Genomic DNA, 487,672 nt, shown 5'->3' on the forward strand with positions numbered 1-487,672 from the left:
TGTGGAATGTCTGTGGTGTCCAAGAAGAGCCCCACAATACTCCTGCCCCTCTGGAAGCATTTTCATGGATACCCCAGGGTACATTAACCTGTATTTTATACATTCCAGCAAAACTCCCACCTGCAGACAAGAGGAAATCACTCTGATGTTGGTGTCTGCCCACAGACCTGGGGACTGGAGGCATTGAGAGACACCAGAAAAAGCAAGGAAGAGAAGGTATCCCAATTAGCAAAGAGTAGCTGAAAAGGATGATGAAGAATGATTAATAGTGCACTTCTCTAACCAGCAAAATGGAGGTAGTGAGGGAAAGGCAAATCCACCAAAACCAACAGCACAGTGGTAAAAGCAGGGATCTAATGCTCCAGTTCTTCACTGGTTCTTCTCACAGGTGCCCACGTGAACCTGCTGTTCCACAATACCTGTCTCCAGAGAGGTCACAATGTCCTGCAAAGTCCTAGGACAAGGTAGAGACCATTCTAAGCTCTAATCTGCAGCCTGTCTTGCTTAAGGGAATATAGGCCTGAACAGTCAGGGCCTGCTGAGTGATGGGTGCTCCTCATGGCAGGGGAGAGAGGGGAAATGCTCTCCCACAGCTGGAAAGAAAATCCACACTGCCAGCTACCACACGGATGGGTGGAAAAAACTGCTATTTTGCCCAGCGGTTGCTTTCATCCTTCTGAGCAGGGAAGAGCCACCAACCGGTACTAAAAGACAGGTTCTAAAACATTCCCCTGCAAGCACGAGGGTTTATTCATCCCTGGCAGTAAACCTTACAGAGACCACCACTCAGCCTCAGGAGTGCCTGTTGTTCTTTCCCTCAGCTGTCACAGTCTTGGAGGTGAACAGGTTTTGGGAGTGAACAGCAACGCTGCCCCACGTGCCCGAGCTGGCTCTCCACGACCACCATGGCACACTGGGTCACGCCTGTGACAACCAACAACCTGCCAACCAAAGCCACCTGGGTGTAGGGTGACCAAATCCCATCAAGCTCCATGAAAAGACAGCTTCCCCTTCTCAGCCAACATGGAAAGCTGTTTCCCGGCTAAAGATGCTAAAGACCTCCCTTTGTCACCGAGACCTGTTCACTTTATGCCAAGCAGAGCACACCAAAGGGGCTCTCTGTCTCTTCCAGCCCTTTTGCTGCCGGCAGCCTGCAAGCCACGGGCTCCCGGAGCTGCCGGCCTGGCCCGGGACAGTCTGTCCTGTGCGGCTCCACTCGGGGCATCACCGCTCGCCGCGGTCCGGACGGGAAGCCCGGGACTCGCACGGAGCCGCCCCGCTCGCCGTGCCCGCCGTCCCGCAGCGCTGTGCCATGCCGTGACACTCGCGGTGAGAGCCCCGGGGGCTGACCGCAACATCCCGGGGCGCTCCCGGACCGGCGGGATGGCGGTGGGGAACGAGCCCGGAGAGCGGCTCTGACCCTCGGTATTCGGTCTCTTGTCCCCCCCAGCCCCGGAACCCGCAGGCTCGGCGGGCGCACAAGCCCCAGCCCGCCGTCCCGCCGTGCGCCCGGGCTGCCTCACCTCGGAGTAGACGTAGAGGGGCAGGACGAGGAGGGCGAGCAGCAGGTCGGCCACGGCGAGGCTGACGATGAAGTAGTTGGTGGTGGTCTTGAGCGCCCGCTCCGTGCAGACGCTCAGACAGACGAGCCCGTTGCCGCCGACGATGAGGAGGATGAGGAGGATGCCGAACACCAGGGCGGCGATGCTGTGGCCCGGGGCGGCGGGCGGCGGTCCGGCGGTGCCGTTGCCCATGGCCCCGCGCACGGAGCCGGGCCGGCCGCCGGGAGCTGCCCGCCGAGCCGCGGGAGGAGCCTCCGCCGCCGCCCCGCCCGGCCGCGGCCCCGCGGGGACAACTGGGTCACCAAGCGGCTTAAGGGGTGGCGGGGGTGGCGGGCTCCCGGTGTCCCCGCTCCCGGTGTCCCTGTGTCCCGTCCCCCGCCGAGCCCCGCGGAGCTGTTGCTGTGTTCTCACATGGGGACACAGCATGTTCTCTTAAGCAGTGTTAGAGGAAAGAACTGGAATTCGTACAGATCGGGTGAATAACTGAGAAATTGTATTCCAAGGTGTGTGGAGAATCTGGTCATGTTTGGGAGTTTGTAATTAACCTGAGTGAGGATCCAGACAGTCCATAATGAAATTTGAAGATACTGCCAAGACAGGATGCTGGGAGCATCTTGGAGCATGGAATAGGGATTCAAAGTGCTCTGGATAAGTTGGCAAATGCAGAGTGAACTTCAAAAGGAATTTTTTATCTTACCCGTGCTTGGGCAGGAATAAGCAACAGCAGAAATGCAGGATAGAGGAAGAAACCAGATAAACAGCAAGTGTGGGAACAAAGATGGGATGGCAGGTCATGAGCTGAACACGGGGGCTGGGGTGTCTTGCTGCAGAAAATGAGAGAAAAAGGCTGTTTGAGAGGTACCTGTGTACCTGCAGAGTCAGGAAGGACAGGGAGGTGTGACCTCCCATTTCTAGTCCAGATGACTTGGGAGATGTGGGAGCTGATCCAGACTCTGTGGACTTCCCTATGGCTGTGCCACCAAGCCTCAGCCCAGTTGTTAATGCCAAGTAAACATTCAGGTCAGCCTGGTGTTTGTGGAAGGTAGTGGGAAGAAAAGTAAAGGGACATTTATATTGCATGAAGGGAGGAAATTACATTATTGGAAGTTTTTTATGAGACAATTTTCTTCTAAGATCTGTTTATAGGCTGCAGCTATCAGAGTTTCATCCAAACTACTGAGATTTTTGGGTGAAATCCTCTTTCCAAACCCTGCCCTTGCCGCCCCCAGTTCCCTTATTCTTTTTTGGAAAGGGTTGTGGTTACCCCTCAGCATGCAGAGGCCACAGCCCTGGTGTCAGGCATGGGACACAGATCCAGGCACTGTCCTTCCCTTGGACTGGACTAGCAGCAGCTGATCCACACAGTGTGTTCTGCCCAGCTGCTGTGGCTCTGCAATTTCATCCATGAGTAGGACAAATTTCCCCTGGTTTAAGCACTTGGATGACAGTCTGGCTGGCCAGATTCTCTCTCCAGAGGTGTGGCTTCCAGGTCTGTTCTAAAGCCAGCAAGATGTCTTTAGTAGCTATGGAGTTGTACCACCCTTCTCTCCCATCCCGGTGATGGTTGCCATCCTCATGTTGATCTCAATACCCATGGATTTGTTTTTCCAGACATCTCCCTCTTCTAGTGTGCAGGGACAGGAGAGACACTTCCATCTGGCCTGAGTGGGACAGATCTTGCTCCAGATCTGTCTCTCACCAGCACTGGTTGGGTACTCATACACCTGTATCTCTACATTCCTTTTGGGAATGGTTGGTATTGGACTCAGGGGGACACAAGCGTGGCTGCACGTCTGTCAGGTTCAGAGTTTGGTGAGACCTCATCTGCTGGGAAGTTCAGGCAGGAAAGATGGGCTCCATCATCCAGTCACAGCTTTTCCTACCTGTGTTTGATCCCTAAAACCTGACATCTGACAGCCCTCACTCAGCGAGGGGCTGGGACAGCAGAACGACTTTCGCTAGAGCCATTTTTATTCTGAGAAATCAACTCCAATTAGTCAAAGGAGGCCCTGAAGTGCATTAAGGAGACTGTGTGGACAGAATACTCTTAATTTATTTATATGTAAACTACCTTAGCAGCCAAGAAAACATGATGGAAACGTGACTGCTGTCCTCCTGCCTTCCCACAGGGATTAGTGCCATTTCCCTTATCCCCTGTAACAGTTAATTTACATTCATTATCTCCATTTTCCCTGTGGGTTAGTGCTGAATGACTCAATTCTCAGCGTGGAACCCATATTCCAGACTAACAGGGCCTTAATCCAAAACTATCCTGGAGTGGATTAAACTAATGTGAAATAAGGCTTTTGACTTGCAAAGATGAGTAGCCACACAAAGCACTAATTAGGACAGTGCTTCCATGGCAAACAGGCTACAGACATGAAATACAATTCCTTTCTTGGATAAGAGGAACTGCCCTCCTAGGAGAGGAGGAGGAAGGTCTGTCATACATTGACATGTCCAAAGAAGTCACATCTCTCACTGCACAAAAAAACAGATGGCAAAGGACAGAGTTGTGGGTCACCCTCATGGAAAACAGGAGTTCTGTCAAAGTGATGCACTGGGAATGCTTAGAGCACCTTTGGAGAGGGTCTGATGTGGTTGGTGTTTCGGAACAACCCTTTTTGGCTTGGATGCACAACCTGCAGTGTCCTTGTTCTCCATCCCATGATGGGAGCTGGCTCTGGGCAGGCAGCAGAGGGGCTGTGGAACACCCCAGCTGCTCTTGTGTCAGGAAAGGATGAGCACCAGGAAAACACCCAAACCAACAAACCAGTGGAAGATCTGCCTTTTTGGAGTGTTTTGGAGTGTTTGGAAAAGAAACTCAGGAAGATAAGCCGTGTAGTTTGTGGTTGTGCTGGAGCAGGTCCCCAACCAAGGGAAGCTGGTCCCCTGCCAAGGAGCCAGGAAAAGTCCCCCAGAGACTCTCCCAGGATGAATTAATTGAGGATTTGATTCCTAGTTCAAAGGATCAGGAAGTTTGTGAAGTGAGACACCTGTCAGAGTTTCCACAAAGAGATGGAACTTTTAAGACCATAATTTTTTACATCTGAGGCACTACAAATTTAAATAGAAAAGGGGAAAAATGTGGCTGCCAAAGTTTCAGGACAGATGTACAAAACTCAGCTGATGAATAGTGCCCTGATAGCATAGAGCTCTCCAGGCTGCCTTCAGGTCCTGGACAAAGGAAGGAAAACAAAGAGCTTTTAAGGCCAATTGTGTTCCTTTTATTTGCCATATTCAGCCGGGCAATTCTCTGTGAGAGACTATTCAGCAACAAAGCCATCCTGCTTTCCAATCTCCTGTAATCCATTTCCCAGAAAACAGGCAGAGACAGCATCCTTCCTCTCAGGTGAACTCTTGCAAGAGAGGGAAGAGGATGGCACGGCTCTCTGGGCTTTGCAGGCTCTCCCAGTGCCCCTCTAAAAAGCTGCAGGGATTTGTTTACACAGTGAATGGATCTTTTGACATTTACCATTCTGGTAAGTTATGATAAATCCATGTGAGATGTAAAAACTAATGCTGGTGGTTAGCTGTGGGGATGAAACTCCGGAGAAAATAGCTGGATTTTCCATCTCTGTTTGCTTGGAGTCACAAGTAGATGTTTTTGTGGATGCCTGGTTTCAACTTCACATAATTTATCTCACACAAGGGTGACCTGGTGAGATGCAAGGGTTTATGGCACAGGACAGATCAAAGTCATATAACTCAAGGGCTCCTACTGGGCTTCAAACATCGGTGAGCTTATTAGAGCCACTTGTTAGGAAAAACCTCCTGGGCAGGGGGAGAAGTGGGAGGCAACACTAGCAGGAAAGGCATGACTGGGAGCAGCAAACACCTGCAAGTGCACCTCCCTCCATGCTCATCTTGACAAAGCCTGTTGCTGCTCACTGCAAGGACGGTCTCTTCAGGTCCCTGAGGAAGTAAGGGAGGGAGGGATGAGCCAAAATGCAGCCCCAGCAGCTGTGTCAGGAGCTGCTGTGCTCAGTGCTGGCATGGCACACCTGGGACAGCTGGCTCTGCCAGCCAGGACACAGAGCACATCATTCTTCTGATTCAAATGAAATCCCCAAAGTGCTTTCTCCTCTTCCCCAGACGCAGCAAACAGCTGGAAGCTGAGATTACAGTCCTGATGCCATTTAGAGCCATGATAATACCAGACACATGGGAAGTGTGAGCACTCTTGGTGCTCCTGTACTCCAGGTACAGCAAGCTTCAGTGCTGGGCCAGCAGGGCAAGGATGGCCAGAGCAGGCCTGGGGGGGAAGACACCCAGTCCTTTCTGGTTGTATCCCTGCACTGGGATGTGTTGTTCCACCCTGGGACACTACCTGGAGGCAGGCAAGGTTCTCCTGCTTGGGTGGGAAAACCAGCCCAGGGAAAACCAGGGAAGAAGTTCCATAGGGGGTAAAATTTCAGCAGGTAATTAATCTCTTGTCTTTAAAAAGTACTTTGGGCTTCCTTGGTGACAGGGGGAGACAGCCATGATGCACTCCCATGTTGGGTAAACACCTTCTTCCTGTACAAAGTCTATGCCCTGAGCCTGGCTTTTCCTTTTCTGGATCACAGTGCCAGCCTCTGTAAAACCAACCCTTCTTTCCCCCTACAGTACCCATTCCCAAGCAGGCAGGAAGCACTTCTTCTCAGGAAGAATTTCCTCATGGAAAAGGTGCTCAGGCACTGGAAGGAGCTGCCCAGGGAGGTGGTGGAGTCCCCATCCCTGGAGGTGTCCAAGGAATGACTGGATGTGGCACTCAGTGCTCTGGGCTGGTGACAAGGTGGGGATTGTCACAGGTTGGACTCGATGATCTTGGAGGTCCTTCCCAACCTCAGTGATTCCATGATTCTGTGATTTGCTTGCGGGAGGGAAGTGCCTCATGGCAGCCCTTCCAGATTCAAGGCTGTGCCCTGCTTGCTGCAGGTGTTCCTGCTGCCAGGGTGGGCCTGGCTCATCCAGCATTCCCCAGAGCATCCCCAGGCTTAGCACCCCAGGGGACCTCTGGCTTAGCACCTATCTCTGCTTCAGAGCAGGGGATAAGGGATGTTCTCACTTGCTTGCAAAGCACCTCTAATCCTGTACTCCAGAGAGCCAAGGCACCCTGTCAGCACCCAAAGTACCATTCCTGCACCAACAGGATACTTTTACCCTTTTTCTTCCCAATTCTTAGCAAAATGTTTTAATCTTTTGGGGTTTTTTTGTTTCCAATGTGAGCCAAACACCAAATATTTAATTTTTTCTCCCAAAGGAGCTGGGGTTCACTGCAGATTTCACCCAAGGTCTTGGCAAGAAGCAGATACAACTTTGACCAAAATGACTCCAGCACAGTCCAGAGCTCCTGACAAATGTTTTGCTATCCTTGCCCCTGGATAATGCTGCCAGCCATGGATTTCACCAGTGTGTCCAGCACCTTTCCTCCTGGCTTCAGAGCAAGCAGGCACAACTCCAGCTATGTGGCATTTTGTGCTTTTGTCCCTCACATCTGGTTTTTGTTTTAAACTGGTGCAAATCCAGAAAGGTGCCACTTGTTTCAGTCAAACAAGGCATGGGAGAGACACAGACAATCCAAGTAAACTCAGGAGCAGTTCAGGAGCTGAGCTCCTGGGCCAGGTAGAGAGAGACATACATATCCTGGACCTACACACCTTCTTTGCTTAATTTGCCCCTTTGAGATTGGGGTAAGTGTTTTTCTGAGGTTCCATGACCATATAGAACTATGATTCTCCTTCTTCCAAGCCCACCTGAGCTGCCCTGCGTGCCTCTTTCTTCCATCCCACTCTTGCAGCCAAAATCACAAAATCAGGTGGTAAAGATTAAAACCACTCCTGAAAGCATCCTGTGCAAGAAAGGAGCATTTAGAAGGTTAAATCCTCCAATCCCCTTATGCCAATTAGGGTCCTTTCTCTTACAGAGCTGGGAGTGATGCAAGGAATCTCCTCCAATCTGCTCTTGGCTGGAGCAGCGTCACCGTCATGGTGGTGGCGTGGGCCAGGCTCACCTGCAAACACACCAGAGACAATCCCCACTGCCCACATGGCCTCACACAGACACAGGAAGGGGGAAAAAAGGAATGGGGGAGGTAGAAGTTCCTGAACACCCTGTAAGCTGATTAAAGGGTGTTTTACGCAGGAAGGATTTAGCCATGCAGTTCCTAGTACCATCTGACCTCAATAAACTCCCCTGCCATGGGCTGGTGCTGCCATTGCATGGGGCACAGACTGCTGGGCTCCCCAAAGGTCCTGGATAGCTTCACCAGGACTTGGGACACCATTGCTGGACATGTGTGGGGCATGACATGGTCCTTCCACAGCCTTCTTGGCCTGACTTGACCCTTGTGCACTTTGCCATCCCAAAGCCAGTGCAGAGACTGTAGAATTTTGGGATGTGTCTCCATGAAGAAGAGCAGCTCCAGCAGATCCTGGGGTCTGGGTTCTGGACAGGCTGGCAAGGATTGGGCAAACTTTGTAAGGACTGCTCTGAATAAACAGCAACTGCAAAGGCTGGAGGGACTTTCCTTGTCCAAGGCAGGAGCAATGCTGTCCACGTGACAAGAGCATTTATCCAGCCTGTTCTTAAGGCTCTCTGGAGGGAGACTCTGAATGCATCCACTCTGCTTCTCCAAGGAAAATCTTTCCTGATCTCCTGCTTTGATTGCTTTGAGGGGTGAATGGGAATTTCTCCCCCTTCAGAGCTCAGAATGTCCCCGCAGAACTCCGAGTGCAGATTTTGGAGAGTCTGCCTGCATCCCCCCCCTGCTGTGAGTCAGGATATGTAGCTTTGGGATGAAAACCTCTCTTTTCCAAAATGCAATTTCTTGTCTTTACCTCCAACATCAGAAAAGGCCAGGCTAACATGCCCTTTTAAATATTGCCATATTTGGGGCTAAAGCATTTAATATGGTTCTAAGATGCTGTCTTTCATACTGCAGATTTGGTCACTCCTCCCACTGTAAAGAGGAAGCAAAAGACCTTCCTCAATTCCATTCTCAGCTCTGATGCCTTTGAGGCAGAGCAGTAAGCAGAGCCTGGGTGTTGAAGAGGGGTGGCCCCTGTGTTTTATAATCTTTGCTCTCTGTCTGCACGAGGGTGTCCCCAGACATCAGTGTGGCTGCTGGGAATAGCCCTGGCACCCATGGCAACTGGATTTGCTTAATGCATCCCATCACAGGTCCCTCCACGCTGGCCATGTCAGTGGCTGTCAGGCCTAAGAACAAGTGACTGAACAAAGATCCTGATGGCTTTACACCTGGCAGCATCCCAGGGCAGCTCAGGGATGGCCCCAAAGCTCACTGATCCCTTCTGCATCCTGTCCAGAACATTTCCCTCTGCTGTCTTCAAGGAGTGTGTGTGCACAGCCTCAGCACTCCTCAGTGTCATCTGTTTGTGGCTCTTTCTAAAACCCTGTAAAACAGTTATTCCCCATGGATAGGTCAGTCAGGGCAGCTGGGAGCTGGGATCAGTCCAGCCCTGATTTCCAGCACCTGCTGGAATGGTACAGGAGCAGGGATCAGGTGAGGCCAGTCATTTCCTGTATCATTCTTAGAGCCAGTGCTGAGGAGCTCTTCTCTGCAGTGATGCTGCAGAGATGATGAGTTACATTCCATCTAAATGGGTGATTTAATCCTGCTTTGTGCCTGCTGGATGCCAGCAAGGGGAATCTCCCTCTCCTGCTGGGACTTGGAATGTTTACACACAGGGAGAATGGGAGAAGCAAGGTGCAAATTCACAAAGCTTCTTTCAACTGATATTGTTAAGCAGGATTCCTTATTACTCCAATTTCCATAATGTCCCCTGATAAGAGTTTGGTGTTAATTGTGGTTAAGGAGAATCAGTTGTTGTTTCAGGACTCAGGATTTAGTTTGGGCTCTGGTTTATTTAGTTATGAATTTCAGCTTGCAAATGCTTTTGAGTTCTCTTCAAAGCCCTGAGTTTCCTCATCAGGGACCCCTGCAGCTGCCTTGGAGCTCGAGCCCAGGTTGTCACCTGCATTCAGGTGTGGCAGTGCTGGGCATGGCCACACCGTTTTCTACCCCATCACCTTTTCACTCTGCCCCGCTGCTGGAAGCAAACCCCGTTTTTTGTTGCAAAGTAGATAGCTCAGGTTACTTATTTCATGTTCTTCCACTCCCCAGAAGCTCTTAGTGTCCTGTTATTCACCCTCTGCTGCCATCGTGGGGCCACTTTGTCATTCCTCTTCCCTGTCCTCATCCAGATTCTCATGGCAAGCCGAGTTTCCTCAGAGCTTGGAGGCATTTCAGACCCACTGAGGTTATTTGCAAAGGAAGGGAAACCGCATTAGTAATTTTTAGTTTCCTGCATGTTGTTCAGACTCTTTGATAAACCTGAAGCTGCCACCAGTGCTGCAGGCAGGAGCAGAGGCAGAAGGCTGCAGCTGGGAAAGCAGTTACAGAGAGGACAGGAAAGTGGTTGGAAAATGCCTGGATCAGTGCAGGATGGACCTGCACTGTCCCAAAGCACTGACCACGGCATGTCTTGGTGCTGCAGCCCTGGAATGGGACCTGGAATGTCCCTGCTGTTTTCCCCCTCCCTGTTGCAGGGCTCTGGCTGCAGCCTGGAGGGCTGAGGTTCTGCTCATCAGGTGTTCTTGAAAGGAAAAGACGATGGGGAAAGTCTTGTCCCTCCCACTCCTCTCTGGTCATGGGGGCACCCTCTGCTTTTCCAAGGAAGAAGAAAGATAAGTAGATAAAAAATGTAATACAGTGCCTGTTTCTCCAGTTGGAAGATTAAAAAAGTATTTATGGTGATTATTCCTTCCAAGCTACTTTATACAATATAAAGAAAGAGAGAAAGGGCAATCCTATTTTATTCCTTCATTTCCATGTCATATTTAGCTGCAATATTTGAGACCAACCAGCTCAACCCCAGCAATGGCAGGGAATGCATTCAGGATGTTTTCCCAGTATGATGGGTTTTTAGAAGCTGTGACACAACTGTACCCAGCAGACCTTTCCCAGGGGAAACTACAGCTCAAAAGGTGTTGTCTCCTCATGGAAAAGTCAGCCCCAATCCTACTGATGAGGCAGTGCTTGCCCTAAAAAAGTGACATGTCGTTCAGCCAAATCACTGGTACACACAAGGACTCACCAGCAGATCCTGGCAATTGCAAACATAGCTCAAGCCAGGATTAAAAGACAAGAACAGAAGATTAAGCTCCTATCAAGAGGTAATTAAAGCCAGGAAATAATTATGACAATCGCAGCGAATCAATTGGTATAGGGATGTTTGCCCAACAAATGTCATTATAGGCAGAAGCAGGAATTATTATCCATCAGCAGAAATATTCCATCAAATTGCTGTGAACGACCCAATCAGGTAATTAAAGGGGCATTCCAACCTCGCTGCATTATTTGCTGTTAATCACGACTGCTCATATCCATATCTTTACCCAAATAATTACTTGTGATAAGGCTGCAGATTTATAGGGATCCCCGAGAGGAGCAGGCAGTGGAGCATCAGCTGTGAGCCAGGAGCGACCAGGGTTGGTGAGTCCCAGCTGGGGTGGGTGGGCTGCTCCTCTTTCACTCTGGGGGTGGATTTCAAACCTCTGTGATGCCTTGCTGAGCCATTGCCATGAGGCCATCCATGTCCTGAGCAGCAGTGCTGGAATATGGGGGGTTCCCTCCTCAGGGGTCCCAGTCTGGCTTGGGGTGGAGTTCTTTCAGCTAAAGGTCCCAGCTGGCCCAGGAGTCTGCAGTCATTGAAAACCAACATCAGTAGGGAGGAAATGAAAAGCTTGGAAGTATCTGAAGAAGGTTAAACAGCCCTTCTGTGATGACACTGGAGATCTACCTGCTCCTTGGGGTCTCACTAATTAAAATAAACGACGCAATTATTATTGATGAGCAGGAAAAGCTCCCCAACATCATTGCTCCTGGGAACTTCAGCAAGCAAATATGGTCTACCCAGAGGAGACAAAATTATGTACAGAATGGGAAATGAGAAGTTGATCACCAGATTAGCAGCTAGAAGGGTTATGAAGAGAGGGGAAATTCTGGAGCCAGGGATGGAGTTTTAAATGGGCTTTTAAATATGGTGTTCCCAGAGAAATGGCAGCCCAGGGCAGGCCAGATGTCCAGGTGAGATCCTGGGGGTCAAGGCATTGTGTGGCAGGTGTTGGGCAGATGGAAGGACAGGCTCAGGATCCAGGTTCCCCTTGCCTGAGTATACTCTGGTTTTGGTGGCTGTTTTCAACTCCTCCTGCATCCCAGGGCTCTGGAGTCTGCCTTGTTTGGACCCCAGTGAGAGGCTGATCTTTGAAATGTCCTTCTTGTTTTACTATCCCCTCAAAGCTGGATCAGGCAGGAAAACACAACACTAAAGCTCAAAGTGTGTGTGAGATGAAGCTTATGGCTCCTTCATCCTCTCATCTGTTTGCTCTGCAGCCTGCATTAAATATTTGCCCTGTGGTTTACAGTGAATAAATTTCTGTATAAATCCCCCGTTCTTGTCCTTTCTCCTTGTGCCTCTTCTCATCTTGCAGCACCTCCAGAGCAGCAAACAGTCCCAGAAGGGTGACTAGAAAGTGTTCAGGATTCTCTGACAGTTCTTTCATGTTCTTTGTACTGTTTAGCTTCAGAATAAAGTAAAAACCAAGTGGGAGGACTTTGCTTTGGAGTTAGCAAGTGCTGTCTGAGAGTTTGCGGGACAGTGACAAAGGTTTGTTTCTTTGCAGGAGGAAGGCAAAAAATAAATAAGTGTTTAATAAATTACAGATATGGCTACTGTGTGATCCTTGAGGAAGGGTGAGCACCTGGGAATAAAAGGGGAAGCCACCTGGGAATAAAGGGGGAAAATATGCAATGGCTTGTGACAAAAAAAATGTATTTTTCTTTTTATTTCAGTAAGAAAACAAAATGGGAGGGTCTGCTATGACTGCAAATGTGTTTTATTTCATTTTTCCTCCTTGAAAGGTTAGAGGATTGGTGGATATGGGGACACATATGAGCATTTCCTCTATATGTGGATGAATTTTATTTAGCATATGTTATTTTTTTTTGTCTGAAAGCCCCTCGCAGATGTCTCCAGATGTTTATCTCTGCTGTCAGGAATTCCTGCCTCATTTCATTACAGTGGTGGTGTCTCCACAGCCCTGTCTCTGTGGGGCACATGAACTGCGCCAGACACACACCAATGCCACTTGTCCTGCTGCTCACGAAATCTTGTGCTTTATTTCAAGACAGAACATGGTTTCTGTGATGAGAACTCTGTGGCAAGTAGTTATTCCCATGATTGTCCTGTCCCACTTCGCAGCATCTCTGCCATCCCAGGAGAGGTAAGCATTTCCTGGGACTCTGCTTCCTTGTTCTCCATGGTTTTTGCTCAAAGAGCCTGCTAGCTGTAAACTCACCCTTTTAGCTGCCTTCCTAACTTGCATCTGCTTGCTTGTGGACCTTTTTCTTCCCTAAACAGATTTAGTTAAATGAGTGCAAATATCATAAATTTTTTTCTTGCTTAAAAATGTGAATGTTGATTTGACTGAATTCAGGAGAAAATCTGTGACCCCAAAACGAAACAGTTACAAAGACACTTTTGAGTCTGCTTTTCTTCTTAGACAACCTGATAGAGGTGAAAGTTGCTGTTTCCAATAGCCTGGTCCCATGAAAGCATAACCAGAAACAGCCAACCCTGTGAGTTCACCAAGTTCACTGAGGATGCCATCTGGAAGGGCTGGTCTTTACTGCCCTTATCTAGGTGTTCCTCAGCTTTGTGTCTCTGGGTGTTTATTATTACTTCTCCAGCCCTACTCTTTAGTGCCGCATCAGCAACAATCCGACATTCCCACATCCTTGTGGCAAGGTGATTACGTCAGTAAAAGCAAGTGCAGGTCATTTGCCTGTGTGATGTTTAGCAAAGATATTTTTAAACTCCTGTAAGGTTTTCCCTTTTTTATGAAACTTTGCCAAAGGGAGTTTGTGAAACTCTCTCTTTTTGTAGCGCCAAAGTGGCATGAATTCTTGCCCGTGTGTGTTTGGGGTGCTGTTTCCTTGGGGCAGCAGTGTTTAATGCCTGTTCTGGTGTGGTTTAAACATTCCTTCTGACCCTCCTGCCTGTCCCCACGTGCAGGACGGAGCGCCACGCCGATGGGCTCTTCCACAGCGAGCTCAGCAAGATGAACGGCAACGCCTACGTGCGGCAGCTGGTCAAGAGCCTGGTGGGCCTCAAGGACAGGTGAGGAACAGCCAACCCACCCTGCTGGGGCAGGCAGGTGTCCAGCAGGACACTGCAGCGAGGGGCTGCCTGTCAGCTGAGCTCTCCAGCTGCAGAGCCAGCCCAGCACTGGCTGCCCGAGCTGGCGAGGAGATAGGAAGGGTCCAGGGCTCCTCGGTGGTGTGTCCTTGGGGAGTCCTGCCTGCTGTGACCAGGAGGAGCAGCCACTGCCCCATGCTGTCCCCTGCAGGTCCCAGAGGCACTCGGATGGGCTGTTCACCAGCGAGTACAGCAAGATGAGAGGCAACGCCCAGGTTCAGAAATTCATCCAGAACCTCATGGGCCGCAAGCGCAGGTGAGAGGACACCTCTGGTGTCACAGTCCCCAGCTGTGGCTCTCACTGCCACACTGGGCCAGCAGCCCCCACTGAGGCCATGTCTGTGAGCACAGTATCAGATACAACACAAGGTGCAAGCGCTGCTCTACAGTGGTGGTTTGGGGTTTTTAATTATTATTAATTTTCTTTGTCTAAATCAGCTCTCCTGGCCCAGTCAACACAGATGTGCAGGGGAGAGAGGAAGCAAACAACCCTGAGGAACTCTGCTTTCTCTGGTTGTACCAGAGCTTTCTGAACTCCAGGTAGGTGAGAGAGATTGGTCACCTTTGTGGCTCTGAGCCCCACAGTATTGAAGCTAAAAGAGGACTTCTGTGAACGGCCACAGAAAAGTCAGTTGTTAAAAACAGTAAAACCCAGGGAAGCAAAATAACATCTTTTCCTAATCACAGAGTTGTCATCCTGGACTGAAGCAATTATTGATTCCATTAGGAAATCTGATCTAACAGTTAAAATGGAAAGAAAGCCTTTGTTACTGTCTGGATTCAGCTGCTGATATAAACACACCTCAGCATGGGCTGCCTCAGCACCTGGATATTGGCTTTTCCTTGTGCCCAACAACTTTTTCTTAGACATCTCACTCTTAGATCAATAAAATTAGGAGGAGTAAGCCGGCCCTTAGTACCTCTTGTGTCGATAATGGGGGTGAAACACCACTGTGCCTTTGTGGAGTGCCTGGCAGCAGGCAGCCATGATCCCTCTGTCCTTGGAGTCATCCTTGAATGTCACAAGGTGGCCAAGTCACACTTGCTGCAGTCCATGCTCCTGGGAATAATGAACTATCCCTTATTCTTCCCTTTCCACAGCTGCTCGGACAGAGATGCCAGGGAGGCTGCTGCCATTATCAGCCAGTGTGTTTGCCCCTTCTCTGAGCAACTGGTTGCAGACATGAAAGAAGATATTGATGGTTCTGAATGAAGGTGAAGGGAAAGAAACAGCCAAGGAGACAGCTTTGCACCTGGGAAGCTCTTGCTTGGGAAAAACTCTTGAGATCAGCAAATAAATAAAAATAATCCTGGAAAGCAGCCAAAAGCCAATGAGACCTCTGAGATTATCCGAAGTGAAATGTATGTGGGTGTGAATTGCTGTCAGTAGATGGAGCCTGGGTGAAGCACATCTCTTCCACTCTGTGTTGGCATCTGGCTGCCTGCTGCTGATCCCAAATAAAGATGGTTAGCTGTGCCTGTGCCTTGGCTGCTCTTTGGGAAACTGGAATAAGGGTGGATCTGTTATGAGGTCTTGGATCATTGGGAATGCAGGGGAGGAGCATTTTGCCAGGATTCCCCCACATGAGGCATGGTGGGACATGTGGCTGGGACTGGGGAGTGCCTACAGTCCAGCTGTGCAGAGATCAGAATTGGGGCTCCATGTAGCAGGAACAAATCAGATGTTTGGTTTTATGGCAAAGAAATGTTCTGAGAGCCACACAACAGGAATACTCACCGTAAATGTTGTTTCCACTCCATTCTGCCCCTGGAGTTGGTGACCCAGCTTTGTCAGAGTCACTAAAGACAAAGCTCCACAAGGAAGAATTTGTTCCCACCACTTCCTGAGGTTTATGTGCTGTCCCTGTGCCATACAGGCAGATTGCCCCCTTTGATGGAATAGCCACTCCAGCCTTCCTGTAAAACCAATGGATTTTGGACAACAGCATTAAAATAAGGATCTTCAGCTGCAATCCTGTGCTGAGTGCAGCACAGCCCATCCTGCTCCAGCAGTTTTCACCATCTATGATGGACCTGACACCTGCAAAAGGAGCTGTTCTCATTAAATGCTCACCCTAAGAACCATTCCCTTACTGAGGTGCTGAGCAAACCTTGGCAGTTGTTCATTTTGGTCCATAGGAAGTCTCTGCTAGGAAAGATTCCTTCTGGAATACTTTTGGAAGGAGTGTTGACAGCCTGGATTTCATTAAGCTGCTAACAACCACCTGGCTGAGGTGCAGCATCTGAGAACCTCCTGAAATCAGAAAGAATTAAAAAATCAGTGAGAGCAGAGGTCCCCTGAAAACTTCAGGAAGCTGCTGAGATTCAAATAGTTGAAGATTTCCTGGTGTGGAATCTCCTGGAAGGAGGTTCTGGGAAGCATCTGTACAAGGAGCAGTGGCTGGCCAGTGGTAGAAGGAGATACGTTTCCCCTACAAAGTTGCTGGGCACTTCCTGTAGCTGCTGGGATCCACTTGCTCACCTTGTGGGATACATGCAGCCTTTCCCTCTCCATAATTGCAGAGACAGACCTGCAGTCTGATGCCCCTTCTCTGGCACATCAGAAACCAAATTTGCCCCCATCCCACTGGGAGAGGCTGGAGTACACAGGCAGCTCCCCAAGTGCCAGCCCTTGTCCTTCATGCTCAGCTGAGCAGGGGCTTGGCTCTGGGTTCTGACGTGCTTCAAATAAATCCCTGTTGCCCACAGAGAGTTTAGGGTATGATAGTCCCAGGGAAAAAAGAGGAAGCAAGAAGTTATGCGTCATCATGTTGCATGACTGGCAAATCCTTCAATAAGTCATCCAATGGGGCAAAGAGGCAAAGGTTGATCCACAGTAATCCACAGCCAGCCAGTGTTTCTTGCCATCATAAGGCAGTGAACACAGACAAGGGCACAGGGAGGAATGGAGAGAAGATCAGCTTAGTTGGAAAAAGGGATTTTTCAGCAACTGGCAGATCACCATGGCCATTCCTCAGCGGCTCCTCATATCTGCACTCCTCCTGCTGCTCTGCTTGGCACTGGTTTCAGCACAGGAACCAGGTAAGCTCTTGCATGAGGTCCATGTCTCTGAGGAATGTCTCCCCTGAGAGGGGATGGCCCTGGTACAGGTGAGAGATTGCTACGCTCTGAGACAGCTTTGCTCCACAACTTGTGACCACAGCTCTCACCCAACTCCTTCACAATGTGAATCCTCAGGCAATTTTGCATCTTGTTTGTGTGGTTTTCCAGGATGTTCTGTCAATAACAGCAATCCAAGCGTTCCTGAAAACGAGTGTCCTTTTCTGGTGACCACCATCCACGTGGAGCCAGATTTCACCCTAGCAATTGATCCCAATTCCCCTGATGGCCAATTTTTCGCCATCCAGGGCTCCGAGCTGCAGCTGACAAAGTGTGTGGACTATGAGGTAAGCTTTTAGCTGGCAGGCTGTAAGGATGGGATGGAGAATACCTGGGATGCAATGAGTTTCAACCTGGAGCTTTGAGCTTCCAGGGATTCCTAACCTGTTTCTAAAGGAAAGAAGTTCTTTCAGTTGTGTGAGTTTGGAAGCCTGCAAAAAAGATAGAGAGAGATTATTTATAAGGGTCTGGAATGACGGGACAAGGGGGAGTGACTTCAAACTACCTGAGCTCAGGGTTAGATGGGATATGAGAAAGAATCTCTTCCCTGTGAGGTTGCAGAGGCCCTGGCACAGGGTGCCCAGAGAAGCTGTGGCTGCCCCATCCCTGGAAGTGCCCAAAGCCAGGCTGGATGGGGTTTGGAGCAACCTGGGATAGTGGAAGGTGTCCCTGCCCATGGCTGAGGCTGGAATGAGATGAGTTTTAAAGTCCTTTCCAGCCCCAATCATTCTAGGACTCTGTCACATTGTGTGAAGCAGAAAGGCAGTATAAAAGGTCAGAGTGTTCACTTAGGTTGCTGATAAATTATTTTAGCTCACTGGAGTGCTCTGCACACAGTCACAAGCATCCTTAAGTTCCCTTTCAATGTAAAAACCCACATTTAGTTAAGCAAAGAGCAACAGCCAGACTTAACCCCCCGCAGGTGCCACTGTACTTGCTGCAAAGAACGTTTCTGATTCATTCAATTTTAAAAGAAATATGTTTTAATTCACCTGAAGTGAGAGAGAATGGCAGATTAGCTCTGCCAACATCTTAAAGAAATCACCGGGAGAGAGGCTGTAAGATGGGGCTGCTTTGATACCATGATGAAGGAAAGAAAGGAAAAGTTAGATACACCTGAAAATAAGATAAAGCCCAGCAGTGTTTCTGATTCAGCACAGCATGAATTCGGCTCATTTGCTTTAGCCAGAGCTGGTTCTCTTGGGCTGTTTCTACAGTGGGTGGGTTTGTTTCTCACGCAGAAAGACACCGCGCTGCTGCTGTACCTGAGCTGCAGGGACCCTGCTGGCCAGGTGAGTGCTCTGCCAACGCTGAGCCCCGGGACAAGGCACTGCAGGCACCACTCTGCCCTCCCTAAACCCCACACGGGATGGGCACATGTCCTTCTCCTTGTGGACAGACACACTGTTCTCACAGTCACAGAGAGAGTCTGCCGGTGGGGAGGAGGTGGGAACTGCTGCAAACCCCAGCCCCATCCAGCCCCCATCTGGTCACTCTGTAAAGCAGGATCAGCCCCAGCAGTCTAGTTTTGGTTTTGATTCTTTGATTGGCCCACTCTGCAGAGCGATTCCTTGGAAATCGTGGTCACTGTTCTGAACAAGAACGACAACGACCCCGTGTTTGCACAGCCAAACCTCAGCAGGACTGTCCCAGAGGTAAGGGGGTTTTGGAAGGGAAGAGGGCACTGCCTCACTGAGTGCCGTGGGACTGAGGAAGGGACAGCAGCGAGAGGACTGCAGTCCATTTCACACAGACAATAACCACAACAAACGTGTTTTTTCAGGATACAAAAGTGAACACAACCGTCGTAGCCCGAGAAGAATTAAGTGCTACTGATGCTGACCTGGACACCATCTACTATGAACTCACAACCACAGTGCAGGTGAGCATCTCTGGGGACAAACAGTAGCTCTGCAGAAGTTGGATTCAGAAGAGCCCCAGCTTTGAGGAGGTCACTGCATTTAGCTCCCTCATCTTTCACAAAACCCAGGCATTGATTTGGTCAGCAGAACAGAGCCATCAAAGCTGGAGCTGTTGAATTCTCTTACTGCTCACTTACTTTTAATGCACTGTACGGATTAAACTTTCATCCAGGCTATTCAGAGCCATATGACTCAGGGGAGTCTTGTTGGGATGATCTGTACACATATCAGGAGACCTTTGTACCCCAGGGAGCTCAGAATTGCACTGAGTCTGATGGGGAAAGGAGTCCATGCCCTGTTTGCCAACAGCAGCACAGGAAATTGATTGTGCACACAGTTAAACTAATGCCAGCCTAGAGTGCAAGGGCTGGCTGTAAACTAAAAACAGAAAGAAATTCAAGAGAAAAACTAAATGTATGTTTGCATTTTTGAAAAGCATTGTGGAGAGAGCTGACAGTGCCTTCGTTATTTCCATGTCCCAAGGAAATTTAAGTTTCTGTGAACAGAAACCACCAGATTTTCAGCTCTGGGATCAGGCTTTGCATTCACATTGGGCTGGGTTTAGAAATTCAGAGGCATAGGATTAAAGGAGAACCAAAGTAAGTGCAGAAGGTTATAGAGTAAAATGCAACATACGATATTTCAACTTGGCTTTACTGTTTCTTCCAAAGTCCAGGTGTGTTAGGCTAAGGCAGGTGATCCTGCCAGCTCTCAAAACCTGAGCCATCTTTGATCTGTTTTGTGCATGGAAGTGAGATTGCTTGGCTGTCAGGGACCCAAAATCAAGGATTGTTGGCAACTTGTTGTATGTAGGAAAGAAATGAGATTATAGATTTCATCCAGGAGCTGCTGGGCCAGTGGGCAGGTGAAGCAGGGGATCTGGGAGAGGAAATCCATGGGAACAAATCTTTCTGACACGCCAGGCAACTCCAGTGTGAAATACCAAAGATTAAGTAGATCAGACATTCCCACACTGCCCCCCATCCAGGTCCCCAGGATTAAAGGTCCAGTGGGGATGACAAACACAGCAATGAGCAGGATTTGGAATGTGTCTGTGATTTGAGTCTGCTATAGGATTTTTCCTTTTCCCTTGCCAGGACACAGACGGTTATTTTGCCATCAGAGGAGTTAACAACCCAGAAATTTATTTACAAAAAGCACTGGACTATGACAAATTTAATTTGACAACGTTGCTCTTGTATGCGAGGGTAAGTGGTTTGGGAAGAAGAGAATGCCTCGCTTGCCTGGTCCCTCTTACCTGAAGGGTGAGTCTGGATGGGAGATCTCTGGGACAGCAGGAAGGATGGTGGGGACAGGGGGGGTGCATTTGGAGCAGCCTTTCCCTCTCCATAATTGCAGTGCAGACCTGCAGCCAGCCCACCTTTTGTCAGCAGAACAAGATAACCCTCTGCTTTAGCTGCTCTCACATTGCTGAGCCTTACACAGAACGCAGTGACAATGGCACAAGGGCCCCGGGGCACTGCTTTTGGCAGTGACACCTGTGTGCTTTGCCTTGGGAGCAGGACAGGCCCGTGAGCAGCTCGGAGCCCACCAACACGGCCACGGCCACAATAACCATCGCCGTGCAGCAGAGCGACACTCGGCCGCCCTGGTTCCTGCCCTGCAGCCTCCTGCACACGGACCGCAGCGTCTGCATCAGCAGCCTCTACTCCGGGAGGGTCAACATCTCCCACATGTCGGTGAGGAGGAGGAGGAGGGCTCAGACAGCCACCCTGGGCTGCTCCCAGCGGGAAGCACCGAGCAGTTTCCATGAGCTCCTGCTGCTCTGCAGTTATGGTGCAGATGGTTTGGCAGAGCAGGAGCCTCCATCATCCCCCCACCCCAAGCAGAGCTGCTTCTCTCTGCTCCCACAGCACAGCACAGGAGAGGCAAGAGCTGGAACACCAGCTCAAGGCTGTCTCACCTCTGCCCTGTCACAGACAGCTCCCAGCAGTAAATCCTGCTCTTGCCAGGCAGAGCCGCTGGATCCACGCTGGGATGGCAGAGCTGCAGTTGCTGAGCTGCTGCTGGCCTGTGGTGAGTGATTTCTTGCCTTGTTGTTGCAGACAGAGCCACTCCTGCTGGAGCCAGGACCCATCTATGCCATTGACCCTGACTACACCATCAATGACAGGATCGTGTACACCATTGTTGGGGGTAAGCAGACCTTGACAGCTTCCACATCGCTCGTGTCTCCTGTGGTACCTGCCAGGAGCACTTGAGGGAGGGTATGGGATTTGTTTCTGCCACAGAAACATAGCCAGAGCCACAGAACATTGTGGGTTAAGTAGAAGAAACAGACTGTACAGAGTGGAACAAAAAAAAATAATTACAGGCCCACAAACTGATCTCAGTGAAATCTGTTTCAAAAGGACTTTGGTTTTTTTGCTAGGTGAGACATGTTTTATCTTTAAGCTTTTAGGTGTGATTTTGTCGGTCTGGTCATGCCACTTTCAATTCAGTCTTCAAGCTGATCCTAAAATTCCCCCATTATCAGCCCAATTTTCATTCATTGCCAAGAATTATGTTTTTATTCCTCAGCACACTGCTTGTATCTCATCTGCCCTGATTTCAAAAGGACCAAGGCAAAGATCATATTGGTCGAGTGTTCCTCTCCCTTTACCTATTATACCTCATGGCACCACAGCTGTGAATATCCTCCTGATATCAAATGTATTAAAGGACTTTAAATTCCACTGGTATTTGGATGGAGTGTGGCCTCCCTACCTCACAGTCAATGGGGAAGCCCAGACTTAGATCCTTCTCTAAAGAGAGCCCACAGTGTCTCAGGGTGAGGAAGAGAACTAAAAATTCTGTTTATGTTTCAATGTATATCCAACACAGATACTTCTAGATTTCCACACAGGTGTAGGAATATATATATAAAATACATAAATACAAGGTTTGTGTCTAGACCCTCTTTGTAGTCATTAGAGAGAAACAAGCATTCCCAGAGCAGAATAGGAACTGGATGGAGATTTTCGGTTCCAAAATTGCACCAGAGGCTCTGGGCATTTGTCATACTTTAGACTGGCCATATGTGGGCCTAGGCACTGGAAATTCAAAGTTTTGTTGTCCTACCTCTTTAAATTGGGTTCAAACACATCTAATGTGTCCCTCTTCATCCCTGGCCAGCACTCCTAACCTTTGGAGAAGCCAGGCAGGCGAGGAAAACAGCATTTTTCCTTGAGTAAATGGCATTTACCCAAGGAAAATACCTTGAGGGTATTTTCACTAAGATGTGGAAGGGTATTGTCACCAAGATGTGGAAGAATGAGTCTGTGAGCTCCAGGTCACTTTATGAAGGAATCTGATGGTTGAAGGGTCTTTGCATTTTCTCTAGGGAATAGAGACGAAGTGTTCTCAGTGGATGCAGACACAGGGAATCTAACTATGAACAAAATAGTGACTTCCCCAGATTCCTTCTTGCTGCAAGTTATGGTAAGTGATGCATTACAGCCAACCACCCAGCACAGCTGGATTTCTAGGAAGCAGCAGCCTGTGTGTGACAGGAGTCAATGACTTTAATAATAACTCGGTTACTCCCTTCCTTTTGAAGGACCCAGTGTTTCACCCATGTCTTGCACCAACCTGAATGCAAACCTCCTGCAGCAGATGAGAGTTTCCCCTCAGGTGTGGGTGGTGACAAGAAGGGAAATTCACCCTGAGGACATTGTGCTGAGTAGGGAATTGCAATGGGCTTCGGATCCAGCCTGTCCTTTCATGTCTCATCAGGGGCAGGAGAATTATGGCATCTCTCTCTCTCTTTCTCTCCAGGCCACCCAGGTCAGCAACAGGAGGAAATACTCTATAGCCACTGTAGAGATCAAGGTCATCAACAGAAGTCTTCATCCACCCTACTTTGAGAAGGGGATCTACAACGGGACAGTGTTTGTTGGGCTGCCCCAGGGGAGCTTTGTCTACCAAGCTGGGGATCCTTCCACTCCCCTGGTGATAACTGCGATGGATGAGGATTTCCCTGATGTAAGAAACTGACAGTGCTCTGTGCTATGTCTCGCTGCTTTGGGCTTAAAGCAGGACCAGGAAGCATGAGGGAGGGGAGGTGGGGAGAGGCAAACACATGCTGTCTGCTAGTGTTCCATGTTATATTCCCTCAGAAATTCCACAGAGATCAGAACCTCTTATGGTGTGATGTAAAGGGCAAAAGCTGCTGGACTCCCCTCTTCCAAAGCCAGCCCCACACAGATCACTTGTATAGGTGTGTTTTGCTTGGGCAAGTACTAAAGTTACCAACACAAGCTGGGTTAAGTCTTGGGATTTTAAAAATATTTTTGTGAGACATTCTTGGCTTCTGAGCAACAGGGTGAACACAGTTGAGTTTTAGCCTTTTTCACCTGCTCAGCCCAGGTTTGCTTATGGCTCTGCACACCTGCTCATAGCTCAGGTGCTTTGGACAAGTCCTGCCAAGGGGTTGTTGGGAAGATGCACATGAAGCACAGTGTGGTTTGATCACCCACTCTCTGGCTTTTCAGAACTTCAACCCCAACATTGAGTACTCTCTCAAAAACAGCACTGATTTCATGGCAACCAGGGATGGGCTCATCCTGACCAACGTGGTACTGCAGTCCCCAGGAAAGGTGACCATCCAGGTAGGGCAGCTTTCTTGGGTGTTTCTTCAGGGGCACAGAAAGAAGGAGGAATTCAAATCCTCTTTTTGCTGGGGTCGAAGGAAGCAGTCAATAGCTTTAGACTCGTAAGAAGCCAGATGTTGCCTTTGTCCCTGTGCCTCCCCAAGGCTTGCCTGGCACAGTGCCATGCCCTGTGGAGCTCTCTGAACCACAGCATTGCTGGAGCTCCAAGGGCAGGGCACAGGGCACTGCTGCTCCTGCCCCACTCTGCCCCAGAACCTGTGCTGGCAACTGAACACAGAGCAGGGACACGGTTCAGCTCATCCATCCCCAGGGCAGAGTTCTTGTTTCCCTGTGACCAGGCTGTCCAGCCACAGTGAAGGGCTGTGGTCCTCAAAAGGCCCCCCAGAGGCTTTGAGAGTTGGCTGGAGATCTGGAGGTCCCTAAGCCATCTCTTTCCCATGTTCCCACAGGCTGTTGGAAAAGACGTGCTGAGCCTGCAGGAGGCAAGCACCATAATAGTGGTGGAGGTTGTCCTTGCCACAGGTAGGCTGGGGGGATCTCTGTTTTCTGCTCTGTGGAGTTGGCTGGGGAGTCTTTTCTCCTTCAGTGGGAAACTGGCCATGATGGGTCAGTTGCTGAAGTCTGTGGGTCTGGGCTGAGGCCAACCCTGTCCCCACAGGAGGTTCTGGGGGGGCTTTAAGAGAGAAAACACCCCAACAACATCCTCACAGTGCAGTCACCACACACCTCCAAGTGCCTCCCTAGATGTTAAGTGGTGCTGTGCATTGGAGTGTCTTGTCTTGTTATTCCAAAGCTAAATCTGGGGTTGGTTCATGCTGGGAAATAACCCAGGATGTCTTATCATGGCAAAGGAGACCTCAGTACATCACTGCTCCCTTTTAGCCAAACACAGAGAAAACTGCAGTGTTGTTGCCTGTCTTAGGCAGAGCAGAGGGCAGCTGGCACACCCCAAAGCCAGGCTTGCCCATGAGCCAGGGCATTCTCTAATCAGATCAGCTCAGGTCAGGCTGTTTTACACCAGGATTTTATGGTCTTACAGGAGAAACAGCACATGAGTGATAAGATAGACATGAGGCTTCATATGAACCCTCCAGCTACTGTTTAACCTTGGGGAGGTAAAAACAGCTCACACTTCCATACTGCTGAGAAATTACTCTTAAATAGGTCTTATAAAGAAATTAGGTTTGAAGTTCATGAAATTTCTTATGCTTTGGGTTAAGACGAACCAATATTGTGTATTTTCATCTCAGGCTAGGCAGACAATGTCCAGACTACACTGGATTCTACATGATGATGTGTGATTGAAGTTCCATCACTTCCCCCTCTCATCACCACCATCGTGGGGTGGGAAAAACAAATGGGCTCCTGGGTGTGAATTTGGATTCCCTAAAGTCAGTGTCACTTCACAGCTAAAACCACCCAAACCCCATTTAAGGGCACAGCCCAGCTCAGCAGAAAACAAGCCCAGGTGTGAGCACACAGAGCTGCAGATGCTCCAAGCAGGTACCAACACTTCTGGGCAGATTTGAAATATTGCCCTTGCTGCTTAAGCCACACAAAGCAATGCTGCTGATGAATATGCAAAATTACACAGCTCTGTGACTCTGTGTGGGCTGTGGCTCCCCAGGAGACAGGACTAAGCAGCAAAAATTCACTGAGGTCCTAAATCCTTGCCAAGGTGTTAATGATAAACTGAGGGCAGAATCAAACGGCAAGGGAATTCCACTATCATAAACAGGTCAGCAGGAGAACAAAACCTTGTTTCATTAATCATTAATAGCAGTAATTTACATTACAAAATGAGGCTGGGAAACTTCAAGAATTCCACCACAACTACCACCAAGCGAAGCTGACAATGGCACTGTCTCTCCACTCTGGTGTTGGTCTCTACAAACACCTTACACTGACTTGTGGCTGGAAGCAGAAACTGCCCCTGAGCAGGCTGGGCAATATTGCTGCAGCAACAAAAGGGCAGGAAAGGTTTTCTTGTCCTGGGGGCTTTCTAGTGCTTTTCTTATTTCCTATTCTGCTTTTTTGTTTCTTGTTTTGATGTGCTCATGCATATCGGAGGGGATGTTCCAGATAAAAGGAACCTTTGCATTTCCACACACAGATATACAAACTAACCTCATTTTTGCACTCTGGTGTAAAAGAGTGAAGTGGGAAAATCATAGACCTAAATAGCTTTAGTTCATGTTTACTCTGCTTGCCTGATGCAGTCAAATATTTATTAACTTAGTTAAATCACGGGGTAAAAGTCACTGTCCTGTGAATGGCTCTTTCTTCCACTTCACAGAATTTATTGGAAATGACAATATTCTGTGTAGTGGGAAAAAAAAAAGCCCTCTGCTTTTAGGGCAGCAAAGAAAGGTCTTTTGTGGTATCAGATATATCACTGTCACATTCTGCAGCACAGGATGCTTCTTGCCCTTCAAAGATTGGTTGGAGCTTCTCCCACAGTGAAGGGTTGTGTTGGAAGTGCTGGCTGCCAGTTTTAGCTTTTGTAACACTGGTTTGTTCTCCTCACAGCTGTAACCCCCTCTGACAAGATGTACTCTGCTCAGGACATGGCTGTCTTAGGGGGCACATTGGCAGCACTGCTGTTAATTGCCTTAACCTTCCTTGGAGTGCTGGTATGGAAATCCAGTAGATGGTATGGAAAACCTGTCAAATACCTGATGAAGAAAAAGGTAAGTGCCTTGCTTGTACCTGAACTTCTAAGAGTTAGAAAGTGGGGTCTGAGGAGGCTTTAAAGTGTGGATGAGCTGCCCAAATACTACACATTTGTGTGAAGGTGATGAATCACTCCCAAGACCAAGTTTGCAGAGGTGGCATCATTTTGGTGCTGTTGGCTGCTGTTCTTTGTGCCCCTGAGGCTGGAGCTCTGTGCTGGATGATGAGCAGACGTGGTAGGGAGAGCACCATGGCTCCATGGAGCCCAAAACCTGGGATGAACGTGGCACACAGGGTTTTCAGAGGTGGTCTCTGAGAAGCACCTGTCTGTGGTGTAAACTACTGCTCATCCTCCACAGCCAAAGGAAAGGAGGGTCCCTTCATACCTGATCCCAAAGCCTGGGCTCAGACCCTTGTCTGCACCTGAGCTACATAATTTTGGACCTCTCAGATCCCTAGCAGATTGGTCACTGGGGAGTTTAGGGTGTCATTCATCTGACCAGATGTTGATCTGTGCCACAGGCTGGACCTGCCAGCAGCCTAGACATGAGTGCAGAGCACATAGCTCAGGTGGGTGACAACAGTCCTTCCTCCTGAGTGAGGGAAATCCCCCTCTAGAGTGGGGTGGGTACAAATCAGTGTGTGGTGCTGGTGCTCAGCCCTCCTGGAGAACATGCCCACTTACCTGAGAAAAGTCCAGAAAGGGAGCCAATAAAACACAGCTGTTCCAGGGATCTGCATCTTCCCCTGGCTTCGAATAGCTCTAACTGCAAACCAAGCTGAACTTTCCTGAGCAGGAGCTCAGTCACTGCAGCCACTCCTTCCCTCCTGCCCCCCATTTCTTTTCCTGTCACTACAATCACAACGTGTCTCTCCTCCTGTAGCTCTCCAAGGAAATCTCTGGGGGTCACCAGAATGAATATTACCAGGAAGATGAACAGCCAGATGTGAGCACCAAGCAGCATGAGACATCAGAAACCAGCAGTGTCCAGGCAGAGAGTCCTGTGCCAGAGCAGGCAGCACTTGCCTTGCCCTCCTCCAGTACAGAGGAAACAGAGAGTCTCCCACAGGGCTCCATAGCTTCCACTGTCATCTTCAACCAGGAAGACAAAGAGGAAGGAAAGGAAGCAGAGGCTGGACAGGAGAAAGAAGTGAAATCAATCCTCAAGACAGACAGGCATGTGGCAGATGATGGCTACAAAGCTGTGTGGTTTAAGACTGATGTGGACCCCGAGGCTGGAGAGAGGGTTGAAGTGATTGAGGACAATGCAGCAGCAGATGATGATGGTGATGATGATGATGATGATGATGATGACAGTGACCAGGATCTGCAGAAGAATGAGGAGGAGGAAGAAGGTGCTGACACAGGCAGTCACCACCAAGGGCTGGGAGTGTCCTTTGCCTCAGAGAGCTCGTCACCCCCAGCAGCAGAGGTGACAGTCAACATGTCTCACACAGGTGCAGGGACAGATGACTCTGAGATATAATGGAAATATGGGTCCCTTGAAGTCACCTTTCCCAATCTGGCTGCAGGTAGAGCAGAGCTGTAGCTGACCTGGCCTAGCAGCAGTGAGCCCAGCTCACAGCAGCAGATGAGCTGCACTCCAGTGTTTCTTGGCTCTTCCCTTTAGGCTGTTGCAGCTGCATGTCAGCAAGTCCCTCTGAGCCTGCAGGTGCTCCTGTGACTATGCAGGAGCTCACTTCAGGGCCTGGCTCTGCTCTGTGCTCCCAGCACAAGCAGCTGGAATGTGCCACCAGGTCCTTGTCCTGCCAGCCAGCAGGTTCCATGCTCAGGACCTGCTGTTTCCTTTGTCACTGGTAAACAAGGACTGACCACGTGTTCTTTACTGGAGGACTTTGTCGTCAATTTTCTGTGTCATAAAGCCACTAATTGTGCAGTTCTTTAGCTCTCTATCTGCTGTCTGTCAGGCAAAAGAACTCCTGAGATTGTGTCTTCAAGTGCCAAGTCACCACCCTGTCTCCAGGTAGCAGAGGGAGGGAAATGTTTGATGCTCTTGTCTAGGTTTGCACCTCCCATCAACCAAACTTCCCCCAGCTGGCAGCCAAAAGCTGGGCTGGTCTGCACTGGCTGAGAGCATGGCTGTGTGCATTTGCATCTTCTGATCATCAGCACAAGATTTGTGCTGCTCCTGGAGAAAGAAACCAAAGAATGGCTGCTGGGATCTGCAGGTACATCAGAGCACAGATGATTCCCAAGGAGGCTTTCATCCTCCTGGGCTATCCATGTCCCTGTCCCAGTGTTCCAGTGCTCAGTCCTGCTCTACTGTGCAAGGAATCTACTCTCTCTACTCTCCAAGGAATGCCACCCTGGCTGCCTGGACTTCAGGAGCTGTCCTTGTGCTGAAGGTTAAGCCCAAGACATGGGAAGCTTCCCTACTTCCTCTAGCAAAGCTGTTTGCCCAGGAATTACAGGTGTGGTAAGGGAGGGCTGGGAGTGTGCCCTGTGCTTGCCATGTAAACAAAGTGCCTCCAGCAGCTTTGGGAAGCATTTCCCATGGGATTGTGAGAGCTCTCCAGCAGCTGCTCACTGCCAATGGAACACCTCTGGCCACCAGCAAGGCTGAGGGTCGAGCCTGCCTGCCCCTCGTGCTGATGCTGCTAGTGGTGGGGAGAAGCTGGGGAGCTTCTCTGCTGGGTTTCCTTCGTGGCTGTGCTGTGTGTGATCTGTTCCTGTCAGTGCTCTGCTGCCTGTCTGCCTTCCCTCTGCTGCTGTGTACTCTGGGTTGCTGCTGGCACATGGATTTGTGAGCTCCCTGGAGCCACAGTCTGTGCTCAGCTCCTGGTGCTTTCCTTCCCCTCACAGGGGTGCTTCCCATGCTGTTGGAATGGCACTGCTCCCATTAAAGCAGTCTTTTTTCCCCAGGTCTCACCAGTGCATACAGCCACTGGATTTCGTGTTTTTCAGGACTAGGGGTGTTTCATTTCAAAGGAGGTGATGTTTGGTAAATTCTGTGTCTGTGGAATTGGTCGTGGCTGTTGTTGTGAGAATTAGTAAAACCTGGCAGCAGGCAGAGCTCACTTCTTCCAGATATCCTGTGTTCTTGACTCCTGTCTTTTTGGAAAGAAATGAAGAAAACTGTGTAAGGAACAGGAAGGAAACTTAACCTTTTATGTGCAAGTCCATCTGAGCTTGCCCTCCATCTGGTTGGGTTGGTTTGTCTGCTGAGGGTGGGAAGGGTGACAGACCTTTTGCATCATTGTACAACAATCATGTTCATTTATAAAAGTCTGCATGAGAAAGACAAATGTAAGGATAGAAATGTTTTTAGAAAATTGGATCAGCTTAAGTGGTTTTTGATGGCAAATAAATTTTTAAGTACTTTGACTATCTTGTCATTACACTCCAAAGACACACAAGTACTTTTGGGAAACTCTACAGGGAGATTTAAGAAATCTCCTTCACCCCATCCGCAGTCAAACTCTGCTTTTTATTTCTGTGCCAGCTTAGAATGATACTTGTTTAATATTTGTAATGCAGAGCTATAAAAAGCTGGTCAACAGATCTGCAGGGGGGAAAAGAGCAGTTTCAGTGTGGCCATGGTAAGTGTGGATTTGAGGTTTTACAGGCACCAAGGGAGAGGATCCTCATGGCTTTCCCGAGCTTTGAGCACCCTCTCCTGATGTAACACACACCTGGGATGTCCTTGTTTCACCTTCATTTTGGCTTTGACAAGGAAAAGAAGCCATGTCCCTTCTCAGCTGCCAGGGGAAACTCTAAAGCTGAATTGAAACCAGCAGGTGCAAGCAGGGAATTGGAAAAATCAAGTAAATACAGACATTTTACCTGCAGGAAGTGACAGAAACAAACTGAAAAATCCTCAGGTGTCTGAAGATTCATTTCTGCTCAAATTCTGTCCCCATTTAGAACTGACTAATCTCACACATTTCATCAAGTCACGTTGGTATAACTGACAGCAAATGCATCCTTTTGCTTTTTTTTTGCTTCCAAGGGAAAAATGCTTTTGGCACATGGCTTGCCAGGGTGCAGAGGACACTTGTTGGTTTAGTTTTGAAGGGATGGAAGAGAACTGGAGACCTTTCTCTTTGTATGTGGGATAGCAGAACGATCTAGCATTTATAAACTTCCAAATGATAAATAATCAGACATAAAAGACCTGTTTTAACTTGATTCCCCTTGGATATTGAGCAGCCTTAGCTCCAGAAGGTACTCTTTTCCCTTCAAAAAAGAAGTCAATATGATTTTATTCTAGTTTCTATAATTTAGTTTTTCATGAGTTGATTGCTAAGTCCTCATGGAAATAAAACTGACCTCAGCAGTAAATGGAAACTTAAAGAAACAGGATCAGCTCCTTCACATGGGCTTTAAGCAAATTATGGCCTTTCCTTTCTATGAATGCATATTTTATCCAATCAACAATAACAGCATTTCACCATCAAATTCCAAGGAACAAATTTGGAGCTATAACAACAGCTGAGGCTCCAGAAATGACCCAGTAGCAATATGTGGACAGAAACTACTCCTGTGCTCTTTTTGCACAGAGAGGTTGCTGTAATGAAGGACAGATATTGGAGTTTTGGGTTTCCCCTTGATTTGTGTAAGCTGAGATAAACATTTGTAGGATAAGCCTTAATGGAATAGCTGAAAATTCTAAGACATCATATTATACTTGATGTTCTGCTTGGATTTATGTATCATTATGCATATGTTATGGGTGATGCTCCCAATCCATGATCTTTCTGTTCATTTTCTTTTGGATGCTGCAACCTGCTGGGCTGGAGGAGCTGTTCCTTTAAATTTTTATTTAATTTTCGGTATTTCATCAACTCTCTGTGGAAATCTGCTTTTAATAAAAAGGTCCATAAGGATATTGATGACATCCCTGGTTCCTGGGATTCACAGGTGCGTGTTCAGAGCAAGGATTGGTTTGGCTGGCAGCAGCTGCACCAATCTGCCAGGAATCTCAGTCTGGGTTTGTTCTTTTCTCCCCATTCTCCTTGGTTTGGGGGTGCAGTGCAGCCTTGCCCTGCAGATCTCCTAATAGAGTTTTGGGGGTTAAAAGGGTTCTTTGATATTCTGCAATATTTCTCTAGAACTCGATTAAAAGGAATGATAATGTGGTGATGTGATTTAAATTGGTTCATTTGCATTGGTTAATTAAAGCAAATGATTGAGAAGGGGTTTGAGCAGCCCTTGGTTGGAGCTGGCAGCTCTTTATTTTCTCCTCATTCTTTTAACTTCTGTTAATATTTCTTAAGCAATTCCTGCAATTAAGGTATACAGTGAGGAGAACAGCATTTCTGCCCTGCTGGATTGGGAAATCCAAGTCCAGTTCCTTGGAGAGGTTGAGGGGATGGGGAGCTGAGCCTCAGGCTGGGATTTGGCAGTGGGAATTTGGTGGGGAGGGGAGAGGGAAGATCCCCCCAAATTGGTTAAAGCTAATTCTGCTGGGTTTGGGTGCCCCCACTCCCAAAAAATGATCCTGGTTAAAGGGGACTGGAAGCAGCAGGATGTGCTGGGGGGCTGTGCTGGAATCCCAAACCCTTGTCAGGGATGCTGGGCAGTGCCAGGGACACAGGGACACTACAGAGGGGCTGTGCTGGCACCCCCAAATTCCAGCCAGGAATGCTGGGCACTGCCAGCTCTTTGGGCCACTGCCTGATCCAGAGAGTTTTCCCATTTTCTGTCATGCTCAGCTCCTGGCATTTCATTAGAGCCCCAGAGGCTGAAAATCCCATGGGAGCAGTTGGAATCCCAGCTGATCACACAGAATGCAGTCCAGGATTGGAAAGGAGCTGTTCTACGGATTTATTTTTCCCAATGCAATTTTAATTTAAGGCAGACACACACACACATCAGGACCCCAACCCTATATCCTTTATTTTTGGGGTTTCTCCATGAGAATTACCTGCCTGTACTGGATAAAAAGGTGCTTGGGGCCCCAGAAACCTCGGGAATTGCCTCTGTCGCCATTTGCTCTCTCAGAGCAAGGTGTGGGTAGGTGAGCTCTGCCCACGCTCCCCAGGTGAAGTGCTGGGACTTTAGCCTCCCCTCCTGCCTCCCTCTACACCTGTTTTCTCCCCACTGTATTCCCCTTCCTGCTCCCTCTTTCCTCTCCTTCCCCCTCCCCCCAAACCCTCCCCTCCTCTCCCCCCAAACCCAACACTCCACACTCCTTCCTCTCCTCTCCCTACCCTGCTACTCCCTTCTGTTCCCCCTCTTCTCCTCCTCTGTCCACCCTCTCTTTCCCCCCACCTGGCATTTCCCTTCCCCTCCCACTTCCCTCTCCCTACCCTTCCTCATCCCCTGCTATTCCTCCTCTCTCCCCCTGCCCCTCTCCCTCTTTCCCTGCAGGTTTGGAGCACCAGAGAATAAAGCCCAGAGGGCTGCAGCCCCACATGGGGCCAGAGCAGCTCGGCAGGTCTGGGCAGGAGGGGTCCCTGGGGGTTTGGGAGGGGAGATGTTCCAGGACAGAACACCTAGAATTAGCACCCTGGGAGCCCAGTCCAGTCCTTCCAGTGACTGGGGGTCACCCAGAGGGTCTTTACCAGCATACAGTGGAAATGACATCCTGGCCCAATGCATTTACAGCAGGACTGGGGACTCCTGGCCAAGGTGACCAGTCCATGGAAACTGGACCAGTGGCAATCCAAGGGGGATTTAAAATCAGATACTTAAAATGAGAAACTCCAATTCTTTTTGGCACCTCTTGCTTAAATGTTTCCCTGTTGGAAGAGGTCAATTAGTATTTTTACTGACCAGACTGTCAAAGCAAAGGAAAAACAATCAGCATCCCCTGAACGCCTCCGTCACTTCCACACCCATCTGCAACCAGTGGCTGATGGGCAGGAGCCTGCCCAGAAAAGCCTTGAGGGCTGGTATTAAGTCCATTATTCCCAAGGTTTGATTTATTCTGGCATTATCCCGTGTCCTTGAGCGTGCCAGAAACTCCAGGAGCTGCAGCCAGCTGCAGGCAGGTGTTATTCCTTCCCAGCTTTTTGGGAGGGTGGGTGAAGGTCTCATTCCCCACCCAGCTCTGAGAGTTGTCCCCACCACAGACCCCACATGGATCTTTGGCCTTATTGGAGCCAATTCCCTGGTCACAGACTGCTTCCTGCAGAAAAATGGGAAAGTGCTCAGTTGGCCCCAGTTCCAGTTGGGAATGTCTCCAACAGCAGCACAGGGCATTCCTCTGGCAGTGGAAGAAAGCCAGGATGAGCCTGATTCCCAGGGCCTGTGCAGGCACTCCCTGTGGAACAGCACTTCAGTTTTTACTGGCCCCCTGAGACAGGATGATCCATACATTTGTCCCTCCTTTATTTCTCACACATCCACAGATGGAGATCCTGCTCTTTTTGCCCTCCCTCAGAGGCTGCATTTTGCCAGCAGGATTTTCCCACTTTTCAGCAGATCAGGGATCATTCTGTAATGTCTCCAGGAAATTTCCAGAGCTGAGCCATTCCCAAGTACAGAACTCAGAACAAGGGAAGAACAAAGGTTTTAGCACTTACCATCTTTAATTTTCCTTTCCCACAACAACTTCCTGTCTTGGAAGGTTCCTTGTCTTTGTTTCAGCCTCAGAGGATTCTGTGAGGAGATTTCACACCCACAAATCAAGATCCCACACCAAGGCAGTTGTCCATGGAGGTGGAGCACTGTTAGCTGCTCCAGTGAATTTCCTCCATGTGCACAACATGAAAACTGTTGCACCACTTCATAATCACCTCGTGCAGGTGCTGTGACTATGAAAAACTGATTTTCCATGTCCAGAGGCAGGAGATTGTCCTGGTCAGGCTGTGAGACATTAAACTGCACATTTGTCTGGGGGCTGTGAGTGGGATTCCAGCAGGGAGTGAGCCTCACGTGTGTGCAAACCCAGCGTGGGACTGGGCAGGTTTTCACGGGGGGAACCTCTTGCTTTATTCCCTGGCAGTTGTTCTCTGGAATATTAAATGAAGAGGGAGGTCTTGTACTTAATCCAATTACCACAGGGAAGTAAATTACTGTTTCTTGTTTACCAGCTACAAACAAAACTATTCCAGGGAGCAGCACTGAAAAGGTTGGGAGCTGCTGCTTCACCACACAGTGTCAGCAACAGAGAGAAAACACAAAATGTATATCCAAAAACAAGGATAAAATTATTCCTCCTGCTTTTAGCATGATCAGGGCTAATTCTGCCCTGGAATGACAAATAACTCCTCCCTCAGACCCCTGGAGAGCCCTCAAAAAGCCAAAGTGCTGCAGGGAGGGAAGGAATAAAAGCCACCTCTGCCTCACCTGCTGGGGACAGCACAGGGACTGGGAATGTGTCCAGAGGCAAAAGCACTTTCCCAGGCCAGAGGGGCTTCCCTAAAGCAACACCTCTGCATTACATCCTGCTGGCTGTCCCCTCCCTTGGGAAAGGAAGGACTTCATGTAGACCCTGGAGAAGGAGGAAATGAGACCAAGGGCTGTTCAGATGAGCCGTGGGGGAAGCAGGGATTTCTGCCCCAGGGCTCACATTCCTTCAGACCCAGTGCCAACTCACTAAAATGACCTTTCCACAAACCTCTCTTAAGGCGTGTGAGACCCGAGTAAAAAAACTGAATCAAACCCTTAGTTCCATTGACCTCACTCCCCGAATTCCAATGGGACAGACAAGTCCCTCTCCTTGGAAGGCAATGTCTCCTACCTGGACCTGTGCCTTCCCCAGCCTTTGGTGGCTGCTTTCTCCATCCTCCCACACCTCCTCATCTTCCTCCTCGGCAGGGTTGGCTTCCTCATCCTGCGGAGCAAACACAGGGACAGTCACCAGCCTGCTCATCCCAATCCTGGGCAGCAAGGACAGACTGCTGGGACCCTCTGGATGGTCACCCCTCTGCTGGGCACCATCCCTGCTCCACGCTCCATTCCCATTCCTGGCTTGGTATCTCCTTTTAACAGGATGTTAAACCACAAACGTTTGCTCTGCTGGGTTTTGGGACATCAGGGACTCCCCTGACACAGTGGGCAAAGCTCCTCTTCCCACACCCTCGGCCTCCCAAAGCCCTGCTGGGGCTGGACAGAGCAAAGGAAATGCCTCAGTTCCCACTGGAAATTTCCTTCTGTGCCCATAAACTCGGAGAAATTGTGGCTGCCCCATTCCTGAAGTGTCCAAGGCCAGCTGGATGGGGCTTGGAGCACCCTGGGCTAGCAGAGGTTATCCTTAAGGTCCCTTCCCACCCCAACCTTTCCAGGATTCCATGATGATCCTATGATCTCTCCCTGCATTTATTTTGCATCGTTTCCTCTCAAATTTAAATTCTCAAATTTAGATAATTTGTTAAATTAATAATTTCAAGTTATTCCAGGAATAAAAAGGGGAGTGTCAAACATACAAGAATCATTCCCACGTCCATCAAATCATTATTAATTGGGAGCCTATTCCCTCCCTCATGTCTGTCCTTGTTTTGCTTTCCTGGAAATCCTTACGATCCCAGAGTTTCTCAGAGAGATGTACTGGGATTACTGGAAGGTTTGCTCAGTCAGAGAGCCAGGGGGTTTACAACACTTGTTCCGCTGCATCTTTACCCTTTCCCCAGGTCTCCCTCCGCCGGGACACCGAGCCCTGCTGGAACACCGATCCATTCGCCGGGACACCGATTCCCCGCGCTTCCCGCTCGCTCCATCCCCGTCCCGTCCGCCCGCCCGTTCCCCGCTCACCCCCGAGCCCGGAGCAGCCCCCGCTGCCGCCGCCCAGCCCCGCTGCTCCCCGCGCCGCTCCGCCATCGCCGCTCCCTGCCCCGCGCCTCTGCTCCCGGCACGGCGGCCGCGGTTCCTGCCGGGAGCGGCACCGGGAGCGGCACCGGGAGTGGCGCCAGCCGAGGGCTCCGCACGGCCGGACCCGCTGGTTGTCCCGGTGGTTGTCCCGCTGGTTGTCCCGGTGGTTGTCCCGCTCCCACTCCATATCCCGCTCCGGCTCCATACCCCGCTCCGGCTCCACGTCCCGCTCCGGCTCCATATCCCGCTCCGGCTCCACGTCCCGCTCCGGCTCCATGTCCCGCTCCGGCTCCATATCCCGCTCCGGCTCCATACCCCGCTCCGGCTCCATATCCCGCTCCGGCTCCATATCCCGCTCCAGCTCCACGTCCCGACCCCGGCGGGAAGCGCCCCGGGCGCTGGGAGCTGCAGTACCGCGTGTTCCCACAAGGCGGCAGCACTGAGTCGGTAGATGCCCCCGCGCATGCGCAGTGCCCGGCTGGTGCTGGTTCGCTCGCCGCTCGCACATTCCGGAGGTTCCAGCGGGACGAGAGGGAAAGAACTGCGAATGCACTGAGCTGTTTCGGGTTCCTTCGTACAGATCACCCTGTCTAACTCTTTCAAGCCCTTCGTTGTTGTTTCATTTATACACACAGACGTTGTCTTTTTGTTTTCAAGCCCTATGGATCCGTATTCAGAATTCCTTATAGTTTAAAATCCTGTCCATAACGCCGCAGATTTATTTTGAAATAAAATAATAGTATTTTTCAGTTTTTATAAAGATGAGAATTTTTACACTTTTTGCTAATTTACACATAAATGAATTTTCAGGCGCTTTGGGGCTATAACCTCCCTTTTTTGGGGGGATCCTACCTGTTCCCCTCTCATCCCCCACTCACCTGCTGCCCCACCACAGGCATTGGGGTAACACCATAACCCCCCAAACTCCTCCACCTCTGTTTTTCCTTCCTTCCAGAGAAGGCACAAAAGTCCACCAGCAGCTCAGTGCTTCCGAGCACTTGGACATCTCCCAAAAAAAGGGGAAAAAATCAAGGGAGGGCAGGGCAGCCCCCCAAAGGGCTGGAGTTCCCCCAGCTCCTGTTCCACAGGCTGGCAGCTGCCCAACGGCACAGGAAGTGTCCCAAGGATGCTGTCTCACCTCCCCCCTCAGGCCCCACCATGTTCCCCCTCCACTCTGGGCAGTGGGGTCTCCAGCTCCAGGAGATGCTGGAATCTGCACTCCCAGGGCTACCTGACAGCTCTGGCCCTCATGCTGCTGCCACACGCCAGGCCCTGCCAGGGGAGCTGAAATAAAGCCTGGAAATTCAAAGAATAAACTGGAGAAACAACCCCAAACCTCATTCACTCGATGGTAAAAAGCTCTCTCTGTTTACACACATCCCAGAAAAATAGTCCCTCTAGGGAAGTCTTGGATTTTCCCTTTGCATCAGTTGAACTGACACAGCTGCCAATGGATGCCATTGAATGCTACATCTCCAAAATCCCTGGTTACCCTTGGCTGTGTGGTTTTTGCTGTGACACCGTTAGGAGGGACATCTGGCCAGCTGCACTGCCCAGGAGAGATGCCATGAGGCTGCTGGGAAACTTCCCATTGGAAGCAAGGCAGGAACAGGCTAATTCAGAGCACCACCTCAAAATACTGGGGGGAAAAACCTGTAACATTCCACTGCCTCCATGTGAAGGTGACCACACAGCCTGCACACCCCAGTGCAGGTGAGAATCCCTGCACGAGGGTTTTCCAGCTACTCCAGGGCTCCAGCCCCACACTGGGGCTAGCAGGGGCATCCCCGATGGTGTTCCTGTTATCACTTCACCCCCCACTCCTGGCATTATCCTGCCAAAAAACACATACCTATGGTCCCTCTGCCTCCATCACAGCTCTCCCTTCAGCCTCCTCCCAGGCAGAAGTGTCCTGGAAAGAGGAACGAAGGAGCAAAACCAAGGGAAGTGAATCTGTCTATATGGAAGGCGATTTTTCACAGTTTTCATGGCAGAAACTTCTTTAACTGTTTATTCCCCAAAACTTGCAGCACCTGCCCTGTGCTGCTGAAACTGAAGGCCAGCTGGGCAGAGCTGGATCAGTATCCTCAGTTCCTGTGGCCCAGCATTCCTAAGCAGGATGGAATGCTGGGCCACAGGCACTGAGGAGAAGGACAGGAATGGGGCAGAGGAGGCTGCAGGGGGCCCTAATGTAGATGTGGGGGCAGAGGGAGGGGCAGACACCTTCCTGTTCCCCACCCCCTGGTCTCGGTTCCACTCTGTCATTTCTCACATGCCTCAGCTCTCACTTCTCCTTTCCCTTTTGTCAATTCCCTCAGCCAGCTCATTTTCCCAGCTCCCGTCCACCGCTCAGACTGGTTCAGCCATGGGCTGGGTGCTCTGGGGGGTCTTGCTCACCTGGGCACTGCTGGCCTGGGTGACAGGGGCTGGGCAGTCCCAGGAGCTCTCCTCCTCTTCAGGTTTTGGGGGGTGCAACAAGTCCCTGAAGCTCTCACGTCTGGAAGTCCTGCCAGGGGGAGGCTGGGATAACCTCAGGAATTTGGATATGGGCAGAGTCATCAACCTGGGCTACTCGCAGTGCAAGACCACAGAAGACGGAACTTACATCATCCCAGATGAGATCTTCACTATCCCTCGCAAGCAGAGCAACCTGGACATCAACTCCGAGATCATCGAGTCCTGGAAAGATTACCAGAGCATCACCTCTGCCTCCATCAACCTGGAGCTGTCCCTCTTCTCCGCCATCAATGGCAAATTCTCCAGTGATTTCCGCCGCACCAAGACCAACCACGTGAGAGACCAGTCTGTCACCACCCGGGTGCAAGTCAGGAATTTGGTTTACACTGCCAAGATCGACCCCGAGGCGGCCCTGGACAAGACCTTCAAGAAGCAGCTGCTGACCATTGCCAGCCACCTGGAGAACAACCAGACCCGGATGGCCGATTTTCTGGCCGAGGTGCTGGTGCTCAACTATGGCACCCACGCCATCACCTCTGTGGATGCCGGAGCCACCTTGGTGCAGGAGGACCAGATCAAGGCAACCTTCCTGAAGGACAGCTGGGCCACACGCAGCGCTGTCACCACCTCAGCCGGTGTGGCCTTCCACAGCATCGTCAGTGTGGGAACCAAGGAATCCCTGGACGTCAGCTCTGGCTTCACCAAGCAGTACCTGGAGAACCGCACCAACTCCAGGGTGGAGAGCATCGGCGGGATCCCCTTTTACCCAGGCATCACCCTCAAGACGTGGCAGGAGAGGATTCAAAACCAGCTGGTGGCCCTGGACCGCTCGGGGCTGCCCCTGTACTACTTCATCAAGCCGAGCACGGTGCCGGAGCTGCCGGCGCCCACGGTGCGGAGGGTGGCCCAGCGGGTGGAGTTGGCCATCCGCCGCTACTACACCTTCAACACCGCCCTGGGCTGCACCGATGCCTCCTCACCCAACTTCAACTTCCACGCCAACACCGACGATGGCTCCTGCGAGGGTGCCATGGCCAACTTCACCTTCGGGGGAGTCTTTCAGGAGTGTGTCGGCCTGGCCGGCCCCGACACCGGTGCGCTGTGCCGGGCGCTGGAGCAGAAGAACCCCATCACCGGGGCTTTCTCCTGCCCCGCCGCCTACACCCCGGTGCTGCTGGGCGTGCAGGAGCGGGAGGAGGGCCACAGCCACCTGGAGTGCCACAAGAAGTGCAGCCTGGGCATCTTCTGCCACCGCGAGTGCCAGGACGTCTTCTGGCTCTCCCGGGTGCAGTTCAGCGCCTACTGGTGTGCCGCCAGCGGGCCGGTGGCTCCAAACTCGGGATACCTCTTTGGGGGGCTGTTCAGCACCCACAGCGCCAACCCCATCACCGGAGCCCAGTCCTGTCCCTCGGGGTACTTCCTGCTGAAGCTCTTTGGAGAGCTCAGCGTGTGCGTGAGCCAGGATTACGAGGGGGGAGCCGAGTACGCGGTGCCCTTCGGGGGCTTCTTCAGCTGCCAGGCAGGGAACCCCCTGGCCGGGCAGCACCGGGGCACGGCTGAGGACCCCCACGCCAAGGGCTGTCCCCCGGGCTTCAGCCAGCACCTGGCGCTCATCAGCGATAGCTGCCAGGTGCAGTTCTGCGTGCAGGCCGGGCTCCTCACCGGGGGCTCGCTGCCGCCCGCCCGCCTGCCCCCCTTCACCCGGCGCCCCGCCAACCTGCCGGCCGTGGACACCCTGCTGGTGCGGGACGAGGACAGCACCTGGGTGAGGGACGGCCAGAGCCACGTGTGGCGGCTGGCGCGGCCGGAGGAGGTGCAGCACGTGGCCGAAGCGGTCAGGGGCCGGGGGCTGTCGGGGGGTGAGGTGGCCGGAGTCACTGCGGCCGTGCTGGCGGGGCTGGCCACCGTCCTGGGGACAGCCTGGTACGGCCGCCGGCGCTACAGGGCCAGGGGGTACCGCGCTCTGGGCACAGGGGACAGCCTGGTCGCCGCCACCCCCGAGCACACCACGGTGCTGAGTGTGGGCGAGGGGTACCAGCAAGAGCCAGAGGGGATGGTGCCCTGAGTGCCCCCTCCCCTTGTGCCCCAAACCCGCAGGAAAAGCAGGGAGGGGAGGGGCCCCGTGGAGGGTTATGTCCCAAATCCTGCATGCTGCAAGCTGCAACCCCTGTCTCCATGTATATCTATCGAGATAGATATACACACGCATGCAGAGAGGCACGGAGCAGTTTTATTTCAGCCAGCAACTCATCGTGTAGTCAACAGAGCATTAAAAAAAGGAAAAAAAGTCACGTTGTGGAAAGACTTACTCACAGTAAGAGCCATCGGGCTGGCACTGCGGAGGGTGGGGACCCTCCCCTTTCTCGCCCAGAGGGTTTTGCATAGCTCCAGACAGGCTTTGTCTGCACTGGGGAAAACCCAGGGCCTGCGTGGAGGAGAAATCACACCGCTGAGAGCCACCCAAACAGGGGGTGTGCCTGGGGAAAGAGGGTTTCTCCCTTGAGGTAGAAGATAACAACCCACGCTGAGGGCAGCTGGGGACAGATCGGTGCAAAGGGACATCAGGGGGACTGGGGGTGCCTGGCCCTGCCCACAGTGCCCCTGGCTCGCCTGGCCACACAGATGACTGACAGAAGACAACGGAGAGGCCAGGCCATGCAGGGACCACCAGAGTCCCCTGCCATCCGCTTTATTGACCCCCAGCCCCTCGGCGGGGTGGCCGCGGGGGTGACAGACCCTCCGGGCTACGGAGAGGAAAAACAGCAACGACAACAGAACGATGCACAGCAGGATGGGCCTCCCTCCCGCCAGCACAGAGGGCCAGGGACACCCCAGCACCCGGCACAGGCGGCTCCCAGAGGCCCCGTGAATCCCTGGTTTGGGATGGAAGGGCCCTCACAGACCATCTGGTTCCTCACCCCCTGCCCTGGGCAGGGACACCTTCCCCTGGCCCAGGGCCCTCAAAGGCCCAGTCACCCCAGGGGCCTGGCAGGGACCCCCAGAGCCTTGGAGCACACTTCCCCCACCCCCATCACCCACACTCTCCTACCCACACCACCCTCCTGGCCCAGCCCGTGCCAACCCCTCACCAGCCACCTTCCCCTCTGGACCCCCCCAACGCCTCTCCGGGGGCAGGACGGGGAACAGTTCTCACCCCACCTGCACCTGGCCCCATGGGGACCCACAAGTGACAGCCCTCCCGTGGGGCAGAGCCCTGTCGGGGTGGGGGGCCCCACAGCCCCTGTCCCAACCCCAAGCACCACCGTGCCCAGCCCCAGCCTGGCTGCAGCACCACGTTCTCCCAGGTTGCCTCCCCAGATGCCCCCCCTATATGTACATATATACGACAAAACCCCAAAACACGAGGTATATAGAAATTCCGACGCGGGGACGCCCCCATACGAACAGTTCAAGGAACCCACTGCGGGGGGGTGGGATGCCATTGTCCCTCCCCCACCACCTCCTACCACCCACCAGCCCCTCCCTGGCATGCAGAGGCGGGGGCAGCCCAGACAAGGGGACCCCGCAGGGCACAGCTCAGACACAGCCAAGAGGAGCAGGGGGCGCAGGGCTGGGAGGCAGCTGAGACAGCCCAGGGCCCCCCAACCTCCATGGACACAGCAGACCAGTGGGGAGGTACCAGACAGAACAAACAAACAAACAAACGTCAGAGGGACGAGGCAGAGTGAGGGGGACTCCCGCAGCCCCAACTCCCACCCCAAGCCAGCTCCCAGCCCCAGGCAGGTGTCAGGGGTGTTGGGTCAGGCTGGGACTGGCATGGATGAGGAGAGAGTGGAGCCTGGCACGCCCCAAGCCCTCAGCACAGTGACAGCGAGGACAGGACACTATCCAGAGGATTGGCCAAGCCAGCCTGCAGCCTCCCAGCTGTGTGTAGGGATGTTCCCGCCCTGCAGGAGTGAAGGGGACAGCCAAAAGGACCTTCTCCCGCATTCCCAGCCAGCCTGGGGCACTGCGTGGCTGCCTCTGGGAGCAGGGGGCTCCAGGTGTTCCCTGAAAAGCCCCCAGGCAGGTATCTCCAGCAGCTTTATCCTGGTGGGTGCCAGCACAGGCAACCCTTTCCTTGCCTCCTCGCCACGGTCTCAGTCCTTCTCCTGCGCCAGGCTCTCCTCGGTGATGCCCTGGGCCGCCAGCTCGGCCAGGACATTGTCCAGGTAGTTGATGTCGGGGTAGCCGTGGCCAGTGAGGTTGGAGCCGAACTCTGTCTTGTGGTGGATCTCGTTCCAGATCACCGTGTCCGACTCGCCCGTGGTGCTGGAGGTCCCGATGGCAAAGATCAGGCGACGGTCCCAGGCCACCAGCAGCAACTTCAGTACCTGTGGAGGCCAGGAATGGGGCAGGCAGCAAAGCAAGCATGGGGCAACCCACAGGCAAACCCTCCCGGAGCATCCCAGCACAGGCTCCTGCCCCAGCCAAAACAGAGGGACCAGGCTGCCAAGCCTGCACAAGAAAGTCGCAGGGCTCCTGCAGAGCCTGCTGGATGGGCTGTGGGGAAAACCTCCACCCACATTCCCCTGCTTAAGCCACGTTTGCTTTTCCCACCCTGGCACGCCTTGGCCAGCTCACCTTCCTGCCCTTCTCGCTGTCTGGCAGGTAGCAGTGCCGGGGGAAGCCACGGGCCGTGAAGCTCTTCCCAGGGTTTGGATGCTCCGGTCCCTGCGATGTGGCAAGTGGGAGAAGAAAGCCCTTTTGGAGCTCAAAGGGATGCTCTCAGCACAAGGCAACACCCCCAGGCCTCGGTGGGCACTAATGGCCACCATCCCCCTGCCACCAAACAGACGGGGACAGCTCTTTCATGCAAATACACCCCAGGCTTCCCACAACATGCTTATGGACAAGCAGCTCCTGAGTCAAGGCATGAGCTGCAGTCACAGCTGTGACCTGGGCATGACGCAGGAGTGACAAGGCTGCCAACCCCCCAGGGGATCCCACCTGCACCCCCGGGGGGATGTTGTAGATGATGCGGATGGTTTTGCAGTCGGCGTGGCCGGGCAGCGCGTGGGGGATGATGTGATATTCCATCTTCCCGGGAGGCTGTGTCCCTGTCTTCACCCCATAGATGGTTTTGCAGGTGGGACACTGCAGACTCCCATCCTGAGAGCAGGAAAAGGGGGACACAGTGAAACCAGTATCCCCAGCAAGGAGCCATGCCAGGCACTGGGTCCCCAAGCAGCACTGAATGCTGTTGTCATCACGAAAAACATCATTTCAAAAACTCTCAGGAAGCCTGGGATAGAGCTAAGAGGATTCACTACCCAACTTCAGCCAAAAACCTGAGGTCTGCATTTCTCTTCCCCATCAGTCTCCCAGTCCTCGCTGCTTTCCCTAGCTCTGATTTGGTGGTTTGCTTTGTTTTGTTTTTTCAAAGAGGGAAATATAATAAATATCGAAAATCTCCAAACAGTGCTTTTTCCAGGGAATGCCAAGCACGAGGGGTATTTGCAAAAACCCTCCCATGGCTAGAGAAGCACAGCCTGGCACCAGATTCCAGGTACCTCTGCTCAAACATGCAGGGATCAAAGTCCACCCTGGGAAGGAAAACAAGCACATAAAACTGGGCATAGTGGGGAGAAACACACCCACACAACCCCGGGCTCTGATTTAGCAGTCCCTGAGTGCTTGCTGCTGATAAAAATTAAACTCTGTATCAGGATGGGAGCTTAGAGCCCTCCCCAGATGCCAGGGTATCCAGGCTGGAGCTCTGTCCCACTGAGAGCTCGTGGAGCTCAGCACAGGTGGCCGAGCTGCAGGTCCTCGAGTCGCCTGGGGCTGCATCCTCTCACCTTGTTGCCATTGTTGTACATGGCCACCAGGCAGTGGAGGTGGAAGACATGGCTACACTTGACCAGCTTCCCCACAAGGTCAGGCTTGACGGCCGGCTGGGGCCCCTTGTAGCCAGAGGGGGCAGAGAGCCGCTCCATGCAGATGGTGCAGTCCTGTGCCAGAGGGGAGGACAGGGAATGGGTGCTGATGGGCTGCCCTGCTCTCACCCAGGGCCCAGCACCCACCCCTGGGCTGGGCTGTCACCCTGCTGGGGCTGTGCATGCAGCAAACAGCCCCTCTTTGGGGACAGGGCACAGCCAGGCAGGCCAGTGGGATATCCCTGCATGGCACGTGTCCCCAGTCGCTCATCCCAGGGCAAAGCCCCCTGGGACACCCCGGCACAGCCCTGCTGCTCGCACCTCATCTGGCGGATGCCGCACCTTCTGCAGGTATTTCTTCAGCACCTCCTCTGGGGTTTTACCTGCGAGAGAGTGGGAGTCAAAGGACAGGAGAAACCCACTGCCAGGTGCAGCAGAGGGATGGGGGGCACAGGAGACCCAGGAAGGGCAGGGGGGACAGTCCCTCTCACCCTTCTTGGCCTGTTTCTTGGTGGTCTTGCGGCAGGAGTGGGAGATGCCGGGGATGGCCTGGATCTCGCTCTTGCTGACGGGCGGGGGGTGCAGCACCAGCTTGGGGGGCCTCGTCAGGCACACGGGCAGCCCGGCCGCGCTCATGAGGATCCCCGTGATCCCTGCACAGCGCGGTAACAAATGGCACCGAGGAAAACCAGCGACACCCCCGAGCCCACATGTTCCCCAAAACCCACCCCACTGGGGCTGTTTGTCCCCCAACCCCGGAGGAAGCAGCACCTCATCCTCACCTGCCAGCGCTGGGTTGACAGGGCTGGAGCCAGTGAGGTTCTTCACAGGGACAGTCGGGACCCTGGGGGAAGCCAGCAGAGACCACGTCAGGACGAGCAGGAGGCACCCACGTCCCCACAGGGCCCAGGGGCCACACAACAGTTGCCTGAGCAACTGCAAAGGCCCTGGCTGGAAACAGAGAATCCCCCGATGGGGCAATGTGCCCCTCCCTGCCCCACCACCGCCTTTTCTCTGGCGCTTTAGAAACCCTGCCTGCATTTCCATTCATGGCCCCTTTTTGTCACAGCTCCCCGGACCAGTCTGTTGTTCCTTTTCCTCTTTTCTCCTATGGCCACGTCACTGCCACAGCTCTTTTCCCCCCTCCCCTTGGGGCTCTCTTCCATGGGAAAGTTTCCCGGTAGGTCAGGAGCAGAGGGAAGGGGGAGGATGGAGAGGGAAAGGAAAGGGGCCAAGCTGCGACAGAAGGCTGACGGCAGAGCCAGACAAAGGGGAGAAACAGACCCATTAAATGTCCACCCCATCACAAAAAAGTGTCTTTGGAGGGCGGGGGTCTGGAGGGACCCCTTCTCATGGGGATTGAATGGCTTTTCTTTGGGCCTTTCGCAGTCCCCAGCCAAGCCCTGACTCCAAGAGAAGGAGCAGCCTCAGACTCTTCATTGAGATGCAGGAGCCACCCCATCCTGACTCCGGTCCCCAGGCACCTGTGGGGAAGGCGAGGGGCCCAGCAGAGCCCTCCACCCCTCCACAGGAGGCTGGGGACCACCGAAGTCTCTCTCACCAGGCTCAGGGGTGACAGACCCCCACATGGGGGCTGCAGCCCCTCTGTACCCCGAGGAGGGGGAAATGTCCATGCCGTCCCTTCCTCTGCCCAGGCACCCTGTGGCTGGCAGGCAGCGGTACTCACCCGGAGGCGATGAGCACGCGGGACTGGGCGATGGCCAGGCGCTGCAGGTGGCTGCGGTTCAGGGTGCTGAGGCCAGGCCGGGAGGCTTTGCTGCCGGGGGGGCTGCCGGAGGCACTGGCCGAGCTCAGGGCAGGCGTGCTGGCCGCCTGCCGCCGGCCTCCCTGCGCCGCCAGCGGCTTCAGTGAGCCGCGCACCACGGCCATGCCGTCCGGTGCCTTCGGCCCCGCCGCGGGCAGCGGGGGCTTGGGGGCGGCCGGCGGTGCGGGGGCAGCTTTGCGGGGCTGCAGGGTGGCAGTGCCGGGGCCGGCGGCGGCTTTGACACTCATGACCAGGAGGCACTGGGGACAGGTGCAGGCGGGGACCGGCGGGGCTGCCGCCGCCCCGGGGCTGGCCGGCCACGACTGCGACTTGGGCAGGGTGCCCGACACCAGCGGGTAGACCATGTCGAGGCGGCGGCGGACGCGGCGCTTGCGCTGGGTCTGCCGGTTGATCTGGCCCATGGTGGCGAAGTCGATGACGTAGCAGAAGCCGATGGCGCTCAGGTCCACCCAGGGGTGCTGCTTCTCGTAGGCGCGCTGGATGGTGATGCCCACGTCCATGTCGTAGGGCGTCCACGTCCCGCTGTCATTCTCCCACTCCCAGACGACTCCCTTGCCCGGCGCCGAGGACGGGTCATAGTAGCTGCGCCGGACGGGCCGGATGGTGCCTGAGGAAGGGTGACAGATGCCGTCAGACCCTGGCTGGCGCCAGCACCCACCCGTGGGCAGGGAGTGTAACCACTCCAACCTGCCCCGCCGGTGCCATTCCACGCGGGGACAGCGCGGCTTTCCGGCTCTGCTGCTGTCCCCACCCTGCCCGAGGACTGGTGTGCCTCGGCTCCCTGTGCACCTGGGGAGCAGAGAGTGCCACAGCCTGGGGTGCACCCCAGTGCAACTGGGCTGAAGGGCAGGGCAGATTTCAGCCCCACTGGCCCACAGCTCCACACCACCCCTGAGTGGTATGGAGCCACTTAGCCCTGATGGGGAAATACAGAACCACAAGCTTGGCTGCTCCAACCTGCTCCAGGGATGTCCCGTGGGAGCTGAAGAAACCAGGCATTAGGGCACCCGAGTCCTGCAGTGCCTGTCTCCCTCCCAGTTCTGGGCAGGAAGAGGTGAATAAAAGATTTGGGGGGCAGCTCTGAGCCCCCAGCAGTGACACACACAGGCACTCACTCATGTAGGGGAGCGGGGCTTGTGCCAGCCCCACCATCTGCAGCTGCCAAACCACGCCATGATGAAAACCCTGACTGTGGCACAGAGAAAATCCCTGTGAGGCCACGCAAAGGAGTTTGAGTGGGGCCCCATGCCCAGCTCCTGCTGCCCCATCAGCAAACATTAGGAGTGGAATGAGAGCATAAAGCACCAAGGCTTTGTGCCTTGCATCTTTATTTTGGCTAGGAGTTTCCTTTCCCACCACTCCCGGTCAACTTGGTTGTGTTCGAAGCATGGACACAAATTTTGGAAACACCTACAATGAGGAGAAAGCCTTCCTCTTTGGGATGTCTCACAGCAGGGCAGGGCAGGGCAAGCATAGCCAGGCTTAGTCCCGGGGTCCCATCCTGAGCATGTAACTAATGCCCAGAGGTGTTTGGGTAACAGGTGGGACAAACACCTCTGTCCCCAGGTCCTTCTGCAGAACCCCATGGTTCAGCCCAGCGTGAGGAACAAGAAAGCACTCAAAGAGAAGCAATAACAAGTCTGCTGCTTCGGCTTTTCACCACGTGTCCTGCAAAGCCTGCAAGAATTTCAGTCCCTCCTCACCCCCACCACTCTGCTGGGAGCAGCCGCCACCACAGGTCCCACAGGGACACGAGTGGGATAAAAAGGAAAAGGTGTTTATAAGCACCCTGCTAAGGGGCCTGGGGTGCAGCTACACCCCAGACAAGCCAAGCCACTCGCCCTGTCCTGCCAAGGGGCACTCGGGGCAGAAAAGCTGAGGGGAGCAGGGCAGTGATTTATCCTAATCCGGCGGCGGCATGCGGCATCTGGCGGTCCCCAGGCAGCAGTGTGGGAATGCTGTGTGTTCCCCCAGCCCCGCGCCGCCAGCCGGCCTCCCATTCAACAGGGGAAGAAAGGGAACAATAGCTATTCAGGGCCTGCCAGGGTCGCGACCCCCCCAAATCAGAGCTGTTTAATGACCCAAAATACCAACATCCCCAGCAACCCAGGGAGAGACAGAACAATCTCCCTTTCAGTCGTCCACCCTGGGCAACAATAGCCCTCAGTAGCTGGCCCCCAGCCCCCCCACTCGCAGAGGTCCCTTGTCCCCACACCCACGGGCAGGGGAGGATCGCCGCCAGCCCCCAGGGCTGCTGGAGGAAGAGGGACAAAGGAAGGTGTCTGGCATTCTGCTGCACCCCAGGGACAAAGCCCACTGGTCATCACGGAGGTGCTGGGGGGTCGCAACCCCCCCATGCTATTCCCCTGCCATGGGTGCTTGTGCCCCACATCCCAGGCAAACCCAGGAGGTGGGAAACAGACAACCCCATCGCGATGGGGACCCACCCACCTGCCCGTGCCCTCCTTGAGCATCCCCCCACCTGCCTGCGTCCCTGCCCGGGGGCTGCCATCCCCCAGGGCACGATCTGTCACCCAAGTGCCATTCAGCTCTAGCTCCATGGCGGCTCAGAGGTGGCACAGAGGGAGCCGGGCACGGTCCTGGGAAGGGTGTGCAGGAGACGGACTCCGCTGAAGGGAGAAGGAAAGGCCACGGGGTGGGGGCAACAGGGCCCGGGGCGCTGCAGGAGCGAGGAGGGCGGGCAGCACGTCCCCCGGGGGGACCAGGGATGCCTGGGCAGGACTGGGCAGCGAGGGCAGGGCGAGGACCCGGGGATCAGGTGGGAGGACACGGGGCGAGCTGGCATCGCGGTCGGGCGGTGCGGGATCGGGCACGGCGGGGCCGGCAGCGCCGCACGGTGCAGCCCCGCAACCGGGGCACACCGGGAGCCCACGGCCGCAGCGCCGAGCACGGCCGGGCCGCGGGGCGCGGGCGGCAGGACCGGGCCGCGGGGCCGACTCACCGGTGTCCTGGCGGAACTGGTGCATGGACTGCAGGTCGATGATGTAGGGCGCCAGGCGGCTGTCGGCCTGGCCCAGCACCACGCTGCCGCCCGCCCGCGGCCCGGCGCGGGCCACCGCCTCGATGTGGTGGCTGACGGCCGGGCTGTAGGGCCGCCAGCGCCCGTGCTCGTTCAGCCATTCCCACACCACCACGGCCGAGGCCAGCAGCATGGCTCCGCCGCCCCGGCCGCGGCCCCGGCTGGCTGCGCCGCTGCCGCCCGCCCCGGCGGCTCTCGCATGCTCGGCGCGGCGCAGGGCTCTGCCCGCCCCCGCCCGGGGCCGGAGCCGCGCACGGCCGGGCCGCCCCTCGCCCCTGCGCGCACCCGCGGCGCCGCTCCCGGCCCGCTCCGCCCGGCCCCGCCCGCACCGAGCGTCACCGCGCCCCGCCCCGCTGCCGCCGAGCGACCGCGGGGGGCGAGGGATGCCGCCCGGCTCGGTTCCCGTGCCCGCGTCCTGCGCCTCGCACTGTCCCTGGATCCCCGTGCTGCACCCCGGGTCCCCACTGTCCCCGTACCCCCTGTACGCCCACCCAGCTCCCCTGGGACCCCTTCCAATGTCCCTGTACCCCCACTCTGCAGCCCGAAGACCCCCTCCCTACGCCTGACTGTGTCTGCAACCCAGGGAGCCCCAGGTGCACACCCATCATTGTGGGCCCCCCTGCCCCTGCCTGCCAGCCATGGGATTCAGGGTGCTGATCAGTCACAGGGATCCTGCTTCATGTGCTGTGACAGAGAAATGTGGTCCAAGAGCTTCTTCAGGGAGCAGCCCCCCAAGCTGCCCTTGCCAGTGGCCAATGACACACAGAAATGGGTTCAAAGCTCAAAATTGCCTCGTGTCTGAGGGGCATGTGGGCTGTAACCCCAGCAGCTCTGCCAGCTGCCTGCCTGGCTGCTCCTGCTGTGACATGGGCACCTCTGTCCTATGACAACCCTCAAGCTGGAGCAGCCAGTGCTGGCCCTTCCCTGCAGGCCAGAAAAACATTCCTGAGCTTGTTCTTCCATGGAACCCCATGAGCAGCTTCCCAGGGCAGCCTTGAATGGCAGGATGCTGGCGACAGGCTGTTCTCACCTCCTTTTGCGCTCCTGTGCTCAGACACACCAAATACTGATTTCCTTGGATATTAAACACCCGGCCTTTCCTGGTTCAGAACTGTACAAATTGCACCTGTGTCCCAAGTTCTGCAGCACCAGGAAATTCCCCAGTCCGTGGTCCACCTCAGCTAGGAGGCAACTCATCCCCAGGCAGGTGGTGAAGCTCCTCTCCTGACAAACCTGTTTCCCAGGCACTGCCCATCCTGCTGAGTGCCTGCCAGTGGCGCTTGTGGTGAGAAACCATTAGACAAGATCCAAAGAGAGGAAAAAATGAAGGAAAGAAAAAGGGGGAAGGAACAGGTGGGGACAAACTGCGGTGATGCCAGCTGGTGGGCGCTGCGGTGAGAGAGGACGAGGTGAACCACAAAGTTCTTTTTTTTCCAGCTCACATTTGGAGAGACACACAGGGCTACGCTTGAGGCACGTTTTCCTGCAAGAAGGGAGGGCTCCTGGCCCTTCCCAGGAAAACAGCACAGCCACAGAGCCACTCCTCTGGGTTTTCACCTGTTTCTTTGAGGCAGACAAGTGCAGCCAAGGCCATGACGACGGGGGAAACCCGGGGAAATCCTTTCCGATGACTCAGGCGGGAGGAAAAGGCTTTCCTGCTATTAAAAAAGGAAAGTGTTGGTGAACACCCACCCACCCCAGCTCCAGCTCAGGATCAAGAAGTCAGGAGCCAGTGCTGCAATGCTGGCGTGGGACTGTGGGTGAAGCAGTGGGACAAACACAGCTGAACCCCACTAGCCTCTGGTCCCCCCACGGGCAAGGGACAAACCCATTCTCACCCAGGACCAATGCCTGAGGTCAGGAAGCAGCCTCAGTCAGCTTGAAACCTTTCCAACCCCACAAAGTGTGCCCAGACACATATTAAGCCTTAAAAACATTTATTATTTTAAAATTAAACACATTCATGGGTTGCTTTTGGTGTCTCCATCCCTGCTGCAATTTGGGAGTGCAGCCCTCCCTCCCCCTCGCTTCCCTGTTCCCACCAGCACTGCAAATCCTTTCTCTCTTCCCAAAGCACAATGTTGGATGTTTTTGGTGGGTTCTCAGTTTGCAGCAGGCCATTGCAGGGGTCCTCAGCAGCATTAGCCACATGGGTACAACTGTCCTACCCTCAAACTCCTAATTTTCTGCTTCCAAAATGGAACAGTCACCTTCAGCCACCCAGATCAACTTCACTTCAATCCATGGCAAAAGAAATCCAAAGGGCCTCCTGGCACAGTGGGAGCTCAGCTGTTGGGCGCCCCTGTCCTCACCAAATCGCTTAACTGGTGATTCCCTCAGGGTGCAGCTGAAAAACAGCATTAAATCTCGGCCAGCTGAGACGTCACTGCCTCTGCACGGCATGGTGGGGGCTGGCTGGCAGGGAGAGGCTGGGAGCCGGAGCCTCTCACTCAGCCAGAGCGTGGAGGTTTGGATTAATGGATTGCTTTTTCCCATTGTTTCTGGTTAGGGTGGCCATTCCCGAGCGTGGCGGCTGCTCCACAAACACAGGCGCACCCAGCTGGCAAGGTAACAGGGAATGAGTAAGGAAGATTGCAAAAGAGGTGCTTCCCACTGCTGGGCACGGCCCGGGGAAATCCCAGGGGCAACTCCATCGTCCACCTTGGGTCTCCATTGCTTCCACCCCGGAGCGTGACTGCAGCGCCGAGCTCAGCTCTGCCAGCAGCTGCTGTGGGAGGATCGAGTTGCAGCCCTGGCCGGCTCCCTGGGATCTGAAGGTCACCTCGGACCCAGCCTCTGCCGCCAGAGAAAAGGGGTCTGTTCCCACCTGGTTGTGTGGTGACGTTCAAGGACACACTCCAGATGTCCCTGCCCACCCCTGGGAAGGTGAGGAGCGTGTGAGCACCCGGCCAGTGCTGAGCTAGAGAGTGTAAGGGGAGAAGAGCACACAGCACCAGGCAAGAAAAATATTTGTCAGAAAAGGGACTGACTAATCCTGAAAAAATAATGGCCACAAATTCTTATTCCCGAGTGCAGGGAAGCATAAGCATTGAAATAATCCAGTCTGAGCTGCAAAGCCGAGGGCAGGCAGTAAGTGGTGACGAAGAAGGTGCACGTTCTTCCTCTCAGGCATCACCCACAAAAACCCAGGCCACATCAAACCACCCTTGCCCTGACCCTGCAACCCCCTGTGCCATGATGTGGCCAGTGGGGTGGGCAGGATGGCACTGGGTTGCTCTTTGTGCTGCCAGGGCCCCCATGCCTGTGCAGACACTGCTGGTGCTGGGGCAGGCGCTGTGCCTGGTGCTGTCGCCACCAGCCACCACAAAGCCGCTTTGTGCAGGGCCGGCCAGGCACGTCCCCAGCCTCCTCCCCGCTCCGTGGCACTGGTCTCCCCCCATGCTGCCTGTCCTCTCACAGGCCAGGGAGGAAGGCAGGGCTACAACAGGATAGGGACAACTCCTGCAACTCCCCACCTCGTCCTCCCTCCACCCTCTCCTTCATCCCCAGCTCCTTCATCTTCCCCATGGCCCCCAGTGGGTCACATTCCCCCCAAACCTCTCACCCCACTGGGACTGACCCTTCCCTGGAGTGGGAATGGGGCAGCCCAGATCCTCTGGTGAGGCTTACTACCCCACCTCCCCCAAGAAGTACATCACCCTGGTAGATCTCCCAGCCTTTTTATTCACTTGGCAGCTGGCAGCCATCACATCCAGGCAGCACGAAAACTGTGGCCCAGGAAGCTGTGAAAGGTCCTGGAACTCCATAGGGTGAGCGATGCAGTTGAGGCTGTTAGATTCTCCCATGACATTCCCAGTCCTAAAATAACCCCTGAAGGCACTAACCTCCTTGCAGAGGGGCTTCTGAATCACAGCTAAAAGATCCCCTTCCATTTGAAAGATCCCCTCCATTACCATATCGAAGCAGTTAAGAATTCCCCTCCTGATTGCATTCCTGCTTCCCCCCATCCCCAAAAAGCACTCAAGCAGTTAGAGCAGAAATTCAATGAGCAGCCAATGCAAGCTGGGCAGAAGGAAAGAGTCCATGTGCAGGTGGCCAAGCCTTGTGCCTCGCAGCTGGGGGACAGGTCCCAAGACTCCTTTCACCAGGTGATGCTATTCTGCCCCTTCACTCCTTCCCAGCATCCGCAAGAGCCCCAAGGCAGCTTCTGCCTGCCACAGGCAGCGTCCAAATTCCAAAGACAAGGGCAGTGCTACTGGTCACGGCCTCCAGGCCCTGGGGCGAGCAGCAAGCTGCTTCCCAGGGGATAATTCAACTGCCCAGCAGGCAGAGTGCAAGGACTCCCGAGGATCCCTGCTCCCTCCAGGGTAGACTGCGGCCTGCGCCTCAGTGTCCCCACAGGGAGCAGCACCAAAAGCACAGGGATTAATGACGTGTCCCTCCCCTTTGCGTCCCCTCCTTCACTGTCAGCTGCCCTCTGAGAGGGTGGGCAAGGAGCCCCAGCGGCACCCGAGACCCCCTGCCCCGTGCTCGCCTTCAGGGGCTCTCGGCCAGGCCAGGGGCTGTGCCGGTGGCCGGGCTGGGCTTGGCAAGCTGCCGCAGGTCCCGTGCGGACCTCACAGCCCACTGGGCCAGCTCCCGCAGCACCCCCAGGCCCCGCAGCTTCTGCTCGAAGATGCTGAGGCGCGGTGGGGGCGGTGGCCCATCCTCCTCCTCGCCGGGGATCCCACGGCTCTCCAGCCGCAGCAGCTCCTCGAGGTGGTAGGTGAAGGCCGAGACCTGGAGCAGGACGGCCGCCAGGGCCCGGCCCAGGCCCGCATCGGCCTCGCCCAGCTGCTCCCGCTGCTCCTCCAGCATCTGGGCCAGCAGGGCGCGGAAGGCCCGATAGGCCGCCAGGTTCTCCAGCAGCCGCTGGGTGCCCGTCTGCTCGTCCCAGCGCTCCACCGCCGCCAGCGGCACCCCCTCCACCGCCGCCACGCTGGCCGAGGCGTCCAAGCCCTGCCGCTCCACCTGCAGGGTGAGACCCGCCGGAGATCAGCGGAGGCAGGAGAAACATGGGGCGAGCCGCCAGCCTCGAGCCCCACAGGTGTTGGGGCAGTGCAAGATGCCCGAGGCTCGCCCAGGTGTCAGTGGGCCCAGATCCAGCACCACTCCATCCCCCATCCCTGCCACGGGGCAGAGCCCTTGCACCCCAGCACAGCTGCCCAGATCCCACCAGCGTTCCCAGTCCCACGACAGCCAGAAGGAGCAGGGCAAACTCACATAGGCGTCCAGGAGGTCGACGACATCCGCGCGCATCTTCCCGGCCAGGCGGATGCCACGGGTGCAGAGGTCACGGCGCCGGAGGGCAGTGGAGGGGCTGTCTGCGGCTGCCATGGTCCGGGCAGCTGTCACAGCCACCAGGCTCCGGGTGCAGCACCCGCCCGGCCCGGGGAGGACAATCCTTTGCTGAGCTGGTGCATTCCAGCCGGGAGCTCCGCTCACACGTCCGCTGGCCTGGCTCTCCCCCTCTTCCGTGCCTGGGGCTTGGCACCACGCTGCAAATTCCCGCCTCTGGGATCAACAGCGACAGATTATTTCCCTAATTCCCCCACGCATCGCTACTCCAAGTGCCTTGCCCAGAACTGTCTGGCCCGGCAGCAACAGGCTCCCAGTCCCGGCTGACCCACTCCTCCCTCCCAGCCACACAGTGAGATTAGCAGCACGCTAATCCCTCGGCTCATTCCAGAGAGCGGGAAACCACTGCCGGGAAGAGGTGAGCAAAGCCCAGACATTGCTCAACACCTCAACCCAGGCAGCCGGCTGGGGCCTGAGCGGCTGAGCACTGGTCGAGGGCAGCCCCCAGGCTGGAGATCCCCTAGCAGCCCCAGGCCAAACTGCATCTCAAACCCTGGCAGAAGGATCTGTCCCAGACACTTCTAACCCCCCTTTCCCAGAGGGGTCATGCCCCAAAGAAAGGCTGCAGATAGGGGAAGATGTCCCAGCCACCCCAGGACAATGCTGGCCACCCCACAGGTGAGCTGCATGCACCAAGACAAAAACAGCCCTCGAGGCTGTGTTGGTTTTTCCTCAGTATGTTTATTTTGGTTATGCATTACCCAGATTAAGAGGGGAAAAAAATCCAGGAGTTGAAAAGCAGCTTCCCATGAATACCACGGTGCCTGGCTGGGGGTCCCAGGGCTAGGAGGTCCCCACATGCCCAGCAGCCTCCTTGCCACCCTGTGGCGACTGCAGAACCTTCTGAGCTTGGGGAGCCCATAGCCACAGCAGCCCCCAGCCCCACCCCAGTGGCCCAAGGTCCTCAAAATGCTGCCCGCACCAAAGGGCCCTGTGCCCCCTCCAATCCCTCCCCAGGAGGAGAAAAAAAAATAAATACAGGGGAAAAAAAATACAAAAAAGTTTATTGCAAACTACTACAATAATTTATTGAAGCAAACTGCATGCGAGTGAAGGAGAGACATCGAGGGGAAGAGGAGCTGTAGGAGGGCTGTGTCAGTTTTAGGGCTTCAGAGGGGTGTGGAAAGGGAGCTACACATCTCTCCCACATCAGGGGCAAGCAGGCTGTGGTTAGAGGACAGACAGGCACCTGGCCAAGGCCGGAAAAAGAAGAGGGAGAGCTACAAGAGGGGTCATGGAAGGACCAGGCGGGGAGTGGCAGGGATCACGTGTCCAGGCCGGGAAGCAAATGAAATGTTTGATTTTGCATCCCAGAAGTGCAGCCGGGGGCAAACCCTGCTCCACTGGGGCAGACACAGGAAGAGGCAGCCTCCCAGAGCCCCAAGCCCAGTGCCAAGGGCTGGGTCACCAGAGGTGAGCAAGCCCTTGGCCCCAAAGGCATTTTAGTGCCTCGACCAACAAACTCCCCCAAACTCTCCTTTAGTGTTCTGTGCAAGGCTGTGCCCACCCTGCACCTCCCACCGGCACAGGGACGAGCAGAGAGGCAGCCCCAGAAGCATGGTGTCAAGAGGACACAGCCGACCTGCCCTGAGGGCCATGGGCCACCAAGTGTCCCCAGAGTGAAGCCCCGCACTGCCCGGGGGGGCAGATGAAACAATCAGAGCTGGGCGTGAACTGCTGCTCCTCTCTAGTCTGCAAGGGGAGGGGACCGGTTGCCACCCAGAAAGTTTCCTGCTGGAAACCATAGTAAAGTGATCCAAGCAAGACACTGGATCATCCCAGCTGAAGGAACTGGTTCAGCTTAACACCACTCCACCGCGGACCTGCCACCAGGTGTGCTGGGACCTCACCAAAGCCAGGCTGCTGCCACGGCGCGAGGACGTGGGATGCCCACACCCGGGGCAAGGGACACGCAACTGCTCAGCCTCGATCCGCCCAACACCAGGAAGTGCTTCGACTTGCTCTGACAAAGGTGTCACTGTAAGGGGGGAGGAGGGCAAACAGCACAAACGGCCCAAGAAAAGCCGGTGTGTTTGGGCCACAGCTGCATTTCCAGGCATCATGGGGGGTAAAGTGTGTGTTTAGTCAGTTTCCTGATAATCCAATTAAATTCCAAGTTTTATTGCAGTTTTCCAGACCCCAGGTACCTGATTTCAACAATCTGCTGTGTGTTACAGACCAACTCAGCTGATCCTGTGCTTGGGCAAGATACTTCGGCTGTGCTCCAAGCCCCAGAAACCCAACCAAAAAACAAGCAAACAAACAAAAAGCCAGGTTATTCTTCACCTCTTCCAAAACCGCTACGAATTCAAGGCCACTGAATCTCCACACAAAGTTTCAGAGAAGAGCAAAAAAAAAAATCCAAGTCTCCATAGCAGACACATCCTATGTAAACTTTCCAAGGGCTTGATGCTGCCGCAACTACACCGGCAGGCAACACCTGACCTGCCACGTTTCAGGGAAAGCTGGAGTGTCTGTGCAGAAGAAAGAAACTTAGAGAACACGGCTACACAAGACCTTCCCCCAAAATGGGAGCAGGGAGAAAAGCTGACAGCCCCTTAGTCCCACATCAATCTATTGCCTTGGATAAACAAGCCTGAGAAAACCATATCCAGTCCCTGCTTCTGAGTCTGTCTAGACCTGGAAAGGAGAGGCAGAGTCAGATGAGGAGCACGACATCCCCCAGCAGCAAGTAGCTCACGGCTGTCCCAAGTCTCAAGAACAAGTTCCTGGCTAACAACGTCCTTCCCCGAAAGGCTGGAGGCAAAATGGGCATTTAATGCAAGGAGCTCATCTGGAGCTGGGAGGGAGGGAGGGAGGGAGAGACAGCCTATCACTCACCTCATCCTCCTGCTAACACGCTGCTGCAGAGATTCCCACTGCACACAGGCTCTTCTCCAGGGGCTCTCCCTCTACTCTGGAAAAGCTGCAAGACACATCTGACTCCAGAGCGCTGCCTTCACCTCGACTCTCCCAGCTGCCGGCACGGTGGCACTGGAGCTCCCTGCACTGGAGCCTACTGGGAAACAGCCTGAACCCCTTCCACCCCCGCCCCCTAAGAACAGAACTAAAAAATACCAACCCTTTTTTAAACAATAAATAAGGAATCTTGTTACCACAACACAAAAACGAAGCATGTTCAAAGTGCAAATTACTGTCGTCAAACTGGGATGCTCCTCCTTGCCTCTCCCACGCAGGGCTCCTGTAGCCCCCGGGCCTCTCCGAGCAAACATGATCTACGAGCCAGGGCGTTCCCTCCCTCTACTTCCTGCCAGGGCTGGAGCAGGGGAGCGCGGTGGGAGCGGGATGTGCGCTGCTGCTTCACAGCTCACCCTGCCGAGGGGCTGAAGTGCCAAACTCCCAGCCCCGGCAGGAAGGGGGAGACTGCAAGGACCAGAGCGCAGCGGTGCATAGAAGTCGGGACCAGGGGCAGAGGGAGTCCTAAGAAACTTCTCCAGAGCACATCCAACACTTTTTAGTTTGCCAATGGGGCCACACCAAGGAGCCAGAAAGGCAACTGCTTTGGAGTAGAGCGAAGGGTTTCAGCAGTGCCCCCTCCCTTGGAGAAATCCGCCGCTCAATCCAACCTGCTCTGGCAATGGCAGCACATGCCCCTTTCCACAAAGGGGCCGTGGGATAGAGAGAAGTGGTTGGGAGAAAGAGGATGTGCTGTGATCCGCGCTGGAGGGGAGCAGACCCTTCTGTTATTTACTAGTATTGTAAGTTTTGTTTAACTTTCCTCTCTTTCAGCAAATGCCTCCTCCTTTTTTTTTTTCCTTTTCCTTTTAAATACAGAGTCCCAACTGTCCCAGCACCCAGGTGCTCCCCCATCACTAGGGTCCAGTGGAGTCTGAATCTTCGATGAGCACCTCCGTGCTGGCTCCCAGCATCTCTGTGTTCATGACCAGCCCCTCTGGGTTCGCACTGCTGCCGCTGCCCACAAAGAGCTTGCCGTCAGCCACCAGGCTCACGCGTTCTGCCCCACCACAGTAGGGCTTTGGCATCCCCTCCGAGCTCAGCAGCAGGCAATCTGCTGGGGGAGCACTGCCCAGGGGGTCGGGGAGCAGCGGGAGGCCCTGGCCATCCGTGGGCGGCACGATGGCCTCGGGATTAGTGCCCAGGATATCGGTGCTGGTGATCAGGGCACCTGCATTGGCAGCCAGTGCTTCAGCAATGAGCACCTCAGGGTGGCTCTTGGCTTTGTGGGCCACGACGCTGTCCTTCTTCTCGAATTTCTTGCCACAAATATTGCAGGAGAACTGGTAAAAGGAGTCTGCATCATGCTTCTTCATGTGCCAGTTGAGGGAAGCCTTCTGCCGGCAGGTGAATCCACAGATCTCACACCTGGGAGGGGACAACACGGAGGTCACAACAAAGGGACATCCACATACTCTTGTGGGGACAGCAGCAGCGAAGTGGCAGCCCAGGAGAACAGCAGGGACTCGCCAGTGTCACTGCAGCTCCAGCTCTAGTTTTATTTACTGAGGGTTTACATTGCCCAGATCTGCACTGAGACACTGCCCCGAGGAGCAGGTGACACAAATATGCATTCAAAGAGAGCTGGGACACCAGGAAAAGGCTCCAGTTCTGGCTTCAGAGCTGCCCCTGCTCTCAGTGCATCCCAAGAATGGGTGTTTTGGGGTCCCTCAAAGCAGGAGGGCAAGGCACAGGCAGAGGTACTCACTGCAAGGGCTTCTCGCCCGTGTGGATCATCCGGTGCACCGCCAAGTTGTGGGAGCTCTTGAAGGCCCGGGCACAGTACTCACAGATGTAATCCCTTTGATCTGAAAGACAACAGCAGTTGCAGCATTGCTCTCCCACAGATCTGCTCCCTTTCCCAACTCTCAGGTGGTGCAGGTAACACTGCCTAAGAAGGAGCAGAACTACAAGTTCTGGGAGGCACAGTAAAGGAGGAGGTGTCCCACAACACACTGCAGCAGCTGATCTGGAGATGCGAGGCATGATTAAGACTCTCCTAACAGCTAATTATCCACTCTGACCAACATTGAAAGACTGAAAAATTGGGATAAATCAGACTTTATCTGTAGAGGTTTATTCCTCTACAGAGCCCCTCAGTGATGCTTGCCAGAAGGAGAATTAAAACCTCTATAGTCTATTTCTTTCATTTCCTTAAAAGATGGTAATCCAGAAGACAGTAATACCCTGCTGCTGGCTGCAAATCTATGCCACCTGACTTGGCTTCATTCTCCCCAGAAGTCCCAAAGGCTTTTCCATTTTCCCCCTGTCTGTTCACTGACCTGAAAAGGAGTTTGTATCTATTTCTCACCCCGCTGTACCTGTGTGATGTTTGGCATGCCGCAGGAGCTGCTTCTGGAGCCGGAAGAGTCGACCGCAGGAGGGATGAGGACATACATATTTTTTCTTCAGTAAGTGCTGATACTTTATGTGATGCTGCAAAGAAAGAGGGAAAGTTTACAGACTCTGTACATGGCTGAGTAAACAGCTGAGGTTCTCTCAAGTTTAGATCTCCACTGGAAAATAAAACACACGTGGACATCCAGCAACCTGACAGCCACACACACATGGCTACAACTGGCCACAATTAAGTCTTCCAAAAAGACAGCATCAGGAAGGCGTGTGAGTGCCAGTGGAGGCTTAGCTACCTGTTCCTAGCACCCCTTCCCTGTCCTTCCCATCTCCACTGAGGAAGTGAACACCTCCACCAACCTGCAGGTACCGTGGGTGAGCCAGGACCGTGCCGCAGCCTTCCATCTCACAGCGGACATACTGGATCGGAGGCTTCTTCCTGGGAAATCAGTAAGGAGAGGAGCAGAGTGCTTGGCTGCTTCTATGATCAGGTGGTTCCACAGATAAAGATTCTATACATATTCTATCTAGAATCACAATTCCCAGTGTCTGTGTCTCATGCCACAAACAAGTGCAAACACAGCAAAGAACTATTACTCCAAAACCCCTGCCTGGACTGTGACAGAGTTGCTGTTCAAGAGTCAACTCCTCTCCGGCCACTACTTGAGGGCTCTCCCTAGAGCTGGGAAAACCTCAGGAGACCCAGAATTCCCAGCACCTTACTGCTGGGCAAAGCTACCGGAGGGATCCACTGAAGTGGGGAGGGGGCTGGTACAGTTGGAAGAAATCAAAGCCACACCGACAGGGAGAAGGAAAAGAGGGAACACAAGGCATGCTGCTATTTTTGGTTTTTATTCTCTTTAAGGCAGAGAGAGATGGCTTTGGGACAATCCACATTTGCATGCAGGATACAATGCAGAACAGAACTGGGTTGAGATGATCATTTACCTTCTCTTGGGCAGCCTTGGGCTCTTGTCATCCTTTCTCCTCCTTCCCCTCCTGTAACAGGAACGCAGAAACAGAACTGAGAGAGGCTTCTTTACATTAGCAGTGGGCAGAGACTTTGAAGTGTGTGCTGTATTGCCTCACTAACTGCACGATCTAGAAAAACCCGAGTGCAAGCTGGAGACAGATTCAGAGGAAGGAGAATTCTAGAGAAATAAATGCTTCATGTGGCTTGCTCTTTCAACCCTTCCCTTTTCCTAACACATTTTTCATAAACATGTTGTAGGTGCCTGGCATTTGGCCAGGGTCAAACCATGACATTCGCCAACACAGTCCAGAACTGACAGTGCACCCTATTTCCTCTGCTCTGTTGGGGAACATTCCACACCACAGGAAAACATCCATCTGCCTGATCAGGGAAAACGGGATTAATGATCCAGCAGCTATTTTACAGGCCTCTGAATTAGCCACAGCAGCTTCTGTACCTGTCAAGACAAAAATCTAGGCTCTGTCTCAATGGACCTGTGCTCACATGTAAACTGCAGCCTCCGAAGCCACAGCCCTGCCCAGCTCTGCCTGCCCAATCCCATTGCTGCAGAGGCACTTGGAGTAGATTGATGGAAGTATTTTCTAGACTCTACCAAGACATCTGTATTGATGGCAAGCCAGGAACATGCTGAACACACACTCAGCATTCAAGCCAAGCCCTCAGAAGAGCCACAGGTTTTATTACGCACAAAAAGTAGTGTCTGATTCAAACAACAAAACCTCAAACCTCAGAAAGCAGTCTCCAACAATGTTCTCAAAATATCAGCCTCCTCCCTCCTCTCCACCGTGAATCAGCAGCAGCTCAGGAACAGCAAGAGAAATTAAACCACCGGTGTGTGGCAGGTCAGCAGAGGGAGCCCGGGCTGCTCCAACCGCTCAGAGAGGAGCTGAGGTACAAAACCAGCTCCTTTTTCTTTTTTCCTCTCACATTATCCCAAAGAATGGCTTTGACAGAGTCACATAAACCAATCTCCCTCCGTTAACAGGAGGAAAGCCTCAGCCATGAGTTCCAGTGACAGCACACCCGAAGGTGTCGAGCCACTGGAGACTGATTGGGTGAACTAAGTTTGTTGTTTGACTTCTCCATAGTGAGGGAAAAACAGCTGATTTTCTTGAGCTATGCTATAGTCCCAGATGTACAAAGAGGACACTTACCATGCACACAAGATATCCCAGTGTCTGCCCTCAGCAGGAACACTGCCCTCTCACACTGGCTTTCGGAATCCACTTGTGGCATCACAACAGAACCCATTGTAAGGACAACCTGAAGTATTTCCCACTGTGTGGTCACACCCAGGGAGGCTGACTAACCATACAATGATGAAAACCCCTCCACTTAAGCTAAACTCTGATTTTTTGTGGCTGAACACAGGCAAGAAGTGAGGGCGTAGGACAAACAGTGCTGCCCAAACAACTTTCAAGCCCAGAGAAGGAGGGGATGGAGCCAATGACAATTAAACACTGTTGTACACCAGTAAGAATGCAAAATACACAGCATACACTGCCATGTGTAACTGCAGAGTTTACTCACTTCCTTGGTGGTTCTTCATCGTCCTGAAACTCATTCTCTTCTTTCACTTCTACTTTAATCTCTTTCTGCCTTTCTTTTTCCTCCTTCCCCTTGCCAGCTTTTCTCCTTTGCTTTGGTGCTTCCCTACAAAGACACAAATAAACACATTGCTTCAATACCCTTCCCACTGCCTGCTTTTTACAAAGATTTAAACAACAACTGGTCCCAAGTTCAGGTCTATTCTTCAAGTCTGACTTTCATGCAGAAATAAGAACCAGCCTTATGGAAGTACTCAGCAGCCAGCAAGACTCTAAAGGCTTTAGTCCCTGAGAGAAGAACAGTACCAGCCAATGCAGGCAGTATTTAGAACCATTCCATTGGGCATATTAAGCTCATTCAACTAAGATGTCAAATTTTTTTTGGTCTAAACACTAGTAAGTACATAGTCCGACATACTTCTCTAAGTGGGGCTTGTAGGTCTCATCTCTGGGATCATCTTTGAAGGGAACTTCTTCCTCACTGATGAGCATCTCCTCATCATCATCACTGCTGGGAGAAAAGGAGAAGAGAGGACTTTGGCAGCAACAGCTTGGCCATTACTGCTAGAACATTCATGCACCTTCCCCCAGGATGGGAAAGACTCTATTACACAGCACTTCCTCATCCAGCAGGACTGACCAAGGAGCACAGTGACAACCAAAACGGGCCAGGCAAAGCAGTGTCCTCTCCTGAACCCACCCACCCATGGCAACCAGGTGGAATGCCCAGATCAAATCTTATTATCCATTTCTCCACAGTATCTCCTGGCATCTGCACTGCACACTTGAAAAGCAAAGGTCTTGGACCACGTGAGACAGAGCTACTGTCTCTTTTGGTCCTCACTTAATTCAGAGCTACTGTGTCGGTCCCACAGAATATTTAGCACAAGCATTTATTTTCAAACAACTCAGGCCCACTTTGAGATACTGAATAGGAAGAAATACCACAAAATAACATGTCCTACCTGACTCCATCTGGAGACTGATGTTCTTCTGTGACCACTGAAAGGAAAAGTCACCATTAGGTTTCAAAGTGTGTTCGCTGCAGTGAGCTCATCTGTCTCACGGTACCTCCGTCGACATTCAGAGCCAGGAGTGCTGGTGGCAGAAGGTACCCGTGACAAGCAGCACCATGCCAGCACCAGCCACACACCCAGAGTGACAGCCACAGCCAGCTCCCTGACCGTCCCCAGGCCTTCCATGCCACGTACCGTACTCCAGCTGGTCGGCGTGGGGCTCCGACTTGCAGATGAGCTGCAGGGAGCTCGCCTTGGATCTGGAGGCGCGGGAATTCTTGGAGTCGCGCTGGCGAGCGGCGGCTGCCGTCCGGCTGCTGCGCCAGCTCCGGCTGGGCCGGGCCGTGCCCACGGGGGAGCCATGGCTGAGCACACTGGACACTTCCTCCTCTTCCTTCTCTTCTTTGGGAGCTGAAACAGCCATTGCAGTCTCTTTCATAATAGTAAAAAATGCCTAAATCCCATAATTAAATCACACATTGTATCACCGCAAGCCCTGCCTACTGTGGGAACCTGCTCAGCCCTCTCTGCCAAGCCAAGACACTCCCCAGGCGCTCACCTCAGCAAACCTTCCCTTAAAATTCTCCTCACATTCCCTCTAAGGAAAGACACTAATATTTAAAAGCAGCTTGTATTTTCCCTTGGATAAAGGCTCCTGAGATTATGATTTGCTGGCTCTAAGCACAACAAAAGAGACACTCATAAACCTCAGCAAGTGCTTTATGGAAGACCAGCTTCAAAGTTGGGCCATGTCAAAAGTCATATTTAGAGAATTCCCAAAACATATACTTCATTGGAATTGTACACCTGGCAACATCCCTGAGGGATCTGAGCCGGATGTTTCTAGTGCTGTGCTAGAGCAAAAAGCATCACAAATGCTGTTAGCCCCAGGTCTTCACACTTATTTACAGCTTGTACAGGTGGTTTCCTTTTGGCTCATGGCTGCTCTCCAAACATAGTTTGGCAAGGTAACAGAGCTGGCTGAAATGTCTATGTGAGCAAGTTAATCTCTTAAAAACTAAAATTCCCAAGTACAGTTCATCTGATCTCACTTTTGGTGCTTGCTGTGACACTGGGCCCTCATGAACTCAATGCCTTTTGAAATGCTACAGATGATCACAGAATGGTTTGGGTTGGAAGGGACCTTAAATCTCATCTCATTTCAACCCCTGCCCTGGGCAGAGACACATTCCACTAGTTCAGGTTGCTCCAAGCCCCAACCAACCTGGCCTTGGACACTGCCAGGGATGGGACATCCAGTTTCTCTGGTGCCTCCCAACATGCAATCTCCAGTTTTGCATCAAGCCTTCTGAACCAAATGATCCTTTTTTTCCCAGCATGTAGTTTGCTTTGCATTACTCACTGTCTGATCCTTGATTAACAGGGTGGGAATAAGCAACAATTGCCTGGAAAAGTCTGACTGGAATCCTGGACGTGAGGCATCACATTGTGTTGTAAACTGCACCCTCCTAGCTTTCTTTAGCACATCTCAAGGTGATTGCTGCATGTTTTCAGTCCTCATGGTGAACATCTCAGGTTTTTGGATATCAAATCAAACCCAAAGACACCTGAAACCATCCTCTAGAAATTCTCCCCTCAACCACTACTGTGTTGCCAGGGATAGCACACACTGCTGCTCTGGAAGAGCTGTATTCCCTTGGAAGATCAGGTATTCAGCTGATTACTTATTTTAAAAATCAGGCTCACAGAGCTGAAGCAGACCTGCCTCAGAACACACCTGGACAGAGCACAGCCCTCACCCAGCAGCTCTGCTTTGTTCCTCTGAAGTGAAGGTGTTTTCCCAGGATTTCTCCTTCCTACTTCTGCTTCAGCATGGCTGTCTAATAGATTCAGATGCTGAAAATACCGAGGTACCTCCCAAACCCCATCCTCAGGAGATGTATCAAGTATTTACTTGCAGTAGAACTCACAGAGTGATAGAGAGCTATGAGATGAAAAACATTCCAATTCTAGACCCTCCCAGCATGGTCACTGGTCCCTATCCAAGGGTCATAGCTGCACCAGGAAACTTCTGTCTGTCAAGTGTTCAGCTGCAGGAGCAGCTGGAATCAGCACTCGCCAAGGCTTTGCCAGAATGTGAAACTGCAAAAGGGAAGTCCTAGACTTGGAATACATTTTTGTCTCTTTTTTCCTTCACAAAAAATAGATTGAAAATTGTGAGCAAACCCCAGTCCCTGGGAGGAGGGACAAGAAAAAGAAGCCTGGAAGGACATGAGCAGTGAAGTTGTGGCTTTGTTATAATTGTTCAGACAACCAAAAGACAAGACTCTGGGCACTGCTCTGCTTTTCAAAAGAGCTGAACTTTGATTTATAAGGCATTTGAAAGCATCCTAATAAGCCTGCAGACAATTTCAGAAAATACCCATGTGCAATTAAGTGAAAGAAAATGAAACTATTAATTGCTAAGTTAAAAAACTGTTCTGAAAATGAATGCACCTCAGCTTATGCACACCTCTGAGATTTAAGGCAGCAAGCCCATAACAGATAAGGCACCAAACACGTGATTTTATAATGGCATGGACAATAATGAAACTCAGGAAAAAAATCCAAGTGCAAAGCTCCATCCAAAGGGCTCTTCCCCACCAGAGCACTGTGGAACTGTACAGATGGGACAGAGGAAAATCCTTTGAAGGTCTGGGCAGTCTGATCAATTTAAATTCAGCACATTTTTATAAGGTCCTGTTTTAAGTAATGACATTTCTCTCTCCAAACACTGACAAAGCCTTATGGGAAACAGTCATTCCCAAAAGGAGCATGAAGCTTTAAGAATAAAACACTGAGATATAATGTGATGTACAAACCCATTTGGTACAACCAGAGTCTCAAAGTTTTCCATCTTTTTTTACATCTGCTGGACCTGACTGTTTTCCTAGCAAAACCCCTGGATCTGAGAACAGATTTCCAGGGAGGTGAGTCTCCTGACTAAAAAGAAAATTATTCCCACAAGGATAAAGAGCGCTGTGGGAAGTCAGACGTGAATTCTGCTATGCAGTGACTGCAGCTATACGAATTCATTTGGAAGCTGAGATTAAACATTCTACTTATGCATCCAATATTCCTGCAGGCACACGTTGGGAAATCCTGCGACTGCATGACTAAGCAGGCGACAGGGAATAGCCAGGGAACACAGGCTGACACTGCAGCTGCCCCCAGCACGCTGTGGTGACAGTCACACAGTGCTGTGACACAACACACACCTTCGGCTTTCATCTCCCTCTAATCTCCCCGTCAGACCTGCACAGCCAGAGCTCCCAAGGGGATGCTGGAGAAGCCTGATCCCATGGTTCTGTACAGGGAATATTCCAAACTGGATTTAGCAGTTGATGGTAAAGTCTAATACTACAACGCAAAAAAATCAATTCCATATCAAAATTCACACTAGCATGGAATTCCAAGCCTTCACCAGAACTACTCAGCACCTCATCCCAGCTCCATCCATGGAAACCGCTGCTTGCTTACACTGTGGTCTGACTCCTTTAAAAACTTCTGCTAAAGCCTAAGGGGAGCAGGGAGAAGCTCCTCTCCTGCTCCTGCACAACCTGGCAAAGGAAGACACTCCTCAGCCTATTTCCAGGTCTTCCCCAACCAGCACAAGGTGCACAAGGGCTCCATCCAGTGTGCAGCCAAGACACAGGAGTGCAGCTGCCTCACCTCCGTGGTTCTGTAGACTAAAAAACAAACCAGAAACAAACAAAACCCCACCACAGCACAGGTTTCCTCTGGCTCACAAGCCAGCACTTCCCAGTGCCAATTTCCCCACAAATATTCCCATCATCATTTTGGCTGCAAATCTAATGAGGGGAAAAAAAAGAGCCCCAGAAGTTTAACAAATGCTTTTTCCACTCTCACCTTCAAGCACAGCTGAAATTCTCAGAGCCCAAGTTAAAGGCTAAAATGGCTTGAATGCAGAGAGCCCTCAAACTTGGGAATTACAGACAGAAGACTTTCTCTTCCTGGGTAAAAATGCAAATAATCTGCCTGTTTTCTACTACTACAACATGAATGTTTCTGCTTAAGGGTATCCAAAAACCAAGCATGACCATTAAAGTCTTAACTCTATACACATGTGAAGCTGAACTTTTTTTACACCTTTCAGCAACTGTGCTTTGACTTAAAAGGCTGAAGCTCTGACATTACCCTGCCCACCTTTTACACAGTGAGGGATAAATACATACAAGCAGGATCTGGGCTCAACACACAGCAGTTAATTCTGCCTCAGTCTGTAAAAACACAACTTGCCAGCTGGAACTGTGATGGATTTCCACACCCAAGGAAAGCTAAAGAGTTACCAAAACACGAGAATAACAGCAGCCTCCGAGACACAACTGCTGGCAAACAAACCAGCAGGAAGGGGAATTCATCTGCACAGGTGTGTGACCTCCTTTCCTCACTGCTTCATTCCACTACAATTCTCTGCTGGCAGATCAAAAACAACACTACACAAAGCCCTTTACTTGGACCTGTTTCAGAAGTTATCACTGGCTAAGGAGAAAAGCCCTCTTTTTTTTTTCCTTTCGCGTTTTTTGGTTTTGTTTTTTAACAAGAAATTGTTAAACAGACGCACAAATTTCACAATTTGCACTGGAAAACAAAAGCTCTGCTCCAGGTTGCAGACCCCCACAGCTGGGACTTCTGTGTTCAGACCCTGCTCACTCCCCCAGCTCTGAACAATCTTCTCTTTCACCCCTGAAGACATCAACATAGAAAATTCACAATCCATTAAAGCTAGAAAAGAAGAAGTGTGAATATCTGAATACTCTGATTTCCACACAACCATCCCAGGTCTCTTGAGGATCTACATCTGTATTTAGAATCACAGAAGAGAAGTGAACCCAGGATTTGCCAACTACTTGGGACTGCTGTGCAACAAGAGTTGTCAAACCATGGAGCAGCCCAGCCTCACGCTCCAACAGCCATGGAAAGCCCAAGTGCTTTTTGGGACAGTAAGATTTTGCAGGATGGGTATGTGCAGCAGCAGCTTATCAGAGTTCTACAATCTTGAGAGAGACCTCAGAGAGAAACTTGCACATCATCCAGAATCAAAACATGCTTTAAAAGGAAGATCCAAAAGGAAGATCTGGCTAACCCGTGGCACAGCCCACAGTCTCTACGTGGAACACAAAACTACAAGTGAGTAATTCAGTTCTTACCTTTACCAGCAACTTTATCTGTGCACCTGAAAAAACACAAAAGCAAGTGTAAGAGCCAGACTCTGTGGGATGGGGGCAGAAACAAGTAACTGAATGACATGGAGATGAGCCCCAATTCCCCTAAGTCCTGGTGTCTATCAGATCATTGTTTTCAACCCCTCATGCCAAGATGGATTATTTCAGCCACAGGAAGCTGAAGGGAACTATAGGAACATCCAGCAGCAAAGGCCCAGCCCTGCCAGGACAGTTATGACCGATCCGGGGGGATTTTGTGCATAGAACAGGGCAGAACAGCTGCACTTCCGAAGGCTCCGGTGTGCTGCTCGGGATCGAAGGTGCAGCGAATGCAGCATCTCCTCCCGGGAAGGTGGATCCCACCTCACCGTCTCCCTCACCCAGACCTTTGGCAGACGGGGCCCGGACTGCGCTGGCACCGCGGGGCACCGGGACGGCGGCCGCTGCCCGAGGGCGCTGCGCAGCCGGCGATTCCCGGGACACTGCCCTTCCTGGGAAGGGACCGGCGGGGCCGGGCCAGCCCGGCCGGAACAAAGGGGCGGCGGCGCGGGGCACCCCGCGGCCAGAGGCGGCCCGAGGGCCTGGGCCCGTTCGCGCGGGCCGGGCAGAGGCCGCCCGCAGTCCCCCACCCGCCACCGCGACCCCCGGAAGGCGCGGGCCGAGCCCGGCGCCGCAGGACTCACCCAGCCCGGGGGGCCTTCCTAGCCGCGGGCGGCGTCTCGGCGGCGGGCTGCTCGGCGGCGGGCCGCGAGCCGGGGCTGCTCCGCCGGCGCCGGGGATACTCGGCCTTACGGCGGCGGGACGCGGCGGCGGCGGCGGCGGCTGACCCCCCCGCGGCCGAAGCGGTGCGGCCGCGCTCCCGGCCGCCCCTCAACACCCGGCTGCCGCCAGACTCCTCCCCGTGATCGGCGGCGGGCTGCGGCGGGCGGCGGCGGCCCGAAGCCGGCGGCCTGTCTGCGGCGGGCGGCGGTCCCGGGGCGGGCGGCGGCTCGGCGGCTGCGCCCCCCGGCTGCTCGGTGCCCGCCGGCATCGGGGCGGCGGCGGCGGGGCCGGGACGGCCGCGCTCCACCCTCGGCTGGGCACGCCCGCCCCCGCCGCCCGCGGCCAATCAGCGCCCGCCGCCCGCTTTCACGCGCGGCCCCTGCGCTCCGCCCCCTGTCCGCGACCACCAATCCGCGAGCGGGAAGCGCGGGACGGCCCCGCCCCCCAGGCCCGAGTCCCCCCGCCGCAGCGCTCACGCCTTTCCCCGCCGCTCGCGCGCCGCTGAGCCAATGGGCTGCCCGGCCGGGGGGGAGCCCGCCCCCCCCGCAGCAGAGCGGCCAATCAGCGCGCCGCTGCCGCGCGCGCCCCGGGCTCGCGCCGCCCCTCGCGCAGGCGCCGCCGCGGCCGCTGCGCTCGCGCTCGCGCTCCCCCCCCGGCCGGCCCCGCTCGGCGCCCACTCGAATGCGGCCCCCGCCGCCGCCGCCCCGCAGGCCCTGCCGCCCGGACCGCCCGTCAGCCGCGCGGCCGCCGCCCGGCCCCCGGCACCGCCGGGCCCCCTACCGCCGCCGCTGCCTGCGCCCCTCCGCCTGCCCCCGGGCCCCTTTGCCCCTCGGGCGAGGCCTGGCAGGGGAAGCCGTTCGCCGCCCCGCTCCGCGCGGCCGCTCCGTGTCGCGGGGCTGCGGCGCCGCCCGCGGTGCCGGCGGGGCCTGCCGGCGGGGCCGCTTTTGGCTGCCGCTTCTCCTTTAAGAAAAAAAAAACGCCCCGTCGGGCGGCGGGTGAAAGTCGGTGACAAAATGGCGGCCGGCGCAAGGGGGGCGGGGCTAGAGCGGTGTGCCCCGCCCGCTTCCGCCCCGCGGCCGCGCATGCGCAGTGCCTCCCGGGAGCTGTAGTTCTCCCGCCGAGGCCGTGCCGCTTTCCCGTTCCCGGTTCCGTCTCCGCCCCGAACGGGCCCGGCCGGGAGCCCCGGGAGCGGCTCTGCGGGAGGACCGGCCGCCGTGGGCTCCAAGGCCCGAGTCCCTCCCCAAAAGAGCCCCAGCAGCACCCGCTGCTCCCCCGGGAGCGGCACCGACAGATCAAAGCCACACAAAACCCCAAAACTTGGCCCGCACAGATTCTGCAGACACCGCCCGGGGCGGCTTTTGTCCCGGTCCCGACTCTATCCCCTGCCCTGGTGTCCCAGCGGCCTCAGTACCCAGGTGTGTTCTCGGAGCTGGGTTGGTCCTGGCACAGTGTCCCTTCACCTTGGCCGCGGTGGGATGTGACAGCAGGGCTTGGGCTGGGGAAGAGGATTGGGGTGTGATGGCTCTGGAGCGGCAGGTTCAGCTGCTCTTACCCACCGTTTTAGGACAGGAGAACAAAGGGTAACACTTCCCCAGAACAAGGTGCTCCTCATCCTGCCTCAGGAGACAGCAAAAATCACAGGGGTTCAAAGAGCCTGCAGTGCTCAGCTGGAAAATCCTGTTTGCTGAACTGGTTCCCGCCCGAGAATGCGCTCCGAGTGCCTGGTGCTTTTCTCTGCTTCTGCATCTCAAGTCCTGAGCTCTGGTATGTTCCTAGAAAACAAATGTGTGTCCAACAGTTCCTGAGAGTGTGCTAATAACCCTCCCTCACTGTGGAGAACCACGTTCCCCTGACCCAGAAACCAGGAAGGACAAGAATATCCTTGCATGAAAGCTAAAGAAAAGCTCGGGATCCTCGCACAGGGATTCTTCCTGTCCCTGCTTCTTGTCAGCCCCATGCCAACCTGTTCCTGTCATTGACATCCCTGATTTACCCTCTACAGGCAAGGCTGGGATCACTTAATTCTTGTTAGAGCAGGGGAGCAGAGCTCAGGCCAGGGCACAGCTCAGCCTTTGGCCTCTGCTCTGTTAGGACAAGTTTTACAACAAGTTCCAGCTCCAGACACTCGTGCACACTCGGTCTCACACATCACTAAATCACCAGGAAAACTAAAAATAGCCCGAAACTTTCCGCAGGCAGGAAGGCTCTGTTGTGTGCAGAGAGGGAAGTGCCTGACACAAGGATGCCATCTCCAAGCAGCCCTGCCTCCTCTCAGCTTTCCTGGCCTGAAACACAGCCCAGACACAGCGGGTTGATGTCCTGGGGGGCTTTTCCTGAGGTGGGGCCAGGCTGGATGTCTCTGCTGTGAGCAGGCAACAAAGTGCTGTCAGGAATGAAGTGACTCTTGGGGTTGCAGCTTGACGGGCTCAGCTCCAGCCTGTCCCCCCCGTGGGGCTCAGCAGTGCCAGCCTGATCCCTGTGGGTGTTGGTGCTTCCCCACAGAGAGGATGGAGTCCGTGGCTCTAAACCTTTGCTCCCAAGGTTTTTCTGGCTGGACTGAAGAGGAGCCAAGCCAGGACATGTTGAAGCTTAGGCAGGGCTAGGCCAAGGCGGCAGAGATGATGTCAGTCACCTACCTGGTGCTGTCTCCTCCAAACACCCAAACCAGAGCCCAAAGGACACACCATGTGCACCCACCTCTGGCATTAGCCCAGGTCCCTTGGAGCTGTTCCCACATCCACTGCCTGCTCCCAGCAGTGCCAGGAGATTTCTCTGCCAAAAAGGGATTTGTTGTTACCTGGAAATCCAAGACAAGGCCCCAGAAGTGTCCCCCAAAGGCAAGGTTCTTCTGGGATGTGACGGCATTGCTCCATCACACTGCCACAAATCCATGTCCACCTGGCACAGGGATGGACACCATGCCTTGTCACATGTGGCCAGTGGCTTCTGGAAAGGGCCTGAGTCAGCAGGACAGCCACGTTCTGGCTTCTGGAGCTCCTTGAGCAGCCTGTTGGCCAGTTTGTCCCCTCTGCAGTCCCAATCTGGGCTGTTTGTGGCTCCCTGTGTCCCAGCTGTGCCCGTCACACGTGGTGTGAGGCAAGCAGCCCACAAAGGAAACCCTGGGTGACAAACCCCAGCGCGGGGGGAGGAGGCGAGACCGGAACAGAGCCGGCGCTGCCTCGACTGCCATCTCAGCACCTTGGGGTGCTGCTCCTGCCCCCAGCACCCCTCACGGGAGCAGGATGGAGGATTTGGGTAAGTTGGGCTGCTCTGGAGCTGGTCCTGCAACCAGGCCTGGCTTGGGGTCACACCTTTGGCACCTCCAGGGAGCCTTTTCCTTCTTCTACTTCTCAACTGGGAGGGGGTGTTGCAGAGGGGCAGCCATGGAGTCACGCTCCTTGTTGTGCCTTCCTCATCCCAAGAGACCGAGGGGGCCGGTGGTTGAGTGAGGACTTGGCCAAAAATGGAGTGAGCTTGAGAGCAGGAAATGGGCTGTGGCAGCACTGCAGTCCTGGCTGCACCCAGTGGGGGCTGGGAGCCATCCTCAGCCTGGTGTGGGGGAGCTGGGGTCAGGGAAGCAGCTGTGCTGCCATGGGCATTCCCTGTTTCCCAGTGTCAGGGACAGCCAAGGCAGAGAAAGCGGAAAAGCACTCGGTCCTCCTTGGAGGAAGTGGTGTTCTGGTCATGCAGGATGTACCCAGGGTGAGCTTTTCCCTTCCAGGGCTCATGCTGGGTCAAGTTGAGGGCTGGCACATGTTCCTTTGCCATCCAGGGATGGTGAGAGCGGGCAGGACCCTTTGCCCCACTCTTTGGGAAGGTGGGTGCATCCTGCACTGGCATGGGGGTCTCGGGGAGAACTCAGGGCCCCTCAGAGCGCTGGCACCGGCCCAGCAGGACCTGCTGTGACACTCCTTTTGCTCCTGAGATTTTGGGAGTGATGCAAGACCACAGGGTGGGCAGCCAGTGGCTGTGGGGCCTGATGCAGGTGTCTCTGTGCAGATGCTTTGCTGGCAGAACTGGAGCAGAGCTCCTGCCTGGCCTCCAAGGACCATGTGCCACAGGGACTGAACTCCTGCCAGGATGCCCAGCATGGTACCCTGAAGGTAATGCCTGGGCACAGAGACCCCTCAGCTTGTGATGGGGCGAGGAAACTGCCAGGAGAGCACCCTGAGGGCTCTGCCACAAGGGTTTGTCCTTCCAGGTGCCACTGCAACCTCGAGCTCAGCCTCTGGGAGAGGGTGCGGATTCAGTGTACAGGTAAAAACAGCCATGGGAGGGCAAAGCCATCTGGGGACAGGTTTTATCCTGCATCCCTGCAGTGTTCCCTATGGTAGCCTGTAGGAAAGGGCTGTGTTAGTGAGGGTGGAGGGGTCTCAGTCCTGGCCTTGGGGTGGATGCCACAGCATGCCCCGCTCTGCCATGTCCAGCACCCCCAAGCCAGTCCCAAAGACGCTGCTCCCTGCACCCCCAACCACAGAGGCTGCCCGGCAGCTGGATGAGCTCCTGGCCGACCTGGGCCACATGCAGATCAAGGTGAGCCTTGGCCCTGGGGCAGGAGGTTGGGGGCCTTGGCCCTCACCCAGCCCTCACCATCCCCCTTCCCGGCAGCTGTCGGCTGCAGGACAGGGAGCCGGGGTGCCCGCGGAGTCCTCACTGGACAACATGCTGGGCAGCCTGACCCGGGACCTGCAGGAGCTGGGCATCACGGCCGCGCCCGCCGGCGTCTGTGCCGCCTGCCGCAAGCCCATCGCCGGCAAGGTGAGCCCCGCCGCCACCCCGGCACCCCGGGCATCCCCCCGGAGCTGCCCTCACACTGCCCGTGCTGCCTTCTCGCAGGTGCTCACAGCCCTGGGCAAAACCTGGCACCCGGAGCACTTCGTCTGTGCCCGCTGCGGGCGGGAGCTGGACAAGGGGCCCTTCTTCGAGCAGGGCGGGCGGGCGTTCTGCGAGGAGGATTATCACCAGGCCTTCTCCCCGCGCTGCGCCTACTGCGCCAGCCCCATCCGCGAGGTGAGCGACCCCCCGACCCCCGCCAGCCACTGCCACCGCCAGCCCCCTCATCTCAGCTTTTCCTGCAGAAAGTCCTCACGGCCCTGGAGCAGACCTGGCACCCCGAGCACTTCTTCTGCGCCCACTGCGGGAAGGTGTTCGGAGATGAGGGTATGTCCCGAGGAATATTTGGGGGTCCTGCCCCCATCCCAGGTAGCTCCTGCCCTTGCCCTTATTGCCCCATCCGACAGCCCCCACGCTCTCTCCCTTGCCTTCTGTCCTGTGTACCACCACGTCCATGTCCCACTGCCCCAGCCCGAGCCAGCCCCAGGAGGGTGCCCATCCCGCTCCCCTCCCCGCAGGGTTCCTGGAGCGAAACGGGAAGCCATACTGCCACCAGGACTTCCTGGACATGTTTGCCCCCAAATGCCGGGGCTGCGAGCGCCCCGTCACAGACAATTACCTGTCGGCCCTGCAGGGTGTCTGGCACTCCGAGTGCTTTGTGTGCACGGTGAGTGGGGCGGCGGGGATGCAGGGAATGGGTGTGTTCCCGGGGCCGTGACAGCCTTCCCCTCCCTCCCCTTCCCCAGGAGTGCCTGACTAGCTTCACCGGCGGGTCGTTCTTCGAGCTGGAGGGGCGGCCCTACTGCGAGCTGCACTTCCACCAGCGGCAGGGCACCATCTGCCACGGCTGCGGCCGCCCTGTCACCGGGCGCTGCATCACGGCTGCGGGGCGCAGGTACCACCCCGAGCACTTCGTCTGCACCTACTGCCTGGGCCGGCTGCACAAGGGCACCTTCCGTGAGTGCGGCGATAAGATGTACTGCCAGCCCTGCCACGACAAGCTCTTTGTCTGAGCCCCCAGTGCCCAGCACACAGCCTTGTCCCTACCCTCAACATGCCTGGCATTGTTCCTGCTGACCCAAACATGCCTCATATCCCACCCGTCAACATCCCTGCCATTGGTCCTGCTCAGCTAACTGTCCTCAGCCTTGTTGCTGCCAAGCCAGGCATCATTCCTCGTCCCCCTCCCTTTAAGACAGCCCTGGCATTGCCTCATGGACCTGAAGCAATAAAACACCTGGTCCTGCCTTTTCTCCACTCACTGGTGGCTTTGGGGACAAGGGTGCAAGGCAAGGTGGGAGGGCTGGGAAACACCACATGGTTTGTCACACAGTGACACCTCGGGGAGCCACAGAGACCAGCACCACTACTGGAAAAGGCACCTAGCACCTGGGCCTAGCAGCAAAGCCAGAAACACCACAGGGGCAGGCACACATCACACTTTAAAAACTTTATTTATATAAAAAAATCATTTTGTTTTAAAAGCGTTACAAGAGTGTGCACAGGAATCAGACAAAGAACGGCGTGGCGCTTCCCCCTCCCCACCTCCTTGGTCCCCCTCCACACCAGGGCCAAGGAGGAGAGAAGGGGGATGCTGTCTTTTTGGTTCATTTGGAATTAAAAATTAAAAAAGGAATTAGTGTTTTACATATTTAAAGGAAAAGAGAAGAGTTAGACCCCAGAACAAAACCCAACCAAGCTGAGGTGGGGCTGGAAGCAGGGAGGGCCCAGCCAGAGCTGGGGAGGATTTGGGGCAGGAGCAAGGCACCAGCTCTGCCCCTGCCACCTCCCCAGGCCCTGAGAGCCCGCCCTGGGGGGAGCCCCGGGCTGGGGGGGCTCCTGCTCCAGTTTGCAGCCTCCTGCAGAGGCTTCCAGTTGCACAGGGAGCCCCAGGCCCCCCCAAAAGATCACAGCACATGGATGTGCCCCAGCACCACAGCCAAGAGGAGGAGGAGCACATCCCAACTCCTGTGGCAGCCCAGGCCAGGATGCAGATGAGCACCCTGCACCCTCTCAGCGAGAGCAGGGGGGTTGGGGTCGCCCTAGACAGGCTCCCAGCCCCACTGCAGACAGGTAAGGCTCCCAGCAGGGAAGGGAAGAGCTCAGCCCTGCTGGAAGCGCAGGAAACTCCCCTTTCCCAGGGAAGCAGCCAGACAGTACGATTCAAAGAGCTATTTCACAGTGGCAAAAGAAAGGCACGTGTTGAGAGAAAGTCAGCGGGGCAGTGCCGCGGGGATCCCAGCTCCAGGCGCCCTGCACAGCGCCCCGAGCCGCCTGCTCTCCCCAAAACCCTGCCGCATCTCCTCCCTCCGTGGGGACCCCAGCCCACACCCCAGCACTGACCCCCTTCCTCACAGAAGGATCCTCCTCACACAGGCACTGGCTGGGAGCCAGGGCCCCATCCAGACCCCTCCGCAGGCTCCAGAGCCGGATCCCTCTTCCCATGCCTGCAAAGCCTTGTCTAGAGCAAAGCAAGAGAAGTTATTGCTGGTTTTCCTTCCTCTTGCCTGCCGTGTCTCCAGCCCCCGGACTCTGGTCCTGCAGCCCCCAGGGAGGAGGGATGCTCCTGCTGCCCCCACAGCCCTGGTTGAAGAGTGATCCCACACAAAAAAATACATCCTATAGGCAACAAAACCAAACCAAAAACAAGGTGGCATTGAGTGAGGTCCCAGTCCCAGTCCCTGCAGACGCTCTACAGCAGGGGAAGGCGCAAGAGAGAAGGCAGCTCCTGGTCAAGGCAGAGTCCTTATGCAGCACCCACGCCGGCTGATCCGGCAGACTCAGGCAGGAAGGTTTTACTCTCAGGAGGAAGGAGGTGGTGGAGGACGGGAGGAGGAGTTCTCAGTGGTGGTGTCCCAGAACAGGGAGGTGCAGTGGCCCCGAGGAAATCGAGTGGCCCGGGCTGCCCCGGGGACCCGGCCCAGGTGTTTGGCTGGATGGTTGGCACAGAGAGTCCAGCAAAAATTCCAACAATAAGACAAGGTAAAAGTCGGTCCATTCCACCATGAAGAGTTATATATTTATATATATAATATATTATCAACCCAAACGGAGCGGAGGCAGGAAGGCCAGCTAGATCTTCTGCTGCAGAGAGAGAGAGGGACAGGTGTTAGGGCCAGAGCAGGAGCAAGGATGGAGGCATGATCACAGCACCAGTGAATCCAGCAGCAGTGATTGGAGCAGAATTTGGTTGGCCAAGCACCCCTAAGAGCACAGCAGGATCTGTCACCCCTGTCAGATTGGGCAGGACACCGTGGGACATACCAACACGGGGGAGGGCACAGCAGCATCTTCCTCTGCCTCCTCTATCTCAGGCTGCGACTCCTGCCCCTCCTCTACCTCAGGCTGCGACTCCTGCCCCTCCTCCTGCTGCAGACACACGGGGTTAGTAGGGGCCACGCGGTGGGGGTGTTAGTTGTGGGAGCCCAGCTCTGCCCTCCTCTGCCAGCCACGGCAGCGATGCAGCATCTCCTGCACCCACCCCACTCTTCCTGAGTCAAGGAGAGCTGCTCACCATCAACGGCGCTGCCTTCACCGGCTCCATCTCTCCCAGGTCACCAGATCGGTCCAGCGTCCTGCTGTGGTCCCTCTCATTGAGTGTGGAATAGTTGTCTGGAGCAGGAGAGGGGACAGTCAGTTGTGCCACCTCTGCAGGGGGCTGCACCACACCCCCACAGCAGATGTGAGCTCTGCCCCCCATCCCACATACCAAGGGGGAGCCCCTCTCCTACCTGGTCCCATGTTGCTCATCTGGATCTCCTCCCGGGAGGATTTCTTGTCTACAAGCATGGGAGAGCACATCAGGGACAGTCCCTACAGCCAGGAGCCACAGAGGAACTGCTGCCTGCCCTGGCTGGCCGAGCCCAGGCCCAGATGCAGCTCTGAGACCCAACGACACCACAGGACATACAGTTCCAGCCCCAAGAAAGCTCCAATTAAGGCCAAAACTGATGGCTCTGATGGCCAGGAAAGCCACCCATGCCCAAACTAATGGCCCTGTGTGAGCAGCTCTGGCCGCTAGGGAAGCCAAAGCTGAAGAGCAGGGAGGGGACAAATGCCAGCTGCCCTGGGTACCTGTGAGGCAGAGGGAGGATGATAGTGGGCACAGGTGCTGAAGGCAGGCACATACCTGTTTTTTGGTTCCTGTCGATGAGAGGCAAGGTGCTGTCATCAAAGGAGTTGCCTCCCTGGGTTCGAGAGGCATTGCTCAGGTTCACCTACAGAAACAGACAGTGACCACTCAAACCCTGGGCCCAGATGTTCCTTCTCCACCAGCACATCCCACTCCTCCAGCACCAGGACAAACCCAGGAGCCCTCCCACAGCCCTTGAGGAAGGGGCCCAAAGTAACCAGAAGGTGCTAAAGCCCCCACTGCACCCACATCAGCCTGGGGGAAGCCTGCCTAGACTGGAACAGTGCCCAGCCCTCCAGCAGCAAGGGCAGGCCCTGCTTTTGGGAAAGAAACTGAGCCCAGGAGAAGCCTGTTCTTCAGCACTGCCACAGCAGCACTTAGGGTGACAAAATTCCTGCCTCATGCTCATGTGGGACATGGGGCATGACACTTCACAGTGTTCCTAGCAGAGACTTCCTGCTGGCCATTGGCTGAAAAACAGCACAGGGACACCTCTGATGCTGCCCAGTCCTACCAGCAAGGTGAAGAGCTGCAGGCTAGGTACTGCCACACACCAGGAACACCCTTCTCCCTGCTACAGGACCCCACCTACAGCCCCAGCCAGCAAAGGGCATCCCCACACCTGGAAATCTGACTTCTTCCAGCCTTCCTTCTCAAGGGGCTTCCGCAGCTCCTTATAGCCCCAGACTGTCTGTAAGACAAGGGCGGCTGCCCGGACTTCTCTCTCTGAGCGGTTCCTAGGAAGAGGGGAAGGAAAAGATGTTTGGAAATGCAGAGGAAGTGAAGTCCCTCTTCACCCTTGGCACCATCCTTTGAGCAGAGCCTACCCAGATTTGTTGATCAGCACAAGCTTCTCAATCCCCTGTGTTTCCCGGAGCTTCTTGGCAGCCTCAAGGTTGTCCACTATCACTTCATTGATGGTGTTGAGGATTGACACCACTGTGTCCTCAGAGAGGTTTTTGGCAGGGGTCTGTTGGCCTCCGGGCAGGTTCTTCACCAGGTTGGGGATGGCATGCTTGCCTGGGAAGCACAAAGCGGTGGGTGTGAGCAAGCAGCGAACAGGACTGAAGGCAAAACCACTAAGAGGTGACCCGTTTTGCTGTCCCTCTCTGCAGAGCTCTGCTCTGGACAGGGGCAGCAGACAGAAGCTGGGCTGATGCTGTGCTCACACACTTCCCCAGCAGCCAAGAGGAGGAGGAGGAAGTCCCTGGACACACAGAGTGTGCCATCCTCACCGATCAGCTCCTTGTTGCGCAGGTCCACGGCCAGGTTCCGCAGGGCCCCCGACGCTGCTTTCACCACGCGCTCGCTGTCGTGGGTCAGGAGGTCAGCGATGGCGGAGAGCCCCTTCTCCTGGCGCAGCGCTGAGCGGATGTACCGGCCGTACTGCACAGGGGAGGCACAGGGCCACCGTGTCACTTGGGGCTGGGGACACCACTGCCAGGCCCACAGGTGGTGCTCCTGGCTCCCCAGGCTCTTTCCCTGCCACACCAGCAGCCCTGCGGGCACTCACCGTCCAGCTGCCAGCGCACAGGTTCTGGATGGCTCCTGCCGAAGCCTCCAAGATAGCTGGAGTCTTGCTTTCCTTCAGAAGGGAGATATATATCCGGACCACTTCCGGCTGGAAGAGGAGCTCGTAGCCTGCCAGGAGGACATGGGTGGGAAGGGTTTATCCAAGAACTGTGTCTTCCTAATCCAAAGGGGCTCTGCTGGGCAGACAAGGCTGGAAGCCTCTACCCACGTTCCCTGCGGGTGGCATCCTTGGCACAGAGAGGGCCAGGCTGCCCCGGGGTACCCAAAACCCCAGCCACCGCTTGGCCAGGGACTGTGATTTACAGGCAGTGAGACACTTGTCCCCGGAGGCTTCTGGGAACAACCCTTCCTCATTCTCATGGCTGGGGAACACTTTAAGGCAGAGATTTTGGCTTTAATCCTGCCTGTTCTTCATGCCCAGGAGAGAACAGGCAAGAGGACAACTGTGCTGGCAAGTCTGAGACCACCACAGAGGGCTGTGTCACTGCGCTGTCCCTCAGCCCCTGGGACAGTATTTCCCTCTGAAGCCTGTCCTGAAGCAGCACTGACCACATCCACGTACAAATTCCTCACACCTACTGGCAGAGCTCATGTTTTAACCAACCATTGGGCAGCCAGTAACATTACTGCTCGAAACCTAACTTCTGCCTGTTGGAGAGGCTCATTTCAATGGGAAACAGCTCCTCTCTCTACTCTACCAGGCTGCTGTGGGAAAAGCTGCCCTGACACCCAAGTCCTGCACAGTCACCGAAGGAACATACCTTTGGCTGGAGTTGTTCTTTTGGGAAAATCCACTGTGTCGGCACCAGGTTCTTCTGGGAGCTTTTTACCTTCAAAGGGCAAGTGGAGAGGTGTGAGACTCCTCCTCTCCCCACCCGCCTCAGCCCAACACCTCTTTGCCACTTGCAGGAATAAGCCCAGAGGCGAGCTGAAGCCAAGCGACCAGCGTGTGCCAGGAGGGGACATTGGGGGCATTAGCCACACTGCAGGCAGAATGTGCCCAGCTGGGGAGGGGGGACAAAGAGAGCTGGAGAAAGCACCCAATTAAACCATGGAAAAAGTAAAACCAAGAGCGCACTCACCTCTGGAGAACCACTCGTCTATTGGTGAGGTGGAGAGGAGGACAGGAGAGAGGGGAGGCAGGAGAAGAGAGGTGCCAACAGCATCATGGGGCAGATCATTTGGCAAGAAAGCAAAGGGAAAGGGAAGGGGCAACACAGGAGAAAAGGGAAGGCATGGAATTAGTGGACATGTATCCATCACCACCCTGCCACCACAGACACCCACCACAGCTTGTGTCAAATGCTTTGGGCAAGCCAAGCAGCAGCTCCCAGAGCCAGGGAAGCAGGGACCACTGCACCTCCAGAGAAAGCTGCCCTTCAGGCTTCACACGAGACACCCAAGTAAAAGCACAGAGACCCCAGCCCACCCTCAAGACCTGTCTCTGTCCCCCTCCCCCCCTTCCCTGCTGCTGCTGGCACACAAACCTTTGCCCTTCTTGGCCCCAAAGCAGCTGGCAGCGTGGGGCCCAGCATTGTTGGCGGGGACAAGGGGTGTCTCCTGGTAGCGCTCGGCGTGGGGGATCTCACGGTGGACTTGGTAGGACAGGTTCCTCAGCAGGCACACACAGTTCTCCACCAGCTGGGGAGAGAACCAGAGGGTCTGGCTGAAGCACTGGGAGCAGCACTCCAGGTCTGTGAGTGAGGGTCTGGCCCAGCTTTTAGCTTAAAGTTCAAGGAAAATTAAAGCCAACACCTTGTCCAGGCAGATCGGGAAGCCTGGAGCCAGGGGACAGCAGTGTGGAAATGAGTGACACAACCAGGCCCCTGTTGGGGGGCCAACGTTCCTACCCCAAACTACAGGCTGAGTGCCAGACACCTCCTGGTCCAGCAGTGCCAGGTGCAGCCCACACAGGCTCTCCCTTTCCCAACACCAGCCCTGCTGTGGTACCTTGCTGTCTGAGTCCTTCTGGCCGATCTCGGACTGCACTATGTAGATCAGGGCGTCCACCAGCCCATCACATTCCCGCAGCTTCCGACGGGCCTCGCTCCGCTCCGAGCTCACATTCCTGGCAGGCAGGAGAGAACCGTCACAGGAGGGACAGCTGAGGGCATACACGGGGCAGCCCACACCCCGCAGAGCTCGAGAGAAAATAGCTCCTGTAGCTCCCCTCACTAAGGGAAAACTCCTCCCAACTCAAGGTCTGCATCAGCAGCAGCTGTCTTAGGAGAGCAGCTGCTCCACAGACCTCTGAAGTGCCAGAACAGCCCAGAAGGAGCGTTGCAGCCCAAACCCAGGCCAGTGCTCTGCCAGTTCCATACCTAAGGCAGCCAGCGGTGTTGGTGAGCACTGACTCCCACTCTATATGGCGGGGTTTGGAGTCCTCGTTGGGCTCCCGCTCCCAGCCGGAGCGGGGAATGATCACCTCATCAGTCAGGGCATGTAGTGCGTGATCCACGATGGCCATCTTGATGGAGTCGTGTGAGGACAGGTTCCACAGCGTCCCTGCAACACCACAAGCGGAAGGTGAGCACTCGGAGCCTGACCACAGACCCCACCCCAGTGGTCAGCTTGTCCTGCCCTCCCTTGAGCCGCTACCTGTGATGACCTCAGTGAGGTCCATGTCGTGGGCCTTGCGCAGCAGGCGCACCAGAGCGGGCACCCCGTCGCAGTTCTTGATGGCAATCTTGTTATCCTGGTCCTTGCCGAAGGAGATGTTCTTGAGGGCTCCGCAGGCGCCATAGTGCACCTCCTTCTTGGGGTGGTCCAGCAGCCCCACGAGCACGGGGATGCCCTTCAGCCGGCGCACCTCCGTCTTCACCTTGTCGTTGCGGTAGCACAGGTGCTGCAGGTAGGCAGCCGCGTTGGACTTGACGGCGTCCAGCCGGAAGCTCAGCATGGCTATGACCTCTGGCAGCTCTGGCTGGCGCCAGTTCCCTGGGGCCGGGCCGCCTTTCCGCAGGCTGTCCAGGCTGGCCAGGCTGCCCCGCTCGTGCTGGGCTAGTGGGGCCCAGTAGTATCGGTCGGGGGCCACTTCATCCACCAGCATGTCTTCATAACTCCTAGGAGAGAGGGCAGCGGGCGTCAGCACAATCCCAGACCTAGGGGAGGCTGTGTCCCCTCCAGCCCACCAGAAGGGATGATGCTGGATCCTGGTCTGACCCCTGTGGAGGAAGGAGCCAGCCCCAGGGCACAGGCAAGAGTCAGCCCCAAAGGCAAGGTCTGCTGCTGTCCTGGGAACAGGCCAAGTTGGGCACCAAGAGACAGCCAGACTCCAGGAATCAACCTCGTGGCTTCCAGCACAGGCCCAGGAAAGAGCCATGGTCCTACACCCCTGTCCTGGCCAGGAGCAGCTCACTCACAGACTGGCAGCGCTGGGAATGAGCCCAAACAAGCACATGGACATTTAAAGTGTAACTACCACGCCGCATGCCAAAGTGACATTTAACACCCCCAGAATGCACACCCCTCAAAATCCCAGATTCTCCCATTTTTGCAGTCACTGGCACTGTAATCCTTCCCCCATCCAGGCAGAGGAATCCAGCAATTTCCAACAGAAAGGGATGGGAGGGGACAGATCGGTCACCCCTGCTGTGTCACGGCACTGAGGACATTCAAACAAGACCCAAGGAGAAGTTTCCATGCTCCAGCTCACACCTGCTCCAGGAGCTGCTCAGCCACTTCCTGAGCTCCTGGATCAGCCCAGGCAGCCCCTCCCCCTGAGCATCCTGACAAGGATAGCAGCAGGTCCTGCTGCCACCAGCACTTCCCTGCCTCGAGCCTCTGGTACAGGACTTGCCCAAGCCACCAGCTTTAGAGCCACTTGCACAGCCACACTGTGGCACTGCCATGGTGTGGCAGTGAGCTGCCAGGCTGGCTTCCAGCAGGTCCTGACGGGGACATGCCCCATGCCTGGCTGCTCAGAGGAGCAGCAGCACGAGGCCAGACTGAGACACAGCCACTGACACTTGCCAACACGGCTGGCAGGCGATCCCACTCCCATGCCAAGACTCACGCTCCCCAAAAGGGAGCTCTCATCCCGCCGCAGTGCCAGATCCCACCCTGCCCCTCCGGGCAAGATGGGGCTGGCAGGGAACGGGAAGGACCCCCCTTCCCTAAAGGGTGAGCTCTGAGAAGAGCCCCAGAGCAGGGGCCAGTGCTCTCTGCAGCCGATGGCAGCCAGCACGTGCGGTGTCCCGCAGCTCGAGGCGCTCCTTCGACTCCGCGTGCCTGGCAAGCTGCCTCCCCGAAGGAAGTCGTTAACAGCCAGGCTCCTGCTCAAGACAAACATCTCCGAGGCAGGGGGGGACGCTGCTCTCCCTGTTCCCATTCCTGAGAGCTGGGCAGCGAGTGAGGATGGTAACTGAGAAGGTGGAGGACAAGCCAAGCTCAACAGCGCCTGGATTCCACAGATTGCTGTGATCTTTATCACTCTGCCCGGGGAGGGAGAGCCAGCTCAGGGGCCCACCAACCCATCTTTCATACCCTGAGCCATTCCTGCAGGACTAGCTGACATCTCCAACAGAGCTGACCTTCTCCCTCTGCATGATCCACATCCCTCCGTCTCCCACCTGGCTGCAGCTCCTGCATTCCACTCTTGTAACTCCCCTCCTCCAGGACCTGGAGGAGCAGGAGCACAGACACCTGAGATGGCTCGTGGTCTCAAAGGCCACTCAGGACACAGCCCAGGGAAAGCAGACAAGCCAGAGTCTCTGTCTGGCCAAGCAGCCAGGGGCTGGACACACCTGTGTAACCCCTTCCGCCCAAGGTGCTCTCTGAGGGATGAGACCTCATGGCCATGTGCTCAAAACTGCCAACACTGGCTCGTCCTGGGCTGCCTGAGGAGGGAAAAGCCTGGAGCAGCCCTGCCTGCCCTCCTCCAGCCGGCACAAGCTGCACAAAGCAAGGAGGCTGAGCAAATCCATCTGGGCGAGCAACCGCCCCGACTGGTTCAGCACAGCCCAGCAGCACTTGTGCTGGCACCAGCCACAAGGACAGACAAAGCTGCTCCTTCAGTCCCTCCGGCAGCCAGGAGCTACTGTGGATTTACAGCATGCACCTGGATGGGGCAGATCTCCACAGGGACTGGCTAGAGACTCCTCTCCCCCAGGTCTCTCCCTGTCGCCTGTTTTATGTCCCAGGAGCATAGGCAGCCTGTGCTGAGCCTTACCTATCTGCCTGGGCCCACCCTGGGGCACTCAGGAGGTGCTGACACAGCCCCTTCCCCATCTCCAGGACTCTGGCTCAGGTCCTCACTGCATTGCTACCTCACCAGCCCTGAAGACATCCCCCAGCACCTGCCCACAGCCCTGCTGACAGCCTGGCCAGGAGCAGAGCAGGAAGCAGCACTTGTGCAGGAACAGCTGGCACAAGAGACCTGTGGGCAGGAGTCATGGCCTCAGGCAGTTGGCATCCTGAATGCCCAGCCTGAATGCCTGGCAATGCAGGAAGGACCATCAGGAGTCTGCTCTGGCCTCCGAGGGCAGCATAGCACAGCAAGCTGGAGCAGCTGCCATCGCCACAGACACACAAGGGGGAGAAGCTGCTGCTGCTGCCAAACAGGTTGAGCAGCTTCTCCCGCCCTGCCCTGCAGCAGGATCGGGCTGTGCAGGAACGCTCCCGGGGCACTGTGGGGCCGAGCCCTGCTCACCCCAGCCTGGGCTCAGCTCCCCTTCCTGGGGCTGCTCTCGGCTCAGGGACAGGACGATCACTGGGCTGCTGCTGCTCATGACACACAACCTGCACAGGCACTGCTCCCAGCAGGATGCACCATGCTGGGGCACACACAGCCCAGGTGGCGCAGAGGGAAGGGCCTGGAGCTACCTCCAGCTGCCCACTGGAACTCCTGGCTGCAGGACAAGCGGCTCAATTAGCACCCAGGTTTAACCACCAATTAAGAAGACAATTAGAAGCGGATGAAAGTTTTCTGCTGTGTGAGCCACGTGTGACTCAGCTCACAGTGTTGTGTCCACGGCCCTCCTTCCTCCAAGGAGGGTGAAGTTCAGTGATCTCAGAGCACCTCAGAGCCTCCTGCCACGTACCTGAGCCGCCGCCGAGCATCAGATGGGGTCCCCGCCCTCCTGGCCGTGCCATAGTCAGACATGAGCCCGTAGTCCACATCTTCGAAGCCCACGCTGCGCTGGTCATCCTCGAGGCCGTAGGGCTCGGGGTGGAAGTGGTTGAGGTCCATGTTGCTGCCCCCAACACGCACCTGGGGCTGGGGGCCGTAGATGTCCTGGCGGCTGGGGGCCCGGTAGGTGTCCATGGAGGGGCGGTAGCGCTCGTCGATGCGGGTGACACGGGACAGGCTGCCGTAGCTGTGGTCACTGCCCGGGTACCCGTCCTCGTAGGGGCGGCCGTAGCCGTCGGGGTAGTGGTAGTTGCGAGGGAGAGTGGCCGTGCCCGCCTGGCCCAGGTAGCTGCCGGGGCCCCCGTTGCCATTCTTGCGGAAGTTCCTATCCATGGTCTGGACGTAGTTGCTAGTGACGGGGGAGGTTTCCAACGGCAGCCCGTCAGGCCCCACCGGCACCTGCTGCACCGTCCGGGTGGTCACAGTCTTCACCACTTTCTTCACCTAGAAGGGGTGACATGCATGCACCACATCCTTGCATCCCCAGATTCCCCTTCCAGCCCAGCACTTTCTTGCAGGTGCATTTCACACCCTGTTTCAGCTCAAGGCCACCAGGGTCCCCAGCAATGCCCTGTCCCTCCATGGTGTCCCAAAGCCCGTACCGTGGTCTCTGTACGCCGCGTTGTCCCATCATCTGATGTCTCCACAGACACGACCGACATGGCCCCTTCTGGGTCCTCCTCCATGGTGTATGTCTCCTCTACAATCTGGCCCGGATCCTGCATCCTGGGGATTGTGCTGTACAAGAGGTGGCTGTGGTCCTGAGGGGAGGAAGCAATACGCAGTCAGGCCCTATCAACCTGGGCCTTCCTGCACTTAGCTGGACGAAAGATCTTTTCTCACAGGTATCCCCTGATACCTTTTGGAAGAATGTACCTTTAAGCAAGGGTGGCCACATTAGAAGCCCAAGTCACCTTCTCTCAGCTGGAATGGGGACACTGGAGCACTGTCCTGCACCCCCCCCAGCATGCAGGCTGCCCACAGCCAGAGGGCTGAGCTCCCCCTACCTGTGGCCCGTTGAGCTTCAGATCTGAGTATTTCTGCCTTTCCAGGTCAGCATCGCCCAGGAAACGTCCGTTCTGAAACACAGCAGGGCAGCAGGCTCATTACTACACTGATCTCCCATGTATCCATCCTCCTCACTTCCCTGCGGGGCCCTGAGCAGCCCATCTCCTGCACATGATAGAGACACCCACCGTGCACCCCACGGGAGCCCCCAGGAGAGGAACACACTCCTCAGGGGTCTGTGCCATGTGCAGCAAACCTCTAGGCCAGCCTGGCTGGGGAAGAGTCGCAGGAGACACCCCAACATCCCAGTTCTCCCACACGCTCCTGATGGAACGATCATGACCTTACCCTGCTCCCCAGCAGGGCCCTGGACACCTTCCACATCTCCCAATGCAGGAGCCACCAGTCACACCCCAGAGGCCTCCCCTGGGCCTGAGGGAACCATGCAGTGGCCAATCACAGGGTGCTGCTGTTTGACACTTGGACTCTTCCTCTGTCCACCCTGCCCTGCCCCACAGGTCCCTCCTGGCACCACCACCTTCCAGAGCCGGAAAGGCACCTGGCTCTCGCATACCACCACACACCAGCCCTCCAAGCACCCCTCTCCAAGACTGAGCCTGAGAAAGCGAGGACACGCCTCAAGGCAAGGCAGATGAAACCACATTTCCAGTCCTGTAGAGAAGATCTCTCCCAGCCCTGGTTTGGCTGTGTGGGGACAGACTGAGGCACCAGGGATTTGCCCTTTGTCGCACACACAGGGAGGCACACACACCTCAGCCCAGGCATTTCAGCTGCCCTCCAAGCAGCCGAGTGGGACAGGGAGCAGAGATGCCCTAGAACTGAGCACAGCCAACCTCTGACCTTCCCAAAACCAGAGGAGAGCCAACCTGGCAGCACAACCCTCCAGACTGGCACCTCCTCTCCTGAAGACTCTGCCAAAGGAGGTCTGCACCCCCTCAGACCGACTCCAGTACACCAGCGCCACAAAAATATCCAGGCCCTCCACCACCTCCTGTATCCAAGGAGGGCCGAGGGGAGGTAGCTGCCTCCGAGACAGGACTGACACGGCCGGGGGCTCCAGGAGCCTGTGCACGCCCCTCTGCCGAGGGGGTGTTTTACCTGGTGCCGCCGGGTGAGCGTGCCGTTGGCCAAACCCAGGCCGGTGTCCTGTGGGGAGACCCGGACTCGCTCCAGCTGGGCTGAGACATGGCGCCGTTCCTCCTCCAGGGCCCGGGTCAGCTTCTCGAACTGTGCCTCCTGCTCCTTGACAGAGGCAAGGATGCTGGCGGTCGACTCCACTTCCGAGTCGTCCATGGGTGACGGGTGCCCAGGGTGGGCAGGGCGGGGGGCACGGGGAGGCACAAGCAGAGGCGGCTTGGTGTCAAGGTGAGGGTGGGAAAAGTGACCCAGAAGGGCAGGAGCCCCTCTCTTCATTGCACACGATTTTGGAGGAGGAAAGGAGGAGAGAAGAGTGGTCAGAAGAGACTGATTCCATTAAGACAGATTTTCAGAACAGGAAAAAAAAAAAAAAAAATCTTATGGCATTAACACCCGCTCCCACCCATCACCAGAGAGCTGGCAAGAGGGTCCTGGAGCAGGACTCGGATGCAAACTGCCCCAGCATTGAAGCTTGGAAAAGTGGCACTGTGGGGACAGAAGGCCCCCTGCAGCAGACCAAACAGCTAGGGCTGAGCCAGGTTTGGAAGACCTCCGTGGGCTGAGGGAAAACCTCATGGGCAAGGAAAAGCTGCAGGCAGACAGTGCAGAAGGGGAGGGCATGTCTCTGGGGTGGGGCAGGGGACACTCCTGAAGAATGAGAAGTGACCCACATCCCACTGCTTCTGCCAGGGAAGGGTGGAGGGAGAGGGCTGTGTCACTTATCTGGTCCCTCCTCCCTGGTGTGATAAGAGATGGGGAGACAGCTTGAATGTCCCGGCTCCTTCCTTCCCAGGAAAGGGGATGGAATGTGATGGGATCCCCCTAAAGGGGATCGATTTCATAAGCCCCTGTGATTGCTGCTGAAACTCACCACCCTCCAGCTATCCACCAGGGCTCTCCCTCCAGGGATCCTCAGCCCACAGACCTAGGGATGGGCTTCGGCCTGGACCCCTCCAACACCCCCGCCCAAAGGGGAACAGCAAGCGAGCCACAATCAACATTTTGGTAGAGAAAGACAATATTCTTCCATACAGACCTGTCAGAGGAGGAAGCTCAGGTTTGATTGGCAAAGGCACGGGACAGCCAGGTCTAGACGCAGAGAGTCATGGGAGAAACAGCCCAGCCACCACAGTGAGGAAGCAGGAGGGAAGAGAGCTGCAGGGACAGCGGGATCAGGTCAAAATCACACATGAGAACCTCAAACAGGAGGTAGGACAGGCACAGAACTGGGAAACTGACACCTCTCTCCCCCTCCCCACCCCCGAGGGATGGGCAGTGTCTTGAGGGGTGGCAAATGTGGTGCTGCTCCCACAACAGCCCCCCAGCTCCACGGAGACTCCAGCACCACTCACTGTTCCCACTGAACGGAGAAACGGCAGAGGCGGAGAGGAGCGGCCAGGGCTCAGCCCTCCACCCCTCCTGCGCAGTCAGGCCGAGTCCCTGCAAGCCCGAGAGGTTTTCCCAAAGCCGTGCAGTCATGGCAGGCGTGTGGGGACTCGCTCGAGCCGGGCAGGCGGCACAGAGGCTGCTTTCCCACGGTCTCCAGCACCGGTTCTGCCCACTCCACTACCTGGTGCCACCACCCCGGAGCACCGATAAGAACGACCCGGGGCTGAGAACTCACGCCAGCAGCGTCCCCGTTCCCACCACCTCCTGCAGCCCCTCCAGACCGAGCCTGCAGCACATGCTGGTGCACTGGAGCTCAGACGAGGGCTTTCTGGTCTATCAAACCCCTCCCCACTCCTCCTCTGGCTCTGCTCCCCAAAGCCTCCCATGTCAGCCATGGTGGCACCACCACAACAGAGCGCAGCCACGCAGGATGGATGTTTTCCAAGTGTTTTGGAAGGCACCCACAGCACGTTCCACCATCTGGTCACTGCCACTCTGTCATCTGCCTTCACCGATAAAAAAATCCAGCAACTCTACTCGTGCCCACATGATGCCCAGCAGGAGGAGGAGCTGTCGCACACCCAACCTAGCCCCGCACCCCAGGAAGAACGCAGCCCACCACCCTCCAGAGCACAACCAAGCTTTTGGAGGCTCCCAGACATGACTCCTGGCTCATGCATGCAGCTTTCCACCCCTCCCACCTTGCAACAGGTACTCCCTAAGGCTTTTTCAACAGATCGACTCCCCGAGCCTTGTATGGAAATGCAGGGATGTCTCTGACCCTTGCTGCTCACCTGCCCTGTGGATTTGCATGATTCTCCAAAGGAGAGGCTTGGTGCCTCGCAGAACAGTGCTGACACATCCCAACTCTCATTCCTGAGTAACACTCCCCATCTCTGGTGGGCTCCCTCCAACTTTAAGCAGGGACACAGATCCTCAGCCTTTCCAGGGCTCCCTGATGGAAGGGGAGCAGCCCCTTGCCACATCCCAGTCTTGTCCAGCAGGACACAGGGCAGTCCTACCACCCCAGCCACCCTATAAACCTGCAGCATCCAAAATCCCACCCAGAACTCCCACTGGCTTGCTGGGATTTGTTTCCAGAGTGGTATTTCAGCAAACCCTTTAAAAGAGGGGAACAGCCCTCTGTGGAGAAGGAATTCTCCACAACATGGCCTTGTCCAAGCAGCTGTGCTCCCCAGCTGGCCCTCAACTGTCCCGATGCAGAAGAGGCAGATTTTTGGGGTGCAGGAGGGCAGAGGCAATGCCCTAACTCCAAGGAGAGACTTGGCTGGCCTGGTCTCATGAACAGGATCATGCCTGCAGCAAGTGTGGACCAGCAGGGTCTGGCTCTGTGGGAAGCATGGCCAGGAGAGAGAGGAGCCCCAGAAGACGCCCTTGGTCCCATGTGGTTCCCAGGCAAGGGCCCGCCAGCCCTAAATTCCCACCTCTGAACACTCCCTGGGAATGGGGCTGGGAAACATGGACACCAACAATGAAACCTGCAGGGCTGCAAGGGCCCCAGATAAGGGGCCAGAGCAGCTGCAAAGCTGTTTCCTTCCCGTCCCTTCCACAGGGAGTAAACACAACAGCAGGGGAAGGAACAGGACGGGTCCCGCACTATCCAGCTCCTGTCCCCTCACACCCACAAATCCACCGGGGATGCTCGGGGGGGTCCCCTGAGGGTCTCCCAGCAGGATCAGGTCATGTTAAGTGGAGAGACTCAGTGTTGGGGGCTGCACTGCCTACACAGCCGTCATTCCTGCCCCAAGCACTGGACATGGCTCCATGATGGGCAAGAGGTGCCAGCAGAACGGGGTCTCTCCCAGTTTTCTTCAGCCACCAGGACACACCAACTCCCTTCACCCTCATTCCAGCCATTGCCTTCATCAATCTGGGACTAAAGACATAATTACAGAGAGGCAGTGCCAGGTCCAGAGAGGTCAGCAAGAGCTGTCCCCGCAGACACAGCCAGCGCCATCCCAGCTGGAGTGCAGCCATTCCTGGCTGGCACACAAACCCCAGACTTGGCCCTTCAGCCCCAGCTCTGAGGAATCTGCCCCACATTCAGGGGTGGGGCACAGCACAGCCCCTTGATGCATCCCAATGCCAGTCCGGAGCATCCAGTAGCCATCCCTAGGGCAAGACAGGGAGGGCAGGAAGAGGAGAGCTCAGCTATGCATCCTGCTCCCTCCAGCCAGTGAGCTGCTCGTGACAGTGCAAAGCCAAGTACGCAGGAACCCGCAAGGGTGAAATTCCAGGGATCGTTTTGCGCCCATTCCCCCCCTTCCTCCCCCCAGCCTCTGAAGATCCAACTACAGAGCATTCTTCCAGAGCCAGACCCTGACCGGCTCTGAGGATGGTTCATGAAAGCCTTTTCATCATGAGAGAGGCACTTGCTGACACACCCGTTACTTAAAAACCCCAGCAAGCCAAAAATAATTCAGCTGGCTTAGTTCAGGGCAAACCAAAAAGCCTGAAGACAAAGCACACCCTGAGCAGCTTCACCCCAGGGGCAGAACCCCCTCGGTCCCCCCAGCAATCAGTACGAGGAGACCCCAGAGAACAATGCAGTGATCCAGGAAGCTTCACATCCAAATCCCCCTGGCCGTATCTCCCAACTTCCTGGCACCAACCCCACCCTGTGCCGTGCCCACAGGTCCCAAAGCCAGAGCATGTCCACTGGAGAGATGTCATGAAGCCTCGGGAGCAGAGCCTGCTTGCTGACCACGAGGCAGCTGCCAGCCCACCTGTGTGCACAGAGCTTCCCTGCCACAATCTTCCCAGCTAGATAAAGGCTTGTTCATAGCCAGTCAGGCACCCTAAACCCTGAGCCCTCCACAGCTCTTCTCCTGCAGCCAGCTGTGACAATGGCAGGTTTCTCCAAAACCTCTCATCCTGGCTTCTCCAGCAGAACTGCCTTCCCACAGAACAAATCCTTTGCCTGGCAAAATAGATTTCCGGGGCCAAACCACAGACATACACACCTAGAGTTCACCTGCAACCTCCTCTGCCAGAGGATGGAGTCCAGGCCTCCCCACCAGGAGTGTTTTCCTGGAGTCTGCCACGGCAAGATTAACCCCGGGGCCCAGACCAAGCCAGCAGATGGGGAATTGTACTCCACAAGCCAGGGAAAATGGACAAGATGCGGCAGATTAAGACTCAGACTGCAGGCTTGAAGGCAGCACCGCTGCAGCACAGGCAATCTCCAGCACAGTCCTCTACGTGGATTCTTCCAACAACATGTTCCAGCCTTGCTCCATGCCCCGAGTCCCTGGAGAGCTGTCACCCAAAGGTCCTGGGATCCTTGGGGCTAAGGCCGCTGCCTCAGCAGAGAACACGTTGGGCAAAGTCCAACCCAAGCACCTTCAAAGTCAGCATCACCTCTGCCACATCAGCCCTGCCCCAGCACCCTGCTAAGGGACACACCAGGTGCTCACTCCCATCGTCCTGCTGCCACCAGGGAGTGCCACGTCCTGGCCCTTTGCACAGTTTTACTGCTTGTTTGTGTCCCCCAGGCACCTGCCCAGCACATAGCAAGGTCTGTCACCATGGCCAGGCAGCACCCCACGCTGTGAAAGCCCTTCTCCAGCTCCATCAGAGCCAGCACAGACACAGCCCCTCATCCAGGCTGGCTGAAGCCCTGTGGGGCTCCTATGCCAGACCCACCTGCCAGGCTGACAAGGAGGTATGTGCTTCCCGAGGAATTTTGCAACACAGTCCCCAACACGGACATGAAAAATGGCAACACCGCTCCAATAACTAGCCTTTCCCTCTCAGCCCAAGAGTCTGAGGAGAGCCAGCTGGCTTGCCCACTCTCTGAAAGCTCTCAGCACAAGATCCCATCCGAGAGAGGGAAAGAGAGAGAGAGAGAAAGCAACAAATACTCCTGGTTCCAGCTGCCTATCAGGATGCACTTAGGAAAAACAGAAACTCCATCAATAATTCAAGCTTGCAATTGTCCGAGTGCTTGCAAGTGCACTTGCTCTGCACAGGCTCACGGCCCCGCTAATTTGCCACAGGCTTCTGGTCAGTCTCAATTACCTAAAAAATAAATGAGCCAGCATCTTTGGCATCTTTCCCTGCACCGAGCACAGGGTCCAGGCTCACACATTAGCCCTCAGACCTCAGCCTGGCTGAAGCAGAAGGGCATGCGAGGGGAGCCCACCTGCTCCTGTGTCTGGCTCAGAGTGCCAATGGCCCTCGGGCCACGGGGGAAGCAGGACAGCTGATGGTGGGCAGTAGATCCCACATCCCCGTGCAGGTGATGGAGAGTTTTGGCTGTTTCTCTCCCACCCTCAGAGGCAGGAAGGTGCCCACAGCCATCACCGCAGAGCAGCCCACCCTTGAGGGACACATCCTTGCTGCCAGACTGTGTGAGGCACCTTGCTCCCACTCCCCAGCCTCCCTTGGCCCTGACAGGCCCGACATCAGGGGAGAGGTTTCCCCACCTCTTGCCCTGAGCTCCCACTGTGTCCTTGGCCCCCGGGAGGGCTCTTGCTGGCAGGTCACAGAGCACAGTGGACTTCAGGCAGGCTGGTGACCAGGAAAGGGCTGCTCCAGCAGCAGGTCGGACACTGCCGTGGGTGTCTGCCTGCTCCGGCCCAGCCCCACCTTCCCCCGGGGCAGCCGTGTCCCGGGGTGCCAGTCACGGCAGGAGCCCAGCGGGTGAACACCCAGGAGCGGCACTGCGGGCAGGGATGGGCAAGGAACCATTCCTCCTCTACCCGTCACACCCAACTGGTTGGACTGGCAGCAGGATCGCCACCTGGCCTACCTCACCTGCCGCCCCCAGTGCCAGGGACGATGGCCACGTAGCCAGGATGGGTTGGGAAAGCCTCCCTTCGGAGAGGGGAGTCACCTGGAGATGCAAGCCGAGCACAGACCGCACCTTATAAGGGAGCGGGCTGGCAGCCAGGGAGCAGGATGAGGAGGGAGCGATAAGGGCAGGGTGGGGCTGGAGGGGAGGAAGCAGGAGGAAGCAGGAGCGTGGGTCGTTCCCTCAGCCAAGGCAGGGGGCTGAACGGAGATACCGATCGGGTCTGGAGGACGGGTCTGGACACAGCCGAGGGTTGTGAAACGCAGTGCGCGATCCCCCGAGGTAGAGATCTGTCCCTGGCTGCACTGAGGTCACCAGGCCAGTGCCACCCCAGCAGGACGAAGAACGAGGCTGCCGAGAACGGAGGTTCGGACATGGAGAGCTGCGATTGTTCTGCTGGAATGCCAGCAATCCTGCGGCGGGGCAGCTGTCCTCCCAGGCACGCCAGGGGCCATTCGCCCCTCTCTGAGCACGGCCAGGACACAGCATGCCACGAGCTCCTTCCCTCCAGGCAAGCCAGGAAGCTGCCGACCCCCTGCAGCGGCTGGATGGAGCACCATGGCGAGGGAATGGGAGATGAGCTTCCCTCGGCATTTTCAGGCAGGAGGGCAGCCAAGCAGGGCTCCTAAGCAAGCCACGCTAGGCTCCGAGCAGAACTCTGTACTCCCACAACCCCTGAGTGGGACGGCCACAGGGCCAGAGCCTTCCTGCCAACAACATCCCACTGCATCCCTCTGCCCACGGACATCTCAGCAGCCCTGCTCTTACTGGGCACTGCTGCGAGGGTCCCCGCCCTGGGGACAGCAGCAAGCAGGGTCCCTGCCACCCCTCTGCACCAGCCCCACAGCTCACACCCCCAGGCCCAGGAGATTCACATGTCGGGAGCCCTGCAGCAGCACAAAGGCAGCTCTCTCCTCGCTGTGGGAATTCGCAGCTGAGAGCTCGGCAGGGACAAAGGGATTTCACAGGCACATCCCCAGCCGGCGGCCGGCCTCCCTCCCCCCGGCGTCCCCGCTTCCTGTCACAGTAGCACCAGACCTCGGGGGCGAAGCAGCAAACAAACACCCAGCGCTGGATTCTGGGAATGGGGCCAGAGCATTCCCGGGGCAGGCCACGCTCCGGCAGCCAGCGGGCTCCTGCTTCACCCCAGCGGCTCCCGGGCAGGGGGAGGCAGTAGCCCCCCAGCTCTGCCACCGCGGCCCAAGGCGAGCAGGTGAGCCGGGGGGATTGCAGGGCAGCCCCTGGCTCCTTGCTTCAGCCAAGGAACAGCGGCCACCTCGAAGGGGGACATGAGCTGTCCCCACAGCCACAAGGCTCAGTGGACGCTGGCGCTGGGCTGAAGGTCAACGCGGCCCCCCAGGCTCCAGCCACGCCAATGTCCCTGCCCTTCACCCGTCCCCCCACCCTGTGCCGGGCTCAACTTTCCCATTCAGCTGCCTCTCTCCCGCAGGGAAAACAAACACACCAGAGATAAGGGCCATGCTGGCAGAGTCCAGGGAGCAAAGTCCCCTGAGTGAGACCCGAGGTTGCCTGCCCAAGCCGAGGGCATGTCAGATGGGGGAAACTGCTCTGGCTCCCCATTCCGGGGGCACATGAGCTACTCCAGAGCTCAAATGGGCTGCTGGCTGTCCCCAGGCAGAAAGGCCAGTATCTGGTGGCCTGCATTCCCAGCAGGATTAGGGGCGGCCTCCCTTCATCAGGCCATGGGCACAAGCACCTGCAGCTAGCTGTGCCAGCCCACCACCCAGACACATGGATTTGGGACTCTTCCCAGGCACAGAGCCCTCCCCACAGCCCTCTTTCCAAGGAAGCCACTTGAGATCATTTCCTGTCCTGCACCTGCAGCCCCAGGAACCGGTCCTGGCTCCAGTTACCCTGCTCCAACCAGTGGACAAAGGAGCAGGGCCTGGAAGCACGGGGCAATGTCACTGGCACCAGCACAGGACCTGCATCACTGGGGGCAGCCAGTACTATACACCTTTCCTGCAAGAGCGAGTCACCAAGGAACCGTATGGAGAAGGGCAGAAGCCAGGGCACCGCAGCCTTCCCAGCAACCCCACATGGGGTCTCTCCACCCAGAGGCACCCCTGAGGGCAGACAGAGCGCCCTTCCCTCTGCCACAGGAGATGCACTCCCCTCCCCTCTCCACACTGAGCAAACAGGTGAAGTAGCATTTGGTGAGGGAGCGGCCAGGAGAGAATTGCCGAGATTAAGCCAAGCCGGCCAGAGGGAAGGGCAGGAGGAGTGGGACCCCCTGCCCCTCCTCGCCCCAGCCAGCCCAGACTCCCCGAGCAGGTAGGGCAACCATGGGCTGAGTCAGAGCACAAACCACGCGGGGCTGGGCTGAACACCCCAGCTCCGCTTGCTCGGCATGACCTCATCAGGTGGCCAGCTCTCTAAGGCTCTCTAATTGCACGCGTGCGTCTGCTGGAGATGGCTCCGAGGGCCCTGCCAAGAGCAGTAATGAATGGGTGAAGGAAAGCCGCTGGAGAACCATCAGGCAGGAGCCAGGGAGTGAATCACAGCTGGAGGTGGGGAAGCTGGGTGCTGCAGCACGGTGACAGCAAGACCCCCAGAGCACCGTGAGACCCCACAAGGTGCACACACAGGCTGGCAGGAGCCAGCGCTCACACGGAGCAGCAAGGGACAAACAGGACAGCGGGCCAGGCCACACTCAGAGGGACGGCAGGACTCCATCCTACCCAGCCTGCTGCCTAAACTGTTTGCACCCCCAACTCTCTCACTGAGAAGCAGCTTCCCAGGCTCCTGTGCGAGCTGAAGGGACGGAAACCTGCGCTTCCTGGTCAGACGGGAGATGACATCGTGGCTTCCCTTTCCTGCAAGTTTCTAAACACGACGTCCTGCCAAGAGCCACTCCCCACAGCCCCTGGCCTGCATGAAGACAACCTGGAACCAAGCTGGGAATGCCAGCCATGGGCACCACCACCAGCCCAGCCTCGGCCAGCTGTGCCAGCCAGGTCAGCATGGCCCACCCAGGAGACAAGATGTCTGGCCAGACTGCTGGAAGCATCCTGCCTCCAGGGAACACGTCCGAGGGTTCCTCACCCACAGTGCTACCACATTCCTACCCAGGAATGGGAAGGATTTGGGAGCATCTTATGAGGAGCATCTTATGAGGAGAAGGTGCAAGATGACGTTTTCCAACCCTATGAGGATCCGGCTGTGCCCACCACGCCCCAGAAATGGGCTGGTTACCTGCAGAACTACTGCAGCACCAAGACCACAACCACAGCACAACATCTGCCCCTTAAGCCAGCTCTCCAGCCTCCCTCACACGCCTCATCTCCTTGTCTGCACAACTCCCTCAGAGCTCCCTGACTCTTTGTGGGGCTGCCAATGCTCCTGAAGGCAGGACAGGGCATTCCTGGGACATCAAGCATGCGTCCCCTCAGAGCTCTCACTGCTGCCAAAGCTTAGCTCCACAGGCCCATCCACCTGCCCGCACAGGGTGGCTCCTCTTGCTGCCAAAGGGAGAAAGGAAATCAGTGGTTTTTCACCCAAACCAGCTGGTGGGGACAGACCCTGGGCAGAGATCACGGGGAAGCAGGTGGCTCTGCCACACCAGTGTGCTCTGGAGGTAAGAGCAGACAAAATAGAGAAGAGAGAGGAAAGATGGCACAAAGCCATCCTGGAGCAGGTGGGCTCCCCACATCAGAGAGGATTTCTCTAAGAAACACCCCTGGGCTCTCCACCTCCTCCCCCTCAGACCCCAGTGAGCAGGAGGGGGACAACATCTCTCCCCTGAGCAAGCCGGCCTGCCCACAGCCGAGCCAAGCATGGCAAGCAGCAGCCCTGCATGCAGCAACATGCTCACAGGAATGTGTTACTCCACTGGGCAAGGGGCCTGCCAGCAGCATGCAAACACCCCCGGTGACCCACCCTTCCAGGTCGGAAAAACTCGTCTTTGCAGTTCCACACACTCCCTCCCACCCACGGCAGATACCCACATGTGGCCCAGCACCACTGCCTTCCCTTGCCGACTGGGCCAGGACCGGGGCTGTGAGCACCAGGAAGCAGCTGAGAGAGCCACGGGCTCTTCTCGGAACAGACCAGCCCCAGCGCCACACCAGATGGGGGTGAGAGGAAAACGCATCGTCTGGGGACAGCGAGACGCCTTCCTCCTCCTGGACAGGGCGGGAACCAGTTCCCCATATTCATCTAGTCCAAGGCCATCCAACTCTCACACATGGGGCCACCTTGCTCCCTCCCCCAGGTAACCACTCTCCTACCCAGGAGGTACTTTCACGGTTGCAAAAGCTGTGTGAGACGACGGGAGAAGGGAGAGCTGCCCTCCCATTGCCCACCACCCCATGCTCTGGCTGCTTTCCCCCTGCCATGTCCAGTGCCCACTGCCCAGCCCTTAGGGACCCAGCAGTGGCAGTTACAGCTCAGGTGTGCCCAGGAGGGACGGTGACCTTTGAGCAGCGTTTGCTGTGACCAGGGCCAACGCCCAGAGGAACAAGAGCAGCCGGTGCTGGGATGGAGGCACAGGAACAGCTTCTGAGTCCGGATATCACTGCTGCCACCGACCCCAGCCCAACCAGGGCCATCTTGTACCAGCAGCCCTGGAGCTGCAGATATTTCCAGAGCACCACCACCCTGGCCAGGCTATAGCAGAGCTGTTCTCAGGGCTTGGCCCCTATCCCAACTTGCCTGGACCCTTCCCTGTTTGTGCTGGAAAGCCAGGCACACTTGGTCTGGACAAGCATCCCAAGACACCAAAATTGGTACCACAACAAAAATCCCCCATCCCATCAGCACAAACATCTGGGCACAGACCTGCCAAAAATCAAGCTTAAAGGGTTCAGCCTGGCTCAGGTCCTCAGGCCCACACTGGCACAAGCGTTCTTGCAGTGGGTAAGAGCCCTGCAGTGCAAAGTCACCGTGGACCTGCAGCACAAGGTTAGGGGCACTGGGACAAGCTCCTGGGCACCCACCATTCCTGTCAGCACCCCCTGGCAGGAAAGCACATCTCCCTGAAGGCATCAGGAGTCAGTGTGGAGGGCCAGGCAGCAGGGACCAGTTGTTCCCACCTCAGTCCAAGGTCCATACACGCCAGCGTCTCACTGCCAACCTCCGACCAGCAGCTGCTCCGGGCTGGGAAGAGCATACGAAAGCAGAGGTGACAGGCACCATGGTTAAGGGTTGGCCTATCCTGCTACCACGCCTGGCAGCTTGTGCTCCTTAGTCACTGGTTTGCCCCCACACCCAGCAGTGCCACCTCATCTCACCCCTCCTCACATGGGCCACCACAAGGAAGCAGTATTCCTCACAGGGAAAAGTTTCTTCTTCCACAGGGAAAGGGGCACAGGAGGATCAAAGGGCACCCACTGCCACCCCAAAGCCCCCCAACAGGCTGGGGTCACAGGGGAACACAAGAGGTCAGGCCCCACATGCAGCAGTCACCGGACAGGGCAGAGGGACAGGCATGCCTGTGCCCAACCAGCACCACCAGCCTTCCTGGGGGGAAAGAAGGAGGATTAGCAACAAGCACAAGACAGGCAGGAGCCAGACAGACTCATCAGCCTGCTGCTGGGGGTTTCCAGCACAAGAACTGGCTCTAAGAAACCATTTCCTCCCCCAAACAATCTCCTCAGATGATATAATGCAAAAAAAAGGTTGCGGCCACCTTGGAGAACTTGAGGACTTTGGTCGAGAGCCCGTAAATCCAACCCCTTTCCGACAGCACTGAGACACATTCCTGAACTCCACGCCAGAGGACAACCTCCTCCCCTGGCCAAGCCCTGTGTCAGACACGAAGGAGTGCCTGAATCGCCCAGGTTCGGGTTTGTCATCACATCCAGCCAACACCTGTTGTCTTCTACTGACCCAAACCAGCTCTGTGTTCTGCTTCTCCCTGTCAGCAAGGCAGGGATAGGACACAGCACAGCACTGCACAGACACAGGTGTTCAGAGCCACGAGAGCTCTACATCCTTGGAGACAACATCACCACAGTCTTGGGAAAGGGCTCTGTCCTTGCCAGCAGTAAATGAGACACAGTTATGAGGGGTTGTTGGGAAGGGAAACTGAGAGCTTTAACCAGCATTTTCTCCCTAAGGCCACAGACACTGGTAAGTTATTTCGAGAAGCCAACAGCCTTCCAGGCACAATCCAAGCCACGCTATTATTTTCTGGGTGTCCTAAAGCCACCTCCACTGCAGATACAATGGGCCAAGGTCTTATCTCCGTGCCAGAGGCTGGAGGAGGGAAGACATGAGAGGCAATCCAGGGACAGATGCTGGCTCCGCGGTCTGGGCTGGACCATTCTTCTGACTCCCAGCCCATCTTTAGGGAAGGGATGGCCTCGAGGGCTCCTCAACCACAATGATCGGGCCCTGACCTCTGCGTTGAAAGGGAGGAGGCTCACCCCTCTACGGCAGCCCGAGCAAGCCCAGCACGCTCCACTGAGCAAGCACTTTCATCCTCCCACCCTTTCCAGGAAGGCTCCGTGCGAGATTCCAGCAATGCTGCACAAGGCAAAGGACAGTCGTCTGCACACTCAAGCGTCCAGCCAAGTGAAAAAGCAGCTTCTCAAAATCTGCCTTTCTGCTGTTGAAAGAGCACAAGCTAACACCAGTAGGTAAGAAACCTGCCTCAAGAAAGCCCTGGGAACAGGATGAAGCAGACCAGGTAACCCTGGGGAAGACGACTGACAACTCCCCTGTCCGGGCTCTTCCCATCACATGGCTTCCCACAGACCTGGCAGACACTGCCCCACTCCATTGGCAGGAGCCCCAGCAGAGGCAGCAGCCTGGGAGTCACCAGCCAGCAGCTGATCCCACCTCACCACATGCAGGAGAGAGGGCAAGGAAATGGCAACTTCAAACACAAGCTGTGAGCATGCCCTATGGGATCCCAGCACGCCTGCAATGCTGAGGACAAGCTCAATTCTCCACACCAAAGACCTGGACAGTCAAGTCCAAAAGCATCTGTGCAGCACAGAGAGGGCATCAGTGAAACCAGAGGTAGATGCAGTTCACTACCTCCACAAGGCTCCATGAGCCCATATGCTCCCCTCTGGCTCACTGGGAGCTGGGCAGAAGCCTGGGTGACACAGCCCCGAGACAGGAGCCCCCAGCCCTGCCACAGGCTGGTCACAGGACAGCCCAGGACCCCCAGATAATGCCCCGTGAGTCCCATCGTCACAGCTCCCTGGAAGGGCATGGGCACCGCGCCCCTGGAGAGAGAGGGAGGCACTCCAGGAGGTCCACCCCTCTCTCCAACAATCAGAGGAAGCTTTGTTGTCCAGGCTCCCTTGCCCAAAGCCCAGGGCCATAACGGAGGTGCCCCACCTCCCTTCTGCCAGCCCGCGGGTGCCTCACAGATGCCAGCAACTCTCATGACTGAGAGCCACCCAAACTTTCTCACCCCAAGCTAAGTCTTCTCTCTACAACGCTCCAAGGAGGCTGTTCTGTGACTGTCCACAGCGCAGGGGAAAGCGACGCCAGAGAAGGTCACCGGAGAAGGCACGACCAGCGCTGTGCAGGGGGGGAGACAGCCGGGCTGTCTCTAAATGACAGTGTGGCCAAGGGAGACTCAGAACGAACCGGCGGCTGAGCAGACCCCCGAGGCCGATTCCGACACCGTCCTGCCTCCCCGGGAAGCGTTTCGGTATCGCTTGTAAACTCCGGCGGACGGGCTTGTCGGGCTGTTTTTAAGCTCAGAGCAATTCCATTAAGGAGGAGCCGCAGCCCCACCCGCACACTTGAGACCCCCCCGGGCACACCGTCCCCTTCCCCGCCAGAACAAAGGCGCAGGCGAACGACACACCGGGCGATGAGCCCCCGCTCAGACGGACAGAGCCGAACCGGGCGGCAGAGCCGGAGAGCCGGGCCGTGCCCCGGCTGAGACTCCGCGGAGGGACCCAGCCCCGATCCCCGCCCGAGGGCGGGGGGGCCCGCCGGTGCCGGCCGCGGGAAGCTGGCACACGGGCCGCCTTTGTTCCGGGCAGGGCGAGCGGCGGCGGCCCCGGGCGGGGAGCGGGGCGGCTGCCCGGCCCAGCCGCCTTTGTGTCGCTCCCCGCGGGCTCCCGGGCGCCGCCAGCGCCCCCGCCAGGGCCGGGCCCCGCCGCCCCACCGGTCCCGCGGGGCGCGGCCGCGCCTGGCACCGGCTCCCGGGCAGGACGGGGCTCGCGGGGCCCGGTACCGACCGGCCTCAGCAGGAGAGCGCGGTCAAGCCCCGATCCGGCCCTGCCGGGCGAGCACCGGCCCGGCCCGCCCAGCCGCCGCCGCGGGGGTGTGCGGCGCCCGGCAGGCGCCGGTCCGCACCGGCCCCGCTCCCTCCCCTCTGCCCCCTGAGCGACGGCGCGTACGCCGCGATCGGAACTCACCGTGGCCGGGCTCCTCGGCGGGCGGGCGAGGGGGGGCGGTCCCGCCCCGCGGCGGCGGCGGCACGGCCGCCCGGCCCGCTCCGCTCCGCGGGTCCCGCCGCGGTGGCGAGGCGAGAGGCGAGGCGGGCGCCCGGTGCGGCGGCGGTGCGGGTCAGGCCGGGTCCCGCCGGGCGGCGCGGGGTGCTGCGTGCGGAGCGCGGGGTCGGCCGGGTCCCGCCGTGCGCCCGCGCCGCTCCCGCACCTAAAATGGAAGTTGGTCCGGCGGGCGGGGCGGGGCGGGCGCGGGGCCGCCCCCGGCGTCACAGCCGCGACAAGGACGGGCGGGACCGGGGCGGGGCTGGGGCGGCTCTCCCGGTGGGGTTTGTCCCGAGAACGGTGTGTACCCCGCGTGCTCCATCCCGGTGGGATCCGCCCCAGCGGTGCATGTTCCCCAAACCGCGGTCTGCCCTCAGAAGGGCTCCACCTCGGGGCCATGCCGCCTCGAGAGCAGACCGGCTCCTGCTCAAGGTCCGACCTTGCCCCAGCATGGTGCGGCAAGGGGCTCTCTGGGACAGCCCCGGAGCAGAGCCTCCTCCGGCCTGTCCCGCTGGAGCGGCGGGAAAATAGGTTACCCTGGCCAGGATGGAACTTGCTCAGAAGCAAGATTCCACGGCAGGATGGGCTGCAGTACGTCCGCGGCAGGTCACCCGGTCCCCTCTGGATCTAGGGAGAAGGTGCTGGCGGGACCCCTGCCACAGCTCATCCTCAGTGGTGGAGAGGCACCCTGGGAGGCAGGGAGGTAACGCCGAGCCATGCCGATCCCGCATGCCGAGCTGCTCACTTGGCAGAAGTCTAGGTCCAGGTCCCCTGAAGGTGACAATTTTCTTCCTCGTCCCTGGTTAGGCAGCTGGGAGAACCCTGCCTCCTGCTGACTGCCAGACTCTTAGTGAGATAATGATAGAAGAGTTGAGGACGGGTTTGGGTGGGACAGGTGATTCTTGGGGTAAATATGCACTGGGAGGCAAGGAGGATGCGATAACAGCCGGTGAATGGATGCGTGAGGGAGGTGATCCCGAGCCAGGTGGGGTTGCTAAACGTGGTGCAGAAAGGTGTAAAGACGCGAAATGGGATTTGATGCATACAAAGGGCGCATCTAGGGAAATGATCGGGGCGTGGGACCCCCAAACCCTCCCTGATGTTTGATTTGTAAAATAGACCATCCAACAGGCTGGCTGCAGAGGGAGAGTGGGTATCCACCCCTCCCAGGGAGGAGAGGATCTCTCCATCACACAGCAAGGGAGTGAGACCTTTTCCATGCATCCCTTCATCCTCGTTGACCCAAAACGAACAAGATGGGTCCCCTCTCGTCCCTATGCCTCGAGTGAGAACTGCTCCTGGATCAGAAATAATCCTCACCTGCCCTCCCCTCCCCTCCCCTCCTCTTGACCCACACACAAGGAGGAAAGTGGGTGCATCCCCTGAGTTTCAGGGACAAGGAGGGACAAGAGACGGTCTCAAAATTCCTTTTGGGAAGAAGAGTCCTTGCCCACCTGACACTTTCCAAGGGACAGCTGTCCCTCAAGGAAAAGGCATCAGAAACAGCTTGCTCCTCCATCCCAGCACCCATGACATCCTTCAGGGTCTCTGCCAGGGCAGTTTGGGCAACAGGGTCTCAGGGGTTCATGTGTGGTCCTAGCGCAGTCACACCCCCCCTCTGCCCTCTTCAAAGACTAAAGGTGCTCTTGCAAACACAGCTGACGCTGGGTGAGTGCCTCCTGTCCCCAGGATGGTGCTGGACAGGGTTTATCCAGGCACTGGCCCTGCTCTCGCCCTGCCCCAGCAGCTGGAACACCCAGCAGCGCATGCTTACTTTGGAAGGCAGGCTGGACCCTGATCCTCCAGCTTCGGCTCACCCCGCAGCAGGTAACACTCTTGTTTGACTATAACTCCTGGGGCAGAGGAGTCTGTCCCACTGCATCCCAGGAAGAGGAGAGATATGTTACTAGCATGGGAAAGTTTCCCCTCTTTTACAGTAATTGCTTGTAATAACATCTTGCACATCCCCTTTCATCCTACAGCTGATGCCTTTCCCAGATGAGACGCCCAGAAGTGCAGCTGCCACCGGAACAGAGCAAGACAATTTGTTTACAAGGCAGGCCCATGCTCTCGGCGGCCGAGGGCAGGAGGAAGGGGAGGCTGCCGTCTCCAGGTCCACGCAGGCGGCTCAGGGGGATGGCCTGCATTGTTCCAGGTCAGGACAACAAGGCCCTTCCGCAGCCCCTTTCCTATGGGAATCCCGACAGGTTGTTGTCCCTCCCCACACGAGGGGAAGTGCGGCACCAGGGGGGTGAAGCGACTCATCCGTCGGACGCCAGCGAAGAAGGGGAGGAGGAGGGAAGTGGGGCCTGACAGAACTTTCTAGCCCCAGTTGGAAGACGCCAGGACATAAAGCAAGCCTGGAGCCCACCCTGACCACCCCTCCCAGTGCAGCTGCACATCCTCCATGTTGTCCCTGCTTCCCACCAGCATTCCACGGTGCCCATGCTCTCCTGTGCTCACAGACCATCCTGCTCTCAGCGTGCATGCCATCGTGCCCTCAGACTGTCCAATTCCAGGTACATCTTTTGCTCAAATGTGAATGTGACTCAAGTGTGCACAGTAATCTCCTTCTCTCCCAGCCCCACAAGGATCTATTGCCCCTTAGAGTCTCTCCTTCCTCTCTCCTTTCCCAGCCTCAGATCGTGCCTTCATCTGTCCCTTTTGCCACTGCAGCAGGGCAGAAGGTCCCTCTGGAGAGCAGGGACTCAGAGGCAGGTCCTGCTCTGCAATACAGGCAAAGGGGACATTGCTGAAAATTATCCTGGCTGTGAGACCTGAGAAGGGAATTTCCTTTCTCTTACAGAAACTGGCTGGTGATTTGAGGGCTTGGGAGACACTGGGAAGACAGGACTTGTCCTGTGGGGAGGCCTCTCTTAATAGCAGAGGGAGCTTGGACAGCCAGCACAGTTTAGGCCTTGCCTTCCCCTTCACTGTGAATCCCACCAGGAGATAAACACCCATGGACATTCCTGACCCTTTGAGTCACCAGGGCTGTGCCCAGCCACCCGCCAAGGGCCAAGGACATGGGCTTTGGTGCAGGTCTGCAGCCTCTGAGCACGTGAAGGTGAACAGAAAGATTCAGGGTCTGACATGTTTTGCAGTGAAAACTGCAGTATCATACTTTTATCCAGGAAAATTTGGCAGCAAAAATGGAGTTTAGAGAGAAGGGTCAATGGGACAAAAGGCTGCTGGTGATTTTTCCACTCTAGGTTACTTGGCTTTGGATACTAGCAAAAATGACACTCATAAAAGGCCTCTTTTGTGTATCTACAATGGGAGTAGTTGCTGGGGTTGCCAGATCGAGTATCAGTGAATTTTAAGGGCAGACAAGGCCACTGGTGGGGGGCTGGGAGCAGCACTGCAGCTGTTGGGGTGCAGTGGAGTGGGGGATTTGCCTGATAGGGATTAGTGCTGAAACACTAAAACCCCACCACCCCAGCCCCACTCAGCAGAATGTGGCTGCCCCCTGTCCCGCCTTGGTCCTGCTCACTGTCACAGGGCACTCCATGGCATCTGGATTCATGCGCTCCTGGTGAAGTCAGGCTTTCCAGGCAACAGCTCCGATTATTGTAATTCCAAAGGATTGCAAGGGGTGGGGGAGGAAACATCTCTATTTTCCTTCTATTTTTGTGAGCATATGATAGCACTTTGATATGAAATTACTTGTTTTGCTGCATCCCTTGGTATTCCGGGCTGGGCTCCAAGCCACCCGGGGGCAGTGAAAGACTGCCAGTGACCTCAAAGGCTGCTGGCCCAGGCCCGGCACCAGCCACTTTCTTCCTTGGTTTGTGTCCATTTTGCACACAGCAAAAACAGAACATAAAAACCACCCTCACATGTCCAACCAGATGAAAATCCCTCTGCAAGACCACAATTTGAAGACTCTGTAGATTTAAATTCTGTGGCGACATTCAGGCTCCTATCCTCTGCAGCTCCTGAAACTTCCACCCACTTGGGTTGTTTGTAGGAACAGCCACTGTCTCCAGGGGATGGGGCTGGATTATAATCGTTGTTCGTGTATGTGGAGTGACTGACGCAGATGTTTGTACAATGGGTGCTTTATAAAATGACAAAATACTTTCAAACTAAGTGGTCGGCATTGCTTGCTTGAAGGACGGCTTCCAAAGCACCATCAGTCCTCCCCTTCAGAAGCGTGGGGCACGAAAACACCGTTTCTCACACACGAGGGCACAGTGGAGTCTGAAAACCCAAACCAAACCACAGCTCCTGAACCCAGAGCTGCTCCAAAAGACAGCACCTTCCCCATTATCGACCTGGTGAGCTTCAGTGCCACCACTAGAGTGCCCTGGCGTGGCTGTCATGTCCGTGGCTGCCATGTCCGTGGCCCTGCGAGGCTGGGATGAGGGGCAGCCCCGGCTGGCCGCACCCAGGGCTGCCCTCAGCGCAGCCGCCATCGCACGACAGAACACGAGCCCGGCCTCCAGCGCCCGGGCAGAGCAGGGGCACCGCGGCTGGGGGACGGCTACGGGAAGGGGCTGGTCACAGACGGCAGGTCTGCGCCGAGCACCGGTCCCGGTACCCCCCGGTTTCGCTCCCCGGCGCCCCACAGCCGCCACACGGGCCGAGCCGCGCCGTTCCCGCCGGGCCGCCATTGGCTGCCGGGGTGCGACTGGCGGGCGGACCGGGACAATGGGCGGGGCGAGGCCGCCGCGCCACGTGAGGCTGCGGGCGCGACGCAAGGGCGCGCAGGGTCCCGATCCCGGTCACCTCCCCCCGCGTCCGCGCCGTGGGCACGGGACTCACCGCAGGGGCGCTTCGGCGGCGGCCCGCGCTCCCCTCGGCAGGTAGGCGGCGGGCCCGGGGCGGGAGCGCGGGCCGGGCTGAGGGGCCTCAGGCCGCGGCGGCCACACAGCGCCTGCTGCGGCGCCCCCTGGCGGAGGCCGGTGCGGGGTCACACGGACACCGGGGCAGGGCGGGGACAGTGCGGGGACAGTGCGGGCTGTCCTGCAGCGCTGTAGGGCCGGACACGGGCACGCGGGGATCTGCAGACATCGTGCAGCTGTGCCCGTGTGGGCCCCACCACATCCTAGCCCCGAACCATTCAAGACAGCCCAAAGAGGGTAAGCAGGCAGGCACCTGTCCCCGAGTTCCCAGAGCCACTCTGTCTGTCCCTGCAGGGCGCCCATGGGTTCTCCCACAGCCACCCCGCAGCTGCTGTACCGCAGCACCCGCCTGCTGCGCACAGCCTTCCAGCACCTCTACCAGCAGCAGCAGCGAGCGGATGTCTTCTGCGACGTGGTCCTGTGGGCTGAAGGTGAGCTGGCAGCATTGCCCAGGGAGGGGCCAGCAGCCCTGGGGAGCTTTGGGCAGGGTTGCTGCAACCCCACAGGAAGGACTGGGGCAAGCAGGAAGGGCTGCAGGGCACTGACAGCCACTGTTGCTTTGCAGGGGAGGCAGTGGTGGCCCACTGCAGTGTTCTCTCCGTCTGCAGCCCCTTCTTCATGGAGCAGCTGGGCCCGGAGCTGCCCCCCCAGGGTCGCAGGGTGGTGCTGGAGCTGGCGGGGCTGAAGATCGGGGTGCTGCGCAAGTTGGTGCGCTTCTTCTACACTGCCGAGCTGGAGGTCACGCAGGAGGAGGTGCACGAGGTGCTGGCAACTGCCCGCCGCCTCCGCGTCACTGAGCTCGAGTCGCTGCAGCTCTGGGGAGGACGCCTGGTGAGACTGGGACCCCAGCGCCAGCTTGACCGCTCCTGCCTGCATTCCACCCAGGAAGTCTCCGCCATGGTGGCACCTGACATGGCAGAGCCCGGCAGCGCTAGCTCTGGGGTGTCCCCCCAGGGGCAGCCCCACTCTCTGGGGCTCACACACCCCAGCCCCATCGGGCGGATGAGGCTGCGAAAGGTGGAGAGCAGGGGGTGCTGGGAGGTCGTGCGGGAGGTGCAGCTCCCCCCCGTGCCTCCTGCAGCGCCAGCAAGTAATGGAGGGCTGACAGAAACACAGCCTCTCCTATATATGGATGCACGGGAGCAAACCAGTGAGCGTGCCTCGCCCCGGCAGCCCCCCAGTGCAGACGAGATGCAGCAGGGTGGGGACTCCCTTGTGTCCCAGCAGGGCTGTGGGCAGGCAATGCCCCCAGCGCCCCCTGGAACTGACACCGAGGAGGAGGAGGTGGATGTAGGGACAGGGGAGCTGTTCCTACCCCCCAGCACAGTCTGCCTCTGGCCTTGTCCCTCATCCGAGTCGGAAGAGGAGGTGGATGTCCTCACCTAGGGAGGGCTGGCTCTGCCTCTTCCTCCACCACTGCCTGCACCCTTTGGGCTGTGTGCTCTTGGAATAAAGGGCTGAAGCTGTGCTCTGGAGTGCTAAACTTTATTGGAGATCGGGGGCACAAAGAGGTGTGGAGGGAGCCTGGGGTCCGGCAGTGGCAGAGCTGCAGCATCAGAGACAGGACTGGGGCTGGCAGGTGCCCCCCACTTGGTCTTGCCTCTTCATGGACGCTCGTGCCACAGGCGCTGGTCCTGGCTCGGCTGTGGGGAGAGGGCAGTTGGTTCCTGTCCCATCCTTGTCCCATCTCATCCCAGTCCCATCCCTGCTCACCTGGCCGATGCCTCTATGCCAAGCTACTCTTCAGGGCTTCCACTACAGTCTCTGGCTGGGGGAACTTCAGCTTACGTGGGGGCCCCTTCCCGATACCGCTCCACAGTTCCACGGCTGGGGAGAGAAGGAGGTTTATTGGATCAGTGGTGCCGGGGAACCCCCCCGCCACCCCCCAGCCCAGCACTTACTGCTGCCGTCCTCCTTCACCAGGGACACCTCGAAGCTGTTCCTGCGCGGCGGCTGGGGGTTGATGTCCACGGGGAGGTGGGCCATGGCCCCGCGCAGGGCCGCGCTCACCGCCGCCGCGTTGCGCCCGAACACCCGTCAGCTCTTGCTGTGGGGACACGGCGGTCAGCGCCCCCGCGGGCACCCAAGGACCTGCCACCACCCCGCCCTCCCACCACCTCGGCCGCTCACCAGTGCTCAATGACGACGCGGGGGCCGATGTCCCCAGGGCTGCCCTCGTCCTGAGTCTGGGCCCGCGCCCGCTTCTGCGGGGCTCCCGCTGGCTCCGGTGCCTCGGCCGCCGCCGGCTTCTGGGCTCCGCGCTTCCTCCCGCGGGGAGCCATCCCGGGAGAGCCGAGGCGGCGGGGCCTACGCCGGAGCACGAAAAGTGTCTCAGGAATCCCGCTCTGGAGTGGAAAGAGATCTCAGGTAACCCGCTGTAAGGCGCGGGGTACCTGAAAGCCGGGTCCGTATGGGGACACTGCTGTGGGAAGGGGACAGGAAGGGCCTGGCCCCGGCGATGCGCCGCCGGGGGAAAGAATCCCAGCTGGGATCCTGCTGTGGAGGGCGGGATGCTGGTCCCCAGGGATCCCGCCACGGGGTGTGGCTGGGGAGAGACGGGAAGCGCGGCCCGGGGGAAGGGAGGGGACAGGCCCGGGGCCTGGAGCGGCCGCGCCACCTCCTACCTGCCGCTGGCCACGTGCCGGGAGCGCGCGCCGCCGGGAAGGGCGGAGCCGGAAGGGGCGGGGCCGGGAGAGACACCGGAGGTCCCCGGGGGGCTCTGTTCCGCCCGCGCCGCCCAGCCAGTCAGAGCGCGGTGGCTCCGCAGTGGCCCCGCCCCCGCGGCAAGCCCCGACCGGGACCAGGGACACGGCACGGACACGGGACACGGCATGGACCGTTTATTGTCAGCGATGGATGAGAGCGAGCGTTAACCGAGGCGGGGCCCCACCTACCGCCCTGCCCGCACGGGGCCGGGGGGCACCGCTGCTTTCCCGGGGCTCAGCCGGGACCAGCCCCCACGGAGAGCGGCTCCGGGCAGGGCCGGGCGGGCCTGCGAGGCCGGTGCCACCAGGGTGATGGTGACATGGTGATGGGCAACAGTACGGGGCAGCTTCTACTTGTCCTTCTTGGACTCTTCCTGAGGCACGGCCGCTGGCACGGCTGGGGGCTCCTCGGGCGCCTCCTCCCGTGGCTTTGACTGCTTCTTGGCCTTCTGGTAGAGCTCATTGAGGTTGAACTCCCGGATCACGTTCTCCTGTGGCCAAGAGGTAGCATCAGCGCCCCTGGGACCTCGTGCTCCCCCTTCTTCCCAGGCACAGGCTGGGCGGGGAACAGAGGGCTGGAAGGTCCCACCCACCTCGGAGAAGGTCCCACCCACCTCAGAGAAGGTCCCACCCACCTCAGAGAAGGTCCCACCCACCTCGGAGAAGGTCCCACCCACCTCGGAGAAGGTCCCACCCACCTCGGAGAAGGTCCAGGACACAGCCCGGCCCTTCTTGTCGATCTGCGGTCGCCGCATGATCTCTGTGCCCCCCTGGAAGAGGATGAGGGTGGGCAGCTGCTTGGTGAGAGGTGACGTGCTGACCTTGTACCTGTGTCAGGACAAGCCAACAGTGACCCCGGGGCAGCCTGAGGGAGCTGGAGGGTCACAGGGACAGCCCCAGAGTGGGCCCTGCTTGCCCAGGCTGTGTCCCCCACACCTGGTGCTGACGTCCGTGTACCGGCCAACATCCACCTTCCCAAACTGGAGTCCTGAGCAGTTGTACCTGGGCAGGATAGGGACAGGTGGCTGTGAGGGATGCAAGGGACCAAAGGCCCCGTGACCCACCAAGATCCCAGTGGGTGCCACTCACTTGAGAGAGAGGTCGGCAAAGATGGGGGCAAAGGACTGGCACTCGCTGGACCAGTTGGCAAAGAACTCAACAATCCATGTCACCCGCTTGTCCTTCTCCAGCTCCTCCTGCCACAGGGGCACAGGCTTAAGGGGGGTGGTGGGCAGAGACCCCCAAAAACCCCCAGGGTTGGGGAAATACTTACATCAATAGTCTTGTCACTGAAATACTTGATGTACTCGGGGCCCATGTAGAGGGGGGGCTTGCAAGTCATCAGGAACACTGCAATGACAGCACGCTGAGCCCCCAAGTGCCAGGAGGGCCAGGCTGGGCCTGGGACAGGGCTCCTCTGCCCCAGAGCAGCCAGGGGTAGCCAGGACAAGGCAAATCTGGGGCGGGGAGATGTCCCCCCCATAGGGCTCACCTATGCAGAGCGTGAGGTAGAGCAGCCCCATGCGGATGTCGAGGCGGAAGAACAGGATGGCATTGGCCACTTTGCTGAACATGAAGATGTTCCCGATGTGCTGCTCCACCGTGACTGCGGAGGGGAGGCAGGAATAAGGGATGGGACCAGACCCCCCCAGAAGGCTGGGGGTAACCTGAGAGAGGGCTGGATTCAGTCCTCCAGACCCCTCCCCACTCAGCTCCTTGAAGGAGACCCCATAAGCAGCCCCAGCACCCCATGCCCCCCTGACTCACTGGAGCGCCGGTTCTTCATCATGACAATGGCGCTGAGGAACATGAGGATCTCCACCTCCCTCTGGCACAGAAAAGGGACAGCATGAGCTGGAAGTGCCCAGGGCACCTTGGAGTCGCACCTGACCTAGCTTGGCAGGGGGAGCTGTGGACACGCCCGGCCCTACTGGCCACCTGCCAGAGCCCACATCCCTCCCGCGGGGGAGAACAGCGAGGAGAGGGCCCCGCGGCGATGGGCTCGACGCCAGTGCCTGGGGGCCCCTCGGCTGTGGGAGGGACACCGCAGAGCAACGCAGGGGCTACCGAGCATCCCCTCTCTCAGTCGGGCTGGGGTGCTGCGTGAGCAAGGAGGGAGCCAGGCAGGGCCGGGGGTGCGGGGACAGGCCCGGGGGGCGGCCCGGGGGTACGGAGACAAGCCAGGGGGTGCGGGGACAGGCCCCGGAACAGGCCCGGGGACAGGCCAGGGTGCGGGGACAGGCCGCGCCGCCTCACCCAGTCGAAGTCACAGGGGTTGCCATCCTCCCGCTGCGAGGGCAGCCCTCGGCAGAGCGGTGGGACCTTGCGCACGATCAGGAAGGCGGCGGCGAGCAGCGCGGAGAGCGGATAGTAGGGCCGGGCGAGCCATCGGCACAGCCCGGGCAGCCCCCATATCAGCGCCAGCAGCGGAGCCACCACCGCCATCTTCCCTCCGCCCCGCCCACTGCAGCGGGGGCGGGGACTCCCGGCCCCGGCCAATGGCGAGCGGCGCGCCGGGCTCTCCTCTGCGCGCGCGAGCCAATGAGAGCAAAGAGAGAAGCGGCCAATCAGAAGGCTGGGACGAGTCTCCCTTAGCAACGGGGGTCAGGGGCGGTGCAGGGGCGGTGCTCGGCCAATGGCGGGGCGGGGCGGCCCCGCGCGGGGCACGCCGGGAACATGGAGAACTTCTCGGCGCTGTTCGGCGCGGCCGAGCCGCCGCCCGCCGCCGCCGCCGCGCTCGGGTTCGGACCCGCCAAGGCGCCGGTCACCGGGACCGCGCCGCCGCCCGCCGCCTCAGCCGCCGCGCCGCCACCGGGCGAGGACGCAGCCCGCAAGGCCGCCGGCGGCCCCTTCTACCTGCTGCGGGAGCTGCCAGGTGCGGGCGAGCCGCGGGGCGGGGCGGGCGCCGCGCTCGGCCAATCAGCGCGGCGAATCGCGGCCGCGCAGGGGACTGACGGCACGATGAGCCAATAAGCATGCAGGGGGCGGGGTCACGGAACGCGCCGTCTAGTGGGGAAGTGGGCGGCGGGGGTCCCCGGGGCCGGAGATCGCAGTGCCGGGGGAGCGCAGGGGGTCCCGGGGCTGGGCAGGGCTGGGGAGAGGGCCCGGGGTGAGACAGGGGGTCCTGGGGAGAGCGAGGCAGAGGGCCCGGGGATGCCGGTGCTGGAGGGGACAGGGGATCCCGGAGCCTGGGGAGAGGGGCCGGGGGTGCTGCCGGGGCGTTTACCCCCTCCGCATCTCCTCCCGTGGCCGGACAGGCACCACGGAGCTGACAGGCAGCACCAACCTGATCACACACTATAACCTGGAGCACGCCTACAACAAGTTCTGCGGGAAGAAGGTGAAGGAGAAGCTCAGCAACTTCCTCCCCGACCTGCCCGGCATGATCGACCTGCCCGGCTCCCACGACAGCAGCAGCCTGCGCTCGCTGATCGAGAAGCCGCCCATCTGCGGCAGCTCCTTCACCCCGCTCACGGGTGCCATGCTGACGGGCTTTCGCCTGCACGCCGGCCCGGTGAGCCCCGGGGCTGGCAGCTGGGGGGTGGGAGGGGCCCGGCCCGGCCCGGCCTGACCAGCCCCTTGTCTCTGCAGCTGCCCGAGCAGTGCCGGCTGATGCACATCCAGCCACCTAAGAAGAAGAACAAGCACAAGCACAAGCAGAGCCGCACGCAGGACCCTGTCCCCCCAGGTAAGGGCTGCTCCCCTCTAGCTGCTCCCCTCCTGTCCTCCAGCACCGGCAGAGCATCAGCTCATGTGGTGCTTCCTCTTCTTCAGAAACCCCCTCAGACTCCGACCACAAGAAGAAAAAGAAGAAAAAGGAGGAGGATCCAGAGCGGAAGAGGAAGAAGAAAGAGAAGAAGAAAAAGAAGGTGTGTGGTGAGGCTGGAGTCTGATTCCCAGCCCATGTCCCACTGAAGGGCTCTGTGAGTGGCCATCCCTGGGGGGCTGCTGCCCAGCAGCTCTCACATGCTCTGTCTGTCCTTCCTCCACAGAACCGGCACAGCCCTGAACACCCAGGGGTGGGCAGCTCCCAGGCCAGCAGCAGCTTACGGTGAGGCCTCGCCGGCACCACCCCAGGAATCCCCCAGCCCATGGAAATGGCCCCGGCTGACCCTAGGGACCCTGGGGCTGGCCTGTCCCCCCCCAGCAAAGGGGACACCCTTGCAGCCCCCCAGGACCAGGAGCATGGACTCTGTGGGTGCCAACCTTGGGCTTTTGTACCCGAAGAACCCTGAGCGTCGGGGCCTCTTTTTTAATCACCTTTTAATTAAAGTCTGCTCTGAGGAGGGGCTGGTGGCAGTGGCTGCTGTGACCCTCGGCTGTCATGGAGGAGCCCAGACCAAGATGTCCCTGGAGCATGCGGGGCACCCTCCTTTGGATCCTGAACCTCACCAGCACCTGTGACACCTTCCCTGGAGCCGCTCTTCCCATGCCCGGCAAATCCTTACCTTCTGTGGGAGCAGAGTTTGCCCAAACACAGCTCCAAGGTGGTGCCTCCCCAAAACCAGGGCAGGCTCAGCTCTTACCACACCCCCTTCCCTCTCCCCCTCAGGACTGGGGTGAAGGACCCTGAGGATCAGGAGCCCTGGAGGGGCTGCTCCATCCCTGGACACCAAACAAAGCACACGGACGGCCCCGGGGTGGCTCATTAAATATCCTTTTATTCCTCGTTTTTAAAATGGCTGATAATAATAAAAAACCCTGGCGTGGCTGTGCAGGGCCACGGGAGCTATTGCCGTAGAGAAAGAGTCCGGTAGTGCCGGCAGGGCTTTGGGGACGGGGAGCACAGGGCTCCTTGGCTGCGCTTTTTTGGCATGTGATGAGAAAATATTGCTTTCTGGGGATGCACCTGCCTCTTCCCCGAGCGAGTGGAAATAAAAACACCCCTGTGACAGCGAAAAACCCCCTCGGAATCATTAACAGAAATAAAAAAAGGCAACAAAACCAACAACCCCCCAACCACACCCCCTGGAGAAAGGGAACAAAGAGCAAAAACTGTGGGTGGCAGAGGCTGGGGCCTCTGTGCCAGCTTGAGCTGGGGATGTGGGGAGAGGGCTGACCCCTTCCTGGGCCCCCCTGAGGGGGCTGGAGGCTGCGGACACCACAGATCAGGGAGGGGAGTGTCCGAGGGTGGGCAGCCTGGCGCCCCATGGCCCCCTTCAGGGAGGGAACAGTGACACACAGCACCTACCACAGCTCCTTCCGTGGGTACAGGAGGCAGCCCCTCATCCCTCCTTTGAGGACAGGGACAAGGTGGGGCCCAGGCCCTGAGTGGGGAGCAGGGTAGTTTCTTCCTCTCTCTAGGTAAGATATATAATTTCTGCTTCTTTTTTTTTTTAATATTTATATTTATATATATAGATATTTATATATACACACACCTGGTAACTCAGAAAGAGAAAAAAAATAGAATCCGTAACAATAATAATAAAAAAAAGTATTCTGGTTTAAAAACAATCCGTTCCTACCACGCCAGGCGAGCGGGTGATTGCACAAGGCCCACAAGTGGCTGGCGCAGCCCAGACGGTGCCGGGGCTGCGGCCCCCTGAGCCCTCCCCGAGCCCCCTGCGGGTGTGTGCCAACCCCCGCGGCCCGGAGGGGCAGAGGGAGGAGCAAGGGGGGACCCCGCCCGGCTCTCCTGGGAGTCCACAAGCGTCCAGCCACAGCGCGTCCCTGGGGGCCGCCGGGGAGGAGGGGAGGGGGTGGCAGCTCTGCCCCTCATACCGAGATCTCATAGGTGGTGCCCCCCACGCCCGAGACCTTCTTGACGCCTCCGCGGGTCGGGCTGCTGAGGGGCACTGACCCCGGGCCCGGCGAGGCTGAACCCAGGCTCTTGGGCTGCCCGTTGGACTTGCTGTAGGCTGTTCTCATCTGCACCTCATCCCTGCAGGAAGGAAGCAAGGACATGGAGTCAGGAGTGACAGGTCACCAGTACCCAGCGTTGCCACAGCCTTGCCCTCCCCAGGGACCAGCAGCACCCACTCCAGATCTCAAGGGGCCTGTAGGGTGACCAAAGAGGTATGGGGGGCACCTGCTCTGTTCCAGGAGGAGCGGGAAGATTTCTCCGGCTTTTCCCAGCATCTCTCCCCAGAGAGGGGTGTTCTGCTGCCCCGAGGGCTTGGAGGGGCACTGGCTGAGGGTCTGCCCCCAACACGCCACAGATGCCCCTGTGCCATCACAGTACTCACTTTGGTGCCAGTAAGGGCTGCAAGGCCACCTCCTCGGTCTCGGGGCCACCGGCCTGAGAGGCTGTTTTTTGGCTGCTGTAAGACACGGATTTGCCCAGGTGGGGGGCGGCGGGCTGGTCGGGGGAGCCCAGCGAGCGCACCCGCAGCGCCGGCGGGGGCTCAGGCTTGCCGAAGCGGGGCAGGGCCGGGCGGGTGAGCGGGTTCTTGCCCAGGGGCGAGCGCTTCGAATCGTCCGAGGAGGAGCTGGTGCGGGGGGCGTTGCTGGAGCCCGGCGTCGACTGGATGCCCGAGTCTGCCAGCCCCGCGTCCTCCTCCCGGCCCGCGGCCGGCGGCTGCTGCAGCAGCTTCTCCCGCTCCTGGATGGAGGCCACGATGTGGCGGGAGAGATTGTCATAGCGCACGGGCGAGGGCTCGCGTGGCACCGCGTGCTTGGGGGAGGCGGCGCTGGCGAAGCGGCCGTGCAGGTCGGTCTCTCGCTGCTGGGCGATGCGGGCCGACAGGAAGGGCGAGGTGTAGCCCACCGGCGGCTCGGGCTCTGGGCCCGCCTGCACCGACTCGAAGTCGGGGCTGTCGGAGGGTGTGAGCAGGCTGTCGTACGAGAGGCTGCCGTTGCGCGTCTGGTTCACCAGGCTCTTGTAGGAGGTGGAGGTGGTGCCCTCCGAGCGGATGGACTGCAGGTGGCCCGTCTCAAAGCCCGTGCCCTGGGCCGACTTGAGGCTGGAGGAGCGGGAGCCACTGGAGAGAGGGTCAAAGTGGAAGCTCTTGCCAAAGGTGGGCGAGCGGAAGCTCTCGGGCTCCAGGCTCGGCTCCGAGCGATAGCTGGGCTTGTGGCCGCTGTCACAGATGGAGTTGGGCTCCTTCAGGCTGTTCACTCGGCTCAGCTGAGGGGCAGACAGCCAGCAGTCACCACCCACAGAATAACCACAGGGCCTCACGGAGCTCCCAACGCACACCCTAAACCCTCCCCACGCTAGGAATGAGGTCGCATCCCCCGGGGTTGGTCCCACGCACGCAGCTCGGCCTTACCTTGGCACTGGTGGAGTGGGGCAGGGCTGCCGAGCTGCTGCTGCTACTGTAGCCGGGCCGGTACTTGTACATGGTGGGAGTCGGGGGGCTGTCCTTGCCTAGCAAGCTGCTGTCTGCGCCGGGAGAGAAGGAAACGCTCAGGGTGGCTGCAGGCAAGGAACGCACTGAGCCCCACCCTCCCTGCCTGAGAACCAGCTCTGAGCCTGGGGCAGACAGACCGGGGAGGAGGGACGGGCTGGAGGGGAGGCGCACCGGGGCGGGAGAGATGGAGCAGGAGGAAGGGGTGTCCCCACAGCCACGTGTGTGGGGCTGGCACTTCCGTGCCCCTGCGGCAACCCCGGCTGGGTGACACCCTGGGGGTGCACGGCACGGGGGTGCTGGGGCGTTCCATGGGACACACACAAACCACAGCCCTCGGCGGGCAGCAGGGCCGGGCAGCAGAGCCCAGCCAAGGCCGGGAGAGCTGCGGGGTCTCCAGCTGCTGTGCGAAGCAGCTGCCACAGGCTCTTCCCATCACATCCCACCTCTGGCCAGGCCCACACGGAGCCGGCCGCAGACGCACTGTGCCGCCGAGCCGGGCCTGCCACCACTTCTCCTCCTCCGTCCTGGCAGCATGGTGGCTGCAAGGCACAAATCCCAGTGGCTCTGGACAGCGCCGCGCTGGCTCGGCTCAGCCTCCGGCAGAGCAGAGCTGACTGTGAGCATCCCGCAGGCTTCTCCAAGTGCGAGGGGCCGCGTACACCAGCCCGGGAATACTGATGTGCTCCGGGTTTGCCCTGCAGCCTATTAAAGCTGCCTACAGCCCTGGCTCCTGGCCTGCCTGGTGCAGCCCTGGGCTCCCCTCCCAGCGGCTGCCAGGGCCCTGGTGCCCTCCTTACCCTCGGTAGTGGCCAGGGTTAAGTGTGTCCTCAGGCCCGTGTATCGGCTGAGGTCGGGCTTGGGTGGGGGTGGCGGCTCGGCATCAGCAGACTGGCTCTCCGTCACCTCCAGGCTCCCCTTGGACTGCAGAGACAAAGCGCAGGTGGGGTCAGGGGAGACCGAGGCCTCAGCCCCCCTGGGCAGGCAGGGCCTGGGCAGCGGCGCTGGGGGCTCCCGCTGCATCCCGGGCCATCTGAATGAACAGGGGGTGGCGCATGCCCTGGGTGAGTGCTGGAAGTGCCAAGGAGGAGGAACCTCCAGAGGGTGCTGTGTGGGGAAGGATGGGACCAGTGGGGGTAATGGAGGGGGCAAAGCCTCATGTGGTCATTGCCACATGGGAGGGGGACAGTTTCCATCCCACAGGGACATAGGACAAGACGACACAGAGGGGGGCAGGGAATGTGACCAGGCTCACTCGGTTCTCTACTCACGGATGCAGGCTTGCACCCCTGGGCTCCGTGGAGGGCCCCAGCGCAGGCAGCGCTGGTCCCCACCTTCCTCACCTTCGTCCTTTTCAGCTCTGTCTGGATACCGTTGTCCATGACCTTGACAGTGATCTGACCATCCGACACCTCGGGCCGCAGGAACGGGGGTCTCACCAGCACCGTCTGCTCAGCCTTTGGGCGCCCGAGGTACCTGAGGAGGGGGCAGGAGGAAGGTCATGGCCTGGAGCCCACAGTGGAGCAGTTTTTCCATGGATGCAGAGCCCGGGCTCACCTGGGGGCCGGGGAGCTGCAGAGGACCCGGCTGACATTCTTACAGCAACCGTTGGTGAAGGGGTTGACGCCCCCACGGAACTTGCCTGTCACCTGTGGGACAAAGGAATGTCACAGTCAGCCATGCCAGCATCCTCAGGACAACCACCCAAGAAGGGGGTGCTCCAAGATCCTGCCCCTTTTCCTAGTCCCTGTTTCAGTGCTCAACTACCCATGACGGAGTAGGGTCTCCTCAATTTCACCTCCTGCCTGGCTCAATCCTCTGACTGCATCCCCATGGATGCACCTGCCCCTCAGCCACCCTGTGCTCTACCTCCCCAGTTCAGGGGTCTCCCCCTGCCTCAATCCAGCCCGTCCACACCCATCCTGTCCCAGGAAACCCCAAAATGTATCCATAGGTGGCCTGGCCAAGCTGCCAGCCCTCCATGCATACCTGTTCGTTGGTAGTGCGGCCCCTGGCCACGAGCACCACATGGAAGCCCGTCAGGCCAGCGACGGGAATGAAGAAGAGCCCAGCCACGCACATCACCACCATCCTGCCACAGCCAGCTAAGGAGCAGCCGCAGTCCTGTTTGGCACCATGCCACCCCCTGCCCCCACCACCCCCTGCCCGCTCCCACTGCCCGGGAGGATACGTGACGGCCATGCGGACACCGGAAAGCTCCTCCACCTGGTACAGGACGTAGAGCAGCCCGAAGCCGAAGACGCCCATGATGTGCGTGGTGAGCGACAGCAGGAAGAGGAAGAAGTAGCGGTAGTTGCGCCGCCCAATGCAGTTGTTGACCCAGGGGCAGTGGTGGTCAAACTCCTGCCAGGGATGGGGCACGGTGAGGGGGTGCTCCAGGGGCTCCCTGCCCCACGTGGGGCTGGCGGGGTCCCCGGCAGCTCCTCACCTCCACGCAGTTGTCGCAGACGCTGCAGTGGGAGCAGCGCGGCGGGCGGTAGAAGCGGCAGGTCGCACACCACTTCATGCGCACCTGGATGCCCTTGATCTCCACCGTCTTGTACAGCGGGGCCCGGAAATCGTCCTCCTTGTCCTCGTCCTCCTCAGCTGACGGGGACACCCCGGCATGGCGTCAGGGCCCAGCCAGCCCCTTCTGTCACCTGGCACAGGGCCAGCCAGGGACCCCCAAACACAGGCCAGGGGGCTCTCCCAGGCCCTGCCCCAGAACCCTGGCACTGTCTGAGCCCCGGGGACCCAACATGGGGTGCTGAACCCAGAGCTGCCATCCCTGTGGCGCCTATCACTGCCCAATCCCAACAGGCAGGGAGAGGAGGCCTCCTCACCAGCCTTTTGGGATCTGGAAATCCCCTTTACCTCGGAGGAAGGGTGAAACAAGGCAGCTCTTCCCAGCCAGAGCCAGACTCACCTCGTGGGAATATGCCTGGGTCCATGAAGGTGGCCATGCTGAAGTTGGCCAGCACGAAGAGGAAGACAACAGCATTGTAGGCAGGGATGATTGGGGACACGTAGAGACTGAGCCCCGGGCACCTGCAGGCACAGCAGCCGTGAGACCCTCAGACCCCTCACTCATGTCACTCCCACCCTCCCAAGAGCTCCCACCACTGCACTCCACACCCAAACTGGAGCCACCTCTACAGCATAGTCTGACCCCAGCCTGGGGAGCACCTGGGGGCCACAATGGGATGTACTCCAGGCATCCATCAGGGAGCATAATTCCCCTTTGAGTCCCCACTGCAGGGTCCCAGAGAGCAGTGGTGCTGGGAACAGGGAAACCCAGGCTGATGGCATGGGGGCACCTAGGGAACCTGCCAGAAAGCACCTGTACATTGTCCTCCCTGTGCCCCACCAGCTGCTTGGAGGCAGAGGGAACCCTGTGAGGGGACACAAAACCAGCACCAGCTCCAGTGCCTCCAGAGCCACTCATGCTCCTCACATCCTGGTGACAGCTCCAGTGGGACACGAGACCCCAGCCAGCACCCAGCTCCTCCAAGAGGCCCGCAGGAGCACAGTGAGGGAATCACCCTGCTCCCTCCTGCCCCAGCAGGCGGGTTTGGGACAGCGGGCTTCCCCCTTGCAGGCGCCAGCATAATTCCCTAATCTGCTTTGCTGCTGGGATTTAATCCCACAGATCTAGGGCAGCATCTGTCCCTCTCTTCCCCCCGCTGGGCTAAGTGCCGATGGATTTAGGTGGCCGGAGCAGCGCGGGGCTGGGCGGGCAGGGTGACATATGGTGCCAGCGCCGTAATCCCCCACAGGCTGGGGTGAAGGGGCAGGCACTGGCCCTGTCCCCTCCTCCACTACCACCCGCGGGGATAGGTCCCATCGCTGGGCGAGGCAGCCCTGTCCTTGTCACGGCAGCTCAGGGAGCCATGGCAAGGCTCCAGCTGGGAATGAGCCCTTGGTGCAGGGCTCTGTCCCAGTTCAGGGCCCTGAGGAGGACAGGGGGTCACCCGGGGGTGAGGGGCTGGGGCTGTCCTGGGCAGGGCAGGAGCAGCAGGCCCACCTTTCCGGCACACGCCTGCCTGGCACACACCTGGCAGGGCGGAGGGTGAGGTGGGCAGGGCACTGCTCCGTGCCCCAGGGAGGGTGGGAATCATCAGTGGGACCTGCCCTCACAGGCCAGGCTTGAGGCTGTCCCCATCCAGGCACAGGGATGAGATCAGGAGGGCAGACCTTTGGCTGCAAGAGATCCCTGGCAAGGAGTGCAGCAAGGCCAAGCCACACAGCACACTCCTCCTCCTCCTCCTCTCTGGCCCCTTCAGACCCCACACATCTCGACAAGCTTTTACTGCAAACCACCTTCCCCAACGCCTCTTTCCCCTGCGTTCCTCAGGAGCTGCCCTGCCGGGCACCCTGGGCACTGCCTCCCTACTCCATATCGGGCCAACATCTCCCGGTCCCGGCATCTCCCAGCCCTGGAATCTCCCGGCCCGGCCCCCCGGAGCTCTGCCCCGGGCTGGGGAGCGGCTCATCGCGCACCGGCAGTGCTGGCCCTGCCGCCTCTGCTGGAAGTCGGCCAGGCGGATTCTCCGCAGCTGGGACCGGGTGGAGAGGAGGAGGCCTCTCCCATCTGTGCCCCAAAACCCTCGGAGAGCAGCGCTGAAGGCACAGCACCTTACGTGACAGTGCCAGGCCACAACCCAAGCAACGGGAGAATCACAGAACCACGGAATCACATAATTGTTCAGGTTGGAAAAGCCCTCCAAGATCACTGAGTCCAACTGCCCCCCCAGCACTGCCAACACCACCACTGAACCATGCCCCCAAGTGCCACAGCCACGTTTTTTGGGGACTTCACCACTGCCCTGGGCTGAACAACCTTTTTCACGGGGAATTTTTCCCTAACATCCAAACTAAACCTCTTCTGGCACCACCTGAGGCCACTTCCTCTTGTCCCATCACTTGTTCCTTGGGAGAAGAGCCCAACCTCACCTGGCTACATCCTCCTGTCAGGGTGTTCTAGAGTGAGAAGGACACACCAGAACCAAGGATCCCATGTCTCTGAGCTGAGCTCCTCACAGGGAGAAGAGCCTCCCTGGCCCTCCCCTCTGCCAGACAGACAGAGGCAGGGAGCTCAGAAGAGCCCTAAAAGTGGGTAATGCCCTTTCAGAAACCCTGTGGCAGGAGCTCCTCTCTCCAGGAAGGGAAATCCCAGCCCAAACCTTTGCTTGAAGGAGATGGAGGGGAGCCAGGAAGACCCATGCCCGGGCAGTCATCCCACATAGGCAACAGCCAACAGACAGGCTGAGCCAAGCACGGCCTGGATCCTCGAGAGACAGAGCCCAGGGAGGCAGGGAAGGACCCAGCTGCCTTGGAAAGCTCCAGGGCAGGCAGAAAGGGAAGGACCAGGGGGAAGGGAACACCTCTGTGCTGTCTGGGCAGCCAGTCCTTCCCGGAGGGACACAGAGTTCCCAGGGCAGGACAGTGCCCAGCAGGTCCCTGGGCTCAGACACACTGACAAGGGTGGAATTCACAGGCCAGGGCAGGCACAACACCCTCCCCAGGGAACACCAGGACCCGATGCCTTCCTGGCTTCCCCACACCCAGGGACCCTGGTGCTGTGGAAGGGAGGGAGCTGGGAATCCCCACAGAGCCAGACCACCCGTTGGCATCATGCTGATGACCCCAGAGCCAGGGAGTCACCTCGGGGAACCAACCGCGCCTGCAGAAGGGAGGGTCCTCCGCAGGGAGCAAAGGTTCTACCCATCCTTGAGGGAACCTCCTGATCAGGACAGTGATGTGTTCCTGCCTTTTGCTCTCCTGCCTCGACCCAGGGGGCACACACAGGAGAGGAGGAGCACGAGGGAGGCTCCTCACTATCGCAGCCACGCAGGCCCCATAGCACCCACTGGGCTCCCCCTTGGCATCGGGAAGCAACACGCCCATGGCCAGAGGAGCTGTTGGGACTTGTCCCTGGCAGCACATGAGAGAAATCGGGGAACCTCGGGCACCATGAGTCACACGGGGATGCCAGACGGGCTTTTTGCCACCAGTCATGCCTGGAGAAGCCTGTCCCTCCCTGCTGGTGTCCCCTCCCCAGCCCCTTGTCCCCTGCCCTCTCCCTGCCTGCCTGTTCCCTGGGGCTGCGACCCATGGGCTCTCCAGCTCTCCAAGGGCTTGGCACAAACACTCCCTGCTCACCCTGACTCTCACACAAGTTTGGATCCGACTGGGAGCACGCACAGCACTGTATCCCAGCTGCACTGCCAGCCCCAGGGAGGTGACAGGGAACCTGAGAGCCAGCTGCACCAGAAGCTGGGACCAAGCCAGTAGGGAGATGCAGGAATGGACAAACAGACCCCATGGGGGAATTTCCATTCTGAATCAGCACCTGCCTGAGAGCCCAGCAAGCCTGGGACCCGCACTCATTGCAGGGGAAGGCAGGAACATCCCCTCTCCTACTGGCCCTCCCCTCCAGTGCAACCGGCCTCATTTCCATGGCCATGTGCTCGGCAGCAGCTCCTAATTAAATTAATCAATCAAAGAGAGTTCTTGGCCCAGAGATACAAATCCTGGATGGACCAAAAGGCATCCAGTGGATAGGCTGGAAGTAACACAACTGGAGCCTTAACAGCCATGCCAAGCCCTGGCTGCTCCCTGTCTGGGGAGACCTCCTAGAGTCCTCCCATCATTCCATTGCACTTTCCAAACGACGAGCCTTAGGTCGGATGCTGACAGCAGGAAGGGGGTTGGCAGCCACTCTGGCTGTCCTTGGCCAGGTGGGGAAGGGGCACAGTGGCCCCCAGCACTATGCAGGAGGTGAACCTCGAGCCCCATGTCCCTGCCATCCCACTCCAGCGGCAGGCGGACGCTGTCCCAAGGGAAGCATCTTGCCGGGAGCAGCGCAGCTCCCTTGCGGCTGAGCCCCGAGTGAATGCTGTGACCGGGGTTTAATGGGAAGTTCTGAAGTAGGATAAACAACATCGCTGACCTGCAATTACAGCGACCTGCCCAGGTGTTCCTGCCCCGGCCAAACCTGCTCCGCGGCGCCGGCTGCAGTGCTGCCTCTCACTGCCCGCTGATAAGCGGCTGCTCCCAGCGCTGCTCCCACCCGTGGCTGGGATGGGCTTGGGGTCTGGCTGTCCAGCAGCCAGCCTGTCCCCCCGGGTCACACAGAGAGTGGCACACACTGCTTGGAGGGCACTGCCCGCTCCCTGCGCTTTTCCCTCATCCCCCTGGCGCAGGAGCAACAGTCAGCAGCTTCCACAGGCACCTGGCAGCCCGGAGCAGCCAAACCCCGAGCCTGGGAGCCTGGTGACCACTCGGTGTCCCAGTGGGGGACAGCCACGCCCTGCTGAGTGACACCACCAGCTGCACCGGACGCTGGACAGGCTGAACCAAACCCGCTTCCCTCTTCACTCGTCAAGTTCCCCGTCCCTGCCCTGTGGCTGCAAAGCCACTGTGACCTTCCCACCACCAATGGCTCCATCCCAGGGAGTGGCAGCAGCCACAGCACCCAGCCCTTTGGCCTCCCGCAGCTCCGGCTGATCCCTGCAGCCCCAGCAGGAGAACCCCAGGGAGTGGGAGAGGCTGCCTGTAGCAGAGGGTGCACCCCTTCCCAGCACCCTGCCACGACCCCAAACACAACCTCACTGAGACCCCAGGGATTCCCTGCGGGATTTGGTAGCTATTCCGGCGGCCGCACTCCGGCATTCCTGCCTGGCACACCATGCCACAGTGCCAGCCTGGCTGAGACACTGTCTGCCAGGCTCCCTCAGCACCCCGAGGTCCTGCCCCCCCGCCTGCCACCCCCCGGAGCACGTCACCGAGGCACGTGTCACCGGGCAGGGAAGAGCAGCAGCCCAGGGAAGTCACCACGGATGTCACTATCTCCCACCCCGCCAGACTCCCCAACGCCCCAGTGACCTGCTGGCCACCTCCAAGGACATGGAACCCTCGTTGCCCCAGGGCAGAGGACAGATCACAGCAAATGATCTGCACAGGGGTCAGAGTTCTCCTCCCTGAACTTTCCTTTGTGGCTCACAAATTGATTATGAAACTAAAGATAACACGTGTCCTGCCCCAGTCCACCAATCCACCTCGCCTGGCTCCAAGGGAGAAAGTGATCCATGCATTTTCCACCCACAGGTCACAAACCAGTTCCCGGCACAGCTGCCCTGGAGCCGAGTGGTACCTCACTGGGACCCCCAGCACACAGCTGCCCCTGGGAAAACTCAAGGAGTGAAACGGCTCCCACTGTGGCTGCAGCACCCGGAGAACAATATCCCCTTTCCCTCTGTGAGGAAATCCCAACTCCTCTCCCCTGTCCCCCCTGGCCCTCCCCACTCTGGCTGAGCAGCTGGGACTCACGTGAAGGCGAAGAAGAGGGTGGTGGCTCCCACTAGGAAGATGGCAGCAGCGGAAACCGGGACGTACTTGCTGGGTTTGAATCTCTTTCCAGAGGCTGCTGGCATGTTGGAGCTGTGGTGGGGGGTCCGCCCCGCAGCATAGCCCAGGCCCCAGGGGAGTCAGAGCAGGACGAGAAGGGGAGGGGGACAGGGGCTGACCCCTACCCGGCCCCCGCGCCTGCTCCGGGGTGAGCTCTGAGCGGGGCCGACAGTCCGGAGAAGGCTCTGCAGCAGGAGGCCCAGGAGAGGAGCCCACCCTACGCTCTGCCCTGCGAGAGCTCACGGGCACAGGGTAGGAGGGTTAAAAACATTAAAAACTCAGAACAGAGGAGGGGATTTGGGTTTAGAACAACTGTTGGAGCAGGAATGCTGAGAGCCCTTCTGATCTTCAGTCCAGCCAACAGCCCACAAGGAGCAGGACTCCAACAGGCACGCTCTGAGAGGAGGGAAGTCCCCAGGCTCAGGCAGGGCGCTTCCCACCAGGCCAGCACCCTGGGAAGAGCACGGGATCAGCAAACTCCTTGCAAAAAAGCCACTCTGGGAGCCTCAGGGAAGCCACTTCTCCTTTTTAATCCGCCTCTGCGGTGGCGCAGCCCCCGGTGCCACACGGGAGGAGGGGGTGGTCTCCAAGCAATCCCAGCTTCCTCACAGCGCTGCCGTGCCTCCTCCTCCTCCCCTCACTGGAGGGGTCACGGAAACACTCTCCCTGATTTCACCAGGATGCGGGGCTGGCTGGCGGTGGCCGTTTAATTTTATTTATTTCTCTCTTGTCTGTTAAAGCCGAGGAACAGCTGGTGCAAGGTTGAGCTGTAAATCCTTTCTTTAGAGGGGGGTGGAGGGGAAGGTCTGGCGGATTGTGGGTTTTCCTACTTGCTCCTTTCTCCTGACCCCCCGGGCCCTTCCACGGACTCTGTGTCCACTTGGCGATTGGGAAGTGACAGGAATTTCATCAAATCTTCTCTGCAGCAACCATTTCCCAGCAGGTGAATGGGAAGGGTGCGTTCAGGGAGCACCTTTACAACCCCAGTGGACACTCAAGGGTGGAAGTGGTGCTGAGCAGCTCTGTCTCACCCATGGCCCACGCAGTGCGGGGGAAAATCTCAGTTTGTTCCAAACAGCTCCATTTTCCCCTCCCCCTTCCTTTGCTAAAATCCTTCTTCATTCATCCATCCGTCTTTTTAAAAAAACTACATAAAACCATTAAAACTTGAGGTCTGGTGCACCACAGCTCACCTGGAAAAAACAACAACAGAAATTAGCATGGTGAGAGAAGGGACAGAACCAGCTGTCATTAGCCATGGCAGTCCAGCCACGGCGTCTCCTGTCCCAGCCCAGAGGCACTGGCTGCTGCAGGAATGCCAAGCCACCCCCTTTACCTCTGAGAAACCCACCCCGAGCCCTGAAGGACTGGAGGGACCCCATGAAATCCATCCTGCAGCTCTGGCTCAAATCCCAGTGCCAGCAAGTGAAGGTGGAGACCACAGAAGAAAAGATAACCAGGAATCTCACCCCCTTCCCTGGAGGGTAGGAGACAGGAGAGACTAATGGAAAACACCAATCCCATGATCTGAGGTGGCCTTTGCAGCTCTGGATTCATCAGCAACTGTAGTGCCAGGACAAGGGGGAGTGGATTTGAAATTACAGAGCTCAGAGTTAGATGGGATATATTCTTCCCTGTGAGGGTGGTGAGGCCCTGGCACAGGCTGCCCAGAGAAGTCGTGGCTGCCCCACCCCTCGAAGTGTACAAGGCCAGGTTGAATGGGGCTTGGAGCAACCTGGGATAGTGGAAAGTGTCCCTGCCCATGGCCTTTAACTCCCTCAAGCAGCCACAAGCCCATCATCCATCATATTCCACCAGTTCCTGCTGCTACAGCCACCATTCCTCAGCTTGTCACCGTCTGTCACCCACCCTCCCTTCACTGCCTCCGCGGCACCGCAGGTCCAAGCAGAGCCTACAACTCACTCCTTTCTCCCTTCCAGCTTTCTCTGCCTCCCCAGGCTTTTCCTTCGGGGTGGGCAGGGAACTCTGTAGCGCTGACTAAACGCAGGTGAAGGCTGGGAGAGCTGCGGCACCCAATTAAAGGCACGGTTAATGACAAGGATATGCTACCATTAAGTGGGTTCAGTCCCGGCTCACAGCGTCAGCCACCCCGGCTGACTCACCCAGGAGCCGCTCCCACCACCTGGCCTCTGCAGGACCCAAGCTCAACTTCCCACCCCAAGGTTTCCTTGCCTTTGGGAGTGAGAGGAAACGTGGGGCCGATGCTTTGCCCATCCGGGAATGTGCAGGTTTCACCTGGCAGCAGCTCCCAAGTGGAGCAAATTGAACAGTAACACCAGGGAAAGCTGTTTTCCGTGGCAGGACAGAGCTCCCTGGAGAGCAACAGCTCCCCAGCCCCGCTCTGCCCGTTCAGGGAAGAGCCCAACACCCCACAGAGCCGAGCCCAACAGCAGTTCCAGGCATGGGCTATCGGAAGTCCATGCCTGACATCACGGCTGATTGCTTTAGCAGGAGCAATCTGCTCCCAGAGCACCCGGCCAGGCCCTTTGAACGCTCCGCCATGGAGGCACGGCCACACCTCGGGTTCAAACAGGCGCTGCCAGGCAGAAGGAGCTGTTCCCTGATATTCCTCCTCCGGAGATCCCCACCCTGCCCTCACAGGGCGCCATGGGCGTGCGCCTCGCGGCCCTGCTCTGCCCCAGCCCTTCCAGCCAGATCCAGGCACTCCAGCCCTTCCACGGGGCGATCCCGGCAGAGCAGTGGGTGCCAGAGCCAGCTCCCCATGGAATCAGGTACCCGTGGGACAAGGGGAGAGCCCCAGCGCTGTCATTAGTGATACACCAGCGAGAAGCGATGCAAATGCATCCCTGCTCCAGCCGCCTGTGCTCGGAATAACTCCTCAACTCATCAAACAGGAGGCTGTCAAGCCTAGCCCAGCTTCCAGAGCCACCACACTGCTCCGGGAATGCCTCCCTAATCGCCCTGGCGTGCTGAGACCCCGCAGGACTCCCCAGCCCCAGCCCTGCTGCAGAGGCCCGGGCAGAAGGTGTCAAAATGCAGAACAGCGTGCTGGGATCTCTGCTCTGCAATCCTCAAGGGGTCCGGGAGAAACACAAGGAAAATCCACCCCAAATCCCCACAGATTACACTAATTCAAGCCACAATTCTCCCATACACACATATTCTTTCCCAGCCATCCCCTTTCCCAGCCCTACAGCCTGCCCACCTCTGGTCAACCAATCCTTCCTTTCCCTCCACCTCTGCCCCAACTCCTCTGTCTCCCTGGCCACTTTGTCCTCACCCACAAAGGCCACTCACAGACTTCCCTGCCCCAAAGAGTCCCCTACTCATCTTGCTTACCTGTGGCACACACGGGCTCAGCTCTTGCCTCCCATTCCTTTCCCTCTGCCAATTCCAGCCCAGCAACTCCTCCTCTCCCGTTGCTCCGCTAGACCTGCCCTGCTCCTTCCTCCCCCAGTGCCTGTGTCACTGCTCACTCCCTCTTCCCTCTCCCTCAGAAATTCCACCTGGTTTTCCCATCCCAGCACCTCCTTTGTGGAGTGTTTTCCCAGTTCCGCTCTGCTCAGCCACCTCCGGAGCACTCATCTCCACTCTCCAGGGTTTCCCTCCAATCATACACGGGAGCTGCTCCTGTTTCCCTCATCTCCATTTCTGGGGATTTCTTTCAATTCCAAATTCCCTCCCTAGGGATACATGCAAGCACAACTGCTTCCACCTTCCATTTCTTTGAGCCTGCGTCTCCTTTTCTTGGGTCAAGGCCCTGTAAAGCCTCACTGATTTCCTCCTTTTACTCCCCTCCCAGCCCTGTGCTCCTCCTTCCCTGCTTCCCACCCGTCTCTCCTCATCTACTCCAGACCCCCTCCAGCCTTTCCCAGCACAGCCAGGTGCTCCAGGGCTCATCCTTTCTGGAGCATGAGACAGGCCCTCCCCACCTGTGCTGGGATAGGGACACACGTGTCTCCAACATTCCCTCCCTCACTTCAGCTCCTCGCTCTGCTCCTGCCCGGGAAGGAGGAAATGCACCTCGGCATCAACCAGGCGACTCCCGCCACCGCCTGGGACCAGATCCCACGGCACGGGGAGGACAGAGCTCCCTCCTGCTTACCAGCTCCCAAACCTGCGTCACTCGCCGGGATCCGCAGCTCCCGACCTGCCCCAATCCAGCCGAGTTCCCATGGCGCAGGGCAAACACACAAACAATTCCTTCCATGGGAGGCAACTCCCAGACAGGGCAGATCCACGGGAGACGGGATGTGCTTTACCTGTTCCCACTTTGTTTTGATCAGCTGCATCCCAGAGTTCCATACAGCCATTCCAGAGCTGGCTGCCCGGCATCGTGAGTGAGGGGCATCCATGGAGTAAGGATTCTCTCCTCCCTCTGCAGCTCCCTCTGCTCGCCCTGTCCTTGCACAACCAGCACTGACATTTCACACTCCAAAATTCATCAGAGAAAGTGGAAATTTTCCCAAACCTGGCACTGTGGCTGGAGCAATGCCAGCATGAGATCCCCACCGGTCATTGCCCTGTGTCCAAACTGGAGCACCAGCCCCAAGAGGGTGGTCTGAGGACACTTCCCTGCTCCTAATTCCAAAGGAGGATGCACAGCAATGTCTGTTTGGAGATCCAGCTGCCCTTTGGCTCCAGACATATCCTGCACATCTGCCTTTCTCCCAGGTGAATGTACAGGAGGATCAATACAGAACATGGAGAAATATTCCACTGCAGACAGCCAGAAGGCTGGAATCACTCCGTGCTTATCTCCTGCCCAAGGCTTACACTGCTCCCATCCTCCTTCCCCAGCCCATCCCGCTGGTTTACACGGGATTAGCCCCATTTTACAGACAAAGCAAGAAGAACAATGTCTCATCCACCGAGGCCGTGTCCCAATGGGCCCCACAGTGAGGGAGGACAGCCCCAGCCTCTTGTCACTGCATTAGGAGACATCAGGCACAGCGACAGGTGGGAATGTCCCCAGACAGGCCCCTCAGAGGGGAGTTCAAGGTCTCCCCTTGGACCCACACAATCACTGCCCACTCCATCCCCAGATGGGGCTCCCAGCCTCGGGAACCAACGGGAATAAACGTCTGCTAAAGCAGCACCTGGGCCCAACGGAGGGAAGGTGGCAACTAAATTAAGCTCAGAAAGAGGCTCCACGATAACTTCGGCTTTGATCGAGACAAGGCTGCGGTTGTACTTTACATGCCCCAAAAAACCCGAGCAGCTCCTAGTGCAGGGAATCCCGCTTCCCTAATACCCAAATCCAGCTCTGTGCTGGGGCGGGAGCCGGCAGATCCGGGGGAACCACTTCCCAGAGCCAAGGGGTACACCGGGGCAGCTGATCCCCTCCCGAATCGGCGCGGTGAGGGAGGTGGAACCCCGGGCCTGGCGACCTGCACACCTCAGGTGTGTGGGAATTCGGGAATTCTGAGGAGAGGCCAGGCTGGACCCGTGCCAGCGCCTCTCAAAGCCGGGAGCGTGCCCCGTGAGCAGGGACTGTGCCGTGAGGAGGGGCCGTGCTGTGAGCAGGGGTCCCCCCGCGGCCGCGGCACAGCGCCTGAGAGCCGGTGCCCCAAAACAGCGCGGGGAAGGCGTTCCCGGTGGCACGGGGCACAGGCCGGGTGCGGGACAGCGACCGAGTTTCCTGGGCGCTCCCTGCGGCGGCCCACGGCCGCTCCCCGGCCCCGGGCGGTTTCCAGCCGCGGGAACGAGCCCCGCTCCGCTGCGCTCACCCGCGCCCGTGCGCAGAGGCGGCCCCAGCCCGCGGGGCACCGCTCCCCGCCGGCCCCGCAACGCCGCTCCCGCAGCCCCCGGCCCAGCGGAGAGTCCTGGGGCCGGCGGGGCCGCGGGCACGGCAGCCGGGCAGGAGGAAGCGGTGCTCCTGTGCAGAAGCACCGCGGTCATCGGGCAGGGACGGCCGTGCGGAACCGCGGAGCGGGGCCGCGGTCAGAGGGCCGGGCCGGGCAAGGGTCGGTGCCCGCCGGGGCGCCGGGCAGGAGGGTCCGCGGCGCGGTGGGGGGACACCGGGGCACGGCCCGAGCCGCCAGACGGGGGGAGCCGCGGGGGCAGCGGCCGAGCGGGGGCGGCCGCGGCCGAGCCCCGAGGAAGGGCGCGGGGATCGGCGGGCCGGGGAGGGGGCGGCGGTGCAGCCCGGCGGGGTCCCGGCGGGGTGGCGCGGCCCACGTGACTCACCGGCGGAAGGCCGCGCGCGGCGGCGGCTCCGGGCACGGACGGCGGCGGCGGCTGCAGCGGGCGGGACGTCACGCGCGCGCGTGCGCACCGCGCCCCCCCCGCGCACCCCCATTGGCCGCCGCCCGCGGCCCCGCCCCGGGAGCGGCGGCGCGCATGCGCGGGGACGCGGAGCGGGCGTGCGCCCTCGCGCCGCGGTGGGCGGGGCCACAGCCGGCGCCCCGGCGCGTGCGCGGGACGTACCACCGCGGGTACAGGGCGGGGGGGGAAACGGAGGACGGCCGGGACCTGGCGCTGCGCACTGCGGGAGCGGGGGGAGCGTGCGGCCGGCAATGCCCGGTCCCCCCGGGGACCCTCCACCCACAGCAGACGCTCACAAGCGGCAACGGGCTTCCAGATTTAATAGCAAACGGTACAAAAAGTATAAAACAGAAGGGCGGGTGCTGCACCGGGGCCACACCGCGCTGAGGGGACAAGGAAGGGGCACAAGAAGCAGGAGGAGGGGGCACATCCCGCCCTTCCCCTACTTGAGGTCCATGAAGCGAATGTCCATGATGAGCAGGAAGTTCTTGGGGAGGGGCCGCGGGGCAGGGGACAGCACGGTGAAGACCTGGCGCTCCAGGTCGACGCCGGTGACGACGATGAAGCCAGCCACGCTGGTCTCGGAGATGTTGTCGTCGGGGCTGTCAGCAGTGCTGACGCTCAGCAGGTGGTGCACCATGTCCCGCCCCGGCGTCACCGGCACCAGCTTCAGCTGGTTGTCCTCCTGCGACATTCCCAGCGGCAGGCACGAGTCCGGGATGGTGGGAGCGCCCACCTTGTAGATCTTGACGTCGGAGAACTTGACGTCGAAGGCGTGCGGGTAGAAGCAGCCGCGGAAGCCGTAGAAGTACTCGCGGATGCGCTCATCGCGGCACTCCCGGCGGAAGTCCTTGGAGCGCTCCACCACGCCGCCCGACTTGGGCAGCAGCACGGTGCGCACAAAGTGGGGCAGGTCCCGCTTGAGCTCGTTGTAGAGGCGCTCCTGGTCCAGCACCACCACCACGTCCACCTCGAAGGCGGAGGCGGCGTGCACCAGCGCCTGGTAGCCCGAGCTCTTGACCCAGCCGCAGGTGTTGATGACGCAGCCGCTCACCGACGCGCGCCGGTTCACCTCGCACCGCTGGTTGAAGACATCGGCCAGGCACGACGTGATCTGCGGGAGGAGGGGGTACATAGAGGCACCTCTGTCCCCGGCTCCTTCACTACCCTCAAAGCCTCGATTCTGAGCAGCCACACAGGGTAAAATCGTGGAACTGTAGAATGGTCAGATTTGGCTTAAAGCCCACCCAGTTCCCTAGGGCAGGAGCACCTTCCACCAGCCCTGTCCAACCTGGCCTTGGACACTTCCAGGCATGGGGCATCCACAGCCTCTCCTCACAACCCTGCAGGGCCTCACCACCCTCACAGCAAAAGAACTTCTTCCCAATAACTAGCCTAAATTTCCCCCCGTCACTGTGAACCCATTCTGCCCTGTGCTATCACTCCATTTCCTGACCAAGAATCCCTCTCACGCTTCTCTGTAACCCCTCCAGGACTGAAAAGGCTGCTCTGAGGTCACCACACAACTTTCCCTTCTCCAGGCTGAATTGCTCCACCTCACTCAGCCTTTCCATGGGGGAGGTGTTCCAGTTCCCTCAGTCAACTTCATGTCCTCCTCTGGACTTCGTTCCCACCCTGATCCGACAGCTGGGAAGTGGTGACTGGTCGTCCACGAGGCTGAAGCTGCTTTTAAAACGTGTTGTGCTGCCCCCAAACAGCAGCAGCAGCAGGAGCACCCCGGGGATTCAGAGGTGCCCTGGCGTGGAGAGGGAGGAAAAAGCCTGGGGAGCTCTGGGGCCAGATCCAACCCGCTGCTAGCCCCCCGTGCTCACCTTGTTGTAGAGCTTGATGTTGGTGCCGGGCGTGGTGGAGCCGAAGTGGTAGACGAGGGGCGCCTGGAGGGAGAAGCCCTCCTCCACGTCGGCCGGGCGCTCGATGTACAGCGCGCCCATGGTGCCGGGGATGGACACCGAGCCCTGCCCCACGTCCAGCTCCACGAAGGTGGGCCGCCGGCCCAGGCGCACGGCGTAGTTGAGCAGCAAGCGGCACACGGTGGTCTTGCCCACGTCGGTGGGCCCCACGACCATGACGCGCGGCCCGCGCTCGTCCTCCCGCTCGGCCTGGCGCCGCATCTGCTCCAGCGCCGTGTGCGTGTTCAGGTACAGCAGCATCGGCGTGTCCCGCGACACGTAGGCCACCTCGGTGCGGCCGCTGAGCTGCACGGTGCAGCCGTGCCACGTGAACACGGCCACCTTGGCGCCCGCGTCGAACGTGAACTTCTTGTTGCGGGTGAGCTCGGTGCCAAACACCTCGGCCATGCCGGTCAGCAGCTCCAGCTGCACCGTCTGCCCCGCCTCCACCTCGAACCGCAGCTCCGTCTCCCGCTCCAGCTCGAACTTGGCCACCTGCTTCTTCTCCTCGGCGCCATCGTCCGCCATGGCGGCGCACCGGGGGTCCCGGGCCCGCCGCCCCCCACCCGCCGCGGCCGCGACGGAAATGACGTCAGAGAGGCGCGCCGAGAGCGGTTGGTGCCCTGGTCACGTGGGGTGCCTGGGTCACGTGGAGGGGGCGTGTCCCGCGCGGCTCGTTTGCATGTAATTTGCATGTCATTTACATATCGCCCGCGGTCCCTCCTCTCGTTTGCATCTCCTTGCAGCGGGGCTCCCCCGCTCCCCGAGCCCTCGGGATGAGCCCCGGGCTCGTTTGCGTGCCGTTCGCGTGACATTTACAAGCAATGCCGCTCCGCCCTTCCCCCCGCCTGAGTTACACCTCACGGGGGACGTGAGGGGACAGGGAGGACTGGGAGGCACGGAGGGACACTGGGGACAAGGCAGAAGGCGGGGACGTGCGGGGACACGAGAGACACGGGGGAAAAGGGGACATGCGGGGACACAAGGGGGACATGGAGGACACGGGGCGCGGGAGGAACGGGTTGGTTACGGGAACACGGGGGGACATGGGGGGACATGGGGGACCGGGAGGTGCCAGCGGCCGCAGGGCATCCCCGGAGGCCAGGCTGACGTCGGAGGGCCGGGCGGTGACGTCAGGGCGGCGGTGGCGGGCGGTGACGTCAGGGCGGCGGGATGAGTCACGGTGCCGTGATGCAGCCCCCGGGCACGCAGGGCCCCCCCGCGCCCGCCCCGGGGACAGCGGCGACAGCGGCAGCGGCGGCAGCGGGGACAGCGGCGGGCGGTGAGCGGCTCCGGCCCCCCGGGAACCCAGGGAGCCCGGTACCCCTCCATCGTGTCCCCCGGAGACCCCCAAAGCCTCACCGAGCTCCCCGTCGTGTCCCCCAGCGCTCCTGACATTGCCCTCCCGTGGCGGTACCCCTGTCCTCCTCCTCCGCCACCACAAATATCCTCCCCCAGAACCCTCTCCCCTCCCGCAGACCCCCGTCAGCCCCCCCGGGACCCACAATCTACCCTTCGGGACCCTCATCATCGCCCCTCCGCACGTCCGTCGTCCCCCTCTCAAGACCCCCACCAACCCCCAGGTAGGACCCCCATCATCCCCGCCGGGACTCCCATCATCCTTCCTCTGGCTCCCTATTCCCGCCCCCACTCGGTACCCGCAGCTGTCACCCTCAGAGCCACCGTCATCCTCCATCAGGACCTCCATCTTCCCCCCCGCGGGGATCCCCATTTCCCCGGGACTCCCAGACGTCTCACAAAGAGACCCCAGACCCCTCTTGGGACGCCCCCCGCTTCCGCCAGTCCCTCGGGCCTCCCTTCCCCTCCCGGTTCTCCCGGTGCCCCCGCGCTGCCCCTCACTCCTGCGATGACCCTCCTCCCGGTCTCAGCCAGGTCAGGACGGGGAGCGCCCACCCTGGGGCATTGGGGAGGGGGTCTTCCCTCACCGCCCCCTTTTCCCCTTCGCAGGCCGCCCCCCTTTTCCGCCTCCTTCTGCCGGGGGGCCCCGGCGGAGCTCCCCGCGCCCGGCCGGGCGGGACGGCGGCTCTGGGCGCGCTGCTGCGCTGCTTCCCCTGCGAGCGGCTGTGCGGGGGCTGCGCGGTGCCCCCCGGGGCGCTGCCCCCGGCCATGCCGCCCCCGGCCCGCCGCCGCCTGCCCCCCGCCGCCCGCCTGCCCCCCCGCACCTTCCGCAGTTACCTGCCGCGCTCCCACCGCACCTACAGCTGCGTGCACTGCCGGGCGCACCTTGCCCGCCACGAGGAGCTCATCTCCAAGGTGCCACCGCCGCTCCCGCGCTGGGTGGGCACTGTCTCTCCTGAGGCTGGGACGGTGGGCGTCCCCCTCGCCGTGTCCCCGGGGAGGTCCTGGGACAGTGGGTGTCCCTCCACCGTGTCCTCAGAGTGTTGAGTTTCTCCCCATGGTGGCACTGGGACAGCCAGCGTCTCCCCCACAGTGCCCTTGGAATGGCAATTGTCCCCCCGTGGTGTCCCCAGGGTGGTGAGTGCTCCCCCTGTGGTGTCCCGAGGTGAGGACATTCCCGCGGTGCCCAGCATTGCCCCGCGGCAGGAAGCATCCCCCTCTGCCACCATGTCGTGTTTTGGGGGTGGCAGGTGTCCCCTGTGGTACTCCCGTAGAGGTGACCAACTCCCCCTCAGTGTCCCCAAGGTGGCAAGTGTCGCCCTGCGGTGTCCCCAGGCTGATGTGCTGCACGGTGGCAATGCAGCGGGATGGGAGGAGGACATGGAGAGAGGGGGGATGTGGGGGACCCATCAGTGACACTTGCCGTGTCCCCACAGTCCTTCCAGGGCAGCCACGGCCGTGCCTACCTGTTCAACTCCGTGTGAGTACCGGCGGACACGGGGGATGGCAGAGGGACAGGAGGGTCCCCGGGGGTCTCTGGGCTGGGTGTGCCGAGCCTGTGGGACACCCCGCTCTCGGTGCAGGGTGAACGTGGGCTGTGGCCCGGCTGAGCAGCGGCTGCTGCTGACGGGGCTGCACTCGGTGGCTGACATCTTCTGCCAGAGCTGCAAGACCACCCTGGGCTGGAAATACGTGAGTGCCCCCCAGCTGGGATCCCCACCAGCTGCTGGCACTGCCCGGGGCCTCCAACCCCTGCCTGGGCATCCCAACCCCTGCCCTGGGCACCCCTGGGCACCACAACCCCTGCCATGAGTACCCCAACCCCTGCCTTGGGCACCCCAAACCTTTGCTGTGCACAGCCCCGAGCCCTGGGGAAGGCAGTGCCCACCGCGGCACGGAGGGGGGATGACACTGTCCCGTCCTCCCCGCCAGGAACAGGCATTCGAGAGCAGCCAGAAGTACAAGGAGGGCAAGTTCATCATCGAGATGTCGCACATGGTGAAGGAGAACGGCTGGGACTGACGCGGGGGGGCACAGCTGGGATTGGGGGGCACCTGGGCACGCGCTGGGGGCTGGCGCTGTGTGACCCCGCCTTGGCACCTTCCCTGTGCCCCCCGGTGCCCCCTAGGTCGCGCCAGCCGGGGGGGTTGCGGGGCTTTTCTAGGGCAATAAAGGCTTTTTTTTTTTTAGGAGGGTGCTGAGTGTCACCTGCCCCCGGCGCTGCCACCACCCCGGTTCACCCTGGCGCGGAGTCTGGCGCAGAGGGGGGGGTCCTGATGACCCCCGCCTGCCCCGTCCCCCTCCTCACACGCAGGAGCCGGGAGGTGATCGGTGCCTTTATTAGGATGCCAAGCTGGTGGCGAAACTGAGGCACGGGGAGGAGCAGAGACCCCCCGTGCCCTGGCGAGCTGGGGCGGGTGAAGGGTGAGGAGATGGGGAGGGGCAGAGGGGAAGGAGGGAGGGAGGAAGCAAGGAGGGAGGGAGGGAGGGAGGGAGGAGAGGAGGAGAGGAAGGAGGGATAAGGGATGCAGAAAGGGAAAGAAGGACAGAGGGAGGGAGGGAAGGAGAGGAGGAGGGACAAGCGAAGAAAGGATGGGAGGAGAGAGAGAAGAAAGGGGTAAAGGAGAGAGGGAAGGAGGGAGAGGAGGAGGCAGGGATGGAGGGAGGAGGAAGAGGAGGAGGCGAGAGGGAAGGATGGAGGGGTGGGAGGAGAGAGGACAGGGACAGGAGGGGCAGAGTCATGGCTGGGGGTCGCTGAGGCGTCCCATGAAGACGGGGAAGTCGCCGGTGTTGTGCCAGAGGACGAAGAGGAAGGGGCGCAGGGCCTCCAGCACCAGGGCCGAGCGTGCCACCGAAGTGGCCATGGCCGCCGCCGCCTCCACGCCGGCCTCGTCCAGGGCCAGCACCGCCCGGTGCCGCGCCGTGTTCACCTCCGCCGGGCCCCGCGCCAGCCCGCACAGCTCCGCGTCCAGGAACAGCCCGAAGTCTGCGGCACCCGGCCTCAGCGCCACTGCCGCGGCACACGGGGACACCGGGGCAGCGGGGGCCGAGGGGACACCAGGGATGGAGGGGACACCGAGGGGACCCGGGGACATCGAGGGGGGGCCGGGTACACGAGGGACCCAGAGAAAACCAGGGGGACATGGAGATGCAGGGACACTGGGGATGGAGGAGACACCGGGACACACTGGGGACACTGGGGGGGGGGCGCCAGGGGACACTCAGGGATATGGTGAACACCAGGGAGATGGGGGACATTTGGGCTACTGGGGACATGGGAGACAGCAGGGATAATACGGGGACACTGCGATGCAAGGGGAGATTAGGGGCGCTGGGCGTAGCAGGGCACATCCGGGGCACTGGGGACATGAGGGATACCAGGGACACGGGAGTATGGGGGGACTCAGAGGAAACAAAAGGCGTGGGGACACCAGGGACATTGGGGTCTTTCGGGACACTGAGGAAAGCGACCCCCAGGGGAGAGGGCCGTGTCATCCTGCAGGGAGTAATGTCACCACGCAGGGAGTGACGTGACCCCGCAGCCCACCCAGCCCCTGTGGTGTCATCAGGGGTGTCCTTACCCATGTTGTGGACCAGGTCCACCACATCCAGTGCGACGTCGAGGTGCAGGCGGGGCAGGGACAGCGCGGTGGCCCGGAGGGGGGTGCTGGCCGCCCGCCGTAGCAACCCAAGGAAGGTCGGGGGGTCCAGCGCCTGCTCCAGGGTCTCCAGAGGCTCCAGGGCTCCCCGTGGCATCAGCACTACCAGGCTCAGCTCCCCATTTAGCTCCAGCCGTCCCACCTAGTGGACAGACCCCCACCTAAGGGCCACTGTAGGGACAACACGGACCGGCACCGTCCAGTGCCACCAGGGAGGTGCCAGCCTTGCATCCCCCAAATTCCCGGGGGATCGAGGTCACAGCCTGTTCCCCTTTCAGTGCCGAGGGAGTGATATCAACCTGGCATCCTCCCCAAATGCCGCAGGAGTTATGTCACAGCCTGGCATGCCTCCTTAGTGCCACCGGAGTGACATCATGCCATTATCCCCCCAGAAGTGACCCCTCAGGTCCACAGCGCCAGGTGGCTAGTCCCAGCCAAGGGGTACCTGGACCTGCAGGCGGGAGTCGGTGAAGGAGGCCACCGGGTACTTGGCACTGGTCATGGTGGGCACCTTGCGGGGGGGATGTCCGGGCCGCAGGAAGGGCAGCAGCACCGTCTTCTTGCGGTCCAGCGGCGTGCGCCAGGCGGCTGTGGGGACACGGCACCGCGGCTGGGGCTGGGGGGCACCGGGGGGCCGCACGGGGTGGCCTCAGCCACACGCCCCCTGCCCGGCGGGTCCCGGGGGGATGCCGGGCGGCATGGCCGTACCGCGCAGGTGGACGGCGCCGAGCAGCAGCAGGCGGGGCTCGGGGGGCAGCGCGGACAGCAGCGTGGGCAGCAGCCCCTTGCTGGCCTCCCGCACCCAGGCGTTGATGAGCTGCAGGTCCAGGCTCTCGTTGCCGCTCAGGGCGTACGGGCGGGCGCCGTAGAAGCGCAGGGAGTCGTTGAGGAAGCGGGGCCGGAGGTGCAGCTCTGTGGGGCGGCACGGTCGCGGTGTCAGCCCGCTGCCCACCCGGCAGTGGCGGCTCACCGGCACCCGGTGCCCGCCTCACCTGGGTGGTGGAAGATCTGGGAGGCCGAGAAGAGGCCGGGCTCGCTGGCCAGCTGCTTCAGGGCGCCGTGCACGCAGCCCAGCCCCGGCGGGTACGCCAGGAGGGCGGCCAGACGCTCCTGGGTCTCGCCGCGGGCGCCTGCGGGCACAGGGGAAGCTCAGCGAGGTGCCCCGGCTGTGACAGCGGTGACACGGCTGTGCCGGTGCCCGCGGGCAGCCCCTCACCCAGCAGCAGGTGCGAGAGCCCCATGGCGACGTTGATGGGGGAGAAGAGCAGGTTGGCGTCGGGCTCGGCAGCCTCTGCCATGTGCTGGTAAAAGCGCAGGGCGAAGGTGCCCAGAGCCTCGGCCACGGCCGCCCGCTGCTCCCCCGTGGGCTCCCCGCAGGTCTCGGCCGGCTCCTCATCTCCGGGGCATGGAGGGGCGCTGGTGCTCGGAGATCCCGGAGCGGTGCCAGCTGTGGGCACTGCCGTGGTCCAGTTGGCCGTGGTGTCCGGCTCCTCCGGTGCTCCCTCGGGCCCTGTGGGCCTGGGCGCATCTGTGACACCCCAGCCAGGCAGCCACTCGGGGTGGGCACTGGAGGTGGGCACAGGCAGGACAGGTGCCCCCACGTCTTGCGAGGGAGCAGGGGAGGGAGCAGGAGGCACAGGCGGTGTCGGGTGCTCTCTGATCAGTGTCATCCGGGTGGGAGAGGCCTCCAGAGAGAGCACCTGGGCACAGGGACTTGCGTGAGGGGGACACAGGGCACCCAGAAGGGGGACTCAGGTGAGGGGGTATAGAGGGGTGTTGGGCACAGGGAGCCCGTGCCCCTGGACCACACTTACTGGGGTGACAATGACCGTGGCTGTGGCCACCAGCCACGCCAGAGGCAGCCAGAGTGTTTTGGTGGACATCCTGGTGGGAGGGCACAGGTCAAGGGCAGGACAAGCACCCAGCACCCCCACTCCAGCGCCTGCACCCCCACACCCTGCACTGCCCGTCCCCCAAACCCGTGCAGCCCCACCCCAGGGTACCCCCGCTGTGTCCCCCCCGGGGGACCTGCTGTGGGGGGTGGGAGGAGGCAGCACCCCAAGCCCACCTTGGTGCTCGGCAGGTTGGTCCCTGCGTGTCCAGCGGCCGCCGGGGGATCTGGCCGGGTCCGACCCTGCCTGGTTAAAGATTAAGGAGGTTCCCGTAAATCAGCTGGACACGGCCGGTAATGCAGGGGCAGCAGTGGGGGGCGGGCAGGAGGGTGCGGAGGCAGCCAGGAGTCGGCCCCGCGTCCCGTTTTGCTCCCGTCAGGCACTCTCTGTCACCCGGCCCTCTGTCACCCACCGCTCCTGGGACCCCGGGGTGACGAGGGTCCCTGGCCGCCCTAGCCCGTCTGTCTCCACCCACCCGTGCCAGGGGCGCGGCCGGAGAACCTCGTCCCGCCCGCCCAGAGGCGTGACCCCACGGAGCCCATCCCCGTGGCACCGGGCACCGATCACCATGGCCGGGCGGATCGCCAAGGTGGGCACCGGGGGCACCGGGACTGCGCCAGGACTCCGGGGCCGCTGCGGTACCGGCGCGGGGTCCTGGTGTCCGCACCGGAGCGGAGGCTGAAGGGAGCCGAGCTCGCGGTGCGAGATTCCCGGTAGCGGAGTGCGGAAGGGGTTTTGGAGGGTGTCAGTGCCGGTGCGGGGGTCCCGGTACCGGGGCGAGACAATGCTGCGGGGTGTCAGTGCCAGTGCGGGGGTCCCGGTACCGGGGTGCGGGACGGTGTCAGTGCCGGTACGGGGATCCCGATACCGGGGAGAGGCAGTGCTGCGGGGTGTCAGTGCCGGTGCCGGGGTTGCGGTACCGGCGAGAAGCAGTGCTGGGGGCTGCCAGTGCCGGTACGGGGATCCCGGTACCGGGAAGCGGGGGGGTGTCAGTGCCTGTGCAGGGGTCTCGGATCCGGGGTGAAGCGGGAGAAGCGGTGCTGGGGGGTGTCAGTGCGGGTGCGGGGGTCCCGGTGCCGGGGTGCGAGGGGAGCAGTACCAGAATGGAGGGTCGCCGGTGCGGGGGTACCAAATCCCCCTGCGCGTTTCGGTTTCGTTTCCCCGGCGGGGCGGCCAGGGGTGTGTCCAGAATGCAGGCACCGCCCACAAAGGTGTGCCATGTAATTCAGTCCTGCCCATTAAGGCGCGGTGCGCTGCGGGACCCCGCCTAGAGGCGTGTCCTGGGTGGGGGATTAGCCTATGGAGGGGTCGCTCGGGACACAGCCCCGACTCAAAGGGCGTGTCCCGGACGGCCCCTTCCCCACCCCTTCCCCACCCCTTTCCCGCAGGAGCTGGAGGAGGTGCGGCGCTGGGAGGGGGCCCGCGACGTGCGGCCGCTGGACGGGAACGTGCGGCGCTGGGGCGGGCTCCTGCTGCCCGTGCGTAGGGAGGGGGCACGGGGGGGCCTGGGGACACCGGGGGCTGCGGGGTGTCCTGGGGAGCGGGGGGCCTGGGGATCCCCTGCGCACGGGGGACATGGGGACAAGGGGGCTTGGAGGGGAAGGTGTGCCCCTGGGGACATGGGAGGGACCGGGGGTGACCCTTGGGACCCGGCGTATCTCATGGGGGCGCTGAGTGAGGGTCCCTATTAGGACAGAACTGGGGAGGGTCCCTCTGAAGACACTGCAGGGGTTATGCTGGGGTCCTGCGCTGAGGATATTGGGTGGAGGTTGCCCTCCTGGGGGACTCGGGCTGGCGCGGGGGAGTCTCTATGGAGGGCACTGGGTATCAGGGCTGGACAGGGGTCCCCATGATGGGCACTGAGGTGCCCCCCGTACCCCACAGAACAACCCCCCATACAACACGGGTGCCTTCCGCTTCGAGCTGACCTTCTCCTACAACCACCCGCTGGAGCCCCCCTGCGCCACCCTCCGCACCCCCATCTACCACCCCAGCGTGGACCGCGAGGGCCGCGTCTGCCAGCCCCTCACCACCCACCAGCACTGGCGCCACACCACCCGCGCCATCCAAGGTGGGCACCGTGGGGACAGGGGGGCACAGCACCGGAGGTGCCCCTCTGACCCCCTCACTCCTGCAGTGCTGCAGGACCTGCTGCTGCAGCTGGACAGCCCAGACCCCCAGCGGGTGCTGCGGCCGGATGTGGCCCGGGAGCTGCAGGAGTGCCCCGAGGAGTTCCGGCGCCGGGCAGAGGAACACACGCGGCTCCACGCCGAGCCGCGCCCTGACCCCCGTACGTAAAGGCAATAAATCCTCTCCATCACCTGCTCTTGGCTCCGTGGTGCCTCACTGGGAGCATAGGGGGCTCCAGGACTTGCTGTCCCCAATGTGCCAGCGCTGGGGGATGTCACCCTCCTGGTGGCAGAGCCAGGGCTGTGCCCAACCCAGCACCAACGCCCAGACACTTGCTCGGTGCCAGTGCTCCTCCCTCCAGAGACGAGGCCACCACTGCCTGCCATCATGGCCTTTACTGCTGGGAGACAAGGCAGGGGACAAAGCTGAGGGTGGCACGCGTGTGGGGCCGGGGGGCACCCTCTCAGCGCTTCTTGGTCTTCACGAGGCCCTTGGCCACCAGGCAGCGGTACAGCTCCTGCACGTACGTGTACACGCACTTGGCGTCGGGCACTGGCAGCCGCACCATGTCCTCCACCTCCAGCAGCGGGGCACAGCCCGCCCGCTCCCTGCAGGGGGGACACGGCGGTCACCGGGGCCGGGGGTGGCCGGGGGGACCGAGGGGACCGGGGGGGCGGGGCTGTGCTCACGCACTCAGCAGTGGCAAAGGCCAGGGCGAAGTTGTCCCGGCGGGCATCAGGCTTGAGGGCGGTGAAGTCGAACGCGTCGGGAAAGAAGCTGTGCAGGAGCGCGCAGAAGGCCAGGCCGCTGCCCCAGCTTCCCGAGAAGTTCTGCACGTCCACCTGCTGTGCGGGCAGGGGGGTCAGGCCGTCCCTGGGCCCCCGCCGGACCCTCCCGCCGCCCCCGGCTAGCACTCACCGGGTACCCGCGGGTGCGGGCACGGCACCACTCCAGCAGCATCGTCTTGACGGTGGCGGCCCCCCCTGACCGCCGCAGGTGTGGGGCTGGGCCCTTGGCGGCCCTGGGGGAACCTCGGCTGTGAGACCCCGACACCCTGCCCCAGCCCCACCGTGGGGAACCCCCAGCCCCACCGTGACCCCACTGCCCCCTGTGTCTGGGTCCCCAGTGCCCCATGGCTCTTCCTGTGCCATCCCTCCAGGCTCTCCTATGGACCCCCATTCCTCCCTGTACCACTCGTTCCCCATGCCCCCCAATATCCCCTCTGTCCCATATCCTCCCTCATTGCCCCACAGTCCCCTGTTCTCCTGTGACCCCATGGCCCTGTGCCTCCCAATAACCCCCCATCCCATTTTCCCCCCAATTTCCCTTGTACCTCCGATTGCTTCCTTGCCTCCCAACACCACCACTGCTCCATGACCCACCTGTCCCACTGCCCCCCACTGTCCCATAGCCCCCCATTCCCTCAATGCCCCTCCTGCCCCCCACCCCTCATGCTCCCAATGGGGCCAGGCCCCCCTCACCCTCCAAACTTCTCCAGGATGGCACTGCGCCCCTGTGCCCGGGTCCCCACGCGTGGCCGTCCCCCGGCCCCCTCCAGCCTCAGCCTCTGCCCTGCCGAACTGGGGGCTGCCTTGTTCTGTGGCCCCCCCGACGGAGCACCCCTGCAAGCAAACATGGGTGGGACAGCCATGAGCGTGGGGCTATGGGGTGCCACCCCTGGGGAGGGGTATTGGGGTGCCACCTGTGGGGACACTCACCTCTTGCTGCCCCCTGTGTCCTCAGTGGTGCCAGCTGCAAGGAGAGAGGAGGGGTCAGCGGGGTGCAAGGGGGCACCCACACTCTCTCCAGGCACCCCTGGGGCTCAAGGTCCTTCCCCACGGGGAGGATGGACACGGTGTGGCAGTGGTGACCCCAGGACACTCGAGTGCCATCACCTGCTTGGCTCTTACCTTTGGGGGATGTTGGGGAGGCTGGAGACATAGGGGACATGGGGGACGTGGGGGATGTGGGGGACATGGGAGATGTGGGGGTTGTGGGGGACATGGGAGACGTGGGGGACGTGGGGCTGGTGGCCTCTTCTGGGGACGAGCAGGGAGGGAACTCAGGCCACAGCTCGTCGTCCTCGTCCTGAAGCCAAGTGGGCTCCTGTAAGCAACAGGCAGGGTGGCACTGCCAGCACGGGCAGTGTCACTCACACAATGTCCCTGGCACTGTCACCTTGGCGCTGGCACTGTCACTTGCTCCAGCAAAGGCACCCCTGTCCCCATCCCTACCGCGGCTTCCCTCCCCACCGCCCCAGCCCCGGCTGTGCCACCACCTGCCTGCCCATGTCCCCCTCACCTGTCGGCGCCGAGTGCTGCTCTCTGCTGCCGGGGCCGCTTCTCCCCTGGTACCCTCCTCGGTGGCCCCGGCTGTCCCTGCCTCGGCATCGCCATCGGCACCCCCGGCACCCCCGGCATCGCCCCCAGCACCCCCGGGTGTTTCTGCCCCGCCATCCCTGGCAGCCTCTCCCCCCGTGCACTCCTCTGAGCCCTCCGTAGCCGCTGCTTCACCCCCCGTGTCCTTCGCTTCACCCCCCGTGTCCCCGCCATCGCCCCCCGTATCCCCCCCAGCGCCACCCGCGCCCCGGGCTTCCTTCCCATCCTGGGGGGCTGTCGCGCCCTCACTGCCCGCCCCCGGCCCCGCGGAGGGGTCAGAGGGGGTGTCCGGGGTTGGGGTGCCGGGGGTGGGAGTGCTAGTGTTCGGGGTGTCCGAGCTGGGGGTGCCGGGGGTGGGAGTGCCCGCGGTGGGGGTGTCCGAGGCGGGGGTGTCCGAATTGGGGGTGTCCGAGGAGGGGGTGTCCGAAGTGGGGGGGTCCGAGGTGGGGATTTCGGCGTCTCCCAGGGCGTCCATGTTGCTGCGGTGACTGCTGCAGGGGCACAGGGCTGTCACTGGGATACCCCTCGATGACGCCGTGAGCTGGCCCGTAGCCCCCGGTCCGGCTAACCCCCAGTCTGCGCCCTGTGCCCATGCCCGCCTCCAGCCCTGGCACTCCCACCTTGGGCACCCCAGTTGCCCCCATCCAGGCTCCTCCATGGCCCATCCCGACACCGCAGTAACAGAGCCCGGTCCCCCCACGTCCTCCTGCAGCCCCCCATGCCCCAAACCAACCCTCCCATTCCCCTTCTGCCCCACTCTTCCCCCCACCATGCCCCATGTCAGCACCCCTGCCTCCCTTCCTGCCCCCATTTCCCCTCCCGACCACCCATGTCCCGTCCCGGAGCCGCCATATCCCTCTCCCGACCCCACGTGTCTTCTCCCGGCCCTCCAGTTACCACGGCCGGCCCCCCATAAGCCCCTTCCCGGTCTCCCTTGCTGCTCCCCGGTGCCTCTCTCCGGTTCTCCCCGGCGCGTACCCTCCCGGCCGCTCCCCGCTCCACCCCCGCCCTGGGTACCCCCGTTCCCTCCGGAGCCCCCCGGAGCCCCTCGCCCCGTACCCTCCGGCCGCTCCCGCTCCGCCGCCCCTGCTGCGGCCCGGCCCCCCCGCCCGGCGCTATTTTTACCCGGCGGGGGCAGGTGCCGCCTTCACTCACCGCCCACCCGCGGGGCACGCGTGGGGCCGGCCGGACACCGGGGCATGGCTGGGCAGGGGGGGCACTCCGACAGTCCTATCCGGACAGCGGCGACACCCCACAGGAGCCCACGGCGGGGGACCGAGCCCGTGCCCTGGGACCCTGGGGGCACAGGGGACACGGACACCCTGGGCAGGGACAGGGACTCTCGGGGGTCACAGGCACACGGGCGAGGTGGGGAACAGACACGCGGGGGTACACGGGGGGACACAGGGGAGCAAGGGCACATGGGGGACATGGGGACACCGGGAGCGGGGGGGAGCAGAGATTCCCAGGGGGGAATGGGGGACACACGTACGTGGGGACAGGGGTCACACGGGGACAGCCCGGGCAGGACACCGGGACGCAGCGGGGCACAGGAAGGTGCGGAACAGGGAACACAGGAGGGGAGACCCAAAGGGGAGGTGCCGGGCGCCCCGAGCCCCCGGCCATGCTCGGGCACAGTCCCGCGATGCCCACGCCCCCTCCCGGCTGGCCACGCCTCTTCGGCATGACCACGCCCACTGCGGGGCAAAGGCCTGCTAGAGCGCGCGCCTTCCCCTCCCGCCTCTCGGCCGCCGCCACGCCCCTCCCGAGTACCCAATCAGCGCTCGGGATGCACCCTGGTCCCGCCTCCGCCTTCACGCGATTGGCCGAAGCCGGCTGCGGGGCGGGGTCTCTGCGCGGGTGGGCGGAAGCGCGCCGCCCACGTGGTTCCTGCAGGGAGCCGCCGCCGGGTCCCGAACCGAGCGGGACCGGGGGGGTTCAGCGGGGCGGATCCGAGCGGGGCCGGACCCAGAGGGACCGGCGTCGGGACCAGGACCGAGCGGGGCTGGTGCTGGCCGCCATGGATCCGCTGCGGGCTCAGCAGCTGGCGGCCGAGCTGGAGGTTGAGATGATGGCCGACATGTACAACCGGTGCGGCCCGCCGAAGGGGAGCATTGAGGGTGCTGGGGTACCGGGGGGTGTCCGTGGCGTGGGGGGTACTAGTGATTGTCAGAGGCACTGGGGGACCCTTGGGTGCTGGGAGCGGAGGGGAGTGCGGGGGCGTTTGGGGGACACCCGGGAAATGGGGGGCCCCGGAGGTGCCTGAGGATGAGGGACCGTGGGGGTCCTAGGAGTGCCGGCGATGGCTGTGACGGGGCATACTGGGGGTGTTGGGGTGCAGAGGCCGGGGTCTCGGTGCGGTGATGAGAGGGGTACAGGAGGTGTTGGGGTGCAAGGGCTGGGGGTGCCGAGGATGGCGATAATGGGGGGTACGGGGGGTGCTGAGGTGTGGGGCCGGGTGCCGGGGGTGGTAATGGCGGGCGCAGGGTGTGCTGGGGTGCGGGGCCGGGTCCCGGGTGGCGCATGGCTCAGGCGCCGTGCGGTCCGTGCAGGATGACCCAGGCGTGCCACCGCAAGTGCGTCCCGCCGCACTACAAGGAGTCGGAGCTGTCCAAAGGGGAGTGCGTGTGCCTGGACCGCTGCGTGGCCAAGTACCTGGAGGTGCACGAGCGGATGGGCAAGAAGCTGACGGAGCTGTCGCTGCAGGACGAGGAGCTGCTCAAGCGGATGCAGCAGGGCACCGGCACCGCCTGAGCCCCCGCCCCGCACCCCAATAAACCAGGGGCGTCTGCTGCGCTCCCCTCGCCCCCCAAACCCACCCCGTGGCCGTGTGTTGGGGTACGTGGTGCCCGTGGCTGGTTCTGGGAGCCCCCCTTGCTGTCCCCAGCTGCCATGTGCCGTGTCCTTGTGGGGGGCACCCCTGGGTGCCCCTCCCAGCTGGGCCCAGCCCGTGTAATCCCCCGGATTAGGCAGAGCCGGGCTGAGCCCCTTGTAATCCCCAGTGGGGTGGGACAGGGCTCAGCCCCTCCCTGTCTGTCTGTGCTGGGGGTCACCAGAGGGGACAGCTGGGGGTCCCTGCACAGGGACACAGCCCTGGAGGGACAGGGCACAGGGATACCCACACAGGGACACCCCTGGGACACCCAGCCCCGGCTGAGGATACACAGATGGGTCCAGGTGGGGACAACCCAGGGACACCCCTGCCTGGGCAAAGACCACAGGGGAGGGAACATGGGAACACCCACGTGGGGCCAGCCTGCACGCACACAGACGGACACCCCCACACGCCCTGGGGACAGTTGGAGTGGATGAGGGACGCAGTGGACATGGACACCCAGGGAGCTACACCCACTGAGTGACACGTGCCGAGGGGCACCCCAAGGGGGACACACCCAGGGGGACTGAGGGCAGGGGTGGGCCGTGGCTCTGCGCCCACAGCCCGGCAGCGTGTGCTCCATCTGTGTGCCAGCGCCTGCGGGAAGTGGGTCAGCCTGTGCAGGGTGCGGGTGACGGCGCGGGGGTGGCTCTGCGCCCCGCTGCTCCCGTGACACCCGCCAGCATCCTGCGAGGGGTGCGGGGTGTCGGCGTCACGGGACCCTGCGTGTCACCGACCCCACGGTGGCGCGGGGTGTGTGGCGCGTGTCGGGGGGGACGCGTGGCCGCACACCCCGCGGGGGGTGTCCATCCGTCCCCCCCGCAGCGCCCTGCACGCCTCGCTGCCCTGCCGCCCGCCGCTCCCATCAATATTTCAGGAGCGGCAGGCGGTGACCTGGAACGGCAGTGGCCCCCCCGCAGCAGCCAGGCCCCGCTCTCCCAAAATAAGACCATTTTTAATAAATAATTTCCCACCTTTTGGTTCCTGTTGGGGGTTTTTCCCGCTCAGGATGGGGGGGGACCCCCTTCTGCATCCTGCGGCCCCCACCCGCCCGCCGTTCCCCACAGTTCTTGAGGCCTCCCCTGGGGAGAAGAGGGGCACGGGCGCCCCGAGGAGCCGGGACCCCCCTGGGGCGCCGAGGGGGGCTCAGAGTCGGGGCAGGATCAGAGCCAGGAGGGGCAGAAGGACGGGGGGCCGGTGGGGCGCGGCGGCGGCCATGGGGGCACAGGGGTCATGGGGGCAGCTGGCGTCCTCCGGGGGCCCGCGGGAGTCACGGGACGGGGGGGGCGGCCGGGGCTGGGGTCCCCGCAGGTCGTGGGGGGGCAGCCCGTCGCGGTAGAAGGCGGAGGGCGGCGCGGCCGGGAGGGTGCCGGGGCGGCCCAGCGCCCTCCCCGGGGTGCCCATCACCGCCACCCCATTGCCACCGCCGCCGTTGCCATTTTCCACCTCCTCCTCTTCATCGTCGTCGTCGGGGCAGGCGTCGAAGTCGCGCGGGCGGAGGTGGCGCAGATCGGTGCCGCGGCGGTGCGGCGGGCTGGCGCACGGCACCGGGGAGCTGGAGACGCGTGTGCGGCGGAACCAGGCCCACAGCGGGCGAGCGCGGCAGTCGCAAGCCCACGGGTTGGCGTTGAGGCGCAGGAACTGGAGCGAGGGCAGGGCGGCCAGCGGGTCCCCGGGCAGGGCCACCAGGCTGTTGTTGAACAGGTAGAGGATGGTGAGGCGCGCCAGTCCTCCGAAGGCGCGGCGGTGGATGACTGCCAGCCGGTTGGCGTGCAGCAGCAGGCGGTCCAGGCTCGACAGCCCCCGGAAGACGCCCTCCGACAGCGCCCGCAGCCGGTTGTCGTGCAGGAAGAGGTGGCTCAGGTTGGCCAGGTCGGCAAAGAGGTCGTCCTGCGGGGAACGGGAGAGGGGTGGGCGTGGGATGGGTGTCCACAGTGCTGTGGCTCTGCCTGGTGGGCATCACCTGGAGACCCACTGGCGTGCACTCCACAGAGCCCTGTCCTGGGTCCTAGTCCTGCCAGCGTCACCCATCGCCTTGTCTTGTGTCCCTGCTCCATGAGCATCAGGCAAGACCTCGTCACACGTTCCTGCCACGCTGGTGTCCCCCATGCTCCTGCCCCACGGCCACCACCCTGCTCTATCAGCATCTCCTGTCACTGCCCTGCGTTGTGGCCCCAGCATCATCACCTTGTCCCACATCCTGGCTCCTTGGGCGTCACCCATCACCCTGCCCGGTCGCACCTCTGTGCCCTGGAGGCATCGCCCAGCACCCCAGCTCACCCACCTGGAGGTAGAGCAGCCCGTTCTCCTGCAGGTAGAGGTACTGGAGGCTGCGGAGGCCGCGGAAGATGCCGCTGGGCAGGCTGGCCAGCCGGCACCGGTACAGGTGCAGGGCCTGGAGGCGGTGGAGGCCGTGGAAGGTGTCGGGGGCCAGGACACGGAGGTGGGGGTTGTCACCCAGGTCGAGCTCCTCCAGGGCGGGCAGGTGGCGGAAGGTGCCCGGCTGGATGGAGGAGATGTTGTTGGAGTAGAGCCAGAGGGTGACGGTGCTGGGCCCGAAGGTGCCCGCCCGCAGCGCCCCGATGACGTTGTTCTGCAGGAAGAGGCGGCGGGCGCCGGGCGGGAGCCCCGCGGGCACCGAGGAGAAGTTGTTGGCCTGGCAGCTGACGGTGGGCGGCGAGACGTAGCAGGTGCAGAGCGCGGGGCAGGCGGGAGCCCCGCCGGGCACCCACACCAGCACCGCCAGCAGCAGCAGGGCCGCCGGGCGCCCGCCTGAGGGCACAGCGGGGCGTCAGCGCGGGGCACCCCGCGTCCCCGAACCCCGCGCCGCCGCCGCCCGCTCCCCGCAGCCCCCCGGGAACCGCAGCCCACGGAGCCTCCCGGGGTCGTGCCCACCCGCCTACCCGGGGCACTCCAGGAACGCCCCGGGGCCGTGGGCACCTCTAGGAGCACTTCAGGGCTGCGCCCACCCCATCAAGCCATGGTTCTATAGGAGAGTCCCAAGGTCCTGATCGCTCCATAGGGTTGGACACCCCTAGGAGGCCCCCAGGAATGTACCCACCCACAGGGTCATGGTTCCCCAGGAGAACCCCAAGGTCATGACAACCCCGTAGGTCTGGGCACCCCTAGAAGCCCTCCAAAGCCATGCCGGCTCCATAGGCCATGATTCCCCGGGAGAACCCCAAGGTCACGACAGCCCCACAGAGCTGGACCCTTAGGTGGGGGACTGTCCCCACCATAGGACTATGGCCCCCAGGAGTCCCCAAAGGGCCACGCCTCCCCAGGGACCCCCCCAAGGCCATGCCCACCCACACAGCCATGGTCCCCTAGGAAAATCCCAAGGTCATGACCACCCTATAGGACTGAACACCCCTTGCAGCCCCCAGACCCACACCAGCCCCATAGGACTGTGCTCCCCAAAGACCCCCGCAGGGCCATGCTGCTCCACAGCACCAAAGCTGGGCTCCCCAAAGAGTGACTGTCCACCTGGGAGCTCCTGGGGCTGTTCCTGCCTCTGGGGCCACGGTCCCCAGGGACCCCCAAAGCTCCCTGACCTCCCCTGCCGTGGCCACACTCCTACAGGACCACATCCGTCCCACGGTGCACCAGAAGCCCCCGCGGGGTCACGCACCCCTGGGACCCCCCTCACCCCAGTCTGGGGGGGGGGTCCGTGCCCCCTCCCCAAACGGGGCGGTGCCACGTGCGCGCGTGCCGCGGCCACGTGTGGGGCGGGGCACGCGTGGGCGCGGGCTGACGACACGCGCCGCCGCTCTGGGTGTTCAGCATCCCCCCCCCCCCCCACCCGTGTCCATCCCCCCCTCAGGCTGCAACCCGAGAGCTTCATCCATAATTCAGCCCGGCGGCCTGGATCCACGCCCGGGGATGCGTGGATGCGCCCAGTCGCCGCTACCGGGGGAGGGGAAAGGAAGGAGGGGGGCGGTTGGACCCTCCGGTGCACCGGAGGTCACACCGGAGATGCACCGAGGGGTCCCACCGCCCCCTTCCCTCCCTTCCCCTCTGCCGGTGCTCCACGAGTTGGGAGGGGTACCCACCCCCCACCCACCCACGGAGGCGTCCGGCGCATCTGCTCAGCGCCGCCCCCCTCCCCCGGCGCCCCGTGCCGGCGTGCGCCCCCCACCCGCGTCCCATCTGTCACTCCCCCACGCCGCGGGCTGACTCAGTTGGGAGCTGAAGTCACCGGTTCTCAGCTTTCCCCCCCACCCGGTACCAAACCCCCCCGCCCCGGTACTTGTGGGTACCCCAGAGACCCCGCGGCACCCACCGGCGGGGTGACCCGGGCACTCCCGGCTCCCCGGCGGTGCCCACATCCTGTACTGTAGGGCGTCTCCACGCCGGCCCGAGGTTCCTGGGGTGGCACCGCGTACCCCGTGGGTCGTGGGGTACCCCCCGCTGGGGGTCGTGGGGTGCCCACACTCCGGGCTGAGGGTGCTAGGGTGCATCGGGTACCCCGTGGATCGTGGAGCACCCAGAAGCCAGCTATGCACCCCGGTGCTGCACAGGGTGTGCCGGGGGTCGTACGGCACCCCCCACCCCTGTCTGGGGGTCCTCGGGTGGCACCGAATAACCCACGTGTCATGAGGCATCCCCCCGCCGGGCTGGGGGTCCCGGGGTGGCACCGGATACTCCGTGGGTCATGAGACAGCCGCACTTCGATCTGGGCTGGCAGCGGGAACCTCGTGGGTCGGGGCGCGCCCCCGCGCCAGGCAGCCCGGGCGCCGCGGGGGGCTCAACCTGGGGTGCCCCGGCACGGCGTCCCCACGCCGGGCTGTGCGTTCCGGGGCGGCCCCGGGCTCCCCGCGCACCCGGGACTCCCCACGCACCCCGGGGCACCCGCACCCCGAGCGCCGCGGGGCACCCCGAGCCGGGACCGAGGTCTCCGGGTGGCACCCCAGGGGTTCACCCGACACCCTTGGGACCCCGCCCGACCCCGCGCCTACCTGGGGGCAGGTCCCGAGCCGTGGGGGGCCGCATGGCGGGGCGGCCGCTCAGGCGCTGCCCACCCGCGGGGTCATGGCCGGTGCCGGGGGGGCTGCTCGCCCCCTTCGCCCCCGCCGCGCCGCCGGGAGCAGCAGCCGCCGCCGCCCCGGGGCATGGCACGGGTGGGCTCGGGCTCGGGCACGGGTGGGCTCGGCGCGGCGCTGCCCGCGGCTCCGTGGGGCTGAGCCCTCCCCGCGCCGCGCCTTATCCCGGGGCGGCCGCTCCGCCCCCCGCGCCGGCCCCGCCGCTTAACCCTTCCCGGGCCGGCCCACCCCAGGCGGGACAGGGTGGGCACGGGGACCCCCGGCGGCCTGGCGGGGACGGCGAGGGATGCGCTGCGGGCGTCCACGGGGGGCGCGCCCTGCGGCATTCACGAAGGGGACCCCCGATGGGGACACGGGGGTGTGGCGGGCTCCCCCCACGGGGGAGGGACGCGGGGCTCGCGTGGGCAGCTGTGAGAGCGGGACACGGAGGGTGGTCTCCCGCATTCCGTCCGTCCATCCATCCCTCCCTCCCTCCCTCCCTCCCTCCCTCTGTCCCACGGTGTCGGGACCGGCGCCGGGTTTTGGTGCGCCCATGGACGGCGGGACCCCGCGGGGGGCTTCCCACGGGGTGGGTGCAGCTGGGCCGGGAGTCCCGGACCCAGCGGGTGGCCGGGAGGGCGCGGGGGGCGGTGGTCCGCACACCCACGCGGGACCGCGGCGCTGTTCGTGGTGCCGGACCGGCGCTGTCCGTGGTGCCGCCGCGCCGCTGCCCGGCCCGGGGCAGAGCCGGTGGCCGCGGCGCGGGGCCGCGGTGCGGGATGTGCTGGCCCCGCGCGGGCCCTGTGCCGGTGCCGCGCGTGGGGGGGACGCGTGGCCGCGCGGGCTGCGGCGGCACCGGCACCGGCTGGCACCGGCGCGTGTTTGCGGCGCCGTCTCCGGCGAGCGAAATGCCACAAGCTGGTGCGGCGGCACCCGTGGGAGGGGGCGTGGGCGGCGCGGGGCTGACTCAGGGGCCGCCATCCGCTCCCCCCGCCCGTGCCCCCCGCCCGTGCCCCTACCTCGGCCGCGGACACGCCGGCCGGACCCCCCTGAGCTGGCCAGGGACGGGGAGCCCACCCTGGGGGGGCTGTGGGTGCTGATGCCCACCCGCCTGGGGAGCTGGGGATGGGGTGGACGGGGAAGGGATGGACGGACGGGAGGACAGTGGGGGATGGATGGAAGGAGGGGACAGGTGGATGGACAGAGAGGTGGAGGATGGATTAATGGACAGGTAGCCATAAGGAGAGAAGAACAGGTGCACAGACAGATGCACGGAGAACACCTGGATATGAGGCGGGACGGATGGAGGGCTGGGTGGAGGAGGAGGGATGGAGAGGACAGACAGACAGACAGGTGGAGGGAAAGGCAGGCGATGGGCAGCTGGACGGTTGTGGAACAGATGGATGGGATGGATAGAGTTGTGATTGGATGGGGACAGATGGACAGGTGACAGACGGACGGATGATGGACAGATGGATGGGTGACGGACAGATGGATGGGTGACGGACAGATGGACGGGTGATGCACAGACAGCAGGGCAGCTGGCAGAGCAGATGAGTGGCTGGAGCAGGGGGGACAGGTGGGGACAGACCAGGGGGCTGCGACCGCTGATGGATGGAGAGAGGGACAGAGGAGAGGGTGTGATAGAAGGAAGGGTGACAGGGGATGGGGGTGTCCTGGGTGGGGTGAAGGCAGGGGGTGGGGGATCAGGGACAGGCAGGGGACACCGTAAAACACAGCGGGGTAGCATGGGGATGGCTCTGGGATGGCACAGCTGGAGTGGCCCAGGGGTAGCCCAAGAGTGGTCCTGGGGTGTCCAGGAATCGCCTGAGGGTGACCCAAGCACCAATCAACGCTGGCCCAAGAGTGACCAAAAGGATGATGCCAGGGTGGCCCGAGGGTGGCGCCAGCGGGAGCACATCCTGGGGACACCAGGTGAGGTGTCACACCTGGGGATGCCGAGGGGGGCACTCGCGGGGGACGGAGGGGCGGCACTGGGGAAGGGCTCCTGCCGGGACGGCCCCTCCTGGGCGGACCCGCGGGTGACCGGGGCCGCTGCACCGAGGCCGCCTCCCGCGCCCGAATGAAACGCCGCGCCCGGGGGCGGGGCCGGGCTCGGCCGCTCCGCTCCGCTCCGCCCCCGGTAGGGTGGGGGGGCAAGGGCGCGGCATCGGGGGCACCGGGAGCACCGGGAGCAACGGGAGCGCCGGGGTGGGGAGATCCCCGTCCCCTCCCCGCCGCGCCGGGCGGGAGGCGGGTGAGCGGCGCGGGGATGCGGCGGGAGGAGCCGGGGGGCGCGGAGGGGCCCGGATGGACACCGAGCGGCGGGAGGAGGATTGTGACCGGGACGGGAAGATCCGGGAGAGGGGGACCGAGGGCCATGGGATGTGGCCTGCGGGGCCGGGGTCGGCGTGGACGCGCTGCGGGTGCCCGGGGCGGTGCCGCGGGTGCGATTGGCGGGGCCGTGGGGCTGCGCCGGCCCCGGGACCGTGAGGCAGGCTCGGGGGGCTGGCACGGGGGTGTCCCAGGGCTGTCCACCCCCGGCACCACAGGCGTGGTCCCCCACCACGCGTGGGCGGGCCAAGTCTCCGCGGCCGGGGCTGCCCCTGCTCTGGGGGGCAGTGCCCATCCCAGGACACCTCCTCCGACGGGGGGCAGAGGGGTGGGGAGGGCGGACCCAGCCCTATGGCAGCCCCCAGAGGTCCCGTGACCCCACCTGCCCCCTTTCACGGCACGGGGGGAGCCGGGGGGACACAGCAGGGACAGAGGGGACAGAGTCACTAACGCTGCGAGTCCCCGACCCGAGCAGGACCCGCCTGCTCTCTCGTGGAGGGCTCACCAGTCTGGGGGGTTCACCACTGGGGGGCCTCACCAGTACGGGGGTGTCACTGCTTTGGGGGTCACCAGTGTGGCTGAGAGAGAGCAGCATGTCCAGGACATCCCATATGGGTCGGTGGCTGATGACACCCACAGCGAGCGGCTCGGGGTGCCCCAGGCAGTGACCCCCATATCTCAGGGTGCCCCGGTGGCTCCCAGCAGGTGCCACAGCCCCAGTCACAGCCCCCTGCCTGGGTGACTAAAAATAACACAGCCCCCCCGGGCTGCCCTCCCCAGCCTGGCTTTGTCCAGGTTAATCTTTAGCTGCTGGTCGCTTTAATGAGGCCTCATTAGCCGACATTACAGCGAGCAGGGGAGTGGCACAGGGACAGGCTCTGGACAGTGACACGGTGACAGGGGGCTCGGTGCACTGGAGCCAAGGCTGTGTGCGGGTGACCAAGCTGGGGGTGACATGGTCTTGGTGCCCTTGACACCCATCTGTGGGTCACAGGCGAGTCCCAACTGCGTGTGTGGGGTGACCTGTTGTCAGCCCCAGCAGGGTGACTGTCCCCAGTGCAGTGCAGTGGTTAGGGTGGCAGCATGCCCAGGAGACATGTCATGGTCCCCAGCACTGTGTGTGGAACCCTAGAGACGACAGGGTCCCCGGGAGGGTGGCAGGGTCCCAGAGATGTGACAGTGTCCCTGAGAGCCTTTCCAGGGTCCCCAAGAGAGGGCCCCAGGGGCTGTGCTGGGGTCTTGGGCGGTGTGTCACCATCCCCTGCAGCGTGCCTGTGTCCCCAGGGGCTGTGCCAGCTTCTCCAGGGATTGTGCCAGTTTCCCAAGCGCTGTGCCAGATCCCCGAGGGGGTGCCAGTGTCCCCAGGGGCTGTGCCAGCACCGCCAGGAAGAGTGCCAGTTTCCCAAGGGTAGTGCCAGGTCCCCAGCGGAGTGCCGGTGTCCCTGGGGTGAGGTGTGTTGTTGTGCTGTCCCCAGCGCTCACACCAGGGTGCGCAGCAGCGTGTCAGTGTCCCCTGGGGATACTGGTGTCCCTGGGAGAGCGTTGGTGTACCCAGGGGTGTGTCGTTGTCCCCAGAGCATGTTCCAGGGAGCCCAGCAGTGTCCCCAGGGTTGTGCCAGGTCCCAGGCTGGGCCGGCGCAGGGCAATAGGGACAGCAGAGGGGAGTCCTGGTGTTGTGGGAGGACTGAGCCACCCTCGGGGGGCCCGAGGTGCTATCGGGGACCGACAGCTCCGGGGGCCCGTGTGTGATCCCGAGTGATTAGCGGGGGGGTCCGTGGGGGTGCGCAGGTGCGTCCCAGCCGCGCTGCCGGGGTTCAAAGTCCACGGCGGCGGTGAAAGTGACAGTGACAACAGGAGGGTCTGGCCTCGTGCAGGTGGGTGAGGGGCGCCGGACGGGGGTCAGCAGTCACGGTCATGTGTACAGGTGTGCACGCCTGTAACTCTGTGTGTGTGTGCATACAAACACGTGTGTGTGCATGCAAACAGGTGTGTGCCCCTGGAAATGTGTGTGCACCTGTAACCATGCGGGTGTGCCTGTGAGCACGTGTGTGTACCTGTAAACACGTGTGTGTGCCTATAAATCTGTGTGTGCCTGTAAACCTGTGTGTGTGCCTGTAAACACACGTGTGCACCTTTGTGTGTGCCTGTAAAGAGCTGTGTGCCCACGTGTGAACAGCTGTCCCCATGTGTGTGAGCCCTGGCTGCCGCAGGGCCCTGCCCTGTGCCCGGGCACTCGGGGGGACACCAGTGCCACCCGCTGCAGCCAGGGACAAGGGGCAGAGCTGGGGCCACGGTGGCCTTTGCCCAGGTGGCTGTGTGCTGCCATGTGCCCCTGTGCACCCCAGGTGTCCCCATGCCCCCGGTGGGTGCCAGCATGGTGTGATGCCCAGCGTTTGTCACCCACAGGCTCGGCGAAGACGCCCCAGGCGGGTGACAGCCCCGCCTGGTGGCCGCCCGGGCGGGGGACATGGCAGGGGGCGCGGGGCTGGCCAAGCGCCTGGGGACCCTCCTGTCGGGGCTGCTGGAGTGCGGCGCCTTCTGCGGCATCATCTTCGGCTGGGCCTCCCTCGTCTTCGTCCTCAAGGACCTGGGATACTTCGAGGGGCTGTGCCAGCCCTCTGCCACCCCCGGCCCCAACCTCACCCTGGGGTCTGGTATGGACCCCCGCCTGTCCCCATGGTCCCTGACTCGTGCCCCTGCTGTCCCCATGCCCCGTGCTGCCCCATGTCCCCACTCTGCCTGTGCCTATGTCTTTGCCGTCCCCAGTGTCCTGATGCTCTGCAGTGTTCTATGTCTCTGCTGTCTCCATGCCCATGTGCCTCCTGTCCCCCAGTCCATGTCTCCAGCTCCGTCATGTCTGTGGTGTCCCCACATGCCCAGGGTCCCCTGCATCCCTGCTGACCTGTGTCCCCAGGTCCCTGCATCCCCACGCCCCTGGTATTCCCAGTGTCCCCACACCCATGTCTCCATGTCCCCACGCCCCACTTATGGCCATCCCCAGACTGCAGCGGGCAGGATGAGCAGTTCTCCCTGGTCTTCACCATCGGCTCCTTCATGAACAACTTCATGACCTTCCCCATGGGCGTCGTCTTCGACCGCTTCGGCACCACGGCCGCGCGCCTCATCGCCATGTGAGCCCTGCGCTGGGGGACACCAGGGAACAGGGCTGGGGGCTGCTGAGAACTGGGGGTCATTGGGGTAGCCTGGCGTGAGGGGCTGGGGCGGGGGAATCCCTGTGATTCCCAGGATCCCATCCCCATGTGTCACCCCTGTCCCCTCAGCTCGCTCTACACCGGCGGGACCCTGCTCGTTGCCTTTTCCACTCCAGGTGAGACCCTGTGGCCTTGGGGGTCCCCAGCCCTCGGGGGACCTCTGGGGTATGCCCTGTCCCCACTGACCCCTATGTCCCCAGAGATGGCGGTGCTGCTCTTCCCGGCCATGTCCATGCTGTCAGTGGGCGGCATCCTCCTCATCCTCACCAACATGCAGGTGGGTTCCCCTGGCACCCTGACCCTCAGCCGGTGGCAGGACACCCTGCTTGGCATGGCAGGGCCCTGGTGGCACACGGGGATCTCTCGGTGACAGGTGGGCAACCTGTTTGGGAACTACCGCTCCATCATCATCACCCTCTACAACGGGGCCTTTGACTCCTCCTCCGCCGTCTTCCTCATCGTCAAGGTGGGTGTGAGGAACGTGGCGGTGGTGGCAGGGGAGGATGGAGCCAGGAACAGTTGGGCACATCTGTGGACACAGCTGAGTCACTGCTGGGGCCGCACATGGGGACAGACCCAGGGCCTTGAGCAGGTGGCCGATGGCAGGCTTTGTCTGTCACTGACTCCGTCCCTGTCCCCAGCTGCTGTACGAGCACGGGCTGTCCCTGCGGGCCATGTTCCTCTTCCTGGCAGCCTGCAGCGCCTGGCACTTCCTGCGCACCCTCTTCCTGATGCCGCGCACACGCATCCCGTACCCGCTGCCCCCCGACTACGACTATGGGTACGGGGGGCTGACTGCGCCCTGCTGGGGCTCTGGGGAGAGGGGCGGCGAGGTCCCACCCTGCGGGCAGCAGGTCCTGTCCCCTGGGCGGGTCCAGCCGCACTGGGTGAGTGCAGGGTGACACAGGCGCTGCCCTAGACTGCAGTGCCCGGGGCGCTCCCGCTCCTACCGAAACTACGAGGGCAAGCGGCCCCCGGGAGAGGCCGGACCCGAGGAGACGCCGCTGGAACCCCCCAACCCACGAGGTGCCGGGAGCGGGAATCTGGTCTGCGGGGGCGGGGGTTATATATGGGGAGGTGCCAGTAATGAGAATGCAAATTGAGGGGTGTGTCCTGCCGGTGAGTGGGCGTGGTTGCACATGGGCGTGGTTGGATGGCAGACAGGACCATGCAAATGAAGGGGCGAATGGGTGTGGCAGTGGGTGGGCGTGGTCAAATGGCGGGCGTGGTGACACAGGTGAAGGGGCGTTGTCCCACAGGTGGCTGTGGGGTCCCAGCGGGTGACAGAGACAAGGGGTGGGTGCGGCCTGGGGGTGTGTCTGTATGTGCTCCGCCCTGACACCCGTGCAGGTGGGGATCCCCCCGAGACGCCGTTCCGGGCCTGCGCCTGCTCGTGGCTCTTCGCCTGGCACGTGGCGTGGCTCTCGGTGATGCAGCTGCGCCACTACCTGTTCATCGGCACCCTCAACCCGCAGCTCGAGCACCTGGCGCGCGGGGACCACGCCCTGGGTACGGCACCGCGGCGGGGGGGACACGGTGGGGACCCCTGCTTGGGGACAGCCCGCCTGACGCTGTCCCCCCGCAGTGAGCACCTACACCAACGCCTTCGCCTTCACCCAGCTCTGCGGGGTGCTCTGCGCTCCCTGGAATGGCCTCATCCTTGACCGGCACAAACGGGGAAAGGGTCCCCGCCCTGAGGGTAACTGTCCACCCCCCGCCCCAAGGGGAACTGACCCCTCCAGCCCCATGCCCTGAGGGGACCTGACCCCCATGGCGCCTCACCCCAAGTGTCACTACTCCCTGGCCCCGATGAGGGATACCACCCCTCCCAGCCCTGTGGTCCCTGGCCCCCATGCCCTCATTGGTGCCACCACCACCGGGGGAGGGGACACAGAGGGGGCTGTGTCTCCGTGCCCTGAGCCCTGTGCCCGCAGGGGCGCTGGCCGCGCTGGCAGACCTGCGGTCGGCGGTGCTGTCGCTGGTGGTGACGGTGGCACAGTGCCTGCTGTTCTCCGTGTTTGCCGCCGTGCCCATCCTGCCCGTCCAGTTCGGCACCTTCGTGCTGCAGGTCATCAGCCGCTCCTTCCTGTACGGCGGCAACGCTGCCTTCCTGGCCATCGCGTGAGTGAGGACAGCCAGGACCATGAGGGACACAGGGATCAGGGTGGCAGGGGATGGTGACACGCTTGTTGCGGGCGTGCCAGGGTGGGATGGTCTGCTTGGCGTGGCAGGGGATGGCGTTGGGGCTGGTGGGTGTCAGGGGACATAGTGCGGGTGTCAGGGGCCAGGGTATCGGGGTGGGGCTGTCAGGGTGCCTCGGGGTGCCCGTTGGTGACGCGGGTGCCTGGCAGGTTCCCCCCGCAGCACTTCGGGAAGCTCTACGGGCTGGCCATGGCGCTGTCAGCGCTGGTGGCCCTGCTGCAGTACCCCTGCGTCGCCCTGGTGCAGGGGCCGCTCCAGGGGGACCCTTTCTATGTGAGTGTGTCCTGGGGGCCCCGTGAGGGCTTGGGGGGCTGCTCCATCAGGAATGGGGGGCTGCCCACATGGGGAAATGGGGGTTCTGCTATGGGAATTATGGGGTCTTGCCCCACAGGGAAATAGGGTTCTCATTTTGTGGAGAAAGTGGGGTCCTGCCCTGGGAGGGATGGGACTCCTGCTCCACGTGGGAATGGGGGTCCTGCTCCATGGGGAAATGGAGGTGCTGCCCTGGGAGGGACGGGGTCCTTACCCCAGGAGTGATGGGGTCTTACCCCATGGGACCAGGGAGGGATGGGAGGCCTGCTCCTGGGGAACTGAGGGTGCTGCCCCAAGTGTTCTGGCCTAGCACAGGGGACACGGGGGACCATGGGGCTGGCTAAGGGGCCGCCCTTCGGTGTGGTCAGCCCCCAGCCTCCGCCCTGACACTCTTCTCACCCCGCCCACAGATGAACTTGGGGCTCATTGCCGTGGTGCTGGTGGCTTTTGTCAGCCCCATGGTGGTGGCCCGTGAATGCCAGCGGCGAGCCAAGGAGCTGGGGACAGCCACCGCGCCCCCGGCAGCCCCAGCTGGCACTGAGATCCACGACGAGACCCCCCATTGAGCCCCACAACCAGCGCCCCATTTTTGTACTGGTCTGGGGGTGCTGTGCCAGTGGGGTGGGGGGATTGGGGGTAATAAACATCGCTGCACCCTCTGCTCGCTGCGCTGCCCTCATGACCCCCCAGCCCCTCCCCAGGCCCCCAGCACACAGACACAGCTCAGGGCACCTCTGCTTTACTGGGAAAGGACCTGGGGGCCCATGGCAGCACTGGGGGCTCAGTACTGGCAGATGAAGGGACGCAGCTGGAAGCAGAAGCGGCTTCGCCACAGCCCATCTGGGGACAAGGACAGTGTCAGGGCCATGGGCGGTTCCCAAGGCCCCCCTATACCCTTCCCAGTGCCCCCCATACCCTGTAACCACTTCCAGTGTCCCCCCAGTGTCCTGTAATCCCCCTCCTGTACTGTCTATGCTCCTCTCAATGCCGCCAGTGCCCTGTAGCCCCCTCCCTGTGCCCAACAGTGTCCCTTCAATGCCCCCAGTAGCCCGGTGCTCCCTCCCCAGCACCCCCCAAGCCTGGATGTGGTGGGGTGGAGGTTTCACGTGACCTCACCTCGGGTGCTGAGGGTGGTGCAGGTGGTGACGATGTGGAAGGGGTGGGTGGGTGCCCAGTTGGCAAAATTCCAGGGGCTGGAGTCCTCCCAGTACGACTGCCACTTCCCTGCCTGCCGCAACACCCCAGCCCTCAGCGACAGCCCTACCCAGCCCATCACCCCTCAAAACCCAGCCTGCAGCCCCAGCACCCCATAGACAGGCTCATCCCCCACAAAGCAGCCCCAGCACCCCTCAGCCCCCCAAAGCAGCCCCCAGCTGATCTCGCCAGCACCCAGCATCCCTTCGGCAGCGCCTTGTCCCCGGCGTCCCCTCACCCGGCGGCTGGTGACAGCCCCGATCCAGGGCGCGAGGTGCGTGTAGGTTCGTGCCACGTTCTGCAGCTCCTGGTTGCGGGCAGCGCTGTGCACGGAGGCCAGCTGGCCGCGGTACACATCCTGGCAGTAGCGCTGCGGGACGGGCACGGGCTGGCACCGGGCACCCACCGTGCCCACAGGCACCGCCCGGCAGCGCCGCTGCGGGATGGGCACGGCCCGGCATCCCGGAGCCCCCGGTGCTCCCGCACCTCCCGTGCCCCGTGTCGCCTCACCTGGGCTCCCGCGTAGGTGCGCAGCTGCTTCACCACCGCGTAGCGCAGCTGGGCGGTCTCCCCAGCTGGGACCGCCTGGAGCTCACAGGGGGCTGCAGGGCAGGGGAGGGGGAGGATTGGTACGGGGGTCCCTCTGCCACCCACAGCCACCCCAGGCATGTGGCACCCGTGGGGTGGGAGTGGCACTGGGGTAGCAGGGACTGAGGGTGTCCCCAGGGTGTCGCTGGGAGCAGGCGGGGGTGTGGGGGGCACTCACCCGGGTGGCTGGTACGGACAATGCCCAGCAGGGCCAGGGCGAGCAGCAGGCGGGGCCACATGGCAGCAGGACACGCAGGGACACTGGGAACACCACCAGCACCCCCTAAAGATGCCACGGCCCTGTCACTCTTGGTAACCCCCGGGGTCAAGAGTCCCTGTGCCGCCTTTGGTAACAACCCATTCTCTCTGAGGCCCCTCTGCCATTCCCCATGTCCCCACTGTGCTTCTGCCACCCCCGTTGTCACCTTGTGTCCCTCACCCCATCCTGCCCCTCTGTGTCCCCTATGCCCACTGTCCTTCCACCTTCCCCTGTGCCACTCCCATGTCCCCCTGGCATCCCAGAGCCCCCGTGCCAGACTCAGAGATGCCCACGCCTAGTCCCCAACCCCAGCAGCCAGGGACAGAGCCCACTCTGATGTCCCTATGTCCCTCTTCCCATCCCCGCTCCTCACCTGGGGGCTGGGGGGCTTTGCCCGTTTTCCCCCTTATAGGGGTGACAGGGCCACGTCACCACCACAGCCTTGCGCCACCCAGCCTGGCCCTGGGGACACCCATGGGGGCACTGGGGTGACAAGGGGAAGGGGCTCTGCTTGCAGTGGGACACACACGGCCCCCAGGAAGGGGGAGCTGCGGGTTAGGGGGCACATGGGGGTGCCCAGGGCAGAAGGTGGGTGCTGGGGTGACAAGGGGTGCTGGCTGCTCGAGTTTGAGGGGTGCAAGGTGGGTTTATGGGGTGCAGCATGTCCCGGGGTGGGGGTGCGGGAGTGCAGAGGGGATGTTGGGGTGCTGATACCATCTCCCACCGGCCACGCTTGCTCAAGGGCCATTTCCTCCTCAACGGCCATGGCCCCCCAGGTCTGGCCTGGCCGTTTGCCCACAGACCCCCCTGAGCCCCCCCAAACTGCCCATTCCCCTGACCAGCTCCCCCTGGCCGCGGCTGAGCACACATAGCCCCCCTGAGCACCCAAACCCCCATCCTCATCCCCGTGTCCTTTGGACCCCTGTGCCCCAAACCCCTGCACCCCAAACTGACATTCTGTACCCCAAACCCCTGCAGCCCCCTCCCCACACCCCTGCACCCCAACCTACCTGAACCCCTGTATTGACACCCTGTACCCCAAACCTCCGTAGCCCCCTCCCCACACCCCTGCACCCCAAACTCCCTGAGCCCTGTACTGATACTCTGTACCCCAAACCTCCGTAGCCCCCTCCCCACACCCCTACACCCTAAACTCCCTGAGCCCCCATACTGACACCTTGCACCCAAACTCCCTGAGCCCTGTATTGACACCCTACACCCCAAACCCCCGCAGCCCCCTCCCCACACTCCTGCACCCCAAACTCCATGAGTCCTCTACTGACACCCCTGCACCCCAAACTCCTGCAGCACACTCCCCATGTCCCCTGCACCCCGACCTACCTGAACCCCTGTATTGACACCCTACACCCCAAACTCCCTGAGCCCTGTACTGACATCCTGCACCCCTAATTCCTTGAGCCCCCACACTGGCACCCTGCACCCCAGCCACCATAGCCCCTTCCTCATGCACCTGCACCCCCTCCCCTGGACCAAGCGCATCCTGGGCACTGGGCAGGGTGCTGGCAGAGCCCCCCCCAGGTTGTCCCCCACCATGTCCCCAACAGTTGGTGGTTTGGGCTGTCACAATGCTGTGGTTGGGGACATGTGTCCCTGTCACCAATATAAGGGTGGCAGTGGGCAGAGCTCCCCAAGACTCAGGTGAGGAGTGGAGATGGGAACATGGGGGTGGGCTCAGCCCTCAGCTGTCAGGGCTGGGAAGATCTCCATCTGGCATAGGGGGACTCTGGGGTGCCTGGGGGGCATGGTGGTGGACAGAATGGCACAGGATGCCCAGGGGAGGGGGTGACCCCAGGGTTGGAGGTGAGGAACTGGGCACATGGTGGGCACAGGAGAGCTGGGGTCTATGAGGGGGGCACTGGGGGCAGCAGAGGGGATGGGGCACGGGGTGATACTGGGGATGGCAGAGGGACAGTGGGGATATGGGAGGGTATCCGAGGGGATGGGGGGAGGATGGGGTGACGCTGCGGGTGGCAGAGGGGCCGTGGGGCTCTTCCCACCGTGGCTGAGGGTGATGGGGCTGTCTGGTGCCCCCAGTGTCCCCACACCATGCAGCCCTGCCTGCTGATTGCCCTGGCCCTCCTGGGCACAGTCCCCACCAGCGGCTCTGGTGAGTGTCCCCCACACCCTGACCTGGCATCCTGGGGACACCCCCGATCCCGGGGTGACATGGCTGGTGCCCCCAGCTCTTGCCAGCCCTGTGGCAGAGGATGAGGAGGATGTGAGAGAGCTGGAGATGCCCGAGGAATACAGCAGGTGCCTGGAGGCCAGTGACAAGCAGGCACTCAGTGTTCCCAAACTGCCCGGCACCGCCACCTGCCGCTACGTCGTTGTCCCACACTGCCAAAGCTTCTGCCACGCGCAGGTGGGATGGGGTGGGTTGGGTGGGGGGTCGGGGTGGGGCCAGCAGTGCCCCCTGTGACAGCCATGTCCCTGCAGCACATCTGTGCCCGGCGCTTCCACGGGCGCTTGGCCTCGATCCACGATGCCCACACCAACACCTTCCTGCTGCTCCTGGCACGACGGCACTCCAGTGCTGGCCAGGTCTGGATTGGCGCCGTCAGCCAGCCCGCGGTAAGGACCCCTGCCCCGTGCCCACCACCCTGGCCTCAGGGTGCCCTGCCTCCTCCCAGTGTCCCCAGTGCCCATCTTGGGTGCTCCAGCCTTGTCCCAGTATCCTTAGTGCCCCCTTGGATGTCCCGTTCCCAACCCACTGTCCCCAGTGCTGGGATCCCCACACCCTTTCCCCCCTGGCAGGTCCCAAACCCGAGCTGCCACTGGACTGACCAGAGCCCCTGGAACTACAGCCAGTGGGTGCCCGGGCACCCCCTGCCTGGCCACCGCTTCTGCACCGCCCTCTGCACCAACAGTCAGTGGGGGCTCTCTGGGGGGGCTCCAGGGGTTCTGGGGGAGTCCCTGCCCATGATGGGGGGTGCTGAGCGGCTCGGGGTGGGGAGGTGACACCAAGGGGCTGGTATAAGGCATCTGGTGGGACTGGCACTGGGGGGACTGGGGGCTACCCCTGGGGGCTGCAGGGGGTCCCTGGAGGTGGGAGTGCTGGTGGGTGATAAGCTGATCCGCCCTCTTCTCTCCCCAGACGGGCTCTGGAGGAGCGTGCCCTGCAGGAGGCGGCTGCCCTTCATTTGTGAGATATGAGGGGCTCAACCCCCCTGGTTCCCTCCGGGCCTCCCCTACCGCTGTCGCCCCACGGGAGGCTGCACCCCATCTGTCAGAGCTAAATAAAGTCCTGGTGTCAGCACACACTTGGTGTTTGGGCAGGGCCAGGGGCCCTGGCTGGGTGCTGGGAGCACCCAGCAGGGGCACAAAAGGGTTTTGGGCTTGTCCCTCGTTTCCTGCACAGCTCCTATGTGGGCAAGGGCAGTCACATGGTCGCCTCTCCAAGGATCTCTGTGATTGCCACCCAGGGCCCAGGAGAAGAGCCAGGACCCCCTGAACTGACCAGAAAGGTTTTATTGTCTGTGGCAGTGGCACCATGAGCCGGACCCGTCGCCCTGTGTCTGGGGCCATACACGAGCAGGGGGGAGGGGAAGGGGAGGGCTCGTGCCCACCCCCAGCCCTTGGGGACCGAGGGGATGGGGTACAGTGAGGGGATGGGGAGGAGATGTTGGGGAGACAGGGACCCTGCGAGCTCGTACAAAGTGCATAGGTGTGTGTGTGTGTGTCCCCAAGGGAGGGGACAGCCCTGGTCCGGGGACAGCGGCCATCGGCGTCGGGTAGTGAACCTGGAAGTGACAGAGTGTGGAAGGAGTGAGGACTCTGAAGTGCCCCCCCAGGGGTCACCCAGCCCAGGGGGACTCAGCCAGAGCAAGCAAGGAGGGAAGGAGCTACCCCCACAGAAGTGCAGACCCCAGGGATATGGGGAGGCCCCAGCTGGGGGAATGTGTCCCCAGCATCCCCCCAATTCCCACACTCACCCTGCTCAAGGCTTCTTCCTCTTCAGCTTCAGTGCCTGCAGCCAGTGTGGAGGAGAGGCCTCGGATCTGGGGTGTAGGCACAGCCTCAGCACAAGCCCCCCAAAACCAGTTCTGGGACCCAGACCAGCCCCCAGCCCCCTTTTTGCCCCCAATGAGGGTCCTGGCACCACACTCACCCTGAGGATTTCTCTGGCTTGGGGGGCAGCGCTGGGGGTTTCCCACTCACACCAGGAATCTTGCAGGACTTGGAACGCTGCACATGAGGGTCCTTAGGGGTGGTACCCTTGCTGTCCCCTGATGTTCCCTCCTCAGCCGAGCGGTTGCGACCCCTCAGCTTGGCCTGCAGCAGAGAGAGGTCAGGGAGACACAGTGCTCTGCCACCCAAATCCCCCCACTGCCTCCTCCCTGCCTTCAGCCAGCCCCCAGACTCACACTGCCTCAGTTTCCCCACATTCCACCCTCCCTTCCACCTCCCAGCCAGGAGTCCAAGGGTCTCACCTTGATGGCGGAGGTGCTGAGGCCAGGAAAGAGTGGCACCTTGACCCCCTTGCCCGAGGAGGAACCCCGCATCCGCCGGCTCCGGGGCTCCTCTGCTGCCTCCTCATCAGAGGACGCTGCCAGGGCGGGCCGGGGCTCTGCGGGGACACAGCAACAGTGTCACAACGACACTGTGCCAGGACAGACACGCTGTTCCCATCCCCATCCCCACTGGGCTCACCCGTGGAGTCCCGGAAGATCCAGCTGTCCCCCTCGGTGGCAGTGGGGCGCAGGGATGGTGCCCGGTGCTGGCGCTTGCGGCCCAGGCTGGCCTTGCTGCGCAACACGCTGCTGTCCAGGAGCTCCGTGTCCTGCTGAGCCCGGGGCACAGGTCAGAGCTGGCAGGGGGAGCCCAGGGACCCCCCACCCTAGCCAGCACAGCCACAGCCCCCACAGCAATGCTGGGGGTCCTCAATCCATGGCTGCCCCTGGGGGCAGCAGGGTCAGAGGGCAAAGCCCCCATCCACAGACACGTCCTGGGACAGCCAGTCAGTCCCAGGCCATTCACAGGGTGATTGGAATCTTCCCACTCACCTCCAGCAGAGGAAATTCCTGCCCCTGCTCCATGGACCCCTCAGGCTGGGGCGTAGTCAGAGAGAGCCGCTGCCCCCCCCAGCCCGAGGAGGTCTCCCCATCCGGGTGGTCAGAGGGGTGTTCTTCACTTCCTGTGTCTACTGGGATCCCACTGGCAGCCTCTGGCAGCAGAGGGGGGGCCCTGGGGCTCTGCAGGGCAGTGGCCAGCTCGGAGGGGTCTCTCTCCTCCGCGGGGCTGGGTGGCTCACTTCGGGGCGGCTCCACAGCTGGTGGATCAGCTGGAATGTCACCCATTGACAGGCTGGGGGCCAACCTGCTTTAGAGACAAAACCCCAGAGTTGCTTCAGCCCCAGAGAACAAGCCCTGCCCCAAACCTCTCCACCTCCCTCCCGGCCACCACCGGTGCCCTCCTCTTACCCGTGCTCTGCGCCGGTGTCCCCTCCCAGGCTCTGCTCCCCCACACCAAGGTCCCGGCTGCGGGCAGCACAGCGGGCGCCAAAGGCACTCGCCCACTCCTGGCGCCTGGCCTCGGCATCCTGTGGCTCCATGCTCCAGCTTTCCAGGTCCTGGCTCCAGCGGGCATTGCCCATGTCCAGAGAGAGATCCCTGTGCCAGTCTTCCTGGGGCTGTGGCAGGACCCTGGACATGGAGCCATCTGAGGCTCTGGCACTGCAAGGGTCTGGCACCCGCTCTGTCCCAATGACACCGAACTGGTTGTGGCACTCAGCTGCTCTGAGCTCCTCAGCCCAGTCCCTGCTGCTGGAGCCACCACACTCCTGCTGCTGGGCACTGCCCCAGGCGGGCTCCTGGGCCGGGGCATCGGGGCTGTGGGAGCTGGGCAGGTCCTCCTCACCAGCCCTGAGCAGCCCGGTCTGCCCAACACTGCCCTCACCGGGCCAGCTCAGCCGGGCTGGGATCAGCTCCCGCTCTTCCTCCCTGGTGGTCACAAAGCTGTGCTCCCCATCCTGGGCTGCTCTGCTGGGGCTGAACTCTCCATCCTGGGCGTCCATATCCCTGCTGCTGGATCTGTCATCCCAGACAGCTCCGCTGGGGCCGAACAACTCCCCCTTCTGGGTCTCCATGTCCCCAGTGCTGTGCCTGTTATCCTTGGCTCGTCTGCTGGGTGTGAGTTCACTGTCCTGGGTCTCCATGTCCCCGGTGCTGGATCTGTCACCCCAGGATGCTCTGCTGGGGCTGAACTCGCCATCCTGGGTCTCCAGGACCCTGGTACTGCATTCACTGGCTTCAGCCAGCCTGCTGGTGCTGAACTTGGAGTCCTGGCTCTCTGTACCCCTGGGGCTGGATCTGTCATCCCAGTCCAGCCTGCTGGGGCTGCACTCCTGGTCATGGCTTTCCATGTCCCTATAATCACCAGTCCAAGCTGGCCTGCTGGGGCTGAACTCCCTGTCCTGGCTTTCCATGTCCTTGATTTCACTACTCCAGGCCGGCTGGCTGGGGCTGAACTCACAGTCCTGGCCCTCTGTATCCCTGGTGCTGGATCTGTCATCCCAGGCCAGCCTGCTGGGGCTGCACTCCTGGTCCTGGTTTTCCATCTCCCTGTAATCACCAGTCCAGGCCGGCCGGCTGGGGCTGAACTCCCTGTCCTGGCTCTCCATGTTCTGGGTGCTGTACCTGTCATCCCAGGCTGCTCTGCTGGGGCTGAATTGCTGGTCTTGGGAATCCAAATTCCTGGTGCTGCACTCACTGCCTTCAGCCGGACGGCTGGGACTGAACTCCCGGTCCTGGCTTTCCGTGTCCCTGTATTCTCGAGTCCAGGCTGGCCGGCTGGGACTGAACTCCCGGTCCTGGCTCTCCATGTCCCTGGTGTTGTACCTTCTGTCCCAGGCTGGCCGGCTGGGGCTGAGCTCCTTATCTGGGCTCCCAGTGTGCCCAGTGCTGGATCTGCCAGCCCAGCCCAGCGTTAAATCCTCATCCTTGCTCCCAGCATCCCGGCTGCTGTATTTACTGGCCCAGTCTGGAGTGAGCTCCCTGTCCTTCATCTCCATGTCCCCACTGCTGTACCTGTCTGCCCAGGTGGGCTGCCCAGAGCACGGCTCCTCATCCAGCTGCCGGACGTGTCCTGTGCCGAGGCCGCTGCTCCAGCTGGCCTGTCCAGAGCCAAGCTCCTCCGTGCTGCCATAGCCCTGGCCCCACTTGGCTGTGCTGGCACTGAAGTTTGGATCCTGCAGGCAACTCTGCCCAGTGCTGAGGGACTGGGACCAGTCGCTGCAGCCCAGTTTCGTGTCCCTCATCACCTCCGTCACTCTGTAGTCACCGCTCCAGCTCTCCCGAGCAGCGCTGTCCCTGTCACTGCGGGTGCTGTCCCAGCTGGATTTGGTCCCAAATTCCTGGTCCTGCTTGGTGTCAGCAGGCCAGTCTTTCTCCCTGGACAGACCTTGGTGGCTCCAGTTGAAGGTGCTGTCCTGGCGAGGGCGGCCAATGCCGAACTCACTGCACAGGTCCTTCCGTGACCAGCCCAGCAGATTCTGGGGGAAAAAGGGGGAAAGGGATCAGACAGCGGAGAGAGGCTAGAAGGAGGAGAGGAGTTAGAGGGGGGCACAATCCTGGCTCCCACAGCAGAGGAGCTGGGGAGAAGGAGGGAAACACCTTAGGGACACAGCACAGAAGGGCCCATCCTGAGGGGAGGGCAAACCCCAACACCTGCCCCTCAGCGCACAGTCCTCCTCAGCCTCCACCCACCCACCAGCCTGTCCTGTCCCATCCTGCTGCTCAGTGAAGAGAGGAGCCCAGCCCACACCGACTGCACAGAGCCCCCCAACGCCCCTCACCTCCGGCGAGCCGTGGACCCCAGGTGACGCCAGCAGCTCCGTCAGCCAACCTGGGTCGGCATGGGGGTCAGGGCCCTGCGAGGTTCCTTCAGCCTGGCCTGGGCCCCCAGGACCCTGCAGGCTCTTGGGGCTATCACCTGCCCAGGCTGAGTCAGATGGAGCAGCTGGATCTGGGGGGGCTGGATCCAGACGGGCAGCTGTGGTGAGGCTGGGCTGTGTGGGGGCCTCAGGCTCAGCTGGGTCCTGGACTGGCTCTGTCACATGAACTGGGGTGTGGGACATGGGGGCATCCCGCTCTGCCTCCCCTTCCTCTTCCTCCTCTGTGAAGCCCTCAGCCTCTTGCTGAGCCACGGGACCCCCTGGGCATGGAGCCCCCTCTGCCCCCCAGCTGTCATGCTCTTCAGACCCTCTGTCCTTTGGAATAATGGGGGCCACAGCCTCCCCATCCGAATCCCCCTCTTCGGAGAGCCCTGAGTCAGGTGTCTCCCGGATCGGGGAGCGGGGCGGGAAAGCTGGCAAGCGTGCCCCCCGCGACGGGAATGTCCACTCAAAGGACTGGGAAAGGCTCCAGCCAGACTCACTGCCCAGGGAGGGCTCGGACAGGAGGTCTCCAGGCCGGGGAAGGGCACTTAGTGAGCCTCCCAGCTCCCCCAGGCCCTGTCCCGTGGGCGGGGGCCGCAGCACCCCCTCCGAGGAGCGCCGGAGCCCCACATCCCGGGGAAGCAGGTTGAAATCAGGACCCTCATGGGACTGTGGGGACACTGCAGAGTCATCAGGTCCCTCTGGGGAGCCTGGGGGACAAGAGGCTTTGGCAAGGGGTGGGCTGGGGGTGCCCAGGAACTCGGCAGCAGCCTCGGGAGAGCCAGGGGGGCAGGTGACTCGTGGGGGCAGTTCAGGAGTGCCAGGGGGGCTGGCAGTGTCAGGGGATCCCTCCCCCGGAGTGTGGGGGGAGCCGGGGGAACGGGAGGCACCGAGTCGGGGTTCAGTGGCTGAGGGAGCACCCGGGGCCTGGATGGAGGTGATGGGGTCCTTGGCTGAAGGCCGAGCGGGGGATTCGGGGGAACCGGGAGGCAGTGTGGGGGAGTCGGGGGCCAGGAGCTCAGGGGGGGCATCAGGGGAGCCAGGGGCTGGGGCAGAGGGCTCAGCAGGCTGGAAAGGAGCTCCTGGGGCTGGAGTTGGGCAGGTGGGGGGCCTTGGGGAGCCTGGAGGTCCGAGGGCACCCAGCTGCAGAGAGGAAAGCTGTGGAAAAAGCCGGCAGGGGGTCGTGTCACTCAAGAGGCGCTTCCAAACGTCACCCATCCCAAAGCCAGCCCCCCAAACCTCTGGAGGGTCCCTCCCTCCAGCCCTGCTCCCCTCCCTGCACGTGGGGCAGGAAGTGCCCGTGCTTCGTGCCAGCACCAGGCTGCTCCTGCGTGACTCAGCCAGGGCGGCTCCCGGTGCCCCGGCCCTGCTCCTTGCCCAGCCCCCTGCTTCCCCCGGAGCGCCTGGACAGATGGAGAGAAGAAATGAAGCAGGAAGGAGTCAGAATCCCCTTTCAAAGTCCCCTGCCCTGCCTGCGGCTGACATCCCCCTGCCCAGCACCACTGGGGTTTGCTCCCTTGCCAGGGTGACCCGGTGCCGCTGCCAGGCTGCCACCAGCGGTGTCACTGTGGCCCGATGTCCCGGTCACTGCCATGAGTGAGCACCGCACAGGGAAAGGGGCTGGCAGGGAGCCCGTGGGGCCTGCCCTGCCACATACCTGCCGGGTCACCGAACCCCAGCTGGTGACTCACAGCTGCTCCCTGCCCACGCCTGGCACCGGCGCTGGCACACGCAAACCCCACACGCCCAGGCCCCACACCAGGCTCCTGGTACAGGGGGCACTGACCCTCCCCAGAAAGGGGCAGCCAGCACCCTGAGGAGAAAGGAGAGACACGCACCCCACAGAGAGGGAGCCCCGGAGGAGACAGGAGAGCCCCGAAGGAGAGAGCCCAGGAGCGGAGCCGCCATGGCGCCGGAGGGCGAGGCCAGCACTCACGTCAGGGGGGGATGGTGGCCTCCGGCGTCCGCGGGGGTCCCCGGCACAGCTCGGCCTGGCTGGGGGGGAGCTGCTGTGGAGAGAAACAGGGAAGGAGGATAAATCCCACTGCGTGCCTCAATGCTACTCTCCCACCAACTACGAGGCACCCCTGTCCCGAACCACCCTTCAAGGACACGAAGTACAGGGGTCAGGCCCTGCCACGGCTGCACACCAGGTCTCTGGCTTAGGCAGCCAGGGGAGGGATGCCAAGTGGCCCCAGCTCCTCTTCCGGAAAGTTTTCGATCCTTTGGGAGCGAGTTTCTCACACTCTCGTTCAGAGCAGCCCCCGCCCAGCTCTCCCTGAGGTGCCTGGCTCTCGGGAGCATGGCCAAGCCCTGGCTCTGGCCCAGGACATCCTGCAGCCAGGAGTCCTGCCGATCCGCCTGCTCCCTGTGCCCTGGCATGGCCCAGCAGGGAAAAAATAGAAAGGCTGGAAAATCAGGAGCATTTCCTGGGGGAGCAACCCCCTGCCCGTTACTCCCAGCCCAGTCACTGCCTCAGAGCCCGCCCACAAGCAGCTCCTGGCCCGGGACAGCCCATCCTGCGGTCGGCACCGGCTGCCCCGGCCTTCCCACGGAGGCAGCTCGAGGCGTTGCGGCTCGGGAGGAACCCGGGCCCCGTGCCGGCGACCAGACCTCAGCTCCGTTATATTCCCAGCCCTGGGATGGCTCAGAGTGATATCCCCCTGTTCCCACTGCCAATCTCTTCTCGAGGTTGGTCCCTGGGCTCTCACCTCATCTCGGCCATGGGGCGTGCATCATCCCCCACTGCCAGCTCGCCTGCTGCAGGTCGGGGCGTCTGGGGGGCTTCATTGGCAGGGTCTGCATCTGCCTCCCTGCTGGGATGCCTCCGGAAGGCAGCAAAGGTCTTGGAACCGAAGCGGGAGGAGGAGTCGGTGCAGAAGGCCGAAAGCCGGGCCCGGTCTGGGCTGCCCGGGCCCTCCCTGCTGTCCATCTTGGCCAGGATCTCCTCCACGGTGGTGCCCGGGAACCGCTCCGGCCTGGCGGCCACCGGCACCGGCGTCACCTTGAAGGGCGCCGGGCCCTTGCGGGAGGGGGTCGGTGGGGCCGCGGGCACCTCCTCCTCGGCAGCTGCAACTGAGGGCAACGAGAGCCCCTTCCCATTGGGGGTCTCGGGCGATTTGACAGTGAAGGAGGGGCGCCGGAGGAGCCCCCCCGTGCCTCCCCCGCTGTAGGGCTGGGGCCCAGCCAGGCGGTTCATCTTCTCGGCGGAGGGAAGCTCGGGCCGGGGGTGCCGTGGGCCTGCTGCAGGGGGCGGCAGCGACGGCTTGGCGGGCACGGCTGGCTTGGGCAGCACATGGGGCTTGGGCCGCACCGGGGGCTTGGGGCGTGCACTGCCTGCGGACAGCAATGGAGGGGGACGGCGTCAGGGGAGCAGTGCAGACCCCCGACTGGGAACAGCCCTCGGGGGGCTGCCCTAGCAACCTCTCCGCCCCGTTTCCCCCCTAGCCCAGGGAACTGACCTTTGTCGGGGCTGCCGGCCAGCCCAACCCCCGCGGTGCCAGCGGGGGAGGCGCAGGGCACAGCAGGGTGCAGGGGCTGTGGCTGGGAGGCCATGGCGATGCTGGAATGAGGGGGGCACGGCGCGGGGTCAGCCCCTGGGGAGAGAGGGAGAATCATTTCGAGGATTGCCCTGAGCCCGGGGGAACCCAACCACCCTGTGGGGCCCTGTGCCAAGCTCTGTCCAGCTATGCCAAACGGTGATCACACCGTGGTGCCACCCTTAGTACATCGGCCCCGGCTCACCTGAGCCAGCTTGGCCCCGGCAGCAGCCGCAGACACTGCCCCAACCCCCCCCGTTACAACACAGACCCCACACTATCCTCTAGCGCCGTGAGGCCCCTCCTTTACCTGTCTGACCCTGCGCTAACCTGTCCCAACACACACGTGTCACTCTCACCGACCTTCGCCAACCCCCCAGCGCCGGGCCGGACCCCAGTTTGTCCTAGTCCCCACCTCATCTTCCTGCCCAGGTTACCCCCGGACCCCCGAGCCCCCGGAAGCCCGGGAGGCACCGCCCGGCCTCCCGAGACCCTCCGCCAGCCCCTCGCAGTGGCCGGGGGCGCCCCACTCACCTTCCCCACATCAGCCTCATGTCGGGGGCGGGCCGGGGACGCACGTGGGGGGCGCAGAACAGGCAGGGAGGAGGGGTTACTGTCCCCACGGGTCTCACGCTGCCGCCGCCGCCTCTCCCGTGACTCACCGGGGCTGCGGGGACAGGAAAAACCCGCTCGGTGCCTCCTCCCGGCCCTACCCTCCCTCCTCTGCCCTCCCCTCCTCACCCCTCCCCTCCCCGCCTCCCCCCACCCTGCCCCGCCGGGGTCCAGCCTCCCCAAGACCCCCCTCCTCTCGCCTTCCACGGGGGAACCGCCGCCACAACCCACATCTGGAAACCATCGGGCCCTTTTCCCAGCCCGGGATGGCGGCGGAGCCCCGGGATGCAGGTCCGGCCCCACGGGGGTCCTCCGCCAGCGCGGCCTACCCCTGTAGCCACGGCAACGAAGCCTCCGATCGAGTAGCTGAGTAGGCCGCGACCGCGGCCTGCCGCTGTCCCCATGACAACGAAGCCCCCCACTCAATTCGGGGGTCCCGGCCCCATGTTGGCCGCCGGGGCCGAAGCCGCGTGGTCCCCCGGCGGGCACCACGAGTCCGGGGGAATGCCGGTTCCCCGCAGCCCCATGCCGGCAAAGCGACCCCCACTCACCCTCCGCCGGCGCTGCTGCTGCATATTCATGAGCGCCGCTGACCACGCCCCCAACGACGGGGAGGGGCGGGGCAGAGCGGCGCCGCGTGGCGGGCGGACCATAGAGAGGGGCGGCTAGAGAGTCCTCCAAAAGGCGGTGGGGGGAGACGCTGGAGACCTCCAGCAGCCCCCGGATCGCCTCAGGGCGCGGGAACAGCGGGCAGGACCCCATGGACACCCATGGACACCCCATGGACCCCTCCCGCTGCGAATTATCCCATTCCCGGGGTCCTCCAACCGGCGGGCCTGCTGCCAGAGGGGCAGCAGGGCATATTTTAGGTGGGGGTTGCTATGACAATCGCACATTTGGGGACCCAGGGCCCCTTGTGCCCCGGGGAGCTCCTGCTTCCCCGCAGCCTCATCCCGGTGGTGCCAGTAAAGGCAGTCAGAGAGGGGGTGGAACAGGCAGCCACGGGGGCTCCCCGGGGCTGGTTCCAGACCGGGAATCGGCGGCAATCAACACCGGAGGGGAAACGGGACTTAATCGGATCAACCCCGTCACGAGGGAGGTAGAAAAACCCCCAAATGGCATCAGGATCGAGCGAGGGGCTGTAATTAGGAGCCCTGATGGCTGAGCAGGGGCTGGGGGCCGCTAATGGAGGGTGGGGAGAGAGTGAAGTCAGTCCTGGAAGCCGTTCAAGGAGGGGAACGAGCTCCCGGATGGCTGCAGGAAGGAAGGAGGGATGGGGGAGCCAGCCCCACACCCACACAAACACCATCAGTAGGGTTTTTTTTTTTTAATTCAACCCGAGTTGCCATGTGAACGGACCCAAAATACAAAAAAACAACACCAGAAAAAACCATCGAGGGAAGAAAAGGAGAGAAATCCAAGTATTTAGAAAAAATAAATTGATGGGAAACAAGGGTGAGGGACTGAGGAGCCTCTGGCACCTCCTGCCACGACGGGCTGCTGGGGGGCACAGGGGAACCTGGCCCTGCTCCTGGCTGGGAGCCATCCAGAGCCTGGGACCCTGATCCCTGCCGCGGGGCCGGCCCGCCCAGTCCTCTCCCGAGTTGAGAACCAGCCTGGAGCCAGCCGGGATGGCGCTAATCCGAGCCGGATGCAGAGTCCTCTGAGCTGGGGGGTGGGCTGGCAGCTCCCTCATCCTCTGAGTCCTGTGGGCAGGGGATAAGGAGGTCAGCAGGGCACAAGGAAGGGGAGCGGGGGACAATGAAGGCAGGGCAGCATCCTCCACTCCTGTGCCCCCACTGCAGGGACAGGGTGATGATGGTGACTTAGGGACACCCCTGAGGGATGACTGAGTACCACAGACAAGAGGTACCAGAAGGACCAAGCCTCCCCAGCAGAAACCACTGAGATGTTCCCCAGGGAAGAGGAGTCAAGACCCCCCCAAACAGTTGGTCCCCAGGAAAGAGGGGCCAGGATGTCACCTAGCTGGGATCCCTACCTCCTTCTTGCTCTCTGCAGAGGAGCTCTCATCGCTGGACACAAACTCCTTGCTCTTGAAGCTGTCACTCATGCCCTTCGCTGGGGACTTGGAGGACGAGGACTTGGAGGTGGCACCTTTCTTGTCCCCTTTCCCCTTCACCTGCTTCTCCTGCTTCTTCTTCTTCTTCTTTGACCTCTCCCTGAGCAGGGTTGGGTGGGCAGAGGAGCAGTGTTATCCAGCTGGCAGCACATTGGCCCCAGGAAACAGCCTGATTTTGAGGGGCCAAGCCCTGCCAGCCCCTTGCCCAGGACACTCACCCCCTGTGGCTGTCGGCCTTGCTGCCCACACTGTATTCCTTCATGGCCTTCTCGTAGTCCCGCCTGGCGTCTTCTGCCTTCCGGTCCCACTCCTGTGGCCAGAGCACGGGGCCAGTGAGGCCTTCCATCCTCCTCCACCATCCTCCAGCACCCACCCACACCCCACCCTGCTCCCTCTTCTGATCACCCAGCTCACCAGCCTGAGGACATCCCCTACCCTTCCCAACTCCCCACCTGTGGAGCTCCCAGGAGCAAGGAAGGTTCTCCCATATTCAGCCTCCTCTCCTGCACCAGACCCAGCTCTGCCCTCGGTCTCCCATCACCCACCTCCTTCTTCTCCTTGGACATGGCCTTCCAGAGCTCCCCGGCCTTCTTGGACAGGTCGGTGATGCTGATGCCAGGGTGGTCCGACTTGATCTTCTCCCGGCTGGCATTCAGCCAGAGCATGTAGGCTGACATCGGGCGCTTGGGAGCATTGGGGTCCTTCCCCTTCTTGCTCTGGAAGGTGGAGAACACCCATGGAACCCCAATGCAGCCCTCACCCAGCACCTTGGGACCAGGCTCTGCTCGCCTCTGCACCCCCCCAGCAATCCAGCTGCAGCCCTGGGAGAGGGGCTGGTGGGTCACAGCTGTGGAGGCAGGCTGCTCGAAAACAGCCCAATAACAACCAGGACAGACTGGGCGTGGGAACAATGTGCCCTTGGGAGAGACTCAGCCTGGACCCATCTGGAGGCAGTGAACCAGGTCTGGACAGCAGCTCTGACCAGGGCACCAGCCAGTGCTGCAGAGGCTGAGGTGAGGCAGCTCAGATGAGGCTGTGACCTGCCTGATCCCTCTCCAGGAGCTGGTCCTGTTCCCACAGCCCCACAGCAGCCCCTCACCTCTGGCTGCTTCTTGCGGGGCTTGCGGTCCTTGACGATCTTGGCCTTCTTGGCTGGTTTCTTGTCATCACGGTCACTGTCGCCGTCACCGCTAGAGGAACTGGCTGAGGCGTTGCTGTCAAACCTGTAAGGGAGCACCAGCCTCAGACCTGCCCCCAGACACTCACAGCCCCGAGGTTTCCCGAGCTGGAGCTGCCTGCTCCCGCTAACAGCCCTCAAGGGAGTCGCCTTCCACGAACATGGCTCATTGTGTTCTGCTTCCTGGACGTTGGGGGCTCTTGTGGCACCAGGGCTCAGCTCCAAGCTCCCCACACGACTTCCACCCATCCTCACTTCAGCTTGGGGCTTTAACCCTCCTCCCACTGTTCTCCTTCCCAAACAGAGCAGCCAAGGCCTCCCCAGGAGGAGTTCCCTTCCAGAACTCTCTCATACTGCCTAATGCCATTACAATGAAGTGGACCCAGAACCGCCCCTGCTGCCCAACATTCCCAAATCCAGGGCTGTACATTCCCAAATCCAGGTGATCCCAGTCATTTTGCAAGCATCTCTCAATGTTCACACAGCTCCGTCTGGCCTCTACTCACTCTTCAGCCACGTCGTCATCCTCTTCTCCAGGGTTGAAAGACTCATCTGGAGGAGAAAGTGAGGGGTCAGTGCTTTGGATCATCACAGGGAGATGGAGCTGGAGCAGCCCCTCATAGCCCCAGCCATCACCTGTCTCCTCCCCAGAGCCATCACTGCTGTCGTTGGCATTCTCCTCCCGGATCTTGCCCTCCTCCTTCATCCTCTCCAAGTACGCATCGTGCTGGTCCTCATCCGAGTCAGCGTATTCATCATAGCTCTGCTTCATTCCCTATGGAGAGGCAGGATGAGAGCTGCTCCCTGTGCCCCCCATGCACACTCCCCCTCTGGAACACAGCCCCTGGGTGAGCAGGGCCCTGGGCATGCACAGGACAGGGGAGAGACACGGCCATGTCCCCTCCTTCCCCACATCAGGGCCTTAGAGAAAGTGGCAGAGCAGTTATGGGGGTTAGGGGGGCCCTCGCACACCACGCCAGGGTTACTGGGTTAGTCAGAGACCACCACGGCCATGCACAGGAAACCTGCACCAGGAGGAGGAGGAGAAAGAGGAAGGGATATCGCACGGACCTTTTTCCTCTACAAGGGCAAGGAGAGAAAAGAGAGGTGAATAAAGGAGGGAAAAGCAGCCGGATTCTGGGAGAAGACAGTGCTGGTGCCAGCAGGCGCGAGCCCGGCCCCGCGTCTGGTACCTCCTTCAGGCCCCGGTTCTTGATGTTCAGCTTCTTGGCATTGACGAAGTCGAAGAGCTTCCCATACTCCTCCCTGCAGGAGAGGGCACGGTCAGGCTGGGGGTGCCGGGGAGCCCCAGTGGGCACAGCCAGGCTGGCCCCACAGCCCACACCCACCTCTCGATGCTGCTGAAGGTGTACTGGGTGCCCTGCTTGGTCTCGATCTCGAAGTCGAAGGAGCGGGTGGTGGTGGTGCCACGGGCGAAGTTGACAAAGGAGATCTCATCAAAGCGGATGTGCACGGGGGGCTTGTGCACGTAGATGAAGCCCCTCTCCAGAGGGTACAGCAGCCCCGAGCTGGCCTTGTAGGAGCAGGTGATGCACTGGGCTCCAGAGTGTCTGCAGGACAAACACTGCTATCCACGGGGACAAATACCCTCCCTGTGCCCAGCCCCAGCAGCCAGGCCTTGCTCCCCGGCACAAATCACACAGAGCCCCTTTCCTCTGCCCATGGGAATGAGTGGGAAAGAGAGGGACTGGTCCTGCAGCCACTCACCCCTGGAAGTTTCCAGGCACAGTGATTTTGCGGTTCACCAGCGCCTTCATCACCCGGCTGACCATCTCATAGAGGGACCCCGACATGTTCTTGGTGAGCCGCCCCTCAAAGCGCTTCTCCACCTCCTCTCTGTGTGGAAGGAAGGAGGGCAGAGGTGAGAACAGGGTCCAGGGGGTCAGTACCTCCCTCAGGATCCAGGGAGGGGATCCTGTGAAGCAGCCTGGCATCAGGGGCACTCACTCGTTCATGTTGAGGGTCAGGGAGATGTCCTCATCCTTGGAGAAGAGCAGGATCAGGAAGTGGTAGCGGGTCTGGCCTTGCTTTATCGGGGGGTCCAGGCTGATCTGGAAAGACAGGGGGAGGTGAGGACACAAAAACCCCCAAACCACCCCCATCCTCCTCCCTGCGAGAAGGCTGAGCCATTCCCACTCACCACAAAGAACATCTGGCGCTGGTCCTTGTGTGGGAGCAGGAAAAGGCGCAGCACGGTGGTGTAGGGGATCTTGTAGTCGAAGGTCTTGCCGTGCAGGTGCAGGAAAGTGGGGTAGATGCGGATGTCGTAGCGCCCACGCGGTGTCAGGCACTGCAGCTCACGGAAGATGCAGATGGCATCTCCGGTGGCCTGGATCACGTCTGCCTTGGACAGCACGTTCTGGGCGAAGGCCTGCAAGAGAAGCGGTCACAAAGGGTCCCTTGCCACCACCCCCTGCCCTTCTGCCAACCCCACACACCTCCACGGGGTCCACGCCGTCCTCCTGGGTGGGGGGCACATAGAACCGGACCTCCATGAGCGAGACCTCGGCATCGTCGTTCTGGTGGAACTCCAGTGTCACCTCGTTCTTGCCCGTGGTGCACTGGGACACGTTGCTGAGCGGGATCTCAAACACTGGCTGCTCCCCAATGTCAAAGGACAGCAGCTGCCCTGCGGGGACATCACAGACAGCTCAGAAATCCCATCTCCAGCCACAGTCTTGCTCCTCTCCCAAAATCCAGCAGTGCCTCTGCTCTCATCACTGCATCCCCACCCTCCAATATCTCCAGGCTTTCTCCCTTCTGGCTGCATCCCTGGAAACTGGCACTGGTCAGAAACATACAAGAAGGAACTGTCTGTCCCCACATGTCCTGGTCCCTGAGCTGAGGGCACATGCACAGCTCCCCAGGCTCCCTCAGGAGTGGCAGCTCTGCCAGACACATGCAGATTCCACACCAGACATGGCTCCCTGGGATTCAGGGCCCTACTGCTCTCCTGAGATGGCAAATGCCCTCGCTGTCCCTGAGAACATCCCTAGAAAGCAGCTGCTCCCAGGGGAAGCTGGGGCCACAGAACATCCCACCCCACAGCCTCAGACTGCCACTGGGACTCACCTCCAAACCTCACCGTGCCCCAGTTCCAGCCCTTCACACACAGATCCTTCTCTGCCAGCTCCAGGCAATAATGGGCCTTGAAGAAATCTGAGAGCTTGTCAAATTCCTGGGTTGGGCAAGAGAGAGACAACACCATCAGGAATCACCACTGCCCAGAGCTCTAGGTGAGACACAGCCACCAGGCATGGAGATGCAGGGGGCAGAGCTGTTCTGAGGCTGGCTGGGAGCACAGCTGGATCCGGGACAGGGACAAGGCGGCGGGAGCAGGGAACAGGACTCACCGACTCCCGGAACCCATCATACTTGTAGACGTGGCCGTTCTTGGTGAGCAGCTTGAGGCCGTGCCCCAGCGCCACGCGCCGCCACACGCCCTCGGCCAGCTCCGAGGCCTGGATGTTGTCCACCTTCCCCGTCTTGCTGTTCTTGAAGATGACGCCCTGCCGGCTCAGCCGCAGCCGCCCATCGTTCTGTGGGAGAGCCAGGCATGAGGCGACTCAGCCCCATGGAACAGTGGGGGAACCATAACCCCTTCGGGTGCAGCCCCCCAGCCAGGACCACGGGACCCCCAACTACCCACACCTTCATCCCCCACATCCTCCTCACCACACAGCATTCTCTCCCCTCATCCACACCCCAACACGCTCCAGCCCTGGAAGTGCCCCTAGGGCCGTCCCAGGGTCCCCTTGCTCACCATGGACCCCTTCACCTCCTGGTAGATCTCGTTGAACTCCAGCGTATCGGCCATGGCGGCAGCGGGGTGTGGGAGGAAAAGGGGACGAGCTCAGGGGGAGTTCAACAGCCCCCCCAGCCCGGCATGCCCGGGGCAGCGGCAGAGGAGTCACTCAGGGCAGCTGTGGGAGAACAGCGGGTGAGCCGGACCGGCGACGGGCTCCTGGCCCTCCCCAGCGCCCCCAAACCCAAACCTCACCCTCCAAACTGCTCCCACCCCCACTCCCGGACGCTGCCTCTCGCGGTGGCACCTGACTCGCTGACGGGGGCGACCCCCGGCCCCTCTAGTCCCCTTCCCCAGACGTGCCGTGGCCCCCGGGGCCACCCCCTGCGCCCCTCGGCCACCGCTGCCTCACCGCGCCTCTTGAATCCTCCCACCCTGCCCTTCCCCTCCCTGGTGCGGCCTCTTCGCACCCCAAACCACCTGCCGCGCCTCCCAATTCCCGCGGGCTCTGAGCGGCCAAGCGCCCCCGTGGCCTCCCCCCAACCCCAGGCCTGGCCCCCAGCCCCGGGCCTGGCCCCACCTCAGATTTGTCCCCTCATCCCAGCCCTGTCTAGACCGACAGGTTTCCCCCCTCGAGATCCAGACGCCCCCCAGTCCCCCGGGACAGCCCGTCCGGCCCCCCGCACCGCCGCCTCCGCTTTTCCCGCCTGCGCAGCGCGAACCGCGCGGAGCCGCCGCTACCGCCGCCGCCGGAAGTCGCGCGCACTTCCGCCATAGCGCCGGTCGGCGCTGGCGCCCCCTGGAGACTGGGCGGGGCCGTGCAGCGCCCGCCGCCGCACCGAGAGCGGCACCGCAGCGGGCTGGTGACTCCGCCCACAGAGGCGGGGCTAGAGCGGCCGCGCCCCCGCCCCCGACCGCCGCTCTGCCCCACCCGGCACCATAGAAAGGAGCTGGGGGAGTGACCCCATTGGCCAGCGTGGGGCGAGCCCCGTGACGTCACCTCGTGAGGGAACACCCCCCAGACCCGGGGCGCCCCGAAGTGTTGGAATCGGACAATGGGGCGGCCCAGAGCGGGGCACCCCCAAACGGCACACACGGGGCACCCCCGTGTGCTCCCCGGCACGGGTGTCCCCGCAAACCTGGCATCCCAGTCTGGGGCGCACACCCTCCACGTGCGCCCCGACGCGAGGCTCCCCGGAGTCCGAAGGGGAGCCCCAAAGGTGGGACCGAAGCGCAAGGACCTCCGGGGAGCACCCCGCCTGCTCCCCTCCACCCACCCAGGAAGAGGGGGCGACCCCTCCCGTCCCCCTGGGCTGTGCCCCCGCCCCCGGCCCCCGCCCTGCCCCCGCCTCCGCCCGCCCGCACCGCCCCCGCTGCCCGCACCCCTGCGGGCTGCTGCCCACACCCTGCCGGTACCCGCACCCTGCCCGTGCCCCTGCCGGTACCCCTGCCTGCACCCGCACCCTGCCCTGCCCTGCCCGCATCCCCGCTCACTGCCCGCATCCCTGTCCTACCCTTCCGGCATCACCCTCCGCTCCCGCAGTTCTGCCTGCCGCTGCCCTGCCCGCAGCGCTGCCTTGCCCTGCCCGTATCCCCTTCGCCGGCTGTCCCCCCGCGCCTGCCCATGTCTCCCCCGCGCTCCCGCACCCGCTGGGTGAGCGACTTCTTCTCGTACGAGACCACCAAGTCGGTGGTGGTGAAGAGCTGGGTGGTGGGCGTCGTCAACCGCGGCGTGCAGCTCCTCATCCTCGCCTACTTCGTCGGGTGAGCCCCTCCGGCACCCGCCGGGACAACCCCCGCGCACCTCTGGGGACACCTCACTCCGGGACATCCCCCGGGACACACCCCCGAACCCTCTTCCCGACACCGCGGCAGCGCGGTGACTCCCGCTTGATGCTGCAGGTGACACCCGGGGTGACAAGGGTGATGGAGGTGACAGCGTGTGGCAGCGGGGTGACAGCGAGGGGACACTCGGGCGGCAGTGCGGGGTGAGGGGGTGGCCAGGCCGTGAGCCGTGGGTGATGGAGCGGAGGAGGGATAGGAGAGAGGGTGACAAAATGTGTCAGTGCCGGGAATTCGTGTGTGCCGGAGTGGGTGACACGGTGGGACAGCCAGGAGAGTGTGCCGGTGACAAGGCGGGACAGAGGATGTCGGTGCGAGTGACACAAGGGGGACAGGCAGAGAGTGTGCCGGTGCGGGCGACAGGAGGGTGGCAGGGCAGGTGACATGATGGGGACAACGAGGTGTGATTACGGATGACAAAAGGGGGACAGGCAGGACAGCATCTCGGGTGGGTGACGGGAAGGGGACAGTGTGCGTGACACCGAGGGGCAGAGCAGCCGCTCGGCCCCAGGGGATGACAGAGAGGCGTCCCTGTCCCCGAGTGCTCCCGGGAGGTGACAGCGGCGAGGGGGTGACAAGCAGCTGTCGGGGACCGGCAGTCGCTGGCGCTGGCAGCTCCGGGGGGCAGGGGGTCCTAGGCAGGGCCGGGGGGTGCCGGGGGGCGCAGGCGGATTCCGCGGGGTGCCGGAGGTGTCCGGGGGTGGCTGTCCCAAGCGTCACCCGCGGTGCTCTTGCAGGTGGGTGTTCCTCCATGAGAAAGCGTACCAAGTGCGGGACACCTCCATCGAGTCCTCCGTGGTCACCAAGGTGAAGGGCGTGGGGCGCTACGCAGGGCAGGTGCTGGACACGGCCGACTACGTCACGCCCCCTCAGGTGAGGGCCGGGGAGCGGAGGGGTCGCTGAGGGTCGCGGGGCCACCCCCGCCTCAGTTCCCCCCACGCGGACGGGTCGTGTGACAGCGACGTCCCTCAGGGCACCTCGGTGTTCGTGGTGGTCACCAAGCAGATCCGGACCGAAGACCAGGCGCAGGGCGTGTGCCCGGAGGTGCGGAGGGACAGGGGGGGCTCGGGGGGACCCCTCGATGAGCCCCCCGCCCGCTGACCCCCGCCCCGCAGAGCGAAGCCGCGTTCCACTGCTCGGCGGACCGGGACTGCCGGGAGCTGAGCCCGGCCACGAGCAACGGTGAGGGAGCCGCTGGGAACGGGGGCTGAGGGGGCCGGAGGGACAGGGGGTAGCCACCACGGGCAGTGCTGAGGAACCCTCGGTGGGCTCAATGGACTGTGGGGGCCCAGGGTGCTGATGAGGGAGCTGGGAGCCTGGGGGAGCCGAGGGTTCAGGGTCCCAGGGGTGCTGTCGGGGGTCTGGGGTCTCAGCGGGGCGCACGGAGGTACTAACAGGGGTCCGGAGTTTCAGGGGTGCTGAGAGAGGTGCTGAAGGAGGTGTGGGGGTTCCAGGGTCCTGACAGGGGGCTGGGGTCTCAGGGGTGCTCCTGGGAGTACTGACAGGGGTGAGGAGTTTCAGAGGTACCGACAGAGGTACGGGAGCCCCAGGAGTGCTGACAGGAATCTCGGGGTCCCAGGGGTGCTGATGGGGGTCTGGGGTCTCAGAGGTGCTCTCGGGGGTACTGACGGGGGTCCGGGGGTGCCAGGGATGTTGACTGGGGTCAGGGACCCGAGGTCCCAGGTGTGCTGACGAGGGTCTGGGGTCCCAGGGATGTTGACGGGGCGCTGCGTCTCCTACAACGCGACCCTGCGCACCTGCGAGATCCAGGGCTGGTGCCCGCCCGAGGTGGACACTGTCGATGTGTGAGTGGGGCCGGGGGGACGCAGGGGACACAGGGAGGAGTGGGGGACGTGCCCCCTGCCGTGTCCCCAGAGTCACCCCCTTTCCCCCAGCCCCGTCATGCTGGAAGCCGAGAACTTCACCCTCCTCATCAAGAACAGCATCCGCTTCCCACTCTTTGGCTTCGAGAAGTGAGTGGCACGAGACACAGGGCGACACAAGGGGACATGGGGACAGGGGGACGGAGTAACACAGAGACATGGGGGCACAGGGACGGGGGACATGGGGACACAGGCACAAGATGGTGGGGGACACCGGGATGGGGGTCCATGCACCCCAGCCCGCTGCCTGATGGCACATCCCTCCGTGTCCCCACGTGTCCCCCCGTGTCCCCAGGACCAACCTGCCGCCCCCTGGCAGTGGGGTGGAGCTGGGCCGGTGTCGCTTCCACCCACAGCTGCAGCCCCTGTGCCCCATTCTGCGCCTGGGGGATGTGGCACGTCTGGCCGGGCAGGACTTCCCTGCGCTGGCTGCCACCGTGAGCGGGGACACGGGGCAGGGGTGTGATGCATGGGGTGGGGGGAATGGGGTGGGTCTGGGGACACAGGGGTGCAAGTAGGTGGGATGTGAGGGCGTCGGGACATGGCACTTGGGGACACAGAGACATGGGGTGTGGGAATGCAGGGATGCAGGATGTGGGGACATGAGGCATGGGGTGGGAGGGATATGGGGTGGTGGTATAAATGGATATGGAACATGAGGGCATGGGGTGCATGACATGGGGACACAGGGATGTGGGGTGTTTGGAACAGGACATGAGGACACACAGTGTCACAGGACACAGGAACAGGAACACAGGACACAGTGATGTGGGGCTTGACACAAGGATATGGATATGGGTGCATGGAGTTCGGGATGTGTGACATGGGGACATGGGGTGTAGAGATATGGGGATTTGAGACATGGAGTGCAGGGACATGGGGATGTGGGGCTTGGGGACATGGCAGTGTAGGATATGGCTTAATGGGAAATGGAGTATGGGGCCATGGGACGTGGGGCTGTGGAGCTGTGGGGACTTGGTGCCATGGTGCTGACACAGGGCTGGGGCAGGGGGGGGTGCTGGGGATCAAGATCGGGTGGGTGTGTGACCTGGACCGAGCATGGGAGCGCTGCCTGCCCCGCTACTCCTTCACCCGCCTGGACAGCCTGGGCCGGACCCCTGCCCCTGGCTACAACTTCAGGTATGGCCGGGACACGCATGGCACGGGGTGGGGGCGGGGTGCGCTGCCCGGCATGGCTCCTGTCCCCGTGTCCCCATGTCCCTCTGTCCCTCTGTCCCCGCGTCCCCGCAGGCACGCCAGGTACTACCGCTGGGCCAACGGCTCCGAGCGCCGCACCCTCACCAAGGCCTTTGGGATCCGCTTCGATGTCCTGGTGTACGGCAACGTACGTGTGGGGCTGGGGGCTCGGGGGGCCACAGGGGGGTCGGGGGCTCCTGCCAACGAGAGGTCTGCTCCCCCAGGCCGGGAAGTTCGGCATCGTCCCCACCCTCATCAACACGGTGGCCGCTTTCACCTCCATCGGTGTGGTGAGTTGTGGCCGTTCTCAGCCCGGAGTGGTGACACGTCCCGGGGGGGAAGGGGAGACAGAGCACAGCCGCAAGGTGACAGCAGGCTGGCTCCGTGGCGGTCGGGAGGTGCTCCACAGCGAGGGCCCCCCCACCCCAACGCTGCCGCCCCCAGGGCACGGTGCTGTGCGACATCATCCTGCTCAACTTCCTCAAGGGCGCTGAGCACTACAAGGCCCGCAAGTTCGAGGAGGTCAGACGTGGGGCCGGGGTGCCCTGGGGATGGGGACACCTCCGGGGGGCTCGATCGGCTCCTCCAGGTGCAGTGACTCACCCAGCGCCCGTCCCCTGCCCCGCAGGTGACAGAAGCCGGCGTGCCCGCCACCCCCAACACCCCCACTGCGTGTCCTCCCGGGGCGCTGGGAGGCTGTACCCGGGACAAGCAATCCACCGACTCGGGCACCTTCTCCCTCGGCCTCTAGCCCCGGGCACCGCGGGGCACGGCCCCGCCTGCCCCTCAAGCTGTGGGGCAGCCCACGGCCGGGAGAGGGGCTCGCCGAGACCCGCGTTGGGCTCCTACTGCCCGCGCAGTCCCCAGTGCTCACCCTGTGAGCCCCATCCGCATCCCACTGTCCCCAGTGCCCACCCCAGGGATCCCAGTACATCCCAGTGTCCCCATTGCCCACACGGGCTGCCCCAGCCCTGTCCCTTGTCCCCAGGGTGACCCCCCCGCACCTCCCTGTCCTCGCTGCCCCACGCCAGGGGGCTACACCGCCCCCCCCCCCAAATAAATCCGTGGATCGCAGCACACACCCGTGTCCAGCCTTGGGGGGACACGAGACTGTTTTGGGGGGGCGACGGGCAGGGCTGGGGTGCAGGAGCAGAGGGAAGAGGGGTCAAGGTGCTGCCCCTGGGAAGGAGGACACCGCGGGGGGGGGAGGGGGCTGCTGCCAACAGGAGGAGCTCTGTGCCAGCAGAGCAGCCTTGGAACGGGGGACAGAGGGACAGAGGGACAGTTGTGCCCCAAGGGGTGTCACTTCCTCGGTCGGATGTAAGCAACTCCGAGCAAGGTCGGATTCGGAGGAAGCTGCCGGATCCCTCCTCATGCAGGGTCAAGCGCTGCCCTTCCTGCTCGGGGTGGGGGTCTAGCTCCTCATCCCACACCCGCGGGGGATCCCACCCCAATCCCCCTGCAGAGCCAGTGGGGTCGCCGTGAGCCTGGCTTGTTCCCAGCGGAGCCGCTGGTGCCAAGCCTTGGGGTTCATTCCTGGGAAAGAGGAGCGAGGCTCCCGGAGCCCCTCGCTGGTGCCCAGGGCAGCCCCCGCCCCGCCGGGAGAGCGGCTCCTGCCCTCCCCCCGCTGCAGATAGCGGGGCTCGTTATCAGCCCCGCGGGTTCCTTATCAGCCCAGCCCTGGCCGCCCGCCCACCACCCGCGGCCATCACAAACCCAGCCCGCGGGGCTCTTTCCCCGGCGGTGACATCGAGGGCTAGCCATCCAAGCTTCCAGGACAGCGAGAGGGTGACCGGGACACTCAACCCCCAGTTTTTGGAAAGGGATGAGACTGGAAACGGATTCGTGTGTGACGGCTAGAAAGGGATACCTGCGCCGTGCTCCAACAGGACAGAGATAGTTGGGACTACTATTAATAGTCATTAATAGAGTTGCTCATTAGCTGTCCTGCTCATTAACGGGGCTCCGGCCAGGGCGGGAGCAGCCCGGGGAGCCTCGCTGCTGTCCCAGGGGGGCTCATTAGCGGCGCTGGGATTTCCCCGTTAATGCCCTTAATTAGCGGAAAGGCTCGAGTCGTGTCTGCACTGGGGAGTGGGGAGTTCCGGCTCTTCTTCATTCCAGCTTGGGATTTCAGCCGGAACTGGGCACCCTCGCTGTTCTGCCACCAGTTTGACCAGCTTTGGGGTTTAATTCCTCGCTCCCCGCAGGCCGGCTGTCCCGCCACTGGATTACGGGATCGTTCCTTATCTCCAGCCTGGTTAAGCCCTGGTTTGCTCTCTCGGCTGGCGCTGCAGCTCTGCACGTGTGGTTCGGTGCTGCTCTGTCCCCACCTCCGGGGGCCCTAACCTGCATCCCCATTTAGCAGCCCCTTTTCCCCCACCACCCCTCTGCCTCATTTTGAAGACTCCTGTGACGCCCCTCCCCCCTATTTCAGCCACTGAGCTCTCCCCACAACCCCTCCTTTACACCCCTTTGCTGGGAGAAGGGCCCCACTGAGCCGGCAGGGGGTCCCGGGGGGCTCTGTGCCCCCCCAGCCTCTGTCCCTGCACTCGGGTGTTAAACCTGCCTCTTCCCACAGCCCTTCCCATGCTTCATATCCCCTCAACCCCAGCCCAGGCCACAGCCCAGACCCCCCAGCGTGTCCCGAGGGACTTTGGGCTCTTCAGACCTCGCTCTGCAGTCCCGGTCGGCTTCTTCTCTGCTTTCCCCCAAAGCTGGGCTTGCGAGACTTCAGTCCCAGTGGGACAATCCCAGCCCACGGCCTCACTGCGGAGGTCTTCCCTCCTCCATATCTCCCCCCCGCCCCCCCTAATTATTTTCGCGCTGAAGTTTGTTCTCTCTTGGCTCAGCGCTGCCGCGTCCGGCTCCGTGACCAACCGGCGGAGTTGGGATACACTGAGGGCTCCGGTGGCAGCCCATAGTGCGGCAGCTGCTGCTCTAAAATTGTCTTTTTACAGCGTGGGGGGGTCCCAGACACCCCCTCCCCGCCCTGAATTTTTGGTAAATGTATAAATCTCCTCGTCATGCTGTGCTCAAAGCGGGACCCCGGCGCTGCGGGACACCCCGGAGCCACCGCTGCGTGCGCAGGGAGGCAAAGCTGGGAGCAAAACGGCGAATCCCAAGTGCCGAATGCAAAATGCCAAATGCATCCCGTGCGACCCCCGCAGTGTGACACCGCCTACCCAGCGCTACCCCCCGCCGCCAGGTGCCGGATGTGACACTCCCCATGGGAAAATGCAGCCCCGATGTGTGACACCCCGGCGCTGACCGCGGCGCCCTGAGGTGAAACCCCAAATGCTGGCGGCCCCCTGAAGCCCCCCCGGTCCCTGAGCCCCCCAGCGCTGCCGTCCTGACCCCAGCACGAATCCCATCGTGGTGGGCGACCAAACCCCCCGGACGTGGCGGGGCCGGGGTTATCTCGGGGGTCGGCGCGTTGACACGCGGGTGAGAGCTCGGCAAAACCACCCGGGAAGGAGCCAGATGGAGGTGGGGGGAGCTGTGAAGTTTCCCACGGGGGCTCCCCCCGGGCCCTGCCTCCTGCCCTGTCCTGTCCGTCCCCTCCAGGAGGAGGGCGGGGAGGAGGAGGAAGGGGAGGTAACGCGGTGGGATTCGCGGGCGGCTCAGGGGCCGGAGGAGTCGGGTGAGCCCGGGATGAGCTGAGCCGAGCGGAGCGCAGCGCCGGGATGGAGGAGGCGGCGGACGCCTACGCCTATGGCTTCGACAACGACACGGCCTGCGAGTACACGGAGTGGGGCCCCTCGCTGGCCCTGCTGCCCACCATCTACCTGCTGGTCTTCCTGCTGGGCACCACCGGCAACGGGCTGGTCCTCTGGACCATCTTCAAGGGCGGCCGCGACCGCCGGCGCTCGGCCGACACCTTCATCGCCAACCTGGCCGTGGCCGACCTCACCTTCGTGGTCACTCTGCCCCTCTGGGCCGCCTATGCCTGGCTGGGCTACCACTGGCCCTTCGGCACGGCCGCCTGCAAGGTCAGCAGCTACCTAGTGTTCGTCAACATGTACGCCAGCGTCTTCTGCCTGACCGGCCTCAGCTTCGACCGCTACCTGGCCATAGTCCGGCCGCTGGCCACCGCCAAGCTGCGCTCGCGGGTCAGCGGGCTGGTGGCCACCGTGGCCCTGTGGCTGCTGGCGGCCCTGCTGGCCCTGCCCGCCCTGGTGCTGCGGCGGGCGGCCGCCCTCGGCGAGGACACCAAGATCACCTGCTACATGGACTACGGGGACCTGGCGGCGCAGGGGACGGAGGGCGCCTGGGAGGTGGGGCTGGGGCTCTCCTCCACCGCCCTGGGCTTCGTGGCCCCCTTCGCCGTGATGCTGACCTGCTACTTCTTCATCGCCCGCACCGTGGCCACTCACTTCCGCCGGGAGCGGGCCGAGGGGCCCCGCAAGCGCAAGCGCCTCCTCACCATCATCACGGTGCTGGTGGCCGCCTTCGGGGGCTGCTGGCTGCCCTTCCACCTGGTCAAGACCCTCTACGTGCTGATGGACCTGGAGGTGCTGCCCTGGTCCTGCGCCTTCCACACCTTCCTCAACAACCTCCATCCCTACTGCACCGGCATCGCCTACATCAACAGCTGCCTCAACCCCTTCCTCTACGCCTTCTTCGACCCCCGTTTCCGCCACGCCTGCGCCGCCCTCCTGTGCTGCCGGACCCCCGGCCCCGGCCCCGAGCGCTCTGCCAGCTACTCCTCGGGGCACAGCCACCCCCCCGGCGGCAAGGGGGGCCCAGGCCCGGGGGGCAAGCTGGACCCCGCCACCCAGGAGACGCTTTTCCGTGCCTGAGTCCCCCCCCGACCGCCCCCGGCGCCCCCCGAGCTGGTCTCCTCGGGGGGACCCCCCACCTCCGCCTCGCCCCAGAGCCTGGCTTGCTTTGGGGATCCCCTGCTAGAAAGCCCTGCTCGCGGGAAGGGGAAACTGAGGCACAGCCGGGGAAGAGCCCCTGGGGGGCTCAGGAGGGGGCGGCTCCCCCAGCAACCCCAGGGCTTTGTGTTTTGTGACAAATAAATGAATTTTGGTTAAAAAAGGAGCAGGGTGTGCGCAATTCCCTTGGGGGGCTGGGGGATATGGTGGAGGGGAGGATGGAGGGGGGAGGGTACCGCTGGGTTTTGGGGCGTCCGTGAACGAGGGTGCAGCGTGTGCGGGGGGTGTGTGTGCATTATGGGGGTCCCTGCCTGGTACAGATTCTCCTGGTCTCTTCCTCAGCAACATTTTGGCAAATGCAGGAAAGCCCCCATGCCAACCCTTTGGAGCGTTGCAGCCCCGGGATGGGGGTTTTTGACCCTGCGGGGTGGGCGCCAGCCTGCCCCAGCCCCTCAGCTCTGATTGTATCAGGAGGCAGCCCCGTCCCATCAAATCCCATTTTGGGGCTTTAGCCTTATCTGAGGCTGGGACGAGCCCTGGGTGACTCACCCTGGCGTGGAAACGAGACCTGGCGCTGTGAAACACCCAAACCTGAGGGATGGGGATATGGGACTCCCTGGGTGCAGACGGGGACAGGGGTGTGAAGAGTGACACAGGATCCCTTGGGCACGGATGGGAGGTTTGGGCACCGGGCAGGACCCCGGCTCAACCCAACCAGGGTTTGGATGAGCCACCAAGTGGCTCCTGTCCCATTCCCTCCCACCCCCCCGCTCCCCCCCAGCCTCCGCCGCTTCCTGAGGCTCTGCTCGAAATAAATCTTCCCTCTATTTGCTATTTACATCCTTCATTTATTGGTGATGAGCTATCCTGTCTCCTCAGTCTTTGTTCTCTCTTGGAAAGGATGCGGGATCATTACTGGGTTCCTTGGGATGCTTCCCGTCGGGAGAGCTGCCTCCGCCTTCCTGCCGGCCCCCACCGTGTTTTGGGGCCACCGGCCAGGGTCCCCTTGTGGGGACAGTCCTTTGTCCAAAGAGAAATAAGAGAGGGGTGGCCGGGGGGCTGGGGACTACACAAATCCCCACCTGGAGGGGCGGGAGCCCCCTTGGGGGTTTTGGGGATTTTCCTGATGCATCTGGTTTGGTCTAAGGGCGAGGAGTGGGAATGCTGCATCCAGGGACATGTCCCAAAGTGTGTTTACATTCCAATGCCGTTCAGGCTCCCTCACCCTGGAGAGACCCCTGGATACCACTCACCCAGCTGTCAATCCAGCTGTCCATCCATCAATCCAACAGTCCCCTCCTTCCATCCATCCATCCATCCATCCATCCATCCATCCATCCATCCATCCATCCTTTAATGGTTTAGGGGTTACAGTGGCAGTGCTGGGTTGATGGTTGGAGTGGATCTTAAAGGTCTCTTCCAACCTTGATGATTCCCTGACTTTTCCTTCTCTCCCTCCCTTTCCCCATCCCTCCATCCCACCATCCTCCTTTCCCTCCCTCTCTCCATCTCTCCCGCTGTCCCTCAATCCCTCCACCACCCCCAAATATCCCAGCACTATGGGGATGTTGGGGTTGCAGCTTCCGCAGCCGCCAGCCGAGGAAATGGTCGCAGGCGCCCAGCCAGCGGAGACGGAGCTGCCGACTTTCTATCCGCGTCTTGGAGATTTCCCTTTCCCTTCCAGGAGGGAAATGTTTGGTTGAGCAATCTCTGGGGAGAAATGCAGGGACACTCCAGAAAATAACAAGGACAGAGCTGGGGGTGAGGGGCAGCAGGGCCGGACCACCCGTCGGAAGAAGATAAGGAAGGTGTTGCCTTCCTGCGACAGCCTGGGGAAGATGAGGAGGGAAGATAGAGAGGGAACAGCAGCCACGGGGGGATGGGTAGCATCCTTGAAAAGGATGGCTGGGGAGTGGCGGATGGGTGTGATCCTCAGGGGAATCTGGGGACCCTCAAACCCCAAAATACGATGCCGTGGGGGTGCTGCAGGTCCCAGCTGGGCCGGGGGACACGACCAGGCGTTCCCCAGACCGCGGTGGCGGGAATGTGACACTGGGAAAACAGAGATTATTCTGCACAGGGACTAAAGTGGGCTCCAGGGAGATGGATGCACCAGGGATGGGGATTGCGACAGGGATGGGGACAGGAACAGCTCCCCCCCCCCCCAGAGAGCCCCCCCTACCCGCTTTTCCAAGTTGCCAAACGGGATGTTCCTCCCCCCCCACCTTCCTCCGTCCCCCGCCTCGCATCCCGCCCGGGGGTGCCGAAATAATCTGGTGGTGCTAAGGATGTCCCCGGGCGTCCCCTTTGAAGTGACCTCCGTGTTTACAGCCCGGCTCGGGCTCCTTCACACCTCCCGCCCCAAAGCAAACGGAGGGGGAGGACCCGCGTGGCTGGGGGGACTTCAGCTCCCGTTTGTGCCGGGAAACCTCGGATTTGCCAAAGTCGCGGGACAGCTTCGGCACAGCACCCAGAGCTCAGAAATTTTGTCACTGTGGGGTGGGAGCGGTGACTGCCGGAGGTGACATTTCGGGGGTGTCCTTGCCTCAGTGTGTCCCCAGCGTGCCAAGTCCTGGGTGACTGACGCGACACCCCTTGGGGGGCTGGTCCCCCGGCCATGTGAGGGGACACCCGAGGGTCTGGTGGTCCCTGTGTGACCCTGCAGTACTGCGGAGGGGACAGAGGGGGAGGATGGAGAGAGCAAAAGGGGTGGAAAAGACCGGGGGGGGGCGAAATTTGGGTGGGTGGGGGAGGTTTGGGATGGGAGGTGGGACTGGATTATGGGGGTGGGTGGGTGGATGGATGGAAGTGTTGGGAGGGAGGGAAAGAGGGGTGCATGGAAAGAGGGATGGATGGATGGCTACAGATAGATGGATGGATGGATGGATGGATAGGCGCGCATGTGGAAGGACATGCAGGGCAGTGCCAAGGTTCGGGGGCGCCCCGGGCACTGGAGGTGGACGCTGGCAGCGACTGTCCCCATCCCCCCGGCGCGGCCGGACGCGGCACAGCTGCTGCCCGACCCCTGGGCTCCGGCCAGGCGGGAGGGGGTCCCGGGGAGGGGGGGCGCGGAGGTGACTCGGCGGCCACAGCTGGGCCCCACCGGGGCCGGGAGATGCTGCCGGAGGAATAACAGGAAGCGCTGGATGGAAAAGCACGGCTGATGCCTTCTGCAGGCTGCGGGACGTCTCCTGTGCCCGCTGCACGCACGCGGGTGTCTGTCACACACATGTCCCTGTCACACACACCGTGTCCCCTCCACACGCACGTCCCTGTCACACACAGGTGTCCCCCCGCCACACGCGTGTCCCTGCCCCGGCTGCGCTGACGCTCTTTATTGTCGAGGTTTGGCGCTGAAAAAGTGCCCCATGGTACAAAACCCGCGGTTACAAAATATACAAAGAGCGGGGTCAGGGGAGAAGGGAGAGAAAAAAGAAAAGAAAAAAGAAAAGAAAAGAAAAGAAAAGAAAAGAAAAGAAAAGAAAAGAAAAGGAAAGGAAAGGAAAGGAAAGGAAAGGAAAGGAAAGGAAAGGAAAGGAAAGGAAAGGAAAGGAAAGGAAAGGAAAGGAAAGGAAAGGAAAGGAAAGGAAAGGAAAGGAAAGGAAAGGAAAGGAAAGGAAAGGAAAGGAAAGGAAAAGAAAAGAAAAGAAAAGAAAAGAAAAGAAAAGAAAGGAAAAGAAAAGAAAAGAAAAGAAAAGAAAAGAAAAGAAAAGAAAAGAATCAAAGATAGAAGACAGGAGGAAAGGAAAGGAAAGGAAAGGAAAGGAAAGGAAAGGAAAGGAAAGGAAAGGAAAGGAAAGGAAAGGAAAGGAAAGGAAAGGAAAGGAAAGGAAAGGAAAGGGATAGAGAAACAATGAAATAAAAAGACAAGGAGAAACAAAAGAGAAGGAAATAAAACAAAAATACGAATATAAAAAGAAGAGGATGAGGGTGAGGCAGAGGAAGGAGGCAGTGGGATGCAGGCAGATGCTCCGTGCCTGTGTGGCCAGTCCAGGGGAGCAGGAGTTGTGGGGGGTGCAGGGGTTGTGGAGCAGGGCAGGGTTCTTGGACTCAATGAAAGGAAAATAATAAAAACCCAGAGAAAATAGAGAAGGCAGAGGCTAAGTTCCCTTTCCCGGGGGCAGCGCTGGGGCTGGGGTGCAGCTGGAGCCCTTTTGGGGTGGGTTTGGGCTAAACCACCCCCCATCCCCCACACACTCAGCCTCCAGGGGGCCAGGAGAAGGGACAAAGCAGCCCCCAGGTGACATCAGCCCCAAGCCCCCACCTGATGTGCTCCCACGGTGACAGGGTGACGCAGACACCAGGGACAGGTGACACAGGCACTGGGGCCATGGCTGCCCTGGCTGGACAGAAGATCGTTGGCTTTCTGCTTTTTTGCTTTTTTCCTTTTTTGTGCCCTTTTTTGGAGCTCCTTCCACCTCCCAACCCTCCCTCAGGATGGGCAGTACTGGGTGCCCTATTTGGCCCAGAAGAGCAGGGACATGCTGGGAGATGCAATCCCTTGGAGCTGCCATCCTTGGGAAATCCCAACCCCTGGAGCTGTCACAGCCTGTCTCACCACTGGGCTCGGTGGTCCTGGTGCTGTCCCAGCACATCCTGGTGTCACCAGCAAGGTGCAGGCATGCCCCGGAGCAATGACACCAAGCTGGGTGTCAGCACCACTTCCTGCCCCCCTGGATTTTTGGGGAGGCTGGAGAGTGAGGGCAGGATTTGGGGGGCTCCAGCGGTGCCGCTTTAGGGCTGAAAGCAGGGATTTCCTCAGTGCCCCCAGGAGAGTGGCTGTGGTCCCCAAGGCACACACAGCTTTGGGGATCTCTGTCTCTCCCAGGGAGAGGTGGGGGGTTCCCAGGGGATTCCCAAGTTGCTGCCTCAACCAGTCCTGGGCAGTGGGAACAGGACAGGCAGGGGTCCAAGCTCATGGTGATGTGGGGTGCAAAAACTCCCCACTTTGGGGCAAAAGGAAGCGGGGCTGTCCCCTGGTGTCCCCAGCGTCTCGAGGGCCACCCTGGAGCGGGAAGCCACGGGAGGGGATGCGGACAAGGCACAGTCTGGTGTCCCCGCGGGGGCGGCCGGGCTGGGGGGTGGCCGGGGCGGGGTTCTATTGGCGGTGGTGGCGGCAGCGGTCCCTAAACGTCCTCGTCCTCGCTGGCCTTGCTCCAGCGGTGGCAGCAGTTGGCCGTGATGCCCAGCAGGAAGTTGGTGGCCACCGAGGCGATGGAGACGACGAAGCCGACGAAGGCGATGAAGAGATAGTCGTCAAGGGTCAGCGTGAGGTGGCAAGCCTGGAAGCTCTCCTCCGTCAGCGACAGCAGCGGGGCTCCTGCCACCTCGGGGGGAGCCCAGCACTCGGCCTGCTGCGAATCTGCGGGACGGAGGGACGGCGTCAGCCCTGCCCCGGGCACCCCGGGCGGGACGGGCGCGGGGCGTCCCGGCGGCACCTACCTGAGGAGCAGCGCTGGATGCGTCCCCGCAGCCACTTGAGGAGGGGCTCCATGGCGCAGCCGCAGAGCCACGGGTTGCCCCCCAGGCGCAGCCCCACGAGGCCGGGCAGCCCCTCCAGGGCGTCGAGGCTGAGGGCGGCCAGGCCGCCGTAGCTGAGGTCCAGCTCTCGCAGCTGGGCCAGGCCGCGGAAGGCCTGCGGGTGGACGCGGCGCAGCCCCGGGTTGTGGCTGAGGTCGAGGCGCAGCAGCGCGCTGGCCTCGCGGAACATGTCGGCGGGCACCAGGCTGAAGTTGTTGTAGCTGAGGTCCAGGTGCGCCAGGCGCCGGGCGCCGCGGAACAGCCCGGCGGGCAGCGCCGCCAGCGAGTTGTTGCGCAGGTCGAGGGTGCGCAGCTGCCCGTAGCAGCCCAGGTAGCCCGGCGGGATGCTGGCGATGCGGTTGTGGGCCAGGCTCAGGTTGCCGGTGTCCAGCGGCAGTTCGGGGGGCACGGAGAAGAGCCGCTGCCCGCTGCAGTCCACCGCCTGCCCGCGGCAGCTGCACAGCACCGGGCAGCCCGCGCCCGCCGCCGCCACCGCCGCCGCCGCCGCCAGCAGCCAGGGGCCCAGCAGCATGGCCTCGTGGCCGCGGCCCTCACGGGGCGCCGGGGGCCATCCCGCCCGCCCGCTCACGCCGAGGGCTGCCGGCGGCCAGCCGCGGGGCCGGGCTCGCGGCGGTCACGACAACGTTCCCAGCATCCCGGCGGCATCCGGGGAGCAGCGCCGACCCCTCCGGGGGCACCGGCGGGGCCGGCGTCGGGCCGTCAGCGGCTGCCTGCGAAGAGGAGGAGCGGGAGGAAGCCGTGCCGGCCACACGCCCCGCCGCGGGGGCCGCAGCTGTTGCGGCCCGGGGTGGCCTCTGGGGCACCCACACACTCCCCGTGTCCCCCGGGACAGGGTCACTCCTCCGAGCATCCCCCGGGGATTTCGGGCAGCAAAGGGCCCCCCGGTCCTGCTGACCTTGGCCAGCCCATCCTGGCTGGTGATGAGCAGAGCAGAGCAGAGGTGCTGCTCCACGGCCCCAGCGGCCCCCTGCCACCACTATCTGAGGCCGGTGCCAAGGACACCCTCCCCGCCTCTCCTGGGGGAAGGTCCCTATTCCCAGCACCCACCGGAGTCCTCCCAGGCCTGCCCTCGCCCCCCACCACCTGACCATATGTGCTCCATCCTCCCTCCGCCGCACCACCCCAGCTCCATCCTCTCCCACCACCCCGCTTTACTCCAGTCACACTCCCTCCCCACAGCCCTCGACCCCTCCGGTGGGGCCGAGTTCCCCCGGGGTACTCACTGGCCAGGGAGGGAGCAGGGCCTGCCTCCCTGCGCTGATGTGGGGGTCCTGAGTGGCGATGTGGGGGTCTCCGAACGGTGATGGGGTATCCGGTGGCCACCCACACCTCGGAGGCCGCCAAGTCGGGAGCTGCGGCCCCAGCAGCGGCGGCCAAGGCTGCTGCGAGCCTAGCGATGGGACCAGGTCTTTCCCCACCTCCTTCCTCCCCTCCTCCTCCTCGTCCTCCCTTGTCTCTCTCTTTCTCTGTCTCTTTTTTTTTTCCTCTTTTTTTCCTTAGGGCCAGATACTGACGTGTCGGTGTCTCTTAGCAACTGCCTCCACATCTCTGAGCAACAGGAGAGCGGGATGCGGAGCCGCCGAGCCAGGGAGACAGCGGCGGGTGGAGGTGCCCCCGCCCTAGGGACCCCCTGCCCAGGCCGGGGAACCCGCACCCGCACGGCCCAGGCACCCGGCAGGGATGGAGCAGGAAGAGGGGTGGCATCCTGCTCCCCTGCCCCGGTCCCCAGCCCTCCCACACTCTCCCAGCCCCGGGAAGCATCCTCGTGGGATGGGGTGAATCAGGGGTTCCCAGGCGCTGAAAACAGAAACAGATGACGTGGCGGCAGAGGGGAGAAACGAGGCAGCCGGGATCCAAGGGGAGCTCTAGGATCCAAAGGGAGTGCTGGGATCCAAGCGGCACCGCCACCCTCTTGTGCTCCTGCTGTGCTCACAGCCCTGGAAAATGCCTCAGGTTGACATGGGTTGTTTTGCTTCACACAAGCTGAAACATTCCCTTTCCCTCCTCCGTTTGGAGGGACACAGCAGGGTCAGCTGCCTGCCCCCTCCCACCTGAGAATGGCCCTTTGAGACACAGGGATGCCCACGGTTTGCTCTGGGAATGCTGCAACACCATGGTTCCAGCATTTCTAGGAAGGAGGCACTTCCACATCCAGCTCGCCCACGCCTAGGGGATTCCTGCTTAATTCTCTCCTGCTGATTTCATGGAGCTGCTCCTTTTTCCAGCTGGCACCAGCAGCCTGCTGGGGGGCCTTTTGCTCCCCACGTCCCATGGGATCGATCCTCCCCGGTGCGGTGCTAGCAGACAGATGGCACAGCCGCCTCTCCTGGGGTGGCATTAACCAGCACTGCTCCAGGCTCCCGAGGAGCTCCTGGGAGCTTCTGGAGTGTGAGGCCTCCAGAGCTGGGCTCCCAGCGGGCTCCAGGAGCGGCGGGAGCCAAGCCGAGCCAGCGGCAGCACAGACACCTCATTAGCGCTGCCCTGCCAGCAGCTGTTGGCGCCGAGGTTTTTTCCACTCCCCCACTGTTCCGGGCTCTGCTGGCACCAAATAAACTGGGAAATTGTCCTGACTGAGGCTGGGCTGCAGCGGGGCTCATATCCCCCTCACCAAATCCCCTGTGGGGACTCCACAGTGCGGGGCAGCGTCCCTGTGGAAGCCAGGGGATGATGCTCCCCTCTGGGGTGGGAAGGAGGCTGGCTGTCCTCCCCACCTCACCCATGAACCCCCCGCATGATCCCAAGCCCATCCAAAAAGCATTCCTGGGACAAAAGTCGCCTTGGAAGAGCACTGGCTCTGGGGCTGAGTGCTCCAAGCCCCTTGTTGCTGAAGAACAGCAGGATGGCCCCAGGGATTCTGGCTCTGTAAATCTACCTTACAGCCAGAACGTTTTTTCTTTCACTCTGTCACTGCTACTGTCAATCCATGTGCATTCAGGCTTGGGAAAGGAGGAAGGAAGGAGAGGGATGAGTGCAGCTCTGGTGCTGAGGGGTGTCAAAGGTGTGAGTCCGAAGCAGGATGGCCCCAGCAGCAACACTGACAGAGTCCCGAGGGAACCATCCCATCCCTCATCCTTCCCAAATAAACCTAGCTCCTGCTCAAGACACTGTACCATACACTGATCCTGCCACAACAGGATCTAGAGCTGAGCCTGGGCTTCCTCTTTCCATTAGAAAAGAAGGGTGAGGAGGCATTAGCCACTGCTTAAATTGTCCAGGGAGATTTTTCCAACAGCAGGAAGAAGATTCTGGCTCAGACTAAGATGAAGGCAGAGGTAGTGTTGAAGGAAAAGGAACTGCAGATAATTAAGATGGTAAAGATAGAGAAATACATAAATATATAGAAAAAGCATTACAAAAACATCACCCTGTGGGGATAATTAAGAAATCTGATCTTTGCTACAGCAAATTGTGTGAAAGAATAGCCTAAGTGAATAGGAAATGAGGCAGAATAGGAAATGTCTCTGGTTGCAGATTAGTAACTGTGATTTCTGCAAGGCAAAAGGCACAGTCACCAAGGTATGGGAAAGGAGACATACCCACAGCGTGTTGAACTTTATTAAAACTTTATTTTTGCTCAGAAAAAGAAAAAGTTAAAACTGTAAACAGAGGGTAAGTAGAAGACAAAGTGCCCTAGAAACCCCATACCCTGCCTTGGCTCAGCTCTGGGAGGGGCCGGGCGGGGAGTGCCACACGGCCGAGCTCGTGCGCTTGAAGTAGCGGGGTTTGCTCTTGTAGAAGATGTCCTCCAGCTTGGGGCTGGGGATGGCCCCGAACAGCGCGTCCACATCCACCGGGTGGTAGTACTGGTGCACGATGGTCTGCTGGAGCTGCGCCCCTGCAGGAAGAACGGGAACAACACACGGATGCAGGCCCTGCCTAAGCCCGGAGGATGTGCACTCTCCTCCCTTTCCCCTCCAAGAACCCAGGATCTGTGCAGGTGTAGTGGGACATCTCCTAGAGCCACCACACCTCACTTCCCCTCAGCATTTAGGGTTTCCCCCCCTTCCTCCTGTTTCACCTCAGCCCCTGAAACCTCGCAGGAGGCAGTGCTGATCCCCTCAGCACACAGAGCTGGGAGCTGCCAGTGCTTCCAGGGGTGCACACACTCCTGGACAGCGCTTAGAATGCCTCCAAGCCTGGCTGGAAAGCTCCAGGGAAGGATGAAAAGGAAGCCAGCCCAGAGCTGGCACCTACCATCAGCCCAGGCAGGGACAGGCTTCCGAGGGTTGCTCTCATCATCTGTGGAGTCATCACTGTTCAGATCCAGCCCATAGTTGTTCTCATCGGCCAGAGGGGATCGTGGTCCCTCAGCACCCTTCAGGGACCCAAGGCAGGATGTGGAGAAGGATCTCTGAAACCACACACAGAAGTGATGAGCAAGGGAAGCAGCACTTCATGGGTGGGATGGCCACCAGAGCCCCAAAGCATTCAAATCCTGAACCAACACAAAACTGTCCCTGGGCTCTGTGCCTTGACACCTACTCTTAACCCTCCCTCCCCTCTTATTTTCTGTGGAAAAACCTAGGAAAGGTGCACATCCCAGCACTCAACTCTACACTCAGATCCTTCCACCTATTCTGTGGCAGGTCGGTTATCCCTCCCTGGAGCTCTGACACAGCCAGGATGGACGCCGCATCCCCACGGCCGATTCCCGGCAGAGACAGCGTTCCACCCCGACTCCCGAGCAGCCCTTCCTGCCGCTCTGCCTATGGAAAGCTCCGCATTTGCAGTTGGCACAGCCCGGCTGCCCAGGGCCGCTCCCGGCGGGACATCGCCTCAGGACCTGCTGCCCTCCTGTGGCCGCTTCCAGCATCTTTTCCCCCACAAACCGCTTGTTTTTCCCAAAGGATGCGCTGTGCCGAGCGCTGCCGTGGCTCCGAGCCGTGGGGGCCAAGTAGCCACAGCAGGCGGGGGCCACCCGAGGGCTGTGCGAGGGCCAGGGCTCACCTTGACGGCTTTGTTCGGCCATGTCCCAGGGGCTGCTGCTTGGATGGGTTTTTTCTCCTCTCCCAGCTTCTGCTGACAGTCAGCCACCTGTAAGACAGGGGAATGAAGTCATTCCTCACTCACATGGAACAGAGCTGTGTTCTCAGCAGCTCTGGCAAAACCTGGCCCTCAGTGCCCCTGTGGCTTCTTCTGCAGAAATGACCCCAGATCTGAGACTCCCAGATAAAGCCACTCCTGTCTCTGCTCAGGTCCAGCCTGGCACTCTGGAGCCCCACACTCACCCTCTCTGCTTGGAGCCAGACATTAAGAGCTGGGAAAAAGGGCTCTGGTGGCTCATATCTTTTCTCCAGCCCAGGCACAAAGGGCAGCTCTTTGGGACTCTCGTTCCCCTAATACAGGGAAAAAAAAAATTCACTGCTCAAGTTTGTTTTTGACCCAAACCATTTCTCCCAGAGTTTCCCTCCTGTGCTGCTCACCACTTGGAGTTACTTCCATTTTGTCCTGCCTGGAAAAGCTTTGCCAGGCTCATTCTGGCCCAGCTGCTGGCAGCACAGGGAAGATTTAGACCTTAAATTAAATTTATACAGCATGAAAGAGTCCAAGTGCCAGGGACTGAGGGAAGGAGTGCAACAGGAGCCCACACAGGAGGAAGAATTGATCCTGAAGAGGAAGAACCATTTGGGGCATTGATTTTTCACTAATGAACCAATAAATGTAAGAATAGAGAGTGAAAGAAAATGCTAGTGTGATATTTCGAGACCAACAACCCTGACTTTAAGCCCCAACATTCTTTGTGTGAGTACAAATGAAGTGACACAGAGCCATGGGGCACCTGAGGTTTGGTTTGGGGGTCACATCCTTTGGGCATAGTGAGGAAATGTGGTAGGAAGACATGAATAAATATGTCATTTCCATATTAATTTCAGCATCAGTGAATGCCCTTTGGGGTGTTCTTCCAAGTGCAATTTCCTGGCGGTCACCATCTCACACCAGGGCTGAGGGCTCACCTGTCAGCTAGGAAATCCCCAGCCCTTGGCTTGTTTCTGCACAGTGTCTCTGTACAGTCAGAGTCATTAGTTCTATTGCATTTGATCCTCGAAACATCCCAGCAACACAGCACTTGGAAAACACCTGATCCTGAACCCAGCCTGTGTGCTGCAGAGAGGCTGATCCCAGAACACTACAACCCCACCTTGGTGGCCTTGCCAGCCAACGCTGCTGGCTCCAGCTGTGCCTGGGGGAGCTTCTCCTTCCCTCGCTGCTTGGGATCCCTGGGGAAAAGAAAATTCAGAGAGGGAAGCATGTCCATCAGTCCCTCACACTCTTACGACTCTCTGTTCCTGCCCCCCCAAACATCCAGGCAGCCCCAGAGCCCAGTTTCAACACCACATTTACACCCACTGCTTCCCTATGCCCATGGCCAATTCCCTGCTCCAGGACAGGCACCAGCTTGCACCTGTCCTTCACTCGTTCCAGCTGCTGCTGCTCCAGAAGATTCTTCAGTTCCAAGACTTTCTTCCCTCTTTCCTTCACTTCATCCTCTCTCCTTTTCTGCAGTGGTCCTTGCTGCTCATTTTCCTCCTGAAGAAGCAAGAACAAAACCCCTGTAAGCCTCCAGCAGCTGGGACACATCTCCCTTCTGTCCCAACCCAACCTCAGCTGCCCAGACAGAGATCTGGCAGCCCAGGTCGCAAAATCCCTGCAGAAGCAGGCAGTGACCTGTCCCTGTCCCACCAGGCACACCAACACAGCAGGTCCCTGCTATCCTCATCCTTTTCCATGCACAGTAGGGTCCTGAGTTGCTCTTACCCCTCTTGATGCTTTCTGCTTCCGTGCCTCTGCTTCCCCGTGTTTTTTGGATGTTTTCCTCTTGCTCCGCTCCTCTGCCATCTTCTCTTCCCTCACCTGTGAGGTGTGCACCTGGGAAAGCCACGCCTGTCAGTTCCACTGCTCCAAGGACACATCTCACAGCCTTGGAGGGAGGTTGGGAGTTTGGGATATCCCAGGTCCTAAGGAGACCAAGGATCCAGCACCCAGCAGGCCTTGCACTTTTGTCTGCTCAGGGTTTGGGAGGGGCTGAAAGGAACATGACTCCTTGTTTTCCAATGCTGACCCTTTTCAAAGGTCATTTCAGTCCAGCCCAAAATGAGCAGCCAGGCACCATCCAGAGGCTGCTTGGGCTCCAGCCCTCAGGCACAGCTCCCCCCTGCAGGGCCATAACATAGTGGCAGCACTGTGCACGTGGCCACCAGCCCAGCCTGACCCCCAAAAAAGGGCCAGGTCAGGCTCTGAAACCCAAACCTGACCCAAATGCATCCCCAACTGAGTCACACTCCAGTCTGAGCACGTGGGTCAGGTGAGGCTGTCACCTGCAGGGCAGGCAGGGGCTGCCGCATTCCCTGAATGCAGAGCAGCATGAACAGGGCCTGTCCCAACAAGAATGCGCAGAAGGATGGCCAACAAAAGCCTCCCCTTGTCAGAAGGAATTCTGGCATGCACAGACCTTGCCAGTGCCCTGCTCACACCTCCTGGTCTCACAGCTCTCTGAGAGACCCAAAGCCCACTCAGCCTTCTCACCTTCTCATCACTCTGCAGTATCTTCTGCTCCATCCGCTTCTTCTTCTTTTCCTCCATCTGTTCTGCACGCTCCCGAGCCTGCAGGGCCTTCCTCAGGCGCTCTTCTCGCTTCCTGGGCAGCGTGTGGGCAAGAGGGCCCCGTTAGCTCTGCCTGTTCCCAAAGTGCTCATTCCAAGTGAGAGGCACAAGGCAAGTCTGTGCTGACCGAAGGAACACAGGGAAAAGGACCCAACTCACTGCTTCATTTCTGCCTGACGCCGTCTCTTCTCCTCCTCCACTTTCTTTTTCCTCTGTTCCTCAGCTTCCTGCTTCTTCCGGAGGTTCTCCAGCCTCTGCCTCTCCTTCTCCTGAAGGGAGAAGAGTTCAGACTGCACCAGGTGCTGGGGTCTGTGTCTCCCCCCAGGCAGCCTGGTAAACACAGTCACTATCAGTCATTCACCTGGACACCGGGATAAGGAGTGAGGAGAAGGGAAGACAACACACATTTGGCAACAGGACTATCCAATGCACGCAGAGGTACAGGAGAGAGAGGTACAGCTACAGAGAATATGTTTAGGCAAAGAACAGCACACCCCTGCTGTAGATGACCACCTGTCCCAGGAGCCAGGAGGGAGCACAGGGCATAGGGCAGCTGGGCCTAGAGGCCACAAGCTTCCAGCAGTGCCCACTCCCAGCAGAACACACCTGCACAGAGATCCTGTCACCTCACCACTGGTGTGGCCAGAGGGCTGATGGACATTGGTGTGAGCGCAGAGCACGGTCAGTGTGTCCAGCCCCACAGTTAAGGTATCATACTTACAACAAAATCTCCCTGCAGAGAAAGGCCATATAAAACACGATTAAAGGTTTGGGAGTAACACCAGAACTCCCCTTCCCAGCACATACAGCCTGTGTTCCTCCCATCCCTCGGACATGATGCACCTTCAGGTTGGGCCGGGTGGGAGTGTTGCGCCTGAGGAAGTCCTTGATGCCACCTCCTTGTCCCTGCAGGAAGTTCTTCAGCGGCCTGACAGCCTGAGAGGAAAGAGGGAGGTAGCTCAGGGCCTGCCTGGGACAGGAGGAACAGGGCTGTGGCACCACTCACCTTGCTGGCTGGAGAGGGGGATGACGGAGCCTGGTTTGCTGAGGTCTTGTGCTTCTCATCCAAAGGGGAAAGGGGCCGGCCCCCCAGCTGCTGCCCATGCCACAGGGCACCCAGGGCTTGCTTGCAGCTTCTTGTCCTGGTGGCATTAGCAGGAAGGACAATAAGTGGCTGTTACACCCCCCAGAGGGATTTACTGGCTGTTACACACTTTCCCTGAAACCTCCCACAGCAACACACAGTGAGGAAACACATCAGGTGTTCTGGGAGTCAGGTCAGGTACTCCAGACACTCACACAGACAAAAATAACCAGGTCAGTCACTCGTTCTCTGACCACCCCCTCAGTCACCTCCCAGCTCTGAACTAGCTGCTGTATCACTGCTGCTGGTTTGTGCAGGCCCTCAGCTGCTCTTCCCCATGCCAGACCCAGTCCCAGACCCAAACAAGGCTCCAAAAGTCACTAGCAATTTCAGGAGATAGGATCTGTCCAAGGGGATTTCACAGCTACTGGAAGCTGGGAGAGAAAGGCAGGAAAAAATCCCCCACACCCCTTTTTAACACAAATTATTTAAAATGCTAAGCCTGAGTCCTTCCAGACCCCTGACTCATCCCTGCTCCTTGCAGTGTCTCCTACCACATGCGGGAGGGATTCTCCTGGGACTTGGCACAGTGGGGTTGTTCCTGGCTCTTCTGGAGTTCACTGTTGGGATTTATGTGGTTTCCTGTGGAGAAACCTGCAGTCAGTGCCACGTGTGAGGCATCCAGCTCCCTCCAGAGACTCTTCCCTCCATTCCAGCTCCAGCTGCTTGTCAGATCCTGCAGCTCCCATGGGGAACACAAAACACCCCACAACTCCTTCTTGCTCAGAGGCACAGAAAATAACCAAGACCTCTAAATCTTCACATAATGCAATCCCAGAGGGAAAGGACATGACATTCTGTGGAAGATTCCAGCTCCAGGAGCTCATTCCCAAATTTCCCCACTCACACATTGCATGGACTGAAGCTGGACAGGATAGTGTTTGTCTCAAGGCTTGGACACACATGCCCCTGCCCACCTAACTGATGCCACACCTCTTCAGGAGGTCCAAACTTCACCCAGAAAACTTCCTTGACTGGTCAGAGGTGGTTCTGTTTCAACACAAATCCCTTATTTCCCAGGAATGCCTCAGCTGACCCCTAGGTCTGCTTGTGTTGGGGGGTTCATGCAAGGAAAGCAAGACCACCTGGAAGTTACCTGCAGCATTCCCTGTCTGCTGCTCCAGAGGGGACAGGTGCTGTGCAGGAGGACTTGCAGCTCGAGGACTTGTGCTTGGAATAAGGACATCTTCGGGAGCCTGCAGGGAAAGAGGACAAGCATTCCCTCAGCACAGCTGCTCCACAGAACAAGGCTACCAGGGACCTGCTGCCCTGGGAATGCCAACTGCTTGCTCGGATAGGGTCTGCTTCCCTCCCAATGAGGGCTGTGCTGGCTCATTTTGGGATACTGGTCACATCCCTGCATCCAGTGACAATCTCAGCAAAGGTGCCAGCTCAGCAAGGTGCCCACAGAGTCTGGAGGCTGTTCCTTGGAACTCACCTTTTGCCTTGGGGAATTTGGCTCCAGCTCAGGCCTGTAAAGGATAAGGGGTTTTAATAATTTAAATTCTCTCTGAAGGCGAGTTGCAGGTGATAGAGGCAGTGTATGGGACTCCAAGGGAAGTGCAGGTTCCTAAGCACATCCAGAGGCGGTTCCAGGCAGGCATGCCAAGGTTAGGATGTAAATTCCTCTAAGAGACTGTCCCACTGTGCTGCTGAACACCCCACAACCGGCTTTGGCCCAGCAGCAGGTAAGGAGGGAGATCTGACAGCCTCAGGCTGAGCCTTCCTTACCTGTCCCCTCTCCAGCCAGAGAGGAGCTGACTGACCCCCACCATCCTGGCATTCCAGGGCTAGTGGCAGCCAAGAACACCAGGAGACACCACCACCCACCCCAGTGAAGGAGTTAATCTCACTGTGCCTCAACAGTACAACCTGAAATCTCATCCAGCCCCAGTTGACAACACCACCTGAGCAGTCCCTGCCAAAACCTGTGACAGAAAAGCCACCTGGAAAGTGTCCTCACAGGGAATTCTAGGATCCCTTCCCACCTACTTTATGTAGCAGCCTTACCTTGTACTGCTGGTTGCATCTTCTTCCACAAAAGGCTCCAAGGAGCTCTGACCTGGAGAGAAAAGCCTAAGTGGGGTTGGGGATTTCACTCCCAGGCTCCCAACAGCCACTTGGTGCCTGTGGAGGAGCTCAGGCTTCCTCCCAGGAACATGGATTGCACAGCTTTTCCCACCAGCACCACACCTCCCTCGAGTGCCACTGAATCTGGAGTGGGCTGGGAAGGCAGAGCACCAAGGCAGCAGCTCCACTGCCTGCAGCCTGCTCCAGCTGCCTGTGTCACAGCCAGCATTCCCAGGCCATTGGCTGCAGCTCCTGCCTCCCTGCACGCTCCAGTGCGGGGATCTGGGGGGTTTGGGCTGATTCCAGGCTCATTCCACCCCCCCATCACACCCCTTCGCTCCAAGTGTTATAACAAATGCCTGGATACGGCATGACTCAAGGCTGACAAAGCTGAATTCCACAGGCCTCCATGCTCCACCACAGCCCATTTGGGCTTTCCAAAACCACTGCTGCTGCAGGCAGTCATCCAAACCTGGTCAAGAGAAGCAGGAATGGAGGATACAAGGGTTTTGGAGCTACTAGGAGCAACCTGGGCTACTGACCCCTGTTCCTGTGGTGACACAGCTAATTTGAGTCTCTTCTATCTTCCCCCAAAAAAGCATTTGAGCTCCTCTGCCCATTTCAGCCTCATTTCAGGACTGCATTTTCAGCCCTATTGATTTTTTTGAGAGCTGGCAGAGGCCATAAATTAAAGCCCTTCCCCAGGGAAAGCAGCAGTCTCTCCTAATCCAAAGGCACATGTGGCTGGAACCACAATTGTGATTTTTGCCCATTCCCAACCTATTAACCCCAATTCTACCTGCACCCCATCCTTCACCTGCTGCAGCAAAACCCTGGCCTCAAGCTGTCCCCAGGGGCCCTCAAGGACAAGGAGATTTGGGGGAGCTGGAGCCAGGGATTAGGTGCTCCATTCCCACATGGAAGTGGAGCAGGGACTCACAGCTCACTCTGCTGGAGGCCGAGGAGGACTCTCGCGCTGCTGCCTTCCTGGCCATGGCCCTGCCAATGGATCTCCTCACCAGGTTCTCCCTCTTGACGGCCAGGGAGCATTTTTTCACCAGGGAAGCCCTGCGGCTCTTGCGGGTGGCTCCCATCCCGCTCTGGCGGCGCGCCCTGGATTTCTGCGTCGCGCTTTTGCTGGGGGAGTCCTGAACGAGCAGTGTCTTGAGGCCTTGAGGAGATCCATCTCCTTGGAGCACGGCAGGATCACCATTCCAAGCGGCCTTGGGTGTGGAGGTGCTGGCTCTCCTGGGGTCCTGCTCCTCATCCCTTCCTGGCTGTTCAGCCAGGATCCCAGTGACACTGGGGACCTCCAGCAGCTCGGCCGCTGCATCCGCCTCAGGCAGCTGCTCCCCCAAAACTGCTGGAGAGGCTCCATCACTGCCAGCAGCACCCTGGGGACACTCCTGGCAATGCAGATCTGCCCTGGGAACACATGCTTCCACAGGCTGCTTCCCAGGTGGAGCTGGGAGCTGGGGTGTGATGGCAGCCTGAGATCCCGGAGCGCAGCCAGGCACTGACACCTCCTGCCCCTCACAGCCAGGGCTCTGGTGTCGCTGGGAATTCAGACTGGAAGACACTGGCTTGACGCCACTCCTCCTGCGGGATAACCTTAAAGGAAAAGAATTTTGAAGGAAGTGATGATGGAGTCATCCACTCCCAAATAAGTTTTAGAGTGAAAAGCAGATGGCATTGAAGTGAAGTGAAGCTGCTGCTGGCTTCTCCACTCCACCATTTCCTCTCACAGCCCATCCTATCCCTGGGTAGAGGCACATTGACTCTGGGTATCCAGAGTAAAGTGTGGAGAAGTGGGAGTGGGAAAGGTGTATTTAGCCCTACACCAAGAGCTGGGTTTAATCCCCAGCCTGGAAGCAGCACAGGGCAGAGGACAGTGCCTGCAGAGGGACGCATGCTGTGTCACCTTCCTGCTGACAGGCCTGGCTGTATCAGCACATCTTCCCAAACCAAGCTGGAACGAGGGAAAACACGAACAGGAGTTGCCTTCTCCTGAGGAACAGCCCAGCTGTGACCTTGAGCACCCAGAGCAGGGCCAAGAGCTCTCCCTGCTCTGATCCACAGTGCTGCTTCTCCCCCCCCCATCACACATACACAAACCTCCCACACTCCTGCTATCCCTGCTGCTCTCCCCACCCTCCATGTCTGCTTCCTGACAGTCTCCCAGCTCTAACTCTTCCTGCTGTGGGCTTTTCACCACAGTCAGCATGATTTTAGTGCCCTAAACATAACAACAGGTCAGGTTTGGGCAGCTTTAAAAGTGTGGTGGGTTCTAAGCAAATCACTAGGAATTTCCACTTCAGCCCCTTGATAACCTCATGGAGCCTCCCTGCCTGCCAGCTGCTGGAAGCACATCCTGTTTGCAGGTTTTCCTGGCACTGACACAGAGGTTTAGAGAGTGAACACCAGGAGTAGCAACTTCAGGCCAAAAGCCAAACCCAGTGAGACAAAACCTCTATCTAAACAAACAAGAAAATATAGTGCTTATTATTCATTTACTATAACCAGAAGAAAAAAATAAAGTGAAGGAAAGCAGCCAGCTTTTTCCCAAACTCTCACCAGAACCCAAATGATGCTCAATCCCAATGTGCCACTTTGCTAACTCAGGGAACACAGGCAGTGTTTTCTTTCACCCCAACACCATGAGGCAGAGCCAGAGCAAGCTAATAGACCTACCTCCTCCTGCTCAGCTCCTTGTGCTCCTCCTTCAGCCAGGAGGACTGCCTTTTTCTGGGCTTCCTCCTCAGCGAGGGTGTTTTGGGCAAGAGCATAGGCTCATCCCTAAAGCTGCTGTGGAGCAGAAGAGGCAGAGCACATATTGCTTCCCCCACTGCCCACATCAACCCTCCGAAAACAAGGGAAGGATGGGCCCAAACTCACCCCCAAGTGCAGCCACACGCAGCTGGGAGCTCAGGTGGGCACAGAGGGGTCTCCTCAGGGCAGCCCCTACCTCTTGAGCATCCTCATGCCCTGCTCCTCCACCTCCCGCAGCCAGGCCAGGTGCTTGTACTGGGCGTCATGGAGGAAGCGGGACAGTCTCTGCCCACACACTTCCAGCAGCTGCTGGGGACCCTCCGCCATCGCCTCGCCTGGAACACAGAGAGAGAGGACAAGGTCGGTGGGCAGCCAGGACATTTCCCGGCCCCATGCCGTTTGGGAAAGAGGGATGCAGGCACCGGGGTGCTCCCGGGCATGGGGGAAGTGTGAAGACAGGCCGGGGCAGAGGTCCTGAGGGACCGCTCTTAAGCTCCCAGGGACCCTCCAGACCTCTCGCCCGTCGCCCGACCGGAGCTCCTGCCACCGCCTCCTCCGCTCACCACACCCTCACACCACAGCCCTTCTCTTCCCGCCCCGAAGTTATCCCGCGCCTCCGCCAGTCACAGCGCGCATCTCCCAATCCTCGGTCTTTTATTGGTCAGAGTGCCCGTCCGTCAGCCCTAGCGAGCAAATTGAGCGGCCCGTGGGCCCGCCCCCTCAGGCCCCGCCTTCCGAGCTGAGTCCTCCAGGACCATAGAGAGGGGCGAGCAGAGCGGCATCGAGTGCGAGCCCTTCCCCCGACAGCCAATGGAAAGGGCGGGCCAGCAGAGGCGACGGGCGGTGATTGGCTGCTTAGGGTGCGGCCGCTGGTGATTGGCCGCTGTGGGGGAGGGGCCGTGTTTGAACGGCGTGCCGCGCGCGCGCGGCCGTTGGTGCTGAGGAGATGGCGGCGAAGGGGGCCGCGGCAGCGATGAGGGGCGTGGAGCCCCCAGCGCCTCCGCTGGACTTGCCCAAGGAGTGCGACCGGCGTCTGGCCCAGTTCCTGCAGCAGGTGAACGAGACCGATATGCTGTGGCTGGATGAGATCTACAGCGAGGCAGTCACGATGTTTGTCAGGTACCGGCACCGCGCTCCCCGCTAGGCCCCTACCCGTACCGGCCGCCTTCCGCGCTGATCCCGTCTTGATCTCCCCTTCCTCTCTAGCGACTTCCACGATGAGCCCGAGCTGATGCCCAAGACGCCGTCGCAGAAGAAACGGCTGCGAAGGAAGCGGCTGTCAGCCGTGGAGGATAAAGTGCAGGAGCCCGTCAGGAAGCGGTAAGGGACGGCGGGAACGGGGATTGGAGAGCCCCGTTCGGGACGGGCCGCGGAAAGGGGGAGCGCAGAGGGTGCCATCGGGACCTGGAGAAGAGAGTGAGCCCGTGGGAGACTAAACAGACCTGCTGCCAAAGGTTCAGGGAAACAATCCCCTCCCACGGAGCATGTCCTTTGTCATGATCCACTCCTTTGTTCAATGGGTGTTCCCCTTTCTTCGTCCCGCGGGTCCCCCCGGTGTTCAAAGACCGTTCAGACCCTGTGTCTTGGGCACTCTCGCCCTTGTGATCGAAAAACATTGGATTTTGATTCTCACAAGAAATGCTTTTATTTGTTTCCTGGTTCTGTGTTCCCGTGTTCCCGTCTGTTATTTTTCTGATTTAAAGTCATCACATCCGTTAATTACTGTCTGCCTTAGCTGCTTTGTGCAGCTCTGCGTCTCCGGGGCCCATCCCAGGTGTTTTGGCTCCATTCCCACGTGTGCTCCAGGCTGTTCCCCACTCTCGCTCCTATTTAACACACTGTTGCTGTGATCAGGCTTTCCAAGAGGAAGAACAGCAGCCTCAAACCGGTGCCTTCTGTGCGATCTTCTCAGCGACTTCGGAGCAAAGTGAACCTGGAACTCAGCCTCAGGGATGAGGCCAAAGAAAACTCTCCACCACAGCGTGTGACACGATCCCGGGCTGCAGCCTCTGCTAGACACCTCAAGGTGGTTCCTGAGACCTCTTCTACCCCACAGGCAGCAGGGAAAGGTCCCTGGGAGGAAGCTGACCACACTGGCACTGCTGTGCCACTCCAGAGCAGTGGAGCAAAGCCGGCAGAGCTGCTCCCCACGAGCTCAGGGAATGGTTCTCCCAAGGAGCGTGATGTTCCTGAATCGCCGCTGGTGCCCACAGCCTCTGAGCTGGTGGTGCCCTGTACTCCTGAGGCCAGCCAGGCTGTGCCCGAGCTGCAGACAGCAAAAGCAGCCAATGTCACCATCATCCTGAGCCCAGAGGCTGGGCTGGAGGAGGGGGATGGCTCCCCTTCGGAACACGACCAGGCTGAGGAGCCCTCCCAGCCCCTGAGGGACAGCCCAGGGACTCCGACCGGCTCCCGGCTCAGCCGCCGCTCTGTGCGCCGGAGCCTGATGGGGAAAGCCTCCCTGAGACACAGAACATCCCTGGCAGAGAAATACTCCCTGGCCAGCAAGAGAGAGAGCATGATCCGGGCATCCATTGCCAAGGCAACGAGCAAGAAGGCAGCAGCTCGGAAGACATCCGTGTCCTCCAGCTCCATGGATGGTGAGTTTGGGCATCACCAGCAGGTTCTGTTGCTTTCTGCTGCTGAGAAAAGCAAAGTGCTGGGGTTGGGTCTTCAGTGTGTGGGTAGCAGCTGAGCTTCCTGGACAGGCTGCAATCCCTCATGGAAGTTCTCCCTAGCTTCCTGGAGCCCTCTATGAGCAGAGAAACCCAGGTAACTGAATTCATCCTTGTAAATCACCTGGGAGAACAGCCTCAGTGTCTCCATTTCAGTTTAGCTTTAACCGTTGGTGATTTACTGGGAGAAGTTGTTAAACCTGGAATCCCAAGATGGTTTGGGTTGGAAGGACCAGTTCCACCCTCTACCCTGGGCAGGGACACCTTCCACTATCCCAGGTTGCTCCATGCCCTGTCCAACCTGGCCTTGGACACTTCCTGGGATTAGGCGGCCACAGGTTCTCCAGTCAACTTGTCTTCCTAGTTTCTGTGGGGACAGCTGGCAAAGCTGAGAAGGGTTTGGGAATCCAAAAGGGGTGATGGATTCTCCCAAAGCCCTGCCTGTTTCCTGTAGGATAAAATTCCCACCAATTACCTTTTCCTTAGCAGGATCTGACTGCTGGTTCTAGAGTTTGTTTGAGAAGGGAATTTTGAGGCTGAACTCTGTAGATTAGGAGTCTCCCACACTTCCGCAGTTGGTGATAGAGGCAGGTTTGGACTATGACAGTCTGATCTAAACTGCTTGAATTATTAAACAAGAAAGCTAGAGAGGGACTCTTCATCAGCAACTGGAGTGACAGGACGAGGGGAAATGAGTTCAAACTGAAAGAGGGCAAATTTAGATGGGATATATGGAAGGGATTCTTCCCTTTGAGGGTGGTGAGGTCCTGGCATGGGTTGATAGAGAAGCTATGGCTGCCCCACCCCTGGAAGTGTCCAAGGCTAGGCTGGACAGGGCTTGGAGCAACCTGGGCTAGACCAAGGTGGTCCTGTGCAGAGGCAGGGGGTAGGACAGGATGATCTTTAAGGTCCCTTCCCACCCCAACCAGTCTGTCATTGTTACTATGGTTATTCATGGCAGGTTCTGGCTGTATCAGAGCTTCTGAGCTCACTGCAGCAGAGCCAGCTGGAATGCAGGCATGGGAAGCAGCACTCCCACTGTAAATAATACTTGCTTTATCTGCTGTTGATGTCCAGTGTGGGTCCTGCAGATAAGTGCAAAGCCAAGCCCAGCACTGTTAATGCCAGCTTGTGGAATATCGCCCTGAAAACATCCATAATTGAAAATTGCTTTCCTGCACCGGAACTGCCAGCTGCGTTCCTGCAGTGCCACCTGGGTGTGCTCTGGTGCCCTGCCTGCCCCAGGGCAGGATAAGCCCCTCTGCAGTGTCTGGAGGTCCTTGCCCCACCAGATCCCTGGCCTGCACTCCAACCTCACAGCTCAGGTGTGTTTTTTCCTCTCCCACAGCCTCCACCTCCGTAAGTGAGTCAGTGGATGAGGAAACCATTGTCAAAACTGGGTGAGAATGCTTTCGGTTATTTATTTATCCTAGCTATCCTGCTTGTAAGACTTTTTCACTGCCATTCTTGGTGTAAAATCCAAGTGGCTTCCCAGTTTCCTCAGTATTACTAAGCACAGCCCCTTTTGTCTTTCTTTTTTCTCTAGGCCTCCTCCTGGACCCTCCACCCCCTCCAAGCTGGTAAGGATTGGGCAGTGATTAAAAGCATTTGTGTCTGTGTGGATTTGGGAGGAAAATGTGTGGAATACACCAAATTTCCCAAATTTGGGAGCTCTGGCTGTGGATTGCCAGACTTTGCCAACCTGTCCCATAGCGGTGAGTGAGGAAGGCACAGATCATCTGGCTCAGAGGTGCATGACCCCATCCACAGCCTCTCTGGTTCTGGTACTCAGTGTAGGGAAAGTCTTAATCACAACGTTCCAGAACCAGCAAAACCAAAACCAGCAAAGTTTTCTTTGGGAAATGAGCACATGTGACCCAAGGCTTTGGGTGCAGGTCGAGGTGTTCTGTCAGAAGGGTGTTACAATTTCAGATGCTTTCTAAGATTCTCTGACTAAAACATGGGCTTTCCTCTGTCATTTTCCTAAATCTGTTGAAATTGTTGCACAGCACCCTGGGCCTGACCTCAGGGCTGAGTCCTGCTTGGCTCTTCCCTCTTAACCTCTTGCTAGAGATCATTGTGTGAAGATTCAGTCCCCAATCTCTACAGGTAAAAAAACATTCTTACAGTTCAGGGAAGTTTGGTTCAGCTGGTGTCATGGTTTGCACACTGTATTTTTAAAGCTTCTTTTTACCTTTTGGTCAGTCCTGCAGGTAATTCAATACTTGTTAGTTTGGACAGACACAGAAATTTATGAATATTATTCAGGTCAACACCTTTCCTGCCACAATCCTGTCTGAGGAAGTAATCCTGGGATCATGTCAGTGTTTTGTCCAGAATAAATTTCAATGAGCAGAGCTTGAATTAATGGAACAGAGCAGTGGCCTGAAGCACCTGTGAAAACATGGAGAGTTGTTATGGCTGTGCAGAAACTAAAAAAAAATCAGTTTTTCTAGGCCCTGCAGAAGCAATTGGAGAGGATGAAATCTCCATCAATCTCTTTTCTTCCCAGTGCAGTGCTGTGAAGTGCTGACCAGGAGGTAATGCTGGTGCTCCTAGCAGAGAGCAATTCCAGAACCACAGCCCATTATCCCAGTGGAGCGTGCCCCAGCCTAAGTGCAGAGGCAGAGAGCAACGATGGGTATCCCATAACAAACAGATAAATCATGGAAATGAGCCATTTGTCCGCTGTCTCCGGGCTCCCCATTCAACACTGCTCAGGGAAATGGGCATGCTGGCTCTGGCCAGAGCTCTGGCAGCACAGATTTACAGCTTGGAAGGCTCCTGGCCTTAATAGTTGATGAGCTGGTTGAGTTTAAGCAGCGCAGATGCTCGTGTTAATGTCTGTGCCTCTCCTGATGATGCAGCATCCAGGGCTTTGCCAAGAGCTGGTTTGGCATTCCCTGGTAATGCTGCTGACCATACCCAGGTCGTAACCACCGCATGATCAGAACCAGGAATGGGCTGTTTCCATATGGAATTGTCCTGAAACTCCTTTGCTTTTTCCCACAGGATTTCCAAAGCCCTCGAATGTCCCTTCGCTCTCACACAGTCAGCAAACATGGGCAGCCTCAGGAGCTGAGCAGCAGCGGTAATTCTGGAGGGGTTTGGGGCAGCACTTCAGGAAGTTATCATTTTGGGAGGCTGGCTGGGAAGCTAGAAAAATTGACTGGTTAATTTAAGAGCTCAGTTTGAAAGATTAATTAATGTTTGATGAGCAGGGATTTGTTTCAGACAATTAGCAGTGAGAAAACTCCGTGCTGGAGTTATTTCCATCCTGGCAAGCGCATGGAGATGGATATAATGAGGCTGGAGGATTGTGGGAGGCCCAGTTGAGCCCTGTTGCTGAAGCTGTGTAGAACACAGACAGCTTTGGGCAGCTCTGCTTTGTCTGGAGTTTCCAGGTGGGAACGGTGCCACATGAGCCAGGTCCTGCCGTGCCCAGCTCACGGCAGGTGGTTTTGTTGTTCATTGAGCTGCTACATCCCTTCTTTGCTGCCAAACCTGTGTTGGAGAGGATTTTTCCTGCTAGAACTCACTGTGTAACTGTTCTCTTTCAGAAAACAACTTAAATAAGAGCGGGGAGACCCTGGATCCACCCCAGAGTGCTAGGTATGTCCTGGATGGCAGTCTCTTGAGGGGACTGTGCTCAGGTTCCAAACAGGTTCAGTGCTGGAACGTTGTTGCTCTGTTTGTGACCATGAAATTTCTGCAAATAAGTTTCCTCCACCTCCATGATTCTGTGATTTAATTTGTATTTTCTTCTGCATTAGGATTTTTTTACTGGCTAACAGCATGCATGATCTTAGAATCATAGACTGGTTTGGGTTGGAAGGGACCTTAAAGCCTGTCTAGTCCCACCCCCCCTGCCCTGGACAGGGACACCTTCCACTATCCCAGGTTGCTCCAAGCCCTGTCCAACCCGACCTTGAACACCTCCAGGGGTGGGGCAGCCACATCTTCTCTACCAACCTGTGCCAGGGCATTCCCACACTGGAATCTCTTAAGCCCAGGATAGTTTATGGCCCTTTGTAGCCCTGACTTGGAGGCACAAGGAGAATTTGCCCAGTGTGATGGGCTGTGCTGTCTCACAGGAGGAAGCCAAGCTACAAGAGAGCTGTGGACGAGCGCTATGACCACCAGCAGGCAGAGGAGGGAGGGCTGTCTCCTCTCAAGAGGAAGACCCCATCCCCAGTCCTTCGAGCCAGCAAGGTGAGATCCTTGTAACCCTGGAAAGCCTCAGCAAGAGCCTATTTTACTCACCCCCACTCACACTTTGGTGCTCCTCCCACAGGTGGTGCGTCCGTTCAAAACGTTCCTGCACACCGTGCAGAAGAACCAGCTCCTCATGACACCAAGCTCTGTGGGGAGGAACGGAGTCATAAAATCCTTCATCAGGTACAACACCCCTCTCCAGGCTGATCCCAAGGTAAGAGGAGGCTCTGCTCTAAGCCAGTACATGGTGGTTTGAGTAAGTGGCTAACTTAAAGCACAGACATGAAAGGAGCTTTGCAACCCATTTGAAATGAAGTGATTTGGAGCTGTCTGTGCTTTAAGTTAGCCAGTCCTAAAGTTAGCAATTCCTAAAGAATTCCAGTTTGAATTCCAAACTTTATTCCTACATCATTCCCCTGTGCTATTGGCAAGTGACAGTCAGGGATGGAAACTGAGAAACAAAAATCAAGGGGATTGTGAATGTTGACTTGTATTGATAACTGAAGCCTGTACATCCCAGGTCTCCTTTCTAGGATTTCTCTCATGAGTGAGACTGAGCAAGTACCTCTTAAATCCAAACCTTGGAGGTTTTCCAAACCCTTGAGGCAGGAGGAAACACGAGGCTGTCCTGGATGTGGGGCCAGTAAGACAACTGCTGGTGTCCAAATCGAGCAGGCATCCGTATCACTGATGGATCCTGTTGGAACCAGCAGTGCACCTTGACTGGCTGCAGGCAGGTGCTTCTGCACTACCCCAGGGAGCTTTCTAAGCCCCTGGTTTTCCAAGCCAGGAGCAGTTTGGGAGGGAGGGATTGGAGAGCTGGTTCTTGACAAGGGTGTAGCTTCCTGGGTTCACTCAGAGCTGTGCTGGAAGACATGTGCCAAGCAGAAATTGCTCATACTCCTGGTACCCATCAACTCACCTGCAAATTAGGCAGCTCTGGGGCTGTTTTTTCTTTGCGGGAGAGCTGAGAGGGAGAAAGAGGAGGGCAGGTTGCAGGAATTGCTGTTGCTGCATCTAGCAGCCTAATTAGAGAGCTTTCTAGAGCTGTGCTCAGAGCCTGGCTGTGCTCCAGCAGGTCAGGGAAGGCCATTGAGAAGCAGTGAAGGATTCCAGCTTCAATCTCGCTGGGCCCCTGCTGATGTTAGTGTCAGTAATACAAAGGAGTTAATAGGATGAGAAAAGAGTCTTGTGGCTAGGGAGTCCTTCCTCTGCTGCTGTCAGTTCATGGAATGTTTTAGGTTTCATTCCAGTGCAGGCAGCTCCCCCTCGGGAGTTTTTCCATGTGGGAGCTAAACATAACTAAATAGCAGCAGAGCAATAAGATATAATTGTTAGTTTTATATTAACCAGTTTGGATGCTGACAGCACCAAGCATTTACAGCACAGAGCCCAGTGTAAGGGAATCCCTTGGATAATCCCGATGCTGGTCTGTGGGTTTGTAACCAGGCCTGCTTTGGCATGGAGCAGGATGATATTAATCCATTTGCTGTGGTTGTAGTGGTGGCTGGATCTTGCTCCCCTGGCTGACAGTGTGCCTTGACTGGGTCAGGAAAATGAGGAGAAAGCCCCCATTTCTGACTGGCACACAGAGCTGGCTGCGTGCCAGAGCAAGCCGGGAGCTCTCAGAGTGCTGGTGGTTCACCACCAGATAGAGCCTCGTGGGAGGCACAGGCGCCAGCAGGAGCTCAAGGTGTTTCCTGGAGCACCATCTGTCCCTGCGCTCGCCGCAGGATGCGGGAGCCGTGCCAGGCATTAGCGCTGCTTGGTGGCTCCTTTGCACCAAGAGAAAGCATGGGGCTGGCTGCCTGCAATCCCTGAGGATGCTGCCTGGGCTCCCAGAGCTGATGCTCCTGTTTCAGCACCCCAGCTTCTCCTCTTGCTCCCTGAGATTCACACCACTGTTTTCCTTGCATATATCCAGTCACGACCAGGTCATAGGCTGCCTGAGCTCTGCTCCAGGGCTGTCACCATCCCATAGTCCTTCCTGCCCAGAGCAGGTGAGGTGGGAAAGAGCCCTGGCCAGTGGGTACAATGACATTTCAATTCCCCTCAGGAAAAGGAGAGGCAGAAGCTGGAGACTCTGCGGAAGAAGCAAGAAGCTGAGCAGCTGAGAAGGCAAAAACTGGAGGAGGAGAAGAAACGGCGACTTGGAGAGGCAAAGCTGTGAGTAGATGTGGTCGCGCTGCTCTTGGCACCTGTAGGTTTCTGTGTCCAGGTGTTTTTTCTTGCAGGGACTGTGCAAGCAGCAGAAATTCCTGTGGGCACAAGCAGTGTTTGTCCTTGGGGTATCTCTGGTACAGGGATAAAAATCATTGACTGTCCTCACCACCCACTGCTGCAGCTTTTTGTCTTGAGTCCCCCCCTCTGTGACAGCTTAAACGTGGCTGGTGCTAAAACAAGTGGGGAATTGAATGGTCCATTGAATTTCTTGCTGTGTCATTTTGGCCTTGTGCTGAGCTGGGGGGAGCTCACCTGGCTGGAACATGATGGTGAGCTGGGCTGTGTCCTCAGGAAGCGCGAGGAGCGCCTGCGCAAGGTGCTGCAAGCCCGGGAGCGGGCAGAGGAAATCGAGAAGGAGAGGAAGAGGAGGATTGAGCAGAAGATTGCACTGTTTGATGAGAAGACCGAGAAGGTACAGCCTGTGCAGAGCTTATTGGGGACAATCAGTAATCACTGAGGTAGTTGGTAGCACACGAATTTTATCTGTGTTAAGAGGGGCATGGAGGCTGCTCGGATTCTAGAAGCTGAACCAGGGAACAGTTGAATAAAGAACTTTCCAGAGCCTTGGTGATCCTGAGGGACTGCCTTTCTCTGGCTACAGCAAATAGCAGCTGAACCCCTGTTTTTCCATAATCATGAACCTAAATGGGCTTTATTAATGCTCTGGTAGATGGGAGAAAGACTTGCAGTAGATAAAGGCAGCCTAATGGCCCCAAGTCTTTATCTGCTGCTTCTCCTATCTGAGTAATAGCCGGACCGGGGAAAGCAAACGTCCATCTCTAGAGCCTTCCTCAGATCCCAGGCTTCCAAGCCTGCAATTTGTGCAGTGGCCTAGTGGTCATTTGTCTGCTTTAATTATCCCCACCTGCCTGTTTGATTGCATGGCTCTGAGGTTATATCCAATGGCTTTGTGGGGCTGGATGTGTAAACCCCAGGATGGGGTCAGCTCTTCCCAGGAGGCTGTGGAATAAATAAGACCTTTTAAAACAGAACACAGGCCCCCTTAGTTCCTGGGGGGAAAGGAGGGAGGGTTTGCCCTGTGAGAGGATGGGAGTTCTGTCTGTGAGAAGTCCTGCTGTGCTGTCCTTCTTGACAGTAGATCTGTGTGTGCTTCAGGTGCGGGAAGAAAAACTGGCAGAGGAGAAGATCAAGAAGAGAATGGCTGCCAGGAAGATGGAGGAAGCTGAGGCCCGGCGCAGACAAGAGGAGGAGGCCAGGAGACAAAGAGCTCTGCAGCAGGTGTGTGTGTAGGCCTGTCCTGTCCCAAAGGCAGAACTGGACAGGAAATCCACCTGCCCTGGGCACTGGGAATTTGCCCCTGAGGTGTTTCCCTGCTGTGTAGCGATGGGGATTTGGGTGAAGTGAGGGGTTCCTGGTGCTGTCCCTGGAGCCTGCTCCTGTCAGGTGAGTAACTCCTGCCTGGGCTTGCAGGAGGAGGAGGAGGAGCGGCGGCACAGGGAGCTGATGCAGAAGAAGAGGGAAGAGGAGCAGGAGCGTGCCCGGAAGATTGCTGAGCAGAGGCAGGCAGAGCAGGAGCGGGAGAGACAGCTGGCAGCAGAGAGAGAACTGGAGAGGAAGAGGGAGCAGGAGCGGATTCAGGCAGAAAAGTAAGGCAAAATCCCCATTTATGTACCAAATTCTGTGCTGGGATTGGAACACAGTCGGAACAGAGGGCAGGAGTGGAAGGCTGGAGCAGTGGGGAGCTGCTGTGACCTGGCAGTGCTGCTTTGGACTGTTGTTTTGCTGCGCTGCCAAGGAGGAACTCTGAGCTCCAGGATGGGTCAGGGGTGCCTGAAGAGCTGTGAGGGAGGGGGAGGCAGGCAGTGATGGGGAGCCCTTATGTGGTTCTGGGAATGAGGGCCTGTGCTGTGATTCCCAGGCTCCGGGAGCAGCAGGAGAAGGCTGCCCGCCTGCAGAAGGAAGCAGAGGCCGCTAAGGAGCGACTCCGTAGGGAGATGGAGAAGAAGGAGGTAAGTGGTTGATTTTGGAGCCATGCAGTCTGACCTCAGCAGCTGTTGCTGTCAGAGCAGCTCAGCTGGGACTCTGTGGAGAGCCCTGAGGAGCTACTGTGGCATTTCTGAGCAGGAAGTTGGACCTGTTTGGGATGGTTATAGTACTGTCGGGTGACTTGGCCTCTGAAAATACTGTTTACTGGTCTAGAAAGAGGCCAAGATCAGTAGCACAGTCTTCTGCAGATAGTCAGCTGGTTTCTGGCTTTTATAGCCCCAAGATAAAGTCAGCAGCAAGTTTTCCAAGGTGGGAGGCCCTGGCTTTGTCAGGGAAAGGCAGCTGATGCCCTGGCATGGGGGTCAATGTGTTTGTGCCCCTCTGAGGAAACTGCGCCATGTCCCAAGTGCTCCTCAGCAGCATGAGGAACAGCTGCAGTTATGTGCTTGGGTATTTTGCCTGTCACAAAGATGGATGGCTGGATTGGCAGTATGGTCCCTAAGGTTAATCCCGTGGGTGTTGCTTGGCAGCGGGAGCAGCAGATGCTGGCGGAGAAGAAGAGGCAGGAGGAAGAGCAGAAGAAACTGTCAGAGGAGCAAAAGGCCAAAGACAACGTCCGGGCACCACTCCTGGAGAACAAGGAGGTAACTGGGGTTGGGTCCTTAGGGATGACAGCAGAGTTTGGTCCCAGCACTGACCTACTCCTACCTTACGCAGTTTCACTCTCTGCTTTTATCTGCTTTTCCAGTAACACAGGACTTCTGTAAATCCTGGTTATCTGGTGTTAACTCCATGAATATTTCAGTGACAAAGGGAAGGGAAGCAGGGGGGGTGGGCCAGGGTTTCTGGCTGTGGATAAGACAGCAGCTGTTGGAGCTGTCTTAAGTGCCTGTTAAATACTAGAAGAACCTCAGGGACAGAAAAGTGCTCCAAGTTTTATTTCGGGTCAAATTTGGGAGCAGCCACAAGGTGGCAGCAGAGCCTGTGGAGTGGTGGTGGTTTGGAACAGGCGAATCCTGCAGGTGCCTGTTCATGTCCTGGACGTTGACAGCAAACAATGTGGCTCTTGTCTCCTTGCTAAGCTGGGAATCTTAGTCTTTAAGTGCAGAACCACTGGATGGAGGTTATTGTCACTGAACACATAGCCATGAAGGGAGTCTCTGGTTGGGAAGAACAGCTGTGTCCAGCCCTCCAGAGACTCATTTCCTGACTGGAAATTGAATTTCAACTGAAAATTTCCAGTTGAAAAAACTGAAATTCGCAGTTTTTCGTAGGTTTTTTTTTTGCCCTTACACTTCCCGTGTGTGCCACTCCCATGGGCATGAACTCAATTTGGCTGAGTGGAGTGGAGATGCTGTTCTATTAGACCCGTTAAATCCATGTATTGCTGTGTGCTCATGGCACAGATGGCAAATTAATCAGCCTAATTAAACAGGAGAAGGCCATGCACAGCCATCATTGGGTCACAACTTTGGAACTTGGGTCAAGCCCTTGGATCCAAATTTGAGAGCTGCCAGACTCAGGGTTTGCTGTGAGGTGACAGAGCAGGAGGTAGGGGAGGAGCTGGTGCTACTGTAGCTCGGAGGTGGTGGTGCTGCTGCATCCAACATCTGTGGAATGTGTTTCCTTTCTAGAATTCCCCTGCCTGCAACTCATACGAGATGACTCCTCAGAGCAAGAAGGAATTCAAGCCGGCTGTGACAGGCTCGAACGACTATGGGATGGACCTGAACAGCGACGACTCAACGGATGATGAGAGCCAACCACGCAAGCCGGTCCCTGCCTGGGCTACTGGTATGTGTGTAGGGGGAACATGTGTGTCCAGGACCCCCAGCAGACTCTGGGACCTGCTGTGGTGCTCTGCCCCATTCCTCCTGCCTGAAGGACTTACAAGTCTCCAGCATGGAGTGAATACTTCTATGTCCACTGGACAGGGGCTTGGAGCAACCTGGTCTAGTTAAGGTGTCCCTGGCCATGGCAGGGGGTTGGAATTGGATTGGCTTAAAAATCCCTTCCAACCCAAACCATTCCATGATTCTTTGTGGAATGTGGAGTCAGGGGCTTCTCCACCACTTGGGGATCTTGTCACAACGTGATGGGGAACAAATACGCTGCTAAGCTGTCTTGGAGTGATGAGAGACGAGCAGAGTGTGGACACACCATGTACAACAGCCTACACAGCAATCCCAATTAACAAAATTAATGCAACCTTCATCTGTTCCTGCAGGGAATGAGCTCAGCCAGGCTGTGATCAGGCAGTACTACAATCCCCCCGATGTGGACGCGCTGTTCGGGGCCATCCCCAGCCCCAAGCTGGAGGACATCTTCTACAAGAACAAACCCCGCTACTTCAAGCGCACGAGCTCGGCTGTGTGGCACTCCCCGCCCACAGTGGGAGCCAAGATGGCCCTGGGGCTGCCCTCTGGCCTCAAGAAGCCCTGAAGTGAGCACAGGTGTGCAGCAGGTGTGCCTTCCTGTCTTCAGGTGAGGAAGGAGCGACTCTTCACTTTAAGTATTTAGGTTCTAGTGTTGAATAAATGGCAGCTCTTCCTGGGTTCCTGCGCCTCGGATTGTGGGGCCGCTTTCAGTCAGGCCAAGCCATGAGGTGCTGCCCTGGGAAGTGCCTTTCTCTTACCCTTAGCATGGACTCAGACCTTCAGCGGGTGAGGGATATCACTTGAAGCTGTGGGACCCCCCTCTCCTGCAGGTGCTGGCAGTGCCTGCCATCAGTTGTACCTCTGTGCTGCCCTCGAGGCTAGTGACAGCCAGGGGCTACTGCACCAGGGCACAGTCTGGCCTGCTCCACTGCTCTTCTCAGGAAGGCATTCCCAGGTGTGCTCTTCATCTTCTGCAATCCCAAAGGGATTTGTTGCTCCATTTCCCACCTGTGTGGTGGTGTCCATCAGCTGGGCACAGCTGACTTTGGCACAGCTGGAACAAGGCTGGAACACTCTAAGCATCTCAGTGCCGTTCCATCAGCTATGGAGAGATGTGACCACAGGTGTGACTGTGTCCCCAAGGATCTGCAAGTGTGCGAGCCAGCTCTGAGCCTCGATAGGAGAAACTCTGCAAGGGTTCTGGCAGACTTTTGTTTCCCAGTGGAATTCCATCTCTGAGGCCAAATGGGATTGAGAGGATGTGTTTAACCTTAATCCCTCTTATTCACCTTGGGCTGTGGCTCAGCATCAACTTGTTGTGTCTCTCAGCCTGTTTAGCACTTCCTATTCAGTGAGTCGCTGTTAACCAGACTCTGGCCAACCCAGTTTCATCAAACCAAAAATTTCAGCTCAGCCTTCCCATTCCAGGAGCCCGTGATGGTTTAGTCATTCCTTCTGCACCCAGTCCAGTTGTGTAAAATCCATGTAGAGACTGTGCTCTGTGTGAGGAGACGTGATCCTGTCTGTGTGTCTGTAGGCAATGCACTGTTTGCCAGCAAATGTTCTTGAAAAGATGTGGGTTTGTATTTAAATGCACTGGTGTCTGTATTCTGGGGCTGCTCTGTATGTCCAGATCTGTACTGTGGAGTGTCTGTGCTTCTGGGGTTGCTCTGTAGATCCAGGTCTGCTATTGCTCTCTGTACCCATGGGGGTGCCTGTGCATCCAGGTCTGTATCTGTGCGACTGCGATTTTTTGTACAAAAGCTTCTAAACTGGCCAAACACTGTTGGATAAATGTGTGTTTAATCTGCTCGGGGCTTCTCGCAGCTTTTTGTTTGAGAAATTGAGGGTTTGGAGTCTGTCCCTTTTGTGGGGACAGACATTCAGTGTCATCTGTGTCCTGGGGTTCCCAAGTACTTTGCAGCATCCATGGAGGCTTTTGGTGCCTAGTTTTTAAGGTCTGGGGCCCTCGAATCTGTGGGTCCACTGGGGATATCACTCTTGCCAGCCCCTGTCTCTGTGCTGTCATCCCAGCTGCAGGTGAGATATCCCCCTCTGTTGCAGGGCCAACTCCCGCCCCCCAGGCACAGACAGGGACACAACGCTCGATTCACACATAATTTATTAGTGACAAAGGGGCTGTCTCCAGGCACAAGGGGATGTCACCAAGGTGGGGGGATGATACTGTGTCACTGGGGCGGGGAGGCAATGGGGAAGGGGGCTTTGAACAACATGGTGTGATCCAGTGTGGGGACGGGGTGTCCTTGTGTTTTGCCATGTTGGGAAAGACACCATGTACATGTGGGGACTCACAGGGTCCAGCTCTATCCCCAGAGGTGTAACAGGCCCCAGGTGTGGCACGTCCCCATCCCTCATCCTACCCGCGCTCACAGATGAGCTCGACGACGCTGTGCTCCATGGGGACAGGGTCGAGGCAGCGGTGGGCGGCGCTGGCGGCCACCTCGTCCAGCAGCCCCTGCACCACGCGCTCGTCGGAGGCGAAGCGCCACAGGTAGAGCTGCAGGTAGTGCCCATCCACCTGCACCTGCTGCAGCCCGAAGCGCCCCAGCGTGCGCAGCCGTACGCACTCCAGCAGCGTCTTCAGGCTGATCTTGATGATCCCTGTCAGCACCGACACCTGCGCGAGGGGACAGCAGGGTCACGTGGCACGCGGGCACAGGGATGGTGTCCACACAGGATGTGGGGTCCCTTGTCCTGGCTGCCACTCCCCGGGATCTCCTGAGCATAGGGATGTGTGGCACATGGACACCCCTTGGCCTGGTCACTACACACAGATCCTCCCCTCCCCCCAGAGTCCTGATACCTAGGACAGGGGACACCGGGGACACCCTTGTCCTGGTCATCAGCTCCCAGGGACCCCCTGACAAGAGGGACATGTGGCAGTGGGAACATGGGCAGTTTTGGGCCTCTGGGAATGTTTAGGGACATAGCAGTATCCCCATGATCTCACCTTGTTGAACTCAACAGGGCTGAAGATGTCGATGCGCTCAGAGAAAAGCTTCTGGATGTTGCTGAGCAGGTGGGTGTCCATGGGGGCACTAAGGACAGGGACATAGGGACAGTCAGGGACTTGATAGGGCCAGAGATGTGGGGACAGAGACACAGGGACCGTTAGGGGTCATGGAGACCATCAGAGGATGCAGGGATGGTTGGGGACAGAAAGGCAGAGCAATGTGAGGATAGTCCCAGAACATGGAGAGATGAGATAACTGAGGGATAGAAGGGGCATAGAGATCACCAGGGGATTCTGGGGCTCTTGTAAGGAACATGGGGATGGTTGGGACAAACAAAGATCATCATTATGACAGTCTGGGATATCAAGACTGATGGAGGATATTGGGACAGTCTGTGATCATGAAGAGGATGACAGGGAAGATGAAGTGAGTACTGGAGTGACAGGGAGCCCAGGGGTACCGGAGTGGCTCAGGCAGTGACACAGGGAACCCAGGGGTGCCAGGGCTGACCTGGGGGTGTAGCTGGGGGCGTAGCGGCCGGGCGCCCGCGAGCTGCTGTAGACTGAGAAGGCGCGTCGGCTGGAATCGCTGCTCTGCGCCCGTCTCACCCCCTCCTCAAAGAGCTGCCCCACCTGTGCATGGCACCACACCCTCAGCGTGCAAAACCTCCTCCAAGGACCCCCCAAACCACCCAGCATCCCTCAAATCCCCTGCAACCCACCCAAACCCTTCGGGGATTCCCAAAGGGCCACACTGGGATCTTGGGCAAACCCCCTGGACCTCTCCAGGGGTGTCCAAACCCCACAGCCCCAGTGGCAGCCTGACCTGAACGTCGATGGCGGTGATGTCCTCCACCACGCGCTTCATGACAGCGCGCACGTTGCGGGGCTCAACGGTGCCCAGCCAGTCCCGCGTCTCGACGCTCTTGCGCAGCATCTGCGCCACGGCCGCGCCCTGCACCTGCACGTAGTGGTCCAGCAGCCGCTGCGCCGCTGCCCGCGCCTCTGCACACAGCGCCGGCCCTGGCGTCACTGCCGGTCCCGAGTCCTGGGGGACACAAACAGGTAGGAACAGCCCCCCACCTCCCCTGCAGCACTGTCACCCCTGGGGATGTGAGGGGCATGGGGACATGTGGGGATGCCCCCCATGACTCCACATCTGATGTCCTAGGGGCACAGGGACATTGGGGAAATGTGGGATGCTCTGGGCCACTCTGCCTGTGCCAGAACCACTGCCCCTCTAACACGTCCTTGGGGCTTCAGGGGCTCTTGGGGCTTCAGGGGCTCTTAGGGCCATACAGAACATCCCTGGGGATATCTCGGAGACACTCAGGGTGTCTTTAGGGCCATTTAGGGGCTCACCTGGGGCGGGAACTGCTCATCAGTGAGGGTGAGGATGTAACTGATCGTGGAGTTCTCATAGTCCAGGCAGAGGCGGGAGAGGAGCAGCAGCAAGGCCGGGGGGGCAGCAGGAGCTCCCCGCTCAGCTGGGCCGTCAGCGAAGCCACGGGCAGTGCGGCACAGCCAGCGCACAAAGGCCACCACCAGTCCCTCGCGCACTGCTGTCACACAGAACTCCCCCTGTGCCACAAACGGGGTGGGGGGAAGGTCACACCCTAAAACCTCCCAGACTGCCCTGTACAGGCTTCAAACTGCCCTGTGTGACCCCCACCCTGCCTTGTGCCAGGCCCAGATTGCTCCAGGGACCCCCAAACTGCCCTCAGCCCCTTCAGCCCATACAGTGCCACCCCAGGTCACACTGGTGCCACCCAAAGCACCCACCCCGCGGTGCCACACCTTGAAGTAGGGCAGGCTGGCGAAGGCGACGTCCCTGGCAGTGAAGAGCTGCACGTAGGCCAGCACGGCCTTGAGCTGGCCCAGCACGGAGGCAGCCAGTGTGGCCAGCAGGTCAGGCAGGCCAGGTCCCTCCTTGCCAGGGGGCCGAGGGGCTGCCAGTGCCTGGCGCACGTCACCCAGGCAGCCCAGGAAGAAGGTCTGCAGGGCACGCAGGTAGCGGTCAACGCGCTCGCGGGCAGCCCGGGCCACAAGTGCAGCGGCAGCGTCTGCGCCTGCGGGCAGCAGCTCGAGCAGCGCGCGCAGCCGGCGGTGGAAGCGGTCGAGCGCCCGCACCAGCAGGGACGTGTCGCCCAGGCCGCGCTCCAGCGCCAGCCGCCGCTCCAGCAGCGCGAAGTAGCGGGTGGCCAGCGCGGCGGCAAAGGGCTCCAGGCGCCCCGTGTCCCCGCCGAAGAGCGTGCGGTACGAGCCGGCCAGCTGGCACAGCGTGCCCACGAAGGCTGAGCTGCCACGGTCCACGAAGTCCAGGATGTCGGAGGCGGGCGGCGGCGGCGTGGTGGCTGTGCCTGAGGGATCAGCTGCAGGCAGCTCAGCCTCCAGCGCTGCCAGCTCAGCCTCGAGGCGTGCGCCTGCCTGGCTCAGGAACTCCTCACTCAGCTCCTCAGGTGGCTCCTCCAGCTGCAGCAGCATCTCCACGCACTCGGTGAGTTCCTTGGGGTCCAGCGTCTCCTCCCTGGCAGGGGTTAACAGTGGCAGAGCAGGAAACAGGGAATAAGCAATAGAAGTCACCAGTAGGCTCCAGCGTGAGCACCCTCAAATCCCCATTTCCCAGAGCTGCCATCAGCAGGCTCCAGGGTGAACGCACCGGAGGCGTGTGCGGAGGCGCTGGGCCAGGTCGGCCATGATGGCGTGGCTCTCGTCCTCGATGGCGCGGAAGGAGGGCAGGTGGCGGTAGTGGCGCAGCACGGCACGGGCGCGGGCGTGACAGCGCAGAGCCCGCGCAGGCTCCGTCCCTGCCCAGCGCCGCAGCCGCCCCGGCACCTCCACCAGCGCCTGCAGCTTCCGCAGCAGTGCCTGCACCCCTGCGGGGACAGGGGGTCAGGGCTGGGACAGCAGAGGGGTGGAGACACAAAGGGAGCAGGAGGAGACGTGGAGGTGGGACCAGCAGCTGGATCTGCCCCATGTGGGGGACACCCGCCCCCCAGATCTGCTCCTCTGCCCCCCGATAACTTGTCCCCAGCCCCCCAAATTTATCCCCATCCCAGCAAATCTCCCTGGATGCATTCTGTACCAGCCAGCTGGGCGCCGCGGCGGTGCCGGTCCTGCAGCGCGGCGCTGACGCGAGCGCTCGAGGCACTGATGGCTGCCATGTTGGCTGCCAGGTCATCCATCTCTGCCTCCATGTGCCGGAAATCCACCTTCATCTTCCGGATGGTGTCTGGGGGGCAGGAGCCACATGCCAAGTCCCTTGGCTGCCTGGGACACCCCTGGCCCGCCCGGGATTAAGGCACCACAACCATAACCCCCCAGAGAGGGCTGCTTACTGCAGTGGCTGTTGTTAGTCTCCAGGGTAAAACACCACATTCCCCAGGGCAACTTCCCAGTGCTGCCAAGAGTGAACATCCCCAAACCCACATTTCGCAGCACTGTCATCAGTAGGGTCCCGAGGGATCTACTCACCGGTGGCAGAGATGAACTTGTTGTAGTTCTCGTAGAGCAGGGTCTGCATGTCACTGTCCAGGGCACGGATCTCCCGCCCCAGTGCGGCCTCGCGGGCCAGGAGCTGCCCCAGGGGACACTCACTGCGCACCTAGGGGGGCAACAGCTCCGCATCTGCCCCTGCTCCCCTCCAGTAACCCCCTGGAGCACCCTCAGCTGCCCTCCATAGCCAGTCTGGGAGCCTCAGCTGCCCTCCAGGATCCCTAACTGCCCCCTCTGGATTGCTCCAGGGACATGGAAGAGCTCCCCAAGGGCCTTCCCCTGCCCTCCAGGGATCCCCAGCTGCCCCCCAGGACACGCCCCGCCGCCCCCGCTTCTTCCCGAGTGCTAACTTCCCCGATATCCAGCTGCTCCAGAGCACCTCAGTACAATTCCCATAGGGAACCAGCGTCCCTATAGAAGTATACCAACAGAGATGCCCGAAGAGCCCCTGTCTGGGGTCCCCTCGAGACACTGGGGGTCCGAAGGTTCTGGGGACCCTGGGGACATCCCCCGCCAGGATCGGCGGCATCCACCGGGAGCCCTCGTGACGTGGCCCCGCGGGGGTCCCTCCCAGCGCCCATCGGGGTCCCTGGAGCCCTCGCCAAGGTTGGGGTGCCGCGGGAGGGCTCTCCTGGGGGGGATCAAAGGTCACCTTGGTCATGAACACCTCCGGGTCGAAGTGGGGCCCGTTGATGTCGGTGGGGTCCGGGGCCGCCTCGGCTGCCTCGGCAGTGGATGGGCCATAGTAGCGCTGGAGCGGCCCGTGGGGACGCCGCCACCCGCCGCCCCCGGTGGTCCCGCCGGTGGTCTCGGGGCTGCCCCCGGCCCCGCTCCCGGCCCCGCTCCCTGCTGTCACCGCCGCCATCGCACCGCCGCTTCCGTCCTGGCCGTCGCTTCCGGCGTACGTCACTTCTTGCGCGACGCCCGGTTGCCATGGCGATGGGAAAGCGACGCCGGACATGGCGGGGCCCGGTTACCGGGGCCTGGAGCGGCCGCGACACGGACGGAGCCGCCGCGGATCGTGTCCTGCTGCGCCCCGGGGACAAGGACTTCCCTGAGGACAGAGACATGGGTGGAGACACCAGCCCTCGCGGGGTGGGCGGTGGCACCCCCAACCCCGGGCCAACCTGGCCCTGTGTCTCCCAGTGTCCCTTCTCACCACTGTCCACCTGTCCCCAGGCCTCCCAGTGTCCCCGCGAGTCCCCACTGCCCCGGTGCATGCCAACCCTCATTTCCCCATGACACTGGGTGGGGACCCCCACCCCACCCGAGGGTCCTGCTCCAGCCCTGGGCTGGCTCTGGCTGATGCTGGAATCGGGCTGTGGGGCTGCAAGTGCTCCCTGGCTCAGGTACAGCCAGCTGATCGACCTGGGGCCTCACGCAAGGAACAGACATTTGGGCAAAAAGGTCTAAAATCAGCTTTATTTACAGCAGAAAAGGCAAAACAAACCCTGCCAGGGTGAGGAACAGGCTGCTCCAGCGGCCTTTCATTCAGTCACCTGCTCCAGGAATCACAGGCTTCCCAAGGGAAAGAGTCCAGAGCTGCCACGTTGCACCAGGGAAGCAGGAAGAGCCAGAGGAAGTTCCTGCTGCCTCCTTTCTCCTTGCTTTCCCAGTGGGTTTTTTTCCCCAAATGTGGAAATGAATGCACCTAACCCAGCCAGGGTGTTTTGTGAGCAGTTTGGTACACAGGACAACATTGCCATCGTAGCTGTGGACCTGAGTTAGTCCAAGGACAAAGGAATTCCCAGTGGGAACAAGGAGAAGGCAAAGGGAACATCCAGCCATCCAAGAAGAGGGTTTGCTGGAGAGTCAAAAATCAGAGGAGCAATGGCTGAGCCCTGGTTTGTTACAGAACAGAGAAACAAATAATCAAAGACACCCCCCAAGGCAAGGCAGGGGCTCCTTTTGTACTTTCTAAATTCATAAACAAATCAGCAAATCCCTCAATTCCTACCCCCCCGACAGCACTGTGGGAGGAATTCCGCCTCACCTCAACTTCTGCTTTATTGGCACAACATCTCCCCAAAGCACTCTAAAACCAGGGTGCCACAGTAACCAAAATTAACTGGACCTTCTACTACTGGTTTACCCTGATTTAGCAACTTAATCTGCACGTGTGGGAAGGTTCTGGAAGGTTTCACATGCATGCAAATCCATCTGGTTATGGACTGTGACCCTCCTTTCCCACAGGCTCCAGCCCAGTTTGCCCACAAGTATGATAAAGACAACCAAGCCAGGATTTAATGAAAGTCCTGCTCCTCTGCAGCTCTTCCCTGCCACAAGCTGACAGATCAAGGCCCAGATCTATTGCTAATTCCACCTGAAAGCAGCACAGGTTTCCCTTCAGCCCAAGGATATGGTCTGCAAGTCCCAGGGAAATGGAGAGCAGCCACATGGAATGTAAGTCACACATTGGTACTCCCAAATCCCATAAATCAGCATCCTAAATCCTATAGCTTGCAAAGCTCAGCTGGGTTATTAAACCTTGGAGTATCCACAAGTCCCTGGATTTGTCAGTTCCTGGTCTCAGCAAGGGAGGTGACGTGGAAGTGGCCTTTAGAAACAGCCCACGGGATGTGGACAAGGCAGGAGGTCACGGACTGAGCCTTGACCTCAAAATCATGTTACACATGAAGATCCCTTTGGAGCCAAACTTGTTTGGGAAGAGCTGTCTGGGCCCACCAACGACGAGGAGCTGGAGGGAGGAAAAGTCACTTGGAAGGTGGAGGTCTGGCTGGAGGCTCCTCTGGAAAAAGTGTGGACAGGTCTGTGGTTGTTGGGGGCCTGTCCTGTGCCACCTGCCCAGCTCAGGGCCCTGGGACAGCCTCCCAGCTCGGGCTCAGGTCCCTGCCCGGGACACCAGGTAGTAGAGGATGAAGAAGATGAGGATAAGTGCCACGGACACGGCAAGGAGCAGCCGGCGGTTGTCCCGGCCGGAGCGCGCCATGCCGGAGAAGCGCTTCACGCTGCCCGTCAGCAGCCCCGTCACACTCAGGAAATCCGAGTCCTGGGGGCAAAGACACGTTGGAGGCGGTGCAGAACCATGGAATATCCCGAATTGGAGGGACTCACAAGGATGATCCAGTTCGACTCCAGGCCCTACACAGGACACTCCAACAATCCTGGTGCTGATTCAGGGCTTCTCCCTTAAGGGCTTTTGCCATCCCGCCTTTCATCCCAATTCCCTGATTTGCACAGAAAGCCCTATGGTCCCAGGTCCTTACCATGCCATCCAGATAGCGGTTCTGTTCCTCAGCATCCTTGTCGATATCCAAAGCCAGCTGCAAGGCAAGGCAGGAAATGGGCATTAATGAGCTTTTAATGTCCAGAAAACCTCTAAAATCTGAAATGAATGTTATTAAAACAAGCTGCTGCTTTCCCAGCTCCAACAGACACACAGGGTACAGCTTGTCTGGTACAGGAACAAGGAAATTATTCTAAATTCCCTGTCAGGCAGGTAAACTTTTCCAGCTCTGAACATAAAGCCTGACTGTCTGAATCTGTCAGGTAGAGAGGGGAGTTTAAACCCTGGGACACAATGGCAGGAATTCAATCTGCCCTTTCACACACTGAGTCATCGACCCCTTTCATGGTTTATACTACATTTTTAGTAATAATTTAGAGCTTAATTTGATGTTAGTAGGAGCAAACCAGCTTTAAGAACACTCGCATAGAAATACAGGTATTTTCCAAAATTAATCTACCTGCCTTTTTATTGCGAATTTTTCCCTGAGGAGGTGAGCTTAGCAACCACCCTGTGCTCAAGGCCAGGTTGGAGGGGACTTGGAGCACCCTGGTCTAGTGGAAGGTGTCCCTGCCCAAGGCAAGGGGTGGGACTGGATGAGATTTAAGGTCCTTTCCAACCCAAACCATCCCGTGGTTCTGCAATCCCCTGCAGTACCCCCAGGTAACCAGAGCCCATCCTTCACCCCAACACCTGAATGTGACCTCGGCACTCACCGACTTCAGCCTGGTGACCTTGCTGGCCAGGCTGTCGGCCATCCGCTTGTTCTCCACATCTAGCAGGTCCTCCATGGCACTCGGACTCTGCCCTGGGGAGAAGAACGAGGAGCACACACTGTCCCTGCCCTGCCATAGCACAGTTGTGTTCCCATCACAGCCCCTCCTCGCACGGTTGGCGCCGTGGAATCCTCCGAAAATGTAACCAGAACACCCCAGCCTTTCCCCAAAGAGGCCACGGCAAGAACCCTGACGTGCACCCCGAACTGCCACCTCGGCCCAGCATAGCAGCACGGGGGCTCCGTGCCCAGCGACATGCAGGGACGAGATTTGGGTGAAACCCGGCAAGTCCGGGGCCCTTTGCCCCTCGTGTTGGGGTCTCTCGGCATTGACCCCACTGGGGGGCAGCTGGGGGTTCGGGGGGATTCGGCGTTCCGGGGCAATTAGGGGTTATGGGGGCAGTTAGGGGCTCAAAGGGGTACTCAGGGTTTATGGGGGGCACTTAGGGGTTCAAGGGGACAATTAAGGCTTTGGGGGGGCAATTAGGGATCCGGGGGGAGGGCAGCCGAGGATCCTAAAAGGGGCTCAGGGAGGCAATTAGGGATTACGGGGAGGGGCGCGATTCCGGGGCTCCAGAGGGGAAATCGGGGCACTGCAGGAGGCCCCATGGTGTTCAGTGGGATCGGGGGCTCCCCTTCCCCCTGACCCCCTCCTGCTGCCACCCAAAGCTGTGCCTGCCGCTCCCGCTATCCCCTCACCTCGGCCACGCTCCGCCATGGCCGCCCTGGCCCGTCCCGCCCCGCAGGGCGGAGCCGACACGAAATGTCCGCCCGTTCTTCCTCTTTCTCCTCCTCCTCCTTCCCCCCGGCACCGGGACCCTCGGGCCGCTCGCCCGGGCCGGGGCGGAAGGGCTGGAGCTTCCCCCCGAGGAATCCCGGGCCGCAGGTACGGCCAGTGCCCTGCCCGGGCACAGGGGCACAACAGGGGGCTGGGGAAGAAACAGGGGCTTGGGGACAAAAATAGGGGCTTGGGGACAAGAAAAAGGGGGGATTAGGGACAAATATGGGGGTTTGGCGACAAGAATAGGGGTCTGGGGACAAAAAAATGTTTGGGGGAGAAAATGAGGTATTTGCGGGGGGAAGAGGGGTTTTGGGGGAAAAAATAGGGGCTTGGGACAAAAATAGAGGTTTGGGGGAAAAAGTAGGGCTTTAGGGACATAAATAGGGTTTTGAGGACAAAATAAGGGGTTTGGAATGTGCCCAAATGGTGGGTGAAGGAGGTGGCAGTGCGAGGAGCCAGCAGGGGTATGGAAAAGGGGAGTATGCCCAGTGATCCATTGGCTCATGCCATCCCTCCAAAAGCAGAGTGGATCCCCTCCATCCCGGCCCCTGGGCGTGGGGATGCTGTGTCTCTGCCCCGGGCCAGCCCAGCCTCCTGTCCCCGCAGCTTTCCGCCTTCCAAAATGCAGGATCTGCCCCTTTTGATCCCCCCAAAGAGCCCCTTTGGGGCTGCGTGGGCAGGAGGAGACAACCCGTGCGATCCCCAACCCCGGGGGCTCTGAGCACGGGGTCCCTGTTTGTTGAGGTTGATGTGACGAGCTCAGCCTCATCCTCATGGGAACACGGAAGCCGGACACGTGTCCGAGCCCAAATCTGCTGGATTTTCCCCCGCCGGGAGTCACGTCCCAGCACCGTGGGCTCGCGTGGCTCCGTGAGCCGCTAAACCGGCGCCGTGTCCAAAATAATCCCGCGGTGCTGCGCATCTGCTCGCTGGCATTGTCGGCAGGGACATCCTCTCCCGGGGGGCGGCCGGCTCCGGACGCGCCTTTTGGCTGCGCCTGCAGCGATCGGCCATAATCCAACCCGCTACCAAACCTTCCTCGTCTGCTTCCCACCACCTGCGAAGGTAGCTCCAGCTGGAGCCGGAGGATGCTCTCCCGCCTGGCTTCCTCTCCGCTCCATCCCTTGTCACTCCACGGGAATGTTTCTGGCTTTATTTGTTATTTTCCCCTCTGTGCGGCAGCAGAAATCAGGGCAGGCAGGGTGGAGGAGGAGGAGGCAGGGAGCTATTTCAGGGAGCTGCTGTTATCTGCTCCGCGTTAATCCTCAGCTGGTGGGGGGAAGGTTTTCCCTGAGTGCTTTCCTAGGAGGGCATATATTAAACATTGAAAAGCAAAGCGAGGAAGAAGAGGATTAGTGGGAGAGAGAGGAAGCTGTCTGCTGGCTTTGCTCGGGTTATCCATCTGCTCCACTTTAATGGATGCAGCAGCGTGAGCAATATCACTCGGGATTTTTTTGTCTTGCGTTTTTTCCCTCCTTACTCTTCCCACCCCCTTCTCTCTTCCCTCTCAGAGATCTGAGTGCCGAGGTGCTTTTCCATCACCCTGGAAGTCCCCTTGCTCCCGTTCCTCCGGGTTGCGCCGTAGCAGAGCTGTTGGGATAATGGAGCTCCAGGCTGTGGTATCCACACTGGAAAGCGGGGAGCAGGACAAGGTTCTCAAGGTGCTCCAGGTCTACAACCAAGAGGTGAGTGAGCATCAACTCCTTCCACAATTCAGGGCCTCCTAAAAAAAATTATTATCCAGATCCCAAGTTAAACCTGGCAGGGAAATAAGAGTTGGTGTGAGGACCAAGTAGGAGGAGCTTTTATGTTAAGGCAATTTTGGAGGTGCTAAGAGAGTCCAGGGAGGAGCTGCAGGTGAAACGACGTTGGGATTTGCAAGTCAAAGATGATTAGGGTGACTGCTGGGATCTCACACAGGCACAGCTCTGAAGGCAGGAAATAACGAATATAGAATATCAAATCGCAATGATTTGGAAGCAGGGATGGCAGCATTTCTAGCCTTAAAGTAGGAAAAGATTATCCATGGGGGTAAATCTCTGCTTGGAGAAGGAAATTGAGGGGACACCTCAGCTATTTACAGCTTACTCCCAAGGAGCAGCAGAGGGGCAGCTCCAACCTCTGCTCTCTGTGACCAGTGACAGGACCCAAGGAAATAGCTGGAGAGGTTTAGGTTGGATATTAGGAAAAGGTTCTTCCCCCAGAAGGTGGTGGGGCACTGGAACAGTACCCCAGTGAATGGTCATGGCTCCAAGGCTGCTGGAGGTTCAGGAGGATTTGGACACAGTGCTCTCGGGCACAGATTGTTGTGCCTGGGATTGTTGGGGTGTCTGTGCAGGGCCAGGAGCTGGACTGGATGATCCTGTATGTTCCTTCCAGCTCAGGATATTCCATGGTTCTGTGAAATCCTGTTTGAAACAGACTCTGGTTGTCAGGGAAATTTCCTTCGGAGGTTTCCCCTGGGAGGGGCTGGCCCTGTGGATTGCTCTGACTCACTCTGCACCAGGCTGGAGTAGGTGGAAGCCACCAGGGAAAACCTGAGGAATATTTTGCAAGAGTGTGTGAGAGAGAGACTGTGTGGAACTATTCCTCACAGTCGGATTTGGAAAGGAGAAATATTGGGCAAGAAGGAGCAGGTGTCTGCTAAGGACAGCACTGAGAGGATTAAGTGCACCAGCAGCAGGTGCAGCATCAGAGTCCTCAGGCTGCAGTGTCGCTGTGCCCCCAAACCGTGATACTTCATGTTGCATTCCCCCAGCTGGGTCCTTCCCAGGGTATCAGGCCTAGGGAACTGGAACCAGGGAGTTTGCTGGCCCCTCTGGAGGAAATGGAGCAGTCAAAGAGGATTATGAGACTGCAGATAAACCCGGTATGGCCTGGCACCACTTCTGCTGCAAGACTGACAGTTCTGTATCCTTTTCCTTTGGATTTATTTTAACTCACTGTCATGCACGCAATTTTTGGTTGCTGGGAATAAACTACAGCTAAAGCAAAACCCCAGGTGTGGCCAAAATACCCCCAAAAGGGATTATAGCCTGCAGAGAGGACATGCTGAGGGAAGAACAAGCAGCCTGCCTGTGGAGCACAGCGGTGCTGGGATTGAGCCGTCAGTTCCTGGTAGCATAGTTCAGGAGCCTTTGGATGGATCAGCTCGTGGAGCTCACACACAGCCTGGCCAGAGTTCACCTGTCCTGCTCCCACACCTGGGGCTGCTCCAGGCACCATGTCCATCACTGCTTCTAGGCTGGACAGACCAATGCTGTCCCTGCACTCTTGGTGACTGCACACAAGTAATCAGTGTTTTATGGATTTTAAATGTTTTTGTTTTCCAAGCTGGGATCAAATGCTCTCTTGATGTGAATAATGATTGCCTCACTCACTGGGAAGTGCTGCTTCTCCCCAGGCACCTGTGATCTCCTGAGCTCTCCAGTTCCATGGGAACAGGTTTGGCCAGGAAGGAGACTGTCAGTGAAGAATAACCAAAATAGTGAGAGAAACAGAAATGTTTCCCATGAATGGAGATCAGGAGTGTTTGTTAGGAAGGGCATAGGATGGAGTGTGGAGATCAAGTCCTTTGTGTTTAAAGAATGACCTGGATTACCACGAGGATCCATTTCCATGAACCAGGGAGACAGGACTTCTTTCAGCCAGGAGAAGGAACAATAAATGTCAAGGGAAGACATGTAGGCACAGTTCAGTGGTGTCGCTGAGCAGGGGAATTGCTGGCTCTTATGGGATATTGGGATTGGGATGAATACCCACTGTGCTGCTGCAGTATTTAAACTAAATCCATCTGTCAGCTGGCCTGTGGCATTCCACTGGTGCTGTGGATCCAGGGGTGATGCCCAAAACGGGATGTGGGGACTGTCAGGAGATGGTGTGTTTGCTGTTGGCAGCGTGTTTTGGACCTGCTACTTTCCCACTGAATGGCTCTGCCCTGGTCCCGTGGAGCTTTAACCTATTTCTTGTTCTGATTTGTTTTGTTTTTCCAACAGAAATCTCAGTGCTTCATCTTTGAGGACGAGGAGAGGGAAGAGAGAAAGGTAGGCACACGCTCCTTGCTTTCCTTCTCTGGTCTGTGTGTAAGTCTGGTGCTCTGTACTCAAGTCCAGCTGGGCTTGGCAAGCAGCTCCCACGGAAGAAGAAATGAGTTTTCCATTCACTTGGTTAGGGCATGGTGTTCTTGGAGTGTCTGGCTCTGTTTTTTCCATCAGTAATTGGTATCTTTGGATAAAGGTCAGCATCCATCCGGCATTAGCAGGAGTTCCGTGATCCATTCCCAGCCATGGGTGTGATGCCTCTGTGATGATCTCTGGTGCTTGTGGGCAGGGATCACAGCAGTCCTGGCTCCAGGGGAGGGTGAGAGGCTCCTCTGGGAGCCAGTAGCAGGATTTGCCTGGAGCTGTGTATTAGCAGATCCTTTAAGCTGGTGTAATCTGGCACTTGGAGGGAAGGAATGCTCTGCCTGCACATTCTGACTCCTGCAGCTCTTCATGCCAGGGCAGGCCTCAGCCTGGCTGTTCTGCTGTAAGGATGACTGTTTCCCCTGGATTATTTTCCAGCTGGCTCAGTTTTGTGGTCAGTTCACTGGTGGATGGTGCCAATGCTTGTGTTAGCACAGCAAGTGCAGGCCAGGCGACCCGGCTGGAGAGCAGGACCTCCTTTGGCTGTGCCAGGGCCAGCTGCTGCCACAAGGAGTGTTCCAAGTACAGCCTGAAATGTGGGGCTGGATCTGATGAGATCCGAGCTCTTTGCTTTGTGCTGACCCTCTCTTTGAGCTGGAGCAGTCACACAGGATGTGGCTCCAGGCAGAGTCCCACTTTTGAGGTGTATGCAATGAAATACAAATTGAGCATCACCACCAGTTCTTGATGTTTGGGTTTTCAGATGGTTCAGCTTCAGGCACACACCCCAAGATCTCTTTCCCCTGAGCCAGCACAAGACTTTGGTCGCTGTGACTGGATCTGAAACTGTCTCTCTGTGAGGAAGGAGAAGAGGAACAGCTGTACTTCCTCACTTCCCCACAGTGTGAGTGTGGGGCACACCATGAGCCTCACATTAAGGACTGAAGTTCAGTTTTCCTTCATTCCTTCCCTCAGTAGTTTCATTTTGCCAGGGGAGGGTCAGGTTGGACATTAAGAGGAATTTCTTTATGAAAAGGGTGGTCAGGCATTGGAAGGGGCTGCCCAGGGAGGTGATGTAGTCACCATCTATATCTGGAGGTATTCAAGGAATAACTGAACGTGGCACTGAGTGCTCTGTGTGGTTGTGAAGGTGCTGGTTGGTCACAGGTTGGACTCGATGGTCTTGGAGGTCTTTTCCAACCTGTATGATTATGATTAATGACTAAGGATTATGATTAATGATTCCAACCTTAATGATTCTGTGATTACTTCAAAGTGTAACCAATGGGGCTATGTGAAGCAAGTTACAAACCTCATTTTTGGGTTCTTTCACTCTTGTAACATCACGGAAAGATCCGTGCTCTTAGCTGTGTTTTGTTTGAGGTCTGGTGGCCTGGTGGTCCTGCCCCAGCTTTGCGTGTGGGTTACTGGTGTGACATGAAGTGTTGCCACACATGGTTCAGCCTGAGCTGCCAGTGTCTGTGTGGCCTTGCTTGTGCTCTTGTGCTGCTCTGTGACTCAACGTTTCCCATGAGCTGTGCAGCTCCCATGAATTGTGTTACTGGGGCTCTGCCAGTCTGTACCCACGGAGGATCTGGGCCAGTAGGTCTCCAGACAGTGCTGAAGTTAAGGAGATGCTGCTTATTTGAATCTCCTGAGGTCTCTTCACCTCTTTTCCCAAGGCATCACATGCTCTCCTCGCCTCCTTGGGTCCTGTGGCCCTCTCTTGTGCAGTGGTCAGATCAACCCTGTCAGCCTGAACCATCCTCACCAGGGCAGAGCTACAACAGTGACCTGTTTGTGCTCTCCCTTTACACCCAGTACCCTCTGCAAGACATTTTTTCCTGGTTGTTCTTGCCCACACTCGTCCAGGATCAATGCCAGAGCCAGGCACTTCCTGAGTGCAGCCAAGTGCATCCCTGAGCAGGCCCAGCTGACATTGCTGTTGTCCAGGGCAGAGCATGCCAGGGGTGGAGGGAGCACTGGGAAGTGTAAGTATCCAAGGCATTCTTGTTTCTAACTGCACAGAAAATGGCCCAGCTGCTGATCAAGTTCCTGGAGAGGGAGCTGCAGCCGTCCTGCCAGGTCACTTGCCTGGAGAGCATCCGCATCCTCTCCCGGGACAAGCACTGCCTCGACCCTTTCACCACCAAGGAAGGCCTGAAGACCCTCTCCAGGCACGCCGGCATTGATTACTCGGAGGAGCTCATCCGGGAGGTCCCAGACTTGGACGTAATCCTGGAATCCCTGAAATGCCTGTGCAACATCGTGTTCAGCAGCGTCATGGCGCAGGAGCTGACGGCAGAGGGGCGGCTGGTGGTGGGGCTGGCCCGGCGCATCAAGCTCTACAACGAGCGGAGTCTTCCTCACGACATCAAGTTCTTCGACCTGCGCCTGCTGTTCCTGCTGACGGCCCTCAGGGTGGACATCCGGCAGCAGCTCGCCCAGGAGCTCCGGGGCATCAGCCTCATGACAGACACCCTGGAGCTGACCCTCGGGGTCAAGTGGTTGGACCCCTACGAAGTTGCCACCGAGGAGGGACTTCTCCCACCTTTGCCTCGGCAGGAGACGGAGAGAGCCATGGAGATCCTCAAAGTGCTCTTCAACATCACCTTTGATTCCAGCAAGAGGGAGGTGGACGAGGTGAGCTCCTTGGGCCTGTGGCATTCACTCTGTGCTCTGGCTTTACAGGTTTTCTCCTCCCTTGCATTTCCTCATATCCCAGACTGGTCCTTGTGCACCCTCAGGGTGGGGAGGGACTCAGGTGTCTTTAGGGCACTGCCTCTGTCCAGTGCAGTGTTATCTCTTACTTTGCCTGTGCTTTTAGAGCATTCCCAAAAGCAGAATTGAGAGTCTGCTTCCCCTGGAATGCCCTGCAGTCCATGATGAGGCTGCTGGAGGGGGGTGTAGGCTGCAGGCTGTGGGAGGTGTGGGAGCCCCTTTGCTGATCGAGGTGTTCCTTTCTCCATGTTGGGGCCAGGAAGATGCTGCTTTGTACCGGCACTTGGGTGCCCTCCTGCGCCACTGCCTCATGATCTCCGCTGACGGTGAGGACCGCACCGAGGAGTTCCACAGGTCTGTGTTGGGAAGAGCTTCACCTGGAGCTTCACCTGCTCCCCCAGGCACATCCTGCCTGAGCTTGAGCGACTAGGAGGGACACTGCTGACCAGCAGCTCTTGGGTTTAGCCTGGGGATCCTTCACGCTGCTGGAACTCAGAAACAGCCTTTCCTGCCCTTGGAATGCCCTGTGGGAATGCCATGGCCTCCTGGCCCCTGAGATCGTGTTCCATGTTCTGTGTCAGGCTGTCCCGATGGTGACATCCACCTCAGTGGACAACTGGCCAAAGAAGATGTGTGCTGCTTTAATTGAAAAGTCCATGAGGTGGCCTTAATTAACCTTAAGCCATACTGAGAAATTGGCTGTGTCATGTTGCCAGGCGTTATTGGTGCAGGGGTTTCAGCTTGAAGCAGGGGACACCATCCTGTCCCCAAGAACACATAGTCAGGGAGATCCCAGGCAGTGCTGGCATGGACCATCAGGAGGAGTGATACAGAAGACTCCAGAGACAGACCTTGGACCACCAAGATTGGTCCTGCTTGGCTCTGTGTCAAGGTCTGTGGGTTCTCAGTTGTCACTGAAGTCTCTTTGGACTCTGAGCACATAGGTCAGCTGCCCAAAAAGCATTTAAAGTTATTCCTCTTCAGTGGTATGAGGAGCATGAGATGCTCCAGGAAAACTTGGATTGCAAGGCCTCACACTCCTTCAAGTTAATGACAGGCCTTCGTTTCTGTGGAGTTGAAGAACTTCTGTCAGCAAAGCTCTATGTTCACTTCTCTTTCACACATGCAGCCACACGGTCAACCTGCTGGGCAACCTGCCCCTGAAGTGTCTGGATGTGCTCCTGACTCCCAAAGTGCGGCCGGGCTCGCTGGAGTACATGGGCGTCAACATGGACGCCGTCAGCATCCTCCTGGACTTCCTGGAGCGGCGCCTGGACAGGGTGAGTGGTGCAGCTGCTCCTTCCCACGGATCCAGGGCACCTTTCCCTCACCTGGAAGAGCCTGGTGGCACCACCATTGCCCTTTGAGGGGCAGCTTTTGGCAAAGTTGGGGTTGGTGGGACTAAACCAATATCCCTGGACTGGGAAGGTGACTGCCATTGCTTTGAGGGCTGCAGACAGTGAGGTCAGTGGAACAGTGGATGATTAGCTGGTAATTAACCAGGTGATGGACAAATCAGCAGTAATCCAGTGGGCAGCTTGGAGTTTGTGCTGTTTACAAGCTGACTATGGTTTTCGGCCTCTGGAGTTGTTCCAAAGGGCCTCCAAATTTTATGACCTCTCTTCTCTGCCCTGTATGCCCTGCCCAAATATTTCTGGCACTGCCTGTGCCACAGCACAGTTTGGGTTTGGGGAGGAAGGGGGCACTGAATGCCTGTGGCAGAGGCTGGGAAGCTTTGTGTCCATTCATCTCCGTGATGGTCTGTGCTCGTGTTCTCCAGCATGAGCCAGATGAGCTGAGCTCAGCGTGATTGACATGCTGCTGCTTTTGGGGATGTTTCTGCAGGGCCACAAGCTGAAGGAGAGCTTGACCCCTGTTCTGAACCTGCTGACGGAGAGCGCCCGAGTCCACCGGCAGACCAGGAAGTTCCTGAAGGCCAGGGTACGCTGTGCTCAGCCCCGTGTTCAGGGGTGCTGCCCTGATGGGAGGGCAGACGAGCAAAGCCCTGCTTGTGGCCACCCTCCAGCCACCTCTGGCTTCTGACATGGGTGCTTGAGGCCTTAGGTACCCAGAGCGACCTGTCACCCTTGCTGTGGCCCTGCAGGTGCTGCCGCCGCTGCGGGATGTGCGCAACCGGCCGGAGGTGGGGAATTCCCTGCGAAACAAGCTGGTGAGGCTCATGACCCACATTGACACCGACGTCAAGCACTGCGCTGCCGAGTTCCTCTTCGTGCTCTGCAAGGAGAGTGGTGAGTCCCAGGGGGCTTCCACAGGGACCCTCTGCAGGGCTTCTGCCTTGCCTTGGGACAGCCATGCTGAGTGGGGAAAAGGGAGAGCTCCAGGAGCTCTGTGGGAAGCAGGTGGTGTCTCAGCCAGCAGTGAGTGACAAGCTGTGCTGGAGGACACCCCTGCACCCTGCACACAGCCTGGCCCATGTTCAGACCCCACCCATGGGCCTTGCTCCCTGTCAGCATCTCCATGTCTCCATGGCCTGGAGACACGGCACAGCAGTGCTGCTGGGGCGGGTGGGGACACAGGGCCGGAGGCAGGAGGGGAGCACAGGGTGGTCTCTGTCCCTTCTCCGGCAGTGTCCCGGTTTGTGAAGTACACGGGCTACGGGAATGCCGCGGGGCTGCTGGCGGCACGGGGCCTCATGGCCGGCGGCCGGGAAGAGGGGGAGTACTCGGAGGATGAAGACACGGACACAGAGGAGTACAAAGAGGCAAAGCCCAAGTAAAGAAATCTGTTTTCCCTCCGGAATCTCTTCCCTCACCTTCCTCCTGCTCCTGCTTTATCCTATTTCATGCACCTCCTGCCATCTCCCTGTTCAGCTCTTCCTCATGCAGCAGGGGTGGAAGTGCCTGTTACTCCTATCCCTCTCCAGAGCTCAGTGTTGCTACACCCAGCTGGTTTTTGGTTCCTCTTTTTCCCTTCCTTCTCTTTCTTTTTCCCTTTGCTCTTTTTTTTTCCCCTTTCTTTCTCCTCTCCTCTGCAGTGGGTGGTATCTCAAGGGAGGGAGGTCCAAGTCCATTCCCACCTGTGTTTCCCACATTCACTGGCTTCCTGTTCAGTGTCCCTGCAGGCTGGGTTTGTTGGGATTTTCTCTGTTAGTTTTTGTCTTCTGCCTTGAGGAGAGGGAGGAAATGTCACCTGCCGTCGTGTACCTCATTTCCAATAGCACCGTGGCTTTGGCAGGAGTGGGTGTTAGAGAAAAGGGTGGTGTTTTTAAGGATGGAGGTCAGAAGCCCTTGTAGCACTGTGATGGCACTTGGGGCTCAGGACCTGAGCAACAGTGACAGCCAGTCCTGCTGTGCCATTCCTCTGCTTCACAAAGCTCAGGTTTCCAAACAGCCCTTTGTCACCTGCTGTCCCCTCCCCTGAGCCCTGGCCTCACTGCTCTCTGTGCAGCATCAACCCTGTGACGGGACGTGTGGAGGAGAAGCTGCCCAACCCCATGGAAGGGATGACGGAGGAGCAGAAAGAGCATGAAGCCATGAAATTGGTCAACATGTTTGACAAGTTGTCCAGGTACTGGGACATGGTGTGTGTCCAGGGGTACATCTGTCACAAACCTTCCTTTGGCTGCATTCCCAAGGCCTGAAGGGATCTAGGAGAGGGAGTGGCAGGGGATATGTGAGGAAACTCTTCCCTCAATGTGGCTCCTTGATGGGCAGGGGAAGCACTGCCAGGCCCTCCAGCTTTGGCATGATGGGACACTGAAATTCCTCGCTGTGCCTGCGCTGTTCCCAAGCACCTGCTGCTCGCCAGCTTTGTCCAGGTGCTTGGGAAGGACAGCAGCCTCTGTCCTGGCAATGCTGCTCAGGGGGAAGTAGCATGCTGGGGACAGACAGCAGGGACAGATGGCATCCAGTGCCACCAGCCACTTTCCCTGTTGGATTGCTTTCTCCAGTCATCTCTCATCCAGAGAACCCCAGCTGAGTTCAGGCTTTCAAGAGTAGGAGGGAAGTAACTCCATCATGTGTTGGAGGGAGAGGAACACGGACACCAGTGCTAGTTTTCCTCTGGGAATCCTGAGCCACACAGAACAGGACTCTAGAAAAGAGCCTATTCCAGGGAATAGGATTGTGCTTCCAAGCCATTGCTTTGCTATGCTGGAAGTTATAGGGCTGGGACTGTCCCTACTTCTCAGAAGGGATCTTTAGAAGGGTTTGGGCATATTTCAGGTCATTTCCACAAGCCCCACATTCCTGCAGTATTCCTGGTCTGTTCCCATGCTCTGCTGCAGCTCTGCCTTACCTTCCCCCTCTCCTGGCTGCAGGGAGAAGGTGATCCAGCCCATGGGTGTCACTCCGAGTGGCAACCTGGCGCCCATGGAGAATGCCATTCGCCACATCGCCGACGAGCGCTCCTCCTCCGACTCAGACCTGGGGCTGGACTGACCCGGCTCCCGCCCCAGCCGTGGGGAGCCGCGCTCCAGCCGCTCTCCCTCGGAACTGGTGCTGTACCCAGGGGCTGGCACTGCGCCGGGACTCTCCCTGTGGGATCCGGATCCAGCCTGGACGCCTCACAGCCCACCACATGGAACACCTGCCTCCTTCCCAGCTCCATAGCCACCTCTCCTTCCAGAGGTCTCCGTGACCTGGCTCCACCTTGGTCTCTCCTGTCAGCAGCCTTGAGGATTTCACACTCCAAATTGCTTCCAGGACTCTCCAGTAGGGTTTTTGGTTTTTAAATATGTGCTGTTTGGGAAGAAGGGTCAGGGGGAGGCTCTTCCTGCCACTCCATCAGGGTTCAGTGATCCACGGAGCCTCGGGTGTGCGCGTGGCTGTGTGCGTGCCTGGCCCCACAGTGGGGGCTGCTCCCTGGGAATGCCATGGGAAGCGGGGATGCCAGAGGGGGGTGTGGGCCTCCAGTGGAAGTGGGATCCGCACGGCATGGTGCACGTGGCTGTATCCATGTCTATGCACACCCAGAGCATGTGGGTGAGCAGAGCGGAGCCCAGCGAGGCCTTGGAAGCTTCCAGCATTCCCCTGGCCACAGGAGAGAGCGCGTGGGCAGCTGCGGGAACGCTCTGATCTCCCTTCTCTGGCACTGGGTGCTGTCCCTGTCACCATCCAGCTGGGTTTGGGCGTTCACCTCTCCCCACCTCCAGCTTTCCAGACAAAAGGCCAATACCTGTGCTCTGTCCTTGGCTCCTCCTCGCTGTCCCCAGGTCGCTGTGTCCTTCAGGGGCTGCTGTTGGGCCTGGTGTAGATTTGTCTTTATTTTTATTCCTGTTTTCTTTGGAAAGAAAATCTTCTCGTTTGTCTCATGTACCTGAGTTCCCAAATCTCCCGTCACGATTAGGAATGCACAAGTGACGCTAGAATAAAGCCAACCTGACACATGGGAGTGTGGTTGTGATTCCTCTGAGCAAGGAAATCCCTGTGGCTGTCCCCGTGGCAGAGGATCTCAGGTGTTCCTGGCCATGTTTCCTTAGGAGCTGGGGATGTTCCTGAATGTGGTCTTGGAGGTGAAGAGCTGGAGTGGTGCTTTGCTTGGTTTTCGAATTTCCACTGCTGAGGCCTCTTGAGTGCTGTGTCCAGCTCTGGGTCCCTCATGGCCAGGAGGATATTGAGGGTCTGGAGCATGTCTGGAGGAGGCAATGGAGCTGGGGAAGGGTCTGGAGCACAAGGAGCTGAGGGGGCTCAGGCTGGAGAAAAGGAGGCTCTAGGGGTAATCTTCTGGCTCTGCACAACTCCCTGACAGGAGGGGGCATCGAGGGGGTGTGTCAGGCTCTGCTCCCAGGGAACAGGGACAGGGATGAGAGGAAACAGCCTCAAGCTGTGCCAGGGCAAGTTCAGGTTGGACATCAGGAAGAATTTCCTCATAGAAAGTGCTGTCAGGCACTGGAAGGAGCTGCCCAGGGAGGTGGTGGAGTCCCCATCCCTGGAGGTGTCCAAGGAACACCTGGATGTGGCACTCAGTGCTCTGGGCTGGTGACAAGGTGAGGATCGGTCACAGGTTGGACTTGATGGTCTGGAAGGGCTTTTCCAACCTGGATAATGCTGTGGTTCTGTTTAGTTCTTGTGCCATTCCCGGCTGTTGGGCTGGGGACAGCCCTGCTCTGTCACAGTGGGAGCTCTTAGGCCAATTGTGTCGTTCTCTTTTTAGCTAGCAAAAATCTCCCCACTGCCCTTCTGTGTGCTGACACACAGCCCTGATCCCTGCCCAGCTGTTGAAGCTGTCCCGAGCTTTCCGTGCAAAAGGAAAAGGGGGGTTTGGTGTTTTTAATGCAGTTGCTATTGTTGTTTCAATTTTCTAGAGTGCTTTCAAATCCCTAAGAACAGCTGCCAGGCCTGGCCTGGAATGCTCTGGAGCAGGGGCTGAGCTTGGCACTGGGCATTTAGGGAAGAGGCGTTCATAGAATCATGGAACTCCGTTTTGGGGGGAAGCAGGGGATGGTTAAAAACAAGTTCCCACCATTTCCACGAGGCTCTGTATTGTGTTGTGGCAGGTTTGGGACACAGCATGACATGGCTGCAGGGCTGTGACACTGCCACCCCCTGGGATGGCATCTACAACAGGGAAAGGCACTTGTGTGAGGGGAGAAAAAGGAAAACTAAAAAGCAGGTGAAAGGAGCAGTGGTGGGGAGAGGTGTCTTTACAGAAAACCCCTTAGGTGATATCCAGAAACGAATTATCTCTCTTTATTATTAAATAATTAACACTCCAGTGATTCAGAAATTCCCCAGCAGCTTGAGCTGGAATGGGAATGGGGGGCATCCCCTCCCCCACCCCTGGCTTGCCCCCTGATTTGCACAGATTTCATGGAAGACTAAACACAGCCTGCAGCAGCTGAGGATCATGGCCAAGGGAACAGTGGCTGGGGAGGAGCTGTGACAGGAACTGGATTGCTCAGCCCGGTGGGAGCTGGAAAACTCACTCCAGTCTGTCCTGGCCTGACCTCATGGCATTCCAGCTCCTGCTCCGTGGAACCAGTGCCTCTGAGGGGCTCCGGGATGGATGGCTGGAAAGGAGGGAGATTCAAACAGCCAACTGCAGACACAGAGCTCATTGGCTGTGCTGGCATGAGCCCCCAGGCCCTCGGGCACTTGCTGGTGACACTTATGGCTGGACATCCTCAAATGACGTGCTGAAGGGTGACAGGAGTACCTTCCTACTTGTTCTTGGCATCCAGCTGGAAACAGAGACCACAGCACTTGCTAGGGAGCATCAAACATTCCAGCCCCAGCACCATCCCCACAGGTTTCACAGAATCCCGCAATCCTGGAATGGTTTGGCTTGGAAGGGACCTTAAAGCTCATCCAGTCCCACTCCTCACCATGGACAGGCAACTGTTTGCTCCAAGCAACTGTTTTTATTCTATCACAGTTGCATCAGCATTATCCATCAGGGATTCAGAGCAGCACAAGCATCGAGCCAAGGGCTGGCTGGTCCCCAAAATGTTGGTACTGAAAAATCAAAAACCTGGCCAAAAGGCTAAGAATTCCTACTCATTCCAGCCTCATAATCTGCTGAAACTAAGAACAACCTGGATGTTACAACTGGAATCTTGAAGCCAGATTTTATGAAGTCACATTTGGACAAAGTATCCCTAAAAAAATACAGCTGTGTTTGATGTCAAATGTGGAAAAATCCTCCCAGCGGTGTAAAGGAATGTAGTAATTAACATCAGAACCGAGCTCTGAGTAATTAAGAACTTGTTCCCCTGCAGTTTCTCACTCCTGAAGATCCCAGAAGGTTAAAGATGTAAGAATGGTGGGGGAAAAAAGCCTGTTTTAAGGATTCTTTGCTATGAGCAGGAACCCCACTCCCTGTCCGGCCATGGCAGCACTGATTGCGTCTCAACACAACCAGAGCATCCCTTCCCTCTCTCCTACTGCTTATTGCTCCAGAGAAACCTCTGGAAGTGGGAGCACAGCCATGAAGAGACTGTACAGTGAGGGTTTCCAGCCCCACACCCAAGGGAAGCGCTGCCTGTGGAACATCCCTTTTTTGTGTGGAGGCTCTGCTGCCTCACAGCCTGGCACTGCTGACTAAGGGGATTTCCTGGCTGGTTACTCCCAGACCCTGGAATCGGCACCTGCAGCTACAGCTACAGTGCTTGTTTGAGAACAAATCACACACCAGGGCACATAACTGGAAGCTTTTCATGCCCTGAGGGGGTCATTGCCTGAAGGAACCCCAAAATGCTCACTTTTAGCCCAAATCCTGCCCTTTGACATGTTCCTAATTCATCTGGAACTAGCAGATCCATGTCTTCCTGTCTATCACAGACACATTCAGCCAACAGCGCTCTGGCCTGGCACCTTGGCTGTGAAACAGCACTCAGGTTTGGGGTTTTTTTGCACTCTTGTGTGCAATGACCCCAGCAAGCAAAACCCACTCCCCTGGATAACTCCAGCACAGGGAATGCAGAGGCTGAGGGGGCAGCTGGGGCTCTGAGTCTCTTCCCACCTTCTCATTCTCCTTCTGGATCAGCGTTTGCATCTCGTCGTTCCAGCCCAGCAGCTCCACCAGCTTCTCGACGCCCCCGACCACGTCCCCGAGTTGGGCCACGTCGTTGTGGCGCTGCTGCCATGCAAAGGGCCCCACGAGCTCCCGGTTGATGAGCACCCGCGGCACGGAGCTGCGCACGGCTCCAGCCAGGCTGGCAAAGGGCTCCACCTGAGGGGGGAACCGAGGGGGCACAGGGACAGTCACCCTGCCGGGGGCACCAGTTCCTGGCACACTCAGCCTGGAACTGCTCAGCCACCCTGGCTCTGAACAGGTCACAGTGTCACCAGTTACCTGGTAGCCTTTCCTCAGGTAGCCCCAAAGCTCTCCAGGTGCCCACCTGGTTTCCAGAGGGGCTCTCAGTGCAACTCCACCCTATTTCTTACCCTCCACCTCAAATTTTACATCCCTAACACATTTTCTTGCCTTTTCCTCTAAGCCCTCTCCCCCCTCCAGAGTCCCTTCAGGCCACATTTTCCATGTGCCTTTTTCCTGGGGCTTTCCCTTATTCCCAGACCTCCAGGGATGTCCCAATGACGAAGAGCAGGTCTGCCATAGGGAAGTCTGTCAGGTGCAGGAGGAAGCGCTGCGGGAGCTGCTCGCCAAAGAATACGATGTCAGGCTTGACGACTCCAGTGCAGACAGGGCAGCGAGGGACCCTGTCCTCCATGACGTCCCCCTGAGGGGAGAGACCCCAAAACTGCCTGTCACAGGGACCCTGTCCCCGTGAAAGGAGAGACCCCAAAACTGCCCCTAACAGAGACCCTGTCTCCCTGAAAGGAGAGGCCCCAAACCTGTCTGTCACAGGGGTTCAGAACCACCACGTGTCCTCACAGCAATGCCCAACCCCAAATCTGGTCCTCTCCACAAACCTCTCATCCCCAAGGGCAAAAGAAGAGGTTTGGACCTGTCATTACTGTATTAATTAATGCCTCCTCATGTTAATTGCAGTGTTGATGCCCAGCTGGGCCCACTCACCCTGAAGTCCTCTCCGGGAAAGTTCCTCTGACACACCGTGCAGGTGGCAGTGGCAAAGGTGCCATGGGCTTCCACCAGCCTGTCAGGAGGGATCCCAGCCACTGGAATACAGTGTGTGGGAGAAGACTGAGCCAGAGCCTCTCCATGTGCATTTCCCCAGTCCTGCTTCTCCCCTCAACTCCTGGTGCTACTGCTGGAGATGGGAAGGAGCTCACCTCTCTCCAGCCCATCGATATTCTGGGTGTAGAGGCGCAGGAGCAGCCCCTTGTCGTGCAGCAGCCGGAGGAAATAGTGGGCGGAATTGGGGCGGTAGTTGCCGGGATAGAGCTCCTTGGCCAGGGTGAAGAAAGGCTTGGGGTTGATGAAGAAATACCCCAGCTCAAAGATGGCCTCGGGATAGGGGATGTTGTACTGCTCCAGGTTGCTGTACAGGCCGCTCCCAGGGGACCTGTGGGGACAGGGGGCAGCTGGGAGGGGCTGCAGAGGTACCTGGGCTAGAGGCAGAAACCCAGGATCACTGAGGTTGGAAAAGACTTCCAAGACCATCAAGTCCAACCTGTGATCCATCATCACCTTGTCAACCACATCCCATCGTTTCTTGGACACCTCCAGGGATGGGGAGTCCACCACCTCCCTGGGCAGCCCTTTCCAATGTTTAATCACCCTTTCTGTGGACAAGACCTGAGCCCTCCAAGGACCAAGAGGATGGAGGCATCACCTGAAGTCCGGGATGCCGCTGGGTGTGCTGATCCCGGCGCCAGCCATCACCACCACGCGCCGACATTCCTTCTTCCGGAGCAGCTCGGCCACGTCCTTCAAGGTGAGCTTCTGCTTCCCCTCGTCACCTCCCCACCTGCCCCAAATTGCTCTGGCAGCTGTGCTCAGACAGAAGGGTCTGGAGCCTTGGATCCTGCTTGGCACAGGAGGAAGCACAGCACTGAGAGAACTGACAGCGACTTTCGGCTCAGCGATAAAAAGCAGCCAAAAATTCTGCAGGAAGCTCCTCCCTGGGCAAGAGGGTGCTAGGGCATCCCTAGGAGAAACTTGGCTGTTATTCCAAGCTAACAACCAAACCCCGGAGCAGACAAGCCCCTCTGCACTTCCTTAGGTGGATCTAAAATACCAAATCACTGGTATTTCTGTGAGAGGTTTTTTTTGACCAGGATGGACACAAAGTTGCACCCACTGGGAATCACCAGTCTCAGTGTTGATTTACATTCCTCTGGGATCCAGGAGACTCTTCTGTGTCCTGCGTTCAACATGTTTCTCTCAGGGTGTTGTGTCACCCTGCCCAGGTGAGCACAGACACTGTCATTTCCCTGTTCCCCCCCTTGGGCTCTGTGTGTCCTTGTCCAAAGGAATGATAGCTCTGTGCCCAGCTGGGCTGGGAACAGCCATTGTCATCTGGGAACAGTTATTAGCATTTTGGGAACAGTCATTATCAGCACGGAACAGCTTCTCCCAGTAAATTAGTGCTGCTGGAGTAGGGCATTGTGCACAGTCCAAAGCGAGTGTAAGGAGAGCTGGGAGAGCTGCTGGGGCTTGGCAAGCCTGCGCAGCAAAGGCAGAGCTGGAAGTGTCTCCAGGCCTCAGGGTGGTCAGCTCTGCCTTCCCTGGGATGTGACAGTTCCTTCACAGGGATCTGACAGTCCCTGGATGTGATCCTTTCCCATGGATGTGGCACTGCACTGCCTTAGCCTACTGCCACAGGGATGTGGCTCTGCCTTCCAAGGGATGTGGCTCTGCCTTCCCTGGGATGTGTGACATTGAATGCCCAGGGATGTGCCCCTGCACTGCCTTTCCCTGCTGTCACAGGGATGTGGCTTTGCCTTCCCAGGAATGTGACCCTGCCTTACCCTGCTGTCACAGGGATGTGACAGCACCTTCCCAGGGACGTGACACTGCCCTGCCTTTTCCTGCTGTGACACAAGGACATGGCTCTGCCCTGTCAGACCGAGTTCCCGGGGTGCTGAACTCACAGTCTTGGAAAAACACTGATATTTCCCTGGCAGATCCCTGCTCTCCGGGCTCCCAGGCCAGCTCTGGCTCACAGAGTGATGTCCCTGCTCTGACGGGGACAGGACATCCTCCATCCCATCCCACCACCGATGCCCACCCTCCCCTTCCCGCAGGGATGCTCCAGCCCCGGCCGGCCATTCCCCACCTACCTCCCGGCTCCACCGCCGGCCAGCCCCTTCCCGTCCCCGCCGCACCGTGCCGTGCCGCCGCCGCCGCCATGGCGGGGCCCGCGCTCCCACAGGCTCCTCCAGGCTGCAAGAGAGCAGAGCGGAGCTCGGGGCGGCCCGGGGCTGCCGGGGCTCCCCCCGCCCCCGGCCCTCACCGGCCGCCAGCAGCGCCCGGGCCCCGCGCTCCATCGCCGCTACCGCACTGCCGCGAGCGCGCGCGCCCGCGCTCCCGCCAGCCGCCGCCGCTCACCCCGCCCGGCGTCGGTCCGGCCGTTCCGCGGCTGCGGGAGCCGGGAGAGGCGGCGGGGGAAGGCCCGAGGGATGGCGGCGTGGCGGCGTTGCCACGGCGACCGCGGGGCGCGGCGGTAGCGGCGAGAAGCGAGTGCGCGGCGGCGGCGGGCTCGGGGCGTTACGGTACCCGGCGTGCCCCGCGCGGCCGGAAGTGAGTGCGCAGAGCGGGGACGGCGCGGCCTCCTCGCTGCGCTCCCGTCCGGCCCGTCCCGGTCCTGGTCCCGGTGCCGTGCCGGGCCCGCCGCCGCCATGAAGGACGTGCCGGGCTTCCTGCAGCAGAGCCAGAGCGCGGGGCCGGGCCAGGCCGCCGTGTGGCACCGCCTCGAGGAGCTCTACAACAAGAAGTGAGCGGGGACGGGGCGCGGGGAGATCGCCGCCCCGGGTCCCGGAGCCGAGCGCGGCCTGAGGAGCCCTCGCGGGGCCCGGCTGGACCCGCGTCCCCTTAGCCCCCTCGTTAGTCGCCCGGGAGGTGACTCCCGCGGTGTTTGCCCCTGCCGGGGGTCCCAGCCCCCGGTTCGCCCCCGATCCGCTCCCCCGTCAGCCCCGGCACGGTGCGATCGGAGCGTCCCGGGGTGAGGCACGGTTTGGCGGGGTTGGGCTCACGGCGCTGTTCTGTGTCCCCAGGCTATGGCACCAGCTCACCCTGCAGGTGCTGGACTTCGTGCAGGACCCCTGCTTCGCCCAGGGAGACGGGCTCATCAAGGTGAGCGCACTCGTCCCAGCTTTCCTGGTTTTTTGTACCAGGAAAAACTCAGCCTGTGGCTTCTCCCTGTCTTAATCCTCCTGGAGAATTACTGACCAGGGTGGATTCAGCTCCCGGGTTTTTTGCAATGGTGTGAGCCTGCAGGGTCTGTCTGAAAATTCTGCTAAAATCAAGCGTCTCAATTTCAGAAGCTTCAAAGTAATTCTTTACTTCACTCACTTGAGATGTTTATTTTTAGGAGTTGCAGGAGGATTCTTTTTTTAAATTCCCTATTCTAGCAAGAGGTTTGCAAGTGAAGGATGGGTGTTTACAGATGCTTTTCTTGAGTCTTTGCTTGCAGCTGGAAGAAACCTGTGGGGGTAGAATTAGATAAAACCAGTTCTGGGTTCTGAGCAGTGCAGGAATTTCTGTATGGGATGCCAGATTTTCTGGAAAAATCATAGGATCCTGAAATGGTTTGGGTTGGAAGAGACCTTGAGGATCATCATGTTCCACCCTCCCTGGAAGGGACACCTTCCACTAATCCAGTTGGCTTGGAGCCCTGTCCAGCCCTTCCAGGGATGTTCAGATCAGCTGGAATAGAGACGAAATAGGGTGAGAAGCTCTGAACTGGGGTGTCCTTTGCTATAAGTGTACCCTGTCCTTGTCCCTGCAGCTCTACGAGAACTTCATCAGTGAGTTTGAGCACAGGTGAGTTACTGGGGGTCACCCGGGAGGTTTGACAGTTACCTGGGGGGGTTTGGGGGTCACCCTCAGGGCTTGGGGCCCTGTGCTGACTCCAGGCTGCTCCCTGCAGGGTGAACCCCCTGTCCCTGGTGGAGATCATCCTTCATGTGGTCCGGCAGATGACAGGTGTGTGTCCTCCCCTCTTCCTTGTGCTGTTGTTACCTCTGGAATGTGGCTGGGGATGGGTCAGTCTTGGATGTGGAGTTGTTGTCCTGCTGCATCAAGATGAGAAAACACTGGCTTGAAAAGCTGAAGTTAGTGCTGATCCCTGGAGTAGGAAGTCCACAGCTTCCCTGGTGAGGTGGCTGGTGAAGAAAGGCCTGGCTTACCTGGCAGCACCTGCTGCAGGTTGAGGCTACACTATGGAAACCCCATATTCCAGCCTTCAGGAACCCTGTAAAAGGTGCATTGCTAGGTGAGGTTTAGCTCCATAGGAGCTGCTCTTTTAAATCTGTTTTTTCTCTACTTCAGATCCCAATGTGGCCCTGACTTTTCTGGAGAAGACCCGGGAAAAGGTATGTTGGAAGTTGCTCTTGGTGTGTTTTGCCTCTGAGCAGGCCAAGAGTCACCGGCATGTGTGACACCTGTGCTGGAGAGCAGCACCTTTCCCCAGGGGAGTGTAGTCACAAGTGACACACATCCAGCCTCTGGAGTGCACCTGGCTGCAGGTGACACTCCAAACAGGTCGCTGTGTCCCTGCAGGTGAAGAGCAGCGACGAGGCCGTGATCCTGTGCAAAACAGCCATTGGAGCCCTCAAGCTCAACATTGGGGACCTGCAGGTCACCAAGGTGAGGGGTGGCCCGGGATGGGGAGTTTTGGGGTGCTGTGACATTCCTTGGTTATCCCAGCTCCTGGCTCAGAGGGGCTTGTGAGCTCACCAGGATGTGGGAGCTGCGCACGGTGACCTGTGGTGTTATTGCCTCAGTGGAGCACGTGGGGTTTGTCATCCTTGGCTGCTTTTAGAACCGTGTTTTAAAGCTGAAATGATGTTTTTCATGCAGGGCAGTTTTGGTTCTCCTAGAACACGTGCAGAGGGATGGGTTTGGGTGATGGAATCCGGGGAAGGGTTTGGGTTGGAAGGGAACTTGAAGGTCACCCAGTCGCACCCTCTGCCATGGACAGGGACACCTTCCACTAGACCAGGTTGTTCCAGCCTGTCCTGGAACACTTCCAGAGAAGGGGCAGCCACAGCTTCTCAGGGCACCCAATGCCAGGGCTTCAGCACCCTCACAGGGAAGCGTTTGGGAGCAATAGTGGCTTTGTCTGGTGTCACAGCTGTCATGGTGTGTTGCTGGGGATCTCCCGGGAATGCTGTGATCCTTGGAGCCAGGAGCACAGGTGCATTCCAGGTGCTCCTTGCCCTGTAAGAGCGGTCTTGTCCTTCCAGGAGACCATTGAGGAGGTGGAGGAGCTGCTGAACACCCTCCCTGGGGTGACATCAGTGCACAGCCGCTTCTATGACCTCTCCAGCAAGTACTACCAGACCGTGGGCAACCACGCCGCCTACTACAAGGATGCTCTGCGCTTCCTGGGCTGCATCGAGGTCAAGGACCTGCCAGGTAACTCCTCTCCAGGGGAAATCCCAGTTTCCACACTCTGCTTCGTCCTCCCCATCCCAAATAAGTGCCCTGGCTGAGGTTTTCTCCATGCTGTTTTGGCTGTGCTGTGGTGGATCTGAGGTCTGGCTGGACTGAGGAGTGACCCCTGAGGACCTACCTGCTCCAGGGCTGCACCAGGGAGAAAAGGGGGAATGCCCTGCCAGGAGGGCAAGTTTGTTCCAATTCCCCCAAAACCTTCACTCTAGGTTCTAAAAGCAGCCCTTTTGTGCTGTGGTTAATGCAGGCTGCTGAATTCCAGGCAGCATGGGGGAAAACAAGAGCTGGGAATAGTGTAGGTGAGGTGTAAGTGGTGCTTTATCCAAATAATTTTTGGTTTGGTTTTCTTTTTATCCATATTGGTTTTGGTTTGGGTTTTTATTTTTTCACCCATATTATTTTTGGTTTGGGTCTTTTCCCATTCAAATAATTTTTGGTTTGTTTTTTTTTTTCCAGTATCAGAGCAGCAGGAGAGAGCCTTCACCCTGGGGCTGGCTGGGCTGCTGGGAGAAGGCGTCTACAACTTTGGGGAGCTGGTGAGTTCTGCCACATCCTTGCATCCCTGGAGCCCCAGGAGCTGGTTTTTCCCTGGTGACACCTCCTGCCTGTCCCCTGCAGCTGATGCACCCTGTGCTGGAGTCCCTGCGCAGCACAGACCGGCAGTGGCTCATTGACACCCTCTTCGCCTTCAACAGTGGCAATGTGGAGACCTTCCAGGCCCTCAGGTCATCTTGGGGACAGCAGGTGAGGACTCTGGGGCTGCTGAAGGCCCAGGCTTGGGATTTACAGCTGACACTTGGGGTCTGTGGATCTTTACTTAGTCACCTTTGCCTAATTCCTGGCTCTGGAGCACTGGTATAACTCTAATCAGCATAGGAGTAATTATTCCATCTTGATACACATCATTAGTTTTCTTTTGGCTTCCCTCTCAGAATGCTTCCAATGGAAAACAGTGGTTTTGCTTTCTGTTCTGGGAAGTGTGAGGGAAAACAGGGTTGTTGGATATTAACCTGCACTGGCTACATCAGGAACCACTGACACAACAGTGGATCTGTGTGTCCACTGGCACAGTGGCCATGGATTGTTTTCAGGAACCATTCCCAGCTGGTGGGTGGGCTGTGATGGTCTCCATCCTCCTAAATGAACCCTCGCAGGGATTTATTCCTGGATGTAAAGCTGTTCTCCCTCAGGACAGGGGAAAAATGCAATAATGACCTGATTTGGTGCCTTTTCTTCCCTCAAAGCCTGACCTGGCTGCGAACGAAGCGCTCCTGCTGCAGAAGATCCAGCTGTTGTGTCTCATGGAGGTGAGCTGGGATGTGCTCAGTGTGTCTTGGTCACTCACCTGCAGGAACTCTTGGATACAGGAAGTTCAGTGTGGATTTTGCCTGTAGATGGAGCCACAGACAGGTCCACGCTGGGCTGCTTGTCCCTAGTTCCAGGGGAGCTCTTGCATGGAGTGCCAGGGCAAGGGGGAGTGGCTTCTCTGACGGAAGGTTAGGTGGGATATTGAGAAGAAACTCTTTCCTGTGAGGGTAGGGTGGCCCTGGAATGGATTTCCCAGAGAAGCTGTGGCTGCCCCATCCCTGGAAGTGTCCAAGGCCAGGTTGGATGGGGCATAGAGCACCCTGGAATAGTGGAAGGTGTCCATTCTGTGATACAGAGGAGGGGGAGAGCAATCCCTCAGGAATGGTGTCTGGAGTATGTTCAGTATAACAAAAGAAGTTTAGAATACAGTTAAACTTCTTTGTTTCCCAAAGACTGAGGGTCCTCACCCTGATGGATAACCTGAAACAGTCCCTTCCTGTCACTGGAGGGATCTGACTGTTGTCACCACACCACACCACACCACACTGCTGTAAAACATTCTTCTTTAACTTACTTTAGTTAAATACGAGAAATACAGTTGCCAATGCAGAGTGAGACTGGGCAGGGCAGCACGCAGAGGGAGGCTCTGTGTGCTGTGGGAAGCCCTAAAACCCTGTGGGGGTTATTTTTTTGGTCTGTTCCCTGGATCCAGATGACTTTCACCCGCCCAGCCAATCACCGCCAGCTCACCTTTGAGGAGATTGCCAAGAGTGCCAAAGTCACTGTCAACGAGGTGAGTTTGGGGTTAGACACACTGGGTAATGTCCAGGTTCTGGAGCTCTAAGTGTCTGGATAGACCTGAATCACACAGAATCCCAGAATCAGTCTGGAAAGAAACTCCGAGATCATCAAGTCCAACCTGTGACCAGTGCCCAGCCCAGAGCACTAAGTGCCATGTCCAGTCATTCCTTGGACACCTCCAGGGTTGGTGACTCCAACACCTCCCTGGCCAGCCCTTTCCAGTGCCTGACAACTCTTTCCATGAAGAAATTCTTCCTGATGTTCAACCTGAACCTCCCCTGGTGCAGCTTGAGGCTGTTTTCTCTTGTCCTGTCACTTGAACTGTGGGAGAAGAGACTGACTCCCACCAGCTGCTTGTGGACAAATGTGCTCTGTTGGCTTTTTCCAATTGCCTTGTTCTTCCTGGGATTTCAGAGAAAATAAAATAAATCTAGTTTTCAGGGAAAAGAACTAAAAAAACTAAAAAGCCCTAAAATCAAGATTTAGGGAAAAGTTTTAGGGAGAACTCCACTATGTTGAGATGCCGAGTCCTGAGGCTGTTCTATCAGCTGAAAGAGGACAGGTGTGAGAGCTGCTGCCCTGGATTCTGAGGAGATCTCATGTGAAGATAGCAAGTTTTATTCATCTCAGGGGGGGAAACAGGGTGATCTGGGTCATATCCTGGAATTATTTGTGTTCCCAGGTGGAGCTGCTGGTGATGAAGGCGCTCTCGGTGGGGCTGGTGAAGGGCAGCATCGACGAGGTGGACAAGAGGGTGCACATGACGTGGGTGCAGCCAAGGGTGCTGGACCTGCAGCAGGTAATGGCCACCAGCACCAGCTGAGCCAGGGTGAGGTGACCTGGGAATGACACTGGAATGACACCGGGACAGGTCACAGCTTGGGAATGAGCCTCCTTGGGGGCTTGGCTTTGCCCCAGCGTGTTTCACCCAGAAACCTTTCAGGAGGTGGGACAGGACATGGGTGGCACGTCCCTTGTGAAAGCCACACAAACACCATGGAACATAGATGCCATGGCTGTGTTTTCCAGAAGGATCCAGGCCTCATTCCTAAATGCATGAAACAACTTCTAGGAATTTCAGGGATATAGGAGGCACATTGTTCTTGGGAAGAGGGAAGTCCAGGATGGTAATGAAGCTGTTGAGCTTCTCAAGTTCATCCTTGTAATGTTTAAGGAAACTGTGCCACGTGTCTTTACCTTTAAACCCAAAAATGGGTGCATTGAATTCCAGCTGTAAACAATTCCTTTGGTTCATTTCATTTTAACCCTTGCTGATTTGCTAATAGAAGCTGTTAATCACAGAATCCCAGGGTTGGAAGGGACCTTAAAGCTCATCCAGTTCCACCCCCTGCCATGGGCACTTCCCACTATCCCAGGTTGCTTCAAGGCCCATCCAACCTGGCCCTGGACACTTCCAGGGATGGAGCATCCTCCTTTCTCAGTGTGTGGGGTTTGGAGGAGGGGATGGGATCTCAGGTGTGAGAGGAGCCTGTGGGCATTCCGGGGAGCTGAGGCACTCTTGCCTTGCAGATCAAAGGGATGAAGGACCGCCTGGAGTTCTGGTGCACGGACGTGCGGAGCATGGAGATGCTGGTGGAGCACCAAGCCCACGACATCCTGACATAGAGGAGAGAGTGATTCCTGCTGCTCCTGAGGCCGGCAGCACTCAGACCACTGACTGCACTGAATCCATGGAGGGGTGGGTGGGCAGAGCGGGAGCAGCCTGGGATGTGGTGCGCAGGACGAGGACGTGGCCTTTTGCTGTGTGACCCTTTGGTGCTCAAGCCAAGCTTTCCCTCTGCTGGCACTGATCCCTGATCCCAGAGCTCCGTCCTGGGGAGATGGATCACTCCTGATCCCTCCTGCCTCCGGCTGCTGCAGGAGGGTAGGATCCTGGTACAGGATCCGAGGGGTCTTGGCCTTAGGGGGCACAGCCTGTCCCGCTGCCCTCTCCCCCTGCCCCTCCAGCAGCCTAAGGCAGGATTTCCCAAATCCTTTTCCCCAAATCCTCTTCTTCCCTTGGCCCCCCTGCCCTCCGCCTCTCCTAGTCTGCAGCAGAGGGAGTGTTTGCTCCATCCAAGGGTTTTCCCGGGATTCCTGGTTAGTGGGTGTGTCCATACACTTTGAGGGGGTGGTTGTCTTTCACCAATGCTTTGTGCTCAGGTAAAGTGCAGTGGCATTGCCGGAATAAAAGTCTCTGCCTTCCCTTTTTGGGAATTGTGTGTCATCTCCATCCCTGGCAGCTGAGCTGCTGATCCCTTTAAAGATGTGTTTCCATGGTCAGGCCTTGCCTGTGATTCAGGAGCTTTCCTCACCGGTTTGGTTCTCTGGTGTCATTAACAGATGGCACTGATGGAGGTTTTGTACTTTTCCTGCTTTTCCTGCCTTCACTGAGGGTGTAAATCCAGCAAGGGAAAGACAGAAGCATGTAGCTAATGCCAGACTGGTGCAGGCACAAAGATGCCTCACACAAGGGAGACAAACTTTGGAAAACAGGAAGCAATGGAATTGCTTGAGTCTGTATCTACTCACCCTCCTCCTGCCGCTCTCCTTGTGGCCGAAATTCCCTCCTGGATGGGGGTTGTTCAGTGCCCAGTGCCTGCCTCTTCCCTGCCCAGCCTCTGGGTTTGACTTTCCCAGCTCCTGCTGCATCTTGTCTTCCAAGGCTTATTCCTGCTGCCACTTTTACTGACTTCAGGAGAGCGTGTGGAAGAGGTAAGTGTTCTGATCAGGAAAATATTCCCTTTATTTCATAGTGGAGGACAGGAGAAAGCTTTAAGGAGCACAGTCTCCTTTCCAGTGCCATGTCAGATCTCCCCCTCATTCCTAGGGCTGTCACTACATGTTATGGGATAAAGGAAACTCCACTGGAGTCAGTGAGTTCTGGGGCTGCTGCTGCTTGAGACTGGCATCAAAAACCCAAAATGTCACAGTGGGAAGCAGTAACAGCTTCTGCCAGGAGGATTCCGACAGCTCCCATGCTGTAGGAGTGCTCTCCTGGCTGTGAAGCTCTGAGAAGCTCCCAGGAGCGAGGGTCAGGTCTCCAAAACTGACAGCCCCAGAGGTATTTCCAAGATACCTGAAAGTAGCCCTTGCTATCCAAACTTTCCCTTGCACGGGTAATCTGGGATGTAGGTGGAGAAGCCCTTCCTGCAGGGAGGGGAGCAGGCAGGTGTGCAGCCCCCAGCCCATGGCACCCTTTTAATGTCACTTCCAGCCTTTCAGTGTTTTCCTGTCGGGAATTTACCTTGGATTGGCTTCCTTGCTAGTGCTGGGAGAGGTGACTGGGTGCACACAGTGCTGCAGCTGGTAGAGGCTCCGGAGAGATTGTGCTTTCCCACTGGAGCCTGCTGCCAGCCCTTGAGAGGAGGGATCTGGACCATTCCTTATGAACACACCCATGGATAGAGCAAACCCCAAGAGCCATTGTTGAATGCAAACGTGGCTTTTAATGAGCAGGCTCGGGGGGTTCCATCCCAGCGAGGGTCTGTCCTGAGGCCTCTTCCCTCGGTATTCTCTCGGCAGGGAGCAGGCTGCTCCTGCCACTCCACACTCCTCACTCCGGCCTGCTCCTGTAGTGGTGTATGTTGGCCAAGACCCAGGCTGTGGGCAGCAGGAAGGCAGTGAACATCGCGGCGAGGGCGATGCCTTGCTCCTGAGGGGGACAAGGAGCAGGAATCAGTGGGATGGCTGTGCCATGGCACACAGAGCACCCTGGATAGCTGTGCTGGTGCCGTCCAATGCCACACACCCTGTGCTTCCCTGTGCTCTTCCCGGTCCTGTGGGTTTTGGAGGGAGGTTTGGGGAGCAGAGCTGTCCCCACTGGCAGTGCACTGAGCTGGTGCTCTCCAGGTTTGCTGTTTCTCTAGGAAACTGTAGCAGTGCATGACCTTGACGCTGTGTCTGGGGCCTGCAGCGTTCCTGACTTTCAGATGACTTTGGGATGGGAATTGCAGCCAGCAGCAGCCCCTCGTTTCCCTGAAGCACTGGGCCAGCCTTAACCCCTCACACTGGCACCTTTCTTTAATTGATTTGCCTGGAAAAAGCCTTTCCAGGATCCTGCAGCTCCTTTGTTGCAGACCTTGGAAAGGCAGCAGAGAGAAAACCCCCCAAACAAGGGGGGTGGAGGGGGAACCCAGCAGGTTTTTGGTGGAAAGCTCTTCTTCCCCAGCTTGTTTCACCCAGCCTGGGAGGGTCTGGTTTGTGGGGGACTGTCCCCACAGGGGGAGTGTCAGAGGGACTTTGGGCTCTGCGGTGACAGGAGCCCTTGTCCTTGGGGACACCCGTTTGGGGTGACTATCCCAGGGTAGGGGGACAGGGCCTGGGTCTGTCCCTGAGGGGCCACCAGTGTCACTGCTGCCCCTTTCCCTGGGCTGCAGGGGACCCCCAAACCCCAGAGGTTAAAAGAGGGCCTGAAAGAACAAAATCAAACGGGATCAGGAGCCAGAGGTGGGGAGCAAGGCATGGACACCGTGGGGGTGTGGGCTGGAGCCCAGCGGCACATTCCTTCTTTTCCTCCCCCTTCCCTTTTGCTTCCACCCCCTTCCAAAATCATTTGGCCCTGACACAGAGGGTTTGGGCCCCTCTGACCGGGCTGTTCCCAGTTTTTCAGCCCCCAGGATACTCACGCCAGCGGAGAGCGGGTGCTCGGGGGGGTGGGAGCGGATCTGTGCCCGGGGAACCTGGCTGATCCGGAGTGCAGCTGCCAGGAGCTGGGAGCCCCTCTGGAAACCCCTCATGGCGCTGTCAGGGCAATCCTGCTGCTCCTCGCTCTGCAGCTGCCCTGCTTGTCACTGTCACCGCTGCCACCACACCCCTGCCACCCCTTGGCACAGCTCCAGGGACACGGGGAGGAGCAGCCTGACATGGCAAGCTTTTCCCAAATTGCTCTCTGCTTCATTTTTCTTCCCTTAATTTTTTGGGGATTTTTTTTCCCTCAGTGCTGCCCAGGACTCTGAGACCAAAAACTGTCCCCAGCCAACACAGGGGAACACTGCAATGCCCTGCTGGAGACCAGAGACCTCCTCTTTTTCCCTTGGAGCAGAACTCTTCCTTCGGAGCAGAACTCCTTTCTCCTTGAACCTCTTCTGTGGACTTCTATAACCCTTATAACACTTAAAATACCATTCAGTGAGAAAGGACTTTCTGGAAAAAGCTATTTCCAAATTCCTCTGATAAAGGCAAGGAAGTGGGGTGCATGCCACTGGGATCAGCATGGGAAGGAGCTGCTAGTCCCAGATCCAGTGCCCCAGAATGCCTATGGATGCCCAGGTGCTCCCCAGGGGGTGGATATTCCTGCCCCTGCCACAGACTCAGCCTGTGCTGGAATCAGCTGCTGGTTGTGAGGAGCAAACCAAAGGGGAAGCAAATCCTGCTGGGGCACAGTTGGGATTAGACTCTGCAATACCAAAGGAGTAGAGCTGGGAATAAAGAAGCTCTAGTAGAGCTCTGCCCTTGGTCGGGGTCTCCCCAAAGCATGACTGGGACAGTGGCAGCTGCAGGACTGACCCAGCCAGGCTCCATGGGGCCTTTTCCATGGATTTACAGTGGAGGGCAAATGTGTTATGCCTGTCAGTGCTGGGTCGGGCAATAAAGTAATCCCAGTGAGCACCAGAGGCCACTCAGAGAGGCTGGTGGTGCCTTGCTGCAGCTCCATCCTTGCACCCCTGACCCTCCAGGACGGGACCAGCTGGAAAGGGCTTGGAAAAGCACTCCAAAGCCAAAGTCCAGATGGAATTTTCTTCCTCCCTGGAAACAGGCGAGGGGAAAGGTCAGAATGTGTCTGGGGACACGGGAGGTCAGCGGGGTGTGCTGCTAACCCGGCTCTCCGCCAGCAGCTTTGGGATCATAAATCACACGACTTGGGTTTTCCTCTTTCAGTTCCTCCTTCCCAGGCACAGCACAGCCCAGGACGGCGCTCCCACCGAGCTCACCTGGACGAACACCTGCCTGTCCAGGATCATTTTTCTAATTTTTTTTTTTTTTTAACGAGAGGGGAAAAAAGCGATTTCCTTCCTTCTTTCTCGGCTGGGTAACTTCCGTCCCTCCCTGGAGCGGCCGCTCTCCGCCTGCAGGGCTCGACTCAGCCCCGAGACCGAAGGCAAGACCCACCTCTTCCCTTCCGCGCCCTGGGGCTTAGGTTGGATTGGGATTTTTCACTTTCCCGAAGGCAGGATTTTCCTCACGGTTCGGTCTCAGTGAGGAAACCGAGCTGAGCCTGAGTGTTCCTGCATCCGGCTGCTGTCAGGGAGGAATTTGCGGGCTGGGCACCCTCCTAGCCCCTGTGTCACCCCGGCTGGAGTCTCAGCTCGGCTCGGAGACTTTCGGAGCCTCATTTCATTATTCCTGGGGTTTTCCAGTGCCCGGCATTGCCAGCTGCAGCTCCCTTTTGTCAGGGGCTGTTTGCACGTCTCTGCATCTGTCCATGTCTTTAGTCTGTAATTATATATGTGTTTATAAATGACACATAAATATAGTTTTATGTATAAATCAGTGGAATAGAAAGGTTCTGTCCCTGGAAGCTGAGCTGGAGATACAGGAGTGAGGGGGAACAGAGGGCTGCAATGAGCTGGGAGAGGGGGGAGTATCAGGAGCATTTCAAAGTGTCACAGAACAGCACTGGGAGGAAGAGGAGGCCAGGTGGGGAAGGTGGCTGGGAAAAGCTGGTGCAATCCATGCAGCAGAAGAGGAAAAGGAGGGAAGCTGAGAAGTGATGAGTCCCGTGAGCTGTCGGGGTTTGGGACAGCTGGAGGTGGGGTGAAGGAGTGGAGGGGATCCACACTGGGGCTGGGAGGAAGCTGGGATGGGGGAAGACTGCTGGAGGTAACCAGATGGGACACTGAAGGGAGCAGCGACGGCTGGTGGCAGGCGGGGCATGACGGGGAGCGGGGCTTTGTCCCCTCTTTGTCCCTTCAGCCCTCGTCCCGTCCCTGTGGCTCCACAGGTGCTGGCGATGGCCGATGGCGAGGGCGACCCCGGCGTGTTCGTGGCCACGGCGCTGCCCGGGGACCCGCGGCTGCTGCCCACGGTAACCAACGCGTTCCTGGGCACCCGCGTGTTCCGGGACATCCTGCACGTCGCCGGCGTGTACAGCGGGGCCGCGGGGGACACGCACCGCGCCGATGTCCCCAGCCCCCTGGGGCTGCGCATGGCAGCGCCTGGTGCCTGCACGGCTGAGAGCTTCGTCCTCAACACCTGGACAGGTGAGCCCGGACCTTCCCCTCGGGCTCTGCCAGGGCTTCAGTTCTCTCTGCTTTTGTTGCCTCTTCTGCTCTGTCACAGCTTCCTTCTCCTTATTCTCCCTTTGCCTCGGAGTGCTGTTCCTCTGGAACAAGCAGAAAATTCCCCTTTTTGTGTGGGAATAAGCGATTTTCAGGCTGTAGCTCAATCCCTGGTGGGGCCAGGCTCGTCAGACACTCTTTAATCATGGAGCCAGATAAAATGTTTGATGGCACAGACCATCCCTCAGCAGGTTGGCCAGGCTCAGTGTCAGCAGTGCTGTCCAGCCCACAACTGGATCTGGACCCGGGAAAAGTGATTCCTTGGCTACTAGGGGCCACTAGGTAGAGCAGAGTTGGGAATCCAAGGGTTTCCAAAGGCTGGTGGCTCTGGCTGTGCTTACAGGGACCTTCAGCCACACGATTCAGTCTCCTGGCTACATGGCCACCCACCAGCTCTACGCCCACCACTCCCTGGTCCACCTGATGGCCTCCAGCATCACCATCCGGCGCTTGGATGGCTCCACACATCCTGTCACCATCGAGCTCCAGAGCCTGTTCGTGCCACAGAGCCAGGACCTGGACCTGACCCGAGGGCCAGACTTCCAGGGAGCACAGTGAGTGTGGAGAATGGGGGTCCCTGTCCTGAGCCCACCCTCCGCGGGCTGTGGTGCAGTGCCCTGCTCTCCCTTGGGGGATAAACGGCAGGTGTAAGGCTGGAGCCAGGCTGGAATGCTGAGGGATGTGGAGGCTTCTGCACATCCTGCTTTACCCTAGAAGAAATCCCTGAAATTAAGTATAGAAACATTTTTATGAGTTGCAGCTCCAGAATTATCCCTCACATTGATGAGTGAGAGCAACGAAGGAGACAGGGGCTAGATGTGATTCCAAAGAAGTGAGGCTGGGGAAAACGGGAAATTTGGAGGGGATGGCATTTAGAACTGGATTCCCGGGACTGGAGACCATTTGTGGCGGGGTTAGATGGGATATTGGGAACGAACACCTCCCGCCATCCCCTCCCATCTCCCACAGCTACATCTACGGGAGGACGCTGATTCCCGAGGTGCAGGGAGGCCCCCGTCCCACCGTCCACATGCTGTGGAGCCCCATCCCACAATCGCTGACTCTGGGCGGGGAGGAGCGGGAGCGGCGCTGGGAGTTCCTGACGGCCGTGGCCGGGAGCGAGGAGGAGGCGAAGCGGAGCTACGGCGCGGGGCTCTCGCTGGCGGCCGCGGGGTCGCTGCACCGCTCCCACATCCGCGCCTGGGCAGCTCTGCGCCGGGACTGCTCCGTGGAGCTGGACGGACCGCTGGCCCTGCGTCAGGCGCTCCACGGCTGCCTCTACTACCTGCTGAGCGCCATCCCGCCCCGGGACAGCCCGGCATTCCTGTTCCATGGCATCAGCCCCGGCGGTTTGTCCAACGGCACCCGCGGCGAGGACTACTGGGGACACGTCTTCTGGGACCAGGTGAGGGGGACCGTGCTGACCTGGGGGCTTGGCGCGGCGGGTGGGGTGCAGGAGACTCCATCCTTCCTTCGGGATGGGGGATGTACTCGAAGGGTGGAGCTGGCGGGAGCACTGGCTGCTTACCCCCAGCCAATCGCCGCCCCACCCGGCCTGGCAGGACACCTGGATGTTCCCGAATATCCTCCTGCTGCATCCCGAGGCTGCCCGCGCCATCCTGCAGTACCGGATCCGCACGCTGGAGGGCGCCAGGCGCAACGCGCAGGACCAGGGCTACGAGGTGGGACAAGGGACACCAGCGGTGGCACCGGCCGGGGTGGCACCGGCAGGGGTGGCACCAGCCCCTGTCCCCAGGGCCATCCCGGGCTGTTACAGCGGCGGGCACCACAAGGTGATGTGCTTATGAGTGCCTTCTCCTGGCAGGGTGCGAAGTTCCCGTGGGAGAGCGCAGCCACTGGCCGGGAAGTGTGTCCTGAGGAGATCTACGGAGCCCAGGAAATCCATGTCACCGGGGATGTGCTGATGGCCTTCGAGCAGTATTACTGCACCACGCAGGTAAAGGGAGGGTGCTCCACCTGATGGCCCGGTGGCACGACACCTGGATGCTGTCACTGTCCCTTTCCAGAGACAGAGAACTCTGCTCTCTCTGCTCTGCAGGCTCCCTCCTGCAGCCCTGCCTCCTCTGTCCTTGCTCCCGTGGGCATCTCAGTATCCTGTTGGCTCCAACCAGGCCAGTTTTTCCTCCTGCTCCCTCCATCTCCTCAGAGATCCTCTCCATCCTCCTGCTGACTTCGGGTCTGGCAGAGTCTCCCTCATGCCCCTGCTTTTCCCCCAGGACCAGAAGCTGTTCCAGGAGGACGGGGGCTGGGAGCTGGTGGAAGCCGTGGCCCAGTACTGGTGCAGCAGGATGGTGTGGAGTGAGGAGGAGCAGCTCTACCACATCAGAGGTACCTCTGCCCTGTAAATGGGGTGGAAAGCAGAGGCTCATAGCCACCTGGTCTAGTGGAAGGTGTCCCTACCCGTGGCAGGGACGTGGAACTGGATGAGCTTTAAGGCCTGTGCCAGCACAGGCCATCCTGGGATTCCATGACTTGAAGGCCCCTTCAAGATGCCCTCAGGATGAGGTACCTGTGCCCATCAGCCAGAGCTGTAGCCCAGATTGTTCCTGCTTCAGCACCAGCACAGTGGATGCTCCCTACTGAGCATCCTGCTGGGACCGTGTGGAATCCTGCCAGCAGCACATGCAGGCAGGAGGGTCCCCTTCCCCCAGCTGTGTCCCTGAGGAGGGGCCCAGAGCCAGGGCAGCCCCTGGGTGTGCTGAGTGTCCCCTCCTGTCCCCCCAGGTGTCATGCCCCCAGATGAGTACCACAGCCAGGTCGATAACTCTGCATACACCAACGCCGTGGCCCGGCGCAGGTAACGTGTGGAATGTCTTCTGGGAGCACCTGGAAGCATGGCCTGGCTCTCTTCCCTTCCACCTGGCACTCTGCGGGGATGGGGGCAGTGGGGCTTCTGAGGGGAGAATTCCTCCCTCTCCTCACACCCTCCACAGTCAGAGGAAGGAGTGGGGGCTCCCCCAGCTCCTCTGAGCTGTTCATGTACTGTTCAATGCCTCCCTTGGCAATCCATGACATGTCTGTGCTGTTAGCCAGCTGGAGACATCCACAGCCAGAGGAACAGGCTCCTGGCTCTGTGATGGAAGCTGTTACCTCTGCCTCAGTCTCTGACCCCTGATCTTCCACAGAACCTTTTCTGCAGGATCCTTTCTCCTCTCACTGTCACCCATCCCTGACATAAAATGTTCCTCCTTCTTTGCAGCTTAAATTTTGCTGCTGACATGGCTCGGGAGCTGCTGCTCCCAGTGCCGGAGGAGTGGGAGGACCGTGCCAGGAAAATCAAAGTGCCCTTTGATGAGGAGAGGAAATATCACCCTGAGTATGATGGCTACAGCCCAGGTGAGCAGGGAGGCGGCAGCAGCCCCTGGAGGTGGCCATGGATCACACTTTTATTCCTGGAAGGAGTGGAATTTTGACAGGTTCAGACTTGGGAATGGCGAAAGAAGAGTTCCTGCTGTTGCTGCAGTGCAGAGAGCTGTGCTTGGGGTGTTTTTCCTGACTCACTGGATTGTTTCTCATCAGTGGGCTCAAAAACCTAGGAAATTTGGGAACTACCCCCATCTGACCAGCCCTGTCCCCAGGTGAGCCGGTGAAACAGGCAGATGTGGTCCTGCTGGGATTCCCACTGATGCATCCCATGAGCGCCGAGGTCCGGAGGAACGACCTGGAGATGTATGAGCCTGTCACTGACCCGGCTGGGCCAGCCATGACCTGGGTGAGGAGAGGGCAGAGCCCAGCCTGGGATTCACTCCTGGCAGATGTTTCCATCGAGGGGACACTGCAGAGCTGGGATGTGCTCTGGAAATGTTCCCTCTGGATCAGTGGGATGGCAGAGGTGGTGCTGCTCTGCTGCACTGTCGCCTTCCCCTCTCTGGCAGAGCATGTTTGCTGTGGGCTGGCTGGAGCTGAAGGAGCTGCAGAGAGCCCAGAGCCAGCTGGAAAAGTGCTTCAGCAACATCACTGAGCCCTTCAAGGTGAGGGGCAGGGCTGCATATCCCTCCTGCTCCCAGGCAGGTGACAATGGGATTAAAACCCACAAAACTGCCTGGAGTGTCCCACATCAACTCCTGAGCTGTCTCTTTCTCGTGCTGGAGCAGGTTTGGGTGGAGAACTCGGATGGCTCAGGAGCTGTGAACTTCTTGACAGGGATGGGTGGATTCCTGCAGGTTGTTCTCTTCGGCTTCACTGGGTTCAGGTGAGACCTGTTGTGTCACTTTTAACTCCCAAGCAGCTGCTTGTCCCTTAAAATGTCCTTGTTTGGCTGGAGCAAGATTGGGAACAGGTAAGAGGCTCATTCCAGGTCACGTTTGGGAGGCAAAAAGCCATTCCCTAAGCCTGGCTCAGCAGCAACATCATCCTGTCTCCTTTGGATGTGGTGAGGAAACACCTCCTGCAGCCCCACTGTGGCCTCCCTGCTCACGTGTGGCTCCAAGAGCCTCCCTGGAGGGAAGTGCTGAGTGGGCATCGCCTCAGCTTTAAAATATCCTGGGAAAACACGGAGCTGCTCATGTAATTTCAGAGCTGTGGTGGTTTCCACCCTGGAGCCTCTGTCTCTTCAGCCTATTCCTGGTTTAACTGAGGCTGGATCAAGCCTTTTGATTACCAGTGAAAACTTCCAGCCCTAACTACATATTTTCACTCCGTGCGTGTGGCCGGAGCTGCTGGGAAACCCACCCTGTTCCTTGGCGGAGCTGGGTGTGAGCTGCCGGGTTCCCAGATGGAAAAGCCACCCATTCCTTGGTGTGAGCTGCAATATTCCCAGCTGGAAATCTCGAGCTGGGAGGTCTCCAGGCACCTGGTGTGTGCCAGGTCAGACCTCTCGTGGCACTGGCTTTGGGGCTCTGGCCAAATTCCAGAGGCAGCGATGACATCGTGCAGCCATGATCCTGCCTTTCCTGCTTAGGATGTGGATCCCACCCGGTGCTGGGGCTCCCCAGGCTCTCAAGCCTCCCTTGAGCCCTCTCCAGTCCCTGAAGCCCTCTCAGCGTTCTGGAGTTGGTGGTGGAGAGCTCTTGTTGGCCAGGATTTGGGTCAGAGATGAGAGGAGCTGTTGTTTTTCCTCACGCAAAGCCAACGCCCACACAGGCAGCTTGGCTTTGGATCAGGGATGGAGGGAGAGTCAGGATGTTTGCTCCATTATTTCTGGGGAGGGAGCACGAAGAGCTGTGCCGAGCTCCCAGCCCTCCATCCCACAGGAGTGGGAGCTGAGGTGGGTGTCTGAGGGTCACCTGCTCAGAGAGGAGCAGGGCATTCCCGAAGTTTTGCCAGCACAGCTGCTGCTGAAGCCAAGCTCTGAACTGGAGCAGGGAATTGAGCTGCATTTTTTTTTTTTACAAAATCCAACTGTATGGAAACACCAGGCCCCAGCTGTGGAGCTGGAATGGGACTGGAATGTCTTGGGGAGGGCTGTGGAATCACAGCCCCAGCAGCTGCTCACCAGGTGCCCCATCAGTGTGTTCAGGATTTGCCTAGAGATCCCTGGAGGACCCTTTTGGACTCCTCTGGGGTGCACAAAGTGGTGATGCCTGCAAAGGTGGCTGCCCCCACACAGAGCTGGGCTCCTCTGTGGCTCCCTGTTCCCACCCTGAGGTGCTCCTGCCTTTCCAGGATCACGAGGTCCAGCCTCCTCTTCGATCCTGCCTTTCCTGACGGTATCACCAAGCTGAAAATCTCTGGAGTCTCCTACTTGGGCAACAAACTGGAGTTCACCATCACCAGGGAGGAGATCAGGATGGGAGTGACTGAGGCCTCCCAGGACCCTCTGGCATCTCCCCTGGAAGCTGTGCTGGAGTCAGGGCAGTGCTTTCCCCTCTGGGAAGGTACGGCAGAGGCGTCTGGATCTGCGTATTGAAATCATTTGGGAAGAAACTGTTCCCACGTCTCACACAAGGGGTTTTGTGTTGCAGGGCAGAGCATCTCCTTCCCCACAGCACCTGGCTGGATCCAGAGGTCACCCAGCAGGACTCCCTAAACCTTGGCTGATCCAGGTGTTGTCCACTGGAGCAGCAAATCTGGGATCTTGGTGGAGGGGGAAGGTGATGGAAGGTCCTGGGCTGTGCCAGGAGGCCTTTGCCCCCTCGGGACTGTGTGTGCCACCTGTGCTTGTGGCCCTGGGGCAGGTTGGTGGCTGGAGATGTCACCATGGCTGGAGGTCACCACGTCTGAGCCCCCCACTCCCCTCCATGCATCTCTTAATTCAACACAGGAGAGGAAACCAAGCCTGAAAAATGACTATTTCAAACGTGTTGTCTAAACACCCAGGAGCTGTTTATGTTCTCGACATGTTTGTGTTTGTAAGGAAGCCCCTTCCTGACTCCAGGATCCTGACTCCAGCTCTCCATAATGTCCTGCTCTGGTCCTTGCCTTTCTCCTCTGTTGCTCCAAGGTCTCAAAGGGCTGTGGAGGCTCAGCCAGTGCTGTTTCACCGGATGAGGGTGTTTTGGCACAAAATATTACTCCAAAATATGCAGCCAAAAGCCTTTTAGCCCCCTGTGGGCAGCACACAACTCCTTTCCTGTTATTTGGTGTGTAACACCCCTGACGTGTTTTTAAACCCTTATATACATTATTCCCCCTCTTTCCAAGCGGTTTTGGAGTTAAATCCTTTCTAACTTGGCATCTGAAGGGCTACAGGAAGCCTGGACATCAGTGATCTGTAGCATTATCCTGTCAGATGGTGACAAGGGCAGCATTTTTCCAGGCCTGAGCAGCCTTGGGACGAGCAAAGAGCTGCTGTGGGTTTGCTCAGGGCGCCTTTGGTGTCCCAAAAATCCCAAGGAAGGGCTGTCCCTGCACGGGGGGAGTTGGTAGCCCCTTGCTCTGGGCTGCACAGCATCCTCCCTCCCACACCCTCCCTGCTCCTGGGGCCCGTGTGTGGGAGCAGGGAATGCTGAAGGCGTTCCCTGCCCCGAGGGGTCTGTCCTGGCCAAACCAACCCCAGGAATCTCGGCCCGGTTTATAAAAAGCCCCGCGGCTGCTCCGTGTCCCGCGGCATCTGGGAATGCTTAGCGCTGGAGCAGGGACTCTGCCGCTGCTGCCGTGTAATTACTTGGGTTCTGCTCCGGCCCCGTCAGAGCCACCAGCCCCTAATTAGTGGCAGCTCTTGGCAGGACAAAGGGACCCGTCTGTCCCCAGCCCTGAGCACTGACCCAAATTGGGATTTGGATGGGGCTGGGATAAAGCCCCGCTCTGAGCCAGGGCTAGTTGGCAGTAAAGGGGGTTTATCCTCAAAAAAGGGATCCTTTAGTCCCGGAATGAGCTGTCTCAGCCCAGGCAGGGAGAGCGGGGAGCAGTGAGGGTGCATCCCAAGCTCTCCCCATCCTGGCTGGCACTGGCTGGGGATGCCTGGTGTTGCTGTAATGAGTTTGCAGGTCTCAGCTCCCCTTGGTGGGGTGGGGAGGTGGCACCCCATTTGCTTTATCCTGTCCCCACGAGGCCAAGGAGTGTCTCTGCTTCCTCCCCTCCTCTGTCCCGGGGGTCCCGGTGGCCAGAGGAGCCCCTAAAGGCCTTGGGAATGATGGTGTCTCCTGGCTGCCAGGATCCCAATCAGAGCCAGAAATCCATATTTATATTTTCCCTTTCGCAGCCCCCCACCCCTTTCCACATGCAGAAACTCACGCTGTGTGAAGCATTTAATGATTTAAATAGAGACCACGGAAGCTGGGGCTTCACACGGGGTAACAGGAGGTAAAAAAAACCCACAGGAAAGCAAAAGTAACTCCGCCCTCAAAGCCTGGCAGGGAGCGGGGTGGCAGAGAGGAGTCGTGGCCTTTTTGGGGGGCCACCAGCCCCGCACCGCCTGCTCACTGATCCTCGTCGTCGGTGCCACTGAACTGGTAGGTGAAGAAGCCGACGGACTCCTGGGCCAGCTTGGAGAGGTGGATGACGCCGGTGACAATGAGGGCACCAAGCAGGAGCGGCAGCACCACGCTGCCCGCCGTGGCCAGGGCGTTGTAGCACCGCGCCTTGGAGCTGAAGTGCCGAGCAGCTTCCACGTCCCCGGACACCTTCCTGTCCCGTGCCTGCAGCAGCCGAGGAGAGATCCTTCCCTCAGACCCCTCCTGCAGCCCCTTCCCGCACTCCCTTCCCTCAGCCCCTTCCCCATTTGCGCAGCTCCATCCTGCTCCAGGGCTTTGTCCCCCTTGCAACCCACAATTTATCCATCCATCCATCCATCCATCCATCCATCCATCCATCCATCCATCCACCCCAGGCTGCTCCAGCTCCCTTCCAGCCCCGCATCCTTTCCCACTGGTGTTTTCCTTCCTGCTAAATCCAGAGCGTCGCTGGCTCCAGCCCCTGCTTGTCCCCTTTTCTTCCACAGCTGGAGCTGCTCCTGACATGAGGCACGGGCCATCACGGCCCCCATGCCGCTTTCTAGGATGAAGCAGCTGCTCCTCGGGTGGTGTGCAGGGGACACTGTCCCACAACCTCTGGAATCAGTGGCAAAAGTGGAATCAGGAAATGCAGGGAGGGTTCACCAGCGGCAGGTGTCACCTGCCTCTGGAGGCTGTCGAGATCTGGCTGCCCGCCCCAGCCCGCCCAGGAGTTATCCCAAGCACTCTGTGCCCCCTTGGGCATCCCTCCCTCCCTCGGCGCCCGCCTGCGTGGGGAGGAATTCCCGGAGTCCCCGAGCTCTCCGGTCCCGCCGGCGCCGGTACCTTGACGGCGAAGGCGAGCGCCACGAAGCCCAGGCAGCAGAAGTTCATGTAGAGGGTGTTGAAGATGGCCCAGACGAGGTGGTCGCGAGGCGCGGGAGCGGCGAGGGAAGACCCCCGCTTGTGGGGCGGCCGCTCCTCCCGCGGGTACGAGGTGTCCATGGCCGCGCAGAGAGGCAGCCTCGGGAGAGCGCGGCCGGCGCCCCTTTTATATCCCTGCCCCGCTAAATATAAACCTGGGAAATTACAGCCCTGAGGCATGTGGTTGTCCCACAGGCAGGGCTGGGAGAAAGGCTGGGATAGCGAGCCCACGGGCTTTTTATAGCCAGCCTTCCTCCCGGGATGAGGAGCACGGGTGGCTGCAGCGCGACTCTGACACCGCGGGAGGGTCACTCCCGGACGGAGCCCGGGAGCACCGCGGCTCTGGCTGGCGCAGGAACCCCCAGCCCCGCCCCTCCAGGTGTGCTGGGCAGGGCAGAGCCCTCCTCGGCAGCGCCTTTGGGCTGCCGGACGGAGGAAATGGGAAGGGAATATGGAAAGGTGGAAAAGCCGCATCCGTGGGGCTCCCCGGCAGCAGGGAGGAGACGGAGCGGCAGGGTGGGGGGCGTGGACAGCCAAAAGAAATTTTCTTTTTCTGCCATGCCGAAGCTGTTGGAAAGGAGCTTCCCTGGGATTTGGGCTGGAAGCGCTCTGTTCCGCGGCAGGATGGAGGCAGGGAGTGGAGCTGGAAGAAGAGGAGGAGGAGGACGCTCCAAAGATGCCCGAGGACCCTCTGCTCCGTCCCGCGGTGAGGGAGGTGACAACGAGGGGGTTTGGCAGGACCAGCTTTATTGGTGGCAGCAGTGACCGACAGGTGTGTCACAGGTGCCTGGAAGCGCGCGAGCAGAGCAAAGAGGGGCCGATGTCCCTCCACGCCCCAGCCTGGCCGCCCTGTCCCCTCCCGCGGCTGTGCAGGGACACCCGCGGGTGGGCAGCGCGGGGACGGCGGTCACCCCCTTCGGCCCCGGCTCCATTGTGGGGGCAGGAGGGGGAGGGAAGCATCCCGCGGGTGGAGTCTGGCGGTGCTCAGATGTGCCTGGCTGAGGAGATGACGATGGCGGCGATAGTGATGACGATCACCCAGGCGAGGGCGACCAGCACGGAGCAGATGATGTTCACCGTCTTGGCGCGGTCGCCGTGATGCCGGGCACCCTCCAGGTCCCCCACCACCTTGCAGTCACGGGCCTGGGGGGCAAACGGGGGACTCAGTGTGAGGGGGGACTGGCTGGGGGGCCAGCTCACCAGGGGGAGGCCGCCAGGTTGTGCTGGGACCCCAGCGACGCGTCAGCCGGGACAGGGGGTGAGGCCACCGGGCACTGTCCCGCAGTCCCGGCACTCGGGAGGGGCAAGATCGGGGAGGACACACAGCATCGCGGGTCGGGGATGGGAGACTGGATCTGGGAGTCCCGGGATGGGAGAGAGCTTTGGGGTGGGGTGGGGAGAGGAGGGCAGAGGACCGGGGGGGACCGGGGTGGTGTCAGGGAGGGCTGGGGGTGCGGGTCGGGGCTGGGGCTCCCGAGGTGAGGGAAAGGTCTGAGTCGGGCTGGGTCGGGTCGGGTGGGGGGGTCCCGAGTTGGGGAGGAAGTCGGGACACGCCGGGGGTCCCGTGCTCAGTCGGCTCAGTCGGGGGGTCCTGGGAGGAGCTGGCTGGGTGGGTATCCCGGGCTCGATCAGGGCTAGATCTGGGGTGTCGGGTGCGTGTCCCCGGTCGCCCCCCTCACCTTGACGGAGTAGATGAGCGCGGGGAAGCCGAGGCAGCCCAGCCCGCCCACCGCGGACCACAGCAGCACATTGAACGCCGACCAGAGCACGAAGTCCCGGGGCGGCGGCTCGGACGGGTGGCAGCGGGAGTTCGCCCCCCACCCGGCGGACTGCAGCGGGATGGACACGTCCGTCTTCCGGGGCTCCATGACCGGGAATGAATGCCTGGAGCTGGACTGGAGCGTGCCCAGGACAGGGGGCGACCCCGCCCCGCGGAGGGAGGGGGGCACGGCCCTCCGGGACCCCCACCCCGCGGAGCCTGGGCGGGCAGGGCAGTTCTGGAGACCCGGGGGGCTTAAGGGGACTTGGGAAGCTCTGAGGGGACCCTGGGGACTCCGAGGGGACTTGAGGGGAGTTGGGAGTGTTGAAAAAGATGCAATGTTTAATCTTTTTAATGTAACTTTAGTCAGGGGTTTGTTTGCCTTTGCGCAGGGGGAGGGGAATTCAAGATTCTCGTCAAAGGGCTCTATTCGCTGGGAGAGGCCTGATGATCTGGACACCCAGAGACTGGGAGGAGCCAGAAGATATTGAGATAAATTACAATTAGCGAACATCAACGAATATCATTCTCCTGGAGTGGTCGGAGACACGGGGTCTGGGAATAGATCGGCAAGAGAACCGATGGATGAGGTCCAAATTAGCATCAAAGGCAAAGTGATCAACAACCAGTAGTGGACTGAATACTAAGAATTGTGTAATTTAAGACCAGTGAGCAAGAATTTCTTTGGGTTTTGTCTGTATAGATATGCAAAATATCAGGTATGGAACTATGGGTGGATGGAATGTTTTCCTTGGCACACCCTGGCCAGAATAAAGTAATGCCTAATTCTCTGTCACTACATACATAGTGCTGGAGGGCTTTTTCTCTTCCTGAGTTTTGGGTGACAGATGGACTAGGGGGAGCTGTCCATGGCAGCCCAGAGTGGTCACATGTAGGAGGGAGGGAGGAAGGGAGGTTTTGCCACTGGCTGGTTTGGGCTGGGAAAGGGTCAGTTTTTTCCATGTTGGCTTGTGTGGGGCTGCCCTTTGGATTTGTGCTGAAAACTGTTGATAAAAACAGGGAGAAGGAGGAAGAGGGGGTCTTGGACCAATGGCCATTGTTGTCCTGAGTTCCCATTGGATGTGCTGGGGTTTGGGCAGGTCAAGTCTGGGGCAGGGCAGGCAGCAGATCCCATTTGCAGTAAGGAGCCCCATGTTTTCCAGGAAAACACAGAGCAAAAAATGATTCATCGGAGGCTCAGTGCCAGGGATCCTGCAACAAATATCCACTGTGTTTTCGAGCGGGATTTCTGACATCTTATGAGTGTGGTGTCCTGGCAGGAGCCCGATGTTCATGGGGAGAGGGAAAAACAGGGTTTTGTTCCCATTCTTGCAGGGCTCCAGCCCTGAGGACCAGGGCCTGCCGAGGGCGAGGAGTGCAAAGGGGAAGGGGGAAGCCAGGCCAGCTGCACAGCCGAGGCTCTGCAAGATGGGCTGCAGCCAGGATTTTCCATGTTCCTGCCGGGCAGGTGGTGGCACATGCGGCAGCCTGGAGGTGCGAGGATCGCTGCCCGCTGCCCTGCCAGCCCTTCCAGCGGGGTGACAGGGACAGCTGGTGCTTGCTGTGGCTTCCTCCGGCCATAGTTCCCTCCCCCGTGGGATGAGGAGGGAATTGGGAGAGTAAATGTGAGGAAACTGGTGGGCTGGGATGAGTTTAATATCGAAAGCACAGACCACACATGCCAGTGACAAAAGGTAAACAGTCTTGGTCTTGCAATCAGCCTCAGCCCCTGCTGGGGTGATTTAGCTTGTCGCCCTTAATGTCTCACGTTAACTGATGACAGAAGACTTATGTAGCTGCTGGACCTCGCAGCTAACACCTTGCACTCCCTCAGGGGATGCTCCTGGTGACACCCTGGCATGGGTGAGGTTCCACCTACATCTTTGGGATGACCCTTCCAAGAGCTTCCCACCCCATGTGGATGCAGAACCCAGGTTCATGGAGCCTGGTGTGTCCCTTGAGCATTGTCTCTGTGATGAGGGACGGTTTCCCCCTCCCCCAGGCACATCCCACTGGCTGATGTTGTTTCTCATCTGGCCAAGCTGCTGTGCAGGAACCCCAAACCACTTCCCTGTGATAGGAAACCAAGACGTGGCAAAAGTGAAAGAAATCTTTATTTGGGTCAGGGTTTCGCTGAGCCAGGTGCTTCTCAGGATTATTTTGAGGCAGTCGGGGCTCCAAACGCAGAGCAAAGCAGCAAGCAGGCTACAGCAGGGTCGGAGGTGCTCAGCTGGGGAGGGCTGTCTATCCCAGGCACTTCCAGCAAGGGCTCCACAGCAGCTCCGGGCGGTGAGGGAAGAGGGACAGGACAGGACCCCCGCGGGATCCAGGGGGGCACACGGAGGGTGCACCCTGTTCCGAGGGGTGAGGGGAACTGCTGGCAGGTGTCAGGGGCAGGGGATGCACAGCCCGTGGGGCGAGGAGGGGACTAAGTGTGGCCCTAGCCGTAATAAGGGTTGTTCCCGTAGTCGTACGGTGGGGACGGCATGCCTCTGATGACGCCGGTGAGGATCAGGATAACGATAGTGATGACGATGATGACGATGAGGACGTTGATCACCAGGGCAGAGATGTTCAGCCACTTGGCCGTGGAGCTGTAGCTCAGCGCCCCGCTGTAGTCACCCAGCACTTTGCGGTCCCTGGACTGGGGGAGGAAGGGACAGAGTCAGTGGGGCTGGAGGGGAGCACCCCAGGGGGCTCAGGGCTGCGGGAGGGTGGCAGGGGTGCTGGAGGTGCCAGACCGGGCTGAATCCCCCCAAAACACCAGGGGTACCCTGAGGTCCCCACAACCCTCCCCGTCCCAAATCCCTGCCGTCTCCAGAGCTTCCAGCCAGGACTCTGGCTGGAGGTCAGTGGTCCATGGAGAGGGGACTCTGTGTGTTCCACGGGGCACCCTCTGCTCTGGGGTTTGTGGGAACCCCTGAACTGAGGCTCTGTGGGCTCTCCCTGGCGCTGGGGGCTCTGTGGGCCCTCTGGGAGCTCCTTGGAGTCCATCGGGCATGGCGAGCTGGGGGCTCAGTGGGCTCTATGGGTGTCCCTGAGGTCGGGGAGCTCAGTGGGGTCCCCAGGGCCGCCCCCCATCCCCGGTGCCCCCGCGGGCTCCCCACCTTGACGGAGAAGATGAAGGCCAGGAGGCCGAGGCAGCAGAAATTGCAGTACAGGGTGGTGAAGAGGGACCACACCAGGTGGTCCCGGGGGGGCTTCGGCTGATCCTCCATCAGCACCGTCGTGCTCCGGGGCAGCTCCTCCATGTTCACCCCCGCGGGCAGCACCTCGTACGGCGGCACCGACGACTGCATCCTTCGGGCTTGGCGACACCGGCGGCGACAGCGGGGGAACTCGTGGTAGTCCGGGAGGTAGAAGGCACGGGTGGGCGGGCGCAGCGGTTCTGGTTTCGTTTCCTCGAGATTTAGGATGGAGCGGGAAGAGGCGGCACCTCTGGACGTCCCGGTAAGGGCGGACGAGGCTCCTCCTGCCTGGCGGGGAGAGTCCCGGACCCTCTTTCCTTGTTCCTGCTTTATTTATCTCTTTACCACTTTCCTCCCTTCTTTCTTTGCCCCTTCATTGTCTCTTTTTTTCCTTGTCTCATTCTTTACCTGTTCTTTGTCCTCTTTTTGCTTCACCCTTTTCTTTCCCTTTACTTTCTTTGTCCCCTTGCTTCGCTCTCCTTTTCCTTATCCCTCTTTTTACCCCCTATCCCCCTTTCATCCTATTCTTTACCCTGTTTTTTTTTACCTGCTCTGTTGTCCCTTTCTTCCCTTGTCCTGTTTTTTACCCCCTATCCCCTTTTCATCCTATTCTTTACCCTGGTTTTCTTTTCCCTGCTGTGTTGTCCCTTTCTTCCCTTTGTCCCCTCTTTGTCCACTTCTTTCCTTACTCTGTTCTTTCCTTCCCCTTTCTTTTTTTCCTCACTTCCTCCCCCCCATCCCTTTCTTTGCCCCTTTCATTGCCCCCTTTTCCCCTTGGCTCCTTCTTTACCCTTTTTCTTTCCCCTTCTTTCTGTATCCCCTTCTTTCTTCCTCACTCCTTTCCCTGTTCCTATCTTGTCCCCTTCCTTGTCCCCTCCCAGGTGGCCACGTGGGGACAACTGTGAGCATTTTGGGGTGCATGGAGAGCAGACCCTAAACAGAGTCCTCTCCACACGGCCCCGGGACCCCCAGCCCCCCATTGCTGGAGTTTGGAATCTGGGTGCCGATGGGATGCAGGTCGCTGCTCCCTAAATTTTTTTGGAGGAAGTTTCTCCTGGGCGCCTCGCTTCAGCAGGCAGAGGGCAGGATGGCGTGTGGTAGAACGGGACTTGGGGCGGCCGGTGAAATCCCAACGTCCTGCTGGATCCCCAAGCCCAGCTCCATCACCCACAAAGGCAGGGTGAGGTCGGGAGGTGCCACTTTTTGGCGATGCCGTTTGGGATGCGTGGAAAGCTCCGGGTCCCGAGGGCAATCCCCTCTCCAGCTGTGTGGTGTGGGAATGCTCGAGCTGTGCCAATGCAGCGGAATCCGCAGGACACGCTGTCCCGTAACATTTCACTGGCAACTCCGGGAATATTTCTGATTAAAAGAAACCGAAGAGGGAAGGCCCCGCCCTGCAAATTGGGATTTGGTTTCTAGGAATCGCAGCCCAGGGCACTGGTGCCCTCTAGTTTTCCCAGCCGTGTCTTTTCCCCTGTAATAACTTATTTCTCCCGTGCTTTTGCCCCTAGCCTGAGCCGCAGCGAGGAGGGGACACTGCCTCAGCCTGTGGAACAGGAGAGGAGGGAAAAGTCCCATTGTTTTCAGCCCAGCGCTGCGGAGGGGAGAGCCAGCCCGCACACGGGTGCGGGGAGCTGCGGCCGGTCTCTGCCCGGCTGAGCAGAGGCGGCTGCGGGGGCACTGGACCGAGGCCCCCGGGGTCTCTGCATCCAGCCAGGCGGATCCCGGGATCCCGGCACCCAACAGGGAGGGTCTTGGGAATCCAGCCCCCGCAGGACTCGTGCATCCAGGGACTGGCAGTCGGGGGGTCGCAGCCCCCATGGGATCCCCGCACCCAGCGGGGGGATGATCCCCGGGATCTCCGCACGCCTCTTCCCGGGATGGTCCCGGGAATGCCGCCCCTGATCCCGTGGGATCCCCGCCGGGTAGCGCCCCCCTGCGAACCGAACCGGGCACTGCAGCCCCCGCCGCGGCCGGCCGGGAACGTACCATCCCCGCCGCAGGGGGGAGAGGTGGGGGGCGGCCCCGCCCAAGCCCACGTCACCAATCGCGCCGACCCCTCCGTCCCCGCTTCACGGAGACCCCGTCGGCTTCCGCCTCGCCGCCACCCTGCTCTCCCGCCGGGCAGTGCCGGGGACGGGGCCGGGGGCACGGCGCTCCCCCCCCGCGCCCCGCATGGCCGCGCCCGCGGCGCCCCGCGGGGATGCCGGACCGTTGGCGTGGAGACGCGCGGCGCCTCCGCAGGCCCCGCCTCCGCAGCGCGCCCATTGGCGGAGAGCCCGCGGCGGGAGCCTCGCGATTGGCCGGCGGCGCCGTCGCTCCTCGCTGGGGGCGTGGCCGCGCGCGGCGCCCGCTCATTCATTCCCCCCGCGGGCGCGGCGCGGGGGGGCGATGCACCGGCGGGCCCGGGGCCGCCGAGCCCCGCACCGACCCCCGGCCCCACGAGCCGCAGCCGCCCCGCGGCCGGCCCGGAGCGCGCGGGCTGGACGGGCGGGGGGCCCCATGGGCCGGGGTTAGCCCGGCGGCGGCCGCGGTGGTGGTGGCGGGGGCGATGCGGGCGGCAGGATGCCGCGGCTCCCGGTGAAGAAGCTCCGGAAGCAGCTGAAGCTGCTGCTGCTGCTGGCGCTGCTCACCTCGGCCGCCTGGTTCACCTACCTGCACATCAGCCTGGTGCGCCAGGGCCGCGCCCTGCGCCTCCCCTTCGCCTACGGCAAAGGTAACGGGGCGGGGGGGTCCCGGCAGCCCTCGGAGCGGAGCCTCGCAGGGCTTTGGGGGTCCCCAAGGGCTGGTGGGTCATCCCCGCCATGCTGGGGTACCGGAGCACCTGGGGTTGTGGTCCCCAGGGGGTGACGGGGCTCCCCCTCCAGCACCAGACTCTCCGAACACCTGGGCTTTGGGGGTCCCCGAGGGGTTTGAGGGTTCCCCGCCACGCTGAGACCCCAGAACACCCCCTCGGGGTGGGACCCTTTCCTTCCCAGCGCTGGTTCTCTGTCCCGCATCCCCCGCGTGGGTTTGGGGCGAGCGGGACCCCTCCGTGGGCTCTGCGCCCCGGCGCTGGACCTGCGGGAGAAGGGAACACCCAGGAGAGCCCCCAGAGCGGCCGGGGCGTTCATTGTCCCCCTCGAGCCGCTCCGTCCTCATTCTTCCACCCGCTGCCTTGGCTGCGACGACAAAGAGGCCATTTATAGCCGCTCGCCGCTGCTGGAAGGGGCAATCCTTCTTTCCCGTCCCTTCCCAACGTTCCCATCCTTTCCCAGCCCTCTCCATCCCATCCCAACACTTCCTCAGCCTGTGCTTCTCTGCTGTGAAAAACAAAAATTCCTTTCTTCTCCCGCCCTCGGATAGCGGCCGGGATGGATTCCGGGATGCTCCGGAGGGACAGGTGCCCTGAGGCTCGGATGCGTGTCCAGTCGCTCCCGGTTTTCCCGTGGCAGACCTCCGTGGGCTGCCCGGGGGGACACAAAGCGACTCGGAATATTTGCTGGGTGAAACTTGAGCCGTAGCGTTCCTGGTGGGACTGGCCTCGCCCAGCGCGTTTTGTCCTAAAAAATGAGAAGGGGACGGGATTTAGTGCTTGTTGAGAGAGGAAAAGGCTTTCCCGGGGGGGGTGAGAGCGGTCACGGAGGTTGGCAAAGCATCTCGGCTGGAAAACGCAAAGTTTCCGAGCGGAGCAGCAGCATGATCCTGCAAATTTTTGGGCCTTACGGTAAAATCGGGAAATCGGGATAATGCGAATGAGCGAGGCAGGAAATGAGGCTGCCGAGGGGAGGGGGGGCACCGGGGGCTGCCGGCTCCCTGCGGGATCCTCCGTGGTGGGAATGCCACACGGTGTGCTTTGCGTTCCCGAGGGGATCGTCCCTGTGCTCCCACCGTTATCCCGAGGTGCTTCCCCGTGGCCCCGCCGTTATCCCAGCGTTCGGGACGGCCATGTCTGGCCTCGGGCAGGGGGGAAATGGCATGGGATCGCTGTGCCTGCGGATGGCTGGCTGGGAAATCCATGGATCGGGGTCCCTCCGGGTTTGGGGTGCGAGGGTGAGCCGAGGTTTTCCTGTGGGGAGGAGGATGCACAGGGATGCCGTGTGCCGGGGTGTTTCCAGGTGCTGAGCCTGGCAGGTGCCCTGCATCCCAGCTGCCCCTCAGGGTGCTCCAAGGGGAAGCCATAGGCTTTGTTGTGGAAGTGACAGGATGCCCAGCTCCACTCAGGAAATACCTTGGTGTGAGGGTTTGGGGGAAGAGTATCACCCCAAGGGTCTGTGTGCCAAAAGGATTTTGGGGATGACTTTTGGATTTGGCTGCTGTGAGCCAGGACCCACCTGTCTGTGCCAGGGGTGCTGCCCAGTTAATTAACAAGGAAAAAGGTTAATTGCTCATTAAACAGGATGCCAGTGAGCAGCTGGACGCTCTGGAGGCTGCAGGTGCAGGGCATGAGGATATTAGGTAGTTTTGGGGGATGTAAAGTGGGGAAGATCCAGCCAAGTGGGGTTGGGAGCACAGTTGGATTATCCCGGGGGTCCCCACGTCCCCTTGGCCAAGCCAGCGGTGACACCTGGAGCATCCAGGGGCTGGGCTGGGAGCTGTGTGGGTCCCTGATAAAACTCCCCCCTTTTCATGATCTTCTTCAAGGGGATAATTACCCTTCTCTGCCTAATTGAACGCGCGGATTCCTCATTGGAAATAATGAGGCCATTATGGTGCTCTCCCAGCTGGAAACTGCGCCGAGGCAATGGGGTGGAAACGTGGATGTACCAGGTGGAAAGGGAGGAAAAAAGGTTGGAAATCCCAAAAAGAGGGGAAAAATGATAATAAAAACCTCAAGTGGCTCACAGTGGGGGTGTGGGAGTGGGGGTTTGCTGGGATTTAGCATGGAGGGTGTTGGCAGTGCTGGAGTGAGATTTTGGGGATTGGGGAGCACAGGATGGGTGCTCAAGGGTGTTAAAGCCAGACTGTGGATGAAATGGGGTTCTCTCTGCCTGGACATGATGTGGCTTGGATTACCCCTCTACCTGGTCCAGAGGGCTCCCAAAATCCCCTGAGATCCCAAGGCAGCGATGGGATGGATGCTCTGTGCCCTGTCCTTGGCTGTGCTCCCCCCAGGGACCCGTCCTCAGGGGTCCCACATGCAGGGAGAGCAGGAGGGAGAAGGTATGGGATAATGTGTCCCTCTGGGATCCGTCTCGGCAGATCCTTTGATTTTAATTGAGAAGCTGGAATGCTGCAACCTGCCGTGGGGTTCATCCTTTTTGTCAGGGATGCTGGGAGCAGGGAGGGAAGAGGATGAGAAGAGCCCTTTGAAGATGAAGGGCAGTGGGATTTGCGAGTGGGCTGGGAGCTGCTTTTTCTTCTCCTGGCATCACCCTACTTTATCTCTGCTGGGAAAGGCTGGTTTCCCTGGATGGACCCCCCTTGGCATGGGATCCCAGTGCCAGGGAAAGCAGGTCCCATCCCTGCTGCTGAAAGGGAAGTTTGGAGCTGGGGTAATGGGCTGGTTTGGGTGTCACTGGAACCCTTTTTCCATAGGGGAAGCCCTTGCTGGGCTGCCCCAGGCTCCACGTCCTGCTCCTCTTGGGTGCCCAATAGGAAAAATTTGGCACCTGCCTATTTAGGATTATTCAAAGGCAAAAATTTGGCTCTTTAGAGGTATGAATGACTTTGAGCCACCCCAAGTGAGTGGCACCTGTCCCTAGCCAGGCTGTGACCCAGCCTCCTTGCCACCCAGAGGGTCCTCAAAACTGTCCCTTGAAGCCTGGGAAGGGCTTTTCCCAAGCACCAAGAGCTCTTCGTGTTAGTGTTTGGGAGCTTTCCCTTCCCAGCACTGCCCTGGATCTCCCCTCCCTCTTCCCTGTGCCTGCAGCTGGGCCTCTCCAGAGCTGCTCCTGGGGAAGGGGTGAGCAGCCCCCTGGGGTATCAGCAGCCTTGGCACTGGCAGAACACAGGGATTTTGGCAGGGTGAGGAGCCAGGTGGGAGCCAGCTGCTGGAAGAGGCTGGAAAGCTGGAAATGGGATGGCAACCCCAAGGGCAATGTGGAACTCAGAGGCTGGAATGTTTCTGGGGTGAAATGCTCTCTAAAATTCCCAGCATTTTCCAGTGACCTTCTCCGGAGGCTGCATCCCAGGAAGCACAATCTCTGTGCCGAGGGCTGTGGGATGGAGCAGGATCTCGTGGGAGCTGCTCCAGCTCTCTTTGGGGCTGGAGCAGGTGGGACTGCAGGGCACTGGATGCACAGTGAGGGAAATGGGGGAAGTCTGGGGGCTGTCCAATCCCAGGAGGAATGTGAGATGCTGATTACAAGCATGGAAGTGTCGGAGCCGCCTCTGCTGGTGGGTGTTTGTCAGCTGGAGTGGTCTCATGGCAGCTCCATCGCCAGCCAGAGCGATTCTGCATCGATTTCCACGGCTCCAGCCGAGAGGGCTGTCACAGAGTGGGAAAGCAGCAGGAAAGGAATGGAGGAGGCAGGAAAAATCCCCCTCGCTCCTCCAGTTCCCTCAGCAAGGCAGTGCCGGGACTGAGCAAGCAGCAGTGCTCAAGGGAGGCAGGGCAGGGGTGTTCTGGGGCTGCTCCCGTGTCCCCATGGCTGTCACGAACCCCATTCCCCTTGGCCCCATTGGTGTCACCAGCTGCTGTCTGGGGACTGCGGCCAGCAGTTTTGTCCCGTGTTTTTGTGGCACTGACAGGGGGGTTTGTGGTACTGATTCCTTTCTGACTAACTATAATCACTTAACATCTCGTTAGGAGGCTCGTGCAGGGATGCTTCTTCTCCAAGGCCGCATCTGCTCTGGAAAAATTTGGGAATGGAACCTCTGGGTTCAATGGAGATGCCACCACCACCTCTGCTGCAGCTGTGTCAGGGTTTAAATGTCACCTCCCTCCCTCCCTCCCTCTGTCCATGTCGCAGGGCTTGGAAAAGGGCCAGGAGAAACCCCGGCATGGAAGAAAGGGGCTGTGTTCAGGGCTGGGGAGGAGGAGGCGGGAGGTGGGATGTGAAAGGCTCTCTGTGCTTCCCAGTGGAGTTACAGGGCTGGGATAACAGGGAGACGCTTCTCCCATGGGAGGCATCGATCTGTGCCCTGCCTGGGTCCTTCGTATCCATGGCCTCCTCCCCAGGATGAGGATCCTGGCTCCCTGTCTGGAGGCTGCTGTGACTCAGAGCTGGTTCATGCCATGCTCTGTGCTTCCTGCCCCCTCCTCACTTCTCCCGGAGCATCAGTGTCGCTCCAAGGAAGAGCTTTTAGTGCTTCCATGCTCTCTCTGAGCATCCCCATCCTGCAGCCAGTGGGTCCTTGCTTGCCCTCTCCTGCCCTCTCTGGTGCCGGGATGTGGGAGCCCCTCGGAAGGGATAGGGAGCAGGCTTTGGGTCCTGAGAGCTCCCAGGATGAGCCTGCCCAGCTTGGATTAACTCCTGTTTTTTCCTCACTTTGCTTCAGTTTGTATCAAACAATCTCCCACCGGTTCACTGGGCCCAGTCCTGGCATGGAGGAGAGTGCAATGGGGTGGATCCAGCCATCCCTGTGGATGCAGCCAGGGATGCTGCTGGCTCAGGGTGGCTCAGCTGGCCCCAGGCTGGGCAGCCAAGGCTGTACAAGGGGTTTGTCTGTGGCAAATCCCACGGGAGAAAGGTTTATCTCCTCCAAGGCCGGGAGAGATGCCCCGAGTGGGTACCACAGAGCCGGGCACTGCATCCCAGCCCTGGGCAGGTCCCTTGGGAGCACTGAGCTCCTCGTGGCCGTGATGAACACAAGGATCAGTGTGGTGGGAATGATGCTGTTCGTGTGTGGAGCGCAGGAGCCGAGCGCTGGCTCAGGTCCCGCCGCTCCCATCACCCTCCTGGAGGAGGGAAGAGGGATGGATGCGGGAATGGAGCTGGGTGAGGGGAGGGGGCAGCCGGGGGAGCTGCCAGGAGCGAGCTGGGGCTGCCAGGGGCTGAAGAATGGCCAGGAGCAGAAGAAGGGGCTTTAGAGCTTAATTTCCTGTCCCTGCCGTGGGGATGGGATTTGTGCTGCCATCTCCAAGGAGACGCTGGCTGCGCGGCCGCTGGAATACTAATGGTGTGGGAGGCGTGTGGCGGGGGGCTCCGGGCACCATGAGCCCCTCCCTGGCTGTGGCAGCCACTCAGGCTGTTCCATTTTGGGGAGTGGGAGGCCCCAGTACTTGCTGGTGGTGGGAAGGAGAGTGTGGAGGGACAGGGACATCTTTCCATACCCCTGGGACTGGGTCGGTGACCCCTTTCCGGCAATTCCCGTGGCAGGGGGTCACTGCTTAGTGCACCTGGGGCTCCCTCTCATTGCCGTGTGGGGAGGCTGGTTTTTGGGGACCCACAGGTGTTTGTGTGGGTGGCTCTCGGACACCCTCCTCTCCAAGCATTGCCTTGAGCTTCCCTTGGCTCCGAAGAGAGCTGCGGATCCGTGTGCCAGCAGCGGAGGCTGAACTGTGAACTCCCCCCGTGGCTCTGGGTTTTGGGGTGGCAGAAAAAGGGGATGTGCCCCCAAAATAACATTTTCCAAGTCTGCACCATTGGTTTGGGGGGGAACGAAGTGGGGGCAGTTTAAAATTCCCTGCCCAAGGAAAAGGGGCTGCAGAGGAGAGTTAAAGGTTGGGGATAATTAACTCAGCACAGTAATGATGCCGATGGGTCTGGGAGCAAGGTCTTGATGTAAGTGTGGTGTTGAGGGGGAAGATGGTTTGGGGGGATTGGAACTGGTGTGCTCTGGGCAAAGCTGTGGGATTCTCCAGGAGAGCTGGGGGCTGGAGGGGCAGGAAGCAGGGATGCATCCCTGAGGATGGATGAAGAGTGAGACCCCTAGGAGCTTATCCTGGCATCTCTTATATAAAGGGCCAGGAGCTGTAGGGGCTGTAATTAAACCTGCTGCTGATGAGCTGCTGCAAAGCTGCTTAGTGCAAATGGAATGAGGGGAATTGCAGCCAGGGCAACCCCCGTGTCACCCCCCTTTCTGTGTCCCTGTCCCCTGGAGCAGAGGCAGTGCCAGCACCTCCCCTTGCCGGTGCCAGGCAGAGGGCTGTCCCCAGAAGAGGTGCTGGGGTGGGGGGCCATGGTCTGATCCCTCTCTGCTCCCCTCACAGATGGAGAGAGGCCGGGGGAGGTGACGGATCCCGGGAGGCGGCCGGCGGCGGCCCTGGCATCGGCGCGGCACAGGAAAGCTGAGGATTCCAGCGAGAGCCACGAGGAGGATCCAATGGTAACACGGGTGGGAAGAAGCCTGTGAAGGTCACTGGTCTGAGAGCAGCGTGCTTCCAATCTTGTCCAGCTGCAGGGACCCAAGGATTCAGGGGGTGTGACCTCTGGTTCTGCCCAGCAGCCCTTGCAGTGGGGACACCCCCCCCAGTATCCCACTGGAACAGGGTGGGATATCCCACATGATATCCTACACCACTCTCTGTGTGCCCTTGCCGTGGCACAGCTTCCCTGAGAAGGGTCCTGCTTCATCTACACTGAAATGGCCCTGCTGTCCCTGTCCGACTTGTTGTCACCAAGAGGCCTTGGAGCAGGGCAGCCAGATGGGATGGAGGGTGGGGGAAGCCACAGGGTATTCCTTGCCCCATCCCGACAGTGTGTCACGCCTCAGAAATAAAGGACAGATGGACAAAGAAGGAATCTGAGGTGCCCAGAGGAGGCACAGGCTGGTGCTGGGTAAGGACAGAGGGCACAGCAGGAATCGCATCTTAGCTTTTCCTTGGACAAGAGTGAATCTTTCCAGTGAGCACAGCACAAAACCCTCTCTCATTAGGTCTTCCAAGGGCAATGCTCCCTCCTCCGGGGCTCTAATGAGTTTGTTTAGGCAGTTTGCTAATTACTTCCCTGGCACTGTGCATCCTGTGCACGGCTGTGCCGTAGTGGTGGTGCTGTGTCTGTTCCAGGGGTGGCTGAGGAAGAGGGAAATGCTCTGGAGGGGCTCCAGAAGTACCTGGCTCTTCCTTGTCACCCATCAGTGATCTGGAGGCAGGTGAATGCTCGCTTAATCCCTCTAAATTATGGGATACAAGCAATAGGATTAACCTAATCCCCTTTAAAGAAAGAGGGGGAGTGGAGAGACGTCCTGCTTCTTCTGCTCGGGACGTAGAGATCACCTCTGTTCTTTTGGAGATGGAGCCCAAAATTCCAGCAGCCCCCAAAACTGGCCAAACATTTTGGATGAACAGAAAGCTCACTGTTTTGGGGGAAGTTTTGGCAGAGGAAGGAAAACGAGTTCGGCTGGAACATTTTTGAAACTGCTGCCTGCGACACCTTGCCAATATTTTTGTGCCTCCTCCTGCTTTCCTTTGCCGTGAGCTGTGAAATCTTTCACCTTGGTTTGGCAATGCTGAAAATGAGGTGTTTGGATCTTGGAATGGTGGAATGGTTTGGGTTGGAAGGGACCTTAATGTCCATCCAGTTCCACCCCCTGCCATGTGCAGGGACACCTTCCACTATCCCAGGTTGCTCCAGGCCCTGTCCAACCCGGCCTTGAACTTTTCCAGGGATGGGGCAGCCACAGATTTTCTGGGCAGTCTCTGCCAGGGCCTCTGCACAGATGCAGGGAGACATCCCAGAAGCACAGGATGTGCTGGCCCTACTCACCCATCCCATCTCTCCCTCTGTTCCTCGACAGAGCGACGGGCAGGACGTGGATGGATGGTTTTCCAGAGGCCAGCATTCCAACCGAGGCAGCACCCACCCCAAACTCAACCTGACCAAGCAGGCCTTGCCCTGGAATGAGCAGGTGGGCAGGGAGCAGCCTGGGGGGGCTGGAGGAGGAGAAGGAGCCCCACTCAGCTCCCTCTCCTCTCCCACAGTACAAAGGGAAGGCAAACCTGCACGTCTTTGAGGATTGGTGTGGTGGAGCTGTGAGGCACCTGAGGAAGAACCTCCACTTCCCGCTCTTTCCCCACGTGAGTCGTGGGACACGGGCCGAGGGGTCAGAGCCAGGGTCCACCCGTCCCTCCTCGGGTGTCCACTGGTCCTCTAGGCCTTGGCTGGCAGGGTTTGGTTTGGGGAGGTGATTCCCAGCTGGAAGGACAGGTGGGTGGTGATGGGACCCCCATGTCCCCTCTGTGCTGGGGGTGTGGGACACTGGGATAACACAGAGCAGGTGACTCATGCCCATCTCCTCGGCAGACCCGCACCACGGTGAAGAAGCTGGCTGTGTCTCCCAAGTGGAAAAACTACGGCCTGAGGATTTTTGGCTACATTCATCCCTTCAAGGATGGTGAGTGATGGAGCATGGCCTTTTCCTCCATGCAGCAACATGGAGATGCTGTGTGCTTCCCTTTCCTGGCCACAGGAGGACACAAAGGCTCTCAGGAATGGTCCTCAAATCCTGGATCCCAGGCAGGAGGGTCCTTCTGGAGCCAAGAACTTTTCTCCTGTGGCTTTGAAGAGAGGCAAAGCCCTGATCCCGTCCAGGACAGAGCCATGGCATGGGGTGTTTGCCCCATCTCACCACAAGGCACTGGGACCAAGCACATGCCACCAGGGTCCCCATGTCCCTGTGTAGTGACCCTCTCCTTGGCTCTCCGCAGGAGATTTCCAGTTTTCCGTGGCATCGGATGACAACTCGGAGTTCTGGCTCAGCTCTGACGACAGTCCCTCCAATTCCCGGCTGGCCGCCTTCGTGGGCAAGGTATGGCATTGCATCTCCACCTTTCCCTGCTCCAGGGAGAAGGATCCATGTGGGATTCATGGGTGGCTTCTCTGCTCCTTTGGGAATGCTGGGCTGTTTCAGCCTGCTCCCGTCCCTGCCCCTGGCCAGGCCTGGCTTGGCTTCCAAAGAAGCCCCTTTATCCCTTCTTGGTTGGAGCTGCTGAAGACCAGGGGATTTAACATTTATTCTTGGATTTTCTTGGGGTTAATTCCCATAATGGGAAGCTCTGGTGTGGTGTCCTGCTGCTCTCATGCTTCCCCTTCCTTCCCAGCTGGGCACTGAGTGGACAGCACCCGGAGAGTTCACCAAGTTCAGCTCCCAAGTCTCCAAGCCCCTGCGGTGAGTGTGTCCTTGGGATGCAGTCAGGGACATGGAGTTGCTGGCTCTGACCTCCCTGGGCCATGGTCCCTTCCCAAAAGGCATGTGGGGCCAGACTGGGCCCCAGATCCATGGTTTGAAGGTGCAGGTGGGGAGGGGGATGTCCTGATGTCCCCCCAATCCCACAAAACTCCTCATCAGTAGGATGGGGGAGCAGACATCCTCCTTGGCTTCCTGTCACTTTGCCCCAGGAAGGTTTACCCAACCGTGGGCAGGACAGGAAGGCTTTCCCAGGCTGGCCCTGGGCTCTGACAGCAGTGTCCCCTCCCCTGCAGCCTCATGTCCTCCCGACGGTACTACTTCGAGCTGCTCCACAAGCAGGATGACCGGGGCTCGGACCACGTGGAAGTTGGGGTGAGTAAATGCCCCTCCCTGTGCCTGATTCCTTCCAGGACTGGCCAACCAGTGCCAACTTCCACATGTGTGTTGAAGTTCTTTATCCTGGAGCAAAGCCACCATTTCCCCCTCCCATAGCTGCCAGTGGGGACAAGTCGGTGTCGCTGTTTCCCTGGCTATTCCAGCACTGCAGCACATGGAGTGCTGTTCTCCTTTTCCTGCTGGTGGTCTCTGAGGAGGTGAAGACCCTGCTGTCCCTTTCTCTTGGGCAAGGAGAGCCCAGAGCAGGCAGGTCCCACCTTGCTGGCTGCATCCCAGCCGTGAGAGAGAGGTGGCCAAGGTGATGGAGCTGTTCCCTGTTTTCTTCTTCTCCCCGCTTGGAATTACCATGAGTTTCAAATCTGAACTTGCCTGCCTTGGCAGCACAGCCCTGGCAAAGCCTGGAGCGTGTGTCAGGGGCTCAGGCTGGCTGAGGGGAAGATGTTGGCTTGTTAGCAAAGGTTTCCTTTCTCCCAAGAACTCATTAATCACTGGAGTCAAAGCTGTGCCAGCAAAGCATCAGGGAGGCCAGCAACACCCCTTCCTCGCTGGCTGCCTTCCTCCCTCATCCCCAGCCCCTCCATCCCGATAAGATCTGCGTTTCTTCAGGCAAAAACAAATAGTGGGGAAAACAAATAGAAGGGGGAGATGCTTCTGAGTTGGGATGTTTTTGCTGGAGGGAGGGAGCTGAGCCTTTCAGCCGTGCAGAAAAACCTCTCAGCTGTGCAGAGAGAGACAACAACAACATCCACAACAAAAGCAGGACCCTGATGTGTCTTGCCGCGGGGCATTGAAGGGCTTGTCCCGACAAAGGCTCCAGATTGGCTTTTAAAATGCTCGAGTTAAATCAGGGCAGGCAGCTCTGGAGACCCTCTTAAATCAAAGCAAACTCTTCTTTATAAAGCACTGGAGTGAGGAAAGGAGCCCTTTGGCCACAGGACTTGTGACAGTCCCAGAGGGAAGCAGCATGCCTGTATCCCACCCACAGGAGCCTTTCCCTCTCTGACCCTGCAAGGATTCCTGCTAATCCCAAACCCTGATGGATAATGGCAGGAAATGGGGCAGGATCAGCCCTTTCTCTTACTCCTCTTGTGCAGGGAAATTTCTGGGAGCTGCAGGCAGGGAGGACCTATCCTGGGGTGCCGGAGTTAGGGAGCTGCATCCCAATCCCTGCCACCCTCCCCCTCATTCCACATCTCCTTTTATTTTTTCCCAGTGGCGAGTTTTCCTCCCCAGCCTGAAGTTTGAGGTGATTGACTCCTCCTACATCTCCCTGTACACAGGTAAGGGTCAGGTGCCTCCTGCAGCCACAGTCAGCAGGCTCTCTGGGGACTGGATAATGCTAGGTGCAGTTGGGAGAGGTGGCAAGGAAAAACAGAGCCTGGGAAGTTGGATCCTGGGGGAAGATCTTGGCTTCTGAACCCCTTGCCACGCTTCTGCTGGTGTAAGGAGGGATGCAAGGGTTGCAGTGGGTAGGATTGATGCTGGGAGCATGCTGAAATGCTGCTAAAAATGGGATGTGGAGTCAACACACCATGGAAGCACAGCTCTGTCCCTGCTCCAGCCTCGTCCTGGCTGCCAAAACCCCGCTGGCTCCCGGGCCTGGCCCTGAGTTATGAGGAGCTGTCGTGGAAGTGGGGATGGATGGCACAAGGTTTAATTAAATCTATAGATCTTCTGCTTCCTGCCTTTGCCCTGGCAGCAGGAAAGGGCTTGATGGATGGGTCCTGCCCCGGCGCTCTGCACGGAGCGGGAGCGGTCATCATTCCTGCTCTGGAAGGTGTCGATAAGGAGGAGGGGGCAGGCAGCAGGCAGGATCCGTGGGGAGGAGAGGGATGAGGGGTGCCAGTGGTGCTGATGCAGGTGCCCATGAGATGGATGACGTGCAGATACATCCCTGTCCCTTAGCACTGGCTCTTTCTGCATCTCCTTCTCCTGCTTCCCAGCTGCCTCAGACCCAGCAGCACCCTGGGGTGAAGCTGTGTCGCTCCTGGGGAGCTCATTCCTGGTGGGGGCTGCTAGCAGCAGGCAGAGCTTCTTCCCATTCTTCCCATCCTTCCATTTTCCCTCCCTCTGGACCTTTGCAGGGGCTCCAGCCCAACCCCAGCCAGCTGCAGGGACACATTTGGGAAGCTTTTCCCTGCCACAAGCAGAATTTGGGGCTCAGGAAGGGGGATCCTGCTTCCCTGTGGCTCTGCAGCAGGCAGGGCTTCCTGGAAAGGGAGCACCCGTGGGAGGCAGCTTGGAGAAGGGTGAAGGTCATGTAAGCAGGGTGACCTCCCATGGGAGCCTGGGGGCTCGTCAGCCTAGGGTGACATGCCACCCTCATCTTTGGGTAGGAGCCAAACCAGCTCGTGTTGCAGTTACCTGCAGGAAGGACATCTATGGTTTAATCCCTGTGTCTTTGGGAGTTAAAGCCCCGAGCATTCCCTCATTTTTGAGGCCGTGGTAGTTGGAGCAGGACAGCCTGGCTGGGATCAGCTGTCCCCTCGTCCTCATTAGTCGATGCACTAATCATTGGGCTGATTAGTCACGGGGTCTGCGAGATGGCTGTGAGGGCAACATTGGCTTTCCTGGGAGCAGGAGGAATCCACAGTGCTCCCAGTCCTCTTGGAGGGATGGGGAAAGGCCCCTTGGAGGACACTCCTGGTGTGCCCCTGGGGTTCAGCCCCGGCCCTGTCCTGCAGATGAGTCGTCGCTGAAGATGAACCACGTGGAGCACATCCCGCAGACCTTGGCCAGCCACAGCGGGAGCCACCTCTGGGAGGCCCAGCAGGACGAGCACGGGGCCGACATGCTCAAGGCTGACCCCAGGGACACCTTCTTCCTCAGTAAGTGCCTGGGAGTGCATCCGTGCCAATCCCTGGCAGGGTTGGGGAAGAAAAAAGGCTGCTGTGGGCAGCTGGGTCATCCCTGCTCCCCTCTGCCCATCTCTGCTGGGAACACATTGGGATTTTTGGGCTTCTCTGCAGCCCCTGCCATCGAAGCGTCCCGCGTGGAGAACGTGCTGGTGCCCTGTGCCTACAGCCCCACCTATGTGGTGAAGGATTTCCCCATTGCCCGCTACCAGGGCCTGCAGTTTGTAAGTGTCTCCCTGGGGACAGGGCCATGCTCCCATGGGGACATGGCAGAGCCCGGGGCAGGGATGTTCTCATCCGGGTAAAAATCCAGGACGAAGCGTGCCTCGGTGGAAGGTTGGGCTGAGCTTCCCCAGCTCAGCCTGAGAGGGTTGGGGTTAAATCACTGTGAGTGCTTGAGGTGCTAGGGGTCACTTTGGTGTTGGTGGTGGCCTTGGGTCCCCAACTCCTCGGGGTGACATGGCACTGTCACCCCCCAGGTCTACCTCTCATTCGTGTATCCTAACGACTTCACACGCCTCACTCACATGGAGACGGAGAACAAGTGCTTCTACAGGGAGTCCCCCCTCTACCTGGAAAAGTAGGTACTGAGGGCTGGGATTTTGCGGTTCTGCATGGAGGGGCTGATGTCAGCAGTGCTGAGGTGATGCATTCTCAGCCCCGTGTCCCTGTCCCCGTTGGAAGGGCCACCACAGGATGGCTCTTTCCCCCTCTCCCTGGCATGCAGCAGATGGAGTGCTGGCAGTGCTCCTGGATTTGGGAACTCCGGCTCCCTTGGCAGCTGGGTGCTCCTCCCCACACACATTCCCTCACTCCTCCCTTCTCTCGGGCCCTCACCTTCCCTCTCCATCCCCAGGTTTGGGTTCTACAAGTACATGAAGATGGATGAGGAGGAGGAGGATCCGCGGCAGCGGGCGTTTCTCTTCCTTGGCCCTGACAGTGAGTCACTGGGATCACCTGGTATGGCGCCGAGCTCCCGGCGTCCTTGCTGGCAGCTCGTCCCTCAGAGCTGTGGCTCATCGGGATGACTCCAGCACTGCCACAGGCTCTGGGGGGCAGGGCTGTGCAGAGCAGCATCCCTCAGAGAACTCCTCCAAGCATCCTGCTTGGCTTGATCGCAGAGTGATGCGGGAAGCAGGACACTGGATTGGAATTTGCTCTCCCTCCCACATCTCCTGGGTTGGCCTTGGCAGTGGGCAGCAGGAATTGGACCCAGTGTGGAGTCTGGGGATGTCCATGGGGCCTGGGGGAAGCCAGAGGGTGTTCAGAGCCTGCCTCAGTGGGTTTGCAGCTTGGCAAAGCCCTGGCAGGTTGGGTTTGCTCCTGGATGGAATGAGATTGGTGCTGAGATTTGAGGTGGGGATAAGTGGCAGCAAGTGGAGCTGCCAGACCCAGTGGGCATCTCTCAGTGGGCATGCCTGGGTCTGCCCCCTCACCTCAGCCACTCACAGCTTCCTCTCCTGCTGGGATCAGGCTCTGCCTCCTTGTCTTGGCCTCAGGGTATTAATCTCTGCCTTCCCTCCCTAGATTTCCTGGAGGATGAGGAGGAGGAAGAGGAAGGAGCGGACAGCCCCGAGCCCACAGATCCCCCTCCCGAGGCCAGGGAGCAGAGCTTTGGGCCGGCAGCCAGAGCCAAAGGGAAGGACCCTGCGCCCGTCACCGGGGATTACGGAGATGACCTGGACTATTACAGCTTCCGCCGGCAGCGGGGCCGGGCACGGGCCGAGGCAGGCACCCCCGGGCAGCTGGGGACATGGGGCACATCCAGCCTGCCAGCCGCCCTCCAGGAGGATGCCGTGCTGGAGCGGCACCCAGGGCGGGCGCTCCGCTGGCTGCCCCAGGACGAGGGTGAGGAGGATGAGCTGGGGCTGCCGGCGTCTCCGAAGCACGGCACGGCCCTGGGCCTCCAGCCCCACCTCTCCGTGCCCATCTTCAGTGGCAAAGCCAAAACGCCGGGTCCCAGCAGGCCGGCAGCTGCCAGCGAGGACAAGAAGCCCCCGAAAACCCAGGAGAAGGTTTACGTGACCCGGCTGCAGCCTGGGAAGCGCAAAGCCCCAGCCCAGGAACCGGCTTTCCCCGGCATCTTCCTGTACCCAAAGCCTGTGAAGAGAGTCCACCTCCACTCCAGGACCCCGCAGAAGCATCCCGTCGCCCCCAGCAAGCTCCGGGCAATCCCTGGCCGCCGCAGCCCCTGGCTCCTGAGCAACCTCTCCAAGGAGAGGGACCCTGCCAGGCGGAAGAGCGGCAGGAGGTGGGATCGGCTGCTCAAGCAGCGGCTGCTGCCCGGCCTCCTCGCCCTGGGCACAGAGGGCCTCTTCAGCCGCGAGGACACGACCCCTGCCCCGGGCAGGCCGGTGGCCACCACCGACTACAACTCATCCGAAGCCACCCATTCCGAGGGGACGCGGGCAACGTCCTTCCTGAAGGTGTCGGAAACGACGGCGTCACAGCAGGAGGAGGGAAAGGGCCAGGAGGAGGAGGAGGAGGAAGAGGTGTCGGACTATTCCTACGAGGCGGGGGAGCTGCAGCAGGGCTGGCTGGAAGACTCCATCAACTGGCAGCGGACGTTCAGCGTCAGCTCCGTGGACTTCGAGCTGCTGCGCTCCGACTGGAACGACCTGCGCTGCAATGTGTCGGGAAACCTGCAGCTGGGCGAGAGCGAGGTGGTGGACGTCGTGGCCCAGTACATGGAGAGGCTCAACGAGAAGAACGGAGGGTACGGAGGGAGGGGCAGGAATTAAGTTGGGTGGTCCTTGATGGTGGGAAGCAGAGTTTGTGGTGACTGATTTCGAGGCTTCTCTTTTTCCCACAGGATCTACACCCTCCTGAGGATCATCAACGTGGAAAAGCGACGGGACACGGCGCGGGGCAACCGCTACCTGCTGGAGCTGGAGCTGGCAGAGCGCGGCCAGCGCACGGTGCGGCTCTCCGAGTATGTCTACGTCCTGCTGCACCAGGGCAAGCAGGATGACAGTGCCGAGGCCAACCTTGACGGGCTGGCCCTGGGGGCCACTGAGCCCCAGCCCAGTGCTTGGAGCATCCTCTACGGAAAACCCGTCCTGTGCCGGCCCCTGCGGCTCAGCTGGAGGCAGGACGTCATGGTGCACTTTGTAGTGCCGGGTAGGTGACAGTGGGACATGGCTCTCCGGGGTCTGTGCTGCTCCCTCCACAGCCCCTCGGCTCCCCGGGCTGCCCCAGCAGGATGAGAGTGTCACCTCTCCTCGGAAGGGGTCGGTGTGGCTGGGAAGGGTGCTGTGGATCCCCACCGTGAGCTGGAGGGTTGTGTCTCTGGCAGTGAAGAACCAGGCCCGCTGGGTGCAGCAGTTCATCTCGGACATGGCCGGCCTCTACGGGGCCACGAGGGACACCAACTTCAACGTCATCCTGGTGGACTTCGACAGCGAGGACATGGATGTGGAGAAAGCCCTGCGGGACGCCCACCTGCCCCGGTAACTCCCAGCCTTGGGGGGACTGGGGGGCTCCCTGGGGTGGGACAGGAGCTCAACCTGCTGCTGCTCCATCCCCACTGGCACAGTCCCTGCCTCGCAGCCCCTTCCCTCATTCTCATTTTTGGGGGTTTAAACTACTTTTCCACGTGGATTTGGGGGTGCAGAAACTTGCGGCTCTGTGGGGGAAACCCTCAGCTTGAGCTGTAGGACTTCCTGAGAAGGTTCTTTCCCTGTGCGGATGGTTCCTGTCCCTCTACTGGCTGTGTCCCTGTCTGTCCCCAGCACTACCTGCCCTGTCCTGTCTCCCCAGCTTCCAGTACCTGCGGCGCACGGGGAATTTCGAGCGCTCGGCTGGGCTCCAGGCTGGTGTGGACATGGTGGAGGTGAGTGGGGACAGGGACCAGCTCTTGCTGTGGCTCCTCTCCCAGGGCTGGTTCCTCTCTCATCCCACACGTGTTCCCTCCCAGGATGAGCACAGCATCGTGTTCCTGTGCGACCTGCACATCCATTTCCCCACCAACATCCTGGACAGCATCCGGAAGCACTGCGTGGAGGGGAAGCTGGCCTACGCTCCCATCGTCATGAGGCTGAGCTGCGGCAGCTCCCCCCGGGAGCCCAACGGTGAGCAGGGACCCCTTTCTGGCTGGGAACACCCCAAAACCAGGCTGTCACCTGCTGCACCCCTGCAGAAGGTGGCACGGGTGGGGATGGACCCACAGTGGGAAGAGGGGTTGGGATGGGGAGTCCCTGTGGCTCACAGGTGGTGGGGAGAGATCAGAAAGGATGACACATCGTTTTAGGGTGCCTTCTAAAATCCACCCCTCCCCTCATTGCTCCCCCCTTCAGGCTACTGGGAGGTGAATGGCTTTGGCCTCTTTGGCATCTACAAGTCAGACTTTGACCGCGTGGGAGGGATGAACACGGAGGAGTTCCGGGATCGCTGGGGCGGGGAGGACTGGGAGCTTCTGGACAGGTGAGCCTGGGGACCCCCAAATACCCACGTGGATTTGGGTACATCCATAAAGCTGGGTGATTGGGTGGTGAAGGGGAAAACTTCCCTTTGGGAGGGCCGTGTCCATCTGTCTGTCCACCCTGAGGAGCCCTGTTCCTCTGTCCATCCATCTCTTGAGCCATGTCCCTTCCTTCCTCCCTCCATCCCCTGAGCCCTGTCCCTCTATCTTTCCATCCCCTGAGCCCTGTCCAACCGTCCCTCCATCCACAGGGTGCTCCAGAGCGGGCTGGAGGTGGAGCGCTTGCGCCTCAGGAACTTTTACCACTACTACCACTCCAAGCGCGGCATGTGGAACGCCCGCAGCAAGAAGTCCTCCAAGAACTAGTGCCCGAGCCTGGCTGGTAGCCACCGACCCCCAGCACCCGCCTGTCCCCCACCACCACGACCACGGCGCCCTGGTGCCGGCACGGGGGTTACCTGACACCCACCGTGGTTATCCGGGGGAGGGGGGAGTGGGGAGGGCTGTGGCTCGTGGTGGTTTTTTTCTTAAGGGTCTAATTTCTTAGTCAGCTATGGATTGATAAATTCCTTAGTGCCGGTGGGTCCTGGGGGCTGTGCTGCGTCCTGGACAGGCTGGGGATACTGGAGGTGGAATAGTGGCATCCAGGATCCCTTTGCAGCCCCTTTCCTGCTTTGTCCCCCCCTAAAATACCCAGTACCTCGTCCCTGTGTCGGGCTGGGGAGCTTTGGGAGGGCTATGAACCCACTGGGGCTGCCCAAAGCCTGCTGCTTCCTTCCAGGACCCACGGAGGGAAGCGGGGCGTGGCTGTGCCCTGCTCGGGACACGCTGTGGGTGGGGGGCAGAGCCCCGAGGCTGGCGCTGCCTGTGCCGGGGGGGCTGGGCTGGGGGGGACAGGGCAGAGCCTGGAGCAGGTACGGGCAGATGACATTTCCAAGCTAATTTCTGTGAAATTATGAGGTAGGAAGCTGTTTTCAGGAAGTTTTTGTCTGTTTGGTTTGGTTGTTTTTTGTTTTTGTTTTTTTTTTTATTCTTAAAAAATTAAAATCAGTGTCTTGGCTGGGATTTTCCTCCGCTCCGTCACCCTCACACCCAGGCAGGGAGGCAGGGCACGGGAGCCAGGTTGGCCTCTGTCCCTCGGTCCCCAGTGGTCCCCTCTCTGTGGTGGGAGTGGGCAGCCGTGTTCCGTGCTGTTTCCATGCAGTGAATAGTAGGAGGAGGCAGCACCCTGTTTGATGCCCGGCCACACGTCCGGGCTTGCTGAGCCTCCGCCCCACACGTGGGCTCCACCCAGCTCCACGGGGGGCTGCCCTGGTGCATGCATGTCCTGGCACACTTGTCCCTGCCCACCCCTGTCCCAGCTCTGCAGTGGTGCTTCCCCTCATTCGTGTCTCTCTGTGGTGGCATCTGTCTTGGCCCACCTGCCACGGGCTTCTGCTTCTCAGTCAGGTCCCCCTGTGTCCCAAATCCCCTGGGCTCCTCCCTGGAATAGCCTCGGAGTTCCCCCTGCAAGTGTTTCTTTCCCCGTCTGCATCCCCCAAGGGATCAAGCATCCCGAGTTTGAAGTGAGGATGGACAAGGGGGGCTCAGCCACCTACATGCCATCAGCAGACAGCTGTGGGCTTTGTCCCAGATTTGTTACCTGTGGCTCCAGGCTCTGTTGGGAAGGGACCGTCCTGGCAGGCAGCAGTTGTTTCTCCCCTCTCCTTGCCCTGCTCCCTGTTTTTTTGCAGCACTTTGGAAGCGCTTTGTTGTGGGCGAGGGCTGTGCCCGCTGCGCCGGGAGCTGGTCTGTGGCTGGGCTGAGCGGGTGGCCCCGCAGCCCCCAGGCCACCAGTCCCATCCCAAAACCAGCCTGGCCTTAGGCACAGCTTTTCCAGCAGCTTCCCAGCCGGGCGAGCTCCAAGAGGCACCACCATGAGAGCAGGCACCTGGCCCAGCCAAACCCAGAGCTGCTCCTGGTGCTGGGAGGGTCTGGTGCCAGCAGTGCCATCCCCACTGGTGCTGGGGACAGTTTGGGGCCAGCTGATGGTGTCTGCTTGGGACAGGGCCAACAGCATGACGCCGGAGGGTTTGTTTCTCTGGTGGTGGCTGAGCTGCGGCCACAGGGTGACACAGGGATCACGGGGATGGCAGGAGCCACAGGGAGCCCCTCCCGGGCCAGGCGTTGGAGCCCCAGGTGACAGCAGGGCACAGGCAGGTCCCCACTCCTGGAGGATCAGCTGTGGCTCTCCCTGCCCTGCGGGGACACTGTGAAGGCGTCGGGGCTTGTCCGGGGTGGTGGAGGCGAACTCCAGGCTGGAGTTCCATTGCTGAGGGGCTGCCCCAGCCACGGGTCTGAGGGGGAGTCTTAGAGGGTGGGGGGAGCACAGGAACCTCCTGACACCCCTGGGCTGAGAACAAGCCACACGTGACAGCAGTGCTGTGTGGAGGGTCCTGGCACCCCCTGCCCTGCTCCAGGCTTTGCTGGGGGTCCCCTCCTGGAATCCCCTGGCGAGTGTGGGGTGCGGTGGGGGGCCTGGGCGAGGGGTGTTGAGAGGTAAATGGTGACCCCCCCAAACTGGTTTGGCCCGTTTCAAACACTCCCTCTCAGCTTATCTGGCTTCAAAGGGCTCCTGCTCCATCCCACGCACACAAACACGCTCCCAGCGAACAGGGGGAGCCCCCTGCATGCCAGAAAATGCCTGTGCCCCCCAAGCTCTGCCTCCCCTCCATCTTCTCCTTCTGGCACCCCCAAACCCTCCCTCTTGCACCCAGGGGTGCCCTGAGCTGGGTGTTCAGGGGGATGTGGTGGGAAGTACTCGTTGGATCATGGCCATGGTGGTCATGGTGGGGATCCCTGGGAACTCTTGGCAGCATCATGAAGGTAGCTAAGATGTGGCTCCACTGTGGGGTCCCTCAGCCCCCCGGCCATGCTGACGATTTTGAGGAGCCCCGTGAGCCCCGAAATGGCAGGCTCGGTGGGGAGGCGAGCGGGTTCCACGCAAAAGCCCGGCGAGGAGACTGGTTGGGCGAGGTGCGGGGCGGGCCCGTGCGCCCCACGCCCGCCGCAGACGCCGGCGCCCACCCGCGCCCCGCAGCACCCAGGGCTGCACCTGCCCGCCCGAGGATGCTGCAGGACCACGGCCCCCCGGGGCCACCCACCCAGGTACGTGCCGGCCGCGGCCATCGGCGGGACCGTCCCTACCGCGGGTCCCCGGGGAGAGCCGGTGTCACCCACCCTGCCACCCACCCCGTCCCCGCGCGCTGGCCGGCGTTCGTGCCGGGAGTCTGGGGCTCCGACGTGTGGGTCTGGTGACTGCCCAGACTGGGCCAGCTCCGGCCGGGAGGCTTTTCCCTCCCTCCCTGTGCCTCGGTGTGCCCAGCGTGGCTTGTGGCACGTGCGCGTAGTGGCCACGCCGGCCACTCCCTGTCCCAAAGCCGATGGCCCCGGCGGGCACTGCCAGCCCTGGGGACCCGCGGTGGGGAGGGGCGCTCCGTGCTGCTGGCGGGGTGGGAGAGGACGCGGCGCTCTCAGGAGCTAGGGCTCCCCGGGAACGTGGCTCTCTCACCCCGCGAGGCAGGGACAGAGGTGCCACCAGGCTGGGGGAGGTCAGCGGCTGCTTTCGGGATCCCCAGATTTGGTTTATTTAACTCTGTGTCACTCTGGCTGTGGCCGGATCCCCTCGGGAATCCCACAATTTTGCTCGAAATGTTTTCCTTGTGCTGACTTGCTGTTTTTAAGCCCCCTGGTGTATCCCCCTCCTGTCCAACCCTTCCCCAATTAACGAGCTGCTTGATGAGGCGAGCGCTGCCCATTCCAGCTCTGAACATTCCTTGAATCGCCCGGGACCCCCAAATTTCCATCTGTCAGCTGCAGGGCAGTGTCATGCCGGGGGGATGGGGGCTTGGGAGGTAGGCATAGCTGGGGGAAACTGGGGCTGCCAGCGCGCTCAGAGGTGTCACCGGAGCCCCTCTGTCCCGCAGGGCTGGGGGGCTCCCGGGATGGCCCAGATCCCCCGGGATCCTGGCACGGGGACGGCGGGCAAGCGTTGGCTTGCAGAGGGAGCGATCCACCCCCTCCGCCCGCTGCGGGGGGAACCCGTGATTCATCCGGGCTCGGAGGGCTGGGAGCGCCCGCCGAGCTCTGCCAAACTCGGTGCGCCTGCGGGGCGGTGCCGCGGTGGGAGAAGAGGGGGGGCCTTGCGGGTTTTCCTGGGTGCTGCACCCCAAAAGGCTTAAGGGCGGCCCCAGAGGAAAAGGGGGCTCCCACAAACCCCGGAGCTGGGGAGGTGGGTTCCCCCCACGTTGGTCCTTGGCGCATCGGGACGGTGTCACCAAGGAGGATTTGGGGGACCGGCAGGGGACAGTCACCCCCAACTGCTGGCCCGCAGCTCTCGCCACCCCGCCCCTGCCCCGGCTCCTGCTGACGGCGGCACATTCCTCGGGGACAGCCGCCCTTTTCACCCCCGACCGAAGCGCACACGCTGTCACCGCCGGGTGTTGTAAACCCGGCCCAGCCCGGAACGCCGCTGTCGCTGCCGGAGCGGTGACGCCAAGCGCGGAGCCAGGGCTGGCCACAGAGCCGGGACCGCGTGGCCACGCTCACCCCAAACCACCCGGCCGGTGACACGGAGCCACCGTGTCCCCAGTAGGGGCTGAGAACGGCCACAGCTCTGGTCAGGAACGAGCCGCTCTGCCGGCGAGCCGGGGCTGCGGGAGAGGGCCGTGTCCTGGCAGCGGGGGGATTTCGGGAGCTGATCCCGAGCACAGCGGGCCGGGGGGATGTGGTGTCCCCAGTGTGGCTGTGATGGGGCGGCCCGGCAGGTGGGGCGAGGCTAATTAGTACCTGTGGTGGCAGCGGGGCCTGAGTCACCGTGTTCGTCACCGCGGGCCCGCGGCGCTCAGCCGCCCCTTTTTTATTATTGTTTTTTCATTCCCCGGCTGATTTGAAAAGCAAAGCAGGGAGTGCCCAGCCGAGAATGACTGCAGGGATCCCCCACTCCAGGCCTGTGGCCGAGGGGGTCCATAGTGCTCTTGGAAAGTGGCTTGAGGGATCTGGGGGTCCCATCTGTGGAGGCTGCCTGGGGCTTTGTGGTCAGAGCTGGCTGAGGGGTCTCCCTGGGGGTTTGGGATGTTCCTGAAGGCCATGTAGGGGTCTGGGGCTCATTTGAGTGACAATATGGGGGTCCAGAGCACTCTCCTAGGAGGTTTCCTGGGGCTCTTGAGCTCATTGGAAGGACATTGTAGGGGTCTGGGGCTCAGCGGCGGGACCATGTGAGTCTCTGGAGGTCAATGGGAAGGCTGTCCTGGGGGTCTGGGGCTCTTCTAGGAGACCACGTTAGACTCTGGGGTTCACTGGAGGAACAATATGGGTGTCCAGCAGGGATCTCTGGCATCAAATGGGAAGCCTTCTGGGGGGTCCAAGGCTCTTCTGGGAGGTTGCCTGGGGGTCTTGGGCTCCTTGACAGGACAGTGTGGGGATGTGGGGCTCACTGGTGTTGCTGCCCAGGAGCCAGGGGTGTGGCTGTCTGAGGGGATCCTGGCTTTTCCCAAGGTGGGACCCCCCAGACCCCCGGACCACCAGCCTCCCTCGTGCCCTTGTCCTCGCGAGGTCGCCCCTGGGCACCTCCACCTGTGGCGGTGACGATGGTGATGGTGACGATGGTGACAGTGGCCCCGGTGGGGCCCCCTCCTTCCACCGGCGAGGCGTGGCGGCGGGGCGGGACGGACGGGCCGGGACGGAGCCTCCCTACGGCTGGGGAACGCCGGAACGCCGCCACTGCCGCCGCTCACCTGCGCAGGGCGGCCGGGCTGGCCGCGGCCCTTCGCCGCCATGCAAGAGACTAACGCCTTCCTGCTGTCGGCCCTGCAGCCCGAGGCCGGAGTCTGCTCGCTGGCCTTGCCCTCGGACCGGCAGCTGGACGAGCGTGGCCGGGAGGCGGCCGAGGCCCAGCGGCTGCGCAGCGCCCGCGTCCAGGAGCAGGTCCGCATCCGCATGATGCTGCGGGGACAAGCGCCCGCCCGCCCCGAGGACCTCGCCGACGGCGTCAGAGGTGGGAGACCCCCCGGGCACGTGTGGTGGGATGGGCAGCGGGGGCCCTTCGGCCGGCACTGGGCTCTGGGCACAGCCTGGCTGCTGGTCGGGGGATGCACCCCACCCTGGCCGAGCACCCCCAATGTCCCGAGCACCCCCAATGCCCCGAGCACCCCCGGCACTGGGACGGGGGTAGCTCAGCCCCAGCGTGGGCTCGTTTCACCCCACTCGGGGTCCTGCCTCGGTTCCCCCGCCTGCCCTTGGAGGGCTTTGGGCTGGGGGGTCTCACACCCCCCCACCGGGCTGGGAGGAGGGAGGATTTTCCCGCCCTGGCAGAACCCCCCCGGCCCTGAGCGGCAGCGCTGGCCAGGCTCCAGCTCCTCCATTTACCGTCTGCGCCGGCGGCCTCCGCCCTGCCGCCCCGCCCGGCACTGCCAGGATCCCCTAAGCCCTGACCCCCGTGCTGGGGACCCCGCTGGTGGGGACAGACCCCCTTTGACACCCCGAGGGCTGCCCCAGATGTGAGTCACGCTCTCGGCACCGCCAGCACTGGCGGCGTCCCTGTCCTGTCCCGCCGGCAGCCCTGGGGCGGTGGCACGGCGGCAGATGGGCAGCGTGGGGTGCCATGGGGCGCAGCGGGGTGTCCAGGTCCTTGCCAAGGTCCCATTCCCAGGGTGGGGGAGCCGGACTGGCTGTGGGGGATGCCTGGGCTGCCGATCCGGCTGCGGCAGGGGGGACCGGGCTGAGCCGCAGAGTCCCCACCAAGGTGGCAATTAGTGCCCTCGCCGTCGGGGCACAAGGCAGGGCGGAGAGGCCACTTCTGCCCCCCGTGGCCGGCAGCCAGGTAAAGCCTTCCTCCTCCCACAGCTTCGTCCCCCAAGCTCTACTCGTACTGCCGCGGGACCTCTGGGATGAGGAACCATCCCCCTGGGATGAGCTGGGGTGATCTTTGATCTCCAGGTCTCCTCCCTTATGCTTACGCTTCCTCCTCTGTTGCTGTCCTGCAGGTGGCCAGTACAGCTCGACCCTGCGCTCCTCCTTCAGCTCCCGCTCGCAGAGCAATGGGGTGGACCCCAAAGCCTCGGTATGTACTGGGGCTCTGTCCCCCGCCCAGCACTGTGGCGGCTGGGATGCCGGCAGAGACCCAGCCCGGGCTGTGCTGAAGGGTGCTCTGGGTTCCCGTGGTGGGGATGGAGAGATGGACCCCTAACCCCCTGTCTCCCCCCTGCAGCTGTACCAGCCGCTGGCCAAGAAGGATTTTGGCACACTGCGGGGCAGCGGCTGGTCCTCGCGCTCGGCCGTGGACCTCACCCCGCACAAGCGCATGGCCACCATCAGCAACGGGGGCCTGGCCAAGGGCCGCGCGTACGTCGCCGGCTACGCGGCCTCGCAGGCGGCCACCGCCTCGCCGCGGCCCAGCTCCTTCCACGAGCGCAACTTCCGCTGCCGGCAGAACCTGGACACGCTGTCGCTGCGCTCCCTGCGCCTGGCCGATGGGCCCCTCCCGCTCGCCGACGACCGCTACAGCGTCCTGTCGGAGCAGCTGGACGGGCCGGGCCACCGGCAGCTCTACAAGAGCCAGGCCGGCGGTGGCTTCGGCCGCTCCTTCGCCTTCGAGCGGCAGCTGAGCGCCGGCACGGCTGCCAAGGCCGGCTGCGACTGGCTGGACGGCGCCGAGGGGCCACCGAGCCGCACCATCCGCGCTCCGGCCATGCGCACGCTGCAGCGCTTCCAGAGCAACAACCGCTCGCGGCTGAGCGCCGGCTCCTTCGGCACGGTGCCGGCGGGAGGCAGCGGAGCCTTCCTGGGGCTGGGGGAGCACAGCTCCCGCGCCCCCTCCGTGCGCAGCCTGGCTGAGTCCGGCCACCACCTCGCGGAGCCACGCACCATGGAGATGTACAACGGGCACGGCACTCTGCTCGGACACCACGCCGGCGGGTGAGTGCCGTGGGATGCTCCGGGGTGTCCTGGTCCTTGTCCCCGCTGTGGTCACCTGCCAGGGGAGGGCGAGTCCCTCCTTTACCCCTCCGGGGCCAAGGGATGAGGGAAGAGGGGTGGCATGGTGGGTGCAGTTTGGTCCTGTGGTGATGGACCACAGCACAGGCTTACCTCCGAGTGTGTCCTGCCTCCGACCTCGGCTCCTCCACGGACACATCCTGAGACATGGCAGGAGGATGGTGCTCATCCCACTGGAATGGAATTCCGTGCCTGAGAGCGCAGTGGAAAGGGTTGTTGGGGCTCCTCAGAAATGGGGGACGTGGTGGGGTGTTGAAGTGGAGGATCCTGTGGGATGCTCTGCTGGGGCTCCCCCTCACCCAGCCGTGGTTCCAGGTTTGATGACATCGACCTGCCCTCGGCCGTGAAGTACCTGATCGCCAGCGACCCCAACCTGCAGGTGCTGGGCGCTGCCTACCTGCAGCACAAGTGCTACAGCGACAGCAGCGCCAAGAAGCAGGTGAGCCCCCGGAAGGGCGGGAGCAGGGATTTTCCCAGTGGGAGCAGGGGGTTTCCCAGCTCCTCACACACCGCGGGTGGGCTCAGGGGCCAGAGGGAGCCCCGGGAGCACGGCATGTCTGACCCCCGGGCCGTCCCCCAGGCCCGCAGCCTGCAGGCCATGCCCAAGCTGGTGAAGCTGTTCAACAGCCCGAACCAGGAGGTGCAGCGCCACGCCACCGGCGCCATGCGCAACCTCATCTACGACAACGCCGAGAACAAGCTGGCTCTGGTGGAGGAGAACGGCATCTACGAGCTCATGCGCACCCTGCGGGAGCCCGACGACGAGCTCCGCAAAAATGTCACAGGTTGGGGACAGCGGTGGAGTGGGCGGGGGTCCCCCTCCCCCGGGGATGGTACTCTCCTCATGTGAGTAGAGCTGGGTCGGTGCTCCACGGGGATGATCTCTTTGCATCGTTGTCACCAGCATGAGCCCCCCCAGGGCAGGGAGCTGGGGTGGATGTGCTCTCCAGCCATTCCAGTATTGAAGGTTCCTCTCTCTGCAGGCATCCTGTGGAATCTCTCCTCCAGCGACAACCTGAAGGACCGCCTGGCCCGGGACACACTGGAGCAGCTCACAGACCTGGTCCTGGTCCCTCTCTCTGGGCTGGGGGGCTCAGGTGTCATCCAGCAGAACCCCTCAGAGGCAGAGATCTTTTATAACTCTACAGGCTTCCTCAGGTATCTTCTGTAGGTCCTCCTACTGGCAGCAGAGTTTTTGGGGGAGGAAAGGACAGGAGCAGAGTCTGCAGGGTTCTTTTTTGGGCTCAGGAGGGGGTGGCTGTGGAGGATCCCCTTCGCTCCATGACAGAACCCCGTTCCTGTGCAGGAACCTGAGCTCTGCCAGCCAGCAGACCCGGCAGAAGATGCGTGAGTGCCACGGTCTGGTGGACTCCATGATCCACTACGTGAACAGCTCCCTGGAGGTGGGGAAGTCGGAGGACAAGGTGAGCCGCTGAGCTGGTGCTGGGGGGGCTGAGGTGCTGCTCCCCCCTCCCGTGGTGCAAAGGCACATCTTGATGTCGTGCTGGGAGAACCAGCCTGGCTCTGTCCAGGCTTGCTGGGCACAGCCAGTGTCGTGACTCTGCCGTGGAGCCCCTGTGCCAGCTGGACACACCCTGCAGGCAGCTCAGGGATGACACCCTCATGTCCCCTGTTCTCCCCAGAGCGTGGAGAATGCTGTCTGTGTCCTGCGCAACCTCTCCTACCGCCTGTACGACGAGATGCCCCCGTCATCACTCCAGCGCCTCGAGGGCCACCGGAGGAATGCCAGCAGCACGGTGACAGGGGAGCTCGTGGGCTGCTTCAGCCCCCAGAGCAAGAAAGCTCGGGAGGTCAGTGGGGGCACATCCCAGCCGTGTCACTAGGGTGGGGCTGGCGCTGGGAAACGCTGGCAGCGGAGGTGATGCCAGGGCAGAGGAGGACGCTGGCCTCGGCTGGTGGGTGGGACACACAGGTGAGCTCAGCGGAGGGTGAATCAGGTGTCTGGGGTGAATCAGGGTGCTGAACCCCCACTTTTCCATGCCATGAGGCATGATGCATGGCCCATGCATCATGCGTTCAGGCCAGGCAGGCAGGGAAAAGGGGGCACTGGCAGTGGGGACGCTGCGGAGGGGACAGCCCCAGAGTCTAATAGTGCCCCTGTCCCTCAGCACTACCTGAACGCGGACATCGTCACCTTCACGGAGGTCTCCAAGGACCCCAAGGGCATGGAGTGGCTCTGGAACCCGCAGATCGTGGGCATCTACAACCGGCTGCTGCAGCGCTGCGAGCTCAACAAGCACACGACGGAGGCAGCCTCGGGTGCCCTGCAGAACATCACGGCCGGGGACCGCAGGGTGAGGCTCGGGGGGTCCTCACCACCTGCCCATCACAGCTGTGCCCAGCACGGGGGCACCTGGGCAGGGTTCACCCCAGCCTGCTCCTGGTGAGTGGGAGGAGGAGGAAGGAGGAGGGAGCTGGCAGAGTCTCCAAGGGGGTGTTTGCCTTGCAGTGGGCAGGTGTGCTGAGCCGGCTGGCACTGGAGCAGGAGCGCATCCTGAACCCCGTGCTGGACCGTGTGCGCACCGCTGACCACCACCAGCTGCGCTCCCTCACCGGTCTCATCCGCAACCTGTCCCGCCACGCCCGCAACAAGGATGAGATGTGTGAGTGCTGGGGGAAACCAGGGCTTGCGAGGTGTTTCCCAGCTTTTTCCTCAGTCTGGCCTCCCGTTATCTCCAACCCTGCTGCATCCCCACTTGCAGCTGAGTGTGCAGGCTGCTCCATCCCTCGCTGCCAGACACAGCTCTGTCCCCTCCTGGCTCTGACCGCCAGCCCTGACGTGCCCTTTGCCCACAGCCACGAAGGTGGTCAGCCACCTGATCGAGAAGCTGCCGGGGAGCGTTGGGGACAAGGCTCCACCCGCCGATGTCATCGTGAACATCATTGCGGTACTCAACAACCTGGTGGTGGAGAGCCCCATGGCCGCCCGCGACATCGTCTACTTCGATGGCCTCAGGAAGCTCTTCTTCATCAAGAAGCGACGGGACAGGTGGAAGTTGCCATGTCCCAACTCACACCTGGGCTCCTGTCCTGCTCTCCCCTCCCTGCCCTGCTCCAGCACGGTGGAACAGGGTCTCAAGTCTCCATTCCCAAGCCTTGGTGGTAGGAGTCCCCAGACTGGCTCAGAGTGCCCTCGTGGTCACCTGCCAGCCCTTTGTCACCCCCTAAGGACACCCCACTATCGCCATAGCTGCCTTTTCCCATCAGGGAACCTCTCTGCTCCTGTCTGTTGTGGTGGGATCCAGCTGTTCACCTCCTGCCTCTCGCCACCCACACTAAGCCCCCAATCCCTCTGGGCCCCTCTGGGGTGGTCTCCTTGGGCTGCTGGACACTGTCCCATGCTCAGTGGTCTCCAAAACTCATTGCATCCTGTCTCTTTCTCAGCTCAGACAATGAGAAGTCCTCCCGAGCCGCCGCCAGCCTCCTGGGGAACATGTGGCAGTACACCAAGCTCCACCGGGACTTCAAGATGGTACGTACCCATTCCAGAGCCTCCCACAGCCAGCGGGGCCCTGGGGGAGATCCTGAGGGGGAATCCCGAGGGAATCAAGGCCAGGGGATTCATCCTGGAGAGCCACACCACCCAAGTGCTTCCCAGCATGTGGTGGATCCCCACTCCACACCTGCTTTTCCTTCAGTGCGGGTCCATCTCAGAGCATTGTCGCTGTGCTGGTGGGGTGGGGACAGTGTGGCCCATCGGTGCTAGAGCAGAGGGGCTCCGTGTGCCTGAAGGGGTTGTCTCCTTGCAGAAGGGGTACCGGAAGGAGGACTTCCTCAGCCTGTGAGGACACCCTAGGAGCTGGAATGCCCCACTGGGATGCTCCATGCTGCTGGCCATGCCATAGGGAGGCTGCTCGCCGCCGGACCCCCGCTCCATAGCCTAGTCCCTGCCACATCCCATGCGCCTCCCCCCTCTGCTGGGTCCCCTTTCCTGGCTGGGGGACAGCTGTCCTCCCTCCTGCCCAGCCTTAAACCCAGCAGCTGCTTTTGGCTCTGCTGTGGAGCCCCACTGGGACCTCAGTTAGGGGGCCCTCCACACTCTCAGGCAGCTGTCTGCAAAACTTGGCTTGTCCTGCAGCTTGACGGGGGGGCAGGAGCCGCAGGGATATGGGAAGGCTCCTGTAGAGCAATGCTGGGTGGAAGTGCTTCATCCCAGCTCCCTGAGCCGTGGGGCTGGCTGGCTGTCAGTGCCCAGTGCCAGTGTGGGATGTGCTGTGGGTTACACGTGTGTTGTGCCCTGGCTGGGTGGGGATGGGGCTTTGCATGGCTTGGGGGCTTGGAGGGCTCTGAGGTGGCTTCCTACAGTTTATGGGGTGGCAGAGTGCCTGCAGGGAGCTGGGAAGGGATGCTGTGATGGTGCTGCGTGCCCCCTTTGCTAGGGATGGTGGGCAGTGGGTTGTGTCTGATGGGCTGGCTGTGCCCTCACCGCAGGAAGCCCGGGGAGGCCTGAGGGCCCCATCTGTCACCTTGTGGGGACTCTCCCAGTGTGGCAGAGCCACGACTGTTGCTCCCTACCAGCTGCTGCCAGGGCTGGGCCCTGCTGGCATGGCAGGAGCAGGATCCAGGCAGGGCTGGCCGGGTCGTGTTTGCTGAGTGGCGTCGCCCCGTGGGTGGGGAGATGTCCCTGGTGTCCCCAGTACTGGGTGTAGATGGGTCCAAAGCTCTCCGTGCCACGGTGGTGGCTGGCAGGGGACACACGGGTGGGCTGGGAGTGGCTTTGGGCTGCCGGCAGGTTTGGGGCTGGGGGAGCCCCTGCGCTTGGGGGGCACAGGGCACCCTGGGGGGAATGATGTAGAGTAGGCAGAGGGGTGGGAGGGTGGGGGGAGTGGGTGGAGGGGCTGGAGAGGTCCCTGTGGTGAGTGGCACCGGCGTGGTCCCAGCTGGGGTCACGGGGTGTTTGGCTCTGCAGCTCTCTGTGTACAACTCCCCCAGCCCTGTGTACCCCTGAAATAAAGGCCTTGAGTGATGCCCACCTGCACCTGCGTTTGGATGGCACCTGGGAGGGGGGACAGCGCCCCAGGGACACCGGTGACATAGGGACACCAGCACAGGGTGAGCTCAGCCAACGGTGCCACCCTGCGCTCTGTGTCCAGTATGGCTCCCAGTTCGTGTGACAGGGACACTGGCATGGGAAGGACAGAGCACAGCACTGCCTACCTTAGTGCCTGCAGTGGGGGCACCACCCCCGTGTCACCCTGCCGGTGCCACCTGTGTCCCCACCGCGGACAGTTGGGTGCAGCAGCCTTTTATTGTCACAGGGGATTCCACGGGACAAAGGTGCTGCTGCCACTCCTGTCAGATACTCCCTGGGGCTGGGGCACATGGCTCCTCGGAGAGCATCACCCATCCCAGAACCTGTCCATCACGCAGGAAGAATGTCCCTGCTGCCCACGGCAAGGAACAGATCCCAGCACCCAGGGGTGGCACCCAGGGATGGCACTGAGGCACTATGGGCAGGGTGTTCCTGGTGATGGTTTTCCACTTTGGAGCCAGCTCTGGCTTTCCCAGCATGGCCATGGCTCAGATCCCATCATAACTCCCGGGCTCCTGGGCCATGACCTGATCTGTGTGTCCCCATGAGGATGGGGGACACCGTGTCACCCATGGCCCCGCTCAGATGTCATCCTCTGTCACCAGGCAGTAGAAGTCTGTGCGGGCGCCGTAGTTACGCGATCCCAGATCCGAGACATCGAGCTCGGAGCGCTGCCCGTCCCGCAGCTGGGCATCCTCCATCCCGCTGGAAGCCGGAGCCCTGGGGGTGCTGCGGCTGCCAAGGCGGGGCGGCGGGGGGCTTCTGAAGACACGCCCTCGGAGGCCTGGTAGGAGCAGGGAGATGGGGTTAGGTGGAGGGGAAGGGTCTGCACCCAGCCTGCTGCCACAGGAGCAGGAGGCAAAGCCCAGGAGTGACATCCAGCGCACATCTGTCCCCTCAGGGGAAGCAGCAGGGATTTGGACCTGTGCCGAGGTCCCCGTCCGGGTCCAGGTCTCCGGTGCTGTCCAGGTAGCTGCTGTGCAGGATCAGCATGGGGTCCTTGTCCTCCTGCAGCTGTGTCTGTGGGTCTCCCACGCTCCCTGGGAAGGACACCTTGCGTGGCAGGGCCAGGCACAGCTCCTTCCAGAAGTCCGACGAGGGGGTCTGCAGGGGCCGGGAGGGGATGAGCTGGGCCAGGACGGCAGGAGCACGGCCCCACATGGTTTCACAGGCCAGGCTCTCTCCCCGGCGCTGGGAGCTCGGCCAGGGTGAGGGCTGTGCTCCGGCGTGGCACAGTGCCTGCGCGCCGGCGGAGAAACCGGCCCGACCTGCTGGAACATTCCCCAGGCTCCCAGCCTGGCCCCAAAATGGCCGGAGTGGCCCTGGGCCAAAGCTTTGCTTGGGGAACTGAGGCTGGGGAGACCCTGGAGTGTCGCAGGGTCCTGACCATGCAGGTTTGGGGGGTGAGCTCCCAGACCCAGGGCTCTTCTGGTTGGGTTTTTAAATTTCCTCTGAAAGGTGAGTGTCCCAACCTGCCCTTTAGCACTGGAGCCCAGGGAGCAGCCCCAGAGGGTAGCAGGGAGGCTGACACAAAATGAGGAGCTGGGAATGGAACAGGGGTGCTGGTGGGATGGGTCCTGCTCAGCTCTCACCATGGGCAGCCCCGAAGGGCAGCAGGGGTGCTGGGGAAAGAAAGGAAGTGCCAGGGGGGCAGGATCCTGCTCAGTGCTCACCATGGAGCTGGCTCTCCACACCAGCAGGGTCACGGCATTCTGGTGCTGCTTCAGCAGGGTGATGGCAGGGTGGGTGATCTCCCGATACTGGCTCTCGAAGACAATGAAGATGGGTTTCCTGGAAAGCTCCAGCAGCCTCCAGAGCCCTTCCCTGCAAGACAGGTGAGTGGCAGGGGGGCAAGGGACCTGCCAGCCCCTCTCCTCTCCTGAGGGAGCTGTTCCACTCCTACCTGAAGCTGCTGTTGCACCAATCCTGCTCCAGGTATGTGACGGAGAGCACCACGATGAGGCGCCGGCACCGGCTGACGTTCATGATGAGGTCAGCTGACGGCTCTGCAGGCAAAGGGGTCTCAAGCCCTCAGATCCCTGTGTCACCCCCTGCCCTGCCTAGCATGGTGCCTACCTGAGTTGGGCAGGATGTTCTGCTCGTCCAGGAAGAGCTTGTAGCCATAGCGGTTTTCCAGCTGCGGCTTCACGATGAAGTGGACGAACTTTCGGTCATCAGGGGCGGTGGCATGGGAGACGTAGGCATCATACAGCTTCCCGTCTGGGGAGATCCACGGGGCAGGGATGACATGGGAAGGGCTCTGTGAGCCCCCGGACCGCAGGAGGCTGTTCCCAGCAGGGTGTCACCTCCGGCTCACCGTTGATCTCCAGCTCTCCATAGCGGTTCCGGTACCAGAGGAGCACATTCAGGCGGCACTGGATGTAGAGCACAGCCAGGAGCACCAGGAGCACCAGGACCAGAAGGGCTGCCAGCACCGCTGGCACATGCCCTGCCGCCTCTGCCAGGACAGGGCAAGGTGAGCATGTTACCTGAGTTTGGTGCAGGTTTGCATCCTGATGTGGGAGAGGCAGCAGTGCCCCATCACTCTCCTCAATCCCCCCTGGGCTCCCCAAGCGATGTCACCTCCCTGCCCCAGCAGGCCCCTACCTGCTCTCCGCAGGGTGAAGGTGGCTGTGGCATTGCTGATCCAGCAGGCAAACACCCCAAAATCGGCATCACGGGTGAGGTTGAGCTGCAGGACGCTGGCCAGGAGCTGCTCCGAGGTGTTTTGGCCAGACCTGATGGGACATGGGGATGCAGTGGGTCGGGCTGGGCGGTCACACCCCCACCAAGCAGATGGATGGATGTCCCCAGGGCAGGCTTCTTACCAGGCGGTGTCCTGGCTGCTCCCACTGCCCAGCCACTGCCCATCCTTGCTCCAGGCGGGAATGGGCTGGCAGTGCTCAGTGCCCACCCAGCGCACGGTGCAGTTCAGCTCAACCCGGCTGCCCAGAGCCAGGTCCAGTGTCTCGTTGGCAGCCGGCACCAGGATTTCGGGGCGCAGGCTGCAAAGGTCTGGGGGCACAGGGGGAATGGGATTTGGATGGGAAAGCTGATCCAGTTCCCCGCCGGGCAGGTGACTGCCGTAGCCATCCCGGAAAAACAAGCTCTGCCGTGGAGGTCTGGCAGTGAGTGGCACTCGTGGCTGTTTAACAACAGGCTGAGCCGGTTTGGGGGGCTAGGATGGACCCTCGGCACCCTTAGAGGTGACACCAGAGCAGGACCCCCAGCTGTGCCTGCACGGGGAACCTTCCCAGCTGAGAACAGGGGAAAGCTGAGATTTCACCTACCTGCCATGGCATGCTCAGGTGACAGGCATGGGCGCTGCCGGCATTGCACGCAGTGTCTTCCGGGGGGACAAAGTCCACCTGCCTCCGCTGCAGGGCGGGCTGGGCCTGGGACAGACTGGGAATAGCTCTGTGAGTGCTGGCACAGGGAGGGCCTGGCCACCCCCATCGCCCCCACAGAGATTCCGTCTGGGGGTGGTGGGTGCTGCTCTGTGGTAAAGCCAAAGCCACGTCCCACCCACGGCTTGGTGGCCACTGCGTGACCTGCTCTCCCTGTGCTGACTCCCAGCCTGGCTTTCCCAGCCATGAATTTCTGGGTGGGAGGTGATTAATGACCAGCCGGGGGTTGCAGGTTTTTTAAAATGTGGCTTCAGCCCAAATCCAAAACCAAGGAGTGGAAATGAGCTCAGCCATGGGAAACCACAGCTTTGGGGGTCTCAGCAGGACCCACTTCACCTGCCAACCCCCTGCCTGGGCTGCAGAGCTGCCTCCAGCCTGACATGCCCTTGAACCTGCTAATTAACAGCGGTCTGGTTTGTTTATGGAAACGCAGCCTCCCACCTGGAGAGCTCCCCGGCGGGTGCTGTGCTCCCAGCACACTGGGAGCCTTGGCACGTTGCTACCCTGTGCCTGTGCCCATGGATTGGCACAGCTGCACGGTATTCCAGGCAGGTGGGGAGCACAGGGATGGCACACAGGGACCCCCCAGGTGGCATCACACAGTGGTGTCACTGTGATGGCCCCGTGGGAAGAGGCGGATACTGGGAGCAGACAGCGGAGCAGAGCCTGGGAAGGTTGTGCTCCTCTGTCCTCACACACCTGATGCGGGTGATGCTGGTGCTGGGGCTGAGGTGGGAGTCTCAGGGACATCACGGTGCTGGTATTTCCATTGTAAACACCTGGCCTAACTGGGAATCAGGAGGGGTGGAAGCCTCTCCTGGCCTCCTCTGCTCTGGAGCTTTGATACTCCTGGATGCACGCTGATTTTGGATGGGAGCAGGGCTGGTCCCCCTGTGTTTGTTGGTGTAGAATGGGAAGGGGGAGGTCTGTGGTGCAGCCTGGCTTGGAGCAGGGATGCAGGCATGGTGCTTCCCTCTGGAACAGCCTGGCGCCAGGCGTGGGGTGAAACCAGGGATCAAGGTACGCGAGAGACGCCCAGTACGTGTTCAGCTTGACCAGCTGGAAGTGATTTATACCTAAAGGATTAACTGAGTTTCTCCATGACTGGGGGAAGGAAGAGGATGGGGTGGAGATGAGCCAGCCCACCTGGATTTCGCATGAAGAAAGGGGGGGAGATGCTCACGAGGCTGGTGTGGGTCTGTCTCTGCCTGGTGAGATGCTACAGCTCTGCTCCTGGATGACTCCTAAATCATTTCCTCTGATGGTCTGAATAAAGAAGCTCCAACAAGCTGCAGCCTGGCCAGGGGATGTGGGGAGGCCCCAAAGCCCTCAGAGCCCTTTGCTCTGTGGCATGACAATATTGGATGCCCACCAGGGAGTGGGTGCTGGGGCTGCTGAGCACCAGGGAGGGAGGGAGGGAGAGAGGGAGGAACACTGGCTAACGGGCAGCAGTGACTCCTGTTTCCCATATCTTGGGGTGGGGACACCCCAGATTTGAGGCAGAGGACTGTGTGGATGTTGTGGGGTGGTAAATGATGGCTGGGCTCAGCATTGCCTGGAGCACAGCCATGGGGAAAGCAAGGCGGGCAGGGAGGCACTGTGGCCGGGGAGTTGTGGGGTGGGTGTGCCGGCGGAGCAAGCAGGATGGAGAGCTGGAGAAGAGTGAAAGAGAGCCACAGGAGAACCACAGGGAATGGGATGAGGGTGAAACCCTGCTGACCTCAGCTGAGGTGGCTTCAGCATGGAAAGGGAAGCGGAACAGAGCTGCATTTACCTTTGGAGCTTCTCCAGCCGCAGGCTTCCAGCGTTGCCTCCCGCTAAAGCCGACCGGACTGGCCAGATCAGTGCCTGGAATTCCTCTTTTTTTTCTTTCTGTTTTAATAGTTTATCTATTTCCCCTCCCAGTTCAGCCCCTACCCTTGCCAGGCGTTCCTGCTGCCCCAATCCCTGGGCGCCAGGCCTGTGGGAAGGGCTGGCTGTCCCTCCTCCCACTGCTCCACCTCCACCTGAACCTGCGGAGGGGAAAAATCCAACAACTCCGGCTTCAGGGGAGGAGAAAAGATAGGAAAAAAGAGAAAAGAAGAGGGGGACAGCAGCCTACTCAGCAGGTGTCACAAGGTTTGGGGGCCAAGGAGGAGCCCCTGGTTCTCCATGGCTGGAAGAGCCCACAGAGGTGTCAGGGCAAGAAGAAGCCTGCCATCAGCCATGCCTGTGGGCATTGTGTGGTCTCCCGTTTGTTTCCTTCTCCTCCCTTTCCTTCTCTCCATGACTTTAGAGCCTTTTGCCAGATGGAGCTGGTACTGGAGGTGGGTGTTCCGGCTGGTGCTGGCTGTGGGGAGCTGGATCCAGCCGTGGCCACTGGTGGACAGCAGGTATCACCTGTGCTAATTACCATGGACGTGATTAGAGCCTCGGCACACCTCAGGCATGGATTTGGTCACAGCAGCATCAGCAGCCTCTGGACAAACACTGACCTGAGCTGCAAACGCATCAACCAGCACGTGATTTGAGGCCAAAAAGGGAACAAGAGTGCCATGGGCGTAGTGTATGTATTTACATAGAGTTTTTTTATATCTATCTATATTTATATAGATATATTTAATAATAATATATGCTATTTAATACTATATAAATCTATGTAGATATATATTGAATAACTGTATGTATATATACAGAAATAAACAGGTACAGGTCAAAAGTAGGTCTGTGGGCCTGTTCCCATGGAGAAACATCCTTTCTCTGACTCCTCGTTGTTTAGGATATAAGCTACCAGGGCTGTTGGCTTGTTGTAGGAGGGAGAGGGACAGAGGGAATCCCATTGGAGCTGTGGGAAGAATCCCCTGCTCCAGGGCCCCACAGCCACTGGCTCTGTGTGTTTGGGGTAGCAGGTGTTGGACCAGCCTTTCTGAGGGAGCTGCACTGCTGACCACTTGTCATGGACACTGTGATGCATCGGCTGCAAAATCCAGTGTAAACCTGTTGGATTTGTGGGATGGGAAGGATTACGTGGAACAAGCTCAGGTCCTGGGGATGTCAGGGGCATGAGGAAGCTTGGGAGCAAATCAGGAGCTGATAAGACCTCTTTTGTCCGTAAGGGTTATCCCTGTGGCTGATAAGTTAAATGGAGGAGTGGAGGTGGTTTTGGTCTCAGTGCTGGAATAAGACAACAAGCGTGAGGGCTCAGTAAACTCCTTTTCCTTCCCTTTGGAATTATTAGTGGCTTTAGTGGCTTTCCACACTGTTGGGTGGGAGGTTTTGAGGCTGAGTTAACCGTGGTGCCTTTCCCTGCAGTTCTGACTCGGGTGTGTCACCTCCAGGGCACAGCCCCCAGGAGCCACACCTTGGCAAGTGCCTGTGGTGGGACCCTCGTGGGACATGGGTGGCATCAGGGTGGTGTCCAGCCAGGTTGGGGTCACTACTTGTGGGAAAGGAGGGGCTGCCCCCCACTTCTGCCTCTGGATCCCCCATCAGAACCCCCTGAGCTGTGTCACCTGTCCAGCCCTGGGGTGTCACCCCATTCCTGCTGCAGACAAACCCTTTCTGTCTGGAGCGGGGGGGGGCAGCCAACAGTGGTGTCTGTAAAGGAAAAGGTGGGATAACCTTTATCATTTGAGGTTTGCTGTGTTTTTCCCATTTTCCCCAGATATTTCAATTATCCTGGCACATTTACCAGGCTGTGTTCTCACTGTGCATAGCCAAATCCTGGTGTCCCACCAGCCAGCTCCCACACAGCCTTTGGAGCTGACACTGCAGCTCCCACCTGCTGGGATTATCCCTGCTAAAACAAGGAAAGGTTTTAGGGGATGATTTGGGATGGCAGAGGAGGAAGGCAGGGGCAATGTCAGGCAGCAGGTGACAGTCTGTGTGTCCACGTGGGTGCTGTATTTATTTACCGATGGCTGGTGGCAGCTGAGCCAGGCACAACTGTCAGGACCCGGCTGAGCCTGAAGTGAAACACAGGATAACAACAGCATTTTCCCAACGTCCATGGAGACAGCAGGGGGGAGCTGCAGCCATGTGGGAGTCGTTCTGGGGAGCAGTGTGGTGAAAGAGGGACTCAAGTTCCCCAGCGGTGTGAGGGTGGGGAGATCAGGGGAGGCAGTGGAAAAAGAGGCCAAAGTGCAAAAAAAGGGCTGGAGAGGGAGCCTGGAAAGAGGTAAGTGGTGTTTTCCTGTGCTGAGGAAGTGAGTGAGGAGGACCCAGGTAATTTCCTGCAGCCCGGCAGCTGGGTGCTGCCCCTGGGTTTGTCCCCAGTGCCACAGCTCTGTCCCAGCCACTCCACGTGCTGGGGAGGCACATCCTGGCTCTGCCTCAGCGTCCTTCCTTCCCAAGTCAGAAAGCAGCCTGCTCCTGTGAAGCTGCTGTCTTGTCATTCCCAGCTCAAGTCCAGCTCGGTCCCAGATGGGACATGTGGCACCATGTCGTGGGGTTCATCTGGCAACCCTGGCACTGCCAGGCTGGGAAAGGGGCTCAAGTCCATGTTCTCCTTCTCCTTGGTGAGCAGTGGCTACACCTCTGTGGAGTATTCCATCATGCTGGGGAGAGAGGAGAGAGGCGTTGGGAAGAAAACTGTCAGAGCTGGGAAGTGTGGAAAAACACTGAGTGGAAACAGGGCCCTTTGCCAAAAATATATGGAGAAAGAATGACAGGCTGTTAGTGGGAAACCCCTGTTTGTGGAAAACCGCTCAGTCAATAGGAAGGCAGAGACAGAAAGCTGTGACAGTGTGGTGTTTCCTGAACTCCACTCTCTGCATCCATCGGGATCATGGGCAGCAGCTGGGACAGGGTGGCCATGGAGAGGGGTCAGGCTGAGCCCTTCCCAGAGCAGGGCTTCATCCATGTGGGACAGAAGCACTGGGGCAGCTACAATGGTTCTGTCTCCCACTGAAATACTTAACCCTTTCTCTGTAAACAAAGTTTAGGTGAAAAAACTGGGCAAAGTCCCTCCTTGGGCAAAATCACTTGTTTTAACTTAGAGCTTTTCTTTTTCTAAAGGAAAAGGGGCTATGGAGCAGTTTGATCCTGAAGCCTGGCAGCCCCTGGCACCTCCCAGGGCAACACTCACCTCAGTTCTTTACGGAGATTGGTGTGTTTTTTCCCCAGAAATTTATTCTTGACCTTCTGTGGGACGTCAGGGATGTACCAGGCTGCGATCAGCTTCACGCACAGAGCCACGTGCTGCAGGAAGCAAAGGCAGTCAGGGGTTCCCAGCCTGGAAATGAGGCATGGGTCCAACCCCTTTCCCAGCCCTCTCCTGCCTCCCTGGGCACTCACCTCGAAGAGGATGAGGAAGGCGAGCCGGGCTGCAAAGATGTGCCAGAACTGGACGGTGTAGGTGTAGTCATCAGTGTTCCGGTAATCCCGGTACCTGCAGTACAGCCCCGTCAGTGCCAGCCCCAGCCATGCCATTCCATTCCAGCCTGGATGTCACGGTGTGGGATGGGGGTGGCAGGAGCCTGCTCTTACCTGCACTCCTTGATCTGGTCCCCATCAAATTCCTGCAGCATGTCGGGCACGCTGGTGTGGGGCTCGAAGTCCTGGATGCGGAACACGGAGAGGCTGTTGTTGATGTAGCCGGTGGAGCAGCTGTGGAGAAGGACTGGGTTGAGTGCTGATTGTACCCTCCTGCTCTGGGGAAGCAGAACCCACCTGGGGCTCTCACTCCCCACTTTCACAAAGCCTGGCAGAAATGGAGGACTCTGAGGCTTCTGTGCAGTTGGAGTGAACTGAGTCAGTCAGCCAAGGCTTGGAGGAACAGGGGCAGGGCAAGAGAGAGCATGTGCTGGCATCCCGGGAATCCTGCAGATCTCCAATGTTCCATGTTGCCCTTTCCAGTCAGTTTACCCACCACAGGAATGACATGAGTGGGAGGCTGAAGATGATGCCATGTGGGAACATTCCCCTGCTCCCCCTTGCCCCCACCTCGCTTTGGGGGACAGCTCAGCTGCCTTGTGCCCCGGCAGGGGTGGCACTGAGGCAGGTGGGTAGAAGCCTGTGGGGACAGGGCTGTGGGGATGCTGTGGGAAGGGACTGTCCCAGGAATGAACTCACTCCATGCCAGTGCGGTTCTCCCTCGAGCAGGGGCTGTACATGTACTTGTAGACCTGCACAGGGATGAAGTCGGAGGTGATGGCGATCACCAGCCCATTCCCGATGACAGCCAGGATGCCGATGGCCTCCAGGACCTGCAGCCAGATCCCTGTGGGAGGGGAGCAGCCAGTGAGGTCCCTCTGCCAGCTCACTGCCACCATTCCAGCTCAGGAACAAGTTTGGCACGGCCAGGTCAAGGAAGGAGCCTCCAAGCTGCCCCTGAGCCTCTGGCAAGGTCTGAAGCAGCTTCTCCTTCCCCCACGAAGAGCCCATGGCTCTCCCTGCACTGTCCCATGGCCATGGGGTGCTCAGGGCCTCAGCCTGGGGCTGGCAGGACTCCCCTCACCGATGTCATTGGCCTTCCTGGGCACCATGCGCCGGTGCAGCCGCATCATCTTGATGGCATCCATGTGGATCTCGATGATGTTGTTGAGGAGGGCCAGCAGTGGAGCCAGGGGAAAGGCTGCCACGAAGATGGTGGTGAAGCTGTACTGGATCACTGTGGAGGGGAAAACACCAGGTGCTGGTGTGAAGCCGCCATAGAGGGGGTGTCCTGCACCGCCTGGGCTTGTGCTGCTTTGTGACTCGTGTCACAGGTTTGCAGGGGTGGAATGGGGACATAGCCACATCTTGAGGACCCCCAGCTCTCACAGGGCTGTCAGAGAGTGGGATCTGTGGGGATAGTTGAGCCAGCCAAGCACAGGGACACCCTGGGCCCTGGAAGTAGAGGAAGGTCCGAGGCAGGGCCCAAGGCCAGCACAGTTGCCTACTCTCTGTTTTGGGAATGATCTTGGTGTCCCAGGGCTCTCAGAGTTGGGCTGGGTGTGGAGCTGTGGCTCAGAGCTCTCCCCTACCTGCCTATGGGCTCCCCAGCCAAGGAGTGCACATGGATCTGCCTCCTGCCTCACGTACCCATCTCCAAGAACTCATTGAACAAACTGAAGACGTTGACCTCATTGAGCTCATAGTTCTTCAGCCACTGCCTTTTGCAGGGGTCCTCAGCCTCCTCCTCCTCTCCTAACATCATGCTTCTCTTCTTGGGGCGTTTATGCTTCTTCCGTAGGTGGTGGGATATCCAGCTGTAAGGGGAGAGAGCGGTTTGTGTGGCTGCCTGCAGAGAGCAGCAGGGCTGGGCTGATGCCAGGACATCCCTGGAGGAAGGGAAAAAGGAAAAAGAACAGGGTTCCTCGCTGGAAAATGTCAGTGTGGGAAGCTTACGGGATCAGATACTCCATGATGTTGCTGATGGTCTGCTTGAGCAGCATGATGATGCCCATCTGGATGAAGAGGTCAGTGATGCAGCCACTGGGGTGGCACTGGAGGGGACAACAAGACAGGGGTTGTGCCCTGCAAACAGGGTGGGTGGGCCCGAGGGACCCTTTGGCAGGTGCTATAGGAGAAAGCTGAGCTTCCCAGAGCCTCCCTGGCAGTAGGGAAAGGAAGAGGAGGAGCTGTTTGGGGGGTCAGAGCATGCCTCACCTCCTCCAGCCTCCAGCGGCCAGCGATACGCACGTAGTGCCCTGGGTGGCCATTGATCCTGAGCAAGGAAGCAACAGGGATACCCATGGGGTCATGGCCCTCCTCAGTCCCAAATGGGGTCCCTGTGCCTGGTGAGGAGGGTAGATGGGCTGGGCAGGGGTCTGTCCCTACACTCTGGGGAGAGTTGGGAACATCCATCCCAAACTCCAGCTGCCCTGTGTTCTCCACTCACCGTCCCAGGAAGAAGGCGATGTAGATGAGCGAGGAGAAGTTTGTGAAGAACTGGAAGGTGAAGATCTTCATGGTGAAGCTGTTCTCCCTCTGGGAGAAGGTACGTGGTTTCTCTAGGAAAGGGAGCAATGCCCAGGGGCTTGGTCACAGAGTGATGGGATTGCCCCACTCCCCTGTTTGTGCCACCACAGCTCTGAAGGTCGGAAGGGTGTCTCTGCCCCTCATGGAGCCTTCCCTGCCTTCCTCCTGAGCCCTTTGATGGAGATGAGTCCAGCCAAGCAGGGAGATCCCTCAGAGTCATGAGCAGAGGGAGAAGGGGCCTTAGAGCTGAGAGGAAATCCATGTTGGGAGCTCTCCGGGAGCTAGGGTGACTTCCTGCTTACACCACGTGTCAGCCCCCTATAGTGACTGTCCCTGCAAAGCTGGCTGTGGGACAGTCAGCTGGCAGCACATGGGCCACAGATGAGTGTGTGCTGGCCACCCTGGCTGGAGCTGACCTGCACTGCTGATGGGAGGGAAGGGAACAGCAGGCTGGCTGTGCTCAGGGACAAAGGGATGCCACAGGTGGGGGACAGACACGCCATTTCCCTTACCCAGGTCGCAGAGGAAGAGGGCCACCCAGCGGTTGACCTGCGGGACAGAGGGATACCATGAGCAAGGAGGTCTGGCCATGCAGAAATGCTGCCAGGCACCCCGTGTGGCTCCTCACCTTGGTCATGATGACGATGGTGACGTAGTGCAGCACGGCCCCTGTCATCACAGCCATGGTGTTGGCGTGCTCGCGCAGCAGCTCCAGGTGGCTCTGCGTGAACAGCGCCATGGCCACCACCCGGTAGATGACGAGTGCATGGGCGATGCCAATCAGCACCACGATCTGTGCAGAGGGAGAGGAGGAGTCAGGGGCCATGAAGGGCATGGGCTCCATCCCATGTGGCCTCAAAGGCAAAACAGTGCCCTTCCGTGGAGGCTGGCAGGTTCGTGAGGTGGGTGCAGTGATAGGACAAGGAGTAATGTGTACAAACTGGAAGAGGGGAAATTTAGGCTGCATGTTAGGAAGACATTCTTCCCTGTGAGGGTGGGGAGATACTGGAACAGGCTGCCCAGGCAGCTTGCAGATGTCCCAGCCCTGGCAGTGGTCAAGGCCAAGTGGGACAAGGCCTTGAGCGACCTGAGGTAGTGAGAGGTGTCCCTGCCTATGGCACAGGGGTTGGGACCAGATAAGGTCCCTTCCAACCCTTAACATTCTGTGATTCCAGGATTCAGTGTCTCCACCTGAACCAATCTCCACTGACCCATGGGATGAGGATGAGAGCATCAGGATTTGCCTCGTCCTGCCTTCTGTGTCACTGCTTTGATCCTTGCTGCAAGGGCAGAGCCTTCAGCCCATGTTCCCAAAGGGTGGGTGGCCCCTGCTGTCAGCACAATGAGGTGCCAGCATGAGGAAGTCCCAGGATCCTTGTGATGGGCATGGAACTGCCCTAAAATCCTGGTCTCTGCCTTTGCTCCTTTGGTCCATGTGCCCTTAAACCAAACCTTCCCATGGTCACCTGGCACATACCATCAGCAGAACCAAGATGAGGACAATGGTGCTGCGGAAGTAAGAGTGCTGGTACAGCCGGGGTTCGTGCTGCAAATTATTGATCAGCTCCAGAGCCAGCTCCTCCTTAAAAAAAAAAAAAAAAAAAAAAAAAATTAAAATTAAAATGGGAAATAGAGGACCCGGCAGTGCTTTGTGCCCCTTGTGCCAATGGACATATGGGATGAGCAGTGCTGCAAAAGGACAAGGGTGAGCACCCAACCCACAACAGTGTGGCCAATCCTGACTGAGTTCTGTCTGGGCAAGGGACTGCTCTGACATGTCTTTTCTAGGTCAGGGTGGTTTCCTGCCCTGAAAAGGGAAGCACCAAGCAGGAAAAATGATGTCCTCACCTCTTCCTCATCCCACCCGTACAGGTCCCAGTCAGTGACCACAGTGGCTCTCTCCCTCTTCCACAGCTCCAGGAACACAGTGGCTGGATTGGGAAGGAGAAAGAGCAGTGACACTCAGGGATGGCTCTGAAAGCCACCCCTCTGTCCGCCAGAGAGTCACATCACATCCAACCTGATGGCAAACCAGCCCAGACAGCCCTTGGCCCATGAAGGACAGGCAATCCTCTCTGCACCTCGGTGACCTGAAAGGATCCCAGACAGGCAGCAGTGAGGGAACGGGGATGGTGCAGGTGAGCTTTTACTGGCAGTCAGGCCTGTTCTAATGTCTGTAGGAATTTGGGACAAGTCACTTTTCAGGTGGAATGGGTGTCTCACTTCGCACCCTGGCAAGGCTACACCTCTCCAATTCCAAGCACCCCTTCTGTTAATTGGACTGACCCCCTGAGCATGTCCCTGTGTAACCCAGCCCATGGACACACTCAGGACCGCGCCGTGGCTTTGCAGGTGGGACACTCGGCCCACTCCTGAGGTGGCTGGTAAAGAAAAGGGGTGCAGAAAAGCCAGATGAGTGTGTAACTAAGGCGGTGATGGGATCCCATCATCCCACAGCAAGTAACAGGCTGGGCAGCGATTTGGAAAGGAGGCGGGGTGGAGGAGGAGTCTGGAGGCCCCTCCTTCTTGTGGCCACTAATGGGCAGCTGCTGGAAAACTGCTGGGTGCTTTGGGGGAGGCTGTGGTGAGCGGAAGCTTCAGGTAGGACAGGTAAGGAATATTTGGGGAACTGGAGGATATCACCAGGTTGATTTTTTCTCTTGCTGTGTCTGGAAGGGTCTGTGTGAAGGCCCTGGAAGCGGAGGAGATATAAAACCCCCCAAAGGGTGAAGCTATGTTGGTGTCCCATTTTCCACTTTCTGCTCCCTCTCCCAGCTGTGTGTGCTGGGCACTCAGACATGGACACCTACCCCAGATGGCCATGAATATGGCAAACACTACTGTGGCCTCGTTGTCAATCATGTGAGTGACCTGGAAGAGATGAAGGAAGAGTGTGATGGGGCACTGGGATGCAGGGGCTCTGGCACCTCGGGGTCCCTTGCTGGCAGGGTGGAGTCCTGAGACAGGTAAAGGTGCTACAGGAGGTCAAAATGCAGGAAGGTGATGGACACTGGGGTTTGTTACTTGTAAAATATTCATTGATGGTGATGGAGACTGGGATTTGGGGTGGTGTTTCTTTCTAGGGGTGTGAGAGCAGCACAAGCTGGGAATGTTTCCCCATCCTTTACCTTGAGCCAGCCTTGGGGAGAAGGTTCCCTACCTTGGCATAGGTGCAGGTGTCGGAGAGGACCCAGAATGGGCACTTCTGGTCGCAGAGCGGGCACATGATGGTGGTGTTGGCGTCACAGATCTCCTTGCTGGAGAGAAAGGAGGAGGGAAGCCAAGGGGGATAAGGGTGCCTCAGAGCCACCTGCAGAGCTGAACGGGATGTGCATTTGACATTCCCAAGGGCCTTACCTCACCTGGCTGGAACTGAAAACAGTAGTCCCAGCCACGACGGTTACCAGCCCAGCCAAGGCAGCAAAAACCAGCAGGTAGGTGTACCAGCCCAGCCAGGCAAAGTATAAGGCCACCTTCTCTCCAAAATAGCACCTAGGAGGAAAGGTGAGGTGAGTGTTGTGGCCAGAGAAGAGATAAGGTTTTGGGATGCCATGGTGGCAGTATTGCAGTTCCTACGATGTGGGGAACAGGCTGGAGTCATGGATAAGAAATGATCAACTGACTGAGGCACTGGGAGCCCTGTATCCCACAGGAATTAACTTTGTGCCAGGTGTCAAAGGTGAATCTCTATTTTAAGATTCCCCTCTCTACCAGAGTCTACTGGCAGGTTTATGAAGTAACACATTCTTTTTGCCCTCCTGCCCCTGCCCATGGAGTTAGTTTTCAAAAACAAGAGCCGTGCTCTTTCGTGGGATTTCATGTGGTTGTAGGAGCCCCATGTTGCCTTTACTGCCCCGAGTTCAGCCTCGGGCTGGGTGTGCAGCACTGGTGCTCCATTCCCACCACTCCTGCCTTCTGAAGGTGGCTGAAAACCAAACAAGTTCATTAAAATCCCCACAGACGCAGGGATTGTTTCATGCTGCAGGATTAGCAGATGGAGCTCGGAGCCACAGGGATAACCCTCAGGCTAAGAGCTTTGGAAGCTGCAGAAGCAGCCCAGTGCTTGTGAGAAGAGCCAGCCTCAAACGAATGACTTTTAGACAATGCAGGAGCCTGGCAAAGGGCATTGAGCTCTCTGTGTTTCAGGTGGTTTGAATGATCTGCCTCTTGTGCCTGTGTTACCTGATCTTCTCAATTGGCTGTTGCTTAAACATAACTCTCCAGCGAGCCCACTTCTCCTTTAGGAATTCCCTTACCTCTTCTTTCTGGAAAGCAGAGAAGTTGGTTGGATGCAGGAGTGCCAGGGCACCCTTAATACCCCAGGCTCCGAGCCAGCTGCCAGGAGCATTGCTGTGCCCTTCAGCCAGTGAGCTCTTGGTGCAGCTCCAGTCATCCACAGGTTCCCCCACCAAGTCCTGCTCCTCCATCTCTCCTGGCTTTTCCTCCCAAGCACTGTGTGCTCGGCCTCACCTCGTGCAGGGGAAAGGCTGCCTCAAACACCTTCTTCTTCATCAGGTCACGCAGCTTCTCTGGGAGCAGAGCAGAAGGGAGAGGGTTAGGCTTAGGGATTTAGGGAGAGGGAGCAGAGGAACCTCTGGTTTTTGCAGCCTCTGGATGCAGCAACAAATTGACTTGTGTGAGCTCCTCCCTCTTCTATCCTCCCCAGGATGGCAAGGCAGTGGGGATGCCAGTCCCCACCATGTGGTGGGATTTTTTGGGCAGATGGCGGCTGAGCATCACCCCTGTGATCCCTGTTCCCTTACCTAAGTCAGACGTCACAGTGTTCTGCAGGATGAAGTGCACAATCCGTATCCTGAGCAATGAGAAAATCTGGTTAAAGGCTGCTCTGGGATACAGACTAGTGTTGTGTGGCTCAGGAAAACAGGACAGAGAAGGGAGAAGGTGTGCACTAAAATCTAGGGAAGCGAGGTGGGGAGAAATGTGGGCAGTGAGAAGCCGTCAGCTTTGCACGTGGGAGGTGAAGGAAGGTTCTGTGGAAAATGAAAAGCTGTCACAGCTGTGAACTGAGCTGGAAAATGGGTGCTGGTGTGGAGAACAGTGAGTGCAGGATGCTGCAAATTAGCTCAGCACACACCTGGTGGTGACTGGGACATCGTGGTGGGTATTGGAGTTTTGCTGCCTGGTGTCAGGGTTCCTCAGGAGACACTGGTATTTCCGGAAGATGTGCTGTGGGGCACGGACTCCATAAAAGAGCTTCGTGTCCTCAATTTTCTGGTGAGGGGAAGAGAAGGGCTGTTAAAACAGGGCCAGAACTGGAAGGGCTGGGCACTATGGGAGTCCTGGGCCTGGGGTCTCTCTCCTCTGATTGAGGAAGTGGGTTATTTTGCAGCTCTGATATGGTGAACAGCTCAATGGCCCAGGCTTCTCCCATTTTCTGGGATGCAGGAGTCCACAAGGTAGGCCAAGTATCTGCTGCCTTTTCCTTCCACGGCCCCTCACCTTGATGGTGAAGCCCTTCTTGCTCAGCTCATCCAGGAACTTCTTCCTCTTGATCTCCTTCTCGCTGCCCATTTCGTGGATGTCACTCACCAGGACAAAATCCCACTTCTCTTCATTCTGCCCACAAAACCACCAGGAAGTTATTAGGGATGGAAAGCTGAGAGCTCTCCCTCCCAGCTCCAGCTTCCCGGAGGTTTGGACCCTCATCGTGGCTGTGTGGAGGGGAACTGGGAATGAGCAGGAGAAATGGGGATTTGTCCCTTTTCTGAGCTGGGCTGGACTCGCTGCAGGTGCAGAAGGAGCAAAGCTTACCGGGGAGGCAAAGGGGTCCGTGTCCTCAACAGGAAATTCCCTCCAAGGAGTCAACAGGATTTCGTCCTGCTGAAAAGAAAACCAGTGAAGGGAAGGCTTCAGCAGGCTCCCTGGGAGATCACATGTTTTCCTCTTCCAGCAGCCTTGAAGGGATGCCCAGAGAGAAAGGTAGGAGCTGGCTTGTGTGAAAGTTTCTCCCACATGCTCCTGATCACCAGTCTGGGGTCTTGCCGAGCCAGCCAGGAATTTGTGTTTTGGGATGCTGGAGGGCTGGCTGCTGTGGGAGAGTGTGCAGCCTCCTCTAGAACTCGTCATGCCCAATGGTGCCCTGGGGCTGTGAGTGACCTGAAAAAACCTCCCTCAGCTCTTTCACCTGATGCCCTGACATTTGTACTGGGAAAGTGTTCACCCTTCACCCTCTCTCTCCATGCTACAGTGGATTTTACAGGCTTTAATCAGCCTTTTTCATTTGTCAGTTCCTATCAGATAGGGCACTGTTGGCTTTTTGGGGAGGGTGGAGAAAGTAGTTTTAAATCCTGGTGTAGAGTGGACACTTGGAGGCTGGCACAACCCTGCAGGAAAGCAGGTGAAAAAAGTTGTTGGAAAACATGGTGAATGCCTCAGGCTGCAGCCAAGGGACAGAGAGGGGAGGATGAGCTGTTCATCATGGAATCAGAATATCTCAGTTTGGAAGGAACTCACAAGGATAATTGAATTCAGCTCCTGGCTCTGCAGAGGACCACCCCAAGCATCCATGTGCATAAGAGTGTTGTCCAAACACTCCTTGAACTCTGGCTTTTCCCTGTTCCCCTCCTGTGTGTCAGTGGCTCTGGAGAGAACGGCTGTGCAGGGGCCAAGGCAGCTCCCACCTTCCTGGTTACAGGGAATTACACTCAGACACCCAAGGATGCAGCTCTGGAAGAGCACACAGCAGGTAATCATGGAATGGTTTGTGTTGGAAGGAATCTTCAAGCCCATCCAGTTTCACCCCCTGCCATGGGTGGGAACACCTTTCTCTGGACCAGGTTGTTCCAAGCCTTGTCCAGCCTGGTGTTGGACACTCCAGGGAGGGGGCAGCCACAGCATCCCTGAGCATCCTGTGCCAGGGCCTCATCAGTCCCACAGGGAAGGATTTCTTCCCAATATCCCATCTAACCCTCCTCTCCTTCAGCTTAAGCCATCAGCTGCCCTTGTGGGGGCTTTTTCCACCCTTTGATGTGACTCGTGGTGTGTCCCCACAAACAGTTACGCCGCTGTTCCCGAGGGCAGGTGATGCAGCGCAGCAGCGGGAAGGAACTGCCAGGGATGGGAATATTGTCAGTTGGTGTCACCAGAGACACTGTGACCTGAGAGAGTGGCCAGCCAGACGAGTTCCTCCAGCTGTAATCTCAGCAGCAGAACTGTGGTGGTGCAACTGTGCCCTGATGTAAGTTTTGGATCCCGAGCTTTCACTGGAGAATGAGGCCATGGGAACAGAGAGGCCGGGATGAGGAAAGGCTGCAATGTTCTGCCAGATCCTGGCTCACGTGGATCAGCCAAAGCACAAGAGCCATGAGGAGACTGATTGACAGGAAGGAGAAGTGGGAAGGCTTGAGAAGAGGGATGGTCTCCCCCAGAGGCGCTGTTGGATCCAGAACTTCTCTTGGATAAAAGGTATCCAGTTTATGGCAAGAGGCAGAGGGGGAGCTACGGTGTTGTCATCTGCTCTAACCAGGTTTGGGAGACAGGATTGGGTGCAGCAATTCCCAGTATCCCTGTCTGAGCCTCTCTCTGAGCACAGGAGGGGGAGTGGGGGCATCTCTGGGCTCTGCCCCACTGCCATTGCTCTGATGCTGGCACAGGTCTGGCCTGGCACAGCTCTCCACTGTCATGTTGGCTCATTCCTGCCTGGCTGGTTTCTCTCAGCCTCCATGTGCACCAGCCTTATCCTGCAGCAATTCCCTGTCAGCGCCTCCTGTGATCATGGGATGTGGAGGGGAAGCCATCCTTTGGGTATGGGGAAGTTTTGGGGTGTTCCTAATGCCACCTTGGCATACTTTTCCTGCTGCTGCTGACCCTAGTGGAGCTTAAGATGAGCTGAAGGGACCTCCTGTTCCATCCTTGCTCCCAGCTCCAACACCTGCAGGCATGGTTCTGATTAGGAGTCAGAGCATCCCAGCCAGCACATCCACTTCCTTGGGAAGAGGCTGAGAGGTTACCAAGGTGGATGCACAAATGGGATGTTGGATTCATCCCAGTGGCTGCTTTAAGCCCCGGTTGTTCGGGCAGCTGTGCAGGTGCCCAGCCTGTTTTTGGGGCCATATGGAGTGTGTATGGAATCCCAGAATCCCTGAATGGCTTGGGTGGAAGGGACCTTAAAGCCTGTTCTCTTCCACCCCCCTGCCATGGGCAGGGACACCTTCCATTGGCCCAGGTGCTCCAAGCCCTGTCCAGCCTGGCCTTGGACACTTCCAGGGATCCAGGGGCAGCCACAGCTTCTATGGGTAACCTGTGCCAGGGCCTCCCCACCCTAAAAGGGAAGGATTTCTTCCCAATATCCCATCTAACTCTGCTCTCTGACAGTTTGAAGCCATTCCCCCTTGTCCTGTCACTGCAGTTCCTGGTGGGAAGGCAGGGATGTGTGGGCAGGGACAGTCACAGAGGGCAGGGACTTTGGATCACTGTTACTCTCACACCTAAATATTTTTTTCCCAGGAATTAGGGCTGCTGTCTGACGGTGGCTGCTGTGCTCTGGCCTCACAAGGCAGTGGGATCAGGTGCAGGTAAGGCCACCTGGGCTCTGCAGTGGTTATACGGACCCTGGACTCTCTCCCTGCTCTTGGGAAGGACAGTTTCAGTTTCACGCCTTCCGGCCCTGTGGTCGGAAACAGGATGTGGAGGTGTCACTGTGCAAAGGTGTAGGAGAAGTGACTAGCACAATGGGAAGCAGAAATTTCCATGCTGAAAAGGGCTTCCGTGCCTCCAGGTGCATCATTGGTCCTTGTGGCCTTGTCACAGGCTGGGTAACCGACTGCCCTGCGTGTTCCTTCTGGGAAATGGCCACAGGCACCATTGGGCTGGAAGCAGAGTCACCCATGTGAGTAACTCAGGAAAAGGGCCTGGATAGGATCTGGCATCCTTGTTTTCCTTTCCAGTCATGGATTGGTGTGAGGTTGGGTGGTTCCCATCACCCACACTGAGATGATCAAATTGCTCTTATCTCCAGGATGTTTCTTACACAGCTTCCCTTGGAGCACTTCCACCTTAGCCCGTGGCTTCCTGAGAGGTTGGACAGCCTTTGCTTGGACAGGCAGACCTGTACCTTTACTACTGTCCCAATCTTGGAGAGTTTGCCTGTTTTTTTCCAGGAAAAAAATCACATCTTTTCTTCCAAGTTAGAGAAAAAAAAGATCACAGCTGGATTCCAGGTGCTCCTGGAGCACCTGGGGCTGTCACCTCTGCTGTGCTCATTCCTAGGTTTACATAAGCTCCATCCATACCATCCTTCTCTGATCCATGTTCTGGCACTTCTGAACTCTGGTACCAACGTGTGGGGCCAGTGTGACCCCACTGCACCTTGGGATGGTGCATGGGACCGAGAGCATATCCCACTTCCCCATCACACACTTGTGGTAGGAATTTCTTACATTAAAGGCCAAAAGTAGATGAGTGGTAGAGATTGGAGATTAGTATTTCCCCGTGCTCAGAGGTGCTGAAAAGCAGCATCCTGGGAATATCAGGGCGGTTTCTTTTCCTACCTGCATGGTGAAGCGGAGAGCCTTCCTTGGTGTCCCTCTCTCCCACAGCCCCTCGGGGCAGATCCCTAAGGAGCAGGCTGGACGGCAGGATGGGCTGGAGGCTCCTGGGCTCTCTCACCGTGGGGTTTCTTTCCCCAGCTCCTTCGCCTGAGGTCTCATGTGAGCCAAGCAGCGCCTTGACTTCCGTGTGGGACTCGTGCCTGCCTTGGGAGGGAGCTGCCTCTGCCTGGCAGTGGGCAGATATCGGGAGGAGGCGAGGGATCTGCCCTTCACCCTCGCCCAGAGGAGTGGCAAGCCCAGAACCGCCCAGTGCAGGTAACAGTGCCGAGCTCCTGCCAACCCCAGGGCTCTGCCACCCTCCGCTTCCCCCTCTGCCCCTTGCAGTGCCACTGCCGTGTGCCATACCCTGTGACATCCCCGAGAGGTGCCATAAACTGGCCAAAAGAAGCTATTAGCAAAAGCTCTGGAAAGCTCGAGAAATCTCTTGACGCCTCACTGGTCGGTAAAACAGCTGTGGAAGTCATGTGCTGTTTTCCTCCCATGTGTAATAGTGCTGTACAGCCTGGCCTTGAACACTTCCACAGCTTCTCTGGGCGACCTGTGCCAGGGCCTCTGCACCATCACAGGGAAGCATTTCTTCCCGATATCCCACCTAACACTGCCCTCTGGCTGTGGGAAGCCATTCCCCCTTGTCCTGCCACTCCCAGCCCTTGTCCAAAGCCCCTCTCCAGCTTCCTTGCAGGCTCTCTTCAGGTACTGGAAGGGACAGGCAGGTTACCCCGAAGCCTTCTTACCTCCAGGCTGAACAATCGCAATTCTCTCAGCCTTTCCTCATGGCAGAGCTGCTCTATTCCTCTGATCAACTTGGTGTTCCTCTTCTGGACTCTCTCCAACAGGTCCATGTCCTTCCTGTGCTGGGAACCATGGAGCTGGATGCAGCACTTCAGGTGGGGTCTCAACTGAGCAGAGCAGAGGGGAAGAATCACCTCCCTTCTGGACCTGTGGCTTGGAACAGGGAATTACTCTTATTACAAAAGTGAGTGAAAATGTTATCTGTAAGCCATGTCTTGCCTTATACTTGTTTTCTGGGGGGGTTGTTGCTTTAATTTACAAATAAGAAGAGAATTTCCTGGGAATAACAGGAGGGCCAATAACTGCTCTGGATTCCCACGTGCCCTTCAACAGCTTTCCTGTGGGCTGCTATAAAATAAACTAAGTCCTGGGGTGTGGTAATCCAGCTGTGTCCTGCTAGGAAAGGCAGCAGTCATTTCCAGAGTGGTGCTCCCAGTCAAGCCACCATCGCCCTGTGGCTTTGCCAAGTGCCTTGAACAGGTGCCAAACCAGACCTGGGGATGGATTATTAGGGGAAAAAAAAAGAGCTGTCTTCCCAATGTCCTGCTGTGTGTGAAACCAAGGTGTGGGCAGACCTTTAGCCTTCCAGGGGTGATCCACAGGCTGAGAGCAGAGAACAGGCTTTATCCCTGGGTGTGGGACTGTGTGTGTTTACCTGGAGAGAGTGAAGCCCTGTCAGGTGGTGCTTTCTACCAGACAGCAGAGCAAAGGCCGTTGCAATGGGAGCGCTGTTGTGTTCCAGGGAAATGGGATTACCTGTGGGAGGAACAGCTGTGGTGCTCCTCCCGTGCTCCTGCTTCTCCCTCCTGAGAAAGGCTGGGAGCATCCAGCTCTCCAGACAGCCCAGGAGTTCATGCACCCAGCAGCAGTCCTGAAATCCCATGGGCGTCACCAGCCAGTGGGTAAGGTGAGTCTGTGCATGCAGGTTGGCTTTGTCCGAGCTAAACTGAGCCCCTGCAGCATCTCTCATGGTACTCATGCTGCTCCTGTTTAGGAGGAATCTGGCTTTGCCTGTTCAGGGTTTAGCTGCTTTTGCAATGAGGCAGGTGAGCAGGTTGACGCTGTCCCTTTTCCAATGCTTCCCTCCCCTCCTGCATTTGCTGGTCTTGGGTGACAGGGACTGAGGACGGCAGGAGGACAAGCTGAAAGTGGGGACGGAGGTGTTTCACCTCCCAGGCTGTTGTGAAAAGTCCACTTGAGACAGGAGGTGGTGTGGAGCTCTGGGTCGCACCTGTGCCAAGGAATTGCAGCCACACAAACCCTGTGTGAACAGGGATAGTTATTTGGGATACGATTGGCTCCGTGGCTGCTGGGGCTGGTCACACACCCGACCCCACTGGACTCCAGCTGCCGTGGAGTGTGTTGGCAGGGAAGTTCACACACACTGAGTGTGTTGGCAGGGAAGTTCCAGGAGCACTCCCTGACCTGTTGGTCCTGGCTGGATATGGAGATAATAATTCCCATTGGAGGAGACCGCTGAAGGCTTTTGTGTGTAAACCACTGTGGCTGGATAGACAGACGAGGCTGCCTGTCCACCCCACCTGGCAGCAATGCTTTTGGACAGGGAGCTCCTCTTCCGAGGGTGCAAAGGCACTGATTCAGGATGGTGCTAAAACAGCAGCAGATGTCTGCACTTTCTTGTAAAATGGGGGTGTTTTCACCTCAAAATGGGTCTGTTTGGATCCATGGGTATCCCTGGAACTACAGTCGGTACATTAGAGCAGAGGATGTGGTTTGGGATGAAGCCCTGCTTGTAATCAAAGCACTGGGTGTTCATTCCAAGCGGGGAAGACTTAGACTGGATATTAGGAAAAGGTTCTTTCCCCGGAGGGTGGCTGGGCAGTGAATAGGCTCCCTAGGGAATGGTCAAGGCCCTAAGGCTGCCGGAGCCCCAGGAGTGTTTGGACAATGCTCTCAGGCACGGGATGGGATTGTTGGGGTGTCCTGTGCAGGGCCAGGAGTTCGACTGGCGGATCCTTATGGATCCCTTCCAACTCAGGATATTCTGTTATCTCTTGGAACAAGGTGAGTGCCTCCAGCTCTCATAAAGCATCGTGGGATGTGCAGGAGAGACTGTTTTGGGCAGGGGGGTGGAGGGCAGGGGAGGGGATTGTGCAGCAGCCAAAAATGTCCTTTCGATATCCCAGAACTGTGTTTTGCCCGCTCCTCGCCCGGCTCGCTGCTGCCCTCCTGTGGCCAGCTCCGTCATTCCAGAGAGTCCAAGAATCCTGGCGTGGTTGCGATTGGAAGGGCATTAAAGCCTGGCCAGCGATACCCCCTGCCATTGGCAGGGACACCTGCCACTATCCCAGGTTGTTCCAAGCCTTGTCCAGCCTGGCCTTGGACATTTCCAGGGATCCAGGGGCAGCCACAACTTCTCTGCGCAACGTGTGCCAGGGCCTCCCCACCCTCACAGTGAAGGATTTCTTCCCCATATCCCATCTAACCCTGCTCTCTTCCAGTATTCCATAGAACTATGGAATAGCTTGGGTCCAAAGGGACCTTTAAAGGTCATTCTGAATATTTGCAGTCCTGTAAATGTTTCCTCTAATCTCTTTCCCTTTCTCTGCTCCCGCAGACTCTGCCTTCTCTCCATGAAGCATTCCTGGTGCTTGCTGCCACACCAGGATCTTTCCAGAAGGCCAGAGCTCCCTGCCTGCTGTCCAGGATCGGCATGGCACATTCCAGACGAGGAGCCTGACCATGGTAATTTGGGAAGGGTTGAGGAATTTTACGATTCTTCAAATCCGAGGGCACAGGGGCGCTCAGCGCCCTGCAGGCACTCCCAGTTCTCCGGGTGGGAACAAAAACCTTTGCCAAGCAAAACACATTTTTATTTTGCCAGCAAAAAACACAGATATTTAACATTCCGCCGCACAAAGATGTGGGAATCGGGACGGCGACGGCATCAGGGATGGGACTAACTGGAATCCCCATCGTGGGGTGTTTAAGAGCAGCACGGCGGCCTGGCCAAGGACACTTTTCCCCGCACAGTTCCGGTGAGTGTGTGCAGAACGAAGGCATTTTGTGTCATTGTCGTTCTTCGGTTGCCGTGAGGGGCGGCGGAGGGCGCCGCCTGGCGGTCGCGCGCCGGGATCGGGGGAGGAAGGCCACGCGGTTGCCACGGCAACGGGAGGGACGCCCCGCCCGGCCCCGCCCCCCCGGCCCCGCCCCGCGCACGCGCCATCGCGGGGTCGCGCGCGCGCGCCGCGTCACGCCTCCCTCCCCGCTCCCCGCCCGCCGCCGCCCCGGCCCGCCGTGTCCCCCGCCGTGTCCCCTCCCCGCCCCCGCTGTGCCCCCGCGGTGTCCCCGCCGCCGGTCACCCCGCCGCCATGAGGCGCGGCGAGCGGCGGGCGCACGGCGGGAACGTGGGCAAGGCCGCGCTGGAGGAGCAGCCACCGCCGCTCGCCGCGCAGCCTAACGGCGGCACCCCCGGGGCGGAGCGGGACGGCGCCGGGCCTCGCCGCAGCACCGAGTCCGAGGTGTACGACGACGGCACCAACACGTTCTTCTGGTGAGAGACGCCGGGCATGACTCCCACCCCACCCGCCGGGGGTCCCCGTGGGCGAGGGGAGGCCCTGAGGAATGGGATATGGAGGCGCTGAGGAGTGGGCTGTGGGGGTCTCCGAAGGAACGGGATATGCAGGGAACCCTAAGGAATGCGATATCCGAGTTAGTACCCGTTATCTGCTGTTCACGTGGCTTTTCTGTCGCCGATTCCGGTGCTGGAATAGGCTGCAAGTGTTTTCCTGGTGTGGCCCTACCGTTAATTGTTTCCTGGCAAATTAACGGGGATTCAGAGCTGGCTTTTGGCGGTGGCACCTCCTTTCCCAATCCTGGTTCCGACCTTTCCAGGAGCAGGACTCTCAGGGTTGACCCCGACAGCTTGTCCCGGTGGGTGCTCTGGAGGTGTTTTCCAACACCTTGGGAGCCCCCGGTCTGTGGGCAGGCATTCCTGCCTAATTTCAGCATTGTTTGTGTGGACTCCACCTCCTTCTTTCCTCTTAGTCTCCGAAGAGGCTTCTTCCATCCTTGTTCTTCCCGGTGATCCTGGCAGAAAGCTGAAGGTGTCATGCCCCATTCCTGCTGGGCAGGAGTTCTGTATTTTTCTGTGTCTCAGTCCATAAAATGGGTGCAGAAACCCACGACTAATGGTGTTGGGCCAGCAGAGAAAATCAACTTTTTGTTAAATTCAGTCCTTGCAGGAAGAGGTGTGTTTCTACCTGGAAAAGTGCTCCTAAATCCTGGCCTCGCTGGAGTTGTTCCACAAATCCCCTCAGCACATGTGTGTGTAGGTACAGGGTTTTCCTGTGTGTTCAGCACACATCCTTTTCCATGAAGGAAACCAAGCTGACACTGAAGACGCTTGTTTGGAATATGAGCTGAGGGCGATGGGATTTGGCTGGAGCCTGGCATGGAGGAGTGGGAGGGGAGGGCACTTGGCTCTCGCCCTGCCAATCTGGGCAGCAGCGGGGCCGAGGGTGTTGATCCCGGTGAAGGAGGTGACATTCCTGCCAGTGCAAGCTGCAAAGGAACACGGGGATGCTGCTGGATCTTGACGGGATCTCTGCACAGCCCTGACGCGCGTGGGTGTAACCGAGGGACATCGTGGTCTCGGGGACAAAAGGACCTTTCCTGGCCGGCGCAGCACATGTAGGCTGAGAGAATCGCAGGATCCCAGTGCCAACCTTTAAATGGAAAATGGGTAAAACTGTCCTTTCCTTACTCCCTTGTTAAGGTGGCTCTTGCCCGGTGCTTTGTGAAGCCTTAAAATACCTATTTTTTCTGTAGAATCTTGGCTTGTTGCACCTTTTTTTGTGGTGTTGACAGGGCTGTCACCCCAGATTAAATGCTGTAATGCAGTTAATGTGTCCATGTGAATTGTTCCTTTGGAAATCTGGATTTGCCTTGCTCTCTCAGGAGCTTCCCTGTGTTGTGTGGTCCCTTCCAGGAGGGCAGCATGGACAAGTGTGTTCCTTAGCTCCCCTATTTATCCGATTTTCTTTTCCCTAGTAGCTTGTGCTGGCAGCCAGGAGTTTAAACACCTGGAAAAGTCCCAAGGTTTTTCTTGGTGTTACTTTTGCCCTGTACATGTTAGAGTATCCTTTGGCAATGACTCAGTTCCTACTGTGTGGAAGAATAAAGATCATCCAGAGACATTATTTTCTTCTTGTGACCCTTGGGACTGCTCTTGTGCTGTGGAGGTGGCCACAGGAAAGGGAAGTTTTTAAGAGTGGCTGCCCTCTGACTTTGGAAAAATATGGAATGTACCTTCTCTTTGGAGTTCAGGAATTAGGGATAAGGTTACTTGTGTGGCTTATTCCATTTGGGAAAAGAAGAGGATTTGGGATCTGTGGACACAGAAATCATTCCAGGAGTAGTTTAATTTGCAGGGATTATTTTCCTGCTATGAATGTGGTCTTTGGGAAAGGTGGAGCTTTGTAGCTGGCTTCCTGCTCTTTAAATCAGTTTAAAACTTTGGAAAACCACTTGTGTGCTAATATCTCTGCTCTTATTCCATATAAATGACTTGGAGCTGGAAAATACTCCCTTGTGGGAACCTGCTCTGTCAGCGTAGCCTCACAGCTCCCTTTGCTATTAGGAAATGCCAAGGGAAGGGAACAAGAGGAAGCTTTCTGAGGCAGATTGGTGTTTTCTGTGTCGTTTATCCCTGAACTAATTTCCTAGCGGAGAGCTGGGAATGCCAGGCCTGCCTGGGAAGCCACTGGAACATGTTCGCCGTTGCTTCCAGCACCTTGGATTGTTCTTGTCTGTGTGCCTCCAGCAGGAGCTTTCACACAAAGCCCCTCTTGTTTTGGGATCATTTAGTTGGACATTGTGTATGATGTTCTCCTAAAATTTTGTAGGTATTTCGTAGCTTGTCTTTAACTGAAGGACATTTTCCAGGAGTACGTCCATCCAGTCTTGATTTGAGGGTGTTGGGAGGTGCCAGATGTACCTTTGCCACCACATTGCGACTCTGTGGGTTAATTGCTTTTTCAAAGCCTTACTTTAATTTTAATTTAATTAGCATTAATGCCACCTTTTGATTATGACCGTGTTTTATCTCTCACACTAATAATCTCATATTGCCAGCACGTGGATGTGATATTAATTCCTGAGGTCATGGTGTGGCAGCAGAGATCTGTGGAGCTCAGGATGTTAAAATTAATAGGAAAAGAACTAAAAAAGAGAGGATGGCAGTGATTCTATAGGCTAATGGCAGTGTTTGTAGAAATTATTTCCACCGTTTTGTGCAAAAAGTGTGGAATCTGCAGCTAAGGAAGAGGCAGCCTCTGCTGCTATGTTCCTCTCAGTGTGTTGTGAGTCTTCCCAGATATCCTGGGAAATGAGGATATGTGTGGTCAAAACAGGTGTTTTTGCAAAGAAGGGATTGGTACTCAAATCCAAAACACTCCATACCCATTCCTTTTGGAGATTGCTCTTATCTCTGAAATACCTCCCGGGATTTGCTAAGGGCGGTCTGGAGGGAGAGGTGGGGATTTCTCCAGAAGAGAGATTAGGGAGACGGAATATCCGCAGGTTGGCAGGAGCTGCTGTCATGGATGGCTGTGGCACTTCCAAGGCAGCATTCCTTGAGTTTGCTGGGAACAGAACACTGAATTTTTCCATGCTTTAAGTGGGCTGTGATGAACCCCACTGGATTCACCACTGGAGCAGAGGAACGCTGCTCCAGAGTCCTGGGTCACCCTGCCATGTGGGAATGCCCTGGGCAGGGCAGGGGGCAGGGACACCCAGGCCTTGTGCAATCCCACCGGGCCACATTCGCCAGCTGGTCATGGATGAGAGGGCTTGTGCCTCGGGAATTGCGTTATGGGAATGGCACTGCCCTTTCCTCAAAGGAAGGGGTTGCATGGTTCTGCCAAGTTAGCTGGAAGTGAAGAAGGAATATCTTTGTGGAGAGGCCCTGTGAGAGTTGAATGCATCATCTGGTCATCAATTCTTATATTGCTTTTTTTGGTGAACATGCTCCTGAAATTTTAAGAATAGGGAAAAACGTGCTCAAAGAGTGTTACCTGTAAATACCAGTCACCTCTCCCAGTAGAACTGCCCTAAACGAACTCCTGAGACACAGATTTCCATAGTTTTAAATATGAAAATGTTTAAGAATTGAAATAGGACATTGAGGCAACTTGCAAGCTCTGTAGAACTGATGGAAACTTTGGGAACTTGGTCTTTCCTCCAGTTTGGAAGGAAAACCCCTGATTTGCCAAAGGTTTGCTGTTGACGTGTGGTTCTGATTGTCTGGAGGTCTGTGTTCCTGAGGAGAGGCTCACGGCAAGGAAAAGGCAGGTTGCTATTTTGGAGTGTCACAAGTCCGTACAGAAATTTAATCAGCGTCGGGTGATTTCAGGGATGTGCCGAAGACGTGCGACTGCTCTAAGAATAGGGACTGTTTTATTAACTCTGAGAGTTTAAACACATTTTAAAACATAACTCAGAGCTTAAAACCAATGGGGATCTTTATATGGTGAGGTTTGGGTTGAAGTTTTCCAAACCCTCCATTGGTTTATGGAGGGTACAGAGCTTTGGCATCCATTTAAAAATCTTTCATGAGTGGTTTAATGAATTTGCCATTATTTGGAAAAAATAATTAAACAATGAAAAAGTCACTGATTGGACTGATTGGGTTTGCTGACAGATCCTTTCATGAGCAGCAGCAATTGATGAGCAACTTTTTTAACCCAAGGGGCAAACTGGACTGCCTCTCCTCTGGAATTTTGTTCCTCTTAAGAGGACTGACCAAAATATTAATAAATAAATTCTTTGCATGGTGTTCCAGTGATTGTTATTGTGTTTAATGGAGTTGTTGCATCACTGGTGACAAACAAGCCGTGGATAACAAGGGTGTGGTCCCTGCTTAAGCTGATTTTAATTTGTGGGAGATTGAATGAGGCCATGGGCCGCCTGCTTCTGGGTGTTACTCTCTCCTTTCCACCCAAGGATCCGCCGGAATCTCCGGAAAAAAAGAGATATTTAAACAATTTCCTTACATCATTCGTGCCACAAACTTCAGCTGGAAAATAAAACGCTCGTAGTCATTTCCTTGACAAACCTGCAGTGTCTCAATGGGACAAGAGAATGACTTAGCGTGAGAAACAGAAGTTGGGATCAAACCTAATCCCACCAACTGTGAAAAAACCCCACTTTTTTCTGATCTGCAATGCAGGAGTGCTTTGCTTGCTCTCACTTGGTGCTTGAATTAGCAGGGCAAGGGCTTTTGTGAAAACAAACCTGATTTATTTCATTTCAATCTCCCAGGGTTTGAGTGGGGAAAGAGCCAAATGTATGGTGCAGAAAGGCAGAAAAATAAGCTACTTAATATTCTAGCTTTTTAACAGTTTGGGATTTGTTGTGAGTTCTCTCCCTGACCTTAGATATTTTTGTGCTCAGGTAATTCAGGCACTGCTTTACAGAGGTTTTGATGTGAAACTTCCCAGATCTGGCTGCAGTTTGTACCCCCTTAGCTTCAGGCATGTTGCCCAAACTCCTGTGCAAAGGGAAGATTCCCAGCTTAGCTCTTTTCAGCCTCCCAGGCTCCAGGCCAGAAGAACATATGCCTTTCTGTGTAATTCCTGCCATGCTTACCTTGCTGGGATGTTCTTAGCTCACCTTCCTCTGGTGTGTTATTTTAAAATGTGTGTGGAGATGAAAACAATCCCCTTGTGCCGTTAAATTCATCTTGATCACTTGGATGAGCCCTTCCTTAAGAAGAGCTGCTCCTTTCTGTGGAATTTTATTTTATTTTTAAGCTCCCAAGCTGTGGGAAGACATGGTGTACATCCATATTTCCTGGCTTTTTCCCCCTCTGAGGTGGATTTGTGTGGTGCTGTGCTACCTCTCCTTGCTGTGTCACTGCTCACAGCTCTCTGGCAGAGCTGCTAACTTGCTCTTTCCAGAAGACAAGTCCCTCTCCAGAGTCTTTCATCCCAGCTCCTGGAATTCATGCTGTGCTGGAAGCACCTTTGCCTTGAAAACCTGCTAGGAGGGAATCTGGCAGCAGCTGGAGATGAAAGCTGAGCTTGAAGGGAAGTGATGAGAGCAGCTTCTTGTTTCTCCTTAAGCAGGGCAGCTGGTTGGGTTTCAGGCTGGTGGCTCTGGCACCAAAAATAAATGGGAAATGGGGTGCATGAGGCTCCCCAACACTGACCCTTCACTGTCCTACAAGATCCTCATGGGGAGGATGCAACAAAACCACCCTTGTGCTCACAGAAGAGTTTCTTGAGGTGTTTATCCAAGTGAGGATGTGTAATAACTGATTTTTTGGCAATTTATGGGATGCTGAATGGATTGAAAAAGTAGCTGACTTGGTGCGCGTTTTCAGGTGGTGAAAGGGTAACGTGGGATTTCTAGATTTGTTTTCATAGCCTCTTCAAAAATAAACAGTGGTGTAATAATTATATATATATAATATATTGTATGTAGCTATACAACAATACACAAAACTAATATATAGCAATATAACAATACAATGATAAGTTTCGAAAACAACAAAACAAGGCATAAGATACAAAAATAGCCTTGAGTTAATGTAACCTTTCTGGTGATGGCAACAGAATCCATTCATTATATCCACATGCAAATGCAGTGCGCAGGAGCGTGGTGTGATTGGAGTGTGGGTTCAGTGCCTGCTGTCCTGCCTCCTGGGAGAGGTCGGGGTTTAGTTCTCCAGCTCCTGCAGGATCCAGGGCAGGTCCCACGTGAGCGCTGATGGCTGAATCACCTGCCCTGGCACCTGGGAAGATGCAGCTGCCGAGCTGGAGCTCGTGGCTCCCAGGCCTTTCCCTGAGTTTTGGCACACTGATTCCTTGCTAATTCCAGAACTACTTGTGGATCCTTGTGTTTTTCTTCTGGAGCTGGTGGTCCGTGTCCTCAGGACTGTGAGGAAGGATAACCTTCAATGCCAAACTCAGTTTTAGCAGGGGCAGAAGAGGATTGTGCCTGCTTATGAGGTATTGCTTGTGTTCCCACTGGGGTTGCAGGGATACTGTGAAGTACGTGGGGTTTGGAGTAGGGTGGAGTTTTCATTCAATAGCACCCTTTCCTTGACTTCCAGAGCAGTTTTAGATGGGTTACTGGGGGGTTGTTCAAAGGTAGGTCAGCGGATGACTTGGAAATTCCAAGGTTTATTGTGCTCTGCACAACCTGAATATACAAACCTTGGCATTACGTGGAGATGGGGTGTTAGCTGCTGTTGTAAAAGAATATATAAAGAAAATGGAAATAGAGCCAAATATGTAATGTACAGGTGCTTTCTTTTACAGGTTTTCTTCTCCCTAAGCTTTCTCTTTATACCTGGGTTGTTTTATTAGTTTGTGTTAAGAGATGTTGTCCTCTAAACCAAAACTCGTGGCTTGTCCTTTGGCCTGACATGGACAGAATTCCTGTGCTTCCCAGCTGAGGCCAGAGGAGTTTTCCAGTGAAAACAATCAGTGGCTTCTCATTAGGAAAAGGAATTTTCAACTTGAAATAACAAAAGGTGTGGACATTGTAAGAATATTCCCTGTGTGGTGATCAGTGAGTGTAGGGTGTGGGTGTCACCAGGCTGGGTGTGCTTGGCTCCCTCTCCTTCCATAGAATCACAGAATCCAGGAATGGTTTGGGCTAGAAGGGGCCTTAAAGTTCATCCAGTTGCAAGGGCAGGGACACCTTCCACTGGCCCAGGCTCTTCCAAGCCCTGTCCAACTTGGCCTTGGACACTTCAGGGATGGGGCAGCCACAGCTTCTCTGGGCAGCCTGTGCCAGAAGAATTTCTTCCTGAGTGCTTTACCAGAATCCATATAAACCTATGGACTCCCATGGATGGGGATGTTTTACTGGAATAGAACAGCCACCCAGCTTTGCTGACGTGGCTGTTCCCACAGAAACCCCTTGTGTTAAGTGGACTGAAACTGTAGAAATCCCTGGAAATCCGACATCTTGAGGTGGAATCAGAATTCTTACAACAGCAGCTGTTCTCCTTTAGAGACTTCTTAATTTTTTTTTTTTTAATGACGATTTTTTTGTTGTGTCATTCTCATGTCTAGAGTGAATTCCCTTTGGTTGCTCTCAAGGGCCTGTTCCCTCAGCTGCAGTTTTGATTAGTGGGCTGTGAAATAGAGCAGCACTGTCAGGTGTGGACCTGCCAAACCTGGGGAGACACCTGGAGCTGTTTAGATCTGGGTGTTTGCACTGGGTGCTGGTTTTTTCCAAGCAGTTGCTGCTGCTCACACCTGGTGCCACTGTAAGTTCTGCTCTCTGTAACGTGCAGTGCAGAAAACCTCGATATTCCTGTCAGCTGGCTGTGGTTTTGGTGTCCTGAGGCTGCAGTGGCAGGGGGAGATGTGTGTTTTCCTGCTTTTTAATGTCAGTTTTCTCTGTTCTGCATTTCAGGAGAGCTCATACCTTGACAGTCTTGTTCATCCTCACGTGTGCGCTGGGCTACGTAACCCTGCTGGAAGAGACTCCCCAGGACACAGCCTACAACACAAAGAGGTGAATATCTGAGGAATATCTGAATATTCCCAGGTGTGTTTTGGAACAGGGACCTCCAGTGACCCGTGCACTCCCTTGTTGAAGTGCCTGTTCCCTTAGGAAGTTACAAAACCAATAATAAGTCCATAAGCTCCTCTGATGCTGTTCATTGAATTTAATTTCTAATCAGTTTAGTGTCACTGTCAGGCCTGTGGCTGCTCTGTGGTATGATTTAAAACAAAATACAGACTCTTGGAGAAGCCTCCTGGCTGGGTTTCTTTGGCAAGGATTCTGCCTCTGTTTCTTAAAGTAGCCTTTTCTTAAAAATAACCATTCCTTAAAATAACTATAATTTCGAAATGCCAGGAGCTGTGACTAAATTTTTTTGGCTGAAGTGCTTTTTGTAAAATTCTGTTCAAGATTTCAATACAAATCCTTGTTTGTTGTTGAAAATTGCTGTGAGATTGTGTAGCCCAGGGGGAAACTCTGGGGAAATAAGAATGAATCTTACATGTGTGGTCAATTCCTACTGTCATTTAAACCAGTTCAATGTGGTTGGATTTCTCCCCTTTTGAAATACAGTAGGGAAGAAAAGGGAGGTAGAGAAACAGTGTTTTAAAAACCTAGGTATGTTTTCAAAATACGCTGCAAAGCATCATTGCTAGAAGCATGAAAATCACTGTTTTCTACCAGTCTGGCTTCTTAAATATAATGAATTTTTTTCCCCTTGCTGTTGAAGGGTTTTTTCCTCTTTTTGTACATTTCTGAAGTGACTCAGGATACGGTACTCATTGTCCCGGAGATGCAGGAATTGGGATATTTCCTGAGATAATCTTCATTGTTGTTCTGACAGTTACACAATGCCTGGGGCTAATGGGACTCACGCTGTATCCCACTGAGGGCTTGGATTTCACACGTGGGGGTGACATGGGACAAGCTGGAAGGTGTCTGGAGCTGGGAAGGGTTCTGGAAGGCTTCTGTGTGAGCAAATGCCATTTCATTCCCAGTCACAATGAGGGAGGCAGGCTGGAGGTGTGATGTGGCCTGGCATGGCCACTCAGAATTGGGAAGGGGAAAAGCTGAAAGAGAAGTGATGACGCATCCCTGGGGAGTAATACAGAGCTAAGGTGACTCAGTGGAATATCTTATTATTGAGCTTAGAGCCTCGACTGCCTTAATCAAAACAAACCCAGGGAAGATTAGTCAGCAGGTGGATCTTTCTCTCAGGAAACGCGAGTTGGTTTCTGCTTATCCAGTGCCCAGTTGTTAAAAGCAATTTACAGCATCATGCCAGGGAAGGGGCTTTGGTCACTCCTGCAGCTCTGCAAGATCTTGGCACAAAAATCCTTGAAAAGCAGCATCCTGAGGTTTGGACGTGATCTTCCAAATATTCCAGGTTTCATATATTTAAGTGTATCTCTGAAGAAAAAGAGGCATTTCAGAGCAGGGTAAGATGGTCACAGTGTGTGTATAAATATATCCATAGCCCGGATTATCACAGGTTTTGTATTTTTGCTTCCATAACTTAAAATCCCTGATCCTGCCCCGAGACCTTCGTCAGTTCTAGTGTGGAGCGGTGTTGCAATTTGATTCCAAGCCCTGTCCAGCACGAGGCAGGCCCTGTGTGCCAGTATTCCACGGGAACACTCCATGCTTAATGACCAGGAGGGGTTTTGTCACCCGGGAGCAGAGTCTGGAGCTGTCACGAGGTTTTATTTCCACCTCCTGCACACTGACAGTGGAGCAGTGTCAGGGGGTAGGCGCAAAGCCTAAATGCACACTTGCAAAGGCTCCAGCCTCCTTTGTTTCCATGCCCTGGCTGAGGTGCCTCTGTGAGCTGCACTAGGTGCTCAGAGCAGTAAATTGCGGTGAAGTTCCCCAGTTTGCTGGCTCTGTGTTTCCCGGACTGGAGTCATATGAGGCTCCCACCTTCCCCTCTATAAAACCAGATTATGCCACCCTATAAAAGTGCTCCATCCAGTCGCTGGGAGGAGCAGGACGAGAGGTGGATTGGTGGAATCACTCACAGAAGTGATGGACAAGACCCAGATGAGAGCAGTGGCTCTGAGCTCATGGGGTGTGGCCTCTGTGGCTGAGATTGGTGCTTGCATCTCTTGCAGGACATTTTCCTTCCTGCAACAGGGCAGGGCAATGAAACAATTAAAGGAGGATTGTTTTTTTTAGGATAAGGTTTACAGGAGCCTTTTATATGTAACTGTAGTCAGAGTTCATTGGGATCAAGCTGCCGCTGTTGTAAGGACAGTGGAACATTGCCTTCGTTAGGCCAAGAGAGATTGTGCTGCAAACCTGTCTGATCCATGAGACCTTTATTCCCACAGTTCTTCCAGCTTTCAGAGCAGCCGTGGAATAGCCCATCCTGATGGACAGCTGTGACATTCTCCTCTGTTCAGCCTGGACTGAGCACCGGTGCTGAGAGTAGCCAGATAAACACTGAGCACCTCCTCTGCATACCATGGCTGTGGAAGAAATGCACAGCTCCCAAATATTTGGAATGCTGAGCAGGATGTCTTGGGGGAAAAAAGCTAATTTTTCTTCCATAAAGACAAATTCAGGTTTAAAAATGCCTGTGTGCTTCAGCATTGTACACTGAATTTCAAGCTGGGAAATGTCTCTCCTGAGATGCTTTTTCACAGCTTTTGGCAATCCCTGCTTTCCATGGGGACAGATCCAGGGATATGTGGGTTTGCATGCTGAACTCCTGCTGCTGTGGCTGAGCACCCACAGGGAAATGGAGGTAACAGGAGGCCAGACCCCTCTGCCAGGGCTTGTGGTACCCCGAGGGTGTTGTACCAGCTGTGCCAGCATGGATCCAGCCCGGGAAGGGACAGGGAGTGGGAGCTGGCTCCTTGAATCCCAGGACAATGGGCCATACACAGCTCCTCATTGTCCTGTGTGCCTGAATCGACTCTCAGCACAAACAAACTCTTGTTTGTGCTGATGGAGCTGCTGCCAGGCTCTCCCTTTTTTATTTGGTTAAGTGCTGAAATGATTTTTGTGGGCATGCTTTGCTGTTTTGTGCTTCCCTGATCTGCTGCTCAGGAAAATCCATTGGCTGTGTTCATCCAGGTGAGAAGAGGAGAACCCCTCTCAGGTGCTGGAGCATTCCTGCCTCATACCAGGCTGCTGCTTAGGCATTGGAAGCTTTCTAAGGAGGCAGATTAATGATGATAAGGGGGAAAATTTAATTACCACTGAGAAAAAAATATATATAATGGAGCTGGTGTGGTTACTTAAGCAAATTTGTGATTTGCTTCCAAACTTCCCATGGTGAACTTGAAGTAAATGAATGTATCTGGATCCCCAGCATATTTCAGCGCAGCTGCTCTTGGGCTGAGAGTGGGTTTTAGAGGAAGGAGCACAGCTAAGCTCCTGTGGTGATTTGGATGCAGGATTTGAATTCCACCTTTGGGGAAACAACCCTCCCAAGGCCCAGAGCAACAGTCTGTTCTCCTCAGTTCATGGCTGAGCAGGGACGGGGGTATCACACCACACACTGAAGCTTCCAGATGCAACCAGGGACTCAAAATACAGAATATTCTCATTATTAGAGGTCAGCTGAAAGGGTTTTGCCCTCCAGATCTTTGGAAATCCCCATGGAACTGTCTATTCACGGATCCATTCAGCAGCTAATTCTGGTGTGCTTCCCAGTGTTTAAAGCAAGCAAAACAACTGAGTTGCTTCTCTTAACTAAACCCCGTTTTTATTTTCAGGAAGCACAAACATTTATACTCAGAGGTGAATGTTACAAAATATTTTTTGTAAATCCTTTTGTTTTCTATTTTGAAAGAAATTTTTGATGTGTTTAAGGCATGAACAGTCTCCTGTTGCTTCTGCTTTGTAGCATTTTCTCTCTAACAGCAAAATTATTGGGTATTTTCTGTGGCTCCTGCAGACTGAGCCATTTTATTTGCAGTCAGGGGTTGCATAATTTACTGCAAACATGGAATGAGCTCTTTCCAATTGTCCATCCCTTCAGCCAGCTCTTAAGCAGGGGATGAGAGACAGCAGGCAGGATCCAGTGGGAGTTGAGGTGTAGTAAAAAGAGCATTTTTGGATTGCTTTATGCCACTTAATCCATTAAAACTAAAGGGGCATGCCGAGGGTTGTGGGTCTTTGGTATATTTGGGCTCCTGGTCTGATAATTTATTTTTATTTAAAGTCTCTGTTATTTTCCTTAGGCTCTGTGTTATGGTTCCAGCTCTTGAAATAGCACCAGTGCTGGTATGGTCTGAAAAGCTCCTGCTTGTCTTTAATTGGTTAAGAAGCTGTTTTGGAGTGGTGACAAGTCTGACAGCTCCTTTTTAAATTCCATGGAAATCTAGTGGAGCAGTGAGAGCTTTCTCTCTGCTAAATCCTGCTTTTATTCCTGCTTTTATTCCAGTGGGAATACAGGCTGCTCCCAGACACTGCAGAAGTGTTTGACTCACTGTGATCCTCAGCGGTTTTTCGGTTGGTTTTTCTGTATGGTGTCTGGATCCATTTGAGACAGACGCATCCAGCAGCGAAAAAAACAAGGGCCAGACGTTTCTCACATCAAAGAACATAATTTGCACTCCCGAGAGGAGGATGAGGCAATAAACCAGGGTTTTCTATTTTTCCTTCCAGAGGAATCGTCGCCAGTATTTTGGTTTTCTTGTGTTTCGGGGTGACACAAGCTAAAGATGGACCATTCTCAAGGCCTCACCCAGGTAATTCATCTTGCTGGGCTCACTCATGTACTCCTGAGGAGCTGACTGGTTTGTGGGGAAGGTAAATGTTTGTGTTCCCTGGAGAGCAGGTAAGTTGTAATTCCAATAATCACAGAGTTAGCACTGCACACTGATCACAGAGGCTGCTCCACAGCCAGCCTGCTGCGCTTCCACGGAGCCTGGAGATCTGTTTGGATCTCCCTGGTTTGGCTTCCTGTTGTTGCTGAAAAGCTGTGAGAGCTGCCGTGTTCTTAAACCTGAACTTCCCCTGTTTATTCTCTCTTTATGCCTCTTCTCTGTGCCGGGACTGCACTTGTGACCATGTATCCGGTGCTGGAGTGCTTCCTTAGCTCCTTGTCCATTACCCATGGGAGATTAAAGGCCCTTGATTATGATTTTAAAGGTTTCTTGTATGACTGGAAGCCTTGAAAGCACAGCACAAACCTCTTCCACGTAACCGAATAGCAGGCGAAACATGGAAAATATTTAAATAGCTTTGATCTTTTGCCTGTTTTTATCTGTAAATCATTGAAAGAGAAAGAATTAAAGGAATTCGTATAGGCTTTAATAATATGCCTGAAAGCATTAGGCTCTCCTGCAGCTAAATAAAGCTGGTTTTTATGCCAAAAATTTAATCCAGCAGCCATCTCACAACCAAAGCAGGCATGGTTCCAGAGTGGTGCACACCTCTGCAAACCAGGGGGTTTTATTACATTTGCCTTTCTGGAGTCTTATTAAGTAGCAGGTTTTAGTTTTTCCTTCTGTTCCAGTAAATTCCGGTTCCTCCTGTAGAAGGACACCAGTGACCCTTGGGTGCACTCAGGTTTGGGACAGCAGTGGGTTTGTCTGGGCTGGTTTTATTCCCCAGAACAAAGCAGGGAGGTTTGCTTTTTAGTCGTGCCCTCAATGTAACATTTCCCCATAACATTTTGGCATTGTTTTGAGCTTTCTGCTTCCAGATGTCCTCTCCAGAACTGCAGGATTATTTTGGGGATTTTTGTGATAGTGTGATGCTTCCCAAATTCCTGGTTCCAGAGTGTGGAACTGTGTTAGGAGCTCCTCTGTCACTCCAGTTCCTTGGGATCATCTTCTCTGCTGTCCCTGCCTTCCCTGCTCCTGCTGTGTGTCATTAACCTACTTTTCTCTAAGGCCATTAAGGAAACTGATTCCAGCCACCACCTAAGTGGCACCTGTCCAGACTGGTGGCTTTATTTCTTTTTTTGGCTGCCTTTTCACCATTCCCAGCTTTAGCCAGAGGCTCATCCAGCTTTGCCATTTTCTTACTGATTCCTCACAGTCCGTCCCCATCCCGTCCCCCCCCAGTTTCTCCGGTTTAATAATTTGCTGCACGGACAGACACCAGTTGCCTCCCTGTAATTCAAAAATGTAGGATTATAATGGAAATGAGTAGATATGACTGTTTAGGCAAGACTTTACCAACTTGCCCTGCTTTTGTCCCATTTTCCACTGGCTTTGGTTCCATCCAGACCTTCTGGCAAAAGAGGAGCGCTTCCTTAGCCCTAGGGAATCGTATGGCACAAGAGACAGATCTTAAACTCTGCTTGAGGGTCCGTTTATTGGTGGGTGAGCAGCCAAATTTGGGGAGCATTTCCTGGTAAAATTAATCCTGGATCCAGTCAGCAGCAGTAGCCTGTCTCCTTAGGATTTGCAGATAAAACATATTCTTCATTCTCCCTGCCAGCTCCTTTTCTGAAGCCTGGTGTTGCAGGAGCCCAGGGATGCTTTATTGCCTCTGTCAGGATAACACATCCACGTTGTCATTCCAAAGAAATTTTCCATGACAGCTATTAATGCCCTGAGAAGCAGCTTTTAACGTTCCCAGGCTTTGCCAGGAGTTATTTTGACTTAGTACATCGTGTGTGACAGCACGAGCTGTTCGGGGAGTAAATTGTGAGGGTTTGGAGTAACCCATGGGATCGAGGGCTGGGATAGCTGGGAATGCAGGCAGTGACCAGGCATGGGCAGCACTGGTGACACTGGAAGGAGCAGCTCCAGAACAAGTGTTTTCCTTGGGCAGACAACCCAGATTTTTGAATTTTTTTTTAATCATTTAGCCCCTCAGGTGGTGTGGGCCAAACTCTGAGCAGAAGTAGGGAAAGAAGCTGGTTGGAATGAGTTCTCTGGGATGTTCATGCCCTGTTCCCAGATCCCTGCAAAGGCAGCAGATTGATCACAGAAATAACTCAGTTGTCAGGTGTGTCAATGATTAGTGGACACCTTAATCAGGAGGGAGGCAAAATCAAATGAATTTAAGGAAAGCAAGTATTGGAGACATGCCAAAAATAACCTTACAGTTAAAGCTGAGGCTGGCCCAGGAAGAGAGAGCAATGTTTGTGCAGGCTTGAAAATTTGGGGTGCTGGTATTGAGTGTATTCAGAACCTCCTGGGGACCTCTGTCAGCTGGGGAGAAACCACAGCACTAAATCAGAGCCAGATCTCAATTTTTAGTTACCTTTTTCTGCTGAGCCTCCTTGGCATCTGCCACAACCCTGTGTACAGAGAGGAATAAAAGCTCAGACAAGGATTTAGATTTCTCTCTGTCTACATCACTTTCAGGAGCAGTCTGTCAAATTCCTGACTATGAGTGGTGTAAAATTTCTTGCACAAGGTTTATGGGTCAGAAAAAACGGCATTTTCTGGCATGGGGCAGTGACATTTGAAGGAAACAGCTCGGTTCTGCTGGGAGAAGTGTGGTGAGGAAAGGTTCATTCTCCCTGCTGGCTTGAACGTGGTGCCAGCCTGGGAAGAGGTCCCTCTCTTCCAAATAACCCTGTGACCGAAGGAGAGGGTTTTTTGCTGTTTGTTTTTTCCTGAGCTGCATTCTGGAAAGACAAGAAGCTGAAAGCTGTCACAGAGCTCTGAACTGATGGTATCTGGGCTACACCTGCCATTTTTATTTTCCCTTCTTTTTTATTTTCCAGAAGTGTAAAATAGGTGATTTTGATGGAATTAAATTAGCAGGTTTGCTGCGAAAAGGCCCCAGCTTCTACATTGTGGTCTATTTTAATGATGGTGTCAGAGACTGCTTTTAAAAATGTGTGGGGTTTGCTGGTATTTTTGGTGTGGTTTGTTTTTCTTACTGTTTCTTTCTTGTTCTGGGGTTTGTTTTTTTAATAATTTATTTCCTACTTGAGGCTGAATTGGGCAAAGACACATTTTGTTTTGGGAGAAAACATTTCCTGGGGAGCTCCATGGCTAGTTGAGTTGGGGTTCAGAGCTGATAACTGTTTGCAAGCCTGGAATTTGTTTCATTCTTGCATAATTTATGCCTGGCCCTGCTTTAAACATGAAAGTGCCTACACTCCCTTGGAATAAACAGGGAGAAATTCCCAAGCCAGGCCTGAGGTCTGGGTTTCCTGGCAAACACTGTTGGGATTCCTCTCCATCACCCCCATGGACCTGAAGAAAGAGAGCTCCATTTATAACCAGGAAACACCTGAAGGCAGGTCCCATTCCAGAGTGGTTGGTGTGTGACTGGAATTACAATGTCTACTTGGAATGAGTTTTCCTAAACTCCCTTGTGTAGAATTTTTGAATGTGGGTAGGGAAAAGTGCTGGAGCTCTTTGTGCCCACCCTGGCTCTGCATCAGCCTCTCAGGACTGGAAACAGAAAAGTGCAGGAGTTCAGAGCTCAGAAGTCACTGCATGGAACAGAAAGCAGGCTCTGGGTGGAGCAGGATGGATCAGGGGTGTGGATGAACCTGTGGAGCACAAAACACCCGTCCAGGATGGCCTGTGACCCGAGGGCTGAGATTGTCAGGAGAGCTGAGGTGCCAGGATGGAGCTGGAAGTGTGCAGACACTGTAATTTGGGCACCCTTTGGATTCAGGTGTTGCTGGGCTGTGAGCAGATCTGTAATCACACATCTGGGAAAGGCTGCAAAGCAGCTGAGCTTTGCATGGCATTTCTTACGGAGAGTCGCATGTGATCTCAGAGGCCTTGCATCCAGCACCTGCTGAACCCTTGGTCCACTTGTTTTTAATTTCAGTCCAAGTAAAAGTGAAATTAACTTTGAGGTTTTGAAATCTTTTGTGCCCTGTGGGGGCATGACCTTGTCTTCAGGTTGAAAGTGACTCCTGCCTGCCTTTGGTGTGTCTGGTGTAGCCAAGGTTGGGCAGATCAGGTCACCTGAGACCAGGGAGAAAGTTCAGGAAGCATCAGGTTCTCCTCCAAGGACTGCTGGAAAGCATTGCAGGTGGCACATTCCATTCCTTCCACTTCTTAACTGCCAAGTTTGTTGGGTTGAAATTTTCCCGATCCAAGTCCCTCCTCGTAGATCCACGTCGGTGCCTGAGCAATTCCAGCAAATTTACACAGCAGTCTGTGTGGGAGTTGAAGGTCTTTTCTGGTTGAATCCCTCGGGGAGGGTGGGGAACACTTAGGAGCTGGGATTTGTAATTCCTTGGTGGGAACATCTCTTGAAATGGAATTGGTTCCCTGAGAAGCTGTGGCTGCCCCATCCCTGGAAGTGTTCCAGGCCAAGATTGGGCTTGGAGAAACCTGGGCTAGTGGAAGGTGTCCCTGCCCATGTCAGATGTTGGAATGGGATGGGATTTCAGGTCCCTCCCAAACCAAACCCCTCCAGGATTCCATGATATTGAAGTAAATGAATAATTAATTTATGGTTTGCTCCAAAGCTCCTGACATCCCCCCTGTGTCTCTCTGCAGCTTACTGGAGGTTTTGGCTGTGTGTCAGCGTGGTCTATGAGCTCTTCCTCATCTTCATCCTCTTCCAGGTAGGTGACTGACACCTCCAGCTCCTAAATGCCATGTGGAGATCAGCTCCTTTGTGGTGGATTTTTTTTTCCTGCTGACTACAGGAGATGCTCCTCATTTTTGTGAAATGCAATCATCGAGCTTTTGAATGAGACTTTGAGGCTGAGGGAGATGATAATATAAAAATATTTCACCAGCTCTGACCTCCAGTCATCTTCAGCCCAGGGTAGACATAGTGTAGAAGTGGTTTTAGATGAGCTGGTGAGCGAGTTCATGTTCAGGAGCTGGAGTTTCACGCGTCCAGTCTCTGCCCTGCTGGGCCATGTGTGACTCAGGGGGAGTTCACCTGGTTTCACCTTTGGAAATACCTTTTACCTTGAATGACAGGTTCTTTGTAGGTGTGGGGCTTTTGTGATAAACCAAAAATTCACACCCAGCTTTGTGTGGTGGCAGGAACTGAGGAGGAGGAGGTTTTTCATAGAAAGACATGCCCTTGGTGCTTCCAAATTAAATAGTTCTTACCATATTCTTTTTTGGCCACATTTTACCATATCTTGTCCTTCACTAAACTGAGAATTTCCCCCTGACTTTTACAATTCTCAGAAGTTGAAATTAAATATTTTGAGACAATATACTCATCAGGCAGCTCTAAAAATCATTTTACATGGGAGAAGGATAAGGAATTTTTTTTTAAGCTTTTCCTCTAGAGGCCATGTGAGCTTGAAGAAATGGGGCTGGTTACCTTGTTTTTTTCCAAAAATCCTTGAGCATGATATTCATGAGTAGCTGCAGTCTGAATAATTTTTATTGGTTGTACTGGTGTAGTTCTGAATTCCAGCCGAAAAGCCTGCGATGGCTTTGCTTCCCTCTGGCAGCATGTGGTGTCAGCAGAGATTTCGTGGTTAAGGAACTCCCTGCTGTTGCTCAGCTCTTTACTAAAAATACATCATTGCCTTGCCCAGGTTTAAATAAGGTTAAATTCTGCTGAGTCTGCAGGTGGCTGAACTTCCTGACAGCAAATCCAGGCTTTGCTCGTGGCTGCAACTAGTCCCAGAGTTCATGTGACTTCAGCAGTTTATTCTATAATTTTATTATTATTCTATTAATTAATTTTGGCATTGTCCTGCTTTGAAAGCCTTGACCACAACACTGAGTGATTCCATTGAGAAATAAATACTCAGCAAATGTATGGGTGATTTGCTGACAGATGAGTTCACATTTTGGTCATTTTGATAATTTCTTTTTGCTGTTTGCATGGGACCTTCTTGGAAATGAGGGTTGGGAAGGATGAGCTGTGTGAAGCTTTTGGGAGAGATGGGGAGCACAGAGAAGTGGCTTGGGGAAAAGGGTTAAGGATCACTGATTTCTCATCTTTAAGGTCATTCTGTAGCCTTTTTTTCCCATTAATATTTAGGATTATAGGATCAAAGTCAGGTATGTGTGTGGGGTGCTTCGAGGCTTGGCTTTATTTCAACAATTGTTCCGCAAAGAATTTGGAAAAAGGTCAATTTGAACATCAGTGTTGACCTTATTCTGTTTGTGCCTTGTGTGTGTGAATCCTTCAGGAATCCCTGGTTTCCTGGATTCCTCCCTAGTTTCTGTGTTCCTTTGCAGACCGTGCAGGACGGGAGGCAGTTCATGAAGTACATTGACCCCCATTTAGGAGTTCCTCTGCCAGAGAGAGACTACGGGGGCAACTGCCTGATTTATGACCCTGGCAATGGAACTGATCCCTTCCACAACATCTGGGTAAGGAGCAAACTCACTAATGAGGCTGGTTTTGGGTAAAAACCTGCTTAATTGAGCTCTTCAAGGTGCAGGTGTAAGTCTGTCTGAGTGCTGAATCAGAGCACAGCCTGTGACTGACTCTTCAGCCTCATTATTTCTCTTCCCTTGACCTTTCCTGTCCATCAGATGGGGATGTGTTTCTCTGGATCCCAATTACCTGATTGCCTAGGGGTGAACTGTGCAACAGCCCTTTTTTCTAAGGTCATTGGTATCAATTTTCCCCTCAGAGTTTGGATTTCTTTGTGTGCTTGAGGAGTCTTCTCCTTGGTCACCTTGAGGCACAAAGCCCAAAACCTGCACCACGGAATCTCTGAATGGTTTGGGTTGGAAAGGACCTTACAGATGATGTAGTTCCACCCCCTGCCGTGGGCAGGGACAGTTTCCACTAGTCCAGGTTGCTCCAGCAGCACTTTCCTGAGTACCAATACCCATCAGGTGATTGTTTCTCACTGGCAGAAATTCCAGAGCTGAGGAATGACAGCTATTTACAGCTCCCAGATTGCATGGAGTGAGGAGCACCAAATCCTTTGGGTCTGCCCTGCAATTCTTCAGTTCATCAGGGACTGGAATAAGTGGGATCTTCTGAAAGTAGAGGGAAAGGCACTGTGCCTGGGGACTGGCAGGGCTGGTAAGATTTAAGCAGCTCTGCTGAATTCCTTCCTGATGAAGGAATGCAAGTATTTATGTGTGTAAAATAATGGAAGTTTATTGCTGCATTTTTCTTGGGGAAAAAAATAAGAAGGCTGTGACCTTCAGTTTGGGGTTTTTTTGGTTTTTTCTTTTTTTTTTAATTTCCAGGACAAGCTGGATGGATTTGTTCCTGCTCACTTTTTTGGGTGGTACCTGAAGGTAAGAATGGCTCTTTTCCTTGGGGACTTTGGTTCTCTGCTCCAAAAACGTTACTGCTGCTGCTTTTGTGGTGCCAGACCATGGTCAGTTATACCAGCCTGTGTTTGTACTACAGGAAAGTACATGTAAATACATTAAAAGCCTTTGCCCCGCTCTTTTAATGTCTCCTGCCCATGTTAGGCCATCTCATTTCTTTCCAAAGCTTTGTTGCAGCAGCTCCCTCCTTCCTCCACAGGGATTCATTCTGGGGTCAGATCAATAGAGTAGCAACAGAAATGCTGTAATGACCTTTGGAAGTGGAGTGTGGGGCAGGCAGTGACAGTGATATTCCCAAACACAGATGTTGCTGCTACTGCTGCTTTCCCAGTGGCATCAAATCAGGATTTTAAACCATTAAATGGGCAGTGGTTTAATTCTTGTTACTTTTTAGTTGGTATCAACTAACTGTGGGAGGAATTCCAGCTGTGCTTGTCTCTGGCAGAGCATTCAACAGTGTTTTGCTGATTACTTTAGTCTAAATATTACCTTTTTTAACCAAAGCAGACTGACTAACTCAGGAGATTTTGCCCCCTGCAGATCTTGTTTGGGTTTGTTACTTTAAAAACAATCTGGAACTGGTGGTTTGTATTTTCATTTAGAAGTGCAGATGTGTTCTGTGAGTGGTTTTGGGGGATCCAGAGCTGAATTTGCTAGGCATGGGGAGACCTGGACTTCAGCTTGTTCTGTTAATGAACTGAGTTGTAAATGTGGAAAACTTGGATCCTTTTCTTCAAAGAGAATTGGACTAGAAACAGCTGCCCAGCTGGAAGGAAACTGGCTGCTGGATTTCCTCTGGACTATAGCATATTTTTCTCTTAAATATGTTAAATATGAACCTATTTCTCTATTAAAAGCTGGAGGTTGAGTGTGTTGTCTCAATAAACAGAGATGGGCTTGTGTTTGGATATTTTCCCCAAATCTCAAAGCACCAGGATGGCAATATTGAGAATGAATGGGCCTCATGCATCAGAAATTATTGTGGCTTTGGACTCATTTAGAGCCCATAAAAGACTCTGAAAAGCCTTTTCTGAGCACTGTTAGAGCAATGCTGCCTGTGGTGGTTGAGCACTCAGTAATTCCATGCATTTAACTAATTTCCCTCCTGCTGAATCCTGTTTTACCTGACTCTGTTCTTCCATGTGATGGGATTATTATCATAATCTCTATTCCTGTGCTGGTTTTGTCTGAGATAGAGGTGATTTTCTTCAGTGTCTTTCCTGTCTATTGTGCTGGAAATGATGACAAGTTGAGAGGCCTGTGAGCATTTGGACCATCACATCATGAAAATAAAATTGTCTTGAGTTTCCTGATCCTTTTCTGGATACTGGAGACAAAATCTACAACTGTAGCTGGTTTTTAGCAGCTGTTGTGGGTGTTGAAAAGCCTTTTTTCTCCCTTCAGACTCTGATGATTCGGGACTGGTGGATGTGCATGATCATCAGCGTCATGTTTGAGTTCCTGGAGTACAGCCTGGAGCACCAGCTCCCAAACTTCAGTGAATGCTGGTGGGATCACGTACGTACTGCAGGCATCAGGCTTTATTTGGGAATGTAGATTTTATAGGGAGGGATAGGAAGTGGTGAGAGCTGAGTTGTATCACACTTGTGGCTGCTCCCTGTTGAGTTTGTAAGGTGCCTGACACTGTTTCCGTACTTTTGTGGGTTTCAGACACTTGCATGTGGTAAATATGTGTTTGGGTTCATTTCACGCCAGAGAGAGACTCTAAAGCTGTACCTGAACACTTTCAAATATTTGCTGATGGTATAAAGCACGAAGTCTGAAATACAGAGAAAGGCAAAACTTGGTGTGAGCTTAAAGGGACACCCTTTTAAGTTTTATTTTCCTGTGAGGTGTAAAGTGGTGCCAGAGCAATCAGAATTCCCTGCAGTCAGGGCACACAGCTCTGGGTCTGTGTTTGGATGCATTTTGGGAAAGACCCAGCTTAGAATGATTTGCTCCATGGCTGGATTTATGAAAGTCATTGCATTATTAGAGACATCAAGCCAAACTTTTTTGCCTTCAGTACACCTGTGGAATTAACACTCTGTCCCACTCTGTGGAATGCAGAGGTGTACCTGTAGTGATTCCCTTTCCCAAGCTCCTCTAGTGTTCCTTCCCCAGCATCACTCCTGTGTTTCTCCTTCCAGTGGATAATGGATGTGATCTTATGTAACGGGTTAGGAATTTACTGTGGGATGAAGACCCTGTCCTGGCTTTCCTTGAAAACCTACAAGTGGCAAGGACTCTGGAACATTCCAACCTACAAGTAAGTTGAGGGGGAAGGAATTCCACAGGCACAGCACAAAGATTGGGCCTGCATTCAAGAGCTCAATTGTTCTGTCTGGGTTAGTGTGGATTAAAGAATTCTTGGGTGTTCAGGTGGCTCCAGGATCCAGTGACTTACTAGTGCAGGGAAGTTTGTTAGAGAGTTTTATTCACCTTGTGAATGGGATTGTTGGAAATACACCTGTGTCCCAAACATTGCCTGATGACTGAGAGGGAGGGCATCCTGTGGAAGTGAGATTATTTGATGAAATTGTTTAAGGAGGTGCAAGAATCCAAGTTGGCATCATACTCCCATTCACAGCAAAGATCTGTTTGGTCTTTTTGCATTCCCTAGTAACCAGAACTTCACAGGAACTGGGACACTGGGAATTAAAATTTAATAAATCCCTTGTAGTCGTGTACCAGTAATGACCCATCCTACTCTGTAGTGTCTTTGCTGAGTAGAGCAGAACTGCTTGCAACAGAGGGTGTAGTATATTAAAGCCTAAATTGATAATTAAAATAACAAGCTCAGAGCTAATCTCATTAAGTTGTGATTTTAATGGAGTAAATGGAGGCATTTTGCATATCTGAACTGGTGTCTCAAATAGAAACGCTGGCAGATGCCTCTTGCCTGCTTTTCCTTCATGCTGCAGTGGTTATTTTGCTTTTTTTCCAGAGGCAAGATGAAGAGAATTGTGTTTCAGTTTACCCCATACAGCTGGGTGAAGTTTGAGTGGAAGCCAGCCTCCAGCCTGCGCAGGTGGCTCGCGGTCTGTGGCATCATCTTCGTGGTGAGGACACCTCTCTGGCCCCTGATTCCTGGTTCTGTAACTCAGGCTGCAGCTCTGGGGACATTCCTGAAGCTCAGGCTGGGATGAGTCCCTTCCCAATCCCGCAGAGCAGGGGGCTGTGTCTGTGTCTGTGTCTGGGACAGGTGACACATTCACTGCAGAAAGGGTTATCCTTGCTTGCTGAACACTGTTGCTGGCAATGGGAGCAATGCAAACTGGGATCTTTGGATTTTCAGCAAGTTGCTGGCCCCCAGAGCCTTGGCTGTGGGTGGAAGTGACTTGAATCCCTTGGTTTTGTGCAGGTACAGGTCACATTGCAGCTGGATAGGGCTGTATTCAAGGCCTTGGGCTCCTCTGAGCTCACTCCTGAAGCACAACTGTACTTAAATAATTCAATTCTCCTAGATTTTTCATTTTTTTAGTGTTTCACTGCACACACAGCACCTGAGTGGGTGGAATTGTTTCATGCTGGGAATGCAGCATCTGAAATTCATACCTGTGCCTGTGAAACACAACTTGTCACCTGTGTGACACTGGGCAGTTTTAAGAGCCTTTTCCCCACTCCTGCCCCTTTGCCAGCCAGGGGACTTTGGCCTTTGTGCTGACCATGGGAAGTCACTTGGCTCTGCACTGAGCAAGTCAAACTTACTTCAACCCAGCAGCTGTGAAATTTAACTAGAACCAACCCTGTGATCACACTTGTGGTGATCCAGAGGCACTGGGCATGAGCCAGTTTCTGTGGCACAGGACAGAACTCTGTGTTTTGCCAGAACAAGCTCCCAGCACCTGACGCCTGGTACAGGACAGATTTGCCAAGCTCACTTGGCACGCCAGGCCTGCTTTGTGGGAGAAGTAAAAGAGAATAAATGGAATAGATGTTTCCCCAAAAGGTTGCTGGTTGCAACCTGAAGAAGTTGGGGTTTAGGTGCTGCTGCAACAGAGATCCCAGTGAATTTATACTGGACTGTGGGATTATGTTTCTTCTAGCACATCCGAGCTTCAGCTGACAGGTTCTAAGCAGCTTCAGGTTCTGGCTCACTCTTTTGGCTTAAGCAATGCTTAATGCCCTTTGTTATCACTTCTTTTGAAGTGACAATCTGGTGTCTCTCCGCTCCCTTAAGCACATTGCCAGGGCAGCTGCTTGAGAACATTTTGCTCTTAATTTATAATCAACTTTCCCAAGTTGGCTTTGAGGGTGACATTTGCATAACTGAGAAAAAACAACCCAAACCCCCAGGATGTGCAGCTCATGCCTCTTGTTATGGTGGGGCTCTCTCAGCTGGGTTTTAAAGGACAGGGAAAGGAAAAGCTGTGCTTTTGGGATTTGTCCTCAGTGTTTCTGCAAGTACTTCAGGCTCTTTGTTTGAAGTTCACAAACTTGTTTGAAATTTGAGGGTACTGCTTGTCCAGCTTTTTGTTGTGGTTTTTAGTGCCTCTTCTAACACACGGGAAGTGTTTAAAAACTCAGTTGTTTTTGGGTTGGTGCTGGTGGTTCACTCAGTGATACTGAGCTGGGCTGAGATGTGGGCAGGGAGAGAGGGACATTCCAGGCTTCACGCACTGGGATTTTCCAAATGTAATTCAAATGTCCTCTGTCCCAGTTTTTATTGGCAGAGCTGAACACATTTTACCTGAAGTTTGTGCTGTGGATGCCCCCGGAACACTACTTGGTGCTGCTACGCCTCGTGTTTTTTGTCAACGTGGGAGGAGTGGCCATGAGGGAGATATACGACTTCATGGACGACCCGTAAGCCCCACCTCTCTGTACTTCCCATGTCGAGCTCCACGTGCTTTGTTTTGAACTTGCTCCAGCTTGCTGGCATCCATCTCGGGCACCAGTTCAGCTTGTCAGGGACAAAAAGCCTAATCTCAAAGCATCCGCTCTGTGTTCCTTTGTTTTGGAGGTACCGCTCTCACTCCCCCCAGTTCAGAGAGCAGCTGTTGTTAAGGGCATTGTGTGTGCACTGTTTTAACCTCAGTGTCTGGTAAATGATCTCTCTGTGGAGAAGGGAGTGTGGAAATGAGCTGGAGTGCCCCTGGCTCGTGGGCAGAGGAGCTCTGGGCTCCAGTTCCAGACCGAGAGCCAGGAACTACAGTCCTTGGATGTGCCCTCTGGGGACATCAGGGCCCAGACTAAAAAAAAATGTGATTCTTAAAGGCACTTCTTTCCTTGAGCTGTCTTCCCACCGGCCCTCTGGAGCTCTCCTGGCATCCTCTTGCAGGTCAGAGGCCCTCGGTAGCAGGATGTGCTGCAGGTGAAGCACCACACACAGCAGTGCATGTACTTGAGACTGTTCCCACCTCAGCATCATATTTGTCCTCGCTGCTTTTGTTTCTGCAGACCATGTGAGAGCTGAGAAAGCTTTGTTCTCAAAATCACCTTTTCTTTTAATGTCACAACCTGCCTGAGCCCACATCCTCAGCCTAAGGCACCATCTGGCTTCCAGGGGTGCTCATTGTCTGTCGCTGACCAACGCAAAAAAGTATCTGTGTTCAGAATTTAGGGTTCCAACATGGTCTGAAGATCAGTTTCCCTTACAAGGCTTTGACTCCTAGAACTGGGAAGAAGGGCCAGCCCACATTGCTTAGTCGGAATTCAGGACATTCCGCAGGGGCAGGATGCCCTGCCCTTGGTGTTGGACCTACTGGTTTGGGACGTGCCTCCAACTCACAGGTAAGAAGAGTCTCTGCCTCTCTGCTGAGCTCCTCTCCTTAGCACCATTCATCTTCTTGTGTTGGGGTTGGAAAAGCTCCTTTGCCCTCTGTTCAACCACATGGCATAACACTGAAATTTGGGAGAGCCATCCCTTGCCAGTGACTCATCCCTGGTTCCGATGGTTGCCGTTCTTTCCGGGAGCTGGAGCAGCTCATCCCAAGCTGCTTGTCCCCGTCACTGCCACTGCCTCCTGCCGTGTTCTGTGCTGGGGAAGGTGACTGCCCCCCCACCCTGGGCTTCCTGGCTCTGCTTGATGCCCCCCAGAGCTGACATCAGGCTGATCTTGCAGAAGGGCAGAACTGAGCAGCCCCTCTTACCTGGTACCTTTTCTGTGGAGGGTTTTGCAGCCAGGCTGTGATTCCTTCCTGCATTCCAGGCCATCCAGGCAGAGGGGATCTGCCCCCATTGCCAGCTTCACTTGCACATCATTTCAAGCAAAGGATCCTTTAGGATTCTTCCCATAGTGGTGTAGGGAGAAGCTGGTGGGAAGAGCAGGCTGTACCAGAGGCTTACATCACATGGGAAACCTTGCTGACCTTTTCCTTTTGGAAACTCTTAATGCTCAAAGATTGGAAGGTTCTGTTCCACTTCCTTGACGGAAACGTGGCTCACTGCCATGTCTGGTGGTGATGGGATTGTCTGGGATGAACTGATGAGGTATCTTCAGCCAGCACTGGAATGCTGGGTCTAGAAAGCAGTGAAATTCCAAGATGAAGACTCCTTTTCCCATTCAGGATTCTGAGTATCCACAGAGAGTTCTGAGGCTGTGCTTGCAGGACCCTGGGCTGAGCATGGTGACAGTGAAGTCCCTGGAATTTCCATAGTCCCAGAAGAGGGGTGAAGCTGTTCTCCAGCCCTCACACACCACAGTGCCATCCTGATCTACATGCTGCCTGCCGAGTTCCCAAGGGCTGGATGTGTGAAATGTTCCTGACCAGGAATGTCTTGATGCAACAGCCTGTAGCATTTTACCTAGTCACACATTCCTGAGTGGACTCTTCCTGTCACTTCCAAGGAGTCTTCATAGAGGCTGTGAATTTTTATCTCCTTCATCACAAGAAAAAAACTTCTCATCTTCCCTGAGTATTAGGGTAGGAAACCAGCTCTTTTCCTCACCCCAGCTTTAGGGACTGCCCAGGTCTTGGGGTTACCTTTAATTCTGTTGTCGGTGAAAGGATGGCAGAGGAGGAAGCAGCCCAGCAGAGCAGAAAGCTGCCCTCATCATCCCAGCAGCTGGAATCTCCTGTGAGAGATCTGCTGTTTTCTTTCATGTCTCTGCCCATGGGTTAGGGCTGGTCTCTGCCCATTTAATCTGTCACCACCTGCAGCAGTTTCTGCAGCCCTTTCATCTGAGCTGATCCAGCCAGGATGCCTTTTAAGGAGGAATGCACTCATCCCCTCTGCATCAGCAATCACCTACACTTGATATATTCAATTTATTTTTCAGTGTATTTGGACCATTTGGTGTAGCTTGAACTATTCATTGGTGTCAAATACAGCTCTGGGCCTTGAGTGTGAGAAGCTCCTGTTTGGAACCATACCCTGAACATCAGCTGGTCTCAGGCTGGTCAGAGAATTGTTTCATATCGATTTACCTGGGAATGGAGACATTTCCCTTCATTGTGTGGTTATGCAGTTTAACTTTTCTTGCTTTTAGAGCTTCTGAGAGGAAACTGAAGTAACACCAGCGTGAAAGTGTCACCCTGCAGAGCCTTAGTGCATGTGTGATCTTGAACTAGACTCGTAGGACTGTGCAAAGCTGAATGAAATCACTGCCCCAGCTGTCTTTTTGTGCAGATTTCTCCACATCCCTAATTCTATAGCAATGAAATGCTTTTATCTGTGTTTCTCTTGCAGGAAGTTCCACAAGAAGCTGGGCCAGCAGGCCTGGCTGGTTGCTGCTATTACTGCCACAGAGTTCCTGATCGTCGTCAAGTACGATCCCTACACACTCACCCTCTCCCTGCCCTTCTACATCACCCAGTGCTGGATCCTGGGGATTATCCTGGTGCTTACCTGGACAGCCTGGCGCTTCTTTATTCGGTCAGTGGAGCTGCATTTGGGCCTGGTCAGGGTTTTAGGGGGATTTGTCCAACACCCATCCTCAAACTGTGCTGTCGTCACCCCTGGAGCTGCCTGGACACAGCACAGCTCTCCTGGGTGGGTGTAAGTCCTGAGATAAACAGGAAGTTCTCTGGGTTTGATCCTGGTGGGTTCCTTTCAGGAGCATGGAAAGCAGCTGCACAGGGCCTAAGGAGTTAACAGCCTTCCAGTGTTGGAAGGGGCCTACAAGGCAGCTGGGGAGAAACCACATATCAGGGACTGGAGGAATAGGACAAGAGGGAATGGCTTCCCACTGCCAGAGGGCAGGGATAGATGGGATATGGGGAAGAAATCCTTCCCTTTTAGGGTGGGGAGGCCCTGGCTCAGGGTGCCCATAGAAGCTGTGGCTGCCCCTGGATCCCTGCAAGTGTCCAAGGCCAGGTTGGATGGGGCTTGGAGCACCCTGGGATAGTGGAAGGTGTTCCTGCCCATGGCAGGGTGTGGAGTGGGATGGGCTTTAAGATCCCTTCCAAGCCAAACCATTCCATGATTCTTTGCACTGCAGTGATATGTGGAGGGGGCAGCAGTGGCTGCTCCTGCAGGATTTGCTGTTGTGCTCTGGCAGAGGTGGGCAGAACCAAACCACCAGCCAGAAACACAAACTTGCAGTGGATCAATGCCATCAGCAATTGTAGAAATGCCCAGCCAGAGGCTCCAGTGAGTTGTTATCCCCAGGAAGCTTCGTGCAGAGCAGGTTCCCTTGCCATTCTTCCTGCAGGCTGGAATTGTGTGCTGTGTGTTGCAGGGACATCACCCTGCGGTACAAGGAGATCCGGCGGCAGAAGCAGGAGCACAGGCACGACAAGGACAAATGCCTGAGCAACGGGGATGGACACTCAGCCCTGCTGGATGAACCCAATGGGAACAAACTCCGGGACAGGAAGCTCTGAGCGCGGACACGGGGCTGATGGGAACTCATGGCGCCTGAGCGGGCCTGGTGCGCAGTCCCAACCTTATCCTACCTAACTCCTAATTGTCATTGTTAGCGTTCCGGCGTGTGGGAATCCTCTCAGGGGAGGATGGCACTGACACAGCCCCCTCTCTCCTCGTGTCACCTGGGCAGGGCTGCAGGAAGTCTGTGTGGAGGGAGGTGTGTGTCCTCCTCGAAACCGGGTGTTGGAGACAGGGGCTCAGAGCATGGCACACGGGGATCTGCTGCTCCATGCCCAGGGAGCTGAGAGCTCCGTGGGGCATTTGGGCATTAGGAACACTTGTTCTGGAGCGTACAGAGACCAGGCATGGGAAATGGATTCTGTTCTTCTGCTGGGACTACCTGGAGCTGTGGAGGAGGACTGGGTGAAGTGTTGGGCGAGGTGACTGCGGGTACTCGGGGACCTGTGGCCAAGCTGCGTTCCTTGCACAGGATGTACCACACTGCACTGCTGTTCAGCCCCCTCCGCAGGGCATCCCACTGACTTCCAGCAGCCCGGAGCGGCCTGCGGCACTTGGCTGGTGCGTCCCAGTTCTGGGGGGACAGACAACTTCTCCTTAGCTCTTATTTTTAATTTCTCTTTTAGTCTCGGTCATCTCTTAAATGTAAGGGAAGGTGAAGTGAGAAGGGTCAACCTGCCTTGGCTCGGCGGAGTAAAATGTGTCACAAGCAGAAGCTGGGAGTGTCCCATCGGTCTGGAGTTTTTTGCTTTATCCTCAGCTGGGTTCGTGTCTTCACTGGGGGGTTTCAGTCCTGGCCTCTGGGCACATCAGGCTCTGCCACCCTCTGTCACTGTGCCGTTCCTGCAAGGAGAGCTGCAGAGTGAGGGATCTCTGGGAAAGCTGTTCCCTGCAGTCAGTCACACACCCACCTCTGACCCTCTCCCCCCCTTGCCAGCAGCAGGCCCAGGCCAAGCACGTCCCTGGCACAGTGTGGCCAGCAAACATCCTGAGCCAGGCAGTGTTTCTGCTGGTGACTCAGCATCCTGGGAAGGGAATTGAAAGCCTGGGCTGCTTTGTTTCCCCAAGTCATTATTCCAAAATGTGAGGGCTCCACTAAGCATGGATTCTGTATCCTCTGCTCTGAGCCCTCACGTCACTGTCCCGGCCACTGACGTCACCCTGTCACTGCTTAATCCAATCTGGCTGTTTTTCAGGGAAGTGTTTATCCAGAAGAAAATGACACAAATACCACAGTACAATTCCAAGAGTGCAACCCCAAACTTTTGAAGTGGCAGAGGCTTGCAGAGCTGCTGCCCAGAACACATCTGGGGTTTTAATCCGGTTTGGTCTTGTATGAGAATGACAGCCAATGTCTGCATTTCTCCAAGCTTGAGTGTCCCAAATGCTTTCCACCCATAAAAAATGGGCAAGGGGGAGGTGGGAGTTCGGGAATCTTCACTTGGGGTGGTGGCCAGGTGACTGGGGGTGACCCATCCCTGCACCCCCTCCTGCCAAAGGGCCGCTTTCCTGCGCTGGCAACACCTGGTGAGGAATATCCAGAAAGATCCTGGAGCTTTGACGTCATACATGAACCACTGACTCATCTGTCTGCATCCAGGGGATCCCAGGGATAGTCTGGATATTGCCCATTAATAAAGCTCTGTGTGCCAGTTTGTCCTTAGGGGCAATGTGTGCCCATGGGTCCTCTCTTGTCACCTGACACATGGAGCTGGGGGACTTGGGGGGTTTGGGCTGTGTCCCCCCAGCACACTGGATGGGTGGATGGATTCTGGGCAAGTGGGGAAGGACCATGGTCCCCTCTTCTCCAGCTGCACCCAGAGGAAGAGCCCGGAAGCCCCATGGAAAGGAGCCTTGATGCAGGATGAGGCAGCTCTCCCACCCAAGCAGCATTTTTGGTACAAACCTTGCTCCGTTTTCTGCCTGAAAATGAACTTTCTACCACGAAGATCATGGGAGCATCTCCCCGTGCTGCCCTCCGGATCTTTCCAGAGCAGGGAGCCTGCAGCCAGGGTTGAGCTGGCCCTGCAGTTGGATATAGTGGTATTCCTGGGAATTACAGGTCCTCTGGAATGTCACGCTGCTCCGTGGCCCCTGACCCCATCTTTGCTCAGGGTGCATGGGTGTTTTTTCCCTGCAAAACTGCAATTTTGCAGTTTTCTCCAAGCAAACACTCCAAGCCAAGCGTTTCTTCTGCTGTTTGAAATTGCTTCTTGCTGCTCTGGAAGTCACTTGGCATGTGACATGAGGTGGCTGAAAACCATGGATATGAAGGCAGGGAAAGGGAAGATCCCACAGCAGGGTGTGTAGGCATAGTCTTTCCGATGGTCATGGTGTCACAGGTGTGGGCATGGAGCCAAACTGTCCGAGGGGCTTTTGGGGCCAGATCCCAAAACATTCTACTTTCTGTGGCAGAGGGAAAGGATCTGATGGGTTTTCTTAGGAACATCCAAAGCCAAGACCTATCTGGATGGCCCAGGAGGGGCACACAGCTGGAAGCTGTTTGGGACAAGGGAGAACCCAAGGATTGGGCTTTGGGGTGGTGATGATCCAGAGACGCCAAGGTGCTCTGCACCCTTTGGGGGGCAAGGAGAGGAGCCATGGGACCCTATGGAGAGAAACACTCGGCAGGGGGAGGAGCAGCTGGAGAGGCAGAGGTGCTGTGGGATGGACCAGGGAGTCCCTGGGAAGTGGGATTTGGGGAAGGCTGGTGCGGCCAAGCACCCAGCAGAGGGTCTCTGGTGTGGGATGAGGGAGCTGGCATTGTCCCTCCTCACTCCTAACAGGGATTTGGGGGTGGGTTTGCAGGGTTTGAAGTGATTTTTGTTGAGGGTTTTTTAGGGCAACTTCCTCAGGAAAGCTGGGAGGCAAACCAGAGCGAGAGCCCGCCGGGGTCCCCAGGCTGTGCCGGGGGCTTCGGGTAGGGCTAAGCCGAGCTCCGGGGAGGGTCTGGCGAGCGCAGAGACCGCCCAGCTCATGGCACGGATGAGCGGCGGCTCCGCCCCGGGCTGGGCTGGGCGAGGGAGCGGAGCCGCTCCCGGTCCCGCACCGCCGGGAAGCATCCCGGGTTTGCGGGGGACATCCCGGATTCCGGGGCTCGGCTCCGGACCCGCAGGGACCCCCGGGCAGCAGCGGGGGGCTCAGCCCGGCCCCCGGGGGTGGGGAGATCCGTGGATCCCGGGGCTGAGCTCGGGGACCCCCGGGCGGCGCGGGGGGCTCTGCCCGGTCCCCACCGCCGGCCGGGAGGGCCCCGGGGGTCGCCGCGTCCCCCCAGGGTGGGAGCGGGCACAGCTCGGCGGATGCCGGGGCCGCCCGGGGATCCCCGCGCTCCCCGCACATCCCTGAGGATTGGTACCTGTCCAGGTAAAGCGCGGGGAGCGCCGCTTTGGGTGTCCACGGGTGGGATGTGCCCCGTGCGGGGGACTGGGGAGGGCGATTCGGGAGTGCAGAGCCCAAATCCTTCTGTTTGGGCTAGTTTGGGATGCGTATTTATCCGTGCCGGGAGCAAACTCCATGCCGCTCGCGTGCCCTGCGGATGGAGACCTGGCAAGGCTGGAGAGGGCAGGAGAGGGATGGAAGGGGCTGGCGGAGCAGCGCTGCAGGATCGGCCTCAGCGCTGAGCTGAGTTTGGCCCGGGCTCAGCACGCCGGCCACTGGTGCCTGGGGCAGGACAGGGAGGGCAGGATGAGCAGGAAGGGCGCTGGAACATGGATTGGGACGTTTGGGGACTGCAGCGTGCTCGGGGGGGTCGTAGCTAGGTTGGTCCGGGTGCTTTGGGACCAGCAGTTGGGGTTTCTGTGCCTGTGGCCTCGGCAGCAGTGAGGCAACAACCCCCTGAAGGCTGAGGGGACCTTCTTTTCCAGGGGGCCAGGTGGCTTTGGTGCTGTTTTATTGTCCCTCCGAGCAGGAAAAGGGACCTGAGCTCTGCAGCAGCTCCCGAGGAAAACGAAGCTGCCCTGGCCTTGTGCATTGGGGTGTTAGAATGGATGGAGAGGGCTCTGCACCCCAAACCAGGGCTCTGCACCCTGATCTTTAGGCCTGCAAGTATAAAATCCATCTACCTGCCAGCAGTGGGAGAGCAGTGCCTGTTCCCCTCCCGATGCCTCAGGTTTGATTTCCCAAGGATTTGAGGGGCAGGTCGGGGATATCAGAGCAGCTCAGTGCAGCGCTCCAGGGAAGAGCTTAGTTAACAAAAAAAAGCCATGAATCTTTCCCCGAGCACCTCCACCCCCATTTCCTCGCTCAGGAGAGATTGATGCTGTTTTCCTAATAGGAAAATACCTCTGGGTTTCATCCCAGTGCTGAGCACCGCAGTCTCTTTTTAGGTGATGCCTTGGAAATCTGCTTAACTTGCTGCTTAGAGCTCATTAGAGAGGGAGGTTTTGGAGCGAGAAGCTCTGAAAGAAAAAAAAACCTAGAAATTCTTTCTAATTTCCAGAAGAAATTGGGGTTTTAAATGGGATGATTGTCCCTCCTGCAGGGGAAGTTGGTCCTGAAAACTTAGCTATTTTCATATTAAAAATAATTGGGAAGCAGGGGGAGGAACAGAGCCTCTTTCTTGGGCATGGGAGCTTTTCAGGGCATAAAAGCAGGCAGTTTAGGGTAAATTGTCATCGTGTTGTTCTATTGAGATGTCAATTTTCAGCACTAAACAGGAAAGTGTGCCTTAAGCTGTGCTCAGCTATGACACGAGCTCAGCATGTTCTCAGCCAGGATATGACTGTTTTATCCATTGCACAGGGAGATTTGTGCCAGAGGGAGGAGGGTGGGGAGGAGCTGGGCATCTCCCAGCCCCATCCTAGCATCGATGTCACTTTGGGTTACATTTAGGGCCCCTCTTCCTTCTGTTATCCCAAGGATGGGCCATGTGCCCCTGCAGAGGGTGTCCGGCCAGGCCAGCATATTGATATTCCATGCTGTAACACACTGAAATTCCGTCTTTTTCTGCTAAAATCCAAGCCTGGATGGTTTGGAGGGAGTCGATCACCCCCCAGTCCCTGAGGCTGCCAACATCCGAGGGGAGCCAGAAGGTGGGACCCAAATATTGTGGGGTCGTCTGTCCAAGGCTAATCCAGTTCCGTGAGTGGGCTTTGGGAATTCTGTAGAGGGGCCTGGGGGGCTCTGAGGGAGGTGGTTTAAGTGCAGTGCTGAGCTTGTGCCCCCTTGAGGGTCTCTGGGATCCCCTGGTGTAGATGCCAGCGAACAGGGGGTGCTGATCAGGATTTGCTTGTTGGGTGTTTCTGGGGATCCCTAATCCCCTTTTCATAGCAGGAAGTAGCTGGCTTGGATAAAGCCCCTTCGGGGTGCCTGTGCTAGGATCTGCCTGGGAGAGCAGCTTCCTTACGCTAGGATGGATCTTGCACACGACTGGACTGGGAAAACCCCTTTGTGGGGAAGGCAGTGGAGCTTTCCCGCTGCAGGAGCTGAATCCTGGGGAACAGCATCCCCTAAACCCCGTGGGGACCCCAAAATGGGGGAATGGGGCTGCCCCCCTTGGCTGGGGCCAGGGCAGAGCCTCGGGATAGGCTGGGAAACTGCAGGAGGCAAAGGAAGATTTCAGCTGGAAAAGCAGCGAAGGGCTTTGAGGACTCCTGGAGGGGGGACGTCCACACACAGAGAGGTTGGGAATGTCGCCTGTTAAACGCTCCCGAGGGAAATCGAGTGGCTCTGCCTCTCCCCGAGGGTTTCTGTCCCTCCTTCATCTCCTGCCGGTGGCTGAGAGGCTTCAGCACATTTGCTCAGCGCCTGGAAGAGGAGCCAAGGCCGGGAGCGATGGAGGGGGAACAATGATGGAGCATCCCTGCTGGAGAATCACAAGGCATTCAATTTTTGAATTCTTCCCCTTCATCCTAACGCTGTGTCTCGCGCATTCCAGGCTGTCCCGCTCGCAGGGAGCGTTTGCCATGGACACTGGGCACGTAAGCAGATCCCGCTTCAGTGGTGAGTCCTCCCAAGGGAGCCCGGGAAGGGTTTGGGGCCAGAGCTGCTCGGGCTCACACTGAGGGATTTTTTTTTTGGGGGGGGGAAAGGCTGGTCGTTGCTGCTTTCCATGGGGAGAACCCTCCACTCCAAGTGCCCGTGGGATTTCGTTTCCTAAAACATGGGTAAAACCCCTTAAACCTCCAAGTCTTCCAACGTGAGTGTTCAGCCCTCAGAAATGGGCAGGAATGAGGGGAAGCAGGTTCAACTGGGATTTGCACTTGGAGTTACTCAGAGGCAGGAAACCAGTAAAGGATTATTCTGCTAATTTTATTTTTCCCCCAAATTTAATTCCCGGGTTTGTCCCTCCGCCATAGCGGGAGCCTGGGAGCTCTGGCACAGGAAACCTCCAACTGCTTCCTCCAGCATGCGTAGCCGGGATGCAGGGATAAAGCAGAGCCCTTGAGGGATTTGGGTCGGGGTGGAGGAAGCAGGAGCCGGCTGCCACCCCAGTGTTTAACCCGGGAGATCCCTCTGGGCCGCTCCCGGGATCCAAAGCAGGTGCTTTGGATGCGAACACTCAGTTCCTCTTGCTGTTCCTGCTGGAGGAGGGCTGGGGTGAGCAGCAGGTTGTCCCTGCGCTCGGATGCGATGTGGGAGTTCAGCCTGGCTTTGGGCTTTTTCCGGCTCCGAAGGAGGGAGCGCTGCGGCGTGGTGATGCCGGAGGACGCCCCGGCAGAGCTTCGGGATGAGAAATGCTCTCTTCCCCCCTTTTCCCGTGCTCCACGGAGCGCTCGGTGCCGGTTCGGCGCGGGAGTGATGGAGGCTGGTGCAATGCAGCAGGAATCGCTCGCTGCCGACCCGGCGCTCCCTCCCCGCTCGCTCCGGCGGCACCCGGAGGGCTCTGCCTGTTCCCGGCAGCTTTTCCTTTGCTTTTCCTCTACTCCCGGCTTCTCCTGGCATCCCCAGCCCTCGGGGGCTGTCCCGCGGGGCCGAGGGCGAGGCAGATGTGCGCCGGGCACATCTGTCAGCGGGACAGAGCCGCAGCTGGCAAAGGGACCCCCGGCATCTCCGGAATGACATAGCCGCTCGCTGGGAAGCGGGGCTGGGACAGAGGAGCGCTTCACCTCCCGGGAAAGCCGAGCCAGGGCTGGCATTTTTTGGCTGGCAGAGCCTCTGCCTGACCCGTTTGCAGCCACCCAGGTGGGAGCTGCGGTTTATTCCCCCCGGGCCCATCCCATCCTCGGAGTTTGGAGCCGGAGTTCCCGGCGTGGAAGCAGCCGAGGCTGAAGGCTCGTTCCCGGGATCATGACGAGCTCATGGAGCCCTCTGTCCCCTGCAGTGGCCTCCAGCCCGCCGCGGTGGGAGATAGGGCTCTACGCCGCCGGCGCCTTGGCGCTGCTGGGAATCGCAGCCATCAACCTGTGGAAGCTCTGGCGCTCCGGGAGCTACCCTGCCCCTTCCCCCTTCCCCAATTATGACTACCGGTACCTGGAGCAGAAGTACGGAGCGGCGTGTCCGGACATCAGGAACAAGGTAAGAGGGGAAGTCGGGTTTGTCTCCTTCCCTCTGCAGCACGCGGGATGCTGAAGGGGTGGGAATATCTCCTGGATCCCCTCGCGGTGGGGAAGAGCCACGGGCAGCGAGCTGGTGGTGCTGGAGCTTTTGGGGGGATCGCTGGAGTCGGGAGCTGCGGGAAGCTCCGGGCTCGCTGCCGCGGCAGCTTGAGGCCAGGCAGGGGCCGGGATGCATCCAAGGAGGCGCCGGAGAAGCCCAGCTGTCCGGCTCCGCACGGAGGGATGGGATGGGATGGGATGGGATGGGATGGGATGGGATGGGATGGGATGGGATGGGATGGATGGCACCTCTCCTTTCCCTGGCAGCGAGGGCTGGCTCCGGGCTCCCAGCGGGCACCAGGTCGGAGCTCTTCGTCCCGCAAGAGCAGCCTGAGGGCAGAGGACACCTTGGAGAGCATCCAGGAGCTGGGCAGCCTGGAGCTGATGGGCAGAGACCTGGGCCTGGCCCACTGCGGCCCCCTGCGGAAATCCATCTCAGCCGACTCCCTCAACTCCATCTCGTCCATCGGGAACAACTTCGGGCAGGATTTCACGGTGGGGCAGGTGGAGGTGTGCATGGAGTACGACGGGAGGGCAGCAGCCCTGCACGTCACGCTGCTGCAGGGCAAGGACCTGCTGGAGAAGGAGGATGCACGCTTCGAGTCGTGCTTCATGCGGATCAGCCTCCTCCCGGCCGAGCAGATAGTCGGCATCTCCCGGGTAAGCCCCTCACTCCCACCCAGACCCCCCCACGGACTCGAGGATGGCCCTGGGGTTTTGGGTAGCAGCGTCCCTTGGCTGCGTTCCCCAAGGAAGTGGTGGGGTTTGGGAGCAGGGAGTTCCAGACACGCCAGAACCGGGTATGGTTGGCGCAGGATTTGGGGGATATCAGCTCCCCAAGGCAACAGTGGGGTTTGAAAGCACAGAGCTGCAAGGCTGGATGAGGTTGACATGGGATTTTGGGAGTCTCAGCTCCCCAAAGCAGTGATGGGATGTGGGAACAGGGAGCTCTGGGTTGGCACAGGATTTTGGGGGATGTCTCAGGTGGGTTTGCACATCAGAGACCTGGCAGAGGCAAGAATGTCTCCCCCTTGGCTGGGATTTGGGCTGACTTTGGCATCTCTGAGCGAGCGTGGCTGGTGGCAAGTTTTCCTGCTTGCCTCTCCTTGCGCAGAAAGGATGCTGTGGCAGGTGGAGAAAGTGGCCTGGGGTGGGATTTGGGTGGCAGTGGCATTTTGGGCAGGTGCTGCTGCTGTTTTGACATGGCCCCACAGACCCCTGCAGTCCCCACAGTGACCCAAGGTGCCTTCTGTTCCCCACAAAGGATGCAGCAGCGGAAAATCCATGTGGCTGCTCCAACAGGGCCACAACCAGGGGTGGATCTGGGGCAAAACCTCCCTTTTCACGTGCCTCCAAAGCTGCTTTTGGAAAGCAGGAGCCTCAGTTCTTTTCCAGCAGCTCCACTCTGCAGGGCCAGTTTGATTTAATCAGGATATTCTAGAGAGGAGCAGGAATCTGCATCCCGTTATGGCACCTCGCCACCGGGGTGGAAGCCCTGCTCCATCCACACAAATCATCTTTTTCCTCCAAAATATTTCCACAATGCCCTTTTAGACCATTTTTCCATCCAAATCTCTGGCTCTTTATTTATGCTCTGGAGATATTTATTATTTAGTGTCATTATTTATAATTCACCAGCACAATTTACCTCCTCTGCCGCCCCAAGGCCACAGACAAAGGCCCAGCCAGAGCTTTTCCAGTGCTTCTGGAGGGGTTTTAAATAGCAGCTCCTGTTTGGTTGTACTTGATCCAGAGCTCCCAAAATACAGCGTGGGCTGCAGACAGACAGTCTGTAAAATCTGTAGGGCTGTAAAATCTGTTCTTCCCGCAGAGGAACTTCAATCCCCCGGGGGCTCTGTTGGTTGGTGGTATCCAGTAGGAGAGCATGGACTGGGAAGCAGGGGATGGCAGGTGCCACCTCTGTGTCCTTCATCCCAGGAATGGAGCAGGGTTAGGAACAGACTGAGACAGGGGAGAGTCTTTGGGGAAATGAACCCTCTCCCAGGGGGACTTCAGGGGTGACAGAGGCCTACAGAGGGGTCCCTTCTCCAACTGGATTTGGGTGGCTTTGAGGAGCTGGTGGATCCACTTTGCACCATGCTATCCAAGGCTGAAGCTTTCCATCCCATGGGACAAACCCCTGGTTCATGTGGGGCATCTTGGATGCTGAAATGGGGGTGGAGTAGGGGAAAAAAAACATCCCTAAATCGATGATTGCAGAGCAGTTTCCTCCCTGCCCATTCTTTGGGATCAGCACCTGCAGGATGAGCTCTGGGAGCTGCTGCTGCCGCTGCTCCCAGGGAATGATATGACACAGGGACAACGCCAGCCAAACAGCACCATTCCCGTTGGGCACATGCAGGAGTTGGTTCTGCTCTGGCTTGGAGAGGGGTTGGGGGTTACATCCTCACTCCCAGGGGGTTGGGATGTATCTGAGAGCACTGGGCCAACCTTTATTGCTTAATTAAAAGAATTCACAGGCACTGGGGCAGGTCACAGCCCTGATTTTTGCCCCAGTGGCTGAGCGGTTGCTGTGGTCAGTTGGGAATAAATCATCCCAACTGGATGTGGGATGCCCTGGGGATGCCCTCCATGCGCTCCTCACAATTCCCATCAAATGGGGCAGAGCAGGGATGCAGCCCCAAGCCCCACAGGCAGCAGGACAATCCCCTCTTCCCTTCCCGAGGCAGATCCAGCGGAGTGCCTACTCCGTGGCCTTCGATGAGCGCTTCTCGGTGCCACTGGATCCGGTGGCGCTGGAGGAGAACAGCCTGCGCTTCTCTGTCTTCGGCATCGACGAGGATGAGCGCAGCGTCAGCACCGGTGTGGCTGAGCTCAAGCTCTCTGACCTGGACCTGGCCATGCGGCCCTTCAATGCCTGGCTCTACCTGCAGGACACCAACAAGGTGAGCCGGGGCTGCCCCATGTCCCAGGTGGGTTTTTGGGGCCGGGCTGGTGGTGATGGGATGTTGTTGTGTACTGGACTTTGTGTCCCACAGGCGGTGGACACGGTGGGGGAGATCCTGCTCTCCCTGAGTTACCTGCCCACAGCCGAGCGGCTCACGGTGGTGGTGGTCAAAGCCAAGAACCTCGTGTGGAGCAATGGGAAGGTGACTGCAGGTGAGGGGATCTCCATGGTGGGGTTTGTTCTGGTTTGTCCCATTTGCTACACGGATCTTTACTGGAGTGGCTCCCAGTGAGGACAGGCCTGCCAGGAAGGGCCACCAGGAAGGGTCCCCACCCTTTGTCCACACCACTGGGGACGTGTGTGACCGATCCCTCTCATGCCCCGGGCAGATCCTTTCGTCAAGGTGTACCTGCTGCAGGATGGGAGGAAGATCAGTAAGAAGAAGACAGCGGTGAAGAGGGGAGACACCAACCCCGTGTTCAACGAGGCCATGATCTTCTCCGTGCCTGCCATTGTGCTCCAGGTCTGGCCCAGCCCGGGGGGTCGGGGAGTGGGGATGCATCGCAGTGCTCCTGAAGCTCCCCAAACCCATTGGTGGGGAGCTCCTGGGGGGGATCATGGGAGTCGTGTGCATGCAGGTCTGGTTTGGGATGGATGTGTGGCTGCTGTGGGGTACGTGGATGTGTGGGAGCTCTTTGGAGGATGTGTGGCGGTGGGACTCCTGGGGGGGATATGGATGTGTGGGTTGGGATATAAGGGTTGGGATATAAGGGGTGCACATGGATGGTTTTTTATGTGGACGGGGCACAGATGGATTTGGGGAATGTGTAGGTGTGGGGGGTATAGGAGGGTGAATACATAGAGATTCAGGGAGGTTCCAAGAACAGGAACAGTTCTTGTGGGGGCACAGCGGGCCGTGTGCATGGGGTATGGCGGGTTTGGGGTGAATTTATGGGCTGGGATGTGTTGGCACCGTGGGTGTGTCCCCTCGGAGAGGGCACAGGGATACATTTCCGGTGGGTTCCACGTGCGCTGACAGCCCTGTGCCCCCCAGGAGCTGTCCCTGCGCGTGACGGTGGCTGAGAGCAGCGAGGACGGCCGCGGGGACAACACAGGCCACGTGCTCATCGGGCCGGCGGCCAGCGGCATGGGCACCACACACTGGAACCAGATGCTGGCCACGCTGCGCAAGCCCGTCTCCATGTGGCACCCGCTCCGCAGGAATTAGGCTGCATCCTGACACCAGGGACAGCAGGCCCGGAGCAGGGACTTGGTGGCACCCCACGAGGCCGAGGGGCTGAAACACCCGGAGCACGGACGGAGCGGCTCTGGGGGTGCAGCCAGAGCTGCCAGGAAGGAGCCCAAATGGACCAAAAGCAGCAGAAACCTCCCCAAAGTGCGGCTCCCGAGCGTCCCGCATGCTCCCGGCGGCCTCGAAATCCGTGGAATCCTTGAATGTGGACTCCGAGCAAGGGAGGGGGGGAATTGCTTTGGAAGGTGGTTTTTGGGCAGGAATGGTGAGGGGGTGATAAATGCCAGCACAGCGTGGGAAGTGATCCTGGGGGAATTTTTTGTAGGGATTTTGGTGCGCTGTGCCAGGGCTGGAATGTTTCCAGTGAGAATGGAAAAAGGGAGCAATAGCAGCAGAAAATCAGTTGTTGTTACATGTGGCTTCTCCTTCCATCTGTTTCTCCACAGAGTAAATCCCTGCTCATCTCCACTGGCTGCACAGGCAGGGCTGGACTTGGTTTCCAACCTCTTGGGTTTGAGGTCAGATCCATGCTGGGAATCATCCCCTAAAGGTCCAGTAGGATCAGGGGCAGCGGTTCCCAGCCCAGCCACTTTTCCAACCCAAACTCACCCTCAGGGTGCTCAGGACTGCATGGCAAATTTCTGCTCTTTTACCACAACTCTCACAACCACAGACTGTTTTCTCCAGGCCCTAATCCTGGACTTGGACTGTGACTTATCCTATAACTCATTTTATCCAAGATTTGGGCATAGAGAGGAACATCTTGGCTCCATGACCAAAGGAAGGTGGGAGAGGTCCCTAATTTTTAAGCCCAAGTCGTGTTTCAGGAGGAAGGGAGAGCAAAAACCGGTGTGGATCCTGTCTGCTGGTGGGCTCTGGCTTAAGCCAGGTTTGGGATTTTTGGGGAGTGAATTCCCACTCTGGTTGGTGGATGGTGATGGAGCCCCTCATGGCACAGGCTGGTGGGCAGAGCATGCCCTTAGGACCACATCCCTCCTTGTCTGGAGCCTCGGCTTTTCCCTGCCTGCAGGATGCTGGTGGGAAGCCACGCTGGGAAATCTGGGGGTGTCTGGGGCTGAGTGCCAGGAAATCAGCACCACGGGATGAGCATGGGCTGGGATGTGGCTGCTTGGATGATCTGAGCAGGCAAAAAGGTGTGAATGAGCCATTTATCCATTCTTCCCTGTTTAAAAGTAACTCCAAGGTGAGTTATCCCTGAGCTGGTGACACTTTTCCCTCCCCACCTGAGCTGCCTGACCTCCCCTTTGGGACACGGCTGGGATGTCCCCATTCCATCATCCCCCTCTGCTCCAGCTCCTTCCCCTGCCCATCTCCACTCGCTGATGCCCAGATTTCCTTCTCCCACACTTCCTTCTTCCCACTTCTCCTTCCAGGAGCCCCCCTGTCCCATCTGCTGCCGATGCCATCCCTCCATGGGTGATGCACAGCCCACCCCAGACACCAAGGCACGAGCCAAGGATGGTGGGGTTTGAAGGATGAAGTTTTCTGAAGGATAAGAAAGTTTTTGTGGGAAGCTGTTCACAGCCAGTACTCATAGGCCTTGAGGTTTGGGGGTGGAAATTCACTTATTAGCTACCCCAGCCAAGTATTTGGGAAGAGATGGACACAGAAATCCTTGGCTGTCCAGCTGCTGAGCTTTGCTTGGGATGAGTTGAGTCGCTTCCATAGGTGCTGGAATCTGTGATGTTCAGCCCTAAAATGATGGGGAATATGCGGGTTAGGGTTTTTTACGGTGTTCCTCTCCAGCCATTCCTATTTGGAGGCACCTCTGCACCTTTCCCTTCATCCTGGGGACAAAAAGTGCTGCTGGAACTAATTTGGGGGGGGGGATGGATGGATCCGTTGTGAGGGATTGGGAAAAGGTCGGGGAGGGACACAAGGTTCCCTCCCACCTGGGAGGGCTGCACTGAGCCCACGCTCCTGCTCGGGGACATCCATGGTCTGCTGCCGCAGGGCGCAGTGTGACAGTGCCAGCTTTGGGTGTTTAATGCCTGTTTCACCAGCGTGCTCCAGCCATCCATCCATGTCTGTACGGATAACCAGGACAATACAGCAGCTCTCCCTCCCCTACCTCAGCCCTGCTGCTTGGGAAGGCTCCCAGCTCCAGCTTTTCCCCCAGAATGGAGCCCCCCATTCCACCGAGGCCCAGCACAGCAGCTTCGCCCTGCAGGGGGCTGAGCTGCGACTTTGAGGTTAAAAAAGCAGGATTCAGGTCCCTCATTTCTCCTTGTCTTTCTTCTTGCCCTTCCTCTGGTTTGTCAGCTCGCTGAGCTTCTTGTCCAGGCGCCGCTGGAGGTGGGCTCGCTTGGCGGGATCCAGGGATTTGTCCTTGGAGCCACTCCCGGGATACAGGACACCTTCCCGGCTGATCCTCTGCCGCGCCTGGGCCTTGGCCTTCTCCCCGCAGCCATGGACCTGGCGGGAGAGAACGGACACCGGGAATTGGGGCAGGGATCACCCGTGTGGGAACCTGCTTTGCATCCCCCTAAAATCATCTCCCGTCATTTATAGTCAATGCTATCATTATCAATTATTATTTATTATTATGTTATATTATTTATATCAATGCTATCATTATCAATTATTATTATTATTATGTTACACATTATTGTAGTGTTGTTAAATTATATATTTATATAATTTAATTTTTATTATTTATCCTATTTTATTTTTATTGCATTTTATATTTTATATACTTATTAATATATTTTTGTTTAAAATCAGTAATTAATGTTTATTACTGTATATTTTATTAAACCATCATTTGTAGCTCCTCTCACAGAGAACAAAATATAAAGATCCAGCTCCTGGGCTCTGCACAGCATGTTAATCACCCTTTGGGGTGGTTCAAGTGGCTCCCTCCACCTCCTTTCCAGTGAACTGGGAAAGATGTTTGGGGAATAGCAGACCTTTTTTAGTCCTGGATCTGCCACTTTAATGAGCCAAATCCAACACTGGAATTATCTCCTGCATGTGAGATCCTAAAATCTGATCCCTTCTCCTGGTCCATCCCAAAGTCATTTATGTTTCCATGGAGTGTGCTCCCAGCTTGTTCCCTCAGAGCCATGACAGCCCTTCCTGGGGCTGACATGGATCTGAATCCCTACAATGGTTGGAGCCTCGTTACAATTCAGCAGGGAGAGGCGATTCTGCAGGAAATAAATCTGCATCCCCCTGGATGATGAGTGACCATAAATACAACAATTCCTTGCCATGGAAACAGATAGCTCTTGACAGCAGGAAAAGCTGTGCCGAGGATTTATAGGGCTGCTGAGCTCCAGGAGGCTCCAAAGGGCATGGAAGCTGTGGGATGAGGAACAAGGACACAGAGAATTCTGAATTGCTGGCCAGGCAGCACAGTTCTGTGCCTGACCTGTTCCCAGGATGCAGAGAGAATCTGCAAAGGGCTGGGAATCATCTTCACAATGCAGAGGGAATGTGCAAAGAGCTGGGAACTGAGTCCAGGCTCCCTTGAGTCTGAAACTTGGGCTTTTCCACTTCTCCTTCCTGCCTCACCTTACCCCCACGGCCTCAGAGTGTACATGCCAGAAAATGGTAAAGCAGGGCACAAAGTGAGAGGAAAACATGGAAAAGCTCCCAGGAACAGCTGATCAGAGCCCAGGTGTCAGCACTTGCCAGCCTTGTGTGCCTGGAGGTCAGCACAGGTTCTGACAGGAAGGGCTCTGCTCAAACTCCCTGTGAGGAAACCTTGCCTGGGAGCTCCACAGGGAAAAGAATTCCCAGGTTAAGCCCATCCTGCCCCGCTGTACCTCAGGGATGTGGTGGCTGAGGCAGAAGAGCCGCTGGCAGTGGTGGCAGAGCTGGCCCAGGGTGGTGACAGAGGCCTTGCAGCGAGGGAAGCCACAGGTTCTGTCAGCTTCGATGGCTGCAGAGATCAGAGCATCAAAATCCTCTCCGGCCGCGATCCCGACTGCCGGCTTTCCTGGGAAAGGTGAGCACACACTGGATTGGGGCCTGACACACCCTCCTGCAGCCACGGGGCAGCCTCTGCCTTTCCATCCTTCAGGGTGGGCCACCTACTTCCCTCAGCTCCTCTCCCTGCAACTGGGAACCTCCCATGGAGCTCCTGGGCCTCTCTCCTGGCAAAGGGTCCCCAGCATTTTGCCTTGGACTGAAGGAATGTGCCTCCAGGTATCCTCTCCCTGGATGCTGCAGCCACTTCCCACCTCCCTGCAGCTTTCCAACAGCCACACGCTCCACGCATGCAGACCAATCCTGAGGTCTGGAGCAAACCCACAGGGATTAAGGTTCATTCAAGGAAGAGCATTAATTGCGCTGATTAGGAAAAGTCGGACCTACCTTTGGCTTCACTCTTGTCCTTTTTCCTGCTGCCACGGCCTTGCTCCTGCACCTTCCTCGCCGCCTCCTCCTGCCTGGCTTTCTCCCTCTGGACTCTCTCCAGGTGCAGGGATTTCAGATTGACTTTCCCCGAGCCCTCGCTGCTTTCCCTTGGCTCTACAGGGTCAGGGCTGTTCCCGCTGGGATGCTGAGGCTGAGGAAGGGACTCGGAGGGCAGTGGGGGCTTGGAGGGCAGCAGGAGCTGCTCGGGGGGTCTCTTGCGGACACTGATGAACCTGTCCCGGCCCTCCCCTGAGCTCAGGTGCTGCAGCCCGAACTCCTCTGCCAGCACGTGAACCAGCATCCGCTCGTGGGAATTCAGGGATGCCGGGAAATCCAACTGCATCTCCCTGCTCGCCAGGAAGGCCACCAGCATGGCCCTGAACCTGTCCCCATCCTCCTTTGTCCCGGAGCCCTCTCTCCCAGCTCTGTCAGCACTCGGGGAGCTCTGTGCTCCCGGTTTCTGGCTCCCTGCTCTGGCTGCTGGCTTCTTGAGCTTCCCACCAGGAGCTGGCTGTGCTTTGGGGCCGGACACTGAGGGTGCTTTGGGGTCGGACACTGAGGGTGCTTTGGGGCCCTGCTGGCGCTGGGCTCGGCTCTCCCCGGGGTAGTTTTGGGGCACGAGGTCATCCAGGTACTCGAAGGCAGAGCGCACGAGGCCATGCTGGGACAGGTGGTCCAGGAGGCGCTGCAGGAAGGGGAGGCTGCCCACGGTGTGGCTGTCACACACCACGGCCACCTGGCGCCGCGCCCGCGTCACCGCCACGTTGATGCGCCGCTCCTCAGCCAGGAAGCCCACCTCACCTGGGAGACAGGAGGGAAGGGATGCCAGAGGGGGCAGGGCTGCCTCCAGGTCCGGGTTTCATCTGAGTGATGAAGGATTTCTTGGCTGGAGGGTGGGAGTTGGTGTTTACTGGGCTCTGGTCCCTGCTCACACCTGCACTTCTTCCTACCTGTGTTCCACAGGCTCCACACTAAGCTCTTGGGATTGGGAAGAGGATGGAAGGCACACGGAAAAGAGAAATATCTCCCTGCCTGGCCCACGACACAAGCTCAGGTTGGATCTGGGAGCAAACGCAAGACAAAGCAGCGTGGAAAAGGCTCACCTTGCGACAGAGGACTGCAAGTAAAGAATACCCCCTTCCTACAGAGCTCATCCCCTGCTCCCAAATTCTCAGGGGGTCTACAGCAACAGCCATTTGGGAACTCAGGGAGGTTTTGCTCTGCTCACAGACAGCAGTGAGAGCTGGCAGTGCCGGGATGACTCAGGCAGGATCAGCCAGTGAGAGTGGAGCGTGGGTGGCTGCCGAGCTCCCAGCTCCAGAGAACAGTGAGGAGGCCAGTCAGGAAGGGATTAATGCCTCTACCGGAGCAGTGCTCAGCCTGGCTCTGCCTCAGCAGCCTCATTTGTGCTGAGGGGGAGCCCCTCTCCCTGCTCTGAGGCTCAGAGAATAATTCCCAGTCTCTCTGATGAGGTTTAAACCAGCTGCAGGGGCAAGTCCAGCTCCTTTGAATCCTGGAATGGTTTGGGTTGGGAGGGACACTGAGGCCCATCCAGTTCCACCCCCTGCCCAGGACACTTTCCACTATCCCAGGTTGCTCCAAGCCTCGTCCACCCTGGCCCTGGACACTTCCAGGGATGGGGCAGCCACAGCTTCTCTGGGCAACCCATGCTAGGGCCTCAGCACCCTCACAGGGAAAAATTTCCTCTTAGAAGAATATTTCCTGCTGGATCAGGAGTGGCTGCAGAGGGACAGGTCAAGGAGAAGCCACCAGGAAAGCAATTCCTGCAGGCAGGAGAAGGGACTGTGGGACACACACCCTCCTGGGGCCACCAGCTCCCACCAGCACAGGGGTGAGTCACTCCTGGATCAGGACTATTCTTAGTGCTGTCGCCACCTCCATTCTCCCTACAATGCTGCTTTTCCTCCTTTAGGCTTGGAAAAAGAGCCACCTCTTTCTTCCACGCATATTTTCCCCCTTTTTTCCCCTTTCCAGCCCTCAGCACTCCACAGCACAGTTAGGGCAGCAGGGCTGTGGGTTTGGAAAAGGAACTGATCCCTACATGGAACAGAAGGAATCACCAAGTGATCCAGCTCAGCCAGCTCCACAAAACCCTTCAGCTCCCCTACAGCAGCCTCGTGCCCCCAGGGCAGCAGCTTTTTTCCAGCTATTAACTTTCACTGAGCTGCTGATAGCAAAGAACTTGATTTTCTGCTCTAGATTCTGCTCCCAAAAGCAGCGTTTTCTGTGCGTGGCTCAGGATGCCAGCTCCTGCTCACTTTCTGCAGGGAACTGACCCAAAATTGGCTCAAACCCATAGAAATTAACCCCCAACTCCACTAAATGCGGGGCTAATGGGATGTGACATTCTTAGGGCCCTGGTTAAAATAATTTCTGAGGCTGAGGGCCAGGAAACCTTCAAACCGAGCAGTCCTGCACCTGCTGTACCACAGTAGCCTCCTCTGCAACCCTGACAGCAAATATATTCACCAATTAAACAAAAAAGGCTGAAATGGGAGGGTTTGCCAGTAAATCCATCCAGAGCCAAGTGTTAGAGCACTGCAATTAAACCACAGCACTCGGCTACACGACTTCCATCCCATTCCCCAGGGAGCAATGCTCCAGCAGCGAGCTCTTACCTTTCCTGTTGGATCTGACAAAGGACAGGATCACTGCCTCCTTCTCCCTTCCTTGGAAACCATCCACTGATTTGATTTCTAGCTCGGGGTGGCTGTGGCAAAGGTGCTGTCGGAGCATGTCCACCTGAGAAACAGGCCAAGGGTAGCTTTTAAAGGAAATACATGGGTGGAAAGGATTAAAATGGCACAGTTTTGGGGCAAATCCCTTCCTCCCAAACCCACAAGGATAAGCACTCGCATCTCCTGTGGCTGGGAGTGGAACACCTAAGAGCTCTTCCCTCCACAGCCTCGAGCTGCTCAAAGGTGCAAGAGCTGGTCCCACATGCTCATTAAATTTGGCTCTGCAGGTCTCTGGGATGTTGTGGTGCTCCGTGTGCAGGGAGAGGGGGGATGCCAGGAGAGGCACAGCTCACCTGGAGGTTGTAGGGGGCCACCACAGCGATGTCCTTGGCCTTCACACCAGCGTCCACCAAGGCCTGGACATGCATCCCCACCAGCTGGACTTCCCCTGGGACAGGAACAGAGTGTGACAGGGAATAGAGGCCAGAGGAATATTCACACCTCCCCCAAAACAGATAGAAAGGCTGCCACAAACTGGTTATCCAAGATGGTGCCTGGTTCAGAAGGACCTAATGGGAAAAAATTAAATCCTATACAAATTATTTCATGGTTTGTTGGCTGGGCTTCTGCTTTGCAGCAAAACACAGTGATAAACATCAAGACTCTGCAGTGAGCAGTGCCAAAAGGCTGCCTCCCAAATTTGGGGAGATGTGCTTCTAATCCCCTGCTCCAAATCCCTGTGTTCTCTCAGACCAGGCTTTTTGGCTTTCCATGAGGGAACAAGAGCCTGTTGTGTTCAGCAGGGCCCTGGGAATGGTGCATATAAAAATGAGGCACTTAAAATGCTGGTGGGGATCAAACAGAAGGTGAAAGACATTTAAACTGGTAAAAACTGCCCTTGTATTTTCCAGCCTGACTTTGCAATCAAGCTCCATAATGTAAACTATGTTTTCAGGTGCAATCTAGCAGGAACTCAGTGTCCTAGGAAAATCCATGGAGAAGAGCCAGACAGGATTTCATGGAAGGAGCAGAGGACTGGGTGGTAATTCTGAGCCCTATCCACAGCTTTCCCAGACCTGTGCTCTGCCTGCTACTATTTGCCCTTCCTTGGTGTAAAGCACCTACCACAGGGATTCTCCACCCTTCCCTAGCCCTCAGCATGGAACAATGTCCCTGCAAGGTGACACGGCAGCCAGAGTGTCACCCACAATCTGGACACTGTCACCAGAGCTCCAACACAGCTCAGAGTCCCTGGAGGTTGAGAATTTATGGAGGGAATGACCTCAGGTAAGCAAGGCTCCCTGGGACCCCACCTTCCCCAGAGGGACATCCCTGGGATGTGGCCAAGCTCATGGGGGAGCCAAGCACCTCAGTCCATCCATTCTGGCCAGTGGTACCTGGATTGCCCTTGGACTGTTCATCCTCCACTTCCAGCTCAAACAGGCCACAGCCAGCAGTGTCTATCAGCAACAAGGGAACGCTGGTCTCTTCCGTGGAGGAGACACCCGGCAGGTCCCTGCACAAGGTATTGGGAAAGGACCAGTTAGCAGCGCTGATGTTTCGGCAATATCCAGAGAAGCTGTGGCTGCCCTGTCCCTGGAAGGGCCAGGTTGCATGGGATGTGGGGCAATCTGGTCTAGTGGAAGGTGTCCCTGCCCATGGCATGGGACTGGATGGGCTTCCAACCATAACCATTCTGGGATTCCATGATTATCATAGCAAAGGAGGACACAGAAGACAACTCTGCATCACTTCTGCTTACAGAGCAAAAAGGACAACCTCCTCAGTTAATGTGTCCTTGATGAATTAACAGCTGACACAAAAACACTACCACAGCCACAGGAGGAGCGGAAAACTCCCCAGGGAAGGGACACAAGGATGAAAAAGACGTTTCAGCAGACGCAGCAGTGGAGAGCGAGTGACCCACCTGAGCAGGTGTTGTGCCACGGAGGGGTGTGCGCTGAGCCGGCCGCCATAGAGCTCCGAGGACGCCCACTCCATGATGTCCCGGTGCATGCGGTACTGCACCGTCAGCATGCGCACCGCCCGCTCCCCGTAGTGCCCCGCCAGCCGCTCCATCAGGCTCAGCGACAGCCCCTCGGCCGCTGCCCTGTGGGAGAAGCACCTCAGAGTGGCAGTGTCCACTCTCAGGGACAGCCCGGGGCGGGATGGGACTCCAACAGCCCTTCCTGACACACACGGTGTTTGTCAGTGCCAAGGGTGTTGGTGGGAATGCTCTGGGAGCACCTGAACTCCAGCCCTGATCAGCACCCTTGCGTGGCTTCCCTGGGGTGGCATCAGCACCCTGTTCCACCTGTCAGACCCTCAGGGACAGACTCATGCCATGAGATCAGAGAAGCTTGGACACGGATCCTGTCACCGTAATTCGAGCAATGCCAATAGCATGGCCTGTGGAGTCACCACCACTGTGGTGTTCAAGGAACAACTGGATGTGGAACGCAGTGCTCTGGTCTGGTGACAAGGTGGGGATCACTCACAGGGTGGGATTCGGTGGTCTTGCAGGTCTTTCCCAACCTCAGTGATTCCAGGATTCCGTGATCCATCAGTGTAAGGCTACACTGGTGTTACTCTAGCCACCCCAAATTTTGGAATAGTCAGTGTCAACACAGCCAACCCTTGCTGGTTTTGTCAAGACCCCTGCTGCTCCAGCGTTTCCATCCTTCCCTGGACACTCACCCTGGACTAATGAACAGATGCACTGCACTCGTAATGCTTTTCCACCCATTATGCCCCCTTCACCTCCAGCAGCGCCCTTTGCTTGTATTTGTGGCACAAATTAATCAAATTCCTGCTGAATTCAGCCTTTCAGGAGCCTATTTGCTTTCTCCTGGCCCCACAGAGGGTTTGCCGGGAGGCACCATGTGAGGAAGAAGGCTGGAATTCGTTGTGCTCAGACGTTGTGAGCATACAGAGATTTTTCGTACTGAGGCTGACACTGAGGGGTTCTGGCGGCTGCCAGACACAGCGAAGCAGCATGAAGATGATGGAATGATGACAGGGAACAGCTCAGGAAAATGTTTTCCATCAAGCTCCGGGGCACAGCATGCATCCAATCCCTGCTGGGGGAATTCCAGCGCTGCACAGCCCCACAGCGAGCGGATTGCTGTGGCACCGGCCAGCCCTGCCACGCTCACCACAGGCACTTGGGAAATGTGACAAGAGAGTGCAAAGTCATTAAACCTGCAGAAGGGACAATTAAGGACAGATCTTTCCAAGAAGCTGGGCCTCATTAGCTCTTGTCCTCGCTGAATCAGGATGCAGCACACAGGCAAAAAACGGGAAATAACCTCTGGACGGGCACAGCTGCAGGACTTGGGAGGCAGCAGTTTGCCAGAGGTGGGCTGGTGGGGTGAGAGGACAGAGCAGGATGTGGGTTGGGGAATGCATAATCAGGAATTAGCTTGATTCTCCCAGTGCTACACTGCCCATGGATCTGCTGGACAATGAGGAAATGTAGCAGGGAGAGATGTAGCCACTGAAATAGCCATTAAACCTCACAGCAAGCCTCAGGAATGCTGCTCTTCCTTACCCTTCCAACACCATTTCCGCAGCACGGATCCACAGGAGGTTATATGCTGAATAAATAATGAGGAATTAATCTTCTTGGGAATATTTCACCTGTTAATAATTTTCTAATATTTTACCACTCAATTAATTCCTATGGTGGTTGATTTCTGTGCCAACAAAATCCTGAGTGCCTTGAGCAGATGTTTTTCACCCATCGATTGCTTCAGAGAAATAAAATTGGGATAAGAGGTTGGACAGACAGAACCATGCATGGGATGCTGGGGAATATCTACTTGAAAGTACCTAAAGTACAGCTGGAAAAAGCAGAATTCCCAAACCCAGCCCACAGCAGGCAGGATTTGCTGCTAACCTGTTTTCACCTTGTTTTGCCTGCAGGAAATGCTGTGCTTGGGCAGCCTGCCCTGTACGTGTCCAGAATGATCAGCAGTAGGAGGAAAACAGGGAATTGTTTCCCATGGAAGGCTGGAGCTATGTACTCAATCACAGCATATCTTTCCTGAGACAGGAGATGCTGCTGTGACTGATCCCTGCAGCACACACTGGATTTGGCTGGAAAAGCCTGGAGAAGGACGTCACTGTGTTTTCCTGCCTCAGAAACTCCACATTAACGGGCTTAAGTAATGGATGTGCACCCAAGACATTCCAGCTGTGGAGGCTACCAAAGAAACTCAAGGCCTGGCACCTGAGTGACAAAGTGAAAGCAAATCCATTCAGAGCTGACGTGGGAATCAGCACACGGATTTGGGATGGTGCAGACATCCAGACTGACCATTGAGAAACAAGATGGCAAAATATCCCTGTTTGTCTAGGATGTGGGTTCAGAGCAAGAGGCTTGGTAAGCACCTTCTGATATCTGAGGAGGGTAAAACCAAATTAATAAATCAAAGCCCTGATGTGGAGATGAATTAATCAGGAAAAGGATGGAATGAGGGCTCCAACAGACACAAGGCAAACAACTGCTCCTGTCAGACTGCAGGAAGTACCCTGGCATGGAGATGCCCACTAGGACAGGGACGAAATGGAGGAGGAGGAGGAAGACCTCAGAGGTGGATGTCGGAAGCCACTGCCCATGAGCCTCGGCCTGGGCTGCCGAGGGGGAATCAGAGGGGGCTGGAATTTGCCAGCACGGACTGCAAGGTGTGTGTGGAGATGCCCTCTGATCCTGGGACAGCGCCAGGTGTGTCAGAAAGCAGGGAAGAGGAGCACCCTTCAGCCTCTCCGTCAAACACTCCCTAGGCCTCGGAGGGTTGCTGCTGATAGTAACAGGTAAATGCTGATTCCACGGAGGGAAAAGCAGGTAACAGGAAGGTGGACAGAGTCCCACAGCATTCCTGCTGGACAGAGGCTTCCTGCCTGAGCAAGGCTGATTCTCCCTGCTGTAGTAACAGCCGAGCCTCTTGCCAGCCTGGATTCATCCTGGATAACTTTAGACCCTTCCCTGTGGCCCCAAAAATAGGAGTCCACCCACTCTGGGCCCGCTGCCATCAATGGAGAAGGGGAAAGTGGGAGGAAGGGTTGGAGTCCTCCACATGAATCATCCCTGCAAATAGCTCCTTGCTTTCCCTGAACCACAGTGGAGGTGGCAGGCGATCCAGGGCCTTCGTGGGAGCTCTGGAAATATCCACAGAAGGAGGTGGAAGGGATGTGCCCCTGCACTGCTTCCTGGGCCTGCAGGGAATGTGGAAAGCCCAAAACCAGGGCTCTCCAGCATCCCATTTATTTGCATCACATTGTTCAGGCTGGAAAAGAGACCATGGAGTTTGACTGTTCCCCCAGCACTGCCAAGGCCACCAAGTCAAAGCTGACAGAGAGAAAAGCACAGGGAAGAACAGGAGGAGATCCAGGACATGTAGGACATGAGGAGCTTTTCACTGCTGGCTCCAGACAAGGCTCCTGGCAGCAGCCACCGTGACAGAGCAGAAAAGAGCAGCTGCTATAATGTTTTTGGAGTGAAGAAAATCTGCTTTTGTCTCAAAAGGGAGCCAAAAGTGACATCAGCTGAGAGTTACCCCTGTTCCAGAGTAACTGAGCTGGGATTTTTACTGTTTTGCCCTTAATCTGATAGTCTGAGGGAAAAACCAGGCTGAGGCTGCTGAGGTGGATCCAGCTGGATGAGCACTATGGAGCATTATGGAGCTACAATGCAGTTTCTCTGGAGGAGAAGAGGAACCTTGTGCACTGCTTACTGAACATAATGATAACCCTGAAATTAGAAGGAAAAAATGGCCAATTTCTTCTTGCTGCCTACAAGATGCTACTCCAAAAAGTGCCTTGCTTGGAAAAGCCAGGCATGGAGAGCCAGCCTGCAAATTCACAGGGAACGCACAGCAGGACACCAAGGGCGGAGGGCTCTGGAGAGGCTTTTGGAGCTCACCAGCCTGGACACCTCCAGGCAGTGGAGCATGTGTTTATCACCTGCCAAGATCTGCAGAACAGCAAGCTTTTGGGCATCTGAGAGAGGTAAAATGAGAGGATGCTGCAGTCCCTGAATGTTATTCTCACTATCTCTCAGCCATGTGCTGGGAACCGCTGCCTGCCTTGGATTTTTCATTTCCTGTGTTCAAAATTCAAGTGAGATGGTAGATAATGTGTTTTGCTCATTATTTTCTGGAAGCAGGAGAGGACATTTATGAAGTCAGTCCTATTTCTCTGCTTCTGTGGTTCAGTAATTCCAGATTTGGAGCTACTTAAACCAGATAAGCATGAGCACATTTATGTTTTTAATTACTCAAAGATTCCTCAGTACTCTTTGCAGTATCCCCCTGGAAGCACAGGCAATTTGCACTATCCACAGATCTTTTCCACAAACTAACTGTTCTTATTATCCATGTTGTAGGGATTGGGAGGTTTTATAATCCCTGTGGTGTGTGATAATGCAACATCTCACTGGGCCAATTCACATATTAATACATTAAATAAATAAACATGGAAACCAGGGAAGCAGAATTAAAGGGAAGACTTGCATTACCCTGAGGAGGAGCCCAAATTCGTCCCACAGAGCCTGAAGTCAGCACAGATCCCCACTATGAAACGTCTCCAACTGTGAGGATTCAGAAGCTGCACCAAAACCAGGAGGATCCAGGATTTTTACCTGTGGGAGATGATGGTGGGGGGCAGCTGCTTGTGATCCCCGGCCAGGATGCACTTGGGAGCCTTCAGCAGAGGGATCCAGCAGCTGGCTTCCAGCGCCTGGGCACACTCATCGATCACCACCAGGTCAAAGTGGCTTTCAGGCAGCAGCTTCAGGGGGCCATCCGAGGAAGCACCTGGTGGAGAGAAGGAGAAGGTTCACAACTGAGCAGGGAAGGGAGGAAGAGTGAGAAACGAGCTCTGGAAACAAACCTCACCAGCTGCAGTAGTGATTGAGGCAAGTGAAATAATGTTTTTTTGCAGAGATTTAGAAATTCAGCCCTGCCAAACACGTATCCATTGATATGTGTAAGTCAGGATTGTTTTTGCCAATTCCTCTTTGTCCTCTTTTCCCTGGCATCTGGGCCCAGGAGCTCCCAAGCATCTTTGGGAACAGCAGCGAAGCCCAGATGCCAAAGAGAACAATATGCTCCAATGCTTCACCTGGAGCAGAGCAAGGAACACACACCTTCCTGCTGCCCCCAGAGCCAGGAGAACTCCACACCCCTAGCACTGAGAGGCTGAGGGACTGGGGATCACCTGTCTGGTAACTGAGGCACACCCCGACAGGGGGAGATGGGCTGGGAAGAGGGAAAGAATGGGAGACTGGAACCAGACAGCCACAGCAAGGGCTCATTTTTAACATCAGAAGTCCATTTTTAACATCCTTACAGACATCCTGCTCTAACCCAGAGCAACTGATACCGAACCATAAATTGATCAGAAATCTGCATTCCAGGGACATCCAAATCTCCCTGCAGTTCACAAAAAAAAGGGATGCAAAAGGAGGAGGGCAGGGTGAAGAAGTCAGCATCCCAGACCAAGGGATTTTTCTTCGCAGAAACGTTTTTTTCAAAGCTCCCATGCTATTGCAGATCTGAGAGGATTTGGCTTTGCCACTGTAAATCCTGCTGCCTCTACAGCTCTGCAACACTTCAGATGTTCCAGTTTGTCACTGAAGACACTGTTTTTTCCCTCAAAAGCTGTTTTCCAGCTTGTATTAACCCTCTCTGGTGAATTATGCAGCTATAACTTGACTTTTGCCATTTGCACAGACCCCCAGCTGGCTGGGAAGCTCCAGTCCCAGGGAAAATCACAGCTTATAAACAATAATACCAGTTTTACTGGGAGAAGAAAACCTCCCTGTCTTTCAGGTGAATTTAAAGGAGTAAGAAGCCAATTCCCAGGGATAAGACACAGAAGGATTTATCTTTCCTTTAACCTTCATTCCAGTAAGTTGATTTTTTATGACCTAAAATTATTGATGTTTCCTTTCAGCAAATGACCCTTGAGCAAGTAGATCTGAAGATTTTAAGTGGGCCCTGGAGAATCAAAAACCTGAGCCACAAAAGCCCTTTCCCACGTGCTAAACCTTCCCACCTGTGGATGCAGATGGGCACCTGGAATTGCTCCCTAAAATCCTGTGTCACACCATTTGGGTGAGTACAGAACCAGCCACACACAGCCTGGGAGCAGGCCCTGGAAACACGTGCTGGATTCCATCAGCCCTGGAAGTGGTCCAAGCAGGGATGCAATTCCATGTGACTTATGCAATATGGAGCAGATTGCACACCTCCAGCAGCACATGTTTACTCACTGAACCCTCAGCTCCTACTCAGAGCTAACAGAGACCCTTCCAGATCCAGATTCTGTGCTCAACAACATCCTGTGCCAGAGTGGAAGCGGGGAGAATCCCACTGAGGAGGGGTTTGGGAGACTTTGCTGAGTTCCCAAGAGCTCGGAGCACGTCTCCCAGCTATCCCAGCAGGATGCTGCCCTGCAGGGTATGTGGTTTACCTGGCAAAGGGAGGGAAAACACTGAGCAGGAGGATCTCACACCTGTATTGGTGGCAAGGACAACGCTGGCCTGGCTGAGGGCTGCAGCCATGGCAGCCTCTTCTCGCTCCTTCAGCTCCTTCCTCAGGGTCTTAATCTCGCCCAGAAAATGGCTTCGCTCTCCCTTGTCCTGGGCTTTTTTGGTTTTTGCCTAGAAAATACAAAAATCCGGATAGAACAAACTGCTGCTACTGTATCTGTGACCAACCAAAGCACCTAGGCATGGAGCAGGGAGGAATGTTTGGGAAGAGATCAGCTCAGCCACTTGTTTTGGTGGAACTCATGGGTATTTGAAACCGTGAAACTTCCATGTGTCTGTCAAGTGTGGTCAAAATGGGCTCAGGAAGTCCAGGGGAGGGATCACAGACAGGCAAAAGTAACCACACAGGCACCTCTTCCTTGGCTGGATCCAAGGGACAGCTGGGCACAGCCCTGGAAATCACTGAGCCGAAGGAACAAGGGCAATGAGCATCAATTTCCTCCCTGCTGGAACCAGGGAGATTAGAGGGGCAAACTGGTGGTGCCAGCAGCGCCAAGGGGAATCTGCTCTGCTAAAAAGATCTCGTTAATAAATTAACAGCAGGTGGACTGGGCCTGGACCTGTGCTGCATTTCTTGCTCAAGTACTGCAGGGCTGAAACCTTGCTGGGACAAGGAGTATTCAGAAGTTGAGGTCATGGGAATCTTGAAGCCAGGTGAGGAAGGAGGTACAAAGGGGTAGGAAATGCTCCAAGAAGGCACAAGTTTTCATTTCTGTTACTGGTCCTTCTGTGGGTTGGGGTGAAGGGAAGGAGGGAGAAGAGTCAAAATGTGGAGTTGCAAAGGAAGAAATTGTTCCAGGGACAAGTAGGGAATGTGGCAGGGGAGAAACAGAGGAAGGAGGAGGGAAAGATGGGTCAGGACCCTGGAGATGAGCTCTCTGCAGCCAAGGGCAGCTTCTGTCACAGAATCCTTCCAAGGAGATGAAAGGGAAAATTAATGACCACTGAGAAAGATGGAAAATAAAGAAGTAAAAAATGGCTTCTGGACAGTGTTGCCACCAGAAAGGGAAGGGAAAATAACTTAATTAGCATCAAATCCTCACCCCAAGTATGGGAGCTGTGTTGTAAGATAAGGTTAGGAAAATTAGGGTGAGAAAGAAGAAATTAAGGATGCATTTTCAAATGTGCTCTGCTTTCTACTCGAGGTGGCTGAGAGTGGGAGGGAGTGTCAGGACAGGCAGACAGCTCCCGAGGAAGTGAATTAATGATGGGAATGTTTCTCTGGAGAAGAGGAGGGCAGGGACCAGGCCACACAGAGGATGTGAGGGGCAGCAGCTCCCCACGTAGCAACAAGGGCTGGGATTTTCCCACTTCCAGGAGGGATTCAGGCAGGAAGAGTTCTGCCCTCCAGCAGATGAAGATCAGAGAATCCCAGAATGGTTTGGGTTGGAAGGGACCTTATGGATCATCCCATTACACTGGCCCAGGTTGCCACAAGCCTCATCCAAGTCGGCCTTAGACACTTCCAGGGATGGGTCAGCCACAGCTTCTCTGGAAAATCCATTCCAGGGCCTCCCCACCCTCAAAGGGAAGAACTTCTCCCTAGTATCTGACCTTCTAACCTCCAAGCAAAGTAAATGGGATTACTCCAGGCCCCAGACACGCCCACTCCCCTGGGATGTGCTGCGGGGCCACCCACCCAGGCCTGGTCGATGTCCTTCCTGATGTCAGCCACGATCTGGGCGTTGTCCCCGCGGGCCAGGACGGCGTCCAGGGAGTGCTGCTGGATGGGCTGGAGCAGGCGGGCGGGGTGGCCCAGCCGCAGCAGCCGCACCCTGCAGCCGGCCAGCCGCTCCACCAGGTTATCCACGGCCACGTTGGAAGGGGCACAGCACAACACCTGCAGGGACAAACAGCACCTTGGCACCTCTCAGGGCACCCAAAGGCTGCAGCACAACTATCCAAGCAGGAAGAAGCAGAGAGAGGGAGACCGATGCACTTTTGTAGGGAAAAAATCACTGGCATCACCACAGGTAATTCCCTCCTTGCTTTGCAGCATTTGTGTAAGGTCCCCAGTGAACACCAAACCCGAGCTGGGAAGCTTCTGTCAGCACCTCAGTGGAGCTGGTGGGGAAATCGCTGGTCCCTGCAAACCAAGGCAGGCTCTGGATTAGCACAGCTCCAACGGGAGCTCCAGCCCAGGAGTATGCCAAGTAATCACAGAAACCTGGAGTAGTTTGGGTGAAAAGAGACCTTAAAGGTCATCCAGTCCCACCCCTTGCCCTGGGCAGGGACACCTTCCACTGTCCCAGGCTGCTCCAAGCCCCGTCCAACCTGGACTTGGACACTTCCCACAGTGTGGGAAGGGATGGGCAGCCACATCTTCTCTGCCAGGGCCCCTCTGCCCTCACAGGGAAGGATTTTTTCCCAATATCCAACCTAACTTTCCCCTCTTCCCATTTGAAGCCATTTCCCTTGTGGCATCACCCCAGTTCCTGATGAAGAATCCCTGTCTAGCTTCCATGCAGGCCCCACCCATAACTGGAAAGCTGCTCTGAGGTCTCCACTCCAGGAGAGGAGGTCACTGGTGACCACCTGAGGTGGCCCCTGTCCCCACAGCCCTGCACTGAGCCTCACCTTCAGGCCCTGCTGCACAGCCTGCAGGATGATCTCCACCAGGGTCGTGGTTTTCCCAGTGCCGGGAGGTCCGTGGATGATGGCAAGCTCCCTCTGAGCCAGGGAGAAGGACACAGCTTCCCTCTGCGACTCATCCAGGGAGATATTGAAGAACTCCAGGGGCTCTGGGGAGACAGCAGGAGAGTCACTGGGACCTCAGCCCCAGCTGGGAGCTGGCTGAGAAGCACAAATCTAGAATTACATGGAGCTCTCTGGAGCTGGCCCGAATCCATTTGGTAATGAGGAGAACCTTGGGAGGAAAGCACTGAGGGGACTGGAAGACCCCAGAAGGTAAAAATAAACTTTTTATGCTTCCAGAACAAACAGGCTCCCCATCCTGCACCCATGCTTCCCCATTCCCTCCCCCTCCCTGATATCTGGCCTTCAGCCAGTCAGTGGTGAAATTCCCAGAATTTAAGAGCCATTTAGCTGCTCCAGCATCAAACAGGTAGGTTTTCCTGGCTCTGGAGGGAGCTCTGGGTTTGTTTTGCAGGAGAACCAGCATCTTTAGTGAAACCTTCAATGAAAAGTTGGGGAGGAAGTAGCAGATCTGGCAAACAAATCACTGCCAGTGAACAAACCCAATGCAGCACCAGTGAAAAAGCAGGAAAACCTAGAGAGTCTGTGAGCAGAATAGAACAGCCCTGTGGTGATCAGCCAAGACTGGGAATGAAGGCAGGAAAAGGTACAAATAGCAATTTAAGTGATAAAACTAAAATTAGTTTCTGCTTTCATAAGGGAGGTAAAAAGAGAAAAGAACACGCAAATTGCATTAGAAGAGAACTGGTTTCACTGCAGAGACCAAATTTTCAAAAGCTGCTTTTTAACCTCCCAGATTTATCTCATTTAGGCCCAAATTTATTCTCATCCCCCCTAATCCTGCTGCTAATCTCCCTGTTCATTATGGGAGTTAATTACAGCAGGGATGATGACTCATTACACCGAGGTTTCCCGAAAATAACGTTCCCACAAAAGCTTATATAAGACACATCTCTGGGCATCCTTCCCTGCTGGGCATCATGTGGTTCATCCCTCCCTTTGCTTTACAGGCTGGGTTAAAAACATGGAAGTTTCTTCTGGTTTTGGGCAGGTGAACTCGTGTGGCCTGTGGCTTTTGAAGCAGCACAACTAAATTAAGTTAAACCAAAAATACTCATTGAGAAGGTGATGAGGAAGAGAGAAATGGGGCTAAAGGTGCTTTGTGCTGTCAATCTGCCTCTTGGTTTATATATAATTTTTGGGTGAGTGTGTTAATGACTAAGAGAAGACCAGGAAACATCCCATAGGCTAGGGAAAAAACAAGAATTGCTAAAAAAGAGAGGCTTTTCCCACAGTGAGGACCAGCTGGGCCGTGGGAGTCATTGATGTTTCCTTGCTCAAGGATGAGCTCAGGAACTTCTCCAGGCATGTGCCCAACCTCATCCCTCCCAACCACATGCTGCCAGGAGCTGCTATGTGGGAAGGCCAGGAATGTGCCTCTCCTGGGCTGGACACAGTGGTGGGGAGGAGGGAAGAGCCTCTTATGGGATGCTGTGACTCCTCTGAACTCTTCTCCCTGCAGCAGGCTGGGCTCCAGGTAACCTCACCCGAAAAAAATCCTGGAATGTGTCTCACTGGTGGCCAGCTAATTGTGTCCTGATGCGCAACACCATCTATTAGTTTTAAAAACCAAATCACCTTGGGCATCCCTAACATTCCCGGGAACTGAGATGCTTATCTGCACAGTTCCAGCAGCTCTGGTGAGGCAGTGGGTTGAGGGGTGATATCCAAGCCCAGGAAGGGAGTATTTGTACCAAAAATGGATGGAAACCTGGGAGGAAGATCCCAAGTTTTCCGAAGCTGGAAGCCTTTTCCAAGGTATATTCCTCCCCAAGAGCAATCCAGGCCCCACCAGCAGCTCTGCCACGGCACAACCTCATTGTAGCCAATGCTACTGGACAAAATCCAGGTGGGTACTTCAGCCTGGATCAGAACTTTCTCTGCTCTTCAGAGGAAATATCTGGCAGCTGAGTTGTCTGGACTGCTTAGTCTTCCCCATGAATCTTGGGGGGCTCTCCATGGGCCCTGTGATGACAAGAGGTGTCATGGGGCAGAGAGAAAAGGCACATTTAAGTTTTTTGGCAAGTAATTTGTGCCAAGAAGGTTTTGCTAGAAATCCCTGGTGCTTCCCCAGTGCTCTGCTGCCAGGTTGGCTTTTACTGGGGACATTCCCACCTTTTAACCAGGATCTTTAATTGCTTCATTCCCTTTTCAAATGTTTTTACAGCCATGGGCAGAGCTGGAAATAAGCCAGGCCTTCTGGAGCCAGTGCTGGGAACAGAAATGAGCATTCCTCGCTTTCTGCAGCCCAGGAGCACAGGAGAGAGCTGGCAGCTGTGAGTGCCCTGCACAGGTAAGGCACAGCCTGGCTTCCAGAGGGAAAAGGGATGTGTCCCTCTTGGATGGCTGGGAGGAGCACAACAAGCAGAGCAATGCTGGCCTCTGCTGGCAAACAAAGCCTCTCCACTCCCTCCATTCCCAAAATGTGGGGGTGCAGGGGTCCCACAGGGATGCTGGGAGCCGGGTAGGATTATTTGGAGGAGATTTCAGGTGAGGAAGCTCCACCAGGGCCATGGGTGCAGGTCAAAGTGGCAGGGAGACAAGCAGGGCATTTTTGATTGATGAGCACCAGGATTCTACTTCCCAGGGAGTCTGATAAGGGCAAAATTCCTGCTCAGTCCAGAGCCTGCCTTTTTTGGAAAAATTATTCTCCCTCTTGGAACCTTTCTGGAGGCAGCAAGGTGAGGTGTGAAAGTGCTTTGTGCCAGCCCAAATCTTTGCTGCAGATCCACGCTACCCACTGGTGATGCCTTCCTCTCCTTTTGACTATTCCACAGGTTATCCTTCCCACAGTCTTTCCCACGTCTTTGTGTTATGCCAAGGGTATTTATTGTTGCATTTTTAAGTGTTTTGAAAGGACTTGGGCTTTGATGTGCTGGGTTGGGCTGCTGGTGTCTGATAATTAATTACTAAAATGCACAGCGGTACCAGAACCTACCTACAAGATTCTCTGATTGAAAAATTAGGATTCTCATCTTTTCCCCCACATTTAAAAAAAGATCACATTTCGGCTTCTGCTGCTGCACATTTCACCTGCTGGAGTGGATTTTGCCCTCACTCCTTCCCGTGGCTCCCTGGTTTCTGACGGAAGCGAGCTCGTCTCGCATCTCGGAACGGTGTTGACACAGATGTGTGTCTAGACAGCCAATTTCATGAGCTGCCCAGGACTTATTGACTCAGCCTGCTGATGGGTTTGTTTGAAACCAGATAATGGATGGGATGAGACAGATCTCCAAAGAAAGCAGGCTGATGGGTGCTTGGTCATGGAAGGAGAGGCTGTGACATGGAAAAGCTACCTGAATGGTATGAGGTTTGTCTGTCAGAGTCCTTCAGCTCAGAGCAGGCTTATTCCAAGTTATTATCACTTAATTCCTGGCTAGTACAACATCTCTCGAGCTGGGGAGAAGGCAGCTCTGAAGTGAGGAGGTGACTGGAAGGCCTTTGTGTTCATATTGCACCTCCTCTGCCTGTCTAATGTGGCTCAGTCTATCCGTCAATATTCCCAGAGCTGAGAAGATGGAAAATGCATCTCTGCTCAGCCTGGCACAGTTGAGTGATGTGGTGAAAGGGACTTTTCCTTCATTAGAGGCAGTTCTGCTCCCTCAGGGGTAAAAGCACTGTTGAAGAAAGCTAGTAGATTAAAATTTAATTCTTTTATTTAACATTAAAACCTTGAGTGCACCAAGGTGCCCAAACAGCCAAAGGGCTAAAAGGTTTGACTCAGATTAGGATCAGTGCTCAGAGATCCAGGGACAGGACTCATTAATACCCATTTTTTCTCCCTGGTATATCCTATCAGAAGTCAGGCCTGTCTGAAGGGAATGGGAGAGGCAAACCACAGTGGGCAGACAAATCCAGGAATCAAAGGAAGACAAACAGTGCAGGGAGCTGTGGAGGGAAGGGAAAGGGGCAGAATCCTGACAGGGATGGATGGCACGAGTGGGGCAAGCAGAGACCCGAGTTCTGTACATGGCTTAGACACAGCCCAACCCATCCTCAGCCCTCATTCCCTGATTTTTTGCAGCCCAGATGATCCTTTCCTTCTGTCAAGGGATAATATCCATTAGCAGCTGCTGATATCTGACACAGCTACTGATCAGAGGCTTTGCTCTCACCGTGGTTTCTCTGAAACGTAAAGCTGTGTCATTTCATCTTTCATTTTTTCCACAGAACTACAACTAAGGGGATTCTAGTTATATCCAAGTTTTTTGTCAAGGTTCTTTCCATGAGGGGAATGTGCCCAGTACAAACCAGTGTGAACACAGTGTTCAATGCCACCAGTTGCAACAGCACTGATGACTCGCATTCAACAGTGGGGCCTTTTCTGTAGCAAAGCAGCTGCACGTGTGGATAAAAACTGTACAAGCATCAGAGCTATTTGTGTTCCCAGGGGCAATTCCCAAGGATTGACGGGCGTCAAGCCTGATAAAAAAGGATCCTTACTTGTTTCAGGGAATGCCCTGGGAGCAGAGGCAAAGAAGAGGACGTCGATCAGGTTGGAGGCTGGGCCACCACGGTACTGCTTGAGCGCAGTTAAAGCTCTGCCAAAGAAGGGAATATCCAGGTTACAGGCACAGCAGGAATTCCTTGGAGACTCCCAAGGGCCCAGACACAGGCTGTGAGTATGGACTGAACTCTTCCAAAGCTGAACAATGCTACCCCACAAGACTAATCCCACACTATTCCTACATCTCCCAACCTGTGCTGGTCAGGCTGCCACTTCCCATTGCTCCTGCTTGGTACAGCCAAATGTGCTTTTTCAGGATGTTTATACAGGAAGATGTTCACTCCTCCCACCAGGATGGAAAAGGCCCTGCATAGAACCCAGAGAGTTCCAGAGGTGATGTAACAGGATCAAAACACGGTTGGAAGAGGGAAAGGGAAGAGCAGGACCAGCCAGCAGGTGTGTAAATGGAGACTGTTGTGAGGCTGTTGACTGACAAATCCAAACTAGCAAGTGCCTGGGAAGAGCTTTTCCAGACTAAACTTGGCACTACTCACCCCGCTGGGCAGAGTGAGCCCAGGTGAGCCCTCACCTTTTGAGCCTGTTGTAGGTGACGTCATTGGCCAGCTTGAGCAGGCAGAAGGAGCGCTCGTGGTCCACGCCCAGCTCCCCATCCCGGGGCTCCTCCAGGGCCACTGTCACTGCCTTGGGGGTGATATGTGTCACCACGCCCGTGCACAGCGGGTCCCCCTGCCCAGCTGACTCATAGAGCCCCACGATGTCCCCTGCAAGGGTTTGAAGGGACAGCGTTGAGGTGAGGCGAATGTGTCACTGTCCAGAGAAGCTGCAGCTGCCCCATCCCTGGAAGTATCCAAGGCCAGGTTGGATAGGGCTTGGAGCAACCTGGGGTAGTGGAAGGTGTCCCTGCCCATGGCAGGGGGTGGAACTGGATAAGCTTTAAGGCCCTTTCCAACCCAAACCATTCCATTACTGTAAGACCTCTTTCTTTGGAAAGACAGGAATGTCACTGACCAGGCCCAAAGCTGTTGGAGGGCAGCTCGGTGTCCGAATCCCATTTCCTGGGCTGGAATGTCACGAGGAGACGCCCGTAGAGGCCAGTTCTCTGGCTGGTGACCTGGAGCTTGAGCAAGCAGACCCCTTTGCGCTGCAGTTCCTTCAGGGAGACGCTCTCCTGCCATGCCCTGGGAACCACACACGGGTGGGAACGCCATGCGGTGAGGCTGAGGGTCACAGCTCCAGGAGATAGAGCTTATCCTGGCTGCTGGCATCCCCATCCTCATGGCTGGGTAAGCGTCTGTACGCCCAGCATGGGCATCTAAGAGGGTGAGTGCCCTAAGGGGGCGAATCCAGCAGGATCCCCCATGGATCAGAGCCTTGTGGGGTGGGTTTCCCATTGGGGTGGGCTGGCTAGAAAGGTGGGATTCCAGCAGCATTGCCACAGGTGACAAGAGGGTTTCCATTGGTGACACGAGGTCCAGGGGAGGATCTCTCAGGGTTTCCATAGGTGACAGTGGGTGCCAGCTGAGCGTCCCTCTGTGCTCCCCCGGGTGACAGCGCTCCCGTGCCCCCCAGCCGCACGTGTCCCCGGCCGTCCCTGCCCCGCAACCCCGCGGCGCTCGGTGCTCGTGCCCCCTCCGGCGGTGCCTCCGGCGTCCCGTGGACCGCACCTGCTCTGTGCCACCTCGGCCTCCCGCTCGTCCCGCAGCAGCGCCAGGTGCCGCTCCGCCGCCTCGGCCGCCATGTCCGCCGCGGCTCCCTCCCTCAGGCCGCCATGGCCCCGCCCACCCCGGGCGCGCGCCCCGCCCCGCGCGGTTCCGCGTCCGGCGCGAGGTCACCGCCATGGCGGCGGCGCGAGCGCGGCGGGCGGGAGGTGAGGGGAGTCGGGAACGGGAATGGGACAGGGAATGGGAGGGAAGGGTGATATCTCTGCCCCCTGCCTTCTCTGCTGCTGGGAGGGAAGGAGGGAGAGAAAGGAAGGAGGAAGCGAGGAGCTCTGCCTGCTGCTGGGGTGGACGGGAGGAATGAAAGGAAGGTGCTCTGCCTGCGGCTGGGATGGAGGGAAGGAAGGAAGGAAAGGAAGGATGGATGGACTGGGGTAGTCCATCTGCTGGAGTGAAAAGAAGGACGAAAAGAAGGAGGTATCTCTGCCTCCTGCTGGGAAGAAGAGAAGGAAGGGAAAATGCTCTGCCTGCTGCTGGGATGGAAGGAGGCTGACAGCAGGCCAGGGTGTCCACTGCTGCCTCCTGCCCTGGTGTATCCCTGCCATGCACCTGCTGGATGAGACTTGGAACCCTTCCCTGGGCAGAGGTGGAAGGGACTCGGGTCTTTCCCAGCATCAGCCTTGGAGCAGCCTAAAAGCCAGGGAATGTTATCAAAAAGGAGAGTCAGCTTTACAGTTTTTCCTAGCTTGGTATAAAGCTTTCAGCAAAATCCAGGGGCTTGGGGGAAGTGGGGACTTCATCAATCTTCTCCATCCCAGGCTGGGAAGGGGCTGCTGAGGGAGTTTTGGAGTCCTCTTCCCTGGATGTGTCCAAGGAATGTCTGGACATGCCACTCAGTGCTCTGGGCTGGGGACAAGGTGGGAATCGGACACAGCTTGGACTCAATAGTCTGGGGGGGCTTTTCCAGCCTGAGTGATTCTGGAGTTCTGCACAAGCCCAGCAGCTGCTGCCTGTGTTTAATTCTCTCCCCTCTCCCTTTCAGCCTCCTTGCTTTCGGCTGCAGTTCGGCACCAGAGCTCCCAAAGCTCATCCCCACAGCCAGGGTAATGTCACACATCACTTTGCCTTTTCCCCCTGGAATGCTGGCCTGCTTCAGCAGGGTGGGCAGGGCAGCTGGTTTTCCTTTGCCTGCCTTTCCACATTTCCCAGAAGGGGTTTTTTGGTTTGGGTTTTTTTTTTTTTATCACATTCCTGGTCTGGTGGAAGATGTTCTTGCCTTGGGTTGGAACTGGATGAGCTTTAGCATCCATTCCAAGCCAAACCATCCTGGAATTCTGTGATAACTCTTCTGACATGACCTTAAGGCTTTGCTTTTTCCTATACTTTGGGGGCTGCTTGTTGTGCCTTTATTCCATTCCCTGTGCCGAGATCTCCTGGACTGAGCTGCTGCTGGCTGTGACCAGGAGGGGACACTGCAGGAGTAGAGAATTCCTGCTGTGGGAAATGGCAGGATGTACTGTTCTTCTTCCTGCTCATCCTCTAGGATCAGAGATCCTTGGATCTCTGCCTGGGTGACACAGCACCCAAAATCCTCACTAAACCCTGTGAGGTCTTGGTGCCTGTGGTTATGTACTCACAGGTACTTGGAGTTGCTGTTAAATTAAAGCCTTTTGGTATGTTTTGCTGGGGATTACAGGGTAAATCAATCATTGCAAGGGATTTTGAGTAAATTTTGCATTTTTTCACTACATCTCACGTTTATTCCTGAATATTTTATGCCATTTGTACATCCTGTGTTGCTTAGGTAAAATGTGGACTTGTGCATGCAGGAAAAGCTGAACTACCCAGTCCTGGTGGGGATGATACTTGCTTTTTATTATTTACAAAATCTACTAAATTTTCAGGTTTCAGAAACCACGACCTTTGTGGTCATCTTACGGAGTTTTCCAAGGCAAATCTCATTCCTCTTTATACACAAGATTGGTTTTGGGCTGTTGTAGATTCTTGCCTAATTGTTACCTATAATGTGATGCCTTTTGGTTGGGTGTTTGTGAGTAATATCCATTTCTACTCCATCTCCATCTCTTTTTTCCTTCTTTCCCTGTTTTCCGCCTCTTGGCAGTATCTGTTTGCTACAGTGAATTTTACCTTGTCCTTCACAGACTTGTTGCCAAAACTTCCTTGACTTCACCCCCATGGCCTGAAGTGAAACTTCCAGACCCAGTGGAAGAAGCCAAGTATCATGCAGGTAAAAGTCTCAAATCTGGTCCTCCAGCATTGCTTTGTGGCTTTATCGAGCATAAATGTCGTCAGTTGGAAGCTTGCGTTCTTAATTTTAGGTTTTTTTATTATTCCTGACGTGTTTTTTTGTGCTCCAGCTGCTGGTTTGGGAGATTTGGGTGCAATATGATTTCTACTTAGTTTATGGGAGCTTGTTCCTCCCAGGGGAACCTTTCCTGATGTGATGTGTGGCACAAAACAATACATTAAAAAAATTGAAGCACGAGAGTAGCCTTTTGGGCCGGAGAAAGGAGTTATTTTCCATTCACTGGCTAAATCAAAGCCAGCAGGAGCAGTTGGATGGTGGGCACACGGGGAGCTGGTGTATTTTGGTGCATAAAACAGAACATCCAGGCAGTGGGAGCAGTTGGAAGGTGGGCACAGGACAGAGCTGCAGAGGTGGGACACAGTGTGATAGAATGTTGGTGATCGTGCCCCTGTCCCCCCAGCTTGTCAGGACCGCTGGGTGCAGCCACAGGATGAGAGGAAACAGCCTCGAGCTGTGCCAGGGCAGGTTCAGGTTGGACATCAGGAAGAATTTCTTCCTGGAAAGTGCTGGCAGGCACTGGAAGGAGCTGCCCAGGGAGGTTGGTGGAGTCCCCATCCCTGGAGGTGTCCAAGGAATGACTGGACTCATGACCCCACTCAGTGCTCTGAGCTGGGGACAAGGTTGACAAGAAGAGCTGAGCTCAACTTTCTGCAGATCTCCCCCATCCTGTGGCTGGAGCATGTTCCTGACTGAGGGATGTGCTTTGGAGAGAGCCTCCTGCTCCATGTCTCCTCCCTGTTTTGATCCTGCTTTTTATCTGCTCTGTGCTCCTGGGGTTTCTCAGGTGACAGATGGGCGCCTGTCCCTGTGTGTGACATAACCCAGCAGTGCGAGCCCTGTGGGGAGCAGGGTCCCATCCTGAGGGATTGCTCCCATCCCTGATGGATTCCCCCCTGCTGCTGCTGAGCTCTTCATCGTTATCTCCTGGCTGTGCTTATCCAAAGGGAACAGCAGTGAGAGTGTTTCGGTTCTGTCTCCTGTCTCCCGCTGGCTGTGCAAACAGCCCTGGATATTTTAGGATGGGTCTCTCCATGTGGTGCTGAGATCCAAGCCAGCAATCACTTGATGTTTCCTGGCACTGGAGGTGCTGGAAGAGTTATCAACAACTCTTTATTCTGGTGGGAACTGCAGCAGCTCCTGCCCTGCAAATAATGTGTGTTCCTACCTCTACCTTTGAGTTTGTATCCTCTGGCTTGAAACTTGGACCTTTTCCGAGTGTTCCTGTAAGGATTGGGTTGGGTTTGCCTGGCTGCTGGATTCCTGTCTGTCCCAAAGGGATGTTGTGTTTGCATTCCAAGAAGGAAACCAAATGAATCAGCCACTTTTTAGGACAATGGTGAAAATGTGTTTTTCTGAGCAGCTCAGGAGGGTGGGAAGCTGCTGTTTGGCGCTGGGATGGTGTCAGGGAGCAACACCTTCTGGTGTTCCCCGTAAAAACTGGGTTTGGATTCACTGCCCAGGAAGCTGATCGCAGGGAATGGAGTTTGTCCTTATGCAGGACCTGGTCTCTAGGATCTCTCCTGCTCCTGGCCCGGCTCTGAATGCATGTGGGAAGAGATTTTTCTGGGATGGAGCGAGGGTCAGGTCTCTCTTGTCCTTGGCTGCAGGTACAAGTTCTCAGGCCAGGCTTTGCTGTATGTTGGAAGCCTTTTCCCTGATACTTTGCCAAGCTCTTCCCAATGTTCCTGTGTGCCTTAGGCGCTACTCAGAGTCCTGGGCTGTCTACACGTGACTTGGAAATGGAGGGAATTTTCTCCAAACACGAGATGCATGGACAAGAGCTCTTTTCTGGAATGCTTTATATCCAAGTACAGTATATTTTGGGATGCCTGAGGAGCAGGCAGAGAGTCAGCAGTGTAGGGTAGCTGCACAGTGTATACAAGATGTTTACTTATGTGTGGCTTTGCCAGCACCTAAAATACAAATAAATAATTAATTTTAAGAAAGGGAGGCTCACACGTCTGGGAAGCAACACTGCTGTTGATCCTTTCTTAAAGATTCCCAGGAGATAAGAGTGCTGGGGGGAGAGCAGGATGGCTGGGTGACTTTTCCCAGCCCTTCCCAGCTCTCTGGGAGTGCTGCCCTGATCCCTGCCCTGCTGTTTGCCAGCAGAAGTGGTGCGGAAGGTGAACAGGCTGATCTCTGCGGGGGAATACGGTCGGCTCTTCGCCGTCGTCCACTTTGCCAGCAAGCAGTGGAAAATCACCAGTGAAGACCTGATCATGATGGACAACGTGCTGGAGGCTGAGTGTGGAGACCGAATCCGGATGGAAAAGGTGAAAAAACCGGAGCAGATTCCCTGCAAACATTCCCTGGAGGCAAAACCCATCACCAGTTTTAACACCACATCCCAAAGTGCTCCTGTGGGGTCTCCCACCCTCACTCCAGCCCTTTGCTTTGTTCCAATTCCCTTAGTTTTGTTCCAGTTTCAGATGTTATTGTGATTTCTGTTCAACAGGGCTGGAGTGAGTCTTGCCAGACTCTGTGGGTAGACAGATTTTTGTTGTCCTAATTCCTTCCAAAAAAAGAAAATGACAGTTGTTGTTTCCAGAGCCAGCAGCGAAAGCCTGTTTTTGCCTTGAGACTCCAACACCATGGATCACAGAATCATTTAGGCTGGAAAAGAGACCTCTAAGATCATCGAGTCCAACCTCTTAATTCCTTGCAGGACTCCCAGAGGGATTATAAACTCCTCAGGACTCTGCAAGATCCTTATCATGCTGGGCCGGGTGGAGGCAGAGAGATGGGGCACAGAGGGGAGAATTGCCAAGAGCCAACTAATATCTGTATGTTCAGGCTTGGGCAACCAGCAGGAGCTTGCAGAGGCTCATTAATCCAGACTGAAGGGAAATACTATGGAGTGGGATTCTGTTGGCTTCACCTTTGTGTTGGTTGTTAGTGCTAAGCAAGTAATTAAGGAGAGCTGGGGAGTTTCTGGGCTCCTCCATTGCCTTGAAGCCCAGTTTTGAGGCAGCTTTTTAGGGATGTCCTCAGCTGTGCCCCACATCCCTGTGTCCAACAGAGAGGAGGGATTTCTGTGGTGTAGCCAGCTCAGAATGCAAAGGTCTGAATGGGAGTGAAGGTGAAAATTTGCCTGAGCACCAGAGCCCTTTGGGGATTTTTTTCTGGCAATATCTGTCTAAAACAAAAGCCGGGACTTCTCCTGACCATTTCTGTGTGGTTTTTAAGTGCTGCCAGAGGAATTGGGAAGCAGCCTGGGAGAAATGGCTCCAGATGTGGCACTTGGGGACACGGTTTAGGGGAGATTATGGTGGTGCTGGGTTGATGGTTAGACTTCGTGACCTTGAAGATCTCTTCCAACCTTGATGATTCAGGGAAATGCAGTCTTTTCCCACTGTATCCTCTTTTATCCTGCCTCTTCCTTTAGATGAGGCTGCAATGCCCCAAAACAGCAAGGGCTGGTGAATCCTCAGATGGTCATTTCTTTATTTCCCATCTTGAGGCCTTATGGAGGAGAAGGAGGGAATTGTTTCTGCACTGGGGTTTGTAGCAATTGCCGTAAAAATCCAACAGTTCAGGAGCTGCCATTTATGCAGATCCCACACAAGGCAGGTTATTCTTCCCTGATTGCTTTCCATATTTTTTATGGCTGCTGATGAGCCAGGACAGAGAGGTTCAGTGTGTTCTGATCATAGAGAAAGATACTTCTGCAGAGTGTTCTAGTGGGACAAGCTCTCTGGAAGAGTAATGGCTCTGTCCCCTCCCTGTTCGCAGCTTTCCTCACCACCCCTCCAGTTAGTGTCAAATTTGAAATGTGGGAAGGCCTGGTTTTAAGTAGTTTTACTCCTTTATGGCTGTAGGATTCAAAAGGTCTTGTTTGCATTTCTGCCTGGACAATGAGCAGTGATTTGTGCCTGATTTATTCCTCCCAGGTTTTGCTGGTTGGTGCTGACGACTTCACGCTCATTGGAAGGCCGCTGCTGGGGTAAGATGCTTCATAAAGGAATTATATTACATTTTTGTACTTAATTGTGGCTTCAGGGCTCCACAGTGCCTGAAACTGGGATTTATCAGCACTAACTTTGATCCCGGCCCCGTGGCTTTTGGAAGAATCACCAATAAAACAGCTCATTAGCCTCTGGTGGCTCTCCCCCTCCCCAGTGCTGGGAGAGCAGCAGTTCCTAGTTCTGAGGTGGCTCTTGGATATTCACCTCAGTTGGATCTTTTCCTCCTTGCACGAACTAGCAGGACATGTTGCTCTTCAACATCTTTACCCTCTTACCCTAGTTTTGGTCATAGTCATCTTGAAATAAGCCAGAAATCCTTTTCCTAATCCCCTGAGTTGGGTTTTTAACCCTTTTCCTTTTGCCGCTGTCTTACCCCAGCAGGCCTTAACCTTAGTTTTACTGTTCCTAATTTTTCCTTTCCTCTTAATCATGTCATCCAGCAGTCACAGAGCTTGAGAGGAGTTTATCCCTTGGCACTTGAGGCAGACCAAGCTGGCCTGGACTGCAGGGCCTTTGGCTGAGAGGGACCAGGGGGAGAAAGAGGAGGAGGAGGAGGCTGGCCAGGAAGGGTGAAGGCTGGGGGGAGATGCCATCACCCTCTGAACTGCAGGGAAGCCACACAAATCCCAGCTCTTCGATATGGGATGAGGGAAAAGGGAAGGGGGAAAGGAGAAGGGGAAAGGGTGTCACCAGCAACGTTCTCTCACACAATCCCTAAGCCACGGCCATTTTGGAGAGAAGAGGCTGGATGAGAGCAGAGGCAGTTCTGTGTGTTTGTTGCTGTATAAATAAACACCCAGTGAGTGCTCACAGCCTGACACTGCACCGGAGCTGCTTCCTGCCGGCTCGCAATGTGTCCTGCTCAGGACAGCTGGACAGGGTTTGTTCCTGTGGTACCTCCCAGGATGACGCTCCTTTAAACCCTAAAACACCACATCTGCACAGTGGAGGCTATTCTGGGAGCTGCTGGCTGGCTGCTGCTCTGGAATCCATCGAGCTCTGTGTTTGTCCAGGTCACTGCCTGCCCCGGCTGGCACAAGGGCTGGAGCCCGTGTTAGGCAGAGTGGAGGGAAAGTTTGGCTTATTTCTAGATAAAATAGAGTTGATGGGGGTTTTCCCTCTAGGAAACCTTGCTGTTTCTCCTGCTCCCTGCCCCTTTTTGCAGTGGAAATGCCAAAGGCCTTGGACCTGTTCTTGTCCCAGGCAGCTGGGCTGGGCTGGGATTTAGTCCTGCAGGGAGTGAGCTGGCAGCTGGAGTTATGACTTCCAAGAGTTATGATCCTGTGGGGTTGTGGCTTGTCTGGATCTTTTTCTCTGCCTCTTGACAGCACCTTTCAGCCCAGCTCAGATCCATGAGATTCCAGCCTGAGTTTTTCTCACCTTCTGCAAAAATCCAATCTGTGAAACATTTTGCTGCTGAAGGCAGCAGGCCCAGCTGTGTCAGGCTCTGGGAAATGTGTGACCCCCTTCTTACTTTTATGGACATTCCAGGCATACTGAAAACGTTTGATAGAGATTTTTATTTTTTCCTTGGGCTCTGTTTTGCTGAGAACTCATCCTGCTCATGAGCTCTTCTCCAGCGAGTTGGTTTCTGTTGTGCTTCAGCCTCCCGCCAGCAGTGCCTAGAGCTGTGTCCCACAGAGAGCTCAGCAGGGCCTTGAATCCAGGAAGTCTAGTGCCAAATTAGTGGTGAACCACAGCTGGAGTGCAGTTTGCTCTCTGGTTTCCCCCTCAGGGTTGCAGGGTTTGTGTGTGGTTCAGTGGTGCTGGATATGGTGCAAATCCTGGAGCTGGGATGTCGGGGTCACCCAGTGGTCTCTTAAATCTACATTATTTTATGTCTCTTTTCTTCTGGGCTGGTCACTAACTGCAGATAAATTTCCTCCAGGATTCAAATCTCACGTTTAATCACATCCCCAGGGTGGATTTTAAGAGATGGTGACTGTCTGAAGCCTTTGGCCTCCCAGTGACCTTGCTGGAACAATTTCGGCTGGATGGGCTTCCCCCTCTGCCCCCCTCAAGTGCAGACAGAGCCGTTTGTCAGCAAAATGGTCTTTAAATGTCTTCCTGTGGCAAACCTAACGAGCTTTTAATGGAATTCTGCCCTGCTGTGCATGGAAGAGCAGCTCCTCCTCCTTCCCTGTGGCTGCTGACTAAACCCCCCCTGTCCAAAGCTCCTGTCTGGATGCTGCCTGGGGGTTCTCACCTTCTGAGACTATTGAAGCATATCAAGGTTGATTACAGTTGTTTTAGCAAAACTTAGTTTCCGTAATTTTCCCCAAAATTGTGTTCCCACAGCAGCAGCTTATGGGTAAGCCTTGCTAAATGCTGGCTACAGTGGAAAATTGCTTATGGCGGATTAAAACGATTAATTGGAAAATTATTGGGAAAGTTATAACACTTCTAACAAGGTGATAATTTTTTCCAGCTGTCTGTGATGTTTTAGAGGAGCAGGAAGGACTTGTGTGGGGACCAGGATGGGAGGAGGAAGAAGGATTTCTGTGGTGTCCAGGAGCAGGGATGGGCTCATCCTGTGCCCAGACCAAAGCAGGACACATGAGATCACCTGGAGGTGCCAGGGGAATTCATCTTGCTGCAATCCTACAAGTTCCTGCAGGTCCCTCTCCCTCCTGCCTGCTCAGAGGGAATGATCTCATCCCTCACATGGCAGGGAAGTCATGAACAGCCACATCTCCTGTTCCAGGTGCAGCACCTGGAGGCCTTTGGCTGTGCCTGGGCAGGTGGCCCTCCTCCCATGGAGGATCTGTAATTCCCAGGATTCAGCTCATCAGGCAGGATGGGTTATCCCTGTAGCTCTTATCCCAGAAACCTGCTCCCCAACAGTAGGATGTTGTCGGGGTTTGACTTTGACTAAACGCCAGGCACTTTGACTCTCTTTTGCTACAGAAAAAACTAAAAATACACACTAATCTCATGAGTTAAATGAGATAGGACACTGGTTTGTAGGAGGACGCACAGAAAAAGAAAAATGGCAAACAGGCTCTATCTTTTAGTTGCAGAAAGTGATTTAATTACTTAACAGAGTTGGAGGATAAATGCAAGGCAAAAATAAACTTTTCATACATTATTTTGTTCACTCCCCCCCTCCCTCTTACGAACCTGTAGTATTCACCCCCTTTCTTCTTTTATAACTAACAAGCTTGGGTAGGGAGGCAGGGTGTGGGGGTATTTTCTTAGTTTACAGAGTAGGTTCATAAATCTATTCATCACTACAATTCTTCTACTACAAATACTCTTTATTAGTTTTTTTCTTTTTCTAGGCAGCTTTTCTGCTCTCACTTCTCACTCTCTTAAGAAGCAGTCTCTGTGCTCACTCCCTTTCCTTCTTTTTAAACTAGCAACACAGACGGGGCAGGGTGAGAGGAGTTCACTGGTCAGCCCAATCAGGGAGAGGGGTTCTCTACTTAGCCATGGGGTCCCTCCCACGAGAGACAGTCTTCTGGGAACTTTTTTGGCGTTGGTCTAATCTTACGAGCAACATCCCGCTGGAATTCTGCTACAATGTGAGTCTTTTTGTCTATAAAGTGCTGTGCAGACTCTCCCAAGCTGAGGCCAGGCTGCTTCTGTGCCAGGAGCAAGGCCTTTTCTCTCCTTTGGAAGGCTTTTTGCAGTTTTAACTCTTAGATGAGACTTCTACTGGTTCACAGTCTTTTCTAGGCATCTATCTGCTCTTCTGGAGTGGGCTGTGGATGGATTTCTGCATCTTTATGGACTCCATGGGCTGCAGGGGGACCTCCTGCCCCCACCATGGCCTTCACCATGGCTAGCAGAGGGTTTTCAGCTCCGGCGCCTGGAGCACCTCCTCCCCCACCTTCTCCACTGACCTTGATGTCTCCATGCTGTTTTCTCTCTACATATTTTCACCTCCACCTCCTCCTCCTCCAACTACAAAGAAGTGAAAGAAGTGTGTGCCTGCCTTGTTTTGATTTCTTCTTAAATATGTTTTCACAGAGGCGTAACTAGCACCTCTAATTGGCCCAAACTTGGCCGGCAGCATGTCCATCATTTTCAGAGCCATCAGAGATTGCCTCTGCTGGACTTGATGTAAAAACATCCAGAACTTTCACTCAGGACACACAGGAGCCATCTTTGTGCCACACCCCACCCCTCAGACACCTCCCTAGGCCTACCGCAACAGCTTCTGAGGGGTCCACATTTCTCCTAGATGTTAAAAATACTTTACTGATGTTTTGGGCCAATCAGAACCACCACAGGTGTAAAGAACCAAAACCTGATGCTTCTGACAACTTCTTTTTAAGGAAGGACCTGGTGCGTGTGGAGGCCACAGTGATTGAGAAGACAGAGTCATGGCCCAAAATCAACATGCGCTTCTGGAGGAGGCACAACTACCAGAGGAAGAAAAGTAAGAGGGAAAGGACACATTTCCTTCCCTGCTGGGTGTGGGAGGGGAAGTGTCCCAGCACAAGAGCCCAAGGAAGGGGCTCGTTCTCTGTGTCCCCAGAGCCCTCAGGGCCCAGCCTCTCTCCCAGGTGTGCCCACAGAGCACCAGCATTTAATATTCCCTCAGTGTTCCCTAAACTTCCTGGGCAGAAGAGCAATCCCATTCTCTTCCCAAAGGCTTAATCATTGGATGTGTCACCACAGCTCCCAGCAAGCCCGAACAGGGTCCTGGACAGGTTTGGGTTGCCAAATGACTCTCCCTTCTCTGAAAGAGGAAAGAATTATGGCTGTTTTTATACGGGATGGATGGTAAAGCCTTGACTAGGCTGCCCCAGTCCCACTCTGGGACCTGCAGTCCTTGGCATTCCCATGGAATGCAGCTGTCTGCCAGGGCAGCCTTCCGGAGCCCTGGCATGAGGTAGGCACCAGGTTTATGCTGTTAAATTATTCTTTTTTTCCTCTTTTCCTTCTTTTTCAGTCATTGTGAACCCCCAGACTGTCCTCCGGATCAACACCATCGAAATCTACCCCTGCCTGTCGTGACTGGGGAGGGTGTGCCTGGGAATCATTATTGCTCCAGGCATTTGTGGAAATAAAACTGCCTCGGCACTGGAAACTTCTGGACTTGTTACTATGGTGGGAAATGGAAATCTCTGTGTGCTGTCTTTTTAAAAGAATGAAATACTTTTTAACTATTACTTCAGCCTTGCTGGTGTTTATTTGCCAGGCGTTTTAAACCACCCCAGCTCCATAGCTGGCTGTCCAGCCTTTTTAGGCCTCATGGATCTTTTTGCCTCTACAAGTCTCTGAACTTTAGGAATTCAGGAATTCTGGTCATGTAATTCCTGGCACTGTGTGGCTCCAGGGAATATCCTGGAGTACAGTGTGGCCCACGGCCCCTGGGACTGAAGGGAGCAATGAAACCAGGTGACTGCAGCATCCTCAGTCTACTCCCAGATCATGCCAAGGGGTGAAAATCCTTTTTTTTAAGGATTAGTACTGGGAAATGGAGCCAAAAAATTCCCCTCTTAAGGGTGAGCAGCCATAAATTGTCTCTCTGTGTAACACATCAGAATAAGACACTGGTGGCTGAGGGGGTATTTTGTGCCTATTTCAGAGCTGGGTTTTGACCTGCTGAGTGTGTTCCACATCTAGATCCTGGTGTTTTCCCTCTCCCGTGGCTGCACGCTGAGCACTGTCCTTTCCTCAGCAGCACATGCAAGGCCAGGTCTGCTGGTGTTTCCAGGCTGGATGTCCACCAGGAGGGGAGTTCCCTGGAGTTTCTTGGAGCTATGGGGTTCTTAACGGCCACCATGGAAGGGATAATGGGCCCTGCTCACCTTGTCAGTTCCCTAGGGAATACCTTCCTGCAAATTGGGAGTAAAATCCACATTTGGGTGTATCCACACCATGGCTTCTCCTTGGACAAAGTTGGCCACAACCCTGTGCTGAAGGAAATGGGAGTTTTGTTCCCTCTGAGGCTTTTCCTGACTGTCCAATCTCACAGTTCCTTTGAGAGATCACTTCAGGTGGCGCTTTGGTGGCTCTGGCTGCATCTCGCCTTCAGCTGGAGAAGAATCCAGGTGTGCCAGGGTCAAGCTGCTTCTTCGGCCACTGGAGACAGCTGGATCTGCAGGGGTGGACTCAGCCCTTCCCGTTTCAGATCCTCTGGCACAAATATTCCTTGGGAATGCTGCTCCTTCCCTGCTGCTGAGGTAGGACACACAGCTTTTAGCAGCTGATGGAATGTGGAGGCTTGGATCGTCGCATCCTTGTTCCTAGCCTCTTGCAAATGGAAAGGGCGGGGAAATCATCTCCTCACCTCTCCAAAAATCATCTCCCACCTCTCCCCCTTCTCCCACAGGTGACTGTAGTTCTATGCTAGAGATCCCAGCAGCAGGCAGAGTGTGCTGTGGGCTGGCAATAGGAGCACAGCCTCCGGATACAGGCTGTGCCCAGTCCGCAGCGGAAGCGGCTGTGCCAGCCCAAGGAATTGGACTGGAAACCCTCAGTCCCTCTGTGTCTGAGCGCTGGGGCTAAGAAGCAGTATGTCTTGGCTTTAAGGGGATGTAGCAGGAATGTTCTGTCCTTCCCAGCTAGGAAGAAACACTTGGAAATAACATGAGATTCAGGGCTCAGGAACATGGAGGGCAGAGTCTGCTGTGGAGTCAAAGGAGAAGCAAAGGGTTTAAGTTCTGTGAGCCTGATCCCCCAAAAAGCCCTTGGGAATGTAGTTCTGATCCAATGGAGATACTACAAAAAAATGTTTCACAGCATTTTGGAGGGGGGACAAAAATTCAGGAAGGGAAAATCCAGCTGATACCTGGAAGTTTCTGATTTGAGAAGTTTATAATGCGAAACAGTCAGGTTTTATTGGAATTACTTAGTCAGACTGAAGTAAAAAGGAGCTGTTTTAATGTTTTCTTCAGGAGAATTTAAGTCAAAAGGTTTTTGTCATTCCAAGTGGAAGCAGGAATGCCCAGTTCTCTAGCATAAAGCCACAGATCTCCATGTGGCTTCACATGTCAGGGGGTGATCCTTGTCACCCTCTTCCTGGTGCCAAATCAGCACCCAAATAGTTTAAGAGCAATCATTTCTCAACAAAGCAGGTTTTTTTCCTCAAGTACTGATTCATGGTGGAAATTTCTCTGGCAGAACAAAACAGGTCCGGGTGGGACTTGAGATCCCTTGCCCAGAGCTGAAGATCCCCGTGGGTCAGACAAGAAGCAGGCCTGGGCTCCGGCCACCCCTGCGGCATCTGTCCCCCCAGGAAGGAGGCTGGGGAGCCGGAGCACAGGGCATGTGCTGGGAACGGGAGCGAATTCCAGCGCTGATCCCTGCCCGCTGGCCACAAAGCCGCTGCCTGTGCTGCTCCTGCCGTGCTTTCCAAGAATGCCGGCCGGGCTCGGCGGCGGCAGGACAACTGGCTCTGCAGCCCTGACATTTCCCAGCATAAGGAAGCCTTGTTTTCCTGCCAGCTGCAAGGTTTGCTCGGGAGCAGCTGTCGGGAATGGCTCGGGAGGTGCCGATGCGGCTCTGTCGGCTCCCGTTTTGGGCAGGAACACCAGCAGGATCCCTGGCCCTGCTGCTCCCTGGATCGCAGGTGTGTGTCTCCCTCAGGCCCTCCTTGCTGTCCTCTAGCTGGGAGGGGGTTGAATCCTGAATTTCTGTGTGCCATGCACTGAGCCCAGCCCTGACCTCCTCTGCCCTTTCAACAGTGCCCCATGGCACCGGAATTCCGTCGTGGCTCCAGGTTTTCCCCTCCCCCAGCTCCGACTGCTTTTAGGAGCAGCTTTGGAGCGAGTTTTCCATCATTTCAAAGGCTGGTGCCGTTCCAAACCCCTCCAATGCTCCGGATGTTGCAGCTTCGAGGGGGTCGGACTTGTGTTTCACACAAAATCCTTCTTGTGACTGAAGGTAAAACAGCCCCATCCTGGTCATCCCACAGGATCATTTTTTCAGCATTTCCAGAGGTTTAAGTTACCTCCATGCCGGGGTTTGTGTCCTTCCCTCAGCTCGTTGCTCTGTGTTCTAAAATCAGCTTCCCAAGCAAAGCCATTCCCGCAGCAGGAAGCTTCCCGCCGTGAGGAACTGCTAGTGGAGTCTGGTGGAGCCTGACAGACGGGGCCTGTGGCAGTGTCCTCCTCCCCACCAGCCAGCTCCTGCGGGAAAACAAAGTGCAGGACACTCTCTTTGGAGCCCACGGGGCAGCAGAGGGATTTAGCAGCTCTGTCAGGACATTGGGATCACGCGCTCCGCCAGCCCTTGAGCTGCCAGCGTTTATCCAGTGGCAAAGCAGCTCGGAAAGCTCTCGGGACATGTTGTTCAGGCCCTGGGGCGGGAGGGAAATGCTGTTAATTTGCCCCTTCTCTGTGTTTTTTTATCCCTCACGGCTTTGGGAAGGAGCCGTTGAGCTCTGACGTGGAGCCAGATTTGTTTTCTCAGCGTGATCCGGCCGCGTGTCGGAATCCGCTTCAGCAGCAGACGGGAACAGGACACCAGGAAACTGTGTTGGTTGGATTTCTCTTGCACTAGAGGTTTTATTATCTCCTGTGACCTAAAAAACAGCCTTTCATTAAAAAAAGAAAGGGAATGTGTTCCCAGAGGGTCCATGTTGATGTAAATCCCACACAGAGAGATCCGGCTGCGGCCGGCACGCCTGGACACAGAGCCTTTCATCTGTTTTCCCTCTCCCTATTTATAGCAAATGCAGAACCAAGTGGGATCCGTGTCCCTGTGCCTCGTCCTGGATGTGAATGCAGAGGTTTCACAGCTGGATTGGTGTCAGAAGGAGCAGAATGAGTCAAGGAAGGTGAGGGGCCAAAGGCTGCGAGGACCCTTGGGCATGCTGGGTTTGCTGTAGCAACCCAAAATATGTTTATTGTCAGAGCAGTGTGGCTTTGGTTATATCCTTGTAGAACATTCCCTGACGGAGCTGCACACGGGAATGTCTGTGCAGTAATTCATAAGTGGCAATTAAATGTGGTGGGTGAGCTGGAAAAGGCTTTGAGCCCTTGAAATGGAGCTAAACCTTGGGGAATCAAAGCTTTGAGATCCCTCAGCCATTTTTGAAATGGAGTTGGCTCCTGTATTGGTCTGTTGGTATTCCATGCCATTGGATCATCTTGTGGAGAGAAAAGGGATTGGTGTTATTTTATCTTCCTTTCCTAAGTGAAGAAATACCATTGCCCCGTTTCAAAAGCATCAAAGTTCAATTTCTGGGCAGCTCTCAGAATAGCTGACGAGCCGGCAGGGAAGTGGTTTGGACCATGGAATGGGATCCCCCTGATCCGAGGCTACGGCCTGAGGGGATTTGGTTCTTTGCTTTAGGCCAGCTTTTCATTTCAGCTGATTTTCCATTTGCAGGGCTGTGATTCATGGGAGCCTCTGGCTTGGTTCCCAGGGCATGACTCCATGTCTTGAAGGACCGGCAAGTATGGAATAGCCTGGCCACAAATATTTCACCAGGAAAGAATATCTCCTGTACCTTTCCCACCTGGCTCCGCTGCAGAACGCTGAGGTGGATGATCCAGCGATCACCAGTGATAAAGTCCTGTTTCCATTGTCATCCAGCCAAATATTCCCTGGCAAATGTGGGATGTGGTGCTGAGAGCTCCCGTGGGAACATGCGTGTGGCTTCCAGCACGCCAAGAAGAGCAGTGTGTGAGGAGCAGGAGTTTCTTCCAGCTGTGCCATCAGGGACACAACCCCCCCAGCTCCAGGACTTGCACTGATCTTTTCCTGAGGAATCCAGGATATATTTTTCTGGAGCAGCTGATACTGGATTGGAAAGTCATAGTGGTCATGGAGGTGGTGTGAAGGGAGCGGATTTTCCCAAGGTGACGTTGGAAGTCTGTGGTATGAGTGCAGCTGTCCTTCCCCTTTAACTCCATCCTTCTTGTCCCTTTGTCCCCTCATCCCTGCAAATCCACGTGCTGTTAACACACTCGGAATTAAGGTAGGTGTGACTGCCCAGCTCCCAGGGCTGTGGTGCCAAGGTGCTGTACCTGAGGTGAGGGCAGCAGGAACCTGCAGCAGCAGGAATTGTTACTATGGATTCCCCACAGACAGCTCCTGCCTTCCAAAGTGTGAGGGTTGATTTTCCATGGAATTTGCCCGTTTGTTGTCGCACAACTCGCAGGAAAAGGGTTTTATCTGTGGCTTCTCCCTCATTTGCCTGGAATCAGGCGATCTTAAAACTGGTATTGGAGAGGATCAGGCAAGAAGAGGACTTGATTGCAGACAGCTCATTTCCGTAGGAAATGGGGCTAAAAATAGGGAAGGAATGTAACGGAGACTTCTTTTTCTTGACGCCCCCCATTCCCCAGCTGGGAATCAGCTTTTGTCGCAAAATCTGTTTTTTGCCTTGCTGTTGTTTTCTGGGCCCCAGATGTAGCTGTGAGCCTGATTTTTGGCTTTGGAGAAGCCGGAACAGGGCTGTTTCCAGGGGCAGATGCACAAGGAAGACACATGTGATGGCAAGATGGGTTTCTGGGAGAGGTCTGCTGGCTCTCCAGGCTGCCCATGACAGTCCCTGTGTTATCCAGGGGCCTCTCTCCAGCACTAATCCCGCTGGCAGCAGCTGTGATCCCGATAACCCTGTGGCTGGCTGAGTGCTAATGTCCCTGCAGGCACCAGGATGTTCCCTTTGGACACCTGATATGGGCTATAAATACCAGGTGGGTTCATGTTCCCTCGAGCACCAAGTGGGCTGTGCCAAATCACCCCAGATGGTCTGGCTGAGAGATCCCTGTGCCAGAGAAATGGCTGCAGCCTTTGGAAAAGGGACTGAGCCCCTGCTGTGGGCGTTTGAAGGCTTCACACCCTTGGCCAGGTCCCTTCTGCCAGCTTCTTCTTTTGCAGCACTGGTGTCACCTGGGATCTGCGTCCCACGGGTGAAAAGCATTCTCGGGTCTGATGGAGAGAGCCAAGATGCTGCTCAAGGTGTTGCCCGGCTTTTCCCTTTTCCCAGGATGCCCAAGGCACATCCATGCCCGTTCCAGGTACTGCTCGGAGCTGTTACATGTTCCCTGCACACCTGGGTACATCCTGCTCACACTGCTTAGCCTGCTGGTGCTGCTGCCCCAAAATGCACCAAGTGTGCTTCCAGGCCTGCTGTGGAGTCCTCACTCTTGGATAGCCATGGGGATTTAGTCGCTGGTCTCTGCGGAGCCAGGATTGTCCTGGCTGTGGGACAAGGGGAAAAGGCCAGGGCTAAGTCAGCTCCTCTTGTCTTTACTAACTTGTCTTGTGCACAAACATGGGGAAAATCACGATTTCAGGCAGGCATTCGGGGGCAGGCACCATTCTGGCTGTGTTCCCCTGGCTGGGGGGTGTTGCACCACTTCTCTCTTTCCTTCCTTTCATAGACACACGGAATCCCAGGATGGTTTGGGACTGGAAGGGACCTCACAGCCCATGCAGGGCCGCCCCTTGCTATGCACAGGGACACCTTCCGCTAGCCCAAGTGGCTCCGAGCCCCGTCCAACCTTGGCTTTGCCCCTTTGGGGGAGCAGCTGTCCCGGTCCGGGAAGTGCCGCCCGGCTCTGCTGCCTGCGGGGAAACTGAGGCACAACTCCCGCAGCGCCTCCGGGACGGGGTGAGGACCGCCTCCGCCGGCCGGGGAGGAGGAGGAGTAGGGCATCAGCCGGACCCGCCCGGGGCTGAGCCCAGCCCGGCCCCCGGGGCGGAGCCGGCGGAGCAGCGCCCGGCGGAGAGGGGAGCGGCGGATCCCGGAGCAGCCCCGGCCCGGCTCCGGGATGAGCTTCCCGCGGCCCCTGCGCCGCTCCGTGAGCCTCAGCCCGGCCCGCACCCTGCGCCTCGTCGTGCTGGGACAGAGCGCCGTGGGCAAGACAGGTAGGACGGGGCTTCCCGGCATCCCTGCCGTGTCCCCCGGTATTCCCGCATCCCTCCGGCATCCCCCCGGCACTTCTCTGGCATCTCCCTGCATCCCTCTGCTGTCTCCTGGCATCCCTCTGGCATCCTCTTCATTCCCCCGGTATTCTCCCTCCCGCGCAGAGGGACCAACCTTCCCATGTCCCTCAGAAAGCCAGGACGAGGGACATCATCCCGGTGCCCCCCCAGCCCGTAGGGTTTAAGGGCACTGAGTTTCCTTCCCCTCGATTTTCCCACATGGACACTTGGCAGCCCGGGCTCGTCCCATGCCCAAAGGGGTCCCCACCTGCTCGGGGGCCCGGGGTGGGTATCACTGACCCGGGAGAACTTTCCCGAGAGCCGGGCTCGGGATTGGGTTTTCCCGAATGTGAGGATTTCACTGCTCATTCCCAGAGCCCACAGCAGCTTTGCAGAGCCTCCTCCACAGCACCGGGCTGTTTCCCTTCAGGAAAACTCCCTTTGCCTGTGCCTCGTTCAGCGCTCTCCGTCTGCACCTGCTGGGGTGGGGGTTTGGGATACTGTGCTGGGAGCAGCTCAGCTCCCTCCCTCACCCCATTCCTTCCTGGGGATCATCCTTCCCCGCCTCCCACTCCTCCATCCCAGGCTGTGAGCACCTGGGAGCAAAGGTGTCCCCTCTAGCACGCAGAGTGCCAGGAGTGGGGTCAGAGGCAAGGATAACTGTGGATCCGTGTGGATCCACATTGCAGTGATCCATGATCCACGCAGAGGGTGATAGGACACAGCCAAGCTGCCGTGCCCTTGGGGACAAGGAATGTCCTGCCCCTCTGGAAAAGGGAAGGCACCACAGCAGCGGCACCTGTGCCGGGCTGTCGGAGCCGCTGGAGCTGCGTTTCCACGTACAGCAGCAAACCGGCGTTAGCGAAAAATCCTAATTCCCTGATTAAACTGAAGGAAGCAACTCCCAGCTCTCCCTGAGCAATGCCGGAGCACGGGATGAGGCTCAGCTCTGGGGTACCCAGAGCCCCGGGGGAGTCCCTGGCAGCGTTTGGTCCCGACGGAGCAGATGGAGCCGCAGGCGATGGTTGTACAGGGTGTACGAAGCCTTCGGCTCGCCCCCACCCCAAACACGCGTGTCTCCCTGCTGCTGGGCATGCCACCCGGCACACAGCAGATTCCTGGGCGCTTTGGGCTGCTCCTGCGGGCAGCTGCGGGGCTGCTGTGCCGCCTCCTTAGGGTGGGAATGTGCCGAGGGGCGTTAGAAGTTCCCCCGGCTGGGTTCGGCTGTCAGCCCTTGTGGCCCGCAGCAGCGGGGTCTATGCCGGTGTGGCAGAGCCACAGGCCATGGAATCGGGGCACAGAGAGGGAATCCATACGGAGCTCGGGCGGAGGAGAGCCGGAGCGTGCCAGGAACAAGGATCAGCCCCCGGGAACGGCAGGCACGCCATCCCCCGCGGCCTGGCAGCCCCCTGAGTGAGTCCCTCCCCATCTGCGTCCCCTGGGCGCTGTTCTGCACGTCCTCCCCCGCGAGGCGACATCGTGTCACCTTCCCTGGGAGCTGCCGGCTCCTGCCGCCTGCCAGCCTCTGCGCTGGGGACGAGGACACCTGTCCTGCTGTCCCTGCCCAGCGGTGATGGAGCGAGTGTGAGAGAGGCGAGGAAGGAGCCAGGAGCAGCAGCAGGAGCCAGGAGCACCTCCTGCGGGGCTGGGGTGGACATGGGGGGAGGCAGGTGGTCCCCAAGGCGGGGGTGACATCTTTCTTGGCCAGGAGAGAGGGGTGGATTTCATCCCTGAGCTGCCAAGCTCCCTTCCTGGCAGGATGTAAGCGGGCCCCACGCCGGAGCATCCCCGGGACGAGCTGCTGCATCCACGGGACAGAGTCAGGTCGGGAGAGCTGAGGGGTGGGAACGACCAAAGGGAAATCACATGTGGGCAGCTGCAAAAGGGAAAAATAACCCTTGATTCTCAGCAAGAGTTTGGAGTTTTTTGGAGCGGTTTGGAAACCTTGAGGATCTGGTGATCCGAGGTCCCAAACCCTCGGAGCAGGGATGGGTTTGGGCACAGCCGTGTGGTTCAAGGATCAAGGCTGTGTGAATCACCAGCGGGGGCTGGAAATCCAGCCCGACCAGGGCTTGTGTTATCCTCTGCTGCCGCTGCCCAGCGTAAACTTTGCCATAATCCAGAGCAGAGCTCTGCCTGCAGCGCGTGGAGCGAAGATGGATCGGCGCTGGAGCCGCTCCGCCGCGGCACAAACAGGGCAGCACGTGGGCGCTCGGTGCCATCCCGAGGTGCCCAGCCGCTCCCCGTGGCAGGTAAATCACCCTTTGAGCCCACGGCCGTCCCCCCAGCCCGCATTTAATGCACAGTTAACCCTTCCAGCCCCGCGGAGAGCCCTTCCCGAGGTGACTGATGTTCAGGGTGGGGAGAAAAACCTCCTTATAAGGCTGGGCGGCCGCGGCCGCTCCGCCTGCAGCCGCTTCCCCCACTGGCAGCTCCACTCGTGTTCCTGCGCTCCAGCCAATTTTTAATCAATGTAATTGGCTCCTCTTCTCATCCCACACCATGTGCTCCAGCTTTGGGTGGCTGCCTGACATATGACACACAATCAGGTGCCGAGCCTGCCTCGTCCTGCTACCCCCGAGAATTCCGTCACCTCTTTGAAGGTGCCTGTAGGTGCTTCCTGCGGGATCCCTGGCTATGTCCTCAGAGCAGTTTTGCTAAATTACCTGCTTTTTCCATCAAATCCCTTCGCTGCTGGGCAGAGTTTAAACTCAGAGATGGACTAGGAGGTGAGAGGATGGTGAAGCCCCCAAAGAGAAGCCAGGCAAGTGTGGGAGGCAGAAGTTCCTGCAACCCTCTTTCCCTTTCTGTGGTTATTTAAGCCTGGCCCGTATGGGGTGCCACATTCCTGGGATAAACACACAGATCCTGACTGGCCTGGTGTAGGTCTATGAGGGCAGGACACCAGAATCTGCTGGTGGGCAGCTGGGACAAACTGACCCGGGGCTGCAAGGGAAAAGGAGCTCGGAGTGTTGCTCCAGCTTGGTGTTGGCTTTTCATTCCCCCTTTTGTTTCTGGAGGGGTTTTCAGCACATCCTGGTTCTGGTAAGGTTTATCCTCCTGTCACACTCCTGCTCTGTTTTCCCTCCCTCCCACCACAGCTTCTCCCTCTTCTCCCCCCTGGCTCTGTGCTGCTGCCTAGCTCTTTTTGGTTTTTTTTCCCCTCTGTTATTTTCCCCCTGTTCCTGTAATTTCGCTTTCCAGTCCTGTTCCCTTTCCAAGCCAGCTCTCAACCTCTCCACTCCTTTTTACTCCCATCTCCATTACCATCATTAACACCTTGAAGAGCTCAAGCACCACTTCCACCCTCCACCTCTAAGCTCTCTTCACCCTCCAACCTCATGGCTTTGTCCAGAAATTCCCTCTCCAGGCATCAGCACTACATTTCCAAAGCAGCTTCCTGGAAAAGATTGTTAGGGCCAAAGGCTCCAGGGAGAGTTTTGCCAGCAATTTGGGATTTGCTTCACTGGGCTCTGGTGCAGGGAGATGTGTAATCAGATGAGAGGGTTTAATTGCCTGAGCTGTGGCTGCTCCTGCTGCTCTTTTGCCCTTGCAAGGAGGAAAAATCAGTCCAGAGGACTGACGACTCTAACAGGGTTCGTTGTGTTCTTTTCCAGCATTGACCGTTCGATTCATCACCAGGAGATTCATTGGAGACTATGATCCAACCCTAGGTAGGAAAACTCCTTTTCCTCAGCGCTGTCTGAGCAGACAGGCAGACAAGCTCTGTGGCAGAGCCAAGACTGCTCCCAAATTCGCCATATTCCCTCTTCTTTCTCCTCAACCAGATGGGCAGCAGGCAGAGCCCATGGCCATCCTGACACCTCCCTGTCTCCTGCATCCCTTCTTCTCCTCTCTGTTGTTGTTTAAGGCAAAATCTTTGGGATGAGCCATTGGATTACACAGGGAGGTGCTGCAGGCCTAGTCATGGGATGATGGAATCATATAGGATCACATAGAATCATTTAGGTTGGCAAAGACCTCTGAGAGTCCAACCATCAAACCAACAGTTCCTCCTCAGCTCCTCTAATTCCTTCCCAGTCTGCTGGGAGGTGGCTTTTAAGGGACCGGAAGCATCTAAGCCCCTGGAAACTGTGCTCTCCTGAAATCTAGGATTTTGGGGTTTTTTTGCATTTGGGTTGTTTTTTGAGCAGTGAAGCCATGTCCCTGCTGGAATGTCCCAGAAATGTCCCCTCCTTTCACTCTCCTGCAGAGCTCCTCTCCCACACTTTGGTCATTGCTGCCCTCTCAGCCACGCAGGTGATAGAGGCCACCTGGGCTGTGGCTGCTCCCCGGGGGTTCTCTCACACCCCTTCCCTGTCTGTGCTCCCCAGAAATGATCTACAGGCACGTGGCTGTCATCGACGGGGAGATGGTGCACTTTGAAATCCTCGACACGGCCGGACAGGTGAGCTCAGCCAGGAAAACACCTGGAGAGCAGAGCAGAGCAGCCCGCCAGGCAAGGCAATCTCCACTCTTCCAGCGGCTAATCCCTGCTGAGTGGAACAGCATGGTGTTTGTCTCAGGAAAAGGGTGTTTTGGTGAATTTATGTCTCTCTAACATCAGTTACAGCGTGGCTTCGGTCAAATATTTCCCTGTTCCCGAGTGGGTGCAGCCCTGCTCCCCGCACCAGTGGAGCACCCTGGCAGCTCCAGGGAGCACCGATTCCCACCATATTCATGTCAGGACAGGGCTGGTGGCTGTCCCCACCTGCCACACTGCCTCAGCCACCCCACCCCTGCCCCAGGCTGCCACCGTTCCCACCGCTGTCCCCAAACACCTCACAGTGCTGGGCCCTGGGGAGATTTTCCAGCAGTGCCAGCATTCCAGAGGTGCTAACGGCAGCCCGTGTGCCCCGGCAGGAGGAGGACTCCCTGCAGATCGAGGAGAAGATCAAGTGGGGCGACGGCTTTGCCGTGGTGTACTCGGTGACCGACCGCTGCAGCTTCGACGAGGTGATGCGGCTCTGCTTCCTCATCAACCACCTGCACGGCAGCCCCAAGCGCAGCGGCGCCGCCGAGCAGCCGCCCGTCGTCATCGTGGCCAACAAGAAGGACCTGCAGTTCGACAGGATGGTGTCCACCGAGGATGGGGAGAACCTCTCCAAAGCCCTCAAGATTCCCTTCTATGAGATCTCCACCCGGGACAGCTATGAGGAGCCGGTGGCAGTGTTCAGCAGCCTCTACCAGGAGCTGCTCAGGCAGGGCCACTTCTCACCGGGCTCCTTCAAGAGAAGGACAGTGTCCAAACTCATGGAGAAGATTCCCAAGATGCAAGCCAGCTCCACCCTGAACTCTGCAGGCAGGAGCCTCAGCTTTAACTCCTTCAGGGACTACATTCCCGAGTGAGCGGCCCCACTCCAGCCCGGGATGGGGGCAGCTGCTGGGGCTGTGCCAGCTCTCTGGAGGGGAAGGTCAGGAGTGGAGAGGGTGGCACTGGGCTACAAAAGCCTGTAGGTTCTTACAAGGGGGGTTTGTGCCAGCAGGGAAGGTTTTCTCCATCCAATCTGACCCCTTTGTTCCCTCCTTCTCCTGTGGCATGGCTGCAGTTGCAGCCAAGGTGGCCCTGGTGACTCCAGCAGTGTTGGGACAACCCTTGGAGGCTCAGCCGTATTTTATGGGGCTCAGACCCAGCACAGACACGGCTGGGTAAGCTTTCCCCCTCCGGCTGGGTGTGTCTGTGCCCCAAACCCAGCACCCACCACACCGGGTGACCCCGAAGGCTGTGCTGGCTCCCAGCCATTCCCTGGGAATGGAGCCTGCTTCCTCAGAGTGGCTGGTGAGTAAAACGCCCTGGATCCTCCAACCCTTCCAGCCCATCCAGGCTGTGCTCAGCAGCATGGACACAACGGAGCCAATTCCGGAAGCTGCTTGCAGGTATCCCTCTGTCTGCTCATCCACCACCCTGTTCCCAGAGGGAAAATCACAGTGGGCTGAGGATTTGTCTTTTTGCACAGGGATGGGGCAGGAATGGCGTGGGAAGGATCTGGGCTGTGCTGAGACCCTGTGGTGTGAACCCCCTGTCCCCCTGTTGTGACCCCATTGTCTGCTGCTGTGTCCTGTTACAATAAAGGACTTCCCAACCACCTGTGGCACTCCCAGGATAGGTTATTTTAGGGAGCTGAAGAAAAGGGGTGCACGGTGTGGGATCACCCTTAAATTAGGGCTGGGCATCCCCCTTACCCTCCCTCTGAGCCCTGGCACCACACGCCCTCCTGGCTCCCTTCATCTCTAAAAGGCTTCTCTGGAGGATCACAGCCTGGGAAACCACCTCCCTAGCCTGCTCCAGAACCCACCTAGACACCACTTCCCCTCCTACAGCTCCCAGAGGTGTTTCCTGGTGCTGTCTGTGCCTATCCAAGGGGTTTCCCTCCAAGGTGGGGGGGGGAGGGCAGGATTCATTAAATTCCATCTCTGTTCAAACAGCCACACTCTCCTGTGGGGGGATAAATGAGCTCCATTAAGGGGCTGGGCCTGGAGAGAAATTTGGGGCTGCTCCTTCTCAGCACCTTCATTAAAATTCCAATTTTATTGAAGTAAATATAATTAATTAAATCTGCTCATACACAGAGCCCAAATGGGGCTCAAACACCTCAGGGGACTGGACAAGAAGGGGTTTTTGTTCACTTTTATGGGGTTTATGGCATTCCCAAGGGAGTTGAACACTGGGAACTGGGCCTGGGGGTTTGTGATCCAGCAGCTGCCCTGGTGTCACTGCCCTGGCTGGAGAGGATCCAGTTTGGGAAGTGCTGGGATGGGGAGAGAAGAGCTCAAGAGGGATTAAACTCCATTGGGATGCTGAACACACACTTGAGCCTGTCAAATGAAGGATTTGGGTGCCCTCATTCCACGTTGCTCAGTTCCCAAATATCCCCAAGGCTCATCCAAGGGGATGGATTTCACTGCTGGCTTGAGCCGGGCGTGGTGGAATCCCGCAATATTCAGAGGGAATTATTCCAAGTGATGGATGAGACAGGAGCAGCTCGTGAGCAGGAAGCCAGGCCAGTTCTGGAACAGCATCCCCAGTGCTGCTGGCAATGGAGGAGCACTCGGCATGGCCGGGATCGCTGTCCTGGAGTAACCTCAGTCCTTTTTTATATCCCCAGGAATCCAGAAGGCTCTGTGTGGTTGCTGCTGTGGTCCCTCACCAGAGCTCCTGGCCCTGCCTGCTATAATTAGCACCAAACCTCATTAGGAGAGGCAGGGGCAGCTCTTCAGGACTGGTAATTGCTAATTACTGGGAGCCTCTAATGGCTCTCCAAGGGCAGTTTCCTCTCCCTTATAAAGGAAGCTCTTGAGGAGGCAGGATCCATGGGGGTGGGGAGATGTTTGGGGGGGAATGCTGGGGGACATTGTGGGGGGTGCACTGGGGCAACCCCATGAATCCAAAATTCCCGTGGTGAGGGGTCTGCAGGGGTTGAGCAAGGAAGGAGGAGGAGGGAGGAGAAAGAACAAAAACAGGAAGAAAAAGAAGAGGAAGGAGATGAGGAGGAAGAGGAAGGTCTGTGCCTTATTCAGAGCAGAGCCTGCAGCTCCCCGAGGCAAGAGGGATGGATGGAGCTGGGGTATCCCGTGCTGATCCCCTGGATGTTCCTGTGTGTAGCTGGCAGTGCCACCTCCCTGGGGACAGGTGGCTATCCTGAAGGTTGTCCTGCACCTCTCCAGCCTGCAGGGGTTCAGCTCCACAGAGAGAAACCGAAGGATTTCGGTCTCATCATCCAAACGGCATCTCCAGGGCAGGGATTGAATTTGGCAGCAGGCGGGCTGCAAATCTGCTCACCAGATTTCTGGGAAGCTTGGGAGAGGCAGCTGAAGCAGGAAGGTCCTTTCCAAGAGCTCCCTGGCTGTGCTCACCCCCAGCAGCTCCCTGGTATGCCAAGGCCCCCGATGGTCCCCCTTTGTCCCCTCTGCCCAGGGCTTTGCTGGAAAACCCAAACCATGGGGTGCAGCTGCTCTCTCTTTGCAGTCACAGCTTTTATCATCAGCTGTGCCTTGTTTTAATTGAAAAAATAAAGGTTTGGGGCTTTTGGAAGGCTTCTCCTGGAGGAGCAGCACATGGATCTGGCCTCGCCACAGCCCCGTTCCTGGGAGCAATAGGGAGAGCAGAATTGCCACCAGCCCTTTCCAAGCAGGTGGTGTCTTTGGAGACCCAAAATCAGCACTCTCACCCCCACTCTGAGGGATTTGAGCTCGGAGCAGGAACATTGAGGGTGTCTGGGTGCTGCAACATTCCCTGGATTTGAGGTACCTGGGATGGGTTTGGGGTGCAGGGCGTTGAGTGCCCCATGAAGGGGTTTTCCTCAGCACAGTGAGCTCCTCTCTCCCCAGATTAGCAATTTTAGGAAATATTGTGTGGTTAGCACAGGTCTTTCCCGTGAGAACACCCCTCTGTGTTTTATAAACAAAGATAAAGTTTGGATGTTTTGAAACAGTGTCTCGAGATTTGGACAGTTCAGGCCTGGCCAATCAGGCCTAGGGGGACGTTTCTGACTGACCAATCTGGGCGACCTCTGAAAAGTCTATATATATTGAAATCAAAATAATAAACTTCTTCTTTCTTGTCACACTGAGAACTCGTGTCTTTTTCTCTGCTAGCGGCTCAACAGCGACAGGGGGACACAGTTAGGATGGGATGGGACAATGGCTGCTTCCAAGGACTGTTTATGAGGCCACATTGTCAATGCAAGCCCTGCTGCTCGTTTATTGCTTCATAAATAGTTATAGAGTTCATGGAAATCTGGGATTGCTTTCCAGGAGGAAATCCAGGCCAAGATTTGGGGGTTTAGGAGCCATATAATCCTTTTTTGTTTTTTCCTTCTTTTCTTTTAAACTGAGCAATAGCTCAGCTCCAACAAGGAGCTCAAGGCTCCCTAAGGCACAGAGAATTCCAGCCCAGCCAAAGGCTTTTGCTGGCCCTGAAAGGCAAGGCTGGGAACTGCAAGGGGAAGGAAAACCAAAGGAGAACACCCACCACAGCACATTGGCTGGTTTATTCCCGGAATGGATACTGAAGGGATCTTCTCCCTTTAGATAAGCTCCGGGAGCACAGGAGGGTGGGATATTCATGTCCATCCATGCTGCCAGCTTCAGGGAATCCACTCTGGTTCATCACTGCGTCTCCCAGCTTACAGATATCATGGATACATGGATAAAAATGGGAGTTTGGTGTATGGTTTTGAGTTACTGTAGGATCTACCCCCTCACGGAGAGTTTTGGGATGAGGCTGCTCCACACTGGAGAAAATGGAGGAGAAATGCCAAGTCCTGGAGGCACTTTGCTGCTCTCACCAGTTTTTCTTTGCTCTCGGCCAACCCATACAGCTTTCCTGTATTTTTTTTTAAATAATAATATTTAAGAAACCCCAGACCAGAAACCCCAGGAGGGTCTGGCCGCACTGCTGGGAAACTGCGGCTGTAATTACTGGTGCTTTAAGGCTGTAGGAAAATATTGATGGAAAGGGCTGGGCTGTCCCAAATGCAGCCCCACAAAAGTGGAAAATCCCTGTGGCTCTCTGCGCTCCCCCTTTTTCCAGCCAGCTTGAAAAGTGATGACAGGACTCTGTAAAGGAGTGTGATCCGCAGGCTATGTGGTGATGGAAGCCTCTCTTAGGGGCCATTGATCCTAAATCCCAGTGGGAACAACCCTTAGTCCCTGTTTCACCAAAAAGCTTGGATTCCCATGCTCTTCTTATGGATGCTGATGAGTTCAATGTGATTCCAGCCTCCCATTCCATCCCTTCCCTGGGCACTGTCCACCCATAGGTGCCACATCCCACAGAGCACAGTGCACCTCGAGGGTTGGCAAATCCCAGAATCCTGGAATGGCTTGGGCTGGAATGGGCCTCAAAGCCTGTCCAGTTCCAACTCCCTGCCATGGGCAGGGACACCTTGCACTAGAACAGGTTGCTCCAAGCCCTTTGGAGCAACTTTGGAGCTTGGAAAGCCCCACTGGATATAGAAAAGGAACCTCAAGGTCTTTTCAACCCCGAAAAGTCAGGAAGAGGGAAAAGATGTTCCATTTTGTAGAAGAGGAGATTTTTAAAAAGTTTTTTAAAAAATCTCTGGAAGCAGAGGGGCAGGACACCCTCCTGGAATCCAAGGAGCCACCCCAAAATGTTTTTTTCCCTGTGACCGGTCAAGGCTAAGTGGTTTTTCTTGGAAGTGGGAGGAAGATGAAGGGAGGTTTCATTCTGCTCATGAGAGCCAGTTCATGCTGAGATTTGTGATGGGCAGGAAAACTCATGGAACCATTCCTCCTCCCAAAAACCAGTTCTGGGGGGGTAGGAGACAGCTTAGCCCAAACCCCCAGGCCATGTGCAGAGCTGGGAGGGCCCAAACCTGGCCAAATATTGAGTGGTTGAAAGCTCCAGCAGGACTTTTGTCCGGGATTCGAGCTACTTTTTAAGAAAAGGTTTTCAAACCCGTCCCTTTTCCCTGCTATCCCTCCTAGGTATGGCCCCCTGTCTCTGCTTATCCCACTGCATCCTGGGGTTTCTCTAATCCCACTTTGGGGGCCCCTCTGCCGTTCCATGGATGGGATTTAATCCTGTGCCATGTGACAGAGCTTTGCCTTCAGCTGCTGCAGTCAAACAACTCCACCAGTCACTCCTCCCAGCCCATTTTGGGGTGAGGAGCAGGGCATTGTCAATCCCTGTGCAGCTTTTGTGGGTTTTGGCTGCTGCTGCAACATCCCTTTCCCTCCTGGATGAAGGATTAAACCTTCCCAGTGTACCAGGATCCCAGATCATCCCAAAGATGACCTTTTTCCTCTCCTCTGCACTGTTTCTGTAGATTTTGCAGCCAAACCAATGTCTCCCTGGGGCATGTGGATCTATAAAGCCTCAAAAAAAGGTGGCAAATCCCACACAGTGATTCCATCAGCTGATGCTGTGGGTGAACAGCCCCGAACCACCACAGGGTTTATTCACTTCTACTTGTTCCCCTTTTCCAGGTGTGGGGAGTGTTGATCTCCTCGAGTGCCTGTAACATCCCTGGTGGAAGGAACACCCCTTCTTCCTGCTTTTTTTGTTTTAGTTTTTCCCTTGATTTTACCTAGTTTTGGGGTCCCATGGGTCCATCCCCCACAGCTTTGCTATAACCTCTCCTAACTGTGTTCCCAGGGGATCCTCAGCCACCTGGGGGATTTTTCCCTCCATCTAACACTGGATATTCCCCAGCTGCAAAGAAAAATTAATTCTGGAGAGGAAAGGTCCCTCCAGGCGCTTATTTGGGCCACAGATGAGAATTTTCCTGGTGAATTTGGCTGTCCTAGGACTCTCTGAAGAGCAATGTCTGGGGTGAGCAGAGCTTTGGCCTTGGGTTTCAGGGCTTGGGATTGCTGAGGTTTTGCCTGGATGCAAGATGGGGAAACGCTTTTAAATCCCAAGTTTTTTATATCTTGGCAGCCAACAGGTTGTAATATTGCTTGGAAAATCCAGGTCTTCCCTGATCACCTGTAAACAGGGTGAGATGAGTGTGAATGGGAACTGGGGCATGGAAAAGTCAATGGAAATCCCAGATTTCCAGAGTTTTTGCAAGTGTCCTGGGAAGTGGCTTCCCTATGCTTTTGGGTGCAGGTAACACCCTTAGCTGCAGCACCCATTGTGGCAGCCCTGGAGTTGATCTAAGGGAGGTCCAGTGGCTCATGTGAAGTAGGAACAGGTATAAAATCCCCCAAAATTGAATAAAAACAACAACAAAAGCCAAATCGGGAGAACAAGAAGGCTCAGCACTTCCAGGGCTCCATGTGTGGGTTTAACCAGAGCCACCTCAGTAAACTGGCAAAAAATCCCTTTAAAATTATTCCTCTATAGAGAAAAGCCTTTAAAAATTAATATTCTGAACATCCTGCCCCTGTTGGGGATGCAGCCACCTGTGGCTACGTGCAGGCTGCAGGGGAGGGAGAGAGCAGGGGAAGGAGGGAGGGAGGGAGCTTGGCTTAAGTAACGCTCCTGGGTTAGTCTGGATCAAGTTCCTTCGGCTCCACAGGTCTCGGATGTGGCCGGGAGGGAAAACTGCCCTGGGAAAGAAGAGGAAAACCTGCTGCTGGCGGGAAAACCACTGGGAAAAACATTGAGGACGCTTCGGTGGCTGCAACAGCATCTTGGAACCTGCTTTTAGGTCATCTTGGAACCTGCTTTTAGGTAAGGGGGTGCCTGGGTGTGTAGGGCTGGGTGTCCTGTGCCAGGGCAGGCGGCCCCATTCCCAACCTGCCATGGGACAGCGGGATGAGGCCTAGGATGCACGGGCAAGCCCGTGCCACCCCATGAGGATGTCACCACAGGTGGCCCCTCACCTGGCAGAGCAGCAGCTCCCTCGGGATCACCAGCGCCCAGACCCTGCCCACAGGCGGCTTTGCTCTGTGCATAATCCAGACGCTTTTCCAGGGAAGAAAGAGAGGAGACAGGAAAAGATGCATCCCCTCCTTTCTCTACCCACCCTGGGATGCTTTCCTGCACCCCTGGCTATTTGCTGCTGCTTCCAAACCGAGCAGGGAAGTGATGCCAAACCCCACGGAGCAGTGGAGGCTGGAGCACAGCCCCAGTTCCCATTGTCCATGGCCCCGTCTCCCTCCCGGGCTCCGGGCCACGTGTGTCCTCCTCCTCCTCGGTGTCACTGGGTGCTGCTGGCCGTGCCAAGGGGCTGAGCCCCCGTCACCGAGCCCAGCAGTGGGATTTGCCGTGGAGGAGGCTGCGGAAGGGACTCCTCTTACCTTGGGATAAGTGCGGGGAGAACAGTGCAGCTTTCCTTCTTTTAAACCATTTTTAAATTTTAATTTATTTTTTGTGCACGCTTTTGGAGCTATCCCAAAGGATCTTTTGGAGCTATCCCAGAGGGTTTTCTTTCTCGTGCTGCCGCAGGAAGGGAGAGAAGCGGAGCCACGGCGTCCCTGCGATCGCACCATGCCCCTCTCCCGCCACACTGGCCAAATCCCGGAGTCCAACTGGACCTTGGGCCTCAGGGAGATGACGGAGCCCTGGAAAGGCGCCGTGGGCTGCTTCGGCGTGGCCGTCTTCTTCGCCATGACCATCGGCATCATCTCGTGGCAGGCGCTGGAGCAGCCCCCGGAGGAGTGGGTGCTGCGGGGTCGGCACGCCGGGATGCTGTGGGAGAGAGGCCGCGGGGCGCTGCTGCTGCGGGCGCTGCCGGCTGGCCGGCCAGTGCTGGCCATCGCAGTGGGCAGCGTGCCGGCCACCGAGCCCCCGCCACCCCGGGACCGCTGCTGGCACGACGGCGGCCAGTTCTGCTATTCCTGGGAGGAGGACGCCGAGCTCCGGCTCTCCCTGGAGCCGCTGGCAGCGCCCGGCACCGAGTGCTACGGCGTGCGCTGGACCCCGCTGCGCCCCGACGTGACCCTGAAGGTAACGGGAACCCCCCTGTCCGGCTCCAGATCCTTTGGGGTCCAACCGGGGAGGGTCTGGCCTGACTGCGATGCCCCGGCTCGGTTATGGGGTCGCACCGTGGTTGTGGCTCCCTGTCTTCCGCAGCCAGAAGGTGCCGGGTGGGAAAAACCTTTAGTAAGCGTCGCGCCCTGAAGCTGAGCCCCGAAATCCCGTGGTGGTGCCACGTTGGTGACCCCGGGGTGGGAGAGCCGTGTTTATATGGAGACAGAGTAAATAACTACTGGAGATGACAATGCTGGCGAGAGCCTCGGGAAGGTCTCTTCCAACACAGACACAATGGGGCAGCTCCCGTGGGATGGGAATAATCCGTGTCCGCTGCTGCAAACATTTAATGGGGGCTTTATTTTTGGTATCATTCCCTGTGTTCTCCCTCAGTTAAATAAAAGCAGACTCTGGGAAGGAGCCTTAGGAGGGAAAGCAGAAACACTGTCAGAGGGGGGTGTGCAGTTGTGGGGAGCCCTCAGAACAGGGAGGGAAGTGGGACGGGATTCTCTGGGATGGAGGATTGTCCCCCTTTCGCCACAAATCACCTGTTGACACCGTTTGGGGCAGGTGGAAGGTGTTGCCTGAGTGCAAACCCTGAGTGTGGGGCTACGTCTCCTCCACTGACATCAGTGTGAGGCATTTGAGAGGATGAGACAGAAAAGGCTTTCCCCCACTTTTTTTTTTTTAAAAATCCATTGGAAAATATAATCCAGCGAAATCTGAGTTAAGAACAGGCTGTTTTCCCCTCTTTCCCAGCTGGTGTAACGAGTTCAGCTGACACCTGGTACAGCTATTCCGAGCCTCCAGGGTTTCCACTTTAATAATTTACATCTCCTCTCCCCACCCCTTGGAGAGACTTAACCTCTCTGTGCCCCCGAGCTCAGGACTCCAGCAGGCTCCGAAGCCTTGGGATTGGCAATAAACATGGGGTAGGTTGAGTGGGGGGGTCTCCGGATCCCCTCTGCCCACCCCAGCCCCCCTCCACGGCCCCAAATCTCCGGGCTTTTGGGGAAGCCCATCCCACCTGGGAAGTCACGAGGACGCTAAGTCCTGCTGATCCCTCGATTTGGCAGAAAGGGGAACGTTTGAGAGGCTTTGAAGTGAAAACTGATGGTTTCTGGCAGGAGGCGGGTCAAGAATGGGGATATCCCCCAGCCCAGGGCCCTGTCAGGCCCTATAACAAAGGACCCAAGTCTCCAAACTGAGACTCTTGAGGGAAATTCTTGTTTATCAGCCCTCAGGGAAGAGGGAAGCTGTGCCTTGGGAGAGAGGACGTGTCACCCTGGGGACGCTGTGGTGCCATCAAGGATGAGGGCTCAGGATGGGACTAAAAGCTCTCTGTGAGTGCTCAGGTGGGGGCAGCAGCACTTGAAGATTCACCCCAGAAAATAACTCTAGATGTTAATGTGTTTTCAAGTAAGACAGAGAAGAAAAAAAAAAACACCAGAGGAAAAAACCACCAAACGAAAAATGCCAACCAAATAAAAAACCTGACCAAACAAAAAAAACCACAACAAACCAACAAACCAAAATTACACAGATTTTCCAGCTGGGCTTCTGAAAGTGCCCTCACTACAAGTAAAAGCTGTTTCCTTGAATTTCTCTCTGTTGTCACTCCTGTCCCACAGCCACTCACACCTGCAGAGTCCCTTCACTCAAACCTTTGCAGCATCTTTTCACCTGTGAATCAGAGGTGTTTGATAACCATGACAGGGTGCAGAAGTGTGATTGTCGTGGCAGTTTGACTTTATTCAGGCGCCTCCAGCAAAAACTGGCAGCCTTTTGAAAGCACATCTTGCATGTCCTTTGTTTTAATATGAACCATAATTTTACGCTGTAAAAGGGACACCTTCCACTGTCAAGCTTTGCTCCCAGCCCCATCCAGCCTGGCCTTCCTGCTCCCCCTGAGTATTCCTCACTCTTTGATGATGTTTTCTTGGCTGCAGGATTGTTTTTCCATGGCCAATGTGTCCTGGTATGGAGGGCCGAGCATCCTTGCCCAGCGCTGGCCCCTCAATGATGCCGAGAGCCCCACACAGCCCTTGGTCAGCAGCAACCTTGGCACAAACCCTGATGGCTTTGGGCCTGTCCTGGAGAGGTACTTCTTAGGATCCACAGGTAATCACCTCCTTCCCTGTCCAGGGTCTGACAGCTTCAATCCCTGTGCTTCCCCGCCCCCCTCCCCTCCTCTAGAGCAGCTGGTTTAAGAGCAGCATAGATGCCTTCGGGAATAAAATATCCCACAAAGGTAGTGGCAGCAGGGAACACAGGATGGATCCCATGCTGCCTCATCCCTGTGGGAAAGGCCATGATACCGAACCTGAGTGCCTGAGGATGGGGTGGCCCAAGTCACCCCAGGGACACCCCATGCTCTCAGTGTGCCTGGTTGGTATTTAAGCCCAGGTCTGTGCCCATTGCAGCATCCCCAGCTCCACCAGAGTGGCTTCATGGCTCCCTGATGCTGCTGTGGGATGCTGGATTCGGGCTGGAGTTCAGCTGCTGGTGTCATTTTTCAGGGGATATTTGGATTATTCTGCAGAACACCAAACTTCAAGTCTTACTCCAAATTAATCCAATGACCTGCAGTTGCCTTGCACTGCTGAGGCTGCTGAATGCCAAGCAAAAAGGCCAGGAAAGGGAGAAATCCATTTCTCCAAATGAAAGGCATTTTGGAGACCACATGGGAATAGCAGGAGGAGGGTGGGGATGGTTGGCATGGTTGGATCTGTGGTGGGATCAACCCAGGAGGCCTTGGCACCAGTCAGGCCCTGCCCGCGCATCCCCGTGGCTCCCAGGACTGGGAGCAGCCAGGCCCTTGCTGAGACACCGTTTTCCCCCTTTTCTCCCTGCAGGAGTGACAGTGACCATGGCTCCCGAGGTGCCCCTGCTCCTGTCCCTGGAGAGCCACCGGCAGTTCTGCCTGGAGACGCCGGCAGGCCGAGCAGAGCCCCTGCACTACCAGCTCTGCGTCAGCGCCGACGTGGCGGCTGCCCGGAGGCACACAGCCGGCACTCCAGCTGGAGCAGCTCGGACACTGCCGGACACTGCACTCCTGGGGTGAGGGCCCCTTCCCCAAGCAGTGGGAACCCTTCCGAGCATCCCGCTCGCCGTTCCAAGCATCTCACGAGGAATTTCCCACCCTGCAGGACTCCGATCTGGCGGTACCATGGCCCGGAGGGTTCTGCCGCCAGGATCAGGCGAGGCCTGAGGGCGCTGGTGAGGAGGCTGAGGCGGCATCGCCTTCAGGAGGGCATCGTGGCGCTGGGGGAGCGCGGCACCGCCATCCTTGCCGCCGCGGTACGGTCCCACCGCCCTCCGGGCACACCGGGAGCGTGGGTTCCCTCTCCCAGAAACCCCTCACTCCCGGCCTTCCCTCCCGCAGGACCTCGTGCCCTCAGAGGGCAGGAAGAGGCAGGCCCCGGCACTGGTGGAACCTCTGGAGCTCTCCATCACGCTGTCCCCGTACGCCGGGGTCACCTCCCCACTCTTCCTGCGCTCCCTGCGCGGCGGCGAGGCCGCGGGATACTGGCTCAGCCGCCGGCCCCGACCCGGGGGCAGCTCGGTATGGGATCCCCTCAGCCCCAAAACCAAAATTAAGCCCACTCGGGTTTATTATTTATCAAGGGACACAGCCTGATCCCACTCTGCTGGGGCACAGCAGTGCCGGGGGAAGCAATGTCTCTCCTTGTTCCTATGAAAGTAGCTTTCTCATTTCCACTTCCGAGAAAAGTTACCGGCGTTCAGAAAATCCCTCAATTCAATTTGTGGTCAGTTTAATGATCAGCCACTTCACCACCAGCTCGGGGATTTTTGGGGGGTTGAGGGAGGGTTTACATCTTGATGCGCTGCACCGTGACAGTGAAGGGTGGGATAGGGGCAGCAACGGCATCCCCCAGCCTTGCACCCCGGAATCAGCAGGATATTCTATGGATCTGACAGGGATCTCCGTCCTCCTCCGCAGATCCCACTGCTGGCCATCTGGAAGGGGCAGCTCTGTGCCCGCCTGAATGTCACCAGCGAGGCGGCACGGGGCTGGTACCTGGCTCGTGCCCGGCACCTGCGGCAGGCGCTGGGGGCCACCTACGTGGCCTTCGAGGGAGTCGAGGGCAATTCCTTCCTGGAGCAGGATGTCCCTGCTCCTGCTGAGCTGGCAGGAGATGGATACACCGAGGTGCTGGCAGCAGCGCTGGCCACGCTGGGCAATGGCACCATCATCAGTGCTGGGAGCAGGTGGGCACCAGGGAGAGGCTTTGCTGGAGCTGATGAGTACAAGCGCTGCTGGGGGATGGTTGAACTGGTGCTTGGAATATGTTCCCGGTATTCGGAGATGTTTCTTGGCACCCAAGGGAAGCGGTGAGGAAGTGGACTAGGGCAGCATGTTGGAGTCAATGATCCTTGTGGGATCTGAGGGTGCTCAGGCCCTGACACATTGGTAGAGAAGCTGTGGCTACCCCATCCCTGGCAGTGTTCCAGGCCAGGCTGGATGGGGCTTGGAGCAACCTGGGATAGTGGAAGGTGTCCCTGCCATGGCAGGGGGTGGCACTGGATGGGCTTTAAGGTCCCTTCCCACCCAAGCCATTCAGGGACTATAATCTGGCCCCAGTGGCTGCCAGCCCAGCTGGGCATCATGGAATTGTGGCTCCTGCGAGCCCTCCAAACACCTTGAAGGGTTTGTGTTGTTTCTGCAGATCCAGTCACCTCCCGCTGTTTGTCCAGATGAGCCCCCTACGCTCCGACTGGAGCCACGCAGGACTGAAGGGCCTCATCCCCTCCGTGCTGCACTACAGCCTCCTGGGCTACAATTTCTTCATCCCTGATGCAGTAGGTGAGCACAGATTTTCTGTTTTTTCCCTATTTCTCCCTTCTCTGCAATGATTTTTGCAGCCTTTTTGCAGGAGAGAGGGGCACTGGAGGTACATTTGCACCTTAGGTGTGCTATGGGAAGGCTTGGAGTGTTTTGTTCCCCAGTTTTCTGTTGTGCTGGCTGGATTGGGATGAATTTTACTGGGGGAAAAGTGAGGAATTAAAACCAAAAGAATATGCTGTAAATATTGCCAGGTAGCTCCAGCAGCAGCTGGGTCTCCGGGGATACCCTTCCCAGAGTTCCACCACAGCCCACCCCTACAGGGCTTGGCTTGGGCTAAATCCCACCTGGCACAGCCAGGACCCACATCCCCAGGCTCCTGGCTGGGAAATGGATGTTCCTAAAACTCCAGCAGCTCTGCTCCAAGTCTGCATTTCTGCTCTGAAGCAAAATGGCAGAAGAAATCCTGAAATAAAAACATTATAATAGGGCAAGAAATGACTTTTCATCAGGGCCAAGTGGATCCATTTTCCCTTTTCTCAGAGCTGGTGGAGTTACTGGTGGTTAAAACATGCCCTGAATGTGCAGAGGCTGTGCAGGAAGTGTCAGACATGGAGAATGGAGCTAAACAACAGCCCTGAAATAGGGGTTGAGAGCAATATTTCAATTTGGCCTCTATTTTTAGCCTGTTTTCCTTAGCATATGAAGCTTGAGCAATCTCAGCATGGGAGTTTGCTTCCCAAAGAGGTGCTGGAGCCCTTGGCTTGTTCCAGGGGAACAGGATGGGAGTGCAGGTTCCCCTGCACAGAGAAAGTTGGGGAGTTTGCTGCCAGGGATTGTGTCCCAACAGCCTGGGAGCTTCAGGAGTTGGGAAAAGCCTCTGGAGGAAACGGGCATTTGTGGATGGCTGGGTGAGCCTGTGGCATTGGGGTTTTGTGCCATTTCCGGGGAAGCCGTGCCAGGTTTTTGGAGCAATGGCTCCTAGGGATGCTCTGACTCCCAGGGGTGCTTTAGGCACTGGAAAGAGCTCTGAGGTTTTCCAGGAGCCATTGAAGCCCCATCCTCCTGCAGGAGGGACTGTGGCTGGAGCCACCCCAGGGGACCCCGAGCTGTTTGTGAGGTGGCTGCAGATTGTGACATTCCTGCCCGTGATGGCCTTTGGGACCCCGCCCTGGCTCTGCTGCGACGCCTGGGTATGTATCCCACACTCCAGACGGGAGGACACCGGGATCCTCACATGGCCAATGCCCCCAAAAGCCACGGAAGGCCTGGCAGGGGTCACCCACCGGCCACTGTCCCCCAGCTTTGCACTGAAATGGGGATAAACCTATTATCAATGGGTTTAGATTCAACTGCCAGTGGATTTAAAGCCAGTGGATTTGTATCCATTATCAACGGCTTTAATTGTATTTGAATTCAATGGATTCATATGCATTATCAGTGGAATTTAAATCAAAGTGATTAAGGTCCTTTATCAGTGGATGTAAATCCATTTAAATCCTGTTATTAATATCCATTGTCAATAGCTGTACATCCATTTAAATCCACAGGTTTATATTCATTATCAATGGATGTGAATTCCTTTAAATCAAATGGGTTTATATTCACTATCAATAGATTTAAATCTGTTTATATCCAATGGATTTATGTCCAATGTAAATGGATTTAAATACATTTAAATCTAATAGATTCATATCTATTACCAATGTATTTAAATACATTTAAATCAAATGGATTCATAATTACTATCAATGCATTTAAATACATTTAAATCAAATGGATTTGTATTCATTAACAACAGATTTAAATCTATTCAAATCCAATGCATTCATATCACAATCAATAGATTTAAATCCAGTGGATTTTTAACAATTACCAATGGATTTAAAGCCATTTAAATCCAATTGATTTATGTCCATTATGGATGGATTTAAATGTATTAGGAAAGGATTTATATCCAAATCAATTAATATCCAATACCAACCCCATTTGCACCATAACTTGATCAGGACCTTCCAATTCAGTAATTTCTCTTCCCAAGGGAAATATATGTTTTACTTTTCAATTTTTATTTTTCCCTACCTGCTTTGCTGTTTCCTGGACGTCGGACTCCTCACGGATTCACCTGCAGGTCCTGAATCTGACCCGCCAGTGCATCCAGAGGCACCGAGACTTTGTCGTGCCACTGCTCCTGAAATACAGTGAGGAGTGGCAGAGTTTGGGATACCCCATCTTCCGTCCTGCCTGGTGGCTCAGCCCCACGGATCCAGTCGCATTCACCATAGAGGATGAGTTTCTCATCGGAGATGAGGTGAGAATTCTGCATTATTCACGTGAATCTAGCTCTGCACAAGTACAAACCAGGGCTTGGAACTGAGCATTTTCCAATCCAAGCCAAAGCAGCTGGGGTTTGTGGGTTTGGGGTTTTTCGTTTTTGGAAAGGCTTGTCTTTCCTCACAAAACTCTTACTTTTTAAGGTCCCTTCCCACCCAAACCATTCCAGGATCCTGACGACCACCTCATCTCCACACAAATGTCCTGGCTAATCCTCCCTCTGCTGAAATTCTTTTTTCTGTCTTTTTCTTTTCCCTGCAGGTCCTGGTTGCTCCAATAACAGAAAAGGGACAAACGTGGAGGGATATCTACCTGCCAGGAGAGGGGCACCTCTGGCTGGACACCAACAGTGCCCGAGTGTTCGATGGAGGCACCACCCTCAGGAATTACTCCGCCAGCCTGGCCGAGGTGCCGGTGTTTGTAAAGACCTCCTGAATCCAGGCTGGGCAGCTCTGGGACAGAGACCTCCGAGGGCAGTGCTGGCCACAGGCGCTCGCTCTGCCCTCAGACGACTTCCAGCCTCTTTGCACTTTTCCAAGATCCTTTTGTTTTGTTTTGTTTTTTTATTTCAGCAGAAATTGTTTGAATTCCCTTACTCGTCGTTATCCTAAAACAGCATCTCTGCTGCTAACATCCATCCACACCAAATGCTGCATTTTTCCAGGATTTTCCCGGTGAAATGTTTGTGCGTGTGCGTGTGTTCAGGTGGGCACATCCAGCATTTCCAGGCCCCTAGCACCATGCTCAGAGAAGCAGGGGGTGGATTTTCCAGGAGATAAATGAACATCAGCTTATATCTCATGGGAAGTTTTAGATTTAATGAAAAAATTAAATCCCGGGAAAAATTAACAGGATTGTTTTTGTGCTGTGTGTGGCCACCTCCTGCGCTGAGCAGTGCTTCTCCCACCTGAGCCTGTGTGTGGTTTCCAGGAGTCCCTGGTAGCAAGAGCCCTGCTTTTGAGTATATTTGGGAAATTGGGTGAATTCCAGGTCTATTTGAAACAGGTTTCTGTGGAAGAAAAATAAACTTGATCAAGCAGAGGAATGGCTCTACCAGAGCATGACGTGGACATCGAGGATCCTCACCCACCTCCTGTGTGCCCCCACTCCTACTTTTCACCATTTGTTGAATTTTATGGCTTTTTTTCCAATTATTTCTTGCAGTGCAAGAGGAATCCAGTCTGACCAGGCTCCTTCCATCCACCAAAGGCAAAAATCTAAGTCCCACATGCTGAATATACATGTAGGGAGATGATCAGCTACACTGATACCCTGAATTAGAGATTACTGGGACATTGCAGGTTAGTGAGGTGATTCCAAAGGCTGGCATTTGGGAACAGGGGCTGGATGACAGCTGGGAGGGAAGTTCAGGGCAAGTTTTGGCCCTGGAGCTGGGCTTGGGCACCGCCAGCACTGAATGGTATCAGCCACACCTTGGTTTTCTGGGGAAAATATTCCTGCACCAAATTGTGGCTCTGCTGAAAAAATGCTAAAGGGTACTAGCTTCTTGCAGCAAAGCTTCCCTGGATAAAACTGAAGGGAAAGCAAAGGAAAAATCCAAATCAGGTTCAGCCATGGAAGGGCGGAGAGGGCATGGAGAGCAGAAGAGCCCATGGGCTCCTTCCTTGATCCACAAAGGCACTTGATGGTGCCGGGGGAAGCTCAGAGAGGGAAAGGATGAGGTTCATGAGGGCAACCCAAGGGCCTGGGATGCTCCAAAATATCTGTGGAGGCTCCTGAAACAGCAAAAAACAAAAAGGGAAAGAAAGGAAGTGCTGGCTCAAGTGGCATTTGTTTATTTGCAGCGAGTCAAGCCCTGGAACAGGATGTCCAGGCGGGATCTGGTGGCTCCATCCTAGGAGATCACCAAAGCCCGGCTGGACACCCCAGGCTGTGCCTGAGTGCGGCATTTCCCTTTTTGGGAGGGTGGGCTATGTGTCCCTGTGCCTGGCATGGCTCTGGCTCTTGCTCCAGTTCTGGCTCCTCCCTGAGGAGCCTGGGATGTCCTGCTGGGACTCTGGAGCTTGTCCCTGGTGAGGATTCCAGCTTCTCCACTGCCTCTGCCTTGTGGAGTGGTCACGGTGCACCATTTCCTGGGAGTTTGTCTCAGTGTCCTGGCCTCTCCTGTGGGACCTGCCCCGAGTTTGGCTCCTTGTTGCGTGCTGTTGCCCAGAGGAATCCCAGTCTTCCCACTGGTGTGTCTCACTTATTCCCGAGGAGGTGTCATATTGGGACCTTGGAGTGTGTGTGCCATCATCATTCCAGCTCCTCCAGCGCCTCTGCCCTGCGGAGCGGTCATGGGGCACCGTTCCCTGGGAGTTATGGCCTCTCCTGTGGGATCTGCCCCGGGTTCGGCTCCTTGTGGCATGGTGTTGTCCAGAGGAATCAGAGTCTTCCCTCTCATGTGTCTCACTGCTCTCTGAGGAGGTGTCATGTCGGGACCTTGGAGTGTGTCTGTCATCATTATTCCAGCTCCTCCAGCGCCTGCGCCCTGTGGAGCGGTCATGGGAGCCAGGCTGGGAATCCTGGCCTCTCCTGGAGGACCTGCCCTGCCACCCATTCCGGCCATGGGAACGCCGCCTGCCCCTGCTCCCTCTGCTGTGGCCCCATGGCCGCTCCTGCTGGCTCCATGATCTGCGGAACCCACGCCGTGTCGGAGGCCGGGAGGAGGCCGGGACGTCCCATTCAAACCTTGGAGCTCGTCCCTCTCCAGGTGTGTCCTCCCAAGCCCTTCTCCGCTGCCGCCTCCTCCTCCTTGGGGAGTCGCTGCCTCGGCCGTGCTGAGACCGCCAGCGGCCATCATGGGCCCACCTCACGGATGTCCTTTGCCTCCTCTCACGGGGCCCGAAGCGTACAAAGTGTCTGGAGCAGCTCCGCAGCTGCTGTGCGGAGTGGCCGCGCCATCTCCTCTTGCCGTTGTACACGCGGTCCTGCACCTCATGGTACAGTGCCACGTGCTGGGGGTAGGGGTGGCGCGTGGGCCGCTGGCAGCGCGGGCACACGGCCTCGCTCAGGGTCCAGTCCCACAGGCACAGGTGGCAGAAGCAGTGCCGGCACGAGCTGGAGCACACTGTACTGATGTCCCGGCACTCCGGGCACACGGCGTTCTCCCGGTTGTTGTCCTGCGGTGTGGTAGGGGCCACCTGGCTGGCATTGGCAGCAGAGGTGCCCAGCTCTGGAGTGTCCTCCCTCGATGACATCTTGCCCTGCAAGAAGCACACAGTGCAGGTACCTCTCCCCAAAATCCCACAGCTCCTCGTCCCTCCAGGGCTGTCCCGCACCTCAACTGCGGGGCCGTGGTGGGGCTGGAATAGTGGTGTTTGCATCCCACGGGTCTCACCATGGGATTGCGGTTCTGTGCCCCCTGTCCTGCTTTTGTGACGTGGCCCATGTCCCGTGGCTGCTGTGACATCACTAACGGTGTTGTCATAAAGGGCCACTGTTGAGGCTTGGGACAGCCCTGAAGGGGTGAGGTGCTGTGCTTGGGTTTAGGGTCAGGTGTCAGCGGATAAATTTTGTGTCTTGCAGGGCAAGAAGGTGTCACAGGAGGGGAACCTGGAGGGGATCCTCAGGGAGAGGCCATAGGAGGTCCCCAAGGTGGCACCATGATGGCCAAAGGTGACCCCAGCATGCCCAGGGCTACCACTCACCAGGAACTGGAGTTGGTGGACAAGGGGAATGGCTCCAAACTATAAAAGGGCAGATTTAGGTGGAACACTGAAAAGAAATTCTTCCCTGTGAGGGTGAGGCCCTGGCACAGGATGCCCAGAGAAGCTGTGGCTGCCCCATCCCTGGAAGTGTTCCAGGCCGGGTTGGATGGGGTTTGGAGCAACCTGGCCTAAGGAAAGGTGTCCCTGCACATGGCAGGAGGTGGAATGGGATGATCCATAAGGTCTCTTTGAGCACAAACCATTCCAGGACTCTATGACTCATCACAAAGTAGGAGGTGGCAGTGGAGCAGGGCTTGGAACAACACTCATGATGACTTTAGTCTTCACCCTGAGAGCTGAGGCGCTCCTTGGGTGAGGCTCTGTGGAGACAGACCAGGAATCTTTACGTTTATTGCACTGCTGGGTAAGAAAACCTCTCTGAAATGATTCATTTTGCTGGATTCATGGCTATCCAGTTTTCTTCATGATCTCAGGTTTGTTACTCTTGTTGATTAGGGTAAGTTAAGTAATCTTCAGCCATGAGGACACAAATCCTACTAGAATAAAGGAATAAGGGCTGAAAATTTCCATCTCCTGTGTATGGGAATAATTGGATAGGCTTTCTTCTACATTGCTCCCATTTCAGAGCAGTGGAGAAAAAGGGAGGTACCTTAGATCAATAACAAGACCAGAATTTCCCAAGGAGCTGTGCCTCGGGCTGACAGGGATGCTTTTCTGGGGACAACTAAAACAAGTAAATTTTTGGGAACGAGCTAGAGCTGGGCTTGCACCACCCGACACAGGCACAGGCTTCCCGGGGAGGTGGTGGAATACCATCCCTGCAGGGATCTAGCCCGTGGACGTGGATACATCTGTGGTACTTGTGGACACTGTCAGTGGTGACCTTGGGGGACGGCGGGACCCACGTGCCGTTCCCCCGAAGGACTCCCTGCCCGCGCACAGCCCCACGGGACTTGTAGTTTTCCTCCAGCTTCGCCCCGCCCGCAGCCGCCGCTAAAGAACCTACAATACCCGGCATGCCTAACGCGGCGCTGTGCCCCGGCAGTGCTCATCCGCGGGGGCGCGCGGTGCATCACGGTGCTTGTAGTCCAGTCTTCCCCTGCCGTGCGTGGCACGGCGGCCTGTGGGGACTACATTTCCCAGCGACCGCAGCGCCGGCAGCGGAACCGGGAAGGGGGAAGATGGCGGTGGATAAGGAGCTGCTGGAGCGGGACCTCTACGGGCTGCTGGGGGTCGGCGAGAGGGCGTCCGAGAAGGAGGTGAGAGGCGCGGGCGGCTCGGGACGGGCTTCTTCTGTCCCCTGCCTGTCGCGGTGTCCTCTGGAGCGGTGCGTTCCCGGCGCTGCTCTGCAGCGCTGCTCTGCAGTGCTGGGCTGAGGGGCTGCTCGCAGCGCTGCTGCGGGACCGGAGCTGTCAGACCTCGGGAAAATCCCGTTTTTACTGATGTTGGCGGTGTTATATCCCGGTTTTGCTGAGATTGGCGTAATTGCCTTAATTCAGCCCTGCGCGTTGTCAGTCCTGCGGGGCGAGACCCGCGTTTGGAGGAGGAAATGGCTTGGAAAGAACTGCTGGGTTGGTCTGGGACACTATTCCTCTCGCTTTATGTGCTTCCAGAAGGGAAATTCCCGTGTTTATCCAAAAATCCGGTTGTTAGACGTTTGTCCGAGTGCCCAGCAGCCATGTAGGTAATTTTGTGGGGTTGGAATTACACGTTTCCAGTTTTTGGTAGGATTTAGTTGGTTAGTCAGTGCTAAACACAAGAAGGAGGCTCCGAGAGAGCTGCAGAGGGGCTTTGGACAAAGACAGGACAAAAAGCGAATGGCTTCCCACTGCCAGAGGGCAGTTAGATGGGATATTGGGAAGAAATTCTGTACTGAGAGGGCATGTTGGAGGATGGAGCCCGGGGATGAGACGCGTGTCCCTCAGCTGGCCTCTTTTGCAGGACGTGGAGTCATCTGTAGGGCTTTTCCTTCACGTTCCCAATCCCGAGAGCTTTGTCCACCAGATGGGGCCGGGACACAACTTTTTCCACTCGTTTTAGTAGGGGATTGTTTGGTTGTGGGATAAGAGTGGCTTCCTTTTTTCCTTTCCCCATTTTTTTTCATTTCCCCATTTTTTTTCCTTTCCCCATTTTTTTCCATTTCCTCCCTTTTGATTCCCTTTCCTTTTTTTTTTTTCCTTCCCCCTTTTGGTTCCCTTTCTCTCTTTTTGGTTCACTTTCTGGCTTTTTTCCCTTCCCCCATTTTTTTATTCTCTCCCCCCTTTTTTTTTCCTTCTCCCTTCTTTCTCCCTTTTCCCTTTCCTCATATTTTATTCTCTCCCCTCTTTTTTCCCTCATCCCTTTTTCTCCCCTCTCCCTTTTTCCTGTGATGTTTCACTGCTGCAACACAAGACACCTGGAAGTAAAACCAGCTTTTAAAAGCTCCACCTTCCTCCAGACAGAGCCATATCCTGGGCCCAGCGGGTTACCCTTGAACACAGGGATTGGTTTTTTTATTTCCAAGTAATTTTTTTCGTCAGGGACAAACCAGTTCCCCCCAGTAACTCCCAGTGTGGCCCCTGCAGGTGAAGACAGCGTTCCGGCAGAAGGCTCTGACCTGCCACCCGGACAAGAACCCCGACAACCCCCGGGCAGGTGAGATGGGGCAGCTGCTCCTGGGAGCTCTAACTTCTCCAGGCTCCTGGAAGTGGCTCTGCTTCCCTGAGCTCTGTCCTGAGGGAATGGCTGGGTGTGTGTCCCTGGGAATACACACAGGTCTGGGAGTTGCTCCCTCTGGTGTTAACTCTGCCTTTTAAGGCTGAACAATCCCTGCTGGGTTTAGAAACACCTGTGTTGAAACAGTGCTGGAATTACAATTGCACTCCTCCAAATGTTCCCAACCTTTGGCTGTTTGGACACTGCTTTAATCCATATCTCTCACAGTCCAGAGAGTCACAGTATTGTGAAAAATTCCACGTTGGATTTTGGGCGGAAAAGCTGAAGATGTGGCAGGCAGAATTTGTGCACAAGGAGGAATTTCAGCTGCCTGCAGTGAGTGATTGCTGTGGATGGGGGTTGTAAAATTAGTGATTACTTTCCATTTTGTGTGTCAAGACTACTGATAATACATTTTCATAAAAATAAATATGATTTCCCAATGCTTATAATAAGACAAGAGGAAAGACTTTTAAAGGATGGCTCTAATACACCGATTTCCAGTACAACATAAGCAGGACTTCCTGATGGTGTGTTTGTACACAAACAAGAGGAAGTTGAAAGAAAAGGACTGAGAGGGAGAAGGAAATTGTGAGCTCTAGCTAAATGTGGCATGAAGGAGATATTGCTACCCAAAATAAAAAGAATCAGTAAGAAAAACTAAGTTTGTGTGTTCTGAGATTTCTCTTAAAATGAAGCAATCCCAACTTTTGTTCCTTTATTTACTCTCAAGTTTGTGCAACACCTTTGAGTTGAGATGTACTTGAGGCCAGAGGTTGTCTTACAGGGCGTTGGAAAGATGATTTTCTTTTCCTTGGAGAGACTTTCCCGCAAGAGTTGTCTTTCCTGGTTCTTCCCTCACCTGGTTTTCCTCATCTTACCTTTATTTCCTCTCATTGCCAGCGGAACTCTTCCACCAGCTGTCCCAGGCCTTGGCCGTGCTCACAGATGCAGCAGCCAGGGTAAGGATGCTCCCTTGGGAAGGGTGGGATTTTGGGAGTGTTGCTGGAAACACAATTCCTGCCTGTCCTGCTCTCTGCTCCGACAGAGACTCCATGAATACAAATCTCAGCTGTTATTCCCCATAGCCCTCCATGAGATCAAATCTCAGGTGCCAAAAAAGCTTGGAGAAATGTTGTGTTTCTGGTTTGCAGAGCAGCTCTGCCCCAGGGTGAGATTCTGCCTTTAATAACGTGCTGGACTGGGGTATATCCCATTTAATAACAACATCACTGATTCAGGAACACTGAATTCCCATGGCAACAGTTCATTTGCTGTTCCTGGAAAGTCAGGGGCTGACACATGAGTAATACCTGGATGCAATTCCTGAGGCTCCAAGCTTTGCTGTCTGTGGAACACAGGAGAGCTTGGACCCTTCTGGAGCTGTGAGGAGCTGGCTGAGGATCCACTGCCCAAGGCCTGAAAGGACCTGGAAATGTGCCTGGAAAGAATAAAAACAAACCAAAAATGAAAAAGAAACTCTCTCCAGATAAACTCAGGAGAGGGGAAAGTGTTGATTCCAGGTGATAAGAACTAAAATCTTGAACTAACTCCTCTTTTCAAATACTGGCAAGGCTTGTAATCCAAGAAGCAGCAGATGCTTCACCCCTGCTGACAGGGTTTCAATCCCTGATGTCGTTGTATTCCCTGCTTTCCAGTTTCTCTCCTGGTTTCTGTAGTTTCCCACTGTTGTGCTTGTTCCTTGGCAGGCAGCCTATGACAAGGTCAGGAGGGCGAAGAAGGAGGCTGCAGCAAGGACACAGAAACTCGATGAGAAGAGGAAGAAAGTAAAACTTGGTAGGAAAATCAAACCCTCACATTTTCTTGGTCTCCCTTAGCTGGGTGTTTGTATTTCTCCTTCTGCAGGAACTCCACAGGAATCAGTGAATCCATGTGGGATGACTCTGGTTGCTGTGTGCCCAGTACAGTGCAGGAGCCACCTGGAATTTCCTCCCACAGCCATAGCTAGGGTGGTCCTGCTCTAGGAAGGAAAGAATTAGGTCCTGCTCTGGGAATTAGGGGGGCTGAGGACTGTTAAAACTCCTTTGATGTGTAGGGGCAGAGGAGATAGCAGAGCTATCGGGATATTGGTGAAGCTGCAGCCAAGTTTGTGGTCTTTCTATCTTCCTCTGGTCAGCAGGGAAAATTCAGATTCTCTTTGGATTCTTTTAATTTTGTTTCTCTCTTTCCAGATCTTGAAGCCAGAGAACGGGAAGCCCAGTCCCAGGAGAATGAAGAGGAGGAGATCAGGATAACAAGATCATTAGAAGAGGAAGTAAGGATAAATTCTTAGTTCTCTCTGCTTTTTTTGAGGAGAATTGCTGGAAGTATTTCCATTCATAATGAAATTCATGGGATGAGGTGGAGCAAATCTCTAGGTAGCAGTCCTTCAACCTTTGGGATTAAAAGGTTCTATGAATCAGAGAACCCTGGAATGGTTTGGGTTGGAAGAGACCTTAAAGCCCATCCAGTTCCACCCCTGCCATGCTCAGGGACACCTTCCACCAGACCAGGTTGCTCCCTCTGGAGCTGTCCCAGGGGAACTGGCAGGAGGGATCACCTAGGTGGGTGGGAAACCCAAGCTGTCCTTGGATGTGTCTGGCTGGCATTCCATCCCCAGATCCATGCCTCAGGTGTTCCCTGTGCTGTAGATAATCCGCCTGCGTGAGGAGGGCTCCCGGCAGCTGGAGGAGCAGCAGAGGCTCATCAGGGAGCAGATCCGCCTGGAAAGGGAGCAGCACAGCCGAGGTGAGCCTGGAGCCCTCACCTGCAGCTGCCACTGGGCTCTTTGGGAGCTCCCTACCCTTCATTTTTCCAGTTGTCCCAGCACAACCCTCTTGCAGGGAAAAACGCCTCAGAACAGGTCTCCTGCTTGTATTTTTGCTGACCTGTTTCTAGCCTTGATCATGGCAAGTCTGGGCATTCTAGAAGGAAGAAATGCTGCCATGGAATATTCAGTCCATGCTGCAGTTCCTGTTGCACAAGATTTTTGGGGCTGAAATGGTCCAGTGGAAATCCCAAAGTGTTTCCTGTCACCATATGTTTGTTCTCAGGGAAAATCTTTTGTGCTAAATACTGAGGAATTTTCACCTATGTCCTTTCCATTTTTTTTTTCTTTCTTTAGGCAAGCAGGAAAGAAATGGAGCAGACGGCAAAATGACTCCTAAGCTCAAGGTAAGACATCCTTAAAAAGCTCGGGTTTGGTGAAAACTGATAGAATGTGGTGGAAAACAGAAGGGACACTTCAGTCCTGATGAGCTGGCACGTATTTTTTTACACTGGAGGTCAAGTTCCTCCGTGGAATGTGCATCCTCACTTGAACAGCTCCTGTCCTTGCTGCTGGAATCCCTTCCTCCCTCATCTTTTCTTTGCCTGCTCCAAATTTCTGAGCCTGGAACTGACTTGTCTGTGCTTTAAGCACAGGGAAACATCTGCTAATTACCATGGCAGAGCCATTAGCATCCTTTCAAGTGTGATCTTTTTTTATTTCAGCGAGCAGCGTTTCTCCCTGTTCCCCAAACAGTTTGTTCCCTGTGCTCACTCCCAAGCTGAGATCACTGTCTTGGCAGGCCTGGCAGCGTGGCTGTAAATAGCAGACGTGGTGAATGTGCAGGGGGTGGGAGCTGCTGGAGCAGGCAGCGCATCCAGACGGGAAGAATTAACTCCTGGTGTTTGTTTCCCAGCTCAGGTGGAAATGCAGGAAAGAAGATGAGACGGGAGGGGGATACTCCAAAGATGTGCTGCTGCAGATCCTGCAAAAGGTCCTGTCTGACACTTCACTGTTACTGGGTCTTCCCCTGCTCTCAGTGCTGTACAGATAGTGAATTCTAGGAAGCTGCGTATCACAGAATCGTGGGACAATTTGGGTTGGAAGTGACCTTAAAAATTATTCAGTCAAACCCTCTGCCATGAGCAGGGACACCTTCCACTGGCCCAGGTTGCTCCAAGCTCTGTCCAAACTGGCCTTGGATGTTTCCAGGGATCCAGGGGCAGCCACAGCTTCTCTGGGTGACCTGTGCCAGGGCCTCAACACCCTCACAGGAAAGGATTTTATTTTAGTAACCTTATCTAAACAGGTAGTCTAATCTAAACAGCCAGTTTGAAGCCATTCCCTGTGTCCTGTCACTCCACTTGTGAGCTATAAACTAGAGTGGCTCATTTTCTTCCTTGATCAACTTTCTCATGCAGTTTTCTGAGCTCATCAACTTGATCATGGAGTGATTAAGGTTGGAAAGGATTTCTTAAATCATGGAATCCAACCTTTGAACCAAGTTGGATCCTTTGATCCAGGAGCTGGGAGCTGTTTCCCAGCTAACAGCTCTGCCTGGCTCGCAGCAGGCACTCCTGCTGAAACAGCAACTGCAGACTCTTCCCACTGGATGCTTCCTGCCCACTTAGTCTGGCTGCTGTGTGGTTGTGGTGCACTTACCCTTCACATCCATCCCTGGTGTGGGAAGTGCAGACAGGCACTGACAAGCCTTTGATCTGATCAATCCCAGCCTGGCATCTTTATTTTCCCTCTGAGCTCTTGCTCTGAGCTCAGCAGCCCTCTTGCACTGGGGCTTGCTGACAGCCAAGTGTGTAGCTCTGTGCCTTCCCAGATTATTTCTTGGAGGGACAGAAATGGTGGCAGGGTGGGGTCAGTGGAAGCAGGACTGAAATGGTGACAGCTCAAGCCTCATGTCTGTGAAAACACATGTTTTCTCTTTGCGTTCATTTGATAAATGAACTTGACATCTCTCCTGGCTCTGTAATTAGCTTCCCTTCCTTTCTTTCTTTCCACAGTATGGTGATGTGCTCAATTTGTTGATCTCCAGCAGGAAGACTGGGAGCGCAGTGGTGGAATTTGCCACGGTGAAGGCAGCTGTGAGTGTGCAGAGCCCCTGCTGGGTGTGCTGGGGGTGGCACAGGACAGGGTGACAGCCTGGCCACAGCCCTGTCATTAAGGCAGTGGAGAAGGCTAATGAGAGTCTAAAGGCACAGAGGCACGAAGGGAGTGGCAGAGCTGGAGGCACAAACGCAGAGATCAGGCACATAAACAGGTTGTGCATGGAGCAGGCTGAGGGAAGAGGCACTGCCTTAAAGATCAGGCACTGAGCACTCACTCAACTCTCTCTGAAGGTGAACTACCTTGGAGTTGGGCTTATGTGTTTTGGAGGTGATGTCAGTGATTTGCAGTGAAAAACAACCCAAAATGCCTTGACTCATGCTGTGGGAGAAGAAATCATCAATTAACATAAATTTTAGTAGTCCAATCAACTTGGGCTGTACAAGAATCTCTATTCCTTGTTAGCTGCTCTTTCACTCATATCCAAATAATATGAAGCACCAGAATTTTGTGTGATCTGTTTATCAAAGGTATTGTCAGGGGTATGGACCACAGAGGTGCTTCTCATATAGGGCAGCTGTGAAATCTGAGAATCATGGAATGGTTTGGGATGGAGGAGTCCTTAAAAATGATCTAATTCCAACAAATTTTGTAGAATGGAATCATAGAATGGTTTGGGTTTGAAGGGACCTTAAAAGATCACTTATTTCAAACCCCCTGCCATGGGCAGGCACACCTTCCACTAGCCCAGGTTGCTCCAAACCCCGTCCAACCTGGCCTTGGGCACTTCCTGGGATGGGTCTTGGTTTTGCCCTGGCCTTGAGGCCAGTCTGAGATGGGAAAATGATTGTTGGTGACCTGCGAGGGAATGGGGTCTGAAATTCAGGTGTTGATGGAAGAATTTTTTCCCTGCCAGGAGATGGCTGTGAAGAATGAAGTTGGCCTGCTAAATAATCCACTGAAGATTTCCTGGCTGGAGGGGCAGCCCCGGAGCCACCCCAGCAATGTCCTCCCTGACAGCACCAGCCAGCCCAGGACCTCACAGGTGAGAACGGGCTGTGGGATGGAAATCTGGTACTGTAACAACCTAAATCTCAGTGTGCTCTGTAGTTGTGGTCAGATAAAAGCTCTTGATGCCAGGCCTGGCTTTCTGTGTTGCATCAGTGGCTTTTTAAAGGACCTCTTGCCTGGGCAGCAGCACACTGGGAACTGGAGCTATTTGGATGACTGGGTCTTCACATATTCCCCCTCTCCCAAGTGAAGAACAAGGGTGTTCCTTGCTCAGCCCAAAGCCTCCAAGTGCCATTCTGGAGATGTCTTTAATATGTGTTGACTGTTGGAATCCTCTGAGTGAGAGCTGCTGAGAGGTTCCTTTAGAGAGCCTGCATTCACAGGAGGAAGAAATTCCAGTGCTGGAAGGAAACCTCTATTCTTTAGGGTCTGCAGGAGGGAGGAGACAGCAATATCAAACTAAATAGCCCTTTGTGTCTTCACTCCCTAAATATTTTAAGCTTGTGGGATTGTTCAGTGTGTTCACCCTCTAGATTTTTTTATTAAGTACTTTATTTACATTGTTTGTAATTGTACTTTAGAATGCCTGGTTGTTATCCTGTCCATGTAGGACCAGGGAGGGTCCTGCAGCCGCAGGAGATTCACCAGAGCTCTAGGAAGGAAACTGGGGCAATAAGCAGAATCCGAACCACGTTATTTGAGAATGTCTCACTAGCAGAGAGTGAGAACTGGCTCATTCCTACTGAAGGGGGGTGCTGGTGGAACTGGCTAGTGGATTCTGTGGGTTCAGATCCCTGAGTTTGTCTTGGCCTGTTTCCATGCCCAAAGCTTGCTAGTGGGGAAGTGCAGTGTCTGCCTGCGGTGCAGGATTAGTGTGGTGGGGCAGCAGGGAGAGCAGGAAAGCAGCACACAGAGCTCCTGACTCACCCCTGCTCAGCACAGCCTCCTCAGTCCCACCTCGCTCTGGGAATGGTGAGGAGCTGCTGCCAGGGCCCTGCATCCTTCCCAGGAGTTGCCCTGCTGGTGCTTGGCTGCCTTTCCTGCTGCTGTTACCTGTAAGAAGCTGCACTTTCTGGGATTATACTGCAGCCTTGGATCTCCAAGCTGCTCTGGTTCCCATTTTTCCTTGCTCCTACTCCAGACCTTCCCCAAATCCTCCTGCTGCATCCCCTAGGATGCTTCTAAAACCTGTAACGTGTTAAAAGCTTCTCCTGGCTGATCTGCTTCCAGCTGACTTAGCTTGTGCTCTCCAGTTCTAGAATGTGCACAGTGAGCTTCCACATCCCTGTTCCCTCTCCCTCTTCCTTTCACACCCAGCCTGGCTTCCCAGCCACCAGGCTCCACGTTCTTGCTTCCAGGCTGCATTTATCTCATTCTGATTTCAGCTGCCCTTGCTTCCTATTCACTTCCCCCCTCTGTTTTTGTCTGAGTCCACCCCTGTTCTGTTCCCACTCTGCAAAAGCAGCTCCTTCCCTGCTCTGCTTTGGGAAACAGCCCAAACCTGCAGTGTTCTCATGGCAACATGCTCACTACTCATCCTCTGCTCCCTGTCTGGGACAGGCAGCCAGCTACTCCCTGCCAGGGAGAGCCAGCCAGGACCTGAGTGCCAAAATCTGCAGGGAAAAGACAGCCAGATCCTAGCCAGGGGGGTTGGAAGCAGTTCCCAGGTGGAAGCTGTGCTGTGAGGAGGCTGCTCTGCTTCCACAGCCTTGCTGTCTCCTACAGCAGCAGGTGCACGTTGTCCAGCAGTTCCTGGAGAGCTGCTGCAGCCAAGCAGGCTCCAGTTCCCCTTGGAATTCAAAAGCTGTGGCTTGGCCAGTGTTACTCCAGGCTATTGAGATCAGTGGCTGTGTGATGGTTCAAAGCACACAGCAGCTGTGGAGAGCTTGTTTTGCCACTCCAACAGCATGGAAAATGCAATTTTGGGAAGGTTTGCTCTGCTCCTGCAGTGGGATCTCCCTGCCAGTGCTCCTCAGCCATTCAGCCCTGAGAAAAACCTCCTCCCTGACACTCTTGCACCTTTTCTAAGCTCCTTGGAGGTTTCAGAGGGTTTGTTTCCTATTATCTGACTTTGAGAGGTGAATCTCTCAGAGTAAGAGTTGTGCCTTCTCTGGAATGTCCCTGCACTTTGCTGTTGTCACTTCCAAAGTTCCTAGTTATCTGGGGGCATGGAAGTTTTATTATTGTTATTTTTAAAAGAGCCCTAATAGTAAAAAAGGTAAGAACTGGTACTTTCTGCAGGGTTCTTTTAACAGTTTGTCCTGATACTGCCCAAAATGTTCTCAGCCTGGCAGAGCCCTTTCCTGTCCAGCTCAGAGTGGGGAACTGTTCCTGCCTTGCCCCAAGCTGTGAGAGCTCTCCTCAGGGGAAAATCAAGTCCCAACAACTCTGTCCTTCCCCCAGCCCAGAAAAGCAGAGCCACAGTGGTTCCTGCCCCTCATAAAACCCTGCAGTGCTAGGGAGGATGGGTCTGGACCATTCCAGATACCCTGTGCTCCTGGTGCCTGAGATTTCTATGGCTTGTTCCCAATGAAATGAGGCAACCAGACATATCCAGTCACAGATACATTTATTCTTCCATGTCTGTACAGCTGGGAGCTCAGTGCATGCGTGAGGCAGCAGTGTCAGAGACATCTCTTCTGCCAGGAGGATAAATCCACTGCTGTATCAGGAGCCTGCATGGATGCTTACCTGTTTCCAGGCTGGGAGTGCCATCTGCACTGGAGTTAGGGGAAAAGAAACACAAGGAGGAAGAGAAAAACGGAGGAACAGCTTTGAGCTTTCATATCCAAACATGGTGGGGGAAGAAGCCCCAGTTCCTGTCTCTTGGCCCTCAGAGCTTTGGCTTTGGGGTGCAGGGCTGCTGCCTCCTTGCAGGCTGCCTGCTGTTCCACAAGTGATCCGTGCCAAATCCCTGTGTGTCCTTGCCCCGCAGTCACATCCCCAAAATAACAAGTCTCTCCCAAACAGTGCCAGTCTTCCCTGAGGAGGGGACGTGCAGTCCGGAGTGGGAAGTTCCCGGAGTGGAGAGTGGAAAGTTGCCCATGAGACAGCAGACAGTGCTCTCACCTGAGCATGGAGCCCTTGAGCTCTGCTCCAGAGGATTCCTTGGCAAGGACAGGGATGGTCTGTGCTGGGTGAGGTGAGGACAACAAAACAGGCCACACACAACAGGCATGCTCTAGCATCCTTCCTCCTTCCAGGATCAGAGGAACTGGCAGCAGCAGTGAGTAACTGGCATGTGAAGGACAGTAAATACCTTCAAATGGCATAATCCCTCGGGTTCTGTTTCCTGAGGGTCTGCAGGACATCCTCAAGGAGCGATAGCCCCAAATCCACTTTGAAGGACAGGAAGGGGTCGGCCAGGTCGGGAAGAGTGGTGCTGGTCTGGAGACCTGCCTCTGAGGTGCCGTGGTCTGTAGCCTGGTCCTTGTGCGTCGGAGTGGCTTTGTGGTATGGAGCAGCATCGGAAAAGGAGAGGTCGGAGTGGGAATCTGTGTGATCGATGATGTTGGGGCAGCTGGAACTGTCCAGGTACAGCCGGGGAGGCTTGGGAGGAGCTTGTGCCTTGGCCAGGTTCTGCTCGCTCTGACAGGACAGGTACTCAGACTTGTCCTTCAGATCCCTCAAGCATTCCCTCTTCTGGCCATCCGTGTCCAGAGTGTGGCTGTTTTGGTTCAGGATGATGACTTGGTTGCCCAGCTTTTTGTGCCTCCTGAGGGAGAAGCGTCTGAAGAAGGTGGTGGACTTGATGGACCCCCTGCGCCAAGTATCCATGCTGAGGGAAGGTGGTGAGGAGCAGGAGTGCTGACTCCTCACAAGCAGGAGCCGAGGGATCAGCAGCAAGCCACGCAACAGGAACAACCTCTTCCTGCCCTGTTCCTGGAGCTGAAAGGAAAACGGAGAGGCTGGTAGTGCAGGAAATGCAAACTCCACGCCGTGGCAAGGAGCTCTTGGCTTGTCTTGGATCTCAAGGAGTCTCCTCGTGGAGCAGAGAGGAGAGGAGAGGAGCGGCGGTGAGTGAGCGAGCTCGTTAAACGCGTGCTGCGGCTCCGGGCTGGTGGGGAACAGCAGAGGCACAGTCACCATGAGAACAGATCTAATCTGGCATCTAGAACAGAAGGGCACTCGGGTGCCATGGTAACCAGGCACCTTCTGCGGAGGGGCACCTCTGGAAAAGCGCCGTGGGTGGCTGGGAACGAGACGGTGACTCAGTCCCACCGCAGGAACCCAGGGAATACAGGCAAAGGGGGATGTAAAAAGCGACAACGCAGGAGGCAGTGTTGGGAAAATTGGATGCAAAGGAGACTTACGCTGTGTTGGAGCAGCTCTGAGTCCAGGAGTGGAGAGGAGAAGCTGCTGGAGCACTTGGAGAACTGGGCCTGCCACGGTCACCAGGATGAAGATGCAAGTCCAGGGACAGCTCAGCCAGGCGTCCAGGAATTCAGCCAGGTTGGACCCAGAGTGCCAAAACTCCCCAGCACTGCTGCTGCCGCCGTTCCTTCATGTGCCACCCGTCGCTGCTTCCTGGGCTGCAGCTCCCTGCGTGGATGTGTTTGTTTTGAGCCAAGCCCTTGCTGAGTCAGCCACGTCAGAAACTGGGTTTTACTCGATTGGTAATTGCCAGGATTGCAGGAAGTAGGTGTGTGGGGTGGCAAAGCCTTGGCCCACGCTCAGGCACCCAGGAGCATGTGCTCGGAGCCCACCTGGATCAGTCTGCTCTCCCTCCTGCCGCTCTGAGGGCTCCTTATGTCAGCAGAGCTCCCAAACCAGGCTGCATATAATCTCCTGTCTGTTTTAAATTTTAATCCCAGTGCGAGGTGGGGCTTCAGGTTTGTGTGGGTGATTCATCTGCATGAGTCTCATGCAGCCGCTTCCATCCAGCCCAGCAAATTCCTGGGGCTGGTGGATGGGACTTGGAAGGATCCCCGCTGAGGGCTGATACCATCGGTGCTTTCTCAGACACTGCTGCTGCCAGTACCCAAAGGTCATTTTGCTCATGTGGCTCCTAAGACACTAATTAGACTCTTAATTTCCCACTTGATGTTCCCTTATCTGTTGTGGGCTTTCATAGTGTCTTGGCAGCCGGAGGAACCACTTCGCTGGCACAGGATAAGGAATTGCACTCGCCCTGTTTCCATGCAGAGTCTTATTTAGCCATTCTGTTGCCTTTGTATCCCTTCTGCTTCCTAAGAAATCCTTAAATATCTGGAGAAGCTGTGGCTGCCCCATCCCTGAAAGTGTTCAAAGCCAGGGTGGAGCAGCCTGGGCTAGTGGAAGGTGTCCCTGCCCGTGGCACGAAGTTGGAACCAGATGATGTTTAAGATCCCTTCCCACCCAAACCATACTGGGATTCCATGATTCTCTGAGATCACCGCTTAACCCACTTCCTAGAAAAATGAGTATGAAGGGGTTTTTTCCATTCATCACCTGTCAAGGCGCTTTTATTTCCACCTGAACTGTCAAGGAATGAGCTGGATGTTTCCAAGCCGTGCAGTGCTTTCATACATCCAAAATAGCACGGCCACCTGCTAGTGTGGAATGGCTTTGGAAGCAGTGCCAAAGCACCAGAGCAGCTGTCATCTGCTGCCCACGTTCATTAGGCAGAGTCTGCAATCAAGTCCCTTGACATGATAGTTGCTGCCACACACAGCAGGAAGGCTCCGGGAGCTTTGGAAAACTCTTCCATTCCTGTGTCAGGTTTGGGAACGTAGCCAGTGGTTTTCTTTCTGCAGCCACTTAGAATCATGGAATTGTTTCCCTTTGGAAAAGACCACTGAGATCATTGATTGCAACTGTTGGAATCATGGAATGGTTTGGCTTGGAAGGGACTTTAAAGCTCATCAGTTCCACCCCAGGGCAGGGACACCTGCCCTTATCCCAGGTTGCTCCAACCTGGCCTGGAACACTTCCAGGGGTGGAGCAGCCACAGCTTCTCTACCAACCTGTGCCAGGGCCTCACTACCATCAGACAGTTGGAAGTTGGTCACTTCCATGACTAAACCACAAAGGTTTGATATTTTTTTATGGCATTAGCCTTTATAACAGGTGAGGTGTAGGCTGGACTTCAGTCACCAGTGTTGTAGGTGCAGGGTGAGCTTCTCATCCAAAACAATGCCCCATCCAGCCTCACAGAATGCTGACTCCGTGTCTGTCCTGCTTTCCTCATCAACCGCACTTATTGCTGGTTATTTTTAATGATCATTTTAATGACAACTCCTGGTTATTTCCCATATTCAGGCAGCTTTCACCCACCTCACCTGATTTTTGTGGGATTCAACTGCTTCCTGCCTGGAACACCAGTGTTGTGAGGGGAATCTGGGGAGGGGCTGTGTGTCTGTGCTGTCCTGACAGGTTGTGTGTGTTTCCTGCTCCTTCCCAGGTGTCGGTGGTGTCGGAGAGGGACTACGAGAGCCTGGTGATGATGAGGATGCGCCAGGCAGCTGAGAGGCAGCAGCTCATCGAGCAGCTCCAGCGAGAAGATGAGGAGGAGAAGTCCCACACTTAGCACGAGAGCATGGATTCTCTCCACCCCTCTATCCCCCCAGAGCTCTTTCTTAATTTAAGTCAATAAACCTCCTTTTTTTAAAGGTGTTGTGGGAATAGAAACTCTTGGGGACTGCGGCCCTTATCCCTTTCCAGGTTTGGGGAAGGAATGGCTGCCTGAGCTTCGCAGAGTGCATGTGTTACCCTGTCAGTGTGTGCCCAGAGCAGCTGCCCCGTCCTGTGGGACAGGGTGAGAGAGGTGCCATCAGAACACCAAACCTTGGAGCATTTAATCCCTGAAAGCTTGTTTGGGAGCCGTGCACCCAGAGGGATTTGACAACAGCTTTAAACAATCCACAGAAGGGCATTGGTCTCTTTGGAGCAAGGTTTTATTCATGTTACCCCCACAGCAGGAGCTATACACAGTCCCAAACATTCCAGCAGTGTTGGGATTGGAGCCTTTACCTGGAATACTCACACAACCTTTCTGTGTTATTTTGGGAAACCCGTGTGAGGCTGGGATGGCAGTCTGGGATCAGGAAGTCTGGTGGTGCTGCTGAGATGGAAATGAGCCTTGCTGCTGAGAAGAGGATTCTCGGAGCACTGGGGGTAGGTTTAGTGGTTCCCCCTTGGATTTCAGGGATGGGATGGTGTCCATGCTTGGTGTCCCTCCCTAACCTCCCTGGCCTGGGAGAAGGCATGGAACTTTCCTGGGCAGCCCGAGGAGGAGGCAGGCAGGTCTGTTACTGAGCTTCTTCCAGGGTATGCTGAATACTTGATTAAAACGTAAAAAGCTGGAATTTGCCAGACTGCCATCCCGCTGAAGGCAGAGCTGGAGCCATATGTTCCCTCTGCCTGATTCTGGGCATACCTCCCTCCCCCTGCTCTCAGGAAATGACAGGGATGGCAAAATTTCACTGGGTCCAGCTCTATCTCTATGCCATTCCTCCCCCTGCCCAAGTGCCTGAGGTCTGGGACAGGAAGGAATTAAGGGGGAAAAAGGCCACCAGTCCTATAAGACGATCTGCAGCAGGCTGTTGTCCAGGTGGAAGGCAGGATTCTCCCTGGCTATTCCCTGTGGAGGCACCAGACCAGGGTCTGGCCCACGCCAGTCATGCTGACCACGCGGAAGCCGAGGCTCTCCAGCTTGTCCAGGACCACGCGCGGAGCGTCGTTCACGTAGTACTCGCAGCTGCACCCAGGAAAGACAGGAATAAAGTGAGCTGGGGGAGGAAGAGACGGGAATTTCCTGGTGGAAGTGAGCCTGCCTTGCTCCTGACCCCTGCAAGACCAGCAGCCACAGCTGGCACAGGTGCGTGTGACATAGGGCCTTGGTTACCCCCAGGGGAAGGCGCAGCCTATGGTGCCAAACCACGGGAATCCTGTCCAGGAGGGAAGGATCAGGTTAAATGGGAGTGTGGCTCAGGGGCCAGCAGTCCAGAGTCACGTGGTGCTCAGTAACTGGGCTGGCCCTGCAGCATGGGGCTCACAGGTAAACACAGGTGAGCGTGTTTTGAACATACCCGGGAATTCACAGAGAAGGGGAATCCCAGCTAAGCAGGGAGGAATGGTTCAGGGGTTTCTAAGGAATGAAATTCCAATGTTCTGCCTCTGTCAGAGCATGTCTGTAAGCTGGGTGGATTTGGGAGACTTAGAATTTGGGGATTGGAACATGGTGCTGCCTTCAGCCAGGTGGGAAACCTTTGGAAAGTCAGTAGCCATCTGTCCTGCATGGAGGTGCCAGGTGAGGTAGAGCCCAGGCTCCTCTGCCCCAGCAGTTCCAGCAGTGCCTGGCAACTGATAATGGGATCCTTGTCCAGCTCTGATTCCCTGGTGGTTTGTGCTGGCTTTGTGCTTGGAGCAGAAGCTGTCCCACATTCCTACCCCTCGATCCCAGAAGTTTGAGGGCTGCTCCCCAGTGAGGGGACCAGACACAAACTGGGCTGAATTGGGTGGGGACAGCCGAGCTGAGCTGGCCAGTGGGACCTTTGGCACTGGATGTGCCAGCCTTTCCTTTGACATGACTTTTGGGATGAGGCCCAGTGCAGCTCAGCTGTAGCTGACTCGCAGGGCTGGCTAAGTGGATAATGACGGGCTGCAGGATCCCTAGGGATCCTGTTTGGGCACCTGAACAAAGCCTCTCCTGCTTTTCCTACTAAGAATGATAAAAAAAGATCCAAAAGCCTTTCCAAAGCTGCTCCTGCTTGGATTGTCGAGCTGTGCTGGATCTGGGAGTGCTTTAAAGCACAAAATAACTCCGAGATGTGAGAGATTTTCCAGTTTCTCAAGACAGACTGTGCTTGGCTGTAATTATAGATGTGGTGTAAAGATAATGTGCATTATTATAAGTGTCTTTGAAGTCTCTGCTTTCTCCAGGAGGGTTACCACATATCCTTCAGATTTGCAATGGGAGCTGGTAAATAGTATTCCCATTATTCAGAGGAAGTAGCAGAGGCAGGGATTTGTAAGAACCTAAAAAACAGAGTGGCTGAGGTAGAAAGCAGGCAGGAAGAGTTCCCAGGGTTTTATCACAGCTGTGTGTTGAGGGAAATGAAGATTGCACGCTGTAGGTATTGGATACGCCGCCGTCTCTGGACTGTGCATCCAGTCGGGATGGAGGGGCTGGGATACCTGCAAAGCCTTTTCTTCCAGGTAAACACCAGCAGGGAAAAGAGAAGTCATGCCAGATTGGAGGGGTGTGCTGGCCTCCCCTTGGGAGGGGTGTGCTGGCCCTGGTTAGGTTATGATCCCACCAGCTCTGCCTCCAGGTGTGCCAAACAGGAGAGCCTAGAGCTGCACCAACAGGGATGGGGCAGGAGCGTCCTCTGCACGCAGCCATTTTTAGAGATGGAGCTGCTAACCTTCTAGGGATCTCTGCCCAGCTCTCCTTTAGCCCCCTGAGGACAGCTTTGGCTATGCCTGGAGGAACAGGGACGTTGAATGTCAGCAGGTGCCTTAGCCCTCAGCTCCCAGCTCCGAAGGAAGGCGTCAGGCTGCAGTTAAGATCAAAGGATGCTGGACATACCCAGCCAGGGATTGGCTGTCCCTTGCCACATCTGGCTGTCCCATGCCACACCTGGCTGTCCCCAGGGCTCTGACCTCGGCAGGGAAGGCAGGGACCATGTCACTGCTCCCCGCACCTTGTGGGACTTAATGAGGGGCCATATGTCTGTGCAGAGCTGCGGAACAGGATCCGTGTGCTCCGTCATTACAGGGATTTTAGTGCTTCACCTTTACCTCCCAGTTTCCCGGCAGGTCTGTTCTGCTCAGGCTTTTCCTTCAGGCTCCCTGCAAGGTCATGGTTAAAATTTTGGGGCCCAAGGTGCTGCGGGAAGGGGGTTTGCAGCATCCATAGCCAGGCTCTGTTTGTGAAGGAGCTGAGGATGGAAAATCCTGCTCGGCCGCAGTGCGGATCCCAGAGCTCCCAGCCCTGGTTGGGATTCTGGAGGAGGTGGTTGGGCTCGCCCCGCTGGCACGTGGCTGTGCCCTTGGGGGTGCCAGCGGCCACATTCCAACCAGGGGACTTTCCCCCCCTCCCTGTTGCTCAGGCACACGCGGAGAGGACGTGCCGTGCCGCAGGGATGTGCCGCGGGGACACAGCGGAGATCCCAGCTGTGACACAGGCCGTGCCAAGGAGCAGGTGGAGCAAGAGGAGCTCAAAATGCTCCAGGCCACAGGGAGGAGAGAAAGGTGGCGAATCCACCAGGCAGATCCCATAGGAAGCTCGTATTCCTTGCCCCAAACAAGCAGGACGTGGTGCTTCTGTTCCTTACAGCGCTGCAGCTCCCCCACCTGCAAGGGCAGGCACCACAGAGGCATTTATCTGTCTTCGCCTTCTTTTTCCACCTAAATCCCAGGGATCCTTGCCCAAATCTCTCAGGATCCAGTTCCTTCTTGGAGGCTTTTGTGTTTCTCCCCACTCTGTCTCCTGTCCCATTGCGTAACTCCGGGCTCGGCGCGGCGGGTGGCAGCACGACGCTGGCACTGCTGCCAATCTCTGCCCACCCACGGCCTTGGGAATAGCAGCAGAGAGAGAGATCAGCCCGGCAATCCTTCCCCCTGGGAATTCGGTTGGGATGGGGGAAGGGGGGGGTGGACGACACCCTCAATACTTACATTTTATCTCCTTATTATTAAAATTTCCTGCCCCACTTGGATTTTAACACCGCAGCAACCAAGGATCCAGCCTTTGGTGTTTGCCAGGCTGGTGCTGACTAGGGGGGTTTTCCCAGCCCCATGGATGGAAGCTTGGGAAGATGTTGGGGTGAGATGCCCCTTCTGTTTAACACCTGGAACACCAGTCCTTGTCCTTTTCCTCCTTCTCCTACTCCACACCACAGCACATGGGAAGTGAAACCTTGAGCTACACTGGAGAGCGGGATGGGATGGACAGACAGGACGTACAGACTGGGCATGGCATGGCATGGCATGGCATGGCATGGCATGGCATGGCATGGCATGGCATGGCATGGCATGGGAATGAGTGGGACAGAACTAAGGGTGAGCATTCCGGGTGGCTCGGCACCAAGAAAGGCCACAGGCAGAGCAAGGCAGGGATAGCATCAAGAGAGGGAGAGGGGGGTCAGGTGCTAAAACAGGGTCAGAGCAAGGGAAAATAGAGAACCAAGTGAAGTACCAGGCAGCATTTCCTCGTTAACAGGCAGGACAAGGACACATGCGAGTCCTGGGATTAACTGTGCAGCTGGAAGGTGCTGTGGGGAATGCCAGGAGTGAAAACATTCCGCATTTTCTTGGGAAAATAAGGAGGAGGACTTACAAGTTGTTCCCCAGCGTGTTCCTCTTGGTGGCCCCCAGGATGCTCATCAGGTGGGGATCCGAGTGCTCGTCGCCCACCATGGTGGGCCCAGCCTCCTTTGGGACAGCATGGAGTGGTGAGTGACACGTGGTGACACAGCCACCCCCTGCTCCCAGCACAGCTCCAGGGAGAGCCTTCTTGGGAAGGGAATTGCCATCAGCCACCTGCCCATCCTGGGAGGGTACCTCAGCCCGGCCACTGCCGGGAAAGTGCGGTTGCTCACCCGTTCAGGGTCGGGATGGGAAGTTCCAGCCTCAGCTTGATGCCAAGTTTCAGGCTGGAAATGTTTGCTTTGTCCCTTTGGCAACGAGCAGAGTTTCCAAAGTCTCCGGAAGGGAGCCTGAGCCCTACTGCTCCAGGTTGTTCCCTCCAGTGCCACAATCCATGTGCTCCTCCCTGTACCTCATCCCCACACGTCCCCATTCCCACTCCACTGCTGCTTCCTTTGGGACATCTCCAGTGGCAACAGTAGCAATGTCCATCACCCAGCTCCCTCTCTTTGCTCATCTGCTGTTTTCTCTGTCCCCCCTTCCTGCCCCAAACCACACCGACATATCCGGGCCTTGGGAGGGATGATTGTCAGGAGAGGGAAACCCCAGAAAATGCAAGGCTGTGGGTTCCTACAAAGTCCTGCAGGATGTGGGTGCTGCCAGTGTCGGGGAGTAACGTTTTCTTTGTGGTTTATCTGATAGTGACACCCAGCAATCCCACCAGCGCTCCCGGACGGTGATCCTGGCCAGCGATCCCTGCCAGTGATCCCAACCACTGCCCAGCTCCTGTCAGCCCCAGCCACGTCCACCCTCTTGGCCGTGTTTTCCACCTTGGAATGGCAGTTTGGGGACGAGGGAAAACCAGCTGCGAGGACACGCCGAGCCGTCCCCTCGGACGTTCGTGGGATCCTGCCGCAAATTTCCCAAGCGAGTTCCCAAGTTTGCGGGAGGGGGGTTTGGGGGGAGCAGAGCCGGGCTGTGGGCACCGGTGGCTGTGCCGGACACCCCACAGCAGGCACCGGCAGCTGGGGGCACAGTCTGGCCATGCTGGGGGTGTCCCAAACCTGCATCACCCCCCTCCTGAGCAGCAGGAGGGACAGCTCATCCCGGGATGGCAGCCAGAGGCACCGGTGGCGGTCGCACCGTGGGCTGAGCTGGCTCCGCCACTCGCCCCGGTCGGTCCCTGCTCGCCCCCCGGACTTGCCCACCCCCGGGGTCCCGCCGGGACTCACCAGGCGGATTTGGGTGCTAATGAGCACGTACGGCATCTCCGCTCCGCCGTTCCCGCCGCCGCTCCAGGGGCACCGAGCCCGGGGCCGCCCCCGGTCCCGCCCCGCCGCCGCCGCCCCCGGGCAGTGGGGGGGAAAAAGGGCTCCCAAAGGGGTCAGGGGGGCTCCGCCGGGGCTGGGGAGTGAGAGGCACCCGGGGGGCTCCGACGGATCCCTCGGGGTCTTTGCTCTGCCGCCCCAACAAGGGATGGGCAGGAGGGGAAAGGCTGGATGGAGCAGGTGGAGAGAGGGGACAGAAGGTGATGGGCAAGGAAAGGATGGACCAGGAGATGGTGGACTGGGAGACAAAGGACAGGAGATGGTGGACCAGGAGATGACAGGCAGGATGGTGTAGGACAGGGAGATGGGGGACAAGGAGGTGATGGACGAGGAGATGATGGACTGGGAGACAAAGGACAGGAGATGATGAGTAGGGAAAGGATGGACCTGGAAGTGAGAGGCAGGGATGGTGGAGGACAGGGAGATGGGGGACAAGGGATGATGAATCAGGAGACAGAGGACAGGAGATGATGCTCAGGGAGGCAATAAACAAGGAGATGATGGACAGGGAGATGATGGATAAGGGAGACGAAGAAAAAGGAAATTAACAGCAGGGAGATAAAGGAGCAGGAAATGACAGCAGGGAGATGAGGACTGGGAGATGATGCAGCAGGAGCCAGACAGGTGGGGAGTCTTGGGCCCTGCAGAGCATCCCTGCTCCCACCCCACCATCTGACCAAACATTCCCCTGAAGCAGAATGTTCAGCATTACCAATGTTTTCTTTAGGAAAAATTGGTTTTTCTGTCAGCTGTTGAGTTTTTATCTGAGAACATGGGGGTTTAAATCCCTTCATGATTTGATGAGAAGCTCATTTCCTGGGACTGGGACAGGCAGAGGTGCTTTCTATCCGTTATTTATGTGTTCTTAATCATTATTAATTGTTGTTGTTATATTTATAATTATTGTTGTTGTTAATTATTATTATTGACATTGTCATTGACCCACTTGGGTTTGATGAGACACAAGAAAACCCAGAGGTTGATGGTCTCCTCTTCCTAAAACGTGTCCCACGTATCCCAATATGTCCATTTGGAGTTCTCTGTGGGATACCTCACCCCATGGGTTAAACATCAGCTTGTTTTGATCATTCCCATCCTCGGGAGAGCCTCTTCCCCAAGTCCTGGAACAACTGGGATGTTTGCTCACTGCTCTCCTGTCCCAGTGCAAACCTGTTGCCCAATGAACCATGGGGACCTTTCACCTGCTTGGGTTAGATTTTGACAGAATTCCCATAATCCATGACCCCTTTGGACCTCCACTGGGCATGTGTGGTCTGTGGTTACGCAGGGAATAATACGGATATGAAATCCAGACCTTTCCAGGAATTAAAGGAAAACTAGCCGGGATTCTGGCAGCCTGCCCAGCTCTTGGTCTGACTCTTACACAGCTCTTTCCTGGATAAAAGAATATAGTCAGGAAAAAAGAGGAAAATGAGAGCAGAGCTATACATAACATTTTAATATTGAATTTCTTGAGGAGATACCGAAATCTGGGAGGCCGCCGGAGTGCTGATGGATCTCATCCATCATCCCAAACCAGTTTATCGCCCTCTGGCTCCAAGCTGGCTGCTCCCAGCTCTTCTTGGACTGGGCTGGCTTGGAATTGCTCCCAATAATTCAGATAAAGGGAAGCAAAAGGTTCTTTGGCTCTGCCCAAATCCTGCTGTCGCCCAAGCTCCCAGGAGCAGGGAGCACGCAAAGGGCTTGGTTTTCCCTCTCCTGACTGGTGCCTTTTCCTACAGAAACCTTTGGCTCTTCCAGAAAAAGGCATTTCTAGTTTCTGTGGTTCTGGGATAAAGAGGCTTTTCTTGGGGGATCCCACCAGGAATGTAACCACCTACCACGTTTCGTGTAGAAGAGAGAATTCCATCCCCAAAGGCGTGGGATGACTGCTTGGCCATTCCTGTCTCCTTTGCCTATTCCAACTAGAATCCATTACCTCATCCCAAAAACTGGTGGCTCTGCGCCTCTGATCCCAAATTCCCATTTTTTGGGCCCATTTGTCCCGCACTGCTGGAAGCTGAACACCAAACCCAGCGGGGTTTCCTCCCATGTTCCCCCCTCGTGGAGGTGTTCGCCGCTCTGAAAGGCTGCAAGGGCGGGAGCGGAGCACCAGGTCTCTCTGGAAATCATTTTTTAGGAAAAGGGCTTGGATCCCATCTCGGGCACGCCCGCAGAGCAGGGGCAGTGCGGAGACCCGCGGGCTGTGCCCCCCGCCCAGGCCGAGTGCTGTCACCGCGCCGGGCCAGGGCCGAGATGGCGGCGGGCGCAGAGCTGGCGGCCGAGGAGGGATTTTCCCGGGGAATTCCGCGGGTTCAGCGCCTGGGGGTGGCGGCGGCGGCTGCGAGGGTGACAGCGGCGGAGGGTGACAGCGGCGGAGGGTGACAGCGGCGCGGCTCCGGTCACCGCCCGTGCCCCCCATTTGTCGCATCTGTACGTCATCGCGGCGCGCCGCGGGCGGAGCCGCGCGCCCGGAGCGGCCATGGCGGTGCCGGTGGCGGAGCCGGGCCGGGCCGGGCCCCGGCTGGGGGTGGCGCTGGCGCTGGCGGCGGGCGCCGGCATCGGCCTCGGGCTGCTCTGGGCCATGCGCCGCCGCTCCAAGGAGGCGGCGGGGCCGCCGAGCCACGGTACGAGCGGGATGGGGCGGCGGGAAAGCCGGCTTGGAGTGAGGGAAACGGGGCTGGTGTGTGCGCGGTGCAACGGGAATAGGCGGGAATGAGGCTGGAATATGCGCAGGGAGACTGGAATGAGGGAGGAATGTGGCTGGAGTTGGCGTTGGGGTTGGAGTAGAGGGAATGGAGCCGGAACTGGGGAAATGGGATTTGGGGGAATGGGGCTGGAATGGGAAGAACGGGATAGGGAGGAACGGAGGAAATGGAATGGGGATGGAGTAGAGACGAGTGGGGTTGGAATAGGGAGAATGGGGGAAATGGCGCTGGAGGAGGGGAGAATAGGGATTGAATGCGGGGAATGGGAATGGAATGGGGCAGTGGGGCTGGAATGGGGCTGGGATAGGGGGAAGTGACGTTGGGATGCTGGACTTTTAGAAATGCTGCTTCAGAACCCTGAACTTGCTGGGTGTTAGCCACGTTTTTGCAAAACTTCAGGAATAGAAAGTGAAAGCATGTTTTTCACAGTGATCATAGAATAACGGAATTCTGGAATGGTTTGCATGGGAAGGGACCTTAAAGCTCATCCAGTTCCATCCCTGCCATGAGCAGGGACACCTTCCACTATCCCAGGGTGCCCCAATGCAGATCCAGCCTGGCATGGAACACTTCCAGGGATGGGGCAGCCACAGCTTCTCTGGCCAACCTATGCCAGGGCCTCATCACCCTCACAGGGAAGAATTTCTTCCCAATATCCCATCTAAATCCCCCCTTTTCGAGTTGGGAGCTGCTCCCATTTATCCTGTGACTCCAGGCCCTTGTAAACAGTCTCTTCCCATCCTTCCTTCAGGCACTGGAAGGGACAGTTGGGTCACCCCAGAGCCTTCACTTTTCCAGGCTGTACAATCCCAATTCTCCCAGCCTTTCCCTGTAGCAGAGCTGCTCCATCCCTGTGATCAGCCTGGTGTCCCTATCAAGATGAAGCCTCACAGCCTCTGCCAGCAGAGCTGTGGTCAGGTTTCCCCCGTGGAATCCTTTCCCCTTTGGGTTTAACGACCTCCCTGTGCTCTGGTGCAGCCCAGGCTGTTCCCGGCGCGCTGCTCCCGGCGGATTCGGGTGATGGAGCCGTGCCCAGCCCCCTGCTGAGGCAGGACGAGCAGCTGCAGCTGCTGGAGCGCCTGGACTTCGTGGTGAGGAACATCGTGGAGCTGAGGAAGGAGGTGGAGGAGCTGCGCAACAGCCTCCAGCAGCTGGCAGTGGAGATCGTGGGGGAAGTCAGGTACTGCCCTTCTGTCCTGGGCTTGGCCACTCCCTGGCACGGGAAAACAGCCTCAGGATCCCAGATTGCTCAGGCTGCAAGGGACCTCCCATGGGCAGGGACACCTTCCATGATCCCAGGTTGCACCAAGCCTTGTCTAACCTGGCCTTGGATACTTCCAGGGATGGGGCAGTCATAGCTTCTCTGGGAAATCCATTCCAGTTCTGCACCACCCTCACAGGGAAAAATTCATTGCCCATATCCAACCTAAATTTTCCCTCTTCCAGTCTGAATCCGTTCTGTCACTCCAGTTCCCAATGAAGAGGCTGGATGAACATCACATCTTTGGATTCTGTATGGATTGTCCATGGATTGCACATGGAGTAGGGCTTGCTTTACCTGCAGAATACGTTAGCTCCATTTGAGTTTGTATAAACAGGAGTAAATCATCTTGTGAATCCTTTGGATATAAAGGGAATTGGGTGGAGTCTGCTGGAGAGGAGAAGGGCAATAGCAGGTATTTCACTACCAAATATTTATTTCTCTTCCTTTTTCTTTTCCTCAAGGACCCACCTGGAAGAAACCCAGCGAGTGACTCGCCGGAGGAAGTTCCCCTTCACCAGGGACAGAAGTGACTCCACAGGCTCCAGCTCCATTTATTTCACAGCCAGCTCAGGAAATGCCAACACAGATGATGGAGAGAGTGAAGGGGGGTAAGCAGAGCTCTGGGACAGATGTTTTAGGGGATTTAGTGGCACATCTGGGCAGTTTATAACATAAAAAAGGGATTTTTTTTTTTTCCCCCTCACAGTCTGTTTTAATTTGCTTTTATTACAGTGTGTTACTGCCAGGGCCAGACTCAGATCTCCAATAATCCTGACTTTCAGAGAAAGAAAATAAAAGTATATATGTATTTTTAGGATTTTTAAAGGAATAATTTGGTAGACTTGCTGAAAGAGTGCAAGTACAAATCCCAGCTGGCCGTGGAGCGAGAGAGTCTGGAAAAAAACTTTCTAGACAATATATATTATATTAATATATGTTTCATTTTTTCATACACACAAATATATGTGTATTTTAATGTGTATATAGATACACATATACATACAAATAAATATATAAATATATATACATTTTTCCAGGGCATCTGGGATGAAATGTCATTTCAAGAGAGATTTTACAGCAGTGGGAGCATTTCAGGGGGAATTTGGGCAACTAAATGACCTGTCAGCCTGTGCCAGCTGGCACTTGGCAGCAGGCATTTGTCCTCCCAGGACAAAGCACAGGGATCTGTGACTGCCCTAAACTCGTGTTTGTCTCTAACAGCTGGAGTTGGTGAGGCAGCAGGGAGCTGCTGTGGTCTCGTTGGGGCTGTAGGGCTTCATTCAGCTCAGGTGGGTGTTGGAATGAGAGGGGAATGAGGGAGGGAGTGATTCACGGTGATGTTATAGGTAACGATGCTGCAGAGCAGATTTTTAAACTGTAGAGTTGGTTCTGAAGGCAGGACTTGGATGTTTGGGGAACAGCAGATGCCCTGAGTCACAAGGGGGACAATGGTTTTGTGTAAAACTGGTGAGAAAGGGGGTTTTGTCCACACATGCCAGCCCTGGCTGTCCTCACATCATGGAAGATCCTAAGTTGTGACAGAGGGCAGCAATTCAGAGTCTCAGAAAAGGCACCTCCTGAGGGGACAAGGGTGTATTTCACTGCAAAAAGTCGTTAATTTAGTGGGAATCCAGCAGTGGTTGGAGGAGTCCTTACATTTTAATTAAAATCTGTAATTAGCTGTAATGACCAGTATGGGGATTGGTGGATCAGCAGCTCTCATCTGATTTAAAACTGGAATCTCAGGTAATGCCTTGCTCTGGTCCTACACAGAGAGGTATAATAACATCAATCTGGCCAGGACCAGCTGCCTATAGTGTGCAAAATTGTCTGTTAGGGATGTAAATGTGCTGGAAAAGTAACATTTTCAGGGTAGGAAATGTAAATTTTGGGGAGAGCTACTGAAGCTTTGGAGCAGGCACTGGGAGGAAGGAGGAGCCTGTTGCCAACAGATAAATTCCAGCCGGTTGTTCCTTGCTGACAGTTGAATTATTCCAGTGAGATTCAGAACAAAGAACCCACATTTCAGCTTTATTTTGTAAACCATGTGAGCGTGAGCAGCTTCTCCAATTTCAGACAGAATTCCCAGAAATTGTCAAGAGTTTTCAGGGGGTTTGTGCTGCTTAATTTCCCTGTATGGCTTAGGTCTTTGGGCTTCTTCACCTTCTCTTTCCATGGGCTCTGTTTTCTTTCAAGATCACCATACTAAAGGATTCCAGAGCTTTCCATCATTGTAAACTCAAAAAAACAGGCTGATAACATCTAAATCCCTTAATTTCCCTGAAAATTTCAGGTTTCCTTGTCCGTTTGAACTGGCAGATTCTCATAGGAGCTGTCTGGGAGAAAACACGGTGGTTTTTTGAGCTGAAGGACTAAAATCTTGGCAGCTGCCAGTAAAATCTTGGGGGTTAGGATGGGGAAATCAGGAAATTCGAAGAGTTTGTGTTTAGTTATTGAAAATGAGGCGGATGCCATTAATGTTAAGAAATGTAAATAAATGAGGGTTTTAATCTGAGACAGAGCTGTGCCAGTGTCACCTACCCCCTGTGTTGCATTATCCATTAACTCAGTGTCATCTCCAGCATGGCATCCTTGCATTCCTGCCTTTGCAGTGGTGAGGTTGATGCTTTATTTCTTGCCTTAAAATGTTTCAGGACAAAATGGTGAGGTTTTGAATCTCTGGGTGAGGGTTGGAGGTGGTGGTGAGGGAGCAGAGAGGGGAATTCTTGAGAATTAGGGATGGTTCTCGGGCAAGTGAAGCTTTGATAGCCAAATGTGTCTTGTTATCTGAGTGTGGGCAAAGCCTTGCCTCTGCCCCCTTCAGATAGGGGCTGTGGTCACATATCTGTGTCCCCAGACAAAGGCAGGGCCACGGGGCTGTCCCTGGGAGGAGGAATCCAGCCAGGACACAAGGGAGCACAGCTGGAAGTACCCAAGGCCCCCAGGCTGAAGGGAATTCAGTTCCAACAGAACTTTTGAAGTTCTCCTGGGCAGTTACTCACTTTAAATCAACAAAATCCACGTGTTAAAGTGCACATTTTGAAATGACTGGTTGATTTGTGCCCTCTCTCTTAAATTATTTTAAATTCCCAGCTTGGCTGCCTGGGGAGCTCAATTTTAACCATTTTCAGAAGCTTTGATCTAAGCTTTGCAGAATCACCGAGGTTGGGAGAGACCAAAGTCATGGAGTCCCACCAGCATAATCCCCCCAAACCATGTCCTGGTTTGTTTGTCTGCTTCAGCTGCTGATCATTCCCTGGCTTTTTGCACATGTGGTGAATCCTTGCTGGATTCCTTGCTCGTGGGACATAGTCCTGGTGGCTTTCCTGCTGTTCCGCAGCTTTCCAGGTGGCAGTGGGAACAGGCTGTGTAGCATTTAACGTTCAGGATGGTGGAGGCATGAGGTGTTGCCAGGACAGCTGTTGTGCCTGAAATTCCCTGGAACAGGCTAAACCCCTCAGGTTCCATTTTCACAGGGATTGCTGAAGTTCTCTTTTCTTAAAGTTAAGCCCATCTGTTTAACTGCATTGTTAAACAGTTAACAACTCTGCTTTTAGCTGCTTAATTCTCTTATATTGAAGTTAGAAGGGCTGAGAGGGAGGAGCAGCCAGGCTGTGCAGGAGAGGTGGGGACACAGAATCCTGGAATAGTTTGGGTGGGAATGGATTTAAAGCTCATCTCACTAGCCCAGGTTGCTCAAAACTGACTTGAGACTTAACTTTGTGGTCACCTTCATCCTTCAGCTTTTTGAGGGCGATACGAGAAATGAGATTGTTGGAGACACCTGGGTTGTGCAGTTTTCTCTGGGATAAGCCAAGATACAGTTCCTCTCCTGAGGAGTAGCTCCTCAAACTGATTTGGTGTTGGCTTTTTCCCCCACAGTTACACCACGGCCAATGCCGAGTCCGACTACGACCGCGAGTCGGAGCGGGAGAGCGAGGAAGGGGATGATGAAGTGAGCTGTGACACAGTGAGAACCATGCGCAGGGATTCCCTGGATCTTGTCCCCGAGGATGAAAGCCCTCTGCTCCCGGATTCCTCGCTGGAGGAGGGGCTGGGGCAGCTCCTGGAGCAGGCTGACCGCCTGCACCGTGGGGATGAGCAGGACAAGAGAGAGGGATTCCAGCTGCTCCTCAACAACAAGCTGGCGGTAAAGGTGCCTTGTTGTATTTTCCAGCACCAGGGCAGGGTCACCTTGGAGGTCAGGAGGGATTTCTTCACTCAAAGTCCACCCTGTGCCCAATCTCAAATTTGTAACCCAGCCCAGGGCACTGAATGCCACGTCCAGTCCTTCCTTGGACACCTCCAGGGGTGGGTAATCCTCCACCACCTCCCTGGACAGCCCATTCCAGTGCCTGACCACCCTTTCCATCAGGAAATTCCTCCTGGTGTCCAACCTGAACCTGTCCTGGCACAGCTTGAGGCCATTTGCCCTTGTCCTATCGCTTCTTCCCTGGGAGCAGAGCCTGACCCCCTGGCTGCCCCTCTTGCCAGGGAGTTGTGGAGAGGAAAAAGGTCCCCCTGAGCCTCCTTTGCTCCAGGCTGAGCTCCTTTCCCAGCTGCCTCAGCCACTGCTGGGGCTCCAGCACTGATGTGGGATGTGTTTCCCCTGCAGTACGCGGGGCAGCAGGAATTCCTGTGGCGCCTGGCGCGGGCGCACAGCGACATGTGGGAGCTGACGGAGGACGCGGACGAGAGGAGATCCTATGCCATCGAGGGTAAGGAATTCCCTGCCAGGCCAAAGAAAGGCTGACACTCGCCTTTACAGTGCCCCACCTGCCAGCAGGGCTGTGGATTTTTTTGGTTTTCCCTGTAATCTGGTTTTTAGGGGAATGGGAAGTGGTGGTGGGGTGGTTGGCATTTAAAAATTGTGCTTTCTGAAAGAGTAAAAATAGAACGAGACCTACGTGAAGCTGGGAAAGTTGTTTCTCAGACCTGTCATCTGTTTCTCTGTGATTATTAAAGTAAATCATAAATATAAAATAAACTGGCTGTAGCACACTGGATTTTCTGTGTTGCCAGCACATGCAGATATAAAAAAACATTTTTGAATTTGCTTTGGGGAGTCGCTTTAATTTCATTCCCTCTTCTTTTTTACCACCTCGAAGGTGTCTGCAAGGTTTTAGGTGAGTCAGAATAGAACAAAAATCATCTTTATTTCAGTTAAGATGTGCAACAAAAGGTACTGATCTAAATAAATTCTGTCCTGTTTATTATGCACATAACTAGACAGAGTTAATACTGTAGCTAATGTAAATATTCTTTTCTAGAAATCAGTGGAGCCATTTAAACATGGAATTTTAAATTTTATGTTGTCCTTTTAGCCATCACTAGGTGCTTAGTTTTCAGCTTTTTGAGTCTGCCAGTGGATAAAATTACGTATGGAATGTTTTCAAGCCAAATGCATTATCAAATTAACAAATATGTGACTTTTATGCCATTTTGTTACTCTGACAACATCAGAGAAAGCAACTGGGGGAGAAAGCAACTGAATTTCTTACCTCTGACTACTTTTTTGTTCCAGGGAAGGAAGAGTTGGAACTTGCCTTGCAGAAATGGGATCAAAGTCCTGAGTGCCACCAGTGGTATGTGACTTTTCACTTCTTGCTTTTAAAAAGCGCAGGAAAAGGACTTCAAGGTTTTTGTGAGCTGAGCTGCAGTTAGAAAAATAATAAATACAAACTCCCTAAACCTTTTTGCTGTTACTTGCACTGTGCCACACTAACACACACTGGTGATGTTTTCCATAAAAAGCCATTTTTAACAGCTTTGCTTACTGGGTGTAAGGAATAACTTGACAGACAGTAGGTTTGGTTGTGGTTATAGGAATAAATTCGAGTTTTCTTACACCAATTGAATTATGAATTTCCCTCTGAAGAGTTCTGGAGTAAAAGCTCCCAAATGGAGCTGCTTTGGGGCGAGAGGGATGTGTTTGACTCTGTCAGCCAGGCCTGGGAGGGTGGGCTTGGGGCTGTGCCAAATTCCTTATTTTCCTCTTAATTCTGGGGGAAGGAGAACCATCACTCTTGGCAGACAGGCTTTTAGAGTCTTCTGGAAGTGTTTTCTGGCACTTTAAAAATTACTCCAAAAGAGAGTTTGTGGAATGGCACAGATATTTGTGCAGATAAGGGAATGTGTTTTTCTGTTGCTCTGGGGAATTCCTCCGTGAATGGTGTTTGTCAGCACTTGCTCTGAAGGACTGACAACACTTAAATTAGAATAAAAGTGAATTTATTTTTTTAAATGAAAATTATTGGGAAAACGGATTGCTGAGCATCTTTACCAAACAAGATCTGTGCTCTTGCAATGAGTAAATTTGTTTGAAGGGTTGTTTTGAACTACTGGCATCTGAATAAATGCCTTTATCATGTTAGACTGCATTTCATCTATTGGTGATGAATTGCTGCTCTCAATCAAAGCTTTGCTAGGAAGGAGGAATTTAGGGGCAGGAAAATCTCCAGCAGATCATGGTGTTGGGCTCTGCTAGCTTAACATCTTTGAATGAATGGGGTTTAGTTGCCAGGGTGAATCTTGAAATTTGTATTTTACAAAGCAAGGTTCTACTCCAGGGTCTATTGACAGTTTTGGCTTGGAATTTCGAGTTTGGGACAATTCTTGGCCCCTCAGGCCCCTTTCCCAAACAGGGATAAGGCTCCTACACAGCTCCATCTTGCTTCCAATTCTCCAGGGCAGCTGGAGAAAGGAAACAGCAGAGTAGCATGTGGGAGGCGTGGGATTTCTTGGGAATGAATATGTAACTCCCTTTATCAGCACACGAATTACTATTTTCTGCCATGAATAGAACAGGAAATTACTCCCTTCCCCGCTCTGAGGTGGTCACAAGCTGGTTTAATTGCAGTCTTTCTTTATGCTAATTGAATTTACCCTGAGGAGAAAAAACAGCAGAGGCTTTAAAGCTTTTTTGGGGTGGATTTGATGCCTAAGCTCTCAGGAGAAGTGATCAGAGAATGTTGTTCACACTTCCTTTAATTTACAGTTTCATTTTGTCATATTTCTCTCTAAGGGTGACTAATGCCCTTGCTGAAGACCCTGATCCTTTATTATCTTCTGTCATAGGCAATAATTTATTATCTCTCACCACCCATATTGTCTTTCCAGTATTATTCCTCATAGATTTTCAGACAAAAGTGGAGGAATTTAGTGCAGGACACAAGCTGTGGGTTTGTGCTGGTGTGGTGGTCCTTTGCATTCTTTGTTCTACACACAGCAGTCAGCATCATCTTTCTCTTTCCCACTGGATCCTAAATGGGCACTTTAATAGAAATATTCCCAGTTATTTTACTGCCTTTCCACACAGGCTGTGGGACGCCTGCTGATGCAGGTCTCCTGGGCTGTGTTTTTTTCTGAGTGTGTGCATTATTTTCTGTCGATTTTCTGTTTTATCAGTTGCCTCTGATTTGTGGATCCCTACAGATGAAGTTGTGCTGGGTTTTGGTGCTTATCCATTGCCTTCTACGCTTTTTATTTCCTTCTGCTGCCCAAATAATTCCCAGTTTTTTTGTGGTGCTGAGGAAGACAGGAGGTACTTTGCCTAGAGTTATCATTGCAGAGGAAGCTTTCTCCCCTCAGTGCCTCGTTGTTGTTCAGTCATTACTGACATTTTAAAGCAACAAAGAAAGAAAAATTACTTTGGGGAAGGGAAGGATTTCTGCTGGGGAATTAGTGCTGGCTGCAACAGATTTGTGGCTGCATGGTTGGAAGGATTTGGCAGCAGGAGGAAAAATGATTTCTCAGGAATGGCAGGGAGAGCAGTAAGTGTCTGGGGCTGTGTCTGGCCTGGCTTTGGGATCTGCCCAAGCACAAAGGAGAGGCTTTTCCTGGCTCTGTTCTGAGTCAAAGCTGTGGGACAAAGCTGTCCTTGTAGTGGTTGCTGTTGGAAGCCAGCCGGTCCCAAGGGAGCCATCTCCATGCAGAACAGAGCGGGAATTTGGTCAGGGCTGCACAGGCAAGTGCAGAGGGACTGATCTGTGCCTCTGCTTCCCTTTGTGCACCACTGAGGGACAGAAATGTTGGGCATTAAATTCATTTAGTGCTTTAAGAGTGGATTTGTGTGTCAGAGGCGAGGGATTTACAGGGAATTTATTGTCTTAGTGCTTCTCTACTCCTGACTTACACTTACTTGGTTCTTACCTTGGGTTTAGACACCAAAGGGATTCCCTGCTTTGATTGTAAAAGATCTCTGAGCAGGTAGAATTTATGTCCATTTAAATTGATTTCTTCATGAGCTGAGTACAACAGACAAGCTCCTAAGTCCGTTCATGGATGGATGGATGGAAGGAAGGGGCATCAGTGGTTGCACAAACCTCTCAGAAATGATGTGAGAAGCAACTGTGCCCTTGTAGAATTCCCAGTGCATTCCCTGTGGTTGTTTGCAGCACAACATGAGGCAGCAGCTTTAGGGATCAGGAAAGGAGAGTGAGCTGTGGATTTGCCTCTGCTTCCATTCCTGCTGCTAAAAGTAATATTGGAAGTACAACCAGAGGGATTTCAGAGAAATCGGAGGGAAATGGTGTGGGTGCTGTGTCAGGAGGTGTAGTTTGAGTTGGACATTTTGCTCTGGAAATGAAGTGCTGCCTGCTGAAAGGCATCGTTGTGGATGGAGTAATGAGCTGCAGCCCCCTTGGAGTTGTTCTGTATGTCGTGGAGAAGTGGGATTGGGTTGGATGAGTCTCCAAAATGTGCCCTTTCTTCTGGAGAGTCTGGCAGTTTGGTAGAACATCTTGATCACCAGCCCTTTTCAGTTCCGTGGGTACATCTGGCTGTCTGTGGGCAGATCCTGGAATTTTGAAAAGTCACAGCATTCCGGATATGCCTGGGAGATGGCTTTAATTTAACACCTGGCAGTGCTTCAGGGTTTAACTCTTGGTGCATCACTGCCCAGATCTGGCCCATTTTGAGCCGGATTCTGGATTTATGAGCCGAGCAGTTTCTGTTCTGTAGGTGGATTAAACAGGGAATTCACTGGCAATATGCTACGGGGCAGGAGCTCCTGTAGGGATAGGTGCTAGGAGATAGTTCAGAATGTAGAGGAGGGAAAACAGCATGGAATTAGAGCTGTGTGCCCCAAACTTGTCTGCCCTGGAAGGTGAATTCAGGAATTTGAACATCCAGAATAGAGGAGCAAACACTGGTTACAGGGGATGAAAATCCCTTAAATCGTCATTTTTAATCTCTCCTGGTCCTGCACCTCCACAGTGCCTCTGGTGCCTCTCATCCCTAGGCATCCCACAGAATGAGCTGGAATAAATGGCTCCACCCTGCCAAGCTGAACAAGCAGGACAGAGAACAGCAGAAAGCAGAGCCTAAAATCCCAGAAATGCAGAGCTGTGGGTGTGAAAATCCCCAACAGTCTGGTGGTCCTGAACCTGGGATCAGCAAAGCTGGGTTGGGAAGGATCATCTTTCCTGGAAATACAGTGAAAAATCGGATCAGGAGTCTCTTTCCGTACATATATATTTTTTAGTTTATTTTATGGCACCAAAATAGGACTGAAATTTAATTTACTGCTGCTTTTATGGCTTTTTCATCAACATCTCAACAGACTGTTAAAAAACCCTGGAATTTATATTTGACATGAGACAACTGCATGATTTATTGTCTAGGAATATTTTATCTCATGATCATAGAGAATAAGCTTTTTATTGGCTTGTATTTCTCAGCCCCTGTCATGTTGTGGTTAGGGATATTTAGTCCAGGCTGATGTTTGTTGGGAAACAAACTGGAGAAGATCCTATAAATACTTATTCCATCATCTACACACAACAGAGTGCGGCAGTGGAGCTGTGAGCTTTTCCAGCTGGCAGGAAAAGATTTTTGTCCTATAACACACTAATCTGTTAACCCTTGCTATTACTGTGAAAAATAAGAATTTTAGAGCTGAACCAGAGCTTTTCCACAAGAAAATTAACAAATTAAAGGAAGAGATTTAAGGCAAAATGGTAAATTGTTCAGGAAACGCAACTTTGTGCTGTGACTTACACAGTGGAAATGGAGCAGTGAGGTGTGGGGGATTTCTGGGATTTGGTGACTCTGAGGAAAGTGTAATTGGAGATTTAAAGGTCTTCTGACATATTCCTACACATCTGCCATGCTTAATCATCCTGAGGGATGCTTTGGGATTTCGGTGTTGGTATCTGGCAGCACTGAGATGTGGGTGTAGGAAAAGGGATTTTTTTTGCATCTTTCTGCTTTTCAGCTTTATTTTTTGAAAGAATGAGCCATGTTACTTATTTTTCTAGCTGTTCCACCTAGTATTTTTTTTGAGCCAAACTTGGAGAAGGGATGGAAGTGTCCTCCATTCCCAGAGCTCTCGCCCGAGCAGGATGAGAGGCCAAACTTCCATCTACACATTCTGTCCCACTTCAGAGCTCTCTGAGTGGTTGTTTCTTGGGAAGTGATGCAGGGAGGGAGGTTTTAAATCACTGTGATGCAGGGAGGTGAGACAGGAGGGTGCAAATCCACAGGGAATTCACCTCCCTGAATTTCACGGCTCGTGCAAGAACTGATTTTGCTGGGGCTTTGCTTCTCAGGCTCACACCTCACAGTCTCCTACTGGACAAAACTAAATGGCTTTGCACTTTCAGCACTGAACATGTGTTATTCTGTTTCCCAGCTGCAGGATGTAGGTAGGTTTTCCCAGGGTTTCCCTGTAGCAGTCACTGTGCCCCGTAGTTCATTGGAGCTGCTCATAGTCTGCCTCTTGCTGGAGTGGCTTCACTCTGCTCTGTGTTCTGTCACAGTTTTCCCTGCTGAGTGGAGAAATTCCACATGTGGAAGTGTGCTGCTCCTGGATTTTAGCCATCAGTGCAGCCAGTTTGTGTGTCACACCCAACCCCTCCTGCTGCCTCATCCTTTGAGCTCATTTCTTCCTGGGTGCTAAATTTTACTGCTTATGTGTATCCCTGGGAGGGATGTGCTGTATTCCCTGTGTGAAGCTTTAATGCACTTCACAAAATCCTGGGATGGTTGGAGTTGGAAAGGACCTTAAAGCTCATCCAGTCCCACCTCCTGCCATGGGCAGGAACACCTTCCACTATCCCAGGTTGCTCCAAGCTCTGTCTGGCCTGGCTTTGGACACTCATAGATCTTCCTTCTGCAGCTGTGGACAGCAGGGAAATGTGGATTTAGTCCTGGCTGGCTCATGTAGGTGTCTCTCCATGCAGGTTCGCCATCCTTAGTGGGCAAGTGTCGGAACATGAGAGCATTCCCAAGCGCATCCAGGCTGGATATGTGTTCAAGGTGAGTGGAAAGGATGTTCTGGGCTTTTTCTAAGTATCAAACAACACTTATTTCTGCAGCAGGAAATTGGGAAAAGTAGCTCCAGTTCTTCTTAGGGAAGCGTTAGATCTCAGAGATGCCATGAGTTGGTGGTTTGGGGTGAGGAAGGTGATTCCAGCCATGCCTTTTGGGAGTTACCAGGCTGGCTCTGCAGTTTTACACACAATAATGGCAGAAAAAATAGAGTCTTGCAAATGAATTTAGGTAAAGGATGAGACTGAGAGTTTGAAACAGGGGACTATGATGTGGTGATAAGATACAGCACCAGTTTTTCTCCAGTAAGTGCCTGTGAGTAAGTGCCTGTGAGTAAGTGCCTCCAGTAAGTGCCTGCACCCTCCCAAGAGGCAGTTACTGTTTAAAGAGGATTTAATTTTCCTCAAGTTTCCCTTACTTTTATTCCTTGTATTAGTTCTATTATTTTGATGCCTTGTGGATGTTCCAGGGGAAAAGGGTGCACCTGAAACAGGCCACAGGAAATTGTTTCCCCATCAGCCTTTGGTTATGGCAAAGCTCTGGAGGAGCAGTAAAAAGCAGAGCAGCTTCTTTCGTGTGTGCATGTGCAGTAATTCCTGTTCCTGAGGCTGGAGAAATGCTGCTCTTCTGTGCTCACTGAATCCACTAAGAAAATTGGGGATCTGTAGCTGTAATTTTAGAGCTCGTGACAGTTAAATTGCAGATTTCTTCCTTTGCTTTCTCCCCCTGCTCCCGTGGATATTTGATTTCCTTTTGAGCAAGCTGTGACGTGCTGGTGATGCTTTCCCACAGGAACACATTGACAAAGCCATTGCACTGAAGCCACAGGACCCTCAGCTCTACTATCTGCTGGGCAGGTGGTGTTACCAGGTAAGAATTTGTCATCATCTCCTGGCCAGGCCTCGGCAGGGTGCAGAGCTCCAACTTCGGATTTGTAGTCCCTGCTGTTGCATGGAGGTGAAATGGTAAAGAATGGGTTAGGAAAAGCCCGAGCTGCAAACTCCTCAAACTCCTGTACTGTTCCCAGCACTTTACTCAGTAAAAACAGCCTTCCTTCCATCGTCTGAGCCATCCAAATCCCAGATGGATGGAGCTGCAAAAGCTGACTCAGGACAAGGGAAAGCAAATTGGGTTGAAATCTGTGGCTGGCTTGGATACTCCTCTGGAATATTCCAACCCTGCTGAGGTGTTTGGCTTCCTCCTGGGGTCGGGAGCAGCTCCCAGGCCCTTGTGCCCCTGCTGGTGTGGGGTGGGTCACCAGGTTGCCCTCTGCTCTCTGCAGGTTGCCCACCTGGGCTGGCTGGAGAAGAGGACAGTGTCGGCACTGTTCGAGGCTCCCCCGACAGCCACGGTGCAGGACGCTCTGCAGAACTTCCTGAGGGTAAGGAAATCTGGGAATGTGCCCAGAAAGGAGATCCCTGACCTGCACAGCTCACAGGGACACAGTGCTTTATGTGTTTATTAGGATTCTCCCTCCTGCCATCAACTTTTTTTTTTTTCCTGTAAGAGCTGCAATATGCCTGATGTAAGAATTAACTGTGTCCTTGCATATCCTAATACCTGCTCTTCCCTGGCACACTCTCCCTCTGTTCCTGTAGGTCGAGGAGCTGAGCCCAGGATTTTCCAAAGCAGGAAGAGTTTACATTGCCAAGGTAACCACTCACTTCTTGGTTGTTTAGAGGGTGAGAAATCCTTGTATTAAAAATCATCTTTGGCTGTAAAATGCTGACCAGGTGGAAAATACTCCATGCAGGAGTGAGATTTTATAAGATGATAATACTTCCTTTTGTCTTTCAAATCTCTTTAGGCCAAATTGCCTCATGCAGGGGCTTTACAATTTAAGGGTTTTGTCTTTGAGTCAGCTTGTGGAGCATCCCTGGTTTTTAACAGATGAAATTCTGTATAAAGCAGGAAGAGTGACTTGGCAGCAATGGGCTGGAGGTTTAATCCTTCCCCACCATGACTTCTGTGCTAATACAGCCAGAGAATCATGGGGAGAAGTAAAGGATAAAGTATTTCTCTTTCCCTGTCCAGATGAGAGTCTTGAGCCTTCTTGCTGCAGGATTTTAGCACCCACCTCCTCTTCCTGTGTGTATTTCATGGTCTCCAAATACCTCCAAGACTCTCTGGGCACTGAAAATCTTCCTGTTCCCAGAGGGATCGCTGTGCCTCTGCTGCTGGTCTCATGGAGAATATGTCACACCTATTTTGGGACCCGAGACTCCTGTAAATATTATTTATTACATTTTTAATGGCCATGTGCTCCCAGGAGAGAAGTTTTGTGGAGAAAATGGTGAGAGGAAGAGGGGAAATAGCAACTGGAAATCAAAACAGAGCTCTGAAAATGGTGCAAACCATGGATACACCTTAAAATGTCCAAGCAAAAACCAATCTCCTTGCCCAAAATGAAAGGGAGTCAAATATATTTGATATTCCGAGACCTGGTGGTGCTTCTGATGCTTTGTGAATGGGGGATACTGCAGGAGATGCCATTGCAAGGGGTTAACAGGCAGAAATAGCTCTTTCAGCACTTGCCCAGTTACATTTGCTGCCTGTTTTTTCCCATTTAACCCTTCTCCCATTGCCATTTCCCCTCCCAGTGCTACAGGGACCTTGGGAACACCTCAGCAGCTGTGCTGTGGATGAACCTTGCCTCAGAGCTGCCAGGCAACACCAAAGAGGTAACACTCAGCTGGGAATCTGGGATGGGCAGGGAGCAAAAATGGGTCCTGCCTCTGCTCTGCTCCAGTGAGATCTCAGCTGGATCACTGCATGTGGCTCGGGGGTCCTGAGCACAGGGAGGACATGGAGCGCATCCAGAGGAGGGACAAGGAGGTGGCTGGAGGGATGGAACAGCTCTGCAGTGAGCAAAGGCTGTGAGAATTGGGATTGTTCAGCCTGGAATAAAGAAGCTTCAGGGTGCCCTAACTGTGGCCTTGCAGTGCCTGGAGGGAACTGATAGGAAAGAGGGAGAGAGGCTATTGACAAGGACCTGGAGTGACAGGATAAGGGGAAAGGGCTTCAAACTGAAAGAGATTGTGCTTGGATCAGATATTAGGAGGAAATCCTTCCCCATGAGGGTGGGCAGGCCCTGGCACAGGGTGCCCAGAGAAGCTGTGGCTGCCCCTGGATCCCTGGCAGTGTCTAAGGCCAGGTTGGACAGAGCTTGGAGCAACCTGGGACAGTGGAAGGTGTCCCTGCCCAGGAGTTGGATAGGCTCTAAGGTCCTTTTCAACCCAAACCATTCCAAGATTCCATTATTCTATATGCTTAAAAGCTGGTTTGGGGTTGGAGAAAAAGAAGGGAAATGGTGTTCTTATTTGTTTCAGTTGAGCTGTACATTTATCTGTTCCCCTCTTGCATTTCCAGGATGCAGAAGGTGAGAAGGAACTTGAAGAGATGCGCTCAGTCTGGGAGGAATAATTTTGGAAAAACTCATCCCACTGGATACTGCAGAGACAGTAAAATTCCAAATGGATTTCATGATCCTGACAATTCTGAGTGCACTTCATGGACAAGTCACAAGAGCTTACAGGAAAACACACCCAGCAGCACATCTTGGAATTAATGGGATAAAATGGTGGTTTATTTTCCTTTGTACAGCACTGCATGTGTTTGATTTTAGGATCCCTAAAAATGTTACATTCCTAAAAATGGGGGGAATGTGGGGGTTTGTAGGTAGAGTTTGTGATATAAAAATATTTGTGGTTATATATATAGGGCAGATATTTGTGAGATAGATACTTTGTGATATAAATATGTATAATAGGTATTTTTATATGTGTGTATAAAAATATATATATTTATATATATAAATATATATATTCACATACATATTTTATATCACACACTCTGCCTCTCTGACAGCCTTGCTGGTGAGCTTCCAATTCATTCCCAAGGAAAACTTGAGCCAAATATTTTTCCTATTTATTTGTATTCTCTTTTCCTTAGTGTAATTAATTGAATCAGTTGGAATAACTGATAAATGCCTTTTGTAGATGTTAGGGGAAATCAATTTCCAAGCAGGGCAAAGGAGCTTTCCTGCACAATCCAGACTGGATTTTAAGAGGTTCTTTAGTCAAGGAAGTGAGGAATAGGGTTTTAAACTTCAGGATTTTCTCCCAGTGGTGTTTCTCTCTTCACTCACACAAGGCTGAAAACTTGTGTCCCTCCAAATTGTGCTGCTGTGCTTTAGCTGGAATAACTGAGTTTGGAAAGTAGTTACTGATCAGAGAACAGGTTACAGGAGCAGGAATATGCTTCCCTGTGATGATCTTCTACCACTGACCAGATTTATTATCTTCGAATTATCTCCTGGATTAATGAGGCGATGCTGAGGAGGTGAAGCCGACGACTGACATTTCCTCTTGCACCTCCTGGGGACCAAAGAGGAACAGGGAATTGTGCTGGACACTGACAAAGATGGGGAAGGAAAACCTGTGTTGAGGAATTCGCCAAATACTTGTCAAGGCTTTATTGGTATTCCTTAAAATTCCAATGGCAGCTACTGAACACTAATTTCTAAACGTCTGTTTCGTGCTGTGGTGGTTGTGAGGGGTGAAGTGAGGAGTGTGAGAGTAAAACATTCCTTAAATCACCTTTTTTGTCCCTTGCACTGTGATGGATTTGTTACTTCCTGAAAATAATGCTGAAGGGGAAAAGTGCAGCAAATTCCAGTGGAAAAATTTCCCGGATTGCAGATTTGGGTGCTGCAGGGCTGGGTGACAGCCTCTGGTTGGGCTCAGGGCAGGCACTGGCCATGGCACAGGGATTTGGGACTTGTGGGAGGGATGAGGGATGGTGCTGAATGGAGTGATGGCCCTGTGCTCGTGTCAGTGCAGCCATGGCCTTTGCCACCTTGTCAGGAATGTGGTGGCAGCCCTGGGAGCAGGCTGGAGGTGAGAACTGGGGCCGTGTTGGAGACTGATCCAGGTCAGGTCAATGTTTACCTGTGAGGGGGTTTGGCCCCACACATTGAGTTTAAGCAGGATCAGGGTGACAGGTGCTGCATTTTGTACACCCTGAGAGTTTATATTCCCCGGGAGATTCCCTGCCAGGATGTGGCATTGCAGGGGGCAGAATTAAACCTGCTCATCCTGTGGGCACTGCTGGCCTTTGTCTCTCTGTTGTGCCATCAGACTGTGGGAATTTGCTGCTGTCACTGCCACTGCCACCCCACCTGGGGGCTGCATCCTCTGGCAGCTTTTCCTAGCCCCTGTGCTCTGTGCTGTGTTGGGAATGCTTGCTGGGAGTGTGCCCCAGCCTGGCAATATCCACATGGAACAGCCTGGACAAACGGGATCAGATGGAGCAAAATCCCTTCATGGAAGAGGTTTTCTCCTGTGCAGATCAGGCATGGGGCAGGCAGTGAACTTTGGAAATCAGCTGATTTTTCCCCAGAAAGCATCACTGACATTGGCATGAATGACATGACCTGTGCCCACCACTCATGATTCA

General features: G+C 57.0%; 56 protein-coding genes and 2 long non-coding RNA genes across 122 annotated transcripts in view; 27 read left to right on the forward strand and 31 right to left on the reverse strand.

Moving 5' to 3' along the window:
* The window catches only part of DRD4 (dopamine receptor D4), a 9,330-nt gene extending 7,540 nt beyond the window's left edge, over positions 1 to 1,790 (reverse strand). The window contains exon 1 of the mRNA XM_085063504.1: positions 1,524 to 1,790. Within this exon, the coding sequence (XP_084919630.1) occupies positions 1,524 to 1,754 (231 nt within the window). The 5' untranslated portion in view covers positions 1,755 to 1,790. The remainder of the gene's footprint in view (positions 1 to 1,523) is intronic.
* A 9,235-nt stretch (positions 1,791 to 11,025) lies between these two features.
* SCT (secretin) lies at positions 11,026 to 15,075 on the forward strand. 2 transcript variants are annotated; one of them, XM_085063974.1, is made up of 6 exons: positions 11,026 to 11,061; positions 12,756 to 12,851; positions 13,643 to 13,747; positions 13,977 to 14,081; positions 14,264 to 14,365; positions 14,927 to 15,075. In XM_085063974.1, the coding sequence occupies exons 2-6, from the start codon at positions 12,763 to 12,765 to the stop codon at positions 15,036 to 15,038; spliced, it is 513 nt and encodes a 170-aa protein (XP_084920100.1). In that variant the 5' UTR covers positions 11,026 to 11,061; positions 12,756 to 12,762; the 3' UTR covers positions 15,039 to 15,075. The 2 variants fall into 2 exon arrangements, with proteins under 2 accessions (XP_084920100.1, XP_084920099.1); XM_085063973.1 differs by lacking the exon at positions 11,026 to 11,061 and adding an exon at positions 12,233 to 12,321.
* Positions 15,076 to 16,684: 1,609 nt separating this feature from the next.
* Positions 16,685 to 28,003, forward strand: CDHR5 (cadherin related family member 5). 2 transcript variants are annotated; one of them, XM_085063507.1, is made up of 14 exons: positions 16,685 to 16,867; positions 17,057 to 17,232; positions 18,187 to 18,237; positions 18,508 to 18,600; positions 18,729 to 18,827; positions 19,965 to 20,075; positions 20,391 to 20,567; positions 20,934 to 21,024; positions 22,211 to 22,308; positions 22,645 to 22,851; positions 23,361 to 23,477; positions 23,930 to 24,002; positions 26,010 to 26,170; positions 27,038 to 28,003. In XM_085063507.1, the coding sequence occupies exons 1-14, from the start codon at positions 16,789 to 16,791 to the stop codon at positions 27,638 to 27,640; spliced, it is 2,136 nt and encodes a 711-aa protein (XP_084919633.1). In that variant the 5' UTR covers positions 16,685 to 16,788; the 3' UTR covers positions 27,641 to 28,003. The 2 variants fall into 2 exon arrangements, with proteins under 2 accessions (XP_084919633.1, XP_084919634.1); XM_085063508.1 differs by lacking the exon at positions 18,187 to 18,237.
* Positions 28,004 to 32,865: 4,862 nt separating this feature from the next.
* Positions 32,866 to 38,142, reverse strand: LOC146437069 (uncharacterized). 3 transcript variants are annotated; one of them, XR_014852807.1, is made up of 6 exons: positions 37,724 to 38,142; positions 35,996 to 37,510; positions 34,805 to 34,897; positions 33,858 to 34,073; positions 33,645 to 33,720; positions 32,866 to 33,247 (listed from the first exon to the last, which is right to left on the reverse strand). XR_014852807.1 is itself a non-coding variant. In XM_085063513.1 (5 exons), exons 2-5 carry the CDS (start codon positions 36,377 to 36,379, stop codon positions 33,234 to 33,236), a joined length of 567 nt encoding a protein of 188 aa, XP_084919639.1. In that variant the 5' UTR covers positions 36,380 to 37,510; positions 37,724 to 38,142; the 3' UTR covers positions 32,866 to 33,233. The 3 variants fall into 3 exon arrangements, 2 of the variants coding, with proteins under 2 accessions (XP_084919639.1, XP_084919638.1); XM_085063513.1 differs by lacking the exon at positions 33,858 to 34,073; XM_085063512.1 differs by lacking the exons at positions 32,866 to 33,247; positions 33,858 to 34,073 and adding an exon at positions 33,261 to 33,382.
* Positions 38,143 to 38,162: 20 nt separating this feature from the next.
* On the forward strand, positions 38,163 to 41,106 carry MPEG1 (macrophage expressed 1). Its single transcript, XM_085063510.1, has one exon. The coding sequence runs from the start codon at positions 38,237 to 38,239 to the stop codon at positions 40,391 to 40,393; it is 2,157 nt and encodes a 718-aa protein (XP_084919636.1). The 5' UTR covers positions 38,163 to 38,236; the 3' UTR covers positions 40,394 to 41,106.
* Positions 40,537 to 49,335, reverse strand: DTX4 (deltex E3 ubiquitin ligase 4). Its single transcript, XM_085063511.1, has 9 exons — positions 48,956 to 49,335; positions 45,895 to 46,600; positions 44,990 to 45,051; positions 44,699 to 44,860; positions 44,529 to 44,590; positions 44,130 to 44,282; positions 43,279 to 43,440; positions 42,913 to 43,002; positions 40,537 to 42,662 (listed from the first exon to the last, which is right to left on the reverse strand). Exons 1-9 carry the CDS (start codon positions 49,164 to 49,166, stop codon positions 42,429 to 42,431), a joined length of 1,842 nt encoding a protein of 613 aa, XP_084919637.1. The 5' UTR covers positions 49,167 to 49,335; the 3' UTR covers positions 40,537 to 42,428.
* Positions 49,336 to 52,697: 3,362 nt separating this feature from the next.
* CNTF (ciliary neurotrophic factor) lies at positions 52,698 to 57,368 on the reverse strand. The gene is made up of 3 exons (XM_085063538.1): positions 57,233 to 57,368; positions 54,257 to 54,547; positions 52,698 to 54,004 (listed from the first exon to the last, which is right to left on the reverse strand). The coding sequence occupies exons 2-3, from the start codon at positions 54,368 to 54,370 to the stop codon at positions 53,531 to 53,533; spliced, it is 588 nt and encodes a 195-aa protein (XP_084919664.1). The 5' UTR covers positions 54,371 to 54,547; positions 57,233 to 57,368; the 3' UTR covers positions 52,698 to 53,530.
* ZFP91 (ZFP91 zinc finger protein, atypical E3 ubiquitin ligase) lies at positions 55,379 to 69,492 on the reverse strand. 2 transcript variants are annotated; one of them, XM_085063531.1, is made up of 11 exons: positions 69,146 to 69,492; positions 68,448 to 68,473; positions 63,472 to 63,687; positions 63,226 to 63,262; positions 62,679 to 62,768; positions 62,244 to 62,366; positions 60,668 to 60,718; positions 60,080 to 60,158; positions 59,689 to 59,803; positions 59,076 to 59,175; positions 55,379 to 58,735 (listed from the first exon to the last, which is right to left on the reverse strand). In XM_085063531.1, the coding sequence occupies exons 1-11, from the start codon at positions 69,490 to 69,492 to the stop codon at positions 58,225 to 58,227; spliced, it is 1,695 nt and encodes a 564-aa protein (XP_084919657.1). In that variant the 3' UTR covers positions 55,379 to 58,224. The 2 variants fall into 2 exon arrangements, with proteins under 2 accessions (XP_084919657.1, XP_084919656.1); XM_085063530.1 differs by having other exon boundaries at positions 62,679 to 62,771.
* Positions 69,493 to 70,074: 582 nt separating this feature from the next.
* LPXN (leupaxin) lies at positions 70,075 to 75,308 on the forward strand. Of its 5 annotated transcripts, none has more exons than XM_085063535.1 (9): positions 70,086 to 72,479; positions 73,224 to 73,327; positions 73,411 to 73,481; positions 73,628 to 73,757; positions 73,833 to 73,982; positions 74,061 to 74,234; positions 74,303 to 74,384; positions 74,576 to 74,724; positions 74,804 to 75,308. In XM_085063535.1, exons 1-9 carry the CDS (start codon positions 72,467 to 72,469, stop codon positions 75,068 to 75,070), a joined length of 1,140 nt encoding a protein of 379 aa, XP_084919661.1. In that variant the 5' UTR covers positions 70,086 to 72,466; the 3' UTR covers positions 75,071 to 75,308. The 5 variants fall into 5 exon arrangements, with proteins under 5 accessions (XP_084919659.1, XP_084919660.1, XP_084919661.1 ...); XM_085063537.1 differs by having other exon boundaries at positions 70,089 to 72,479; positions 73,652 to 73,757; XM_085063536.1 differs by having other exon boundaries at positions 70,089 to 72,479; positions 73,426 to 73,481.
* A 184-nt stretch (positions 75,309 to 75,492) lies between these two features.
* On the reverse strand, positions 75,493 to 102,830 carry CTNND1 (catenin delta 1). 15 transcript variants are annotated; one of them, XM_085063524.1, is made up of 22 exons: positions 102,575 to 102,709; positions 89,055 to 89,173; positions 87,980 to 88,288; positions 86,860 to 86,931; positions 86,455 to 86,613; positions 85,764 to 86,296; positions 82,321 to 82,784; positions 82,044 to 82,227; positions 81,673 to 81,790; positions 81,210 to 81,363; positions 80,805 to 80,822; positions 80,484 to 80,552; positions 79,703 to 79,830; positions 79,425 to 79,575; positions 79,017 to 79,209; positions 78,812 to 78,926; positions 78,187 to 78,274; positions 77,789 to 77,836; positions 77,572 to 77,669; positions 77,397 to 77,426; positions 77,322 to 77,366; positions 75,493 to 77,138 (listed from the first exon to the last, which is right to left on the reverse strand). In XM_085063524.1, the coding sequence occupies exons 3-22, from the start codon at positions 88,172 to 88,174 to the stop codon at positions 77,130 to 77,132; spliced, it is 2,871 nt and encodes a 956-aa protein (XP_084919650.1). In that variant the 5' UTR covers positions 88,175 to 88,288; positions 89,055 to 89,173; positions 102,575 to 102,709; the 3' UTR covers positions 75,493 to 77,129. The 15 variants fall into 15 exon arrangements, with proteins under 15 accessions (XP_084919650.1, XP_084919648.1, XP_084919649.1 ...); XM_085063522.1 differs by having other exon boundaries at positions 75,493 to 77,141; XM_085063523.1 differs by lacking the exon at positions 77,397 to 77,426 and having other exon boundaries at positions 77,322 to 77,396.
* Positions 102,831 to 106,983: 4,153 nt separating this feature from the next.
* On the forward strand, positions 106,984 to 108,925 carry BTBD18 (BTB domain containing 18). Its single transcript, XM_085063540.1, has 3 exons — positions 106,984 to 107,457; positions 107,791 to 107,927; positions 108,062 to 108,925. Exons 1-3 carry the CDS (start codon positions 106,988 to 106,990, stop codon positions 108,880 to 108,882), a joined length of 1,428 nt encoding a protein of 475 aa, XP_084919666.1. The 5' UTR covers positions 106,984 to 106,987; the 3' UTR covers positions 108,883 to 108,925.
* Positions 108,926 to 108,965: 40 nt separating this feature from the next.
* On the reverse strand, positions 108,966 to 110,251 carry SELENOH (selenoprotein H). Of its 2 annotated transcripts, none has more exons than XM_085063544.1 (5): positions 110,121 to 110,251; positions 109,627 to 109,803; positions 109,398 to 109,543; positions 109,210 to 109,323; positions 108,966 to 109,139 (listed from the first exon to the last, which is right to left on the reverse strand). In XM_085063544.1, exons 2-4 carry the CDS (start codon positions 109,776 to 109,778, stop codon positions 109,223 to 109,225), a joined length of 399 nt encoding a protein of 132 aa, XP_084919670.1. In that variant the 5' UTR covers positions 109,779 to 109,803; positions 110,121 to 110,251; the 3' UTR covers positions 108,966 to 109,139; positions 109,210 to 109,222. The 2 variants fall into 2 exon arrangements, with proteins under 2 accessions (XP_084919670.1, XP_084919671.1); XM_085063545.1 differs by having other exon boundaries at positions 109,627 to 109,841; positions 110,121 to 110,233.
* Positions 110,252 to 110,318: 67 nt separating this feature from the next.
* On the reverse strand, positions 110,319 to 112,689 carry TMX2 (thioredoxin related transmembrane protein 2). The gene is made up of 8 exons (XM_085063542.1): positions 112,458 to 112,689; positions 111,969 to 112,029; positions 111,694 to 111,807; positions 111,475 to 111,551; positions 111,291 to 111,397; positions 111,138 to 111,203; positions 110,900 to 111,029; positions 110,319 to 110,692 (listed from the first exon to the last, which is right to left on the reverse strand). The coding sequence occupies exons 1-8, from the start codon at positions 112,644 to 112,646 to the stop codon at positions 110,552 to 110,554; spliced, it is 885 nt and encodes a 294-aa protein (XP_084919668.1). The 5' UTR covers positions 112,647 to 112,689; the 3' UTR covers positions 110,319 to 110,551.
* Positions 112,690 to 112,823: 134 nt separating this feature from the next.
* Positions 112,824 to 114,487, forward strand: MED19 (mediator complex subunit 19). The gene is made up of 5 exons (XM_085063543.1): positions 112,824 to 113,076; positions 113,459 to 113,715; positions 113,793 to 113,889; positions 113,976 to 114,070; positions 114,194 to 114,487. The coding sequence occupies exons 1-5, from the start codon at positions 112,878 to 112,880 to the stop codon at positions 114,254 to 114,256; spliced, it is 711 nt and encodes a 236-aa protein (XP_084919669.1). The 5' UTR covers positions 112,824 to 112,877; the 3' UTR covers positions 114,257 to 114,487.
* Positions 114,488 to 114,842: 355 nt separating this feature from the next.
* On the reverse strand, positions 114,843 to 132,185 carry ZDHHC5 (zDHHC palmitoyltransferase 5). Its single transcript, XM_085063539.1, has 12 exons — positions 132,074 to 132,185; positions 125,825 to 127,095; positions 120,420 to 120,541; positions 119,943 to 120,100; positions 119,685 to 119,857; positions 119,483 to 119,585; positions 119,051 to 119,142; positions 118,837 to 118,969; positions 118,294 to 118,417; positions 117,416 to 117,528; positions 116,390 to 117,270; positions 114,843 to 116,085 (listed from the first exon to the last, which is right to left on the reverse strand). Exons 2-12 carry the CDS (start codon positions 125,926 to 125,928, stop codon positions 115,920 to 115,922), a joined length of 2,169 nt encoding a protein of 722 aa, XP_084919665.1. The 5' UTR covers positions 125,929 to 127,095; positions 132,074 to 132,185; the 3' UTR covers positions 114,843 to 115,919.
* Positions 132,186 to 132,454: 269 nt separating this feature from the next.
* Positions 132,455 to 135,015, reverse strand: CLP1 (cleavage factor polyribonucleotide kinase subunit 1). Its single transcript, XM_085063546.1, has 2 exons — positions 133,984 to 135,015; positions 132,455 to 133,265 (listed from the first exon to the last, which is right to left on the reverse strand). Exons 1-2 carry the CDS (start codon positions 134,587 to 134,589, stop codon positions 132,594 to 132,596), a joined length of 1,278 nt encoding a protein of 425 aa, XP_084919672.1. The 5' UTR covers positions 134,590 to 135,015; the 3' UTR covers positions 132,455 to 132,593.
* A 75-nt stretch (positions 135,016 to 135,090) lies between these two features.
* Positions 135,091 to 137,609, forward strand: YPEL4 (yippee like 4). 2 transcript variants are annotated; one of them, XM_085063554.1, is made up of 6 exons: positions 135,091 to 135,381; positions 135,540 to 135,644; positions 136,030 to 136,335; positions 136,857 to 136,900; positions 137,004 to 137,112; positions 137,353 to 137,609. In XM_085063554.1, the coding sequence occupies exons 1-6, from the start codon at positions 135,235 to 135,237 to the stop codon at positions 137,440 to 137,442; spliced, it is 801 nt and encodes a 266-aa protein (XP_084919680.1). In that variant the 5' UTR covers positions 135,091 to 135,234; the 3' UTR covers positions 137,443 to 137,609. The 2 variants fall into 2 exon arrangements, with proteins under 2 accessions (XP_084919680.1, XP_084919681.1); XM_085063555.1 differs by lacking the exon at positions 135,540 to 135,644.
* A 134-nt stretch (positions 137,610 to 137,743) lies between these two features.
* SERPING1 (serpin family G member 1) lies at positions 137,744 to 142,255 on the reverse strand. Its single transcript, XM_085063547.1, has 9 exons — positions 142,071 to 142,255; positions 141,148 to 141,217; positions 140,894 to 140,963; positions 140,296 to 140,779; positions 140,072 to 140,209; positions 139,788 to 139,991; positions 139,525 to 139,667; positions 139,002 to 139,221; positions 137,744 to 138,406 (listed from the first exon to the last, which is right to left on the reverse strand). Exons 1-9 carry the CDS (start codon positions 142,189 to 142,191, stop codon positions 138,159 to 138,161), a joined length of 1,698 nt encoding a protein of 565 aa, XP_084919673.1. The 5' UTR covers positions 142,192 to 142,255; the 3' UTR covers positions 137,744 to 138,158.
* Positions 141,434 to 143,295, forward strand: LOC146437084 (ubiquitin-conjugating enzyme E2 L5-like). Of its 2 annotated transcripts, XM_085063553.1 has the most exons (4): positions 141,434 to 141,560; positions 142,360 to 142,449; positions 142,856 to 143,042; positions 143,109 to 143,295. In XM_085063553.1, the coding sequence occupies exons 1-4, from the start codon at positions 141,540 to 141,542 to the stop codon at positions 143,267 to 143,269; spliced, it is 459 nt and encodes a 152-aa protein (XP_084919679.1). In that variant the 5' UTR covers positions 141,434 to 141,539; the 3' UTR covers positions 143,270 to 143,295. The 2 variants fall into 2 exon arrangements, with proteins under 2 accessions (XP_084919679.1, XP_084919678.1); XM_085063552.1 differs by having other exon boundaries at positions 142,856 to 143,295.
* A 182-nt stretch (positions 143,296 to 143,477) lies between these two features.
* On the reverse strand, positions 143,478 to 147,145 carry SMTNL1 (smoothelin like 1). 3 transcript variants are annotated; one of them, XM_085063548.1, is made up of 8 exons: positions 146,635 to 147,145; positions 145,403 to 145,970; positions 145,012 to 145,207; positions 144,820 to 144,853; positions 144,583 to 144,723; positions 144,020 to 144,122; positions 143,795 to 143,946; positions 143,478 to 143,709 (listed from the first exon to the last, which is right to left on the reverse strand). In XM_085063548.1, exons 2-8 carry the CDS (start codon positions 145,952 to 145,954, stop codon positions 143,565 to 143,567), a joined length of 1,323 nt encoding a protein of 440 aa, XP_084919674.1. In that variant the 5' UTR covers positions 145,955 to 145,970; positions 146,635 to 147,145; the 3' UTR covers positions 143,478 to 143,564. The 3 variants fall into 3 exon arrangements, with proteins under 3 accessions (XP_084919674.1, XP_084919677.1, XP_084919675.1); XM_085063551.1 differs by having other exon boundaries at positions 146,605 to 147,145; XM_085063549.1 differs by having other exon boundaries at positions 146,539 to 147,145.
* Positions 147,146 to 147,327: 182 nt separating this feature from the next.
* On the forward strand, positions 147,328 to 148,293 carry TIMM10 (translocase of inner mitochondrial membrane 10). Its single transcript, XM_085063557.1, has 2 exons — positions 147,328 to 147,570; positions 148,032 to 148,293. The coding sequence occupies exons 1-2, from the start codon at positions 147,500 to 147,502 to the stop codon at positions 148,231 to 148,233; spliced, it is 273 nt and encodes a 90-aa protein (XP_084919683.1). The 5' UTR covers positions 147,328 to 147,499; the 3' UTR covers positions 148,234 to 148,293.
* Positions 148,294 to 149,290: 997 nt separating this feature from the next.
* Positions 149,291 to 153,543, reverse strand: RTN4RL2 (reticulon 4 receptor like 2). Its single transcript, XM_085063556.1, has 3 exons — positions 153,313 to 153,543; positions 150,639 to 151,126; positions 149,291 to 150,244 (listed from the first exon to the last, which is right to left on the reverse strand). Exons 1-3 carry the CDS (start codon positions 153,344 to 153,346, stop codon positions 149,501 to 149,503), a joined length of 1,266 nt encoding a protein of 421 aa, XP_084919682.1. The 5' UTR covers positions 153,347 to 153,543; the 3' UTR covers positions 149,291 to 149,500.
* A 1,553-nt stretch (positions 153,544 to 155,096) lies between these two features.
* SLC43A3 (solute carrier family 43 member 3) lies at positions 155,097 to 162,094 on the forward strand. 3 transcript variants are annotated; one of them, XM_085063559.1, is made up of 13 exons: positions 155,482 to 155,632; positions 158,116 to 158,363; positions 158,711 to 158,840; positions 158,991 to 159,037; positions 159,122 to 159,198; positions 159,295 to 159,387; positions 159,563 to 159,702; positions 159,841 to 159,947; positions 160,272 to 160,430; positions 160,507 to 160,620; positions 160,856 to 161,042; positions 161,273 to 161,396; positions 161,846 to 162,094. In XM_085063559.1, the coding sequence occupies exons 2-13, from the start codon at positions 158,177 to 158,179 to the stop codon at positions 161,999 to 162,001; spliced, it is 1,521 nt and encodes a 506-aa protein (XP_084919685.1). In that variant the 5' UTR covers positions 155,482 to 155,632; positions 158,116 to 158,176; the 3' UTR covers positions 162,002 to 162,094. The 3 variants fall into 3 exon arrangements, with proteins under 3 accessions (XP_084919686.1, XP_084919685.1, XP_084919687.1); XM_085063560.1 differs by lacking the exons at positions 155,482 to 155,632; positions 158,116 to 158,363 and adding an exon at positions 155,097 to 155,310; XM_085063561.1 differs by lacking the exons at positions 155,482 to 155,632; positions 158,116 to 158,363 and adding an exon at positions 157,445 to 157,583.
* A 64-nt stretch (positions 162,095 to 162,158) lies between these two features.
* LOC146437089 (proteoglycan 3-like) lies at positions 162,159 to 163,634 on the reverse strand. Of its 2 annotated transcripts, XM_085063976.1 has the most exons (5): positions 163,396 to 163,634; positions 163,140 to 163,231; positions 162,868 to 162,999; positions 162,552 to 162,663; positions 162,159 to 162,275 (listed from the first exon to the last, which is right to left on the reverse strand). In XM_085063976.1, exons 1-5 carry the CDS (start codon positions 163,454 to 163,456, stop codon positions 162,217 to 162,219), a joined length of 456 nt encoding a protein of 151 aa, XP_084920102.1. In that variant the 5' UTR covers positions 163,457 to 163,634; the 3' UTR covers positions 162,159 to 162,216. The 2 variants fall into 2 exon arrangements, with proteins under 2 accessions (XP_084920102.1, XP_084920101.1); XM_085063975.1 differs by lacking the exon at positions 163,396 to 163,634 and having other exon boundaries at positions 163,140 to 163,333.
* Positions 163,635 to 165,489: 1,855 nt separating this feature from the next.
* LOC146437090 (bone marrow proteoglycan-like) lies at positions 165,490 to 166,753 on the forward strand. The gene is made up of 5 exons (XM_085063571.1): positions 165,490 to 165,604; positions 165,681 to 165,859; positions 165,934 to 166,068; positions 166,252 to 166,363; positions 166,592 to 166,753. Exons 1-5 carry the CDS (start codon positions 165,544 to 165,546, stop codon positions 166,648 to 166,650), a joined length of 546 nt encoding a protein of 181 aa, XP_084919697.1. The 5' UTR covers positions 165,490 to 165,543; the 3' UTR covers positions 166,651 to 166,753.
* Positions 166,754 to 166,950: 197 nt separating this feature from the next.
* Positions 166,951 to 176,215, reverse strand: CNOT12 (CCR4-NOT transcription complex subunit 12). 5 transcript variants are annotated; one of them, XM_085063566.1, is made up of 13 exons: positions 176,073 to 176,215; positions 175,444 to 175,576; positions 174,832 to 174,966; positions 174,082 to 174,706; positions 173,307 to 173,376; positions 171,290 to 172,528; positions 168,918 to 170,986; positions 168,501 to 168,816; positions 168,148 to 168,277; positions 167,928 to 168,064; positions 167,606 to 167,769; positions 167,430 to 167,495; positions 166,951 to 167,237 (listed from the first exon to the last, which is right to left on the reverse strand). In XM_085063566.1, the coding sequence occupies exons 3-12, from the start codon at positions 174,923 to 174,925 to the stop codon at positions 167,435 to 167,437; spliced, it is 4,905 nt and encodes a 1,634-aa protein (XP_084919692.1). In that variant the 5' UTR covers positions 174,926 to 174,966; positions 175,444 to 175,576; positions 176,073 to 176,215; the 3' UTR covers positions 166,951 to 167,237; positions 167,430 to 167,434. The 5 variants fall into 5 exon arrangements, with proteins under 5 accessions (XP_084919692.1, XP_084919691.1, XP_084919688.1 ...); XM_085063565.1 differs by having other exon boundaries at positions 168,501 to 168,813; positions 173,307 to 173,379; XM_085063562.1 differs by having other exon boundaries at positions 173,307 to 173,379.
* A 699-nt stretch (positions 176,216 to 176,914) lies between these two features.
* Positions 176,915 to 183,377, reverse strand: SSRP1 (structure specific recognition protein 1). Its single transcript, XM_085063567.1, has 17 exons — positions 183,231 to 183,377; positions 182,563 to 182,722; positions 182,153 to 182,338; positions 181,872 to 181,977; positions 181,238 to 181,428; positions 180,940 to 181,170; positions 180,747 to 180,850; positions 180,507 to 180,635; positions 180,128 to 180,349; positions 179,972 to 180,044; positions 179,415 to 179,553; positions 179,285 to 179,330; positions 178,701 to 178,824; positions 178,147 to 178,317; positions 177,820 to 177,911; positions 177,521 to 177,701; positions 176,915 to 177,227 (listed from the first exon to the last, which is right to left on the reverse strand). The coding sequence occupies exons 2-17, from the start codon at positions 182,614 to 182,616 to the stop codon at positions 177,159 to 177,161; spliced, it is 2,118 nt and encodes a 705-aa protein (XP_084919693.1). The 5' UTR covers positions 182,617 to 182,722; positions 183,231 to 183,377; the 3' UTR covers positions 176,915 to 177,158.
* Positions 183,378 to 183,544: 167 nt separating this feature from the next.
* Positions 183,545 to 188,361, forward strand: P2RX3 (purinergic receptor P2X 3). 2 transcript variants are annotated; one of them, XM_085063569.1, is made up of 12 exons: positions 183,545 to 184,308; positions 185,124 to 185,259; positions 185,359 to 185,430; positions 185,502 to 185,568; positions 186,098 to 186,191; positions 186,282 to 186,359; positions 186,565 to 186,706; positions 187,279 to 187,409; positions 187,521 to 187,614; positions 187,691 to 187,756; positions 187,911 to 187,988; positions 188,095 to 188,361. In XM_085063569.1, the coding sequence occupies exons 1-12, from the start codon at positions 184,169 to 184,171 to the stop codon at positions 188,215 to 188,217; spliced, it is 1,221 nt and encodes a 406-aa protein (XP_084919695.1). In that variant the 5' UTR covers positions 183,545 to 184,168; the 3' UTR covers positions 188,218 to 188,361. The 2 variants fall into 2 exon arrangements, with proteins under 2 accessions (XP_084919695.1, XP_084919696.1); XM_085063570.1 differs by lacking the exon at positions 183,545 to 184,308 and adding an exon at positions 184,748 to 184,834.
* Positions 188,362 to 191,047: 2,686 nt separating this feature from the next.
* On the forward strand, positions 191,048 to 192,509 carry APLNR (apelin receptor). The gene has a single exon (XM_085063572.1). It carries the CDS (start codon positions 191,150 to 191,152, stop codon positions 192,263 to 192,265), a length of 1,116 nt encoding a protein of 371 aa, XP_084919698.1. The 5' UTR covers positions 191,048 to 191,149; the 3' UTR covers positions 192,266 to 192,509.
* A 3,154-nt stretch (positions 192,510 to 195,663) lies between these two features.
* Positions 195,664 to 199,337, reverse strand: LRRC55 (leucine rich repeat containing 55). Its single transcript, XM_085063573.1, has 3 exons — positions 199,108 to 199,337; positions 197,786 to 198,594; positions 195,664 to 197,705 (listed from the first exon to the last, which is right to left on the reverse strand). The coding sequence occupies exons 2-3, from the start codon at positions 198,393 to 198,395 to the stop codon at positions 197,470 to 197,472; spliced, it is 846 nt and encodes a 281-aa protein (XP_084919699.1). The 5' UTR covers positions 198,396 to 198,594; positions 199,108 to 199,337; the 3' UTR covers positions 195,664 to 197,469.
* A 2,093-nt stretch (positions 199,338 to 201,430) lies between these two features.
* Positions 201,431 to 212,648, reverse strand: LOC146437096 (inner centromere protein-like). 3 transcript variants are annotated; one of them, XM_085063577.1, is made up of 20 exons: positions 212,628 to 212,648; positions 211,666 to 211,804; positions 211,392 to 211,505; positions 209,641 to 210,311; positions 208,641 to 208,692; positions 208,069 to 208,102; positions 207,727 to 207,826; positions 207,125 to 207,212; positions 206,493 to 206,628; positions 206,330 to 206,422; positions 206,208 to 206,219; positions 205,646 to 205,755; positions 205,409 to 205,520; positions 204,641 to 204,751; positions 204,246 to 204,412; positions 204,024 to 204,102; positions 203,113 to 203,220; positions 202,832 to 202,918; positions 202,079 to 202,235; positions 201,431 to 201,719 (listed from the first exon to the last, which is right to left on the reverse strand). In XM_085063577.1, exons 2-20 carry the CDS (start codon positions 211,794 to 211,796, stop codon positions 201,541 to 201,543), a joined length of 2,541 nt encoding a protein of 846 aa, XP_084919703.1. In that variant the 5' UTR covers positions 211,797 to 211,804; positions 212,628 to 212,648; the 3' UTR covers positions 201,431 to 201,540. The 3 variants fall into 3 exon arrangements, with proteins under 3 accessions (XP_084919703.1, XP_084919704.1, XP_084919701.1); XM_085063578.1 differs by lacking the exon at positions 212,628 to 212,648 and adding an exon at positions 211,983 to 212,090 and having other exon boundaries at positions 204,288 to 204,412; XM_085063575.1 differs by lacking the exon at positions 212,628 to 212,648 and adding an exon at positions 211,983 to 212,090.
* Positions 212,370 to 226,217, forward strand: INCENP (inner centromere protein). The gene is made up of 17 exons (XM_085063574.1): positions 212,370 to 212,588; positions 212,676 to 212,789; positions 213,324 to 214,069; positions 215,493 to 215,544; positions 215,691 to 215,724; positions 217,157 to 217,235; positions 217,705 to 217,756; positions 218,239 to 218,356; positions 218,439 to 218,573; positions 220,416 to 220,525; positions 220,874 to 220,994; positions 221,699 to 221,821; positions 222,014 to 222,189; positions 222,462 to 222,552; positions 223,060 to 223,173; positions 224,164 to 224,323; positions 224,757 to 226,217. Exons 1-17 carry the CDS (start codon positions 212,416 to 212,418, stop codon positions 224,969 to 224,971), a joined length of 2,613 nt encoding a protein of 870 aa, XP_084919700.1. The 5' UTR covers positions 212,370 to 212,415; the 3' UTR covers positions 224,972 to 226,217.
* Positions 226,218 to 226,511: 294 nt separating this feature from the next.
* VPS51 (VPS51 subunit of GARP complex) lies at positions 226,512 to 231,775 on the reverse strand. The gene is made up of 10 exons (XM_085063579.1): positions 231,528 to 231,775; positions 230,855 to 230,984; positions 230,466 to 230,612; positions 230,040 to 230,256; positions 229,178 to 229,907; positions 228,743 to 228,961; positions 228,207 to 228,428; positions 227,892 to 228,013; positions 227,378 to 227,465; positions 226,512 to 227,044 (listed from the first exon to the last, which is right to left on the reverse strand). The coding sequence occupies exons 1-10, from the start codon at positions 231,738 to 231,740 to the stop codon at positions 226,784 to 226,786; spliced, it is 2,349 nt and encodes a 782-aa protein (XP_084919705.1). The 5' UTR covers positions 231,741 to 231,775; the 3' UTR covers positions 226,512 to 226,783.
* A 1,804-nt stretch (positions 231,776 to 233,579) lies between these two features.
* BET1L (Bet1 golgi vesicular membrane trafficking protein like) lies at positions 233,580 to 236,814 on the reverse strand. 3 transcript variants are annotated; one of them, XM_085063583.1, is made up of 4 exons: positions 236,733 to 236,814; positions 234,839 to 234,930; positions 234,103 to 234,159; positions 233,580 to 233,885 (listed from the first exon to the last, which is right to left on the reverse strand). In XM_085063583.1, exons 1-4 carry the CDS (start codon positions 236,797 to 236,799, stop codon positions 233,718 to 233,720), a joined length of 384 nt encoding a protein of 127 aa, XP_084919709.1. In that variant the 5' UTR covers positions 236,800 to 236,814; the 3' UTR covers positions 233,580 to 233,717. The 3 variants fall into 3 exon arrangements, with proteins under 3 accessions (XP_084919709.1, XP_084919707.1, XP_084919708.1); XM_085063581.1 differs by lacking the exon at positions 236,733 to 236,814 and adding an exon at positions 235,597 to 235,691; XM_085063582.1 differs by lacking the exon at positions 236,733 to 236,814 and adding an exon at positions 235,597 to 235,691 and having other exon boundaries at positions 233,849 to 233,977.
* On the forward strand, positions 235,638 to 247,870 carry RIC8A (RIC8 guanine nucleotide exchange factor A). Its single transcript, XM_085063580.1, has 11 exons — positions 235,638 to 235,783; positions 237,190 to 237,363; positions 239,674 to 239,721; positions 241,831 to 242,445; positions 242,783 to 242,877; positions 243,653 to 243,803; positions 244,369 to 244,464; positions 244,628 to 244,772; positions 245,112 to 245,256; positions 245,932 to 246,051; positions 246,803 to 247,870. Exons 1-11 carry the CDS (start codon positions 235,661 to 235,663, stop codon positions 246,921 to 246,923), a joined length of 1,833 nt encoding a protein of 610 aa, XP_084919706.1. The 5' UTR covers positions 235,638 to 235,660; the 3' UTR covers positions 246,924 to 247,870.
* A 1,281-nt stretch (positions 247,871 to 249,151) lies between these two features.
* On the reverse strand, positions 249,152 to 254,689 carry SIRT3 (sirtuin 3). 2 transcript variants are annotated; one of them, XM_085063584.1, is made up of 8 exons: positions 254,398 to 254,689; positions 254,130 to 254,232; positions 252,680 to 252,871; positions 252,177 to 252,409; positions 251,962 to 252,062; positions 251,501 to 251,662; positions 250,945 to 251,154; positions 249,152 to 249,664 (listed from the first exon to the last, which is right to left on the reverse strand). In XM_085063584.1, the coding sequence occupies exons 1-8, from the start codon at positions 254,687 to 254,689 to the stop codon at positions 249,644 to 249,646; spliced, it is 1,314 nt and encodes a 437-aa protein (XP_084919710.1). In that variant the 3' UTR covers positions 249,152 to 249,643. The 2 variants fall into 2 exon arrangements, with proteins under 2 accessions (XP_084919710.1, XP_084919712.1); XM_085063586.1 differs by lacking the exon at positions 254,398 to 254,689 and adding an exon at positions 254,303 to 254,382.
* Positions 254,648 to 261,789, forward strand: PSMD13 (proteasome 26S subunit, non-ATPase 13). Its single transcript, XM_085063587.1, has 13 exons — positions 254,648 to 254,782; positions 255,063 to 255,141; positions 255,797 to 255,831; positions 255,938 to 255,993; positions 256,339 to 256,382; positions 256,570 to 256,656; positions 257,256 to 257,427; positions 257,920 to 257,999; positions 258,082 to 258,207; positions 258,708 to 258,770; positions 259,484 to 259,564; positions 260,255 to 260,371; positions 261,103 to 261,789. The coding sequence occupies exons 1-13, from the start codon at positions 254,688 to 254,690 to the stop codon at positions 261,196 to 261,198; spliced, it is 1,131 nt and encodes a 376-aa protein (XP_084919713.1). The 5' UTR covers positions 254,648 to 254,687; the 3' UTR covers positions 261,199 to 261,789.
* Positions 261,790 to 266,398: 4,609 nt separating this feature from the next.
* PGGHG (protein-glucosylgalactosylhydroxylysine glucosidase) lies at positions 266,399 to 273,456 on the forward strand. Its single transcript, XM_085063597.1, has 13 exons — positions 266,399 to 266,774; positions 267,196 to 267,406; positions 267,822 to 268,257; positions 268,415 to 268,534; positions 268,678 to 268,809; positions 269,090 to 269,201; positions 269,598 to 269,670; positions 270,073 to 270,209; positions 270,452 to 270,585; positions 270,749 to 270,844; positions 270,968 to 271,065; positions 272,478 to 272,689; positions 272,777 to 273,456. Exons 1-13 carry the CDS (start codon positions 266,447 to 266,449, stop codon positions 272,839 to 272,841), a joined length of 2,154 nt encoding a protein of 717 aa, XP_084919723.1. The 5' UTR covers positions 266,399 to 266,446; the 3' UTR covers positions 272,842 to 273,456.
* Positions 273,457 to 274,483: 1,027 nt separating this feature from the next.
* Positions 274,484 to 276,201, reverse strand: IFITM5 (interferon induced transmembrane protein 5). Its single transcript, XM_085063605.1, has 2 exons — positions 275,531 to 276,201; positions 274,484 to 274,891 (listed from the first exon to the last, which is right to left on the reverse strand). Exons 1-2 carry the CDS (start codon positions 276,080 to 276,082, stop codon positions 274,673 to 274,675), a joined length of 771 nt encoding a protein of 256 aa, XP_084919731.1. The 5' UTR covers positions 276,083 to 276,201; the 3' UTR covers positions 274,484 to 274,672.
* Positions 276,202 to 276,338: 137 nt separating this feature from the next.
* Positions 276,339 to 278,097, reverse strand: LOC146437105 (uncharacterized). The gene is made up of 2 exons (XM_085063606.1): positions 277,288 to 278,097; positions 276,339 to 276,751 (listed from the first exon to the last, which is right to left on the reverse strand). Exons 1-2 carry the CDS (start codon positions 277,879 to 277,881, stop codon positions 276,593 to 276,595), a joined length of 753 nt encoding a protein of 250 aa, XP_084919732.1. The 5' UTR covers positions 277,882 to 278,097; the 3' UTR covers positions 276,339 to 276,592.
* A 1,366-nt stretch (positions 278,098 to 279,463) lies between these two features.
* On the reverse strand, positions 279,464 to 281,009 carry LOC146437106 (interferon-induced transmembrane protein 1-like). Its single transcript, XM_085063607.1, has 2 exons — positions 280,475 to 281,009; positions 279,464 to 280,011 (listed from the first exon to the last, which is right to left on the reverse strand). Exons 1-2 carry the CDS (start codon positions 280,664 to 280,666, stop codon positions 279,808 to 279,810), a joined length of 396 nt encoding a protein of 131 aa, XP_084919733.1. The 5' UTR covers positions 280,667 to 281,009; the 3' UTR covers positions 279,464 to 279,807.
* A 1,964-nt stretch (positions 281,010 to 282,973) lies between these two features.
* Positions 282,974 to 301,285, forward strand: B4GALNT4 (beta-1,4-N-acetyl-galactosaminyltransferase 4). Of its 2 annotated transcripts, none has more exons than XM_085063589.1 (20): positions 282,974 to 283,271; positions 289,632 to 289,747; positions 291,158 to 291,268; positions 291,342 to 291,437; positions 291,664 to 291,754; positions 292,068 to 292,168; positions 292,461 to 292,528; positions 292,843 to 292,921; positions 294,159 to 294,225; positions 295,630 to 295,773; positions 295,915 to 296,024; positions 296,280 to 296,380; positions 296,657 to 296,739; positions 297,328 to 298,516; positions 298,613 to 298,920; positions 299,096 to 299,249; positions 299,560 to 299,632; positions 299,717 to 299,870; positions 300,096 to 300,222; positions 300,472 to 301,285. In XM_085063589.1, the coding sequence occupies exons 1-20, from the start codon at positions 283,121 to 283,123 to the stop codon at positions 300,584 to 300,586; spliced, it is 3,438 nt and encodes a 1,145-aa protein (XP_084919715.1). In that variant the 5' UTR covers positions 282,974 to 283,120; the 3' UTR covers positions 300,587 to 301,285. The 2 variants fall into 2 exon arrangements, with proteins under 2 accessions (XP_084919715.1, XP_084919714.1); XM_085063588.1 differs by lacking the exon at positions 282,974 to 283,271 and adding an exon at positions 284,090 to 284,261.
* A 1,942-nt stretch (positions 301,286 to 303,227) lies between these two features.
* Positions 303,228 to 313,083, forward strand: PKP3 (plakophilin 3). The gene is made up of 14 exons (XM_085063590.1): positions 303,228 to 303,367; positions 306,074 to 306,254; positions 307,243 to 307,319; positions 307,467 to 308,173; positions 308,567 to 308,690; positions 308,832 to 309,036; positions 309,235 to 309,409; positions 309,558 to 309,675; positions 309,895 to 310,062; positions 310,381 to 310,566; positions 310,722 to 310,875; positions 311,069 to 311,261; positions 311,657 to 311,744; positions 312,022 to 313,083. The coding sequence occupies exons 1-14, from the start codon at positions 303,329 to 303,331 to the stop codon at positions 312,055 to 312,057; spliced, it is 2,451 nt and encodes an 816-aa protein (XP_084919716.1). The 5' UTR covers positions 303,228 to 303,328; the 3' UTR covers positions 312,058 to 313,083.
* Positions 313,084 to 313,501: 418 nt separating this feature from the next.
* On the reverse strand, positions 313,502 to 318,581 carry SIGIRR (single Ig and TIR domain containing). 4 transcript variants are annotated; one of them, XM_085063603.1, is made up of 10 exons: positions 318,486 to 318,581; positions 316,595 to 316,709; positions 316,133 to 316,319; positions 315,912 to 316,042; positions 315,622 to 315,762; positions 315,381 to 315,524; positions 315,208 to 315,310; positions 314,978 to 315,128; positions 314,228 to 314,408; positions 313,502 to 314,088 (listed from the first exon to the last, which is right to left on the reverse strand). In XM_085063603.1, the coding sequence occupies exons 2-10, from the start codon at positions 316,599 to 316,601 to the stop codon at positions 313,886 to 313,888; spliced, it is 1,248 nt and encodes a 415-aa protein (XP_084919729.1). In that variant the 5' UTR covers positions 316,602 to 316,709; positions 318,486 to 318,581; the 3' UTR covers positions 313,502 to 313,885. The 4 variants fall into 4 exon arrangements, with proteins under 4 accessions (XP_084919729.1, XP_084919726.1, XP_084919727.1 ...); XM_085063600.1 differs by lacking the exon at positions 318,486 to 318,581 and adding an exon at positions 317,411 to 317,751; XM_085063601.1 differs by lacking the exon at positions 318,486 to 318,581 and having other exon boundaries at positions 316,133 to 316,449; positions 316,595 to 317,039.
* Positions 318,582 to 320,572: 1,991 nt separating this feature from the next.
* On the reverse strand, positions 320,573 to 334,243 carry ANO9 (anoctamin 9). Of its 5 annotated transcripts, none has more exons than XM_085063595.1 (24): positions 334,102 to 334,243; positions 330,365 to 330,430; positions 330,053 to 330,169; positions 329,688 to 329,824; positions 329,356 to 329,405; positions 329,063 to 329,121; positions 328,775 to 328,857; positions 327,950 to 328,084; positions 327,753 to 327,849; positions 327,403 to 327,463; positions 326,441 to 326,523; positions 326,070 to 326,174; positions 325,221 to 325,385; positions 325,105 to 325,141; positions 324,513 to 324,624; positions 324,281 to 324,338; positions 324,020 to 324,117; positions 323,714 to 323,880; positions 323,148 to 323,300; positions 322,763 to 322,910; positions 322,178 to 322,297; positions 321,986 to 322,079; positions 321,777 to 321,889; positions 320,573 to 321,246 (listed from the first exon to the last, which is right to left on the reverse strand). In XM_085063595.1, exons 1-24 carry the CDS (start codon positions 334,105 to 334,107, stop codon positions 321,219 to 321,221), a joined length of 2,292 nt encoding a protein of 763 aa, XP_084919721.1. In that variant the 5' UTR covers positions 334,108 to 334,243; the 3' UTR covers positions 320,573 to 321,218. The 5 variants fall into 5 exon arrangements, with proteins under 5 accessions (XP_084919721.1, XP_084919719.1, XP_084919717.1 ...); XM_085063593.1 differs by having other exon boundaries at positions 330,365 to 330,433; XM_085063591.1 differs by lacking the exon at positions 334,102 to 334,243 and having other exon boundaries at positions 330,365 to 330,679.
* On the forward strand, positions 323,952 to 337,674 carry LOC146437111 (uncharacterized). 5 transcript variants are annotated; one of them, XR_014852810.1, is made up of 11 exons: positions 323,952 to 324,090; positions 324,521 to 324,611; positions 324,703 to 325,494; positions 325,768 to 325,939; positions 326,507 to 331,298; positions 331,610 to 332,017; positions 333,059 to 333,126; positions 334,240 to 334,416; positions 334,998 to 335,137; positions 335,696 to 335,860; positions 337,532 to 337,674. It is a non-coding gene; the product is annotated as an uncharacterized LOC146437111 (long non-coding RNA). The 5 variants fall into 5 exon arrangements; XR_014852809.1 differs by having other exon boundaries at positions 326,507 to 332,017; XR_014852813.1 differs by lacking the exon at positions 335,696 to 335,860 and having other exon boundaries at positions 326,507 to 332,017.
* Positions 337,675 to 338,169: 495 nt separating this feature from the next.
* Positions 338,170 to 368,034, forward strand: PTDSS2 (phosphatidylserine synthase 2). Of its 2 annotated transcripts, none has more exons than XM_085063598.1 (12): positions 338,170 to 338,467; positions 346,348 to 346,449; positions 351,055 to 351,137; positions 355,827 to 355,894; positions 357,489 to 357,623; positions 358,461 to 358,511; positions 359,952 to 360,065; positions 360,698 to 360,816; positions 361,495 to 361,609; positions 363,211 to 363,356; positions 366,183 to 366,368; positions 367,174 to 368,034. In XM_085063598.1, exons 1-12 carry the CDS (start codon positions 338,286 to 338,288, stop codon positions 367,316 to 367,318), a joined length of 1,446 nt encoding a protein of 481 aa, XP_084919724.1. In that variant the 5' UTR covers positions 338,170 to 338,285; the 3' UTR covers positions 367,319 to 368,034. The 2 variants fall into 2 exon arrangements, with proteins under 2 accessions (XP_084919724.1, XP_084919725.1); XM_085063599.1 differs by lacking the exon at positions 338,170 to 338,467 and adding an exon at positions 339,490 to 339,658.
* Positions 368,035 to 370,316: 2,282 nt separating this feature from the next.
* Positions 370,317 to 379,426, forward strand: SYT12 (synaptotagmin 12). Its single transcript, XM_085063611.1, has 8 exons — positions 370,317 to 370,682; positions 373,195 to 373,259; positions 374,581 to 374,774; positions 375,122 to 375,514; positions 377,545 to 377,760; positions 377,854 to 377,974; positions 378,152 to 378,285; positions 378,817 to 379,426. The coding sequence occupies exons 2-8, from the start codon at positions 373,223 to 373,225 to the stop codon at positions 378,988 to 378,990; spliced, it is 1,269 nt and encodes a 422-aa protein (XP_084919737.1). The 5' UTR covers positions 370,317 to 370,682; positions 373,195 to 373,222; the 3' UTR covers positions 378,991 to 379,426.
* A 1,579-nt stretch (positions 379,427 to 381,005) lies between these two features.
* IGHMBP2 (immunoglobulin mu DNA binding protein 2) lies at positions 381,006 to 403,648 on the reverse strand. 2 transcript variants are annotated; one of them, XM_085063609.1, is made up of 15 exons: positions 403,498 to 403,648; positions 402,842 to 403,011; positions 402,402 to 402,594; positions 401,809 to 401,906; positions 397,228 to 397,391; positions 396,290 to 396,490; positions 394,614 to 394,761; positions 392,737 to 392,911; positions 388,024 to 388,206; positions 387,494 to 387,612; positions 386,450 to 386,544; positions 386,037 to 386,160; positions 383,356 to 384,198; positions 382,806 to 382,978; positions 381,006 to 381,450 (listed from the first exon to the last, which is right to left on the reverse strand). In XM_085063609.1, exons 1-15 carry the CDS (start codon positions 403,569 to 403,571, stop codon positions 381,253 to 381,255), a joined length of 2,958 nt encoding a protein of 985 aa, XP_084919735.1. In that variant the 5' UTR covers positions 403,572 to 403,648; the 3' UTR covers positions 381,006 to 381,252. The 2 variants fall into 2 exon arrangements, with proteins under 2 accessions (XP_084919735.1, XP_084919734.1); XM_085063608.1 differs by lacking the exon at positions 382,806 to 382,978.
* Positions 403,608 to 414,826, forward strand: MRPL21 (mitochondrial ribosomal protein L21). Its single transcript, XM_085063614.1, has 7 exons — positions 403,608 to 403,700; positions 404,534 to 404,594; positions 405,654 to 405,739; positions 407,933 to 408,096; positions 409,714 to 409,766; positions 414,069 to 414,172; positions 414,689 to 414,826. Exons 1-7 carry the CDS (start codon positions 403,670 to 403,672, stop codon positions 414,751 to 414,753), a joined length of 564 nt encoding a protein of 187 aa, XP_084919740.1. The 5' UTR covers positions 403,608 to 403,669; the 3' UTR covers positions 414,754 to 414,826.
* A 5,679-nt stretch (positions 414,827 to 420,505) lies between these two features.
* LOC146437116 (ras-related and estrogen-regulated growth inhibitor-like) lies at positions 420,506 to 427,709 on the forward strand. Of its 3 annotated transcripts, XR_014852814.1 has the most exons (7): positions 420,506 to 420,713; positions 421,080 to 421,566; positions 423,747 to 423,875; positions 425,241 to 425,297; positions 425,958 to 426,031; positions 426,487 to 427,500; positions 427,581 to 427,709. XR_014852814.1 is itself a non-coding variant. In XM_085063612.1 (6 exons), the coding sequence occupies exons 2-6, from the start codon at positions 421,470 to 421,472 to the stop codon at positions 426,970 to 426,972; spliced, it is 843 nt and encodes a 280-aa protein (XP_084919738.1). In that variant the 5' UTR covers positions 420,506 to 420,713; positions 421,080 to 421,469; the 3' UTR covers positions 426,973 to 427,709. The 3 variants fall into 3 exon arrangements, 2 of the variants coding, with proteins under 2 accessions (XP_084919738.1, XP_084919739.1); XM_085063612.1 differs by having other exon boundaries at positions 426,487 to 427,709; XM_085063613.1 differs by lacking the exons at positions 420,506 to 420,713; positions 423,747 to 423,875 and having other exon boundaries at positions 421,350 to 421,566; positions 426,487 to 427,709.
* A 1,306-nt stretch (positions 427,710 to 429,015) lies between these two features.
* On the forward strand, positions 429,016 to 443,697 carry LOC146437117 (SITS-binding protein-like). 4 transcript variants are annotated; one of them, XM_085063616.1, is made up of 12 exons: positions 429,016 to 429,867; positions 433,611 to 433,765; positions 434,483 to 434,983; positions 436,957 to 437,128; positions 437,863 to 438,067; positions 438,157 to 438,307; positions 438,393 to 438,572; positions 438,972 to 439,240; positions 439,699 to 439,835; positions 440,886 to 441,007; positions 441,946 to 442,125; positions 442,410 to 443,697. In XM_085063616.1, exons 3-12 carry the CDS (start codon positions 434,525 to 434,527, stop codon positions 442,581 to 442,583), a joined length of 2,049 nt encoding a protein of 682 aa, XP_084919742.1. In that variant the 5' UTR covers positions 429,016 to 429,867; positions 433,611 to 433,765; positions 434,483 to 434,524; the 3' UTR covers positions 442,584 to 443,697. The 4 variants fall into 4 exon arrangements, 3 of the variants coding, with proteins under 3 accessions (XP_084919742.1, XP_084919741.1, XP_084919743.1); XM_085063615.1 differs by lacking the exon at positions 429,016 to 429,867 and adding an exon at positions 430,266 to 432,919; XR_014852815.1 differs by lacking the exons at positions 429,016 to 429,867; positions 440,886 to 441,007 and adding an exon at positions 430,266 to 432,919 and having other exon boundaries at positions 442,410 to 442,536.
* An 805-nt stretch (positions 443,698 to 444,502) lies between these two features.
* On the reverse strand, positions 444,503 to 445,540 carry LOC146437118 (uncharacterized). Its single transcript, XM_085063626.1, has 3 exons — positions 445,489 to 445,540; positions 444,840 to 445,354; positions 444,503 to 444,639 (listed from the first exon to the last, which is right to left on the reverse strand). The coding sequence occupies exons 1-3, from the start codon at positions 445,537 to 445,539 to the stop codon at positions 444,612 to 444,614; spliced, it is 594 nt and encodes a 197-aa protein (XP_084919752.1). The 5' UTR covers position 445,540; the 3' UTR covers positions 444,503 to 444,611.
* A 1,167-nt stretch (positions 445,541 to 446,707) lies between these two features.
* On the forward strand, positions 446,708 to 460,942 carry DNAJC17 (DnaJ heat shock protein family (Hsp40) member C17). Of its 2 annotated transcripts, none has more exons than XM_085063622.1 (11): positions 446,708 to 447,078; positions 448,384 to 448,453; positions 449,417 to 449,475; positions 450,223 to 450,310; positions 450,706 to 450,788; positions 451,165 to 451,261; positions 451,638 to 451,687; positions 452,197 to 452,274; positions 453,299 to 453,379; positions 454,258 to 454,386; positions 460,735 to 460,942. In XM_085063622.1, the coding sequence occupies exons 1-11, from the start codon at positions 446,836 to 446,838 to the stop codon at positions 460,858 to 460,860; spliced, it is 1,104 nt and encodes a 367-aa protein (XP_084919748.1). In that variant the 5' UTR covers positions 446,708 to 446,835; the 3' UTR covers positions 460,861 to 460,942. The 2 variants fall into 2 exon arrangements, with proteins under 2 accessions (XP_084919748.1, XP_084919749.1); XM_085063623.1 differs by lacking the exon at positions 460,735 to 460,942 and adding an exon at positions 456,944 to 457,113.
* On the reverse strand, positions 456,905 to 459,753 carry C5H15orf62 (chromosome 5 C15orf62 homolog). 2 transcript variants are annotated; one of them, XM_085063624.1, is made up of 2 exons: positions 458,666 to 459,753; positions 456,905 to 458,409 (listed from the first exon to the last, which is right to left on the reverse strand). In XM_085063624.1, the coding sequence occupies exon 2, from the start codon at positions 458,127 to 458,129 to the stop codon at positions 457,614 to 457,616; it is 516 nt and encodes a 171-aa protein (XP_084919750.1). In that variant the 5' UTR covers positions 458,130 to 458,409; positions 458,666 to 459,753; the 3' UTR covers positions 456,905 to 457,613. The 2 variants fall into 2 exon arrangements, with proteins under 2 accessions (XP_084919750.1, XP_084919751.1); XM_085063625.1 differs by having other exon boundaries at positions 456,905 to 458,230; positions 458,657 to 459,753.
* A 269-nt stretch (positions 460,943 to 461,211) lies between the features above and the next one.
* GCHFR (GTP cyclohydrolase I feedback regulator) lies at positions 461,212 to 467,016 on the reverse strand. Its single transcript, XM_085063628.1, has 3 exons — positions 466,877 to 467,016; positions 465,616 to 465,710; positions 461,212 to 462,030 (listed from the first exon to the last, which is right to left on the reverse strand). The coding sequence occupies exons 1-3, from the start codon at positions 466,910 to 466,912 to the stop codon at positions 461,907 to 461,909; spliced, it is 255 nt and encodes an 84-aa protein (XP_084919754.1). The 5' UTR covers positions 466,913 to 467,016; the 3' UTR covers positions 461,212 to 461,906.
* On the forward strand, positions 465,938 to 486,812 carry RMDN3 (regulator of microtubule dynamics 3). Of its 3 annotated transcripts, none has more exons than XM_085063621.1 (12): positions 465,938 to 466,571; positions 470,659 to 470,860; positions 471,406 to 471,552; positions 474,827 to 475,100; positions 475,560 to 475,662; positions 476,469 to 476,529; positions 482,128 to 482,203; positions 483,008 to 483,085; positions 483,498 to 483,596; positions 483,814 to 483,867; positions 484,816 to 484,896; positions 485,585 to 486,812. In XM_085063621.1, exons 1-12 carry the CDS (start codon positions 466,481 to 466,483, stop codon positions 485,636 to 485,638), a joined length of 1,320 nt encoding a protein of 439 aa, XP_084919747.1. In that variant the 5' UTR covers positions 465,938 to 466,480; the 3' UTR covers positions 485,639 to 486,812. The 3 variants fall into 3 exon arrangements, with proteins under 3 accessions (XP_084919747.1, XP_084919745.1, XP_084919746.1); XM_085063619.1 differs by lacking the exon at positions 465,938 to 466,571 and adding an exon at positions 469,418 to 469,599; XM_085063620.1 differs by lacking the exon at positions 465,938 to 466,571 and adding an exon at positions 469,418 to 469,599 and having other exon boundaries at positions 474,827 to 475,094.
* On the reverse strand, positions 468,417 to 469,151 carry LOC146437123 (uncharacterized). The gene is made up of 2 exons (XR_014852816.1): positions 468,814 to 469,151; positions 468,417 to 468,726 (listed from the first exon to the last, which is right to left on the reverse strand). It is a non-coding gene; the product is annotated as an uncharacterized LOC146437123 (long non-coding RNA).
* Positions 486,813 to 487,672: the final 860 nt, after the last annotated feature.

The sequence above is a fragment of the Lichenostomus cassidix genome, chromosome 5 (genome assembly GCF_008360975.1).
Source record: "Lichenostomus cassidix isolate B80296 chromosome 5, HeHo_3.0, whole genome shotgun sequence".
NCBI classification, from domain to species: Eukaryota; Metazoa; Chordata; class Aves; order Passeriformes; family Meliphagidae; genus Lichenostomus; species Lichenostomus cassidix.

Bases quoted from the DNA above. Each gene is read 5' to 3' on its own strand.
- SCT (XM_085063974.1), top strand. From the start codon at position 12,763: ATGGTTTCTGTGATGAGAACTCTGTGGCAAGTAGTTATTCCCATGATT. The intron at 12,852-13,642 runs GTAAGCATTTCC...CCCCACGTGCAG, and splicing joins TCTCTGCCATCCCAGGAGAG to GACGGAGCGCCACGCCGATG. The intron at 13,748-13,976 runs GTGAGGAACAGC...TGTCCCCTGCAG, and splicing joins CTGGTGGGCCTCAAGGACAG to GTCCCAGAGGCACTCGGATG.
- CDHR5 (XM_085063507.1), top strand. From the start codon at position 16,789: ATGGCCATTCCTCAGCGGCTCCTCATATCTGCACTCCTCCTGCTGCTC. The intron at 20,076-20,390 runs GTAAGTGGTTTG...CCTTGGGAGCAG, and splicing joins CGTTGCTCTTGTATGCGAGG to GACAGGCCCGTGAGCAGCTC. The intron at 21,025-22,210 runs GTAAGCAGACCT...CATTTTCTCTAG, and splicing joins CGTGTACACCATTGTTGGGG to GGAATAGAGACGAAGTGTTC.
- LOC146437069 (XM_085063512.1), bottom strand. From the start codon at position 36,379: ATGTGCGAGCGGCGAGCGAACCAGCACCAGCCGGGCACTGCGCATGCG. The intron at 34,898-35,995 runs GTCCGGCCGTGC...TTTGCTCCGCAG, and splicing joins ACCACCGGGACAACCAGCGG to GATGAGGAAGCCAACCCTGC. The intron at 33,721-34,804 runs GTAGGAGACATT...ATCTCCTCACAG, and splicing joins TGGGGAAGGCACAGGTCCAG to AATCCTCTGAGGCTGAAACA.
- MPEG1 (XM_085063510.1), top strand. From the start codon at position 38,237: ATGGGCTGGGTGCTCTGGGGGGTCTTGCTCACCTGGGCACTGCTGGCC.
- DTX4 (XM_085063511.1), bottom strand. From the start codon at position 49,166: ATGCTGCTGGCCTCGGCCGTGGTGGTGTGGGAATGGCTGAACGAGCAC. The intron at 46,601-48,955 runs GTGAGTCGGCCC...ACCCTTCCTCAG, and splicing joins CCAGTTCCGCCAGGACACCG to GCACCATCCGGCCCGTCCGG. The intron at 44,283-44,528 runs GTGCGAGCAGCA...CCTCTGGCACAG, and splicing joins TGCGGCATCCGCCAGATGAG to GACTGCACCATCTGCATGGA.
- CNTF (XM_085063538.1), bottom strand. From the start codon at position 54,370: ATGGCAGCCGCAGACAGCCCCTCCACTGCCCTCCGGCGCCGTGACCTC. The intron at 54,005-54,256 runs GTGAGTTTGCCC...CTCACCCTGCAG, and splicing joins TCGACCTCCTGGACGCCTAT to GTGGAGCGGCAGGGCTTGGA.
- ZFP91 (XM_085063530.1), bottom strand. From the start codon at position 69,492: ATGCCGGCGGGCACCGAGCAGCCGGGGGGCGCAGCCGCCGAGCCGCCG. The intron at 62,367-62,678 runs GTATGTCGGACT...GTGTCTTTGTAG, and splicing joins TACAAGCCCCACTTAGAGAA to GGAAGCACCAAAGCAAAGGA. The intron at 59,176-59,688 runs GTACAGCGGGGT...GTTGTCTTTCAG, and splicing joins GCATGCCAAACATCACACAG to ATCAAAGGGATTACATCTGT.
- LPXN (XM_085063533.1), top strand. The intron at 73,328-73,410 runs GTAATGCCTGGG...CTCTGCCACAAG, and splicing joins CCCAGCATGGTACCCTGAAG to GGTTTGTCCTTCCAGGTGCC. The intron at 73,482-73,651 runs GTAAAAACAGCC...TGCCATGTCCAG, and splicing joins GGTGCGGATTCAGTGTACAG to CACCCCCAAGCCAGTCCCAA.
- CTNND1 (XM_085063514.1), bottom strand. From the start codon at position 88,174: ATGGACGACTCGGAAGTGGAGTCGACCGCCAGCATCCTTGCCTCTGTC. The intron at 77,837-78,186 runs GTATGTGCCTGC...CCATGCTTGTAG, and splicing joins CGACAGGAACCAAAAAACAG to ACAAGAAATCCTCCCGGGAG. The intron at 77,670-77,788 runs GTAGGAGAGGGG...CTCCTGCTCCAG, and splicing joins GATGAGCAACATGGGACCAG to ACAACTATTCCACACTCAAT.
- BTBD18 (XM_085063540.1), top strand. From the start codon at position 106,988: ATGTCCGTGGCCCTGCGAGGCTGGGATGAGGGGCAGCCCCGGCTGGCC. The intron at 107,458-107,790 runs GTAGGCGGCGGG...CTGTCCCTGCAG, and splicing joins GCCCGCGCTCCCCTCGGCAG to GGCGCCCATGGGTTCTCCCA. The intron at 107,928-108,061 runs GTGAGCTGGCAG...GTTGCTTTGCAG, and splicing joins CGTGGTCCTGTGGGCTGAAG to GGGAGGCAGTGGTGGCCCAC.
- TMX2 (XM_085063542.1), bottom strand. From the start codon at position 112,646: ATGGCGGTGGTGGCTCCGCTGCTGGCGCTGATATGGGGGCTGCCCGGG. The intron at 111,204-111,290 runs GTGAGTGGCACC...TATCCTGCCCAG, and splicing joins TTTGCCGACCTCTCTCTCAA to GTACAACTGCTCAGGACTCC. The intron at 110,693-110,899 runs GTGGGTGGGACC...TCTTGGCCACAG, and splicing joins TGTCCTGGACCTTCTCCGAG to GAGAACGTGATCCGGGAGTT.
- MED19 (XM_085063543.1), top strand. From the start codon at position 112,878: ATGGAGAACTTCTCGGCGCTGTTCGGCGCGGCCGAGCCGCCGCCCGCC. The intron at 113,077-113,458 runs GTGCGGGCGAGC...GTGGCCGGACAG, and splicing joins CCTGCTGCGGGAGCTGCCAG to GCACCACGGAGCTGACAGGC. The intron at 113,890-113,975 runs GTAAGGGCTGCT...CCTCTTCTTCAG, and splicing joins GCAGGACCCTGTCCCCCCAG to AAACCCCCTCAGACTCCGAC.
- ZDHHC5 (XM_085063539.1), bottom strand. From the start codon at position 125,928: ATGCCAGCAGCCTCTGGAAAGAGATTCAAACCCAGCAAGTACGTCCCG. The intron at 120,542-125,824 runs GTGAGTCCCAGC...CTGTGCCTGCAG, and splicing joins ACCCTCTTCTTCGCCTTCAC to GTGCCCGGGGCTCAGTCTCT. The intron at 117,529-118,293 runs GTAAGGAGGGCA...CTCCCGGCGCAG, and splicing joins AACCCTGGCCACTACCGAGG to ACAGCAGCTTGCTAGGCAAG.
- CLP1 (XM_085063546.1), bottom strand. From the start codon at position 134,589: ATGGCGGACGATGGCGCCGAGGAGAAGAAGCAGGTGGCCAAGTTCGAG. The intron at 133,266-133,983 runs GTGAGCACGGGG...CTCCTCCCGCAG, and splicing joins ACATCAAGCTCTACAACAAG to ATCACGTCGTGCCTGGCCGA.
- YPEL4 (XM_085063554.1), top strand. From the start codon at position 135,235: ATGAGTCACGGTGCCGTGATGCAGCCCCCGGGCACGCAGGGCCCCCCC. The intron at 135,382-135,539 runs GTACCCCTCCAT...CCCCTCCCGCAG, and splicing joins CCGGGAACCCAGGGAGCCCG to ACCCCCGTCAGCCCCCCCGG. The intron at 136,336-136,856 runs GTGCCACCGCCG...GTGTCCCCACAG, and splicing joins ACGAGGAGCTCATCTCCAAG to TCCTTCCAGGGCAGCCACGG.
- LOC146437084 (XM_085063552.1), top strand. From the start codon at position 141,540: ATGGCCGGGCGGATCGCCAAG. The intron at 141,561-142,359 runs GTGGGCACCGGG...CCTTTCCCGCAG, and splicing joins TGGCCGGGCGGATCGCCAAG to GAGCTGGAGGAGGTGCGGCG. The intron at 142,450-142,855 runs GTGCGTAGGGAG...CGTACCCCACAG, and splicing joins GGGGCGGGCTCCTGCTGCCC to AACAACCCCCCATACAACAC.
- SERPING1 (XM_085063547.1), bottom strand. From the start codon at position 142,191: ATGGCACACCTTTGTGGGCGGTGCCTGCATTCTGGACACACCCCTGGC. The intron at 141,218-142,070 runs GTACTGCTCCCC...ATCTTTAACCAG, and splicing joins ACCGGCGACCCTCCATTCTG to GCAGGGTCGGACCCGGCCAG. The intron at 140,964-141,147 runs GTGGGCTTGGGG...CCCTCCCACCAG, and splicing joins CCAACCTGCCGAGCACCAAG to GATGTCCACCAAAACACTCT.
- SMTNL1 (XM_085063548.1), bottom strand. From the start codon at position 145,954: ATGGACGCCCTGGGAGACGCCGAAATCCCCACCTCGGACCCCCCCACT. The intron at 144,724-144,819 runs GTGAGTGTCCCC...GTTTGCTTGCAG, and splicing joins GACACAGGGGGCAGCAAGAG to GGGTGCTCCGTCGGGGGGGC. The intron at 143,947-144,019 runs GTGAGTGCTAGC...CTGCCCGCACAG, and splicing joins CCCGCACCCGCGGGTACCCG to CAGGTGGACGTGCAGAACTT.
- TIMM10 (XM_085063557.1), top strand. From the start codon at position 147,500: ATGGATCCGCTGCGGGCTCAGCAGCTGGCGGCCGAGCTGGAGGTTGAG. The intron at 147,571-148,031 runs GTGCGGCCCGCC...CGGTCCGTGCAG, and splicing joins ATGGCCGACATGTACAACCG to GATGACCCAGGCGTGCCACC.
- RTN4RL2 (XM_085063556.1), bottom strand. From the start codon at position 153,346: ATGCGGCCCCCCACGGCTCGGGACCTGCCCCCAG. The intron at 151,127-153,312 runs GTAGGCGCGGGG...CTGTGCCCTCAG, and splicing joins GGCTCGGGACCTGCCCCCAG to GCGGGCGCCCGGCGGCCCTG. The intron at 150,245-150,638 runs GTGGGTGAGCTG...CGTTCCCCGCAG, and splicing joins ACGGGCTGCTCTACCTCCAG to GACGACCTCTTTGCCGACCT.
- SLC43A3 (XM_085063560.1), top strand. From the start codon at position 155,124: ATGGGGATGGCTCTGGGATGGCACAGCTGGAGTGGCCCAGGGGTAGCC. The intron at 159,948-160,271 runs GTGCCGGGAGCG...ACACCCGTGCAG, and splicing joins GGAACCCCCCAACCCACGAG to GTGGGGATCCCCCCGAGACG. The intron at 160,621-160,855 runs GTAACTGTCCAC...CTGTGCCCGCAG, and splicing joins AAAGGGTCCCCGCCCTGAGG to GGGCGCTGGCCGCGCTGGCA.
- LOC146437089 (XM_085063975.1), bottom strand. From the start codon at position 163,298: ATGCCTGGGGTGGCTGTGGGTGGCAGAGGGACCCCCGTACCAATCCTC. The intron at 162,664-162,867 runs GTGAGGGGACGC...GTGTTGCGGCAG, and splicing joins GGGCTGTCACCAGCCGCCGG to GCAGGGAAGTGGCAGTCGTA. The intron at 162,276-162,551 runs GTGAGGTCACGT...CCTTGTCCCCAG, and splicing joins CACCACCCTCAGCACCCGAG to ATGGGCTGTGGCGAAGCCGC.
- LOC146437090 (XM_085063571.1), top strand. From the start codon at position 165,544: ATGCAGCCCTGCCTGCTGATTGCCCTGGCCCTCCTGGGCACAGTCCCC. The intron at 165,605-165,680 runs GTGAGTGTCCCC...TGGTGCCCCCAG, and splicing joins AGTCCCCACCAGCGGCTCTG to CTCTTGCCAGCCCTGTGGCA. The intron at 166,069-166,251 runs GTAAGGACCCCT...CCCCCCTGGCAG, and splicing joins GCGCCGTCAGCCAGCCCGCG to GTCCCAAACCCGAGCTGCCA.
- CNOT12 (XM_085063562.1), bottom strand. From the start codon at position 174,925: ATGGCCTCCCAGCCACAGCCCCTGCACCCTGCTGTGCCCTGCGCCTCC. The intron at 172,529-173,306 runs GTGAGTGCTGGC...CTTTTTCCACAG, and splicing joins GGCCACCATCCCCCCCTGAC to CTTTCCTCTCTGCAGCTGGG. The intron at 170,987-171,289 runs GTGAGGGGCGTT...TTTTTCCCCCAG, and splicing joins GGGTCCACGGCTCGCCGGAG to AATCTGCTGGGCTGGTCACG.
- SSRP1 (XM_085063567.1), bottom strand. From the start codon at position 182,616: ATGGCCGATACGCTGGAGTTCAACGAGATCTACCAGGAGGTGAAGGGG. The intron at 180,636-180,746 runs GTGAGTGCCCCT...CCTTCCACACAG, and splicing joins CTGACCCTCAACATGAACGA to AGAGGAGGTGGAGAAGCGCT. The intron at 178,318-178,700 runs GTGAGGGGCTGC...TCCACCTTCCAG, and splicing joins CCCGCAAGAAGCAGCCAGAG to AGCAAGAAGGGGAAGGACCC.
- P2RX3 (XM_085063569.1), top strand. From the start codon at position 184,169: ATGTCTCCCCCGCGCTCCCGCACCCGCTGGGTGAGCGACTTCTTCTCG. The intron at 186,360-186,564 runs GTGAGTGGCACG...CCGTGTCCCCAG, and splicing joins CCACTCTTTGGCTTCGAGAA to GACCAACCTGCCGCCCCCTG. The intron at 187,757-187,910 runs GTGAGTTGTGGC...TGCCGCCCCCAG, and splicing joins CTTTCACCTCCATCGGTGTG to GGCACGGTGCTGTGCGACAT.
- APLNR (XM_085063572.1), top strand. From the start codon at position 191,150: ATGGAGGAGGCGGCGGACGCCTACGCCTATGGCTTCGACAACGACACG.
- LRRC55 (XM_085063573.1), bottom strand. From the start codon at position 198,395: ATGCTGCTGGGCCCCTGGCTGCTGGCGGCGGCGGCGGCGGTGGCGGCG. The intron at 197,706-197,785 runs GTAGGTGCCGCC...TCCGTCCCGCAG, and splicing joins CATCCAGCGCTGCTCCTCAG to ATTCGCAGCAGGCCGAGTGC.
- LOC146437096 (XM_085063577.1), bottom strand. From the start codon at position 211,796: ATGGCGGAGGGTCCCCAGCAGCTGCTGGAAGTGTGTGGGCAGAGACTG. The intron at 206,423-206,492 runs GTGAGTGGTGCC...CTTTCCTCTCAG, and splicing joins CCCCCTCTCCAGCCAGCAAG to GCTGTCAGGCCGCTGAAGAA. The intron at 204,103-204,245 runs GCATAGGGAAGC...TCTTTTCCCCAG, and splicing joins GAGCAGGGAATTGGCCATGG to GGATCCCAAGCAGCGAGGGA.
- INCENP (XM_085063574.1), top strand. From the start codon at position 212,416: ATGGCGGCGAAGGGGGCCGCGGCAGCGATGAGGGGCGTGGAGCCCCCA. The intron at 217,236-217,704 runs GTAATTCTGGAG...GTTCTCTTTCAG, and splicing joins TCAGGAGCTGAGCAGCAGCG to AAAACAACTTAAATAAGAGC. The intron at 220,995-221,698 runs GTACAGCCTGTG...TGTGTGCTTCAG, and splicing joins TTGATGAGAAGACCGAGAAG to GTGCGGGAAGAAAAACTGGC.
- VPS51 (XM_085063579.1), bottom strand. From the start codon at position 231,740: ATGGCGGCGGTGACAGCAGGGAGCGGGGCCGGGAGCGGGGCCGGGGGC. The intron at 228,429-228,742 runs GTGAGCCCCTAA...TGTGTCCCCCAG, and splicing joins ATGAGCAGTTCCCGCCCCAG to GACTCGGGACCGGCAGTGAC. The intron at 228,014-228,206 runs GTCAGGCTGCCA...TGCCATGCACAG, and splicing joins TCACCGCCATCGACGTTCAG to GTGGGGCAGCTCTTTGAGGA.
- RIC8A (XM_085063580.1), top strand. From the start codon at position 235,661: ATGTCCGCCCGTTCTTCCTCTTTCTCCTCCTCCTCCTTCCCCCCGGCA. The intron at 242,878-243,652 runs GTCTGTGTTGGG...TCACACATGCAG, and splicing joins CGCACCGAGGAGTTCCACAG to CCACACGGTCAACCTGCTGG. The intron at 244,465-244,627 runs GTACGCTGTGCT...GTGGCCCTGCAG, and splicing joins GGAAGTTCCTGAAGGCCAGG to GTGCTGCCGCCGCTGCGGGA.
- BET1L (XM_085063583.1), bottom strand. From the start codon at position 236,799: ATGGAGCGGAGAGGAAGCCAGGCGGGAGAGCATCCTCCGGCTCCAGCT. The intron at 234,931-236,732 runs GTGGGAAGCAGA...TCTTCTCCCCAG, and splicing joins TGGAGCTACCTTCGCAGGTG to GGCAGAGTCCGAGTGCCATG. The intron at 233,886-234,102 runs GTAAGGACCTGG...CTTTGCCCCCAG, and splicing joins ACCGCTATCTGGATGGCATG to GACTCGGATTTCCTGAGTGT.
- PSMD13 (XM_085063587.1), top strand. From the start codon at position 254,688: ATGAAGGACGTGCCGGGCTTCCTGCAGCAGAGCCAGAGCGCGGGGCCG. The intron at 255,832-255,937 runs GTGAGTTACTGG...TGCTCCCTGCAG, and splicing joins ATCAGTGAGTTTGAGCACAG to GGTGAACCCCCTGTCCCTGG. The intron at 260,372-261,102 runs GTAATGGCCACC...CTTGCCTTGCAG, and splicing joins GGGTGCTGGACCTGCAGCAG to ATCAAAGGGATGAAGGACCG.
- SIRT3 (XM_085063584.1), bottom strand. From the start codon at position 254,689: ATGGCGGCGGCGGGCCCGGCACGGCACCGGGACCAGGACCGGGACGGG. The intron at 251,663-251,961 runs GTGAGTGGGCCC...CTCTCCCCTCAG, and splicing joins TTCCCGGAGAGGACTTCAGG to GGGGACGTCATGGAGGACAG. The intron at 249,665-250,944 runs GTGGGAAGAGAC...CTCTGTTTCCAG, and splicing joins TCCAGAAGGAGAATGAGAAG to CTGGATGCCAAGAACAAGTA.
- PGGHG (XM_085063597.1), top strand. From the start codon at position 266,447: ATGACGGGGAGCGGGGCTTTGTCCCCTCTTTGTCCCTTCAGCCCTCGT. The intron at 268,810-269,089 runs GTAAAGGGAGGG...CTTTTCCCCCAG, and splicing joins AGTATTACTGCACCACGCAG to GACCAGAAGCTGTTCCAGGA. The intron at 272,690-272,776 runs GTACGGCAGAGG...TTTGTGTTGCAG, and splicing joins GTGCTTTCCCCTCTGGGAAG to GGCAGAGCATCTCCTTCCCC.
- IFITM5 (XM_085063605.1), bottom strand. From the start codon at position 276,082: ATGCGGCTTTTCCACCTTTCCATATTCCCTTCCCATTTCCTCCGTCCG. The intron at 274,892-275,530 runs GTACCGGCGCCG...CGGCTGCTGCAG, and splicing joins CGCTCGCCTTCGCCGTCAAG to GCACGGGACAGGAAGGTGTC.
- LOC146437105 (XM_085063606.1), bottom strand. From the start codon at position 277,881: ATGTTCGCTAATTGTAATTTATCTCAATATCTTCTGGCTCCTCCCAGT. The intron at 276,752-277,287 runs GTGAGGGGGGCG...TTTGCCCCCCAG, and splicing joins CGCTCATCTACTCCGTCAAG to GCCCGTGACTGCAAGGTGGT.
- LOC146437106 (XM_085063607.1), bottom strand. From the start codon at position 280,666: ATGCAGTCGTCGGTGCCGCCGTACGAGGTGCTGCCCGCGGGGGTGAAC. The intron at 280,012-280,474 runs GTGGGGAGCCCG...TTCCTCCCCCAG, and splicing joins CCTTCATCTTCTCCGTCAAG to TCCAGGGACCGCAAAGTGCT.
- B4GALNT4 (XM_085063588.1), top strand. From the start codon at position 284,105: ATGAGAAGGGGACGGGATTTAGTGCTTGTTGAGAGAGGAAAAGGCTTT. The intron at 291,269-291,341 runs GTGGGCAGGGAG...CCTCTCCCACAG, and splicing joins CCTTGCCCTGGAATGAGCAG to TACAAAGGGAAGGCAAACCT. The intron at 299,250-299,559 runs GTAACTCCCAGC...CTGTCTCCCCAG, and splicing joins CGGGACGCCCACCTGCCCCG to CTTCCAGTACCTGCGGCGCA.
- PKP3 (XM_085063590.1), top strand. From the start codon at position 303,329: ATGCTGCAGGACCACGGCCCCCCGGGGCCACCCACCCAG. The intron at 303,368-306,073 runs GTACGTGCCGGC...TCGGCCCTGCAG, and splicing joins CCCCGGGGCCACCCACCCAG to CCCGAGGCCGGAGTCTGCTC. The intron at 311,262-311,656 runs GTGGAAGTTGCC...TCTCTTTCTCAG, and splicing joins ATCAAGAAGCGACGGGACAG to CTCAGACAATGAGAAGTCCT.
- SIGIRR (XM_085063600.1), bottom strand. From the start codon at position 317,461: ATGTCCCTGAGACTCCCACCTCAGCCCCAGCACCAGCATCACCCGCAT. The intron at 316,320-316,594 runs GTAGGTGAAATC...CTGTGCCCCCAG, and splicing joins ACCTGAGCATGCCATGGCAG to ACCTTTGCAGCCTGCGCCCC. The intron at 315,129-315,207 runs GTAGGAGTGGAA...CCTGTCTTGCAG, and splicing joins TGGTGCAACAGCAGCTTCAG to GGAAGGGCTCTGGAGGCTGC.
- ANO9 (XM_085063591.1), bottom strand. From the start codon at position 330,679: ATGACGAGTTCTAGAGGAGGCTGCACACTCTCCCACAGCAGCCAGCCC. The intron at 329,825-330,052 runs GTGAGGGGCCGT...TCCCCTCACCAG, and splicing joins AGAAGGGCTTCACCATCAAG to AAAATTGAGGACACGAAGCT. The intron at 325,142-325,220 runs GTGAGGAGCCAC...TCTGTCCCGCAG, and splicing joins CCATCGTCATCATGACCAAG to GTCAACCGCTGGGTGGCCCT.
- PTDSS2 (XM_085063598.1), top strand. From the start codon at position 338,286: ATGAGGCGCGGCGAGCGGCGGGCGCACGGCGGGAACGTGGGCAAGGCC. The intron at 360,817-361,494 runs GTAAGTTGAGGG...CTTTTTTTCCAG, and splicing joins TGGAACATTCCAACCTACAA to AGGCAAGATGAAGAGAATTG. The intron at 361,610-363,210 runs GTGAGGACACCT...CCTCTGTCCCAG, and splicing joins TCTGTGGCATCATCTTCGTG to TTTTTATTGGCAGAGCTGAA.
- SYT12 (XM_085063611.1), top strand. From the start codon at position 373,223: ATGGACACTGGGCACGTAAGCAGATCCCGCTTCAGTG. The intron at 373,260-374,580 runs GTGAGTCCTCCC...TGTCCCCTGCAG, and splicing joins AAGCAGATCCCGCTTCAGTG to TGGCCTCCAGCCCGCCGCGG. The intron at 378,286-378,816 runs GTCTGGCCCAGC...TGTGCCCCCCAG, and splicing joins TGCCTGCCATTGTGCTCCAG to GAGCTGTCCCTGCGCGTGAC.
- IGHMBP2 (XM_085063608.1), bottom strand. From the start codon at position 403,571: ATGGCGGCCGAGGCGGCGGAGCGGCACCTGGCGCTGCTGCGGGACGAG. The intron at 403,012-403,497 runs GTGCGGTCCACG...TGTGGTTCCCAG, and splicing joins GCCGAGGTGGCACAGAGCAG to GGCATGGCAGGAGAGCGTCT. The intron at 392,912-394,613 runs GTGTGAGATCCT...TCTCTCCACCAG, and splicing joins TGTCCTTGCCACCAATACAG to GTGCTTCCTCGGATGGCCCC.
- MRPL21 (XM_085063614.1), top strand. From the start codon at position 403,670: ATGGCGGCGGCGCGAGCGCGGCGGGCGGGAG. The intron at 403,701-404,533 runs GTGAGGGGAGTC...TCTCCCTTTCAG, and splicing joins GCGAGCGCGGCGGGCGGGAG to CCTCCTTGCTTTCGGCTGCA. The intron at 409,767-414,068 runs GTAAGATGCTTC...CTTCTTTTTAAG, and splicing joins ATTGGAAGGCCGCTGCTGGG to GAAGGACCTGGTGCGTGTGG.
- LOC146437116 (XM_085063612.1), top strand. From the start codon at position 421,470: ATGAGCTTCCCGCGGCCCCTGCGCCGCTCCGTGAGCCTCAGCCCGGCC. The intron at 423,876-425,240 runs GTAAATCACCCT...GTTCTTTTCCAG, and splicing joins CCAGCCGCTCCCCGTGGCAG to CATTGACCGTTCGATTCATC. The intron at 425,298-425,957 runs GTAGGAAAACTC...TGTGCTCCCCAG, and splicing joins AGACTATGATCCAACCCTAG to AAATGATCTACAGGCACGTG.
- LOC146437117 (XM_085063616.1), top strand. From the start codon at position 434,525: ATGCCCCTCTCCCGCCACACTGGCCAAATCCCGGAGTCCAACTGGACC. The intron at 439,836-440,885 runs GTGAGCACAGAT...ATCCTCCTGCAG, and splicing joins CTTCATCCCTGATGCAGTAG to GAGGGACTGTGGCTGGAGCC. The intron at 442,126-442,409 runs GTGAGAATTCTG...TTTTCCCTGCAG, and splicing joins AGTTTCTCATCGGAGATGAG to GTCCTGGTTGCTCCAATAAC.
- LOC146437118 (XM_085063626.1), bottom strand. From the start codon at position 445,539: ATGGGCCACGTCACAAAAGCAGGACAGGGGGCACAGAACCGCAATCCC. The intron at 445,355-445,488 runs GTGAGACCCGTG...TGCTTCTTGCAG, and splicing joins CACAGAACCGCAATCCCATG to GGCAAGATGTCATCGAGGGA. The intron at 444,640-444,839 runs GTTTGAATGGGA...ACCGCTCCACAG, and splicing joins GGAGAGGGACGAGCTCCAAG to GGCGCAGGCGCTGGAGGAGC.
- DNAJC17 (XM_085063622.1), top strand. From the start codon at position 446,836: ATGCCTAACGCGGCGCTGTGCCCCGGCAGTGCTCATCCGCGGGGGCGC. The intron at 452,275-453,298 runs GTCCTGTCTGAC...TTCTTTCCACAG, and splicing joins TGCTGCAGATCCTGCAAAAG to TATGGTGATGTGCTCAATTT. The intron at 454,387-460,734 runs GTGAGAACGGGC...GCTCCTTCCCAG, and splicing joins GCCAGCCCAGGACCTCACAG to GTGTCGGTGGTGTCGGAGAG.
- C5H15orf62 (XM_085063624.1), bottom strand. From the start codon at position 458,129: ATGGATACTTGGCGCAGGGGGTCCATCAAGTCCACCACCTTCTTCAGA.
- GCHFR (XM_085063628.1), bottom strand. From the start codon at position 466,912: ATGCCGTACGTGCTCATTAGCACCCAAATCCGCCTG. The intron at 465,711-466,876 runs GTGAGTCCCGGC...GCTGTCCCAAAG, and splicing joins TTAGCACCCAAATCCGCCTG to GAGGCTGGGCCCACCATGGT. The intron at 462,031-465,615 runs GTAAGTCCTCCT...TCCTGGGTGCAG, and splicing joins AACACGCTGGGGAACAACTT to CTGCGAGTACTACGTGAACG.
- RMDN3 (XM_085063619.1), top strand. From the start codon at position 469,455: ATGGCGGTGCCGGTGGCGGAGCCGGGCCGGGCCGGGCCCCGGCTGGGG. The intron at 469,600-470,658 runs GTACGAGCGGGA...GCTCTGGTGCAG, and splicing joins GGCGGGGCCGCCGAGCCACG to CCCAGGCTGTTCCCGGCGCG. The intron at 476,530-482,127 runs GTATGTGACTTT...CTCTCCATGCAG, and splicing joins AGTCCTGAGTGCCACCAGTG to GTTCGCCATCCTTAGTGGGC.